General features: G+C 39.6%; 7 protein-coding genes and 3 long non-coding RNA genes across 20 annotated transcripts; 5 read left to right on the top strand and 5 right to left on the bottom strand.

The window, feature by feature from the left end:
• The first annotated feature begins 91,949 nt into the window (after positions 1–91,949).
• On the top strand, positions 91,950–354,025 carry LOC121963031 (interleukin-1 receptor accessory protein-like 1). The gene is made up of 11 exons (XM_042513395.1): positions 91,950–92,031; positions 173,068–173,347; positions 196,228–196,414; positions 198,248–198,401; positions 236,751–236,825; positions 313,785–313,917; positions 327,237–327,382; positions 332,170–332,316; positions 339,808–339,978; positions 344,593–344,637; positions 351,191–354,025. The coding sequence occupies exons 1-11, from the start codon at positions 91,950–91,952 to the stop codon at positions 351,916–351,918; spliced, it is 2,148 nt and encodes a 715-aa protein (XP_042369329.1). The 3' UTR covers positions 351,919–354,025.
• Positions 349,975–350,462, bottom strand: LOC121963032. The gene is made up of 2 exons (XR_006107193.1): positions 350,380–350,462; positions 349,975–350,296 (listed from the first exon to the last, which is right to left on the bottom strand). It is a non-coding gene; the product is annotated as an uncharacterized LOC121963032 (long non-coding RNA).
• A 6,155-nt stretch (positions 354,026–360,180) lies between the features above and the next one.
• LOC121962688 lies at positions 360,181–365,182 on the top strand. Its single transcript, XR_006107156.1, has 4 exons — positions 360,181–360,231; positions 360,909–360,941; positions 361,349–361,467; positions 365,151–365,182. It is a non-coding gene; the product is annotated as an uncharacterized LOC121962688 (long non-coding RNA).
• Positions 365,183–366,973: 1,791 nt separating this feature from the next.
• LOC121962856 (nuclear receptor subfamily 0 group B member 1-like) lies at positions 366,974–368,238 on the bottom strand. Its single transcript, XM_042513173.1, has 2 exons — positions 367,695–368,238; positions 366,974–367,215 (listed from the first exon to the last, which is right to left on the bottom strand). Exons 1-2 carry the CDS (start codon positions 368,236–368,238, stop codon positions 366,974–366,976), a joined length of 786 nt encoding a protein of 261 aa, XP_042369107.1.
• Positions 368,239–377,111: 8,873 nt separating this feature from the next.
• Positions 377,112–459,170, bottom strand: LOC121962852 (peripheral plasma membrane protein CASK). Of its 9 annotated transcripts, none has more exons than XM_042513160.1 (28): positions 458,380–459,170; positions 445,935–446,047; positions 440,856–440,961; positions 439,655–439,732; positions 439,455–439,527; positions 432,506–432,608; positions 431,167–431,342; positions 429,734–429,856; positions 429,298–429,381; positions 428,936–429,035; positions 426,622–426,639; positions 423,291–423,415; positions 423,034–423,111; positions 421,840–421,920; positions 419,440–419,628; positions 418,800–418,878; positions 418,384–418,469; positions 414,827–414,895; positions 414,670–414,738; positions 409,594–409,629; positions 408,908–408,946; positions 408,214–408,410; positions 407,835–407,950; positions 405,382–405,462; positions 381,407–381,487; positions 380,926–381,128; positions 380,094–380,177; positions 377,112–378,736 (listed from the first exon to the last, which is right to left on the bottom strand). In XM_042513160.1, exons 1-28 carry the CDS (start codon positions 458,442–458,444, stop codon positions 378,560–378,562), a joined length of 2,829 nt encoding a protein of 942 aa, XP_042369094.1. In that variant the 5' UTR covers positions 458,445–459,170; the 3' UTR covers positions 377,112–378,559. The 9 variants fall into 9 exon arrangements, with proteins under 9 accessions (XP_042369094.1, XP_042369096.1, XP_042369095.1 ...); XM_042513162.1 differs by having other exon boundaries at positions 405,382–405,447; XM_042513161.1 differs by having other exon boundaries at positions 423,291–423,412.
• Positions 434,242–436,854, top strand: LOC121962854 (probable G-protein coupled receptor 34). Of its 2 annotated transcripts, none has more exons than XM_042513171.1 (3): positions 434,242–434,388; positions 434,589–434,705; positions 435,215–436,854. In XM_042513171.1, exon 3 carries the CDS (start codon positions 435,220–435,222, stop codon positions 436,534–436,536), a length of 1,317 nt encoding a protein of 438 aa, XP_042369105.1. In that variant the 5' UTR covers positions 434,242–434,388; positions 434,589–434,705; positions 435,215–435,219; the 3' UTR covers positions 436,537–436,854. The 2 variants fall into 2 exon arrangements, with proteins under 2 accessions (XP_042369105.1, XP_042369104.1); XM_042513170.1 differs by having other exon boundaries at positions 434,242–434,501.
• LOC121962860 lies at positions 457,837–458,370 on the bottom strand. Its single transcript, XR_006107174.1, has 2 exons — positions 458,216–458,370; positions 457,837–458,123 (listed from the first exon to the last, which is right to left on the bottom strand). It is a non-coding gene; the product is annotated as an uncharacterized LOC121962860 (long non-coding RNA).
• Positions 459,171–464,793: 5,623 nt separating the features above from the next.
• Positions 464,794–469,205, top strand: cenpl (centromere protein L). The gene is made up of 5 exons (XM_042513172.1): positions 464,794–464,870; positions 466,096–466,270; positions 466,379–466,633; positions 467,944–468,519; positions 468,613–469,205. Exons 1-5 carry the CDS (start codon positions 464,851–464,853, stop codon positions 468,685–468,687), a joined length of 1,101 nt encoding a protein of 366 aa, XP_042369106.1. The 5' UTR covers positions 464,794–464,850; the 3' UTR covers positions 468,688–469,205.
• Positions 469,206–469,439: 234 nt separating this feature from the next.
• LOC121962857 (FUN14 domain-containing protein 1) lies at positions 469,440–475,530 on the bottom strand. 2 transcript variants are annotated; one of them, XM_042513174.1, is made up of 5 exons: positions 475,262–475,530; positions 472,623–472,797; positions 472,104–472,179; positions 471,070–471,204; positions 469,440–470,769 (listed from the first exon to the last, which is right to left on the bottom strand). In XM_042513174.1, the coding sequence occupies exons 1-5, from the start codon at positions 475,284–475,286 to the stop codon at positions 470,692–470,694; spliced, it is 489 nt and encodes a 162-aa protein (XP_042369108.1). In that variant the 5' UTR covers positions 475,287–475,530; the 3' UTR covers positions 469,440–470,691. The 2 variants fall into 2 exon arrangements, with proteins under 2 accessions (XP_042369108.1, XP_042369109.1); XM_042513175.1 differs by having other exon boundaries at positions 471,076–471,204; positions 475,262–475,527.
• A 1,112-nt stretch (positions 475,531–476,642) lies between these two features.
• LOC121962859 (lysine-specific demethylase 6A-like) lies at positions 476,643–508,457 on the top strand. The gene is made up of 30 exons (XM_042513176.1): positions 476,643–477,237; positions 477,378–477,441; positions 486,208–486,316; positions 486,807–486,856; positions 487,277–487,335; positions 489,314–489,434; positions 490,238–490,292; positions 491,091–491,125; positions 491,762–491,855; positions 491,990–492,116; positions 492,413–492,511; positions 492,836–493,055; positions 494,849–494,986; positions 496,732–496,863; positions 497,307–497,378; positions 497,466–497,573; positions 497,823–498,203; positions 499,078–499,964; positions 500,907–501,036; positions 502,202–502,307; positions 502,405–502,610; positions 502,717–502,778; positions 503,034–503,108; positions 503,222–503,370; positions 503,461–503,575; positions 503,665–503,852; positions 504,619–504,760; positions 505,000–505,126; positions 505,897–506,067; positions 507,703–508,457. Exons 1-30 carry the CDS (start codon positions 477,059–477,061, stop codon positions 507,730–507,732), a joined length of 4,431 nt encoding a protein of 1,476 aa, XP_042369110.1. The 5' UTR covers positions 476,643–477,058; the 3' UTR covers positions 507,733–508,457.
• Positions 508,458–548,536: the final 40,079 nt, after the last annotated feature.

Below are 548,536 nucleotides of genomic sequence, written 5' to 3'. Positions count from 1 at the left end.
TTCCAGAGGTGTACAATGCCAACATTTTTTTTCTGGCAACTAGGCTGTCCGATTCTATAGTAGCAGTATGCTGCAGGTATATACTTATTTTCATAGTTTACTCTCTTTTCAGTCAGTGCACAACAGATCAGTGATAAAGATTTTTAGAATTATGTATTTATTTTTAACATAAATGAATGAGCAGCTCCTCCATTAGCTCCTGCATTTCCATTGTGCATTGCACTGTGGGACAATAGTGTGCATGAATGGCTGTTGTGTAAATCTTTTGCATGCAATGTTTGCTACTCTTTCAGTGTCAACACAGTACATATTCCAAGCCCGTTTAGAATTAATATGTAGTATGGATTTGGGACATGGCTCATGTGATCCTGCAGTACTCCACTGACAGCCAAAGTCTGGAACCAGTGATGTTTGTTGGTCTGTGAAAAGTCAATGGTTAAAGGCAAGGTTAAAGCCAGGGATAGCAAACTTACTTTGCCTCAGGCCACTTTTGCCAAATGACATTAGGCCACAGGCCAGTTAATTAACAAACAATATGTATGTTTGACTATTTATTAGTGTAAATAAATTGCCTATTTCCAACCTTTCAGAGTTTACTGTCGAAACTCAACTTTTCCCAGAGGCAATCCCAGTCACAGCAGTCTTGCACAGATCAGGCGTATTCAGGGGCGTTTCCAGGATTTGAAGACATTCAGGGCTTAGCCCAAACCTCTACTGGGTTGTCCATGGGACACGCTCTATTTAGAAACTTTTTGATGCACTGTGGCACCTCATTTCATGTCACAATAAAAAGTAGAAAATATTTTATTATTATTTTAAATATTGTTTTCGTTTTCAATTAGAAAACAGTCTGTGGGCCACCTGGTACCCTGTCATACGATGGCAGTGAGTTGAGTATCAGAGACTGTGTCATGTTTAGTTGCTTGTGGGCTGTAAATTCACCACTTCTAAGCAAAAGAGAGAAGACGTTTTCCCAAAACCCTATGGTGCTGAGTCTCTTGTCTACTGTGCCACTGTCTGCATGTCCGCAGCTCCCTGTACCAAGGAATAGTGTGAAAGTCAAAGGCGCTCACTTCATAGCAAAATCTGACGACCAGAAGTACACTGCACAGAGCACTGACTGGCAAAAGACAAAAAAAGGCTGCAGGACTCGAGGCAAAAGTCAACTCAGGGGTCTCCGTTTAATGCTTTAAATCTCCGACTTTCAAGTGGCAGCCCTTGACCGTTCTTTGCTAGTTTTTGTATAGACTAAAAATAGATATAATTTGTTAATTAGTCAGCTTCAGAGATGTTTGTAGGTGGATTTTGTTATATTTGGATAAAGTCAGGCTAACTGTTTCCCCCTATATCCAGTCTGTGCCAAACTAAACTAACCAGCTGCTAGTTCTAGCTTCATAATGATTTTTGCAATGAATGAGTGTTTTTCCCAAATTATTCTTTTAATCAAGTCACAGTCACTGAAGTATAAACAATATCTTGACTTCCTACTTCACATCAAAACAATCATTTTTGGCTCTCTCCTCTTGGGATAGCAGTATGCAGACCAAATTTGAAAATTCACATGTAAATGTAATCACAGGCCTCTCTGTCATCTGCACTTCAAAGCTGCACAATGGGACACTTAAACCACTCCTTTTTTAACCAATATGTCAATTTGTATTTCATTGTTGTTCAAGTCTTTGGTGTCAAACAGTTTTAAGCATGGATAAAATATTCCATTTATACTCTGAAGGCGGATATTTTCCAGTGAGTGAGCCCAGTATTTTGGGTTGAGAGCAGTTGGGGTTTTTTCAGTTATAGAAAAGTGAAGCAATTTGTTCGGAGGCGAAAGGTCAAGAGAAATGAGTGAGCTCTATCAAATCCTGAAAACTAGTCCAGTTGGAATCAAAACACACAGTAATGTGAATTTTTTGAATCTGCCCCAGTGTTTACGTAGTTTTTTTGTTTTTTTTTTTAAAGACCCTGCGCGGTGGAGATGAGCAGACAAGATGCTAGAGAAAGAGATGAGGAATTACATGGAACAAAGGTTATTTGAACTCATGCTCTGCACTTTTATCCACAGAGCAATCTTCCTCTTCTCCTGAATATAAATTAAGTAAAGGAATTGTGTTTGTTTTTATAGCCCAAAAAGGGTCATCATATTACTTGCTCTCTCTTCTGCCAACCTCATCAGAATTGAGGCTCAGTGGTAACTTGGCTGATATTGGAGGTGGATGAACTCAACATGCTCAAGGACTCTGATATTTATGTGACTCGGACGCTAAGCATATTAAAATGTCTTTGACCACAGACAAAGAGTGCGCATCATTCAGCGGGATGTGTTTCTGAGGGAATAAATGTAATGGCACTGTCACAACGAATTATGTCAAGCTGTTTTAGATGACTCTAAATTGTTTGGCTCCCAAATCTAGTCTCTTGACTGCAAATGTTTAAAATGCAGGTTGATTCTGCGTGCCCCTCAGGTCATTGGAAGCAGGTGCTCATGAATAAAAAGGATGTTAAATATGCGTAAAGTTATTAATTACCAGCCTGATATTTTTACAAGGTGCTTTTCTATTTCGGCTTTGCAAGTCGGGCACGGCTGTCAATACATTTCTTCTCGATGTCTTTGCTCACTTTCTTTCTCCCTCACCCTGGTTCTTCCAAGGTGGCCCAGTTTTATCCTGCTGACAGCCCCACGAAGCAAAATGTCCCAATGCTAAAACAGTGTCCAAAGTTTTTCTTTGCTGCATGCAATTATTACCCTGATTCATATTTTATTAAATTTGTTTATTTATATTTTATCCCGCGCTGGTCAGAAAGTAGCATTTGTTTTGTGCCTGCAGCCAAAATGATAAGATGAGAATGCAAATGCACTGTGGCACATTCAAAACAGTCACATAAATGAATTAAAGGACTGTTAGTTTTATGATGACCTTTATCTGCAACCAGTAGCAAACCGATTTAGCAAAGTTTCTACAGCTTCTCTCTGCAACCCAATCTTCCACATATTTTTTTTTTTCACAAATAATAACATTTTGTAGTGAACAAAATGCAGGCCACAACTATTTATGTATAACCGAGTGGGAAAATGGTCAATGCAGTTGTTCAGATCCAGTGTAGTGCAGCATAAGGTGGGTGCAGAGGTCACCATAACCACGTGGTTATAGTTTAATCCATACATCAATCTTACTTAAGCTACAGGTTGTAATTATAATATTCAATAATTTTACTCGCAGTGCACGTTTGCAACTTTTTTATACCTCCACACTGGTGACAGCCTTGGCTGGAGGCACTATATTTTTGGGTCCTTTGAGTCCATGTGGACATTTGTGCCAATGTCATTGTGACCTCACAGAACATGTAATTGGCCTTGACTCAAGAATTCATGTGCTAGTTATGACAAAAAATGTCATTCAGATGTCCAGTAGGAAAAAATAGTAAGTGATGACATAATAATGTTCTACAAAAACTCTCTTCTGCCCATTATTCAGCTTTTTATCTCAGGAGCAGAATGGGACACATTTTTGCCACATACTAACTTGGGGACAGTAATGTCCACCTTGACACTGTGTTGATCGTGTAGATCTTCTATGCTGTTGGGTTGACGACCTGTGTAAAGCATCTGCGTTTTAGATTGTGTAGCTTCTCTGCAGAAACATCCATTTTTAAAGCATTGTCAATTGTCAGGGTTAATTACGAGTCTGGACAAACATGGATGTAAACTGTAACTACAATTTGAGTTGTTGGTGGAGGCAAACAACCACAAGGCAGTAATTTTAGTTTTCTTTTACAATGAAGACAATTAAACTATTTATGGGAGCTATAGTGTAGATGTGAACTGAGGCTTTGCTGCTTGCAAAAGTAACATTTTCTTAACAGCCAGTCTAATAAGAACAGACATCACACTCTTGGCTGCTTGATTGGAGGGGATGCACATCTTGCACTTGTTCCTGTGAAAGTCCGATGCACTTATTGTAAGTGGTTTTGGATGTAATGTCAAGAGCAGAGAGATATAAAGACATGATATGTTGGCATGCAGGATGATATTGTGTTGTTTGTGCTGTTTCTTGGCTTGAGAGCAAATGTGACTTGTTTTCTGGTGACACTGTTGAAAATCATGTTGCATCTGACTGTGTAAAGAGGAGAGAGAACAGTTGGGTGTTGAGTGTTAGAAATCTCAGCAGCTGGTGGCTGGCATTCATCAACACACTATCAATCCTTGACGGTATGTGTTGGTAATTGGTGCTATGGGTGAGAAGAAAAATACTCTGATTATGGCCTTGGCATTGTTGGCATCCCCCTTTGGTTTCTGAAGACATGTTTTAAAAAAGCAGCAACCTCCGGGGCTGAAAAGTGAAGCCAAGGTACGAGTGCCAAAAACTGCAGTTCCTTCAATGACCTCTTGAAGCTGGCTCCAAGAGCAACCTAAGGCAAAAAAATGACATGGTCTCTATGGCTATATATGGCCATGACAAGTGTGTGGGACTTTTTTTTTATATAACTCACCTGTTTAAATGTTATTAAGGCTTAAAGTTATGCTTATTTAAGGGTGCTTTTGGGTGCTACTGTCCATTGACAAGTTGTTACCATGGTAACAACGTTAGGTAGGTTGGTGTAGCTATGGCGTAACCCCAGATTCACAGAGTGTAGACATAGCCATTGCTGTCGTAAATTCAGTGTGTTTTCAGTTCATAAATGTTAATCGTCACATTGTGGACGCTAAAAAAGTATTGTTAAGAGTATGATTTTACTGAAGACCGTTGAAGGAGTCATATGTTCATTTTGTCCCCCTAAGTGCATGTTGTTTTAATGGTTTTAAGCTTCTGTCTCGTTAGGGAAAATTAACATTTGCACTACCGCAGTTAACCATATCTGTAGATGCACTGTGCTAACTAAGTTAGCTGCTTTTGTTGGGGTTCGCTCAACCCTCTCATCCAAAAATTGTTTCTTCTGGCTCCGAAGTCCAAGATAGCAACAGCCAAAATGCCAGACTCAAAGCTTCAAAATAGGAGTCCGCAAATCAGTGGGTGGCAAGGGTTGTCCAATATTTTTGTAGTCTGTGATATTAAATCAAGGAATTAGGTTAATTGCTGTGTTTTTTACTCTTTCAGAGAGAAAATGAAATCTAAATCTAACTATAAAGCAAAGAATCTTTGTATAACTTTGGTGCAGTTTAGACTGGTGATACGTTATTGATAAACTTTTGAGAAAACAGCGAATGTTGCTCTGTGCAGCAGTGGGAATGTATTTCACCGGTGTTTCTAAATGTTAAGTAGCCAAGACTCTGTGTGGTTTTCATTTAATGACTTGGGGGTCCACGGCAAACCCTGTCTTGAACAGGCTTGAACAGGCGCTGCACTACTGTTGTGGGATTGGCTCGAGTTGACTTTGTGCATAACTTTGTAAATAATTGGACTATTGCCAAAAAGACACGTTAGAAAACACTGTGTATTAGTTTTGTGTTGTTCCCACTGACTTTAATGTATCAGAGGAAATGACTTTACGTCACATTGGCTTTTTATGTCCAGCCACAGTGGTTGCTGCCTAATTGCCCTTTTAAATAAAGCCCTGTGTTTAAACGAAAAAAACTTTGTCACAAAGTTCTGTTCAGACAAACAGTGGGAAAGAATAAAGAACAATATAAGAGACCACATCAAAAACACATCAAAATTTCTACTGTCATGTCCCACTGAATTGCAGTATATTACCCAAAACATTGCTCTAATAGCAGGGGCTAGACAGGTGAGCGCCTTGGGTTCGCTGTGCTCAGAGGGAGTGCTGTGCATTTGTGTGTGAGAGTGAGCGAAAGGCAACAGCGATGGACAGTATAATGGTAGATGTTTGGGTCTTGAAATGACAGAGGAGAGCCACAGACCAGCCCCGAGGGGCCCCGTCCTGGGGTCATGTGTCATTAGCACAGTCTGATTTGGTGGCAGACTCCGAAACAGCCGATCAGCGGGGACAGCAATGCTGTTTTCATGGCTGACTGGAAAGCGCTTGCGGCCAGTGCCTGTCCTCACTTTGCCTCTTTCCAAGGGAATAAGCTCCATCCAGGCAGCATCAGGCAGCCAGACGATTCCTGCCAGTCACTCGGCTGCACAGCCAGATGCTTGTGCAGATACACACCTTATTTTGACACAGTTTCCGTATTATCAAGCTAACTTATCACTGTTAATTTGATTCTGAGCATAGTAATCATAAGTGTGTACATTATCCTGCTCCCATTTTCATTAATTTAACAAATGTCATCAAAATGTACCACAGCTGTATCAGCTGTGTGGATGATCTTAGGGTTTTCCAGTCAATTTTTGTCTAGTACAAATTGAAACACATATTAAATCAGTTAGCAAAATCATACTGTGTATGTGCACAATGCCGAGTCTAGACCTTAGAAACAACAGAGTTGGGGATGAAGTCTGCATTTGCTGTCCATCTCGCTCAGTCTTAGCAATGATCCTATTTAAATTTAGATCATGAGCCACACTGATAGGCGTGAAAGATCGGGAGTGAAAGCTAAATTACTGCCACAGAACCTGAACACAGAAGTGCTGATGGTGCTGAAAGTAGAACACAAAAGTAGAGAGCTGTCAAGCTATAAAATTACACAGCAAGCTGGGTGAAAAGATGATTACGGGCAATTATGCAGCCGCAAATGCCCTCTGAGGGGAGACCTTCCGCATTTCAGTGGTTAGTTGTGGACACACAAATAAAGATGAGCATCTGCTGTGATTGTTCATGACAATTGTCATTTCTCACATATGAATACAATTACTACGTGCAAGTGGTTGTTTATGATGAAAACAACAGATGATTTAGCATTAAGAGCTAACTCACTCCCGTTTGACTGGGTTCTTGGTGCTGACAGAGTACATGTTTATGCATACACAGTATATCTTGTAGATTTTATGGTAAAAGGACAATAAATCATCATAGTACACTATTTTTCCAATAATAAGATTAACTGTGCTTACAGTGAAAAGGTAAGCATCACTAAACACCGCTGATGGAATGTAACTAAGTACAGTTACTTAATACTGTAGTTCAGTACACTTTGATGTGTATTTGTATGTCACATTTCCGTTTTACTGTACTTAGCTACATCGTAGAGGGAATTTTTGTACTATTGAGAAACTTTGCATGTTATAATGTATTATATAAAATGCACAATCCTTTAAAAAAATGATGCATTGCTATAGAATAAACTAAAATCTCAGTTATAATATGAAGATATGGTAAACATGTAAATTCATATTTGCAATCATCAAATAATAGAATTTATAATGTAACACTTAGAGGGGCCATTCTGCAAAATATCTTACATTTTACTCATAATACTTGTCAGAATTCCATTATATTCACAAAGTACATGTGTAGATGGACTTTGATTTGGTACACCCAAATCAAGGCATAAAGCATCAACTTAAAATAATATACTGTATGTAACTTAAAATGAGGATAAAACAAACAACAACAACAACAACAAAATAATAGTAACAGTTATAAATAAACTGATAAATGTTAAATGTGCATTTTGTGACGTTGTTGCTTCAGAAGCAACTTAAGTAAACCCAGCTAGTCTGAATTAAGTACAGTTTTGTGTTTACTCAGTGAAATGTAGGAAACTGATTGTCTTAGACAAATAAAGTAAGCACTGCAAAGAGTGATAGGATTAGAAGATTGTTTTTTTTTTTGTTTTTTTTTTGAGAAAATCCCAAACCTCAGCATCTGAAAACGAGGCCAGTGTTTGAGGAAACAAATGAAATTGTACAACTAAGACAAATCACCTTTAAGACTGATAAAACGACCTTAGAAAATAAAAATAGTCAGACAAAAAAAATTCTTGCTTACAGTACTTACAATTCCAATATTATATTCATATTAGTATTAAATATGTTAACAATACATAATATCCTCACTCCACCACATGCAAAATCCTCTTTGCCGTGCGTTCATTCAGACTAACTTACTTGGTTTACTGAACTTACTAACACTCAGAATTAACAAGTTAACTTCACTTTTATTTTTAAGTAGCAACAACTTCATAACTACACAACTAAATTTTAGGTGAACTCAACAATTAGATGTAAACATAACTTAAGACTACTCGTAAATTTTTTTTAACTTAATCAGTTTCCTAGACTTTTAAGATTTTACAGTGTTGCTACTCTGACTTAAGTCTTTGACTTAAATCCCTTTTATGTCACTCTTAAACACTTAACATTCTTCATCCATGGATTCCTATCCAAACCACACATTAGATCACCATTCAAACATTTTTAGTGCATGTGTCTCCTCAACACTACTTTCTTCTTCGTGGATGCTCAGCCAGAATATTCAAAGTGGCTTCAATCATATCCACAAGAAACATTAGAAACTTTTAGATGGCCACCCACTAAGCTTAGACATAAAACAACTTAACTTCAATCAGACTATAATCTCCTTAAGGAACACCGCATCCATCCACTGATGTTGTTGCCATTTTTTGGATGTGTTAATATGTGCATTGCTTTTTTAGTGCGCAGTATTGCCCACGCTCAGCTGTGGGTGGTGTATAATAATAGAATCTCACAAGAATTATAGACTTGGATGGGAGGCATGTGCATGATACAGTATTCTGATCAAGGTGTACCTGGCAAAACAGTTTGATCTTAATTAAAATGTGGTTTAACTGAGGTGAAGTGTTTTAGTACTGCCATTCACATATATTTAATTGTAGATATATCAGAGGCAACTGACTGTACTTTCAGAAATCTGTACTATTTATAAATAACGGGCAATCAAAACCATATATGGTTCCTAATTTAATATGATATATCCCTAATAGACAGTGTTATTTGACAGATCAAAATGAGAACATATCCTGGAAAAAGCAATTAAGACTTAACAAATAAAACTTTTTGTTAGTCCCAGTAGTAATAAGAATACACATCTAAAAGCCATTTGTTCATCAGGAATCTAATATTACACACATCTGCCTTGCTGCTACAGATATTTTGGGTAGATTGCGATAGAGAAGGATGATTTCTTCCATCAGCATCACCTCTTTTAAACTTTTTTCAACTCACTTTGTGAATCCATTTTAACTTTTACTTTTGAAAGCCCACACAAACGGGGCTTTTATCACATAAAGAAGCATGAACATCCACTGTTTTTTCCGCTCCCAACTGCACCTTTCATGTTTTCAAACGGATTGTGTGTTTCAGTCCTCCCTACATGCCAGTCTTCCTTCCCAGACAGGAAGTCATTACAGGGGCTCTCACCCCATCACAGATGGCCATTTAACACATCGCTGGCAACTGCAAATGAACCAGGAGTAGCAGCCGCTTGACTAGACCCGGCCGGCTTTGCACAAATGTTTATCTCTCTCTCACCTGCTGTGCGGGGATGGGAGGTGCACTTCAACCTTGGCTTGATTTTTACTTTATTTATTTATTTCTATTTGTTTGTCACAGGCAGGTGACACTTTAAATTCAGTTTGAAGTTGGGTTTTTTTCCGCAAGGTTGTGCAATTGCAATGGAATGTTTTTCCCCAACCTTTTATTTTCTCATACCTTGCTGAACAAACACCATTTAGTATGGTTTCCAAGAAACCGGTGTAGCTCGGATGAGAACTTCTGCTTTGTTTATTTTCTGTTTTGTATTTTTTATTTTTCTTTGAGGAGCCAGGGAAAGAGCTGATGCACGGCAGGTATTTTTCTTAAATCTCCTTCTGCTGCCCCATCGAAATTTGTAATAGCCATATTTGCTCTGTCAAGCTGCCTTAGCCTTTGGTGCGTTTGGAGTTCCATTGGTGATAAAACAGATAAAGCCGACTTGACAAGTTAAAAATGAGAAAGCAATTGTGGCTGACACCCTGGAGACAGCCGTCCTCTCTGCCTCTCTCTGCCTCTTCCTTCCTCTCTCTGTTTGCTCTTGTTCTCTGGAAATGCCTTGCTTGTTATTTACTATCTCTACTGAGTAAAATATTAACGAAAATTCCTCTTGAGGATGTTTGCAAGTGCTGAGCGATACGACTGTAGCCAGGCTATTAAGGGGGAGAGCCTAAGCACTGAGGAATGTAAACACAGGGCCTATTCATTAGTCCCTTCCTATTAGTCCACTACTTTGGATTTAATACCGTACATTCACTTTCCTGTCCGGTACAGGATGTTGTCGACATTCATATTGTGAATACTGATGAGTCTTAAGGGTGACAACATGTAAGGAAGAGAAAGGTCTAAGTGTCTCGCATGTTGATGTGCATTTAAACTCTGTGTACATTGGGGAATAGCCAACTTAATCACCAGAATTATTGCTGGCATTGTGTGTACCCGCATACCGACTTTAAACATTATATTTTTTGGGCACTATCCCAAGAGGAAAAACAGCCTGCCTCTGAAAAAAAAAAAGCAAAACAAAACAAAAAATGTTTGTGCCAATATCCCAACAGAAAACCTCACAATAGCTCGGTACAAAAACAGCCGTTTTTAATGGCACTAACATGGTAGGAAACACAGCTATGGCTTGGTAAAAAAAAAAACCCATAAAAACCCAACCATTTTAGTGTCACCATCTCATCAGGAAATGCTTTGATGTCGGTAAAATACAACCACTTTTAGCTGCATTATTCCATCAGTAAACGCAACAGTGACTCAGAGATAAACAACCATTTCTTGGCAGAAAACACAGCAATGGCTTGGTAAAAAAAACTAACATGTTTAGTGACATTATCTTGACAGGAACAACAGCTATGTCTTTTTAAAATCCAACCATTTTTGATGGCACTGTCTCAGCAGGACACACAACAATGGCTCTGTAAAAAAACAAACAAAAAAAAGCAAACCAGTTTTTAATGGCTTTAAATTGGCTTGAAATGCAGCAATGGCTTGGTAAAAACAACCTTTTCGTGGCACTATCCCAGCAGGAAACGCAGTGATGTCTCTGTAAAAAAAAAAAACAACTGCTTTTCCTGGCATTTTCCCTGGTGGAAACACAGGAATGGGTTGCTAAAACACCCACCTTTGTTGGCTAAAAAGATGCTGAAAACATAGCGATGATTGACTTGTTGTTTGCTGGTCTCAGGTATCTTGCCTAGGTGACACGCCATCCCCCATCCCATCCTCCTCCTGATGAAAAGTCAGATCCTATACTATGTCACTTTAGAAACTTTGATTTGATACACATTAAATGCACCAGTGCGAAGTATCCATGGTTTGGAGACACATTTAATGTCAACATTTTTTTCTGTTGACCAGACTGGAGTGTAAGGACCAAGCACCTTGCGTGCAAGAAATTCACATGAGAGAGGGGAAAGAGGGTTGACAGTGCAGTGCTGGCAAGGCTGGGTGTCTAAATCATGACTTGGAACGGACCCTCGGCGTGGAGATTGGCTGTCACAGCCACAGATGGAGGACGGCGCCCACAGGAAAAGGATAAACTGTCTGATAAGCGCACGGTGAGGTACAGGGCTTTTGCTGGCAGACAGGCTCTTGAGAGGAGTGGGGGGACGCAAGACGATGGGAATAGAAAAGGAAAACGAGTCAAGAGGGAACAGGCAACAGATGAATCTCCATCTGTGTTCTGAGGCAAGCAGGGATAGCGGAGAGAAAACAAGTCAAACAAACACTGAGGTGCAGCTTTGGTCCCATACCTCTTGTGGGTTTATCTCTCTGAAGGAACACTTACGTGCATTTTGATATTTCCCCGTTCCGCTGGGGACGCGGCAACATACACTTTTGTAATAATGAGCTGGGATGAGTTGCATCAGTCAGCTGCTTCAGGAGTGGAGACCAATGCAGCAGCTGTGGTATCCGCAACGGCACAATGTTTATTTAATTTATAAAAGTCGAAAACTGAAACAGCGAGCGGAAATGTCCTGTGAAACTTAAGACTGTAACTCTATTATCTGTTACTGAAAACAATAAAAATGTGACTGAATCACAAATTTGAAAATGGCACACAAAATGAGGGGAGAAATGTGATTGAAAAATTTTTAATCAAACACTTAAAATGACCTATTCTTATGTTTTCCTCACCTGTAGTTGCCGTGTAAATACACAATCCAAGTATCCACACTCTCAACCATCTTCATACTTTTCTAGATTTTATGCAAAACGTATAACACGTGACGATTACCTGACAGATAGTATGTGCTCTTAAAGAAACATGGTAATATCTCTTCAGTAATACACAGGGATCTATGAATTAATCCAAATACAAATACCGCCCAGATTGACTGAGTCCTGTTCTTTATTCCCACAGCCTGCTTTGGGTTAAGTGGCTTTTCCCTCTAAGTCCAAGCTGTAAAGGAGTTGGCTCTTGAAACACGGTGCTCGTGTGGCGTGTCTGTTTGTAATATAATGTGAATTATAGAGCCATCTATTGTTGCCGCGTCTGATAAAGTGAACTTAAAGTGTTATTGCCTCTGCAAAGACAAGGAAGAAAAAAAGACAAAATAATAAAAATATGAAGCAGAAGTGATTACCTACAATGAAATCACAAGTCAATATTTATGTTTTCTGTTGTTTTGAACATTTTTGCTCAGTTTTTAAGAAATGTTTATTGAGGTCACTTCATATAGAACTAAACAATGATAGTAAAGAAAGACATTTTTTTTTAATACAGAGTGAGATTCAATAAACCCCACATTGGAATGATTATTTTATGGCATGAACAAAATAACAGAGCAGGTGAGGACTTGAAGACAGACATAACTGGAGATACTGCCTCTGCTTTTTATTTCCTTTCCTTCAAGTGCTCGTCTTTATGTATTTTTACTACTCTAAATACTACTCGCTGAGAATGATGGACGTGCGTGTGCTTATATTTGCACTTCATCAAATCTCATCTTCATCCCAGCTGGAGGCACATAGAGAAAAGAGACAGTTGAGATAATAGTTTGCCGTCATTGTTATCAAGCCGTTTATAGCGTGACAGACTGCTGGCTATCAGCTGTTAACCACCTCCATATTTTCTCACGGAATGTTTGCATGGGAACATTTCCTGTAGGTGTGAAATTGTTGATCTTATTTCACAGTTTTTTGTCTCTTGGGGAGCGTCATCGTTGTTACTTATAAACTACAACTTACATAAAGTAACTACTTTGCCTGCAAGATGGCAAGATTTTTATATCAGATACTCAGATACAGATACAGATATTGGATACTGTGTTTCCTTGAATTCTTGAAGAAAATGTTTTTTTTTTTTTTCTGGCATGCCTTCACGATTAACAGAGAATCAACAAAAGGGTGGTCGAGTAGCGATAGCGGTATATCTATATCTCTGTCTATCTATATATATCATTATATATATATATATATATATATATATATATATATATATATATGCATGCTCAGGTACGTTCAGGGCGCATTACTTTTAGGCAGAAGCATTTTAAATATTAGGGTTTTAGCAAAATTGCATATGTTTGGGAGGTATCGAGCATGCTACTACATAAATATGACACAACAGCACAGGTTGTGTGAGAGTTTGTAAACAGATACTTGGATTTAGTTTTTCTATTGTTGAACCTGGTCCCCAATGACTTAAATTCATGAAAAATGTTCACCTCTTTTGGATTCTTCCTTCACCATGGAGGCATGCAAGAAAAACAAAGTTTTCCTAAAAAAATTCACAGTAATGCCTGGTGAGTATTTCATATACAAAGAAATTTTTTCAGGTGAAGTATTCTTTATATGTTCAGTGAAGTCCTTTTCTCTTTGGTAGTAGCCTTGCACTTTTGAAAATATATATAATATCAACACGGTAACAGCGAGTTGTGGAGTTAACAGCTTCTCTACCACCTTTCTGCTCCTCTGTTGCAGGTGGGAAGAGGCCAGAGATGAGATTTCTCAGGATGATGTCCAAGGGGAAATGAGGAGTTAAACTCAGGCTCCAGGAGTCATTTACATTCATGGGAACTATAAAGGTATCTGGTTTGGCTTATTTGACTATGATTGCGAGGAATCCCAATTACAGGGGGGTATTTGAGCAACCAGATAACTGTTGGGCTTGGCAGACATTGATTGCTGCGTTCACGTCATAATGTAATCACAAGAGTAAGAAACAACGTCAATCCTTTACTTGTAATTCCTATAATATTTTCCAAAAATAGCCAATTTAGCTAATTTGATCTAGTTTTCTTGTGTGACTACAAGGCTAGCAATGGGGGTCCATCTTGGATCAGTGCCCCCGAGCTGAAACAGTGGGAGGTTTTCCCTTCTTCCCATTATGGCTGATATGGCCTGAATGCAGTATATATCGCAGCTGTCGCCAGCCAGGGTGATAACAGTGAAGTCAGCAGAGAAAGACAGAGAAGGAGAGGAAAGTAAAGGCGCATCTCTTGCTTCAGCTAACTTAAGTGCAGCGTGGTGAGTCATAGATGTGACCCTCGGAGTCGCAATCCAGACTTTCATTAGGTTCTGATATAATCAACAAATTTCAGAGCTCAAAAAGTCCTGTAAATGTGACAGTGAAAAACAACCATTAAAAACTACAAAACTCTAAAATAAGAAATATGTGGGAGGGCTAGCAATTGAAGCCATTCCCTAACCCCCCAGTTGAGAGCGCCAGGGCTAATTTTTTTGCTTGTTGGGCTTAAAATGTGTTCCTTAGTTTGGGGTCTTTTTGTGCCAAATTATACTGTAAGTATTGTACCACAACAATCATATGTCCGCTGAATGACATGTTGACTCTGATAACTGCTCATTTTCATTTTGCTTCTGCCGTGGCACTTATACAGTTTTATCATTAGTCGAGCCAAAAGGAATTTAAATTTAAGTGGTCAAAACCATGTGTCGCTAAAACTGAATTATCCCTCAGTACCCATGGGCTCAGACGACATGTTTAAGCATGAATTCACACTGTTGAATCTCTATTGTTCTGTTTCAATAGCAGCTAAATGAAGCTTAGCCCGAGTTCAATCAAGGAGATTGCCTCATTCACAAATCTGTGCCCTCTACTCTGTCATTCAGCACTCATCTCTAATCAGTTCAAGCTACTTGAAGCTGAATTTTCTTCCCACGAACCACAGTTGCACAGCAAGAGATTAGAGTTGTAGACTGAAGTTTATTCCGACGTGAAGGATCAGACATGAGTCATTGTGATCAAGCCTTATATAAGAAGTTTAATGTCGTATCGGTGGGGGACCGAATCGGTTGCGTTCGTCTCTTCTCAGCTGCATGAAAGCCTCGTATTTTGTAGATTTAAAGGTATAGTGTGTAGGCTTTGGGGGGATATATTGGCAGAAATGGGATGTTTTCATTAGTTCATAGTTCCTAGAATTGTAGTGCTTCTGTTACCTATAAAATGAACTGTTCATATGAAGCTGGTCCTCCTCCTTGGAGTACAAGGTGTAACATGACATGGCGATATGCCACAATTAACACCTTCATAATATAGATCTGTACGGGCAATGTCACACCTGCCTTGTGCTCAATGTTTGATACGTATAGAGACAGATGGAGCCTTCTGTCTGCAGTCTGTGTTTATTTTGCCATATTTGTGACATTTTCTGAAAGTGAGATAAGACCACAGGAGAGGACATTTTTGAGTACGCGTCCAATACATTTTTTTTTACAAAAATGGTTCATTTTAGGTAGTTCTTATCACCCTGATGTTTTTTCATGTGTTTCGTTTTTTTTTTTTTTTTTCTGATGAGTTTGGTTTAAATTAGTTATTTGAGGCTTTGACCAAAAAAGTTATACACAATTCAGATGGTCAAACATGCAAATCACTGTCTGTACGAACCCTGGAGGTTGCTTTTCTGCAGACTCTGGCTCCAAATGGTGCCACCAGGGCAAGATGGCGGCGTATGTATCCAGAATGTTTTGACTTCATTTTTGCACAGTGACAGGAAGTGTATTGTCCATCTTTATATAAAGTCATTGGTAATTCCACTTAAGCACTTCTTTCAAGAGAGTAGTCTTAAATACCAAATATTTCCTTAAATTTTTGTGACACTAATGATCTGTCCATGCTTTGATTCTGGAGAACAAGCTGAAAACAAAAAAAATAGCCAGCAGCCATTCCCAGGTCCTAATCCCTGCCTGATTCTGCGAGCATAAATAATATAGAAAGAATGTTTGCAGTTTTTTGGGGTTGCAATCTTTAACTTTCATAAAATACCAGCAAGGCATCCATTCCCAGCTTTAGTGTCATGGGATAAAGGGGTTTCTCCTTTTTTATGCCAGCAGTAGATGTTGATAGCACACAGTTAGATGCTGCTCACAGTGCCACAGTCTGGACACTTATTCCACCATCCCTTGGCTATATTGTATGTCAGAAGATGGGATGTGCAATATTCTCAGACCAAGAAATGAATCCGCAGAGATTTCTTTGTGGCTTGTCCAGATAATCCTTTTGGTCAGAGAAAAAGAAACCCTCTGCTTTTGCTTGAGGCGTCAGGGGGGATTCTCTGAGGAGGGAGTTTTCATTTCAATTGCAGTCTACACAATTGGTGTCTGTTTACCATGCTCTGATCTAGTTAAGAGATATGGAGTGAATGGCTGAGTAGTAGTAGAAGTAGAAAGCACTTCAGGTAAATCGGCAAAGGGGTAAACTTTTTTTTTTTAAACTGAATCAATATGTTCCGCAATGTCAAGACGCAGGAAAGGAAAGAAAATTAGAGGGAAGGAGAGAACGGTACCTTATTTCAAGCATTCCCTTTGCAATCTACTGTCCAGGGAGGAGTAAATATCTCTTTTCATTATTAAAGTTCCCTCGGGCTGTCAGCATCCAAACCACTAAGATTTAAACTGAAAAAATATTGTGTGATGTAGTCGGAATGCTGAATATAACTGAAACCATTTCCTTATCAGAGATGTTTTCATGTCAGGATAGGTCTGTGTGTGTGTGTTTATGCTTATGGGCATGCATACAGGCGGGTTTGTGTGTGACAAGGCACCGAGTTGCTCTCATTGCTAGGAGCCCCCTAGGCGCTGGGGAGCATCTGCAGCCCTCTCTTTTCCATATGCCCCGTGCCTCTCAGTCTCACTCAATCATTAATTCAGGGTGATTATGAATTAACAAGCCACCATCACTCTATCTCCCAGTCAGATCAGCCTGATTTTCCATCCTTTTTTGTGATTTCCGCATTAGAAGAGAGCTTCTAATCATGTAGGCAAAGCTGTCTCAGGTGGACGATTTGGCATGACCATGTTGCAGATTCAGACACCTTATATTTATATGGTTCTGTGTGACTATTTTTGTCAAAATTGAGTCATCTCATTCTGTGACAACTTATTTGAAATTATGCATGTAGTTCGTTTTAGCCTAAGAAAAACTTTTTTCTTTTGGCAATGTTGTTTTAGCTTTAAAAATCACGAAAGTGGTGTTAATTTGTGTGTATTATCTTACAGAACAAAACATGTAAAAATAATAAATGTTTGTTTACCACACAGCTTATTTTCTGCAATGATCCAAAATCCAATGGAAAAATCCCAGGCTTTTTGACGAGGGAACAAGGGCAACGTAAGCTGCCGGGTTGGCCTACGGAAAATGTCGTCACTCTCTAGAAGTCAAGGAGTTAAGTTTCCAGTTACATGTCACAATGACAAAATGTCAAAGGTGGTTAATGTCTACGCTAACTAGGAATTTTGCTGTTTTATAATATGGTACAACCCCCTACATACCACCACTGAGTTGCCAAACAAGCCCGATATGGCTGCACTGAAATACAAGCGCTATAGGTGGGAAACAAAAAGAAATGCAGCCAAAAGTGTATTTTCTTGACGTACAATGCACCAAAATGCTGCAGAACCACGCATTATCTACACTTCAGAGTATATGTGCTCAGCTCCCCAAAGTTTGTCAGGCTGTGATGGAAGTCCTCCCCAGGTGGCAGAAAACAGACCTCCCTTGAGCGGGCAGGCGGGGGGGTACACTGTGTTGCTCAGAGACACACAACAAGCGTGCAGATGCTTTGCCAACATGGGGGCCTGAGCACACCATCCTCCAGCTGAAGGGCGGTTTCCTTAATCACCATGACACCCTGCTGCTCTGCTGTTTTGGCAGAACAATGTAGAAACAAACAGACAGAACAAAACGTGATTAGATGTGTTCTGTTGGGAGTAAGATTTACAAACTTCAGGCTGCTTTTTTGGAGGTGTGTGACTCTGACAGTAAATCACAGAAAACTGCATGACATTAAAAGTGGTCCTGAGCAATATGGTTTTAAAGTTTTTGGAATATCAGGATCGTATGATGCTGTGCAAGCTTTTTTGAAAAAAAAAAAGTTATATATAAGTGTGTGTGTGTGTGAGTGTGTGTGTGTGTGTGTGTGTGTGCGCGCGCGAGACATTTTGACAAGATATGTACGTATGCGATGAATGGGACCACCTCCTTGAGGAGTAAGCACAGTAATAATAATAGTAATAATCAATATGAAAAGAAAAGAAACCTAATCAGACTTATTAAGTGAAACAGAAGTGTTTAGGTGCAAAGTTCATGTGCCTCTAGATTAGGGCTGCAAGGGTATGAGATTTCCATGGTATGATGACAATTTTAGAAAATATCATGGGTTTTATATATATGTTATACCACTGCAACCATATAGATTATTAGAGAAAACAATAATACCACCCCTGTCCACTATGTTCCCTGAGTTTGTTTGCTTCTAAAAATAACGTGACTGCTCTTGTGACCTGTCACCCGTCTGCAAAGCTCAGTCTTTGTCCATCTTTTTTTCTCAAATATTTTCTGTCTACAGCACTTTCCGCAGTCTTTAACAGGCTGAACAAAACGGTGACACAGTTGGGTGACTGGTGACAAGTAAAACTGCCCAATTTAAAATGAGTGATTATCCAACCAAAGATCTCTTGCTGTAGCATTGTAATATCAGAAAAAGAAATAGACTAAATAATCGAAAATGCTGTTATCTTGCCTTGGGATGAATTCTATAAACTCCACAAAATGTTCTTGACCTTTCAGTAATGCTAAGGCAACTTGCTTGCTCAGTTCCTTTTCAAAGAACAATGTCTTCTGGTAAGAGAGATGAAAATTTCATATACTTTGCAGTGTGTGTGGCTGTCTCAAAACTGAAAAAGATCTAGGTTGAGCTGTATAGAGCTGTATAACATCTTTCGAACAAATTTGATTTGTGGATGTGTTGGGATTTACTATTTTTCTTATTTTTCTGATACTTTTCTTGCGATAGACCTGTGCAATGTTTGAAATATCACACCTGCTTGCTGCTCTCTGCACTACAGCTGGCCACATCTGCAGTTTTTTTTTTAGCAACAAAACACCTCTTCAGTTCACTGTATCGAGCCTGACCCATTCAAGGGTCTTTTAAGGGAGTTTTCCTTGTACATAGTGAAGGTCTAAGCACAGAGGGTGTCGTATTGTGTACATGTTATAAATCACTTGTGGCAAATGTGTTATATTTGTCAATATAAATAAAACACTTGACTCGCCTCCCTGCTCTCATACTGTAACCTGAGCTTTGCACCATTCACATTTCACAAAATGGTTTCTGTTTGGACAGAACTCAATAAATTACAGTAAATGCAGTTTGAGTGTGACAGATGTTTACAAATGGCAGTTTGGTGCCTTTGTAGACAAACAGTAGACTGTCCAGCACATTATAAGTTACACACACAGTCTTAGATATAGAGGGCCAAAAAAAAGGTGTGTGCCAACAACATCTACTGCTGGTCTGGTGGGACAGAGGCAGACCGCCCTGTCCAGACCCCTATTACCAGGCTTTGAAGTTGCCATAAGGCTCTCTGAGATGAAATTATGTACATGTGCATGTTGATGGTTATACTTTTGGGTTATTTTTTTTCCCTCAGATCTCAAGGACACCTCAGCTGCCCAGTGTCCAGCAAGTGAGACTTTCTACGTTGGATTCCAGTTTAGGGACATTCAAATGGAGGGTAAATAACTTTGAAGTTTGTGATTTAGCTGTTTAAATTTGAGAAAAAAGGACATTGTTATAAGGCATAATTGTACTGTTCTTGTCCATCACAGAAAATGGAAATGATGGTGTTGCCACGAGGCTCTCGCTCTGCTGTTTCAGCACTTGACCAGAGGAAACGACATAGATCTGGTGAGTCTGAAACTTGCCTGACACTCCTGTGGGGGCCATATCAAAGTTAGACTGGATATGTAGAGAGAACCTTATTAAATGGATCCGGGATATGGGAGATGGAGTAGGAGTGATCCATCTCCCAATGGACTCAGTATACAGACCCCATTCAATTCTTTGAATCACTATAGCAGTGCAGGAGTGTTCAAGTGTGTTTTGAGGTGACATTTTTAGACAATGGGCCAACCTTAACGGATGAGCTACAGGAGTCTGACTCACTGGACAAACTACAGCTGTCTAGTGTGCTGTAATGAGCTATAGGGGTTGGACTTGCTGAGGTAGCAGTAGTTGCCTGACTCAAATGACAAACCACAGTGTTCTGGCAGAGATGTCCTCTGAATGCGTCTTAGTCTTCCACCAATTCTTCGTACTTGTCCCATTAAAAATCTGCCCTCACATCATCAGCCTCAAACATCCTGTAGCTAAATTCCACCTCTTGTGCTCAGCGAGCTTGCCTGCTGTGTCTGGTCATCTTGTGTTATACAAACAGTGCCACCGATGCTCTGCCCTGCAAAAAAATTATCTGATGAAAGTTGGTGTGTCTCGGTGCTTTACTTCTCTGTCAGACAGACACCCAAGACATGGCGCACTAACGCGAATTACTCCAAAAAAAGAAGCCACGAGAGATATATTGAAGTTTAACTTAAATAATCCAGTGCCAGTGAAGTGCGGGGTATACACCCAGTCTCAATTGAAAAAATGTAAATTTAAAATGTAAATATAAGGCAGACAGTTATCACACAATAGAAAAGTAGTGAGGAGCGTGAATAAGAACAGCCAGAGGGAGAGACAGCAACGCCAAGGCCACACAAGGTTATTTAAAATCTTCCACATCATCCAATTTAAAATGTGCCCACACATTTAAATTCTTCTTTCCTCTGCACTGCTCAATTCCTGCATAAAAGTTAACTCGGAAAGTGTGTGCCCAAGGCCTGAAGTCATTGTTTGAAGAGCAAAACAATGCTCAAGAACTGGACAACTCTGCATCAGGTCTTACTGAGAGTTAATATGGTCCAAATTTTGAAAGCAAAAAACATATCTTTTCTAATTAAACTTTCCTTTGAATAATGATTCTGTAATTTAAATGTTTTAATGCCCTATGCTTCCACAATTTCTAATAAGGTCCTGAAGTTAGCGGCCTGGTCATCAGTATTGTTTCTACACAAAATTCTAAATTATGTGAACACAGCATCAGAGTACCCAATTTACAGTGTAAGCAAAGTAAAATGGCCCATAAGGGGGTATTAAGGGTACAGCATTCTACTGCTGGTAGGCGGTTGGTTCAAATTTTAATTTGAACCAAAATTACAATGACTTATTGCACCCATGCCATGTAGCCCCAGTCACTGATTACATCTCTCAGTTAAACGTGTGTTTACGTAGTAGGAGAGAAAGAGTATCTCGTTGATATGAGTCAAGCAGATTTGGGGAGAGTCCATTTATTGGACCTTGACAGGGGCCTAACCATTTCTGTCAGCGGGTGTGTATGCAGGTAGAAGGTAAAATTAATGTTGTTTTACAAAATAATCTCAACCAAGATCCACTTCCTGGCTTGCTAAATTTTGGCTTAGATGTTATGGAACTTGGAATTTTTCAGAGCATTTTTGTCTGTTAATCATGAGCTGATAAATACATGATTTTTTTGCTGCTAAACACCTGCTTGCAAAACAGTGTTCATTGCTACCATATAACACCACATCGTTGAAAAAGTCAGCTTTAGTTTGTTCGGTTTGGTGTTTGTTACTTGAGCAAAAGCCTGGGACAGGCCGCTGTGAGTGCTTTTTTAAGTAGGTTACCGATTGCAATACGAAAGTTGAAGACACTTTTAGTTTTAGTTTAAGCCATTTTTGGTTGTTATAAAGCATTCACAAAGCATTGCATTTACAAAAGAAATGGCCCTCCTGGTTGCCTCCACATAATGCAAGGTGGTTGCTATGCAGCATGCTAGTTTCTTATATTTAACACCTTGTGGTCCCTCCACCTCAATTCCTGCTGCTTTTAGATGACTTTGCTGTGAGGAGAGCCAATTAGTGTTGTCAAAAATAGTGATAAATAGATTCTGAATTTTTGAATCTGCTTAAAGCATTATCGAAACAGCGGTATCAGCTGCGTTTTCTAGCTCTCTCTTATTGTTTATGTTTACTACAGTATTTCTGCTGTTCTCTGCTACTAACCAAAATAAGAAAAAGTGTTGATTGTTGTCATCTTATAGACTTGATATATTTATCTTTTAATGATAGATAATTTAATATTTTATGACCTCAATTTCAGATATTTTGCCCATTTGGGAAATGGTACCATATAATGATATTTTCCAGGTATCGAATCAAAGTTTCAGAAATTCCACTATTTTAACAACACTAAAATGAACAGCAGTTCTATAGGCACACCTTCAGTTAACGGCTATAGCAACTCGAATATAGCCAGTTGTTTTTTCCCAGAGATATCCACTCCTTGATCCACTCCTCCATAGTTACATAACCACGAAGGCTGAGGTTCACCCTAAATGTTTCCATTTTCTAACAGGTTGTTAGCTGGCCAACTAGGTTAGGCGAACTTTTTCCCTCCTCACATGCAAAGTTTTCCTAAAATCAGATGGATCCATCATGTTGTTAGACGGTTTGATCTTGGTGTAGTGGGCGAATTCAAAGGTCTGGACCACCGCAATGCAGAGCGACACTGGATTGTGTAAGGAATAAGATGTCATTAGTGTAGTATACAGTTATTATGCTACGGCTATCAGACTGCTTAAACTGAGCTTTCTGATTGATTATGTCATTGTTATGCTCCGGTGCGTGCTCATGTGCCATGGTAAGTCATGTTGTGAATTGCCAAGTATATTTGCTGATTGTTTGTGTTGTGGGCTTGACTTTACAACTTCAGCTGCCAGAACTCATATTCTGTATATTAGTTCTGAAAACACATTTTCTTTGTCTCGGTCTGACTTCTATCCAATAGACATTTAAATCGCAGACTCTGTTGCACTCTGAAAGTAAATGTGTTAAATGGATGCATTTTAATCGTTTTTTGGCTTGAACCTTTGGCCCTGTCTGTGTGTGCGCATTAGATAAGAGTGCTACCTTTTTAATCTGAGCAACATAATGCTCGAAGTGAGGACATTTTTAGCACCATCCATAGTTGGATTGTAGATAATAGGAGGATAAGTCCCAGGTCAGAAAATAACCCTTTGAATAAAGCTTTTTTAGTTGCCTTTTGTTAACCTTTTCTTTTGAAATGCCTTGCTATGTTTGTACATAATCATTTCATTTGAGGAAGGCATGCACTCTTCTTATTTTTAAAGCCCACAACCTGAAATCTGCTTATTTTTTACAAAACCTGAAGAACTAACAGTGTGAATACTTACACAGAAATAATGTGTGTGTGTATATATATATGTTACCGTCACTTTCACAGTCATGCCGTTTTCAAAGGACATGAAGTTGCCGCATTGGATTTGTTGAAGTTACAGAGTTGTGTAACCCTTCTGCTGTTCCAGCCACATTTGTACATTTACCCACATACTGTCCTTGAGATGAAAAAGCATTGCTAAGTGAGAGCTGCTAACCTTGGATGTGATAGATTGTTGTTCATTTCAGAAAGCTCATGATAATTGCTGCCCCTGCCCCTGGTTTGTGAATGGGGTCGTGTATCTGCTGGGCCTTTTTTTTCCCACCCTCAGACTCCCCAGTCCCCTCCCACAATTCATCTCTGGGGGTTTAATTCACTCTTGCTGGGAGCACGTCCTCAGATAGTTTGATTCAGACAAGGGAAACCATTAGGAGCACTGTAATGCAGTTTTTGGCAAGAACGAGACCTGGGCATTCATTACGCTGGTCTTTCTTTATTTAGGAGCAACTTCATCAGCAAGCTCTTGTCATTTAAGGACAAAAAAGCAGGGTTTTTTTCTTTAAATTTTATTTGTTTTTTACAGACTCGTTGCCAGCAGGAGAAAAACAGAGCAACATTTCAAGTCTATCTTCTTCGTCACTGCTGTATCATGATGATGAATTAAGGAACAATCCACTGATTGCCATTTTCTTTTTCTTTGGCTTGTGTCTCCTTTTGTAAAATGAATTGGGCAGCCTGTTCAACCCTGAATTATGCATTTAATTTTTCGCCCAATAGAATTGCACTCATAAAACACGATGCTGAAGTGAAGAATTTTAACATGCCAAATGTAGCCTGACTGTGGGGAAATTGATTGTTAAAAACCAAGCGAGAGAAAGCAAAAATCCATGTGTTATCACCACTTTTCTGTGACTAAGTCAGTGGTTCTATAATTTCAAATTTAAGGCCATGACATCTATTTTTATTATTATTTATGAGAAAGCGGAGCTGAGAAGAGTGGCTTTTAGCTTGAGGTCTAAAGTAGTTGACAGCATTAATACACAGTATTCTTCTGTTGACATGAAAATCAACTCTTTGTACCAAATGAGCATCTGTATTCCTCTCCCCACACACTTTACTCGCTCTGAGTGCCTTCTCCTGAAATTGCTGCTTGCTCATAGCAGCCTCTTTTCTCGTGACGTGATCTGGTAATCCATTTTCAAAGCCCCCCCCCCCACATCTTTCGCTCTCCTGGGTTAACGTAGGCGGATGTGCTGTAGCCTGAATATCATATGCATGAAAAATTTGCCATCCCTGCACTTTTTGGCTTCGTATGTTGTAGCGCAGCAGTTGATGGATAGAATGTGTCACTTGGTGCAGTGCTCAGGGCAAGAGGCATGCTTTTGGAGGTGGGGGTTTGTCCCTGAGAGTCAGGGGACTGGAGACTGGAAAGTAAAGGCCAAAGACCTGGTCGCTTTGTTCACGTTAACTACCGTGACCTGACAGGGACACAGAATTCACAAGAGACAGACATGCTTCCAGATTATCTTGGCTGAAGTCCCAGACAAAAACATACATTATTTAATCTCAGCTGCTACATCTGAGTTTAGAAAAACAGAACTCAATATTTGCAGTTGCAAAGATAACAGCTTTATGTTATGCTGCTGATCTTCTTAAAATCCAAAAAGACATATGTTAAAGTTGTTGTTTAGTTTTAGCAGTATTTGGAAATCTTTAGAGAAATGCATGGTTAATGTTGAGAAGTTTAAAATGCAAATAAAACTATCTGTAAGTGCTTTATTTTTCTTGTAAAACTAAAAGATGTGTATCCATATGGGTGCAATAAAATAAATAAAGTAAACTGTAAATGTCATGACATTAAATGCTAATCCTTTCTATTTAAGGCTGCAACTGACTTTACATTTATATGTTTCTATTTTTTTAGATTGACAATATTTTAATCCATTAAAGGTAGACAAACTTGCCAGACATAAGGTGACATATTAGATTTGCTTTTCAACCAACAGTTCAAAAATCAAAGGTTATTTCATTTTCGTACTTGAAAATCAATCCAATTAACTTAATTTTCTGTGGACTCATCCGTCCAGAGCTACAATAATTTGACAAAAACTAGTGCTGCATTAATTTGATCAAATCTATACTGTATTACCATATTAAACTGCCGACTTCTCCCTGTTTTGCAAGATATCCCCTTTAGGGATGGTTCCGGCCTCAGAGCTGACAGGTCAGATCCAGAGTATGGCCGTGACTCGCTATTCTGAGCAGGCAATAGGCAAGGCGGCCTTCAGCACTTACAGGTCCTGATGATATTATTTCAACAGGCTCTCAGCGGTGTGGAGAGTCATTGCAGTGGTTGAGAGCTAATGGGCCAGATGTAAGAGCCACCTGGCCAGCGCCAGACCTCCGTATGCTGCCGTTGACAGAGCCAGTCATGCAGAGCCGAGGCTCCGCTGTCTGCTGCTCGCTGTTTCTCAGAAACGAGGCTTATTGCAGCTCATTTAGACGAGCAACCATGCTCATAACTATGACATTCTTTAGCAACTTTTTTGTGCACCCAAGTGTGGAATCTGAGGTGGCATTTAAAAGTAATGTTTTTCATAATTATAACTTAAAGCCAGTATTAATATTTTTTTTTCTTATTATCATGACATTAACACAGCTTGACCTGTAAAAATAGAGGTCACGGTGTAGAGCTCTGAAACCAAAATTCATCACTTTTAATCAGCCGCAGGCGACGTGTGAACGCACTCCAAATTTCTGTCTATACATACCCGAGACGCAGACATGCTGCTATATCGGGTATATGGAATGAGCAGTACTTTTGGCAGTCAGCCCATTTAATTCATTTAACACTGAAGAAAACAGAGCACCTCTGGCAAACAGGGCAGTGGAAAATAGAGCCGTGAATCTTGATTGTGGAGGTAAATGAACAGATAGGTCTGGAGGTGTGTCATCTGTCTGTGAGCAGAGATGCATTAGTGTGGATACACCCCGTCACTTCTGTGTCCCCAGTAACCTCACAGGGAAAATAACATTGAGTGCATGAAGCAGGTACTCCTTTTGGATATTTTCTCATCTAATATGTCATCAGAATGTGTCTCGGCAGAAGATATAAAAGAAAATCTCCAAAGTTTCACTGCCTTAGACAAAGGCATAATTCAAGTATAACTCCAGGCGAGCAATAATATTGTAGACCATGTAAGACAGCGTGGTATGTATGTATACTTGTTTAAATATTCATGGCGAGAGGGCAGGAATGGTGTGTGGCTGGAGTGTGATTTACACCAGCAATAAGTTTGTGTCAGCGCAGAGGTCGACGGTACCCCTGAGCAAACTTACAGCGCTGTGAGTCGGAGATGATAGCCTCCCACCAGCGATGACCTCTTAAACTGCTCAGCTATTCAAAATACTCTGACCTCTGAGTCAAAGCATTGACCAAAAATCACACAAATTGTACAAGTTTACATTTTTCTTGACAGAACCTATAGTCTTAATTATTGGGGAATGATGGTAGAAGTTTTATGGATCATCTGCGTGCTGTCACAGGGGACAGTTGTAGAAAACTGTGCATCAACTTTTTGTCTTTGATCTACTAACACTGAAATATGGATGGTTATCATCTGATTTAAACACCACGTACGTGGATCATAACAGATCAACCACTAATGTCTGCTCCTCCAGTCTGTCAGTCAAAAGAACAGCAAAGAAAAAGTGCCAATTCATAGAGTGACATTGGTGAATGATGGTTAACTTTCAGCAGCAGCAGTACCCCATCTCAATAATCGGCATCAAGCATTGTGATGGTATTCAGCAGTTATTTAGATTATTATTATGATTATTGCTTTAAATTTAGCTGTATAGTTACAAGAACATTCTTGTACACAAGGATTTCTTATTAATTGCTGTGGCGGATAAAAACACAGCAGTATTTTTATATTATTTACCATGTGTAAAATGCAAAGCCCATTTAACTATATCACGCTGATCTAGAAAACAGTTTGTGCTAGATCTGAAGTTTGCATTATGTGCACTTATTGCCACAATTTTTTTCTTTTAAAAAACACAGCTTGTGTACAGTAAATGGTGCATTCAGTAGTTTTCAGAATCATTTATACATCGGGCCCCTATTTTCGATGTTGTATACACTCCTTACATAAAGTATGTAAAGGGTTTTGATTTATTCCCACAGCTGAATTTCAGATCAAACCTGAGCAGAGTCCGCTCCGCTAAACTCAGCAGGCGTAGATAGGTGCCCATATTAAATAACGGATATACTATGACATTTAATATTAATAATAAATATTGAGAAAGGTATGAAATTTGCAGATCTACCACTAGAAAAAAAAGATTTAACAGAAAATCAGAAGGCACCAGTGCCCTTCTCACCCCAAGCCCCTTAAAAGTGCCTCAGTCAAGAGACAAACTGCTCTTAGGAGATGTGCACGGCGAGACATAAACACCAAGGCACATCCGCCCTGTGCACGTCTCCGGCTCTCCATCACCCATCACTGTCTGGGCCTGCCCCTCACTCTTTAAATCTGGAGCGACAGGGTGTCACTGGGAAAACCCATTGAGCACACTGCGGTACGACGGCTTCATGCCCTTTTCCATCACACCTTTGTTCCATCCTCCTCTCCGAACCATGACAAGGTAGGGGACGAGTTATCACACCCGTCAGCTTTATGAGTCCCTGTCTGCCTGTGCTGCGGTAATAAAGTCATTGTGCTGCTTCTTCAAAATGGGGTGAGTCGGAGCAAGTGATGGGAAATTGGTCAGCAGAGTGTCGTTGAGGGGCAAAAAAGTACAGTCTGCACCAGTGGCTTCTTTGGATGCATTGTTGGTTTGATTAATAATATAAGGAGAAAACCCTCATCCCTCCAGAGTATTTTCCACCTGAGAAACAGGCCATAAAAGCCCAAAATAGCTCCTAATCCCTCAAAGCTCAATGAGAGAAGATAGCATATCTGTTGTCAGAGTGCATATCTGTATTTAAACTAAAACTAAAACGAAAATTAAAAGTCCCCAAATTATTTTTTTAATTGTCACCGTTAGTGATACTCTTTAACCATAACCTGGCTACATATACACTGCTGTAAATCATGTACTAAAATCTCCATGGCCAATCTCCATGATTTTCCAAAATGACAGCTCACTAAGAGGATTCCTTCATTTCAGCAGAACTCTGGAGATTTTTTTTTTTTGAGAGAGAGAGAGAGACGCGTTAGACAGAGTCTGAACTTGACGGCCTGCTGTGCACTGTGAGGAGTAGTAATTGTGTGAGCAGTAATTGCACTCTCTGCATCTGCTTGGGAGAATAAGGGCCATCATTGGGTCAGATGCCTGCCGCCTCCAGGATCATTTAGTCAGTCACAGCATATGTGAATGCTAAATTCAGTGGATATATACAGCCTATATAGAGTAGTGATGAAAAAATGTCCTCCCTTCAGTCTTGTAGTCATGCTAAAAAGATGAACTTTGATCTACACAATTTTGTGTGATCATATCTATTTTGCGGTTTTATTTTGCAAGTTGCTTCTGACTGCACTCAAAGTATTCAATGGTCATTTTGTGCTAAGCCCACCTCTGCTTGAGGTTCATTGAGAGGGTAGTTTGTCAAAAGCCTTGCATTAATTGTTAAACTTGCAGGGGGTGTTGTGTACCTGGAAATGAGGTCATTTGTATTACCTGTCATGTTACTTTTGAAAAAAAAAAAAAAAAAAAAATTAAAACTGGCTGGAAATTCCTGCACTGCTGGTAGTAATGGTACATGGTGAGGAAGGTTTCTCATATGCTGATAAGGAAAAAATAAGTTACGTACATGTATTATGCCACTATTTAAGTTACTAGCCTGTGAAAGACATGCAATATATCTGTGATAAATGCACTTCCTGAAATCTAAACCACAAAATCTATATTGATAACCACTGTATTGCTGAAACCATTAGGCAGTTGATCGTCTGACAGATAATTTCTTGCCGATAAGTAATGTAGGGCACTAATTAAGGTTTTGGACCGTTGATCAGACAAAACAATGGATTTGAGGACGTAACCGTGGTCTGTGTTAATGGCCTTTTTTTGTTTTTTTTTTTAACAATTCAGCTTTCCTTTTTCACCATAATCGATTAATTTAAACAATTACCAGATTAACAAAACAGATAATGACAATAGCTGGCATTTGCAGCCCAAAACAGTGGATTAAAGGCATTTCCTTTGGTCTATCAAAAACTCTGAGCTGAAATAAGAATATGCCCTAAAACATAATCTTTCTCTTGATGCAAGACAGTTCAGTCAGTGTGTCTGACAGTTGAAACTATCTCCCAAAAATAGAAGGCTCAAGTCTGTCATGCTGTCAAAATATCAATCCTGGAGGAGTGCTACTGACAGATTAGGACGCTGCATTTGCATGACTGTCACCTTCTGGACTAAAAAACAGCAACCAGTTCCTTTCTCACTGTGTCTGCGTGTGTCTCTAATTCATTATCAACTGGATGATTGTGTTATTTCACTTACAAATGATTATTATTAGAAGCCACAATACTATAACATATTGTTTTTCTTGATATTGTCATGGTGTGTTATTTCATTTATTCTGAATGGTGAGTGGATTCCAAATGCCAGAGGCAATACATGCTCTACAAAGGGAACTAGATTGGAGGCAATTGGAACAGCATCTAACACAGTGGACCCAGCTGACTGGATCAGTTTGTTCATATCACTCTTGATGAAGTGAGACTGAAAAGCCACCGAGGGTCATTTATGTTAGTCTGCTTTTGTAATGGCTTTGGTATTTGGAAGTTGTACTTTAAATCAGCGATGGGCACTGTGCTTCCCTGCTGAAGCATTAACTTGTTAGCTTCTCCAGGAGTGTAATGTGATCCTTGATGTGCCGAGTTAGATTCATAAGGACATGTAGAGCCAAAGGAATGCATTTATTAACAACTGCAAGATTTCAGAGGGATGTCCATTTCTGTCTGATTTCTTTCAGTAAGTGGATGGAAGCACAATTTATATTTGCATCACATTTTGTCTCTCCTTTGACCTCTTTTCTTCCATCCAATCTGTCACAGTTTTTGACAAGAAACAAAGACTGCAGCATGCAGAGCGGGCCCCCTGCAGAGACTTAGAAAACTGACGCAAATTCACCTGTTCAGTCTCTGCTCTTTTCACATCAGCCTGAGATACTGTACATTAGAGGTAACAGCCAACCTGGGCAGCACTCCGGGGTAGCGCTGACGAGTGGAGGTGACTACTGAGGTCAATAGAAATGGCACATGGTGCTGGAAATGGTCCATAAAAGCTCTTTCTGACATGACAGAGTAGCCTTGGATTCCTGCCAACAGACACTTTTTTCACAGTAGATCCCTCACAGTGGAACCCTGCGGTGTCTGTCAGGGCTGAGGTCAATCTAGTGTGATTTACTTCAATATAACCTCTACAAACACATATATGCATATGAATGCAGAATCTGTAGACAACAGGATAAGATTTTGGTATCGGAAGCATTATTGTTTCCGTCTGCAGTCTGTTTTTATTCAAAGTAGTATTGACCAGTCACATTTGAGTGTGCTTTGGCTGCATGCAGATAAACAGTCCGCACGGAGAGAAAAAGAGGCGAATCGCACTGAACAAAATTGAATCTCTGAACTTTGGATATCATTTCACAATGATTACAGTTTTTATTTTATTAGCTTTTAAGAAATGTGTCAGCATTTATACACAGACAATAGGATACAGCTGCATTTTCAACGAGTGTAAGATTTATTTGTTGGGTGTTTTTTTTATTTTCTATTTTTTTATTTGGAGATTTGAATATTCTTTTTTTTTTTAAAAATGGCAAAGAAATTTTAAGTTGGCTAAACATGAATCTCAGTGTTTCCCGTACATTGATAGATTTGTGGCAGCTTGCCACAATATCAACATTGTATGCTGTTTATTTTTATTTTATTTTATTTTTACCATTAAAATTGGTAAAACATCTCTTCTGCTCTTGCTCTCTCACTCAGTGACAGGGCTAACTGTTAGCATCACATTGTTAACATACCTGTACGTAGGTGTAAAGAAAGCAAAGAAGCTCCAGTGCCGATGTGAGTTTGTTGGACCATTTAATGACTCTGTGACGGATGCTAGCCGCTGCTGCTGCTGCTGTGTTAGCTCATGCAAATCCAGCAAACTTTGAATTAACTGGCCTCAGAAACACTGTATGTTAAAAATGTACATCTCAGTCTTTTATTTGTTGCAGCTAGTACGCTCTTTTTTTTTTCGCTTCTGTTTTACAGCACTTTTTCAGAGTGCATATTATTGTGAGCATTCATGTAGGTCTATAATTATCTGTTATAAGAAAAACTGTCTCAAGCTTGTATGTCACATAAAGTACATAGATGGGACTTTGTTCAACACCTTCCAACACTGACTGTAATACAGTAAACTGCTATTAATTTATTAGGAACAATAACGCAGTTAGTAAACCATCTTTTTTGGCAACGAAATGTGAAAATAATGCATAGTGTAATTTATTTGGATACACTACAAAATGGCATGATCAGTTTTGTATTATCAACAAAATGTTATGCGAAACTTGAAACTGCTTACTTCAGAAAAAACGGACAATGTGGGGTAATTGTCTTGAACGAGGCATGTGCTTTGCATGTTTGGCATTGTAACGGAAACTAGGCTCCTGTGAGCTGGCGTGTCTCCATGCCCCTTCCCTGCACTCCTCCAAGGAGGAGTACAGCACATATGGCCCCCTGGGCGGTATGGATGGGTCGCTGCAATCAAAGTGGGAGGATATGAGCACAAGAAGTATCCCATCTGTCATGATGTCCTCTCTCTCTAAAATGGATTAATAACGGTCGGAAAGAGAACAGTAAGCAGAATAAAAGCGTTACAGTGATCTGCTACAAAATGAGGGAATTCACAGGGTACATGACAATTATAGAAATCCATTTCTGATTGAGCAAAAATAAGTGTTTTAGTCTCCATTTAGGCTTAGGCTGTTGTTAGTTTCCACTTTTGTGTCTATCTCAGTTTGAGGGTGTCCTAACATTTTAAATGCATAGCTAGGCATCAGTCATCCTACAATACATGTGCACTAAAGCTGCTAACTCTGAATAAAATGGAGCAGCTAACAGGCCACAGTGGAAAATTGTCTCGAAATAATCACATTCCCTCAAAATACTAGTGTGTTGTCTTGCAACAGTTTCTCTTCTATTACAATACCCAGAGCTCCCCAGAGCTTTAGTAATGCATGCATAATGCTGTCACTGCTACACGGGAAGATGGTGTTCTTTGATGGCCCGATGATGTGTGAAGCCCACACCTGTGAGTCTTGTCAAAGTCATGCTAGGATGTTTTAAATGTCATAATAAGACAGTGATTCTATTGAAATGTGTTGCCATTCCTTAGCAGTTTAAATCCAGCCTTTTACAATGGTAAACATCACATTTCCAGTGTAGCGGTCTATAATGAAATCATTGTGCGTTATGTATTATACATTAGCAAGGTCCCAGGCTAAAAGGAAAAAATGTGCATTTATTTAGATAGCACAATTTATAGTAATGGCAGTTCAAGGTGTTGTTTTTAGACATTTTAAGTTTAAAGGGAATCGGTAACACATTTTAAGCGTTTCTCAACTCTGTAACACAGATTTAGGATTGGAAGTGGTAAGCTCAGCTTAGCATCTGTTTTTTCTTACCTTCATACCATAAATTTTCATCGGAGCATGCAGTTTATGAAAGTATTAGTGTGCAGCACTACAGCATGGTTTTACCCTATAACCTGCCCATTTTATGACTAGTTGGACAAAGTGTTGCATGACCGTCCATTGTTTTGCCCTATGCAAGGAGACCTGTTGAATTCTGCTGACAGTGATATCTCCAGCTTCACACAAACATAACTAGCAGTCAGCTAGAGAGCACGTGGACATAATAACTCTGCAGGTCTCTTTGAGCGTCTTGTGTATGTTGACGTAGACACTAACGAAATCCAAACACAAGTGGTCAAGCTGGTCATTGCCATGTTGGATTTTGGAGGCTTGAAGTTACCATATTTGGATGTGAGGGTGTTGCTGTTGAGGAGCAAAGGGTGGATCCGCTTGAGAACCTGAGGACACTATCCACATACAGTCTGTTACTCAAAGTATCAGTGGCTGTAAGCCTTAATCAGTTGTCTTGAATGTTCAATTTAGCTACAGAGAACAATTCTGTTTTGTTTGTTTTTTTAAAATTTTTTTAATCGATTAATTTATTTAAATGTTGTACTGTTATTTCTGTTGTAAAGTTAGGCATTTAAAAATGGGGGTCTATGAGGACTGACTCGCTCTTTGAGCCAGCCTCAAATGCTTATTAGAGGAACTACAGGTTTTGGCACCTTGGCATTGGCTCCTTTTTTCAGCCCCAGAGATTGCTACTTGATGCAGATGCATGAAAAGATATGGACCCTCATCTTACTATAAACTTCATACTGGAGAGGTTATTTTGAGGATGTTTTGCCTGCAGTGCGCATCACGTGCCTTGGAGGTTATGCGCAGGCCACACTGCATGTGTGAGCAGGGTGTGATCACATTGGCGGCATTTGATGTTGTGACGCTGCTGCAGAGCTGCTTACTGTTATAACTACTGTATTTTCACAATTGACAGCACATACTTCACTTACTTATGAAGCTGTGCAGCCACTGCATCGTCCACTCAATCATGTTTGAGCGGGCTTTGATTCCATGCAGCTAAACAGTCCATGACGAGAGCAAGAGGCTAAATGCATTCTCTTCACCACTCAGCTATTTTATTCTTTCAAGTAAGAAAAAGAAGGCTAAATCCATTGTCATTAAAATGTGAGGTTCTTACGCCGCGACACTGCCTGCGTGAGTGTTGTGGAGCTTTTCTGTTCCCATTTCAAAATAATAGCCTTCTGACAAGGTTTCTGTTGATTTGATCCCCTCGGTTGTTGACACAAGGCATTTTATTGTGCAATATTTGAAGCCTGTGTTGTTGAAAATGCAGGAGCTTGTGCAGCTTCATAAGTGAATGGAATATGCGCTCACAATTGTGAAAACACAGTATTTAAAGCAGCAGGCAATGCTGTAGCAGTGTCGCAGCAACAACGCTGCCTGTGTGAATACCACAAGTGTGCAAGATACACTAGTATGGCGAGTGCATGCAGTGTGTCCTGGGTTTTAGTTGCCATTACTATGATGCACAGGACATTTACCATAACTATGTGTAGTCCTTGGATTATACCTTGTTAAACTTGAAAAGAAGATGATGGTCGCGGGGGGGGCTGGAGCCAATCCCAGCTGTCATCGGGCGGAAGGCGGGGTACACCCTGGACAGGTCGCCAGACCATCGCAGGGCCGACACATATGGACAGACAACCACACACGCTCACAGTCACACCTGAGGGCAATTTAGAGTCACCAATCAACCTGAGCTGCATGTCTTTGGACTGTGGGAGGAAGCCAGAGACAAAAACTGTACAAAACATGTTAATTTTTACCAACTCGGACTGGCTCTCATTGCTATTTTTTTATTGGAGGATTGTCCATACCAAATACTAATAGAAAATTTGTGCAAACATGGTCAGAGTAAATGGAGCTGATAAGATGGTGCCTCTTAGAGTAGATTACAACCCAGCCTAGTGAGTCTTTTGAGTCTGCTGGGAACAATGATGTTTCAGTAAAACAAATATAATCTCCTTTACCCCGGGATGTGCTGCCCACTTTAGATGGCAAGGCCCTGCCAGAAAACCATTTCACCCTCTACCTCTGATCAAACCCCTTTCACTTACATTTTATTGTGTGGCTGTCCTTGCCCAGTCAAGAGAATTTGTAGATGTTATTTATGGAGAGCTCATAGTCTTTTTTCCCCAGCACCAATCCATTCAAGAGTGCACTTGTCTGTTGCATCTGCCTGATCAAAGTCAGAAGGTTTAATATGCTGCTTCTCCTGGTAGAATAGGTAAATAATCAAATCATAAATTTTATGCCACAGTCAGTGTGGTGAAACAGAGGGTGTTTTTTCAAGGTGGTAATGAAAGCCATTGTGCCACATCTCCACATTAATCATGTGGTGAATATTTTTAGTTGCCAAGATGGAGTCACAATAAAAGGATCAGAGCAGAGGGGAAATTCATATTCATAGAAGCCACTGCTATTGACTGTTAGCTACACCAAAGGGGGCTCAGCTACAGAAATAGCACAGTGTGTGAACAATGAAATTAAAACAGGAAAACTGGGGTGGGGTATCAATGATAAATGATGAGTAAAATTAATGTATTGTATAAGGTACTGTAATTGCTGCTTATTAACTGAACAGAAATGCAAACTAAAGAATGGCCTGTGTCTAATAATAATGCTAATATGCACTTTCAGTTATAATAAACAATTAGTCAAAGCATAACACTTTCTCTTTATCTATTGCAGTAAATACCAAAAATGGGAGCCATGTATATTGTGTTTCCACATTTTCATAACAAGTTGTTGTAACAGTTGAGGAAGGCATGTGCTGCCCACACACCTTTCTGAGTGTTTCACATCAATTGTTCAGAATGCGTTAAAGGCAAAGGCAGACATATCAAATGTATAATAATTTTCAATTTTGACAAAGCCGAATTTCATATCTTCTCGGTGTAGGAAGCCACCCACGCAGAGCACACATTGAGATGTGAGGCCTGCGCTGCAGTAATTCAGCCTCACATGGATAGCACTGAGTCTAGGTGACTGAGAGGAAAGGGACTAGAATGGCCGTCTTTTCTTCATCATTACATTACACTTGGCATTTAAACCAGCAGGACTAGCATGATCATTAGCTTTTACATTTGACTAACCAGTTTAAAGCCCTGAGTATCTCCCTCTCAGAGGTTCAGCTTCAAAGCAGCCCTGCTGTCACTTGACACTTGATCAAGTTGCTGCCCAACTTTAATGTTAAAGTGGACAGTCACTGCTGCTCACTGCTTCCTTGTCTTCAGGGAATCAATTATTTTCATGGCCGACATAAAATGTGAGGAAGTGATGAGCAAGAGCTCCCACGGATAGGCAGACTGAGCCAAAAGTTGTAGCAGTAGTCCACAATATTCAAGATGTAATAGTATGCAGCATATACGCACTCTACTATGATATGCATACTGAGGCAAATCTGAAAAAAAAATAAGGGAGATTTGGGATCATTTATTATTTATCCCAAAGATAAGTGTGAAGAAGATAAGTGTTGCTTGAGAAATAACTTTATGTCAATGTATGATACACAATGTTTCTCATATGTAACTCATTTCATTTTTTTTGGCAAATACAAACTGTTGGCAAACTCACATTCACAAATTTAAAATAGTTTCCTTATGAGTTGTTTTTTACGTGGTGTTTAATTTAGTTTTGTCTTCTTAGAGAGTTGAGTTGGCTAGCAACACTACTTTGGGTCTGTAAGTTATTGTGTTATGATTAAACATGAAACTAAACTACACAAATGAATTTGACTCAAGGGCTGTGTCCACTAATGTGTTTTGTCCTTGGGACTAGTGTATTTTGTTCATTTGTTGCAATGGAAGTGCCGTGTATTTATGCGGCATTAAAAACGCCAGCACAGTGGAGGGGGGACAAATATACTGTAGGTCGCTAACGTAAAGCTACATTACTGGAGGTTTGACTAAACAGCGTTCAGCGCATCAGGTGATAAAAGCACAACTCTCACCAGCTACACGCAGTCAGGATAGACTATAACTTTAGGATTGACAGTGACAACACTTCAGAGAATTTCAACTAGAAAAAATATGAAAAAGCCAGAGCGCCCTGAAAAAAAGGGTGGGCGCTCTCTCTCTAGGTGCTTGCATGTACCCTTTCCTCATAGGGGATAATTAAAAATAAGACACTTGCAATGAGAACACACAATGTGGACAGAGGCACTTAATGTTGAGAAAGTTGCTTGTCATTTTAGTCCACCTCTTTATTCGAGCTCTTCCCGCGTGGTGCATCAGTCTGACACCAGCTGGTAACATTGATTAGAGTCCTGCTATTTAACAAGCCACGAGAGTAAATCATTGGTGAGGGTTACAGTTTGATGACTGCAAACTGGTGTTGATATACCACCAGGCATAATTCCAGAAGCACAAAGCCAGAGGAAGAGATGACAGAATGAGAAGAGTTGATGCTAGATGTATTGATCGATCACAGCTAGACTGTGCAAATACCACAAAAATCTGATGATATTTTCTGAGTTGACTGCAGATTTAACTTTGCGTTCTGACATTATTATTGAATACTTATTAAAGGTGCTTGCAGCATCACATAAATGCCCATTTCAGTTCATTATCTTTGATTATCGTTCAGTGGGAGTGCAACATGACGTAGACCATAATGCAGGAAATAAAGCCTCTGAATTTTCACATTTTATAAGTAACAACACACACATACACGCCTTTGGTTTTGAACATCTCCTTATCTCTAGACTCCTCAAGGTTGCCAGGTACGGTGTTAGAATAATGACAGCTGTTGTTCTAAAGCGTTTTTCAGCTAATCTAAGTGGTTGTACCGCGTTTGCATGTCCTTGATTATCCCTCTCCACAGTGATGTGCACATCTTGTAATTACTGCACACCCACAGACGGATGCTCTGAGTGATCAGACAGATCTTTGGACTAAATTAGCAGCCTTCATTCTGTGGGAGATGAGGGGAAGATTCTGCAGGTAACAAATCCTTAAAGCCGAAAATTAGCTCCAAAAATTATGAGCACAAACACCAGTAGCTTCAGTTTTTTCTTTCTTTATTATTTGGTAATGGGCTTCACTGTAAGAAAATATTGATATATCAGCAATATCAGAGGTTTAATCAGCATGTGGTGCAACAGTTTATTCAACTTTTGTTTTAAGAAAAAATGCCCTACTTTCTCTATAATCAGTTGTCAGGAGCACAATTTTATCCAGCATCCTCCGCTGTTGCTGCTTTTGACAATACCTCATTACCTAATAATTTCCCCACCCTGTGGACATGGCCAGTGACAGCTTGTAATTAATAGTTGTTCAAAGGAAGATTTTAGATTGTTGGAAATAGGCTTATGAAGTTTTTGCAGATCTTTACTTGTCCAAAAGGTGTTTGAAAAGGTGTTTTCCCTGACCTTAAGACCACTACGCTGAAGAAATAACCGATGTGCTGGCAAAAGCTGTCAGCGTTAGTGCATTTCCAAACCCATCAAAAGAACATTTTAATTTCCTGCAACATTTTGCCAAGTGAGTTAACAATCCTCAACAGCAGTGGGGAGAGCAGGAAATAAATGAAAACAGTGGGAGGCAAAAATAAGGGGTAGGAATTAGGAGCAAGGAAAAGAGCATGAGGAAGACACAAGACTAAAGGAGAGTAGGAATAAAGGAAGAGAGGGGGGGAGATGAGAGGATGGAGATTAGAGGACAGCAGCTGGTGACTGTGAGGGGTCTTGTCTCTGAACGCTTCTGTAAAGCGATGACACCTGGCCGGCATGCAGAGCTCAGCATGACCAGCCAGTTCTGAGACCTTTGCCTAAGTAAAGCGTCTCCTAACGGAGAGCAGGGACTGGCAAGAGACTGAACAAGAGAAAGACAGTGGGCTGAAATACTTCACTTGGAGCATAAGATTGCAACATTTTGTTGAATTCAATAAAAGTAATGTCGAATAAGCTTGGACACAGACAGCGGTGTACATAATGAGTGAACACAAGCCGTGTTAGACACTTAAAGCTAGGCAACATTGCTGGAAATGAATATTTCTGGAAAGCATAATACTGCTGTAGAATAATACAGAGTTAGTGAAACTTTGCCTGTATTAAAATTTAGAAAGAAAATTTAATTTGCTTTACGGTGTTCTACAGAGCAGCACTTGTACTAGAGAACACCTTTGAGTTTTCTTAAGCGGTGAAAGGTATACCATGCAGGATTTTTCTGGGTAAAAAAAAAAGTTTATACTTATAAACAAGTAGGCCAAGCCCTCTCAATCATCAGTTACGACTCACTAGAAGTGTTTGGCAATGCAGTGACCTTGTTCTCTGTCTGTATTGTCTTATTTACTTATTTCCTGTAGCACCAAGACAATACAAACACGCAGGTGACGTCAGGACTTTATATAAAGGCAGCGATCAGTTAGTAGCAGCACCCATTCATGAGGAAGCCTCAAAACATGCAAACATTTCACTGAAAAACTTAAACTCAGAGAGGTGAGACACCAAGAAGACAAAGCTTGTTTCACAACGAGAATAAATTTGGGGTTCTTTTTTTTTCCAATATATTTTACCAGCATTATGAGAAACATAATAGTCAGTCCTCCACCCACTTATAGTACAGTCTAGCCCACCTGCAGAGTACCCAAGTTTTTGTTACCTTAGAATGAGCTGTTTGTTTCTAGGTACATGCTGAGCAGATCCTCTTTCATGAAGTCTGCCATGTTGTTTCCACATTAGCCCAGAACAGACAAGCCAAACACTAGCTTTAGATAGGTCCAGTCACATTTTTGCGTCAGGCACCGTAGAGGGGAGTTTAAGTTGGTTGTAATCTGCAACCTCCCTGCTACACGCTACTAAATCCTACACACTAAACCTTTTAAGACTCAAATTTCAACACGTTTGTTCATGACTTGTGCAATGAGTGAAAGTGTCTGACCTGGTCATGGTTCAATCATAAAATCTGAATGCAACACAGAGCCTGGCTGCAGACAGCTCTGCTTCTAGTTTCTCCTAGCTGTTTTGGAGAAATATTATTGATGTACATAGAAAACCCTGGAGAGACACAAGATGCCAACACACACAAGACAACAAATCACCAATTATAGTTAACATCAGAAAATGGCAATTCTGTTCTCTGAAACCAAGTATAAACTCTATGGGGAAAAATCCAGTTGTTATTTACAGTTATCACTGCTGTTTTCTAATGCACAATAACTGTATGTTTACCAGCCTTGAATGAAAAGGAGAAAAATTCTGCTGCTGCTATAATTCGTTATCCAAACACTTTTATTTGAGCTGATGGAATTGCTTTGATTAAAGTTAAACATACAATGAGTTGAGAGAAAATGTGACTCATCCGACTGTAAGCACAGAGTTGACCTTTATGTCAAGATGGCTAATGTTCCATCTCTCCACCTAATCCATCTTACAGGCTAAGTTGTGTAATCAGCCCCGAGCAGCCCATTGCTGATGCTTTGTCATCATGGATGCTGCTTACATTTTCAGTGGGTTGTCTACAAGCTCGGTGAAGTACAAAATAATTACCAGCACAAGTGGTGCACCACCTCTCTGTGTTGCGTGCTCCACATGGACTCACACGGGTAATTAAGTCTGCGAGTCGGAGATAAGAGAAAATAGACAAAAGACACTCAAACACATCTACACAAAATTTATGCAGGACAAATTGCATTAAACAATATACGTTGTAGTTACAACTAATCTGTTTAATTTGTCACACCTTTCATTGCCCTGCTGAATACTTAAAGGCGTGCATGCAAGGCAATTTCATATTTTGGCATCTCCAAGCAGCAGAGTAGTAAAACCGCACAAAAGATGTAACTTTTAATACCTGGAAATAAAGTTACATGACAATGAGCTATAGACTTGTGGGCCTAAATCAAAGTACAAGGAAAAAAGGGCAAAAGACATGCTGTAGCTGGACTCAGCAGCTTACTCTCAGTTAACAGAGTTTAGATTTGACAAAGTTTCAATTCACCACCTCCTGTGGGTAGAGATCAGATTATCTCTGCAACCAGAACTTCATTTAGGAAAAAAAGAGAATCCACAGGCCTCAAGGAAGCCACGCTTTGTGATGCTGGATGATAACGTTTCATCATGTAATCTTGTCCAGCACAGCTTTTAAGTTTCACCACATGATCAGAGCTGGCTTTATGTTGTTTTCCCCTTGATTACATGGCATATCGTGCATGAAGGATGAGTTAGAATTAACTTAAATCATTTTTGAGAAATTACTTATTCAACTTATTCAATTTGAAAACAGAAATGACTTTGTCATAAGACATATTTTGGTGGAAGGTTTCAAGCAATGTTGTCAAAAACTACCTTCCTTGATCAGTCCCTCCGAGATTTTGCAATGTTGCAACTGCAACAATTCACGCAAAATCTGGCAATCCCTTTGAATTCTACACAGCCTTGCAATTTGTCCGATCATCTTTGACTCGTTTTAATGTACATTTGCGAGCGGAGCAATTTATCCGCTCGGCCCCCTGCTTTCTCGCTCTCTCTGTTTATCATGAGACTACTGCGACGGCTAAGACAGTGACACACAGTGACAGGGAGCACTGTCAGCAGAACAAGGCCAATTTCCTCAAATGTTTATCAATGGCGTCATTGACTGATTCGAGTCATTTCGGTGAGTGTTGATTATTGAATGAAATGCATCATATATGATATGATCCTATGTAACTGTAACTTCAAAACCGCTTATGATAAAAAACACCCTAAAAATATATCAACTATATATATATCTCAACTTTTTTTTTTTTTTTTTTTTTAGAAAAGCTGCCGCAAAATCAGGCATGTCAGGCAGCAAAAATCTCAAAAACAGCCCGTGAAATCCTGAATGGACTGCTTTATTTTCAAGTCATCACATTATTATCAAGTGGTGCAAATACAATCAAATACAAGCATTTGGGTCTAAAATCTACAGCTTGCTTGTCCATCATGTTTTTTAGCAGAATATTCTCTGGGATCATGTGTCTGTGCTCTAAAAGTAATGTTTCTTAATTATTGCTTGTATTTTTCTGGCAGTATTAAAGGGAACTGCAGCAATTTAATATTGTAATTCTGTGAATTTTAGGGACTTGAGACATAAATATATAAATCAAAATTGGCACAGCAGAGGTCAAAATATACTCATCTAAAGTGTGGGTCAGGCTTTTAGAACAATTGAAATTGCACTTCACATAATGTAATGCAAAAGCCTCTTTTGCTTGACCGGCCTTGCCAATTAATTATGACTTTCCTCTGTCCTAAATTTCCAATTTTAAACTCAGATTAATTATTTTTTTTCCCTTGTAACTCAGATTAATTATTTTTTTCTTGTAATGTCCTGCTTTAATACTAAAGGAATACACACACACACCATCCCCACCTCCACATGCAATGGATAAGCAGTGTTTCTTCTTCTTTTTTTTCTTGTTTTAGGCTGTAATGTGTAGTAACACAAATGTCATATTACTCTGTATAAGAGTTTCTTTACCTACTTGTCACTTAAGAATGAGTCTGCTCAGTCTAGTTTCCGCTCATTATTCACAAGGTTCCTCTCCTCCACACTCACTCTCCCTCATGCACACACGTACACACGCACACACACACACACACACACGCACACACACACACACACACACACACACACACACACACGCACACACACACCCACACACACACACCTTTGCACTCTCTTCACACTTTTGTGCACACAGGTCTCCTGGCAGATAAATTATAGATCACAGGTTTGGTCAGCCATCGTTGAGAAGAGTTCAAAGAGGAAGCAGTACTGTACCTACCTACATCCACCCACACACACACACACACACACACACACACACACACACACACACACACGTGCGTGCACACACGTAGAGACACTATAGTGTACATTCCCTGCAGCTACAGACCTATATGACAGAAAAAATTTAAGTGAGAGGAGGAGAAAAAAGACTGATGTTTTCTGTACAGTGAATGAACAGGGTGGAGAGTGTGGGAGGACAAGATAAAGAGAGCTGAAGGAAAAAAAACTGTGTAGAGGAGAAAATGTGCCATCTCCTTTGACATATTGTAGTCTTCATTGGCTGATTTTGCTGACATTATATCTTTGGTAACAAGGGAACCGACGATATGACGACACATGACAGCCATCTCAGTACAAGGAAAGCGTGCGCTTATTTAACAGCAGCATTGCTGCAGAAAATGCCTTCAAATGAGACCAGGAAGATGACTGCATGTACAGAGTACAGTGAAAGAAACTGTGTCCTTCATCTCCACTTCTAGAAATGTAGTTTGTGATACCACAGCTTTTATGCAAAGCCACTTGCTGATTTGACTAACTGATGAGTTAAAAGGTTTTTTTTAAGTCATGAGTGGCTTGTTTTGTTACTTGTTTTGCAGAGATTTAATTGTGGAGCGAGGTAAAACCAGCGATGATGATGGCCTTGATAGCAGCATCTATCTTGTCGACAGCACCTGCCATATGGCCAATGGTTGTTATCTGTCATTGGTTTTGGCACAACGCTCGACAACAGTTTAACAACGTTATTAGTTCTGCCCATGCAGCTGATTGGATACTTGTTAGTCTCCCATTGGTGCTCATTGGTCATTGGTCATCGGTCATGATGCCAGATGAATCAAGGTCTAGACCCAAACATAGGAGACACACACCAGCCTAACAAAACTGCTTAGTCACACTCATGAGGCTGAAATTATGACACTAAATTAGCGCTAACCACTCTAACTTTACTCTGTGAAGAGACTTAGTCACGCATAGTGGGGGTCCAAAGGTTAAATGATATTGAATTAGTTTTCCCTGGTAGTCCTCTTCTGGTTTAATGAGCAGTTGAATATTATGAGTGTAGCAATGAAGCCGATTTAAGCCTTGAACACTGAACACAAAAGTTCAATTTGCAATACTAAAAAGGTTGGATTGTTGTGAAAGAATGCCAGTGCAGCTCTCAGTATGACCTAGAGGTATGTTGTTTTGTATAAATACTATATAGCATATGGAAGATTGCAGGTTTATGAGTGACAATAGCTCTGTATAAATCAATAGGAAGCAGATCATTAATGGCTATCTTTGAAACCTTCGGGATGTGCTTCTTAGTCGCAGCTTAATTGCTGCTGTTTCAAAAGCAGATGGCACAGAGCCAGAGGAAAGTTCCACATTAACTTTATTACAGTAAGCCCTCAAACTGGGAAAAAGTTCTTTGAGTGTGGGTTGTGAGTTTTGAGGTCAGTACTTACTTTAAAATAATGTTCAAGGAAAATAATTTGAGCTGCGAGAAAAGCATTGGCTGAGCTATGTCTGATAAAAAAAAAAAAATTTAAAAAATCAGCCTGGTTGAATCGTGTTCAGTGACCTGATTGATAATTACTTTTGGCTACCGTGGGTGCGCCTTTATCATACACTTCAGCCTTACATGCCAGGAAGCTGAGTCTGGTTGAATATCATTCCAGCTCGAATTTTCTGCAGGTGTGTTCAAGCTTCAGAAAACCATGGTGTTGCTTTCTTCCAGCTCAATTTCTTTTAATTATCTTTGCCACTGAATTACATGTCAAGCAGTTCAGTGGCAAAATTATGAGATATCCTTTGATGCAACTGATGCAGTTCGTCAAAGGCACAGATCCCAGGTGTTTTTTTACAGATAAAGAATCTGCAATCTTGAGATTGGAGGAGACCGTGAAACATGGCTAGAGGGTGTGTGCAGGGTGTTTACTTAGTGGCTCATGTGCGATTGGCTTGGTGTGTGCCATCTAATGGCTTTATTTGATGTGTAGTAAATGTTAGTTTTCGTCCTGTGTTCCTTGCCTGGAAGCTCCACTGATAAGGTGGAAATAAAATGAGGTTTCCAAAAATGAGTCTGCTTCCACTTTTTTTTTTTTTAGAATTTTTCAAAAAAGATGTCATATCTATCTAGCACATCACAACACAGTGTTGTATTATTTCGGAAATTATGTTTATTAAACCTTTAGAAGATCAAGAGAAAAAAAAAACAGAACAAATCTGTAAAAGGCTTGCTGAGACAGAGTTCTTTTATGCAGTTAGTGCCCATCTGAAAGCTGCAGGCAGGAGCAGTTTTAAAATGCAGGCTCCAGGGTGGACAGTTGCCATCTTGCCTCTGGCTTTATCAATGCTGGCATCTGACACTGGCAGCAGTGCTGGCGCTCAACCCTCCATTGAAGAAGAAGAGAGAGGGTCACGTATTTCCACTTTGCCCTTGTACACTTCTAACAAAGACATCGTCTGAATGATATCTGGAAGGAGAGAATAAAAAGTAAATCTGCCCTTCATTGGGGTTGCTGAGAGTTTTTAAAAAAAAAAAAAAAAAAAACACAAAAAAGTACCCCTGTACATATTGTATTTCATACACAGAAAGTCAAGTTTTGCAGCTCGTCACCAAACACTGGCAGGGAAATTTATTCAATCAAAAAAATTCTATAAAAAGAAGAAATGTACTTGGTGACTTTGATTGCATTGTGCTGAACTCCCAAAACCCCCAAATGCGCACAAAAGCTGTTTCCTGTTAGCGTTCCTACATTTCTATTTGGTAACAGTCTGCAATTTATGCATAACCACAACACAGTGGCGAAGGAAATGGCAACTCGTGTGGCTAGCTCTCGTAAGACTTAGGACTTTTAAATATTTTGGACAGAGTCATATTTAGCATGTTCTCTGTGGACTACAAAGGACCGCGACTGCTGTCACAGTGATAAATTCTCGAGATACACACTAAAATAAAAATGTAACTAAGATAGGGAAAGTTTCTTCACTCATGATGCTAAGAAACCTGCTTATGGAAGAAAGCTGAAAATATCCTGGTTTTGTTCATGTAAATGCATGTAATGTGCCTCCAGGTCATGTGTAAAAGGCATGTGAAAAAGAGTGTATTGAAGCTCAGTGAAGGATTATATGACAATGTTCTGTCAATTGTGAACAGTGGAGGAGCCACACAGAGCTCATTTTCTTACAAACTGCCATAATGTCTGTAAGAATGCCAAGCTGGGTTTCAGTCCGTGCACCACTCTGTTAGACGGATGATAATGGTTGCTCTTGCACTACTTTTCAGCGTGGCACACTTAAGTTAATAAGGAGCATTCTGAAACTTCTGCTTCTTTCCCCAGCAGCTCCACTCCTATATAATACCAAATACCTTTGATTTTATTGTTATTTTTGTCATTCCTACTGCTTTATGTGGCACACCTAAAGGAATGTGACCACATTTACATGAGATTTGAGAGTGATTTTGTGCCAATTATTTGGGTCAATTTGCATGTTTATATTTGCTTTAAACAAAGAAAATTAATTTCAAACAGAAGCCACATCCAGTAATATTGCTGAAGTTAAACTAACATTTATTATGTGAATATAGTATGGTTGCAGTGGGGCGGAACGTTTGTGTTTGCTCCTGTTGCTCTGAGGTCGACGAGAGAGCACCCCTCCCGCTGCTGCCTCAGAGGCAATTTGGCACCTTGGTCCTCACTGCTCCTGCTCCTGCTTTTACCTGCTTCATACAGGTTGGTAAATTGTCAAACCCTAACTATCTTATTAAGAAAGCTAAGCGTAACTTTTGTGCCCGTTTGTTTAGAGTTCAGTGTGTGTGTGAGACGGCTCTTTAATGAGTTAACGAGCGAGAGAAAAGTCCGACTTACCGGAGTTTTCAGCGATGACGTCATACGACGCGTGTGATTATCGCGATGTTACAGTGGCAGAGGTAATGTGTGGAGGGCTCCTGCACACTAAATGTTTGGCTGATTGTGTTCATTCTGAAGAAAAGAAATGGTTAACATGTGACACAGCACTCTCTGATCAATATGCCTCACAGGTCTGTGAAAAGGGTGCAGCTTAATGTCAGGGATGACACATATAAAGGAGCAATTCGCCCTATTTTGATTTGCACTAAATATGAACAAGACTGTTGATACCAGCTGTATACTGTGAGCAAGAGTGATTTATTCACTCATGTTGGTTGAAATGGATGCCAATTGAAATGTGTTTACAATAACAGGGACTGGTTACCGGGGAAAAATGTGTGTTTTGTGGAAACTGAATGTTGTGAGAAATGGACTCTACTTACCTCAGTAGGAACCTAAATGTCACACAATGTAATGTAATGTATTGATTAGAAATGTTTGTGTATATGATTTGAATTTGTTAAGTAAAACAGCCAGAGAGGCAATTTGGAGGGAAACAGATCGCACCTCGTCCTCATTGCTCCTGCTTTTACCTGCTTCATACAGGTCATACAACTGTTACTGTGGTCTTCATTCCTGAGATGCGTAACATTTACAGTATAGCTATAAGCAACAGGCGAGCTCTCTTGCAACTTGAACTTCTGCAGACAGCGATACTCACATGGACGCGTGCACTTTCATTCATAGTAAGGCCGCGGGTTCGCGTCAGCCCGCAGCAGTAAATGGGAGGGCTGGGAGGTGAATTTACAGTCCTCACTGCCAGTTTTGAGTGAAACTGAAATTAGAAGTCCACTGCTGGGTCAGTCAAATATCCAACCAGCAGAAGGGGAGTGCCATGTCATGTTTGTAATGATAATACCTGTATAATTTTTGGTGCAAAGAAAAAATCATGTTACGATATTAGCAATGTTTTGACCGTATGAATATATTTATTAGTTATAGATTCAAGAGAACTTCTTTGTATTAAACATCTGTTCAGATGCGTGATTTTATTTGTTGTCCTATTTATATTTTATCCAGAATGTGAACCTCAGAGTTACTATTGTTGTTTATAAAGTAAAGAAATGACATATCATTTGTATTTAGTTTTTACTGAATATTTAATAGCAAACTTACATTTGTGGTGACATATATCATTATAACCCATACTTTGTTGCAGTTGTCTGTTCCTGAAATTATTATTAATAAAAAAAAAAAAAAAACACATTTGAAAAACTCAACAGCAATTTCTCTTAACAGAAATTTGTGACTCGCTTACTTAAGATAATCCAAAGACCTTTTTGTGTGCACTTTCATGTAGGAACTATAGTATTTTCTTTCTACCAAATAACACCCTCCAACCGTATCACTGCACAGAATGAAGTTCTCCCTTAAAAACTGATGGCAGAAAACAAAACTGCCATATGGATTGTTTTTAAGGACCATGTGCATTGAAGAAGGCACTGGCATTTATTGTTCAGGCTGCAGAAATGTCGCCCATCTATTATAGTGTTTGGGCTTCCAACTGTATTGACTCTATTTTATTTGTTTGGTCCTGGTTCTGGATGATAATGGATTGTGGGTATTGATACAGCTTCAAAAAAGACCTGTCATCCGGAATGATTTCACATATTTGAGCACTATTACTCAATATAAGATGGACATTTTCTGTAGTGTACAAACTGTTTGTTAGCACCCGCGTAAACATGTGAAGTAATATTTCTCAATAACAACTGAGATAGTGCCACCTGTCAGATACCTGGAGGTGCTTTTGATAAAAGCGTGTGGAAGACATATTTCATCCCAGGTGTTGTGCATCTGTTTTTTCCCCTTCATGGTTTCATCCTCTTTCATCCACAGTGATCTATGTGAGTTCCCACCCGCTCATTTTTTTCCCCCTTTCAGTTTAAGCTCTCATGTAGAATTTTGCTTATTTTTCACCTCACTCAGTTACCTTTTAGGCTACCAGCAGGGATACTTTGCTTTACAGTGAATTATTGATCAGATATTTTTCTCGGCCTGACCTTTTTTTTTTATACAGTTTTCACGGGGAACAGGTAGCTGTTATTAGCAGGTCAAATTGAGCTGAACTGAAAAGACATTTTTAATAACTGGAGTTTTACACAGCTCAAAAGGTTAATATTTTTTACTGGAGTCCACATTATAGTGGTAATCTGCAAGATTACTGCTTTAGTGTTTCTTCGTTTCTCATAGCTACTAAAGCCTCAGTACTTTAGCATGAAGACATATGGAGCTTGTTACTATGAGTTCACAGCAGGGGCCCTTCTCATGTCCTCATACACACTCATGCCTTGTTTTATCTGACAGAAGTTTGTAGTAGGCTCTCATCACGTATCACAGGGGACATCAGATGTTGATGATGGGTAAATGTCTTAAGGGCGGCTGCAAAGATGGCATGTACAGAGTATGTGATCCAGAGGAAATACTCAGGCTTCACACTTTGAAGTCGGTATCAAAGCCTTTCACCTGTTGCTGTATTTCTCCCACGAACAAGTTGAGGATCAAGCATGGTGAAATACTGTCGATAATTGGTTTCACACAACAGCACTGTCTGTGTTTTAAACTTTAATGTGGACATCTCTTCCAATTTTTCTATATATTGATGCAGATTTTCTTTTTATTTTGTCTACTCATTGTGAAAACACAGTTTACATTTATAACACAAAAGGGTCGGATGTTAACTTTAGGGTTTGGAGGGTTTAATTTCGGCAATAAACAGATAAGGATAAAAAATGGCAAAACAACAATCACAACAAATAACTTTTCATTTTCAAACTGTGAACAATGAGCAGTTTTTCCACATTGATCATTGCTTCAAATGTATTTCACAAGGACACAAACATCGTGATTACATTTATGAAGACTTCATGTTGTTTCAAAGAAATTACAAAAAGAAAACAAAAACCCAAACATTTAACTTCTTGTTTTTTTTCGTTGGAACTACTTTGTAAAGGAGAAATAGTCCCAGTGAAAACTGGGGACAGTTTGATTTCATACATTGTGTCTCTACTTGATAGAAAAGACTGGAATATCCCTCTAGCCAGCTATCCTCATTGCTGCAAGAGTATTTATTTTGATGACGTTGGATATTGGATCCTTGTAAGACATGGAAAGGTAAACACAGTGGTCGACCAATGCTCTCTTGGCTCAGTGCCATAATGAGCTGTATGCACATTACACTACTTAGTATTACTTTGGGACTCCTTTGTCATCGTACAGCTCCTGTACTGCAAAGATGTGCCTCAAGTATTACACAGGAAAAAACAATCACGCGCTGTTTGTGTGCTTATTAAGGGCTTTTATCCCAACGGGACTCCTGGTGGAGTTAAGACTTCAATTAATATGCTCATTATTTTCATTCCAGATAAATTCTACAACAAATCATTTTAGGGCTGTTAGAATGAATTTTAGGATTCAAATATAAATTGAATAGTGAAAAAAATATATGTTACTAATCGAATACTAAAATTATGTGTGTCTTTTCATCCTTTCATTCATTCACAAGTCTCCTTCTCGCTTTGGCTTTTCCTCACGCCTAAACGAAATGCTTTCATCATGTGTGATAAAAACAAACTGCATACAAAATAACCAAAGAGGAGCTTCTTCAGCTTGACCTGCCTATGACCATGTCTCACCTCCAAGTGTTAAAACAGGAAATGAAGAAGTGAACTCTGGGATTGATGATATCATTTACGACATAAAATTACTAACCTTTTTTTCCCTTCTGTTGGTCCCAGAAGCTATTGGTTGTGTTCCAGCAGAGTGCGGTGTGATCGTATCCCTTTCAGGAGCTTTGTCATCCAGCCTTGAACTGCGGTGTCTTTTTGGAGTTTTGGTGAAAAGAGTCCACGATGATGATTCTGACACTTAATGTCTTCTGTGAATATTTATCATTTTGTCCGTGTTGAAAACGGTTATGGTTGTAGCCATCCACTCGCCCTTGCTGTCTCGTCAAAGGCTGTGTTTCTCACTGTGTGTGCAGCTCTGATCTGAAACACGCTGCACATTTTCCAACATTTTACATTTTGGACAGTTTAACTATTATGCGAATAAAACGTCTTTCCCGAAGGAAATTAAGTATTGCGTGGCCAGAAAGCTATTACCTGTTTTAAATTCCAATTGTTTGTTGGTAATGTTAAAATGCCCTGGACAGAGTGTATAACGATCATATGCATATAGTGGCATTGGCATTGCATAAGCCTGTGTGTGGGTACATGGTAAATATCAATAATAGGCTAGCATTAATGATCATAATTTGATTATTAGAAAATAAGGAATGAAAATGAATGGGATTAATGAGAAAGATAGATAAATGCGTGCAGTAAATACATCGCGGTTACATAAATACAGTATACAGACCGCCTTCAGTCTCCATTTCAGGCAGGAGCGATTGGAAGTAAAACCTCACATTCAAGTGTTGTCTAATATATCATCTGGCTCAAAGACCCATGGCACAACCCACTACATCATAGCACTCAGACCAGTGCCAGTATTTCCCTCCTGCCGGGCCCTCCAAAAGCTTTATTTTTGCAAATGAGCATGTGGAAAAAAAAAAAAAAAAAAAAAAAAAAAAAAAAAATTCTGAGATTCATGCATGCATTAATGAGAGCTGGAAAAAACTGTTCTGATGCTTGTTCAGTCAACCACTTCAAAATACTGAGCAGTAGTTTCTGTCATAAGAGTGGTTCCTTGAAAAGAGACAAGATCCCTGCAGAAAATGATGAAAGTGTCACGCTGACCTTTGCGGCTGTGTGGACATAGAGAGCATAATTTCTACTTTAGTTTGACACGGCAATATTAAGACGAATGATTAAGACAAATAATAGAAAAAGACAACCTTGTTTTCTCTCTCTGTAACTACACGTGTAGTACACAAAGCAGACAGTACAGTATGTCTTGGAGGTTACAGCAGTCACACTAAAATACAGCAACTAATGTGGAAAAATGTTTCAAAAGCAAATCAATTTCCAACAAATTGTGCTTATAATAATCCCTATAACAGGGATTCTCATCCTCTTCGTTTGCTGCATTGAAACCTTGTTTCAGCATCACCTTAACTGGTCAAGAAGTAAACACATGACACACAGACTGTGTGTGGGTGAGTGTGTGTTTGTGAGAAGATGACAGACAAGCACACACTCAGCATTGACTTAAGGAAAATCAAAAATATTGCTGCTTTTCAAAATTAAGTAATGTTCTCTATAAAATAATGTTATTGCTTGCAGTCCTGTGTGTTTATGTATTAGATTGTGTTTTACTGTATATGTTATGCGTGACATAAATATTGCCCTGCAAGGATAAATTAGGTTTATTGGTTTGAATTGAAAATTTAATTGAGTTCCCTCAAAACAGGCTTGAAAAAGTTTCCGATACTAAATCATTAGAGAGCCATCCCCCTGTGAACTCCCGTAGCTGGTATTGCTTTGTAAGGCATCTTCGCTATCCACAAATCCGGGGCCATATCTGTGTACCTGTGCTGAGTTGGGAATTGTGTCAGCAAAATGACAATAAAGATAACAAAAGCTTCAGAGAGCTCTATCGGAGATTCTGCTGAAAGTAGGATCCATGGGCCCAACTTGGCCTCGTACCAGAACTGCGAAGGGTTCCAGGGAATGTGGAATAATTTGTATTTGATCAATTTTCATTGAAGTTAATAACATTTAAGATGTTATTTTGAGAAAGATAGCTCATTACAAGCTGTATTAATAGCTCAGAAGTGTCTTGCTTGCAGAAATTCTATGAGGCTATTTTTTACTCATCACATTACTGAACTGTCAACACAAGAGACTTATTCACGTCTTTTTAGTCTGTGGCCCACTGCCCATGTTACATTCAGGCTTGTGTCCTGTGCCAAAGCACTGAGTCTCTTCTCTATTGTGTTTTCCACTTTCTTTCTTATCTCTGACTTCTGCTGTTATTGTCTGCATACTGTTTCCGTGATTTTAGATGGTTGCACATTGGCACATTTGCATTTTTTGCTAGATGAGGCCTGTGTGGCAGTGACAGCTGTGGCCAGAGTTTTGGCAAAAATGTCCACTAAACTGAAGAATGAACTGATAAGAATTCGGTGGTCAAAGGTAAAGGTCACCTCATAAAACATGTTTTTGGCCAGCTTCTCCCATACTGTCATGCAGCCGTCATGCAGATTTTCTTCATTTTCAGGCTGGTTTTGTGGATTTCAGGCTAGCAACATTGTGCCTGTGGAACATGTTATAGTTATCAGGGTTCCCATGGATCCTTAAAAGGTAAATAAGACTTTAATTGGTGTTAAATTGTAGGTTAATTCGTCTTTTTTTCTGACGTTGCATGATGAAATCTCAAAATATTTGGTAACATCTATTTTTTGTTAAGTAATATATTGAATTCCTTTTCTTAAACTTGTCATGTCAGGAATCCAAGCGGCCTCATGCTGTTTTAGAAACAAAATTGTCCAGAAAAAAAGGCCAGAGATTCTGGATATTTCCCACTTCTGTTAGTAAACCAAATAGATACCTTTATGATAATATAATATGAGCGCCGTGTTCCATTTGTTCAACTGCAAAAAGGGTTGTTTTTCTGACATATAACGTAGATAATCTAACCTTTTCACTGGACAAAAAAAAAATAATGTTTTGTTTTGCAACAAACATTTGGGCAAAATAAAATTGTCCGTTAAGTTTGGTTATTAGAAAATTTGAATTTAGAAAATTGGTCCTAAACTCAATTTCCAGTGGCATTAAAAAAAAGTTAAAAAGTCTTTAATCTGTCTTGCCTTAAGCTGAGGGAACCCTGGTGATACCCTTTACCCTGAGAGGTTTGAAGACGATATAGACCTATTAGCAAAAACATTGTAAGTAACATTGATGATCTTATTATAAATCAATGTTCATTTGACAAGCCACCTCCCAAATACCGTTGCAGGCTTAGGTCTCTGTTTTTATCTGTTTAACCTGTTGTCCCAGCTCAGTTTGACAGTTTGACATTCCGTAACATTGGTTTATGATTTTGTTTTTAAATGTTATGTATTGACTGTAATTATAGCTTTTAATGAGTTTCTTACTGTTGTTGCAATTGAACTGGTGTTGGATGGAAAGGATATGTTGTTACGTATCTATTGTGTGGGAAATGTATTGTGTCTATTGTTGTCTACGTACAATAGACACAATACCTACTGTTTGTCTACGTATTGTGAATGTCTTTGTCTATGGTGGCAAAGCAGTTTCCCCTTCGGTTACTGAAAAAGTATATCCGATGCTACATTCACACTGTTTGTGTCCGTCGCCTAAGGTATGACCTGTAATATACAACAGCTGTAGTACTCTTTCATACAGGAATTCACATTTTCAACAAATTCCTGTAGATACGTATATGTTAAAACAAAGGATTAAAGTTGTAAGTTATAATGAAACACAAGACAGAATGAGTTCATTTCCAAACGCTGCAAACATGTTGTGAGCATGCAGCCACCGAGATGTCACACGAGCTATAACCAAGACATTTCTCAGCTGTGTCTGAGTTCATGTACAGTATATTAAAGATGGCTCCAATTACTGTATGACATGCACTGGGTTTCTGCTCCCGGAGTATTGATTTTCCCAATCTCCCTGGAAACTAAGTGCTTTCCCTGTCTGTCATGTGATTTAAGCTGTGGAAAGCAAACCACTGTCTGTTGCATGTCATTCAACCAGCACACACTCAGGGTACATTTAGACACTATCCTGCTTTATTTAAAAAGCATGGGGTGATTTTGTGTGTTTTATTTTAGAAATAGAAAATCGCCTTTGATGGATTACTGCAGAGCAAACTGCAGTGAACAAAAAACATGAATGTAGCACTTTAATTTATGCTGTGATTCATCTGTGAAAAGAACACTTCTCCAGAGTGCCATTGAAGGTGAGCTGTTGCCCACTCAAGTTGTCGGTCATGGTGAGGAATTACCGTCAAGTCAAGACCCTGGTGAGAAAGACGAGCATGCTTGGCATGGTATTTAGCAGTTTTTGCAGACATTATTTAAATGTGCAAATCACTTATTGTGTAAGCTGTCTGGGTCGCCAACCTCAGGTGATTTTGAGCTGGTGTATTTACACGTAGTTTGCGTTTGTGAGGCCGGTTGGATGTACTGCCAAGTTCATGGAAGTGACATTGGACATAGCTTATAGTGAAATTAGCTTTCAGTTAAAATGCAGCAGCTCTGGTGGACATACCTGCAGTCTGCACAGCACCCTCCCTCAAAACCTTTGAAATCTGTGGCATTGCGTTGTGTGATCTGTGGTTGAATTTCTTAAACAGTCCCCTTGGTGAGAAAATAAAGACGAGTTAGAATACAACCAAGTTTCAGGATTAAGTATTCAAATAAAGGAGATAAATCAAACAAGATTTACAGGAATTCTATTCAGCTGAGTAGGGACATAGTTTGGACACCAAGTGCCGGCTCTGAAGTCTGACAGCTTCTGCAGAGAAAAGCAGCTTCTTATGTACATGAGCACAGCATATGACGGCGGTGGGTGATCGTAGGCATCGATCTGTTTCATCCAAAGTAAACGAACACGTCCCCCTCCGCCCACAGCTGCGAGGACATATGTGTATCTTAGCAGTTCGTTCAGGCCAACTACATCAATTTATGACAGTTGGGTAACGTGTTTTTCAAACTGTGGAAAAGTGCCTAAATGTTGCACACAGCAGTCAAATAAGGACACACTCTTAATAAAACAGTTTCCATTACATGATCAAACTGCACATTTTCGAGTATCATTTTATTGTGACTATCCCAAAGCAAACTGTTGTAATACAGAAGCTGTTTAATCATTGTCTTGATATATGAAACCTGTCAGGTGGATAGAATATCTTGGAAAAAGAAAAGAGCTCGCCAACTCGTGTTTTAACAAATTTTGACCACAATTTGAGAAGAAATTAGTCTTCTTTGTGCATAGAAAACATCTAAAATTCTAAATTAAACGTAATATTAGTGCTATAGTTTTGTTTTGTATGTTTTAACTATGATCAGCATAAAATTCAGTTATATTTATTTATCCTAATTCTTAAGACACTTTCTATTTGGTACAAATAAACAAAAACATGACCTAAATTGACACAAAGTAATGCATCTGGATGATGTGAGGCTACTACGTTGTTAAGAGGATACAAGAGTTGGCAAAAATTACTTTGCCAGTACTTTTCAGTGAATGGTAGTGGATAAATAACTGACATAGATTTGGAGTATCTGAAGGAATTTTTGCGACGTTGGCTGATTCTGCAGCTTAACATTTACATTCAGTTTCTATGCCAACATTCAGTGCCAAAACACTACCTTTTGTAAAGCGTATAAATCAAATATGTCATAATTTTTCAAAGCTCTTGTTGACATTGTTGGTTCTTGTTTGTTCTCTCCCCGTCAAGCGACAATCCCCTGGGCTGAAAAATGAAACCAGTGCTGACGAGCCAAAACCTGCAGCCATTTATTCAGTTTTTCCGGTAAGTGCATTTTCTTTTTAATGGTTTCAGAGGCCCTGTGAAACAGGAGTTAGAGCTTTGTTAGCATCTGTGCTGTGACGTATTTTCCAGTGAAACTGAACATTTGATCAGTGTAAAGTTATAGGAGGGGTTCATATCAAATTCCTCACATTTAATTGGACTCCCAAAATGTGGGAGTTTAGCGGAGTCACAGCTAACAGCTTGCTTCGAGTCAGAGCCAGCCAGTGGATCCACACACACACACACACACACCCCTCAGCATTGTATCAAGAGGATGACAAGGGAGAGATCAATGAATGAATGAGATTAATGAATGAACTAATTAGACCTCAGCCACATTGTTTTGAAAATAAAAACACAGGTTTAATTATTGAACAAGGGGCGTGTCCCAACAGTGAGGTGTAACGCCAAGGAGATTGTGTCTCTCTCTCTCTCTCTGACAGATACTAATGTCACAAAGCCCATTGTACGCTCCATGTGGCGTTAGTTGCTGAAGCAGTCCCCTGTAAAAAGCCTAAAATATCTGACAGATTCCACATTATTTAAGTGAATAAATTCTGGCCTGTGGCTCGTAACCATGGCATTTTGGGATAGCGAAGACACACTGACATACCATGCTGTTTCTAGCTAGCTAACTTAATCTAGTGTTAACCAATCTTGTGTGCTAAAAGTTGCAGATTGATTGATTGATGGGTGGATGATTGGTGCCAGCATATGTAATCATACATCATTTTTAGTTTTACAGGCAGAAAACATGATTGAATTTAGATGTCAGAATATAAAGAAATTGATTTGTTGTGATTGTTTTTGGCATGAATTGTTAAATATGTGCATAAAATGTCATGGTTTGTGATCTTAAAAAGTTAACAATGGAATTTTCATTTTATAGACTTTTTTTGTAGCAAAAGCTTGCATTAGTGTTGGCATTATCACAGTTAACCATAGCTGTCAATGCACCATGTTAGCATTGCAAGCTGCTAGACTTCGGGTTATCCTCTCATCTTAATATGGTCATTTCTGGCTCCAAAAATCCAAGATGGCAATGGACAAAATGTCAAACTCGAGAGTTTAAAACAAGAGTCCACAAATCAAAAGGTGACATCACAGTGTCCATTATTTTATACCATGAAGACTGTGCTTCCTGTACATAAAAAGTGGTGCACATAAAAACACAGTTGGATCAAACAAAAACCAGTTCCTCTGATTCTGATTGATGTAATGAAGATTGACAGTACTGTTGTGTTGACAGGAATCAAAATCAAGTGTCCTTCAGTGCAGTAACTCCAGCTCTGATCCACCAGTCCTGTTATGGTTCAAAGGATAGGTGATATCAGAGGGAGCACTAGAGGCCCGAGGGTCTAATGCAGGCAGAGGCTCTGTGCTGCTGATAGTTACACCCCACAACTGTCAAAATATCAGTGCTTACCAAATAATTCATTCTATAAAATAAAGAGGAATTATTCTGCTGCAGAATTGCAAGCCTGGAAATTTTGCAAAGTCTGACTATTGTTGCTTTTGAACTGGTCAGTACAAATTGTGCGAGAGCAAAGCTGCTATGTGGTGATGTACATGTAGCTTGTTAAGCCAGGAATGAAAGTCTGTAGAGACGTCCAGTTAAATATTTCATCCTAGTTTGTGCATGCCGAAGTCAGATGATGCTCACTCAGCACAGAGTCTTTCAACAGAAACTGTGTCATGATCAAGCCCAGATAAAACATGTCCTTCCTCTCCCTGATCTTAGGATAGCCCTAAAATCTGATACGCATCAAAACTGAAAGGCCCGACATGAGCCATAGCCCCAGCGCCTCTCCTTTTATCTTTTTTTTTTTTTTTTTAAATTTTTTTTTTTTTACATTTGACAATTTGGTGTTGATAGTTACAGTCAAGTGACAGACACAACCAGTAGTTGCCTTCAGTAATTAATAGTGTGGGAGTATAATTTGGACAAACTGAGCAAGACTTTTAACAAACTTCTACATCTTTTGAAGATATGTCCATAAACCTCAGACTTGCTGGCGTAACCACATGAAATGTCGTGCTCAGATTGTTGAAAAAAAAACCAGACAAAACACTGTATTCATTAAAAAGACAGATTGCAAATTGAAGTCTCAGTTGTACTTTAGGTGATATGTACTCCGCTGTAAGAGAACAACAGTATTATTTTTATTTATTACTCTCGTATCACTTAATATTGTGGATTACTGATTCCAAAAGTCATTTTTCATCATCACACTTTCATCCATATGATTTTTTTTCATTATCAAAGGCTGTTCCCACAAATGCTGAAGGTCTGCTTCAACAAACAGGCATGAGCATAGTGAATACTTCAAAACATTCACAGTGTTTCATCTTTCCCTCAGCCTGACAATCATCATCGGAAGCAAAAGGTCAGGATTATGAAGGCTTTTATGACGATACCAGCCAAAGCTTGTGAAAAGAGAGATTCCGTCTCTCGCTCCTGTTTATTGCCCTTTTTCATTATATTTAATTTAAATGCATCAACAGTCAACAGAATTGTGGCAAAATTGTAATTCTTACCCATATCTTTATATTTCATACGAAATTTATTCCGACCCAAGACCGACTGGGCAGACTGGGAAAACTAATCAATAATGCCAGTGTTTTTTGATAGTGCACCAGCTTTTGAGCTTTTCGACATCCTCCTTGGTTTAGGTATAAAGGTGTGCTAAATATTCTCCAGTAAGGTCATTTCTTAAACCTCATGTTAACAAGAAAAAAAGAACTGGTTTCTATGGTTCACAACTTTACAGCAACTGGCAGCGACAGTACATTTAAATGAAGCCATTTATAAGAAATTTTTAAACGGCACAGAACTCAAGCTTTTAACATCTCTGCACAATCATGTACATGTACTGCAGAATTCTCAAAAATGAGTGTTATTCCAGGGAGACAGGGTTGAAAAACTCTTAACATGAAAAATTAATTGAAACAAAATGTGCTACAGAGAAAATTCTTTATGGCAAAAAACAGAAAAAGCAAACACTTGCTGAGTCCTTGTTGAGTTGTGTGTTTAGTGTAAAATACCTGTACAGACTGTAAGTCAAACTTTATTGCTTTACAGATTTTTTAATTGGTGCTTCTTCATTTGCTGCGAGGAAGCTGAGCAATCCATCATGTTCCGGTGTTCTTTTAAATCTGCACCTGCTATTGCACACAGAGGATATTAAGGAGCAGTGCCGAACGAGCGAAATAGCCAGGACCCAAGCCAAAATTCAATCCCACACACAGGGCTACAGTGTGCGGTTGATTTCCATGAAAGAACATTAATTCGCTCCACTCCTGAGACGCTCTGTTTTCCACTGGCATCCTGAGGTCTGACAGAGTCGTTCAAACCAGTTTTCTAATGAAAATTACCACACAGTGAGGGGTAGTAGTGGCAGTTGGTGTGACAGGATTAGGCAGGAGTAGGGTGGATATTTTGGAACGAGGCACCTGCAACTCCGGCTAGAATACTGTACTTGTCTAATGATGTCAGATTACACGGTCACCTAGGAAACCAACAAAGGACCCTGAGCAAAAATAGCGAAGAAGGCGCAATTTCCCTGAGTGACAGGGCTATGTAATGCTGTGCAGCATGCATAATTAAAAACGTGGCACACTCTTTCTGGCTTGTTAAATCTGCTGTTGAGCTGAAGCAGTTTTTAATGTTGTTCTTGTGCCCTCACTCTAGTGTACTCTGCAGTGACGACTGTCCCTTGGGTGTGTGGGAAGGAGAGAGGAGGGGAAGAGGGGATGCGAGGAAAGGAGAAAGAGATGGCTGGCTAATGCCTGGTCCTTTTTTAGCGACCGCTTTTAGATACGATCAAAATAAACCTCGTACCTCAGAGGCACAAGCCTGACTTGCAATGATGTTAGTTTCTTTTTTTGCAATTTGTTCATTTCTTTGAATTTTTGTTGTCAGGGGATGAGTCAGACAAAACAAAATCAAACACATGGATAGAAGAGTAGGATGATAGAGTGGAAGACATGTAGACAAGCAGGCAGACAGGCCATGTTGCTGAGCACAGGGTGCACCTGGGCTTTAACCTGTGTTGTGTTTCATGGGTCAGATCTCACATGATCTTTCCCTGCAGGAAGTTCAGGGATTCAGCCAAAAAAAAACAGGAACATGATGACCCAAATCTCTTCAGTGTTATTCCAAATGCTTCTTTCAGGAGTTCGTTCTTTCTTTGCACAGTCTTGAGAAACTGACATGCCCGTTCTAGTCATTATTTAATCCCAATTGTTTTCTCAAGTCGACTTTCAAAGGGATGACATGCCCTCACACGTGCTTTTGTTTCATCATTTGTTTGTTTTCTATCACCTTACATTGTATCTCCATATCTTTCATTTGGCTTTGGAAAAACTGCTCAGCCTTCCACCTTCATCCTAGGGGACAAACACATGGGGAGTCAAGAGTTGACACCAGGAAAAGGGAGTCATCTGCAGGGAAACGGGGAGACGCAGCGATGTGACTCTGTGCCAAATGTTTACAGGCGAGCTGACATAGTTAGAAGATGGAAAGGGCTGAAACGAGGCTGTCTCTCTCTGCACTCTTGGAGGAACGAGAGATAGGAAATCTAGGTCATCGCCACTGATGCATTGCAAAGCGAACTTCAAACAAACCTGGCCTTTAGCGTGATGGCTCTCTAAAGCTGTGTTACATGCCATCAGAGACTGATCGCCATTTTCTGCCAAGAGCTGCCACGTCGTGATGAATAGAGTTGTTCTCTATATGGAGAATAGGCAAGAGCACGGCAGACTCTTTCTGTCAATCTCTGTTTGTTTGTGTAAGGATATAGTTTACCATATGCATACAAAGGAATCATGCTTTTGGATCTGGCTTTGTAACCAATTAGTTGGCCCGTAGTTAGACCACATGCTAGGTTTTTATTCCTCATCTGCCCTTCACTCGGAATTGCCTGAGGGAAGTCTTATCCGTAATCATAGCCTTGGGAATTGTGGTAAAAAGCTTTGTTCTACTATTGAAGGCTCGATCTGTCTATTTCAAGGGCAGCTGGTTGAAACAATGGCGTTGTGTCGGAGACAGCTTCCTCAAAATGCATGTGATTTGACTTTTTTGGGGTTTCAATTCTCATGTGACCATAAATTACTCATGTTTTAACAGATTTTATTAATCTATGCCAATGAATGAATAATTTAATAAGACAAAGAGAAAATGCAACAACTTTAAGCGTCATTCAAGATTTACTGATTTCCCCAAAATCCAGTTGTGAAGACAACATTTGACTCTTAAGTGACTTCACTAGTTTGTAGAACTTTTCAAAAGCCTTGTAGTGTAGATGCATTCTGTTTTAGTTGAGATATTGCAAGCAACATAAAAAGCCTCTATTAGAAATGTATGAGCTTAAAGTCCAAATGAACTGAGACCCCATTAAAGAAAGAACAAAAAACAGCCATGTAGTTCAGAGGAGAGAGTGTTTTGTGCTCAACCTTGCGGAATGATTTTAGAATAATGTTTTCTCATGTGCTACGTTGAGTAAGCCATAATGAATAGAGACAAGGCACAGGTTGTGGGTTTACTCACTGTTGAGTATAGGAAGGCTTTCTTACTAAGTGTTAAATAAATGGTGTTGCATGCTCTCTGCTAACACGAAGGCTGAGTGCTAAAGTGGATATAGAAGTGCCAAACGATGCAGCTGCTTGAACTGCTGTTACATAGCATCTCCAAAACTACTGTACAGAAGTCAATGAAAAATCTGCATTTCCTCTGCACATACACACACTCACAACCAAGGTTTACTCTGGCTCTTTGTGGAGTTGGTCAACATTGCTAGCAACTATTACTTCAACTGCACTTAGGTATCAAAATGTGATGTGACATCTCTGATGCTGTTCATGTTTGTCTGCAAACTTTTCATATTGCCATCAGAGCACAAGGAACTGCCAGTAAATACATGCACGCTATCTATAATAATAAAACGTTGATTTATATAGCACTTGTCAAAACCAATGTTACAAAGTGCTGTACATTTCATAATCACAGAAACACAGGAAAAGTTGTAAGAAAAAATGAAATTCAGCACAGAAGAAAATTTAGAATCAGTGGTTGTGAGACAAAATCAAAACAGTGCAATGCAAGACTCAGGTACCATATATTAATAAATCAATCTATTATAAAAAAGATTATAAGAATGCCTAACTGCAAACGCTCGGTCGCCTTTGGTCTTTAAGCGTGATGACTTTAAGCAGTCATCAGGTTGCGGGCTGGTTGGTATGGGGACAGTGGCTCAGATATATATTCAGGGGCAAGGCCATGAAGGGCTTTAAAATTTTCCCTTTTGTTGATTCCAGTTAAAAGTCTTGCTCCTGCATTTTGTACCATTTGTACTTTATGAATTGACCTCTGATTTGGACTTGATTTAAGACCATTGCAGTAATTCCATCTGGAGGAAATAAAAGCATGAAGGATGGTTTGGGTGTCATTGAAGCTCAAGATAGATCTAGATCTAGTGTTACGGTTTGTAATTTCACTCCATTAATATATCAACCTACCGTCCATTCAGCTGTGTAAAGTTCTGCTAATGAAAATCAAAACGTTTCTCACTGTTAGTTCACATTAACAGTATTAAACAGGCAAAAGACTTGGCTTGTTAATTTTTGACATTAGATCTGTTAAATATTTGAGAGAGTCATCGAAATATGTGTGGCCACAGCGAGCTGTTAGGTGAAGAGTTTAAGGCGACTCCTTAGCAAGGTAAACAACTGCACTTTGTCCTGTTGTGTGACGCATCAGGGGTGCACCAGACTTACTGACCCCCCGTGTCCCGTGTATTGATTTACCTTAACATATTGAATCAACAATAATATATTACTGGGGAATGCCGTATTGTCTGTTCTCCAAACTACTGTAGCTACTACTGTTTTAGCCGTTGCTATGGTAATTTAATGTAATATTATTTAGACAGGGACAGGCACAAAAAAACGCCTCTACAGAAATGGTTGAGATGGCTGTTCATGGTGTTGGTAAACTAGAAAGAAAAATCTAAATTACACATCATTTGCTGTTATTGTGCTTGCAATATGTTGATATACCAACATATATCAATTTGTTACCATAGAATCAGTAATATTTCCTAGGGATGTCAACATCTACACGTGTAAACGGGTACACGGATAAGAAATCATAACCGTTCAGAAAAATCAGTAACCGTTTACACGTCATTTTTTCCTCTCCTCCTCCTCGTTCATTTCTCACCAATAGTATTTTTAGGGGTGATAATGTTGCCTGAAAGCTTAAGATAATAACATTAACTAACTATACACTTAAATGTTCCCACTAATGCAGTTATCCGCATACATAATAGATGCACAGGTGGCAATGTTACGTTGATATTAAAAAAAAAAACGCAGCCACAGCCAGTGTCGCGTCACTTCAAGTTGACTCGGGGCCGCATGGACAACAAGCAACAAGCGATGAACAAGCGGAGCTTAAAAAAATATATTGTACAAAAGTGAGCAATAGTTAAAACAATGATTAAAAAAGAAGGTTAAACCTTTTCCAGCTTTCACTTGTACGTTTTCTTGTCTGTCAAAATTGATGATTTTATTTTCAACTCATTTCACTTTCTGTCATAAGGAGGTCTAAGCCTTAAATGGTGAGATGGATTGCCTACTTTTTAAGTTCTGTTCGCTGAATAAACGTTTTTGTGCGATAACTAACTACTGGAATGGCTTTGATTTAATGAGATTAGGAGGTATTTGAATGGAGACAGAACCATCTAGTGGTTATATAGCGCAACTGCGATAGAAAAAGATCATAAATCGTGTAACCGGGTACACGTCGGTTAGAAGTCCCGTTTACACGTGTAGAAAAAATTGTAAACGTTGACACCCCTAGTATTTCCAATACTAGCATTATTTTCACGCATGTTTCCCATTATAGTGCTTTGAAAAAGTCTTAAAAATGGCAAAAAAAAAACATACTGATGAACATACTACACATAATTAAAGCCAAACAGGCACCATAATTCAGGGCTTTCTTCACAATCCCAGTGAGTCCATTATCAAACTTTTCAGAAGGCCAGCTGTTCTCTCTGTATTTATCAACTCCAGATAGTCATCCATCTTTGGAAAAATTAGCTCACCCTTCCTCTTTCCAATTAAGAAGAGGCACTGAGGAGTGGCCAGTGTCCATAGCTGATTAACAACATTTAAACATCCAGTTTTATAAAGATGTTGGCTCTGAAGACATAAAGTCAGACAGGAATCTTTATGGATACCATTTCAGAGCACAAGCATTTTACAGCAAGGCTTTCCCAAAATAGATTAAATAATGTACCAACCTCCCCATTCTTATGCCAGCACAAACCAGTGGCTCTTACTCATCTTTGACAGTCTCACCGGGTGATATATGCCCTGCATAATATCTTAAATTGGATAATCCTATACCTCACACACTTGGATGAGAGCATGGCACTCCCACTGAGCAGCGAGCCATGTTGTAAGATCAAGCTCTCCTGCCAGCTGTGTGGGAGGCATTATGCATGTTGGGAGACAGCAGTTTGAATGGTCATTTATTAGCAAAGATGCCCACATCTTTCTAATCCTGTACCAACAGGGCTTTTATTGTTTATTGCTAGGGACATTTCCCATTTTCAGTGCCCCAAAATTTACTCGAATCCATGTAAGGCACTCCTCTCTCAGCTCATCCCCTCTTTGTCAGTACTAATAAATATATCTTGTTTCATCTCGAGGTGCACTTTTCAAATATGATCTAAGGTAACATCGAGCACTCATGGACCGCCTGGGTCTGTTTCCATTTATTAGGTGAGGCGTGATGTCATGTGAAGGCGCAAAGGCTTTTTGTTTCAGCATACTGAATATCTTGATTGGATCTCTTGATGCATCATTCATAAATCAAAGTGCAAGGCCTGTACATCCTGGTTACCGCTACAAAGCCAAACAGAGCTCACCGGGAATTACTTACCATTCATATCACTCTATTACCCCCGAAACAACATTTAAGGGTGATATGCGGGACATAGTGAATAGGTCAGACCTGGTGGATTCACATTCCATTAAACATGCAAATGGCACGATCGCTTGGCTTTGACAATATGACCCATATAGCTGAGGCAATCATGTATCATGTGTCCTTCAAGTCCATTTAACCCAATTTAGTTTTAACATTGCACATTTTGTGTGCTTGTTTCTAAAGCACCTTTACTTATTGCAAGTATTTTCTAGAAGCTTTTACATTGACTCAGATCATGATAACGTGACTTGATTTAAAGCTGTGGTGCATGATGGCCTGCAGCATTGTTTCTGCACAACTGTTAAGACTTCATGTTCTGCTTTTTTTTCAAAAGATATTTTTAAGCTTGAAACTTGTCAAATATTCTGTTGTTAGTAGAGATTTAATATAAAAATGACTATTTGGCATAAAGCAAAGAAACCCAAAAGAGAAAGAGGAAAAAAAAGGTTTGGAAAACGTTAGCTGATATTGGTGTTAAGACCACAGTCTTTCTCCCAGTACATGTAAGATACCCTGAAGATATTTTAGTATATTTGCACAACACTATATAACAAAGCTGGATAGTTGTACTATTACATCAGTTATCCTGATAATATGCAACAATAGGTATGCCTCGCATACTCTCTGGATAAGAATGTTCAGTACATATCTCTGTTTGCCTCAGATAACATGCTGCTCATTCCTCCCTCCTCAGTGTGTTTAATATAGGCTATAATTTTCTTCTTGAGCTGCATCATCAAAAACTGATTAAAGTAATGCAAATGTTTACATTTATATGCAACTTCTTTGCATTAGCAAAATCTGGATGGACTGTACAGAGCTTAGATTTTCTGTTTTAATATTAGAGAGATTACAGACAATTATTTTTGAGTTTATCTATGAAATGCATGGTTCTAGATTGCTTTTTCTTTAGCATGGCAGAAAGAATGCAAAATGGTGACCTTTAACATGTAGTATATACATGTGGCTGAAAGAGTATTATTAAGGTTATGTAACTGATGCCAAATGTGTGACACCTCTAATGTGACTGACCAAAGGGTCAGTCTGTTAGCAACCCTTTCACCATAAAGTCGTTTCTAAGGTTAGCAGGTCACTAACTTTCTTGCACTCTACACACCTTCCCTTTACTTTAAAGCTTGTACATTTCTGCAGAAATTAAAAGTTGTAGAGGGCCTCAAACACTCATAGTCAAAGAAAGTGCTTTTATCATTGTGTTTCTCACAGCCGTTTTTCTCATCCACTTGTACAACTTTCATGCTGAGACTGAAGTTGCGGTGGGTAGCATATGGGTAGTGTTTTGGGGCCCAGCGGGGTCTCCCAGTGCTGCAGTTTATTTTGTTTAGTTTGTACCAGTATGATGAAAAACTCTATTTGCTCTCCTTGTATAATTGGTTGCATAAGGTTCTTGCACCCAATTTAAAAGTCGCTTTGGAGTTTGAGTAACAGCTTTGGTATTTTCAGAGTTAAACCAAGGTAGATTAATGTGTCTGCAGCAATGTCATGAAAGTCCAGACCTGTTGGGAAACTATGTAAAAAAGCTGATTATGAGCACTACATTTGGCATTATTTCATTTTTCTTTCGTTAGACTTTGCGTGTGTGACTGAATACAGCCAAGTGTGGACTGGCCATCAGGGAGTTCAGGAATTCTGTCAGTGGTTGGTCCTGAGCGCTGGTCGTTTTTTTTCCCCATGCCCAGTGCATTACATACCCTTTGTCAAACACCTTATTTAGAAAATGTCAAGTAGTCACACTTGTTTTACAGTGTAGGATAGAGAAGACATGACCCAACCTGCTCTGACTTACGCCATGTTCACACTGGACGTGAAAGCACCCCGATATATCAAATGTCACGCAGCTACCAGTCAGCAGTCACTGTTTACATCAGAAGCGCATTTCTCCACGCGGGTCATCGAGTGATTCTGCTCCTCTGCTCTGTTGTAATCACATGTAGAGCCCAATCTCTCTGCTTGTGTGTCTGTGTATGTGTGCTTGTCTCTCTCCCTATCTGTTCAGACACAACTGGCAAATATGTGGAAGCACAGAATGCAAATTTTATCATTTGTCATAATCAGATCATTTATTTTATAGCTAATACATACTTTAGCATTTAAAAAAATAACAGCGTGATTTCCTGCCTGATTTGCTCGCACACACCAAAACTATCACTGCAGATTGCAAATGGGCCGTGGACTTCATGGCTGCGGTGCGTCCATTGTGAACAGCCCAATTGCTTAACATTACACACAAAGGAGCAAGCAGTGCTCCAGAGAAAACTGTTGTGCTTCATGGTGCTTGTGTGTCCAGTGTGAACCCAGCCTTACTCGGCTCCTGATTGGTTTATCTTAACATTCATACCCAACCCTAACCAATTTTATCCCCTAGCCTAAACCTAACCGACCCGATCAACAACGGTAGCGAGTACCAGCTAATTTCATTTCATTTTCATTTTTTGCAGTCATGTTAATTTACAACAATCAGATTTAGATTCAAAACAACTCTTATACCCATTCTATGACCGGAAAGGAGAAGGGAGAAGAAAAAAAAATGTTATTTTACCTGCCATTTTCTTAAAACATATATAAACAAAAGAAACAGATAGTCTGTCAATTACTGTTACATAACAATTTAGGAGAGAGTGGGGCGGGTCATGTCTTTGCTATCGTAGGAAGGGCAGATTTGCCTCCCCGGCAGCTTGATCAGAGCAATTTGAATGCATTTACCATGAATGTCCGTATATGGTGAACTTAAGCGCCTGTGGGTACTGTTTTGGCTACACTTGCTCGAAGGCGTATAATATTTGATTGCCAGCCCAGCAGTAACAATGGTCAGTTAAGTACCTACTCAGTTCCAATATGTTGTGTTTTGTGTGAGTCCTGCATGTAGTGAATATGGTGTGATCCTGTGGGTAGAGTTTAAGTGGTTCTAAGTTCTGTGTTTAAACACGCTGTTGACTGTTTTGCGATATTTTCAGTAATTCTGAAAAGTAGGCTACTTTGTCAAATAAGGTGTCAGATGATCATTGCATTCATTAATTTAACTTGGAATTTTTGCTTTCTGAACAAGCAACATTTGGAGGAAAGCCTTGGATAATTAGTTCCTTTGTTTTACATATAAGTCTTACAAAACAATAACAATTCAAACATTTTGTTTTTTTGTTTTTTTGAATAATGATCCGATGTTCGACAAACGTGTCTTTTTAAATTAGGTGTATCACACTGGGGCCATTACATCTCCTATCAGCACCTGTTGTTGTATATCTATAAAATTGCTTTTCTGTTTTGGTTTGGATGATGTCCTCCCTCCTGCTATAAACCTTTAAAGAGAACAGAGATCTGCATTTTCAGATATTCATTGTGGTTATTTGGTGCAGCACAAGTCAGGGGCTTTTCACCCTAAATTTTCTCCTTTTGTTCAGTTTGTTTGTGTGGGTGAGGCAAGGCCATTCAGACAAGTAAAAACGCTTTAAGTGTAAATAGTGGCTCCCTGACAAGAATTACCATTTTGAGCTGTCAGATGTAGGCCAGAAGGGCTATAAAAAATATCTGCACCAGACGCACCTCTGCCAGGGCATGCAACTATTTATTTTAGGAAAGTAGGTAGTCGGTTCAGTGACTTTTTCTTACTTACATAAGGCTGGAAAGAAATCTGTGAGAGAGGAAAAAAAGATCCAGGTGGGATTTTGTTGTAGACCACTGAATGTGTGTCTTTATTGCTATTTTTAAGATGTTTGCCAACACGGCCCGACATAAGAGGCAAAGCGAACCGACATTTTCTTTCTGATAGTGAACAAGCTCCACAAAAGCCTGAACAAAACAAAAAAATGTTTATATGAATGCCTCGCTCCCCAGTCGAATGCACCATGCAGTATGAAATAAATAGGCTCCCACAGCTGACATGACACGGAGATTTTTACTGTCTGAGAAATCAATGTCCATCATGCACAAATTGTCTGGTCTGTCTTTGTTTGGCGCAGCAGGGGTTCATTTTTGCTTTGCTACACCCCATGTGTTTCTTTCCCTCACATGCTGAAAGCGACATGACATAGAGACAGAATATGCTCGCCACTTGGTGCCTCAACAATACTTCAATCTGATCACGTGTGCAACAGACTGCAAGTGAACTACACTGTTGGCACATCCGAGAACTCTCTGTCGACTGATGAGAATCGCTTATTCATATTTGCTCTGTGGATTTAAAAAAAATACCATTTTACATTCATGTGGGACAGAATCACATTTATAAAATAAGAGCCCTTTCATACGGCTAGAATGATCTCTTTTAACATTTTAGAGATGAAAAATGGTGCTATGGCTCCCCTCGGATGTCCAAAACACGTGCCTCAGCAGGAGCACTGTGGACTCTGTGTTATCACAGTCGAACTTATGTCAAGTTGTACCCCATTAAGTTCCTCCTCTGGGGAGCCGAAACTGAATTGGAGATGAGCTGTGAATAATGCATCAACTGTGTGATGACATCAGATGATAATTATGTCTCTTTTTTATTCCTGCTGCCTCCTGCACCATTATCAAGCATAGGAACAAATTAAAACATGCTTTATTGGTTTAATAGGAAGGGTCACGCGTTGTTAATCTGTGTGCTACACTATAATAACTGACACGTCGAGATGTTTTCTGCTCAGTCCTGTTGGTACTCTGTGTTTGGTAGGCAGTAATTGGAGAAGGGCTTTGAGGCTTCCTCCAGTGACCTCATTACCCCAATTAAATTTGTAGCCTTCTCTGAAAACAGTCCATCTCACAAAGTGATGTGTGATTATCACTCCTAGTCCAAATGAGGTTAAAATATGCAGCTGTGGAAGCAGGGCAGGGACGTATGGCTGTTCCTTATATAGTTTGCTGCAGCGTTTTTTTCATCTTTACTTCATTTAACCAAAAAACATGATGACATTTGAAATGACCTTTGAAACCACTGTAGTTATCAGTTGTAGTTTGGGCACCCAATATCTGGTTGGGATGCTGATATTTAAACAAGCTGCTATCTTAATTAATACAGGTGTTTCAGGGATTACTTCAACAAAATATTTGCAGCCTCTAGTTTGTTTGCAGTAAACAGGGGGATTGTGTCACACTTCCTGCAGGATCTTTGTGCTGTGACAGTTCACAGTTGTTTGGTGTTTCTTGAATAAAAACTAGCTGGGCCCAAATTAGAAGCCTACCAGTGCTCTTATGGTGATTTAATTTAACTAATTTTGCAAACATGCAAGAATCTTTTACAGTCAACATGTCCTCCAAACCCATACCTAATGTGTTTGAGGCAAATGTAACCCATACCAAGTTAAAATAATTAATAACTATAATCGAGTTAACCCTGACCTTTGGAGATGGCAGTAGTTGATTATTTGAGGTCTCTCACTTTAACCTGACCGGAGACCTCTTTACTAATCTTAACCTGTTTGGAGATGGTAAAAGTCAACTACAATTGATTGAACTAACCCTAAAATGTGTAGATTTTTTTTCCTCCATTTGTCATCTTTGTTATCTCCTCTTTTAATTGGTTAATACAAAGGTTAACAAATTCCCACTGTTTTACATTTAGGGTTGAAATAAGTTTGGAAGTTCTCCATACAAAAAGGGTAACTTTTATCTTGACTAAGACCTGTGACTGTGCATTTTCATAACTTTCAGAGTCATGATTAATGTCCCTTAGTCTAACCCAAGTAAAATTATGTGAATACAGAGCTGGGGACAGTTTTTTTCAGGTTCCCCTTATGTGCTATGCAGAACTAGGGAACATAAGACTCTGGGAACTCAGAAATGACCCTGGGGCATTGCCAAAATTAATGCCTCTACTGGTGGCAGCAGATCAACACTTGCTCATAGCTGAAGAACAGCAGAAGTTGTACATGTATATGTCCACATACGCATATGTATATATACTGTATATATGTATACTGTCTGCACATGTATATATTGTGGTCACAGTTTTAAACATGTGGTTATGTTTTAGATTTAGGAAATAATACTCCTTGGTAAGTTTTAGAAAAAAGACCATGGTTTGGGGTAAAATGACATAAACATTTGTTACGTGATTTCACTTCCGTGCAGGAGTCGTGGCACTTAACATACTTAAAGAATGCGCATGACCTGATTTCACAAGGGACATGAAAGGTGCGCTCTTAGGTTAAAGTACTCTATTTGTTTGATCCATTCATCTGCCCTGACCTCCTCCCGATGCAAACTTTGTCACTCTCTATACTATGTCACCTGACTCTCTCCTTTGCTCCTGAGGATGAGATGAATAACGGTTGTAATAAGATGCTTCTACAAACAACCTATGTGGTCATATTTTGTTGGAAAGTAAACAAAATGTCTCATACACAGTCGAAGCTGTGTCCAAAGTCTCTCCATGTTTGTGAACCTCTGCATTTCTACTTTTCACCAGTTTATTTTGTATTTATTGATTTTCCAAATTCTTAAATATTGCTGCTTTATAGAGGCCAATGAAGAGCATAGGTGTGGCTTTACCACTGCAAATTATCATTATTTCATTATCATTATTATTTAGTGTTTGGCCCGTTTGGTGTATGCTGTAGTTTCACAGAATGAGGTTGCACCAACACTACTTTTGTTCGGTAGACCGACTTGTGATCAAAGATGTCTCCCATCCTGTAGATGTTTGAAAAGCCCGGCCTGGGGTTTAGTGTTTGAGTTGTTAAGAACATTTCTTATCTCATCCTCCTTCAGTCACTATGGGGTGGGGGGGGGGGGCATCACAAACAACATGACTCATTTTACCTAGGCACCAGCTGATTTTGTTGATTTTTAACCCTGACTGAGATTTTCTGCTTTCTTTCTGTTGTACACTTTTTTTCTCCAAAGACTTCAATTGCAATAGAAATTGGGGAGATGTTTTTTTACCACAACTCTCTGAAGAGTTTGATCCCAAAATGAAAATCTCCACACTTGCAAGACAAACTTAACTTTAAATTAATGGTTCAAATGAATCTTTCAAAGTGTCACAACAGTTTATGATTCACAAACTGAGTTGTACTTAATAATTTTGTAAGAGCGCATGGCATGTTTTCCACACAGAACATCAGTAGATGTGTCATTTTTAATTGGAACAGTATACAGCTTTATACTGTTGTTGTCAAGTGGAAATATATTCCTAAATTGTCAGCCTTTGCGAAGGTTAGAAAACAGCCTTGCTTTGAGGCAAGTCATGATTTGTTTTTGAGTTTATAAATTGGGTGTTGAGAGTCATTCATAAAACCATTAACCCATAGAGGAGAATAACTAAAAAAAATCTAAAATGCACTTCAGAGGAATAACAGAACTGGAGACATGCAAAACATGTCTGTAAATGTTTAATGTTATATCTAGATTTATTTGAACACTGCACGTCTACTCTTCCAGACTGCCAGAATAAATACAGCAAACAATCAACCCGCACTGGACAGTTGTCCTCAAAGTTGCACACAAACCGGTTGATTGAGTTGAGGCCATTTGCGGACGACAACCTCAGATAGAAGGGGGAATCAATGCCGTGTTTGTCCACTTCTTTGCTCATTAAGGAACCTCTATTCACGTCAGGGTCTGTATATGACAAAGAAAGCTCACAAGTGCACATTTTCAGTCCGAGGAGGTTGGTTTTTCTTCTCGTCAAAGCCCTCCCCTCATCGAAATTCGCCTCACATAAACGCTGTGCCAGAGGCCAAAGTCTTGACAGGGGTAGCCCAGTGAGGGGGAAATCAAACGAGTCCCTTTTTTACGGCCTGGCTCGCCGACAGGGAGGCCCGCTTACCTACCCGTCCTTAATCTGCATCACACCTTTCCCGTGCAGAAAGGAAAGGCAGCCTTACTGTCCATTCATCATCTTTAGTGATTCAGGGTTTTGTCTCTTGCCTGTTGGATGTGAGTCCTTGGTTACTCATAAATACTGGTAATACCTGGACTGTGCGTATTGAAATCCTTTTAGGCTTTTGGTGGACTTGTCACATTCATCTTTGTGTGTAGTTAATATTGAACAGGAAAAGGATGGTGATAAGTGTTGATACAGTGGAGTGAATACTGCTATTGCATGTGGATATACTGCACAGTGGTGTAAACTATGCTTACTGTAAGGCTTATTTTGACAACCCAATCACCAGAATGAGTGTTGGCACTGTACACCTCTGCAAACTATGGATACATTATAATATCTTGGTACAAAATAACCACTTTTTACTGCACTATGCCACAGCGATCCTTCATTAAAAAACAACTGCTTTTTGTGACACTATTGCGGTATAAACCACAATGAAATTTTATTAAAAAACAACCGCTTTTTGTGGCACTTTTGCTGGAGGAAATGCAATGATGTGCCAATAAAAAACAACTGCTTTTGTGGCAAAGAATATCTGGTCTGGTTTGTGCAAGGTCAAGCATGGTCACGGCACACAATTAAATGGGATTTGAATTGACTTGTCTGGTTTTAGTTTAAATAGTATTTTACAATATCTGTCAAGTTCCTCAAAAGGTCAGTAACACAATGTCGATTTCTGTAACCATCTTTAAATGATTTGTTTTGTTGTTTATGCGTGCAAGTTAAAATCAACCAGAATCTGTGAAGTGGGTGAAGTCATTGATCTTCTTTTCAAAGCACTTAAGTTTGTACTAGAAATATTTGAAACGAGGGAGAATGAGGTTGACTGACAAACTGTCTGTATGCCAAAGAGGCAAATGCCTAATTATTTATGTTCTATGGTTATTAATTATGTATTGGTCTGATATAAGAAGCTTTGATTCCTGGTGATCTAATTTAGAAAAAAAAAAACTATCAGTCTGATGAGTTCTTTATACTGTTATTCTGAGGATGTGAAGAAAAATGTTTTTGTTGTGTTGTGATCACACAAATTGTGTAATTATGCTTCTTGTATTTTTAAATGATCACCGGAAAATAATGTCCTTGGAATGTCCTTTTTGTAACTAATCATTCAAATGTAAGTCTTTTGTCACGTTGGCTAAAGACTTTCCAAGTGTAAGAATATTTTTACAGTGCATTTCAGACCGTTTATTTCCATTGGGCGGCAGTGCGTCAATCCTCAAACTTGTGCTGCATTGCATGCATCTATCCAGCACCCCATCCTCAGTATAACCAAGTCAAAGTCATTTCCACATTACGAGTATATTTCTCGAAACTTGCGCATAATGAGGAGGATTTACCTCATGTGCGTTTTTTTTTTTGGGGGGGGGGGGGGGGGGTGAGTGCGCCACGTGAGGGTGAAGACTCCAGAGGAACGCAGGTCTGACTCGGAGCGTTTATATTGGAACCAGTGTCAAGTCACACAGAATGAATAAACGACGCCTCTAATGTGTTTTTCAAAATAAAATAAGTCCAGAGTAACATTTGTATTGAGAACAGCCTTTAATGCCTAAGAGGAATCAAAGAAACCGCTAAAATTGAACCTGTGATATCTGAGCAGATATGGTGAAAATGTGCCAGATTTCTGCAGTTGTTATTATTCAGAGTACATTTAAATATGAGCACATTATGTTTTGACAAATTTTGTGCTTTTATTTTGGTGGCAAATCCCCCCTCGTGTCCTTTGCTGTCTTGGTCAGCTTGTGCGCACTTGACGCATCTCGCGTTGACACAACGGCACTCTGAGAACGGGTGGCGGGGGGAGGGGGGGCAGGGGGGGGGGGGGGAGAGAGAGAGAGAGAGAGACGGCATCCGTTGTGTCTTTTTCTGCACATCACTTTGGAAATTTGCGCTCGTGTAGTCCTGCTCAGAGCGGTGCTCACCTGCCGGGGCTGTGTGGCTGTGAGCGGCTGAGCAGCTGATTTAATAGGATAATCAGACTAATTGCCTCCTCTGATATTGCCCTTCATTGATTCTGTCGACCATTCTCCTAAGCACTGTCATGATTTTCTTCATTTGCTTCTCTCGTGCTGTTTCAAAGTGACCGGCTGCAGGTGTTTTTGTGCTTCGCTTTGTGCCAGTCAAGGCTGGCAATATGTAATTTTGGGATAGACGCTGCGTTTTCTGGAGAAGTGGACTATTTCAATCTGGGATTCCTTTTATTTTCTTAAACGTTACTGCTTTACTCTCTAGACCTGAACAGATCCTGATACACCGTGATGGTGTGGGGCTATCGGAACTGACGGCAGAGTGTACGCTATCATTTGGAAACTGCTTGTGGGTAAGTTCAATTTCTGTGTCGGTCTTTTACGTTTTCCAAAGTTGGTTAGATTCTTGTGATGCCCACTGTGGATAGTGAAACCATTTTGCAGACACCGGCGATTCATTTGGGTGATGCTTACATTCCATATACACAGATTTGCATCACTTACCGACGTGCTTAAACAAACGGGATTCGTGATCTCCTAATATGCGGCACTTAAATGCGCATTTGGAGTGAAGATGTTTCCCCCTCAGTTACGCATGAATCCGAGTCGCTCTTTTTGCTTTAGTTGCGGTCAGATCCTCCTTCGTGGAAGTGTTCGCGGCTGCAGCACGACAGTGAAGTGGACAGCTGAAGTCTTGTGTTTTCTTTAGTAAAACCTAATTATCCAAGCGCAGCCATGACTGTGTGTCTGTAGATATGAGCTGTTAATTTTACGCAGCATTTTTCCCCGACGTTAATTGTGTAATACTGTGCGCATTTGCATGTCGCTCCGGTGCGTCAGCAATGTGTGTTTGTGTATGTGCGCCCGTGGGTAGTGTGCGAGTGCGTGCGTATGTGTGGGTGTATGCGAATTTGTGCACATGTGCGTGTCGCTGTGTGCGCGCACACACAAAGCTCGAGCGTGTGTCATAGGAGGGAGGCGAGAAGAACCTGGGCTTAGTTATTTCAAATTATTTCTGCTGAGTGATTGCCTGGCGAGTCAGCTCTCTGTGCCTCTTCTCAGTATATGCTGGTATGTCCTCTCCTATCCCCTGTTTCCTTTCCCTATTGGACGGATGATGGCCTATGATTGTCCAGATGGATGTTGGAGCTCCACTCTGGCTCAGACCAGACTGGGGTTTGCCAGTTAAACATATTTAGGAATCAGGAAGTGATACTGCTGTAAAGTTAGAGCAGATGCTGGTTTAAAAAATGGGGACAAACACCTCATTCTCCTTCATCATCCATACGGATGAGTAACAGGAGGTACTTTAGCCTTGGAACTTGCATCTTGCCTTTTAATCAAGCAAGGACTGCTGCAGAGATTCTTCTTTACTCATGTCTTTTTGTAAATCTATGAGAAACCGTCACCTCCTCCAAGGCCAAGGCCTAGGCGGTGTAAGCCTTACAGTCATCTCTCACACATTTATCTAATTTTGTCAAATTTGCTCCCCATTTCCATAGCTACAAAATCTACTTTTATTGTTTCAGGCTCTAAGTCATTCCACTCTCAATTTCTTATCGACACTTCCTGCTCTAGGTGATATCGTCTTGTTTTATGATGTTATTTTAATAACATTTTTATTCATTTCCAACATGTGGGGTTAAGCTTTGCCACAGGAGCAACCAGCAGCACATGAATTTATAGGTAAGTGGCAGTGGCCACTTAACGGAAGCCCTGCAGCTACATATTGAGCTGAGTCGAGTGCTCTCACACAGAAATTGATTTAGACAGAGATTATGTCATCCAGCATTGGCACTTTTTTATGCTGGTCAAGTTTACCCAGCGGCATTGTATTCCTCCTCTGCTCACTGATGAATTAAATGAAGGTTTAAAGGGCATGTTAATGCACCAATAAAGTCATTTTCCCATTGGCGGGTACATTTAAAGTATAATGTTCATCAGCGTTAAAAAGCATTTTAACTCTGACAGCACATTTGAAAACTCCCCTTCCTTAATAAACCTTATAGCTGAATTTCAAAGCGCGAACATCAAAGATGCACAGACAGTTTTAACTCGGTCCAGCGAGTTACTTCTTGGTGGTGTTTATTACATCATGTTCGATTTGACAGTTTCTGTTTTTTTTCACCTAAAAATTGACATTTAATTTTCTTCTATTTCATGAGGAAAACCCCACTGGTCTTGAGCGAATTCTGCTATCCATGTACTCAGAACAGAACAGAAAGAAAAAAATTACCTCCGACACCGAAAAGTGCAGTCGAATGATCATTTAATTCCATGTTGGAACCTGGCCCAAGTTTGCCGAAATAACACACGTGACATCCTAGCAACATGGCGGCGCACACCATAAACCAAGCAGAATGACCTTTTCATCATCTTGTTTCACTTTAAGAATTGTTTTGTGAAGTGATTGTGCTGTGAAACATGTTGTAACAATGTTGTAGCTGCCATTTCCATTCAGTTGAATTTTGCTTTATGGAAGTCTTGCAAATGAATGCAAATCTCCATCTTCATCCACACAAAATGAATGCACATCAACTAGATGCTATCCGGCTGTTATGGTTCACACTTTAATACTCGGCACCCCTTTACAAATTTTCTCTTTGCTAATGATGCTGTGGTAATTGATGTAGGTCCTCTGTAGATGCTGATGAAGCTTCGAGACTTGTCATACAAATATCAGTTTGCTGCAGGAGTCTATGTTTTCCTGAGTACATGCACTGGGGCGCGTTTAGATTGGATGTCGGGAATACCAACTGGAAGTTTCAACGTCCCTATTGCAATGGATTGCAGCATTAAATACGCACACCTTCCCAAGCATTTGCAAACAGCCCTTGACCCCGTTCCAGTGCTCTCTCTGGCAGACAGAAGGATCTGAAGGCATCACGAGTCTTTTCCCCTCCTGTCTTGATTGATACTTTTAATTTTCAAGGAGCTGTCAACAAGGCCTATTGGCCTTGGCTTTGCAATCAAGGGGCGGGCAGTCAAAGGCTTTCAAATGAAAGACTTCATTAATATAGTGGAAAATAAGGGTTGTCTTGCTTTGCAATATTGGCTCTGTGTGAGGAGTGTTTGGAGCAATTGATGAGGATTTGTGAGGGGGGATGTTGGAGTGCAAGTTGAGAGGGGCCACCTCAATCATAGTTATTTAATTACATCAATAAGACAAAAGGGGAAATGGAACTACAGAGAGGTGATCCGGACTGTGTGTTTATGTATGTGTGTGTGTGACCATGTGTGCAAATATCATACTTCAGCTTGAGCACGTTCCATTCTTGCTTGGCACTGCCGTGCAGACGTATTGACTGTTGTGAAGTCTGAGCATTAGAAGCTGTGGTCTACATGCATAACAGAAGCGCACTCAGTTAAATCTTTTGAAAATCCAATTCCCGTGAAGATGAGATTCCTCTTTCCCCATGCCTTGTTCCATTTTCCAATGCAATCATTGGGCATCGATCTGATTCAAAGCTATTTATTTTTGTTGCAGCCATCATGTCGTGAATTGACAAGTATGGTAGATCAGGTAGATTACAATATGTCTGGGCATGTCGCCTCGCCCATAAAAAGAAGAATCACGACTACAGAGGGTGAATACCAAAATTTCAATTTATCTGTACATTTTTCAGGCTTGGGGTACAGCTTACAACTCATTGTTTCAGCTCAGCCAGGTAAGGTGCCAGTTTAGAGTAGGAGACCTCTCTTTAAAGCTGTGGCTTGTAGACGTTTGGCCTTGTGAGCCCTTTACAAAAAGAAGTGTGTAGTAGCAAATGGTTGTTGTTTTTTTCCTCTCAGATGTCTCACATTTGAAGAACTCTATAGAGACCTAAAGAAGTAAAACTGTGCGGTATTCCACTAGAAAAACAAGTTGTTTTTGTGTAGCAGTAATGTGTAGCAGTAATGTCTTATTATTTATCACCATGATAGTATCTACAGAAAACTTGGTATAGTGGTTAATTAATTTGGATCTCTTTAATTCATTTACAAGGGATGGGTGATGTGATCAAGTGCCGCAAAATAGTCTACTGTCATATTTTGCCATACCATTTAGATTGACCTAAAATCAGACGTCTCTGTCTGATAGCCGCAACTCTTGTCTTGTCTCAGTCTGGTCTTTTTTCTAAAAAAATGTCTGTATTTAGAGAGAAAGTATGGTCCAAAAAAGGTACCACTGGGCACTGATACCAAATTCCAGGTACCGGAACCACTAGAAGTTGAAATGTGGACGATGCACAATCATACCTATGATAGAGTATATCTATATTGGTCATCCCTAAATTACACCACTAATATGCACCCTGATCTCTCTCTTTTTTTAAGAATTAGATACCACAAAATTTGTAAGTACCTGCCTGGTGGATCTCAGCAAGCTTTCACCTTCGCTTATACACATCAGTCCTTTGCAGATGTCATTATTTATAATTATGTAACAACAGTGCTGGTTATGTCGGGCCAGATCAAGAATTCAACAGAAGAAGTTGGCTTTGTCCTCTGATCTGTTTCTTGCAGAAATGGGAAACTCTTCTTTTGTGTCCCTTTTGGAATACATAGCTGATATGATCACTAGCTGATAGGAGACTAGGCTGGATGAAAAAATAAAAGGCCTTCAAAATTGGGCCCCCATTCACTTTGTGGCCCTTCAGCTCTCCGTGTGTCCTTCCCCGCTGTTATTCAGTCGAGAGGTATCAAAAAGAATGGTCCTCCCTGCAAATCATTTCCATGGGCCTCTATTTTGTGAGACCTTGATCTGAATGCTGTACGGATATGAACAGAGCATCTGCTGCTACGCTAGCATTATTTACTCCCTGCATGTAATGGCATTCACATCCAAACAGAGCAACACTTAATACTACAATAAAAGCATGGTAATGGCATCATTTTCAACTGCCTCTTTACATTGCAAGTCATATGCAAGCTATTCGGTGTCCGTGTGTGTGTGTGTGTGTGTGTGTCTTTGGAGGGATCAAAGCGTAAAGTTGAGCAGAGTCAAATGCAATTTAAAAGCGCTTTATTTTCCCATTTGTTACAGCAGAAAATAAAAGGAGTCCGGGTCAGCCACAGTGTAGCATGCCCCGGAGCTTAAATGTGGTGCTGGTCAATTGTAACACGGCTAAAATGAAGGAAGGGGCAATGAAATACTCGTGTTGCACTTCCTCTGATGAAACAGCCATCTGAGGCATGATCAATTACCTCAATATACAGTATTTTTCTTTGCTAGGGGCAAGTGACGTTTAAAATGAATGCTTTTTTCCCCCTTTTTAATCAGCAATAGAATGAGAAGCCCATTGCTATAAGCAAGAGGGCGGAATTATCATTTTCATCCTTTCTTTTCAGAGCCACTGTCACTGTGCCATGTCTGGAGGTGATCCTTAGAGGCCCATCCAGCCTGGAAAGATGGAGTTGATGTGTTTTAGATAGCTTTTAGAGAGATGTGGATAGAGGATGGAAATTGCATGCCAGGGGAAGCAAAATGAGCAATTTTTCCTCCCATTTCCCCTCCTCTCTTCATCCGATCTGTGCTTACTCATTCATGAAGGCTTTGTTGTGACATTCCATACATTGGTGTGGAGAAAAAAGTTGCTCAAAAAAAACAGTTTGAGACTATGCAAGCTAATGCATTTGCAGGCTAACTGCATAGCAGAGGAGACACACTTTCTAATATTATCAAAACGTTATCACAGCGACCAATCTTTATGCACATGTGACCCATGCTCTGTTGGCATGGCTGCTGGTGAGATATTCAAGATATTCAGTAGAGCCTTTTACAAGCCCAATGCAGATGCTGCGGTCTCAGAAAGGCTGTTAAGTAGGAGGTGAATCAAAATGCCTATAGCGTAACATACTGCTTCAACTAGACTGGAAGTACTGTACATATCCATGAGGACAGACTTATTTGCATACAGTATATGTGTGCATACATGCAGTCCACCCTGAGCCAGGCAGGATCTTAAATAGAAAAACTATGTCAAGGGATTAATAGTGAGTAAAATCAAGGAGCGCTTCATTAGCAGTTCTTTTGTCATTTGTCATTAGCCACTGCACTGGAGACCACGGGACAACATGGTATTTACCGCTGATCGTACACATTATATTTCAGCCTGCCTCTGTACATCAGAACGATTCATGCAGAAGCTGTGTCCAATTTGTTACAATATTCACTTTACCCAATTGTAATTAAAGGGTAAGTTTGGTACTTAATATTCATGCACTGCATTGTGCCCCCCAAATGAAATGACAGCATATATGCCACTTTTGCTGAAATCCTACAGTGCAGTTTTAAATCTTTGCTGGATGAGTAAATTAGCGTCATGTCATAGGACACAAAATGATGGTTCATAAGCATCCAAAATCTTGCTCCTCATTATAGAGTAAACTATTCAGTGTTTAATCAATCATTTGATCCTCCATGGCTGTGCTTTGTGACATAAACAATATATTTAGCCCGTCTGAGTTGTGAATTTAATTGGCTCATGCTGCGTTTTGCTAGATGAGTGTCCAATGCCAAAGCTGAGTTGGGTATTTTGGCAAAAACTTGTAGTTTTGGGAGGGAATTTCATTGAAATCAATAAGGAGGCAATGTGTTTTCATGTACTTCTTTGACTGTCCCCTTTTTTCTAGTATTATGTGAGCTTTGAAATATAAAACCAACATTAATAAATATACACAATGTGACCCAGTTCAGTTACATGCATGGCTGAACACCCTGAGCACCAGCATCATATACTGTATATATTCAAATAGAGCAATTCCAGTAATAATCCAATCCCCAGTTTGGCTAATGGTGGTCATAATTTTATACTGCTAAAACATCCTTTGCGTTCCAACTGAGGGGGTTACTGGTGTGCTTTTTTCCCAGCCAGAGCGCGGCTCTGTTTCCCCACTGCTGGACCAGACCCACAGAGACCGGCTCTCAACAGGGTTCTTGATTTATGGGCCACTTTACAAGAAGGGCCTGGGGACGCAGCACTCCTTGTCCTCCGATATTGAATCTCGGCTGCCTAGCATGGAGATGTGGGTCGTCTGTTATTGTGTGAAAGCTTATTTGCATTGCGCCGTTAAGCTCTCAGTGGTAACTATAGTATGTCTGCTCACCTTAGCACTTTTTGCTTGCAGGGCTGTTTGGTTCAGACATGTAAGGGACAGTTTCACAGGAAAGGTGTGTAGTGAAGACGAATAGCTTTCACAGTGACAGGAGTGTGTGTGTGTGTTCTTTTGCAGTGAATATACGTTTTAAAACGTTATCCTCTCCGTATTATGAGGAGACGCATGCTTAGCTTTGATTTAAGTTCACCATGAAAAACCAGACTGACTGCCAAAACACAATATATTGTATATTTCAGTCGAATAATTGGAAAACCAAATGCGGCACATCCATCATTATCCTGAGCATTGTGCATTCATCAATGATGAAAGCTGAAGTACTTTCAAGCAGTGCACAACCTCAACAAACAAAGTCAGATAATTTGACTGTACAATTTCAAGCACATTGTCTGTTATAAGAAAGACTTTGATTATTCTCTCAAAGGCTTTGTTTGTTTTGTTGCTGTTGGCTGGAATGTGCATTTGCTCTGTTTTTGGCTCAAGTTGATTCTTCCTAGTCATTGATTTGATTAAAAAAAATCAGCAAGATAAATGTTTAGCAGCCTTAATGATGATAGTTGCTGTAGGGCAGGCGTTTATTAACTCATGTTAATAATCTGACAATCCTCTTTCATTTCCCTTTAAATCAGCCCATGGTTCTGCTGCTTAGACAGTAGAAGTGATTTGGCAAACGACAAAAAACTGCCAGAGCATTTTTATCATTGAAAAGTGTTTGTTGTTTGTTGTTGTGACTGTTTTTTCAAAGATTATTTTATGGCTTCTATTGCCTTTATTATAGAGCAGCTGGAGAGTACAGCAAAGGGCCATGGGTCGAAACCGAACTCGCTTGAGCTAGGGGTCACTCCTTGTATCTGAAAATTCATTGGTTTTCGTGTAATCCTTAAAAAGCTGCTCTGATTTAGACTTTTCTGCTTCTTTTAAAGGCCAAACCAAAAAAAAGACACATGGGATGGAGCCTTTTCCTCCTTTAATACTGTAAAATATGCAGTGTTCTTTTACTTTCTTAAAGTCAGTGCTCCTTGAAGAACTCCGACTTTGATGCTCTCCAATGAATAGCATTAGCATACTGTAGAGTTAGCTTGAGACTCGTTGGTTCAGCAGCAGATCAGCCTCCGTGTCACAGATTTAAATTTAGGTGTTGAGTAAAAATGTGTGTTAGAGGTTGTGTTTGAGAGAGATAAAGAGAAAAATGCTTCAGCCCGTGAATATCTCATCGCCACTATTGGAAGTCTCTACCTCGGCTTGATGAAATTTCTTTTTTTTTAGCGTCAGGGATGGTTCTCTGAAGTACACCTACTGCTGCTATAGTTAGATGTCGCCAACGTTAGACGCGAGATAACCCTGCAGCATGAGTGTCATTCAGCAGCTACTGTGGCATGCTTCCTCTCGAAGTGAAGCCTTTTTTAAACCTTGAACTCTGACCGTGTTTGAGAGTTTGATTGACACCAGTACAGATCAAGCCTTGGGGGGAAAAAGACATGCGCTTGAGTTTAACAGAAGAAAGTAACTTTGAGAAAGTGCTCCAAGATCTTGCTGCTGCAGGATTAAAGTTGTTGGATGAGCCAGATATTTCCTTTTACCTCAACATCAGTGTACAGTGGCTGTTCTGGTGGTATAAAGGGAGCAGTGGGGCTTAGAAAATGTGACAGAATCTCAGTGCTGATATTCTTTGTGATGTAGGAAGTTGATTGCGTGTAACATGTTTACAAGAAAAGTGTTTTGAGGCTGATAGCATCCTTTCAAAAAGCACTAAATGATCTGAGATGCAGCTATAGAGCAGAATCGTCAGTATTCATTTAGCAGCGTGTGAATTACCGCTGTGCTAATTCTGCTATAAATCCATATGCATCAGAGTTCATTTAAAACTTTCAGACAGTTTGAATAGCAGCTTTAGTGCTTGCAGCAGCTGTGAGTGAACAAACCCCTCTTTGACAACCCTAATAATAGTTTGTTTTGAAAAATCAACATTTATTAACACTGGGAAATTTGCTGTGTGGATGCTACAAATTGTTTTAATCTTTTAAGCTCCATCAACACATTTTATTACAGATATTACAGAGACAGTCAGCTCATAAAACTCAGATGTTGATCAGTGTGCTGTCGAAATATAGTTTGCATAAGACTCTACAGTTACCAGAATAATCCCCACCTATTTGCGTCTGTGTTTCAGTGCTCTGCTGCTTGGCATGATACTGCCTCTCTCAGTTGCCTTCTCTTCATCCTCTATTCTTCTCCGTTTTCCAGCATTCATTCATCCTCTCCTCCCCTTTCACCTCTTCCTCTCAGTGATTCCAGCAGGCTCTCCCTCAGTCCTCTCAGCCCTGGCCTGGAATATCCAAAGAGAGGGCTCCGTTCATTTAATGTCATCCTTATTTCCCTGACAGCCAGGCAGGATAAAGAATCTAGTTAGCAGGCAGCTCAGGTAATGGGACTAAGAATTGGACGTGACTGCAAAGACAGTTTGTATGAGTGTGCACGGGCCTGTGAGTGCACATTTGTGTGTGCGTGTCCTTAGAATTCATTTAAAGTGGATTTTTCCAAGCTGACTGGTGGCAAACAGCTCCCAAGACCAAAAATAAAGACATATAAATTGTACATTATAAACTGCATCTGCCACACTTCACCCACGGAGAGCAGTTTCTGTCACTTCTTCATGGTTTACTAACTGGTGAAGTCAAATGACAGGCTTTTAGCTCAGGTAGCTGTTGTTTATTTGGTCATTTTTAGAGGTCACCATCCCAGAGTAGATCTATTGAATTAAGATTTAGCAAATGTAAAGCAATTGTTCACAGCAACGATGCAGCACATGCATCCCAGAGGTACAGGGTTTGGTATTAATAGATACTGCACACAATGTAGTCTAACGTTTCTTAAAAAATGTTTCCCAAAGTGACTAGTGTTCGATGAAAAAAAAGTAGTTCAAAGTACTCATTAAAGATGAAATGGTTTCAGGTTTCATGATAAACAGCAGTAAAATACCTGACTATTATCATTACAGTTTCAAACGTGAATTATAATTCAAACGGTGCTTTGAAAAACCAGGATTTTGTCCATTATCAAGCAAAGTTAGCAACAGTCTCCTAGAAATGTTCTAGAAATTATAGGGGTGTACCCCACAAGTTTCATCATGAATACTATATTATGTCGATTCTTCAGACAGCGATAGGATACTACAGCATATTACCAAACCTGCCGGGATACCATTTTGATTTAGTTTAGTTTAGGGACCCGTGATCAGTATGAGATGATATCAGTAAATTGTCTTTTTCTTTATAGTTTTCAACTATTTTTATTCATGAAGGCAGGACAAGTATGACATTGTTTAAATACAAAAAAAATTAAGTGTTTTTCCTTCACAATAACCAACATTATTATAACATTTAAAAAAACATAAAGTCTTCTGTATATGACAGTTCATATATATGTAAGTGTTGTATATTTAATTCCGTTTTTGCATCATCGTGGAAGTAAAGGGAGCTGTGACAACTAGGCTACTAAAAGCATCACTAAAAACATCTTATTTTAAAGCAGTGTCCTAGCCTATGGTTTAAATATCACTGGGCGGCATCTCCAGGATTCACAAAATCTAAAATCAAAATCCTGAGACAGTTTCTGAAATGACAAGTCTTCTGTTTTACCCTCACCCCACAGACATTAGAAGTTAGCAACTGAAAAAAAAATTACACGATTGCATAACGTTGCTACACATGGTTTGTGTCTTTCGTTCTTCTCCATTCTTCTGTTGATTGTACTCTTGATGCTTTGTGCCATTTTTACTCTCACTGTTGCCAGGGAAGAAGTGGACTGAGTGCATATTTTTACACAAAGGCAGAAGAAACATTCATCCTAAGACATTCACGGTGTTAAACATGCCTAGAGATGTTGATTGCATTTGAGAAGCGACCTCTTCTTCCTCTCTTTCTCATGCGTGCATGTCAAGAACATGGAGGCTTGTGGTTGCAGGGTTATTAGATAATCCAAAATGGAATAATTCAGTGAGGAGAGCACAGACTCGTGTGGGTGTGTGTGTGCGTCAGCCAAGGGTGTAAGGGCTGGAAAAGTGTTCCTCACAAATAGAAATGTTAATAACTCACCAAGCAGAGTACATATCAATTTTCCGACTGGAGGTAGGAGGAAAGGGCAGAGGGGTGATACGGGGGAGAGGCTGTTGAGGGTGGGGGTAATGACAGAGACGGAGAGGGTACAAGTTCAAGCTGCAACTGAAGCGTTGCTGTTTTAACTAATTTTTTTCAGTTCTTGGGTATGTGATTCAAGGCATGTGACCCATGATGCTACACATATTTAAAGGGACAGTTCACCCCAAAAACAAAAATCCATATTTTCCCTAAACCTGCAGTGTGAATAACCAGTCTAGATTGTTTTGGTCTGTTTTCAGAGTGTTGGAGATATCGGCATTAGAGATGTCTGCCTTGTATCTCCAATATAATGGAACTAAATAGAACTTGGCTTGTGGTGCTTAAAGCGCCAAAAGAAAAAAAATGGAAAACCTAAACAGAAATGTCTGTTTGCAGAAATCCTGACCTGTTTATTCAAGATAATCCACAGACTTTGCTGTAAGCAGATTAATGAACGAACTCGTAGATGCGCACACCCTTCCACGCAGTGATATGGTTGGCATGTGTAGTTCAGTAGAAACAAAATAGTCCCTACCTGAAGTCGGTCATTATCTTGAGTAACCGAGTCATGATTTCTGAAAAGAGACATTGCTGTTCTGTTTTTAAATGTTTTATTTCATGGTACTTCCAGCACCGCAAGCTGAGTGTCATCTAGTTCCATTATATTGAAGAGAAGGCAGACATCTCTACAGCCAATACCTCCAAAACTCGGCAACTCACACCAAAACAATAGCCCTTTTGGTAAGAGGAAGAATATGCATTTTTGATTTGGGGATGAACTATCCCTTTTATAAGGTCAGAATTCGTTAACATCTGGGACGTAGCTGGTGGTTCCAGGACCTTAAAAGAAAACTGCTGCTCCACCGTTTTTTTTTAGCACAAAAGCCCAAAAACATTTTAAGCCAGTGATTGAAAACGTCTGGCATTCCACTAACAAAAGTCTGTTAATCTTGTCATTGTTGCCAAGAAAATAGCACCTAATTTCACAACTTTGACAGCCATAAATAGATGTGGAAGAAGCAATAAAAGTAAGCAAAATGTCAAAGTTTTACACCTCAGTTCAATCAAAATTCCAAGGCACAGAACTGAAATGTTTCTAAACAAGCAGGAGAAGTGTAGGCACAAATATGGATTTGTCTGTTATTTCCTCTTGCTGTCACTCCCTGTTGGTATCTGATATGGGGAACATCCTCCAAAGATATGAACAGTCATCCAGAAATATCAGATATGAGCAGTGGTTCAGAATTGAGCAAGAGGGCCTTCAGCGCGAAACAGCCCGAGAAAACGTGTGACAGAGCGACTCGAAAAGAGAGATCCTTATAAATTATCATCTCAGTATCCACCTGGCGAGGGTAAGTAAAGCAGTAAAGCCTCAGTCGTTGATTGCTAGAATTGTTTGTGCGCGACCGTGAGAGGGAGATGCATTCCTCGGGGCAAACTCGGAGCCCCGGGAGTGTTGAGAGAGTGCCCCATTTCTCTTGCTGAACCCTCCTTGAAAGTAATTGAATTTTGGATGAATCCGCTGAGGAGGAAACACTGTCAGGGAGGGGAGAGAGTGAATGCTTGAGGAAAAAAACAATCAAAGAATGAGAGGCAGGTGACAGCACCTTTTGGATGAGCTTTTCTTTAAAGAATGGCACGCTATGAGATGCTTGACAGGATAAGCTTTCATTGTGCGATTTTTAGGGGAGGGCTATTTTTCCCAAGATTTCCTATTTTTTTGGACATCCAGTATCCGTTCATTTGTTGAAGGGGGATAACTCTCCTTGCTTTTTTTCCTGCTCTATTGTGTTCCTGATCATATCTCTGACAGTTAGACAGCTGCACTGAATCTTTCGCTTCTCACTAGCTAATAACCATGTGCCAAGAAGTAAGATGATAGCGACAATAATACATCAACACCCTTTTCGCGATAACTGATAACAAATTGAATGTTTGACCTTGATAAGCCCTCGAGTAGCTCCATTCTTCAAACAGGTGGCCATCTTCTCAAATACACTCCATCAGCATCAGAAGCAGGGAATGGAAGATGAAGCTGGTAGTTGAACTTAACCATAATATTGAGTGTATCAGGGGAAACACTCGCAGTAAAGGAGCACAGTGGTATCATGGCAGTGTTTATTCAAACATTGCTGGTGGCTACAAGCCCGCTCCATCTTGAACAATCAGACCACTTTCCCTTTCTTTTCCTGCCAGCCGACTCCCAGCTGATTAAGAGACCTAGTCATTAATAAAATGAGTTGTTAAAATGAGGATGTATAGAACTGTAGCAGCGCTCCAGCTTGAGCGGAGGTAGTGACACAACGAAGAGAACCACACCAAACAAATGGGAATATGCATCAACAGTTTAATCAAAAATCAACTGGTCAGGCTGTGATGACAACAGCAATGAAGTCGCAGGGGTGAGGGCCTTATCCAGAGCCAAAAAAAAGCTGCTTTAAGTTTAATTGGTGGAAGTGTTTAACATCACAGAGACAGGACTGAAAGCAGCCATCATGGGCACAAAGCGAAAGCATTAAGTGGAGCCCTGAAAGACCCTCAGTGTAAATACTTAGCATATAGACATGCGACGGGCAATCATGTATTACAAAAGCAGGAATACCTGCATCAATACGTGCGTGGCTGTCAGATGAGCTCAACACCTTTTATGCTGGCTTTGATCTCTTCAACAGAGCCAGCCGTTAAATCCTTTCCTCAGAGGACCTGGCACTTGCGTATACAGCGGACATGAGAAAGACCCCGCTTAGGGGGGGATGTGAAGCTTGCCATGTACTAAGAGCATGAGCTCAACATTTAGCTGATGTCTCAACTGACATTTTCAACACATTTCTCTTTCAGCAGTGCCACGCCTGCTTTAAAATACCAATCATTGCCCTACTACCTAAGATATCTGCAGTGTCATGCCTCGACAGTTACCCACCTGTGGCATTCACCCCATCCTTAAGTGCTTTGAGAAGCTAGTTGATAAAGATCCCTCCAGATCTGCAGGATGTCATTTCATATAACAGCAACTTTGTCTGAATGTTGTATGACAAGCTGAGCAGTCTAAGTACTACCTTCTGTTATTGGATTGTGGACCTCATCACCAAAATACTAAGCGTTTGAATTCGCAGACACATCTCCACAAAAAAAACTACTAAATACAATAACTGTTAGCTCCAGATTCCCTGAAACTCAAAATCTGCTTGTTATCATGTAGCGGATACGTTGCAACTTTACATTTCAACAGTGCTGTGGTTAATTTATGGTTACATGTTGGCACAAAAACATGTTGCATGGTTTTGCACTAGCTTTGCAGTTTTGCATATTAATTCCATGTATTGACTTGCTTTACCAAGTTAACACACACACACACACACACACACACACACATATATATATATATATATATATATATATATATATATATATATATATAAACTTGTATTTCACTCATATTGGTACCAGTACCCTATACCTTTCCATTGCCAATGAAAAAAATCACACAAATTGCTAAATTGGATGGGAGAAAAAAAAAATCAGTGTCCTTTACAACAGCTTTGTGAAATCTCACTTTTGGAGCCATTTTCCTCTCAACGTCTGCACACAAGCTTAAAGCGAAGCACTATGTCATGTTTTCATGTGCAATTATTTAATATATTTAATCCCATAATCCACAATTTTCGCTCTCGGCACATACACTATGCAGCCATAGTGTATGATCGGTGTACCCAACAGAACATGACTTGCTGTATTTGCTCATCGGTGTAGTCGATATCAACACAAAATTCATTACCCTGCATCGCAAGAGTGTGTTGTTAACCTTTTTCGTGATATTAAGGACTTGCTTTAATGTGTAGCAGGCCGGGATATCACTGTAAGATGGAGGAATACTGAGCAGAATTGGCGATTCAGTCGTTTCCTCTGTGTTGAAACCACAGAAAGACACCACAGCTTTTGTGCTAATGTTGCAGACTTGCACCCAACATGGAAAACTAATTAAAAAGATAAGATTTTTGTGTGGTGGCGTTTAGCTTTTCTGAGGTGGCATTGGTTGCAGAAAGCAAGGGCTGACGACAATAGGCCTTTGACGAGGAGAACACGGCAATGTCGCCGTCTTTGGCTACTGGCCAGTTTCGCATGCCACTGTCAGTGTCCCAAGGGTTATTGTGGCTTTTCAGGGTTTCCCCTCAAAGGCTGTCTGATGCAGCTTTGTGGAATCTATGTGAAGCATCTTTGTCGTGACTGAAATGCCAATGGAAGCACCCTTGTAGCCTGCATGGGTATTTTGTCGAGGCCGTAGCAGAGATGGCACTTTTGCCTGTAGCACAGAGATGAATTATAGCCAAACAAGAAAAAGAATTACACAGTTACAAGAAGGGGTCTAATGAGAAAGTGTATCACTTTGAAATATTGTTAGTTGCTGGCATAATCGGAGTAAATAATGACTAAACACTAAGAACTAAGAACTTTAGGCTAGTCCCATTTTATATTAGACAAAGTTTGACTCCAATGAGCTTTTTATTGTCATAGTTCCGTCTATCCATAATTCTGAGGCGTGCATTATTATCAGATAAAACACATGGTTCTCAAATTGCTGCCTTTTTATTTTTCTCAATGAGTACTCACAGCTAAAACTAATGTCAGCTGTCACTTAGCTTGTGGGGCATCAAAATAATATTACTTCAAAGACTGACAAAGATATTATCAGGACAGATTTGCGATTAAAGCTTGTACTGTGTGTCATTGGCATGGTTATGGTGTCAGCCCAAACAACGACCCCAACCTGTGCTGTAATGAGACATAGCACATCACTTGTTATTTTTAAATAACCGCATGCCTAATCATGAATTGATATTTACCGCCTGACCAATTCTGCAGTTTCCTGACAACATTGTTAAAAACACTGATAAGCCAATATGCTTTTCTTAACATAAACCCATCACAACAACAAGCATTTTTGGGGCTTACTGTTTGAAGGCTCTATGACCAAGGTATATGTACTGAGCAGGATACTTTACACAACTGAAAAATAATCTGACTATATTTGAGTGAGAGGCTGGAGCTGTGGAGAAGTGAGGGGTGGATCTGACTGAGAATCTGAGGACACTATTTGTAGAAAGCCTGTCATTCAGCGCCCCCAACCCTCAATTATGCATAACTCTAAGCCTTGATAAATTTAAGTATAAAGAGTTTCAACCAGAAAATTCTTTCTTTTGGTTTCATCCACCATCTCATCCAGCTTTCATGTATGAAAAGCTGTATGTTAACACAGAGATATCCTGATCTACGTGGGGACCTGATTATGTCATGTCAGTTGGGAGAGAAGTTGGATTAGTGTTGCAGGTAGTTGACAAATCTGCAAAGCCAGGTTCGTCTTGATAGAGATGCATCTTGACATTTGTATCATCAACAGCCTCCCCCTGATTATACAGTGAGTCCCCGAAGAGACACTGGTATAAATAAAGCAGAGGCAGACAAACACTTTGGCAAGCAGAATTTGCACATAGGGGTCTTGTATCTTTTTCCAGCTGACCTTAGGTCTTGTAAAAGTTCTGTAATTATTGGCTCAGAACTTTCATTTTTTTATATTTGAGCTTTGATCGAGCATCTTCTGCCAAAATCATTATCTGTTCTGCTTTTGATGTTTTGGATGGATTCAGTGTACTCACAGCCTGTCTCAGTGCAGAATAATGAATTGAGCTTTTGTTTCCTTGTAGGACTGGTAAAAAATGAAAGCTCCCATTCCTCTTCTGATCCTGCTTCATGCCGTTGTGGTCCATTGCCTGAAAGTGGTGTCGAAGAGAGGCTCAGGTAAGTCTTTTTTTTTTTTTTTTTACCACAACTACTGTATCTTCTCCTGTTTTAATGATTGACCATCCTGAAAATCCAGTGTGGAAAAACATCAAATGTTGTCGATTTTAGATCGAGTATCTTATATATTAAACAGCTACATTAGATGGTGCAGCTTTGAATCCATAGAACCTGCTAAGATTTCAAGTTTTTTGTTTTTTGACGGAAAGCACAAATCATGTTTCAGTGAACAGCAGGGGATCACATGGCCTTATGCTGTTGTACTCAGAGACTCCAGCCAGTCATGATGAAAAACTGGCCTGTCCTGTCTTTTAACAGCTTGATTTCTGAATCCACAAACGCTGTTATTCAATTTGAGCCTCTGTGAGTGATGATGGAATATTCTGTCATTGATATTTGCAGATCAATTGCATGAGATAATCTTGTTTGATCTTTTGTTGTTGAAGATAATAAGAAACAGAGCAGTTTATTGTAGAAAAGTTTGCAACATAATGAGAGATCGCATAAACTTTCTGCACTTCAGTTATAATGCTCATACTCGGATCGTCTTTTAGTGAAGTTGGTGCTCCAATTAATGTTTTGTCCTCTGTTACTGTAGCTAAAATCAGATTTTTAACAGTGCACACTGGAGTTAATTATGTTCTGGTTCTGGCTTTGTTTTTCGTTATTGTGTTTCCAAGCTCTTTGATGCAATTAATTGTTCCCACCCAAACTCAGTATTACCAAACATAGCCAGCAGATGCAGTGAACAGTAGTCAGTTCAGCAGTGTTGTGGTACTGCAGAAAGGAGGTGAGCCAGTGTTCTTGGCTTAGTGACGTGTGTTAACACTTGCTGGTTCCAGGAAGCCACTTTGCATCTTGAGATGCAGCTGTGGCCTTTGTGCAAATATCCAAGTATTTGCATGGTTGTGGCACTAACACTGCATGCCTCCCCAGATTCAGAAACAATTACTTTCTACAAACGGGCGGATACAAACTAGAGGAACAGCCCACATTTGCGGACATGAAAAATAAAGGAAGTCTTTTGCAGTGCTTTTTTTCCTATCCAGAGGCTGCTTGCGTCTGGGTTTTTACCCATGCATATTAGACACAGGTGCAGGAATGGCCCAAGGCTCATCAAAGGGTTTTCTGCTTTTCCAGCAGAAGTCCCTACGGGCTATCTCATCGGATGCTTCACGAGCCATTGCCTGGGGCAAGGATTTGAAACGTGTCCACTGATAAATGAACGCTCCATCCGAGCCAGACCTCCGTCCTTTGTTCCTTCTCTTTTAGCTTGTATGGCTTTATTAGGAGCCATGCTGGTTGCAAGTTAAAGCACCACTGTAAAAGGGATTCTGGGCAATGAAAGCCAGTTTGAAACTGCATCACTTTCATTTTTATGGAGTGGAAAGAAAAAGCAGGGGCTGGAAGGTGAACATCTCGGTGTCATAGCAGGTATATTTTTCAAAGAAATGTTTTCCAGGGTGTAGGGTTCCATTGTGTATGAGATGTCATAGTGCTCCTGCAAATTGGATAAAATTAGGCTCATAGTCTCATTTCAAAACCTCTGCTAGTATATGGCTTTCTCTGATCACCTGGCATGGCTTACATGAGATATACTCCACTGTGAATGGCCACTTTAAAGGCAACCCACAATGCTTTTCCTTATTTTCTGTCATTTTTTATAATGTTAAATCACAGATGTTCACATTGAATTTGGCTTAAGTTTCAAATAACAAGGTAAACATATGTAGAAGTATTTTGCGAGAAAAAACTCAGGCTCCAGAGTGTTCGGAATACTCTGTTTCCAACATTTCTTATACTTTCAATGCAAGCTGATGTCAATTCATGACAGATTCCTTTATACGGTCATCTGTTCCAAACATGCCACCACAAGTGTTTACATTACGTACACTGCTACATGTAACATGTAGTCTTGTAGCTTGGATGGTGATTTTTTTTATGGTAGAAAGTACCATTTTGCTCTGTTACCGTCATTACCCAGCCTCAAGTTCACTGCTGAATGTAGTTTAATGCTGACATCGGGGAAATATGCAATATTGGTTGCCAATGTTGATTTTTTTTTTCTCGATTTCGGATCATATTCCTGCTTGAACATATCCAGTTGTGAAGATTTTGGTTAAGGAACTTTAATTGGTAATTTTTAATGATAAAGAGTGCCACTATATTTCGGTTGCTGGAATCACCTGTACTGTTTGTATTTTTCCAATCAGAAACCAAATGCTTTAATTCTCACTTTTTATCTGTAATATCTTCAGGGGAAATATAGGACTTCAGTTGAAATTCATCTAACAAATTACTGATTAAATCTCTAATAAGACAACCTTAGCTGCTCTAGACTCTGTAAGCATGTAGTGTTTTTCAAACATACCTACCTACGTGAAAAGAAATTCACTGTAGACAATCAAACCTGTAAGTTTCAGCCCATTAAAGGGAATGCAGTGGCTTGATTGACTCCCTCAGGAACAAAGAATCCACTATCTCACTTGCTTTCCCTTTCACTGGGCTCAGACTCACACACAAACACACACATCAACTTGCCTGCACATTGCTGCATGTGAACCGCTGTTATCTGTAGATGATTAAATTCAAAACACCCGTCTTTGAGTAATGCTTTGTCTGCATTTGTAGTCGGGGTGGAACAGTGCATGCAACATACAATGCATATCTGCCATACTAATCCTCTGCATGCATAAGTAGGAGAATGTATCCATTTGTCCTCCACTGTGGTTCCTTTTTGTTAGAATGCTGATATTGCCTGAATGGTTGGGCGAACAGAATAATTATGTATGTTTTTGCTTAATACAGCACATCAAGTCGGATGCTGAAGTAAAACTTCACTTTTGGATGCTGTTACATTGCTGTATATTCTCAGTCAGTGATGTTCAACTCATTTGAGGAGTTATTTTGTGTTTTGAATCCATGTCATTTATCCATTGTGAAGCATCTTGTGGCTGCATTGCATCCTGGTTTATTAAGGCTATTTTAATTCTTGAAGTAGAACTGTTGGAGATGCACGATAATATCAGCACGTCATCAGTATATCAGATATTTGCTTTGAAATTAAACATCAAAATCAGCCAACATGCTGATTTCGGCTTGTTATACTCCTTGGTATGACAAGTTCCTTGGATGAAGTATTTTTCCTATTTTGCATAATTAATAAATATGACCTGCAGTGGAAAGCATTTTATCTTATGTCACCATCTGCTGGTGGGCCGTCACAATAAGAGTATGCATAATATGATGTTAATTTCACTACATAAGATACTTGATTATCACAAAAAAGAAATGGGGAAAATAATGGATATATGTTTTTTGTATCGGATGTCGGACAAATATTTTGTTATATTTCGACATATCAGGTATTTGCAAAAAAAAATACAATATTGTGTATCCCTAGGAACTATTTGTGCGATTGCTATGCGCAATAATGTCACAACATGAACCCATGAAATTCAAAGATCAGTACATATCTTTGTTTACTATTTACTGCAGAGGCTTGAAATCCCAGTCGCTTGTAAATCAGTGTTTGTACTTGTTTGCGATAAGAATGCACATTGCAGTTGAACAGATTGTGTGATGGCTGAGGTCTAGAGATTAGAGAAGTGGGCTTGTTGCATTCCCATCAGGGAAATCTGCATGGGAAACGTGACACTGTCAAATTGGCCCTCAGCAAGACAGTTAACAATTATTTGTTTTGGCTATAGAGCAACACTAGAGCCTTTTGATTGTGCACATCCTTTGTTTTAAACAAGAAACCACAATTTTTTAGGTGCTTAAGTCTGCACTTTTTGAAATTTCTCCCTTTTTTCAACACAGCAATATCCACAGCATACTGCAGCCTTCAATTACTGTCAGTCAGTCAGTCAGTCATTTTCTGTAACCGCTTGTCCTCGTAAGGGTCGCGGGGGGGGGGGGTGGAGCCAATCCCAGCTGTCATCGGGCGGAAGGCGGGGTACACCCTGGACAGTTCGCCAGACCATCGCAGGGCCGACACATATAGACAGACAACCATACACGCTCACAGTCACACCTGAGGGCAATTTAGAGTCACCAATCAACCTGAGCCGCATGTCTTTGGACTGTGGGAGGAAGCCGGAGACCCCGGAGAGAACCCACGCAGACACGGGGAGAACATGCAAACTCCACAGAAGGGCCCCCGCCCGGACCGAACCCCGTTCCAACTGGGACTCGAACCAGGGACCCTCTTGCCGTGAGGCCATTCTTTAATAGTGTCATTGCCCTGGGAAATCAGTCCCCATCCCCCCCCCCATGGTGACATCCCCGGTGGGCAGCAAAACTTTTAAAGTAAAAAAAAGAAGGATAATTTGAAAATATTTTCTCACTTTATATATTGAAATATGTACTACTGACCCTTTATTTGCCTTCACCACATCAATCATCATTTAAGTGTCAAACTGCTGACATTTACAGCTTGAAAAACTGGCAGAAAAATGAGGGATTAGAAATCCATTCTGAATAATCAAAAGTGAGATATATCTCTGGATTTGAGTGATCGGACAAAGTCTAGCTTTATTGGTTTATTTCTGTTGCATTTGCTATTCTTGGTTATTAAAAACAGGCCCTGTTCTCTGTTGCTGTTATTGTCTTAAACACACAATCAGCTCCCTTGTTGGCCACTTGCGCTGCACTGTACAAAAGCTGCTTGGAGGAGTCGTGTGAGAAATCTCTAAAAGTGCCCGTTTGGTTACTCTGCAGTGAGCTGAAAGGAGCAGAATCCTCTTTCAGTGCACCACACAGCTGCATTTAATTTGATATGAAATAGAAACGGAGAGTTCATGTAAGGTCTCACTTTTGACTCTCTGAAGTAATAACTATGCATTTATTCTTTTTCTTACCTCTGAACATGGATTACAATCAGAGTGAGAAAGAGCTTGGGAGGATACTGAGGCTGACTTTTGGCAGACCTGAATACAGAAAAGAACATAAAGGGCATGAACGCGCATCGGAAAGGGGACTAAACTGAACGTTTCCTAAATACTGTGTTTTTTTTTTTTTTTCCTAATTAATTCCGTGGGCATCACCATGCATCTGCATTATGCCGTGAACTCTGTTGTGCTTCTTATCTTTGGTATTCAGTTTTAGTCCATGCAGCTTCCCATACTTCCCTAGCATCACCAGTTGCTGTTATCCCCAGGGAATTACCGTGACACCTCTTAGTAAGGAGCAGTTTTACAGCGAATCTGTTGATGACATGTTTGCCATTTTGACAACTAGACTAGCTGTCTTAAAGGATGGATTAGCATTTGGGACCATTAATCAAATAATCAATAACCAATGAACTATAAAAAAAAAGTGCGGGCTATTTTGATATTTGTTATGTCGGTTTGAGTTTCTTCAAAGAATATGAACTGAACTAAATATATTAGGGATGAGGGCAAAACAAGATGAATGATGACATTAATCTTGGCTTTTTGGAAACAATGTTCCATATATTTCACCATTTTCTAACACTTTTAAAGAACAAATGATTGATTGATTGAGAAAACAATCAACAGATTAATCTGCAATGGAAATAGTCATTGGTTTCACCCAAAGGTGGAGACAGATAAGTCTTGAGTCAAGTCCTAAGTCCTGAACTTTGAGTTTCAAGTCCCAAACAAGTCATCATGCACTCCTCTAATAAGCCAATATTAAATTCATTCATATTAAATTTGTAAAATCATGAATGCTTTTATAAATGTGTATTTCTTGGTTGAAACAAGTGTGTCAAAAAGTTCCTTAGCTGTACAGCCAATGTTAGTTAAGTATTAGCTCGCTAAATATTGCAATGCTAGCCTTGACATAATGTTTGTTGCATTGTGCAACCCCAAATGTCGAGTTTTGCCGTCTTTGTCTATTACCTTTGACCAGCATGTGCAACTTGTTTTTTTGTTGTGTCGTGTCGCCATTTAACTGGATACTATATGATTGGTTCAAACAATGTGGATCTGGAGAATTAAGTGTCAAGTTGCTGGGAATAGATAGTGTTCAGATTTGTTGATTTGGGGAATGAATGGAAATATGTTAAATTTGGGGTACACTTTTTAATCGTTGGTCTTTGGTGAAGGTATCCAAGTCGAGCAAGTCATGTGACTCAAGTCCACATTTCATTTAAACTATTGCATGAACTGGCTTTTTTGGGAGGGGCAAAACTTGAATAATATTCAGTGGATTTCCTCAGAGTCCACGCTTGATTTATTTTACCATTCATCTGATTTGTAAGAAAATGGAAAGATTGTGTTTTATGTCCCAAATCAACACAGCAGTTAGGAAACCACCCCGAAATGGGCTGTCAGGAGTTTTTATTGTTCATGGTTGACTTCTTATGAGAGCCAGGGACACCGTCACTGTCAGCCACTGACCGTTAACCCCTGTGGACACTGCAGGGACAATAACTCTGTCTATTCACCACGATCATCTGTCATTTTTAAAAACAAGCAGCCTTTCAGATTTTTTTGTCCACCAATTGGTTGCCTCAACATTTAAAGTTTACGTGGTGCAGCGCAAGACACATTTTCTATTTTAAATTCACTAAAAGTCGCCCCTTAACAAAACTGTTAACACATGTCCCCACAGTGAACACTGATGACAGTTGTAGATTCACAATCATATCTCCTGACAGTGATTGAGACAAATGTAGCCTCTCTCCTCCCCTCTGCTGTACAGTCATTAGTCCCCATTTCTTCAGCAGACGTTGATGAGTCCCCAGACAAATGATGCTTACCTTTCCACAGTCTCCCAGTAATTCCAGCAATATATTACCCATAACACTCACTCACACCGAATGCATGATTCCGTTATTCATGCATACGTAAAAAGCCGGTCTCCTACATGTGTTCCCATTTGGAAATGGAATCCCTCCTCTGCTTCCAGTTTCTATTAGGGATGGTCTGAGAGCCCGGTGTGTCACTCTGATGAAGAGTAGCTGTAAATAAAACACGCCACCGCAACAAGACCTTGGTTCCCATTAGAGAGCAGCCGCTCATCATCCGTCTCTCCCTGCGTATTTATCTACTGCCGCTACAGTAGGTCCACAACATATATTTTTCCCTCTCTGCGCAGACTTTCCGCTCTTGCAGGAGGAAGAATCAAGGACAACCTGACAGTCACTTGAATTTACAGTCTTCACGCCCACCACAACGCACAACTCTGGGAGGGTGTCAACATTAATATGTCAGTTAAAGGATAGAATCTTCCCCCCACATTAATGGGGCTACTTGCAATTTGGCCAATAATAAGGCTCCTCTTAATTGAACAAGACAGTGATTCCTAACAGGGGATGTCAGCGCACAGTACAAATTCAATTATGGCGAGCCATTTGACTTTGTAATTGATATTAAAGGACGTTAAATATGGCAGGAAGCTGTCAGAAGCAACTTTGAGGGAGAAAAGGGGACAGCAGTTGCAAGCCTTTCCACTGTGCCAGTTTTTATGCTTCAGTGCCAGCAATAGCTGTGACTTGAGGCATTAGTTTTTGGGTTGTCTGTCCATCTGTCCCATTCTTGTCAGTTTGACAATTTTGGCAAAAATAATCACTCAACGATCACTTCGGTGGTCAGAGGTCAAAGTCAAAGTCATGTTGATCTTGTGTGTCTTATTCTTCAGTGCACAATATCTCAAGAAACGTCGAATTCGAGTTATGAATGAACTAATTAGAATCTTGTGGTCATAGGTCGTGGTCTATGTGAGGTCAAGGTCTCTGTGACCTTATGTCTGTCTCATTCTCATGAAATGCTCCTCAAATTTGGCACAAACGTCAACTTTGACTTAAGAATCCAAGAAGCATCCGTGTTTTTTCAGACACGGATGTAAAATGTAACTGTATCTTGAGTGGCTCATAGAGGTTTACAACGAGGTGGAAATTCTTTACAAATGAAAACTACTAAAATGTTGGTTTTTCATTCTTATAGTAATGAAAAATTGCACTGATATAAATCTAGAAGTCAAATCACATGGACAGTACACCACTTGAGGTTGTAAGTGATAACAGCTTAGGATGTAAAGGCTCAAAATGAAGTTTAAAAGTCTCTCTAAAACAAATCCAGGAATCTTACGCTGGGATTGAAAACTAAAATCTTTACTTTCTCTCCCTCTCTTTCGATCACGCACATACTCGCATTCTATCACACACACACACACACACACACACACACACACACACACACACACACACACACACACAGGCACACACCCATGTATACCCGCGGTTCATCTTCCCTCAGTCAATACCACATACCTGCCACAAATGTTGAATGATTGCCTCCACTGCACCGCCCGTTCATTGCAGGGGAGATTGATCACACACATGATATTAGAAATGAAATGGCTTGCCACATGGAGTTGTTTTCCCTCCTGCTGCTTGGAAAGAGAGAAAGATAGAGAGAGAGAAAGAGAGAGAGAGACTCAACAAGTGTGCCAGATACAGGCCTCTTGACAACTGGGGTTACTATGGATATGTATTCCAGGTTGGGGACACATGCTATAGTCCTCTGTGTGAGACGGATGACGATCAATCACCTGATTTATGAGCAGAATAGTCTCACTGTGGCCTGTTTCCTGACCTGTAATAATGTTACAACACCACAGCAATTGAGAAAAATGCCAGGGAAGGGTGCAGAGGGCTGCAGCTCAGCGGAGATCTGGTGTGTAGCAGTAGGTTGAGGTGTTGAAAGCTCAAGTGCGCTGTCTGGCTTCTGTGCGTGGATCAAAGACGGATCCGATTACAGACGTTTTTTTTATTTTTTATTTGATGCATTTGTGTTGGAAGCATTGGCTGTAGGAAAGAAATGTCACACATGGGCGCATGAAGGCTATGAGATGAGTGGATTTGGGTTTACTGCAATCCAGATTTGGGAAATAGGGTGGAAGTGTGGGTGGAGCTAATATGGTCAGACACCTGTCAATCAAACAGATATGTCCCTGACGGCACTTTTCTTTTAGGCTAGCATGTTGTGGTTGTATTTTTATTGCATTTTAAAATGAGTAGTTCTAACTGTTGTTCTTTTGCATGGCTTGTTTTAAATGCTTTCTGTTTGAGAAGTCACCGTTAAGAAAGCTTTTACTTCAGGCAGGGGTGCAACGAAACACAGTGCTTCTCACTGTGAATTGTCTGTCACTGTGATATGTTGTTTTGAGCAGCACTAAGTGAACTTGAGTACATCATTTTTACTATTGGTACTTTTTCAGCAGCTTCCAGAAATGTTACTTTTATGTTCCTCCTTTAAAAAAATGTGATTTATTTTCTGCCAATATCAGTAGAATTAATTACAGTTGTAAATACAGGAAGAAAGCTAGGGCCTGTTCCATAAAGCGACTTTGCTAAATAAGACAGGCTTTTTCTGTTACTCTGACTCGTTTTCAGTCGATAGTTTATCGAAACTCACCTTCAATAATTATTAATTTAAAGACATACAATGATAAATGTTAAGATATAAACCTCCATACGTGTTTAATTATATAGTATGTGATAGCAAACATTTTGGCCATAAACAGGGCAATTGAAAAATATTGCATTGACCAAAAATGTAGTATCGAAATCCATAAGCCTCCATCCTGAACTATGTTTTAAAATGTATTGGCGAATGTATTAGTTAATACATTTAAAACAATGTCAAAAAAGTACATTTTGCTGTTTTTAGTTGGTGTATGCAACATAAAATCGGACAGTTTTAGCTTTATGCTTATAATGCTCAAACGATTATACTGCTGTTAGACAAACTTACCATTTTGAACAATATTTTTAAAATTAATTTTCACCTGCAGCCATGTTCTTCTCTTCTACCCAGTTTAGTTGTTGCTGTTTAAAAGTTAAATGTGCCCCCCTACCCCCATCAAAAAGTTTAATATGTTGAGAGCATTCATCAAATATTCATAAAAGGCTTTACGCGTAAACATTTGGAGCCCTGAGTAGTAGTAGTAGTAGTATCTTATTATTTCTTACTCCTATAAGAAAGGTTTTCTTGTCTTACAGTTTGAATAAACTGTATTCAATATTGAATTAGATTTTATTTTATTTTTATTTTATTTTATTTTCACATGTTTCTAAAAGTAAGGGCTGCTCAGTGGCAATGAACATGGCTGCTTTCTGTTTACAGCTGCTGTTTGCCATACTGTATCGACCTCTTAGGCTGCTTAGGAATAGCGTGCATCCTCAATTATCTTTAATGCGTGTTAAATGAGTCAGCGAGTGTGCACTCGGACTGAACTTTATGGAGCCACTGTAGCCCCGACTGATTTATTAGGTTCATTCAGGTCAAGTTTTGGACTTTAATCCCCATTTTTAGTTTTTTTAAGCCTGTAAAATGCACCATTCATCCCCTTTGAGTAGCAAACTGAAGAGTTAAGATGTAGAATATTTACAAATGATGTGAGTGAAATGCTTCAGTTTTCTTCCCACCTTCATGTGTTGTGCCTTCCTCTATCTGTTCATTGTCTTTGAGCCTCAACTGTCTGCAGGCATCCAACATTAAATACAATATATTGCATTATCTCCAGTTTAATATTTCTCTCTAAAAGATAATATGTTCATTTCAGGCTCCCTTAGCAAATTATGCAGCCCACTTTAACAGCTGGGGCGTTTGGTACCAATTTGAGAGATTATATGTGTGGATGATAATGAGCTTTAGTCCGAAAGAGGATTTAAACATGGAGAAGGCTGGCCACTGCTTAATTTAAGAAAATCTGGCTCTAAGGTTTAAGGAAAAGTACTTGAGGGGAAATGAACCTCCTCAAAGAAAAATGCAAGAAAACAAACGAAAATAAAAAGTAAAAAAGTAAAATTTGTAATAAGGTTAGGGCAATTTGGACAAAAACATCAATAGTCCCGGATATTATTTTAATTATTTGTATTCCCTATGACTGCTCTCCGCTCACGCAGCTGAGCGGCAGGGGGAAATGAAGCAGTAGTCTCTCAGTACTATGCAAATGGCCTGGAGGCGGCGATGGGACTATACCCAAAAATATCACACATTTTAACCTGGGGCTGCACTGCATGATTAATCCATGTGGGTCCTCCCCCTCATTCTGAGGCACTCTTTGCCTGCTTCTATCTGTCTGTCTATCAAGCAATCTTAGCAATATTCTCATGTGTTTATGTTGATGTATGTCACTTCCCACTTGTGTCACAATGAGATGTCACTTTGCTCTGTTTTGTTCCTCTCTCAGTGGCGCTGCCGTCCCTTATGATCTCTCTGAACATTTTCTTGTCTTAATGTCTCTCTCCTCGACCTCCTGCGCATAGAAAGTGAAAGTTATTGCTGCCATTGATTGGCGACTTTCTCCTGGAGGCCAGACGGGATCACTGGGGAGTCAGCTGTCCCAGAATAGTTATTCTTATTAGCAATACCTTAATCCCATAATCATTAAATTTTAACCGCTTTAAACCAAGAGGCTGTTTTTTACCAAAAACCTGATCTGTTTTATTTATTGCCTCTCTGCAGCAACATCTATGATTTCTGATTGATCTAATTTGACAATACTACCTCTCCTAATATGTATGCAGGAGACTAAATTCCATGCTTCGACTATAAATTACACACCTGCAGTGTCTGTTTGAGTGGAGTAAGATTGGGCTAAATGATAGCTTACATCCCTCCTTCATAAAAAAGGTCTATCTTAAGAAGCAAGAGCATACCCTCCTCCTGTTAAAAAAAGACAAGTATAGAGGGTTTTTTTTCTTTCTGTCATTTGTGGAATCAGACAAACTGGTAATTTGATTTCCACTTGTCTCAGCCTTTGCAATCTCTGAGACATTTGATTCTTTTTATTTCCAGCATTGCGACTCTTAGAGTACATTGGTTTTCTATTGATTGAAGCGCTAACTTTGTTTTGGGCTGATGCAACTCAGTTAAGGTTGATTTCTGAGGGGAGTTCATTGATTTGCATGGTAACACTGTCTCTTGTCATTTTCCAACTTTATCAGCCGCTATAATTAGCCTCATAGTTCACCTCATGGTTTTCCAGCTTAAAGTCGGCGACTTTGAAAGCACAACCAGAACAATTGCTGAAATTTGTGTACAGAATTACAAATCAGATGAATAATTTTGAAGAAAAAAAGCACATATCTACTTTTATATTACACTTGCAATGTCTTTTTCCCTCTGTTGTGAAGAACATGCATTATTTTATTTTTTTAGCCATCTGTGTTCAGCAGAATGCATTGTGTAACCAAGGACTCATAGCTTTACTCAGGGATCATTTCTCTTGATTGATGGCTTGGATAAAAGATGAGATTTTCAGGTTTTTTTTCCACACGACTGTCAGTGCTACACACACACACACACACACACACACACACACACACACATATAAAACCATTGAGATGGTTTCAGTTCCTGTGCAGGAATCACAGGTAAAGTATGTTTGTATTTGTGAAGGCGAGGGAGTGGAAGATAAATGAATCAATGGAAAGATGATTGATGCAGTGGTGGAGGGATTATTGAGCCTCTATACTGAGCAGAGATGTGGATTATAGGAAACGGTTCAATACGGTGTGGTTGTGTTTTTTCCACAAACTTAGAGTCAGGGAGTGGAATGACCCTTAAAGTGCAGATGCCTTTATTATGTGATAAAATTATTTTGGCACATTTTCTTTGCCAACGTTAATTTACTTTTTTGAATAATAAGCTCCCTGGAAAAATGGTGTTATTTAGTTATTTTGTAATCCAGTTACACCCATTTTTACTGTTGGAGAACCGATTTTTAGAAAAATTAGACCGAGATCTTCCAAAAGCCCAGCTTGCACAGGACTAGTATTACCTGGGGACCTTCAGTAATTGTAAATAATCATGGAGGTTGTGTACTATCTTAATCCTGTGTGAATCTGCCATGACCTGAAAAACAGGTGCAAAAAACACAAATGTTTGGGAGTGGGGGGTCATTTCCCAATCACATGAGGTCCTGTGGTCATAGTACTCCCGTATTGATAGAGCTAAAGACAACATTTCAGCGATCAGTGTGTGATCTGTTTCTGGAGAGCTTTTTTATATCTTTATTTTTTCAGGAGACTCTTAACAGGCTGCTAGCATTTAATTTGTTTTAAACAGTAAGACAACTAAAAGGGAGCTTATGGGTTCCCCTGACTGTCTCTGTCTGTCATGCGACCCACACATTACATGTCCTTGCAGACACACAAATTATTATGCAGAAACAAATGTCATAATGCCATGTTTCACATGAACGTACTGTACTGTGTCAGTCAAAATAAAGATAAGCAGGACAACTGTAGCATTTTCTATTCCCCCATGTGACCTTGTAAACCAATTGTTTGCTTTTTAGGACTGAAGTGGAAAAATTCAGATGACTGATCATGTCACTAGCTGGGAAGTTTGTGGCCTTTTCCTGCCTTCAGTGTCACCGTCCTGAAAGAAACTGCATGAATTGCGATTTTTAATTAGCCTAGCCCACACAATGAGGCTGTGGTCGCTTGAGAGGTGAAGTTTTGTGAATGCAGGAAGCCTCCCAACAACGTAGCATTTGATGAGGCTGTCAGGCTCTCTCGCGTCAGCCAGCCACTCAGCGTGTGGCCTTTTTCAATGCTCCTTTATTGGAAAGTTTGAACACATCCTCTCTCACTGTGTTCATTCCCTGTTCACAGTCTCCCTGTCGCTCAATGACAGCTCAGAACAAAAAACACTACTCTCTTGTTCTCTTTGTACATTTTCTTTCCTTTCGTTTCCCTCTTTTACCCCATTCTTTTTTTAGTCAAACTGGGATTGGTCAAAGCACAATCAACCTATTTCTGCAACAAGCAGAGGCACAGTGAATCCTTACAGGTCCTAGGGGAGTCCTGCCAAGTTTGGGGCTTTTCGGTTTCCCCCTTTTTTTTTTTCTTTTTTTTTTTTTTGAAGGGAGAAAGGATGCAAGCTCGCTTGCCGAGGAGTATGCCTTTGTTGGTTGCAGGAGACTGACGCACTGCAGGAGTTCTGGAAACAAACCAGGTTGACTCTATTCTCCAGGCTCTGGCTGCTTTTCTCACCACTGTTCAGGAGATACAAGCAGGTCCCATTCAAATCCGTCTGCTTAGCATTTTTATTACAATTAGCCAGGAATCACCTGGTATTCCCCCCGTAGGAAAGAATGTCATTTTATCCAAAGCCACGGTAGCAATTGTTTGGGGAGAGAAATGCAACTTTAATTAAGATGCTACAAATTTGCTTTTAAATATCCACTCTCTTCAAAATTCAGCCCAACTATTCCCTGTAAGCATGCCTTGTAATTTAATTTGGCACGATTTACAGTGAAGTTCCGTCACACATTTCCCTCTCGTGTTTATTACTTGTGTTTGATGTAGTTGAAATATTTAAGACCTCTTATTTATGATCCTCCAGGGCCCAAAAAAATTGCAGAAGATGGCAGTAGATTTCCCCGCAGTGCAATGATCGATAAATTCTACATATTAATTAAGTTCCACTGTCATCTCCAAGGCCTCTCAAAAGGATACGCCTCTCTGTGGTCCCTTATCAGCCAATCACAGTGCAGCGTGGCACTGCACAGCCTCCCCCACAGCTCCTGTGCGTTCATGAAACAGACATGTACAGAGGTGCAGCGTTAGGAGTGTGTGTTTCTCTGTGAGATGTGAGGGGGAGAAGGGGGGCATCATCATCTGTAATTTACAAGAAGTGTCTTTCATTTATTTCTTTTTATATGACGTAAAGTGGCAGCTCTGTAAAAGTGAAAAGTTCTCAGCTGTGGATCAAACAGCCATGAAATGCTTTTACGGCCCTGTTGGCCTTCTAAAGCGATTAAATTCTATTAACCTGCGAAACGTAAATAAGATAGATTGAGAACATGGCAGATCTCAGTCCCGGAGGTGCACACAATTTGCTTCTAATGCCTATTTCTTGGAGCTGGAAAGAGGAGTTAAAAAGAGAGGAGACATGTCGAGGGAGTCACTACAGACGGAGCCTGTAAAGTCAAAACAACACAAGATATCTGGTTGGAGGGAGCTGAAGTACTGTAGATTTAGCCTTCGTTGTGACAGCACAGAGGCTGCAGCATCTTAAGAGCTTCAAGTCTCTATTAGCATCTCCTACTAACTGAGAGGCACTACAGATGTTAGTAGGCGTTGCATCTCTGTATCCTGCCAGTAGCCAAGCAACACGGCACACGGCAACCTCACAATCCCAAGTGTTCCCGTGCTCTCAGCACATCTTCACACAATCTACGAAACAGGATTAAAAACTCTCTTCTCTCCGCAACCTTTGCCTGTGTTGTGCGTGTGATCTTGCCAGAGGGTAATTAAACTGTTTCTACTCCGTTCAGCCTCACATGGAAGCCCCCCCCCCCACTCCCCCGTATATCATCTGACATCAAAAACACTTAAAATAAATTGCTGTATAAAAATGCAATGTTCAGGCAGCCAATTAAGTTTGATTCTTGAAGTGCTAGCCTCTGAGTGTGTGTAATGAGGCCCATAGCTTAACTGTGAAGTCTGTGAGCTGCTGTTTGACAAAAGATGTGTTTTTTTCCTCCATTCACACAGAGCCTAATGAGTGGTGGAGATGCTATCGTCTCCCATCAACAAATCAGATGATGGAAGAGAAGCACATCAAATAGCTTGATGGATGATTAACACCCCTTTTACAAGGGCGCTGACCTTACAATTTTCCCCACACCTGCAAAGACAATTAATTAAAAGCGACGACGGTGGCGATTATTTATAGGCGGACATTAAGCTGTTGAATTTACTCGCAACCTAGTTGTCCATCCAGGTTTAATGAAAACACATCTGGAAAAACAGCTGGGTAAAGGATAACAAAGAAAAGCAGTTTATGGTAATGCTGTTTTGTTGTTGACAAGTCATGTGTCCCAGTTCCAGCCCTGTAACAATCCAGTTCAGTTAAAAAAAAAAAAAAAAAAAGTATCCTAATCCCATTCCCAACACCTTTCATTTGCTCGGCATTGAAATTCAAATATGGCCTGATTATAATGTTTAATGTGCATGCCACCCTCAGCGATTTTGAAATTGTGTGATATAGGCATTTAAAGGGCCTCCTTTTGCTGTTCGCAATGCTCTCTAAGGCTCTCTGTCGCCTTTTTTGTGCAAGAAGTGCCTGGTCTTGAAAAACACAAGGACAGCTAAGGATTATGGTTCTGTATGTGTCTTTCATTGCCTTTAATATGCAAATAGGAGATTAGCTTTGGAAGGAAACTGTTTGGCATGGGAGTTATTTCTACCAGGAGGGTAATGCTAAACATTTGCACCTTTTTTTCCCCGTCTCAGCATCAGACTTAACCATTTTAGCAAGTAATGGCATCCAGGGGGCTATGCAGTACAATGAGGATATATGTAGACTGTCATTAAAGTTCTGTCATGTATCCTTTAGCATAAAGACTTAGAGGGTTAGCTCTATCCACAGACAGTGTGTTACATACAGTATATGTGAGTCGCCACGCCCCCTGTTTGAAGAAGCAGGCTGGAGTCTGACACGGAAGCTGAGCAGTCAACTGCTGTGGACGGGGGCAGACACAAAACATACTTAAGCCACCTGAAAAAGTCCCACCTGCTATATTTCCAATATTTTCACTGCTTTACCTTTACAGCAGTCAGTGATTTCCATCTGAAGCATTACCTTTTTATGTTCATCTCAAAGCCAGTCTCCACTTTGGCATTTAGAAGGGCTTGTTCATATTCACTAAAATCACACAATGATATAAACTAATAAACAAATTTAAGCAGCAGTTGACCAGCGGCTCCAATGTTAAGCGAGCTAAAGTCTGGTGGCTTTTACAAGAGCGTAGATTAGAAACTGATATTGTTAATGACATCCCTGTCAGAGCGGGCTGTCTAAAGGAAAGGTAAAGCAATGAAGATAACTCATAACACACCATAAACTTAAAGGGATATTGATTTTTCTAGGTTGGACTTTTTTTTTTTTAGGTGGTTAAAATATTTTTTTGTTTCCTACCCTCCCAGAGCAGCACATTGCTTGACCTCCGTGTCAGACTTCAGCCTGCTTCTCCAAACTGGGAGCGTGCCAACATACATCTATTGTGTGTAATACACTGACTATGAATAGGTAAAACCCCACTTCAAGAAATCCGAACTACCCCTTTAATGAATCACAGCTGCGTCTTGCAGGCAAAATACAAATTTTCAGTAACATGACTTAGTGTTATTAATTTAAGTCAAAGGCATGTGTCAGTATTCCATTTGAACCACATGACAAAATTGAAATGACTCTCTCTGCATGGCTCAGGCACATCAAACAAAATAAGAAAACTACATCTCTGCAATTCACAGCAAAAGCCAAATGCAGCCGGGTAAATGACTTTGGTATTACACTGTCAGAAAACCATTTCAAATGTGCCATGGGAAGCAATTCCAGCATTTCTTTTGATCTCCAGTGCGGAGGGGAGGAGGAAGGATTAGAAAACATTTCATATCATGGAATTGTGATTCCAGCATTAGAGCTATACAATGCACATGCAATGTCAACATCTATAATTGAGTGATTTAACTGACCTATTTTTTTTTTTTTTTTTTTTTTTTTTTGGCGTGTGGACTTCCTCTGCAGTTGTAGCTACATGACAACATTTAACCCTTTCAGACAGTGCTTCAGGGTGACTAATGATGGAGCCATCTAGAACACCATCTCAAAGTTGCTGTGTCTCAACCTCCCCCAGGCGTGTTTGTTAAGTGACCCTAAACACTGTTCACCCACGAGAACAGGAGATCAAGTGACCGTGACACTATGTGCTGCAGAACACAAATATTGAAGCAACACCACAGCCTTCCCAAAATAAAGTCAGTCAAGTCAACTATTTGTTCATTCCCGAGTAAATTGAATTGAGATTTGCATTGAAGCCGTGCACACCTGTGTTGTTTGGAACACTGATTCTGTGCACACATGCACACGAGACAGTGAGGCGCAGATTATCCAATCAAACATCCATGCTGACCGTGTACAATTGATCAGAGTATTTGCTTGGGGCTGACAACCCAGTGGGCATTCATGGCTTCTCTACAGGCTCGGGGGGGGGGTTAAGGATTATTGACTGTGACATAAAGGAAATAGAAAAATGTGCAGAAAAGAGTGACCAAATAATCAGATTAAACAAACAAATTAGCATGCTGAATGTACAATCAGAACAATAAAGCACCCAAAACACTGCCTTGGTGGACTGTTTGTGCCACTAAAGGACAAGTTGGTTTGAATCAAAGACAATTTAGACAAGATGAATGCTCCAGCAATGACCTTGAGAGATTGTCGAGATTTGTGTCGCTGCTAGCTTGAAGGCAGACATGACAATTATCTCTTGTGCTTTTCACACATGGCGTTCCCTCCTAATTGGTCAGTGTGTGGACATTTTTTCCCACAGACGTTTTGTGTGCACATCCACGCTTAATGACATAAGCATAAAGGACATTCTTGCCTTTCAGTCTGTGCTAGCCGAGGAAATGGCTGTGTTTTATATGTTCCTTGACCTCTTTCAGGCCTACAGAATGGAGTCAGTGTGTGCCTGAGCAGCCTAATTGTGTTGACAGCACAGTGTCTTGCCTCTTGCTCACATGCATGACATCCAGCTCTTTGACAGAGCGGCTTGCCTCCGCAGTCTTTTGGCTGTCGTAGGTAGTAGCACTTGAGCGAATGTTTGAACAAGCGATCATGGACGCGTCTGCACTGTTGACTTCAGCAAACGCTTTTTGACTATTTGCATTTTTATTGTTGAGTTGTAAACACTTACAAACAAAACCAACAACGGATGAAATGTGGCTCAGAGTTAATGAATAGATTTTAATGGACACTCTAGGAATGTGTTTGTTAATTTTCTGTCGGGGAGCGTGTGCGGTTTTAATGAAGCTGAATGAATTGTGCATCGGGTTGCTGGTGCGTGCAGCGTGATTATGTCGAATATGTTCTCTCTGTTGTGTGGTGCCAGCAGTTTAAACAGGGCTGTGTAGGTGGAGGGATGTGGGAAGTGAGGAAGGGCAAAAGGAGACAAAGGCAAAGTGGAAAGTACGCAAGGCCGGTCTTCATGAATTCATTTCCCCTCTCTCCTGTGTCAGGGGGACCTCGTCTGAACCCATTACGCTGGTAACAAGGTGACAGCGAGCGGTCTTGCTACGGGTTCTGGCCTCCGGAGCTGTCTAGCTGCCCGTCTATGTTAATTAAGGGAGAGAATGAAAGTGTGAGGTATGGGGACACTGTTAGACAAAAACGTTTAACTAGACGGTCGGAATAAGGTAGAGTTTCACTCTTTCTCTTAAATGAGTTTGCAGCTTCGAGATGGAGCTAAATAGACAGCGATTCATGCTGAAACCCTGATTCACATAGGTAAGTGAGGTATACAAATCTCACCACAGGCACTCAGCAGACCATGAATTATTGAGACCCTGTTAGGCTTTTCATGTTGAATTCTTGAACGTTAGAAGGATTGGCCAGTCTCATTGCCTAAACCCATTTCCTCAGACATTATTTAAAGAACTGGTCACTGGTACTCTTGTGAAATAATGTCCCCCTCTCAAAAAATGTATGGCATGTTTATCAAATGGAAAGCCTTTTTCTCCTTTCAGTTTCCCCTCTACTGTTGGAAAAGCGGCGTCATGTTTCTGCAGGGAAATGGCATTGGCGAAGTTCACTGGGAGAGCGTTTTTAGTGCAAAGTAAGTGGGCGATCAGGAGATGTCATCAATTCCAATGCATGCCAGTTGCCACGGAAACAGAAGTGAAGAGGCTTTTCTCAAGGATCCTGTTAAACATTTAGAGTGTGCAGGGCTCAGAAATAGAGAGAGAGAAGAGAAAGAGAGCAGAGGAGATGGGTGGTGGACAATTGTCCATCTTTTCATTCGTATTTTTTCCTCCGATTACGAGTCGAAGTTACGTGGGTAAATGCGTATGATTGGTTTTAAGTTAAAGCTTCGATTTCTATTAACAAGCAACGCAGTTGGAAAACATGAAATTACCCAGATCACAAACCTCCAGTTTATCTGAAGGCATAATTGTTACAGTACAGTTGAATTTGCTAACTCTGCCAATATCCCCTTGTCTTAATGACCCCTTATACACACACACACACACACACATACACACACACACACACACACACATATATATATATATATATATATATATATATATATTTATTTATTTATTTTTTTAACACATTCTTATGAAGGTTTTCTTTGAGTTTTGATGCATAAAGCCCAACTTGGCCTTTATATCCACAAGCTTGCCACAGAAGCACAACAGTTGTGTGGCACCTCGTGATCGAGTAGCCCTTCTCCAGTGGTAATCTCCCAGCAGACAGGCCCTAAATGGGAAAGGGCTCTTTGCGGTAACGACGCAGGCTCAGCAGATAGGAGCTCAGTGTAATTCCTGTTAATTACTGTCCAGGAGGCGATAAGACCTGGTTGGAGAGGCTAAGAGAGGAGATAAGGAGGATCAGGGATTCACCTCAAGGATTTTCCGCCGTTTGGGCAAAAACAGTCCAGTTGTCCAGAAATAGTCTAGAGTTTCTTTTTCTTCACTTAGTGAGCTAATGTAACAGAATGGAAGGGTTTTGAATCCCATTTTAGAATAGAGGCAGTGGAAGAGATCATTTTTATCTCTTAAGACGTCTTTCTAAGCAAACAAACATCCTGACTCGAGATCGTCATATTTCTATTCAGTATAGTGTGGATTTCCAGTAATTTGGAAAAATGGGATGTGAATGGACACGTGTTGTGTGGATATTCTTAAAGGAACGGTTTGCCCCCAAATCAAAAATATATATCATTCCTTCTACCTGCTGTATTATTTTGTGTTCTGAAATAAGCCTTGTAAAGTTTTTTACGACCTCACATGAGAACTTGGATTTCACAAAATGAACACGAGTCAAAATCGAAACACCTTGCAGACTAAGCGACCTAGGAACTTAAGTACATTGAAACGGCCGCTACAAATACAGTTAATAATGGATGAATAACATTACAGGCAAGAGAAAGCATGTATTTTTGATTTGGGGGTAAACTGCCTTCTCCTTTAAGAGGGCAAAACAAGAGATCTCTGTACGTCTTCTGTAAACATGTCACCTTAACACAGATGTTTTTCTAACATATTTCATAAATGAGCTTTCTTTTGAAGAACAAGACAGTCCTACCATATTACCAACATTTTTTGTCTCTAAACTCTAGCAAAAATCACAGTCTGCTTACCTACTTGTTCTGGAGCTCTTGGCTGTAACACAGTTTCTATCAGGTTGAGTTTGCTTAGTCGTTGTGGGAAATAGATGGTCAAACCTTCTGAGCATTTCTGGGACTTCATCCGTTTTTCGGTTAAAAGTTAGTCTGCCCTTCTGCTGACGAATACATTGTGGTCAAAACCTCCAGAAAAAGGTAGTAAGTGGACATTTAGTTTATTTCCAAGGTCAAAGGGTGAACTGGTTCAAAAAAATAAAACACAACTGCAATGTTGAGCAAATGAATTCACATTCAGTTGTAAGTTATAAAATCCCAGCAGCCCCATCTCCTTACTAATATGAAAAGCACATCAAAACAGGCGTATGGAAACACACTTATAGTACACTTGAGTAAGACCATTGATGCCACAGCAAATATTCACAGCATGACTTGAGGGATTTTCTTTTGAGAACAGTTCAAAGCAATTCACCAAAAAACATGAGCCCTGCGAGACCCAATTCATTTCTTTGCCACATTCCAAGCCTCCATTAGCATGCGCCGGGGATGAATCTCACAAGTTGTCAGTCACCTCTGTTCTACTGTGAAATCAGACCAAATCCCAGTCGCTGTTTGCGTGGTTTTCACTGCAGAGTCGACCTCTGACCTCATAACAAACAGGCCCTTCGCTTCTGCGTATAGAAAAGAGCCAGCAGTGTGTGATACTGTAGTATGAAAAATAGGAGGCTGATGAGAGAGGACACTGTGTGGTTCTTTGAAGGAATTGAACCCAACATGGTAAACTGCAACAGCTCTCCGGGGCTCCAAGTACATGGATATATGAGCTCATATTTGAGAAATGGGGCTATCTGTCGAAATGCATTACTCTAATAAGACCTGGGAGGGGGAGTGGTCCCGTGTATCTGCGTGTTGACCTTGTTAGTATTAAGTTCTTGAATGACTCTCTGGGGTGTGCATGCTGGCAGAGGCGCCGGTGGTCTGAATGTAAACTCCTCTCATTTCTTATTTTTTGGTTTAATTCTCTTCTTTGTTCCTGCTTATTAACAGCTCGGCAAATGAATCCGGTCTTCCTCACTCGGCAGCTCATCATTAGCAGTTGAAACATATTTCGCCCTTGTAATACACAGAACACCAAGATACTAATTACCTTTCAGTCACCAATAAGGCTTGGTTTTACCCCCTACTACTCATTGAACAGTCGCTGCTGTAAAGAATCTGTTTCAGTCAGGCATTTGTGGAGCGTCTATACAAATCACGCATAATATGACAACCATTCATCAGTCTGATAAATGGTTATCAAAGAGAGCTACTGAGAATATGCAAATCCCAGTGCTTAGAGATCACAGTGCACCTCACTCTTAGTGATTAGCAAACGCACAAACATTAAGTTTCCTACAAGCAGGAATAAGTAGTTTTTGATTACAGCCAGGGATTTTAAGCTCTATTTTAAATACACTGAAAATGTACCAAAGGACTAGGCAAATTTGATTCTCCAACTGCAATGGATGCAACTGCTCATAATTCTCATCTTCTCTGTCTTAAATGGTTTCTCACTTCATCATATACTGCGATTAAATTAGTCAAGTCTTTGCACTGTGCCTAATGGACCCTCTATTGTTCCAGATATTAGACAACACAGAAAATTAGATATGATCCACTTGTCTTTTCTAATGTCAAATGAGTAGTGTGATGATTTCAAGAACACAGTGATGAGTCATTGTTCCTGTTTTTACACACAAAACAATCTCTTGCAGATGTGATGCTGCAGGACAAAACATACACATTTTTTTGTGTACTTTTGGTGAAGGGCAGGACCTCCTAGTTCCAATTATGTGAAATCTTGCTCCAGCATGCAATGATATTTGAGATGTAAGGGTGCTTCCAACGTTTTGGCACACATTTTGGAAAGTTATGAGATACTTTTCCTGATTCCCAACTTGCCTGTGAAAAAGGGTTTGGCATCATGACTTATTAACCATGGGACCTAAAAAATGTGTCCACCAGAAGAGATTTGGTAGCACTGTTTCTTCTGCAGGAGCTAGTAAGAGAAAAGTCTTGTTTGTTTGACCCATCCACCACCCCAACCTGCACTCTCACATGGACTTTTGCTGTTAATACTGCTTTCGTCTTTACTCCCATCACATGGATGGTGTGATGAGGTACAAGTGAAACACTAGGTCATGATTAAGTGCATTATACATGAATTCTGCTGCGTTACTCCTTGCTGCGTACTCTGCTGCATTACAGTACACGACAACAGCCTGAAACTATATATACCGTGATAGAAGATTTTGGCCATTTTGCCTATTTTCACACAACCCAGTGGAATTTCAGGAAAATATGAAATATTATATACCACCCAAGCCTACTTTTTACCCAACATTACATGTCTCAGGTAAATGTTTGATATAATTATGCTCAGGCAAACATTTTGGATCATGGCCCCCTGCATAGTTCAGAATTTAATACCAGTTGTCTACAGATGGAAAAAAAATGGTTAAACTGAAACAGATTTTTTTTCTTTTTATGTCAGAATAAAGGCAGTGGGTTGAGGGAGTGAGGGAGAAAAAAACAGAAGGGGGATGGCAGTGGGTGGTCAGTTCTGAGGAGAAACTGAGGGATGTGTGCAGAGGCTGCTGTGATGTAAAACAAAATCAAAAGGTGCATTCTGAGGGAAAAAGGACAGTGAGAAGAACGCTTCAGTAACTTTCTTGTCTGATAAAGCCATTCTGGCTCCACATGACCCAGTTTCTGCCGAGCAGATTGGTAAACATTAAAACTAAAACTGACATGTACTTACCAATGTATTTAAGTGTCTAAAAATGTGCAGGGTAAACAGGTTGTAAATGGAACAGTGGTGTAGTGTTTGTGTATGCATCATACCTATTTATGAATTCATCCTTTGTGATGCAAGCATTGATGCAAGAAATAAAACCAGGTCCATGGTGAGGAATAACATTACCGATGCTGATACCTGGCAAGAAGATTCCATTTCACTCTCTTAACTCCTCCATGAATTTTTCTGGTCACATAGTACAATGTAACAATACTGGGGATCTCAATCTCAGCAGGCTCCAGTAATGATCGGTGTGTTATATGGGTTGGAAGTTTTTTCTGCGATGCTTGACATACCTCATAGTCTATTATGTGTATTATTTGTTTTTGTTTTTTTTTATAAAAGCAGCTTTAAATCTACAGCTACGACCGTAATGTAGATCCTGCAATGGATGTGAACATTCAGTGTTTAATGGGTCTACTTGTTGAATGCACGTCTTCTTTTGTTTCCTTTCAAGGCCCAAACCGATTCTGAAATGACATTGTACGAAAAAGAGGAAGTCTATATGCATGCTGTGCACAGAGACATCCAGTTTGTCTTTAAGCCAACTGCATTAGAAAACAACTCAATCTTTCTAGTCTCTGTGGATGGGGAGACATGATAAACTAGATGTAACAGGCAAGAGAGCTAATATTTCTTTGGCAGTAAGTACCAACTTACATTGAGTTTACAGAAGGTTTCAGAGGGAAAAAAAGTATTTTGCCAAAAGTTTCAGCACTGACCTCAGAAAAATCGCTGCTTTTGAAAGGACATTTTTCAGTCTCCCTTTCCACCTCTGCATGTCTCTGTTTCAACATCCATTGAAGCATCGCAGATGCACAATAACAAATTACACAAAGCATCATGACGAGTTTGTTGTTGTCTCATTACACACAAACAATTGTGCCTAATCTTCACAGTTCGTGAGATGCTGTGAAAACAAATGCACTGTACGAGCATTTACTTACTGAATATTTTCTCATTCCTTGCTGACACCGAACAATTCTTAACATTTTTTTTTCATATTATTGACATATTTATCATTGTTAATATCCACAACTGCTGTTTTTTTTCTCAGTCAACAAGGGCCCTTTGTCACACTTTTGCAGGCAGTTGAGGTTGTTGTAACTGCTTCAGTGTCACTGTAACAAGTGTCTGATGACAGTGTTAAGGGCTGATTATGTAGATGAAGCAGTGAGCAGGGACCTCTGTGCAACCTGTGAGGAAATGTGAGAGATGGAGGTGATAGCAGGGAGGACGCACAGGTATTTCAAAATACAGCTGCACTGTTTACGGTGCTGTCTCTACCTGCCTGCCTGCTCTACAGTACGCTTTATATTCACACTCATGAAGCATGACCGCATGTCTCTCTAGTTTGACTTTGTAATTAACACACATGAAAACTGTCATAAACTTCCCGCAGCACATCTGTGTCAACACAACACTGCTTAAATTCCCTCTGAATGGACAGTTCTGATGACCTGCACCCCGAGGTCTCCTCAAACTATGTAAATGAGTGCATCTTGTTTGTGCCGTGCAAATATGGGGCAATAAAATAATGCAGAGAAAGACAGGGGAGAAGAACTGTACACTCTACGGCTCTCTTGCCCCAGAGTGCTCGGTGAATTATTTATGAAAGTGCTGACAGAAGAGGAGCAGGTTCAACAAGGCGCGTTTCTCTGGGGGGCAACAACAGCCGACAGTCAGGTGGGGCTCGGTTTGTCTTGCGGCCTCTGGATTTTAATGATGGTCCAGCGGTCTCGTTATGCGAATCTACAGTGTAGCTTTTCTCCTGTGTCAGCTGAAAAGAGTGGTTGCGTGCGAATCTGTAATCTCTGCTGTGGCTCTACTCCCCCCCCCCCCCCCCCCTTTTTCTCATGTACTCTCGCCCCATCGCTTCCACTCTTAGTTTTGCCTTTTAGAGTCTCCATTTCTCTCCCCCTTACCTTCCACACTTTGTCATTCCTCATCTTGTTTTTATACATCCCTCCTTCACATGTCTATTTCTGAATTGCTCTCATCCCCTCTGTCCGCCTACTCCCCACTTCCATCTCATACATCTCTGTCTATTTACTTCTGTGCACTCCTAACACCATCACTGATGATTGACAGTGCACTAAACGTAATGTAAATCATTCCTCTTAACCTGCATTAGCTAATTAGAAGTCTTTCTACTTCTGTTCTTGAAGCAAGGCAAAGAAAAAAGGTATCCATGAAATCAAAACTCTTTCTTTTTTAGGTTAAATTTTGGGGGAGGCAAAAATCTGAAAAAGGCAAAAAAAAAAAAGGCAGAATTTGAAAATGCACTCTTCTCCTGCAGCTCTCCCCTCTCTATTCTGAGCCTCTCCCACCAGACAATCACAGGCATCTGCATGCACTTCATTCAGTAACCCAATGTTTTCCAAACATTATTTAATCGTAATTCATTGAAGAGTTGCCCGTAGCACATACAACCAGCCCTTCCTTGCCCGACTGTTTATCAGAAGACAAATAAGACACTTTGCTCTGTGGACTGCTTCTCTGGGAGGAGAGTGAGCAGCAGCTCCGGAGAGGGGCCTTCAAACAGTGAATGCAGCAGTTAGCATTTGGCCTTCCCAAATCTCCAGTACCAGGTGTTACAGCATGCTTAGTCACTTAGTCAAACCCGTGGAACGGCAGCAACATAGAGTTTGCTGATCAGGCCAGGTCAGGGGTTTGCACTGGCTGTATTCGGGTAGCTATGGCCGCTCTCCTCCTGGCGAGCTGGTCTGTAGCAGAGGGGAGTGAGATGGAGGACATGCTGTAATTCAAGGCTCCAGCTAACGTTCGCGACATAAACCCGGACTTGAGGCCGCAGCAGACTAAACTATTAGCAACATTTTCTCTCCATCTCTAAAACACGTTGCCAATATTCATATGTGTTCTGTTAAATTAAGTGTCAGATTCTCTTTTAGATTTTTTTGGGTTGCTTCGCAGTGCAGGCAGTAGTTGCCAATGCTGGAAGAGCAACTTTCTTGGCAGGATTTCCCGCCATTGAATCGGGCTTTCACCAAAGGGAAACGCACCCCTATCTGTATTTGTAGTGCATCCAATAGGAACACATGCTCTCTAAAATGACCAAAGTCTCCAATCACGCCCTTGATTTTTTAAAGCCTTGACACAGAGCCAAAAAGAGGTGCAGAAGAAGTGTTTTCTCAGTCCACTCAAACTACAGTATGCTAAGTTTATTATGGGATATTTGCTCAGTAAAGCCAAAATTAAACTGCTACTATTTGTGAAAATGCATACATACAAAGCCACTGCAGAAAAATGTATTGTGAATCTTAATATCGTGTGTGGAATTATGAAAGTAGTTGGTAAATTCAATAATTTAGTCATCCAGGTGGTTTTTGCTTTTGTTAAACTTTGCGTCTCCTGTGTGACCGATGAGTTGCAGGAGTGTTCAGTGGCAGTTTCAGCGGTACAGTGGCACTTTTGGGAAAGAGAGATTAGCCTGTGAACCTTAAGGTGCTGCCCACAGGATTGTACCAGCAGGCAATGGATATGGCTGCAGCCGATAAGGCATAAAAAAAACTTCAATAAAACTTTCATCCCTTTAGAGTAGCTTTTTTTGTACTGTGACAAACATCAGTTGTCTAAAAAAATGTTGAGTAAGGTTAGCAGCAGGATCCAGAAACTTTGAAGCCTAGTGGTGGGAATAACTGATGGATTTGTTATGTCTGGTGAATTATTGATGGTTTGTCTTGGAATTTGAAGTTCAGAATAATTTTTACATTAATTATCTCTGATTCAAACCACCATGATTTGTTGTTCTACAATCATGACTGTCATGTTGACAGGTTGTTGAAATGTACGGTCTTTCCAAATTGAGAAATTTGGGAGTAATTTGTAGATTTAGTGCTTCTTAGTGCATCTTTCAGATGCTAACGTATCGTTAGAGCTTAAATAATGGAGTTTCTTAGGAAAAGGCTTGTATTGAAGCTAGTCCTGCTCACACAGTGAAGCTCATACATTAGAGTGAACAACAGACACAAAACAAGCACACAAATAAAATGGGAATCATTTTTCCTCTTGGTTGGTTAGAAATATTTAAACTCTGCTCTCTGCACAATGACATATTATGATGTGGAGTCATGCACAGCAGCAGCATTTCCAGTGGCTTGGAGCTCACATCTTGAAATTAGGAAAACATCTTATGGTGTTGCTTCCTGTCTTTGACTATCATCTTAATGTAAATCACAGCTATCAAGAAAGATTACAATTCACATTTTGCAGCCCTTTTGACACCAGACATAGTGTCCTTGATAACTGTGATGCTCGTCTTAATTAAATTTTGTATCGACCTCGCTAAACTGATGCTGCTGCGCTGACAGTCCTGTTAAAATTATTACTTGATGTGCTTACCGCTACAGATTGAGGTATTGTAAAAGTTTAGTGTTGTGATGACTCACTCTGTCTTTTTATCTCGCTTCTATCTGTCCCTCTGGCTTAGAATTTTCCAGTATTTTCATCGGCCTTGGCTCTCATGTTGCGCACACACAGGCATAAATACACATATGTACACAGGATTTCTCAACAGGCGTCCTGATGTGACCTGTGATGTCTCCGTTTTTTTCCCTCTCTCAGAAAGCTGTTGATTTTCCCCTAAAAAGTTCAGATTTCAGTACCAAGGACAGGACCTTAAATCACCTTTTTTGAGAAGCTCAGCATAAATTGCAACTCCTCACCAGTTATTGAACATGTACAACCACACTCCTACGACCCCCTCTAATGCATTGAGCCTCAGGGCTGCTGCATAATCTGACAGCACCTCCGCTTATAGGTCTTCTCACTGTCAGACTCGCCTCTCCAGAGGATGGACACATCACAGGTCTCCGCTCCCACCATCTCCCCCAGGGCTCACTTGTCAACAAGAGCAGCACCTCCAATGTTTGACCCCAAGGAAGTAGAGAGAGGAGAGGGAGACAGGATAGGAATGATAGGTGTGGATAGACAGGGAATAAAATGTATCTCAAATTGGATAAGTATTTAGTTGACTAAATTCAGTCTAAGCAAAATACTTTAGTAAAGGACTGGGGGGGGCCGGGGGTATGGCACAGGGGTTCGGAGGTCCTCCCCCAAGCAATTCATTTCCTTTATTCTGTTTAATTTTTATGCATCGATTTGTGCCCTCTCTGCATTTAAGTAAAATAAATGGTGGGAATATCTTTCATTTCACTTTCAGGCCAACAAAAACCAATTACATTTACTTCTAATTTATTTAGAGAAACGAAATACTGTATTGTTTATACAGTGTTGTTTTATACTTTCTGAAACTACAGAGCAAAAGTTCGTAAAGTTGCAATACTTATCTGCAACTGAATATGTAGCTAATTTTATAAAGGTTGATGTCCATACTGACAACTTTACATTTTTTTCTGTTACAGAAAAAAAATAATAATACCCCAGGGCTCACTTGTCAACAAGAGCAGCACCTCCAATTATTATTATTTATTATTATTATATTATTATTATTATTATTATTATTCTTATTATTTAAAAATTGTCTTTAATTTAATCAAAATTCTTATTCACTACTTCCATGTTAAATGGGGTCGAAATGTCTATGTTGTTGACCCCTGGAAGTATCATAAAATGAATATTACTAGAACTAATAGAATCACTTACAAATATTTGTGTTTTCGCCTAATTCAATTTTGAACCTGCTAAATCAGACTTCAATCTAAAGTTTTATCTACAAATCAAACTTTTTTTGACTTGTTTGAATCACCCTGCTAATTATAATGCACAATCTCTTGCCACAGGTTACATAGAGAGTGGTGAACAGTTACTAAATCTGAAAATTAGTTAGCATTTTAGTAATCCCTGTTCCACCAACTCAAAGTCTTTTTTTTAATTTATTTATGTTTTAAGGGTTTATGGTATGATGCCTGAAATAATGTCTGAGGTTAAAACAAGTTTAAAAGACGTTCATGTTTTGTTCAATGACATAAGATATGCCAGTAAATACCCCATGCCTCAAAAAAGTTACTTGCAAGTATCATAACTGTTGACAGAGCATTTTTTCTACAATAATCCAAAATCAAATAGAAAGGTCCCGTAGGTTTTTTTGTTGAGGGAACCAGGGCGATGCAAACTTCCAGGTTGGCCAACAAACATCATCCTTACACCACTGTATGAAGCCTTTTTTTTTGCAATTTTCACATTATTTCATTTGAACAAATATTCATGGGAGGAAAATCAGAAAAAAAAAAGTAAGAGTTAAGTTGGGTAACATGCAGAAAAAACATCACACGGTGAGTTACCCTGTTTCTGTACCCCCGCTGGCTCAACATAGTTGTGTTGGAGTCATGCAGTTGTGTGGTGTATCAGGCTTGTGTGGATTTATTGCAGAGTTTCTCAGCCTCTTTGCAGGCCTAATGTGCCAGAGTATTTTCCTTGGTTGGAGCTTAATGGTCTGTTTGTGTTTTCTGCACAGAAAACACACTTTTGAATCCGGCCTGAATTCTGCTCGCTGTGCTGTCTTATCTCCTGTGTTTGGGTACAAGCTCTCATACATCCCTGTTTACATGGAAGCAATGTGCTGCCCTTCATATTCCGGCTATTCCACTCTGAAACCCGCCTCAAATTAAAGTCACGACTTGGTTATGAACTGCCTCATTCAGACAGCCCACATATCCAACTGATAACAAAGAATTGTTCTTCTGTTTCACATTTCTACCATTGTGGCCAAATCTCGCTCCCTGCAGTGCGTTTTCTCAGCATACATCTATTATTTCTGCACTATTCCAGCGCGATCAGATATGGCACATCCTTCCCGAAAATCCCCAACTTTAACCTTGTGAAAAAGCTTGCAGATTGAACTATCTCAGCAGTTCCCAGCATCTCTAAGATGACAGAATGTCTTCATAGCAGTTCAGGGTCCTCGGTGCCCGTGGATCTGTGCGTCATCCGAGAGTTTGACAGGCGAGAGCGCAGGCGCCGACACGTACGCACACGAACACGCGCTCTGGTGAGAAGCAGGGGGCCAATTATGGGCGACTGTGACAGGGAACGGCTGTAGGGAAGTCAGTGTCCCCCCAGGCAGGCCACAGTGCACCCGAGACACTGCCAGCAGGTCCACTGACAGTGATAGGAATCCTATGATACCTCGGTATGGGAAACAAAGGCACAATGGAAACCTTAAAGCTGTGGTGAAGGATATGTTGGTGGCGTTTTCTCAGCAGACACTATAATCAGATTATATTGAACTGCGCTGCGCTGTGCTCTCTCGCCCACTCACTTTCTTTATTGAGATAAAAAATTAGCCCATGTTTTCTCATGAGAATCTCTTCTCTCGGGGCTAAAATTGGGGCCAACGTGTGTGAAACATCCTAAGCTTCGGAGTCAAACAATTCCAGGCAAAATGTCAGACTTACATTGGCACTTTGTATCAAGTAACTAACTTTTGGCAAAGTCAAAGCATGATTCTCAAGTACTAACTCATAGCAGATTATATATCACATAACTGTTTTTTTCCAACCTGAAACAAATACAAAAATCACAGTGTCCTAAAAATTAAAGGAACAGATCATCATCATCAAAAAAAAAAAAAAAAATAAAAAAGAAAATTTTTTCCTCTTACCTGTTGTGCTATTTATACATTGAGATAGTTTTGGTGCAAGTTGCCGGGTGTTGGAGCTGTAGAGATGTCTCCCTTCTCTCCAATATAATGGAACTAGAGGACACTCGGCTTGTGGTGCTCAAAGTGCCAAAAAAAAAAAGAAAAATTAAAACTCAACAGTAGTGTCTTATTTTGAAATCGTGACCTGATTACTCAAGATAATCCACAGACCTTGTTGTGATCCGTTTCATTTAAGAACTATTTTATTTCTACCAAACTGCATATGCCAATTGTATCACTGCACAGAGGAAAGCATGCACTGTTAGCTCTCCTAACACCGCTGCGCTAACTAACATTGCAACTCAGCCTTGGAGGATGCCATTACTGTGTGCGTCTCGCGCTGTTACAAGCACGAGCCTCTTGTCCAGCAGCAGATGCTTCCTTCTGTGTGGTGATTTGGTTGGCAGGTGTAATTCAGTAGAAAGAAAATAGTCCCTACATGAACAAGTAGCATATTGATGAAGTAATCCGAATATCAACATATCTCCAAGGGACACGTCCATAATTGTACAAACAAAAGAAACCAAAAAAACATGCCGCATTACATTTATAAAACTGTGTTTACTAAAAGCAATACTTTATTGGCTTATTTAAAGAAATACTGGGCACCTAGGGGAGACTACTGTAGTGTTTTATTTTCTTAAAACTGCATCAAACCTGATTTAAAATCCTGCCGGGCTCCTGCCCTGCTTTAAAAAGATGTGGCAGTCGATCTCATGTTTGAAAGCCATGTTCATGTATATGTTTGACTCTAGACTTTAGTGCTGGACTCTTTGGGCTTATATCGCATTGATCCCATTATGACAGCCTTGTTGACTGCCCTGCTTTTCAGTCTGAGTGGCCGGTGTGGATCCTAAAAAGAACGGGTTTCATTTTCTCTTTATTTTGTAAGAGGGACTCTCACAGCTTGAATGAATTTCGAAGGTTAGTTAGAAGTGGCCAAAATGGAATTAAAGAAGGCTTAACACAGGCACACAGACGGATTCATATACTGTACATTCACAGAGTGTTGAACTCCAAAAATAAGAGACAGCTTGCTTTTAAATCCCATATACTAATTGCAGTGGATTCACAAAATCTGTCAGAGCTCTGAGGAAACACTAATGTCCATACTGCACTGAATCGAATGCACCCGAAGCGTGATGAAATGCAGATTGGTGCTTTTCACAGGAGGCGAAGGTGGTTTCTTGGGTGAGTGACTATGTTTTGACATCAAGTCTAAGTGTTAGGAATGATGCCAAAACATGTGAGGCGGCAACAAGTGAGCACGCTCAAAATCCCGTCCGCCCCCCTGCTTAATTATCTTTACGTGCCAGAGAAAATAAATTACCCTCCTCCTCAAGATGAATAATATTGCTTTGTGGGGTTTCTGGCCATAACTTGTGGAATAATGAATAGTGAAAAGACTCCTCTTGGCTCTGAATTGACTGTGGAAAAGTTTGGGAACTGTTTGGGTTCAAAGAAGTTTTTGATGAAGTAGATATACTTCGGGGACAACCCCAGGAAGTTGTAGTTGATGTCAGCAAAAATTCTGTTTGTTGGTGATGTGCAACACATGTCTGAATCCATTTTGGCGGCTGTTTTTTTCTTCTTCCTGTGGATAAGTGGCCAAACAGGCAACGTGAAATCATGTCCAGATATTTACAGGAGAGCTATAATATCATTTCACAGCGCAAACATTTTCAGCTCAGAATCCAAAGTGCAGAGGCTTCTTTCTCCACTCAACATTTTCACATTCAGAAACCCATAGCAGAGATGGCAAAGATACCAATTTCTGGACTCAAAAGCCCAGAATGCACTGTAGCCACCCCTCACCTTTTCTTAAGCAGAGATAACATATCCTCCTCCATTTGTGCTACCACTGCTGCTCTGTCCACCCACATGTAAATCATACACAGAAAACAAGAGATACAAGCCAAATCTTTAAGTGTCAAGAATGTAGGGAATCATTACCAGAGGAAAAGTAAGAAGTGTGAAAAGATTCAGAAGTTACAACAAAACTCTAGAATGTCCGGAACATTACAGACTGGTAGTGTGAGACTTAAAGCTGCCAGGGTGAAAACAAAATTTGAGCTCTAAGAGACTGGACTTGCTTAGGCTGCAGGAAACAATTGAAGAAAGTGATGACATGCCACAGTATTTCTGCTAAAATCAGCATTTCACAGCTCATCATATTTGGGTCTTTCATAATTTAGATATAACCTCATAAGGATTGTTTTAAATGCAGGGCAAGTCAACAAACAGAATACTTGAGTACCCTAAATTATGTAAGGATATCACTGTGCACGGACGTGACTCATTGCATGCAAATAATCCCCACAGTGTGAAAGATAATATTTGACATTTTCCCATGAAGGAAAGCCAGTGAATGTGAAAACAAAGAGGGCAATATCTCCTGGCAAATTTGACAGCTGCCAGTAAAATAAACGTAAAAATGAAAGGGAAATAGCTTTTCTTAGGCTCTTTTCAAAGCTTATACACTCAGCGTTCTGTGCACATTTTGTAATGTTGTACATTTCAGACTTGAAACTTGTGTACAGCCTTGTTTCTTAGTAACAAATACGCCTTTCCCGATGGCACAAAGAGCTGTATATGTGGGCAAAGGGGTGCCTGACAGCCCCAGTGCCCCCTGCTCCTTCATCTGCTGCTGCTGGCATGGAGTCTCCTGTCACCAAAGCCACCCAGCTCCCAGGGACAGGGCACACGTTTGTTCTTCTCTGAGCCAATCCCAGCAGGGCTTCACCCTTAGCCTCCCCTGTTTATTCTCTATGAATATCTTTGCCCATGTGTGTTTCCTGTCTCCTCACATATGCATCTCGTCTCATTTGCGCCATCCGGCCCTCTCGGTGACCCCTTCCTATACACCAGCACTCCTTTCCATCTCACTGCGTCCCTTGTCTCCTCTGTGTTCCTGCAGCTGAAACATCAGGGATCACTGTTGTTACATGCACGCTGGCTGTCACACACCCTGCAGTGCTCTACTGTATGTTTGTCCTCGCTGCACTGTGCAGACCTCTATTGACTCAATATACATTCCTGCTTCAGCAGTCCCCCCAAGTGTGCCCTGCTGCTCTCTGCGGTAATAGAAATGTTTCTTGAGTGGTCTTCAAGGCCACTGTGGATGGAGGCTAAGCTCACTGTGAATGTGTAGTCAATGCATCAGCAAATGTAAGAGTCTTGTTAACAACACTGCAAGACACTTGCATTGTTCATTTTGTGCCCTTTTAAGTAAGAACCAATGCTGTAAGATTTATTTGTTTTTGCTTAAACCTAAAATATGTGATTGTTTTGGCCACTTGGGGGCAGCAGAAACAAGTTCTGAACATACCAGCGACATATAATCAGCTTTTAAGCTGCAAGCATTCACGCTAGCTTAATTAATTAATTTCTCCCCTTGTTGCTCTGTTTTTGGTCTCCACTGAATCCTGAGGGAAATATCTTGTTCTTTAGCGGCTAAATACTCCACAATTCTCACAAGCTTTTTCTGTCTGCCGTTTGGTGCTGGGATCATAGCATACAGTGAGTTTTTGGCTGCCTGTTGTGGCTGAAAACAGTGCTTTGGGAGAGGTGACACGAAGCCAAAACAGTAAAGTTGCGAGCCACAACAAAACATTGAGCTAACAGAAAGTGGTATAAAGCTCCTGAGAGTTTTGGGGAACTGCAATGTCTGGTGGTAATTCTCTGTGGCTTCATCCTTGCCAGTCATTTAATCCATTGTTATTGTAACACAATTATTATAGCTGTTTAAATATGTAAGTACCACGTTGCAGTATAACGTGTTTGATGACTCTTTCTCGATGGAAATGAGAGATGTACAGACAAGTGAGATAAAAGGTGTGTCTTAGTAAGGTGTTTGGCCACCATGATCCTCCAGAACAGGAGGGATAACCCACCATGATTTTTGTTTTTGTTTATTTCTATGCTCTGACAATCCGTGTGGCATATCCCTCCTGATAACTTCATTTCCGGCCAACATGTAAGCTGCAGTGGTGGTTACTAAGAGAGGTTAACCCATTTTCATGTCATCAGAAGAAATATTCAGAATGATCAGAGTTCTCATCTGCGCTTGTAGCAATTTCTCTGTTGCTATTTATTATTGATGTCTGTCGGTTGCTTGCTACCATTGTAGGAAGATGGCAACTCTTTCATATTCCCTTTCACAAAGTTGTGATTGGTCAGCTTGTTTTTCCAGCTGGCTGAAATAGCCTTTAATGCGCACTACATCAGACATATCTGTATCACTGAGCAAATCTAAAATGTTAGCTGCCTTATTTGACACACCAGCTAGTTTAGCAGTAAAAGTTTCATAAATTTTCATAAATTTTCCTCTTGATTTTCCTCCTCATCTTGATCAAAAATCCAGATCAGTGAGACCTGCTCAGCATCTTTGTGTCTGTCACAGAGCGGTGAATGTAAATTGTTGCATTCATCGTGGTTTCCCACACCCATAGAAATACAGGTTATAACTGGAACCATATTGGGTTCTTTGGCTTTTCGACATAGTAGAACCCTCTGTGGTGTTTGGCAGAACCTTTTTTTAAAGGTTCCACCTGGGACCCTTTTAGAGGGTTTCTATCTAGACCACAGTGTGAAGTGTTGCACCCAGAGCCATCTGTGAAAGGTTTCTTCCATGGTGTGATGGTTCCACCCAGAATCCTCTCTGGTTGTTCTATTCAGAACCTTTCTACCATCTAAAGATGCAAAAAAAACCCCAGCCCAGGGTGTTCGTCCAAAAGCTGTTTTATATTCAGAGGGTTTCATCTAGGTTTTAATGAGCAGTTTGATTGTAATTTCTTGTCTTTGCTGAGCAACAGTGTGAATCCAAGTGAAGTGTTGAAGAAGGTAGTCAAAGCCCGTACGGTTTTGGAAAGTATATTGTGGCAATAACTCAAAATGTGGATAACTATGTCTTGAAGTGTTGATGGTACTAAACGTAAGTATTTACAGTTAAAGTAAATCTTCAATAGTATGTCCTTGTACTTCAGTTCTTGAAAGTCTTATATTTTTAATGCAATAACCTCTTTGGATTAAGGTAAAGGGGTCAGTGATCCATTTGTGCTCACCATGATTGCCTCCTAAATTACGCCCAGTCACAAATGTTCATTTTCAGCCCACCCTGTTAGAGGCAGTGTGCAACTGCAGGTGCCAGATAATATAAGTATATAGATGTCAGATTAGGCTAGAAAAGTGAAGATACAGGACGTTTTGCTTGAGGCATAGTGGGGGGAAAACGACATAACCTCTCCTTAACTGGCCCCAAATGGTTCAAAATTATATGTTAGGTGACACTTGTTGGCTAACTTGTTTTCAATTGCTGTTTTTGTGTGCTTAAATCTGTTTATGAGTTTTTTATGTGTCCTTCTGAAAACACACATATTTTTAAGCTTTTGAGCAGCTAAACAATCAGGGATCATTGCCCATGGAAAACATTTTCCTTTAATATTTTTCTCCGCGCTCTGAGCCCCTCTTGCATGGCTCTGCAGACATATTGGAGTGGGCGGCTGTGAAAACATCAGGACGCAGCAGGTCTCAGCTGTCCAAATGACAGTCACACATTTACTTTGCTGTGACACTCACACACTTAACGCAATGTGAGTTACACTGATGTATGCATGAACTCATGCAGAACATGCGCAGTCACTCCACCGACAGTCAGTCGGCCATCTTGACCTGATACGCTCACATGAAGCTCTTCCGTCAGCGCTCAGGTCTTCACACAGCTACGCTATCTTTAAACCGCAGCTAGCCCCGCAGTCAGATATACCCTCTGCACACACACCTTTATATACCTAGGCTTTGCTTTAACCCCAAGATTCTTGTAAAAATAAGTTTGCAGCAGTCTGGAGAGATAGAAACTTGTCTCCTCCTGTAAGAACAGACAGCACCCAAGGGTGCTCTCACAGTCACCTTAACTTCTAATCAAGCTCTTTAGTGTGCAGCAGAACAGCAGAGAATACATTAAAATCTGTTCTTGTTTGGTTTTGCCTGCCTGTTCCTGTGCTTTGGAGGGAGTCGCTTTGTATAGACTTTTGATGGGAATAATCAGAGAATATTTGAGTCTTTATATGGTATAATGTTTGTTGCCATGGTACTGTGGCTGCAATGCATTCTGTGAAAAGACAGTTATCCAGAGTCCATAAATGAGTCATCTGCTGCTTGACTTTATTTGTGCAGCACGAGCATCCACGGACTTGCAGTCTCCTATGGATAATCTTCTTTTTCCCCATGCATCCTTGCATTTGGGGGGCTGTTTCCTGTTGTTTGGGATTTTCACTCCAGAAAGTATCCAACTCCTTGCACAGTAGACGAGTCGCCATGGATACAGGTCTCAAGCATGGCACGTGCAGTACAGATTGCACCATGGAGCGTTTTCATACCATGCAAGTCCTGCTGGTGGTTCTGTTTCTTTCCATTCTAGTTGCATAGATACACTGCAATTGGTTGCTGCAGATCAAACTTGTGAACGTGGAAATTTAATGTCATTTGCAGGGTTGTCAGCCGCCCACGTGAACCAAATGACAGAAAAGATTTCTTGAAAATGTGCACACGGCTGAATGTTTTGCAAGTGCAGGCTAAGGAGGCTTAGGCAGTGTTTATTGCTAATCTTTTTCCTTCATCCCATCGACTCAGTTACTATTCCGTGGTTTTTGGTGGTAAACCACAATTGATCTGCAGCTTCTTTCTCACCTTCATAAGCCAGACTGATTATAGCTGGAAAAGCCAAAATTACCTTGTTTGCAATGCTGCAACAAAGCCTTAAAACCCTGTTTTCATTTGTTCCACAAATCCCAAAAAATGTCAATTTACCTGTCCTTTCTTGGACAATCATGTTTGCCCTGAGCTTCTTTTTCTCAGCATGGCTTAACTACAGCAGCCAGATCATTTCATCCTCCAGAGCAGCCCTGCCTCTGAGAAATGTTAAGATAACTCAAAACTCCAATCTGTCAAATGTTTGTTTTGAAATATATCCATCAAGCCTAAGTCCCTTCCTCTGCACTTCAGTTTCTTTCGGTACACAGGTTTGGTTCTTGCAGCACCGGGCACACTTGACAATCTGCACCGCTGATTTAGAGAAACTCACTCTTACCTCTCAACAAGAGATTTGTGCAGTATACCTCAGCTAGGGAATAGTTTCATCGACATTTAGCTGTCTCAGCAACATCAGTATTAACTTACAAACACACACATAAGCCTCTTTTAGACCTTGATCTTCAGATCACATCTTTTTGACTTGTCATATGTATTTTGATCACACGTTGTCCCACCATATCATGTTCTCTCATCATTAAAAATATGTTACCTGGTTCAGCAGTCCAGTTGCCAGAAGAAAATGTTGTTAATTTATGTTTCTGCAACCCCCAGAAACATTAAAAGTTCTAACATATCTGATACATAACAACATACAAATGTAATGCCTTGTTGCCAACTATTATTCTGGCGACTGGGTTGGGTTCAGTGATTTTTTTGGACACATTCTGAATCTTGTTTTTATCATTTTATCTCTAACTTCTGTTGTTGCAGTGTGCAAAGACATTAAACTAAATGAGGCATTCACAACAATAAATTAAAAGAAACACACCCAAAATCCTTAATGACTTAATTTATGCAGCATGTCTGTTCTGCATCAAAGCATGACATAATGGTCACATGTTGTTTACTGGTGAAGAAAACCGGCATCCTATTTATCTTGAATTTGTTTCTTTGGAGGAAAAGTGACAATATCTGCTGTATCTGTAGGACAGACAGGAGACAGGAGATTTTTGTTTACATTTTAGACTTTTTTTGTATGCTTATTGACACATACATAACTGCATTCTGCAAAATATTTTTGCTGAATTTTGAGACTTGCATAGTATTTTGCCAGCATGGATTTTGTCATTTCCACACCCTTAACAAACATGTTACACAGGAGGTTTTCTTTAGATGTAAGTTCAGTGTCTCAATTAATATTACTCCTAGAGCCCTGGCATTTGGTGTTAGTACCATCAAAACTGAGTGCAACAGATCCAAATGGTTGAAAGGCACATGCAGATGTCATTTTTTTCCTTACTGGCCCTTGAAAATAGAAAAAACAGTGCAAAGTGGGTGGTTTGGAGGCATCAAAGTATATTAGAGAAAAGGAAATGTCATAGCACCTTTTTGCTCTGGTGTCATATCGCATATACATACAGTTTGAAGAAAATCTGAAATAAAAGTCTGATTCGACGCGGAATGACTCTACTCTAACCTTTAGTTCACAATGACAACAATTAACCCTGAGTTTACTCCATTCTCAGAAGATAACCCTGTAAAAATTGGGGCCAGCCCTCCTCTGGAACAAAGCCATGGAGGGTAGACTGAGGTTTAACCTGCCTCGGATTGTGAAACAGTTGTTAACCCAGGGATAGCCAAATGTGGATGAAAAAAATATTCAGTGACACTGACACCTGGCCATGCAATTCTAAGGTATTTCTGCACTACATATTTTTACTTCAAACATGCACTGTATGCTCTTGTTTGTACAATCACATGATTTCTAACATTTGTGAATTATCTCTGCAAGTGCCGATTATAAATATATTTTCCAAATGTGGATACATCATGCATTACCTGCTTACAAGAACATGCAATTGCAACAGCAGAATAGAAATGGAGGCACAAATAGAGGTCTGTTGAACTGTTTGTGAGACAGAGATAGTCTGGCACTAGCTTTGGGGAAAGCTTCCTGCCGTGCAGATTGGTTCCAGTCTGCTAGAGAACCAATATGAAGTTTAGGGGCAGTGATATCCTAATGGAAAGGGAAGTGTATTTGTGGTTAAAAGAGTAGCTTTTTCAAATCCCCAAAGCAGTAGGCATATTTTGCATGCGGGAACTTAAAGAAACTCATACTCCACTTTCCCTCCGTACCTCAGACAATAATACCTCCAAATTGCTCTCGAGCAAGGCATTTAATCCAGCGTGCACCAGTGGCCGATATTGAAAGACCATCGCAGGAGTGCAAATCTCTGCAGATACACTGCCAGGCTGTCACTATGAATGACAGTGTGTTGTTAGTCAACCTGTCTGCTCAAATAAAGTTAGACAGTGGAGTGTCACTCCAGGTTTCTCAAAGGCAAGTAGTTTATTAGATGTGCTAATGCATTTCTTGCATGTAAGCTACTCTGTCCACCAGGGAAAAAAGCAGCTCTCAGACAACAGTGATAATATACTGTGTGTTTAGTAAAGGGGTTTAGGTGAAGTGGTTTTAAAGAACTCTGACAGCGATAATGTGCTGCTTATGAATATATTTATTTAGCGTGCATGTTTAGTTCTTCTAATCTTTTTGTTTGTGCATATATTATATTAGAGATTTAACCATCAACACAAACAAATACAGACAGAATGAAGCTTATTTTACATATGAAGACTTTCATTTTCCATACAAACAGCCTCTTTCAGTTGGAATAGTGGCTGTTCTCTGTATGCAGCGAAGAATAAAGCGGGAGCATTACCAGAGGAAATGGGCAGACTCTGCCTTCAACCAGCAGTCAACCTACACCTATTCTAACCATGACTACAGCCTTTTTCTAACCTCAGTCAAGTAGGTTTAATTGCCTAAACTCAAGCAGACCTTATTAGAAAAAGCTCATGTCAGTCATTTATATAAATAAGCAGTCAGACATAGGTGATGATATTTATTGAGGGGAGCAACACAGAACGATTTGGCCTTATCAATGCAGAGCAGCTTCACCACATGTAGGCCCATGGACAGAGAGGAGAAGATGGGATCCTCCTGCTGTTTACATGTTGCGGTCAGCAGACGACAGATGCACCCCTCTGTTGAATCTAGCTGAACATCCTGGAGATCATGGATGTGATGGAGGAGGTGGTGCGGTACGATAACAGTGATGTTTAAAGAGCAGCATCAAGGAACACAGAAGCAGAAAGATGATGAGCCAGACGTTGTGTTGTTGGGATTTGTGAATGACAAACTGTGACTGCAAGGGAAAGCAGAAGTGACAGAGACGCTTAGAGTGAGGAAAAAATAGAAATGTCCCGATAGGCAGAGCATTTGTTTTGGAAGGCGCTGACAACTTATTCTGTCATTTATTTATGATGTTTTGTTGCATACTACATGTTTTTAATTAGGGGTTGGGTTTCTCAAGGGGCTCACTCTGCTGATGATCCATGTAGCAGAAAATCTACTATCATAACCGTTTTTCCTACTACATCTCAGTATTTTCTTGTAATGCACTGCGTTGGATGTCAGTTTTGTTTAATTTTGCTTTCAATGGCCCAACACCCATTAAACAGCAACAAACTGGTAAATAATAATTTCAACAAAAAAAGTACAAACAAAGTGAAATACAAGAGGCACTTTCCTTTTAGTTCGGCACTCCATAGACTCAGTGAGCTTTAGCACCAGAGTAGAACTTGTGCAAGCACTACTACGAAACTGAAGGGTAGCAAAATTAACTTAAAAATCGGCATACATAACCGCTCAAATATATCCCCAGTGGCTAACTGTCAACATCTCTTGTACTAAATGTTTTGGAGCCCCTCATATAAAAATTAAATGGCTTGGAAAGGTCGTCCCTCAGATGATCTTTTCATAGCTCTGCATATGCCAGCCTGTGACAAATTCTGAGAGTGGTCATTGTAATGCTTAAGGGGTTATGATTCACAAAAATATCGAATTTGTATTTGTGTGCGTATGTGAGGAAAAAGTACCGCCTGCCCGTTTACTCCATGCCACACAAGTTTAATAAAGACACCATTTCAATCCTACTTCAAAATGTTTGAAAATATGAAACCACACACATGTTGATGCATAATGCACACCGATAGGTTGATGAGCTTGATGGTGGCAGGTGTGTTTAACAATCAACCATCAGCAATTAATAAATGACATAGGAAATACATAGAAGTGGTGCATAAGGGGAGATAAACAGTGATGCAAAGGCCATATTACAAAACATCAAACACATCTCCATTGACAAAAACATTATATCCAGATTCTTTATCAAAATTCATCTTTATATCAAAATACTTTATATTAAAATTCATCATCAGTCGACATCCCCTGTGTTCAAAATTTTGTTAAATAAAGGTTCAGGGAGAATAGAGGCCATCTCCAATTCATACGATAAAGACACCTAAAGAAAATAGATCAAATTTCAATGAAGGAAAAAAGGTCAAATTTCAATAACATACAATAATTTGATGCATTGGAGATTAATTCTCTTCTCCCTTAACTTAATACAGTTTTGAATGCAGGTGATGCAGTTTGAATTTTAATATGACGTATTTTGATATAAAGATTAATTTTGATAGAGAATCTTGATATAATGTTTTTATCACTGGAGATGTGTTTGATGTTTTATAATACAGCTTCGGCATTTTCTATGTAATTTACTGAATTATTGATTGTCAAGTGTTTTAACACCTTAAATGGTTCAGATTGTTAATCATACCTGCCACCATGGTGCTCGTCAACCTGTTATTGTGCCAATATAGGTGTGGTTTCATATTTAAAACATTTTGACCTGATGGTGATCAAGGTAGGATGGAAACATTGTGTTAGATAAACTTCTGTGGCATGGAGTAAGTGTGCAGGCGTTTTTTTTTTTTTCTTATTGAGAGTCTTGCACTGATGTGATGTGCGTATAACTCCCCTCTCTTAATTTGTTTTCGTGTGAACATTGACACTGGGTTGCCTTACAAGGTTATCTGATACCAGCTCACTCACAGACTCTTGGGGCAATCCCGGCTCCATCACTGTGATCAGAGAACCCAGGGACAAATCAAGAGCGTCAGCTAGCTCCATTTGCTCTACACAGCTGCTCCTTTGAGTATCAGCAACCTAGTGAACCCATCACCGTCTCAGCCACTACCTCCATCCATCCGCTTGCTGGCTGTCTGTCAGTCCAGAGAGGAGAGCAAGACAAGCTCTGACTCCAGCATATGCCCTCTGTTTCCATGCATCTCAAGATAGCCCTGAGACTCTGAGGCTAACGCGCATTAGCCATGTTTATACCACACAAAGGGCACAAGTTGCAGAAGGTCAGGACAGTAAGTGGCCTGATGAAAGTGTCACTCTGGGGAAATTTCATCCTGGTGTTGGTGGAGGGTCAAAAATGTCGCCTGGCAAATTTGTTCTGATAGCCCTAACTGGGAGAGATAATGTGTGAGGAGGCAGGGAGATAGGGGGAGGAGGGTGGACTACAAATGCAGAGAATCATAAATCTTCCCTTTGATCACAGATAAAGATGTGGGTGGATTTGTTGTCTCCGCCAGCATGCCTTTGGAAGTGTGTCATGTCATTTGCCGCATGCCTCCCTCCTCCTGACAATCACTTCTCGGGCGGTCTCGTCTCTCGGCATTGTTATCTTCTCCTCTATAAATAAAATGGATGAGACTGACTTAAAAAAAGAGTAATGTCAAAACAACTCTCTTTTCATGTTACTTTTGTAGCAATGACCTTTTGATAAGTTTGTGATTCTTTTGTTGCGATCCTAGCGAGGCCTTCAGGTGGCTGGGTGTGCTTACCCTTTTATCCAAACCCTCTCTACGCTAACAAAGAACCAAGTTAAAGGCTACCCTTGTGATGAATTCTTCACGACTGCAGCTGGAAGTAAAGCAAGTGGACACCAGCCCCGTGACAAATCCTCCTGTGAGTGAAACTTGAGGGCTTCACAGTCAGACATGCTATAATGAGTAGAGAAGGCACATGGTTTTTCCCTGGTGCTGGAGCAATTTCGGCCATTTATTTGCAGCACAGACTTCACCGTAGGCTCCAGCAGCCAGTCAGGTGGAGCAATTACCAAAGGATACAAATGCAGGTACAAATGGTCAAATGTTACCTTAATGCATTTTGAAATTTTAATAAAGTGGTGAGAGTTTTTTATTTCACCTGATTATTTCATATCGACTTCAATTTCCTCATAATTCCACCACACTTGAAAAGATGAGTTTGTCCGCTGCAAATAAATGCCTATATTTTTCTCTAAGCCAAGAATGCACAACCTTTGACTGTACAGCAAAATAGTAAAGCATCTTTGGCGAGTGTCTAAATACAAATTGTCAAATGCCTTTCACTCCGTATTATAAGCATCCCTGAGTATATTTGATCACTTTTACTGTCATAATATTGTTTTGTCACTTGGACTATTCACAGTACGCTCCTAGTATCTGAGGGTCTTTCTGTTACATAAACCAGTATTCTCCTGCTTGCTTCTTTGGGTAAGAGCCCGGGATAATCTAAAAGACTTAACAATGCATCTGTCTCGTTAGTGCTCCAATGCTGCCGTGCAATCCGCCATTTTTTTCTGTAAGAGAAAAGGACAAATGCTTGCAGTGCCATATGCTCCAGGATCACGCAGAGAAGCAGAGTGAAGACAGTAACCATTACGATCATATTAGATACCATTATAGTTTGTCTGATGGGGCACTCAGGGCCACAAGCTGCAATTAAACTCTAAATAAAATATTATTTTCCAGCCTCTCTGTGTGCAGTGGGAGGAATCCAAATTCTTTTAGTAATGCCTCATTTAGGATCCACAGTTTTCCCATTTGGGCACTTGGACTCATTTAGGACTGCGACACCCATCCTGTAGCTGCAGTCTTCAGCAGTAAAGCCCAGTGTGTCGGATTGCAGGCCTCATTTAAGGTTGGACAATGGCCTGGGTTGTGTATGTATGTGTGTGTGTGTGTGCGTGTGTGTGCATACAGCATTACAGAATTGCTTATCGCTTTGTGTGCCTGCCTCCCTGCCTTTTTATAGACATCAGCAATGCTGCGCAGACAAATAGGTGTATTAAGCAAAGACACCAGCTTGATTAGATGCTACCTGACCCAAAGAGTTCATCACTCTAGCTGACCTTTCCCTCGCCGCACAAGTCACACTCCTCAACTGCTCATTCTCATCAGGCCTTCATTTTGTTACATCTAACCACAGCGAATGGCTGAATATATCAGTGCAAAAGAAAATTGCTCACATAAACTGTGCACCGCCGTCACTCCTTGTGCAGCTCGTGAGAGAAAAAGTTAATTTAATCAAATGTCGTTAATGGTGACTGGCTTTGATTGCCTTGTCTGAGACTAACTTCATAATCAAATGATTCATTACAAGTGTCACTTTTTGTGAAATTATGTAAATGTGAACATTTCTCATTATCTGTCTGACTTTTTATCTGATATTTATCAACCAGCCTCTTTCTTCTCTGATAACCTCGACATTTTGAAGTCCTGAAAGTTCCCCTAGCGCACGCTGTCCCACATTGCTATCATTAACTTCGTCCATCTCGCATCTGCATGTGGCTCTAATGCCATTATTTGCAATCAGTGCTTCAGATGAATCTAAATGTCAAGCGCACCCCTTAAATCCTGGCACAGTGGGTGTTTGAACAAAGCTGCCCCGGTGCACCAATCTGGAGTTTTCTTAGCAATTTTCCTGTTAATGACCGCAATCACAGTCGGAGGGTAAGATGTAAATGTTTGGCTGGTGTTGAGGGACAAATTCACTCAGAGGTGTTCTGCTGCTCTGGATTAGTGGCCTGTTGACACCTGTGAGTGGGCACTTTCATTTTGCATCAAGAAGTAAATATTTCCCTGGGGATGGGTAAATTCAGCTTAGTAGAGAACTGATTTGATGTGAGCTTGACTTGAAAATCAAGAACGTCCTGATCTCTTGCTTTGGATCCTGTTCAGAAGCCCATAATATTGATTATCTGATGATGCCAGTTTGACTGACTATGTTTTGACATATACTAATTGCGAGACTTTAGGTGTAATAGTTATAGAAGAAAGAGTTAGTTAAAACTTAACAGTTAAGCAAGTTTTCAAAGCTGAGTAATTTTTGCATTAAGTTATAAACAAACGCCATTTAAATGATCCTGATGTCCTCACTGTTATTTTGTCTGTTTCATTTTTGCTCTGAATTAAGTTAATCATTTTAAAAGTTGACTCTGTCTCGTTCTTTCTCAGGTTTTTTCAAATAGAAACGCTCACTCAGCCATGAGCAGACACAGTGACATACTGAAGGTCACAATGCTAATAATAATGACAATACCTGAAAGGACAACATAAAAAAAACCCATTAATATAAAAGTTACGGAATCTGTTTTATTGTCTCTTTAAAACAACTGAACTCCTTTGACAGTAATGTTAATTTGATCGGTTAGGTTGTTTGTGTTAATGTGTGACTTATGAATCCAAACTAACATGGCATCCACAGCAGTACATTGCTTAGCTTCTGTGCCAGTGAGGGGGTTGGAGGAATACAGCTAATTTGGAAGATCTGTAAAACACACTAGTGGGAATCTACAGAATGATGAAAAAACCTGCCCTCTAATGATACTCAAAAGGAAAGGTAGGAAAGAAGATCCACAATATGATTATACCTTTTTATGTGAGTTGACTGATCCCGTCTTCCACTTCACATGAAAAACATATTGAATGAAATGAAGGTGCAGGTTCACTGCACATGAACAGAACCTTGGGAAGAATTTGTCATGATCATTTTGCCCTCGAAAGGAAAATGTAGATGTTTGTCAAATGGGTGCTGTACTCCTATTTTGTCCATTTTACTCACCAGCCCCATTGTTAAGATTTGGAGAATGCAGCTCTGGTTAAAAGCATTGTGGCATGTGCAATCGAGCGCAAGCTTTCTACAGCTTTCTAAAAGGCTACATTTAAAATAGAAATTGGCCTGGAAGTGGATGTGTTTGCTACAAAAGTAAATGGGACTTCTACTTTCTCTGTTTACTTTTGCTTTGACCCTGACAACATTTTCACCCAAAAATAATGTTGATATTGGTCAGACAATGTGATCTCATCCATACTTGACATGTTGTGATGCTTAGTAAAAAGCCTCAGAGTCCCTATATCGTAACCGCATCAGGGACAGTCTTTGGAGTTTATCTTGAAGCAGGAGTTCACAGATCTAACTAAACTATCCAACTAAACTACTTAGGGTCAGGTTAGGGTCAGGAAAAAATACTGTGATACTTAAAACTCACGTGACAAAAATCAAAAAATCAACATTAACTAGGTTTGCTAGGTTGAAGACTTGTGTTTGTTGGACTCATTGACCTAAAGCAAACATTTGCTTTTTTAAAATTTGCTCTGAGCACTTAATGATGACATCGATGTGTTTATTTCGGTGTTGGTTTGAAGCACAATGCGTCTCCTGCAGACACTGAAGGGTGTTCTCAATGTCACTTTAATGACTAAGACCCGGCTGTGTCAGATTATCCACATTATGATTCATGAGGATTCCTCCTTTGATTTATTTGATGTATTATTATTATTATTATTATTATCATCATCAATGTATTTATTTATTTATTGCCAGTGTTTTTAAGATTAGTTTTTTGGCAATATTTGTGCAAAGCAACTGCAGTAGATAATCCATGGCAGGTTAGGGAAACTCGGCTGTAGTAAGTAAACTTTGGTTTGTTTAGTAACTGAAACATTTGGACGAGGTTAGGGGAAAGGTCATGATTACAGTTAAATTTAGAAAAAGAACTAACTATTTGACAGGCCGTGCTCCTCCACCATCTGACCCTCACTTCCGACTTCACTACATTGAGGGCATGCTACTGTCTGCCCTGGCACTGAACGTTCGCACTGGACTTAAACTTTGCACTGCTTAACAGTCCAATATGAACGTGATTCTTACTGGGACTACTGGAATTCTCCTTGTTAAGGTGAGGATTTTGTGGGATTTTTTGTTTTCTTGTCCGATTTGTGCTTGGTCGTAGGTCACAGTGAACTAAATCCCCAATGCTGAATTACATTTAGCACCCTATACCACCCCACACACTCTCAACACACACGCACACCCACCCACACAACCACAACAAACACTCATTTCCTCGTCGTTTTCTGCTCTCCTGTTTGGATCAGTGTGTGTGTGGCTCGGGCTCATGCTTTTCATCGCCTCCACTCTTCTCTGTGCCGCAGCATCGCGGAGGTGAATCCTCTGCTGCCAGGAAACAGAATAAAACAATGGAGTCAGTGAGACATAGCAAGGCTAATGGATTCAACGCCGCCTCTTCCCCACCTTCGCTTTTCATGTGCAAAAGTATTCATCGAGTCTTGATGGCGCCGGCCATGCATGACACTGATTCATTTAAATGGCCCAGGAAAAAAAATGAGAATCTTTCACACACCTGCAGAGTTGGCAGAAAACAATTCAGGACGGGTGTATTGAATCAGCATTTTTATCTCAAGATGGTGCAAATGTTTGTTTATTGGTTTAATGCGTCTGCTATGGCCCTGGTGTGGTTTTGGTAGATTTCGCCGATGATGATTATATTCAGCGCTATATCCTTTACTGTGTCACACATGCGCACGCGCGCGCACACACACACACACACACACACACACACACACACACACACTCCTTTTTTACCCCACAACATGGTGGGCAACATCGGCTGGCAAGTAAATAAGAACTCTTTTAGGGCCAAGCGGTTTTGTTGACTCCACAAAAACAGAATTTTAACGACCAAGCAAAACTTAATTCAGCATTTTTAAAATAAGGGAGAAAACATCCTCTTATTCTGTGTACCAATAATAAAAGTTTATACAGAGTTCTTAAGAAGTGCTCTGAATCAGCTCTTAGTTAAATTATGGATCAGGGCCAAGACAGTGCCGAAATCCTACTGTGTATTCAAACTGTATCTAGTTAGAATACCAGGCTGAAAAGATTTAAGACCAGAAGACGGCAGACTGTACAAGCTCGACTTTTTTTTCTGCTTTTTTTCTGCTTCATTGGGGTGTGTAAGACCGAGAGTTGCCTCTTTTTTAACCTTTTCCTGGCCTTTATCAATTATGGAGAGCGCCTTCTGCACACAAATATATGTAATTCAGTAACTTCTAAATATAACGGCTCTATTTTGTTGTGTTCTCCAGCCTGTTCATGCCTAAGTGGCTGGAGTGCGTGTTTTCTCGACACATTACGTTTTCGTAGACTTCTCAGATGCCTAACCTAATATGCAACTATTGTAATGGAGAAGTGTGGAATGATTTTTTACAGCTTTCAGAAAAAAAGGTCCAAAACATCCTTGTCCACATCAAAAAAACATTCGCTGTATTCAAAGCGAGAGTTTGGGTTGCTTTTATGCAGTGTGAATAAATTGCCTTTGCTTCCCTTGAGTTGAATATAAACGGACACATTATTCAATTTGCCATGCTGTATAATATTCAGTGACTTAAAATACAGTGAGGCTGGCAGGGTAATTTGATAACTTGCCACCTATATCAAAAATGGATATGTTGAATATTCTATTTTGTGTAGTTAAGCAGCAAAATATGCCTCAGCGGGGTATTTTCAGCTCAGGTAGCATTGTGGGTAAATTGGTTGGATACAGACAGAGTGTGGCCTCTCTAGTTCCTTGCTTTGCTTTGATGACACTGAAGATTAAATGTTTACTGTTGGCTGAAATTAAAAGCTTTGCAGTTTAGAACGATACAGTCTGCATACCTGCTGTCTGTGACACTCTTTGCTGCTTTTTGCTAAATGTCTTCTGTTTCTGTATTTTGCCATAAGACACACACAGGGTACAGGACTGTTCAACAGAAAGTGTTAGAACAGTGATATCATTGTTTTGGCTCTGTACTTCAGCACATTGGATTTGACAGTCCACAAACCAATGGGTGACATGGCAGTGGCGTCGTCCATTATTTTGTACAATGTATGATGTCATTTGGCTTCCAGGCGCACTGGAGTTTGGTTCAGTTTAGATGAGAGCACAATTCAACCCAAATATAGCTAATGAGGGAAAAAAGCAGTGCTTAGTAGGTTGACAGTCAGTATATGCACTGTGTTTGTTACAGAGACAGTGAGTGAGATACGGTCATAACACTTTTTTGCCCTCTCATCAGGGCCCGCTCTCTCTTCTGCGCCATTTTATTCAAAAAAATGAGTGCTTGACAACTCACAGTCTAATATTGTTCACCTTCTTCTAAAATATGTACTTGATAGACACACCAAAGCAAAACCAAAAGAGCCAAGACTGCATAAAATTGGTGTTAATACCTAATTTCTCAGGGCAAGAGTCAGCCAATATCACTCACATGTTCTGTCCAATAGACGGGTGACCAGTTTGACAATGTTACATTTGTTGACAATGTTTGACGTGCTCGAAAAAGTGCAGCGTGAACACTAAAATGAAAAATGAAACAATGTTACAACCTCCCCCCTCAATCACATTGAGTCGACAGAACTTTAGATGTGACAGCACCCTTAGACAAGAAGCAGTGACCTCACCTGACCTCAATTCAATAGATGATGTGTATCACTGCTGAAAACAACAAAACAAGCCAGAAACAGGTATGAAGGGAAGCTTCCTCACACGCAGGCCTGTCAGAGCATAGCCCTGTGGTTCTCACTCTTCAGGATTTGACACCGAATACTGATAATAGAACTGTATTTAAGTTTAGGTTATATTGTCTAATTACTTTCTGTCCCCTGAAATTGGGGAGTTATATGTATAAAAAGGACCGACATTTCTACACCCTTAAATTAAGAGTACAGAGCCAATGCATTGAAAAAATGTGTCACTGCCCTGTTACTGTGTGACTGCGCTGTGTATGATGGGAATAATGAGTCCATTCTACAGTGGAGTATGCTGGTACACTTTGCACAGGAGCTTCCCCAAAAAAGAGGAAGAAATTGGCACTGTGTAATTGCTATGAATTTCAATTTGACAATATAAACCAAATACTGTGTGTATACATATATACACACACACACACACACACACACACACCTGGAGATAATTTCAGTGTATAGATATCCTTTTATTGACACAAGAGCTGCAAATTGGAGCACAGTTAATATCATTAAAACTCAAACCACACTTTTAACATCATTAAGACTGGTTGACTTGGTTTAATTTGATTTTTTTCAGCATATTAACAGATCACTTTCTTTAGATGCTAATTGGTAAATTATATCCATTATTTATTAAGCCAAATGTCAGAACAGCAAAAGCTGTTGAATTTCTGAAATAATTTTTTAAAAAAATGAGCAGTTGGCATATTCATGCATACATCCACATCTGCCTGCATCCAGCAACTTGGATTTGTTGTTCGAACCAGAGAATTACAGTGTGCTCTCAGATTATCATTCCCCTGTGCAACAACCCTGTTTCTCTGGTGCATTAAAAGTCACAAGAGTGGAACAAATGGCACAGTTTCCACAATCATTCCGAATTAATGAGTCACTCCTGCAAAGAAATGCAAATTTCCAAACGCTAGATTGCTTCCTAAAACAGGACTGAGGGAGATGAAAAAAAATTCTTTCAGCCATTTTAGAAACAAGCCTAACATGCCTTTCTCTGGTATTACTCAGTTTCACAGAATGCTTCCCCTTCATAAAGGAAGCCTTATTGGCTTTGGGGTGTCGGGGAGGGGGGATTAGTATGTGGAAAGTCTGCACAGTTTTGCATCAGTGACATGCTGCAGTGCAATGGAGTTATGCAACTTCCTGTTTGTTGCACTTTGATATCATTGCATTGTTATGTGGAACATACAGTCTCGCAAAAAGAGCCTCAAGAAGGTCAAATATTTTGTAGAGAAAAACAGTAACCCTGTGGAATGAGTTTTGTTGCTCTGCTTAAGTGACAACATCTTATGAAGTGAGATGTGTCTGGGACAGTGTCAGAGACTTTATCACTTTTTCTTCATATCCTTCATATTGGAGCACTTGAAAGTTGCACACCACTAGACAGATTTTGGATATTAAACCCCCTTCATCTACCTGCAGGGACACTTCTACACCGCAGCAGGTTGTCAGCATCAATAAACCGTCTTCCTCCAAAGAAACAAAACCATAAACATGAAGGAAGAAAAGCAAGAAGAGACTCTGTAAAAAGCCAGAAGCGGACGACTTTGATGCTGAACTTTTTAGAGGCCGGCCAGCCAGCGCCTCCTGCTTTCATTTCTTATTTATTACGCAGAATACTGCTGTGTCAGTGTGCTCACACTTCTGTGAGAGATGACTCTGTTGTGTGATCGGAGCCCGAGCTGCTGTCGGCTCCATGTCGGGCATCCAGATCTCAACAAGGACTTGGCCCGTACCCCAGAGATGCATGATGGGTGAGACAGAGATGTTTGATGTAAACTGTCACATCGCTCCGCTGGCGTCCACCACATAATGCGCCACCAGTCGGGAAGAAACAAGCATCGCCCTTATTACATGGAAGAGCCACTTTTTCTGATGCACTGATTAACCTTGAGCTGCCGTCTATTGTGGCAACACAGCGGGTCCCTCCACCTTTGAATAATGATAAACCCGGCTAAGGAAGAAAGCCCCTGACATGAGGCCCAGCGTGCAATAGTGTAGTTAAAAAGCACGGCACGAGGAGGTCGTCAGTCTAACTGTAATGCTGTGACCTTTTTTGGCGTGTGACACGAGCACCGCCAGAAGCAGGAAATGATACAAGCGGGAAGGCAACTGGAAAGTGTGTCATTGGCATTTGTCCATTAGTCAACAAATGAGCACACAACACAGGATGGATTGCTAATGCAGGATTTGTGGCCCTGCATGACACGGTGTAATCCGGCACTGGCGCTGTTTTCTTCACCTGTTCACAGGAGAAGACACGCCCTTGTCCCTACGTCCCATAGCTGCCTCTCCATCTTCCTCTTCCTGTAATTCTTACTGTTGTGAGTTTCCCTGTATGAAGAGTGTAGCAAACAACAGTTGTTCTTCTTTTCCATGTGGATGTGCTGTGCTGCACACTGGATATACTGGCCTGCATGTTCACTACATAAGAGTGTGTCTGAGAGCAAACAATGCAGTCTTGCAGCGCATTTCCACAGTGTTTGGCTAGCTCTTGTGCTCGCGGATTATAGAAGATTTACATGGCACTGTAATAAGCAAGTCCTTCACCTTGGGACCTTTTTTAATCTTAATTAATTTCTGATAATTCCTCATTAACATTGCAGACATAAGGGCTCCATTGCCAAGAAACAACCATGCTAGACCACATTTAGAGTGATGCCGAGCCTTTACTCTACCCAAGAGACAAAGAAAATATGAGGATTGAGGAAAACTGAGAAACATATGAGAAGGAGAGAGGGGCATGATGTGACTGTGCAAGAGTTTTTCTTCTGCGTGTGCTGAACCAAGAACTGTAAAGAGAACAGAGACAGAGCAATATTAAGAGAACATCTTTGACTTGACCTTGCAGATGTTCATTTGAGTCAAATGATTTGGTAACATGTTCTCACCACATACAGTACTACCCAGAGTCCCCCTCTCCCTCACAGGTAGTTGAGTAATGACTAATGGCTCTGCATGACATTATGGAACGGCGTTTTAAACAGCGAGAAGGGAAGAGAGAGAGGGAAGAAAGAGACACTCTGGTTGATTAATAATTCATGCTCTGCAGATGATCTGTGAATAGCAGTGGTAAACAGGCTTTTATGGCTTTTAAATCAGCTATATTACATGCCTGCACGAGAAGGAAAATGACCAGTGACTCCATCATTGGTGCAATTTTGCTTCAACTTGTTGTGGCTAGCAGAAAAAATGACTCGCCTCACGAATGGGAAGCTTGGCTTTGTTATGATATTTGTTTGGAATGCCTTTCATATCTGTTGACGAGGGGAATATTGTAAGTGGCGCACCATTAGGCGCCAGAATCCATCGCAGCTTCCACAATAACTCCCCTTTGATGATTGATAATGTGGAAATAGGGCTGTGGCGTGACAGGCATCAATTTAATGGTAATTGTATTGTTTTTTCATGAGGAAACCTCCATCAGAGAAGTAATATCGGGAAGGAATGACTTTGCGCTGTGCAACAAAGTACACATTATGCAGATGTGGTGGTGGATATGAAAAGGAATTGTGCAGCATTTCGTCTCTCCTGTACTGTATTTCAGAGACGGTTTGTGAGCTGGCTAGCTTGTTTTTGATCATGCGCGGAGGCAGGATTCAACATCCCGGCTGCCAAAACGACACTGCAGGCTGTTTTGTATTTTTAGTTATTTTTAATTTGTGGTTGCAGCCCCCTCCTAACCCCCCCAACAACCACATTTCTCCTCCCTCTTTTCTTCTTCTTCTTCTTCTTGTTCTTCTTCTTCTTCTTCTTCTCCTCTCCGTAATAAGAACATGCAATGTGTGAATTTTTTATAATGTTATATAAGAAGCCCCGGCACCCCCAGAGACCCATGTCCTGGTTCTGGTGTGTTCAAAACAAGCACACAAGAGGAAGAGAGCAGAAAAGAGAAAAGGGGTTGGGTGGGGGGGATAAGAGTTAAGAGAGGTTTCACAGAGATGGAGAGGAGGACAAGGAAAGACAGAGAGTGGATTGCAGAAGGGAAGAGCGGAAGGAAGAGGAAAAAGCGGGTTGGAGGAAAGAGGAGAGGAGGGAAATATAAGAGGAGCGGGCGAGGAGAGAGGATTAAATGAAAGCAGGAGAGAATGCGTGCGGTAGAGGAGCCTGTGGGGGGAGATCTTTCCATTAAGAGGCACAGTGCTCGGCTCTCTGATCTCCAAGTTGTGTTGTGACGCCAGACAAGAATACTCTAGGGCGACAACCAGTGCCACTAGAGAAACAGCTCCTCAGTGACTGATATACAAATACTGTGTACAGCTACAGCTACAGCGAGGAGAGGAGGGACGCAAGGGGAGTGAAAAGAGGCGAAAGATTGAGGGAAAGGAAGAGAAGGAGGGAGGGGGAGGAGACAGGAGGTGATAAGCCAGTTTGCTAGAGTGCCATTGTATGAAACAGTATCTCAAAGTGCGACAGGGAACCTACCAAGCTGTGCGCAAACTTTTCGGTTTGCACTTTGCAGAGTGAATATGTAACAACAACACAATAGTGTGTGATATATTATGGAATGGCTTCGAGTACCTGCTGTATGAAGTGAAGTAAGACCTAAATGTTTTAGGACATTTTGGGAGATTTTGCTTACAGAGGAGGCTGAAGTTCCTGTTTGAGGAATTTCATTTACCAAACAAAAAACTCAGTTGGTTACTTACACTCCTGTAAGTGCTTGGGTTGGTCCAGTGTGAAAATAGGGCTTGGCAATATATTGACAAAATATTGGTACTGTGATAAGAGGCTGTCATCTTAGATTTTGGATCTCATTGTACCAGTTGTCTTTTACTTGTTTTGCTCAAAGGTCACTCTGACCTTAAAAAAAATGTTTTTAGACATTATTCAAGACACTACACTATTATGCTAATTATGACAAAGTTTCACAAAAAGGTCAAGGTTCATTTCACAAAGGTCAGATTGACTGTGACATTGTAATGTTCAGCAAAAACAAATATCTGGCAATCACTCAGCATCATAACGCAGAAACAGAAGGGGAGACATTTGGTCAGATACTGAACGGGTGACACTAAACTTGAGTACCCACCTTGAGACTGTGCTGATTGTATCGATATCCTCGGCAGCCTGGAGGAAGATGCGTGTGAAGCATCCATGTTTTAGAATATGTAGCTTCTACATTTGAAGCACTGTATTGTGTCATGGCTGCATGAGTCTGGACAGACATAGAGTAAACTGCAGTTTGACTAGTTGGCGGAGGCAAACAACCACGAGGCGTAATTCTAGTTGGCTTTGTATCCATAGCCTTTTTATAGCATATTCCTGTCATAGCACTCCATTGTTGTCCTAAAACCATTAACAAACCAGTTCTTCTGGGTGACATGTTTCTTCCTTATGATCACTATCGGCACTGCAGTTTATTTTGAGTCAATTCCACACGTGAAATCCTGCTGCGGTTAGTAATTGCAGCCCCAAATGTGCATTAATCCACAGCTGAAAACAACAAATGCATTTACTCTTTATTTTATTTACTCTGAGTAATGTTTGCTGAAGACTACTGTGGCCACCTGTTTTCGAAATAATTCAGCCTCTTCTTTCTTTACATATGTGAGCTTGTTTTGTTGTTTTCAGTAGGGAGGATGGGATTTTGGCCAACTGCCTGAGATGGAGTTGGAAAGTGAGGAATGTATTGGAAGTCGAACTAATCCACTGGTGGGTCTTCTTATGGAATTTGTTGACTAGTAAATGTCAGCGTATGCTTTAAGTTAAACATCAAATGAATGATAAGAGAAAAGCAGTCATTGATTATTTTGCAGATTTAAAATCGCATGATAAAATAACTTGGTCTTTGCTTTTTATCGACAGGGCTTTCGCCCTGAAAATTCAGTTTTAAAATCTGATCTGATGTGGGTGCAAATATTATGTGTAGTGTACAAGCAAATCAGCCGTTGGTGTAATTTTTGCTTTTTTGTTTTGATATCTTAAAGGGACTGTAGCTGCATAATCACCAGCTTTTTTGCATATCTATTAGAAGCATATTCTCAGCTCTCATCATGACAGGACCATGTTTACTGTAAACTGTAGTGAAGAGGGCCTTTTTGCAGCAGTCTAACAAACAACATTTGAATGTGTGGGAACATTAAATTCAAAACAACAAATCAACATAAATGGATAAATTTAGCTTAAAATATGCATATTTTAAGTAAAGAAATGAAACAACGCTCATTCTTTCGTTGCTGGTTTTTCAAATTCTACCCTGCTATCTATCCGACCATCAAACCATCCTTATTACTTTAATATGATATTTCAGATGCTATTATGACTGCCTGAGCAGAGATATAGAAGCTTTTCAGGAACTAGATAGGAAAAATATGTTCTCCCTTCTTAAAATATATCCACCTTCCTGACAGAAAGATTAAGCATCTTTGACAGCTGGGCTCCATTACCCAATACCGGGTTTTGGGCAAGCACTGAGATTACATAAGTCATCTGACGAGGTATGACATAGAGTCAGTTTGACTCTTTTCAGGTGCATTTCAGTGCCCAAGAGTAAGAGTACTGTCTTTTCCTCTTGGGTTGTAAATCTTTTCTAAGGAATATTTCATTTGAAAATGCAGTCTCTGTTTACTTAAAATATTGAAGTATTTTTGCTTTCTAGGACACGGTGAAATGCACGATGTCAGTCCAGTAGCCACTGAAAATAATGCAGTAAAAAAAAAAAAAAAAAAAAAAAAGTTTTCCGATTATCATTCTGTGTCAAAATGTAAAGGAAGTAATGAAGACATGGTTTGATAAAGTGGTGATGGGCTAGCCTTAGGGACCTGTTTATATCATTATTTGTCAGCTGACATTATCATGATCATTACGTCCGCGCCGCCCGCATGATCCTTACATGATTGCCCTATTCCAGCTAATGAAGCTGGCTGTGTGAGCCTTGATACCTGTCACCCTGCCAAAACCTTGCCTCCACTTGATTGCCTCTGGTCCAAGTAATTTATTTGTTTATTTTCATTAACAGAAACATTAGGTCTCTTTTCTTACCGGATACCAGGCAAATTCGTTAATGAACATGCCAGTTAAAATGAAGATGAAAGCACCAGTTAATTATCTCCTCCAACATTCTGCAAGACAGATTAATTCCAATAAAAAAAAAGAAGTCATTACCGCCGGCTCCACTTGTCAATGTGTTGATCTGAGGAGCTGTTTACAGGGTTCATAGGATAAGAAATGAAATTGAAATGTACTGGAGGACCTCATTATAGTTATCGTACCCTGGTGGGGAACCTATTTGAGAAAAAAAATGGTACATTACTAAATTTATATTCAATAAACTGTCATTATCACCCTGAAAGAAAGTGATATTCTGACCTGAAAATGTGACATCTGGCCTCTGGGGTACGCAGAGCATGATAATGGTGTGACTGTACCAAAAGTTTCCATTTAAGCAGCCACTGTAGTGTACAGTAGTAACAAATTAATCTTGGCAGGCTGAAAGTCTGCACAAAGGTCAACCCACAGACAGACACCTGGGCTTAAACTCTGATAAACCGAATATATCCCTGTCACAAGCGACATTTCTCCCTTGTTAACTATCATAGAAATGAAATGCTTCCTACACAGTATGGAATTTTATTTTAGTAATTTTCACATCTCGATAAGTTTGTAAAAAAAGAGAAAGTTCAGAATTTCTTAATATAAATTGAAATTGAGAATGTGGGCCAGAGCGAGCTTGATGTTGTCAAAACCAAGGCAAGAAGTATGTGGTGTGTGAGAATGCTTTACGCTTTTATGTCACAACCTACAAATATACAAAGCATCACAAATAACAAAATATTATGCTTGTCTGAACATTTTTGACTTATGCAATGTTGTGGTCATTAGAAAAGTAAACGGACTATCTTTCTTTGTAAGGAAACCATACCCTTAGGACACAATAAATGGCACGAGGCTGCACAGACATCATAAAAATTACATTTTTGAACTCATTTTCAGTTCTTATTTATGACAGAGACTAAAAATATAGGGAGAACAAAATTAAATTATTCATTGAACATGTTAGGGAACATATAATGAGGATAGGCATCACTGGGTAGTTTACTTCCCCTTTGGGCAGAGACGTTTCGTACTTGAATGTTGTCCACCTTTATGCAAAGGAGAGTGGACTGTATGACCAAATCTAAGAAGTCTTGACATTTGGGTCTGGAAAAGTATGGGAAAATGTGTAGGAACCTTGTTTAATCAAGTAAAAGAACAGTATTTCTCTCTGATAAGCAGTGTATCAGAAGTAACAAAAATTATAAATACTGAAGTACCTAAAACAGAACAGTGTGTGTGTAAATGTTTTTACTTTCCAGCACTGCCAAATTGCTTATTAATTTGACTCTACTTGTCTATCTGACATCATGTTTTTTGTTTTGCCCAAACCAGTCAGCAGTAACTTATGTATTGGTTTGTATTCAGTTATAATATTGACAATATAAATGAACTCAAAATGAGTTTTTGTGACTTTGACAAATACTATTTATCACAGTATGTGTTATTCTTGATGGTTTCTTAAATAGTGGATGGCGGATAAAGTGGGTGGGTGGGGTGGAGGAAACACGTTTAGAAAGGCCGCTGACAGACTCTAATCTGCATGTTTACTGCTTTCATTAGAAGATCATCAAAGTGGAGAATCGATTGTGTAGTTGTCGCTCGGCAAGGAGCCGTATATTCAGACTCAGCAGGAAACTTGTGTTGTTAATCGAAAGGGAGTCCTGTGCTGAGGATGTCTTGAGAAGCTCCTGAAACGTGTGTGTGTTGGTGCACAATGGGCTTTTTTTATAGCACCACTCGCTTTTTCTATGTGAGTGGATCAGTTTTTTTGGGGGGAATTAAAGGTGCTTTCAAAAACATCTGTAACAGTGTGTATTCAGTGCCTCCCTGAAAGCTCCCATGTGGCGTGTGACCACCTTGTGTTGCCAGTAGTCCTTTCTCACAAAGCCTTATGACACACATGTATATTGTCCCAACCCGCATCTTCAGATGAGCGCTAATGGAAAGCGTTGGCCTTAAATAGCTCATTACTGACACAGTCTGTTTAATGAAGATGATGAGGGAGGGAGGGTTTGCAGTGGCTCATCTGCAATTGGTAGCTGACGTAATCAATCAAATCCAGCACCTTCCCTCCTTCGTCCCTCCTTCCTTTCTGTCATCCCCACCCACACTGCTGGGAAGAGGACTGCAGGAGGGAGAGAGAGGGTGGCAGCGGGAGAGACTGTGAAGGCGAGGCAAGAAACTCTGTCTTGTTACATCATCACAACCCTTGGTATTATGTGCACCCTGATCAAAATTCATATATTCAGCCCGCCTCCCACTCTCACGGATCACCGAGAAGGAGGCGACTTGTTGGTTTATTAGCGATCACCCATCAGATTGAGCCTGGGCTCGGACGGACGTGGGGTGATAGAGGTGGCGGGGATGATGGCCTGATAGCCCAGATGGCTGGGTTGATGGGAAGAGGAGAGGAGGGCGCCCTCTGTAATCGTTGCCCAGCCTGTTTAGTCATGGTCCTGGTAATCTCTGGTGACCTTGGCTGCTGCCTTGCTGGCTGGATTTCCGCAGTGCTGCATTAATATGCACGCAGTTAGGAGATGGGCTCTCAGCCTGTCTTTGAGTCTGTTTTCGTCTGTCTCTTTCTATCCCCCTCTACACACACACACGCACACGCACACACACACACACACGCCCCGTCTCTCTCTCTTTCTGCATTTGTGTCTCTCTCTTTCCTTCCCCTTTTTTCCTCCCCCTTTCATACATTACTGGCAACCATCTCTCTCAGCCATTTAGCTCACCTCTTCCCATACTGTCTATAAAAGAATCACAGACTCCAGAATTTATGATGGCATCTCAATTGGGCTGGTGTCAGAATTTGGCAGGCTGAGGGGTTTTTAAGGTTATTTTCATGGCATTTTTGCTTTATTAGATAATGTGCAGTGTAGCAAGATGGCAGAGACAGAGAGATAGCAGGAGTAGAGGGATGATAAATGACAGGTATTTTGTCAAATAAACTTTGATATTTATTTTACTTTTTGGTTTATTTCTTATGACTTGTGGCCTGAGACATAATTTCAGGGACATCCTTGATTTGCTTGCTTGTCTTAAAGACAGGCCAGAGGTCAGGGTGAGCTAGAAAGCATGTCCCCTCTGTCTTCAAGGACACTGAAGGAGGAACTACACCTGAGCTGTTTGGTCTGTTTTTGTGAATCCTGGAGCATTTTATCAAATTGGTTTGGGGCGATGTGAAAGCTCAGTTGAATGCTGGTTCCCACCAAACAGCCCACTCTGGTCCAGCTTAAAACTTGGATCTTGGTTCGCTTCCAAGTGCACGAGAGTTCAGTTCACTTTGGGTGAGAATGCAATCCAACCCAAATATGGGAACTGGACCAAAAAGCAGATAATCCATAACTTATTATGACCATACCTTGCTTGTCTGTGGAACAAGGACAACAAATCCCTCTCATCTGGGCCCGTCTTCTCTTTTACACATCTCATTTGAAGAGTGAAATGCTTGAGGACTTGTTTTCTTTTCATCTGCTCATTTTGTGTGCCTTCTTATTAACAAAGAAAAACCAGAAAGCCCAAGACCACATAAATTTGGTGTTGCTCCTTTATTTCTGAGACTACATAGTGTTGTAATGCCTGGATATCCTGTCCAATAGACGAGTTTTGACCCGGTGACGAAGTGCAGTGTGAACGCTAACCCTACCCAAATAAAAAAAAATGCAGCAATGTTGCAATTTCACCCCCAAATTGCATAGAGTGTGCCAAACTTTAGGTGAGAATGTGCCCTAAGAATCGTGTGGTTGAAATAGTTTTTTCAGTCTTTATTCCACATTACTGCTTCCCATACACCATGAAAAACACAGGCTGCTTTAAGACGTGTGTGACAGTGGTTTGCAAGCTGCAACTTTCTGGCATAGTGGAGGAAAAAAGAAGACAGCGTCCCTCTTAAAATACTGACGCTGCATTCTGTATTATAATTTTCTCTGCAGACAGAGAAGGGAGAGATGACAACTTGGCCATTTGTGCTGACTTTAAACACAAATAGATTGACAGAAAAAGGGGAATGGTGGTGTGACTGACGTCTAAACTAATCCTTCAGTTCGAATCCTCAAGGGTTCATTATGTGATGATGATATTTGATTGTGTGAGTTATTTAGATCATGTTTGTTGGTTGCTTTGTTTGTGAAAGTGTATTTATGCTATTGGAATTGAAAGCCTTTCCAAATGCAGCACGGATGAGTTTTAACTAAACACAACAGTCAACATTAGAGGAATTTCTAAAATAATTTGTTTCTCTGTCAAACCTTTGAGCGAGTACCAGCCTGATGCTTTGTCAAAGTCTCACAATGACTGCCTTTTTTCATCCCATCAGACCTCTGTAGCCTTTTAACAGCAAGAAAAATCTAATTCAATTTCTTTATGACATCCTCTTCATCTCAGCAAGGGAATTAAAGTTTTTTTCATAGCTCTCTTACAGCCCAAAGCCTTTATCATGTTTTTTTTTTCTCAAAAGTTCAACCAAGGGCACTGCCTCCTTGATTTTCCTTGATTACTGGTGGAGGGAAAGCCAAGGTAGGATAAATGAGACAGAGGCAGATTAAAAAAGAAAAAAAGGCTCTTCATATTGCCAGTGATATCAAAAAGGACGAAAATGTGTTGGAGTTGCAATCCAGGTAGGCATACTTTACTATTGATGACTTAAGAGCAGAGCTGGTTTGGTTTGATTGATACACCGGAGCAGCGGTCTTAGCATTTGATCAATATCAGAGCCACTGCTTTTTATCCAGCGCACCTACTGCACAGATACACTGTAGTTGTAGTTGTCTTACTCTGACCTCTACCCCTCTCCAACGTTATCTGTTCAAGTAGCCAGGGAACTTTTAATGTTCTGTCTTTACAAAGATGACTTCATTATCTGCAAAGGAAAAGCTTTTTTTTCATAGATGCACATTCATACCACAGCAAGATGATGTTGAACCATCTGGTGTCCAACTGCCAGGGCCAAAAAATTATCTTTGTCATTATTGGTCAGCCTTTCTGTTCCAAGGAGGTCGTCCTTTTTTGTTGTTTCTTTGTCTGTTTGTCAGGATTATAACAGAAAAACTGTTGGCCTGGTTTTTATGAAACTTGGAAGGCTGTAGCATGGGCCAATGGAGAACCCATAAAATTTTGGAGCAAGCATGAGGCAGACACTGATTATTTCTGTATTGTGAACATCACAAGACTGGGCATTTGGACTTGACGAATGTCTGAGCTCAATTTTTTTTAAGAAAATGGGAATAACTGCAGTGAGTGTAGCTTTTTTTTTTTTTAATCTTTTTGATCCTGATAAGTAACTATGTGACAAACAGAACCCTCAATCAAGTCATCTTAACATGCCAGAGATTTTTGAGCATCAAAATATTACATTTTCTGCAGTCTGGACATGTCCCCTGCGTCGCTCGCCACCTCATCCCCAGATCTGCTCCCATGGTCTATCACAGCCAGCTAACTATGGGCACCTGTAGTGTTCAATATTAGGTGAGTAAACAAGGCATTTCAATAAATGATGACAAATAAATGAAATAATCATATGAAGAAGTACAGACACGTTATGTAAGATGTGATTTACTGACTGCACATCTAGAGCAAAGCAGCAACCAAGCCTGTGTTGATTAACAGATAAAAGTTTGTGATTAAAAATGGCAATTTTACATTAACAGGCAATGCAGAAAGACATTTTGATATCAAAAATGACCTGCAATGACTAAAATCACATGTCATCTAAATGAGTTTTTAGAATTGAATTACTTCAAAGTTTCAGGGTTCTATTTTGTATTTCTTCTATATATTATTTATATCTTATGTATTCGAATGATTTTTCATTGAAATAGAGCCCTTTCTAACAGTGTTTGCAAATCTGCCAAATTTGCTGTTGTTTAATTTTTTAGTAATAATAGTGGCATTTAAACCAAAGTGTAGGATGTCTGATAATGATTTGATGCTTTCACCCTTTTTATTTTGGTCATGTCGATATTTTAGACTACTTTTCAGATTGTAAATGGCTGTGAACATGCTTAAAATAATGCGCCCTCACATTACATTGATATTAGCAGCTGGATCTCCTGCTTTGACGTTTACTTCTAAAGCAAGCTGCATTAATGAATTTTCAATGCAACTCCCAGACATCACAGCCCTTTACTGCAGCTATAAACAAAATGTAAACCAGCATATTTGGAAGGAAATATGAAAAAAAGAAATCATCTACAGGTTTATTTTTTTCAAAGCTGGTGACACCTTCAAAGGCCTTCACTTCTCTGCATGCCCACATTCAGCAGCTGCAGTGGGAGCACTTACCAAATGAGAGAGCCAGTCTGAACAGCCGAGGAACAATTGCATTAATTTAGTGTACTCAACCACCTCTGCGGATAGTTTGTTTATATTGGATTACCCCAGTGTTACCTTGCCCGAACCTGCGATTCTTGCTAACAAGCCCACCGAGTCTTTCACTGGAGGGTTTTAGATTATTTTTGAGCGTTATTTTTGCTGTTGTCAAGCTAACTGAGTGAGTGGTGCTAATTGGCATTCATACCTTTTTTTTTGGGTTGTGCATCAACAACAATGCATAGGCTTTAATAGATTGTGCATGCATAAACACCAACATGGATGTGTCAGTGAGTTGAATCCTAGTGAGTATTTCCTTCCCTGAAATAAGAATCACCTTTTCTTTAACCTTTTTATTACTGTTCTACTTTCCGTAGCTCCCCGGCTTCCCCTCAGACGGTCATCCATCTAAAGCACTGAACCCCGGTTTAATTAATTATGTATATGCAAATGTATGCTCATAGTGCCAGGATCTCCATTTTCATTTTCTTGGCTTTTTTCCCTTCTCTGCCTCTTCTTTCCTTTTTTTCCCCCCTCGTGTGGCAGCTCCAGGTGGATTTATTGTAAATTCAATTTGCATTAAGGTTCTAATTTGCTGACACTGTGCATGAATACATTTTTTAAACTGTTTTGCACCTCAGCTCCCACAACTCCCCACCCCCCACCCCTGAACTATGGGTGCATTTGGAGGGAGAAGATGGGGTGCAGCACATGGTAATGGAATTCTTACTAAGCTTCTAATTGGAGCAGAATAGGATGGCTTATTTCGAATCAGGAAAATGAACTGCTTGTTATCAGCCGGTTGGCTGAGAGATAAGGGAATTAGAGTTTGTGTGTTGAGGGAGTTGTTGTTTTTTTATGTGTGTATTGAGTGGAACATATAGCTGTGTTTGTGTGTGTGACTTAAAGTATGCCTGCATGGTTATATAACTGAAAAGTATCTCAAAATGACCAGATTGGGCTCATGTTCATCTCTTATTTAATTAGTTTCATAGTTGAAAGTGTTTCTGACCTAAATACAAGTACTCCCTCTTTGCAGTGTTTTAATATTATTCATTCAGAATATGCATTATTTTGACTTATTTATTTATTTATTTACAAAAGAAAATCAAATCATTTTCTATTGTATTTAACTTGCTTTAGGTTGGATACTCTCGGACTGATTTTTGGAATGGTTTACATTCAGACCAGCTTTCAGTAATTCATGATGCTAAGGCTCGCAGCTCGAATGGTACAATGGATGACTCACTTGCCTCTCTAGACTTACAGTATGACTAAGTTACTGTGTGATTTGCAGGTAATTTGAGTTAAAATGTCAGGAGAACCGCCTCCCAAAGGTAAAATAGCTTTAAAAAGGCTCTTTTGAGACTCTTAGTCATCTTTAGTCTGGAGCAAAAATTGGAAATGATTGAGTTGTGGCTAGGTCTGTGCATGTCTGCTGTTTGCCTGTATCCTCTTGTAATTTAGTGTTGTGCATTTTTCCTTTCATCTCCTGATTTTGGAGTGATTGTCTCCCCTCACACTGCTGTCCTTGTCATTGATGACTCCCAGAGTTGGCCTGAGGAGGCAGTAGACAACAGTGTTCCCAAACACAAGATGTGCCAACAGCTTATTTTCCTTTGAGCCAGAAGTTGTTTCTTTCTTCTCCAGATTTCACCACCAGATAGGCAACCTAGGAGTCCCCCGTGTAGTGACAAAGACACGATCCCTTATTGGCTTCCCACCTGCAAACACTGTGAATCATGCTTTTACAATATACTGCATCACCAGACTAAGTTAGTGTGTGATTTGCAGGTAATTTGAGTTAAAATGTCAGGGAAACTGCCTTTCAGAGGTAAAATAGTTTCAAAAAGGCTCTTTGAGACTCTTAGTCATCTTTAGTCTGTAGAAAAAAAATGTCAATAATTGACTTGTAGCACGGCCTCTGCATGTCTGCTATTTGGGAGAGAGAACTTATTCAGTGCTGCATCACTAAATAAAGTCAATAAATGGGATTAGAGGGTCCATATAAAGTTAGGAGAATAGTAGTATGACTCACAGAATGTAGACTGTGCATTTACGGCTGATATCGGCCTTTTTTCCCCCTTTTTTTAAAAAAAAAAAAACATTTTTCAGACAAGAGACTCCTTCCTCTCTGATATCTGCGTGTGAATATTTTCAAAATCCCTGTTGCTACGTGAAACTAGTCTTACATAGCCAGACCTATCTCAATACTTGGTTTTAGCATTGTGTGAAACAATAACAACCTCTTAGATTTAATCAAATTAGTAACTGTCAATGTTAGTAATTGAAGAGTTTTGGGGTTTTGGACAGAAGAAGCAAACGAAAGACGACACTTTGGACTCTGTGATGAACATTTTTCACAACGTTTTTGAAATGTTATAGACTAAACAGTTAATACATTTAATGAAATTAATTGGCAGATTAGTCGCTAATAAAAATAATAGCTGCAGCTGTGCTCTCAGTTAGCAACTTACACACTAAAACTTCTCTTAATGTTTGAGACTGGTCTGGCTATGCAAGAACAGTAGAATAGAAACACATTTTAATGACTTTTGGCTTTTAATTGAAATTATCTCAAAGGTCAAGGTTTTGTTTTGGCTGTTTTTACAGAGAACATATTTTGTCACTCAGTATTGGATACTTTCTATGTGCTTTTCTGTGGATTTAGAGGGCAAGATTGGGAAGCTTTGTTGTCCAATTGCTGCAATGCTGTCAATGATGAGACAACTCAACCCTGGCTATTTATTTTTTAATTGCAGCTTTGATCCGTTTTATGGTGCACTGCTCTGATAAATAATGAAACTTGACCCTGGTCCAACTTTTTATGAGAGTAACAATCAAGTAAAATTATTCATTTTTAATAGTGTTTGTTATGAGTGACAGTCAGGGTTTAACTCCCTCTTTTGGGCTGTGAGACCGTAATCTCCCATCCAGAAAAACCCAATCAAAGCAATGGACATACCAGCAAGACAGAGCAAAACATAGCACCTCCTGTGCCGAAATGTGAAATAAACCTGCATCGGCATTTTCAGGAAACATCTGAGCCAGCTGTCCTCACTTCCCGATGTCACTGGCTGAACACTGTCACAGAGAATGAGTGCAGTGCATCATATTATCTAGTTTGTAATTGGATTGTAGCGGGAGGTAGGTTGGTAATCAGTGTACAGCAGGTAGTTTTCGTTCCAGTGTTTGACAGTAATGTCCTCTAATGGGAAGCTCTGGCTCTACTCTTGTTCCAGGCCACTAGGCTCCCTGGATCCCTCAATGCCTCTGCGACTGGTGTGTGTGTGTGTGTGGGGGGGGGTGCATGTGTGCACACATATTGACTGTAAGTATGCGGCTATGTTTGTGTGTCTGGCAGAATTGCATCAAACTGCATCTCCCCAATTCCTTACCTCTGAATTCCTTTCAATATTCCTGTTATTTATTTATTTTTTTTAAATACACTCGACCTTGAGAACATATCTATCAAAAAACGGAGTCACCGTCCACTTCTGCTGAATTACCAGCGATTGCCAATGGTGAAGTGATTTACAGCACGGACGCCCTTACTTGTGTGGCTTTTGGGGACCCTACTGTCCTTGCTGATCTGCAGCTTGAATCATTTCTCCATCATAATTTTCTTCCTCTCTCTTTGAACTGCCGGCACAACCTCCCCTCACCCTCCCACTCCTCTGTACCAAACTGAATAGCTCAAAGATAGAGGAAGGGTGAGACAGAGGAGGAGAGAGAGAAGTACAAAAGAGGCAGGGATGATGCTCTGGTAGTTAACACTGTGGGAAAAAATGAGAGACAAAAAATAGGGTCAGAGTTGACGTATGAGAGCTGACACCAGCGCCCATCAGGACGGCGCCCGCTGCTTGCTTTGTTACATATTCTTGCCATCTTATCATTTCACAGACGACTGGCGCAGAGGCTGATGTGACAAGGCTCTCTATCCATCTGGGCACGCTCTATTTTCACCAACGCTCATTTCGCAGGGGCACCGGAGCACAACGCCCAAATGGTGTGTCGGTGTCTGTAGTGGACCCGGCGAGGGTCTGAGTCACCGGCTTAACGCACCCACACTGCCATGATACAGCACAGAATAACAGGCTGACAGAGCTGCCAGCGGAGGCAGCACGGATCATGTGGCCTGCTCCCCGCGTGCGTGTGTGTGTGTGTTCTTGCTGTGTATTTTGTACCTGTGTGGGTGGGTGAGAGTGTGTAGAAAGAACGTCTTATCCACACTCTTGTCCTATGTGCGCAGTCATGTCTGCAATGCAGCACTCGGGTATTTTTTTTCAGGAGTCAGTATTGTTTATGTTGTGCGTCTCGATGCCTCCCAAGGCTGTTTGTTAGATGAGAGGATTACTGGTGCCGTGGGGAACAGAAGGATGATTTTCTGATTATATAGTGCTCTCTCTGGAGTAGACACCCCAGCCGTAACAGGATCACTTTTACATCTGCTCCTTGTCAAATGTTCTCCTGCAATAGGCACGAACTGAGAATAAACATATGGGTACAAGTCAATTTTCATAGTTTGATTGCCCAGGAGAATCAAAATGCTGTTTGGGAGACATAATCACCCCTTTAAAGCCACAGCGGGAGTCATCACAGACTGAGATGATCCAGTAGGATGATAAGACACTTTGTCAAATTTGGATATAAAGCGATGTGATGGGTTTTCATCACAAAGGTAACATCGGAGCTATTGGGCATGGAAGGGAAAACAGCCCTGATTACCTATGTGGAGTCAAACAGGCTGATTTACGTCGATCTTTGAAGAGAAATGTGCTTCTGTTTCTATGCAGTGCAGTGCTGCTTAATACAGTATGCAGGGTAAGGCATTACTTTCTATTCTGCATCCTCATAATGCACTGAATGAGATGAAATTAGGGAAACATTTATAGGCTACATTTTTACCAGTTAAAGGAGCTGTGTGAAAGATTTAGTGGCATCTAGCGGTGAGGATTGCAAATTGCAACCAGCTGAAATTGATCCAGTGTGCCAAGCATGAAATCTGTTATTGTTCAGCAGGTTTTTTACAGTGAGCTGAATTATCCTCAGAGGTCTCCTCTCCAAAACAAATGGACAAGGAGACTGAAACCTTCTACACGCTGAATAGAGCATTTTCTCTTTCAAAAAAATCACTGTTTTTTGTGACACCAGCTTATCACAGAGTGAACCATGGTGGACAATGCAAAAACATGAAAATTCGATTGGCCCTACCTGGAGTCAGTGTTTGCTTTGTCCATTTTGGGCTACCGTAGAAACATGGCAGTGCAACATGGTAGAAGAGGAATCTCAGCAGAGGAGGATCCGCTCCCTACGCAGATATAAACGGCTCATTCTAAGGAAATGAAAACACAACAACTCATTATTTCAGGTAATTGGACACTAATGAAAACATATTTATGAAATTATATTCCATGTCTGCCAATTTTTCCCCCTAAATCAGACATATCACACCTTTGAAATGATATTTAGATGGCCTTTCATGTGTAACTGTTTACTACTCTGTTGCCACTGTGTAAAACAGGGATTCACTCAATAACCACTTGTTAAAAGTACTTTTCCTGTGACAGATACTTGAGGTGGTTCCCATCAAATAGTCCTGTCGTTTGATGTCTCTCTTCTCATTTTAAATTAGCATAAGATTTGGTAGGCTACCATGAGCAGTGATAGCTGAGCAGTGAGTGCTACCCACAGCAACATAAAAGACAGACACAACAAAGGACAGTCATCCCGGAATGCATAAACAGCACCGACCTCGCCACTTATCACCCTATTTGCAGAAATCTGCATCTCAAGTGCATTGCACACATTAAGTGAAAGCAGCAAGGGTCACCGACCATTTGAAAAAGGACATCTTTGCTTAACAAAGCTAAACTGATTTGTTTCTTTTGCGACTGAAAAATAGAACCATGTCTTCTTCTCTTGTGCTGTGCCCATGCAAAGAGGAGGAATTCAAGTCAAATGCGGTGATGATTGTCTTGCTTTTTCTGGTGCATTTTAGCTGCAAATGTCCTAACAAACCCACTTTGGTAATTAAAAAAGTCATATGCTGTTTTTTTGCAGTGCAGCAATAATTTTACAGGGACACATTTTCTGATTTACCTTTTAATTATGAAGGAAATGCAGAATTTTTTGTCAATAGAATAATGACTCCATCGGCTTTTTCGATTAGCTGGATTTAAGGCACAAAGGAAATGAATAGTGCTTTTGTTTTCCCCGGTATCTATCAGTAGCTATTCGCAGTTGCTCAAAAGTATCAACGTAAGTTCTTAGTGGTTACTATCCACAGTGGCTGAAATGGCCGACGTCGGAACAACTGATGTAGCTATGGAAATTTTGGTAGCTGCTAGGTTTTGAGTAAAATGGGAAGCCATCCGACTGTCTTTGCAACAGCAGCACCAACAACACGTCAAAATTCCAGGGGGAGGAAAAGCTGAAAAACTGTCTGTTTCCCCTTTAAATAAGTGTGCACAAGTTTAAAGACAAGATCAGATCATCTTTACAGTGCGGTAAAACCGATGACTATAAACTTGATTTAAAAAAAATGATAAAATGAGATGATTGGTTTCTGTTGGGGCATGTCTGTAGACATATTTTGCTGCTACTCTTACCTGGCAAATGTATGTGTGTGAGTGTTTACTTTCCCCTGTGCCTCTTTCCCTATTCTCTTCCCTGCAAGGGTCCATCCCAGCAAAGTTAGCCTTGTCCCCTTTCCCATCAGCTACCTCTCTGTGCTCCCTGTCCCCGTCAGCATTTAACCCGTGATTGGAGACAGCATGCGCCGCTCTCTCTGGAGGCCGTGTCCAATCAGGGGAGCCAAATCTGATAGGGAAGGGAGAAGCCAGCAAGATTGCGGGCAATGTTTATTTTTGCGATAGGAAGAAAAGCAGTTTGTTTTTTTCACCGCTTTTTTCCCAATCACATATGAGTATTTGCATATAAATGACAGCCCAGTGGCTGTCAAGGAAAAGAGGGAGCTGGGCAGAGAGAGACAAATGACAAATGAAGATGAAGTGTCATGAGAGTAAAGTGCAGGCGAGACGGAGAGAGACAGAGAGAGAGAGAGAGAGGTTTTATCTGCTTGTGAGGAACTAAGAGGATGGGAGTCAAATGTCACCGCAATCACGAAATCAGCTGGGCAGTTGAAGTCACCCCTGCAAAAATATCAATCTTTTCATCGGAATTAAATCTTTTTGGCACGCAATTACCGAAAACAAGACAAAATTATGCAAATGTTGAGTTCCTTTACTTTTGTGGAAAATAAACTCATTCGCTTTATTTGCATGGTTGGAATTAGGGTATCAATACCAAACTCCTGTCCATGTGTTAAAGGAAAACCATGGTGCAGTCCGTCTGTGCAGCAACTTTAACTATAGACCCTATAATCCCTGTGATTGCATGCTAACAACAATCACTGGACACCTGGCAATAAAATATTGTAAAATAAATCAGCAAATGTATTTAATTCTGTTGCCATTTCAAGCTATAACTGTACCGTTTAAAGATATTTAGTTAAACATGGCGGTCTGACCATTCTACTGCATTTTTTTTATGTTGGCCTACTGTGGTGCCTGAAAATGCCTTCCTAAATTAATGAACATCAGTTTAAGTGCAGGCTATATTTGGAATTTTTTCTCCACTGTTTCTTACACATTAACTAATTGAGACAGCAGTAGACCAGCAACTCCTGTTCTATAAAGTAGATTTACTGTTTTTGTCAGTGTAGCCTGGTGACTTTAAGATAAAAGCTTCAGTTCCACCATCAGAAATCACCAACTGATAGCGAGGTAGAGGGATGAAAATTATCAATGCATAGTGTTAACTTAAACTGATATCGATTATTTTTTTGAGGTGGCCAAAAACTAACACACTGAGGCAGCATTGTCTCAGCTCTGTTTCATTTAATGTAAGTTACAGAAGGGTTTTCTACTCGGTTAAGGTTTTGTAAACCATCATCTTGATTCAGTCCACTGCAGGTTGCTTGATACAGGCAGTGAGCATAGCATTTAGGTTCTGGTTAGTTTATTAGTCCGTTTCAGAGAAGTTGATAGACATACTTTATCACTTGGGACAGAGCCAGGCATCGCTGTATGACCTATCTTTTGTTTTTATGCTAAGCTAAGCGAAACACGACCTGCTCTGTAGATAACATGAATTATTTGTGTGAAAAAGCACATTTCACAAAATGTTTGACTATTCCTTTAAGCTTCTCCCTCCTCTGCGCTGCCCCTCTGTATATTTATAGAGCAGTGTTCTCTCCCAGGTGGTTATAGTCTCCTTTATGTTACCATATGGGCCATAACTCCAGCCATTGTAGCATTTGCAGGTCCTTATTGTTGTAGTGCCATTACATCAACAGTGCACGGCTCCTAATTTCCCTCCCACAATTTTGGAAAATATTATTTCCTGTTTGAGCACAAGGTCTGAGTGTTGCTTATTGTTGCAGAAGTCCTGTATTGTGTGTTTGTGTGTATAGATTGTGTGTGAACATACTCTCACATGCAGAGGCCGTGGCTGATTGCTTTATTGGTTGATGACTCATTCTATTTTTCAACCTGCTGGAGGTACTTCAATCATGCAGGTAATCTCCTCCTGTACGCTGGCAGCAGAGAGGTTACCTTTCCCACACATCAGAGCTATTTTCCTCTTAATTGAGACCCACTCTGCTGCGACAGCGTTTTCACAAGGAGGAAAATGGCAGGTCAAGATTTTGAGACATCTTTCTCCTCCCCTGCCTCCTTCCCTTGGCAAAAAAAGTGGCTATGAAGTTGATAAGTTCCTTTCGGGACCCTGGAGACAGGCCAGCTACGACACTGCACTTCATGAGGGCAAGTAAAGGTTGATGTCGCGTCACCTCATAGAGTGTTTGTGTGTGTGACTGTGTGTGTGTGTAGACATGTGTACACATGCTTGTGTGTTTATCCAATCAGCCCAGGCCGAATGTATGCACTTCCTTCTGATTGAATTACACTGGGGCCTTTATGGAGAAAAATGGTCGTGAACCATCTCCTTGAGTGCTTATGAGAGAACAGACACTTTGTAGGAGTCTCCGTGGTGACCTGACTCAATCTGCATACGATTACCCCTCAGCAGACCTGTAACCCAATTTATGAGCTGATCACCTCCTCTCCAGAGGGAGCACATGCTCGTTCCCAAGTGACAGTAAAATGGAGAAGGAACACGATGACTTAACATTTGTTTAGCTTTATTGTGGTGCCCTTTAAACTACAAATGCATCGTAGTTTGGTTTTTTAAATGCGTGTTTACAAGCGTCTTGGTCACATCTGTGTTGCATCGCCTCAGCAGCCAGTTGCACACAAGATTTATTTTTTGAATATATTGTTGAGTACCCTGCCCTATATATCCAATATGGAGCAGCTCCACTAAAAGAAGAGAGCTAGTTTCTATCAAACTTTATGCATTTTAATGCATTTTAAATTCAGACAAACAACTTCAGTAGATAAGTGGAAAATGACTTGAGGCCAATTTCTAGTGTGATCCTTTTAAGATTGAGGGTCAAACAAAAATAATGAATTTTGAATAATGGCATATATTTCTGTTTTGAAAGTATAATTAGCTTTAAGACTTAAAAGACCTTCTTTGTAAAAGTCTTCTTTGACTTAACCTTGATTTGAATGTACACTTGGGTATATATTTGCCAGTAAATTGGGTGATGATTTTTACAAATAAATTTTAAAATGATCTATGCATCTATGCAGCCAATTGCCGTTGGCGTCAGGCTCACATTTTAATGTTTCCAGTGATAGCCATGACCAGAGGCAGGATGTTTTCGGGTTGTTTGTCCATCCAATCCATTCTTGTGAACACGATATCTGAAAACGCTTTGAGCGAACCCCTTGAAACTTGGCACAAGCGTTCACTTAGGTTCAAGAATGAAATAATTCGATTTTAGTGCTTTAAGGTCAAGGTCACTTTGACCTCAGAAAGTTTTTTTTTTGGCCATAACTCGAGAATTCATTTGCTAATAATGAAAAAAAAAACATACAAATTTCATAGAATCGACTTCGCTGTGACATAATGTTTTGTGACCAAACATCATATCTCAGGAACAAAGGGGGAAACATTTGGTTTTATTGGTGAAGCTAATGTTGGGTTTCCATCTCAAAACTGCCAGGTTGAAGATGTGTGTGTGAAGCATCAACTTTTTGGAAAATGTTGCTTCTTTGCAGCAACAGCCATATTTGAAGCATCATCAACTGTCATGGCTACATTTGAGTCTTGAGACAAATGGATGTAAACTTTTACTGTAACTTGACTGGTTTGCAGAAGCACACAACTGCAGGGTGGTAATTCTATTTTTTTTTTTTCTCCTTTTAAATCACTTAATTTGGTTTTGGTTATTAGCATAAAACACGAGTAGGAAAGCCTTTCTATAAAAGAGGCGCCGATCTTTTACACAGTTGGACAAATGAGACAAACAAACATAACAATCATAAAAACAAGGCAGGCCTGACAAATGGCCCTGTCTTTGTTTAATGGCGTGGATAAATCTGGATGTAGCTAAAAGACCCCATTTCGATGTAGTGTCAATGAATGTGACTCTATTAAATTCTGATTTCTATGCCGAGCGACGTGCAAACATTTGTTCTGTGATCATTTGGCAAAACAACTGACAGTTACTAGTTACCATTTTTCGAGCTGACAAACAGCTTTGTTCAGATCCTGGGCACACTCAGGGACAGTGACTGAGGAATCAGCCCTTCGTGTTTATGGGTCATGTGTAGTATAGCCGCAAAGACGCAGCTTATGCTTGATTGTCCCAGTCGCCACAGAGCTGCTGGAGTTGTTATTATCACTCAGCAGATTGGCCAATTCCCTCACCAATTGTGATCCAGCAGAATGGAAATCTGGTGAGCAGGGAAATGTTAATCGAGTTCAATTAGGCTTTGTACCATGTTTGTTTCCTGCCAACAGATTAAGCAGAATCCCCACCCTCACTTACTGAAATGAACGATAACCCACTGTCAAAAGTCTGAAACGGGCAATTTGAGGATAGGTGGAAGATAACAGATACTGGCGCTGGCAAGCTCCTCGTGGCGGTATTAGAGATAAATACAGCAAGCTCTTTGAAACAGTTGGGCTGGAGTTCACTTTAAAAGGGAAATTAATTTAGGATTTTTGATGCTTTTATTTTTTCTCTAACTTCTCAGTGAAATTGGGGATATTTTCAAAATCCTGCGTCGCAACCAAATGCCTCAGGGCGGTTTAAAAAGCATCCTTTATCTGGCGTAATTTCACTGTAAAAAAAAAGACCCACTGTTATATGTTGCTTGTTTTCAGTAGTAATCAACTAGTTCACTGTTTTATCACTTCTTCATTTGTCTTTTATCAGATGCATACTAATATGTGTGTAATTTAATTATTCAGACCAAAGATTATAATACCCACATTTTAATGTGCCAGTTTATGTTTGACTAAACCAGCTATGCATATGCATTTGCACTATTTTGCATGATGTACTGTGAAGTATTAGTAAAAATCTGGTACTCGGACAACATCAGAATCTTTCCCACTCTGTCAGACAAACGTTTTCTTCAGTTAGAAGGAAAATGTTCAGCTTAAAAAAACAGTGGACTGAGTGTTTATTTGCAGTGCTGATGGGAAAGGCAGTGACTGAGCCAGGCTGTCTGATGTTTGGCAGTGATGCATTTACTGTGTTATTTTTCCAGTACCGAATCCAGTCTGTGCAGCCACACTGAAAGCACTTTTAAGTAAATGTGTATTTTCCTTTTCTGTCTTGGCAGGGGGAATATGTTAGGGGTGCAAAGACCGGTTTAGTGGTCAGATAGTGGGGCACATGGGCACAGTAGATACCTTTTAAAGTATTCAGATCCCTTATGTGAGTAAACACACCTGAGCTACAATATTAAGCACTCTGTTACAAGTTAAAGTCCTGCAGTAAAATGTTCTGTCAATAAAAGTGCAGATGCATTATAAACACATTTTCTGAAGTTTCACAAGTGAAACCAGAATGGCTACTTTTTTAGTCTTACATCATCATGACAAATTAATCTATCCTATTATAAAAGGTATATTAATTTGAAAACAGCATTTTTATTGGTGGTCATTGTAGGTGATGCTAATTTCAACACTTTTATGTATTTTTAATTAGTTTAGTATTTTTTAATCAGTGAACTAAGTGCCTACAAAGCCCTTGGGTCAACTAGTTTTGGTAATCTGATTATTTCTTCTTTTTTTCATGAAATTTGCACCACTAAAGTAAAATGTCATCTATCCCTATTCATTCGGTACAATTGTAGTGATGTCTTGTATCTTAAAAAGGGGTTATTACGTCATGTAATGTGCTTTTATTGTGCATTTCTATATAGACTTGTTTGCAGTGCACATGCACACTGCGGCTTGACTAATCTTGTTCTCGGTTTGTGCAGCTGCGTGCTTATATGACCTCTTGCACTCCCCTGCTGTTTTTATTGGTTGTGTGAGTAAAACACTTCAGACTCCCAATTAGGACACATGATTAGAAGTGAAACCATCTTGGCTGTGGTTGTCTTACCTTAAGCCCTCAAGTTATTATCATCCACAAACTAATTAGCGATTGATAAGCAAGGGTAGACCCTTTGTTGCCATAGCAACAGTTAGACTTAATCACAGTGAAAGGATTGTGGTGTTGGGCAGCTCGCAGAGCACACGCCGCCTTCTCCAGCATTTGCATTTGCTTAATTTTGTTTCTAGTTATTCGCTTCTCAGTCTAGTTGTACAATTTATGTTGTTTTTTCATGGTCTAGCTCCTGGGAGGACCCATTTAATTGAGTAAATCAGAAAGAGGTTTAGAGGATGATGTCGAGGCGTTGCATCTAAACGCAGTGCTCTCATGAAATGAATACTTATTGTTGCTGATTTAGGATCATGTCAGATCAGAAAAGCTGCTGCAAATTTGGCTCTGCGGCCACAGCAGGTAAAATGAGCTGTCAAATCTGCCTGACAGTAAAATTACAGGGCTAATGGCTTATTAATTTCATTTAAAGCAAACGTTCACCCTCAAATACAAAGGCGTGTATTGTGCATTTTGGATCTTTGATGTCATTGGAATTCCAGTAGCAGACTGATAAAGTGTTGTATTCTTTTGTATCCCCCTTCAGCTTTATTTCCTGGACAGCCTTCAGACAACTTGAAGGCAACATAGATAAAGTGAGCTATTGCTTAAACAATTAGTGATTGATGACGAGAAAATTAATCAGCAGCTATTTTGATAATCAGTTGTTGTCGTTTATCAAACACAACAGCCTCATTTGTGTTGGCTTCTGCCTTCAAAGTGATGGGATTTGCACCTTTTTTCTTCTTTGTATTATAGTAAATAAAATAACTGAATATAAATATCTTAATATCTATCTATATCTAGACTGTGTTTTTAGTGACCCGAAGCTGTGTTTCCTTTGGCATTTTAGCCCTTAGATGTGAGTGTTTTTTGGCATCCTGTAACTGTTTTTCCACCATAATCCCACAAAAAAAATCATTTGTTTTTTAGCATCCCATCGATTTTTTTTTTTTCCTGGAGCCTATTATTCTTCAAACTTGGATGTCTGTTAGGGACCCATAGCTGTTTTTGCTGCTGCTTTTTAGACCCCAAACCTGGACGTTTCTTAGCAACCTGGGCCTTTTTTCCTCCAGGAATAGTGCCACATAAAGTGTTTTTTTACGGAGACATCACTGTGTTTTCTCCTTGTCCACCGCCAAAAGATGACCTTTACCTAACCACAGCAAAGAAAGCATTAAATTTGAAAATATCCGCTTTGTAATAACATACTAAGGTTACATATCTGTGGTATCCAGAGACAAACAATGGAAACATTTTTTTCTGGCCATTGGGTTGTTTTGACCACTCTCTGTACACTGCTCCGTTTGTCTATGCTGCCCTCACATATGCTGCGTGGCAATTTGACTAAGTATAGATTAATTCAGTAATATCAGTAATATTCAATATCTAGACTCTAGATATTCTCCTTTACTCTGACGAATTGACACCAAAATCTGTTTTTGGTAACAGATGGATCTTTTTCTATTAGACTCCACTGCAGGGTCCCTGGGAGTATCTCAGTGCGACTTTATGTGGTCCTCATTTTTTTTCACTGTTGAAGTGATTTAGAGCATGCTTTCCCCTTTTTCATCTTTTCTCCAGCACCTAAAGCACCCACCAGCGTTCTTGCTGTCACTCCCAGCATGACCTATCCAGTAACACACAATACAACACAATAACATAAATCAGCATGCTTTAATCAATTCCCCGCCAACACCCCTCCCCCAGTTGCCCCCAACAACTGCTGCACGCACCGCACCTCGCTGATTGGCGGCCCAGTTGCTTCTTTGGTAAATAAAACATTTATAGAGGCTCAATTAGCGAAGCCTGTTGAGTCTGCGGCAGCTGTGCTCGCCAGCTGTTTTTAAAGGAAGAGCAGTGCAGCGAGGTGAGGTGAGAGAAAAGAGGATGTCAGGAGCAGGAAGGGAAAAATGGATAAGGTAAGATGAAGCCCTCAGAGAGCTGTTTTTCATTTGCTGTTGGTGCGGTTTGTCTTACAAATACAAACCAAGTGAAAGAGCAGAGAGAAATAAACTTTTTGCTAAAAGTTCACCTCAAATAGAAATAGGCTAAAACCTCACTAAGCTCAATGGCTTTTATCTGACTAGATGATACACTTAATGAAGTGAATATTCCAACAAAAGGACAGGCGGTGGAAGAGTGTGAAATCAAGTTTTCTGAACATAACAATCCCACAGGAGGCATTCATCTGATCCCAAACAGGCTAACTTTCTAACATAGGTTACCATTGTCAGTTGTGATTCCTAGACTCTTGGGGCCCCTGACAAAGCAGCCCATCAAGGCCCCCGCTTTGTTTGCCTCTCCTGATGGTATGCTCTTGACCATAGTGACTCACCCAAGTTAAAATTGTGCCAGGTTGTGAAATAGGAAAACTTCAGTTAAGCCCACAGATAGCTGGCTAACCCGCTGATCTTGTGTCCGGGGAAAGGCAACAGCTTACCTGAAAGTCATTTTCTTCACATTTCTTAGTGAACCTCATGTCCAAAAACCGCCCAAACATCCTGCTTACTTGGTACACAGACTGTTGCTTACTGTACTTCTGTCTTTTTACACAAATTCCTATGTGTGAAAATCTCAATCAGCAGCTCAGGAGTTGGTTTTGTTTGTGTAAGTTTTCACTGGTGTGTCAGAACTTGGTAAAGACGAGGTGTCCGTTTTATATTTGGTGTTTTTCTTGAATCTTACGTTCAACCAAAGATGGAAAATAAGTCTGAGGATCAGAACCAGCCCCTTGCATGCTGTGTATGTATATTGCAGTTATTATTCAATCTTTGTACATTTTTTGACTGACAGTTGGTGGGCTTTATAAGATGTCTTATCAGTGAGACCCCAATAGCTCCATCTTGGCAAATGCAGTGGTGCAATATAAGACAAGCTTTTTTTATACATCTGCACTGGAAATAGCCATGGCCGCAGGCATTAAGTTTACAGGCTTTCTGCCTGTTCATGTTTCAGAAATGCTTCAAGGGAATTTCTTCAGATTTGTCACAAACATCCACCTGGAATTACAGATGGATTTACTAGATTTTGGTGGTCAGACATCATTATCTCTGTGACTTCACGTCGGTCTCATTCTCTTGAACGCGTTGGAAAAGCCATGGCCGCAGGGATTAAGTTTTGGAGTTGTCCAAAACAAAAAAACAATATATTTCAGGAATGCCTTCAGGGAATTTCCAAAAATGTTGCATAAACGTCCATTTAGACTCAGAAAGGTCCTGTTCATGTCCTGTTCCTCTGATAGTCCACCACAAGCGTGGTGTAGCTGATATTGAGCTCCAGGTGACTGTCATTGCACTGTGTGAAAAAGCTCTCTGTCAGTCCTCTGTGCTCCTCTGTAAAAATTAGTCTGTAAGTGAAGACACAAAATACACCCAACACCTTTCACTGAATTTCTACCAAGTCTTTCTTACATTTATTATAGGTCTGGACAGACTGCAGCTGCAACTTAACTGGTTGCCAGATACTACAATTGCGAGGCGATAATTCATTTGCATGAATGAAAACAGCCTTTGACACCTGAGGGTCGTCTGAATCCTAATGCGAGACTTACAGCAGCTTCTGATTTTCTCAGGTCACATGTAGATGAGTGCCATCACTGCCATTTAAACAGATATTGACGGTGGCCTATACACAGTTTATTGCCAGTCGAATCAATTTATATACAAGATGGTGACATATGAGCCAAATATAAACACAGTAATGCTGTAGGTGAAGGCAGGGGCAGACAGGGAACAATGATTGAATGCAGCAATTGGTATAGTTTAGTCCCACATTCTAAAGGATAGAGTGGTAATGAAAACCTTCACTGACATATTTACGTATTATAAAAATGCCTGCTTGCTCTCCATCTTTTTAAATTGGCTATGAATTCATTTCAGCACACTTAGGGAGTCAAATGTTAAAGGTGTGTACGTACTAATAGCCTCATTTGCTTCGTGTTCTTTTGAAACACAAAAAGGAGACATTGGGCATCAGTGCTGCTTGGAGGAAAAGAGCATCTTGATTGATTTTGGTACAAGGATTGCTGGCAGGGCACATGAACAGACACACTGATGCCAGCACTGAAAGTGTCCATATTCCTGGTTGCCACAAACCGTTTACATGATCACAAATCGCCTTTGCTTGGCTTGGTGATGATTCAAATTAGCTCAGAAAATATTCAGACCCTTCTTTAGCAACACTGCTAATTTCTCCTTTTCCCTTTCTTTTCCTTTCAGTGGAAGGCTGCACGGATTGGTCAGTGGACTACCTGAAATATAAGGTGCTTCTGGGAGAACCGGTACGGATTAAGTGCGCTTTATTCTATGGATATATCCGGGCCAACTACACCCACGCGCAGAGCGCAGGACTTAGCCTTATGTGGTACAAAAGTGCAGGACACGGTGACTTCGAGGAACCCATCAGTTTTGACGGCACGAGGATGAGCAAGGAGGAGGATGCCATATGGTTTCGACCAGCAGAGTTGGATGATGGGGGGTACTATTCCTGCGTATTACGGTAAGTTCCTTAAGTTTTTGTAAACCAGCATTGCCCGGAGACGTACTGTGTCCTGCTCCCTTCTTTTCTACCAAATTTTAATTGCTGTTTTTATTGTTTTTCATTTGAATTGGAGCAAGCATTTTATGAGAAAGTCTTCCACCACTTTGGACTTGTTTTGCCAGCAGGATGTCAGTAAAATAGTGGGGGTAAATAACATTTTCTGGAACCCTGTGGGCACAAGTAAAGCTATTTTAAAGTCCTCCCCTGGTGATTTCTAATGAAGTCTCTCATCTCTGGCCAAAAGAGCACTGGTCCTTGGTCCACAGAGCATCATCTAACAGTATGGGGCCCCTTTGCTTCACTTTATATGCTAAATTATTTCTTTATTCTCCTCTGGGGGACAGTAAGCCATTAGGTGCAATTGGTAAATCCATAACTCTTTGGCCCTCACAAGTCCTTCTTTCTGAAAACGTGAAAGAGCAAGGAGGGAGATGAAAGAAAATGGACAGTAATTCAGCTCTGGAAAACTGAGGAAAGGGAAAAAGCAGCTGAGATAAAAAGAAAAAAAGTGCAGGGGACTTGTGCTATCTTCCTTTTCCACTCCCCTGATGGTAGAGGTAGACAACTGTTTGATTTATGAGTTCTATAATGTGGTGAAATTCCTTGCTTCCCAGCTCATATTGGCAGAAGTTTCCATTAACGTGGGGGCTGGCTGTGGTCAGTCAGAAAGAAAAGGGAAAGCCGCTGTCGTGGAGCCCATAAAATAATTCACAGGCAAAGAGGAACTTTGAAACTCATCTTCCTGAAAGAGAGGAACATAATCTTTTTAGAGTTCAGAAACACCCATCCACAGAAAGATTTGTATTTCAACCTAAAAACAAATGATTAAGGACATTTGTTTCACTGGCAAAAACAGGAGAATAATGTACTCTTGAGCAGTTGCACTCAGCACAGGTTTCCTTGTGTTTCACAAGCTCAATTGCAAGAGGTTTTGGCCATTACTATTCATCACCATTAGCACTCTCCCCCTTGCTGTGGCGGCCGCCGTGAATAGAAATGGGCAGCACCAATCCAACAATTCTCTATTCAGCGACATTGGCAGCATTTTCTGGAGGTAGACAATCAGTCAGCTCAGAGTTATTGTGTAATCACGCAGAAAGTAGAGCCATGAGATTTGATTTGGAAGAGTAGTGTTGCTTTGTCGCCAGTCTCCACCATTCAGAACCAAATTAAGGGGCAACACTTATTTACCCATCATGGAGAGAAATAACAATAGTTCTGAATGCCGAGCACTTTTTCCATCGCAGCACTTTTCCATCTCTGCAGGCATTTCTTTGGACCATTGTTGACTATAGATGCTTTCAGCGAGCTTTCAGTCAGGACAAGGATGTTCACTTCTGAATGCTTAACTTTCAGCTCTTATTATTTACCACTTAAATGAAATATTTACAAGTCTGACCGTTATTTACCACGAGCCAACATTATTGCTCCAATCAGCTCCTCTGATGGTCAGTGTTAATCAAAGCATCTGATGCAGCCGGGAGGGTTCAGATCTTCACAGTATTATGGCAAACACACATGTCGTTCACTGATTAGCCTCAGCACACCATGTTATGGTGTGAATATTCCAATGTGACTGCAACGTAAACCATTAATAATTATTTCTATTATTATAATCATAGCCATTTTTACCGTCACTAATCATCAATTAATTAGGAAATAGTGGGGGGAAAATAGAGCACAAGATAACATTTTCAAACTATAATCCATCAAAACTCAAGATGTTCAATTAACAATGATATAAAACAGATTTCTATTTCTTGGCCACTTAGAATTGAAATCTACAAACTAAAAAACTGCAGATGCTCATGAACTTGTCGAGTTGATATGGCTAATGTGTAAGCAAGCTTTTGCCTTTTACATCTAGCAGACATGAAGCAAAGTTAGCATTTATATGGAGTTGTTGTTTCTGGCCATCTGACAAGTGAATCCCTTTGAAGCTCCTTTTGGTCTCCATCAACTCATGAAGAAAATAGCTGGTTCTTTAGCCTGCTAGGTGCTTCACTATGTTTATTTCCTGATTGCAAACGTTGTCTGTTTGTCTGTGGTGCTAAGCAGTAGGTTTATCTGAGCTGAAAACAGATGCTTGCTGTGGTTGGACATGAAGTTGATGAGGAAGGTGTGTGGACAACTTATACGCTCTGGATTCCACATAGACCTGTTTAATGCATAAGTGTAAAAATTACAGTCTCCAGATTGACGAGTCTCCCCTGGAAACCTTAAAGCAATAGTGAACATGTTCCCTAAAGTTGAATCCACAAGATGTGATAATTGAAATTAAGGGGAAAATATTTATTAATTTGTCACAAGGTGTTTACTGTCAGTTCTGCAAAATATACACACATGCTTTATTATATAGTAATAACTTATTAACCTTGCAGGTAAAGGGTATTTTCTCTGGACTGGCTCATTAGTCAGCTCTATACAGCGACAGACGGTAGCTTTTAACAGAGAGAAGGGCCTGTTTAAAAGGCTTGGGAGGATTAGGTTATTGGATACTCTGTGTGTGTGTTTGTGTGTGTGTGTGTGTGTGTGTGTGTGTGTGTGCGTGTGTGTGTGTGTGTGTGTGTGTGTATCTCATGTTTAGTTAAATGCAGCATTCTGAAGTGCATAGCAATGCATCAGAACTGACCACGTGGGACCATCAAACTAGAATGATTTATAGTCCTGTATTAGCATACACTGTGAGTTGTGGAGCCACAATAATAAGGCCAAGGCTCAGTCCAGATGACTGACAGAGCAGTGGTTTAAGGGAAACAGACTTTTGATTGCTTTCTCATGCTGCATATCAACTAAAACTGAATCTATATATAGTAGAAAAAGTGCCTCCAATTTACATGTTTGTCACATGATGCTCTTCAGAGGAACTGCAGGAAGCTCTGCAGTAGGAACACTTGAACTATTGCGATAAAAGACTAAGTGTTTAACCTTAAATGGCGACAGAATGACGTTTGCAGCCACATTTGCTTTTGTCACATTGTTCCCATTCTTCACTCGAGCGTTGAAAACGTGTTAAAAATTGCAGGACAGGATTCATCCAATTTTACAACCACATAGCAGAGTGTCGAGCTGTTATGTAGACGTGACTCATTTCAATTCCCAGTAACCACAGCCAAATCAGAGGATTGCTCTTCTCTTTTGTCTTAACAGCGTGGGTCCTATAGATGATCAGCGCTTGCATATGTTAACATATCACATTTGGATTAGGCTCTTGGCAGTGATTTTTACTTGAGGATCCTCACCCTTTTGAAACATGAAGGGACCTAGGGAATTAGAGTGCTGAGCGGTGGAACGAATGAATCACTGCGCAACAATAAATCATCTCTCACTGGATACGTTTCATACTTGAGCATGGTAGAACAATTCAATCCCAGCTACTATGGGCTCCCATGATGTTATTGTCTCAAAGTAAGTATTGATAGACTTGGGTGCCCAAGAATCTTACATATAATTGTTGTTGAAGTGTTTGTCCTCAGAGAACATATAGAAATGATTTTTTTTCTGTAGTGTGTGTTAGTATTTGTCATCATTTACCATTTCCCTTTTCTAATTCAAGAGTCAGTGTGGTATAGTGAGGATTGCAGTGGTGTGGAATTATATTATGATATTAACATTAATGTTTCTCAGTCATCCGCGGAAATTCTGTGTTAAAAAGGGTTGAGGACATGAGGGCTCAGCTTTAAACAACAAAAAACATTTTTGAAACGCTGTTAAACATATGCGATTTCAGGTAATGTAATCAGCATTAGGTCAGAGTAGATATTTGAAATGATTCTGGAAAAAATGGTGCCGATGGTGCCTCAAAAGGACACAGCCCAGGCTGCTGCCAAGGACATAGCTTTGTTTCGGCATTAGGGAGGACACGTGAAGTGGGGCAGTTTGACAGTCCTCCCCCAGAGGTGGTGGTGGTGAATGGTGAATTTGTATGCAACAATTATGGTGTGTCCCCATAAATGTAAAGAAAAAGCGAAATTCAGGCAGCGGGTTACAATACAGCATTTTATAATTTAATAAAACATGATGCATTAAGGCTTAATGTGTAGATTGGGGGAGGGTTTACATTGCATTTGATGTTTTCTTAATGTGCAAATTAACCTTTCTTAAAGTGTTCTCATTTGATAGTCAACATTGCTTCATGCAAGATAGTTTTTAGAACATTTTTAACAAATTGTAAAAGTTGATGGGGACAAATTTGGCTATTTGGCTATATCAAAAAAGTGTTGGGGACATGTCTGCAGCATACCCATTTTAATGACACCTATGCCTAAAAATAAGTCATATTCAGTGATATTATTGGTTTGTCTCATTTGGAAGATTATTTACCCATTATATATGCGTACTTACTCATAAAATAAAAATCTGGAGCATTTACAACTTAATTTAATTTATTTCAAACATTTTAAAATAATTCTATAATATTCCTATAGGGAATTATAACATTTGGTTTGTTTGGTGACTTTACTAACATGCTTTTTCTAATGTAATGTCTCGAAGATATTTCAAAACATTCAGATTTTTTTCACCAGAATTGTATCATGATATGGCATTATCAACATTTCTCTTAGTTTTCTTTATACAGAATAGTGAGGCAGTGTGTTTATATAGTGACATACTTTCTGTTGCAGCTCCTTAACTGTGAGTTTATGATTCTCATATTGTATCAGTAATATAGGCCCCGTCAGTCCGAGCGTGCTGTCCACAGGCTCTCCAGATACTGAGGGAAGAGATTTGTCTGCCAGCTGTCTGTCACAGGTGTTATTGCAGTAGGCAAAGCTTAACAGTGTCGGCAGAATATTCATAACACCCACAACAGCATTGCCACAGCCAGTGCGCACACACTGCTGCAGCATTATTGGCCACTTCTGCCAGTTTGTCGCCTTAGAGGCCAACGTGTTATTGATAAGCAGACAAAGTCTAATTATTCCACCATTTGTTGACAAGTGAAATTATTGTTTTTCAGTGCAATGCATAGATGACAGTAAGATTCAGTCCACTGCATTTAACATGCATTTGCCATGTGATGAACATATATTGATTTTTCTATGAACATAATTTCAATCAAATCACCAAGGATTTTTGACGTTCAAGGAATGCATTTTTCTATTCAAGCCATTATTGCTGCCAACCCAAGTTTAAAAGAAACACACTTTGTGAGCAGCTTGGAAACCATGTGGCATAATATAGCTGATGACAGAGACACATCTGCACTGGGGAAAACACACAAACATCTTAATAAGTTGTGCAGTTAGCAAAGTTTCACATCTTTAAAGCAGCTGGGGAAGATGTGCTAACAGGGTGCAGATAAACACAATTATTTCCAATTCAAATCATCCAGTTTCAAGTGCTTTCTTAATCAAGAGGCATGTTTTTAACGGCGTTTGAGTCATCTCCCCTCCTGTTTGTTCCTTGTTTCAACACTTGTAAATACTGTGAAGTGGAGCTATCTCTCAGCACTACAGTTTATTTGAAACATTAGATACATGGATTTTTGTTTTTCCCCTTTTATTATAACAATAATATAAACAAACAGTTCACACAAAATTAGCTTTTGTTTTTGTTTAATGTCTGACATAAAAACTTTACAACTCTTGCCTTCCAACCACTCCCAATTGGAAAGTTCACCCCAAAACATCTCCATGGCCGATATCTCCAACACTCTGCAGCTCCCACCAAAGCAATCAAAACTGATAGCAGGAAAAAAATGTGTTTTCGTCTTGGCGATGAACTGTCCCTTAAACATATATTCACATGCACACACGACAGCGTCCCTGTGCTCGTCACATCTTTATGTAAATGCTCAGCTGCTCTTAAGGGTGTCAGAGGGCATCGTCATACGCTACGACACACAGACACACACATAAACAAACACAAACACGACATGTCAGTTCTGTGTTCCCCTGAGACTAGCTGCCACTGACAGGAACTTAATGTGCCTCTAATCTGAATGTAAAAGCAGGCCAACTTGACACACACATGCACATGCTCAACATTCTGAGCATGCATGCCTGTCTCTTTAGCTCATGCGCGCACGCACGCAGATCTACATGCATTATGGACTGCACACACCACGTACAGTATCATATTAGAAGGGAGCAGATGAGCAGCGCTGTGTGTCAAATTGAAGGTTTTCAGATGTTTTGTCCGGAGGTGGTCTGTCGTATGCAGAGCGAAAACATCTGCAGTGGTGGAGTGTGTCACTTACTGTAGAGTGACAGAAAATACACACACACAGATGGGCCATCCGGGTACTTGGAGGATACCACTGACTCCTCAGTACTGCTGCAAGTGTCTCTGTAAGCCTATTAGCATTACAAAGTTGCTAATTCCTGCTGTTTTATAGCTCACTGACAGCAGAGACAGCTGAGTAAAAGCCAGCGTGGTGAACATGACAGGAAGAAGGAAAAACATGGAGGAGATGTTTGCAAATGGTTCATGAGCAAAGTATGTGATTTGGATCTCAATCTACAGTAGTAGGAAAGATGTATTTGTTAGATATGATTGTGGTTTGAGTCAATTGTGTGTGTGTGTGTGTGTGTGTGTGTGTGTGTGTGTGTGTGTGTGTGTGTGTGTGTGTGTGTGTGTTTGATTTTTTTTGTGATTCTTACTGTGGATTGGAAAAAGGACTGTCCTCATCATGTATGGAAAATATTTTTAAAATATAAGTAGAAAATGGTGAGCAGATGCTAAAATGTTGCCTTGTGCTGGAAGTGAGTAAGTATTATTTTATAATCCGGTTCATCCAGGTTGCAGTGCAAAGCCCCAGCTAACCTGATGTTCACCTCAATCTTTTGAAGTTCAGTCACCACCAACCAGCTCTCTGCAGAGTTTAGAGTCCATGCTATTTCTTCTCTACATCCCCCCTCTCATCATACTGTCATCATCATCATCATCATTCATTTGTCACATGGAATTATACAAAGTGCAACTCCAGTGAAATGTGATCCCATCAGCTCCTTTAACTTGAGCCCTGCAATTCAGTCCTTTTGTGTCGTCTACATTGTTGGCTGCTGCTTTGTCATTTTCAATGTTCCCGGATGGTTCTGGTTGTGGACTGATGTGGCTGTCATATCCCAACAACAACAAGGCAGCCGTATGGTTGCTCCTCCCGCAACACAAACAGTGACTCCGCTCTGCTCCGCTTCTGTGCGGCCTACAGTAGTGATCCACAGCAGGAACGTTACAGCGCCTCACATGCTCACTATCACACCAGTCCTTACTTACCATAGAGCACATGCCCTCTCTCCTTCTTTTGCCAGAGTCCTCTGCTAGTTCCTGATATCTCTGACATAATGTAGCATGTTTTATCTGTCGCTTTGGAATTGTGGGAATGTGGGAATTCGTGCTCTTTTGGGATTTCTAGGATTGCCTAGCACCATCAATCTAATCACCTTTTTGTGTGTGAGGTCTCTGCTTTACGCTTTAGGTATTTCTCCAGCTTTACATTAGCTCAGTTTGTGGAATTGTTCACTCATGGACAGTTGAATTCTGTGTTTGTGGAAAACAATGTAGCGTCCTGTTGTCACTTTTCAAAAACATCTGTTTTTATTCTGGTCATGTGCAATGCATGATGGTAGTTGATGTTTCTTAGTTGACAGTTGTCGCCTTGTTCTTCTAATCTTGTTCCTGCTAGATGTAAAAGCTTCACGGAGTCTAAAAAATCTTTGGAATTCTTTCTGCCATTTTCTGTCTTAATGAACAGCTGTGATATGTTATTAGCAGACTAAGCAATTGCAATGTAATTATCCGACGGTCTTTAAATGTTTCTTAAACGACTTTTAAATCAGCACACATTCACTTTCATGCACAAGCTCTCGCAGAAATAATCACTAGACTAAGCATGCATCATACACCCACGAGTCAAACACATGCCCAAGCAGACACACACATCCACAGTATATTGATCGCCTTGGAAAGTGCAGGGATTACAGTGTCAGATTAAGGACAGATGTAGCTGCGCAGAGAGAGAGAGATCCCAGTTCTGGGCAGGTAGCTAATGTTTCACCTTTAACCCCGTTCACTGATGTTGGCAGGTTGCCACTGTCCCGCGCTTATTAATGGGTTTCCTGCATGTCCTGCATTGCCTGGGCTGTCACTAGCAAAGGACAATGGAAGGGGAAGATGTGGAGTGGGTGTGCGTCTGTGTGTTTGTGCGTCTGTTTGCTTATTTAAAAGCTTCTGCGAGCGCACCTCACCTGGCACCTGCACACACACCAAGAACTCGTACAGAGAACACACACGCATTGAAAACCACTTCCTAGCTGTCACCGGCTGCAGCCATGTTGACTGTGTTAGTATTCGTGGGCAGGAGTGGCTGGTGATCTCTCAGGGAAGTGACAGTCAGAATGGGCCGTCTGGAACACTCTGTCATTCAGCCCGAGTCAGGGCCTGTCCAATTGATCCAGCCCAGCTGTCAAAGCCAATGAGAGACGCTAGACTAAGGAGCAGCAGGGATGGTTTGTGCTGCCAGGGGTTATGGATGATGTATAATATAAGGATGGTGTTTGTGTTATAAGCTACCTGGCAGGAGACAATCAGTTAGCTGTGGCTCTGTGGGATAGTTTTTCCCGAGGAGGGCTCTAACAATGACGCTAGATGGATGTTTATTAATGCTTTTTAAATGCTGCGCTCTGCGGAGACACATATGGATGAAGTCACAATGCAATACAAAGTTACTTTCTCATCCAATAATCTTACCAAACATAAGAAATAACTGAACCCCCAAACCTGGACTCTGGAACCGTGTGTTGAATTTGCTCTCTTTGGTTAATTTGGAATTAGGTCCAGGTGATGTGTAAAGTATTTTTAATTTTTTTATTTAATGAGATAGTATATGCATTGAGGGTGACCACAAATTTGCTACTATTTGGCGATTCAAATCTAAGGAGCCTGATTTGACTGCCAGTCTCACAGTTAAATCAGGACTGTACAATTTATTGATATATTTTCAAGCAAGATATACATGTAAACAATGCAGTTTATTTCGATATAAGGCCAAGTTGTGTTACATAACCCTGTTCTTCCGAAAAGCCACGCCAGTGTGCATCTCTCCTCTCTGCCCGGATCACTCACTCACAAGCTCTGCAACTGAATCCGTCTGAGGTCTTGATAAAATGTAAACAGGTTGGTGATAAAAAGATTTACCACTCGTACAGTTGCCATGAATGTTGAAATTAGCTATAGAGACAACTGTTTTGTAACCGGCTGTAAACATGTTTATTTCTGCTGTAAACTTGGGGGTCTACGAGGAGTGCTTCTGCTTTGGAGCCAGACTCAAGTGGCCATTCAAGAAATTGCAGTTGTCTGCATTGGCTTTTCAACCTTTGAGGTTGCTGTCTGGATTTGAACTAAAATTGCTTGCTTATTTTAAGTAAATCTTGATATAAATGTAGCCTGTTTTGGTAAAAATATATTTAAAGAAAACTTACATAAAATCACGCCACCACTGTCAAAATCTGTTGAGGGACGTGCATAGAACCAGCTGTTTGCGTCTCGCACCTCTTTCTCTGTCTGTCTCTTAGAGAAAGTGGAAAGTTGTGTTTACAACCACGGACAGCAAACAGAAACCAAACTAAAAGACATGTTCTGTCTTTCTTTCTGTCTGTCTTTCTATGTATTGATCTCCTTTTCTCCCTTTCAGTACTGCGGACCCACACACAAACACCTACACACACACTCCCCCCTGACGCACAACAAACAGCAGTGGCTGGAACACATCCTATCATAAAATTGGTTGTTTCAGCTCTTTTGTCTGGTGTGGAAAAATGAAAACTAAGGTCACAAATGAGCATATGAATTAATGAGTTTAAAAAAACATGATTGATCATCAGTCGATGAGAGGTTACACATGACGCATCAGATTCTGCTACGCGAATTCTTCATCGGAGATTACCTTAACATGCATGAGATTTGTTTGTTTATTAGCCATCTTTTTCACTTTTCAACGTTTTTTTTTTTTTTTTTTTTTTTACAAAAAAAAAAGGGAAGTCATTGAAGCATAAAGCCAATGAAATGGCATTTCCTGAGACTTAAACTGCTTGGTGCCAGATGAAAATTCATTGGATCACCAAAGTCATTAGGATACATTGCATAAGAGCCAAGAGTACCCCATACCAAATTCTGTTCCAATTCATCAAGCGGGTGTGGAGATATTTTAATGGATAACTGAACATTTAAATAAAGCATTAGAGGGAAATTTAAGGGATCATGAAAGATCTGTGAAAATATAGGAATCTGCTCTCTGGGGATTGCATAAATTCCATGAAAATCCATCCAATATTTGTTGAGATATTCACTGTGGACCAAAGTGGTTAACCGGCAGTCTCCAGAGCCTGACTGCTAATGTGGAATAATATTTTGTGTGTTGTGTGTATCTGGCAGCAGCAGTTTGTTTGTTGAAGAAATGTATAGTTAACAGGAGCTGCGATGGCCATGATGGCTAAACAGAAGCTACATAAACTTCATCAACAGATTATCCAAGAAGCAGCGCAGCACATACACTTCAGCAATGACTGATGGGAGAAAAGAGCATCTTCCACAAACTACTTTAAGAGCTTATGAGAGAGTTGGTGCCAGATCTCTGGCAGCAGTTATTCACTGTGCCCAGGTGAGGTTTTCCTTAATTGTGTGGTATGGATTTGCAAAGCTGCTTCATTCGCCAGCCAGGGTTATTGATGATGGTCCCCTATATTCACTATTCTTTACACCTGTATAGAGAGGCTGCTCTGTCGACACAGCGTTTGGACAGCCTTTTAGTTGGCTCTATGTGGGTTAGTAGAGGCGTTTTTCCAGCAGCCATTGTCTGATGATGTATGGGCTGCTGTTTGGGCTCAGTCCACCTTTCACACTGTGCTTTATTCAGCCTTGTGATGTGGCGCTGTGAACTTGGCCAGATATTCACTGTGGACGTCTAATGTTACAATGGCAGTGTCAAAGAAGAGTGTGTACATGGAACCATTCGGGGGCCAGGTAAAAGACTCCCCTCGTGTGCACAAATGGAAAAAAATATATTAAAATATAATTAATTAGTTAACACCTTTTAAATCAGTACTTTTATTTTGGTTTTATGCTTATTCCTATTCATATTATTTCATTATGGCATTTTATAACATTTTGGTGTTAGAGATATTATGGCGAGGGTCAGGAGCCTGAAAACAGAGTGCAGATGAATAGTTTTGCATGTGTCCATTATAGTATGACAGTCTTTTATTACTTACAACCCTTTTTCACCAAATTTAGTGCGTGTATGTGGGTTTTTTGAGCACAGTAAAACTAGACAAAAATAGCATATAGACTGCTTTCCCATTGCCTGTTGACCAGAGCCATGTACAGAGCTCTGCAGCAGATGCGTACACCTCTCTGTTTTTTTTTTTTTTGTTTGTTTTTTTTTTTAATCAATGTATCACATATGACGTCACAGACAGGCCAGTAAACAGGTTAGTAAAAAGTAAAAAAGCAACAGGCCAGTAAACATGTTACGATGGTTATTTCTTTTTTTATATTGCTCACTTATTCAGTCTCTTTCTCAAACTTAGCAACAACTAATTAGAAACAAAGGTTGAGTGTTGCTTGGACATTGACCGGCAGTATTTTGTGGCCATCACTGGCAGTCAAAGCCAATCTGAGCTGGAGCCAATAAATACCTGTGACTACTGCAGAGTCATTTGACCTGGGTGTGAATACTGATTGTAACCTCTCTGTTAAACAGAAAAGCCAGATGTTAGCAGGTGTTAGAGGGAAAGGAGCTGTAGAATATTTGGCCTGATGCATTTAACCTCAATCACTTTATACTCCAATCCTTGATCCTTCTGGACACAGCGCAAAGCTGAAATTGGTACTTGCCAGACTTTAGGCAGCACGCATCCAGGAAGAAGTTACAAAAATCTCAGATACAGCTCCAAAAAACGTAAATATAATGAGGCAAAATGCTGATGGCATAAAGCTTGTTCCAAAACCAGAGTGAATCTGGATCCTGCAGTGTTTCACTTGAACATATCAGCATTTGAATGAGCCTACTGTATATCTGCACTGTTTAGCATGCTGTGAAGGAGCAGTTCAGCTACCTGACATTGATCAGCCTTTAACATAATATGGAAAACCCCATGAACTTATTGGCCTCTCCTGTCAATATGAGGCAGACACTGCATTGACTTATTCAAAGTAAACGATCAACATTACTATTTCTGAACATTTTTTTATTATAAACCTGCCAATAAAAATTCTGTCATACCTACTGTGCCACGATACACGTAATATTTTGACTAACAGTCCCAGTTCGACTTAAAACCATAACCTGGAAGTGAGGTTTATGTTCTTGTCCATATCTCAATCATGAATATGATGTATCATTCAGAAAATACAGATTTGTTTGATGCTGTTTTAGCCTACTTTTGAAGCATTGAAAATCAAAAATGCGCTAGAAAAGGTTGACATGCTTAATACCCAAACAAATATTCTTATATTCCAGATATCCCATTTGGGTTTTCAATAACTATGTAAAAGAAGATATGATACTCTCTTAGACCAAACCAAAAACAGAATATTTCAGTATGCTGAATGGATAAATGCGCAGCAAAATTGGCCAACATTTCTGATTTTTAAACCAAGCCATACATATGCTGGTTTTAATGTACGTTGGGTATTCTTTGTAGAAATTGGAATATAAATTTAATCCACCATGGGCCTGCATTACAGTCTCAGCCAATTTCATTGCATGCCCTTCATGCTTCTCCTGATTGGACATTTGTCCCATGCTCGATTCCATTTGATTAAGCCGAGCTCAAATGGCTCCTGGCTACAGGGAGCAAAGGGAGAGAAGGTCGGCCGTGGAGATTTTATTCTGGGAGACCTCTTGACTCAAATCAGTTGTCACAATCTGCATGACTACCCAGGACAATTGAGCAGAAGGTCATGCATTTTATTTATTTAGTTTCATGATTATCCGTTAATCTTGGACACACATGCAGTATACAGAGGGTTTTTATTCACTTCAGGTCAATATTTTAACATACCTGGGAGTGCAAAATAACCCCTAGGTTAAATATTTCCACATCCCCAACTGAGGGTTTTCATCCAGTCACATAGCCAGCCTCTTGGCTCTCTTGGTCCACACTGAGCGGAGCAAGTCATCAAACAAGATGCCAAACCATCGCTATCTGATAGCAGGGACACTGACCTTCTCTTCCTCATATCTGATGGTGGTTTTTATCTGCCAGACAAATGTCAGAAATACCATTCCCCAAGCACAATCACTTTGGCACCACAGCCAACTTTTCCTCCCGTCTCTCTGCCTCCCCTCCCTTCCCCGTGGACTGTGAGCGGTGGAGCTGCAAGCGAGACATCTGCAATACTGCAGCTATCAGTCAAACCTTGATATAGCAGAGAACTCACAGCATGCCTGAATCCTAAGGGTAAGAGCATAAAAGGGCTAGGATGTGGGACAGAAAATTTATTAGAATTTGAAAAAAACTGAAAGAGCTCATTTAAACTGAACTGATACTGTATATTATAAAGCATTTGACAAGGTATTATCACTACTGAACTGGCTTTTCTAAAAGATTAATTTAAAGCAGATGTGTTAATTTGTCAGGTCATGTACAGCTGCACAAGAATTAAACTTTCTGCATTTAAATCAGTCAAAATCAACTTACTTGATATTTTATCTTTTGAGTTCATTCTTATTCACCACTCTAATAGCATTGTTTTTGACTAGAGCATGTAAATGTTTTCAGCAAAAAAAAAAACTCCTACCTGGAGGATGTATGGTGAGGCAAGTTCAACAGAACCAGGCTCTCTTTGACTGAGCTGGCTTGACAAACCCTAAAGCCTCAGTCAGAACTAACAGGTTACCACGAAGGTGGTCATCAGCTGTCTCTATTAAGGCTTCATTTTTATTTCTAGCGTGACATCTACACAGTCTGCAGCTCTTAAACTTTAAACATTATAATCAAGAACTATATCTAGGCCTAATTGTGACACTGCCCTGAAGAAGATGTACAAATCACTTAAAAGATACCATTGCTGTATTTAAGACTATGCTAACCAAGACCAAGACTTGACCCAGACCACAGTGTTTTTCTTGGAGCCTCTCTCAAATATCTTGCAAATTTTTGGGCCATTTCTTGTTAAGTTGCTCGTCATCCTCCCATCTTTTTGAAAGAATCCAAGCCAGTTTGCTCAAGTTTCAAAGGGTTAACAAACATATTTATTGAAAGCCAAACTGTGATCCTTTATCTAATCTTTACCATGTAGTTTTGGTGTGAAACTGCCACTGTTTTACAATGTTAACCACAGTCCTGAAACTGGGATCATTGTTATATCTGCCACTGGTCATATTTCATTTGGGGAGGTGCATATGTCGTTTTGGGAGTCATTTGCAATTAGCATATTCTGTCATTTAGGTATGATGATGTGAAGTCAGAAACAGCTCCACATTTTTAATAATGCTGCCAGTTCGCCATATCAACTTAAAAGGTTATAATACAATATTGATGTTTTCACAATTTGTTTGTGCCACCTCAAAGTGGCCAAAAAAATGAGCAACAAAACAACACAGACCTCTATGTGGAACAACTGTGATTGATTTACATTTTTTTTCACCGGTGTGGCCCTCAGTACAACAGCCCATTCCTGCATCAGCATTGCTGGTAAGAGACGGTGTGTATTTGATATGCATAGCAGTATGGCTGCTCATACATTACACCCAGAGGGCCTGGGGACCAATGAATAAGGTCATGACGGAGTTAGAAGAGAATACAATGGAGACAAATTGTTTATGCTTGTTATGAAATCAGGTTGGTAGCATAACGATGAGTGGGGGATGTCGTGGAATGGAAAATGAGCTCCCTGAAGGCATCAACCAAGAAATGACTGACTAATGCGTTCACACACAAGAAGTGCTACTGTCATTTTGAGACACACAACTCAAGGGGAGGAATTCTCAGACATTCTTAGAAAGCTATGTTCATCAGTTATTGTAGGATTAAGGGAAGAAATTATTTCTTTTGCAGATGTATTTGAACTGCATTATTTATATTCAGAACTAGTTTTTAAGGTGGGCTTTGGCGACTCTCAACAAGTTCCAAAGGGTCCTCAATGGAGATAATTCCAAATATGAAACAAAATCATGAATAATGAATAATGCTCTTCTCATGTGTTACCATTACATTTAAGTCACATAGATAGGCATCCATTTTTGTGAAAAATAGACTAGCAGATCTTTGAGGAACTGACACGGTCCTTTCCTCACCATCTGGTTTGAAAACGTGTTTGCTGCAATAAAAACTATTTGTTAGTCTGCCTCCTAAGTTGTGACTTAATGTCTTAATCCAAAAAAAGGATGTAAAGATTGAAATGACACGTCAAGGTAGAGACACTTCCCTTTTCCACCAAATTAGCTCTGGTTCTTGAACCTGTTTCATTTAGGATTCCTAGAACCTTGGTGCTATCTAGAGATCCAGCCTATTTCCTCTAGTTTTGAGTCCACTGCAGGCATTCTCTCTTTCAAACCTGTGGAATATGACACGCCCACTGATGTTTTCATGGTTTGCACTTTAGGTCATGGAAAGGCTGGTATTTGTTTTATTCCAGCTGGGAAACAACTTTTCTGGCTCCAAACGGTTTAATATTTGGGTGAAATGCTCTAAACGGTTTAAAATTAGGTGCAGAAACTGGGACAGAATCTGTTCCATGTTGGTGGAAATTCGGTTAGGGGGGCATGGCTGAAGCTGCGACTGCTTTAACAAACGGGCCGAGTGAGATTTTTATTACTTCAGCTCTACAGCTCTACCAAATTCTAAAGAGACACTCGTTTTATCTGTAAGAGTTTATTAATAAATCTCTATAGTATAAATGTAACTGCCTTCATCTTCAAGTTAATCTTCTCAAGTGATCACACCTCAGAAACCAAAAATAGACATTATTATTTAAGTATGACATTTTCACTGCTTGACTCCGTTTTGCAAATACTGTAAGCTTGTATTGAAGTTATTCTTTTTGTATTTATGTGGCTTACATATTGCACAGTGCAGAGATACTGCATGTCTATCTTTGTTTTGTGTTTGTGCATGCTCCTATGTGTGGATACAAGTTTGCAGACTGGTGCAAGCATCTGTTTTTCACAGCGTGGCAAAACTAAATTATCTGCAGAGGTGAGTGTTCCTCCCTGAGAAATTGTGTACTACAAGACAGAGAGAAGGGGCGACTGGGCGGGTGGAAGCAGGGACAGAGACAAACCATAGGCACAAGGGAGGGGGAGAATGAGGGAGAGAATGGATGGATTATAATTGAGGCAGGAGTTGGTTGTTCCACCACAGCAGACAAGTGCCACACTCTCAGACAGAGGCTAAGTAGGAGCAAGTTGGCCCGCAGTCAGATTTTGGGAGCCGGGGTGCTTAATCATCCCGGGCTTGGTGCTAGAGTTGACAGGTGAGTTATGAGCGGGCGCTACAGGTAGGAGCCCCAGTCTTCCCAATGCTCACTATGACCTTCGCTCTGGCCATAAATAACACAGGGACCATAAAATACTGATTTAGGATAACTGGGCCGGCCCTAGCTTGGTGTAGGTTAATCTTGGCGTGGTGTTGACAGGGAAGGTAGTGCAAGACTACTGGGTGCTGACGTAATGCACGTGCACTGTGTATAACAAAGTTTACGGTATTGTAACCGTAGTTGTCTTCGCACAGGTGGAGCCCTCGACTAGACTATGGTAATAATCTTATCCAATTACGAGCATAAATTTGCCCATTGAAATTAGCGCAAACCTACCCAGCCAATCCGAACATGCTCGCCTGAATCTGTGCAAATCACACAGTATCTAAGGTAACACACCACAGTCTGCTGTCTTTTTTTCTATTCAGCGAGTGGCATGGGGGCAACGCGGTGACTATATAGAGGACTCTGCCTTACAGATCTATAATAATAACTAGATGCCCAATCCCAAGATGGCATCTATTCAGTCCATTGAAATTACTTGCCTGGCGTTTATACCAAAAAAGTTTCTAGCTTTGGGGCTTATTTCCACGGTATGTGGTCATCTGAATATGCACAGCAGTGTTTCTCCAGCTGGCCCCGCCTACAAATTCCTGCTTGGCTCATTTACATTGTGATGACATCACAGATTTTTAAGTCACTTCTTATGGCTTAAGGAAAGTTTTACAGATATAAAATCTTCATGGATCAAAAATTCTTAATAGAAATAATGGTACTTGACCTGTTGTGCAGTCCAAGGTGTTCTGTCATCAGTTCTCTATTACAATGGTAGCATGTGGGAAAAATGGTTTTTGGCCTGCAGGGGCTTTGTTTTTACTGCACACCACAATTTGCCACTGGGAAAAATTGGAAACGATGCTGAATGGTTTTCCTCTGGGCCTGCTCCGCCTGTGCAAGTAGAGCCAGGGTTAAGATAGGGTAACCTTGTTACATCTCACACAGCCTCTACCCGTTACTAGGCTCAGTGGGTACAGTGGGTGGTGCCTCATGAATGAATGCCATGTCATGACATAACATCGACCCAGCCACACTGATCCTGAAATTCTTAAGATTAGTCACTGCTGCTGGCCTACTACTTTATAACCTCGGCTGCCACCAAGGAGAAGAAGGGGTCTCTTCCAAACCCAGGTGGCATGCAACTGAACCAGTCACAGCCATAGCCTAACCTTGCAGGAAAAAGACAAGCACACAACATTTCCCTGCACACAACATTTCCCAGATCATCAAGAAGCATGGGAACATGTTGGTGTATCATACCCAGAGGGGGATCAGCTGCAACACAACTAACACAGGCACAACCCTTTTCAGCCGTCCTGTTTCGTTCTAGTGAGCACCGACCCTGAAAGGGAGCCTGGCATGTCCAAGAGATAAAACTGTATGAATGAACTGTCCATCCCCGAAGCACACAGACAACTGTTCAGTGTGTCTAATGGGGCCTGTCTGCATTCAGATAGGTATTTCCTTATTTGCAGACTATGTTTTTGCGCGTTTCAGTGAGCGAATCCAGGCTCTTGATTGGAGGAGAGTATTACCCATAGAGTCCAGTAGAGGGCAGAGTCTGCGTGATAGACCTGCAATACTTGGGTCCAATCTCAGTCTCTTGCTCAATATCAATACTTTCCTTACCTCTCAGACCTTTCTTAGTCATTTGCCAGTTTGAAATGGGACCTGTCTTGGTCTCAGCCACTGTTTGATGTTGACCAGACCTTTTCCTGTCTGTCTAAAGCCATCACGACATCTGTCTGCTACATCTGTCTCTAAAGTGATGCTGCACATCCAATCATGCCAGGCTGCATTAACTGCAGCATGGGCGCGCTCTCAGGAAAGATCTGGGCTGTTTTTACATCCTGACATCGGGTTGGTTGACATTCAGATCCAGTCTCAGGTATATGATGATGCGAGACAAGATGGACAGGTGATTTCCCTCATATGCTTGCTGTTCTGATTCCCTTTAGCTTTTGCTGTACACTTAATCAAAGTGATGCCTGGTGGAGGAGAACAATAGACAGCTCCAGCAGTTTCAGACTCTTTGTGCCCTCTACAGAAATAATACACTCTCTAAAACTTAGATAGATCTGGTCACATATAATGATGGACAAATGAAAAGAAAATCCCAAAACTATGACCTGAGAAAAAAACAAAGTTAGATATCGTCCTCTAGCACCATTTTCAAACACTAAATAAGGGAATATCTGTAGATGCGCTTGACTATAGCATGTACCAACAGCAGTGTAGCCAGACCTGTCTGGTACATCCCATCAGAAAGGTTGTATTTAAATTACGAGTGAAAATGTCCTTCAAAGATTCTATTTCTACCCACACTACTTATGCTTACTTTTCACTCCGATCAATACATTATTCAACCAGAATACGAAAAACATCGGTAAGGCCTCCTGTCTCTAATTGTAACCCAGTTTAACGTGGCCTTGAAAATTTAGCCTACACGTAGGTGCTTTTACTACTAAGATGTTTACTGTAGACACATACACATAAATATATCCACATCCAATGCACTGCTGAGGGACACGGTATTGATTTGGCACATGTTAGCAATATTACTGAACCCGATGCCCTGATTACAGTAAGAATCTCTCTGTGACGTTTTTAAAAAGCTGCAGTAATGGAGGACGTGCCTGGTTTGATATAGAATCCATTTAAGCTGATGAGACATTTGGGATGCTGCCATTTTAATGATGACAATCTTCTCAAAATAGGCTGACATATAGGTTTTATTTTGAGCATCAAAGCCATTTAGAATTAAATGTCTGTAACATTCCTATGCTATTTTATTACAGAATGATTTATATTGGCTGACATCTGAATTAAGATAAACCTCAGTCATCCCTATTGAAATTGTGTCCTTAATGAGTCAAGACCCTGTTACTGTACAGCATATGTCAACATGCTATATTAAATCTGTATATGGTTAAAGGGACAGCTCACCCCAAAACCAAAAGTACATATTTTTCTTCTTACCTGTCATGTTGTTTATTAATCTTAATAGTTTCGATGTGAGTTGCAGAGTGTTGGAGATATCTTAGCTTATGTTGATTAAAGTACTAAAAAAATCTTTGAAAAACTCAACAGCAGTGTCTCTTTCCAGAAACCATGACCCTGTTACTCAAGATTATCTGCCGATCTTGTTGTGAGCAGTTTCACATAGGAACTATTTTTTTCTACTGAATTACACCCACCAAGCGTATCATTGTGCAGGAGGAAGTATGCATCTAGTCACGGAAGAGACACTCCAACTCTTGACAGATTAAAATTTAAACATAATGGTGTCCTTGTCTGAACAATAACATTAGCTAGTGTAGTGATAATAGGTGAGGATGGTGGGTGTAGTTCAGTAGAAAGAAATTAGAATTGTAAATAGTAAAATAGACATCTCCAAAGCCGATGTCTCCAACACTCGGCAACAGAGATTCAAAAAGACATGCACATCCTGTGAGTGCTGGATCCAAACCAAAATGTGAAGAAATAGAGGTCCGCACACCAGGGAGCTCCCCTTAAAAGATTTTATTCTGCAAAAATAAGTGACGTTTCAAGCTAAAAAATGCTCTTCCTCAGACAAATCAGTCAACACTCGACAACTCACACCAAAATACTCTAAACCGATAATTTGTACTACAGGTAAGAAGAAAAATATGTACTTTTGATTTTAAAGTAACTTTCCCTTTAATGTCTGTGGTGGGTTTATTCCACTGTGGTGAAATGACATTACACCGAGGTAACCCTTTACGCTTTGCCCTTAGACAATTCTCCGAGAGCGTTATTGTCAGTTGAAAGTAAGGTCTAATGAGTAATCAGCAATTATTTCATCATACAATTTCTATTAGAGAGGAGTTATTTTAATTAAGAGATTCATTAAGTTAGTTCATTAATTTCCCCACAGGTGCCATGGATTCTCTGGAGAATTTCAAATCAATTCTGGTGCCTATTATTTAATATCGGAGTGAACAGTTGCTGAGTTAAAGGGCAGGCTCCATCTGGTTTCATCATCGGGTGTGCTAGATTCATTGACAACCAATAGAATAAAAAATAAATATAGTGGATGGTTTTGGTTAGGAGGGCTCTAACCCTGGAAATGGCTTCATACAAAAATCTTTAAATTAACCCATGACTTTAACCAGATCCCATGAGCATCTTGCAGTGCGAAGAGTCTGCAGTGTTCCTCCACAGTGTGCCACTCATAATCCTCTCAGCAGGTTGCTTAACTCCTAACTGACCATTGCACATAATTTCACTGCATTTGTCGCATATTGCAGCTCAAGTCCTCTGCCTGCCCTCCAGCTGTGTACAGTAGCTGTCAGCCTGACACTTCTCTGCGCTGATGTATGCAGGATGCTATCTATCATTGCCACGACATTGCACAGCCCCTTCAGTTTGACACATTTGACAGACACAGTCGCCCATTAATGCCATGGTATCACCTCGCTTGTTATCAGTGTATCTGCAGAGGGTTCCACGAGTGTTGAAGCCTCAGTATGCACCATCCGGTTAAGTCTCAGGAGTGTGCAGCAGTAGGATCATTTCCCTGCTTAGGTCTTTGGATAAGCTTCATGAATATTATACCTGCTGAGTGAATAGTCAAGAGATCACCTGGCTCTTATGGCTCAAAAGGCATCGTGATGGATGTGAAATGTTGGAAAGACATCGTAGGACAAAGTGTTGGCCCACACCATCGATCACTCATGCGGAGCAGATGACACAATTCCCTCTCTCTCTCTCTCTCTCTCTCTCTCTTACAGCGGGCGAGTTTATCAGCGGTGCCCAGAATATTTAACAGGGAAGAGAGCGCACCCATGGGATCTCATTTGCACAGGTGTCCATCTGGTAGAAGTTGTCTGGGATAATCTCCACATCATGTCACATTTGCATCCGGGCTTCACGAAAAATGACACACTCACTGTAAGCAGAGCGCGGCGCACTGGCCAGTTCGAAGGGCGAGGGATTGTTTGCCGACACTGTAGCTAAGACCAGTGTGTGTTGTACTAATCCACGAGGCAGCTAATGCTGCACAATTATGTAAGGATTTAACATGTTTGTAATTGTTTGTTGGTTCAGCTCAATTTGTGTAACCAGCTTTAGTTGGAAAATTAGCAATGAGATTTTCCTAAACACTGCCAATTTGTTTGGTCTTTTAACCAGGAGGGATTTGCTGCAGTCAGGCTGGAGTACTTGTCAATTGTGACAGTCTTATTAGCCACTTTGAGCAAAGAAAAGGTGCTCATATTGAATTCATTGATCATCAAGGACCTTTGCTTCTGTTCCCCTCCTTCAAATAGCACAACTTTCACAGTGAATCAATGTGTTCATTGATTACCATGTTCAGTTAAGAATTACTCAAGCAGCAGATCCAATCTCAAAATCGCTGTCCCATTAATGACCCAAACAGGATAGCTGTAAATGCTTAGCAGCTGTATCTTTGCCTCTCATGTGGCTGTGAAGAATCACTCTCCTGGGCAGGAGATCTGATCAGGATCCCTACACGGCTCTGCTTGTACACATGAGAACACTCAGCCCAGATCGGTTTAGTATTTAAAGACAAGCGTTCCCACAAGAGGGGCAACACAAATCACTGAAGGTACACTGCAATGCCAAGCAGTAAAATGAAATGTTTATTCCACCGTGGATGAATACTCACCAGTATCTGTGAGCCCAGGCAAGCATGTAGTCTTCAAACATTACAAGTAATCTTGCATTTTACGCCCTCTCTCCCTTGCATTATAAATTCTCTTCTTTATGTATATGACCTGAGCAGTTACAGTACATCAATTGTAGCAAGTAATTTTCTGCTAGCTCGCACTGTATCTGCTTAACATGTGAAAACAAAAGGCTCAATCAATCTTCAAGTGCTGTTGACATTCAGAGCTGTCATTCCATGTTACCACCCATGTCCCTGCCCCTCATACACACACGTGTGCACTTGATACGCATACACACACAGTTTCATGAATAGTTTAGAGACGTAGACTCATCATGCATCAGTGGTATTCATACTTGAATGGATGAGAAAACATTTTAAGAATCTGTAATTGTCCAGATTAAGGGTCATATCGGTGATGATGATTCAACATGCAGCTTAAAAAGAGTTTTCCCTTGAAATAAAAATGCAGATTGTGATTAATTACTTTCCACGGGAAGGTTTCTTTCCCTCTCCCTCTGCTACATTTAGTGATTCACATGGAATCTAATGAATGAGCCTCGTGGAGATTGCGATAGTGCCGACTCTGAGTTTATGTAGAGCCAGAGATGGACTGCTGGCAGCTTTTGTTTGCTGCATATGGCAAAAGTGTCAATATGAACTAATTTCTTTCTCTGACTGATTCATTAACTTTGTGTTTTTTCAGGAACTCCACATACTGCATGAAGGTGTCCATGTCTCTCACAGTGGCGGAGAATGACACAGACTTCTGCTACAACTCCAAGATGAGGTTCTTTGAGAAGGCAGAGCTGAGCAAAAGTAAAGACATCATCTGCCGGGGCATAGAGGACTATCTACAGCCGGGAGTGGAGCCTGAAATTGTGTGGTACAAGGTAATACTCACCCTTTTATTTGCTGTTTGCACGGATAATCCCCACTGATTTCATTTCCTTTTAAATGCAGGAGTGCAAGATGTTGTCTAAACAAAGGGTTGTGTCTATCACCTGAAACCCATCATGCACATTATTAGAAACGGAGCCTTTCAGTTCAAATGTAAACGCTACTTCACAGGAAGTTCTTTTATTTATCTGAAGAATAACCTGGTTCAGGTCAGCTAAATTCAGATCCAATTAGGTTTAAATACCAGCTTCTCTCTGACTTCCACAACTCAGAGCATCAAGAAAATAAATATATAACAAACTAAAATAAATCTATGTAAAGTATGCATGCACGCTTTCACTTTCTCTTCCTCCTCACAGAGAGTTATGACGCCCACAGTGTAACTGACCCAGTCAGACCTCCTGTGTCCGGCGTGCCACTTTGATAGAGCTGTTAGGCGAAGCTTGAGGGCCTATTCATCAAATGTTAAAGTGTGTTGGATTAGGTGGCCACAAGGCTTCTCCAGTTACCCACTGAATCAAATTAAAATAGCAGATAATGACTGTGGGCTCTGCACCCTCCAGTTATTGGCTTTCGCTTTGTCAGTGGGGGCTGATTGAATTCTGGGAGGCCTCGCTTGGACGACAGTTCGAAACCAAACCCACAGTGCCCCAGTTTCCTTTGCTGCAGGCTTTCTGTGGCCCAAAATCTGTCTCGACATTGTTATGACAGATCACTCTAATGGGCGACAGTGGTGGTCATGATCGCCACCAACTTTTTTGGAAGTTGTTGAGCAGCTAATGATGCTAAAATAACTTAATGTTTACATAGTTGATTGCTTTTGATTGGGTTGCACTAAATGTTTCCTAGCAACTGATTTACATATTACTTAAAGGAATACTTTAACCCCAATTTATCGGTTGTGCATCAATTACTCACCTGATGTTGCATTCAATTTCAGATGAAACTTTGCTTTTCTTGCATGCCTCCATGGTGAATGAGGAATCCAAAAACCAAGAAATGTCTTGATGAATTGAAGTCATAGGGGTGCGTGTTTAACAACAGCATAAAAACCTAATTTACAAACTCTCATACATCTTGTGCAAAATAATCCAAGTCTCAGTTATCCAGTCATAGTGTGTTATAAATACCACAACTCGTAAAGAAATTCTCATTACTGGATTCTTCATTCACCGTGGAGGCATGCGTGTAAAGCAAAGTTTTCTTCAAGAATTCAGCAAAACATAGGGTGAATATGATATGAAAACAAAAAATATTTTTGGGGGTGAAATATTCATTTAAGTCTTCACTAGTTAAGACATCTCTAAGTGTCAACAGTGCAGCCAGATTTGTAAAATCGTTACTTTGAAATCAGTAGGACGTTACTAGGAATTTCCACATAAACTTTGTAATGGATTTAAAAGTAGCTGGTGTGATCCAATCAGTACATTAGTCCACCCTCAGAATAATAAAAGCACATCCAATCACTTCCAGAAATCAGTGATTAAAACAGTGTAAGTGTCTGGGCAAAAATGCACCAAACTAAGGTCTGAAAGCCAAAATAATTTACAAAGGTCTGTGTATTTATACACATTATTTTCCACCATAACTGTTTGAAAAGCCATATTTCTTCATGACAGCATGTTTAGTCACAAAGATCTGTCTGTGGACTTCCACTGTTTCCATCCAATATGCTAAAAGACAAAGTATGAGGTCTCGTGAAGTCAAAGCGTGTTTCCCGCTGATTTCAAACATTAGTTACACTTGAAAGCCAACAGTGTTATGGTGTGTTTACTTATTCTAACATCCTGTATCCCCACGGTCTTGTTCTTGTGTTTTGCATAAAGGAATGCAGGCCAAAGCAGTGGAGACAAACCATAGAGAGGAGGAGGGACACTCTTTCCATCAAGGAAGTACGGGAAGATGACATTGGGAATTACACCTGCGAATTAAAGTTTGGGAACTTTGTGGTGCGGAGGACTACTGAGCTATCCGTCACAGGTAAGGAGAAATGTCCTCAGTGCTACAAATCCTTTGATTGCCCAGTCAACTCTGCTTACTTTTGTTGAGATGTTAAAACACTGGCATTTACTGAGAGCCTGGATTGCTGCAGTGCTTGCAAGAGCAAAAAGGAATGTCAGTAACTATACCCCGATAGCCTTATTGCAAATATATTTATAATGAATTCAACACAAATCCACAAAAAAATCCCCTCATTGTTGCTCATACCATTGTGCGTGGTGTCTAGTGATTGTTTTCTACAGATTGTGTTTTTTATGCTGTGATCTGGCAAAAAAAGTGTCTCCAGGTTGTAGTAAAAAAAAAAAGCTTTTTAGAGCTGATCCCTGCACCTTTTTGCCAAAGTGTTGCAGTCAATAGCCTCACTGTCTGTGTGACTTCTGGGCTGCTTTAATTGCTAAGTAGTGAAATTCACACAGAGCCACCTCAGCACTTTTTCTTAAGGCTGTTGAAATATTTAAGCCTGGAACTAAAGTGGGTGACAGATTGCTTGCCACTGACACAGCCACAGACAGGGTTGAGATATCACGCACGGTGGCGGGGAGAACCCAAAATTTACAACTTAATTAAATGCACTTTTTCTCTTTGATTAGATTGAGATTGGTTTTAGATTTTATCCTAAGTGATGTCAAAATGCTTCTTAAAGTCTGTCAACAATATGTACTTGAATGGTGTTAGTTGAAATGCTTTATTTATTTGGCAAAATTTCCTCTTCCGAGCTTTTAACGTTATGAATAGTCAAAGAAATAATAATTAAAACAGGGCCAATCTTACCACAGCTAGGTTTAAATGTTCCTTTAATACAGATGTGCTCAATTATAAAGTGTCGGATCTCTTCTTCTTTTGAGTAAAAGTCCTCCTGTGCTTTGGACAATCCCACACAACAACAGCATCTTCTCCCTGTGACTCATTTGGCTGAGCTCACTTCTGCTGTGCTGGCTTATGCCTGCAAGAATCCCAACAAACACTGGATGACGCAGACTCAAACAAAACAGAGAGAAATGAGGAGAGTTCGGATGGATAGAGGGGCTGTTACATGTCAGTGCAGCTGCCACTGCACATTGTGGGTGTGAGGGTCAGACAAAGTGTTTGCTGTTAGCTGCTACTTGATTACGCTTTATAGTCCCCTTAAAGATACAAAGACAGACTCCAGCGAGGGGCAAGCAAAGTCATAAATCATTTTCTCACCAGCCTCAAAATGTCATCCTGCGGGAATAGTCTTAATCTCTCTATCTACTTTGGAGACATTCAGCATTTCAAAACAGGTGGCAAAGATGATTGTTGATTTGGCCATGGCATTTATGATTTTTAGAGAAAAATATACTCTTCCACCTGTGCTCGTCTGGGTTTACTCCCACATCCCATCTGCCTGTAGGTGTGAATGTGCCTCTTTTCAACCTTTTGATAGAGCAGCAACCTGTCCAGGATGTGCCCTGCCTCTTCCACCGTCACAACCTTTAAACAGTATAGAAAAAGGGTGGATGGATATACATCAGGTTTATCTGATGGTTTGGTTTTAGATGAAGTTGTGTGAAAGAAAAAGTAGTGATTGCTTTTGATTTTACTTTAAAATTGTAGAGAAAATGGATCTTAAATATAACACCAAAGAGGCCTTTAGTTCTAGTCCCATAGGTTACATAGTTGCACTGTAGTATTGGTATTCTTAAATGTACCCTTTAGGATGCAAATAAACACCCTCACCCAAAACTGACTTTTACTGTAAGGTTATAAGATGCAATTTTGCCTGGAGGTACCAAAGTATATTGTGTAATACAAAGTGTTATAGAAGTTCTCATTGTTCTTTCTGAACTTGGAGTGCTTTTTATCTTTGGAGAGCATTGCCAGCATTCACTCTGCTTTTGGCTTGGTTGCTTTCCTTTTAGGCAGAATTGCTTTCCTCTGAGTTTTGGATTTATTTATTTATTTATTTCCTGTCTGCGATTGAAGAAGTTTTGAATTTTTGTACGTGGTGTTTTCTTTTGTGCAGCCACAGTGGCTGTACTGATCATGCTAACTACCCGATTCTTTTGATCTGCTTTCTATTTCTGTCTGCTGTTCCTGCTCTGGTGCACATGAAACACGTCGCGTCCTATAAGGACGGGGATTTTGTTCATGGAAAGAACTCCTGTGCATGGTGTTTAGACCTGCAGATGTAGAAGATTTCATGAACTGGGTTGAACCAGCCGTCAGCCCTAAACACTTAAAACTTTCATGCTCGTCATCACAAATCAGCGATGCAAAACTCTGTCAGTAGCCACAATTTCCATTTTCCCTCAAAACATGGAACTGATTTTGATTGATCCACTGATTTCAGTGTCCTCTACTTGTTGTAATACTCATTACTTGTGTCTACAAAACACTCAAGTTTGTCTAATTTTCACAATTAATCATTATAACAAGCATTCTAGGGTTCAACTGATAAGGAAATTGTCAGCCATTTATCCCCATTATATACCCATCAAGGCCAGTGTGAAGAAGAGTCAAAACATGGAATCACAATAGAACTAAAAAGAAAAATACAAATGCCCTACAAACTGCGACATTAGCTTTTTTGTAGAAAATGAACAACCCTTAACCAGGGGCTTCTCATATCCTAAACGTTACACATTTTGTGAGTTTATGTATGCTATCAAGATAGACAATAAAATTTTTCTGTGCTGTTTGGTAAGTCATGGGGCACGTAAAAAGTAGGGCTGATATTGTTCCTAATTTTCTGTTATGCATATAATTTCTAGTTTGTGTGATAATCCTTTTTATCTATAATCTTATTTAATCTCTCAGATATTTCACTGCACTGCTGTGTGTTGTGTCCCAGTTTTTGCCCAACATGGAGAATTTTGCCTTTGGCAGCGGTACGTTATGTACATTTGGGGGCACTTTTTGACGCAACAAGCAGCTACTGTAGTATAAAGAGCATAAAATATCACAAAGAGCGAATGGGAGAGGAGGTGAACGGGTCAAACAAACACCAGATTTTTACCCTGGGGACCGCTGTTTCTTCTGTAACACCAAAGGTCAAGAGTTACGTAGTTAATGTAGTATGCTCCACTTATAAGCAAATTACATTAGTGACATATGTTAAATCCTGACCATACAAAATTGACACCTCAAAGGGGCACATCATTTGACTTGTAGGGCCACTGATGTCGATATTTGACAAGTTTGGGGTAAGAATATGTTGTAGAAAAAAAGGCAGAACCAGATGGCAACACGTTATGTTACATGTTATTACATTTCTGCAGTGGAATGGACTGCTTCAGGTAATCCACTTAAAGATCTGGTAGCTCAGATCTGACCTTTTCATCTGCATACCACCACTTTCTCTTTCATCAGGAAAAAGTATATGTGAACCTTTATATAAAATGATCATCAACCTCCCACAGATAACTCCAATTCACCATCAATATCCCTGTCACTCCCTTCTTTATCAACAGCCAACAGACCCTCTCACAGCAGTGCAATGGGACAAAAGGTCAGATTCCATGTGATTATAATGAGCACCACTAAAATCATAATGAGCTCCCTCGCTGGGTAATTGGAAGCGACATTCATTTTTAAATAAATTTTGTGGTTTTATGACTTCTTTGTAAGGTGCACCGTTTGATGTCTTAGATTAGACACGGCAGAATAAAGGAGCAGTGATGAAATAGATATACAGGGGAGCAGCAACTTTGGTGTGTAAAATAGACTGTCAGTGTAGCTAATGAGCTGGGACTGATGCTGTTAACCTGCTTTTCTTATTCTGAACCAGCACGCAGTGAGGTGTGTTTGGTTGAGGAGGGGAACGGCCTGAGAGTTTGAAAACAATCATGAAAATATTTCTCCTCTTAAAATGTATCTGCCCTCCTCCTTAAACTGACTGATGCATTCACCTGATATTGTTGAGTCCTTGAAGAGTGTGTTGAATAGACAGATCTCATATTATGTTAGTTTTGTGACTTGTGGCAGCACTCGTTTCAACAGTCTTTCAGTGTAGCACATTGAAAACCAGTTTCTCTAAAGTTAACAATGGTTTCTTGCCACATAGCACCATTCTATATAAGTGTCTTGTGTACTATTGGATATTATTGTACAGCTATTTGAGTCTTTGGAAATGGAAGGAACTATTTTGCTTCCTCAGCTCAACCACTGTTCTTGAATGATGGGAGCCTTTCCCTTGATATGTTTTCAGCTTTGCATTTGCAAGCTAGAGGCTATTTTTCTGCAAATGTAGAAAAGGAATAAAATAAGTGCAGTACAAGTTCATAGCATTCATTCTAAAGAGGCAGGATCCAATTCTGGAAAAATATACCTGATCATTGAGTCTCATTCCCAGGTTGTCATATAAAAACACTTTGGGTTGGTGGTTTGGCCCGACTACTAATCCCATGTCTTTGGTGTTTGACATGCCACAATAAACATTTTGTTTAGTTCCAGGACTTTATCAAACTTTGAAAGTTTTGAGATTGGAGATAAGGCTGTAGAACAATATGGCCATGCTCAAATATGTCTCATAAGATGTTGCAGCAATTTTTGGATTAATACAATTTGTAACACTGATTTGTTGCTAAATTTAAGCATTTTTGACCACTGGAGACTGGACAAAAATGGTCAAATCTCTCAAAATACTACATTAAAATGCCAAGTCCTTGAGGAACATGATAGAAAAATCTATCCTGTGATTTGGCATCAATACCTTTTGACGTTTCTGTAAGAAAAGCATTTTTCTGCGATTGGATGGTGAGCACTTCTGCTCTGGAAACTACTGAGCAACATCCTTATTGTCAATATACCTGTGAAAGCCATCTTTCCTCTGAAGGCCCGACATCTCTAGTTTGTGGTTGTAAAATTTCATGTGGATGTGATTGTACCAGAGGCCACTCTAGGTCATTTGATACAGTGCTGTCAAGTTTCCGAAAAATGGTCTCTGACTACAATGAAATGACTGCTATAAGGACTAACATTATCACACATGATCAAAAGTCAGCTCACTGAGTCTCATTTAAGGCAATTCCAAGACATTTTAGTGAATACAGTATGCAGAAATATTTAAATGCACTATTTTAGAACAAGTCAAAGTAACACATGTATACTGCATGGGAAAAAAACAGATGGTTTTGCCAAAAAAACGCATGGACTTAGAAAAACAAGGGAAACTTGTGGGTACCAATGAGACCAGTTTTCATTCAGATATCTTGAGGTGAGAGTTCAAGAGACCCACTTTGAAAACGACAGGGCCAGTTGTTTCCACGTGAAGCCAAGCTAACCCCTTTACCAACTAGCTTGACATCATTTGTGCCAGTGGATCCATTAGGTTATCTAGCTTTACATTTACTACCTTTGTGCTAACTTTAAAAAGTGAGTGTGCCAAATCCTCTTAAAGATAGTGATGTCAGCCATGATCATCTGCTGGGTCTCTCAGGGTTAGTGCTACTTTCTATTCTACTTTACTTTCTTTGCGTGTGAACTAGTCTTTACAGCGGTGAGGCTACCTCATAGGCTGCCTCATCATGCCATGATAGCAAGCTAAAAACTGAAATCATCAAAACACACACTACCATATTTGCAAAGTCATTTTTTTAATTACACATCCAGTTCCTCAAAGTCCCTCTAATATCAGTATCAGAGGCTTTGGGTTAAACTTTTGTTTGCTTTCCTCTGAATATTGGAACCATTGTTTTTTTTTTGTTTTTTTTTTGCATTGTGGCGTGGCACATCTTGGATGTCATTACCTATAATATATGCAATCCTGTCACCATGATGAACGCTGCTGAAGGTGAAACATATTGATTTTTTATACTTCAGTCCATTGTTCTCAAGGAGCAGCTAAATGATGCTGGTTTTGCTGAGTAAAAGTAAATGTGGCATTTGTTTTGGTGGTGGCAGTGAGAGGAACACAGACAGCTTTTGGCACAAGAACACTAGACTCTAAATATGTGTTCAGAATTAAACCATACACAGTATGAACTCATTTGGTGAACACTGAAATGTTAACAGGGCCGCTATGTCCTTGTTAATCCTAATAAACAGTTTACCACTTCAGCTCAATATGACACGACTGCCTCTCTAATTCTGCAAGGTATATCTCCTGCCAGCACCATTTGTTGGCCATTACAGATTTCCTCTCCCAACCCCGAGTTGACTCATTAGCATATGAAGGAGGTTGGAATATAATTGCTCCTTTAATTGATGGAAGATAATTAATCTGGCCAAGGTGCTGGTGGAAAAGAGAAGACGATGCACTGAGTGGATTTAGAGAGTAATCCCTTTTTTTTCTTGTGAATTTATTACATTGTTCAATCAGCAGGTGCTTGCTGAGGTTTAGTCATTTTTTCATCTTTTTTTATATCATTACCTTTGATATTTTGTCACTGTAGCAGAGAACTGACTTCTGTGAGTTGAACTCATCGCCTCCTGCTGTGGGCGATGGTGCATTTCAGCTGAATCTTTAAGAGTGAGAGTTATTCATTATAGCAAGGCATGGTTCACTTTGCAAACTTAAACGTTTTTATATCTGAGATATCTGTTGTTGTTGACTTGCATTTGTGGAAGTTATCTGTAAGAAATATACATGACAGCAATCACAGCATGGCATGAAATTTTGAACTTTACACCCTGAACATCTTCCGGAGCAGTCGGTACCGTGGTCACCCCTCTCACATACACAGTCATTTCATTCAATGTTGGTACAAAAAAAAAAAGATTATGTTTACTTCAAGATTATTTTTTTCAACCCCAAAAGAAAAGGCAAATAATCTAAATGCAGTTGTGTGACAGACATCTTAAATTTCAATTTATTTTGTTTTTATTAAGGATTTTTTATGCAGCTTGATCTGCTTGATCTCTGTCCTTTATTTGTTCTGTTGGTGAATGGAGGCATCCTTCAGTCTGGCAGATCTTTCTTGAGCTTGCGAATAGTATGTGTGAATAAAATATCTTTATGTACTGTATGTACTTAATCTGCACTGCACTCCATAAATGGTGAACCTGGATGAAAAAAAGAAAAGTGAGGAAGAACGTCATACTGTCGTCATGCAGATTCCCTGTGAGGAGGAAGCTGGCCATGATATGAAATGCTCTTTAAGCTCAGTGAAGAGCTCTTAAAGCATGATGGATAGCTTTTTGTTCAGTTGCAATCTTTTTTTTTAAATGTACGCTGCTGCTTATTTCCCTAAATTAATGACTGGATCAGGGTCTGTAAATAGAGGAGGACATCCCATGCACATGTAACAAAAAACCCACAAAATCAACAAAGAAAACTGCAGGAGAATGCAAAACAAAATCTAAAATGCCAAGGTATATTGGTTATTATAGTGTTAGTATTTCAAGATTTATGATACCCTCTTTTATATCACCTCCTTGTTCTGCCTCAGCTCTTGTCTCGTCATTTGTCATGTCCCACCTCTGCCATACTCTCATACCCCAGTCAACACCAAATATCAATCAGAGGTGAAAGGCAGAACCTGAGGCTTTCTTTTACAGCCAGTAATGGAAAGTCTCAAGCTGAGCTTTGACAATGACATTTTCTTCTTCCTCTTCCTCTGCTGCTGCCAACTGAATTGTAGAGTCAACTATGGCACCAAATGGAAGGCCACGATGACACCATTCAGAAATCAATTTGACATATTGCAACATGAGGCTTGTTACAGTTCTAAAGTGAGGAAAAGCTGGTCAGTTGAGATGAATGCAGAATAAGAGAACAAGAAAATGTGGTGGAAAAGGAGACTTTAACATGCATCCGTTTTAGCACTGAACCAGATTTAGAGTGAAAAATGCTCTTAATTCTGTCACAAGGACATTTATTGTTTCTGTTCAATACAATGGATGTTGGATATTTTTCCAAGCAGTATCTTCCTCGGGCTCTTTCCTTTTATTAACTGCCCTTCACCTTCACTCAGACAGAGACATAGGGGTCAGGAAGAAAGTTTTATTTTAGCATTTTACTCTAACCTTGTAGAAATGGTATTTGGCACAACAAGAACAGTGTAAGAAAACAGCCTTGTAAAGTAATTTGCTGAGACCTGCACAGGACAATGTTGCACTTTAAAAAAAGCCAAAGCCAGTGAGATTTATCTTTTAAAACGTGAGTTTGAATACATTACCCGAAAGTCATGTGATCATCATTTTATTTTCTTAATGGCTGGAGAGGCCAAAGTTATGAAAAATTTATTTTCACAGAAGCGTCATGCACCAGCTCACTCATTCACACTATTAACAAGGAAGTTTTGTATTTTTCTCTGCTTCAGTTCATTACTCGCTATGCTCCAGTGACGATCTCCCACCACATGTCAGCATAAATTTGGGTTTATGACATAATTGGGTCTCATTTAGGGTAAAAAATGAGCAGTTGTAGTTCTTATTTGTGATTTAGGTTGATATGTGAGGTGTATATTTATATTCCAAATGTTTTTTATTGATCCAATGAGCCAAAGAAGATTTTATATATATATATATATATATATATATATATATATATATATATATATATATATATATATATATATATATATAGATATATATATAGATATATATATTGTGTTGTCTTGTTTCAAGATTATATTCATGAACATTCATATAAATAAAACAAATAGTATTTAGTAGTTATCGGACTGTATTTTGAGATTGGTATAGCATCAAAATTTAAGCAAAATAAAAAAAAACAGCAATGTTTCCAAATTAAATAAATGAATAGCTAAATTAAATAAAAATGGATAAAGATAAAATCCATATTCTTATACCCAATAAAAGATATATTTAACATCTAAGGAGCATAACTCAGATAAGGGACTCTAGCAGCGATAATTTTCTACCCTTATCTTTCCTTTTAGTCTTCCTTATCTTTCCAAACCTCTTCTGTTTCCCTCCCCACTGCCCTTGTCCCACCCATTAACTCATTAATTACAATGAAACAGTGAATAAGTATAGGCTGTAACTTAGGAACTCTATGAGCAAGGTGCGATATCATACTAAATCATACTATACTTTGGGAGTTTGCTCATATCTTACCATGAATCCTACCATTTTTTAAAATCTCGTAGCCACCTTTTGGAAGTAGGAACTTGGGTTTCTTTCCATAACAAAAGCAGTCGTTCATTTGCTGTGATGAGGCAGTAAGAGAGTAATTGTTGTTGGGCTGTGGTGAGTCTCCTGTTACTGATTTAAAAACACCAATAATATTTAAATTAAGGTTCTAGTGGACTGTAATAATTTCTGAGATGATGTTGAGGATATTGAACCAAACCTTGGGGCATAATACAAAGCCATGTGTGATGACGTTCAGCACACATGGGTGATACATTTTGTTATATGCATTTTTGATTTTACTATTTAGTCTATTCAGTATTTTAAATTGTATAAGACAGTGTCATTGTGGTCTTGTTTGAGCATTTGCGTCTGTGTTCGAGCCTTTCCTCTAGAATGTCATCTAGTATTTGAATGTCTGTTTCTTTTTCGCAGCTGGCCTTAAAAGCTGTGAGAAGATGGAAAGGTTGACAGGTGTATTTTTAGATAAAATGTTTTCTTCTTTCTTGTAGCTTTAATTAGCTCAAGGCTTGGAGAAGTCTTTCGCAAAAGTGCTTTGAGGGTGATCAATGAAACGTTGTCTTTCCCGTGATGGATCATTAACGTTCTGCCTTTTTGCTGATTCACTGAAAGCAATCACATTCCTATGACAATATTTTTTCATATCACAATATTGACATCTTTCTCTTTTTTTATCACATCATCTTTGTAAAATTTCAGAAAGTCATGAACAATGACAATGACAAGTGCGAGGGGGTGTCTTCACATTTCTACTAAGATTTATTACCAACAAAAAACATTGTTCCTTAATATATATATATTAAATAACTATGGCCTCTTTTCAACTCAGAAAATAAAAATAAATAGAAAAACCACAAGTTGTGAATCAGAATGCTTTTGTATATGGTTAATGTACTCTTTGGACAGCAAACTGCAGTTACTTTTGTTTGTTCTTCCATGATTTAGTAAGCAAAATCAAAACAAATGTTCTCATATTGTTCTCTGTTGTTACTTCTTATAATATTTGGGCTGTAGTCTAAAACGTTTTTTTTTGGCATTGAACCCAGGTCGCTGCTAAGGACTTCCTCCCAAATGACTCAGTCATAGCCCAGTATGTTATATATACCCAGTAATGATAGATTTACCCAGTAAACCCTACAGTATCTGTTACCCCCTTATTTGATAGCTTAACATCTCTGCCTACATATCTGTATTGGTTTGTACTGTACTGGACACCGTGAGTAAAAAAGGTCACTCTGTCCCTCTGGAGTATTTATGTTGGACATTGAGGGTTGTACTTTAAAGTACTTTAAAACCACCTTGAAACATCGGTTAAAAGCTGCTCTGCTCTGTAGTCACTGACCTTGAACTCTGGACTTTATGACTTAGCTTGTTTTTAATTTGATAACCACTGACTTGTGATGCGCTATTGTGTGTAACATTTATTTATTCTGTGTTTTGTGTGTGGTGTGCTTTTTGTGTAGTTTTATGCTGCACTGCCTTTATATCGTGTGTGTTTGTCTTGTGTGTGTTTGTCTTGTGTGTTGTTTGTTGTTTTTTTTCTTGTGCAACATTTTATTATTATGCCGTTGTGCTGTATTTTTGTTTTGACCTGCAGAGGGACTACAGATGTGAATTAGCTCTAAACTGTAATCTGGCGCTGTGTATCAAAATGTAACATTTCTGTTTTAAAATGTGCATGGTCCCTTTTTAATAAATAAATTAATAATAATAATAATAATAAATAATAATAATAATAATAATCAATAATGATAATGATAATAATAATAACTTCAAGTGTTGCAAAAATGCTATATATACAGTATATATATTGAGGTATATTTTGACTATAATATCTTTTTACAGCCATAAAATGGCGAACCTATCCTCAAACTGACATGTCCATATGTATGATACAGTCAGCTCAAGACTGCCTGCATATTTAATTTTCATTTCATTTATTTTATTTATAAGGACAACACAACATTTTTGTAAGTGTTCAAGTGTTAGCCATCAGGCTAATATTCAACTATAGTCTTTTGGCAAGATGTTTTAAAAGCTATACACTTACCTATAGACAACACAGGATATATTGCAGTCCACACTTCTGCTCTACTGTATACATTTTCCACGTGTTACTATTGCAGTAGCTGCAGTTCTCCCCTCTGTCCAGCTGTTTGCCATGACTTCCATGTTTTCAGCGATGCCCCCATTCCCCGGTGGTTTGGCAGGCTGTTTGTTATGAGTTCCCCTGCCATCACTACCCAACCCAGGGATTCAACTCAACCCTGTGCTCTGATCAATCCAGCAGCGGTTTGTGTGTACACTGCAGTGCACACTCAGCATCCCGGTGGGTTTCCACCTGCTGGCGCCATCAAAGGAGCAGCACACAGGAGATGTGATTGCAGAGCTTACAACAGGGGAGGAAGTGGGCGAAACAGGAGAGAGAGTATCTGAGCATGAAGCATGTGCAGAGCACTGTTTTCTCAGACTGGAGTAGTTATTTGGTTACTGTTTAACAGTACGCGCTGTAATTTTACTGAAATGTGAATGTAGCATGAAAAGGAGTCATCACGCTACGATTTGGTTGTGAATCTTTGAGCTGAAATATTCAGAAATACAGAGCTTTAGGAAAGCTATCTCCCTACATCTGTATCCCTAAGGTCATCTCTCTGTTTGTGTGGTATTGTTTGCTCCTGTGAAACAGTGACAGGAATTTGGCGACGTTTTCCCGAATGACTTTTTTTTTTTTTTTTTTTGGCTCAGCCTGGCATATCTAAGCCCATGAACAAACTGCCGAGGAAGAGCTCCAGGAATTAGTTTGACTTGGCCAGCTTTCCACAAGGTGAGATGACTTTGATCAGTGTCCCCTTGTTTGATGAGGTGGCACTTTCTGGGCACAAATGCTGTTTTAAGCAAACAAAGGACTTTCTCCCTTGGCGTTTTGTCACAAGATTTAGGACACAGGGCTAGTAAGGGTGGACTGGAGGATTTAATGCATTTTTAGTGCTAAGTACTGGGACTCTTAGAGGTCTATAGATGCACAAATCATGATCAGGAATGAGAGGAATAAAAGTATTGTTATTGCAGGACATGTCAGTATTTTCTGCCATTGACATGCTGCGTGTTTGTTCAGTGTTTTTATACCTTGCACATTGTGAATGACAATGAACAGAAGCGGGAATACTGTGACGTTTGAGATCCATTGAGTAATAGACTGAGAATAGACATCCATGGATCACAGTCCTTGTCTTCTTTTTTTTCTTCACATACAGTTTTGGCAATAGTGGCATCATTGTTGCATGTACTGTACTTTAGAAGCAGCCAAAGCTATCACTTGAATACATGACACATTATGCCACCCAGTAACCATAGAGATTCTGCAGTGCATGATTTACATCCAGTGGCAGAGTTCACCATATAATGTAAAAAGCGGTGTGCTTTTTATGTGATGAAACAGAAAGTAAAGTGCAGTAGCGTATCATGCCATGCAGAAAGACGTAGTAGTCAGGGTACAGTTGACGGGGAATGAATGGGATTTGACTGCTTTTATTGAGGAATTACAGCAGTGGCATATCCTACTGAGCAGTGATGCACATCAAGACCATAGACTGAATAAAATAATGGAGCAACTGTGGCTCAGGAGGTAGAACATGTTGTCCGCTAATCAGAAGACCTGCAGTTTGAGTCCACATGCTGAAGTATCCCTGGGCAAGAAATTGGACCCTAAATTGATGGCTATGCCACTGGTGTGTGAATGCTTCTGAATGTTTAACCGAGTAGCCTCAGTCACCAGTGTATGAATGTGTATGTGAATGGATGAATTTAACTTATTGTGTTAAAGCGCTTTTACCACTGTGATGTCATCTTTTAGTTTGTGGATTCCTATTTTGAAAGATTCAAGTTTCTGATTTTGGCGGTCACCATCTTGGATTTTTGGAGCCAATAGTGACCATATTTGGACAGGGTTGTTGAGCTAACCCTAACACTAGCTTCTAGCTTGGTTAGCATGGTGCATTTACAGCTATGGTTAACTGTGCTATTGCTAATTTCTACTGGCAAAAAAAATTGTCTCAAAACTATTAAAACATTATGTACTTCCCAAAAAAACTGAACACTCGTTTCCTTAAAGGTTCTTTTCGTATAACCAAATGTTGCAGACTATTTTAGGCAAACAGTATGTTACAGTTAACTTTCACGAACTGAAAACACACTGATATAGTGACAGCTATGTGTACGCCTATACCCATTAAAATGTACTGGCATCAAGAATAGCCTGGGATGTAGCAGAATTGCTTAATGTCAGCTTTCTGTCTGTTGTTTGTGGGTAACATTGCAGAGGTATGTTTACGTTGGCCACCAGCTAAACTAGTTGGACACCTGTTATTTGGTGGAGTAAGTCCGATTTCTTAACTGTATTTATTGAGACATTCTCAACATGTGTGATTAGCATGTATTTTTAAAAGGTGCAGGGCAAATAATCTGACTTGCTGAGAAAATGATTCATCATCACACCCACCTGTCTATTTAAACTCCACATGTGCCAACTATTTTGCCCATGTTGCTCATAGATGCACAAAATTGCAACAAAACCAGCAGGTGCACTCACTGTGTGTGTCATCATGACACATTGGCTTGTGCTGGTCTTTGTGAACATGTGATTAAATCAGCTTGTGTATAGAAATCTAAACCCAGAGCTGTATTGAGTGAATATTTACCGAAACCTCTTTGCCTAAGAGGCAAGGTCCTCATGGAGCAGGTGAAGCCAAGCAACAGATGTGATGCCGGTTTGAACAGATGGTGTAAAAATGCAAAAGAGGTCAGGTGGTCTGGTGCCTTTGCTGCTATTGCTGCACATTGATTGGGCTCCTTTTTTTTTAAAGAAGGAAGACAGAATCCCTGACAATAATCCTCTCTGCATGGAAGTGGGATCAAGAGCTTACAGCCCTAATTACTAACAGTGGGCAGCTATTTGACATATTCCTCCTGATTTGACAGGTATAATGATGCTTTTGATGAGTATTGCTTTCTTAGACAGCTAAAACTGAACCACATAAAAAGATATATTCCACCTCAGTATAGTTTATCCATTTATTCTAATCTTTTTTTTTGCACTTTAAGCAGAAATGTACATGCAAATGAATGGTAGAGAGAGTAGATACATGTTCCCAACATTAATTTATCCCTCCTTGAAATGATTCACTCACAGAAAAGTTCAGCATTATACCTGCTGATTGAGGATCCCTAAACCGACTGTCACCTTTGCAGCGGGCTGCTGTCATACATCTTGTCAAAAATCTATCAATTAGCAAACTGTGCTTACAAATGCTCCTCTGACACACCGTACATCTGGGATTGCTAATTAAGATGACGTGTTACATAATTAATGCCTCCGCTCTACTAATTAGCGCTCACTTAGTGCCTTAGCTTTGGAGATGTGAAAATCAGTGCTAAATTAGTGTTAATGTAATTCGACACCACGGTGGTGTGGAGCAAGTGCTCAAAGTAAGACATGGAGAACAAAAAATCCTTAAGATTTTTCAGGAAAACAGAATTTTTAGATACATACATCCAAATAGTGTTTGTATTTTTTTAACTTTAAACATGTGGTCAGATGTCTGCTTTTCTGTTGTTAGGTTGATTTTGAGTGACTTCAGATTCATGGATCCTCCTCAGGGCACAAGTACATGTGTCTGTAGCCTTGGAGGCATTCTGTCCCTCTTTCCCTGCCACCCCTATCTCTGACAGTTTGTAGAAATGCCCCATCAAGGACACTTCAGCCACGTGTCAATCCACTGATTCCACCTGAGAGATAAGAAGGTGGGAAGGGACTCCTGCATCATTTATAGTGAGCAAAAATCAATTTTGTGGCATAAATTACTCTGATGTTAATTAGTTGCAGATTGGTCTTTTACAAAAGGTGCATTCTAAATCACTTTGGGGAGAGACTCACTGCACCGAGACGAGACTGAATTATTCAGCTGGTGATAATTTTACATGATGTTATGATGGAGGATTAGGTTTGTTTCCTTTTTTGGAACGTGACCAAAATGTTTTCAGAAGAAGAAATGGTCCCCATGAATAGACTTCTAGGGGAAAAAAAAGATAATTATTATTTTCAATCCCTCAGCTGGTAAGGCAGGGAACTTATGGAAGGAAATGGAAGCTTGTGTTAGTGAAGTCAAGTAAATCCTCTTGCTCCCTACTCTCCCATCACACGCTGACACACACCCTTAATGCTGCACACACACACACGCACACACACACAAACCACCCTCGGTCAGGGAGATTGCTTACCAGCGCTTAGTTCAGTGGCGATGCCCAGTTGGGCCTTGATGTAATGGAAATTGATTGCACTGCTCCCAGGCTACACTGTCATGACAAGTTATTTTAATGGCACTAAAGCGGGCTTATGTTGAAGTTTAAAGGAGGGGGGCGGAGGCAGTGCAGTGACTCGAGGCGTATTTACAGCATTGCAAGGCTTTTTATTTATTTATGAGATAGCACAATGTTTCTCGAGAAAAAAGAAATAAAGACATCGAGTTTACAATGAGAGTTTGAGAGGAAAATGACAGGGGTGGGTGGGTAACGGGGGTGACAGTTCAGAGCCATTTTCCTGCCAGCTCGAGAGTTACCTCCTCAGTAGTGGATGCAGTGCTTGAAGTGAGCCACAGAAGTTATAATTAAAGCATGATTTGTGTTGTTGAGTGTACATTTAGCTGTCACTTCTATGATGGTATAGAAAAGTGCATACAAGCCATATACTGTATATGCCCATTTATCCCAGCAGCAACCTGCCAAGCAGGGGGAGGAAATTTTCAGCCAAGATGAAATCTGTTGTTTATTGGCTGCACACAGGTAATGGCTGCAACACAGGAGCTGTGACATACGGAACCTTCCAGGTTTTCTTTGTGCCTCTGGGTATTCTTTGCTTTCCATTCTCGACTCAGAGAAAACTAACAATAATAAAGACAGAGGCTTTAGCCATCTGCCATTTTTTCAGTGATGTGTGTTCCACAGGTGAAGTCAATTCCTGTCAACAAGTTGCATTCAGGTAACTCCTAGCAGAGGTCATCTGCGGCATGCTGCCGTGTGCATTTGTATTATTGGAGGAGACTTGGCTGTTTTTTGCCATGGGCAAACTTCTGCTGAAGCTGTTTACTTTCAGTCTGCCATCCTGTTTCCTCTTCTGTTTCTCTCCATAGTTTTTTCTTCTTCCCACTCTGTTTAGTTGCTCCATAATAAACAGAATGATTTATATTATAAGCAAAAGTCATAGCGATGAGTACTTAAGAGCCTCATAATACAATCAGTTCCTAATTTATTTTAAAGTTTAATGGCATTTCAGATGTCTCGGTAATAAATTACGATGGCTCATGCATGAGCACTTCAAGTAATGTGTTTCCCTCATGCTTTGTCCTCAGGCCAATTAAGGCTCTCTGTGTGACAGTCTGACCAAATCAAAAAGTCCCCGCACTTCTAGACAGTTAAAGCAACCAATTAAAATCCTGAGCCCTGGGCTGAAACAGCCGTCACCGCCCACCACGAGTGATCATTACCACATCTGTGGGCTGAGCGGAATCCGCGGGCGCCATATTGATTGCAATGGCGGAAACTGATCTTGCACTTTTGCCCGGAGGAGTGAGGCTGTCATGCTTAACAGTGATGAAGGTATCAAGTCAGGTTTAGAGGCAAAGTCGCAGACGCACACATGCACATGCACGCCCACTGTTCTGATTGACCATACTGGTGTCACTGTCCACTGTGCGCAGCGGTAAGCCTCATCACACGGTTCAGCAGTGCCAAGACCTCACTCACATACTGCTTGATCATCTGAACAAGTCCGGAAATTAACTTTGATGTGGAATGTCTGTGGGCGAGCGGCTCAGGTCCGCAAGGGGGAAAGAGGTGGCTGGTCAGCTGCATCTGTGGGCGAAATGTGTTTGCCACATGCAGAGATATGAAAGAGAGCATGAGAGAGGAGGAGTGTGTGTGAGAGAGAGATAGAGAGAGAAGCCACCCCCACATACTCAATGAGGAGTCACTTGTCTCCTTCAAATATGCTTAATTCATATTCAACTCACATGGAGTTGTGGGCTTATAGAGCTAGATTTAATACATCTCAGCTCTCTCTGTGACAGATCTGGAGCATGTCTAAATTACATTGTAATTTCAATGAACTATCTCTTACAATATGTGCAGGGGCAGACCTACCATTAGCACTAAGTGCCCCCTCTGTGGCTTTAGAGAGTACTTTTGGCTTTGTGTTTCTTCTTGTGTTGTCTCGTACCTAAATGACAGAATAATTTGTCAGAGCTTTACAAAAAGAAGTTACATGAGCTTTTTTTGATCCCCCATTTTTTTGTTTAAAGCCGCACCAGTAAGTCTTTCTTACAGTTACAGTTCTCTAATGAATATCTGTGACAAACACACAGAGAAATACCACCCGACTTTCAGCTCTATGTAGTTTTTTAGCCTCTTCCAGCTCATTGTTTTAGTTTTTATGGCCCACTCATCAGCTTTGCTCCCTGCAGCAGGCAGCTGTCTTCAGTAAAGAAAGCCCCGATAAACCCACCCCAGCTACCTGCTCATCGTCAAATGGCAGTCAGAGTTAACAATGTCATGTGATGAAAGTGGAACCTCTGTTCCTCTGTTCTCAGGACTTTGAGACCAAAACAGCTAAAACGAGACTGTATATTGGTCCTAAAAACGTATTGTTGCTCCATCTGCTGGATGTGTGAACAGACTAATTTTTGATAACAAATTATCATTTGTAGCTTGTTTTGCTGCAATCCAATCGCTATAATAAATGTTGGCATTGTATGGTTCTGCAAACCATGGAAACGTTTGTGCATTATTGTGGCATAATGTGGCGGAGATGTTAGGTTTAGGCACAAAATGCCTGAATATCTGTGTTAATGGGTTAATGAGTGTTAGTGTGAAAGCACTTTTAATGGTTGAACGACTACAAAAGATCTAAACGACTGCAGGTCCATTTACCATTTATCTCAATAGAAACGCAGCAATGTGTTTCTTAAAAACAACTCTTTCTTGTTTATACTACTAATCCTACTATACTTTAGAAACAGTGATACATGTTTTAAACACTCAAATATAACATATCTGTTGTTTGCAGAAATGTACAATGCAGATAATTTTTTTTTAACTGGGCTGTCTGTGAGTGGTAAAAAAAAGCATCAAAGTTTGATTTAGGCACTAAAAGTACTTAGTTAAAGAATAAAGGGGCTGTGTTATCTTTTTGGTATTAATTCAAAAAATCCCCAATGTAACATCAACCAAGTATTGTAGCCGCAGCCTGAAGCTTATGTGTCGTGTGGCATATCCCTTTACTGCAACACTGTGAATGTCCTATTATGAGACAAATCTTATCACACAAAAAGTTCTTGTAACAACAAAACAGAAAAAATTGTCAGAAACAACACTAGCTGAATATAATTGAAGATGATCTCATAATAATCAAAACAAATATGCCATAAAAATAAAAGAAGAAGGATGCAAGATACTACAGTAAGATACGATCTCTTGAGATATTAATTATGGCAAAAAATCTTGATACAAACATCCTTCTCTCCTCTTCATATAAGCAAAGAGATGTCACAATAAAGGAAGGATCTTGTTATTACGAGTGAAAATGGATTTTCTTTTGTCCCGCAACATAAGCACAGTAGTGCTCTGTGCTAATTGGCCTGCAAGGGTTGCTGCATGATTCCACAGGAAAACAACTTTGCTATGCAGTCCTTGTATGCATTTCCCTTAGAGACCGTGTATAGGCAGGGAAATACAGAAAATGAAAGCTTACAGTCCTGCTGTGCATATGCTCCTACCATGTATGGTTTTATTTAACTTTTAGCTGCTGTGTGTCATGAATTACTTTGTATGAAAAATCTGCTTCAGTGCAACAGCATGTTTTGACAACTTTGTGTAGAACAAAACTTAAGTGGAGGCCACAGGGCCATCGGGTCTTATTTTAATGAGAAACTGAGGAGATTGGGTCAGTAGTATCTCAATGGACCGATCTTCTATGCATTCGGAGCTTCTGCTTTAGTTAACATTCATCAGCCGTCCACCTATAATACATTTGCAGAGTCAACCTGCAGTCTGCCTGCATGTGGAACCACTCTGATCAGACTGACACACTCCACTCTGATACTGTTCTCATGATTAAAGCCTTTTATCGCTGACTGTACATCCCCTCCTCGGTTCCTTTTTTAAATACCTGCTGCTAAGAGTTTTAACTCAAACATAAAACCTGACCTTTTACTTTGGCCTTTATGAGGTGAAACACAATTTTACAGTGTAGTATCTGATTTGTTATGTCTGGAAGTTCCTCAAAGAATTCCTTTTTATCACAAATTTAATATTGGCCTAAAATACTGTCAGATTACCATGGCCTGACCAGAACCTTATGAAGATAAACTTCCAGTTTCCAGGGTAACCTATATGTATCTCACTATTATGCTTTTCCCAACATGTTTCAGTGGTATGTGCGTGTGACGTCAAGTACAGGCAGGAGAACAGGTGAACAATAGACGGCAGCAGGAACAGAAGTAAAATGTTTTTGTAGTATCTTCTCTTTTTATACCTCTTATTTAGTCTGTCTTTAAAACTTGGTGCAGATTTATTTGGGCCGGTGTTTTACGCTGCTTAGGAGGAGTTGGAGGATAACTAGTGACAGCGCATCATTGCATCTTGCCGGTTAAGGAATTGAAATTACAGCGTTCACCTGGGTGCTGTATTCCCATCAATGCTGATCAAAGTCAGGGGCGATAAAAAGCTGCGTCTACTGCAGACCCTGGTGTGAATGCCAATCAAACGCATTTTCATTGCATTAAAACGCAAGATGTTAGCGGGTGTTAGCGGGTTTTTTGTGCAGTTGGAATGAGGTTTACGGGAAACATCCTCAGGAAAGGCTTTTCAAGTGAGAAGGACAATCTGCAGGTTTCTTTGTTTATTCCTCCTGTTATTAGCTCTATGCAACAGATAGTGGAATCAATGCAGGTTGCAGGAATTCCCTAATTGCCCACTATTGTGACTGCCCATCTTGGTAGAATAACAATGTGGCATTGCCAACAGAATGTATCAGAAATGCCATGCTTGTAATGACTTGCAGTCTATTTTTGCAGAAGCCATGTCTTAGTTTTCCAGAGGCTTAAATCTTGCATAAATGTCTCCCCCTCTTCCCTTCATCTATGAATAGCACATCTCTCCTGAATGACTGTAGTGGATTTAAAAGGTGAAATCAATAAAGGTCCCTAGCTTTCACCTAGATCATTCTAGTTCATGGAAAGAACAGGCACTCCTAACATTTTGCAGACCTTGTGGTTTTACACTGCCAGCTTAAATTAGAGTATTTTCACGCCTTTGTGACACTGCTCTGATTTTGAATCAAGCCTTAAACCCTTTTCTTTTTAACAATACAAAAGAAACAAAGAAAAGGGTATTGGGGCAATAAAATGCATTTAAATCCAGCATCTCTCAGCTGTGCAACAGTACAGTTTGGACCCCGGAGCTCCCTTAGGGACAGCGGATTCAGGGGGGTTAGCACAAACCAGCGATGTAGGGCACCAAAGTGGCAAAGCTACCCCGGCTGGCACCCAGCACCAACCACTGACCTGTTTAAACAGCTGGAACACTTGGCACTGCCTGCCTCCGGAGATTTGCAGGGCCACTGGCAAAGGGGTTGAGAGGAAGGAAGAGGGGGGTGGGGGAGGGGAGAAGGAAGGGGGATGGGAGGCATGGTGGCAGCGCTGCGAGGAGGGATTCATAGCTCAGCAATAGGGGGCCACTGTGCAGAAATGGCACCAAGCAGGAATTAAACAGGCCGCTGGCAACAAGCTGAGGAGGAGGAGGTTGGAACAGAGTTCAAGTCAAATAGACACAGTTTTTTAATCGGGGGCTGGCCAGTTTGGGGGGTCACTGTGGTTTGCGAGTGCAATGAATGGGTGATCAGGACAAGTAATAAATAGATGTTGAGAGGCCCCAATGCCAACTGTTTTGTTTGTCATTAAAAAAAGAGTCTCTGTGTTTTGGAGGGGTTTAGTGTGTGTGTTAGGGGCGTGGGAGGTTACTGACTCACAAGAGGGAGCACTTTGCAGCTTGCAGCAGGGGTTTAACAAAAACTTAGCAATTGCTGGCACGAGGTTGAGAGGGACAAGTGGGCTGGAGTCACAGTAACTACAAAATGGTTTGAAAGACCTTGATCCTACACACAAATGATGTGAATAAGTTATTCAGAAAAAGGGATCCAAGGACAATCAAAATCAGCCGAAAAAGGTTGAGAGATAACGAGAGCCGATTCAAAATTTGTAGTCTATCAGAACAGACCGAAACATAGAGGGAACATCATCATTGGCTGCAGCAAGCAGCAACTTCGGGACATACCGGGATTAAATGCCTGCCTCACTGTGATCGTAGTCACTAGGAACCAAGTGGACCCATGAAGACCTCCATACTGCGGCACATTATGCACTTGCAGTGACTCGGTACAGTAAAGTAGCTGTTATCTCAGGGTCATAGCCTCTCCTTGTGATGTCCCTTGATCACAATCATGCGCCTGCTGGGCCACAATATCATTTGGAGCTTGCGATGATGATGCAAGAGGATGTCAATGACAGCCCAGGTTCATATGTTGGTGCTCAGCCAGAGGGCTATATGGAAGGTCAGGTGTGTGTATTTGTGATAAGAACGGTTGAACTAGAAAGAGGGTACAAGGCTAAGAGACCGATGAAAGCAAGCGAGAGAGGTCCTGTCTACTCAGCTATCAATGCATAGATCACAATGACTCAGTCAGGTTTATTAGTCATTCAGCACAAGGATATCAGAATATTGTTATATATAGAAGGGTCAGCGTGCAGCATTTGAGGTTAAATGCTGCTTCACAGTTATTGGTGTCTTTAGAAATAATGACGGTAATACTGTGGCAGTAACTAGCTGCTGAGGGACCAACAGGTTTTGGTTGCTTTTCAGTAGATGATGTCATGCCACCTCTGAGATCCAAGCCTCCTCAATGTTTTCTTGGCCAAGGATTTCTCTTTTGCTTACGTAACATCCATTTTAGAGCTTTTTATTATTAAAGACGATCATATCCTGGTTTATGGAAGTGCTTAAGCCCACTGGTTTAATCATGTTTTTTTTCTCGAGGTATGTTGGAGGCAGCTTTGATGAATAATGCAGAGGGTTTGTGCTATACTCAATGCACATTCCAGAGGATGTTTGAGCCGCTGAGACGAGCGCCAAAAACATTGGCGAAAATCCTTTCAGGCACCAGCAATCGGACCTTGCTGTGGTTAAAGTCAAATGCCAATATTTGACCAACCCGGTTTGTTTGACTGGAGCATTGGGAGGGAAACACATTTGTTCAAGTCCAGTTTGATTGTATTTGCTCAGAGTGGACTGTGGAGGAACAGAGACTGTATTATATGAGGTACAGTCTATTACAGCAATAATACTTATCTGTGCCTAGTAGCTGTTGCATCATGTTCACAGCTGAGCATGCCCTGAGGCATAGTATGGATTTCATACAGTGGTCACTAACACACAAGGGCTGGATAGATTGTTGCAATCAAAGCCTAAACTGTGCAACAAGGGAGATTGGACCATGAAAAGCATTTTAAAGGGGCTGAATAGGATTGGGATCTGCTTTACTTTTTTGCATCACACACAATCTTGTAAATGTTGAACAATAATTGGTTTTGTTGAAGGCAGACAGCCGACTTTGAACTGCGATCCTCTCTCATTGGGCAACATGTTTTTCATCCATTAATGATGACAAGCCAATTACCTATCATAATATGAATCTGGTACAGGGTTACCAAGGTTGGACAGTCATATTCCAGTGCGGGACGATACCACCCCAGTCCTAATATCTCCTTAATGAAATAAAATGTTTTGATATTAGCAAAAAGAAGACTTTAGATTAACAAGTCAGACTCCATCTGCAACTGTTGGATTTTCCTTTTGAATAATTCTGGTTGATGAAAACTTCATCGGCATCTGTTACTATTGGTAATAATAACATTGCATTCTTCAAGTTAATTGAAGAGATCTCTCTGCTGACATGTCAGGTGCGCTCATTTAGATTTTCCCTAAAAATAAAGTTTGATGTAGTGATTTTGCTCACTCCACATCTCAGCAGCTTTTGGTTATGTACCATCCAACGCTTTCTTTTGCCCTAACGATAAAATAGGTCGATTTAAACTGACCTCAAAAACAACTTATATTACTGTCCCTAAATGGACATATGTTACATTTTTTGTTATGGTCACAGTTTTAAACATGTTACATCAGCTACAAAGCCATTATCAGCATGATAAAATGAGCTGCACACCACCTCTCCCACCCACAGTATAGGGGCTTCTTCTATATTTGAACATTACACAAACATTGCTTTTTGATGCTAAGTCATGTCACTTCCTCCTCTGCTCCTGTAATAACTACTATGGCCAATGAAGGCCTCTTGCACTTTTAACTGATTTGGTCGCTTATTCAGTAAGGATGGGTACAATCATAAGTGATACACATCATTGCCAAAACCAGTAAAATAAGACCAAAGTTACATGTAGCTGGTATTATCTTGTAAATCATTTATTTCTATCTAGTAGTTGGCGCCTCCCATATCTGCTTTAACATTCAGTTGCTGTGTGTGCAGCGTGGCCCACAATACAGGACACCATGTTTTCCACATTACTCTGTGGGGTTTTTCCCCTGCAGATGCTGTTTGTCCATGTTTGACAGAGTGTTTATTGAAGACTTCTCCCGAGGCAACATGAAATTATTGTCATCAGTTTTGCTTTTAAAACTCATAACAGTTGTGTCTGCCAAACAAGCTGATGCATACTCTACTGATAATTGGCACTCAGGTTGATATAAGTGGCTTGAGTAAGCGCTGAGAGGTTGTTTTTACACGTTATTTAACAAATCCCTTGTATATGCACAGCTTGAAATATATTGCATGTTGTGTGTAGCATGTAAAGGGGAATCTCGATAAGATTTGGCATAGCAACAGATAAGTCTGGCTCAGTGACAACAATTAGCATGGTAGGCTTTGATGAATCACCTTGGTGGCTGAAACTGATTTGTGGTTTGTAGAACAGTAGTGTGTACTCTTTGCCAATTAACTAATTTTACATGTAAAAATACATACATTCTTGTTACCAATTAATTATTCTCTCCTCTGGTACACTAATGACTCTGTGTCTTATGTTTCTCTTGATCAAAAAAAATCCACCAAGGTTAATTGAAATCCTTAGAAAAAAAATGTTTTTCTTCTGCTGCTTCTTTTGTTTTGATTGTTGCCAGTATTGCATGGAACAGGGAGTTAAAAAAAACAAAAAAACAACTGCATCAAAATAGCAAGTGCAGTAAGTATTTTGTACAGCCTGTTCATCGTCATCACTTTGATTGGGCTGTAAATGAATTGAAGGTGAAAGTTATTGACCATTTAAGCAATTGGACTATAGCTTATTATGTTTCATACTGGTCGTAACACACACAGTTAGTTTAAAAATCCAGCTCTGCCAAGCTTATATCTGTAATCAAAGTTTGAATGTGCGATTACATCGATAACAACTTCACTGAAGCACTGTCCCTCTAAACAATCTCTATTACAGGGTTATAGGGATCCTCATTATGCTGTCTGTGTAATGTGAACTTCCTGCAGCCCAGGGTAAATAAAAAAAGTAGTCCTCGCCCCAGATGAGATCGACAAGATGAGTGATCTGCCAAGCTAAACAATAATATTATAATTTGTCCTTGGGAAGCGTTGCTGTAGCACCAAAAAACTCATATTTTGAACTAGAGGAAGCGACTTGTAAAATCTTAATTAAAAGATTATATCAGACATGGCTTTGCTTATGGAAAAAAGGGAAATAATGGACTTAAAAGACAAGTTTTTACAGACAGAGCAGAGAAATAATTCACTATGCCGGGGTAGCTGGAATGAGAGAAAACTTATTTGCCGCAGGGAGAGAATTGGCATTTTTAATATCCACAGCAATGAAATCTCAATATAGCAACTGTGAGGCTGCAGAGTGTCATTTGGCATAAGATCCTTCATTTTCTATATTTTCCTCTGCTGTTTGTCTCTTTTTAGTCCTCATTATGACAAAAACAAAGTGTAATTAACGCAATCATGATTAATTACGGCACACAGCCTTGGTTTACACATCTGCCTAATTGCAACTTTCTTTCACTTTATTTCAAATGTTCAAGTAAGCAGAACTTGTCACATTAGCAGTGTTTCTTCTCTCCTCTTCTCTGCTTCTCCGCCGTGTTCCTGCCCAAGTCTTTTTTTTTTTTTTTTGCCTTTTTTTTTGTTTCCTCAACTTTTTCTCGAACATTTTTAAAACAAATTCCAGCTAAGCAGCCCTTTTCTCAAATACACCCACGCATGTTACTCCCACCGTCCCCTCAACAGCAGCCAAGTCCACATATAGAACTGGAGACGACCATTTTGGAGGATAACATGGGCAAGGCGGGAAGTGTGGCACTGCCAAAGGCAACCTGCCAAGCTGATTCCCACAGCGATATATACATAGTAATACCCCTATTGATTGCTCTGAATAAATTTATTGAGGGGAAACGGAAAGCAGGCTCGGGGAAAAATGGTGGAATTTATGACAGCCAGCGCTCAAGATTAATTCACTTTTTAATTACAGGGAAGTACATAGGTATTGCCTGTCGAGTAGTTAAATTTAAAGCTAAGACAAATGGCAAGCAATGCTTGCTGAGAGCGCAGTATATAGAAGAAAGTGTATGAATCAATAGTACATTTTTCCTCGACTCTGCCTCATGGAAATTGCCGGCGTCTGTATTAGGCTCTCAAGCATATTCATGCTCAATGGGAAATGGAGAGAGATCTGCTTTCTGCATGCGCTTTAACTCCATTATTTCTTTCTTCGCCTTGTATAAACTTGTTCTATCAACTGTCAGGCTGACTATTCTTTACACCAACCCCTTCATGAATTTTCTGTTACATCATTTCCATTCTGTCCTTTTTTTTTTTAATTCACTCGCTTTTCTGTTGTTTTCATGCTGCAGAAATACAATTCCCCTGCAGAGGAGAAAGCTTCTCAGAATGTTAATGTGTTTTTGTAGGCAGTTCAAAAGCAGAAACCTGCATGTTAACACAGTTTAGTGCTTCTGAGCCTGGGACGACCATCTCCTGAGTCTATTTTCACACCAGAGGCACACTAAAGATGAGCTATTAGGGTGTTTAAGGAGTACGATCGTGACAACAGGGAATCAGGAAAAGGAATAGTTTCATCAAACCATGCCAATGTGGTAATAATCACGTTTGCGGTTTTGACACTTGAAGGTAAAAATGGGTTTTTCACTGTGTGTAGAATGTGTTATTTGGTCTGAGGCACTTAAACTTCCATCAGCAGGAACCCATCTATTTCATGTGAAAATGTTAGATTTCATCTAAAAAAAATAAATCATCCAGAACATTTGATAACCTGTACATGTAGAGTTCAGCATCACCCCTGCTGCCTTTTCATCATTCATGAAGGCCAGCTGGCATTTCAGCCTCAGTCAAAACTCACATGTTGTCATGTGTGACGCTGTAAAGAACAGCACTCAACAAGGTCTCATGAAATCATATGATTTACACGTGACCCCTGCAAAGACCTGCGTCAAACTAGCATCTCTTTTTAAACTGGTGACAGCAGAGGCATATCTGGAGGAAACACATGCATATGTTGCTATGCAACAAGTCATGTGCTACCTCATGCAAAAAAGAAAGGAGGTTTCACCTCTATGGCATGAAAACAATTTGTCTGATTTTTTTTTAATTTTGCGTGTGAAATCAAATCAGCATAATTTAACAAAAGCAATCAGTTCTTGTAACATAGTGAAACAGCTATGATTGTGTTTTCAAGCAACATCGAAACCTGTTACCTTCAAAAATGCAAAAAACCAAAAATATAATTTTTTAGATGTGTAAACATGATTTTTAGATGTAGAAGCATCTTGTGTTTATGCTACTATAATTTAAGCTCAAATTTCTTTGACAGGTAATATAAACTTCAAAGGAAAAACAGCGTCAAAGCAAAAACATTGTTTCTTGCTCTATAAATTAAACTGTTTGTGACAGTAGTTCCAGCCTAGTTATTTATCATGCCTTGACAAATCAATTCGATTGCTTGATGAAAAAAAGCTTTATAGGGGCAAAGTGTTCAGGCAAATGTTGTCACGTGCTTACAGAAATCATTTCATTTCTATTGCACTATATCATTTTTGTAGTAAATAATAATCTTAATCAATCAATTATGTCTTTTATCATCCCCAAACAACCTGTTTTAAAAGTGTTATCTTGTACAACAAATTAAACCACCAACTGCTTATTAAGCCCACACAGACACAGGTATATTGAAATTTGTACAATTTTTTTGAAAAAAAATGGAATTCCCTCTAAAATGCAGTGCAGTAAAAGTATTAAGTGACATGAAAAGAAAATACTCAAGTAAAGTAAAAGTACCCTAAATTTGTACATCACCATCACTGCACCCAAGCAATGAACCTCACTGCCTTCCAACACACACACACACACACACACACACACAAACACATATACACTTCCCCTGTTTTTTAAGTAGCAGCAAAAAAGCATCTTTTAGTTTCTCATCTACATTTTTTCTTTCTATCTCTTCCCAGCTCACTCTCCCACTCTATCTGCCGCAAAACTCTTTCCATAAAGCACCCCGAGCTTTCTCACAACTGCACTTCTTTACCACCACCATCTCCTTCCTCTCTGACTCATCCCCAACTCCTCCCCTCAGGGATATTTTAGGCCGGGCAGCTCGAAACATATCACCATCCCTTCCACCTCCCACCCTCCTTACCATCGAGTGAATAACACGTTTCTGAGGCGGTTGGCCCCCGCTGAGGAAACAGGTGAGTAAGGAGTACAGGCCTCTCTAATTAAAAAGCAAACTCTTTCTACGCCATGCATGATAAGTTGCACATGATGCATGCGTGGACAGTTTTTCTCTAGCAGTGCAAATGTTTACAGTGGTGCAAGGTTCAGCAGGTATGCAACAGATTCCAAAAGACATCTCATTACTGCGAAAATCTTAGTGTACCATACAGTGTATGAGAATCGTGAGTAATTACACGGAGTGCCTTTCTATTTCAAAGCTGTTCACTGGAGAGTGAAGTCGCTCCAGCTATTCCCAATGCCTGCAGTTATATGATTTATGTGATTTCCCCTGAATGCATTGTCCCATCCTTTGAGCCCGCTCATATTCAATTGTTTTGATGGATCTTCTAAAACAACCCCTTTTTCAATAAGGAGATATACCCTTATTATGTTCTGTTCAGGGTTTCTATATTGGTATTTTTCAACAAGTACCCTCAGAGAGCAGTGCCTTGTCATTTCTTTAGGGTTCATTTTCTTTCCAATAGTATATTTTTTTCACTGCTCTCAGAGATCACCATTTCAGCTCGGGGAGTCTCCAAGAGCATCTAGCTCATTTTTAACAAGCAGCATCCTCTTTCAGATAACAGATTTATCTTTTGCACCTCAAAAATATCCATCATAACAAGTGGCTGCAGCCCGACAAAGCACACAAAGGCTTGGTTACATTTTGACTACATATTAGAATGGGCGAGACAGAATTGGATCTGCATGGTATGACTATTGGTGCCAGATGTGGTGTTCGTTGTGTCTCTGAAATGCTTGCCTTTATGGTGTTTTCAGTCGCGGCAGTGTAGAGAAGCAGCAGTCCTATAGGTGATATCACAGAGAAAGGTCAGAGTTCTTGGCCAGACAAGATATTAGAGAGAGCAAATAAAAGCACAGTACAGCAGTGGGAAGGATAGGAACACATCTGAGGCTGTCAGCTGAAAACAAGAAAATGAGGCCACAGTGGGCACACTGTCACCACAACTGGACGATTGAAAACATATTTTGTATGTGCATATTAGGCTGGAGCAAAAAGCATGAATCCACAGAAGCACCCTGCCTTGTTTACAGCCTCATAGTGGGACTGTAATAGTGTAGCGCGACTTTTCTGGGCGTACGATAGTCACCTCAAAGCCAGCTGAGCAATATTTGAAAGCTGCAATTGACTCATGATGTCGCTGGCCATGTCCGTAGCCATAGTAAGTGGATACTTCCAGCAGCATAACCTGCCGTGTCACAAAGCACTCATCATCTCAGGATGGCTCCAGGAACATGACAGTGGATTCGGTGTCCTCAAATAACCTGCTCAGTGTACAGATCTAAAGCCAGGAGAGCTTTGGCGGGAGGTGGAGCAGAGGGGTTGAGGTAAGGTGGAATGGCAGGTGACAAGCAGCAAATCCAATAACTTTTTGTTCCAATGCATTCTGTGACACATCTGGACAAGCCTCTTTCATCTCAGAGAGGTTTGGTTATCAATACCACCCATGCACAGCCTGATGAAGCTAATGAAGCTAATAAAAGCGAATTATGCAACTAGATAAATCTCTTTTGACTGCCCACTTCAGTTGTAATCTAATTAATTGTTTAAATGATATTTGGTTACTGTACAGTGTCACCCCCAGAAATGTTCCATAGTGGTAGCCAGACAGGGCCAATGAAAATGTAAAGCTGGCACACAAAACCTGAAATAGATTTCAGGAATACTGTTATGCTGCCTAAGTACACAGTTTAGTTCAAAACTGTCAATATGAGGGTGCAACACAGGCTCTTGTTTGCTAATGTAGGCCGTGTACGGGACATGAAAGGGCCCATTGGATCAAGTGAGGTGTCAATCAAAAGGTCAGAGCGTAGTGGCCATTTTGTTATGGGGCTTCTGGAATACATTTACATGGAATGGCAGATATTATCAAGATTACACGGAGAGAGAGACTGCAACATTTGAAAGGATGCAATGGCAGTCTGTGCTAATTTTGGATTTGGGTTGCATGGACATTTGTGAATGTAGCAGGATGGTTTTTGTCTAAATGTTATTGAGCTGTGGATTACAGTGAGGCTTCATAGGTGTTTTGTCACTGTTTGTTTCTTGTTGGTCTGACGTAAGCATCGATTATACCTGGTTGTATCTTTAAATAGTGTGCATCAATGGAATCACAGGAATCTTAGCTTTCTAATGTGAGTTACTGTAATTGACTGTTTATCCTCCTGCAAAGCTGTTTTCTCAGCAGTTGGAGGGGGAAAACAATGATATTTATTTTCTCAACAGAGTGCTCAAATTGCTAAATAATGGAGCTTTGAAATAAATTAAAATCCAGGTCTCTAATACAAAATGTCCTTTATAGCTCCCCGCTTTCCTCTCACGGTAGTTAAACGTCATCTCGTTGATCAGAGAGATTGTCAGAGACTGCACTCACCCTGCTCCATTTCACTCGCTTGCCTCAGGCAGATGTTTTAGGGCAACAGCCGCAAGGTCCTCCCGCTAAAATAACAGTTATTTTGCCAGAACTATAAAAATTACCTCCCACACAGCAGCACCATCACAGGCAGCGACAGCATCAATGTGTTCGCCAACACTGAGCTGCTCTGTATATCTGAATGGTCTGCACATTTTGTGCAGTCACTGCTGTTCATGAAATCTGTTTGCTGAAGGAAAATTGCACCGTTCTGTTGTGTGGTAATGAAAGCGCTTTACCTTCGACTGAGGTCACATTAAGAATTTACAATGGCATTTTTCCACTCTATTGACCTGTATATTTAGCCATGAAAAAGCAAAGTGCACAATAAAATGTTGTAAGTACTTGATGACTGCCCATAGAAAATACTGTATACCTCCAAAACAGCACAGTAAGTACAGAACATAGTAATGTTCAAAAAATACTGACATTTAATTCCAGTTGTTGACTCAAGTATTGCTCCTTTGTCGTGTCTTCAATGTCATGCATCCTCCTTCTGATCACGATAAGCTTTTTTATTTACCAGCTGTAAACTATATTTGACAAAGTGACTTATTGAGTTGAATTTGCTGGTTATCTGGAATCATGGTCAATTTATACCCCCTGCCCCGAGGAAGCCAGCTACTTTTTCCAAACTTTAACAGTCCCTGACAGCTGCTGACAAATTTCGTCTCCTTCCCAGTTCTCAGGAGCGCCCTTCGGCTCAAGTCCAGTTTGAAGATATTCTTGCCAACTTATCCAACACATTAAAGTCACTGCATTGTCTCTCCGATTCATTTAAATGACATACTGTATCTTCTATTATGTCAGGTCTCAGGTTGAGTGGTCTGCCCAATTCTACTGAGATTAGAAACTCTGAGATTATAAAAAAAAACAGCACATAAGTGGCCACCTTGTTTGAAGTCAGGCCAGCTGTTGCATTTTTTGAAATACAGTGAGGAGTTGACAACACAATTAAATAATTAAAGCTCATAAATATATATTATAAAAAAGACTTCTCTTTGACGTGATAGTCAAATTCAAATTAATTCTTCAAGATAAAGTTTTTGACAATTTCCTGTTTACTTAACTGCACATTTTTCTTCATCTTGTCGTGATGTCGAAAAATAGTTAAAAAAAAAAAAATAGCATTTGACTTTTTTTCCAGACATAATCTAAATTAAAGCTGTCATTGGTAATTTATATAAAGTTTTTTTTTTTTTTATTGTCAAATTCTGTGAATCACCACACAGTAAATCAGACACATCATCTGTGAAACCCATAACCCTAACTGCATGGACATGAAAACAACCAACTAGAGCCGACGACTTTTGTCAGTCAGTTGGTTCATGTCAGTCGTTGCTCAGGTGCTGCTGTCAAACTGTCAAACTAGACAGCACTGATCAAATATGAATCATGATTCTGTTACTGCATTGCCTATTTCTTGCCTCAAAAGTTTCCAGAAACATATTATAGTGTACTGTTAGGCTGTGAAATAACGTTTGTGACCTGCCATCACGTTGGAAACAGTCTAGCCAAAATCTGAGCACCATCCACAATTGGGAGCTAACTCCTCATTTGTCTGATTGGCTGATTCGGTGAGCCGCAGTAGATTTTAGCAAATGCCATTAAAAGCACAAGGTGTGGGAGGAGGAACATGATTATTTTCACAGGCCCTTTTTCATAGAGATTCCACTATAGGCCCACCCTCAAGTCCTTTCATTAGAGACCTTTGCATTTTCAACAACAACAGGGACAAGTATTGCGGAAACAAAAGAGACGTGATGAGCGTGACATTTAACACAACAGCGTCAGCCTCTTTTGTGACATATAACAAATTCTTTAGCAGCACTTTCTGAACAGTAACAATGGCATTAACGTGGCAATAACAATCATTTTCGTCTCTGTTATATGACATCGTTTTCCCAAGTTGTGGACATGTACGGCTGCTGTTCTTTCTCTTTGAGTTACCAATTTTCCCTCAGTGGTGGGCAAAGCACATCTTAACGTCACACCCGTCCAACATATGATCCCGTTCTGTTGGCTGTCCCTCCTGACCTCGATTGAGCAGTGTTACTACCCCTGTTGCCGGCTTAAATGACACCTCTGTCCCCCCATCCAGTGATCGTGCCTTTTATACAGAACAGCGAGGAGGCATAACGGCATGATATTCATGCTTTGAAAAGGCAGTGTTAAAGGGAGCTATACATTCAAATTTACCAACTAGTTTGAAGCCTTTTAAGACTCCCCAGGAAGCTTTATTTCTGATCAAAACGGCATCATTGCTGCTGTTGAGATTTCTGCTGTACTTGTGTTTAGTGCTACTTTAATCAGTGCTAATCATCACCGCTTTCTCCTGAGCTCATTTCGTAGTGTTGTCATGAAATGCTCAAATATTTTTTGGCACATTTGTATTTTTTTCGTCAGTCATCTTTTCAAGTCGTTGATTATAAAAGAAAATCTTAATTTTACATCAGTCCAATTTGACTGATCTGAAGAAACTGAATCAGAACCATACCGGGGGTCAGATTTGTTATTTGCGAAATGGGCTCCGCGCCAGAAAAAAAAAGATCATTTACATTTTCGTTTGCATGTGTATGACTAACAAGGTTTGCCTCTCAAGTTGCTCTAAAACGGCTTTCATTTTTTTTCACCCGCGGAACTCACACTGCGTCTTTCCTTTAACGATCTCAAGCTCACAAACACACACACACTACTCCTCTTAATCTATGTCTGCTGAAGTGGTCTTTAATGAGGTGTGAACAGAGGACCACAACCCTCTCCCTCCTTTTTCATCTCCCCTCTCTCTCACCCCTGAGAGCAACGCAAACAGACAGACAGAGTGACAAAGACGTACAGCGAGCGACAGACAGATAGGGGTGGAGGGAGGGAAGGCGATGGGAGAGTTAATGGGAGAGAACAAGGTCTTTTTTTTTCAATTTCATTACTCCATCCCACCATCCATCATCATGTGATCACAGCCAGAGCAGATCACAGGGCCTGTGAGGGACACTTTAAAGATTTTCTCCTCAGCTGATACCGACGTCAGGCTTTTTCGATATTTATGTGTGCAGGAATGTGTGTGCGTGTGTGTGATGTGCTTACACTGTCTGTGTGTTTGTGTGTGGGGAAGCAGGTCAGACTGGATGTGTTTCTCGCCCCTCAGCAAAAGCCAGCCCACTACCACTCACAACAACCCACCACAGAATTATGGTTTTGTAGTTGAAGACTAGCCAGCTTCACTAATGCATCTCAAATTTGTGTGTGTCTGTGCGTGTTTGCGTGCCTTCCAGCCTGGTGGGATCCCACTGACAAACAGCATATCAGCGGTGTGCCCTTGATTTGGATGAAAGGCAGTATTTCTGCCAGAGTTAAACAGCCCTCCCCTACTTTGTTACCTTTAGCTTAGAAATGTGCTTATTAAAAATGTGCCAGAACTCTGATTACCTTCCAGGTTTAGGATTTCACCTTCAACTGGCTCTGTGCAAACCGCATATCAAAACCAGAATTCACATTTCAGTGAAAGAGAGTCTCCACATGCGTGATACCCATCCAGCCACAGCCCAGTCACCAGACTAAAATGTTGGCTTTGTGCATTTCTGCAAGCCGCAGGTATGATACATATGTACATTTTATATTTATCATTTCAAAGTCTCTAATGTAACATAGTAAATGAGCTGACTTTATCATTAGGAAGTGAAGGGAATGGTGGATGGAGTCACACCTAGGTGAGTTTTACTGAGACATCCCTGCATTTCCAGTAGGGATAAAGTATTTGTTTTTTACTGAGAATCACTGCGTTTTCAGCCCAGATTTCGCCATATAAAGCTGTCTTTTTTCCCTTTGATAGTGCCCCCAAGTGCCCCCAAAAACAGATATCAGTTAAGTCAAAATATATTTTCCTAATCATGACCAAGTGGTTTTCTGTTAACCTCAGCAGTGTTGAAACGTAAAGCCTCACTGCATCCTCCACATAATAACTTACAAATGCAGTGCGTACGTGGTTTTCAGAAATACTGCCATTTATTATGGCAATTTAGTTGCCATGTATGACTTTTTTAAAAAATCTTTTCAGTTTAAATGCAAAGCAAGGTTAAACCAGTGTCATGTCTTTTTAATTGAGATTCTGTAGATTAATCTTGTCTGCTCAGATGAAAGTTGGGAGTTGTGACATTCAAAGGACAGAGGAGAAGGAGGTAAAATGACATCAGTAGTGTGTGTTCCCTCTGGTCTTAATGGAAACTCCCATTTGTGCTGATCCAGACCAGCACACTGGAGATCCTGATAACTATCATGCCTGGAGAGCTTTTAGATAGGACACACAAACAGTTCTGATAAAACTGTAAAGGTATGATAAGAGAAAATACTGTATCATAAACTCACAGTTTCTGCAAATCTCCAATGAAGTATGTGTAAAGTAAAGGATAAAATGATACAATTGGATGAGGTTTAGATGACAGAAATATTAAATTACTGTTGGAGTATATTTAAATATATTGAAATTACAAAAACGTATGTTTAGTAAGTTAAAGATCCCCTCCAGACTGTGAGATAGTGGACAAAAAATTTCCTTAAATTCTGTCAGTAAATAGGATTAATACACTTGAAGGCTGCTCCACCTTTTGTGTTACATTCATATAAAGTATCAGAGAGCAAATGCTCTTTCGTAAATGTGCGATGTGCACTTGTGCTGTATTAATAGTACATGACTACATTTCTTGGTGTAGTCGCCAGGAGGAGTGTTTAAGCTTTCAGATTATTTTCAAACTGTGCCGCATTTTCCATTTTCCTGTTTTTAACATCCTGGCAGGCGATTGTGTAACTCAAACACTATCATGCTTTGGTACGTACCTCCAGGTGTTACTGCAGGCAGTTGCTAGGAGTGCTTTACTATAATGCATCACACTTGGTCAATGAAATCCCCAACAGTTGAAGAAAAAGTGATTAAAGTGTCCATTTAACATGAATTGACAGTACTGCAGTTGCACAGATCTTTGGATCTTAGCTGTATTTGGGTCATTATCCCAATTATTCTATTACTCTATTTGCTGTGTTCTTGTTTTATCATTAATGCAAACATAACTTTCAAACTCACTTTAACAGTATCAGCACCGAGCTGTGGCTCCATGTTTGATGTTTGTATCCCCAGCTGAGCTCTCTTTTCATGTTACTATAAATACATGCAGCCACATCCCTGCCCGTGCACCATTTACTCTCTTCATATTCAGCATCATCGTGTGTAAGACAAACCATCAGAGTGGAAAAACTCATTTTTCTTTTCTCATCGTAATGAAACAGAATAATCTAAGCACATTTCATCAAGAAAAAGGTAATTAAGGTAATGAGATTTCTTTACACAGCACTGAAACACGCCAGGCACAGGCAAAGGCATAATTTGCTATGGTTCTTTTTTGAATTTGTAATTAATGAGCTCACACAGGCAATTTTTTTCTGCTTTCAGCCCACTCCTCCTAACAAACTACATGATCCCTTATTTAAGTCCACATTATGGTTTATTCTGTGAATTGATTGGACATCAGAGGGATGGAATGGTTCATTTATTTCCACAAGTGATTGGATACCACGGAGGGGTAGTTGTATCTTTGGCTAGAAATATTGCAGAAAGCCTTTTTTAAAAAAAAGTACAAACAAATTCTACAGCTGCTACCAACAACAGAGGAATAGTAAAGGCAAAACATTCGCATGCTATATGGTCCCCTGTGTTTTTAAATATTTCACTGATAGCATTTGACATTTTGAGTTGATTTGCTGATCAGCCGTGTCTGCAGACATCTATCATTTATCGCAGTGATTCTTTTTGATGACGCTTTTAAAAATGGTTTGTTTTTCTGCAGAGCTACAAGTCTTGCCGTCTTTTGCTGATTACATAGTGTCTCAAAAAAAGTCAAGCCAATCAAGTTATTTTTTACCTTTTTTATTGCAATTACATGCTTTACAATGTTAAAAAGGCCTGAAATGGCCAATGTTGGAGGCATAGTTCGGATTTGGGGTTGTATGAGGTACTTGCCTATTGTCAAGTGTCTTACATGCAGTAGATGGCAGTCAGCAAACCCCCAGTTTAGAGAAGCTGGCTGGAGGGAACAAAGATAAGCAATGAACGGCTGTGGATGGGGACCAGCAACAAAACCCCAGGTCTGATTTTAGCCACTTAAAGAAAGGCCTCACCAAAAAATGTATATTAGTTGAAGTGGATGCCATATTAAGAATATTTTCACTACTTCATCTGGATGTCAGACTGCACTTGCTTTTGCGCATTATTTTCTCAACTGCAGAACCTCCGCATTCCTTCGCATCTCTCTCTTTCAGTCTTCCTCTGCTGAAATCGTGTTCATAAAGGTATCATCTTGTGTCCACGGTGAACAGCATTTTATTGTTGCAGTCTCTGATTTTTTTTTTTTTTGTTTTCTTGTATTTGTTGTCTCTGCCTTAAACCACTGAAAGTCTTATCTGAACAGCCAATCAAAGGTTTAAATACAGTGATGAGGACAGATGCATTTATGTGTAGGAATCTGGAAGTTGAAAACATAGTGCCAAAAGAAGAGGGATGTCTGACGGCAAATTGCTAAAATTCGTTTGCTTCTAGCCCCATTCACAACAACATATTGCTGAACTTGTGTTGGCACCTCCGCCTGATTTGAACTATCTCTTTAAGGTTTGCCAGACAACAAAATTTAGGCCAAAGTGGTTCCAATGAAATTGTTGACTTTTAACAATAATTTAACTGGCCTTGTCAAGACAGAATCTCGCCCACAGAATCTAACTCCGCACTGGAAAAGTAAACTTCAAGGCTTTTGCAATTGCATCATCATGTATCGCACTATCATGGAGGCCAAATGGAGCTTTGAATACTCACGGAGAATACATAAATGCAAGACCAGGGAAAGAAGAAATCTGAAAAACTGTTAACTTGTTGTGCTGATAACCAACCGGCAGACTTTATTTCAACATGCAACTGTAGCTAACACTCTGCTGTGGTGAGCTACATCACCAGAGAACCGGAGTATGGAGAAACCAGTTTAGTCTACCCTAACGCTCCTCACGCTCGTGATTTTCTCCCCAGGTTCAGCTCGCCGGTCGCTGCTCAAGTCAAACCACAAGTCATTTGTACTAAAACAAGCCTCGTCCCTTCGAGTATTTCCAAGCATGCACGGATAGAAAACCTCTCTGATGCCACTTTGAAGACTAGAACCAATTAGGGAATGGTTATAATGAGGAGCCTCTAAGTGCACGTCTTTTGTTACTCAGCAGCTGTCTAATTGGAGTTGGTGTATTTTCGAGGGGAGTTGTGACGAAGGCTGTTCTAATGTAACCGTGATACACTTTTAGATCAGCAACCCGCTTGTGGCTGACATTTTGACAGTATATACCAGAGCCTGTGCAGAAGATTGTGTTTTAATTGTTTTATTTTATAATTATTCTTGTGATTCAAACAGTAGGCATTTATCCCATTTCTAGAAAGTTATATTTTCCAACCATATTAACTGTACACAGCTGAAAATACTGCATCTCCTGCAGCGGCTCTTAACCTTCCCATGCGCACTGCAGCTGTGAAGGATTTTTACCTTAGGGTATACTGTAGATTCTGAAATGGTTGACTAGTTACACAGCTGCTGTATATACAGTACAGTTTGTATTGCAGTCCATGTCAAAGCCATATCATCACTTACACACTCTTTTTTCCCAGGAACGAATAGCATTAGTATTGAGGCAGCTCGCTTCTTTGAAAGCATGTGCATTGATGTTAAAAGCTTTGAATGGGTAATTCCGTCTTATAGTAATTCATCTATTTTCCCTCTGTCCACTCTTTAAATATTATATTTCCATGTATTTGTTCCCGTTTTAATGGAGCCTTTATTGTGGTCTTTAATGAATAAATCATACTCCCATTGTCCATAGGGGGAGAAAGATGTGGAATTTAATGTGCTCTTCCTTTTCTCTCTGTTTGTCTTTTCACAGCTCCCCTGACAGACAAGCCGCCAAAAATCCTTTCCCCCTCGGAGAGCCAAATGAGCGTCATAGAGATGGCAATAGGTAAGGAGACATGTTTCATTCCTCTCGCTGACAGCTTTTTTTCTGTCTGTCGATGTGGTGTCATGCTTGTGGTGTATGCCCACTCGTCACAATGGCATGGCATCAAATTTCTAGATTAGACGATGAAAGCCAATTCCCTGAAAGCAGGTCCTGTTCTACTTAACCGTGGCTTTGTTTGAGCAACATGTCAACTCCCTCTTTGCTGTGCTTATACAGTGGAAATATTGGGGTAAAATAGTGCAAATAGTCATAATGGTTTACATGGCGTCATTTCTTTAAATAGAGACAGGCCTCTTTTGCTAATTTTCGCCTGTTTTAATAGGTGACAGTGTTTAATCTTATTTGTGTTCTGATATGCTCCCATTTGAATTTGCTGTTGATGCAAACCTCAAATCACTTGTGGGTTTACCCGTTGTGTTGATAAAATTATCAAGATAACAACATACTGTAGACATGGCACACTCACCACGCTGTCTCTTCTAGTTTCCCTTTTTTTTTGAGGGAAACTATAGTTTTTCAGGAACTAATTTATTGAAATTGCTTCTTTTTTTTCTATCACTCTCAAGTAGGGCTGGGCAATATGGAGAAAATCAAATCTTATCTTTGACCAAATTGTTTGATAACAATGTTGTGACAATATCAATCTCTTAGCCCATCGAGTTTGATCTGACAAATAAGCCTCTGGGGGCGAGGGCCAAAATTTTTGGCTCATCTGGTGTAGCAGTTAGATATATAAGCCAAGACTTCTGTTCGCTGTTCATTTCAGCTAATCTATATAAACAGACATTTGCATATGAATGCAGATACTTTTATTTAAAATATAGCTTGTTATATGATAGGCGATGGACTCCAGTATTACGTTGCTGCTCCCCTCCAGCTCAGTCACCGACACAAGGCATTTTTGTCAGTTTACAGGCATTTATTTAACAAGCATGTGGTCACAAACGTTATCAGTTACACAGTGAGAACTGAAAACACACACAAAATCATTAAATGAGATGATCAGTACAAAAAGTCTCACAGAATAACATTCACTCGTCACTACCTCATTGGCATGAATAGGAAGCTCAACTGAGAAATAACTCTGTACCTCATTGGCAGTGCTAACCTAAAGAGGACAACAGAAATTTTGTCAAGCGTCTTCACAGTTCAGTTTTTTCTTTTTCTTGGCGGCTTGCCGTTATTTGCCTGTCGCTTGGCCGCTAGCACTGTTTGAATGTTTAGGAAGGAGGTGCCTTGGATGGAAATGGTGACATAGACAAACCAGGGGAATTTCAAAATAAAGGCATCACTTAAAGATGATGATATGAATCAATGTTTTCAAATTGAATTGATGATGTTGGATCATCGATCGCTGAATCGATACAGCTATCCAGATCGATGGATCTTTACACCCTTAACATTATTTCAATATAACACTGATATGCAGTTGCCCAGCCCTTCTGTCAAGCTACTCTACTCAACACTTTCTGCACAAATGTTTCATATAAAAGACATCAGGTTCAGTTGAGTAATGCCTCCTATCTGAGCTGAAAGAACAGCAAAGTAAAACTTATTGAAAATACTGAGGTATAAACCATATTTTTGTTGTAAAGGGAGACTCAACTGATTGTTTATTGTGACTCTATTGTTATTCTAATGGAATTACGGCTGTGGAAAGATAAATTATGCTGAATTTACCATTTGGGCCATTTTTCCACACCCAATTGCTTTTATGTGCTCATGCCAGCCTCACCTGCTGCTTGTAATTCATACTTGCACTTTTTTTTCATACCAGCTCCTATTAGACAATTTATAGTATCACTTTTTACCATGTCATACTCATAGTAGCTGATACCAAAGTGCAAATTCAGTTGAATTAAATTCAGCAAGACCATTGACACTAGTTGCTAGCATTGGGATGTTTATGCGGTTGAGGGATTTAATCTCCAATAATTTCATCATTAGTGTTTCACATCTGCACAGATCTAACTTCAAGTAGCCGATGTGTTTGGTACAGATTTCTAATTAGGTCAGTTTTCTGTCTGCAGCCTTTTGTGAATGGACCTTGAGTTTCCATCTCGATAGAAGAAATACAGGATGAGTCATTTGACACATTTTGTATGAAAAAGAAAATAATTCAGAGGGTGAGTGCCATGTCCACTGCTTTCCCTTCTCCTACCCTATGGAGGGCCTCTTCATTGTAATTACACTGATCAGATCTATCTTGGTTATCTTGTGCAACATGGATGCTGCTTGTGTTTGTTCAGCTGTAATGAGTCTGTAATGAATGGAAGTGGTACTTCTGAGGAACCCTACATAATCCTCCTTCGCATTACCTTCAAATTTATGATGTTGGAACTACTTCAAATAATTGCCTCTAATTCTGCCTCATGTGGCTGCCTCAGAACGCTACTCTTTGGTTTGCCTTACCAGCTTTTGATGCACAGGGGCTCATGGGAAAATTCCCGCTTTGTGCCTTATTGGGCGAGAGCTCAGCTGTTAGTGGAAGGGAAAATGGGTCATGATGGAGGCTTTCTTTGAAGTCAATTTGTCATGGGCGATGAACACAACTGGCTCGCAGAGGTAAAAGGTGGCAATCAGAAAATAGGCGCAAATCATCGTTGCTTTAAATTGATGATGGATAAAAGCTTCTCTGGCTTTTTTCATCTGATTAAGTGTTTGATAGCAGACGATGGGGATTCTCAAAATCCATTACCTGATAGCTGAGAGAACAGGCGATAATGGTCTGAAGAAAAGAAATGCACTGCTTTTCTTTTTTTAGGGTTGATGTAGATTATTTTGTAACTATACTTTTCATTGTCTGTCTATTCTTATTTTTTAAACCTAGATTTGATTTTCCTCTTGATTTGCTGTGGAAGAGGATTAGCAGAAACTGTGTTCTCGATGCTCCTCCTTCACCTTGACATCCATTGATATTCTACCCAGAGTCAGCACCTCTGTGTAAAAATAATATATGAACACCTATTTTATTCTCTGCCTCTACAAGTCCCTATCACTTCCTCTCAGCGTTGGGCGAGCATGCTCTTGTCATCCACACAGAGCCCAGTCAAACGCAGCGCATCCTTTTCAGGGTTTGTGGCAGTTCGGGTGGAATTTTAATATTCATTCTCCCATGAAATATAGAAACATAAATGGCTTAGGCTGACAGTTAATTAGGCAGGTGAGAGGGAGAAAGCAAGAGAAGTGGGGAAAGGCGAACATGGAGAGACACTTTTCAGGCTCTTGTTATGGAATTCAAGGGATGAACAGAGGGATCTGTAAATGGGGGGGGGGGGGGGGCAATTAATCAGTACACACTGTCCGTGGCCCGCTCCTTATTTTGTCTCCAAATGGATGTGCAGTTATAATTGATTACATTTAAAAAGCTTGGATAAAACATGTTGTATAAATGCTCTTTCCACTGCGTTCTCTGTGGGACAGATCAGTTAGAGTTTGGGTCTCTAATTCGGGCTGACAGTTCAATGTGTGCTGCTTTCACTCTGTCTTGTGCAGATGTAGAATAATTGTCTCCAGTCAAGCCAAGCAGACTAACTGCAGTGCGAGCCTGTTTCTAGTAGAGTGCTAATGTGGACAATTTTTAAACACTTTGACAACAGGGTGATTTATTTCCTAAATGCATGAGCATATTTATGCTACTTCTATGTGCTTGAACACAACCCAACCAGGGATTCAACCTCCAGACTCAAACCTGCTTCTATAGCCTTTATTCTGCTGCCAGGTTTGATTTGTTTGAACACAGTTTTCTACGCAGGGCCGACGTGCCACTCGCGGCCTCACTCCCCTACCTATCCTGACGTTTTATTTCAGGTCCGATTGAATTTACGGCCATTGTTGCAGTCTGTTTGTGATGTTCATTCTGGGAATATCCAGCAAGTTCCCCCTGTGATCTTGATTGGCTGTTAAAACTTCAAGCCCTTTCGACTGCCTCCTTCCTCAAGAAATCACACTTGATCCCCTGACACTTGACATTACGACACCACAACGAGTTTTCTGAAATTGCGGCAGAGAGAAAACAAGGTGATGGTGTCTGAGCCAAATCCCACCGAAATACACTTTTAAGATCTCACATGAATGCTTTAAAGAGCCTCTCTGTCGCACTGTTCTGCATCATCAATCTGTAATATTCAATGCATCCCCAGGGTTGTTTTCTGTTTGAGTAATTGAATCGATTCTTTTGGTGCACTCACTTTCCCCAAAACTGCCTTTGTTCTGTTTTTCCTGTCCTCTTGTGCCTCAGTTGGTAATTTGCTTTGTTTCCCGCAGTGCCTTTTGGGAGCCCTTAGGGGATGGGAATGAATTTGTTGTTTTCAGTCAAAGATGGGCAGCAGCTCAGCAACTAATTGTCAACACAGGAAAGAGTTAAATGTCACAGATACAACCCTGCCTTAAAAAAAATCCACAGCACGGTCTTTTACTACATTTAGGCTGCTGTCCAAGAACAAATCATCTCTGCATCTTACAATACATTATTTTTGTTATTTATTTAACCTTTATTTAACCAGGTTGGTCCCACTGAGATTCAGAACCTCTTTTTCAAGGGAGACCTGGCCAAGACAGTCAGCAGTGAAAACACAAGGACAGAGACACAAAGGGAAACAAAATACAATTCACAATCACTAAAATTTGCATTAAAAGAGAACTATGAGTCAAAATAGAGCTTTCTGAAAGTCAGTCGTACAACCAGGCAGGCTGAAAACATTGACATCCTGTAGAATCTGCTTCTAAGTCTTTCATTTTAGATTTAAAAAACATTTAACAACACCAGGTCCTTAAATTTCAATTCATTCTGCAACGAATACCCAACAGTCCTTTTCCCAATTTCTGTTCAAGCACATACATTGCACCTTACACATATTGCACACACCCCGTTGTTAAAACATCGTAAAACTATCACAAAGTCCCTGCAGCCTTAAACCACATTGTTTGAAAGCTTGATAGAGGTATTAACAAGTGAGTTTTTAAAATGTTAAAGTTTGTAGTTTGGAACTCTATTGTCTGCTAGGGGGCAAAAGCTGGTATTCTCGGGCTTTCTCCTTTTTTTGTGTGTGTTTTTTTTTTCATGCAGGAGGAAATTGTCACTACCATATGTATATATGTATATATATATATTTCTTTTGGTTATCTAATTATTATACAGTATAAGTCTTTATGTTTATGTCAGGAATTCTTGTACACAGCCTTTCCAGAACAGCAGGGGCAGTTACAACAGCATACTAACACTCATGGTTTTGAAATAAGATGTTCAGAAATCAAATACGATTGTTATGTTAGGGTATCAATACACTTTTGGCCATGCAGTGAAACATCATTCTACTTTGGGGAGTATGAGAATAGAATTAGGGTATATAAATAAATTAGTAATGATTTTCATGTCATCTTTGTAGTAGTAGACGATTCAACATAAGAATTTCAAACAGCTACCGAGTAGTAACAAAAGACATTCTTTTAATTACATAGTTTGAAAATCTGTATCACTTCCTCTCAGAAATGCTTATTGTTCTCTGCAGCCTCTCTCTCACAATCTGACAATCTGCACTCATCTGAGAGGTTGAGCTTACTCATTTGTTGGTTGGTGAATAATAACAGTGTCTTCAGTCAGTCATCGGAAGGAATTACATTGTTTAATGATACAGTGAACAGCATACCTCCGAACAAAACCATCATTATCCTGAATTGACTCGGAGTCGGCAGCCACATCAAATTAGAAATTGCAGTCCTTTGGAAATGATGAGGTTAGCACATCAATGTAGTCTTATCCTGGTGCAGGTCAGGTCACCGTGAGACGCCCATTTCCTCGCAGCTGATACTGAAACCTTTGCATTAATACTTGATGAATTCACATCCTTCTGTAAGTGTTTTTTATAACCTCTATGGGAAGAGAGCATCTTAAGGAAGAAATTGTGAACTGAAGTTAGACAGCAAACAAAACGTCAACTTTCTCCACACTGTTGGAGTGAAACTCCAGCAGATGGTCTTGAAATGTATAACCTTTTCTTGTCTTTGTCAATCCATGAATGTTGATCATACCATTATCCTGGAGCAGCTTTCTTCCTGCAGCTGTATGGATTTGATCTTCAAATGGTGAGATCTTGATCTTGTTGCATCAATTCAGGCGCTTGTTTCAATATTTAGTGATTAACATTGATGCTTTGGATGTCCTGCTGACAATCTGCTGCGGGTCGACGGCACAGCACATCACTGACAGGTATGCATGTGTGATAGATCATGTTCAGGGTAAATACCAAGAGCGCTGCAGGTAGGATGTAAACGTCGAAGGGTCAAGGAGACATGATGATCACATGAGGCTTTATTGACTTTTTTGTTTTTCTCACTTGTATTGTCTTCACATGACGTCTGGTCTGCCCACTTTTTAGCTCAACTCTTGACCTTTTTTAAGTTTTCATCAGGAGAGGCACATTTCAAACAGGCAGTTCAAAGTGCTACATAATGCTTTAAATGTATGCTTGAACAGGAGAGGTGTGAAAGCACCCTAGGGTTTCACTCTAGTTTATGTCTGAAGTTAAGGACAAGGATTAGAAATGTAGGGCCTCATTTACATAATGCTACAATAAAGATAACTTTGAAATGAAAACATAAAACATTTGAAGCTAAAACCCACTCAGCTTGGCTTGGATGTGTGCAGAATTGTCACTTTTTGTAGATGAGGCCGCTTGTGTTTGTTTTCACTTTAACCCCAAAGGCAGCCTGGAACCAGACGCATGTGTTAAAAACTGCTCGCCAGCCTTTATGGCACAGGTACAGACGGTGCACGCTGATATTTTTCCCACTCAAGTTTGAAATTAAACGCATCTTCAAAGCATCACTCGGTGTTATATTCGGTACATTCTGCAAGCGGGGGAACGTCCTCAAGCTTGCACCCTGGTATGCTCGTGCTTCTGAGCTGGGAGCTTGTCATCAAGCCATGAGACACATTTTCACAAAGAAAAAGAAAGTCTCACACAGCACGGCCTCAGTAACACCTATAGCCAATATCACACACACACACACACACGCACACACCCTCACATACACACCAGCCATCCCTCTAAATGTCACAGGCTCGGCAGAGCGCTCCATCGATGCCAAAGGTTCAGAGGCCCTAGGATCAATATTACATCATTTCTCTCAATTAGGGCATATTTATTCCCCTCAAGTTATTGTACATCTGCGAGTGATCCTATCTGTATTCCTGGCAAGCCTCCAGATGAGTTGAGGCCCTGCAGGGAGGGGAAGACGGAGTGAGATAAAGATGAAGAGGGAGGAGGAAAGAGAATGAGAGAGAAATTAAGGTAGGGGGAGTTTGGGGGCGAAGAGTCGAAGCAAGGGAGGCAAAAGTGAGCGAGATCTTTTAAAATTCACAGAGGGGATGAAATATGGTTGTGTCTTACCTTGAGTTATTACAGATGAAAGTGGATACAAGACGGCGCACTGTCCCAAATGGTTAATATGCCCTGCAGCATGGAGGCATAAATCGTGACTGTCATATTACAGGGGAGGGGTGCGCTGGTGGTGATTGGAGGGATTCTTGGCAAAGGAATGCTCCCATTAGTGTTTTACATAAGTGCCATAATGAGGGGGACAGTCTGTGCAAGTGCTTGAGGAGACCCAGTCGCCCTGTCGGACCGAGGGAGGCCAAGTTTACTCAACACTTGGAAGAAATTCACCAGAGCGTGACCGCGAGGGCTGATATCATGTTCACATTTTGAGTTGTGATTGCCCTCAAAAGTCAAGCTGTCGTCCCACATTGACCGTTCCCTGCTCTACTTCCTGTCAGCGGCTCCCACCTGCAGCCTTGTACCTGTCTGCAAACTAAAAGGAAAAATGGCTGAAGGCATTTGCTCTCCTTAGCAGAAAATAGCATCAAGAACTGGCCAAGGCACTTGAGTATTAAGATATACTGCCTCCTGTCTGTGCCAGCAGTACTTCCAGTCTCTGGGTAGACCTATTCATCATAAATTTGGCTTCGGCATGTAGTTTACAGAAAGACCAGTTTGTTGTTGTTTTCTATTTTTGTGTTTAAGTGTTCCTGCATTGCACCTGCATGTACGGACTCAGGAAGGTCACACAACTTCTGCCTTTACCAGACTTGTATCTTTTGGCAGATCGATAGGTGTTTTAGGAGGGACACAAGAGCAGCCTGTTCATGAAATAGCTAAAGTGCAACTCAGATAATGTGGATAGCTATGAAAGAAACTTCATAAATACTAGGCAGCGGTTTTGTCCACTTTGACTTCACAATAATCTGCCAGCAGATTATTGCAGCGCTATTACTGAATGCAGTTTTGCTCACAGAGAATGCAGGGATGTTTAGATTGAATGCCGAACGGAGTGTACATAAATGTCAATGTTATTTCATCTTAAAATGATGGAGTGAAATTGCCATTTTTGACCAGCAGGATGGATGTGAAAGTGCTGTTTCGTAAATTAAGATAGAATTATGCTTCTGCAAAGATGCACATGAAGAGAAGGCTATTATGGTTTGCAGGGTTTTGAAGAGTAGCAGACACAAGCACCTATTGTACAGCTTTGAGTGTCAGCAAGATGATTTGTTGATCCAAATCCTGTTGGCAGGTTCTGTTTTTTTCCTATTCCAGAAAGAACCTTGATATTAGATACATTGGCAAATCCCCGGATTACTTTAAATTACATCTTTAGTGCCAAAACTTGTAGTTTTTAAAATGATTTCTCTCTCCAATTTTGTGCGTGACAACTACAGTATAATGAAGCTTAGGGAAAGATTGTGGTCATGGTAGAAGAAAATGTAGCTTTTTGATTTTTGGACAGGATAAAAGAAAGTCTGTTGCGTTACATACCCACACTGAGCATTGGCACCAGACCTACATTGTGCAGTACAGATCATCAAATATAAAAATAAGTCACAGGAATACTGTACAGCCAATAGTTATTGTTGGAGCAGCCGATAAAGCAGAGCCCAGCATGCACTTGGTGATTTACAGGAGGAAAAAAAAAACCTCTAGATGCCTAATAAAAGCACAGTACCAATAACCAATAAAATTACCAACCATGTTTACAAAACTTGTCATGTAAGGGACAAAATAACACTCCAAATTTAGGCTTCATTTTAACAAGGGAACAACTGGCATGGCCATCAAAGGGTCCCTTAAACTCTATATCTGAATGAAAATGGGCTCTATGCTTACCCACAAATCCCCCATAAATCTGAGATGCCACAGTCCCAGTGTTTTGCACTATTTGAAGAACAATGAATGGTATAAAGATACATAAGACATGCAATCAGGATTGCTCTGGAGCTCAAAATGTTAACTTAACCAGTACAGGTCTATGCACATAAGATAATGAGGACTGTTTAAATCATGATTAATCACAGAATTTCAATAGTTAATCTTGATTAACCACATTTTTTTAAAAGCATGTTATAAAATCCATCATGGCCAAGGCCATGCTGTTTTCCAATCACTGAAATTTAGCCGAACCTTGAAACATTACTGAGAAGCTAGCGTGGCATGGTTGCTACGACTCAACTTCTGAAGTCATCTAGTTTTATATGATGCAAGTATCATAACAAAAGCTTTGAAACTCAGCCAGAACAGCCTCTTAAAGACAGGGATGTTTGCCAGCAATTGACACGATTTAAAAATAAAAATAAAAAAAACCTGTATCAGTGTACAATTCCTTTACTCTTCATATTGACTTCATTCAACTAACCTTTACACTTCACTTACTGACATTGAGTTTTGGGCTTTTGGTTTTGGTGGCCACCCCTATGGACAATGTCTGGGGGCGCCACTGTTTACAAACACTACAGAATTATTGTGTTGATTCAGAAATGAGATACCACTGCAGTGATGGTGATGTTCTTACCTCTCTGCCTGCTTCTTTAGTTCACACTATAAGTTACAGTTCAGCACAGTTTAAGATTTAACAGCTGTAGACTCGCTATTCAGGCTGTCAGGGCTGCAGTCGCGTTGTGTGTGCAGGACCTTATGTTTCAGTACAACAAACCCTTCAGGCACTTGTTCTGTGATTGTTACTCTGGTGCTTTTGGGTTCTTTTCAGCAGAGTGTAACTTCAACGCTGCACAGTTTGGGAGGGTTTTTGGATTCTGCTTTATTTGGCCTTTCTCTGACTCATGTCTCCAGTGCTTCCACAGCACATGCAGCACCAGAGTGCAGCCTAGTTCCCATCCAGCTGTTGCTCCATCAGCAGCTGTGTACTTCAGATCTGAGCTCTAATTTTAAATTGGAAGCCCTCCTTGTCCACATACACACTCATACAGCCACATTTCCATTTTCGTCGGCTCCCTCCAGTCCCGTCATGTATCAGTAGCTTCTGCACTGTAGCAGCTATACACCCCATCTGATACTCAACTTTACTCCGGCATGTGGATTACCGACAGCAGGAGGACTCACTTGGCGACTCTTTCAGCACTGTGTGACAGCTTGGCATGGAAGAGCCACCTGCTTTAAAATTAAAGGCACCTTTTAGTGTAGCAGTTGAGCACAGCCATTTTTACAGCCGTTAGATTAGCCCACAGTCACCTTGCTCTTTTGTGAGCCACTATTCAAAAACTTCCACTGCTAGTACGCAAAGGAGACATTAATTTGCTAGGGCAACTGGAAGATAATCTTTCCACTCTCATTTCTTATGTTGTTTGATTCCTTTTTTTCCTGTATCGCTTTATTTCATGGACTTTGTTGAGCTTTACACCCAGAATGCTAAGAGGAGCAGAGCAGCTTGCGTCAGCCTCTGCTGTAAAGTTCCCCTGCAAAAGTCAACAGCCAAAATGCAAACCCTGCAAACTTTCCTCTCACTGTCATTCCCCTGATAGCGCATGTGTGTTGCCTGGTTGCACTAATTGCCCTCGCTGTATTTCCAGCCAAACAGGTGGCCATATTGGTTTCCTTCTGGCTGCGTTTATGTGGCTGTGTGTCCAGGTTGGACCGAGATGACAGTGTCTCCTCTGCACCCGGAGCGTGACCTTGGTTGGGCGATGCTCCCTGTGCACTGTCTTTGGTCTCACATTGGTCTTTTGGGCCAACTTCTGATTGTGTGTGTGCGGGAGACAGAGAGAGATTGAGCGGCCTCTGATGTCTAGCCAGAGAGCTAGAGGCTTCAGGATCACGGTCAGGAGGGGAGGGCGATGACACTGGCAGCAAACTTTGGCAATTGACACATAAAGAGCGCATGAGAGCACAGATCTATGATGTCATGATACAGCTGCTGCACAAACACGCAGATATTTGCAGGCACAATGTCATATTCTTCAGACAAGCAGAGCTAATGTTGAGCGTTCACCACACATTCACACTCACACACACAAAGGTTTTATGCAGCTTTTACCACCTCACACTGTCACCTCGAGGGGTTTGTATTTGCTAAAGCAATCTGGTATGGTCAGATTTGTCTTTCCCCACACACATACAGTATTGGTTGGCTCTGTGTTGGTCCATTGTATCCACAGTTGCCGTCCTCTGTTTGGTCCGTGGGCAGCCATGCAACAGGGAATAAGAATGTGTCAGATGAAATGTTGTGGATATTTGTCTCATAACTGCTATGAGTCAGGCAACACCTTGTTTCTATACCTTGGGTAAAGAAACAATATTTTTTTCCTCGGCAGTGGGAGGGATTATGACATGCTCCGATAGGCTCTGACCTCTCTGCAGACCAGAATAGAATACACTAGAACAGATAGGATAGAATAGATTGTGTCATTGTTCTCATACCACTTCCTGGCATGCATTATGGTGACTTTTTTTGCTCTGATTAGATCGTGTTACCACTTTCAGGAATTAAGAGTGCCTTTACTTATATTTCACCCTATTATGTTTAATTTTTTTAACTAGTGGTTTTAATCTGTTCTGTATTGATGTCAGAAATAAAAAAAAAAAACATGAAAGACAAAAACACATAATACAAGAGTGTCATCTGCCATTACTGTGGTGGCAAGTTGCAGTGTCTGCTGCTGTCGACAAAGCTAATGACAAACTTTGACATAAAATACAGACATCATAGACAAATTACAGTTAAGAGTGTCATGTTTAAGAGGCGTGTTAACTAGTGACTTTCAGCTAAATGTGTTCGTGGTTGCTCGTAGTAACTTCCGTTGGTCTACATAAGAAACATGTAAACCATAACACCGGACAAAATTGTACATGTTCCATTTGTGAGTCTGACTGAAAGTTTACTTTGTGGTCCCAAGTTAGAGCAACAAACATTATATTTTACAATATACCACAGTTAGTTGGCTTAATTTATTCTGTGGGACCACTGCAGCCCCTAGACAGTGTAATGGTAGCCCACTAACTAACTAACTCCATTAGCCAAGCAGTATTCATTTAGCTGGTGTTACTTGTTTCACACTCAGTCTGTCTCCAGTGGTAAAGTGTTCCATTACTGTTGGAGAAGCCAGAAAAAATGCACATGTTCTCCCCAATGTTGTCAAAAATGACATTATAAAAAGTTAAAGGGATAATTCACCCAAAAATGAAAATACAGTCATTATCTGCTCATCCTTAGACATTTTTGTCCATTTTAAAGTCATATTTTTTTGCATAGTTCACACACAAGCCGAGACTGAAAGTCGCTTACTGAAATGACAACATAGCTTATGGTGAAATGAATATATTTTTTTCCGTCATGACACAAAATACAAATTACAGCTATCAACATGAACCAGTTCAGCCTTAATTTGTGTTGTGTGCCTGTGCCATTTGTTGAAACTTTACATAGTTTTTGTATGTGTGAAAAAAGGCAGGCAAGCATATCACAGCATGAAGTGTCTTCTTTTTTTGCAAATATGATTTTATTAGATAGCAAACCCTGCCGCACCTGCACTTTTTTCACAGTTTTTAGATTCCCCGTCGTAATACTGTTAAAAAGAGGCATTTTAAGAATGATTTGTTCATCTATTTTTATTGCTTTCATAATTAAGTGTGTTTGGTCTCTCTGACACGTGCTTGCAGATGACTTTACAGAGGTGGCATCTTTTATATGATGATAAGGACTGATTGCTGATTGAGGAGTTGTGCAAAGCAGTAATTATGCAGTAATTTTCATCAACTGTGAATAGATGTTTTCCCTTTGTTTAACATAGTTACTCCAATAGTGTTTTGGGTCGTCCTGTGAGATCTGTGTCAACTGTTTTGAAAAAGGGTGTGAAAAATGTGTGAAACCAATTAAAAAAGTGTGAGTAAATATGCAGAAGAAGACTCCTGTTGTGCTGAGGAGGTTATGATGAAGATCAAGTGGATCCCGGTTTCATTAAGTGAGTCTGAGCAATCATTTGAAAGTGTAGTTCCTCAAATGCGGAAAGCCGATCATTGTTGTGAAGTTTAACAATTCCCACTTGAACCAGGAGAAATGTGTAATTTCAAATGAAGTTTGAAGGGAATTAAATACTTTTTAGAATACATCATTTATTGTACTTGTTTGTGATGTGTTTCTGATACATCTCATTATGTTTCAAGCTGCATTGTGGGGGAAAATAGTCCAAAAACACACCACTGAGAAGTAGTGTTATTTTACTCTGCATACTAGCTGGAATTGTATGTTTGTATCCTCAGTTTTGTCAGTTTTCCATTTTGAATTCAGTCAGTACATATGGTGCTGGTGGGACAAAGCTCCTGAAAAGGCCGTTCCTCCCCAAGCATTCTGTGTGAGAGTCACGAGATGTACTTGCCAATATGAAATTCAAAATGGTAACTTCACAGTCCAACATATCACTTTTGGAAAGGACCGAAATGTTCCCAACAATGAAACCAAAGTGCCCAGAAAATCTTGTATTGTAAAAAGATTTCATTTTCCTCCTTGGTTCCTAGTGAGAGAAACCACAGCGGCTGTGCCAGCCGTCTTGGCAGCACTCAGGTTTAATCTCTGAGACTCAGGCTAACCGTAACATGGAAGCCTCCCTCTCTTCTTTAGCAAACACACACCAGACTATTCACTCTCCCTACCAACCACAAGCCAGATACAAGATATCAAGCATCCTTCCATGCAGTGACGCAGTATTGATTTTGATTTCAATTATGACAGCAACATACTTAAGAAAAACTGTGGATTCCTGGGCTATTAGTCGCTGCAGCTGGCAGAAAAGCGTCAATAACAGATTTTTCAGAATTTTCTTTCTTCTTTTGTCAATGTAATCGTCCCTAGCAGGACTGGATTGGGCTTTTTTCCCATTAAGATTTTTTTATGGATTTTCCATGACAGACAGCACACACAAGCAAAACAGTATGACATTACGAGGACATGGCTAGGAGCAAAGACGAGACAAAACAGTGGAAGAGGGGGAGGGTTCAATTATTTTATGCATGCTTTTCTATTTGACACATTGTTTAACCACCAGAACACATGCAAGCACACTTGGCCTCTTTAATGTTTCAGTTCATAAGAGTTCTGTGTTTGTTGCAAAGCATGCTATGGCTTGATTTTTTTTTATTTTTTTCGGCATATTGAGCAGGATATCAAGATAGATGCATTCTCATGGTTTCTGAAAGTGTGTCTCAAGCCCTTTTCCCACATGACTGCTGACTTGAACTTCTCTAGGCATTACCTGGAAGAGCTGTAGTGAATGTCCAAATCATCTGGATCAAAAATTCAAAGGATTTTTTTGTCTGTGTTATGTTCACCTAAGACTGCGTGTGTATGAAGCAGTTAAATGTTTGGAGAATTTACAGCGGGCAAGTGGGCATGTTGATGACATTTCTGTCATGTGGCTTGCACGAAACCGTCAATGGAAAGTGAAAAAGAAGGGGTATTTACACAAAAGCGGCAATGAAAATGAAGATTTGTGAACCATGTCAAAAAAGACTGAAGCTGAAATTGTCAGACAAATCACAGGAACAGGAAGAGACTCTGTTGTTTAATTAAGAAGTGGCTGTGGTATAATCCGCTTCAAGTCCTGCCTCCTGCACACTTTACGCAGGTGCGGCCCAGGTATTTCCAGTAAGTTTGAATGCTTTTTGACTCAATTTCTTGTTGAGTGCTACATGTATGATGAGACAATTTCTGAATCTGATTCTCAAGACATTGTCTGGAATTAATGTGAGAATATGGCTTCTGACTATGTACAGCTGGACAGAACCATGAAGTGTCCACTCCCCTACAACTCTGCCAGCACACGCCTTAGTGAGTTTGATCTATCTTTTCAAGTCGAGAGGGGGTTGATGTATGCTCTCTGCAGTGTTTTTGAATGTATTACCCTAAATCTTACACATTTTGACAGTGATATAGACTTCCCCAAAGTTCTGTTCCACTCAAGTGCGGTGAGTGTGATATCCAGGTCTTGTTCCCATCTGTTCCGTGTGTGAATATCGCAATGGGAGGAGGAGAGGAGAAGAAGTTTATATATGCCGGATACGACTCCTGTCTGATTTGAAAGTCTTTTCAGCTGTTATCCAGATGTTCATGGCAACCTATAGAGGTAACTTCAGAGGTTATGTCTTGATTATAGCTTTTAAATGCAACTAAGAGAGAAAAGAGGATACATTCAGATTGAATTTCTGAAAATAGAATAATGGCATTGTCCTCTGCAGTTGACCTGTCTGATGTATGTTGTAACCTTGTATAGGTGTGTTGCCCAAGGGGTTGTGGCTGGCTTAAAAGAGTGGATTTTTCCTGAGTGGACATTCAGGAAGAAAAATACCTGTGGTACCTAACCTCCTGCATACAATAATAACCATACTAACATCTAAAAGAATTGTATGGGTTGATTCTTCAACTTTAGGGCTTTTTCTGTTGTGTATCAGTGTCTCAAGATATTTAACATGTCCCTGACAGATCTACTGTAAAATGTAAATTGTACAAAGACATAGAGTTTTGGAGGTAATCATTAAACCTTCAGAGATGAACTGCATGATATGATGTGACTGTCTAAGCTCCTTTAAGGCAGTATTAAGTAAAGGCAAATAAAAGCACTTTGTTAAGGTTAGGAAAAAGGTCGTTCTTATGGTGACAGTCACATGGTTCCATGATGTTTGTCCAAGTCTTCGCTCTCCCTCTAACACTCTGCATAAAAGCTGCCACTTTTCAGTCTTGATTGGCTGCTTGACCAAAGAGCAGTTCGCATTTCATGCACTCTGTCTGGCCCATTTTAGTGATTTAGTTTAGTTTTTTATGACTGAGGAAGATTTATTAACTTGCCCGCAGACTGGCAACACAGATACATAAAAACAGACAGGAGGACAGATAAACAAACAGGAAGAGCTCAGTGTGTCTTCCCACTACATCTTCATTTCCTTGTCTATCGTTTTTACCGTCTCTTCTCTTTTCATCTTCTCCTATTCTCTGACGCTCACGATATTCAGACAATAATGACACAAGACGAACACTTCCATATGCAGCAATTATCATCCAGATCTAATGCTGTCACTCACACTGAGGTCCTCTGATTGCCTGAGTGGGTCCGTGCTCTTGTTGTAAGTGCAATGTATTACTCCCAATGTATGATATATATATATATATATACATGTCACCACCTCAGATAAAGTCTTCATCAGTTGGAACTGGATTTGTAAAATTGTGCCCAGTGCTCATACTCTAATTTACTGCATCCAGACTCACACAGAACAACACCCCCCCCCCCCCCACCCCCACCCCCACCCCACCCGATCAGCAGTCAAAGAGCAAAAAGAGAGAAACAGAGAAATCTCACCAGAACAATGGCTTAATGTTTTGCCAAAGGCGTTTTATTCCTTCACCATCTCCTCCCCTCACAGCCACTAAGAAAAGTAAACTTAATGATTTCAAGTGTGCATCTTCCTGACATCACTTGCATATTTTCTAAGTAATGAAGTCCTGGCAACTTTCAAAAATCCAACCAGTTTCTCTCTCGCTGCCACTTGGGGCCATCAAAGTGCAAAAGTGCCCAGTGCAGCCTGAACAAAAAGCATGAAAGTCAACACTAAAACTCCAAAGTTCCACCAACTAATATCTTGAGTTTAGTTTCCTTGGCAAGCAGAAGTAGAACTTGGCCGAGCCGTCTTGCTGTGGTCTTGCTTCTTTTTTTTTTTTTTTTTTTTTTAACAGACAAACAGATTATAAATTCAAAGTGGAAAAGTGGCAAAGTTTCATAAATAAATCAGTTCTAGAGGAAAAGCATCACTGTGGCAAAATTTACAATTAAAATGTACTGATGCCACTGGGGAAATGTATTTATTCTGCATGACATTTTCGCCTAAATATTAGGTCCACCTCCTAATATTGAGTCCATTTGCAAAATCAATAACCTCAGTGTTGGGTAGATAAGTAAGGTTTTCCCCGGATAAACTTAATTAGCCCATTTCATGGAAGAAGCAGGTGGCACTGATATTTAACACACTTGGTTTTTGGATGTGTGAAAGAAAAACAGCACTAACCTATCAACACCAGGCAGCTTCAGAGTCCCCGGGCTGTGAGGTTGATTGCTGCCAAGTCGCCCCTGTGTGTGTGTTTGTCTGTTTGCAAGTGTATTCTGTGTGTGCATGTAGGTGTGTCTGTGGCGCTCTATTGTATAAGCCGTGTGTGTGTGTAGAGTGTGTGGATTGTCCCAGTTTAGAAGACCCAGAGCTATGACTCATCAACTAATAAAGCAGGAGGCAAAAGGAGCATGTATATGCGTGTGTGTGTCTGTGTGTGTGTCAGAGAGAGAGAGAGAGAGAGAGAGATGCCTGCATATCTGTCTGTGCCAGTATGTGTCCATGTTTTTTGCAGATGAAAGTTTTTGTATGTAAAAAAGAAGCAAAGTATGAGCGAACAATGGAGGCAGTCGTGTTAGTGATTTAACTACAGTACACCTGTACACATAAAGCAGTTTGTGTTTTGCTTCCATTCGATGATACGGAAAACTCAGATAAACACTCCATATCCACTTAGAAATCGCCTCTTCACCACTGTTAACTCTGTGTGTGTGTGTGTGTGTGTGTGTGTGTGTGTGTCCTGACTCGGCCTCACTGTGCTGTTAGCTCTCTGGTTGCTCTTTCTCCTGACAAAAAATTACAGAGGCGGTACAGTAGCTGTGGATGTGCCAGCTTATGTTTACGCTCATAACATTTTATGTTATTATATTGATGCTACATACATGGCTGCTGCAACGCTAATAGAGACAATAATTTATGCTAATTTCTGCTCTCAGTGTTTGTTCAGTTGATGCTTATAGTTCATTAGTCACCATTAAATACAGTTTGCATTATTATCAGGGTTCTGCAGAAAACTCCATTAAATATAATTGAGTCCAATTTCTGCATGCTGGACTGGTTCCAGCATAGAATGCAGAATAATGGAGCAACGCGACATGTAGCTACTTACCCATATTACTAAACAATAACATAATGCATCACCACAAAAACCACAAAGTAGTGTCTTTACTTCCTTAATAGAATGGATTTGCTGTAGACACAGGATGCTAGATTGGGACGTAGCAGTGTAGGGCATCAGTATAAAGTGCATTGACCCTAATCAGTCAGATATTAATAGAGAGGCACTTTGATATGATGGGTCAGAAGGGGAGCATCCTTCAAAATATCTGATGACTTTACTAGTTGGAATTTGTGGACACAGTACCCGTTTATGCCTTTCCACACAATTTATATGTACAATATATAATATCCAACTACCAATGATCTCTCAGTCAAAGCAATTTCACAAGACTGAGCAGTACTGTCATTGCTGTAAGTTTCTCCCAGATAGTTTTCCTTCAGTGTGCATCGTTTAGGTTGTTTCTACTGTGAGCCAAGTTAAACGCTGAAGTCTCCACCCAAAGCAGACGGACTAGATGTTTGCAACTGGTAGAAATACTAAATACAGCAGTTCCTTCTTAAAAATTAGTGCATCTCTGATGCTATTCAGCATCGGCGAAGGGGCTGGAAGCTCAGCTCCTGCTGATAGGGGCACACTTTTTTTTTCCTTATTACTTAAGATCCAGGTGTGCACATGGTTTTTGCCGGCAGACAAATTATCCACAAAGGTCTCCTCCTCTCAAAACGAAATGGTACCAATGATATTAATGTGTGAAAGCACTGAATAAAGCAGTTTCACATTTAAAATCAGTGTTTCTCCAATGCTGATTGGTACAGCAGGGGCTGGAGTGTTTGCTTAACTTGTTTCTATGATAACTAGAGATCTAGATGTCTGATTACTAAAATCCTTCATCCTGTTAAAATATAGTAAAAAACAACCAATATCTTAAAAGTGTATTATAAAAATGAGGCTTACAACTGGATAGAAGTCAATTCATACCAATTCATACCAGCTTCTGGCAGACAGCCTCATCCCTGATGCATGCATTGAGGGATGACATGGATTGTGTCATTGATCAGAATTACAGATTTACATGGGTTTGAACATTGTTCACAACTCAACATAATATATAACACTTGTCTTGTCATTTTTAGACATTTTCATATGTTTCATATCTTTTTAAATCAAGTGTCATATATTTTTAAATCAGTACACGGCAACAGTGATGCTTGTGCTAACCTTTATTGACGTCATGTGCAGCAAGAAAACAAATGCGATGTATACACGGATGGATGGATTATTGAACAGGGACTGCTGGATTACTGGGCACAGGCACAGGGATCCAAGAGGGACTAGTCTGATCTTTTTTATGTATTATGTATTATGTTTATTTTTTTCCTTGTATGATAGCTGCAATGTGCATTCTAAATGTACAATGAGCCTTTATTAAAATTGATAGAAAAATGACTAGCTCTGCTTTAAGAAAATATACCAGCACCACAGCTTTCTTTTCCTGTAATATTTTTTATTCTACTCTATTGTTCGTTTGTATCCTATCACCAGCATGAACTTCAGTTGCGGTTTTTCAACCAACGGCAAGTATGTTTTAGTATTCACTGTTTTGTTGGGTGTTCATATATTTTTAACTCCTGTATTTCCAACATGACTTGAAGGCAGCATGTCTGACAGCTGAGAGTGAGAAAAAGCCGAATATCAAACACACAGAGAGCAGAGGGCCATGTTTCATAGAATTTGTCAGAATCTGACAATAGGTTATGGCTCCTGCAGTATTGATTTTACTCTTTCAGACAGGATGTCCAGTAGACACATTCTGACGGCTTGTCGTGATTGTTACCATTTGAACTTGGCCTTTACCAGCTAATGTTAGTGCTTTTTCTGTAAAGGTGGGTAATAATGTCAACTAAACATCAGTCAGGCTCGAAGGAATAGTTGGAGCAAAGTGTAAAGTTTTGTTTAGCAGTGTTTTTTTAGTCATATCATTTTCTTTGTTCTTTTACTTCTATTTTTTGTTTGTTTGGCTAATTTCAGGTAATTTTCTTGTCACGTTTAACTAATGTCTTGCTAATTTTTGGGTCATTTTTTAAAAATTACTCATTACATGCTTTCCATGAAAAAAAAAACTCTGGTTAGGATTAGGACACTTCGGGATTAGGAACAGTCAAAAAAAGAGCTGTGTATAAAAACCTGAATATATCCTCCACAACAAAACTGCCTTTGACCAGAACTGAATGAAATTAAAAGTTAAAAGGTTGTCTCTATAGCAGTTTAATAGCAGAATTAGCTACGTATATATTTCACATAGGCTGGAGAATTGGATCTCCGCTGTTTGTCTTTGGGTAAAAGCTATTTCCATTCATAACTCTGTTTTAAGGTTGCTTTTGGCAAAGCCCAAGACATCTTCCATTAGAGTGGGAGTCACTTTACCAACATACACCCATAGTGAGTTATAGTTTTTAAGTTAAAGTAAAACACCAGCCAAGAACCTAAGCTACCAAAAGAAGCCTTCACATACTACACACTGAGCTCCAATCAAAGAAACCATTCTTTAAACAAGCATATCTTCTCTTGAGGGTATAGAAATCAAGGGCGCACACCATATTGCACTCAAACACTACGTCATTTTTTTTTTATTTTCCATCCACAGAATTGGATGACTCATCAGGTGAAAGGCATAGCCAACGCACCCCCAAAGGCACGATCAGTAAACACTGAATCAAATTGGATCGTGCCATTCATGCGTGTTGTGTTCTGCTGGGTTTCCGCCGTAATTGAGATGGCTGCATACGTACACAGCGGCGTCGCATCTTTATATCTCCATGTCATTTTTTGTCAGGGAGTATAATGCAGCGCATCTACGCTCATCCAACAGCTGTCAATCTGCCAGCCGCTCCACACTCATCCCACGTTTGGTGGAGAATACCAATGCATGTTGCCTCCTGGGGTGCTTTGTGTGTGAAGATGTGTGAGCGAGATCAGTGGGTTAGAGGTGGTGTTGCGGAGCAGCGTAGAGCACACACAGAAGAGATATGAAAGGCACAGTTTAGCGGAGAAGGGGTAGACGACCGCCACAGGCCCGCTTTATATCGGCTATGGGGGTTGGTTTCATATTACAATATAATGGTATTGGTTCAACCCACTTAATGAGTCACATCATTTCTTATGTTCAAATGGGGTTCTCAGGAATTAAATGATATGATGGAATTGTTGAGTTAATGACTAGCTCTTATTGTATATCGCCGTAAGCATGAGGGAAAGAATAAGAACTGTTCCTTTACTGGCTGAATGGAGAAAGGTGTGGGGTGGTTCCACTGCAGCAACTCAGAAGAAGTTCCTCTTTTCAATCTTGCGTTATATACAGCATATGATATAGCTCTACCTTTACATACATATGGATGAATCTGCTTCCTTTAAGAGACTTAATTTGCATCAGGACTGTCCCTGTTTATCATTTCCCCCCTCATAGCTGAATTTGCATAGATTACCATTAAGATCTCAGCCCCCTTTTGTGCTCATCCTCAGGTAGATTATGAATCCTAAAGAGAGGACGGCTCTTCAAAGCGGGAGCTCTGTTTTGACTGACCATCTAGCATAGCTTCCAGGCTTCAGTGGTTTGTTCTCCTTTGGGTTATTTTTGGGTCTCATTTTTTGGAATTTAAGTTTTGCCTGTCCTACTTACTGCCTTTCTGCCTGGCGTTCTCTCGCTCCCTCTTCTCACTCTTTCCGACTCCCTTCGCAGCCATCTGTTCATGCTTGTGGCATCTCTCTATCCGTCTTCCCTCTCTGCCATATATCACTCTTCTCCTCTCAACTCTCCCAACATTTCAGCCTTGTTCCCTCTTGTGTAGCTTTACTTTTGCTGCCTTTCCCATGTTTGTATCAGATCATTAACATCCTTTGTGGCATCTCTCTCACATGTGTTCTCCTTCACTCTCTCTGGCAGCATGTGACAACCATTACTCTCTGCCTGTACCTGTAATGTGATTTTTCTTAGGGATGATGTTGTACTTTTAGAAAGAGTGATTGTACCTGTTGTAGGGTTCAGTGGGAAACACTGGGAAACATCTTGTATCTTTTTATTAATTCATGAGTAATTCACACGAAAAGATTTTTTTTTGGTTATCCAGCGTGCAACTTCACTGTTTTGGTTCAGTCTCACTGCACTCATCAACCTAGTTCCCAGATGCAGTGGACAGCTGTTTTCAGCAAATGAAGCTCTCAAAATTAACTGTAGGCTACCTGCCCAGCACCAAGTTAGAAACTATGTGGTAAACATAGAGGTGCATTTAGCAGCTAACTGGCCACATATTTCCCTCAGGCTCAAGTGGAGATAGCATTACATTCAAACCACGTAGCAAGATCAAAACACAGCTAAAAAGAGAGAGAATGTTAGACTTGTGTCTACCATACATTATAGGACTTTGAAAAGTCTTTTAAAAGACTAAAGTTTGACACCCTCTCACATTTAAAGACAATGTGAGCTTTAAGTCACAGATGTAAACAGTTTGTAAAAACTAGGGATCTTGCAGGGTCACTGTTTTCAAGACTACAACTAGATTATTTTCAGATTATTTCCCATCCTGCTCCTGGTGGAAAATATGACACCAAACTCCTTTTAAGCAACAATATGTCTGATTTTGTTGGAACGTCAAGATGAGAAAACATCTGACTTAAGACTGGTTGGAATTTTGATTTTCATGAACACCTTACATAAAACAATTGAGATCAAGTGTGCACCAGCTGACATTTGAAACTTGCAACAATAAAACTGCTTTAAAAGTCAGTGGTGTGGATTTACCAAAACACAGGGATAGTTCCCCAAAGGAAAATGTGTCTGCAGGATACGTAGAGACATGTAGGTAATTGTAGAGATTGTTTTGGAATCTTATTGTTGGAATTGGAGCTTTAAATATTGAAAATAGATTCTGTTGACATTAATGCATTTTGTCCAGTGAGGAATTGCATCAGGTTCTCTGCTTTAAATAATACAGTGAGGTCAACCACTGGCATCGTTCAATGCCAAACAGTGTTGACATTCATTGAATCTCTCTCCTGAAGGTAAACAAAAAAGCTTCTTTCAACATCAGACACATGTAATGCTTTATTGTATCAGTCATCTTGTAAGCATGTGTTGAATGTTGTTTGAGAAGGCTGATATCCCCGCCTGCAGCAGATTTCCTCTTTTTTTTTATTGAGGTCGCATGAGGTTTTGACGGTTGAGGGGACATGCATCAGCAGGTATGTCTGATTCATGTTGTCAGATGATGCCCCTATGATGTCATCACATGCGTTACAATCTACAAACTGCAGAAGCTGTTGCCATGGAGATTCTTTTTTTTTCCAGTAGTGAAATGCGGTGAGCGCCTGAAGCTGTGATACGAGTGTGTCAACCTGCATAAAGGCAAGAGCGTTACAGTAGACAGTTTGAGCTTCCTTGTTTTTTGTATATACGTGTATATCTGTGTGTGCGTTTGTGTGTGTGCGTTTGTGTGTCCCGTCACCTCCTCTGCCTGACAGTCCACACCCAGTTGAATAGTGTCTGATTTATGCGACACAGAGTCTTGACCCACACAGTGTGTTGACTGGAAATAAATGGATGCTATTTATGTGTTACTTGGCTGCTAAAACTCAAAGGAACATCCGAGGTCTGTGTGCTGTAGTTTCCCCCCATCGGTGAGGCTTTTAAAGTCTGTGAAATCTGCCTGTCGGCCTGATGTATCTGTGTCATGTGGGATTAGATCAGCATCATGTTTTGTAATCTCATAAAGTGTGTGCGTTGTGTATATAAATGTACATATGTGGGTCTGTCTGTATGCATGTGTGCGGGGAAGCACTATATCCGTAACTGAGGCGATTCTCCTTAAAGAAGCACAGATTATTGTTGCAGCACTCATCCATCCCACAATGTAAACAAGTAGGATTTAGAAGTTGCCTCTCGCGCATTACTGATTAGACATATGGACAGAATATCAGTCAATATTAACAGTCAGTTTGCAACTACGAGATTTCTATCATTCTAATAGCCAGGTTCATTCACACTGAGGTAACAAAACGTATCATTTTACATACATGAATATTCACTTGGACTTTGTCTGTAGTTAACCTTTCATTTGCTCTCTCATGCGCTCTCCCTGGCTTTTTTGCACACCCTCTCCCACCTCTCCCTACTCCTCTGTTATTGCCATCTGCAGCAACATTAAGTCGCTTTTGATCAGCAGGGGGTAATCATCAATTACACATGCAAGTGCAGACGCGCGTACAACTTAATGGACTGCACTTCCACTGGATTTAGACACGGCGTTTTCTGAAACGCTTGATAGTAATTATGGCTCCATTTTGTCACACAGTGTGAAAGATAATGATGCCCAATGTTTGTCCCCAAATCTTTGCTGCAATTATGGCCCAATGTTAATCAATTTCACCGCAGAGGCAAACAATGGAGAACAAGCCTCTTATACAACTGAGGTCAGGAAACAATAGGGTGGAGATAAAGAAACTTAGCCAGGAGTTGTTTGGCAGTGCAGCGAGGGGAGCACACACAGCTTTCATATATTGTTAGATATACATTGTAAGCACCGTATGTTTATTAGATGCAGAGCTGGGATGTCCTTTTCTGTCTGGCAATTAAACAGTATTACACATACTACAGAAAAAGAACAATCTTTATCCATTGTAGATACTTTGGGGATGCATTGGCAACCCCAAACGAGTCTGGGGGGCTGTGGCCACTCTGATGCAATTACTCGGTAGACATTACTTTACGAGGCTGTGGCACGCTTGTTTTTTAAGCTAGTGTGATCTTGGTATCTTGTGAAATTAGACAACCTAAAGCATTCATTGGCCATGTGGGCATAACTTGTCAGGAAGGCAGCTAAATAATGCTCCTAAGTAAAGTTGACTTTTGGTGAAGGAGCACTGGCATGGCCATTTTCAAATAGGTCCTGTAAACTCATTCATTCATTTTATTTTATTATTTTTTTAAACAATTTTATAATTATTTTTGATCACTGTTAAGAGATTCTATGTACTGAAAAAGAAGAACAAAGAACTAAATGTAAAAGTACAAAAAGTATATCAGAATGTGAATCCTTTACTGTCATACTGACATAGTTTTAACTAGGCTGTATACTACTAATCGAATTCCTGAAATTAAGTTAGGGCTTTTGGTTTTGGTGTGCCACTTTAAGATTTAAACTGGCTCCATCTGGCCACCCCTATGAAGAATTTCTGAAAGCACCACTGTAGAGATGTAACACTCATACCTACGTGATACGCTTGAAAGTGTAAATAAAGGAGACTCCCTTCAAATTACAAATGTGTCCGTAAAGTGCATTTTGCCTGTGTGAACATGACCTCCCTCAGGTGTTGAGCGCCTCAGCTCAGCCCTGACATGTCACCCACACCTTACCGGAGATCTCCATCACTGTAATGGGCTGTTAAGAAGCATTACAGCCTCCGTGACTTTAGCTAAAACACAGCCAAGGTTATCGATTCAAGGTGTTTGGCCGGCTGCGTGCGTCACAGGACACAATAGCAACTGATATAGAGAGAGATGGGGGAAAAAGTGATGCTATAACCAAACAGCCGTACAGAAAACTAGCAGTTACAGATTCATGTCGAACATGAATACAGGCAACGATTAAACAAGAGGACCTTAAGAAGGCTCCTTATGGGTATTGATTGAGATTGATCTTTTCATCAGTGATGTTATGATTCTCCCTGGGACCTCCTGAGACATACGTGTGATCAGTTTCACCTTGTAAGATCAAGGTTTCAGCTGTCGCTCACTGGCGTTCCTGGTAAATCAACCACCCGCCTGCTCGGACTGACATTGTACTGAGGAGATAGAAATCCCCTCGTGTCTGTTATCATGTCATCCTGCAAAGGCAGTTCCATCTTCATTGCTCCTGTTTTGGAGTCGTCTCACTCTCCATCTCATTCGGTGCGTGTCGGTGTGCCTCTTGATACATCACGTTGTTTAATTCACATCATTTCAGATTTAGCGCCCCGTTTAGCATCCAGGTCAGTTCCTCGCTCGGAGCATCCAATCCCTACAAGGCAAGAGGAGATGGAGCTTAAATCACAGATCACCCGCTTTGGGTCAAGGTCATAACTCACTGACCATGATGTACAAACACAAATATAACCAGGACAGTCAACAAGAAGTCAAAGACTAGAAAATGTTGACTCTTCTCTTTTTTTCGATCAAAAAATGTGCTATTAATGCAAGCACACCATATTTATATAGCAGTCTACATAGCAAACAGATTTTAAATATAGACGTCTACAAATTGCACAATATTAAGTTGTAAAATCAAGAGAGCCAAAGAAAACAATTGTTTTTCAACCATGCTTTTTAAATATGTGCGCTAATTATGCTTTTCAAGGAGCAGAAACTTTCAGTTTTAATTAGCATGTTTTCAGCAAACAAAATAATTAAAAAATCAGTGGTGGAGTTTACACTGAACATTCAAATCCTAAGTTTCTTCTTCCCTGCCAAACCTCAACATCACAAACACAGACAACACTGTGTAGTTTAACGGCAGCAATTATAGTGGGCTGTGACAACTCTGCTGAATTATCTATAGCCACAGGTGGAGATTGACAGAATTTGAAGGACTCTTCTATCAAGCAGAGCACACCCAAGGACAGAAAATTCTGATTATCCCTGGGTTTAGCAGCAGGGTTATAATCTTGCAGCCCAAGGGGGTTATGGCTCATTCATGGTTTCCCCTTCTAATGCAGTCCACACACTCAACAGTTGCATTACAGTATAACAACACAGTAATTCATAGTGATAAGGGTGCAGTGGTGCCTCAGGTCGGTCTGCCAACTGTAAGAAGCATGTGTAATTTGATCTGATACTCGGGGGCTCTCTCTGTGAAATAAAAATACAGAGGATTCTTGTTATAATGCACTCAGATTATTTAGTTGAATTTGTCAATCAAAGCTTTGCTAGTCACATGATCCAGAAGGTTATGGAATTTACTCCACAAGTGACGTACAATATTGGAGGTTTTGGCAATATGCCAGTATTTTCAATTTAATTTCGATTTCCAATGCTGACATATGTACATATATTTTTTCAAACTACTTGCAGAGAACATCAAGCCTCCCCTGTAATGGAGTTAACATATTATTATGCCTATACTGTCATAAAATACTTTTCAAAATGCACACAATCACCAGGCAAAATAAGAAAACTAATTAGATTCATAAAACATGACACATTTATTTCTATGTCTTCAGGCCACAATAGCTGTGGCCGCAGACATTATGTTTTCGGGCTGTCCTTAGGTCCATCTGTCTGTATGTCCATCCCATACTTGTCAATGTAATATCTCAAGAAGGCCTTGAGGGAATTTCTTCAAATTTGACACAAATGTTAACTTGGACTCAACAATGAACTGATTCGAATTTGGTGGTTGAAAACGTCAAGCTTACTGTGACCTTGCATCCATTTCATTCTCGAGAAGGCAGTATCTCAAGAAGGCCTTGAGGGAGTTTCCTCAAATCTGTCACAAACGTCCACTTGGACTCAAGAACAGATTAAAGGTCGAGATCACTGTGACCTCACAAAACATGTTTTTGGATATGACTCAAGAATGCATTCCCTAATCATGACAAGATTTCACAGAAATGTTTAGATTTAGATAGATATAAAGATGAAGTTATGACATTTTATATTCACAGGTCAACTTAACTGTGACATCATAATGTTCCACCAGTTATGTAACAAAAGTGTGAATTTTATCCTTCTTGAACAGGCTTGGATGGTGCTCCCCCTGAAACAACCCTGACAATAGCCACAACCAAGGGAAATTTGACCTATTTTGAAGAATTGAAGTTGCATCACTAAAGCGCCAACTAATCAGCCTCTCATATTGACAGAACTGTTCATTTTGGGCTCAAGCAGATTCCTTTTCAAATCCTTTATCTGCAGATACCAATAAATATTATCTATTATAAAAATGAGCTGGAATTTTCAAGTTTAACCAGTTGTCACCAACATTCTCCATAACCATTGCAAAATAGTGTTGGTCTTTTATTGCTTCAGATTTGACAAATCTACCCTCAACAGAAACACAGCAACCCTTTCTGCTTGGAAGCTTTTCCTCAGGCTCATATTTTTTCTTGTATTCTAGTGAATAGCAGGGCCAAAAGGGTGTCATCGATTCTTCAGGCCAACTTGTAATTCTGTATTCAGCCTGTCCTTTCTTTTGGAGCAACCTGCTTCACATTCATAGCTCTGCACCTTCTCACCTGGGAACTGACTTTTACAAGTGGCGTCTTCTATGTTGGTCGGCATTTAGCGGCTCCACTGCAGCAGCTGAGGGACACGTGACATGTTGAGTCCTTGGATGGCTTACAGCAGTGCATTCTACATTTAATGCAGTAGACACTTCTGTCAGTTTTATTTATTAAATCAATAATATGAAGTCTCCAAAGCTTTCTCCAGTGCCTGTGTTGAAACCACACTGAATTTTTGGCTTCTTCTCTGGGTCAAAAGTCCCCCTTTATACATTTTTGACTTCCTCCATCACCTTCCTTTTTAACACATGAGGTGTTTGAAGGAAATCCATATTGATGTGAATGCATTTTGTCAGCCCTGGTTGCTTTCAGGTACTAGTTAAAGAAAAATTTTAATGTCCACCAGTGTACTTGAAAAAAAAAAATGTTGTTTTGAAGTTATGGTCTAAGCAGATTGTTATTGCTTTGGAAATGTGGAACTTCAAAGTGACCTAGTTTTTCGGATAGCCCTGCTTGAGTTCTTCATAAATGCTTGCAGCATAGTGAAATTTGACCAACGTTGTTATTATGGACCCCAGATACAATGAAATAATGAATCCGCACAGAAGCTGATTACACAGAGGTTTCTCAAACAGTAAGGAGCACAAAGGGCTCGCTGTGTTTGACCAGTCTGTAATTTCACCTGCAGTTGTTGTAATAAGCTTCTTTGGAGATAGTAAGCAAACAAAAGTATTTCCGTTTAACAGAAAATAGGTGTTGCTATAGTCTGCAATTTTAGTCCAGACACAGCATGTGTGCACGTTCGAGTTGGAATTTGAGTTTTTTGTGGGTCAAGCAGTTGTAGGAGCTGATGAGATTGTTTAGACTTTACATACTCTCAGTCGAGTTCAAGAAATTGTGGAATACTGTGAGTTTTTAGCTGAAATGTACTTGAATTTTGCAGTAGTCTGACACATATTATGGTGAGAGTGTGAATACACAAGGACATTAAATGCACAAAATTAAACCTAACTAAACTTAAAGGAATAATACACCATTACAATCATCTGTATATCAATAGGTTGTTTGCAGTCATTTGCAATTCTGTGATGCGCAAAATTCAGATAGAGGGCAGGAGGTGATAAATAAAGTTATTTTTCCCAGAACTTAACTGATTGTGTCAAGTGTGAACACATTTGTGGTTACTAATTTACTTCGCCCTCCAGACCTCCTAACATCACATGGCTAGCCAATGAAAGCATACAAGAGTCTAGTGGACTGTAACTATTTTGTGGGCGGTTTGTTCCACGACTGAGACGACTTCCTTCCTGTTTTTGCCTAGATTAGAAGATGTGCTCGACTGTCTATTATATTTCAACTGTGCATGGATGTTTCGATATAACTTTAGCTACTATTTTCTGCCTACTAAGTCAACCGTTCTCAGAGGTCTGGTGAAATGCTGTTAAAAATGTGGGTCGTGGCTAAAAGCACAGAAGTTGTCACAGCTTGTTGTAACTGATCCACATCTTTTGCTCTTTGTCAGTGAGTTTTGGGTTGTTTTTTTTTACTTCTTAATTTTTTGTCCTACTGTTTTAAAATTTTAAAGTGTTGGAACAGTTGTAAAAAGCGCAAATTGTAGGAATTTTTGCAGTGTTGGTAGTGTTTGCCTCTGGTTGCCTGGCCTCCATCTGGACAGCACTCCGATGGAAGACATAATATGCAAAGAAGTTAATACTCACCTCGTGTTACATTGAATTCTGGAAGGAAATGTATTTATCTTCTTCTATCTATCAACGTTTAACAACAGCAAAATTATATCAAAGCATCAATTTACAAACCCTCACGCAACATTAACCAAGTCATATTTATCCAATCATATGCTTAGTGCTTATCACACGCTTTTTTGCGAAAACCTTAAAAAAAAACAGTCCGGCACAAAGACAAGTAGCGTTATGCAGGAAGCATTTTGAATAAAATTATGAAATGCTGTTATCCTCTTATTCCCACTTGTGGCCAGATTGGCTACTGTTGGGCAGAACCTGCATATTCTCACTCAAAGTAACGACAAAATACTGTTTTTCTCCTCCTTTGGTAAGTGTGATAACAGCGTGGTAGTGTAACAGACTTTGCCTCTTCACCTCAGCCTGGCCCATCATTTTCTTATATAAGAGCACCTTGTCTGTGGCTGTGTTTTAGCAGCATTAAAAACTGATCAAGCTCTCATTTAATGATGCTTTGTAGTACCAAGGATTTGCGATCAGCGTGAATTCCTCTGTCACACTGTGATGTTGGCAGCCTAAGGCCAGTGCTAGAATAGATCTTGTTTTCTCTTTAGAAAAGTGAAAACAAAGACTGGTGTGCCTGTCTTAATTATACAATACAGGAGAAGATTTCAATGCTGCTTTTGTTGTTTCATTCACCTTGCAGGATCCACTTTAATGTCATTGCCAGTGCTATGGTGTTTGGGGCTTTGTGGTGCTAAGTAAGGAAAAAGAAAATCTCCATATCTGTATGATTATATTCCACAACTGTCGTGAGCATATACAGAATGAAAGTAAACCATTAGCGGAACCCTGGTGGTTCGTAATTGTGTTTCTTTTTTTTCTTTTTTTTTTTTAAATTTGCCTCATGGTCAGTTGATTGAGTCGTGCCTGTTGAGTGGAGGAGTGGGAGGTAAGGCAGAGGATAAACAAACATGAGTGATTATTGGGGAAAAATCCACATGAATAGAAGTTGATTGAGAGGACAGGTAAACAGCAAACAGTCGGACAGCAGGAGCTGAGTTTGCATCCACCGTTTAATGGGCCTGGATTGTGCTGCTGAAAGCTGTCTCATGTGCTAAGTGAGATGGCAGCTGAGGCTTTTGATCATTACAGCATGGATTTAAATAGATGAGTTAAAACAAATAAGCAGCCTAATTTTTCTGTCAAAGCATATTCTCCGGATTGTGACAGCTGCTTGTTGGTTGATTTCATCCATGATCTTACGAGAGAGGCTTCATCTAGATTCATATTAAAGTGATTATCCAACCCAGCAGAAACACACACACACATACATATATATATATATATATAAAACACACTGTGAAAATCTGGTGATTTGTTTTTTGAATTTGTGTCACATTTATTGATAAAACTTACCTGCCGATTGGCCTCCAGGGCAGGCCCAACTGTTTAATTGCTTTCCAAAGAGACTTGCATTGAGCTAAAATTGTTCTAAGGCCAGACATCATTAAATCCTTTAAACTCACCATGAGCCCTTTAAGCACACTCGTCTGGAACTCTTAGGTCCACTTGTCTGGCTGATAAGACCTTTATGGGACTATATTTCATGTTTTACCAGAGCACCGTTGAGTGTCAGGGGTAATGCAGGGTGGCATTGATATAGGAGTCTGGTTTGCAGAGATTACAATGCAGTGGAGAAAACAAAGTTGCTCGTGTGAAAGTAGATTATTGTAATGGCAACATTTGCTGTGAGATGTGAGGCAAAGTAACACAGCAGGTCTGCAGAGCTGTTTACTGTCAGATGGAAGTGTTGATGGAAGGTGCCTTGTTTGAACCAACGGGGAAATGTGATCTATTTTTCAAGGATTGCTAAATCACAAAAACATGTTTTACATTTCACCATGTTGAAATGTAGATAGATACTGCACCTTAGGGCTTTTAGACATCCAGAGGTGGTGGAAGCATTAAAAGCAGCTCCTTTACTTGAGTAGAGGTACCAATGCCACACAGTGAAAAAAACTCTGTTAAAAGTATCAGTTGCTGAAAATTTACTAAAGTAAAAGTACCCAATTCAGAATCAAAAAAAGAATTGCACCTCAGTCTCAAAAATTCATACAGTTCAAACTGACTGGGCAGATAGTCAATCATCGACACACCGGGACACACCCCTGTTATACAGGCCTAATCCATGCTGTTTTTTATGTCCTTTATTCCCCAAAACAATCCCATCCACACTTACTGTTATAAACAAGCTGTATCCAAATGAAAACACAAATCAAGCACGGTCAAGAGTTTGACAAGCCCAAAGGTGGCATTTTTAGCGTAACCCCAAAGTCACACAAAGAAGAAAAAGAGGATGTTAGCCAATCAACAGCCTGTAGAAAAGCTGCTCAGGAAAGGACCTCTAGAGTGCATTCAGATGCCTCTGTTACTCAAAATAGTAGAAGAGTAACTGTGCATTTAGGTGTTAACATGTTGACACAAAATGTTGCATCATTTGCAACGCCTTACAAAGGAGATAACGGTGCACAATCTGCTGTAACAAACCAGAAAAACTTGATTTTTTTTCTTGAAAAATAAGATTTTTCTGGAAGTTGTAAGCACATCTCATGGTCTCCATCAATTGATGGATTTTCCTCTGTTGTCATTGAACTGATGGAGTGTGGGATGCAGTTGGCAGCTCTAAAAGAGGCAAGTGTGTGGGCGTTGAGTTAAGATTAGTTTATTTATTATGAGATGTGATATTAGCACATTACAAAATATAAGAGTTGTCTTCCCTGTTTCTGTTATTGAAACCTTGTGGCACTTATTTGAATACAGTCTCTTTAGTATTCATTGTAAATGGTGGGAGGAGACAGATTTTCTTATTGTGCTTAAGAAACAATGTCAAATGTCAATTTCTTCCCATCAATCCATGAAAACTAATAAAAACACACTGACACTATACGTGATTATTGCAAATAAGTAAGTTTGAGAACAGGGCAGGAGCACTGTCATGCTGTTTACAATATTTATACAGTTGCCCACCCACAGCCAGCACCAAGCTCTCCTCTGTTCTCTTCTCCTCCTTCTGAGGGAGGATGTGGGCTGATTCTTGACCTTTCAATGCACATCCCTCCCACATAAACACTCACTCCCTCATGCACAGAGATGTGTGTGCAGCCTAAGCTTTAGAGCCAGGGGACCCGGAGAAGGCTTTAGCCCTGACTTGATGCCCCCACTTGAAAGTCAGCCTCCTCTGGCCCCAGTGGTACCAGTATGGGAGATACGAGGTTGACTCGCTTGTCTGCAAGAAGGGGGGGAGCAATCATTATCTTGTCAAGAGGAGGAGAAGAAAATGTTCTCAAACACTGCAGCAAAACATGCAAACTTGCTTTTGTTCTCATGTTCAGTGCAGAAAAATGTACAAAGTATTTTCTTTTGCTGCAAAAAATAAATAAATCCTGCAACAATATAATTAGCATGCACATTATAAGGAGAATAAATGTTTCTGTGGTCTTAAAAAGAGCCATATACATTTCGACTTGGGTGTCTCTCTACCAGGGGCACTCTTACCTTTGCACTTTTGCAACTTCACCAGAAGAATACAATTAACTAGGGTCTTTGGAGAACTTTTTTTCATTCTAACGCTCTAAACAAATTATCCTGCAGATTTTTTGCCCAAACCTCTGCTGTCTCACTCTCCCTCATTAATTTGGGGCTCACCACAGCTGAGAGCAATAATTGCTTTTTAGTATTCTTGGTGCAGTATGCTATGGGCCTCATTTTCTATAAGTAGATAAGACTAACCACTGTGATGGGATCTGCATTATTAATGTTAGTGTTCACTCGATGTTGTGTTTGGGGATGTGAGACGGAGCTCCTCTGAATTCCAGTTTATTAACGTTTAAAAATAGGCCGCTTATTGTCCAAATATGTATGGATGTGCAATCATGCACGTCATTTAAGAAAAAGAGAAAAACACTGTTTGTTTGTGAAGATCTATGTGTGTGCATGCTTGGGCTCATGTGTCTGATGAATGTAAATACCAGTCTACATCTTTGCATTTTCTGCTACGCTGCCCGTTTGCAGGTTACCTTACTCGAATGCGGAGCGGCCGCTTCACAACAATGAGAAGTGACAGAGGAGAGAATACCTTTCTCGTTTGTGGCCAGGCTTGGCTTGCTCTGTGAGGCCCCGAGCTCCCCAGTGACAGAGTCCTTATTTCTGGGAAGATGGGCCCGTAATCGGACTCATATACTTCACACCTCTTCCATGTAATTGGACTCTGGGTAGAAGATTTAACCAGAGCTGCCAATCTCTTCATTGGGAGGGGATATGGACAGAGAGTAAAGTGGAAAGGGGTCTCTTTTAGCCTGGACTTTGGTGTCTGATAAGTAGCAGGCTTTCAAGTGACAGATCAGTCTGGAGATTTTTGTGTTATTAACAGTGGCTGAGAACAGCTGCTTTTCATTTTTTTGTCTCCAGCACAATGTACAACTTAGTCATTAAGCCCAAACTGAAAATACAGGGCAAATTCAAAATGCTTTTCATAGCAGTTGATCATTTTCAACACTTATGGTGGATAGTAGCAGGATAGAGTAGCCTACTGGCCACTTAATTAGCTAAAGCCAAGAAAATAAAAGGGTATTTGTTAGAGTGAACTAAAAACACAGAAGCCTCCAGCTGCATTGATATTGGTAAATACCAATTTTGCAGATGCGTTATTTTAGAACTAATTGCAAAAGTTCAAAGTCAGTTACACTGAAGGATAATTTAAAGGGTCAGAACTCAAATCACTCAAATTCCTGAAAATGTCTCACTTACTCTCAGTGTTGTGCTGCCATACATTTTTTTTTTTTTAATTTGGTTTGATTTGGCTTGGTTTATGTTTTATTTTTGTTTTGTTTTGTTTCTTTACTGGAGTTTTTATATCTATATTTCCCTCTGAAATTTCTAATTCCATTGACGGTCAAAGAACACATCGTATCACCTACATAACACTCATAATACATTGTAGGGTTCCAGTTAAGTTAATTTATGATAATGATTACATTAATTATAATTGGGACGGCATTGTGTGGTTGTCTGTCATAGCATGGCAAAAACAAAAACTCTTTATTATTTTGTCAATATATTGGGTGGGTATCAATAGTTGTTCAATCGTTTTCATTTCTTTTTTGGTAAAAAGAAAACTTCCCATAATTTCTTAAAAGTTGGACAGTGTTTGTGGCAATAAAAAAATATATATTGCAGTTGACATTTTCAAATGTAATTTTTAGTGCTGTAAGCAGCATAAATGTAATCAGTTTACCTCCGTTGTACTGGGTTGTCACAAGTTCTTGTCAGGCAGATATTTTAAAGAAAGATAGTATTTTTCAGTTCAGTTCATGTCACCACTTAGGTTTTTTTTTTAATACCAACAGGCCCCGTAAGTCCAACAAGTAGTCCTGTAAAGCCCCCCTACATGCAATCCTCCTCATGCAGAAAGAGCAATATAAAGAGAGGAGGATCAATTATCTTCTTTAATTAGGCTAATTTGAGCCAACTTTGTTAGCTCATTTACCTCTTTGGCTGATGAAAAATGAGCAGCAGCACACAGCTATTTGTGTATGCTAATTGCGGTTGTTGTATCATTGCACTGTTGAGTCTCCTTGCACTGCCTGCATGAGATGGATGCCTCTGGAGTCCTCCACAGACGGCGATAGACCATACCTTCTATTCTGTCTGTGTATGTGTATAATCACCATAGACCAGTGATTACACTGCTCTAATTACAGTGGCACATATTTGTTGTTTTTGGGGATGATGAGAGGAATCAGCAGCTGTTTGATCATGCATGTGGCATTTCATTGTAACTTGGCTGAAACTTGGACATTAGAAGTTTTCCAGTGACTGTATAACATTTTTTAATATAAGGCTGAACCACTAAGTGCTCTAATGACAAAGACAAGTGAATGTGCGGCTCTCCGTGCACGCTAACTATGCACAATATAAATCTCTGCTGCCATAGCCATACACCCACAAATACAGAAAAAAAAGTGCTGTCTGGGGAAGCTTCAGCACGTGAGCACGGCGTAAATTACCAGCCCAGATTGCTTTTCTGGAGTTAATCATCTCCTTTTATGTTATTCATTTGTCAGTGGTTATTGTTTGTCAAAGTAATGCAGTCGCCGCACGATATGAAGTGGAATGTAAATTTTGTTTGGGCAACTCATCGTTATGCACAAAAAGAGGGTAGCCGCGCTGCAGGATTTACATTTACAATTACAGTCATGATACAATCATCTCTCATCATAATTCCTCTGCCCGGGATGTCAGCTCCGATAGAGAACAGGCTTTACACACTGCATACCAAACAGCTGCTTGGCAGGCCTGGCACCATGCTTCAGGCCCAGTGATTTACACCACGCAAAGCCGCCCTCTCTCTCCCCCCTCTCTCTTTCTGTCTCGCTCAGCTTCTGTGTATCTCTAATTCTTAATGTCTGTCTGTTTCAGTGTCTCTGCCCCTGTAATTCTCGCTGCTTGTCTCTCCCCGTCTCGTGAAACACAAAACATATGCGTTTGACCAGAGCCAGCTCTTCGCTCTGTGTCGTAGAAGACATCATTTAGTGTCCTGGTGGATCAGCACACTGAGGCGCACTTGCCAATGAGTCATAATGTCATTTGTTAAGAGTCAGCCAGTGTGATTGGTCACAGTATGCTGTCAGGCCCTGGTGTGTCCTCTCTTCTTTTTTTTCGGAAAGAAAGAACCTGAATAGTTTGAGCCCGCAGTATCCTGACGGATGTCAGAGGCTTGTGTCAAGCAAGAAAGTTATTCTCTTGTCGGATGGAGAAAAATTGTGCAAGTAACCTCCCTTTGACTTACAAGTCACACACTTATATAGTGGCCGAAGAAGTATTCAGATAATTTACTTAAGTAAAAGTGTAAATACCAATCTATGCAAATGTCCAGGTACAAGTAAAAGTCCTGAATTAAAAATGTTACTAAAAGAAAAGTCACTAACTATATTAAGGAATGTGTTCTTCAAGTGATATAAGTACAAGTGCCCAAAGCAAAACAATTCTTTAAAAAAAAAAAAAGAAAGAAAAAATACAGAAAAGAACAGACCCAAAAAAAGACAAAAACACATCCAAATGAAAAAAATAAAGAAATGAAAAAACACCCTCCAAAACTCAATATTCTTCTTCTTAGTCTTATTATTATTATTATTATTATTATTATTATTATTATTATTATTATTATTATTATTATTATTATTGTTGTTGTTGTTGTTGTTGTTGTTGCTGTTGTTGTTTGTTGTTGTTGTTGTTGTTGTTGTTGTTGTTATTATCATTATTAAAAGAAGCTATGGTAGTGTCACCCACTGATTTGTGGACTCCAGTTTTGAAGCTGTGGATTTGTCTTTCAGCTGTGACCATCTTGGTTTTTTCGGAGCCATAAGTGACCATATTTGGTTAAGAGACTCTGGTTGTTGTAGAGTGAGGGGTGAATCTGTCTAAAAGACTGTCTCACAGACAGCCTGTCACAAAAGTGACACCGTACTTAAATATGCATTACTTGAGCCTTGAGAAAATGTAAACAGGTGAGTTATATAAAATTCACCCGTGTACAGTTGTCATAAATGTTGACATTAGCTGTAGAGACCAAAACCGTTTTTTGTACCTTCATTTCTGCTGTAAAGTTTGGCATCTTAAAGGCCCTGAAACACAAAGCTGAGGGTCAAACGTCGGTCAGTGTTGGGCCATTGGTGAATGTCTGTTCTTTTGCCCTACTCGCAGCAGTACGAACCTCCGACTACCACCATCTGCTGATATGGAAACTTTTTTCCTCTCATGCAGGCGCAGAACATACATACTGGTTGGCTGCCGTTGTAGTCGTTGCGCTGGGATCATGTGCAACTTTTTGGCCGAGACATGGGCAACATGGGCAACAGCTTCAATGCTGCTAGTTTTTTGATGTTGGTTTGGTGTGTTTGAGCCCCAACATGGGGGTCTTTAGGGATGGACTCTGTGCAGAGCCGGCCTCAAGTGGCCATTTGATGAACTGCAGTTTTTGCCACTTCCTCACTGGCTTCATTTTTCAACCTTGGATGGTGCCGTTTGTTCTTTGCACATTTAAGCAGTGGAGTGCAGTGTAGAAATCACTGAAATACAAAACAGCTGTAGGTGCCACTGGTCACCTCTGAAATTAGTTTAATCGTGCTTTACTACTCAGTATTACATCAGTGGTACACCTAGTTGAAACTGTCCTTGAATAAAAAACTAATTAGATGTAGCAGATAAATTCTTGAAGGATTATGTTTTTCGCTCCCAGTTGTAGTTCAGTTTGACCTCTGTCCTGGAAAGTGCAGCTACAGAAATGCCAATACATATCTGAAAGCATTTCTTTAACTGACAGTTTAAGTATTTCTTTAATACCCTCAGGATATGTTGAGACCGAAGGTCCCAATGAAAGCATGTATAGCAAATAATGTCATCCCACATCTACTTTAGTGTCAGCTTTAACTTTTTCCTTCTTTTCTTTCCATAAATCCTGATAAGAGTTGACATTTTAAAGATAAAAAGTTTCAGTGCAACAGCAGCCTTTTACCTGCGTTGGCAGACGTTATGACCCTCTGGTGTAGTGATTAAGTCTGCCTCAGGGTAGAAAAGCTGCAAACTTTAAACACCCAAGTTCAAAGAGACATGACAGAGTGACTTTCAGTCACCTCGACAACAGCTCCCGAGCTTTAAATGGTATTATATTATTGGTTCTCTGTAATTATACCAGTGTGTTTATTGGAAATCATGTAAAGGTTCTATATGTGACATTCAGAGAATTAATACAGCAGCAAACCACTGTTAGCTATGCAGAGATTGCAGAGTTATTGAATCCTGAGCAGAATATAAAGTTAGTGCATGTGCGTATCTAACTGGCAAGCTCATTGCTCATTGCCATTGCTTTGCTCACTCTCATTTTGGCAATTACAGAAGATATTGGGATGGCGTTGTTAGCTCTGTAAGCACTGTTTTTATGGAGTGAGCCCGGTTAGCTGCTAGCTGCTCAAGCTCAGCCTACTCTTTTGTTGATACGTGTCCAACAACTCAGACACTCTGTATTTTACATAGAGCTCCTCAAAGGTTGCGTAAAGCCTCAGGACTTTATCAAAACCTGGCAAAATGTTGCAGCACCCATGCTTCACCAACAGACTCTTGGGTAAATAACAAACGTGTGTGTGGATATATAGAAAATTACATGGCGGGTAATGAATTGTTGCACTGCTTTTGAGGTGATGCATTTCTCTTTATAGACTCAATTATCTCCACTATAAAAGGAGCTCTGCAGGCTGGCACAGTGAGTAAAAACACACTGTTCCACCGAAGTGTGATCTGGGAAAAGCAGGATGAGCCTTCTTGTGAACACCGAGTGCCTCAGTGCATACCTAACGGACATATAAACCTCTGTGGATCCCCCGTGTCTTTCATTATTTTTATCCACCAGCTATCACTCAGGTTTAGTGAGAGGCTGCATGCAGCAGTGCGCTTGTTAAATCAGAGGAAGTTGACAGTTTCATCTTTGATATCTTCTTCTGCATTTTCCTGCTGATTTGCACTTTTCAACTTCAACCAGGGAATTGTTGGGCTTCGTCTTAAAATATCTCATAAGAATAACTTGAAAAAAAATACTCCACCTCAGCAGATATAATATAAAACATTCCAAAAAAATCTCATGGATTATTAAAAGTCATTTTTTATCCTTGCTAAGCATGGCACCCCACATCACATAATGCAAGGCTTTGTCAAAGTGATTTAACCCTTTCTGGATACATATGGCTTTGTACCTCAGAGATTGCCATATGTCAGTCATGATCCGTGATCTAGTCGGCTCATGCATTTATCATATTCCTATATCTCTTTTGTGGAACAGCTGACAGGAGCTTTTATTTCACCTCTGATAACACAAAATCTTAGTCCTCAGGTCTCTGTTAACAATGATTTTATGCTCAAAATTGCGTGCGCAAGGGGACCGAGTGTCTGGTCTCGCTTTCATGTGGATTTGAAGTGCACTCGCAGCCAATTTTTTCTTTGTCAGTATTCAAGTGTTGCCTTGCCCTGTTGATCTTATCAGGGAGGCTGGAGCACAAATCCGGCGAAAGCAGCTTTATTTTAATGTCACAGGTATTAGATTTGCTGAAGAGCGAATATTGAAATGGCTTGAACTTGGCACGTTTAAGGGGCTTCGCATCTGTTCTGCTTGTGGTGCAGATCTGGGCTGGGGAAATGAGTTTTTCCCCCACAGACCTGATACCAGTCTAGCACTCTTCCTTTTCCCCCCAACTGTACTTCTGCTGGATCCCGCACGCTGTCTGACAAGAGTTTTTATGCAAATACGAGCAGTTTGAAGGGCCGATGACAAGGGACTGGGATTCATCCAACCAACAAACATCTTGTACTGGTAGCATGTAGAACAGAGCTCCTCGCCTCATTTGAGGTTTAAGCCATTTCATTTTATGTCCAAAACGCTCCTCTTAAGGCCTAATTATACACAAGCTGCCAGAAAGTAACAATGTAAAGTACAAGGGTTGGAGAGATTGTGAGGAATGTACTCCCTGTCCTTCGCCATATCTCAGTGGAGTTAACATAGTTTAAAGAAAAAAAAAAGTCCAATTACCATAAATACCAATTAACATAACCTATTAGTCAAGTCAGGTTACATTTTATTTCAACAGGACTTTTGTGTAAATTTTAACCTTCCCTCCGACATCATACTATATCATCTTTAAAGTCATTATTTCTCTAAATTTTTTGCTGCTGCGTAGAGGTCTAGCTTCTAAGATGCCAGACACAGAGCTCAGCTCAGAGAAAACCAGAAAAAAAAAGTAATTACTTTCTTGCCCTAGTTCTTGTCCAAACCCACACTGCCATGAGGCCTGAAGGTTTGGACACGTTTTAGTGGGTAAATTATCTCAGCAATTTTGTGCAAATATCAAGGGGGTGTCATGAGGAAATGTTCCCATGTAAACAAGGCATTTGTATCAGAGATCCCGAGAGTGATTCACCAGCCCCTGTTGTTAAGCTCAATTAATCCTTTTACCTAGTGATGTAGCTCCAGGACTGCTCTCCCCCCCTTCGAGTCAGGTTTTCAAAAATTACATCAGGCTTCCTGGGTTTTCCCCGTGTGGAGGGCAGGTTCACTGGAGCACACTGAGCGCAGCTCTCAGAGAGCTCTGTGGATCACAGGGCCGAGTTCATTAAACGCGAGCAAACTCGAGGGAGAGAGTGCATAAAAGTACACCCGGCGACAATGTGAAAGGAGAGCCATCAGGTGACCCAATCTCTGCTCAGCAGCTGGCCACTCGCTCCCTGGCCAATTAGCCCGGAGAGTTGAGATGCTTTCACTGACCGTGATAAGACCATGCCTCTTTCTCATCGGTCCCCTTTAATCAGCCTCTTCCTGAGCATCAGTCTTCAGATTAAGGCTCTATCAGTGCCGTGCAGAGGAAGGGCCTGCTCACTCACAGCGGTCCCACCTCTTAACAGGAGAGGCAGCGGTGTGTGAGGAAGGGAGGGAGGCATGGGTCGACAGAGATAAGATGCAGCCAGTGTCGGTGAAGCGGGGATGAAGCAAAGGAGGGGAGCAGAGGCGAGGGGGACGAACAATCAAACATGGTCAGTGAGTCTAGGTGTGTGTTTGTGTGTGTGTGTGTGTGCACGATCCCGATCATTGGGCCTCATACAGCAAGATTCTCTTCAATTTTTCAATCTTTTTATATTTTCTCTTAATTTTCTGGTAAGAAAAAGTAAGAGAAAATATCACCTGAGTCACCTCCAAACGTTCTTAACCATCCAAATCTGCTCTTACCCAGGTGTGGTCAGTGCTGAATCCCACTTGATAATAAGTCACCATTAGCACAGGTAACACCCCTAAACACTATATAAGGACAGGTTTTGTGCCATGTGCAAAAACTCAGACTGAGGAGATAGCACCACAAAAAGGTTATGAGAAGAAAAATTGCGCCTAAGTGATATTTTTTTAGTTCTTCTGTTCAATAAACTTTTTACAAGTAAATGTGATTCCACGCAAATGTATGGAAGTATTAACAGTAAAAGTATGCATGCAAAAAGGTTAAATACATGTTATAAGTGAATATAATTCAAACAGTGAAAAGGAAAAGCAGCAAGTCCTAATACATATAGTACATAAGAAAAACTGGAACCATTAAATGTTTTTAGTATGAAAAATTACTTAAGGAATTCCAATTAATTTTCTAATTAATCTACTGATTGTTTTAGTTGCACTTATGTGGTCTGTGTGCAAAACTCTTAATTTTTAAGGTAGTTTACAAACAATAGTAGTGAAGTTAAAAGTGCAATAGTTCCCTCCAAAGTGAGGTAGAGTAGAAGTGGAAAATGACATAAAATTAAAATGCTCATGTACTTAGTTCCATTCCAGCACTGGTCAGCAGGGAGACACACACTAATTGTAATTACGGTCATTGGGGATATAAGGACCAAGTATAGTAGTATTTCTTTAGCCCTGAAATTTAATAATCCATTGCGTTGACTCATGTGCCGCAATATAAAACTATTTTAGGTTTTTTTGCCTGACAACATTTAGGGCCTGTGAAAACAAGATATTTGTTTTGTTATCTATCTAGCAAAAATAAGAAAACACTGGTGAATCTGAGACGATCAATGGGTACTAACAAAATAAGAACAAATCATGGATACAAACAAAATTAAGAGAACATTTGTGCACATATCAGTCCTTGCATGAGGCCCATTGTCTTGTCTTTTTAATGTAGATCAAAGACATTAGTTATGCAAAAAAGACAGAGAATTGTATTCTATGACGTCCACCCCTGGTCATCTGTGATCGCACCCGGGTATGAAAGCACAGAATTACTGAACACTCCAATTATCCAGCTGCACTTGATAAAAAGAGAATCTTTCTGAAGCCCTGGCACATTCACAGGAGATTTGTGAAGGTACATCGCGTTTAATCCCAACATAGATTCAGCTGCCCTCTGAACAGTGGATATTCAGAAGGATATCTGTGTAATTCCCTTCCACATGCAAGTGTATTTCCCTCGCTTCAGCTCCCTTCATTCAGCAGGACTCTTACAAGAGCACTTCACGGAGAGAGGACGGGGACACAAGAGTTGTTTTAGGTCCGACATAGTCTCAATACCCTTTTGCAGGGGTGTAATTTACAGGGGGGCAGCTATACAGATACGACACTTTTTATAGTCCAAAAACTAACATGTTAAAAAAAAGATATATATATATATATATATATATATATATATATATATATAAAAAGGGAGAAATTTTGCTCACTACAACCGCACAGAATCAGCCCCTACTCACGCTCCAGTCAGCAGCTCAGCAGAAACCTTAGCAATGTCCAAAACCCCAAATTACACAAGGAGGACATTAGAATATTTTTTTATCTATCACTTTTAAGTCTTCAAGTAGCCATAGAAAATGGCATTTTTTAAATTCTTTTTAAATTTCTTTTTTAATTTTTAATTTTTTTAAAAATTTGTTATATTTTACAAATATTTCGGTTGAGACCACTACTGTGCTTCAACACTTTTTAAATAATTGAATTAAACTTAGGTGGTCAAAGGTCACTGTGACCTTGCATTCATCTCATGCTAGTAAACGCAGTATGTCATATACCATACACTTATTATACAAACATTCCCGCAAATGTCTAATAGGATGTAGTTATGAAGAGTAGATATTTTATAGCCATAATGTGAAAAGCCAATTTCACTGTGACATCATAATATTCTGCAAAAAAAACACTAAAACAACTACTAAAACTAAAACACTTTTCTGGCCGTGACTCAAGGTCAGACACACTGACTGAGCACTAAGGCCACTCCTGGTAGCGTGAGATAGAAGAAAGGTAGGTTTCATTGTGCTGCCTACAGAGACTTGTGTCCTTGGGTTTCACAGGATGTCAGCGTGACTCGTTCCATGTGGCCCCTTTGGTGACACAGAATCACAAGTCTCCTGCTGGGATTTTTCAAAGCATTTGACAAAAAACGGTAAAGGGAAAGCTGTTAAACATTTGCCTTCGTTCGGTGATGAAACTTGAAGTCGGTGGAGGTTGTAGGTGAAACATACTTTCCATTTCAAATCAGAGATTTGCATTTGTCCTTCCTTTAGACAGTATGATTTGGTGCAGTTTTCTAGTCCCACATTGGACTTCAATGTCACGTTTTCATTATGCTGCAGCTGAGCACTGCCTGTTGGTATAGTGGAACTGATTGTTTTTTGATGACAGTTGAGAAGGTGACTTACATATTTAGTTGATGCTTAACATTGGTGGTAAGTAAGGGCGTTGGAACGTGTTGGACAGAGTGTGCAAAATTGTAATGCCGGCACAGGCTGGCATCTAAGAGCACCCGAACCTTTGAGTGATCATGGACAGTCTTGCCTCTGGGTGTGTGTAAAAGGTCTGCTTACAGTTGTAATATTTTCTCCTGTTTTTAAACCTGATTTAACTTTGCAGTCTTTTTGCTCCAGGCGGCTACTCTGAGTGCTTGTTTCCGGCAGTGGTTGCCAACTTGTGGTTCCAAAAGTGGATTGCAGGTCCACTCTGAATGGACCACAGCTGACTCCCGACCATGTCAAGCTTCTGAAAAACACTTTATTTTGAAGCACTGTGAATTTCCAGCGCATAGTTTTTTTTTGAAGTGCAGTTTCCAGCAGTAGAATGATAAAGATTTTTTTTTCTTCTTCAGGAACAGTAACTTTTGTATTGCCCTGTTCTTGATATTATTTGGCCTGTTAACATGCTAAAAAAAAAAATTAAGAAAATGCCAAAAGTTTTTAAAAAATTACCCAAAATTTTAAATGAAAACATTTTTTTGTAAGGAAATGATCAACAACATTTTTTAAAAAAAATCACCAAAAAAAAAAAAAAAAAATTAAGAAAATGCCAAAAGTTTTTAAAAAATTACCCAAAATTTTAAATGAAAACATTTTTTTGAAAGGAAATGATCAACAACATTTTTTAAAGAAAACACAGGCCTGTGGGATTAAAAGGCATGTTTTCCTAGAGGCTAAACCCTCAAATTTCTCAAAACTTAGAAATGTCTTTGGTTTTAACTAAATGCATTTTATTCTTGCAACATGTTTTTTTTAATTGTATTTTAAGCCCACATGTTATTTATATTTTGTCAAATAAAATTGAATATGTGGTTATTTCTTACATGCAAACCTTGAACTAACGACTAAGGAGAAAACTGGGTCCAGTGGCTGGACCAGTTGGGAATCACTGTCTTAGGGAAAAATATTATTTGGAAGAAAGATTTTTTTCATAGACGACGACACAAGGTTAATATGAGGCGTTTAAACACCAGCAGGAGCAAAGTTTAAAATGAGCCGTTGCCTGGAGATAAAGTCAACAGTCTTTATAGCTAAAGTGCCATTCGGGGCTGTGAGCTCAAAATGTATGAGATGATCAAGTCGAATTTGTGTCGAATTTGCCTTTCCAGCCCAGTTTTCTGTAGCGACACCCCTGGGACTGGACCCAGGCTGGTAGAAAAGAACAGCAGCTCGGCCGAGTGGTTATCCATCACGCTTCAGTCTATCTCCACAGGGGGAACCGGTCAAAGAAGCACACACACACTCGCTGTTTCTTTGCTACGATTGCCACCTCGGAGAATATCCTCGCCAGTGACTAAATTGGCTGCAGGAAACACTTTTTGGAGGGAGTGCGAGTGTGCCCATTAGCAAGGAAAGCAGGTGTGCTGTTTTGCCCAAATCCCAAGATTTATTCCACGGTCATCAGGCCCGGAGGAATAGATTGTTATTTGGCCTTGTTTCATTTTGAACAGAGTGAAACCATATGGGAAAGGAGGGAGGGGGGTTAAGCTAACTGGGACTTTGCAAAGTCATCCCCCTCTCATGTCATTTGTTTGCGTCCGCCGAGGTTTGGATCCTGACATAAAGAAGCCATTTGAGCAGGGGAGCTCATTTTTATTGAGTGTCAACATTTAGTTTACCATGCGTCTTTGCCGTGGCTGCGCACATCTACATTTCTCCGGGGTCGCCCTGAGCGGCGTGTCAGCTGAATGAGGTGGTTATTAATGTAGACACCTGCCTGCGTGCTTACTGCGCCCATACAGCTGTGACAGAAAGGCTCTTATGTGCGCCATGACAACGCACATGTACGATGAATGGAGGGAAACGTGCCAATTATTGCCACAACACCCCAAAGTGGCTTTTAGTGCCTGGACAAGAGATATCTTGAAACTGACTCCAACACACATCCACTCACACTCCTGCATCTACATGCACAGTGTGTTTCCTTTTCAACTCTTTGATTACTTTGTGGATGCAGTGATTGTGAGGCCACCCTTGATTAGCTCAATTTATTCCCCAGCCATGCCAGAGGGCCATTTAGGGAAGTTTTTGCAGACTCTTTCCATTTATCAAGATGGGAGGCAGACATGATTTGAATCTTAATATGTCCTTGCGGCAGAATACAAACAAGAGCATACAGGCGAACTCCGTCTCCCAGTGCGCACACACATGTACTCCGTTTTTAACATGAAAGAAAGAACAAAAAAAGTCTTTGAAAATGATGTTTGATTATCACACTGGCTTCGTTCCATGTGTTGGTTTGTTTTTGGAGTCTTTGTTATTCGTTATGCACGCAGCGTCAGCCCCCAAACACTCCGCCCCTCGCCTCCTACTCTCTCAAAGTCAGAGTTGACGAATGGATGGTGATTCAGTGAGTGGAGCTGCAGTGAAGTTTGATCTTAGATAACCACGCTGTGTGTACTTAAGGAAATGTTGCTTTCTAAACATTGCTGACCAACAGAAAATTTTCATGCATTGATTTAACTTTTTCACATGACCTCACCACTACAAACCAACAAGTGGCTGAGACACTGACATATCAAATATAACGATGTGCTGAAAAATGTTAACAGAAATAGACTTTAATGTAAGTAATTTTTATATTTTTATTCATTTATAAAAGTTACCAACTTCAACTTAAAGCATGATTACAAACAAAATTTACATTTATATTTATACTTTAGTGTTTAGATATATTTATTTTATATTAGTACTTATGTTTAAATTTTATTGATATATTCTACACTTTTCAACTTCTTTTAAGACTTTTGAATGGGAGCATCTGTAACATTTGCTCTGAAGCTGTAGATTTGATTTGTTTGACAACCATGGAAAGACATCCTGGAGTCATGCACCACTGGCATTACTCAACCTGTGTAAGGTTGTCTTGGCAACAACCGTTACAGCCGGTGTAATACCTTGGCAACAACTTTATGGCCAGGTTATGCAGGAAGCGTTCTGAGAAGGGGTTGGGGGGCTGCCTTTTAAAAGCAGATCCTGGACCATTTTATCCCCCCAAATCTTGTCCTTATCTCTGGGATCAGCCTGGAGCCCCTCCCTCCTCCCGGGTTTGGACGGCCAGACCAAGGTTAGGTAGATATCGACTGTGTGGGGATTTGAGGGTTTAAAATTGGTGAGACAGTCGATGATCTCCTGTTTTCCTGGCATCCAAACTGAGGTTGATCGCCTCTTTTCAGCAGTGGGGCGTAATGTCGGCATTGTCTCCAGTAGTCCTAATCTGTTTACACTGTCTCTCTCGTCCCCTGCTCTGACAATGGCACACACATCTGAAGGGATGAAGAATGAGGGGGACAATGCAGTGGACATTAATTCTCTTTCTGAGAATGTCTTATTAGTCTCGAGAGGCCGTTTCCAGAAAATGGCTCCAAATTTATCTTGTTCCAGTTCCAGCCTGATGTTAGGGGAATTCTCTCCCATGACATGATGAGAACTCTCATCAATTTTGTGTTTATGTTATATCACAGTCTCTTTAAAGAGCGGCCTCCTGGGAAATTATTTCCCTCTCAACAAACATTGTGTTTAACTCACCTGCATCTATCCCAATTGCATCGACTCAGACAGCTACTGTTTTTGTCTCTGCACCTTTTTTCCCCAAAAAATTCCTTTTCTGCAACTCTCTGCATTTTTCAGTCCGAAAATAGCAGAATCAAGGGAATGTGGCAGGATTGAATCTCAGCTGGCTGATTGGATTGTCTTTTGCTCTATCTCAGGCTGCATTAAGCGGCCGAGGCTTGGACGTATAAAAAGGTGATGGATGCCTCCTCCTTACGTCTGGACCGCTCAGAGCTGACCTCAGCAGAAGGCGAGAAAGGCAAAAAAAAGGAGAGCCTGTCAGTGATTTACTGACCAGGCCGGTGAAAGCAGAGGAGAGGATGAATGCCACTCTGCTCGCCAGGGCTGACAGTCAGAGATGTAAAGAAGTATTCCCACTGCTCCTCGGTCTGTCTCTTTGCTCTACTTTTTTCCTCCGTGATGTTTAGAAGGAACACGCAGCTTGTAGAAATTATGGACAATAATTATCACTTGCTGGAAAGCAACAGATTTTGTGATTAGCTATCAAACCCATTTCATTCCTCATCTTAGTTTCCGGTTTACTCTCGTCGCTAATTAGTCTGCGCGGTCAGGACATTATCTGCTCTCCTCTCCCCTCACCCCCATTATTCACTGCTGCCATTCTTCTTCCAGTCCTCTAAGGTTTTAACATTACAAGAACATCAAGATCAAGTGGTGCAGTGGTGGTTTTAGTACAAGTGGGTACATCTGCTGTGACCCTGCCATCCATCTGTCAGTAATAATTAGGATGCTGGATGGATATTCTTTCTGTGCAAAGCAGCCCAGCATTCTGTCTTTGGTCTATATGCTGATGTCTGTTTGACTGCTTGAGAAAGCATAAATTATGCAGGCAAATGCCAGAGAGCCCATTATCCTGCATACAGTACGATGAGTCACATTGTCATTATCATCAATTCAAATGAATCCTCCTTGTAGATCCTCATAGGTCAACATAGGAGAGATGCTCTCATAGGCCAGCCAGTGCAACATGTCATTCATGATTTCTGTGGACTATTTAGCATTTTTTGGCGAGGTCAGGCAAAGCTGATTGTATGAATAAGCATTATGGGAAGTATAAGGCACTCACAAGACTTCACTTTCCCATCCATAGGTCAGTTTACATGATCAGGTCTAAAAAAAAAAAAAGCTGGAGTAACCATCGAGTCTTAGACTTTTGAAGCAATCATGTTGCGGCCATGACCAGAGTTCAAATGGCAGCTTTCACACCACATTAGTTAAGCAACGTAGACTCACAGTTGACAGTTTTTTTAAGTGTTGAAATTGATGCAGTAGAGCCAGAGATTTATTCATCTTTTGATCCCATGCATTATTTTTCCTTGTCAAAATCTGGTGCCTATATCACCCGCAGTGCAACTCGACCACCAACAGGTCAATAGAGTGCCCCAAGGATGACATTTTTCTGTAGGCTAGCCTGGAAGCTGACGTTGCCCTGGTTCCCTCGTCAAAAAGTCTGTGGGATTTTTCCGCTGGATTTTGGATTATTGCAGAAAATAAGCTATGTGGTAAATAAATGTATGTCACGTTTAAATTTTTTGTACAGCCCAGGGTGTGGCGCAAAACACACTCGGGAGGGAATAATGTTTTTTTTAGTTGGCTTAGGGGAGGGACATTCAATTTAAAATTGTTGTATTTTGTATTTTAAAACCTCTCAGAACCCCCAAAATTGCAAATAGTTTTAAAGGCATATTTTTTTTAAAAATCTCCCAAATCACACCATTTATCATAGCCAGAAACAGTGAAATGTGGTTATTTATGGGGAAGGGATGGTCATGCCATTTTCTGCAGTCACTCAGGGAGGCTCAAGGAAAAATATCTGAAGCTCATGGGAAAGTCATGATATAAATATCAAAGTCAAATCCCAGCCACCCCTCAGTCCCTAAGAAAATACCACTTCAAGCCAGGTTAGCCATTGTTGTCATTTTTAGCAATACCAGTTGATAACAGCGCATTGCTCTGTATTCTGGGCATATAGACTTTGTTGAAACATGTTCACAGATAGAAGTTAGACACAGTTTTGTATGATTCTTTTACTGAGAGACAAATAAGACATAAATACTCATAAACAGTATGTTACTACACCTCTCACTTTTTTACTATTGATGGGAGAAGCTGCCATTTGGATATTGAAGTCAGAGTTTGTGTAGTTTCTCAGACTTTTCAAGTTGGCAGTGAGACTTCTGAGGTTGTTATACTTAAAATTTCCGACAGGGAACTTAGAAAGTCTAACTCCCCAGTGCAAATTGAGCACACCATTATGCTATTGGTGACTAATGTAGCCTTTAGCAGAGATGAGGAGAGAGCTACCGAGGTCTGGTGACCTCACTTCTTAAAATCTCCACTTCCTCTGATGTTTTTTTCATTTTTAAACTTGTAGTTTTCTCACCAAAAAAGCAACTTCACTTGAGGCAATTTTCTTAGACTTTTTTGGAGCTCCCGCTGGAGCTGCAAAAGGTTTTGTGCAACTTTTTTCACTTATGCAGTAGTACTTTCCAAAACCTGTAAACAGACTTTGATGTGTAAAATCGGCACACTTCCTCTTTAAAAAAACTGAACCAAACAGGCATTTTTGAACTGCACTGAATAGGTTTGCTATAAAAGCATCCTTTGAGCCACACAGAATACAGCAAAGCCATATATACACAAAATGATGCCTAAATGCCTGAGAGAAAAGAAAAAGCTTGCATTCATCATGCTGTTTGTTCCAGAAAGTAGGTCTGTAGTGGTTAATAACTCTTCGGTTATAAGTACAGTTCTGAGACCTGTGCGTGATGAGCTGAGAGGTCTCTGAAGTTTACACACACTGGTTAGGTGAGTGAGTAATGCTTTTGAATTGATTATGCATTATTCTTGGCGCCAAGGAAGTTATTCTTTGATTATCTCATCTGTTCATCTGGTATTTGTAATTCACAGTTCCCCACGCTCATCTTCATACATTTTCTTACATTTTCTTGTCCCACTGAGCATCTTCAGCCTTTGTGCCACAAAGGACATTACATTAATCCAATATATCTTTCAGACTGGAACAAGAAGCTACTGTAAATGTAAAGAGACATGATTTGATTTGCAGGGCCGTATAATCACGTATTTAACTTTGGAGGGGGATCATTTTCCATTTTCTGTCTACACCGTCTGCGTCCCAACCCTCCAGGGAGAGGGACAGCGGTGCATGATTGCCTGTCGTACAAAAAAAAAATGTCCTTTTTATTTTTCATTGATATATTTAGGGTTACATTTTGAAGTTATTTTAGTATTGGGGGGGGGGGGGGGGGGTGAGGAGTAGAAAAAGGATTTCTGACCATCTCCAAACTTTATTAGTTCAATCTAAGACATCCAGTGGTCACTGTCATCAGGGCAGGGACAGTAAAACTATACAGTATCTTTGGTTTGATACGCATTGAAAGCTCCTCCCTGTTCATAAGAATGGAGTCTGTTCGAAGACTGTGGCCACTTCATCATCACCTCAAGATCACTGGTGGTAATAAGAAGGAAAAAGAAGGGAAATTATGCAGAGTATCTATTTATGTAGTCGAGAAGAGACTGGGAGTTGCATCTGATCCCTAATGTGAGACATTTTATCTGGTAAGGAGGTGGCAGATGCCGTACTTTTATTTAAAGACATGAGCTCAGCAGGAGATCTGGTGGAGTAAATAATTTCCTCAGAGCAGAACCTGAGCCTTATTTTTAGAAGCATTTATCATTCCAGAGATGTAGAACTGTCATGTTGTTACAGCTATTAAGTGTGTTTTTATGGATTTCATAACTTACAGGTTAGTCTTTCATTAGTTGCATTCAGTCTCCCAGCAGGTTTTCTGTAACATCTTCACTGATTCCTCCGAGGAGCGTTTGGTGTTCCAGATATCTTTGTAGTTCTGGCCTTCTGTTAGGACTCAGGACACGCTGAAACTTCCCCAACAAAGTTTCACATGCTGACAGGAGGGACAATTTAAACTTTGCTCACTCAAAGATAAAATATCTGCTGCATGTGCAGGGTTAGGGATAAATGCTTATTTGTGAATTTTATTTCATTGGAGCGGTCAGATGCAGCCATGCACGCTAACGGAAACAAACCTGCTTCTGCTCAGCCTCCTCTGTGGCCAGTTTACCATCGAAAATCTTTAATTTCATACTTTTAAATATTTATCCTCACCGGCATCTCTTGAATGTGTGTACAGTTGACTTAGGCTGTTTGATAATCTCATTGGGTGGATAATCAGCGGGCTCTATGAATAGGAAGACTTCATCAGATTGCAGAATCAATATTCACCGCAGGCAGGAGCATTTTCTGTTATACTCCTATTCTGCAAAATATATGGATTAAATGTGAAAACAGGATGTTCACCAGCACAATAAAGCTGTTTGGTGTGCAGAGATTGCACAGCCGGAGAATGCACTGCAGTGTACGACATCATTCCCCCGGCGGACACACACATACCTGTAATGGAAGGAAAGCATTAGCATCAGGAGCAGGTGGAGTATGAAGATATATGATGTATAAGCCCATTCATTGGCCGACTGCTGGCACTCCTGCCCCCGTTTTACAGCCTCCTGACTGTTTTATCAGCTCACATCAGAGTGCGTGTGTGCAAAAAAAACATACAGTGTATGCACACGTGTGTATGGACATGTCCATGTGTACTTGCTATAGAGAGAAAAGCCTTTTCAATTGCCTCATGCCCCACCAGGCTGCCCCGGCGCAGCTGGGGAGGAGGCCAGAGACATTACTCAGCTATTAAACTGTTATCCGCAGGTGTCACCCTCAGCAGGGGCTGTGTTGATAGAGGCGGAAACGCCCTCAAGGTCCACAGCTAAACACACACACACACACACACACACACACACACACACACACATATCCTTCAGGCGGGGGTGTTTGAGGTCCGGGCTCATGGCTGTGGCTCCCCAGCTTGATGGGGCATAACAGGGGCCATAAGGGGAGCAGACGGGTGGGCCAGATCGGGCCGGGAGGGGGGCAGCGGGACACCAGAGGACAACGGGACTGGGCCAGTGGGGAGGCCACCTGCCACTCCATTTCACCCGTGATGAATCGGCCTGCTTTCTTTTCTCCTCGCCATTTTTTCTGTTGGGAACTTTCAGCTTCATTCTGACAGCTGATAGGAGAATTGTCCCTCACATACACAGTGCATGCAGATACATCCATCGCATGTTTGTCTTACCTATTTATAAAGTGTTAGTCATTTCGGGAAGTGTTTTCAGCATATGAAACCGTTGTATAATGTTTTTTGTGGCTCTGGAGGAGCTTAAGGTCAAAGAGAGTAACCCTGATGATGTTTTAGTGATGTAGTCAGTGATATTCAGCTTGTGCTTGGAGGCTACGGTGGGCGGAGTTTGCCAGGCAAGGAGGGTCTTACAAAAGCTGCCATCAACTTGGATTATGGAAAGTGTGGGATCTGGCATTTTGGGACCATAACTCATTCTAGTGTACAAAAGTCATGATATCTTGGCCTCTTCTGCTTTGATTTCCCAAAGTACAACATGGATGTCAATAGATGTGCTTTCCGTACATATTGCATGATATGTGTGCATTATTTGAGTAAATTCATTTATTCCCTAAATTCTCCTTCTACTCTAGCTGAAATCCTGTCCTTCAAAGAAGTTACCGTAAAGTAAGTAAGTTTGGATCTTTTGGGGCCCTTACTGATAGTCAGTGTATTACATACAGTAGATGTCTGCCTGCGTGTCCCCAGTTTTAAGAAGCATCATGAGTTAAACGTATTTTAGCCACACTTAAAAAAAAATCCTACTTAAGAGAACTGCTACGGTATCTTAAGAGTATTTTCACTACTTTACCTTTTTATCAGACAACCCTTTCCGATGTGGAGGCCGTAAAGGGCTTCAGTTCCCCATCTATGCTCTCATCAAAGCCGCCAAACTCCATTGACATAAACTCTAATTTCGGTGCTCCGGACAAAGGATATATATTGCACAATATACTTGAGTTACTGAAGTTGCTAAAACTTAGAAAGACAGATTTAATTAAACTTGTCATTTTGCATGTTGCAACAACTTTACAAAATTAAGTGCACACAATGAAAGTTTAAGTAAACTTAACATTTATATACAGTAAACATAAATTAATATTCGGAAATTTACTTACGTTTTCGAGGCAATCCGTTTCCCAGATTTTTTAAGTAAAATCAACTTGTTCAATTTTACAGTGTGGTACACTGACTATGGATAAGTACCCTATACAACCCAACTTCAATTAATCTGAACTATCCCCTTAATCTACCATGAACTACCCCCTGCCTGATATTTGTTGTCATGACAACTGAAAGTTCCCTGTCTCAAGAACCCATTCAGGTGAGCGTCGAGCTTTGTCAGACCATCCAAGATCCAGGAGCATCAGGATGTGTCATGACACTGTGTCTCTTAGAATATGATTGCAGTAATGACTCATTTTCCATGTGCTTCTCAAAAAGGTCTCTAAACCTTTTAATAATCATCTGTCCCTTTTTTTGTAATTATCAGAGTTATTTGTCTTCTTTTCTAATGAGTTGGACATCACAACATTGGTAGGTGAGACACAATCTAGCTGATGGGTTTTGTTTTTTTCCCCTCGTACAGTCCATTATGCTCCAGCTGTGCTAGCTGATGTTTTAGGAAGCAGGTTCATTCATTACCTGCTTCATTAGTTCTGTCCCTCTAGGTATGGCACCTTTCTGGTTGCTCTTTTCTCCAATAACACCACATTTTCTGAGAGTCTGACCAAAGAATGCCAGACAGGCAGTTTCCTGTGCAATGTCCCTCAGGGGCTTTACCTCAGAATAGCAAAATCCATCCATAGGGGAGAGTGAATAACTGAATCTGCTTGACTGAGATTGGAAAAAAAAACCTTTTCCATTATGTAAATATAGAACAGCAAAATCATCATTTTATCAGAAGTTTTGCTATAATTTGATCCCTTGGTGTAGTCATTAGAGATATTATTTGATTATATTCCAGCATCAGTACAACAGTCTGTAAAACAATGATTTCTGTTATTAATCTCTTAATTTAATAAATACCTGAGGAACAACTTTTATCTCTTGAAACCAAATTAGGATTCTTCTGTTCGTCTTGTCCACAGAGAGGAAGTGCAGCGCGGACATTCATTTAAAGTATTTGCAAATTTTAATGACTGGAACCCATTTTGTCACCTCTCTCACATTCACAGCATGCAGCTGCAGTCAAATCCACACAAATAATAAGAGACTCATCACAGCAGGAAACTCTCCACAACTGCTGCTTGTTCAGATCCAGTTGGATATTTCTTCCAGCAAATTATATTTCAAATTATATTTCAGGTTTTCAAGAATTGCGTATTTTTCTAACTATGCCCTGAAGATGGTTTAGATGGCTGACATGTTGCCTTTGATTGTGTTCACCACCCATTGCTCCCTTAATTGGTTCCCTCAAATTTAGACAACTTGCTTATTGAATGTTTTGTTCAGAGTGCCAAAGATGCGAGGTTGCACCAAACAGCACCCTGCAGAGCCGCAGAGTCACACAGACCCAGGCTTTGGCTACATGCTTGTAAATGTGAATGCAGCCACACAGACACATATCATGTGAGATGCAGGAGGGGTCCTTATGAAGTCGGTCCAGAGCTGCTGGACTGAGGCTTGAATGCTGTTGCTGCGGGGCCGATACTGGGGGCCAGTCATGCTTCTGGCACACCAGTTTGACTCTATCTCAGCGCAACACTGGCTCACACACGGTTGCCTCTGCAGACTCCAAAAGCTGTAGATTTTTGAGTACAGTATCCACTAAAACTGTGGTCAGGGCTTTATTAAATCAGGAGTTATACAGAGGAGTGAGCACAAATGGGTACAACATAGCAATGACATTTGTTATCCCACCATTTTTTATTTAATCTAATTAGTGCAAAGACAGTGTGCCACTGTTGGTATCAAGTCAAAGTCTGAAAATGAAACAATACTCATTTTTCTCTGTTGGTACTATAGTTTATGGGCTATGCATTTCTTTTGGACCTGGCAGAATAGCACATATGCCTGCAAATGTTCTGCAGCTGCAGTTAGAGCTCTGCTTTGACTTCCCATGAAGAAAAGAGTTTTTTTTTTTTTGTTTTTTTTTTCTGTGGCCAGTGTTGTTTTTGAATTCTTTGTAACAGAAGTGCTGCATATGTACACTATGTTACAGTGGGACATTTCCACCAGAAGTAGCTCAACACGTTGTATCCTGTTCCTGTAGAACAGGAGAACCAGTTGTGCAGTGCATTGTGGAGTGCTGCAGCGTGTTTGGAGTGCATTACAGTGTTTTCATCTTGCACTATTTGCATAAAGTAGACTAGATTGAACTGAATCCAATTGTGTCAGTTCAGCACAATCCGCCTGGCTCACAAAACTTGGACCAAGCTGTCAAACTAGATGATGTAGTTCTAAAATGAAACGAGATTCAGTAGTGGCATTGCCTGTTTCTTACCACTACTGTTTTTCATGAATAGATTTTTTTATCAGCCTAACCAGCAGTGCGTTGATCCAATCAGGTGTAATCCACTTTAGGGTGAGTAAATATGGGATGCCCATCAAGCAGCCAGTTACATGGGGCAGTGGGAGTTGAAAAATGTTTAACTTTGGGTAAAGTGCCATGCTTGTCACTGTAAAGTTTTTACCCAGCCATACAATCACATTAGAAGAGGGGCATCACAAATAGCACAACTAGCCCCCTCGAAGGCTAACCATCACATCTAACATCTTAAAATGCAGAACAACATTGTAGATAGCATATGTTCATCATTAGCAGACTGTACATTCCTTTCCTACAGTATCTTATGAACCTACATATACTAATATATGTTTTAAGTATATAAGATTTATTGTTTTGTTTTTCATTTTTACCTGTTTGCCTCCTCCAGAATTAATATTGTGTGTTGCATTGATGACATGATGGAATACATTGTGTATCTGACAGAAGAGGATGTCTCATAAAATGTACACAGTAGTAAACAAACATACATTGTCTTGTTTTTTTTTTACAAAATTCAACCAATGTAACCCTGTATCTCAAGAGTTACATATGAAGTCGGCAAAGATTTTGTACTTCCTTTGAATAGAGAATACACACACACATGATCCACCTAAAACTGTCATGGCTACAGTCTTTACTGTTCACCGTCTTCCTATCTGCACTTACTCATGCCGACTCCAACTCAGGATCAGAACCCAAAGCTGCTGTTGATTGAAACTCAGCGATGCTATAAGCTGCGGCTCCTCTTCCTCCCACCTTCACTCCCACTTGCCTTGGCACAGCTCCTGCACATTATTCCTGCAGTTCTGTTGAGTCTCTCCGCTTCCTTGCAGTCGTTCCTTACAGTGTCACTTCCCTTCGTAATACGAAGTAAATGCTGGGGGTTTTAGCACTTTGTCAAAAATGAAATGTTTATCTCACAGACTAATGAGCCACAAGTAGGCATGGGGATAGGTGCTTATCTTGAGCTTCAGAAACAGCAATCAGAACCAAGATGCTGCACATGTACTCTGCACCCTCTGTGCATTCACATCTTTGCACGTAGCTCATCACGCACTGCACTCAGCGTGTTTTGCTTTGCCTTGACTGAAACAAACTTCATTTCAAGGGCTCAGCAAGATACAATACTTAGTAATTAAGCTCCAGCATGCATCTCGATCTGACACTATTGACTTTCTTACCAAGTAATGTTTAAGCAAGTCAGCAGGTCCTGAATATTATTTGAGAAACATTCACACCTGGTTACCCTGCTGCCAATCAGCAGCTTTTTTTGACCATGATGCTTTGCAATTAGCTGTGAGAGTTGCGCTGTCAGTGCTCTTCTTTTCATATTCAGCGTCAGTCACCTCTTTATCCTTCCCATACTAAACAGCAGAGAGCCTGTGGGCCTGGACAGAGACTGTGTGTGTGTGTGAGAGCAAGATAGACAATATGTGCTTAGGTGCATGTAGAGCATGCTGCTGGAGGGAGGCTTTGATGTGTGCATGAATTCCCAAGAAGGATATGGGTTGGTACAGATACGGTTTGTCACCATACATACATACTCACACACACACAAGCAATGTTCTGTGGCAGCATGGTGGCCTAGAAACAGAGCAGGGAGATGACATTGTGACCACCTAATGGCCAAAGTACCCTAAAGCGAGCAACTTAATCCCTTGTATCTGACCTTTGAACTATCTTCCCGAACTAATGAGGTGTTGCCCTATGGGGGAAAGTACAGTATCATATTGTATTACATAACAAACATACAGTGACACATTTTCTTCTTGTGTATCTCTGAATTTGAATCACCACACAGCTCATCTGTGATGGTAAAAAAACAAGACATAGCCTGTCATATTAAAGCAGCCAGCAGCAAATTGCACATCCAGGCTAATAAAAGCGACAGGGAAATTGCTGCCAGCTGATTTCCTCCAAATCTCTCCAGTAATTCCCCATGAGCTCTGGCATTACTGCCTCACTACCCAGCCTTAGATTAACCCCCACCCCCGGCCTCAAAGCAATGCAGCTCAGGCCCTCGCCATGATAGTTTAGCTTCTTGATTTCAATACTTGTACATTGTACTTAAGTTATCTTCAAAGGTGCCTCTTCTTTTTCGGTGCAGATTATTGGCTAGCAGCATTGTTAGGCACGGCCCAGAACCACGTTCGAAATATACTGGGTGTTTATAGGCTTGCTTGTTATTATTACCATCATTTTTATAATGCTGAAAAATCCATACCTTTATTATAAGAATTAGAATTTTTGCATTTTATTGAAGGGCACAATTGTGCTTTTTCTTATTTTGTCATGTTACAGTCAGATTTTCATATTAAGGCCGGACATATATGTGCCGATGTTGTTAATTTCTCTGTGATTTTGGATCATTTTCTTGCTGGAAAATGTCTGCTTGTATTTAGAGACATTTATTTGTAATTTATATTGTGCAAAAGTGCCATTATACACAGTCATTCTTGGCTGCAGGTACACTGCTACACGTAGCTACATGCTTACATCAGGGAAAGATATTATCTTGATTGCTGATGTTGTTAATGTCTTCCCTGTTTTGGGTCATATTCCTGCTGGAACATGTTCGTTTTGTGCTCAGAAGCTTTCATGAGTGATTTTTTTTCCCAGTAGAATGTGCTGCTATTCTCCGTTACACACACCTGCAATAATGGTGCCAAGATGTGGATGACCCAGAAACACTGACCATTCAGAGCAGACCAGGCTTTAGGAAGGGTGGGCTTAAAGAGACAGGCGCTTAAATAATATGTCTCAGACAAAGGTTGAATACTCGAGTTGAGGAATGAGGAGAATAAAGCGTTTTAGTAGAAACCTCAAATACAATTATAAACCTAAAAATGAGCATGTTATAGGTCACCTTTAATCTTTATAATAATTTGCTTTACTTTGCTAATTTATGCCAGACACATGCACCCTTGACATGCAATTAGTTCTGGAACAATTTGTCTGTTTTTATTCATCAGTTGGTAATTGTAATTGCTTAAAGTCAATTCAGAAGCAAAAATGCCAAACAATCACTGGTTCTAGCTTTACAAACTAGATTTTTTTTTTAATTTTTATTTTAATTTTTTTTAGCCAATGGCTTTTTAAACTAAATATCATTTGTCAGTGATACGAGCAATTTTAGGATGTCATCTTAGGTTTTTGTGATCAGCGTTCTCCTGTTTTTTTACACATACTTACACAGACATATTTTACTGACTAAACAATTTGACAAAAATCTAATTCACAGTTTAAAAGTTTATGGAAATAAATATTAGTTGAAGCTCTAAATGCAATTAACCCCTGAAGAGGTGACTCATGTTATGGACCATTTCTGAAGAGTCCCCACTTACTTTCCTCCCCTGCTCCGAGTCCACCTCACCTCTGTCTCCACTCCACTCCCGTAACCTTGGGGTCAATCGGCCCCGCTGTGCTTCACCTCTGTAAGCATTTGACCTAGACCTGGCTGTCCTGCCCCGCACTGAGCCAATCGGCATTCAGAGCAACATCTCGTCTGTCAGTGCCCAGGTTGCAGTGCGGGAAGAGACTCAGCAGCAGGACTCTTCACGTCAGTGTTACTGCACAGCAACTGATATTAGTGATCCTGTATTAGACCGGTTTAGGGAGCCTAATCTGTGTTTTATGGATTCTTTTTCCTCTCTCTCTCTCTGTCTCTCTCTCTCTCTCACACACACACACACACACACACACACACACACCCTCTCTGTCTCTCTCCTTCTCTCTATCCTTATTGATCTATTGCTTTAACTCACTCTCTCTCACTCTGTCTATCCCCCTTTCTTTAACATCTCTTTTTAAAGAAGAGTAAAGTCTTCTTTTATCAGCCACAGCAGCTCAAGGGATGGTAGTATCGGTCAGTCCACCACTTTGGTTCAGACTAAAATATCCCAAAAACTAATGCATAGATTGCAGAGAAATTTTGTACAGACGTTCATGGTGTCCAGAGAATAATTCTACTGACTTTACTGATCCTCTGACTTTTCACTCAGGGCCACCAGCAAGTCAAAAAGTAAGTGTATCAAGTGAAATAGCGATAAATCCTGATATCTTTGTATTTAGTGCTAATTAGCAGCATATTACATTCAATAAAGGTGGCTAATAATTGTCATTGTGAACATGTTAGTATTCTGATGTTAGCATTCAGCTCAAAGCACCGCTGTGCCTAAATTACAGCCTCGCAGAGCCCTCAAGCATGGCTGTACACTATTTTTTTCCTCTCCCTTTCCCTTCCCTGTGCTTTACTGTCTTACAAAGTTTTGATTTATTTCATCCCTGAGTCAATTTGTCTAAGTGATGTGAGTGAGGTGTGCCAATGGCACTAGCAGCAGGGTTTTTAAGTATATACCTATTCTGCAGACGCTCTGCTTCAGCGCTGCAAAAATAATACAGTATGTTGTTGAATTAAGACGAAAGAGAAGAAAAGAAAAGAAAACTTAGGTAAAAAGGACATTTTGAAATCATAACTGCTGGAATTAAATGTAAGTGGCCTGAAAGGCAGGATAATTTAACATTGCTAATAATAAACGGAAAAATGTATTGGATTATTTCTCCAGTTCGTGGTCATATTAAATATTGTTTGTTTTTTTTATGCCTCTGTGCTAAATATAGCTGTGGCCAGAGGCATTATGCTTTCGGGTTGTCCATCCATCCATCCATCCATCCATCCATCCATCCCATTGTCTTGAGCAAGATATCTTAAGAGCACCTCGAGAGAATTTCTACAGATTTGGCACAGATGTTCACCTGGACTCATCAATGGTCACTGTGAGCCCGGCCATCACATTCACGAGAACATGCAATCTCAAGAAGACCTTGAGTGAATTCCTTTAAATTTGGCACAAACAGCCACACTTGGACTCAAACTGATTAGAATTTGGTGGTTGAAGGTCAAGGTCACTTTGAGCTCACAAAACATGTTTTTGTTCATCACTCGTGAATTATGGCAAACATGAGTAATAGGATAATTGGATACAATTACTAGGCAGTCATTGAAGTTATTTAAGACTTTTATTTCATCGTGTCTTTGTGATGTAATATGAAAATTGTGCATACCTTTGTGCACAGAGATGACCAAGATGAAAGTAAAATGCCAGATTGGTGCCCAGAAAAGGAAGAATAAGCAAATAGCAGGCTACTAAATATGTCCTGTCAGAGGTGGCAGTTAGCTGTTAGCTTATTGACCGCTAAACATAATATTATCACATCAGACTTGCGCGATCCAGATGCTTCCGGGCACAGATTAGACAGAAAATAAAGTGACATGGATGGACATGTTTTAATATCTTTCCGTGTTATGGGAGTGTATCTGATAGCTATCCTACAGACAAGGCAAGGCTCTCGGGTCATCAGAAATACAAATACTGAGACAGCAGCCGGTCATAAGCATCACTCTGTGGAATAGCGGAGTTGTTTACCTGCAGGGGGAGACGCAGGGTGAAGGAGGAGCAACAGGAGAGACTGACTGAAAGACGAGCGAAGGGAAAGAAAGAGAGTAGGTGGTGTAATTTGATTGGCACACGCCAGGAACTCATCAGTATGCTGCTCGTGTACAACCCCCGCCCCCCTGTGCTACTCTCTCTCACACACACACACACACACACACACACACACACCAGGATAGACAAATAACAGACTAATGTAATCATGTAAACACTCCATCACTCTCCTTGTCCCAGAGATTCAACATTCCTCGTCCACACACAAACACACACACTTTTGTCGACACTGACCAGTTATTCCCCCATGATCTCCTTGTTTTTACTTATTTTTAGGGGTACTGAGTACTGAACCTAAATAAATGGAGCGCTAAATGTGTAAGAAGAATCAGGAGGTCAAAGTTGCCATGAAATGCTTGGACAAAGGGTTTTTTTACTTCAAGACATCAGGAAGCTTTTAAAAAGATAGCCAGTGTTAAATTGTGGTCGAGTTATTTGTTTGGCACTGATATATTTAGCATTTTTCTTATTAAAAGTGTATGTTCCTCAAACCGAGGCATCCTATAGATATTGTATTGGTACCGAAACTTGTTAGTTGGCACTAATATCAATAATTTTCAGCCAGCGACCCCCAAAAGGTTGGCTGGGAGGCCACGCCACCCTGATACACTTGACAGGGCTTGTTCTCTTTTTTTTTTCCTTACAATCAATGCATTCTTTCAAAATAGTGCTGCATTTTTGTCTTTTTAAGGAAAAGGATGACAAGCCTTTTTGAAAAACAGTGAATCCCCTAACACATGCATTGTACACGGAAACTATTTGTTTTAACATAAAAAGAGTTTGTGTCTGGGCTTTCTTTAAGTTGACGGACTTAAAGAAGAAAAGTTGAATCATTACATAATTATCTGACCTTATCTTCTCAAAACACATTATTTTTTAAAGTTAAAAACAATTGTTTCTTTTTACAAAGTGTGTATACAGAAACATAACACATGAAAATAGGATTGTTGTGGAACTCAAAATTTTACCAGTAATTGTCTATGGACCTCATATATTTAACTGTAAAATAAGAAACCAAAGCTTATCAGTATTTGAATCCTTAAATATACTTCAACAGCATAGTCAAGTTCCTGAATTCAGTTATAGCCTTTGGTTTTGTTGTACTACCTGGGGACGCGACTTTATCATAATTCTTTTCACAAAAATATCCTATTTTCTTGACATTTCAGTATTTAGCTATTAACTTTACTAAGTGCAGCATTAAAGAGTGTTGAATGCAGCAAAGGCCCCCACTTTTAGTCCATAGTTTGGGTCGAGCTTCAAAAGAGCTGCAATCCTACAATACTCATAACACAACTCAAGAACATCTTTTGTTAGCCTCTCCCTGTCTGGTAAACACCCATGTTTTCCAAACTTGTAGTGCTGCTGCAGAATTCATCCGTTCCTAGCCCAAGTTTAGATAACCGTCATGAAATCACAAGGACATCATCAGGTTTATTGCACTACTTTTTATGACTTATCAACTGACTTTTAATGTGTAGAACTGGTGTAGTACCTCTTTAATTCTAACAAATACTCCTCACAGACCCTCAGTCACACTATGTGAACTGATAATGTGAGCTTGAACAGAGCATCTGTTCTGTTGTATTATTTCAGATTTTATTGGCAATCACATTGGTACAGTATTTGCAATATTTGGTGGATTATCACTGAGCACTGATCACAGGGTGGATTTGGGAGCGCTGCCTAAGTCTCTCTACAGTAGAGAAGCTACTAGTCTAACAGTGGATGAAGCGAATAAGCCCAAAAGCTCCTAATGTGCCTGCTGGTTTACAGATTATAACAGATGTTTGTCGGGCTGTTTCGGTTGTAAAATGCAGTGGCTGCAAACAGTGATAAAGGGTTTTTGGTGATGATTGTGCATCACATTACTTAAAAAGTGTCAGAAAATAATTGTTTTTTATTGTTTTGGGTACTGCAGGAGGGATTTTCTGCCACATCTACATCTTTATCATTATTCTGCACTTTTTTTGCTTTTCATGTGTTATAATACTACCAATGAAAGGTCACTAGACATCAGTGACTGTAGATTATTCCTCTGTGCCAGTCTGCCTATGTTCATTCATCATACATGTGCACATTTGCATTTTTGTGGTATTTACAGTGTGAAATAAACCATGAAATATGGATGTATCGTGATTCTCAGTCCCCCACTGTTGCATTCAGGCAACAGCACATGATTGACAGCGCAGCACTTGCACCCTTAAATTTATGCACACACCATGATATCCCCCTTTAAAATGTTTTCCGGCATAAGGTCATAATTTACTTTGCCTCCAGTTACTTCCTCCTCTCCCTCCCTTCCACCTCTTGATAGCATTGCTTGTAATTTATTGTATTGTTTTTAATTAAATGGATGGCAAGGAGGGGTTTAAGTACCCAGCAGTTCCAAGACATGCCATTTCTTATCTGAATTCTAAATTCAGCGCACACCTACTGTAAAGCGGGGCCTATAAAGCTGAATAGGTCCCAAACTGCTGCGCTGCGTGTTAGAGGGATTGAACAGTTAGACAAATGTCACCTTTAGAGGAAAAGAGCGGGGATAATAAAGCGACGGCTGGGTAGTGGCAAATGCAAACTTCACAGACATCGGGACACCACAGATTGCTGCAGCAGTCTGGCTTGTGTATTCTCAGTCTGGCATAGAGGATCAGAGAGGAAACAGCCTTGGATTACAGAGATGCTCGCCCTGATAGAGAGGAACTTTAAATTAAATGGAGTCACAGCCAGCTCAGAGCTGTATTACTTCTGTCAGTAAAGACCAAACCACAGTTCAACACACAAAGTCTTGCGTGTAGGGTCATTTCATGCTCTGAATTGTGTAAAAATACTTTAATTCTACTATTTATCTGACCTCTGCATCCACTCCTTGCAGCTCAAGCAAGAGTATGGCCAGACCACCAGAGTGCTTAATAAGGAAATATACTGCAGCAAGGAGTTGTGGGTGGGAACAAGCAAATCAATTCGATTATCCACAGCACAAGCTGAGATGTATGTCTGAATAATCAGGGTGAGCTACAGACTATGGAGGGTTTATTCCGTAAGACTGGCGTTAAATGTGATTTCCCCATATATCAGGTCACTGGAGAATATTTCTCAAAGGTTATTTGCGCTCAGTAGCCACTCACAGGACTCTGATTTTATGCCGATGACGCTCTGACATTCAGCAATCACGGCCTGATGACCCCCCTGACCTTACAACATCAGATCTTTTATTTTGCAAATGTACCATTCAAGCAGTCATGTCAGTGCCCCCAAGGAGAATTCACGTCGCCTTTATCATGGCAGATATTTACTATCATGGTGACATTTTGCCGTCCCCAGACACTCATGTCAATCTTGTGGTAATTTAAATAGATGGATACATTGAGGGTTTTTAAACATGTGTTCTCAGAATGGCATGTTTATCAAATACGCATAACATTTTTGAGTTGAGGTGGATCGGCGAGTCCTGCACATGAATTGTGAACATGAATTTATTTACCTCCATATGTTCATGCAAATTGGAAGGACAGTAGCATAGGTAATACAAATTGCTGCAGTTATCCTGCCCGTGCACCAGAACACTGTACACTTGTTCAGACACACTAAGGCAGAGATCTCACACTGTGTTTCTCTGTGAACATGACGGACAGGGAGAAAGCAGCAGGATGCTGTGTAGATGATGCCTGCTCTCACCAGAGCTTTAACCTTTCCCTTAGCGTCCTTCCCACAGAGTCTCTCTTTTCCTCCCGGCCCCGCTGTCACACAGCCCTATTGTTTGTCCCTGTCCTGATTTGGCGCTCATTATAGAACCCTGTTTATGCACAAAAGCTCTCCCAAGACATGCTGCAAGGCATGAGAGAGAAGGAAGACAGGTGAGGTGGAAAACAAAGAAGAGGAGATGAATAGGATGAGTAGGGATAGAAAAGAATGAACAATGAAAAGAAGAACAGATAAATGGAGCAGTACCATGCAACTGTTATTGATGTTTGACAATTGAGTCAGCCAGTTAGCATTAGCACTTCTGCCTGCAATTTAAATTTTACATGAACATTCACATGCACGTGAGGTGGTGCTTCTGGCCACCTGACAAATATGTACCCAATAGTCACTCTTTATTTAACTGTGTTTTTTTTTGGTCTCCACCCCCTCCTAAGGATTTTTTTTGTTTTGTTTTTTAGGCCACCATGTTTGAATTTGTTCATCAGCTAGTTGTTTGTTTTGTCTGTCCACTATTTGACACTAAGCAAGTGACTAATTTCACATTAGGTCTCTGTGATATGGACCAAAAACAATATCTCTGGGTTTTTGAGCTGCATGGCATCTACAAGGGTTAAATACTCAGTTGTAAGTCAAAGTGAAATGTTAGATGCCACGAGGCTCTTATTAAAGGTCCAGTATGTAGGATTTAAGAGGATATATTGGCAGAAAAAGTCAATGTGATATTCATAACTGTTTCAGTAGTGTAGAATCTGCTGAAACTAAGAATCGTTGTGTTTCATTACCTCAGAATTAGCCGTTTATACCTACATACGGACCGGGACCTCTTCCACAGTGTGTGCCATGCTGTTCCTGGAGTGGCTCGAAACAGACAAACCAAACACTGGTTTTAGATAGGGTCATTCGTGTGTACATTTCACATACACAGTGTCATTTGATTTGTTCTAAAGATGAAAGAAATGTTAGTGATGCTATAATCAATGATTAAACAATCGTTTGCAGCCACATCCCTACTTTAAAATGTATTTGAAACCAGGCTTTCCTACCTGAAATTCTGACTTGAAGGGCTTGAAGGAAAACCAGATTCTTCCCCACCAGTCTGGAACAGGCAATGCAATTTCAAGAAAAATGCGATGAAGCATCGACGTCTCATCTCCCCATGTTTTTTTGAGAGAACATCTCAGTACATGCATTCCTACCACCAGAATGCCACAGTCACACCGTGTAAACCCGCTTCTCTACTTTCCCCACCTTCCCCCAGGAGAAATGTGATGCAATGATTTCCAAACCCACTAACACAGACTCCCTCTTTCCCACCCTCACTCCTTCTGCAGCTAGATTTGAGGTGATAAGTTACAGCAGCTTTTCTTCCTGCTTTTTCAAACCTGTTCCACTCATTCACTTCACGTTGCTGCCTCAGTTAAGTTGCTGCCCTGGACTTCCTTGTTCATTCAGCTCACGTGCGTTGCAGATATCCAGCACGGTGCCTCCTGAAACGCTGGGAAAAGCACCTACAGTCTCAGCCACTCTGCTGTGTCCTGTTTTCATTACATGGACTCCCCAGGAGAGGGTGTGGATATAGCAGCACTCCTTCGCTTTCCACCCTCTCTCTGTCTCATTCTCTCTTTCGTTCACTGAGCACAGTAAGCCGTCTTGATCTTGGCTCCACTAGACCATTTAGGGACTGGCTTCTTTTTACTGATGGCTTAGGAGACATGGGCCACTCAGCTGCAATAAGGTACATCCAATCAATGCACTTGTGAACCCACAACATGTATAAATACAGTGTAAAGGATGATGGTTGGAGAATGGACAATGCTGTAATGGAAACAAACATTAGTGCTCCAACTCTGTGGCAGCATTTTCGGAAAGGCCTTTTCCTGTTTCAGCATGGCTGTGCCCCTTTCCTTAACGCCATGTTTTCCAAAGTTTTTCATAGCAGAACTATATAGCTGGAATCTTTTTGGGATGCTGACTATGCGCCATTGTGCCCAACCTCACTAATGCTTTTACAGTTGAATTGGAGCAAATCCCTGCCGCTAGGTTCCCAAATCTCATGGAAAGCTTTCCTAGAGGAGTGGAGACTCCAATCATTGTCCAACAGTTTTGCAGTCTATCATGACCTGCATGACATGATGACTGGGCAGAAGTATCCGGGCCCCTGGGCCCCTGGGCCTGTGCCCATTCAGCAATCCATCCATGAGTGGATGAATAAGGACATTTCCACAGTGATATTGCATAGTCTGATCTCAGCATATGGACAACTTCATATCCAGATTGTGTGCCGCTGCATCATCTGAAATGTAAGATTTAAGTTTTAGGTTTTTGTCAGTGAAGTGATTCCCTTCTCTGGGAGTGCATTGACCTGTTTTAGCATGTGTTAGTGTGAGTAACACAATTCTACACTGCTGTAATTTGTCCCAAATGAGCCAGACTTGGGCTACAGTACAAATAGCATTTCATAGATTTAGCAACTGCCATGAGTCATAACATTTCATCATTAACTAGCAAATTTGACTGAACATGAGCAAGGCTGCATGGAGGCTCTTTGAGTAGAAATGCTCAGTTTTATAGGAGCAGATTTCGTTTGCAGTCATGTAGCACACAGGAGGCTAGTACATGAGGGCTTGTGCCATGCAGAGGTAGAGAATACTTCACATCCCCTGGACAATAGTTAAGAAAAGAATTTGTTGAAAGCACCGCTAAAGTGGGCCCAAGCTGAGCATCAAACCACAGGGAGCTTCAGCTAGGAAATGGGACTGTTGGGGGTGTGGGCACGCTTCAAAGGTGACCCAGCAAGGCCTCAAGGAACCTGCTATTTAGTGCCATCAGGTTCTTTCTTTCTCTCATTGTGTTTCAATCTCCTCAGCTTCCCTCCCTGACACATTTTCCATTTACCCCACCTCTATGGCCCTCCATCAGTAGCTAAACTACATGGTGCTTTTGAGGGATTCCATAGTTGCTCTTCGTCGTTCTGCGCTAAGCCCACCAGGAGTCCCTGCTCTGTCTTCATAGCCCTGCAGCAACATCCAGTATGGTCCACTAAAACCCTGCCTTGTCACTGTAAGGGGAGCATCTTTAATTTGCAGTTTATAGCAGCATCAGCATTTCAGACAGAGAAGAATCAGGTTGTTTCTTTTTTATTTAATTCTTTCTGATGTGTCACTGTAAGTGACAGGCCCATTTTTATGTGTCTGAAGAAATGTATTCAGATCAGTAACAAGATGAATGACCTGACAATTGATTCTGTTTGGGAAACAGTAGAAATAACCGATGCAGAACATCAACAACAACCAATACAGCCACACAGCATAAAAAGATTTCACAATGCCCCACAAAACCATTAGCAAAAATAACATCTGCTTTAACATGAAAATTGCGATCATCATCAGATGCTTTTCTTATTGCACTCCCATTTGACACAGCATTTTTCTGTTCCGTGAAGTACCCTTTAAGTGTTTCATTGATGTAACAAGCTTTTCATTAGGAGACTTCAACTCCATGCAAGATTCTAAGCAACCCAATAATATGCCCTGCTTTTGTGCTAAAGGACATTGTATTATAACATCAGTGCAAAGAGTAGGTGTTGATCTTTGCAAATGTCATGCTCCGTTCAACAAGGCTCAAATTGGACTTGTTATTCGCCCAACCCCCAGCCTGTTTGTTTCCCCCTGCCCTGTAATATTCAACAATTCTACCTTATTTAATTTCCACACACAGCTTGTCCTCAGCAAAAGTAACACAGAGCAGAGAAAATTGTAATTTCACAACACATCATTGAGCATTTCCTATTATGATTGCCACATGTTAACATGCTTAGGACATTCAGGAAAAAAAAAAGCGTTGAGTTTCTTGATATCTGCTTTACCTGCATTAATTAAGGGAAACAGCGGCAGCAGTTTGCCTACTTAGCGATAATGAGGTGCAGTGCCAACTATGAATAACAGGAGACTGACCATACGTGAGCTAAATGAATACTGAACACAGCACAGTCAATGGCTGCCTTAGATGCGTGACTGGAGAGGTTTGGTCTGTTATAAACAAAACAAAGCCAATGCTGAACAGAGAGACAATTAAACCGCTGCATCTGGCTGTGCCGTTGTGAGTGGGTACCCAGCCACCGCAATTACAGCGCTCCGTCACTCGTGTAACCCTTCGCTGTCCAGATGTCATGCAGAGGCAGATGATAAAACTAATTCTGAGTTTGTAAGAATGTTTCCAGGAACGGCTTCATGCTGCCCAGATGCCCGGCTGAATCTGGGAAACCCCCCTTTCACTACAGACAATCATATCATCTACTGATTTAATTCCTGGGCTTCTTCTCAGTCCAGATCAGTCGCTCGCTATCCTGCTGATCACAAGCTACAGGGCAATCTTGGAGTCCTTTTATGTGGAGCCCAGACTGTTGCATTAAAGAAAGGACTAATTAGAGAGGAGAGGGAAAATCATTCGGCTGGGTGAAGGGAAATTTTTCCATCAATGCCAGAAGCTGCAGAAATGTCATTCTGACATTTTGTGAAAAGGGCTTGGTTGTGCTCTAAAAGCACAGGCTGTTTATATAAAGCAAAGAGGCTAGGGCTTTTTATGTTTAAAGAAACATTTAAGATTGTACCTTAATAAATTCGGGAATATATGGGACCACAGATGGGTAACAAATTGAATGAAAACTGAAAATACAGTGCCTTACGGCGCATTTCCATCAGACCAGTGGCAGAGGGCATCTCAGTGCCTCTTATTCATTTCCAGTGGAGAGCAGAAGAAGCAGTGCATAGTGGCAGTGTTGTGGCAAAGTTGGGTGTGGTGTGTTTGTCTGTCTGTATTTGTGTAAAACAGACTTGATCAGCCCACTAAGAAGAAATGTTGTCATTGTATGTTTTTTTATGTTACATTTCCATGTTTGATATGTGTCATATACGCATTTCTAAGGCAACGCAATATTTCAGTTGACTTTGCATCAGTAGGGGGATTGTTGTGACAGCTAGGCGAGATGCCTGCCAAGCTGCAGACCTCTGTTCAAGACCAAAAAACAGCAAAACCATTGGTGATTCATCTTTGTATTTCTAGTGGCTTTTTAGGCTCTGGACAGGGGCGCTGTAAAGTGCCACAAAAAAATATTGTTCTTTACCGAGAGATTGCTATTTTTCCATTGAAATTGTTAACGCAAAAACATGTATTTCAAGACAAATCATGTTTTGTTTCGTAACCATGGTTTTCTGCCTAAACCTAACCACACATTGACCACAGCATTGCTGAAATGTAAAGTTTCAACATTTTTCTGGTGATGGGGTTGAACAGATTCAACTTTATGCAAATGCTTCTGTCCAGCACAATGTAGCTGGCTCTCAAAACGTGTACCAAGCAGAAAAACTAGGCAGCGTATCTCTGAAATAAAACAAGATTCAGCAGTGGCATTTCCTTTTTCTTGCCTCAGATGTTTTCAGAAATGCATTTTGGTGGATAGTTTAGACGGAATAACAGAAGGTTTACGAACAGGCTGCCATTGTTTTTGTTTAAAATCGCAAGCAGAGAACCAGGAACTGCCCAGCTAGCAGTGTTTTTATCCAATCAAGTGCATTCCACAATATAGTACATCACTAATGGGAAGCGACCAGCCGAGTGGAGCAGCGCATCCCCCAGCATGTGTGTCCGATCGGGCAGAAATGTACCATTAGGGAGTTCTCCAGGACAGCTCCTCTCCATGTTGCTGAAAGGATATCCTGTCGTTTGGTATTATGGTTATGGTCCTCCAAAGGTGTACCGTTGGGTTGAGATCTGTTGAGTGAGAGGACATTAGCATTTATTTGATGTTACTGAAAGCTCAGGAGCAGCGACGAAATGGATTTTGTGCTGAGATTGTCATTATCAACTGCAAGAATTAACTTTAAATCCTAAATGTCTTTAGATTTGTGTGTGTGTGTGTGTGTGTGTGTGTGTGTGTGTGTGTGTGTGCGCGCGCGTGTCTTACGTAATCTTCCAGGCAGCTCCTAGCCTCCATGAATATCAATACTGCCAACTTGCAGAGAGTTCAAACTTGCTTGCAGCTCACTGGTAATTTGACAAGTGTGCCGTTGTTGCGGAACATTATTTGTCTTTAAATTGCCAGCTCGTAGATTGCTTCCCATCTCACCAAAAACATTAAACAGGAAGCTATTTGTGTCCTCATTGCTGGTAAGACTGCAAATGCCCTTTCAAAAAAAACTCTGAAAAAGCTTCCCTCTCTGAAGTATGCTAGCTACGGGGTTCCCTACTCTTGAGTTGGATTGTTGTGATGTGAATAGGAAGCACCGGTATATTACCTCAACATGGATGGTGCTTGCTCTGCATGTGGATGTGCTGATCTGTAATCTATGTCATCTTGAGCGCACAAGGCCGATACGATGCTCTATTCACTTGCAATTCTCCATGAAGAACGGTTTGCTCTCCCATGTGTGTGATTCCTCTGTCTGTATTTTCTCACTCACATCCACACTGATATGCACATGTGCCCTTTCTCTCATGCCAGCCCGTGCATGTCATATGCACACAGATGCAGGAATGCATACATGCCAGCTTTCTGGATCCTTCTCTCCCTGTTTTTCAGCTCCTCTGTGTTGTCTTCATAGCATCCGGTCTGTATGCGTAGCCACAGGAATCTTTGCTGACGTCTTCGTCCTGCAGCCACAGCCACTGAGAAAGATGTTCTAGAGGCGCGGGGAGATAAGAGAGAGGAGACAATCGCATTAAAACTCACTCTACCCCCCTGACCAAGACCAGAGGTTGGGATTTGAATGCTAGAATCTGTGCACTTAAATCCCTGCACGGCTGTTGGTGCATGTCCCCAAGACAGAGCGCCTCCTACTCCCATGCAGGCTTAGGTGCTCACAAATTAACGCACCATCATTAACAGAATAACATGCAGCCATATGCATGTGGAGCCCCTCGGAATAAGTCTCCAAGAGAGACACCGCGGCTGTTGTCAGCACAGCAGTGGAGCTGTCAATGCTACAACACAACATGCTGTACGGATCCAATGGGTGAAGCCTCTTGACATCAAAGGTGGCTCACAAAAGGATCTGTGTTTCCTTTTACTGTTGCCTACACCTGTCAAAATGGTGCGTTTTGGGTTTTTTTTTTCTGTTGTTGTTGTGTTTCATGTGCTCCTCCTGCACACCGCTGCCCCTGCTCTGTAGCACCACAGAGACCCCTTGTGGAAGAGGGGAGTAGAGCAAGGTGTGCATGTGTGTGTGGTCCAGGACAGATCCTAGCATCCCTTAAACACATTTCCTCCATCGCTCTTTCTCTCTCTCTGACACGCACACACACACACACACACACACACACACACACACAGAGTCCTCGATTCTCAGCTGTGGACAATATTTTTGTGGAGCCGTGAGACAAAATGCAAAAACGTCCTCCAACTCGGGGCCTTCTTTGAATCTCCAAACCAGATTTTCCCTGTTAAAGCTTTAGCTATCATCTGAGCGTGCTAGACTGCACTAGAGGGCCAAATTAGAGCAGGCCTTGGTAAAATAAAATCCCTATTATCTTTGAACTAGCAAGTACCCAATTATACGCCACAGTTATCTCCCATCTCACAGACTTCTGAGTCCTCGCCACAGGGCCAATGAGCAAGGAGTGCTAATGAAGAGATGCTGAATCACCTTTTTGCCTTCCTGGACGCACAACTGGTGGAGCCTCCTTGATCATTGGCAGCTTTTTTTTTAATGGATCAGAGTCATTTCTAGACTTTGATGATGTGGATCTTTTTCTTTCCCCCCGGTGAGCCCATCGCAGCACACGGCCACACACTCATGGATGTGCTGTCGGCTGTGGCGCGCATGTGATAAGTGCAAGAGAAGAATGAGAGGTCTCTAATCCAAGGCAGAGACAGAAAGCGGGTTTAAAAGGGGTTTATCTGTCTCCAGTCAGAGAGGCCGTGTGTTCAGAATGAGCCGAGCAGAGAGAAGAACTCCCGCTGATGTGAAGGCAGGGGGTTCGTCTGTTGATATGTGCTCTCTGTGCACTTTCTTACCTCTCTGTTCTCATGGTCTTCATCATCCCAGGAAGCCTATCTGTACATCACACTGCCTGATTGTACAGAAATATGACCTCAAATGTCTTGATAGCTGACTTTTTCTCTTTCTCTTCGACTTTAGCTCCTGGAATTGTTTGACTGGAATTGTTTGGTTTTTTTTTTTACTGCCACACATCAGCGATTACTATCATACATTTCAAACTTCCCAAGAGTCAACATTGTACGACATTTAAGCTGCTCTTTTCAATACTTGAGCATGTAGTTTGTGGAAGTACTTTGGTTACAGAGATTTAATTAGACTTTAAAGCTGCACTAATTTTGGATCAAATCCCTGATCGCTTGTCATGAGGAATAACCGAGTTTTAGCTTCTTTTAGCACATTGTTTTATTTTTTAACAGGCTACAAATTTAACCTCCTATACTCCTGCCCTTTCTATCACACTGTAAAAAATAAACCTGAAAAAGTTAGTGACTGGGCTGCCTTAAATTTTTAAAATTGAATTTTAAATTTGAATCAGTTTTATAAATTGAATTGTAACAAAATTACCATTTGTCTTCTTATATTCAGTAAGCTTAACATATTAAGGCAAGTCTGACACTAACTTTTTTATAAGCTAAAACTAATAGTATCTTACATTATTTTGGACATTTCTGAGAGAATTACATTTATCTGCAATTAGATTGTGAGCTCTTCTGTCCTGAAACCTGCTGATAAACCCCATATTGTCAACATACTTTTGAAAGCCAGACATCTCCTGAATGCCTGAGGACTCTAGTTTAAGTTTGTAAAGTTTTATGAGGCTATGATTATCCTATAGGAAACAATAGGTAATTTAATACAGTGATGTATTCAGTGATGTGGGTCAAAAATGGTCTTGCTACAATGAAATGGCTACTACAGGGGCTAACATCATCACGCATGAATACAAAAAGAATCATTCAATCAACAGTGTTCTAGTCATGTCCAATGTATGCAATTGCAAGACTGTTTACTGACCCCACTATGCAGAAATAGTCAAAGTAAAAAAGCAAATAGAACACATTTCTATTAGTACCTGAAAAAAAAACAACATAGTTTTTGCCCAAAACTACATGCTAATAGCATAAAGTGTGCATGTCTGTAAAGGATACAAATATTTTTTGAGGTGAGAGGCCTGCATGATGACTAGTATGATATGGTTGGTACCAAGGGATTCCTAATATAATAAATATAAGGTCTTCACTCTAGCTTTAAAAGCCTGTACAGCCTCTAAAATACATTCGTGTTTGCAGAGGACGATGGTGTCCTAGCAGAGTGGAAGAGGTTTTATTTTTTGGGTTCAGTCTCACTACTCCTTGCACTTTAAAATTTCTCTTCACTTCTTTTAGACATCATTTACAGGCAAGAGTTATGATCTTTCTATTTTACTGTGGTATCCAAACTTATTTGTCCTTGTCTGACAGTTTGCAGGTGTACACCTCTGCACTTCTTGAAACTTGCTTATCCTCAAATGTTGGTCATAGTTTTTTAATAATCATCATAACTAGGAGAGCTTTAACACCCAACTTTCATTTTGCAGTTGCAGCTCTTGAGCAACTTTTTTTTTTAATGGAATTGCTGAGATCATATCAGGGCGCAATCAAGCCATGGCACTGCAGCATTGCACACACACTTTTTTTCTCTTATTCTACACTAAAATCTACATGATCCCACTAGCTTCTGTTTAGTTGGTGGAGTGAAGGTTGGCTTAATCTCAGTCTTGTTTAATGCACCCACATGGGCAAACAGCATCCCCTCATCTTCACACAAGTATAATTGAGATGATAATGTGCAACATGAACTGCTTAGTGTGTGCAGAAAGGAAATTAGTACGAATTGTAAGTTTGACATGGGCTACATAAATTCATTAACAGAGCAAATTGCTGTCTGTTAGAGCTGCACTGTACTTCTGTGTTCAACGTTTTCCAAAGTACTTCCTGCAGAGTACAGCGTTGAAGTTGAAATGTAGGGTCCGACAGAGAAGGGGGCTGCTGAAGAATATAAGAGCTTTCACAAATGTACAGCAGCGCTGCCAAGCTGCCGTGAAAGAGGGTTCAAGAGAGTGTTTTAAAATCTAAGAGGCCGTCAGGGAATTTAAAAAAGGGCCTGGGATGGTTTAAGATGGCACCTCTGGAGAGCCAGAGATGCTTTTGGCATTGATGGATTCAAGGAGGCTGTTAAGGGTCAAATTTAGTAGAAGGGGTTTAATAACAGGAATCATGTAAGCCTCTGTGTTTGGTGCAGGTATGGATCGATATAATCTTAGATATGACCAGATTTTTTTTTTCGGTGTGATTGAGAGTGTCAACTTGCATTGATGTGGGGATATACAACAATAGTGTTTCAAATTAACCCCTTTTCCACCAACATAGAGCTGAGTGAAGTACGACATCAGTGGATGTGTCATATTCTGAGGGTTGGAAAAAAATGGCCTCATGAGTTGGTTCACGCATGTTTTTGGGGAAGGTATTAAATGAAACCAGTATCACCACTATAACTTTAAAACTCAGTCCGGCACGGCCTCTTGAAGACAGGCATGTCAGCCACTGATTAGTGTGATTTAAAAGAAATGGAAGCATTAATTACCAACCTTAATATATTGCAATTAATGCGTTAACGTTGACAGCCCTCGTAAAAACAAATATATGTTGTAAAAGAACAAACGTTAATTTGTCATTTTAACATGTAACTTGCATTTCTTTTCTATAGTTTTCTTCTGTTATGCACTGTGCAATGCCCTCCGTTGATGACACATGCTTAATTTCATTGTTTCCAGGCAAAACTGGAGTAAATGAAGGCTGTTTTGCTAGAGAGGTTCCAAAAATCCTGAACGTAACTGGTTCAAGAACCACAGCTCATTTGGTGGTGCATCATACATTGCTGGTGTGTGTTGCCCCTTAGAATAATTTTCTAGCGATTAAAAAATGGCTTTTTATGTTTGTTCAGTAGCTGGAAATGATTTTGAATCATTTTAAAAGAAAATGTAGAGTTGGAACATAGTGCAGAATATACTACTATTCTGCTGCCGCTACTATACTACTACAGACTATACTGTACATTACCAGATATGCAGGTTTATGAAGGGGTCACGTCATATCCATCTTTTGTCTCCAACAGGAAGTCCTGTCAACCTGACGTGCAGAGCGTTCTTTGGATACAGCGGTGACGTCAGTCCACTTATCTACTGGATGAAGGGGGAGAAGTTCATTGAGGATCTGGACGAGGAGCGGGTTCAGGAGAGTGACATCAAGTAAGACTTTCAACATCACCCTTTAGCTGATTTTGAGACATAAAGTTGCATACTCAGTGTCCAGATTTGGTAAATTTCAAAGAAAAAAAAGTTAACAAAATAAGAGAAACCCAACTTAATTCATTAGATCCCCTGCATGAGCATATATTCTAACCCTGTTAATATTGCAACAGAGCTTGAGCAACATATAACAAATTTATGAGGTACAGTTAATCTCTTCAAAAGCAGCAAAGGGCCCTGAGGCTGAGCTGGTAAACACCTACAGTATTTAAACCAACTTACCACATCTATGTGACCACACATCAACACACGGTACAATAAAAGGAACTTTTCACTACCAAGCTATCATTTAAATGATATTCATGAATATTTTATGTGGCTCTTTAATAATGCAGGCAGCTATGCATTCTTTATTGCATACAATATATATGCATAGTTGAGGCGTTGCTCCATCAGTGATCAGCGATTACTTTGCACTGAAATATAAGTGGAGGCAGTAATAGCAGGGCAGCGCAGCAGATGGAAACTCCAACTGAATGTCTGTGTTGGCCTCCTTTTCCATTTGGGTGACCTCCATATTTTGGTTCATACTCATCTCTGGAAACAGAGAACTGTTTACTCCAAAGTCAGGTGAAAATCTGATGGCCAGGCACACATACGGCCTGAAGCTGGCTGACCATCCAAAATTGCCGTCTAATTGGCTGATACTGAAGATACTTTTATGTTTTTTAAGAGATCCTCTCTTTGCTTTAGGTTCCTGCTTTAGGTTTAGTCACCAACAAGGATAATTACATTTTAAACAAAACAACACAAGTCATTACTGGAAACAATTACTCATACATTACGTCTTTATATATACTTCTCATACATTAAGTCTTCATATATAGCTTCATTTCTGGAAACAACTACTAACACGTGATTCTTCACATTTAGCTTTACTACAGGAATCAACTATTTATACATTAAGTCTTTGTATATAACTTTTTTTTTAGGAAACAAATACTCATACATTGTGTCTTCACATATAGGCCAGCTTCATTTCAGGAAACAACTACTTTTTTCTATGTGTTGGTAAAACAGCAGTGCTTGGTGTGGAGAAAAAAGTCAAGAAAGGTTGAACAAGAGCAGCCAGACTGCACAGAAAACAGCTCCGGGTTATTACAACTTTGCATGCAGCATTTGGAAAGTTGATGTTTTCTGATAGTGTCGGAGCTCTACTGTCAGGTCATTTAGGAAAAAGTGGAAAAAGTGTTGTTTTAGCTCGAAAACATTGACATATGACTGAGAAAGGCAGAACAGTGCACCTCAGCCACATTTCTTTTCTAGCTGATGAGCTGATCTTCAGGCAGTGAAGGTCAATCAAAGCTGGAGCGTTCATCTTAGATGACCCCCACCTTAGGGGGATAATCAATCCTCATCTTCAATCGAGTACCTCGCAGTCTGCTAATACACATGTGAGACAACGGAGATACTCCTGTCAGCTGTAGATAACGCTTTGATTGAAAAATACAGGTAGGAAGCACTGTTTATTATCCATTATATTTCACTTTTATTCACACAGACAGGTTGATTACGATCAGATTGTCAGATGAAGTTGGAGCACAGCAAAGATGAGAGACTTCTCTAAGAAAAGAGGATTAAAAAAATATATCAAAAAACGAATCAAAAAAACAGAACACATTATCTTGGCAGACATCCAAATGGGAAAGGTGGTTCTTCAAATTAGCATAAAGTAAGTGAATACCATGTGTTTGTGCAGCCGCGTGGTCACCGTCTCCCAGATGTAATTCCAAAAATGTAAGCAAGGTATTATTTTTCATTGAGTTTTAGCAGTGAAGAGGAAATTATTGATCCTCAAGAATGCGTTTTTGCACTGCTGTCATCACAAGGGATTTCAAACAATAATGTGGAGGAAAGGAAGTGCATCACGTGTAAACACTAAGGAAACAAAACTATGAGAAACTGCTCCCCATTCACTGATATCAAGCCGTACAAATAGCGTTGGTTTTATTTGTCCAGGTTTTAAGATCTCTGAGATCTCTGTTTATACCCGAGTGAGAGGACAGTGAATGGAATTTTTTTTTGTGGTGCGATGCCCACATCATTAAAAAAGGTATCTGCAGTATCTTTTGTGAGAAAAATATCCTGGTTTCTGTGGATCTCCACAAACTTCACTCATCACAGTTTTCAGAGGGACTTACAGTACAGTAGTTCCAGTTAAAGCACTTTGACATTGTTTCTGGAAAGACATTTTGCTGTTGAATTTTTCAGTGTTATTTTTTTAGTGTTTTAAGCATTCAAAATTAAATTCCACCCAGTTCAATTGTATTCCAGTTGGGGCGGAAGTCTTAGCTAATTGTATGAATAGAACCACGTGATAGAAAATATATTATTTTGTCATCTGAGTGAACCAATTATTTTAAAAAAGATGTTGGTAATAGACAGGTAGATAGACATTATGCAACAAATGTGTTTAATAGGAAATATACCTGCATTGTTGATTTCTTAAAACCTTTCTGACATCACAGCAGGAGAGTGAGCATGAACAGTGAGGCTAATATTAGTGGCACAGAATTACAAACAGTAATGTTGGACAGCATTAATACATGGTTATCTCATTGGAAAATTGCTGTATAGATAGATGGTAAATAGAATGCAAATATTGAATGGCTATTTCTGTAAGAAATACCAGCCATAAATAGTATGAAAACACTGTTTGATTTCATGAAAATATTACTTTAACATCTGCATCATACCAACATTGTTAGTGTCATAATATTGACTTAATATCTCCAAATGTTGAGAAACTATGCTAAGTCATTATTATGAGGTGGGTTAGTCATTTTTTGAGATACTGTGTTGTTATTTTGAGATGATTAAATCATTATTATGAGATATTATGTCATAATTTTTTAGATAATTAAATTATTAACCTCAGATAAGTCAGTCATTTTGGGATGTTACATTATTGTATTAAGATAATTAAGTCATTGTTTTGCGATAAGTATGTAATTATTTTGAGATGAGTCCTTATTTTAAGAGGCTAACTTGTTATGTTGAGATATTGCGTTGCTATTTGTGAGATAAGTAATTCATTACTTTAAAATTCTAACTCATTAGTAGTAGTAGGAGTAGTAGGATAGTAGTTTTGAGGAATAACTAATTCCCTGTTTAGATAATCATCAAGCTAATTATTTGTCAAGATGGACATCTTTGCTGGCGTGTCAGTACTTAAAATACTCACATTTACACACCCTTTCATGTCCTGCCCTACTGTACTCCTTTGACGGACCCGACGTATGACTAGAAAATCCCTGTTGTCGACAAATACCGTCTAATGAAAAGGTTAACTGTAAGCAGCATGACAAGGCTGGGAGGAGAGTTAGCGGCCCTGTCGGTGACCTGGCATTTCGAGATGTCTCTATTAGCCTTCTAGCACACTCTGTCCAGCTCTCAGCACCGCTCTCTGTTGTGAAGGACACCAGGCCAATTAGAGCCTACAATACTTGGGGGGGGGGGGGGGGGGGTGGGGGGGGCGGCAGGTGGCGGCATTGGGTAGGTGGTTTTATAAAGATGAGAAGGAAGAATACTGAGACGTGCGTCAGTGCAGTGAGACACCCTGCTTTCATATGATAGTCAAATGAGGTAACGAGCCAAGAGATCAAAATTATGACCCAGAGCTACTTTGAAATCGTGTGTGTGTGTGTGTGTGTGTGTTTATGTGTGTGCAGAAGTGTGTACACAGTGAGTGCCCACAGTACGTGCACAAGCAAGTTTTTTAAAGCGCATATTTTTGTTGTGTGCCACTGCGTGATGCTGCCTCCCTGTGTGTTTTTATTTATTTTATTTTTTGTTCCCATTTTGAATGTGCTCCACTTCAAACCCTCTCCCTGACATCATTCCATGAGCTTTTAGCTTTGAAATGGAAATTAATCACACAGGAGTATTCCCTGAAGGGCTGCCTGTAATACATGAAATGGAGCTTTTGGCACAATGTTTCACCACTGAGATTGCGGGCTGATATAAAAATTTTGTGGCTGCAGAGCAAGACTTCATGGATCTCAGAGGTGAAGTCACAGCATGGAATACAGACATAAAGGCCACGCTGCTGTAGTTTAACACCAAAAGAAGTTTCAGTCCCTGGTGCATGTGCATGCAGCACCCTTTTGAGTAGCAGTTCAAGTGTAAAATTTCATTTTCTGACTCTAATTAATACTCTTACAGATGTATTCATGGGAAATCAGGGTACTTACAGAGTACAGCAATGCTTCCACTGCCGATTAGTGCTGCAAACCTCTGATGTCTTAGCATCATACAGTCTGACATTGATGCTAGTCAAAATCATGTAAAGCTATTGAGGTTATTACATTTGTGATTTGTTGGTTTGATGGAGACACTCTTTGCAGGAGTAGAGAAAGTCTTCATCTCAGTGATTTATGATTTTTTGCTAGTTGCCCATTTATGAATATTAAAGGCATACCTCCCCTGCAAAAAACATTTGTACATCAGTTACTCCTCCACTGTTACCTTGAGTGTGTGAAGAAAACGTTGTTTTTCTCGCATGCCTCCAAAGAATTGAAAAACCCAAAAAAGGACAAACATTTTTCATGAATTTAAGTAATCAGCTTCCACATTTCGCACCAATAAAGCTATACCAAAACATCTGTTAAAAAACTCTCACACAACTTGAGCAGTGTAATAATAATATAATAATCTCATTTACCCAGCGGTATGCTCAGTACTTCCCAAACAAAAGCATTGCCGTTAAACCGTTAAAATATAAAACACTTTTGCATAAACAGTTTGTCAATTATTTTTACTAGGGCTGTCAAACAACTAATTTCTTAAATCATGATTAATTGCAGAATTTAAAAAGTTAATCATGATTACTTGCATTTTTTGATCTTGGTTTCAATTCAATTATTTTGCATTTCAGAACAGTTTTGAAGTCCATAGACAAGATGGAGGAATTACAGTAGACTGTCTGAATCAAATGACTTAAAACAACCATGGGCATGTCTTTAAAGGGCAGACTCACAGGTACCCACAGAACCCATTTTCATTTACATAACTTGAGGCCAGAGACCCCTGTGAAATGGTCATGCTGTTTTTCTATTGCCAAAATTTAGTCCAACTTTTGAGCATTGTTTAACCCCCTTCCTGAGAAACTAGCATGACTTGATTGGTAGCTTTAAAACTCCCAGTACAGCCTCTTAAAGACAGGAATGCTGGCCAGCGATTAACACAATTTTTAAGAAATAACACATTATGCACAGACCTTAGTCGCATCTCGATTAATACCTTAATGTTTGGGAAGTACTGAGCATACATCTGAGTTAATGAGACTTGGATTTTACTCAACAGTTGTGTGGGAGTTTGTGAACATATGTTTTGATGTAGTTTTGCTATTGCCAAATGCGGACCCTGATAATTTCCATTCATCAAGGATGTTTGCTTTTTCGGTTTCTCCATTTACTGAGGAGGCCTGTAAGAAAAATAACATTTTCAACATTTCCACAAATTCAAGGTAACACGCAGTAAGTAACTGATAAACTAATGGTCATTTTGTGTATGAAATATTTCTTTGAAGAAATAGTTTGTCTTTTTTTTTTTTAAATACAGCTATTCCCTTCTTGAGAGCATTAGATAAGAAGATAAATACCACTCTCAGGTCTTTACAGTAAATATGAAGACGGAGCCAGCAAAGCAGCACGAAGGCTGGAAACATGAGGAAACAGCAAGGAATAGCTCTGTCCAAAGGTAACATGTAATGTGTCACTTATACATTTTGGGTTTTCCAAGGATAAAACAAAGGAGACAGACAGAGCCAAGTGGGCTGTTTATGGTCTTTATGCCAAGCTGAGCTATCGAGCTGTTGGCTTCAGCTTTATATTTGTTCCACACACACACACACACACACACACACACACACACACACACACACAAGAGTGGTATGAATTACCTCAAAAAAGTAAGTAGGTATGCAAGTATCTCCCCAAAGACCGAACCACTTCTTTCCTACAAAAACATTTGAATGGCATTATCTTGCATCTTTCACCTGATGTTAAAATGCTCCATTAACATTCAAATTAGATTTCAATTTGTTTAAAGTGAAGAATCCTCCTCCACTATATTCTGTTTGCAGAGTTTTCCCACATACCAGCTCACCTTTACCTCAGGTCTCAGCATGCCCGTTTTCCATTTATCCATTTTCTTGCAAGTCAGGGTCACAGTGCAGGAGGGTAAGCAGCGCAGCAGTGCAGACATCCTTTTCTAAACCAGCTTTCTCCGACTCCTCGAGGGCTCGTTCATGAATTTCTAGGCTGATGCGCTGATATATTCCCTTTGGTCTGTTCTGGGGTCTTCCCACTATACTCAAAAAGTCACCTTAGGGTACATATAGTAGCCGTCAGTGGATCATCTCCACCAGATACACCACCATCAGACACTGCAGTTGGAGGTCAGAAGTTAAATGTAATGACACCTAGAAGGCTGGAGGATGCTTGACATTTTGGGCTTTAGTATGTGGGACACATGACCATAGTCTTAAGCAGTGACAGTAGTTAATTGTGTGTCAGTCACTAATGCAACAGCATGGCGCAGGCTGATGCCTACTGGGTGATCTGTCATTTCATACAGTTTTAAGTCTCTTTTTTAAGACTATCTGCTCTGATCTAATTCAGATCTACCTTTGGGAGGTGTCGTCAGGAGAGGTACAGACAGTGGGAAAAACATTTTATGAAGCAACTACAAGCAAGGCATTTAGATAAAGCAAAGCATGACAACATGATACAGTTCAAAAGTTCAGGTGTCACGTTGAGGCTGTGTGGAGAGATTTAATGGATAATATGATGATAGGATCCTGCATGATGCTGCTGTAGCAAGTTCAAAGAAGAATGAAAGGTTTCAGGGTAATGTGAGACGTTTGTATATGTTTGAAATGAATAATGACACTATAATATTATGCAGCCTTTTAAGAGGAGCCCTGGTCTGATTTTACAGCCCAGTTGTCAGAGGAAATTTTTCGCATTAAATGTATCTGCAAATCACGAAGATGTTGCATTTGCACATTTTATAGGTATCATATCCATGTTTCTAAAGTGACGTAGTACATGTACTCACTCTGTCTTACGAAGGTGGAGGGAATGTTTACAGTATGTCACAGAAGCAAGATGCCTGCTAAACCGCACACCATTGCAATCCACTGTTTGAGACCACCAACACTGGTTGTTTTCTGGCGACCCTCAGTGGCATTTCCATCTGTTTTTGTGGCACCAAACTTGGGTGTTTTGAACAATATATTGCAATGTTTCCCAGAGTTTGAGGCCCAGAACCAAGGTATCTATGGCACTGAAAGTGGATGTTTTTCACCTACCTGTGCCTGCTTCTTTCAGTGGTGTAAGAGCCACGCAATTTTGGTGTTTTTCACCAACATATCACAATATTTCCAAGCCGGGATTGTGGCACCAAACCTAGTTTTTTTTTGTTTGTTTTTTTTTTTCTTATTCTATCAAACCTGGGTGTTTTTTTCAATACATCAGTGGCGTTTGTGCCACAAAACATTTTGCGGTGTTTCCCATCAGTGTATGTGGCAGTGAACGTGGGTGTTTTTTTTATACATCCTGGGTGTTTTATTCCACATTCCCATTTTACATCACACCATTTCTCAGTGGCATTTGTGCCACAAAATCTGTTTTTTTCATTGACCTGGCCCCGCTCTTTAAGCAGCATTTGTGTTACTGAACATGTGTTGATACTTTAAACAAACTTCACTGTTTCTTACCGAAACATCGCTGCGTTTTCCAGCAGCATTTGAGCGACAGAACCTAGGTGTTTTTCACCAACATTTTGTGGCATTTTAACACTGAACCTGGGTAATTTTTACCGACCTGTTTTCCAGCAACTTTTGTGTCACCAAATATGGATGTTTTAAGACAAAACGTGATCTTTTCTTCATCATAAGCAAGTGCTTTTTGTACCTAAATCTAACCACACCTTCACCAGCGTTACTGAGAAAAAGAAAATTCATTGTGTCAGCTACAAAATAATGCACAGATGCCATGCATCTGTGGTTTGCAGGAACTTAAAATGCCAACATTTACAATGATCATTGAGGGAAGAGACATTGTTCTTGGATCTTTGATAGTTTTACCACAAGAAACATTTTTTCAAGATGACCCTGAGGTGTTTCCTCGAGCATCTCAGTGAGTCATTGTGTTGCCTCCTTGCTGTGCACAGCATCAAGGATCCTGGGGCTTTTTCATCTCCAGCTCTATGTACATGGCACCAGTTTACAGTTCTCTCTTTGACTTTTACACACACCGCCTTCCAGATGTCTGTGTGTTCATGCATCGTCGTTCCTAGGAACACTCAGGAACACATTTTCTCCTCCTCCTTATCTCTCCCTCACACACATGAATCCTCACTTGTATGCACAAACACAGATATTCCTCCGCTCAAAACTTTCACTAACAAGTATGATGGAGTCTCTTTGTAAACAAAGATTGATTTTTCTCTTCTCTGCCAACACCTACAGTGTTTTAACTGGGTGTATGTTGAGTCACACATGGGTGACACCTCTTTAAAAAGCCATCAGCATGGATCTATATCCTAACCTTGTGGAGTTCTGTGTCTCTGCCTGACTGGCTGCTCAATGGAGAAGGATGAGTGTTAGAAAAGCTCACAGGAATTAACAGAAAAGGCTAAATTAATTCCCTTCTCCTCACATACTCACACAATCCTTAAAACCAGGAAGTGCTTCCCTGCAGAAGCTTAAAAAGTACTACTTCATAATAAGTTTTTATGAAGCAGCTAGTCCATGCTGCTACAAAATAATTACCTCTAATGGTTCTTCATTGTGCCTGGTCAATAAAAAAAAATCCCACTCTAAGTGTGATATTTTCTATGTGGGATACTAATGTGAGATATTGCCATGGCAGCAGTGGTCATATTGTAGTTTGTCTTTATCTCTCCCGCACTTCACAATCTGCTTTGTTTAGTTCTTTCATTGATCAGCAAGAATTAGATGAGTTTTCATATTCAGATGCCCTGCGGCAGGCGGCAGGCAAATGCCCAAGTGGCACTCATACCTTTTCGCGCTATTAGCCCCATGCATCATTAAACAGGGCTTTGAAACAGCTGCAATTTTTGTAACCTTAAAAAGATTTTTAGCTCATATATCATTCCTGCTTTTGCACAGCAACTCAGCAGGAGAGATTCGGCTCTTTTAACCAGCACTGTGTTCCTTTTGTTCTCCTGTCATGGGAGTTTGTTGCAATTGCTTTAAGGGGAGACACTACAGGTGAAAAGGGTAAAACTTTTAACTAACAAATACAATTATGAAACTTTGCCAGAACATTATTTACATTAAGACAATTATTTTTGTATTCCAATTTTCCTGATTGTTTCTGTTTAGGTATGCAGATGAAGCTGTATCTAATTAAATATGTGCTAATTTGCTTAAAATTGAAACAGAAATCTGAAAATTGGATTAAGCCAGGGTCAACTTGTTTTATTTTCTCTACAAATTAAAGTAAAATGTTTTTACAGAGGGAAATTTGGATCTCTTTTTTTTCTAAGCTATGAATCAAGAATGTTTGATTTTGGCATTTTCTTTCCAGTTGTCTGAAAGAAGACATGTCATGGAAGAAATGTCATGTAGTTTCGCCCTCAACAAGGCTTTATATGCAGGATTGGGTTGCCAGAAAAAAGCTTGTTTGTTTTTTAACTGGCATTTTTACCTCTTTTGCATTATTATTACTTTAAGAAAAAGTCCTGCATTCAAAACTTTAATTAAAAGTATTTGAGTATTATCAGCAAAATGTACTTAAATCATTTCAAATCATAGTGCAGTGACATTTTCCCTGTCGGTGTTTTACTATTAAATGATGTCACTGGATTAATATTACAGCTGCATTCATTTGTTGTAGATGTTTGAGGTTAACTCCTTCATATACTTCCGGGTGATTAAATCAACAGCAATGCATCATATTCTATAAGATCAGTGTTGCCAACTCTTTTCCAGGGAAATAAGCAAACACTGGCACCAAATGTTCCTAAAAGTCGGCAGTCATGCATTCATTTGCATATTGGTGCCATCGTCTCACATTAATGGAAGCATTAACGGTTTGCAGATTTCAATTCCATTAGAAAAATCCACAACAAAACATTTGAATGGCATGAGCTATAGTGCTTATACTACCACTTTCTGACACTTCCACTCCAGAGAGCTAAAGTGTCTTTGCACCCATAGTCACTGCAACTGAGCTCCCATGGCAGGCAGTGTCTCCTCTCGTCCTCTCGTCCTGCCTGTCTCACAGCTACTGCACGGCGCAGGAGCAGAGACCAAGTGCTGATGGCGGAAGAGCTGATGTTAGCATTCAGATCTGCAAAGGGCTTTAGCTTTGACCACAGGTTATTAAATAACGGGCGGGTTCTTGTAAAGAAGAGTTTGCTGAAAAAGTGCTTAGTTTGTGTAAAAGTGTTGACATTTTTCGGTGCCATCTCCTCCTGATGGCTTGTTAGCGTTGTCAGCATTTTTCTATTGAAGCCAGTTAGCTTCTGCTTGATGCTGTTCATCCTGCTTATTTAAATGAAGGACGACACTGATAATGAAGACGAAGCTGTTAAAATCCATTTTTTGCTAATGAACCCAGAACCCTGCCAAGTGTCCAGCAAAGAAGAAAAATAGGCATCCAAGTGTCATAGTGTCCTTTCAGTTCACTCTCTGTGTTCAGACAGTCAAAGCCGTGGCTTTTAGTCTTTTGTATGTGTTGTTGTTGGCTCAATTCTATGCAACAAAAACATCAAAAGAGCTTTTTTTCCCCTCTCACTAACCCTTGTGGCAAAATGTTTTGTGATAGGTCGGCGCTGTAGTGCATCATGACAGTCACACTATTGTCCCCGCACCAACATGTCACAACGAGTAGTCATCAAGAGCCTCAGCAAGTCAACAAAGGAGTATTTTTCATGGTCGTGACTCATATGATGCTGGCTTCTTGTCAGTCACAGACTGTCACCTCCTACCTTTGTCATGTACTTTTGTTTTATTGATGAACTAAAAAGATACCCCTGGAAGTAAAAGCTGCCACAAATGTCAGCAGATTATAGAGCTTGCTATTAAACTAAGGTTCTGTAACTGCATATTAATGGCTAAGATGGGTGTTAAGGTATAAAATGCACAGTAGTTTTACCCAGAAAATGTCACCTCTGTGACAATGTCTCAGAATTGCACTGCACCCAGATGGAAGTTATAATTCCAAGGTCATGATTTATGGATTTTTGGATGCATACTGTAGACACAACTCAAATTTCCTTGGGGCAAACTTTTTGTGTCAGAAAAAATCCATATTTTATTAAAGAGTCAATACTCTGTACTTATGACTTTTTGACTGCCTGCAGTCTAGAGTTATTGTTTTCCATAGTTTTTTTTTTTTATCTATTTTCGGTGCATATTCTGACATTGTTTTTTGGAATCTGTAGTCACAGAGCATACCTAAAAACACTAAAACTACAAAATTAACTTCAGCTCAGCATGTTCTCTGATGTTTGGAGTCAGATTTTTCTCTCCAACATGTATTTTCTCATCCTGATTCGACTTCTTAAACGAAGGCTACTACTACAGAGGCTACTTTGATGTACACCTCACAGTAATGAGACTCTTGGACTCCGTTTGGGCAAATGTTTGAAGTCATGTTGATGCTCAAATTCTGCTTGTAAAATCTGCTTGTATGTTGGTTCCATTTTACCGACCACGAGTCCGACTTGTAAAAGCTTTGAGCAGACAGTGATACATCAGTCGTCCCCTCCTGATTAAATGATGGTCACTCTCCGCCATCAGAAACTTCATGTTTAACACTTTTCTTTGGCTCAGAATTCTCTTGTCCTTTAAGTCCAGTATTGTCTGATTTGTCTGAGTCCAAAACAAACAGCTGAAAACAGATTATGTGGGTTTGGCAAACACTTCCTGCATATATTTCTAAAAATGCATAAAGGGTAAATGAAGGGCGATTCTTTTTGACTCTTTTACTTTCTCAGGTAAAATCACGGAAGCTAAAGCAAACATTAACAATCTGACACTTTCCAGTTTGCACACTATGTCTCAGAGCTGCTCTGCTTTATATTCTAACAGGGGTGGATTATCAGACAGCGGGGGCCTGGGCAAAGATTTAGAAAAGGCCCCCCCAAACTTTCCTATATAGGAGCAAGAAACACAAACTTAATTGTTGTTTAGCCTCTTTTCTGATATTGTTGTGAATCACTTCATGGTTTTAAAGAATCCATTTGTGTTTTTGTATACCTTTGTAGACATTTGTTGTATATCAGGCTCATTTATGCTCAATGTTAGTTATGGATCTGGAGATGGACGGAGCCCTGTTTTTATACTCTATGTGCTTTAATCCATATTTGTGCATTTGCATCTGAAAGCTTAAGGATATAGACGAAACAGAGCAGTTCTTCCGCAGAATGAAAGGGCAATGTTTCATAGTTCAAGTAAGAAACAGAAGAAGATGAAGATTAAAAAAGGCAGAACAAGGAACTCATAATATAAGGAAAGAAATTTGCCGTTGACGCATATTTAATGGCCTTACAGACCGCTGCCGTCTACAACGCTGCCTCCATTAAAAGGTGCATTATTGCAGCTTCCTCCACCGTCGACCTGTTTATTGATTTGTGTGTCTATTTGTGGTTGTTTTGTCCCTTTTTGTGGTTATTTTGTGTGTCTTTGCAGCTCAAGTCCTTGGAGTTAAGAATGAACCAATTAGAATTTGCTTGAAGGTCAAAGATCACTGTGACCTCACAAAAAATGTCGGATGTCATACTCACAAAATTTTTCACAAATGAATGTCCAATTTTCACTAAAATACCTAATAGGATGAAATTATTAATTGATGACATTATATATCCAAAATGTCAAAGGTCAACTTCACTGTGACATTAAATGTTCTGCAAAAAACTTTTCTGGTTATTATTCAGCATCGTATTTCAGGAACACAAGGGGCTTCAAAGGGCTTCTGTGCTGACAATTTAATATATGTTTGAAGCGTCCATATTTGGGATGTAAACTAACTGTAACATTGGCATACAACCACAAGACGGTAATTTTACTTCATGTGACTAATTTTACAAACATTAAATTAACTCAGTCACAGTTAAGAAATGAAATTGTGTTTGGTCTTCAGTGATGATGTTGCAAAAACACCTTTTTGCGCTATTTTTTTGGCTTCTCATTTACTCAGTACAAACCCAAATCTAGAGTTTCATATCCATCAGTATCACCAGAATTCATGGGTCTCTTCATGTGCTTTCTGCTGCTGCAGGACGATCCGGGAGCACCTGGGGGAGCAGGAGGTCTCCATCTCTCTGACCATCGACTCTCTGGAGGAGAGCGACCTGGGCAACTACTCATGCTACGTGGAGAACGGCAACGGCAAGCGACAGGCCAACATCCAGCTCGCCAAGAAAGGTGAGGCGAGCACACAAACAGGCACATAAATGAAAAAAATCCCAGCTATTTAAAGCATTTTACCATGAATCTAGCAGAGCTATATAAAAGCCTTGAGATTTAATAATGGCATGTTGCAGCTTTGGAGGTGAAAAACACCATTTAATAGCAGAGGCCTTCGTTCTGACGATAGAGTGAATCTCTCACTGCAATTTACTGAGTGCAAAGAAGAACAACTAGCGGGACTCTGGGAATTGACCAGTTGTTTCTCGCCTCAGGGAGGTGGAAAAAAAAATGGGACAGTATTGTAGATAGTGCAGAGAGCCTATTCATCCACCTCAGCCTGAGGAAGCATTAGTTTGCAGAGAAAGAAAAATCGCTTTAAGAGAGAGGCAGCCTTCAGTGTTATGATGCTAGACAAGCTGTTTGACTGTCTGGCAATGACCTCCCCCATCACACACACACACACACACACACACAAATCCTCCTTTGATCGCCGAACTCTCACTCCGACGCTTTCTCATCTTTCATCACTGGCTACTGTTTCCTCTCCCCCACCCCCTTGTCTTTTTATACAAGCAAACATTTTTGAGTTTCTCCTCTGATTTCGCCTCACTGAGGATGACTGTTTGAACGCTGATTCCGTGATGATTTCAAACAGAGATGCACACTTTCCTCTGTGGTTATATAAGTATTTTTTAGCGCAGTTCGGAGAGGGGGGGGGGGGTCTCGGCAGCCTTAAAGTTGTCAGTGTTGAATACATTTACATAGTAAGATATTTTTCCTCTCTTTTAAGCTTGCAGCTTTGGATCCAGCTTTGATGGCAGCCCAGTTCCCCTCCATTTGCTATATTAAAGGGGTTTATGCTGCACAGTCAAATCTCAGAATAAACCGGAGAAGATTAGCCTGGTCCTCGCAGGATTGCGGGTCTACGAGAAATCGACTGGTTCCCATGTTTTTTATTTGCTGCATCCACATCGTGCATGGCCAGTCAGTGTTTACGCCGCTTCTCAAAATGCGTCAAAGTTTTTCCTCGCTTGTCTCTTGAAGCTGTGAAAACAGCACGACACTCCAAATGAATCTGGTCGTCTCGCGGCATCAAGCAGAATACGTCTTCACTTGTATGTAAAGTTAGCACGGAGACACGTCCTTATTTCCACTCCTTCTACAACTTCTTGTAGGCAAGAAGTTGAGAAGTCCTCCTGGCCAACTTTTTTTTCGGCAGCTCCAAATCCTCAGATACATTTTTTATCTCACAACAGCCGCAGCATCAACTAGTAGACAGCTGCCGATACTGTATATGATAACTAGCATCCAGATTCTTGATTTGTGAGCATGAGGAGCAGCAGCTTTCACCATTCTCACTGCGGCTCTCCTCTGTCACCATTCAACCCCCTCTCTGCCTTTTCCTTGTCTCTCTTCTCATCTCGACAACAGAGAGAGATGCAGTAATAGAAGGAGAAAAGGGGCTGATGAATTGCCTGATGCCATGTGGCCTAATCAAATCCAGTCTTCTAGTCGTCAGGAGCTAATTTGTCTTAATCCGTCCCACTGCAGCGCTGCTACAATATGGATGCCAGGCAGCGAAGAATTGGCCTCTCCCACTATGATCTTTGCTGCTTGAGGAGCAGCTGGCTCGTTACACTGTCCAGATATGTGAGTAGAGGAGCAGTGTTCAGTGAGGCGAGAGGGCAGAGCTGAGGTGGAGAGGACAAGTGGAGAGGAAGTGAGAGAGTTCATGGATCCGTCTTCTCGCTGTGCTTGTTAGCCGCAGCACCACTCTCCGAAAAGTAAACTAATTCTGTATGATTCCTGGGCTCAAGGGAGAGAAATTGAAACAAGAAGTCAAAGGCTCAATGGGGAAACCTGTGCTCATCCTGCTCTGAGTTTGTTTGCACTTTTGTTTGCGTACGTCCGTCCGTAAGTTTGGCTGAAGGTCGTCTCCCAGACAGGCGTGATGAAGCGGTGCGGGCCACGCTCGTTAGCTCTCCAGAACATCATCCTTCATCATGGGAGCTGTCAGCCTGATGGCCGCCGCAGTGGAATGGGCATCGCGCACTCCAACGAGGTTAAATGTGCGCCGTTGATGGATGGCGATGCACGCGGGGCCTCTCCGTCCATGTTTATGTGTGTGTGCGGCATTGCGGTGATTTCAGCCTTTTTACTGGTGTCCATTAGTCAGCCAATGAAGGCTGACCACCCAGATTTTGTGAGGCGTAGCCAAGAGGAAATGTTGAACTGCAAAAGATGGAGTGACATCCGACAGAGAACAGTGTAAAAAAGACAAAAAAGCCTTGAAAAAGAGACAAGATCATGAAAAGACAAAGCAAACGACTTGGTTTTCAAGGCGAGTTACTGGACCGTGCAGCTTAATGGAGTCCATTGTCCTGTAGTGTAAAATATCACCTTTCATCCTCCTGAATAACACTACTACTCTTGCTCCTACTGAATATTTTGTCCTGTCCTTCTTGAAAAAGTAACACAATTTATAATAATGTGAGTATAAAACTGAAATATCAACAGTGAAGTCCTGCAGTTCCTTAAATTTAGCTTCCACTGATGCTTTTCATGAGTTCACATCAGGCTGCAGTGATGACAGATGGCGGGGAGACTTACTGCTTCGATTTGTCGACGAAAAGGCGGTTCAGCTAACAGCCAGGCACTTCTTCCTTGCCTCGCACGTCTCTGCAGCCGCGCACACATGTAACCAATCTTCATAAGTGTGGCGGTCTGATCTGTCATATGCTGTTGTCGCAACGGTTGCCTCGACGTGATTTTTTTATTATCCAATCGAGCCAGGAAGCGTTAAGTGACAGGTATAGAAGTGGCTGTTAGAGCTATGTGTCATGGATGCAATCCAAGCCCCGATGAGAATATAAGCAACATGAAAACATGGACTCAAACAGCTGCAGAACGAGCATAAAAGCCCTTTTTATGCAAAGCAAAGACATTTCTCAGCATGGAATCATCTAACAATAGGCAGCCCAACTTTTCTTATCCATCATGACTGCATCATGCATTATTTCACATGTACTGATGTTTCTGTGGTTAGATTTTGCTAATCTGGTGTTTAGGTCCTGTGGATGCAGGCCAACTTTACCATGCAAAGGAGAAAAAGAAGGAGAAAATATAGTGCTGTGTAAATGCAGCTTTCTGACTTTTTCAATCTAAGGCGAGCATGAATATAGTCTCTCAGCAAGAGATGTCTGCAGTAAGATAAAAAAAAAGACTGTTAAAATGACAAATGTGACAGTAAAAAGGATCTTTCTTACTATTCAACCAAACTAAAGTGTCTTTAAATGTTATGATTTTAAAGACGATTTTGTCCGCTTGCTTCTTCTGATATTGTCAAAACATTAAAAACTAGAAAGAGATCATAAATAGTAAAATATGACATTTTACGGTGTCCATGGATAATGGATGGCTGGAGACAGCTCTGTCAATGCCGGTATAAAAGTCCAGTGTTGTGGTAATGCCAGACTCTTTCATGAGAAATAAGGGAATTGATTGCAGACCTTTAAATTCTGGGTCACGTAGCAAGCGGGGAGATATCAAATATGGGAAATGCGAAGCATGTTGTCTTTGTTGGCTGGAAGTCTACACTTTTTTTCTAGAAGGACAGGGACAGTCACAGGAGAATTTGACAAATTACGGCTCAAACAGTTTACACCCTTTTTCATCTGGAATGCTTTTTGTGTGTGCCAAGTTGTCTTGCATTACTTAAACTATTCCAGAGCGCTTGTTTTCTTACTTGAACATAAAGTTCCAGTTCTTGTTCTGAAGTTGTCAAATGCTGCTGCGTTGACAGCATCAACAGAAAGTTTGCTGATCCAGTGGGGACTTGGGGCAGTAGAGAGGGCGGTTCGGGATCAGATCCCTGGTGCTCGGTCTTGTTCGGGCTGAATACCAGTTGCTGCAGGCACTCGGTAAAGGTCTGTCTTTGCTGGGCTGCTGTTGCAAAATGTATATAATGAAACCAGCATGTGTGGATTTTTTGTTGTGGGTGTCAACCATTTGTTGACTTAAGGGGACTTCATTTCTTAGCTAATCTTCTCTAGTGTTGCACACTGTTAGTGCTGTAGTGGAGCTGAAGAGAGGCAAGACACTGGGAGACCTTACAGTAAAAAACCCCGTTAATGAGGCCAAAAACACGGAAATGGTTTAACATTTCAGGACCTCCAGGGTCCCTCATCTCAAAGTCAATGCGTTTTTTGAATGGGTTTTTGGATAGAAGCCTTAAATAAGGCCTGTGGTTAACACAAGTTTAAGAGGCTTTCACATTTTGTTCTACAACATAAAATACATCATTTGATACCCCACTCACAAACTCTGAAGTTTTTATGTGTCTTAAAAAAGGTGGTTGATAACAAGTGGCTTAATGAGCAATAACTTTTTTCTTCTTGCGATTGCATCTAGGCCTCAAAAATCCTGAAAGTGAAGAAGATTATCTTTCTGAACTAAACGTTGATTTACCACCGATTATGTTCTGCAATGATCCAAAATCCAGTGGTAAAATCCCATAGGCTTTATGACGAGGGAACCAGGGCGATGTTAGCATCTAGGTTGGCCTACAGAATAACATCTTCACTGGGGCACTCATATCACATCCTTTGGAGTCTTTTTCATAGAAGAGAGTCCATGCTGTTACAGGCAACCAAGAAAGTCTGGAAAGGGCTCAGTTTTTAAATTAAATTACAACCTGTTTACCCATTGGCAATAAAAATATTAATACATGTAAAAAGTTACATGCAGTACCTTTAAACAAGCACTTAAAACCTCTCTCTTCCTCTCTGTGTTTGCCACATTAGCAGAGCTTATGTACACGGTGGAGCTGGCCGGAGGTCTGGGAGCCATCCTGATGCTGCTGATCTGTCTGGTGACGCTGTACAAGTGCTACAGGATCGAGCTCATGCTCTTCTACAGGAACCACTTTGGCAGCGAGGATATAGATGGAGGTAAGATGAGATAAGGTGCAAGACATAATTTACTTTACAGCGTTATATAATAATCCTCCGTAATCCTGTGATAGTGCAGTGTTTTCTGTTTGGTGGGTGATTTCTAAAGCGCCTTCCTGTGCTGTGAAAGCATCCTTTCTTTTCTCAGTAGGAATCAAATCCCTAACCTGAGCAATATCAGTGCTGCTCTGCTCACATATTTATTTTTACTCAGAAAACACCTGGGCTATTTTTCATATCTTAAAGCTGCATGTGGCACTATTTTTATGCAAATATGCACCTGTTTTATCAGTCTAAATGACACAGAAAAGAGTCTCCCATCGTTCCCTAACTCGGAAATTTTGTCGTCAGCTTCGGGGAATCTTTTCAACTGCATGGAGGCAAAAATTTTATGCAAAATACTCTGTAAACTGTCTCCTAAACAGCCGAAAAAACGGCTCACCGGTCTTTGATGTGGCTCCTTTTTTTGTCATATTTGCACCCTTGTAAAAACTAATCACAAGCCAGCCTTGTAAAAAATGCTCGCGCTGGGTGCTGTTTCCTGACATCACGATGCATGACTTCTGGGTAATGAAGTTCAGGTTTTTCAAACAGTTCCCTCTCACTGCGTTTCGGAGCCTCCAATGGGCAACGCTGCCGAGTTTAGCTTTAAAAGAAAAACACAGCCTTGATCACTTAAACACTGAGAATACAGCAGCTGCTGCTGACGTGCTTTGTATTTCAGGGTAAATCTGGCTGTCGTGTGTTTTTTTTATCATTCCAGCGGATAACCAGAGAAAACACAAGCAGACAAAACCATGTGAATCAGTTCTGGTTAACTGTTTGTCATCCCCAGTGTGTTGTCCAGTATTTGCTGTAAGGTATCACTGTTATGTTGTTGACTGTTATATATCTTGTCTTTTTGGTGTTTCGTGCTTTGAATCAAGTAGCAATTACGACAGTCATACTGGAGGAAATCCATTATACTAGAGATTTACTTCCAATTACAACATCCGCACAAGTCATACAAATTTAAAGGCCACTCTCAGCACAGTTACTGTCCACAATGTTGTCAATACCAGCCATTTGCAGAGGACACACAAATCTCGAGTAACCCTGTTTTGTCACACCACAGTAGTGTTGGGAGTGAATAGGGAGAAGACAAACGGAAACAGATTTTCCTATTTACAATTTCCTCAGCTCTGCTTATTGCATCTAAACAAGCTGCCAGTTTTTAATTATTGCGAGAATCTTGCTACAGGAACTAGTGAGAGAAAGAGGAGGGAGGAGGGTGTTGATCCCTGTAATCTCTTAAATTTCGTGGCTTGGAGCACATTATGTTAAGTTGTTGATAAAGGAAAATTAGGTTTTACTAAACTTGTATATCTATTTATAGAGGTACTTTTAAATTTTATATTTTATACTTTGAGGGATGCTATTGTAAATACTTTATATGTTCATATATGTATATACTTTTTATAATGTGAGAGAAGCAACATTGCACTTTTATCTTTATACATCACGTATAGTTTTTATTGCTTGATCATGTTAGGTGTAGATGTGTATGTTCTGTGTTTAGATGTCGTTGTGTTTGATTGTGGATATAGCTGCCGTATAAATCGATATCCGTAAGGATCAATAAATTATCCATCAATCTACTAAAGTAGACAAGTTGAGTTTGACCGAGAGATGACAGTGCCTGGAAGTCATGTACATGTATGAACTTGAAAACTGGCCTCGCATGGGACCTTTAAGTGACTGATACCTGTAGACACCCTGTAAGAGGGATTGGGTTGCGATACTGCACATGTATGCATTTGTCTGCAGAACTGCACGAGCAAGTGCAAGTGTGATAGGACAATATATATAATATACAATATACAATATAATCTGCTGAACATTCGCTATAAAGCAAATCAAAACACAGTCCCTGTGCCAGACAAAAACATTAACTCTGAGGGCCCATCAGCAATAGTAAAAGAAAAAAACCCTGATTGGGCCTGGTGGATGAGTCTTGGCTTGAGAATGCATCAAACTGAGACAAGGAGCAAGTTTTAATTTGATTCCCCTGTAATGAGTCTCTCACGTACCAGCGCTGCAATGAATTCAGGGGGAATGAGATTAGTTCGGAGAGGCTGAGGGACCGTACGTAGCGGAAAGAGAGACAGCCAGAGAGTTATGAGTGTTAAAAGGTAAAAAAGTATTCTGCTCCTCTCCTCATACACTCCCAGCTCTGCTTAACCGTGATGGCTGCTACATCAGACATTTCAATGAAAGTCATTACCTCTGGCTGTGTTGGGCTTTCGGCCCCCGAAAGCGGAGCTTTGCCTTAATGGATGGCCCAGAGGCAGTTGTGTTGAAAAAGGGAAGAAGAAAAAAATGTCGGGCCTTGAACTTAATGCCAAACAGCAATTGTCTCCTTTAATTGTGCCACCCGAGTGAGTGCTTGGAGAGAGAAACAGATTTTCAATTTGTTCTCCAGTATAAGGGGATCAGGTTCAATAAGACACAGCACGCTGCCTCCGGAGCTCTCAGGAGACCCCTGATACTTTCCTCCACGCCGCGGTCGATTAGATCACTTCACTGCCGGCATGCGCGCACTCGCACCTGCACCTCACGAGTCATCTCTGAGTTCCAATGACAGTCTACTGAAGGAGAAGAGTGGAGGATAAAGCGTTAAACCAGAACAGAACTGGAAGTGGTTGCCTGTTAAGTGGAGACAAAACTGTCTCTAAGCTTTGGCAGGAGGTGGTTAACTGAGATCCCATCTCTATGGTAACCACTGCGCTGACAAGGAGAAGTAGCTGCATGCAACATATAGTTGCAGACACATAGTTTTCATCAGCCCTTAAGCCAGTGTCTTGGATGCAGAGATTTTTTTTCCAACATAAATCTGCACACTCTGCCAAGAAAGTGCTTGTGTTTCATTGTGGCCACTCTTGGAACTAATTGAACGCCTGCCTCCCTCTTCTGCCAGATGTAAAACTGTGAGCTTTATGTAACAATAGGACGGACTGTCAGCTATTTGTCAGCGCCGCTATTTAGTTAAAGACCACTCAGTTGTCACATTGTGTGGGTGTCAGTAGAATCAATAATAGGCTTCATGATGACAACAGCCGAGCAAGCTTGTCAAGGAGGTGGGAACTCATCAACACTCTGCCATAAATACAAATGTCAGTGTTGTCAGCACGGCGTGGAATTATGAGGCTCTGTCTGTGTTCAGTGTAGTTTGGAGATACCGAGCATTAATAGTTTTCACATCTCGTGCACAGCAACTGTAATGCATCCCGTTTAATTTGCATATAAGATGCAGAGGTAAACATCACAAAGTAGCTCATTTGTATCGAGAAGGTCAAATGGTGTCTTGTTTTTTCCCAAGTGACTGAAAAATAAATGAGACAAATGGAGTTTACACTAAACAGCTTCTGTGAGGGTGAGACATTGATCATCATATAGACTTTCAAAATGGGGAAAATATCCAGTGTTAAAAACAATTACGTGACACTTGATTAATCTTTAAGACATTATGGATGTTTATCAAGTGTAAATGCCAAACAATCAGTGCTTCCAGCTTTTGAAATGGTTTTAGCTCCTTTTACAGTAAATTCAACAACTTTGGATTTTTGACTGTTGATCAGACAAAACAAGACATTTGTTAATGCTGATTTAAGAAGAAGTTGAATGAGTATTTGGTGCTATTTGCGAGAGCATATTTAAAAAAGAAAAAACTAACTAACTAAAAAACTAAATTCAACCCAAAGAGAACATTCATCATGTATGCGCTGTTGGAGACAATCTCCAATTTTTTCTCCATTTGTTGATTTTTTGAATGTAAACAAATTTCACATTTTTGAATGTTTAGGTGACCTGCTGTGCAGTAACTAAAAGACTCTCTTGGTTAAATAGCAGATATCTGGAATTAGTTTAAGCTGACCTTCTCTGTTCCACGAAGATATCACAAGGAGTATGTGAAAATAGTTACTTGTGATAAAAATTGTCTCTCATCATCACATGTGATGTAAAAAACGCTTTGAGTGGTTGGAAGACCAGAAAAGCACTACACAAGTGCAGGTCAATTTACTGTCAAAACCATGGCAATTTGATACATAGTGAATCTCAAACACAGTACACACACAATGTACCAACTAGATACTGTCTCTGTTTTACCTGTGATTGGTTTCAAATTGCATACATTTCTGTCTACAGTCTTGTAGAACGGTTCCAAAAGGGTTCTTTCTTGAAGGCTGAGCTTCAATCTAGAACAACTTCCTTCGAGGAACAGCATTTCAACGTTTTTTTATCCAAAGAACCCTGCTAAAAGATGTTTTAAATTTAGATTTATCTGGAATCCCCTTAATCAATGAATTTAAAACGTGTTCTGTCATAGTTAATAACTTAACCCTTATTTTATTTTATGCCATACAATATCACATGATCTGCCGAAATGTTTTTTTTTCCTTTCCTTCCTTTTTTTTTACATGTACCCGGCACTTGCCATTTTGTATTTGGGTCTAATTTGGAGTTTTGACTCTGAATGCTACTGCAGCAGTAACAGTAAAGGCTGTAGTAGAAGTGATTTCACACAATCTCTGCCTCCTAAAAAAATGACTGTGAACCATAAGTCTTCTGGGTTGTGCGCTTAAATCGTCATTTGACTCGTTTTATGAGAACATGCTCAGAGCCTGAAGCAGAAAGCATGAGTTAACAGAAACAGCAGCTGATAACCACCTCTGTGGTTTCTGTTATCTGTGACCGAGGCTGTAGGTTTGCCGAGCCAGCTCTGTCAAAGAGAGCCTGGCTATGATGAACTGCTGTTTTTGTTAGCACCTTTGTTTCCCAGAGGGTAAAAATATCTTGGAAATTATCACAAATGCAAACGAGGAATCCTTAAACATATTCTCACTTTTCCGTGATGTTCTTTTGACTACATAATGAACTGATAATGGAAAGAATCATCAGTCACAGCCTTATATAACCTGAGGCGGCTGTTTATTAGTTATGGAAAACAAAACCCTACATTTAAAAGTGTTCAGCTACTCATTAGCAGTCCACGTCGTATGCTTTTTGCAGCTTCAGAGTTAAGTATGTGTGTTACGTTCCAATCTACTCTCCATTAAATGTAATGGAGCCCAGAAATATCCTAGAGATTACGCCTCCAATTCTGTTGGCGCTCTCCACCGTGAGTTCAAGAGTTCACCTTCTAACTGTGGGCTCTCTGCGCACACGCATATATTACCCCGCCCCTCCGAGTGCAGCGAGTGTCAGTCCCGCTGCAGTCGGCATGTGGGACGGAGGAGTGCTGGATGCCGTTTCAGAGGTGTGCTGCACCCTCGGATACACCTCGCCAGTCTCCTGTAAGGAGTGACTCCTCAAGGTGCAACAGCAGGGTCATTCCGCCTTCGAGATTCACCTTCCTTCTCTCCTTTCTCTCTTTTTCTCACTACAGACGAGTGAATCAGCTCCACTGATCTGCCTACACAGCTTTCATTTAAATGCTACCAGAGAAAAACAGAGGGAGATTTATGTCACAGAGGAGCAGAATCTCAGAGCCTCAGAGTTAGTTATTCTAAGTGATTATGAGGTTACATTTCAATTATTTTTACATGTCCCTGATGTTGTAAAATGAATCGCATGTTATAAAAATGACTTCAGTTAATTACATAGTGTCATGTATGATTGCCACATAGCGAGATTACCCACTGGGAAGTGACTGAATCTTGTTGACAGTCTCATGTCCCAGAGAGAGGCAGGAGTATAAAATTAAGACGATATTAAAACCCAAAAAAAGGAATTCTGTTCTGAGGATTGATCCCAAAATCCCTCCTCTTGAACCCAGCTGCTCTCCTACTCATCTCGACCTGACCTTCCCATCCTCAGCTCCCCTCTTCTCCGGTGACATGACAGGTTAAACATCACCGCACGGCGCTTTCACAGCAGGTGGCCACTATAAAGCAAAGGAAGCAGAGTCATAATGAGGACTCATAGATCCAAAGCCTGCATGTGTCTCTAATGAGTTTACCTCAAAGACTGTGTTCACATTGAAGCTCAGACTGTCCCAATTTTTTTCTGCCTTTTGTGGCACCAACTAGAGAGTTTTAGTGAATAAAAAACACACGGAGAATCTGATATTTTTGTTTCTTTCTTTCTGATCTTTCTTTTCTTTTTTCCTAAATAAGCTGAGGTGATGTCAGAAATCTCAGCACTCTGCTGCACTTGTATAGCACTTTTCTAGTCATCTATCCACTCAAAGGGCTTTTACAGCATGACAGTGGCGTGTCCAGACTTTTTTCAATGTGGTGGCCCATGTGGGTCACTGACTTATGCAGAGGTGGCATAAAGTCCGAGCACTGCTGTGGGCACACGCGTCGGCATGGCTATAATGTACCATTTTTGTCTCCACTACCCATACCTACTGACTATTAATGACTAACATTTCAGTATCTTACATTTCTGTCAACAGTTTACTTTAAAAGATAAATAGACCTACCAATCACAACAGTTTCCGAAATGATAAAAAAAAAAAAAACAGCCCAAGATCAAAAGTACATGAATATGTGGCCAATGTCCACATTCTTTTGGCCATACAGTGGCAATGCAATGTCCAAAAGAGCCTCCAGGTGTAGGACCAAACCACTCCTATGGATGAAGCGGTTTGGTTGTTCAGTCAGCTTTGAGCACAGTAGTGGAGCTGATTTGTTCCTGCAGGACCCAGAGGCTATTATCTCCTTCCTGTTGTAGTCAGAAGCTCTAGGATGTCTCACTTCTATGTCTAGCATGTCCACCCTCCTGACTCATTGTGCTGAAGTGCTCCAGCTTGAGAAGAAACATTAAAGGCTTCCCTCACTTCTCACTTTCCGTCTCTCAGCTCGGTCCTTTCAAATCCATCATCAATCAGTGCTTTCATGTGGGTGATGGAGCCACGCCATGTGTCGGCCTAGCAGGCAATGTTGGGCATTTAGCTCAGGCTGGAGTCTAATTTGTTTTGCCTGCAGTGGGCAAAGTAGCTATCAAGGTAACATTATTCGTCATCGGGGACGAAGCTGTAATGAAAAGCACTCAGATGGGCAGAAGTGCCCAGAGGTCAGTGTAATGGAGGCGTCCTGTCTCAATGAAGTCTCCCACAGAATGAATAGCTCTCTGTGCACCAGTATGAAAATAGATTGTGAGCATCGGGGGTATAACAGTGCATAAACTCTGCTGACCAAAGCAGGAAAGATGATGTCCAAATCATAAAACATATACGCATTTAATTGGAGCAAAGTGGTTTTGGGAGCTTCTTAATGCCCATACATGAAGTGATGCACGCATTCAAGGGAACAGACTTTCTTTTATTCAGTTTGCTGAGACCACGGCTTTATTTTCTCTCTCTGCACCTGCTTCATAACAGGGATTATAAAACTGAATTAAAGAGTCTGGTTTGAAAGATCCGAGAATGCTAAAGACTCTGCTGGTAGATAACAGGAGCTGTGACATTTCACCCATCTCCGTATCTGTCCCCCTGTTTACCTGCAGATAACAAGGACTACGACGCTTACCTATCCTACACCAAAGTGGACCCGGACCAGTGGAGCCAGGAGACCCGTGAGGAGGAGCGCTTTGCCCTGGAGATCCTCCCCGACGTGCTGGAGAAGCATTATGGGTATAAACTCTTCATTCCAGACAGGGACTTGATCCCCACAGGAAGTAAGCTCTCTCTCTCACGGCGATGTCAAGTTGTGTCGAATGTGTTGTCGCTTGGTGTTGCTCGTGTTGTCAGTGCCGTGGTGATATGCCTTGTTTGTGGTTTTCTGTGATGCATTTTGTGTTGTGGCGCAACTAGACCTGAAGACCGTCATTCTTTTAATGTGATCATTATGAAATGAGCTTTTTCTAACCGCTGGCTGAGCTGAAGTGGATCAGTATATTAAGGTTGCATTTAGGGGTTCTTCAGTTAAAATTTGCGTGAAAAAGAACAGGAAACTAGGGTGTGATCATTTTTGTCATTATTTATCTTTTTCAGTAGTTAATCAAGTACAAACTGCTTGCTAGCAATAAGATATTAGCTTCAATGTTCAGTTGGTAACTTTTGTTTTAAAAAAATAATAATTTTGTCATATTTGCTGATACCCTCACTATATCCTTACAGTAGTACCCGATACAGAAAATGTCTGGCATGTCTGGCTCCTCCTAGCGCTCCTAATGGCATTTGCAAGAATTCACCGAGCCTGGACGAAAACAACCAAATCAGAGCCAGGAGTAGTCAAATGTATGTTAATCACTGCTTGTGCACACACCGCTGCCAACAGTGGGGTACACAGCAAGGACAAGTAAACCGAGGAAGAACGATGATAAGCTTTCACGTTTACAAAAAAAAAAGACATCATCATCAACATCTTTTCTGACCTTCAGAAACCTTCAGAAACAACTTTTTGTTAAAACATTTAATTATGAATTTAATGTTGATTTCACAATGTAATGGCAATAGAACAATGAAGAAAACTGCGTTGAAATTGGTTTGCTATTAGGCTACAGCACAAAAAGGGGTGCATCAACCATTACGCAAAAAAAGCATTAAGAGAACTGTGCAGTTTGGTTTCCAAGGTCCAGCGAGCTCTGGACCTTGGACCTGGATCTACAGGAAAGGAGTCATTTGTGCAGTGAACGAGTGATTTTGCAGTTGTCACTGTCCACAGCAGTAGTGGATGGATTTATAGGTTGATCTGTTTGTTGCGTTACCATAACAGTGACTGCCGGGAATATGACATGAACGTCACATTATATGAGCAATTATTATAATATATGCCATGAATGTTAGCAGTGTTAGGTTAAAAATCGATCCTGCCACTCCTTGCGACAGTGGCATAAACAATAGTATCACTTAGAGACACTAGGTGGGGGTAGAATTGAAAAGTTGAAAACTTATCGCTTTCCACTTTAAGTTCAGGCATGGTGGAATTATGCAAATGCAATTAGGCCCCAGTGCAACATAATTGTTTTACTCACAGATTATATACCCCATGTTCCTCTTTTGGGGTTTAGTGACCGTTTACTCAGATATGACAAAAGGTTTTGCTTTTTTAAATTTATTTATTTCTAAAGCTTACTTAGTGTAGCTTTAATTAATATTACATTATATTAAATATGTTATAAAGGGGACAGTGATGCAGTTATGACATGGCAGCACAGACATCAAAATGGTATATTTTGATATCTGTGGTATACAAACAATTTGTGCTCTTGTAAGTCCTGTAAGCAGTGATTCCCAACCAGAGGTACTATCATGCGAGAGGGTACTTTTGCAGTTTGGAGACACTTGCAGATCCACCATTTTTTATCTAATGCTTGGAAACAATAAGCACAAACAAAGGGGAAAAAGTACCCTCACACTGCTATCTTGTTACCAGTTCTTTAATTCTGCATGGACTCGATGATGTTTGGACCACATGCTATATGGTCCTCCTCAAGTTAAGACATGGGACAAGACAGCAGAGTGCAGGAACTTATTTCACTGTGTTGGTACTTCCGCAGTTGTCAGAGGGTATGTGGGATGGCTAACAGTAATGAATCAACAGTTAAAACACTTAAAGTAGTGGATAAACAGTTGAAACAGTCAACTAAAAGTAACATCCAATTCAATTGCGCACACGTGGCACATGACAGGTGGTGTCAGTGAGTTCATCTGACAGGGGTACATCTGACAAATAAAGGTTGGGAACCACTGCTTAAACAATGCTTCGACTTGTGGCTATTTAAGGAACCTTTAGGTAATCATAAAAGTCTTTGGCGGTCTTTGAAGTATCCCAGTGTTCTTAGCAGTGCCTCTGAAGAACCCCTGAAGTGTAGTTTGGCTTTGTTTTAATGGTTCGTCCCTACGCATGCTGTGCAGGGAGGCCGTATATTAAGAAACAGAGCTGAAGAGCCTCTGATTACATGTCACAATGTTTAATGAATCCAACACAAAAACAATAAAACAACATAACTGATCTTTTATGGCTAGCTAAAAGGAAGTAATCATATAGTTTAAGTTAGGAAGAAACAATTAATCTGAGAAACGTGTTGCTCATAACACTAATAGTAATAGTTGAAGTACTATGTGATAATCACAATATACTGTTTTTAGCCGGTATATATTAATAGATTAATAGATAAATCATACTTGACTAAAAATAACTTCATTGTAACTTGCCTATGAGTTAACCAGTGCTGGAAGGTGACTAAGTACATTTACTGAACAACTCTGCTTAAGTATTTGGAGGTACTACTACTTTATACTTCTACTACTACATTTTCCCAAGAACATCTTTGATACAAAACATTTGATCGTCTTATTAAAGAGGGTACATTGCATTGCATTAAATTAGCCAGAAATGTATGGAGTAAGTAACATGCACTCCCCCTCTAGTAGATGGGACATTAAAGTTATACCTCACCTGCAAAATGACCATTTGTATATTAATCTCTCGCCATGTGTAATCATATATTTCTTAAGAACATTTTGTTTTCTGGCATGCCTATCCTACACCAAAGTGGACGTGGACCACTATCTCGTCATAGCCATAGTCATAGTACTGCGTATCAGCTCTATTTTTTGTGCACACACAGGCCCAGGCACGCAACTTGTCCATTCTTGATAGTGTTTGCATCGAGGTGCTTTAAATAAGAACGTTTAAGCAAAAATGCATGTGTTTGGGAAGCAGTGAGCACATGGCTGGATAAATGAGAGTTGGTTTATACTACACCGTTAATGTGAGAGTTTGTAGACAGATGTTTTGATAGTTTTTTCTGTTTTTAAACGTGGCCCCATAACTTGTCATTCATGAAGAAAGTTTTCCTTTTCTGGATTCTCCATTCAGCGTTGAGGCATGCAAGAAAAACTATGTTTTCTTCACTAATTCAAGGTAACGTGCATTGACTAAGTGATAAACAAATGCTCATTTTGCTGGTGAAGTATTCCTTTAAAATGCTGCTTGCATTTAATGCATCAGTTAAAATGACAAATAACAAAATGTACCGATTATGAGACTTGGAAGAGTCCCATTATGCAGATAATACTTAACAAACTATACTTTGACTGGAGGGAATTTTTCAGTATAGAACTTTGTAAATACAACCACAGGCGTATATGAACTCAGTTTAACTTACTCTTGAATTTATAACATGTTCAGCAAGTGTTCCCGCAGTCCCTCCTACAGTCTGACTTGTTCAGGCTTTCTTAGTGTAAGTGAATAATAACAAATTATACACAATGCTTCAAAAAAAATCTTTAAAAAAAAAAAAAAAAAACTCGTAAAAAGCAGGTCTGGGCTTACCAGTTCAAGAATTTATGTGCACAGTCTACACAATGTAAAGCCTATGAGAGGTATTATAGCCTGTATTATATATACAGCATAATTGGCGAAAAGTGCCAACCCTATTGTTACAGTCCATGTCCTGATCCAGCTCCATACAGACTGTACCTCTGCATGCTGCTGTGTAACAATGTCAGCCGTACAATCAGAAAGCTCTTTATGCATGGATATTAATGCATGTTTTGCCACAGTATATTTCTAATGGAGCGTCTCACCATGCCCTGTGCTTATCTTTGATGAACTCATCACACAGATGAGTTTGATAATATCATTATGTTATTAGCCTTCATTTGAATACTTGCATCTGCCTGTCTTCCCGCACATACCGCCATTACTAATTATGTTCCTCTTCAGTGGCATTGTGCCAAGGTTATAAACTGAATCCCTTGCTGTGATTATGTGCTCGATGCGAGGGGACTGTTGTAATATGGGAAAAATGGCATAAAAATGCAAGGATTGAGAGGAATCTAAAGCACGTCTGCCGCTATTCCAGCTCGGTGGCACAGCTCGCTGGCTTATTGTGTCAATTATAAACATTTAGTTCCTATAATAAAGCATAATCCACGGCCATAGATAAACACAGTTTGGCCTTTTGGGGTTTCAACATGTGTCAACAATCCCTCTCCTGAGCTGCTAAGTAACCTGTCATGCTCGATTATCTTTAACATGTTAAACATCTCACTACTCTGATAAATTTAGTGTACGGTTAATGCTTTTTAATGTATGGCAGCAAAAGTTTAACCTGGCTGCACTAAAATGAGTATTTTCCTCAGCTTTTTTATGCTCCATATCCCATATTAAACTGGAATAAACTGGTCAGCGCGATTACCGTTTTGCAATCGCCAGTGGAACACCAATGGAAAAATACAGTTTATGCCAGAGCCATGTCCCCACATTGACAAACTGTTTCTTTTTTATGCTTTTCTGCAAATCTTTTGATCATACTTTGAATGTAAATATCTATGTTTAGGTTTCACCAATGATCATTTCCAGGATGACACAAGACTACTTAGAGGTACTTTTTCCCCAGATTTAACACACACAGATGCAGATTTTCTCATTTAATCAGTAATGTAGACGGTCATTTTGGTGACGCTCTATAATACAACGGAGGATTAGGGCCGTGTTAAAGAAAAAATAATTCGATTTTGGTGAATAAATGCATAAAATTACGAGAAAAAAACTTTTTTTTCATACCTTGTCCCTTTTTATAGCATATTACCCAACTTTCTGGTCTTACTTTCTCATAAAATTATGAGTTTAATCTCATAATTACAATTTTTAATAATATTACAATTTTATTTGTCAAAATAACAAGTTTATTATTTTAGTTATTTATTCATTTATTTTTAGCATGGCCCTAATCCTTAATCTTACTATAATAAGTACTTGTAAGTACTTGGAAAGATTTATATGTTGTTACTAATGGCTTTCTGAGGGGTTATGAACTTAATCCTCTAGTCAGTAATAGCTATTACTAGTGCATTAATACATTTTATATCAACTATTTATAAAGCCATGAGTTACAACTTATAAAGCCTGCATAAAACTAAAAAGTGTTTTTTCTCGCATATACCTGAATTAGCAACACGTTCTCATTCCGAACTCATCACATGGTGCTGTTCTGTCAGGACTTTCCGCGTCAACCTATCGATTATTTTCCTTGTATGTCAGCTGTTTACGCTCCAGGATGCCATTGCAATGATGTCAACAAATGCACATGCAGGGATAACATCATGGTGGGATGACGCAGACCGTTACCATGATGTCAACAAATGCACCTATGGTAGGATTAAACAGCACGGTCCCTGTGTTTGCACAACAGTGCAAACTGTCATGATGGTTGGGATTAGGCACCAAAGTCATGGATGGTTAGTATTAGGCAAAAGAGGCACAAGGTAAAATGTACTCCTTATATCACATTATTATGGGCAGTGTTATTACCTGACGCTGTCCTTCAGCATTTCAGGTGCAGGCAACCAGTCTCGTTAGACCGCGTTGTCAAGTAACACCGCCCGTGCGTGTTGCATGTGGACGCGCTCACTGTCATCCAGCTGTCCACCAGCGTATGATAACGCCATCGGTTCTATCCGACAGCATTATCATCTAACACATCCGTGCGCATTGCATGAAGGTGGCTATTGGCGTCACACTCGTAAGTGAAGCACTGATGGAGTTGCGCTATTTAACGAGTTCGGAATGAGAATGGGTTGGAATTACAGATTAGTTGCACTGTTTTTTGTTTTGTTTTTTTTTTGTTGTTTTTTTTTTTTTTGGTGTGCTTACACAATTAAATGCGTGGGGTTTACTGTATAAAAGAAGTAGACGAAGCCTCCAGATCTGAAAAGTGAAGCCGATGCGGAAGTGCCTTAAAGCCGCTGTAGTGGTTATTTCTTTCTTTATATTTCTTCTTACCACTATGGTGACTGTGCGAAGTAGTCTTGACGCTCTACATCATCAAAAAATCCAAGTTCCACAAAGCATGTTCAAAAAATAAAGAATATTTTATTACAAATAAAAAATGATCAAAAGGCTCAGGATGCCATGACTTAATAAAATGAGGATTGTAAAGATGAACTAAAATATTCTTTTGAGAGGAGCAGGATTCTTGTGAGTGAGGTCAAAAGACTGTCCTGTCTGTAAAAAAAAAAAGAAAAAACACTTTTGATGGCAAAAGCAACCGCCTTAGGTGGCACAATGCCCAGCTGTGATGTCTGTCAACTGTTTTTGGTGGCACAATCCCCAGTGGCAGTGCAACAGTGTCTCTTTTTTAAAAAAAATGCTTTAGGTGGCACAATCCCTGGTGGAAATGTATCGGCAAAAAACAACCGCCTTTGGTGGTACTGTTCCTGGTGGAAATGCAGCAATGTCTCTGGAGAAAAAAATGCTTTTGATGGTACAATACCCATAGGAAATGCAACAAAGTCTGGCTTAGAAATAAAAAAAAAACATGACTCTTTTAGTGGCACAGTCCTTTGTGGGAATGCAATAATATTGCAGTAAAAAAACTCACCTTAGGTGGAAAAACAAAGAATAATGCAGCAACAACTTATTTTTCGGTTTGCTGGTTGCGAACAATGGTCTGCAGCGTGGCAGAAATACTGATATGATGAAATGTTTAAATGGAACGAATCTGGTTTGCAGAAATGTACCGTGCCAGCATTTTTAACTGGTGATGAGGCTGCATAGCAATGCATATCCTCGCCAGCCCTACCCTCCCATTCAGATATGGCCACAAACTAGAGGCTTCAAATTGGGATGTCTCTGTAAATCAATGGGTGACGTCATGGTGGCTATTACCATTTATTTTTTTAAAGTTTATGGGTTTATTGCATCAAATCTTTTCTAAAAGTCTGTCCCAAAAATATATATATATATAGATTTTTTGGGTATCTAAGCTACACATGGTCCACCAGCCAGACATCACATGCTTTGAATTGTGTGTACAGAAAAGACAGTGTTAATCTTTTACCATGGCAACCAGCCGTTCTTGTGTATGTGTCAAAGCGATAGCACGGATATTGGCATGTATAACCATAGTGGTCACTCTATCATAAGTGCTCTCTCTCCACCGCCTTTATCAGAAGGAAATTTAGTTTCTTCTGAATGATGACTGTTTAGCCTAACCATGTAACTGAAATGGGCAACTAGTTGGTTTGCTAGTTTCTGTAACACCAAACAAGAGATTATTCAAATACCCTTATTATGAATAAGCTTCTTTTTATCAAACAGGGTTTCTACCTCGAGGTCTTGATCGTGCTGTTGGCATTTATTTTGCCAGCACCAGGTAGTGGTTGCTTTATAACTTTATCTCTTACATAGCCTACAGTAGTCTGCAGATGTTAATCTACCCATATTACACAAACTCTGAAACAGTTTCACAGTTCTGAGCTGGGTCCAAGATGGAAGAAAACAATCCCACACAATCTCAAAAGATCACTGTCTTGTTTTGCCTGTGACTCACACAACCCTACACTGTACATGTGCTGTTAAAAGATGTATTCGATAGCACATCTGCTCTACAAACGGTTCGTATCCGTTGCGTCCTCAGTGTCCAATTTAAGTTGACTGGTTAGCTCTAGGTAATGTTTACGGGTTTGGCTGCTCACATGCTAAGAGGCAAGACAATGAACCTTTGCAAGCTTGGAGGATAACGTAAAACCTGCAAGCTTCCACTATAGTCATCTTCCAATTTAAGCAACAACCTTCTTTTTTTATTTCAGCACAAAAATATTTGTTCGACAGTGTGGTTAATTGCTATTGCTCAGAAATTATTTTAAATGATATTCAGCGTTAAAATGCCAATATACACTGGAGTGAGGCTTTAAAGGGAAATCATTGTGGATTTCATTCTGCATCGTTTGGTCTGTTGTATGGTTGCTGATGGAAGTCGTAACTGTAATTTCATAACCACTGATCCTTCTCTGCTCAGGTATTCGTTAGATGATTTTGTTCTGAATACCAAAGATATGCAGTCTAATATCTGTACTTTTTTGTTTTTCTACCACTGTACTACTTTGACTTTAAATGTCCATCACACTTTGTTCTTCCTGGCAGTTCAACATATCTTGATGGGTACTGAAAATGGGCTTTTCCCTTTTTACAAATTAATAGAACCTATATAGAGCAGGGCAACAGTGATTTTCTGCCTCATGTTATTTAGTGTTGAATTTATTTCTATGCAGACAGGAATCAATTATTACACATGCACCACTTTGATTGTAAAGCTTGTGAGGTCTCTGAAAGGAGGAATTTAATCTATAAAGCTATAAAGTGTTACCAGACAGCACCCCAAGAGGGCAGATTTACTTTCAGTTTAATCAATTCAAAACATAAAATGAAACTACGCCTCATTAGCTAATTATATAGTATTCATTTATCTGTTCCAATTTGGTTTATTCATGATAAGATAAAAAGAAAAACTTGTTTTTGCCCGATTGCTTGAACCTGAAACTAAGTGAGCTCGAACCCTTATGGGGAAGTGTTTTTGCTGTAGGGAAGCATTGTGACGAATTACTGCCAATTAGCAAACAGCAAAGCAATTGACTTGTCATGTTGGAGTAAAAAGGGCCGACTTCAAGTCGGAGTTTACTCTAATCAAGTCTCTCTCATCATGACGCCTCGGGCAGAGCGTGACATGAAAGGAGAAGTTCATTTTGATAGATGTGGAGAGGACAGAGAGATGTGGCATTTGTTTGCTTAAAGACCAGCAAGATATTTCACTCACCCACCGACTGACTTAAAAAAAAAAAAAAAAAAAAACTTTTCCATACATACACATACACACACACAAAGTGGGTCGTAAGCTTTGATTGGGAAGTGAAGTCCAGTTAATCCCCTCGAGTTGCTGTTGAGGAGCCACTATGTCTTTGTCCATGCCAAGAAAGGCTAAAAGCAGGCATTAGATGCACACACTTGCTTATATATATATATATATACACATACACACACACACACGTCTTCCTGCTGACACCAGTGATCGGTCTGAGGAAACACTTAATCACAATCATTACGCAAGCAGCTGAGCTACTCATTAGAGACATGAACGCAACTTATTTACTCTAAACCCACACTGATTGTGTCTTAAGTTGATAATGAAAGTTAACATAGCTTCCTGATGTGTTTTTATTGTCATCTTAAAGTGAAACCAGGTGATCCTCTTGTTTTTGTCAACAAATACTTAGCATGAGGACACTGGTACAAAATGAAGATAAAAAAGATTTAAAGCTTTTGCAGCATCTAAGCTGTGGAGTAAATTAATATAACTGCAGATTTTTCAAATGAAACAACTTCAATCTTCCTTTAAAAATCACTCTTAAGTGAATTAAAATTGGCTAAATTTGGAACTACTACTTGAACCTTATACTGTTTAAGAGATGGGAAAGCACACAGGCTCGTCACTGAGGAGGCAGAGACATATTTTAAAAAAAAAAAAAAAAAAAAAAAAGACCAATTATTTTTATTCACAAAAATCAACATAAGCAAAGTAATCATACAGACAGGGACTGAATCTGCTGGAAAGAAGAAAAAAAATAGACAAGAATCTCAAAACTCTGTATCAAATTATGTCTTAATAAAAATTATTATTTATTTATTTATTATTTTTTTTTAAAAAGGCCTAAACATGAATTCTTAGAATAGTATTATAAAAAAAACAGTCCAAATGAAAGTAACCCCAAAAGAAACTAAGCACCACCACTACTCACCTTGGTGCAACACACAGCAATCCTCCAGGAAAAAAAAAAATGGCGCAGCCTTTGTGTCCCTGTGCAGTTACACACACAAAAAGTGAAGGGACCTCACCACAGGTGCCTCGCCTCACCACTAGAAGACACTCAGGACTCACAAAAGGATTGAAAGAACTGAGATGTAACCCAGTTGGCTTAAAATACAAAACTACACTACAACTCAGGAAAAATGTCAAAATAAAACCAACCAACAGACCCCAGAAACAATAAATCACAAAGGCCACCATTAAAGGGCCAAAACAGAGTAATTCCAATTTAACTCGACACAAATTGCAAACAAATGAGCAAAATAGGACTGAACTAAGGGAAACTAAAAGTATAACAAAAGGCAAAATAATCAAGGAAATTAGAGATTCAAAACCAAGTTAAACATTAAACTAAGGCAAAACCAAAGGGGCAAAACAGCAGTGGTATGTGTTGGTGAACCTGGAAGACAAAGAACTGCAATTAGCCAGGCTCATGCATCATCCAACAAAAATGGATTTTAAAGAAACAATAACCCTACTTACCACCACACAGGGCATTAACAAAATACAATCGTCAGGATCGCCAAGGCAGGGGGAAACGTCCTCACCACACGTTCATCAAGACTTTAAATAAAGGTTAACATTTAGATATGGTTAGTTAGTTAGGACAAGGGTGCATTCACTGACACCATGCTCAACACAGCTTTCTCTAGCACTGAGGGAAGTATTTCCCACCACACTAAGCAGTTGCATTTAGATCGCATTTACATCACTTATGAGCTCTGTGTACTTTCTTTTATTCTTTCATTATTAGCTTTAAAGGGAAATCGTTGTGGATTTCATTGTGCATCTTTTAGTCTGTTGTATGGTTGCTGATGAGAGTTGTAACTGTAATTTCACAACCACTGATCCTTCTCGAAGGGTGGAATTATTGCTTTGTTGGAGCAAAACTGTCATTACTGAAAATGCCAGCAACTGATTTAAAATTTACAGCCTCACTGCAAGTCAGTATGATATTCACTGACTGACGTCTAGCAACTCAGGTATTCGTTAGATGATTTTGTGCTAAAAACCAAAGATATATTGTTTAAAATCTGTAGTTTTTTGTTTTTCTACCACTGTACTACTTTGACTTTAAATGTCCACCACATTTTGTTCCTCCTGGCAGTTCAACATATCTTGATGAGTACTGAAAATGGGCTTTTCTCTTTTTTTATGTACAGTTAAAGTTATCCTAAAGTATACAAGCAAGGAGAATTAGAATAACTCATGACAGAGATTATGCTTTTAATTTCCCTACTTCTTTGTATATAAAGTTATCCATCTCTCTATCTTTGTCTGTGTCTGTATTTAGCCTACATCGAGGACGTAGCACGCTGCGTGGACCAGAGCAAGCGCCTCATCATTGTCATGACGCCCAGCTACGTGGTGCGGAGGGGGTGGAGTATCTTTGAGCTGGAGACGAGGCTGCGCAACATGCTGGTGACCGGCGAGATCAAGGTCATCCTGATTGAGTGCGCCGAGCTGCGTGGCATCATGAACTACCAGGAAGTGGAGGCCCTCAAACACACCATCAAAATGCTGACGGTCATCAAATGGCGCGGGCAGTCCAGCAACAAGCTCAACTCCAAGTTCTGGAAGCAGCTCCTCTATGAAATGCCCTTCAAGCGCATGGAGCCCCTGAGCATCTCCCATGAGCAGGTGCTGGACGTCAGCGAGCAGGGCCCCTTTGGTGAGCTCCAGACCGTCTCGGCCATCTCCATGGCGGCGGCCACCTCCACCGCCATGGCGACGGCACACCCGGACTTGCGCTCCACCTTCCACAACTCTTGCCACACCCAGATGAGGCAGAAACACTATTACCGTAGCTACGACTACGACCTGCCGCCCGGCGGCACACTCCCACCGCTCTCCACGCTAGGAAACCAGCACACCTACTGCAACATCCCCATGACGCTCATCAACGGACAGCGGCCGCAGTCCAAGTCGCCGCGCCAGCAGAGTCTGGAGGAGGCCCACGGCAACAACGCCATGCTACCACTGCTGCCCAGAGAGACCAGTATATCCAGCGTCATCTGGTGACAGAGACGGTGCCGGGTGGGGTAGACTCTGGATCTTTATGTTGTCCGTCACAGGGAGGATGACCTCTGGCGCTTGGACCCTGAATGCACCAGAGCCAGGTGGACCTGAATGGCACTAAGCTACTTGCTGCTGTTGAATTTGCACCAGGAAACATCAGGGGGATGGGGAGGGAGGACACGCTGGACACATCGGGGGTGGAGATGGTGGCAGATATTTTTTGTTTTGGTCCAATAAGAGCTTTTATTGAAACTGAACAACAAAAAAAAAGAAGCAAGGAGAACTTTTTTGTATGCCTGTATAAACACTCACGTAACACAAGCCAACACCTATGATCATTTACCCAGAGAGTCAAGGAATACAGGGTCCTGTACATACCTTTTCTAATTCTTTGTAGCATCAGTGTTTGAGATTTTCTTCTTATGTTTTCTCATCAGTTGGGACTCTTTCTTTTGTTTCAGTTTGTACAAAAGTGAAGCAACGGCCCGTGAGATGTTTTGGATAAACCGTTCTTACCTTTATCTTAATTTGTTGGCTGGTGTAGTTTATAAAGCTTTGGGATTATTTCGAGAAGGGGGGGTAAAAGTCACAGCCTTCGGGAGATGACAATGATTTGGTTTGGATTTTCCGTGAGTTTCAGCTCCGGCGGCTGCTGTAAGGGGTTGAGAACCTGGACTCAACCAGAATATGCAAAATATGGAGTCCAGAGTGCAGGCGGAAGAGATGGGTTTCACAAATTGAATGCTTGTGGGAAAAGTCATATCTGTGAAGGAAGATATGAAGAATATGGTGCTAGGCTTCACATCTCTGTTTCTCTCACGATAACAATTACTTAAAAAAAAAAAACAGCCTTGCTATTTACCTTAACAGATGATTATATCACTGAAAAATTAATTATGTGTATTATTTTATGAAAAAAGAAAAGTCTATTTTTGTAACTGAGGGATATTTGCTTAGAGAGGTTATACCTATGAAGTTTCTGATAGAAGGAATCGGGGAAACGTAATAAAAACGAACAATGTTTTGTTATGTGGAACTGCACAGCTCACGAAAATCGATAGGCCATTCACTAAATGTCTTATATTGCAAGAGAAAAAAAAAGTTTGTTTTCATCATTAAAAAGAAGAGTTTTGACATTTCAGACCACGGATTGCAGGTCAGCAGGCTTTTTATGTTTGTTGATTTCACAGGCGTTGCAGTCATTGTTGATTGCAGGACGGAGCTGTCGATGATGTCAGTACACACGGAGGAGAGGAAAGCCATGACATCCGCTGTCACCTGAAGCATTTACTCACCTGGTTTCCTGTGAAGGACCAAACAAGGCTGTCCAGGGCTAAACAAGTATCTCTGTTACTCACTCTCTCTTAAATGACAGCTCTGTTATTTGTTTGCCATTCCCCTTGTCAGCAGAGATGATTTGTCAGTGGAGTTACGCTCTCTGATAAATAAAGTAGGGCTTTCACGTCTTGGTTGTGAGCACTCTGAGTCGGCCCTGACTGCTATGTGGTGACGGGACATCGGAATACATCAATGATGAAGAGTTTCATTCCAAAACAAGTCTGGAAACATCGGAAACACCCTAAATCAGACTTGATAATAAAGTAATAATCTTTAGTTATTAATAAAAAGTAACATTTTATAGGATGTAATCAATTATTTTTTTGACCTACTGACCAATAATCATCCTCAATAGCCTTTTAGAATGAACCCATTCCAAAATAAATGTAATTACTGCGAAAGAGAGACAAGAATGTATTTAAATGGCAATTAAATCCTGGAGTATATCTGTAGAAATGCTACTTAGAGCAAGTTAGACCAAAGCGAGCTACAGTGAAGCATTCTCATTCACAGTTTTTTTTTTCTCTGAGGGAAGCTTCCATCGTAATCGGTACGATTTCATCAGATCCCACAAAACAAGAGCTACTCTCGCATCACTCTTGACGGCATCCCGTGTACTTACTCCATCTGCAGCTGTGCCATATTCTTTGTTTTTCAAGACACTAACCTCAAACTAAAATACCTGCAGCATCTCGTCACGTGGAGATGTTTCATTTAGTGCCATAAAATATGCAAAGTGATGAACTCGTAAACAGTAAATGAAAAATGCCCCCCCCCCCCCCCCCCCCTTTATCTTCCCACAGTCTTTAGTTATTGCTTTCTGATTTTTATAGAATATTTCAGAACAGGCCTGATTTTTGTTTTTAGTTTGAAAATGTTTGCTAAGGAACATTCGAGATCTTTAAATCAACCGAGTTTGTTTGAGCAGGCCTGTTTTTATCCGCCTCAATCTATGAAAAGTAAGATATGGATTGCGTTCAAGAGCACCATTTCTGAACAGAGGAGTTTGTTGTGCTCTGTGACATGTCATTGTGTAAATATAATCAAGACAATAACGTGATTAAGATGAAGACAATCGAGCCATATTCATGAAGCCAATGGTCATTATTCACAAGGCCTCTCAAAATCCTTCCTGGAGGTTAACACGTAGAATCGATGAGATTTTGACGGGAGTTTTGCACTCCTGCTTTGGGAAGCTGTGTGAATACAAACATTTTCCAAGTGGGGCCGATAACACATTTTTGTTTCATGATGAATTGAACATTTCTGGCGACGTGGCTTTGACGATAAAGATGACGATGAATAACAATATATAGCACAGAATTATTCCAGGCACTTTCACGACTCTTGAGACAACGTCTCTCCTGTTTCTGATTTATTTTCTATTATGTATCTGCAATGTTCATTAAAAGAGATACTGTTATTATTAATAAAACCACATTTATGGTAATGTGATTTCTCTTGTGTGTGTGCGTGTGTGTGTGAAAGAGAGAGAGAGGGAGTGTGAGAGCTGTGTTTGTTTGCAGAAAACGCCACCCGCCTCACTTTGTTTATGGAGCAGCGGCATAGATTGCTGACGATGCCCGGATCCCTTTTTCCTGGCGGGGAGCCGATGCAGCCCCAACCGCCATAACTCTGCCGTCTCCGTAAAACTTGAAACAACAATCAATACGTCTCCTTATTCCCCTCAGAGACTGAATCAGCCCGGCCTCATTTTGGAATAAAACTAAATCAGGAGAGTCAATGCATTGAGAAACACTTAAAAAAAGACCCATGTTCTGATTGTTGTTTAACCTCAGTGCACTTTGGCTGCAATCAGACAAACGGCTGGCACACACTGACTCCCAGAGCATGAAACTGATATATTGTTTAGTGTAAAAGATGCAAATTATTAATTCAAATTTAGACTCAGAGAGTATTGGTTTTTACCGATAAACGATACCTAATATGCGCTGACCATTTCAACCTGTCACCATGTATCTGGAGTCCTGCTGGAGATGTCGAGACTTGTGTGTCTACTGTCTTTTCACTACGATTTAGTCCATTGGAAACTACAGGCAAGTTTGCTCAGTAAAACTGTCACATCTAATGTCTCTAAGAAAACAGGATCCTTAGTCTTCCAGCGTGCTTCAAGGCAGATAAACAATCCCTTTCTCTTTTTTCTTTCTCCCCTCTGCCTCAGAGCGCTCTGCCCATAGTGTAGCCATTTACTTATTTTGCTGCGATCAAAGCAACAGCACTGGAGAGAAAACAGAAAGCAAAGGCACATGGGGAAGAATCTTAAAATACTGCCAGACAGTGTTAATTAGCCTCAATATGCTCTTCTTGAATGATTAGAAGTTGCTCATGTTTTGGTTGCGCAATGGTGTCAACTGTTGGTTTCAGCAGAATTATGAAACACTAATATTACACTCTGTCGTACAGAACATCGTTCCCTATTCCAGCACGTCTAAAGCTCAAACGTTAACACTTCATTCTTCATTTGATTGATCCATCCAAAGAACAAAGTGTAAAATCAACTTCTGGTTTATTGATTCCTTGACCAGATGCAGCAACTAGTTGCCCAGCAACTTCACAAACTATGCATGGCCAAAAAATAGTCACGTTATCCCCTGTAGAACCGCAACTTGACATTTTTACACCTTGGTTTTACACTTTGTATTTCCCAAGACGTCAAACTATTCCTTCAAGCAAAAATAGAGTGTAGCAACATGACAGCTGAAAAGGACACAAGTCCTTCCTGTCGCCCACCGTCACGGTCCAGTAGAGTACAGGCCAGAGTTCCTCTCATTTCTACATAATAATAATGTGTTATCAACAAAAAAATGTGTTATCATCTTTGTATTTCATTGTGTTTATCAAGAAATAGAGCTAATAGGTAATCAACACAAATGCATAACTTAGCAATAATAATAACAATAATAATAGCAAACAAAAGAATACAGTGTGCAAATATGCAGATTTTGTCTTCTTTGTGTCTTCTTTTTCTTTGCTTCTTTTTTTTTTTTTTTTTGCACAGCACGCTGGATGCTTTTTTGCCTCTAACTTTCTTTACTGTGATACTCTCCACATACACTCCACTCTACCCTACCGCCCAGGCTTCAAGCACCTGCGCTTTCAACAGGGGTCCACGACCCCTAGGGGGTCCTCAGACTTACTGCAGGGGGTCTGCCAAATTATTGTTAATTTAATTGGAAATTTAATCTAAATTTTAATTTGATTTTATTTATTTATTTATTTATTTATTTAATTTATTTATTTTAATTTTAGTTTAATTTTTTAAAAATGAAACCATGTCTGAAAATACACATAAACATGTTAAGGATATTATAAGCAAAGATGAATTTGGTTTTTTGGTAAAAAAAAAAAAAAAAAAAAAAAAAAACCACTCATTTAATTTACAGTACACAACACTAACAGACTGTTACCAATGAATACTTGTTCAAATATATCAGTTAGTGCTAAATCACTGCACGGCGCCTTTCCTTTACTGCGAGGCAAATTAGTGAGCAAAATAAATGCATACTATTGTAACATTCTGGCCGATAAGCTTTATTATTATTTTGACCATACAGACATTCTTGTGAGACCTAACAGAACGTTTTGTAACTTTTCCAGTAGTTGACTTCACTTTAGAAACAAAAGTGATGTATAAATATATGGTTTAGAACAATAATTACTATTTTAATAGCTTCGTGTTAGGTCGCCACACATGTTATTTAAGGCCCAGTTTAATATGCAAGTCAATTTTATACAGTATATGCAAAGCTTTGTATTATTTTCCCCAATGTTCCTTTTTTTATTTAAAAAAAAGAAATTATGAGGGGTAGGGCCCCTCTGGGTGGCGCTCTAGACAGTCGCCTGTGTCACCTATGATCCACTGAATGCACCACGTGCAAATGGGGTCAAACATTGCAGCAAATTAGTGAATCCCAGTCGATGCACTCCTCCATAAGGTCAGTAACTCTTACGTGAAAGCAGAATCACTCGTGTAATCAGGGTGATGTATTGACTGATGAAGCCAAAGACAATGTCCCACACTGTGGACCAATAACTTTAGTGAGATGCAGGTTTGACAGATTGATACTTTAATTTAATCTTCTTCTCTCCTGGCCCAGCTGAGTGAACCTCTCCAGATTGCAGCAGTGATATAAAGAAAGTGAAATGATTCCCCACAGGTAAAAGTAGCCATAGATGAGTCAGGCTCATATAGAAGCAGCTGCCTCCTGCTGTGTCACGTCCTCATATGCCGTATGCAGATACACAGAAATTATGTTGTTCCCTATACCCAACTTGTTTTTCTGCCACAGCTGTAACATGAAGCTACATTCTAATCATCTGTGTGAACATAGAAACCCACCAGATGTTTCCATCCGAGCCGACATGCTGCCATATGGCGTGTGAGAGTGAGTCTGCAAAAAGGGGGAGTTCCTAAGCTTCAACACTTTTCCCCCCCAAATGAAATCATTTTCACTTCATTACAGTGCCACAGCATAATAAGCTCCCGGAACAAAAGTGGAGACAGTCACTGCGGTGAGAGCAGATCAGGCTAGGAGCACACACGCACAGATGTTTTGTTTCTTCCTCTGCCTACACACACACTCTCACTCACTCACTGGTGAGGAGTATTACTCACTCTGGCAGGTATACCATGCCTCTCCATGTCCCACAGGGCCTTGTTACTTGGAGCTCTGTGCACTGTGCCCTGTGTGACATGTCTTCCACTTGAAGAACCAGGCCAATTGTCTGTGTATGGATAGGTGGCGGCGGTGGTGGTGGCGGTGGAGGCAGTGTGTGTGTGTTTGTGTGTGTGTGTGTGTGTGGGCTGAGAGCATTTGGAGAGTGGATGCAGGCAGCTGTTAACCCAGTTTTGGAGTCATTCTGAACTCTCCATGGTTCAGCACGGCATAATTGCCTGTGCATGCAGTGTCTGTGTGTGTGTGTGTGTGTGTGTGTGTAAGATGCAAATCATGGATCACTGAATAGTTACTTCAATTCACTCTTACTTCTTGCATCCTTAATTATTTATCATTTTACAATGTATCGACTTGTGTGTGGTGAGCTTGGATATTGATTTGAGTGTGGACACAGCTGGTTTATCAAAGAATATTCCACTGCTGTTCCCATATTTTAATTAATCCAATTAGAAAAATGTGTGATAATATTATAATCACAATAGAAAAGGTTCTACATTGAATTTCAGCCTGTTCCTGTCCTCCAATTAAAAGATGCAGAGAGAAAAGCTGCCACCGCAGGAAATCCAAAGTGAAACGCTGTCATCTGCTGGACACTCTTCACCCTGCACCTCGGCTGATTCAGCACTCGCAAGGCATGCTGGGAGGTAAAGACCCAATTTGAGCCATTATGGTGAAAGGGGTGTGATGGGTAGATCATTCAGTCACAATAAAAATCACACATGTCTTCTCTAAATTGCCCCAGTTGAAATCTTTTTGCCATCTGCAACCTATAATTGTGATGAATGGAGGTCTGCGCCTTTTCCTTTAAGGCAGTGCACTGCCATTAGACAAACTGCTGCTGTTACTTATAAAGCTCTTCTTATGGTTCCCAAATGAGCTATGATTTTTTTTTATCATTTAGATTCTCTGAATAACAGATGTTATGTTACTGCATATCAAATTATTAACACAGCTGAAATGGATAGATGACACTTTGAACAGCAGCTGAAGTCGAACACACCTCATCTCTGTATGTTTGGGATCATGTGGACAATAATTATATTCTGTTAGAGACCACATGACTTAGAATAAGTCCTGGCTCCATTTATGGTGATTCAATATTTTACAGGTTCGCTTTGACTCCTTCCATGATTTAATCTGTCATGTGTATCTCCCCTGACAAGTACCAGGCACTTAATGGCAGCTTGGGCTTTTTAAACAAGGAGTGACATAATTTATTTTGTGCTGCTTTCAGATGCCTAAATATTTAAACCTTTCTATCCTGAGCAAATTGGTGCTATTTTTTTTTTTTTTTTTTTTTCAAAAACATGGGGAAAAAGGCAATGAGCAACATAGTAAAAAAATTGCAAGAAATTAGTAGAGTTAGAAAACTATTTTTGACAAAAGTTTGGGGAAGATGTCTAGAGAAAAAACAAAAATATTATAAATTATGTTTCAGAATTATCCTTATTTTGAAGCACCTCTTCCGGGTCATTTATGATTGTTATTATTTTTAATTTAAACTACTTTTTGGGTAATTTTCTTGGACCTTTTCGTTTTAAAGTATTTTATTGTTTATTTTTCGATGATTACTTATGTTGCTCATTTCCACCTTCCCATGTTTTTGACAGAAATGGAGTCAACTTTCTCAGGTCACAAAGGGCTGAATGCTGTCAGCAAGGTATCCCATCCTGCTAAATTACCCGATAATGCTTATTTATACACCTCAGTATTTCTGGCGGTATCACTGAGCAACTTAGTAAGAAAATGTTCCACAAATTAGAAAGTCGACATGATTATTTTTTTAAAAAGCTGGGGAAAACTACATTTATCGCTAATTATCCTAACATTTAACATTATGTTACAGAATTATTATAATTTTTAAGCACCTTTTTTCACTGGGTTTTCATGTCTCTTTTTCATTATTTAAAATTTTATTTATTTATGTAATAATTTTCAGGCTATTTTCTTAACTTTTTACTAATTTATTGCGTATTTTTAGGTAATTTCCTCTTGAGTTACTTATTGCCTTCTTCCCGTGTTTTTGAAAGAAGTAAAGCATCCCATCATTATAAAACATCTGTTAATGTCTGCATACACCTCAATATTTCTGGATGTATCACTTTAGTGTAATACGATACTTAATGGTGCACTTGTTTAATAATATGTTAAAGGGTTAAAAAAAAAAAATGAATAAAAAAAGACCGGAAGTGGTCACGGAAGAGCCTCTGCTCAAATGTTCAAACATTGCAGCTTTGGCGGCCTTTCGGGTTTGTCATTTTTGGGTCCAGCTTTTGACCAGGTAAGCCATGCATCTGAGCCCGAAATGTTTTGATATAACTTATAATCTTTATTCTATTTACAACACGTTCTCTGGGTCGTTTTGTTTGCGCGAAGTTAGTAAACAAACTTTTGGCGTGCAGGCCTGCAGCATTTGGATTTTTACGATCTCTATTGTTAAAAACGCTGATGTTCGACCTATTTTTGAAATATCTGCTGCATGCATGTAGAAGTAATTGACAATAACACGAAGATAGTTGTGTGTTTTGAGCAAGCCTTTCACTTATTAGGACAAGGTGGACTTAATCAGCTGCGTAATTTGCTCAAGCGTTGTATGTGGCGCCGCCGAAGAGATTACAATTGTCTTCTGACAACAAACGAAAGACACAAAAAATATGTCTTTTGATACTTTATTAACTTGCATATTCAGATAACTGACAAAAACTTTAAAGCTGGCAGCTACATTAGCTTAGCTAAGAAGGAGGCTTGCATAGCTGATTACGTCGTTCACACACCTGCCGTGTTTTCCCTCATTAAGGAAACGCGTCTTTTCTTGCAGTACACAAAAGAAATATCTTAATAACAGCAGATAAAATGAGTGAATATAGCTTACAACTAGCAGTTATGTGCCGGTTAAACCTCGTGAAAAGTTCGGCTGGGTCGGTGATTTATTTTTTTGTCATTTATGTGTTTATTCAGCAAACGCAGGGGCGGTGTGCCGGAAAGTGCAAGGTAAGGTGCAAGGCACATTATGCATTTAATATGCCAGTTAATGAGAGTGCTCCATATGTTTCATGCACGGACTGTATATTGAATTTATATAAATAATCATCTGTATTTGAATGTTAAAAATACATTTTATATATAGTCTATGGTTTCATATGAGTTAATATATAATAATAAAATGGCAGTCTTAATGTTAGGAAAAAAATCAACATTTTTTACTTTTCAAGTAACGGTTTAGTAGTTTAGCTTAGCTGTTAACAGGTTGTTTAATAGTTTGTGTTTAGGGTGGACACTGGTATAGTGGGACACTTTCCAAACATTTCCCCTTTTGTCATTTTTAATTATGATTCAATGTCGTAGCCCTTCATATGATACTTTTCTTTACAGCTTAAGCGCTCTGCTTTCTTTTGCAGAATAAGAAAGAAAGATTTAACACCGGCTGAGTGACTCCTCCTCAAACACACAGTGACCGAAAACCACATTTTTCCAAGTGCTGCAGGCAGTGAGACACCTTTAGTGGCAACTGGCACAGGTAAAACACCATCAAATTTTATTCAAATGTAGGCCTGTTGAATTAAATACACAATAGTAGGCTAGCATAAATAACAGTTATAATAAACAACTTTAAAAAAGAAAAAAAGGGGGGGTGTAGTATAGCAGTTTCACCACCTTCCCACCCTCGCCTGCCCTCAATATTTTGATTTTGATTTAGTATGTCCTTATGCTGGTAATAGCCATGGCCAGAGGCATTTTATTTTTGGGCAATATTGCTTATAATTTGACAGTTGTAAATAGGCCTGGTCGAAACATTGTTTAACTAGTAAAACACCAGCAATGGTCTGAAATTCTATACACTTTTGTGGTGTCCTTTTTAATTAATGACATCCATGACAATGAATGAGTTTAAAGCCATGTTTACTTAAAAAATCTCCATTGCCAGAGACTTTTATTGTGCAGGGTCATGCATTTTACCCCAGTGACTCAGGAGGCTAAAGAAAAAAATACATCTGAAATACTACTACTAATATATAGGAAGTATATAGAAAATGATATTAATAAAGACAAAATACAATGAAAAGTACAACCATTTAAAGCTAGAGTCCTCTCCCCTAAACCAAATCACAAATGTAGAAATTCTGATAAATAAAGTGTAAAGTACAGTATTTTACTGGGGGTGAAACTCAGTTCTTCACAATCACAGTTTTCTAAAACCTAACCTGAGTCCCACACGTGTCTTTTATTGTTTGACCAGCAGTCTAAAAGTCAGAGATACTTAGTTCACTGTCATACTGGATAATTTTTTACACGAAAAACTGATTTAAAAAAAATTACTACAGAGATATTTGCAGGTTTATTTTCTGCTCTTAAATCATATATCATGAGTTACAATGCTTTGTGTTTGTTGTAGGTTAGGGCTCATTTGTATCAGCGTAGGACAGGCATGTCAAACTGGTCCACAGGGGGGCCGGTGTGGCTGCAGGTTTTTGTGCCAACCAACCAAGAGCACACAGTTTGACCAATCAACTGTCTGAAGACGGAGATCAGTTGATTAAATGAGTCAAGTCTGGTGTGCTGCTACTTGGTTGGAAACAAAACCTGCAGCCACACCGGCCCCCCTGTGGACCAGTTTGACATGCCTGGCGTAGGAGGTCCACATTTAGTTGGAAGCATTAGTTTGCGTGCACGGGATCAGACAGTATTTCTGAGATTTTGTGTTGAAGCCCACTGGCTGTGTTGTTTGTGATACGAGATCCTGCACCAAAAAGAAACTGCAGTAATCTGAGACAAGCTTAGCCGGTGTTAGACTCAGTAGCTGAGAGAAAAAAAGCCGTTAATGCAAATGCTTGGAAGATTGCGGTGCTAATACTCAAGGCTAAGCTTAAATGTCTATTGCTGCCTTGAAAGGCTGCATCCGGAGGAAAGAAAAGCCCTGAGAGAACAAGCTCAGAAGCTCTACTCAGCACTTGCTCATTGTCATAAGCAGCAAAAATATGAAGTTGGTAACTTTTAGACTTTGACACCTGACTTTTAACAATGCAGATGATGGTTGCCTTTGGGGGGGGGGCATTGAAAAGCTTCTAGTAAATAAGCTTTAGAAATGTTAAGTGGTCACTGTGATTAAAATGCTGCAGTGTTTCTGTATGCTGCACAATTGTAATGTCATTTATGAAGTCCCTGAAAGCATCCAGTATCTGTGTTTTCTAACGGCACTACAATGGCTGTCTGCAGAGCTCCTTGTAGGAGTCAGACTTTATTTATTAACCCACAATAGTCTGCCCTTGTGGCATAAACAGCATCTCATTTCACCAGACTGCAAGGATGTTGATTTCAAAATGTGCTGTACAACACTTTAAAGGGATACTTAAGATTTCTTGAAGTGGGTTCTTGAAATCAGACATTTAACATTTAGATGGTCAAATAAACTTGGCGTTGCCGTAGAATGAGACAGTAGACAGTGAATTACATAAGATGTCAGTCGGCACACAAGTCCGACATGGAAGCTCAGCAGACTACTGCTTTGGAGGGTTTAGCAATTGCATTTATTTTAGCCACCAAATAAAATCAATATCAAATCAAGTGTATTCTTTTATTTATTTAATGTTTTCACTGCTTTAGCTTAATGTCAGTCAGTGATTTCCAAAATGACAATCAAGCCATTACATCGTGCTCTTCAAAGCCAGACTATATTGAGTCTTTTCGAATATGTAAAACTTTAATATGGTTTTGGTTTTGAGAACTCTATTAACGTACAGTATATTTCAGAAGAAGGGGAAAAATCCACCACTTTCTTTTGTATTCTTGGAATTTGTTGTAATTTCGCATTAAATGTTTGAAATAAAGCGGGGGCCCTTCTGTGCGGAGTTTGCATGCTCTCCCCGTGTCTGCGTGGGTTCTCTCCGGGGTCTCCGGCTTCCTCCCACAGTCCAAAGACATGCAGCTCAGGTTGATTGGTGACTCTAAATTGCCCTTAGGTGTGACTGTGAGCGTGTATGATTGTCTGTCTATATGTGTCGGCCCTGCGATGGTCTGGCGAACTGTCCAGGGTGTACCCCGCCTTTCGGCCGATGACAGCTGGGATTGGCTCCAGCCCCCCCGCGACCCTTACGAGGGCAAGCGGTTACAGAAAATGACTGACTGACTGTTTGAAATAAATTGATAAATTAAAAGAAATGAAATGAAAACAGTGATTTAACATTGCTAAACACAGGAGCTGTTGGTCTACTACGAGTGGGAATCACCAGAGACAGCAGGGGATAGGATACAATAATATTACAATTTTGAATGTTTTGCCATATACTGAGTATTGTGATAATATATATTGCGATCTCTTGCGATTTGTTACCTTTTTTCAATGGTAAATTAAGGGAAAAAGGTGTGTGTCTTTACCCAATAAGCTAAAGTTTTTGTCTTACTTCCTTAATTTTTATTCCAGTAAAATGTATCAGGTGGACTAAAAAAGCAAGTGATTTTATTATTCTGGTATAATAAAGAAATCAGTACTTTACATCTGTGCATGGTTTCTAACACACCTACGGTCTACCACTGCTTCAGTCATTAGTTTGTGTTATTGTGTGACTTTGGTGAATCTGACCTAACCCTTTTAAATGCCAGTCACACAATAACACAAACTAAAGATCGAGGCGGTCGTAGACCAGCTGCTTCTGTGTTCAGCGAGCTAAGTTACTGTTTTTGTCAGTGGAGCGTGGATGGGGAGCTGAAGTTGTTCGAGGCTTCCCTGTCGGGACAAGCTGTCTGATGGCATTTTAAATATTCCTCTTTGGGCTCTGTAAAACTGCTGAGTGTCTTTAATTGACAGCTAAATCGATAATGACAAATGTTAGTTGGAGCTGTAAAAGTAAACTGCTCAGACACTTTTCAGTCCATTATAACAAGTTCAGCCTTTACATAATTTTATATCAAAAATAGCTGTAAAATGTGGAAAAAATGTATGTGAGTCACTAGAATCACTGTAGAAACAAGAGACGGGTGTGTTGCTTCAGCACAGAGAATAGAGTTATAATCACATCCAGTATGAGAACTTTCAATAACAAAGAACTTCAAGTTAAGACAAAGATGGGAAATAAGTGTGCATCATGGGAGGTGATTCAGCACCAAATGTTAATTCACAATATGAACAGACAGAGTCCCGTCGCCTCAGGAGAGGTAATCTGCAGTCTTATTTTGTGTGGTTTAATTCAGGCTGGTATTTCCCAGGTAACAGCGTCCCCCGACACCCGTGAGCGGGAGGAGGAAGAGAATCAGCTCAGCGCCGGCTCCTGATGATATTAATGAAAGACGGGCAGATCCTCGCTGAGCAGAGGTGTATTTACTGAAGCTGTCAGGTCAGACACAGTGTTACAATGTGTTTTAAATGATAACCTTAACTTTTATGTAGGTGTTGGTTTGGTGAAGAGCAGTATGAGTGCTTGAGGTTTTCTTCATTATTATTATTATTATTATTGAAAAAGTAATTTTAGAGCTGTAAAAAAAAACCATGACATCAAGCAAGTGCTAAATGCCCATAATGCCTGCCTGCAAAGTATTTTGGGAGCAATGAGTTGGATTTTACAGCCCTGAAGTGACCCATGCAGGAGTTTAATAGCTTTATTCATTAAACCACTGATTCATTTACCAATAACTGCATCAGATCCAACACTAGCATGGCCAAGAATTTCCAGCTCTGAAAATACAAAAGTGCAAAGACACTTTTTATCACTAGATGGATAAATTGTAGCTTTTTGTACTTTTTGACTAGTTTTTAATACCTATTTTTCATCACTAGTAGTAAATTTCAGTTGTGACTAGTTTTTTAAACTTTTTTTTTGTATCACTACTTTTAAAAGTATTTTGACTAGTGTTTAACAGTGTTTCATCATTAGATGTATATATCAGATTTTTTCATATTTTTGTGTTGTGTTTAACAGTGTTTCATCACTAGATGTGTGTGTGTGTATATATATCAACTTTCTGTACTTTGACTAGTTTTGAACACTTTATCTTCATTACTAGATATTAGAAATTTTCATACTTTTAAGAGTTTTTTTAAAGACTTTTCATGCTTTGACTGTTTTCAAAACCTTTCACATCATTAACTAGTTTTTATCACCTTTGGCATATTTTTTAGTGTGATGGATGATCGACTCTGCCAATCCAAGTGATCATCAATGGTAGGACCTGCTTCACTTCTTTTTCTGTCTAAAGCAGCAATTGTTTTGCTCGGTTGCTGTTTCAACAAGCAACAGGCTAAAGCTCTGGGAAAAAAAGCTATTGCGAAAGACTGACAAAAGCCCTAAATTATCACCGTCACCCACAGAACAAAAGATCAAATACTCTCAATAAATACAGTAAATACAGGGAATATAGAGGGGGGAATTTCAAAGTAAAAAACACTAAGAAATAAGAAGGCATTAGAGTTCTCCAAGGATAAAGTTTTTCAGTTCAAGTTTTCATTTTCCATTGAAGTTGTTTGTCTATTTTAGATGCATTTTAAATCTGACTTTAAAAGAGTAGAGACAGGGACGGGGCAGTTTAGGTCATGCAGCACACGTACTTTTATGGTTTTCCTGTGGTGCGGCATCATATTTTGATGTTTCGCCATATATCAGGAAATTGTTGTAACTTTAGTGTACATTGTCTGATCCACATGGTTGAATGCCTTCATTGTGTGGCTTTGCATAAAAGCATCAGTTACATAAATGAAATGAGTGGCATTGCTGCAGAATCAGTATAGGGATTTGTTCAAACTGTTACACAACTATTGGTAACTCTGAGTACTGGCCTTACATGACAGTTGAGGGCTGGTGTATGCCAGGAAGTAATCATGGTCCTTGTTGTCATGTCAGTCTTTTATTTGGCCATTGTAGGTGGGGTGGTTCTCAGTGTTCTCACATGATGTACAACAGAATTCGTGACGTGCATATGACGCTGACTGTAAATTACTTTGATTTAAAAGAGAAAATACTGACAAGTAAACATGTAAAGTAAATAAACACATGATTCGGCCTACATCCAATTAAAATGTAGTCCCAAACATCTTCTTACTGCTCAAAAAACATAGTGAGCACATGCTCATCGATGCTGCGTGTCCCAGTCATGGGTCTAAAGAACAGTCCCGCCACTGTGTCCGGGTCCATGCATCGCAGGGTGTTCAGGACAGCGCACAGTCTGCCGAACCGGCCCATGTTACCACGGTGCACCGTTTTGACATGCTCGTAAAGCGCGCGCTCAGCCTCTGTCCGAAGTGCTTGGATGTACTCCTGACACTCCAACTCCGTCACTTCTACAGGACAAAGACACACAGGGAGAAAAATACAGGCTGTAATATAAATAATAGTATAAAAATAGTAATAGTTATAGTAGTAATATAAAAATGGCTTTCCCTGGAAGTTCTGGGACCTGTCAGTTTTTTACTTTGCCCATCCTAGTTATCTCAGATCAATAAAGAAATATTTTCATGGAAAGCACATTTGTGATAACAACGTGACAGTACTTTTGGTGACTGCTAATACTTAAAGAGGCCAAGATGTAAAACAGTATTTGTCTAATTTTACCTGATATTCCAAATTACCTAGGATAATTTAACGTGAAATTTAAATGATACCATAAAGTAACACAAGAAAAAATAGTTAAACTATGTTTCAGAGTCATATAGAAAATAAATGTGATTTAGTGATTTAGAGTCAGACTCTGATTGTTTTATCAACTATTATAATGGCCATTTTTCCCGGTGTTGCATGGGTTAATGTTAATGTTTCCTACCCGGGGTGAAAAGTATGGCTCCCTTCAGAAAGGCGTATTCTTTGACGCTGATCCTCAGAGCTCTGCACTTGAACAGAAACATCTTGATCCCCTCCGCGTCACTGACGGGCACCCCGGGGTCTTGGGTCTCGGTCGGAGCGCGCTGCTGTCGCTCTTTACTGTGCGTTAAAATCCGCTGTAGCAGACTTGGCTGCTGCGTCTCCACCGTGTCGAAGTCCACGGAGTCCTGCACCATGCCCAAAACCAGCAGCGGCGCCCAGCTGTTGCGCACCAGCCGCAGCTGGTCTCCCGCCGGCAAACCCCGAAAACACGGCACATTTTTCACGAATTTAAAAGTTTTCATGAGCACCTCTGAGGCCGCTCTGTAAACTAACTGCGGAGCCCGAATCGCCACCAGTTTCCTCTTGGAGGTGCAGGAGCAGAGCTGGAGCGCAGCGGGCGTCTCCAGGTGTCCTCGCGGGCGCTTGGTGCCTCTGTTGAGGATGCTGTAGAGGATGCTCCCGCGCGCTGTCTCCTCGCTGTTTCTGCACTCACAGCACGACATGACGCTCCGCAAAGCTGCGCGATTCATTTCGAGCGTGGGTCATCTTTTTATATGGAGAATCAGCCCCCCCTAAACACACCAAAAACATAGGTCCGCTCAAATCTTTTCACAATAAAAGCATAGCAACAAAAACAACAACCAGATCGATCAAGTTCGTCTGCTTTTGGATTTCTTCAGTTTTAAATACAGTTGTTTCATGTTTATGAGGGCCAAGATTTTTCTTTCCTGGAGTTGTTCACATCCAGTTTATTCAGAGTTTTATATTTAATTATTTGAATAGATAAACTTTGATTTATGTATATTTCAGTTTAAGTGAATCAAAATATTGCTTTGTGTTTATTTTTAGCGTAGATTTTTTTCAAGTTTAAAAAAAAAAACTTGAGCTTAATAGAAACATGTCAATTTTGAAAAAACTCCCATTTATCGCAGAAAACTTTTTAGGCTCGCATGTGGTGGTGTTTCAGGTAATTCAAAAAAGCAGTATTTCGCAAAACTGCAATGGAAACACTTTTCTCGTTTTTATATGTAACATGATGCTATGATGCGCTTGTCAGCAGGAACCGGCTCCCTTGGGCATGATGCAGCAGGAGCTACAGGAGGTGCTACTGCCTCGTGTTTGTCGTGTTGGTAGTGATGAAAGATTATTCAAAGATAAAGTGAAGCCTAAGCCCATAGTGAATAGGAACCATGTTGCATTTAATTTGAGGTCACATTGCGTGATGTTATTGCATATTTTGACATGTGGCAAAAAAAAGCCTTAATTTTGAAAGTTAAGTCAACCAGAGTCCTGTCTCTTTCTGACTCTGTGTAGCTGACTTTGTGTGACCTCCAAACAGGCTTATTGCAGGCTAATGAGTAAAGCAGGGCCTGCCCTAAGCAGGACCGGATTTTGGGGCCCTTGCCTCGTTGTGTATTCGCCCGAAGCATCAATCATCTGTGTTTTGCATAGGAACACCCTGTGCTTGTTTGTGATGGCTGCAGCAGACCTTTACCTGCCAGCACACACCATAGCTTATTGTACATTCAGAGTTTGATAAATAAGTGGGTTAAATCTCCTCCGCTCGGTCTCACAGGCCTCGTTTGAGATGTTTGGAATCAGTGTGGCAGGCTGTGAGAGGGGGAGTATGTTAAAACCTGTTTGTCTATGCAAAGCAAAGTCCTGCAGATGGGTTTCACAGGCCAGGATGGACCATGTAAGATTCATTTCATGAATTTAGTACAAACATAGAAGCAACAGGCTCACACTACAGTGTGTTTGTACAGGTGGACTTCAGACTGAGAGGGAAGCTGGTTTGTTTCAAAAGACAAGAGTCTCAATGGCTTTAGTGACATTATATGCAAAAATCTGCACTAAATACACGCAAAATTTTTGAAAACAAGCTTAAGAATATGTTTGATATCGTTCATTTTTGCTTTTAAAAGAGATCATCATTTTTTGTGATCAGATACATTTGCTGTGATTTTAAAAGTGCTTTGTTACTTCAGTTTGACTTTGACAAGGGCACTTTTTTGGTTACATGACGACAGTTCCTGCAGATCCTCAAAATGTCTTATGAGACATTAAATCCATTCATCTAAAAATAAGGTCTTAATTGGCATTGAAAAGATAAATCTATTTTTCGAAGTCTTAAAAATGCAAAGGCGTAGGATGATATGAATCTTTTTTTCTGATGCTGCATTGTAAAATCTCAAAATAATTAGTAATATCTGTTTTTAAAGTAATTTTCTTAATGCCTCTCACATTAAGATGAGTTTCTAGTTTATTTATGATCAGGGGCTGGTTGAGAAATGCATTTTGGAGTCTGAATGTTGCTTTGTTGGTAAAAAAAAAAAAAAAGGATGTTTGGAAACTTTAAGTTGAGCAGAAATGTTGAAACGGAATAAAGGTGAATTTGTCATGCAGTCTTTGTGAGAAAATGTTGCAGCTGAATTCTCCACTTTTTGTCATGTAGTGAAGGACAGCAAAGTTTTCTGACACTGAGTCTAATCACAGCTGATCAGTAGTTTTTCGACAGAGCCATTAGAGTTTGATTCCATTTCCTCAGCCAAAGGTTTTAAAGCAGCAGAGTGACACAGGCATAAAATGGAAGCTGCCCTCGGTGTGTAATTACCTGACAAGGCCAGACGTTTCTCCTTGTGCAGGAAACAGTTTCTATAGTAACCAAGAGTAGCAGAAAACATACGTCTGATTCAGCCCAAGATCAAATTATGATGATTTTACAAAGCTCATTCCAGAACATAAGTGGGATGAATATTATGCAGGACTCTGAAGGACTTAGATGCTTTTCATTAAAGTTTTTGCTAATGATCCTTTACTGTATTTCTCAGGGTTGTTTATGAAGTGTTCCATTCAGCATCAGGGCCTCTCACACCTTTTCAGATGGCACTAAAACAAGCTCCAATGCCGAGAAAAGCCTTGAGTCAAAACATAGAGAGCCACCCTTTTGTTTCAGTTTTGTCGTTATATCCGGTTTTTGAGACGAAGGCTGCCTACTGAAACACAAGGTGCTCAAACTGAGAGACATCTGTCTGATTTACATGTTGGTCATATACTGCATGACCTGCTTTGCACTGGGCTTCTTCTAACACATTATATATTTGTGGCTGTCTTTTTCTAATCATGACATTAGAGTCCTTCATTGTGAGGCCCTTGCTATGTTCAGGAGTCCTTTATGTGTCATGTGCCTTCCTGCTGCTTTACAATCTGAACTTTATTTAAATGTTCAGGACAAGTCCTATCTATCTCCATTGTTTTCTTAGATGACATTACATTTATAAATCATATAACGGTTATTGGCCTCATTAACTACTAATAACCGTTATTGACTGCTGTCGACCCCTAGTTAATTTTACTGCAGAAGAGACCTAAATTCAACACTTAAATTAGGTGAGGAAAACAGTAGATGCATCTGTTGGTATCTGTAATCGGCCAAATGAGTTGTTATATGTCGGCATAATGGATGTTGGAAAAATATCAGATTTTAAAATTAATAAAGGCAGTGGATGAATTTTACAGTAAAAAATATTCTCGGCTGGTTGATTTAAAAAAAAAAAAAAAAAAAAAAAATCATTTAACAGTCATCTTTGGTTGCCATGTCATAAAGTTAATTTTGGACACTGAAGCAAAAAAATTTTATTTTGTGCACATGAAAAAAAAACAGTGCAAAAAAATGTTTCAAGACTTAAGGGGCTTTGTACAAATAAGTTATTTTCAGACCTTTCATTCAATCTTTGGTTGCAGCTTCTAAGACTTCACACGTTATTTATCAACTGACTCTCAGGACTCTTGTTAAGCCGCCTCAGTCTTTGCACAGGTGTTATTACTATAGCTCAGCCAATATCCGTGTGAAGAAAAATGCTTGCAATATCCAGTAAATCAAACCAAGACAACCGGTTCACGAGTGGCTGCTGACCTCTCATCATATCACAGGATTTCCTGCTTTCTCAGCCCAAAGCAACCAATTCATAACCACAGCAGCACAGCAGTGACTTATCTGTGCTCCAGAGCCAGAGTACACAGTCAAACAGCCGTCTCCGCAAACACACTGCGGAGGGAACAAAAACAGTCCGCCGTGAAGCGAGGCCCCGAGATGAGGCAGCAAACTCCCCGCTCCATTTAGCACTGAGTTATTCCATCAGGCCTGTCTGTCTGTCTCTTGAGATAAAACATCAGTCACCTATCAGCTCACCGCGTCTCGCAAGACTGATAGGTTCAACCTTGGACACAAGGACAGCAGGCGGACGGACGGGCAGCCTATCACTGCTGGCAGGGGAAGACCTTTTATCTCCAAACTGTCAGCTCTTCAGGAATCTAGAAAAATGGGGCCCTTTTAACTGATAGCTGTCTTTTAAGAGGGTCCATTCGTTTAGAAAGAGTTGAGTCAACATTTTCTAAACCTCTCTATTTTAAAGAAGAAATCACCCAAAAATTAGCAAGAAATTTGTAAAAAAAAATAAATAAAAATGAGATTACCAAAAAAAAGGGAACATTACCTTTTAATAATTTTGTAACGTAATGTTGAATATGAAATTATAATTGAGTATAATTACAGAAAAATCTGTTTTAAAAAATGGAAAAATAGTTTTGTTTTGTTTTTTAAAAGAGGAAAATACCTGAAAAAAGTGCTTAAAAATGTAATTTTGTAATAATTTTGAATTTCTAGAATGATAGATCTGTAGTATAGTTTATTTGCGCACACATTTAAAAACCACAGAAAAACAATTAAAAACTTTCCTAGAAACATGTATATGGCTGCTGTGACTGGCCCCTGGCCTCCTGACATTTTGCATAAGTGGCCCCAAGCAAAGCGCGTTGAGTATCTGTGGTTTAGAGACTATTTCTTGAATAGGAAGTGTAATAGATTCTGCGGACAGTGTGATCTGTGGATTATCACTTGGATGTGTCTGCTGTGTATGTAATGTCATTTGATATAAAGTAATCATTTATTGCTGCACGACAGACAGTATGCCGTAACGCTGACCTGGAAGCAGAAATCTCAGAGATGGAAATCCCAAACTATTCGGCATGGCCGAAATAAGCGAGGAAGAGCTGTTTTGGTGGTGTTGATTTGTAATTTTGAAGAAGTGACTCTTTGGTCGGATACTTTATTGATGTTTCTGAGACCTAGCAGCTTGCTTATCTTAAAGTTATGTTTTAGCTTCCGGCTTGTGGTGTCCTGTGGAAACTCGCCACACCGCGTGGCTCATATTGTGCAGCTTCTTACATCACTTATTGGATTGCAGCCGTAGCCTGCAGGCAGACACTCAGTAAGTCCTTGATGACCAAACCTCAGTCTGCTGCTTTGATATTCATTATTGAGAACTTGCTGTGAACTCACACATTCTCCACGGTTGTGCTTTTAGAGGCAACCAGAGTGCTTTTTTTTTTTTTTTTTTTTTTTTTTAAACAGATGTTTTTTGACCTTGCGTCTTCCATCTTAACTTGACTATAGATCAGAGGGTGGAAAATGGGGCCATCAGATATAAAAAAATGATCGCAAAATTATATGTTAAACCTCTGTGTTGAATTTTTGTAGTTTAACTAAATTTAACATAAATGCTAAATTAATTTAATTTTCGTGAGCCACTTTCCCGGCATTTTTTAAACATATCAGAATCAAGCTCTGTACAAACCTAATTTCAAAATGAAGATGCTTATGTGATTCACAAAATGTTACCCTGTTGACATATATCAGAGCTACGTAATGTCGTCAGCTACAGGAAATAACATTTGTCGTTGTGTGACGTCACTTAGACACAGAAAATTGCTGTAACAATTCTATTACACAAAAACAAATTCCATGACATCCCAAAACCTTCAAGTGTTTTTTACCCTTTGGAACCTGCATTGACTTACATTTTCTTGTGCTACATTCAGATGCTTTTTAAAGGTATTTCGAGCGCCAAGCAAACTGGTTTGATTCCTTTTGAAAGTATCGGAAAAAAGACAATGAGCAACTTGGAAAGAAGTGCAAGAAATTAGTAAATTTAAAGTATTTTTATGAAAGCTAAGGAAAAATAGTAAGATAACTGCCTATTATTATCTGAAATAAAAAAAAAAATATATATATATATATTAAAGACGATTAAAAGACACTGATGTTTACTGAAAGCGGTTAGTGTTGTAATCAGCTAGGACATAAAAATGGCACAAATTAGAAGCTGAACCCCCCCCCCCCAAAAAAAAAATAAATAAATAAATAACTGATGCATTTACAGATACATAGTTATCAATCTCAAGGGCATCTTTGCTGTTCAGGCCTTGAACTCAAACAGTAAACCCTGAACAGATTCCACTGAGGCTTTGCAATCCTCTTTTAATGACAGCCGTCTCTCCTTGAAACCAGCGTCAAATCAATACAGATGGAGAGAAACTGGTTTATTTGGGTGTTCCTGTGTTACTTAACCAGCCTGGCAGCTGTTTGACCAGAGCTTTATTTTGCGCGAGGAGTTTCCAAGAAAGGGTGCCGGTGCAGAAAGTGGAATTATGACTACAGCAAACAATGCAATACTGTATTATTAATGAGGAGAATGTGATTTTTATATAGACCTTCATTACGCTTTCCTTGTGGGCATGACATTGAATATAGAGTAGATTTACATAGTGGTGTCTGTGGGAGCGTCCCTCATTAAAATCGGATCATTGAGAAATCCAATAGACAAATCTTCACTTGTTGCAACAAGAACAACGAGACGATATCCAGAAATGTTGTTTGTTTTGCAAAATCGCTTTCAAAAAACAGACTGAATTAACTCCCAGTTGGATTTGTAAATCCATATGTAAAAGACAACTGAATAATTCTGCCCATAAATTGGGCCTCATGCAGCAACATTCTCTTTATTTTCTCTTACCAGAAAATTAAGAGAAAATTTTAGGACAAGTCAACTCCAGATGCACCAAATGCTCTTAACCACCCAAAATTGCTTTTACCCAGGTGTGCTCAGTGATAAAGCCAGCTTAATTATAAGTCACCAATTAGCATAAGTAGCGCCCCTAAACACTACGACAGATTTTGTGCTGTGTGCAAACAAAAAAGGCTGTAAGAACTTCTGCAGTCGTGAAACTTGCGTTCTGTGAAATATACGTAACCAAAATAAATGTGATTTCATAATATTGTATGTCATACCGTAGCAGAATAGCAGTCACAATAAGTCAACAATACAGTCACAAAAAAATCATAATATAATCTATAGTATTAGTGTGGTATGCAGTAAAAACTGTAAAATAAATAATATAGTATGCTATAAAAATGTGAGATAAAGGGATTTAAAAAAAATCATATTGTAGTTAATAAAAAATGCCATCAAAAAAGTCATAGCATAGTATGCCATAAAAATGGGATATGAATGAATAAAAACAAATAAATAAGTCATGTAGTAGTTAATAAAAAATAATTGCCATTGAATTCATAGTAAAAAAAAAAAGTGAAAAATAAAAATAATTGAATAAATTTAAACATGTCATCAAAAAGTCACAGAATGTATGCTAGAAAAATGTTTTAAAAATATGATATAGTAGATCATAAAATGCCAATAATAAAGAAAAAGCATACACTGTAAAAAACATAAAGTAAATAAATAAAAAAGACATCATATAGTGGGCCAAAATGTAAGATGAATAAAGAAGAAATCAGTCATTTAGTACATGATGAAAAACTGCTATTAAAAAGTCAGTGTGTCATGAAAAATGTGAAGTAAATAAAACAATTTAAAAAATAAATAATATAGTAGGTTATAAGAAATGCCATCAAATGAGTATTAGTATAGTATAATACAAGTAAAACATACCATATACAATGGAAAACAAAAAAATCAAATAATAGGTCAAAGAAAAGTCATTAAAAAACTCTGTATGGTATGCCATAGAATTATAAATGATAAATAAATAAGAGAATAAATAAATCATGAAGTAGGTCATAGAAAATGCCACTAAAAGCCACAGCATAGTATGCTATAAAAATGTAAAATAAATAAATAAAATTGATCATATTGTTGCGGCCCTTTTCTGTCCTCTCTACGAAGGACATTTATGTCTTTAAAAATACATAAATAAATGATATACTAGGTCATAAAAATGGCATTAAAAATTCATAGTATTGTATTCAATATGTTTAAACAAAAAAAGCCTTTAAATGAGTCATAGTATGGTGTGCTGTAGAAAATGAAAAATAAATAAATAATAAACAAATAAATCCAATAGTAGGTGATAAAATAAAAAATGCCAAGGAAAAAATCATAGTGTAGTATGCTGTAAAATTTTTTGAAAACATATAGTAGGTTAGGAAAAATCCATTAAAAAAGTTATAGTATAGTACACTATAAAAAAAGTTTTTAAAAAATCATAATAATATAACAGGTCATAAAAATGCCACTTAAAGTTATGCTATATGTGTATGTATATGTATGTATGTATCGTGTGCCCTTAAAAAGTGAAACTGATGTTCTGTTAAACGTAACCAAAGTAAATGTGATTTCAGGGAAATGTATTGAAGTATTAAAAGTGAAAATATTAATTTCTAAAGTTATTTTATAATAGTTGTGGAGTAAAAAGTACAATATTTGAAGTGTAGTGGGGTAGAAGTAGAAAGTGTTGTATTCCTAAAATGCTCGAGTTATGTAAAAGTTCCTCAGATTTGTACTTAAGTACAGTACTTGAGTAAATGTACTTATTTACATTCCAGCACTGGTCAGCTGAGGCGACACGCAGCAACTGAAATTACTGTAATTGGGATCAATGCACCCAGTATTTTCTATAGCTCTGAAATTTGATAATCCAGTCATTATAATTACTCTAAATCATTATCTAAATGTAATGATATGATATAAATGCATTTTTTAAAAAGTTCCTCATATGTAAACCTTATTTTTTCCTTCCTGAGCAACAATTTAGTAGCCTGTGAAAATTAGATGTTTTTCTCTTATCTTTGTAACAGTGCCCGTAAAACAACCTAACAAAAGAGCAAAAATAATAGATATGCACAAAAATAAGAGAAAATTATATTATATATATCATTATATCATTTCTCACATGAGGCCCATTGAGTTACACACTCACATACACACACGTCGGAAAGGAATCAGAAGGAAGACGAGGCAGTTTACTTTAAACACGTAAAAGGAAATATATTTTTTTAAAAATGAAATAACAAAAAAGAACAACATTTCATACAGAAGAGCTGCTTTTGTCGTTTGCAGAGGTAATTTACACAGGACTTGAAATGAAAACACTTTACCTGAAGTGGAGCAACAGCAGCCACACCACACAGCTGAAAATATTAACTTTTTTAAAAATGATTTTTTCTTCTATGATCCTTCAATTGACGTGCCTGCGTACTGTGTGTGCGTGTGTGCGTGTGCGTGTGTGTGCGTGTGCGTGTGTGTGTGTGTGTGTGTGTGTGTGTGTGTGTGTGTGGCAGCCTCGTTCCACTTCCAGGGAAGCATGAAGAGGTTATGTCACATACTGAGCTTCTTTTTAGGGTTAATATACACTGGCTCTTGGTAATTCACTCGTATGACGTACGCACCATTGAAACATTTACACACAAAATTTAGTTATTTTCTCTCCCTCAAAACAAGAATACTCCTTTATATTTTTAAGACGACAGTTAACAGTTCCAAAATGGCGGCTCTGGGATCGGATTTCTCCCACCTACATGAGGCCCTCCCCTTTATTCCTATGAACACTAGTTTTAACAAGCATGGCTCTCTGTTTGTGCGGAAAGAAGGGAATGGTTGTCGTGGCGCTCTGCCTGGCAGAAACCAGGGGTGTGCATAGGTGTTACAGACTTCCTCCCCGAGGCTCTGATAAGGCAGTTTGTTTTTTTTTCTCCTTTCCATTTTTTTTTGTCTTCCGGTTCAGGAGCCATGTTTAGTGGTGGAAGCAAGTGCTGATGTGCCCCAAGAACGATATTCCAGGTCCATCGACCGCTGATTAGCATTTCATGTGCGGAGGGAGAGGGGTGAAGACAGCCAGAGAGCAGGACAGAATATAACCGAGGTGATGAGATGCAGTCTTCTTCATTGTCCATTTTGTGCAAACTGAGATGTAAACGAAGACGGTGGGGGGGTTGGAAGCATGGTACAATAGGCTACAGCAACACATGGAGAGACAGCGTAGAGGGATGCAGTGTGCTCCTTCAACAGACTGACAGGCACAGAGGGCCAGTGGAATAAATGATGGGAGGGGAGGGAGAAAGAAACTGCCAAGTTTCCTGTGCTTTCTGCTTCACTCAAAGTTGCATTTGGAGCTGAGGGAGTTACTTGTTGCCACTATAGCAGCTTCTAATGTGCTTTTAAAGTTCGGCTTGTTTGTCACAGAGGCCGAGGAGATTAGGGGACGTCGGAGAGGAGGACACAGAGTACCACAAGAAGTGCCTTAGAAGGTCAACACACACACAGGCACCCACATAAGACTGCTTTATGGTCATGCTCGCTATTGCCTTTCCAATAATACCACCCATCCATCAATTACAAAAGAAAAGTACAAAATATCTACCACACTGCCCCTCCACTCCCCACCCTTCAACTAGGACAGAACCATATTCACTTATTTTTTTATCATTTATATATATATATGTATATATGTACACAACAATATGCCTTTGAGGCTGTTGAGAAAAAGGAGGTGGGGGCAGGATGAAGTCTCTGTAGTGATGCGTCAGAGTCATTAGTTTTCCCTCTTTTTCAACAACAGTTTATCGACAGAAATGTGTGATTCTGATGAGAGAGACATGATTTGGGGGGATTCGACCCAAGTTTAGCATCTGTGTTGGATCAGAGACGGATCGTTCAAGGGGATGAGCTCATTGTCGTTGAGTATGTGTCAGTAGACCCAGGAGACAGGGACCCACTGAGAGGTGGTGGACACCAGGTCCACGGCCTCCTCCAGCAGTCGGATGGTGTCATCAATCTCGTTGTTGATGATGGTCTGGTCAAAGTAGTGAGCGTAGGTCCCCTGCAGCATCTCCGATTCCTTCTGCAGCCGCTGCAGAGAGTCGTCCTGAGGAGAAGATGAGAAAAGAGAGACAGAGGGAGTTTAGTGGCTGGTTTTCATGTGTTTGTTACCTGCGACATGCTTCAAGGCTTCATTTGTGGTCTCGTTCTGTATATTTATACTTTAATTTAGGCATATTCAGATTAAGGGTTGACTGTTTCTGCACTGAAGTCGGATTTGTTTTACAGTGGCAAGAGTTGTGTTTTAACTTGCATAACAGAAGAAGGTAGAGGGTAGATTTATTGTTCACTTTTTAAACAAAGAAAATCTAAAAAAAAAAAACCAAAAATCTGAAACATCTGACACTAAAAGCTAGCTGTCACTGACTGAAAATCATATTTATGATTCTGTGTCAGTTTGATGTCTGAAACAAAACTTGCATTTTATCATTCTGTCTCGTTGGCAAAATATAAACAACAGCATTAAGTCTTAGTTATAATTAACGTCAAAGTATGTTGTAAAATTTCATGATGTGGAATGTTGTACATAAGTACAATAGAAGTTACAAAAAAAGTCATAACACAGTCCATAGTCATCAAAAAATCACAATATGTCATATTAAAAGTAATTGTGCAGTATGCCATAAAACTGTAAAATGAATAAAGCGTATAGTATGTCATAACTGAACCATTAACACATTATAGTGTGCTTTAAAATGTAAGGTTAATGATTTATTTTTTTTAAGTAATATTGTTGGTCAAAAAAATAACCTTTAAAAACTCATGGCATGGTATGCAATAAAATATGTTGAAAGAAAATAAAAATAGTGATGTAGTAGGACATAAAAATACCGTTAAAAAAGAAATAGTATGGTATGCCATACAAATGTTAAGTAAATAAATAAATACAAAATGAAAAAGAAAAAGGAAAATGCACAACTGAGAAAGCACAATTTAGAGGATTTTTAGGAAAGCAAGATAATCAGATTGGACACAGATCGACAACTACTACAGCTACACAAACACAAAGGCCAGACTACCTTCTACAGTTTAAAAACAGGCTCAACTTACACCATTTCACCAGTACTTACAGGCAGTTTCCTGCACCACTTTGGAATCTTGAGTGAAAATGAAAATAGGCATGCCAAAAAAAATACAAACATGCTTAAAACATACAGGACACGTGCAGTGAAAGAAACTTTGAGCAAAGCAAAAAGGGATGAAGAAATAGAAAGTAAGCAACACTGAGTGAGACAGTGAGACATTGCATGTTTGTTTACAAGTTTGGAAAGTGATCTTATTCTAAAATATTTAGGGTAAATGTCTGAATTCCCACTCAAATGCCGATGTGACTGCAGTCGGACTGAGAGTTAGTTTGTGCAAATGAAATGGGAAACGTAGCGAGAAAGTGTTGGTGACTGTACCTCAGTCATGCCGGGGGTGACAGTTGGAGCTGCGATAAAGACAACATAAGGCGCAAACTCAGCTGTCCTGAGGATCTTTAGTGCCTGATGAGAGAGAGAGAGAAAATGATTTTATATCCTGCATGCCTATTAATAGGCTACCAAGTATCCAGTATGTGCAATTTCTGCGAAATAAAAACTGGGACACTCAATTTTCATAGTTAAAGTCTTTGAATGAAAGGTTGTCAATTCCATAGTTACATAGAAGGCTACATTTCACCAGTGTATACACGGTTTTAATATGAGCCTTTTTTCAAGATTACAGTTTCAATATATTATACTAGTAGTTAAAAGGGGTGTGTTTACATTTTGCGAAGACAGCCAGGCTTCTATAATTTGTGTGAACGTATGGGCTTACGCAGTTGTAAAGAGAGATAATCGGCCTGGACGGTTATTGGGGCTGATATTTGGCATACTGCCAATTATCTGTATGTATTTATTTTGATGATACCTAATAAAATTAATTAATTAAAACGTGCAAAGGCAGTATCAGCATTTATTGTTTTTGGGTTTTTTTTTATTTTCACTTACTTTTTCACTTAATTTAAAAAAAAAAAAAAAAAAGGTACTGGGAACTTGCTGAAAATTATGTTTAAAGTTTTGTGTTTGTGCCTGAACTGTGTACAAACATATTAGCAGAAATACAACAAACTCAGAGCTGTGCGTACACACTGAACTCGAGCCTCAACTGTGTGGTGGTGCAGACACGTGACTGTCTGGTCCAAACTAGTCAGGTTGTTGTCATTATACTTTTTGGGAATCGAGTCCAGGACTTTATTAAAACCTTTGTTACCTGTGGTTCCACATCCAGGATGGAGATCATGCCCTGTGCATGGATCTGCCTGATAGTCTCCAGCCTGGTTCCATACATGGCATCCTCATGGCTGCCATACTCCAGGTAGTCGTTGTTGCTGATGTCCTGCATCATCTGATCATGAGACACAAAGTAGTAGTTCTTCCCGTTCTCCTCGTCCTTCTTGGGGGGCCGAGTCGTGTCTTAGCAGAGAGACAGGTGAAAACCACAAGCTTAAAATCAGACTTGTTGATGTCTCTTTCTGACGCAGTGTTGCAAAACAAACGGTGCTGAACATTTTCGTTTTTGTGGTCTGCAGCCGCCACGATAATAATAATAAAAATTCAAGTATGGCCATCTCAGTATTGTTTTGATGATCAGTTTAACTTGCGTGTGATCTGATGAGATGTTTTTCGAGCAACATGTACAACCGTACATTTTGTCACAGTGTGTGCTTATGTTAGAGTGTGTCTCTCCTTACGAGGGATGGGGTAGGCGAAGCGGTCAGGATGTTTGGTGATGAGTGTGTTTTTGATGTGCCTCCTGCCAACTCCATGTGCACCTGGAGGAAAGGAGACAGCAGAGACAAGTGAGTCAAACAGGCTGCTCAGTCCAGCAACAGACACGTCTCAACTAAGACAGAGTTGTTTGTTGTTTTAAAAAGTAAATGATTCTTGAGCAAAATTGCTCAGTTGTCACATGATAGCAGGTGGTCAGTTGTTTGATGGCATATTGTACCTTGACTTTTTTCAAATAACTTTTATATACTGTGTTAGAATTTGACTGTCCTATGGCATGCTGTATTTTCATTTTTTTAATGGCATGCTATATTTGGACTTTGAAGGTCTTTATTGTTGTTTACAGCACGCTATTGTAAGACTTTGCTCATGGCTGTTTAATGGCATGGTATTCTTTGGCTTTTTTTGCAACTGTCATTTGACTTTTTATGGAATATTATACTGTTATTTTTTCATGTTATACTTCAGCTATTTTATGGTCTACTATATACTACTATATGTTATTGCATATTATAGTTTGACTAGTATGGCATACTATCCTATGACTATTTTTTTGCATATTATACTTTGCCTGTTTAATGGCATGCTGTATGTGGACTTTGTTCTTTGTTTTTTTTTTTTGTTTTTTTTTAACGAATGTACAGGACAAATACTATAACAGCAGTTTATGTGAAGGGGCGCACTTTATGTCTGTGATCTCATGAAAAATATTCGTATTTTTTTAAATATCCTTTCTAGTTTACAACATACTATCCTACAACTTTTTTTTTATTATTATTTTTTACTACACCGTATTTAACTTTGACTGTTTAATGACAAACTATCCAATGACTTTGTTAATGACTATTTTATGGCATCTAAGGCAACCTTTTTCTGACATGCCATACGGCATACTGCGCTTTATTAACTTTAAAGATTTTTGTCTGGCTTTTTTTTTTTTTTTGAATAAATTTACAGGACAGAGACACAGGGGGGAGGATGACGAGCAGCGAAGAGGCAGCCAGTCAGAATACAACCCCAGCTGTTGTGGAGGCTTCGTCCTGGATGACGCTCACCTGAACCATGTGAGTAAGAGGTCGCCCGACTATCATGTGGCTTTCTTAATGATCTGTTTATTGCATATTATACTTGATAGTTTTCTAGACTGGTTCACAGCATACTGTCCTATGACTTACAAATTCCCTTTTTATGGCAAATTAATCTGAGTATTTAATGGCATACTCTTCATTTACTTTTTATAACATAATATTATTCTCTTTTATGGCATACTATCAAATTATTATTATATTTCACTTTGTGAATGACTATTTTATGGCATACTGTACTCTTTAAACTTGTTAGGATGTTTTATACCTTTTTTTAAAAAAAACTTTTTGAGCAGTTTACAACACATTTTTTTCTATTTTATGGCACATTATACTATGACATTTTTGTTTTTTTAAATCCAATTTTATTGCTTATTAAACTTTGTGTATTTTATAGTATGCTTTTCTATGATGGCATATTATCCTAAGACCTTTTATAATGACTGTTTTATGGCATGCTATACTTTTACTTTTTAGGACTTTTTATGGCTTTTTAAAAAAGATTTTTTGAACAGTTTACAGCATACTATCTTTTATGATGTATTATTCTTTCACTAGTTTACAGAAATATCCCGTCAGTTAGTATTGTCAATTACCTTTTTATTGCATATCAAACTTTGAGTATTTCATGGCATACTGTTCTTTGACAGCATACTGTCCTATGAATTATTTTAATGACAGTTTCTAAAAAATATCTTTATGGGGGTTTTCAATTAGAACAGACACTACATACAACAAACCAAAACAAAAAATACAAACAAAACCAAAACAAAATACAAAAAATACAAACAAAACTACAAACAAAACTGAGCACAAAATTCAAACAAAACCGAACAAAAAATACAAACAAAACCAAACAAAAAATACAAACAAAACCAAACACAAAATACATACAAAACAAACAAAAAATACAAACAAAAACAAACAAAAAATACAAACAAAACCAAACACAAAATACACACAAAACCAAACAAAAAATACAAACAAAAAACCAAGCACAAAATACAAACAAAACCAAAGCAAAAAATACAAACAAAACCAAACACAAAATACAAACAAAACCGAACACAAAATACAAACAAAATCGAGCACAAAATACAAACAAAACTGAGCACAAAATACAAACAAAACGAGCACAAAACTACAAACAAAACAGCACAAATACAAACAAAACCAAGCAAAAAAACCACACACAACCACGCACAAAATATACACAAAAAAACATATAAACTACCAACAAAACCATGCAAAACATACAAATATAACCATGCAAAGTACAAATATGAACCACACAAAAATACAAACAGTGCAAATAGTTAAAAAAAAACAAAGCAATAATATTAATAATACAAAAAACTACAGACAAACAAAAAAATAAAAAAAAATAATATTACAAACAAAACACAGAAAAAACAAAGCAATAAGTCGATGATTTATTTATGTTTAATATTTAGCCTGAAAATCCCCCAAATTGTTAAAATGAAGTCAAACAGAGAATGAACTGAATACTCAATGTTTGATTTTTTTTTCTTTAATGGCATGCGATGCTTTGACCAAATGGGCTTTTTTAATGATGCACATGTATTTGGTCTAGTTTATGACTTTTTATCGCATCCTTTCCTTTAAGTACTTCATTGCATGCTGTACTTGGACTTTTTTAAATAGCTATTTTATGGCCAGCAGTACGCAGACTTTTAAGGGCTTTTTTCACTTTTTTACTAGTTTACAGCAGTATTTTTGACCACACCCTCCATTGACTTTTTTTTTTGCATTATATTGCAGTTTTGTGGCATACTATCATTTTTTTCTTTTTCTATAAATAACTGCTTAATGCCATGCTATGCTTTTTCTTATTTGCCTTTTTTATGATGCTTCTGTTTTGTCTAGTTTACAGCAAACTGTTCTGTGACATTTCGATAGCACATCATAGTTAACTACTACATGGAATCCAATACTTCTTTTAGGTGTTTTTCACATTTTCACTAGTTTCCGACATACTTTCCTATAACTTTTTTGTAAAAGTATGTTATATTTTGACTGTTTTATAGCATACAGTACTTTAAATTATTTGTATGGCTTTTTTTATGACTTTTTGACAACTGTGTCTTTTGACTGATTAATGACATACTGGCATGACTTCAGAAAATAGTATTGTGGGGGGAGGGGGTTGTTTCTTTGGTTCTTTGGTTCTTTGTTTCTGTGTTTGTTTCTTTGTGTTTTACAGGACAGCCGCACAGGGGGGAGGATGACGAGCAGCGAAGAGGCAGCCAGTCAGAATACAACCCCAGCTGTTGTGGAGGCTTCGTCCTGGATGACGCTCACCTGAACCATGTCAGTAAGAGGTCGCCCGACTATCATGTGGCTTTCTTAATGATCTGTTTATTGCATATTATACTTCAATTAGTTTATAGCTAATATCCAATAGCATTCTTTCAAACAGCATATTTCACTTCTTTTTATGGTAGACTTTTTAGGACTTATTCGTGACTTTTTATAAAACTTTTTTGACCAGTGTACAGCATACTATCTTTTTGACTTGTTAAAGCCGCGTTATCCTTTGACTGGTTCACAGCATACTATCCTATGACTTACAAATTCCCTTTTTATGGCAAATTAATCTTTGAGTATTTTATGGCATACTCTTTATTTACTTTTTATAACATAATATTTGTTCTCTTTTATGGCATACTATCAAATTATTATTTAAATAAGTGTTTGTTGACATGGTATTTTTGATGTTTTTGGCTTTTTAGGAAGCTTCTATTTTTGTCTAGTTTAGTTTACAGCAAACATTCCTATAACTTTTTTTTATAGCATATAACACTTAACTAGTTCATGGAATACAGTACTTGGACTTTTAGAGCTTTTTTTTTTTTTTTTTTTACTTTTTTACTAGTTAACAATATAATATCCCACAACTTTTTTTTTTTTTTTTAAACATATTTAACTTTGACTGTTTAATGACATACTGTCCAATGACTTTGTGAATGACTATTTTATGGCATACTGTACTCTTTGAACTTGTTAGGATGTTTTTATACCTGTTTTTAAAAAAAACAAAACTTTTTGAGCAGTTTACAACATCATTTTTGTCTATTTTATGGCACATTATACTATGACATTTTTATAAAATACAGCCCTATGACTGTTTAAATAACTATTTTATAGCATGCTTTACTTTATTGTGGCTTTTTAAAAATCTTTTACCTTTTTTGACCCGTATATAGCACACTATTTTACTTTTTAATGACATATTATTCTTTGGCTAGTTTACAGCGTACTGTCCAATGATTTTTTTTAAAGATACCATTTTTATTGCTCATTAAACGTTTGTGTATTTTATAGTATGCTTTTCTATAATGGCATATTGTCCTAAGACCTTTTATAATGACTGTTTTATGGCATGCTATACTTTTACTTTTTAGGACTGTTTTATGGCTTTTTAAAAAGATTTTTTGACCAGTTTACAGCATACTATCTTTTGACTGGTTAATGGTGCATTACACTTTGACTGGTTCACAGCATCCTAATTTAAAATTACCTTTTTATGGCATATTAATCTTTGAGTATTTTATGGCATAACCTCCGATGACTTTTTATGGCAGATTATCCTGCTGGTTTTGGCCATACTATCAAATTATTTTCTAAATCACTTTTTTGCTAGTTGACAACATACCATCACCTGACTTTTTTTTTTTAAAGGCGTATTAAACTTTGACTGTTTAATGACATACTATCCAATGACTTTATTAATGACTATTTTATGGTATACTCTACTTTTTAAACTTTTTAGGGTGTTTAATAGCCTTTTTTTAAGACTTTTTTGACCAGTTTAGAGCATACTATTTTACTTTATGGCCATTATATTGTGACGTTTTATGATGTATTATTCTTTCACTAGTTTACAGAAATATCCCGTCAGTTAGTATTGTCAGTTACATTTTTATTGCAAATCAAACTTTGAGTATTTCATGGCATACTGTTCTTTGACAGCATACTGTCCTATGAATTATTTTAATGACAGTTTCTAAAAAATATCTTTATGGGGGTTTTCATTTATAACAGACACTACATACAACAAAACCAAACAAAAAATACAAACAAAACCAAACAAAAAATACAAAAAAAAAACAAAAAACTAACAAAACAAAACCAAACAAAAAATACAAACAAAAAACCAAACCAAACAAAAAAAAAACAAAACCAAACAAAAAAACCAAACAAAAAATACAAAGAAAACCAAAAAAAAAATACAAAGAAAACCAAACAAAAAATACTAACAAAAACGAACAAAAAAAATACAAACAAAACTAAACAAAAAATACAAACCTACAAACCTAAAAAATACAGAACCTTGAATAAAATACAAACACAAGCAAATCAAAAAAATACAAACACAACCATGCAAAATACTATGAACCAAACAAAAACACAAACAGTACAAATACTGAAACAAACAAAGAAATAATAATAATACAAAAAAAATACAGACAAATGAAGAAAATAATAAAAATTTTATTTATGTTTAATATTTAGCCTGAAAATTCCCCAAATTGTTAAAATGAAGTCAAACAGAGAATGAACTGAATACTCAATGTTTTTTTTTTAAAAAGAAAAAAAAAAGGGTGACATCATTAATATAAAGCCATCTTCCATGTTCTGAGTCATCCACTGCTGCTCAGATAAAGATAGAGAATACAATTTGGTTTTGTTTTTTAACTCTTTAATGGCATGCTATGCTTTGACCAAATGGGCTTTTTTTAATGATGCTTCTGTTTTTGGTCTAGTTTATGACTTTTTATCGCATCCTTTCCTTTAACTCGTTCATTGCATGCTGTACTTGGACTTTTTTAAATGACTATTTTATGGCCAGCAGTACGCAGACTTTTAAGGGCTTTTATCACTTTTTTACTAGTTTACAGCAGTATTTTTAGCATACCCTCCATTAACTTATTTTTTGCATAATATTCTTCTGTAGTTTTGTGGCATACTATCCTTTTTTTTTTTTTTTTTAAATAACTGCTTAATGGCATGCTATGCTTTGACTTTTTGGGCTTTTTTATGATGCTTGTGTTTTGTCTAGTTTAGAGCAAACTACTCTGTGACTTTTTGACAGCATGTTATCCTTAACTAGCTCATAATCTAATACTACATTTTTGTAAACGTGTTATACTTTGACCGTTTTATAGCATACAGTACTTTTTATTATTTTGATGGCTTTTTTTTCTTACTTTTTGACCAGTTTACTACTATATTTTGACTGTTTAATATCATAGTACACTTTGACTAGTTTACAGCAAACTGAACTTTGTTCTTGCTTTTTGTATGTTTTTGAAACTTTTTTTTGACCAGATTAAATAAACTATCCCTCAACTGTGTAATGACATACGCTCAGATTACTTTATACGGCAGATTATACACTGACTAGTTACAGAAAACTGTCCTATGACTTTTTTAAATTACTTTGTTATAGCATGATATTCTTTCACTGCTTCATGGCAAAACTATCCTATGAATTTTTTGGACTAGTTTACAGCAGCATTTTATAGCATACCCTCTGATGACAGTTGTTGCACAGTATTCCTTTGCAGTTTTGTGGCATACTATCCTTTTTTTTTTTTTTTTATAAATAACTGCTTAATGCCATGCTATGCTTTTACTTTTTTGCCTTTTTATGATGCTTCTGTTTTGTCTAGTTTACAGCAAACTGTTCTGTGACATTTTGATAGCACATCATAGTTAACTACTACATGGAATCCAATACTTCTTTTAGGTGTTTTTTCACGTTTTCACTAGTTTCCGACATACTTTCCTATAACTTTTTTTTAAAAAGTATGTTATATTTTGACTGTTTTATAGCATACAGTACTTTAAATTATTTTTATGGCTTTTTTCTGACTTTTTGACAACTGTGTCTTTTGACTGATTAATGTGATACTGGCATGACTTCAGAAAATAGTATTGTGGGGGGAGGGGGTTGTTTCTTTGGTTCTTTGGTTCTTTGTTTCTGTGTTTGTTTCTTTGTTTTACAGGACAGCCGCACAGGGGGGAGGATGACGAGCAGCGAAGAGGCAGCCAGTCAGAATACAACCCCAGCTGTTGTGGAGGCTTCGTCCTGGATGACGCTCACCTGAACCATGTGAGTAAGAGGTCGCCCGACTATCATGTGGCTTTCTTAATGATCTGTTTATTGCATATTATACTTCAATTAGTTTATAGCTAATATCCAATAGCATTCTTTCAAACAGCATATTTCACTTCATTTTATGGTAGACTTTTTTAGGACTTATTCGTGACTTTTTATAAAACTTTTTTGACCAGTGTACAGCATACTATCTTTTGACTTGTTAAAGCCGCGTTATCCTTTGACTGGTTCACAGCATACTATCCTATGACTTACAAATTCCCTTTTTATGGCAAATTAATCTTTGAGTATTTTATGGCATACTCTTTATTTACTTTTTATAACATAATATTGTTCTCTTTTATGGCATACTATCAAATTATTATTTAAATAAGTGTTTGTTGACATGGTATTTTTTGATGTTTTTGGCTTTTTAGGAAGCTTCTATTTTTGTCTAGTTTAGTTTACAGCAAACATTCCTATAACGTTTTTATAGCATATAACACTTAACTAGTTCATGGAATACAGTACTTGGACTTTTAGAGCTTTTTTTTTTTTTTTTTTTTTTACTTTTTTACTAGTTAACAATATAATATCCCACAACTTTTTTTTTTTTTTTTAAACATATTTAACTTTGACTGTTTAATGACATACTGTCCAATGACTTTGTGAATGACTATTTTATGGCATACTGTACTCTTTGAACTTGTTAGGATGTTTTATACCTGTTTTTTAAAAAAAAAAACTTTTTGAGCAGTTTACAACACATTTTTTTTCTATTTTATGGCACATTATACTATGACATTTTTATAAAATACAGCCCTATGACTGTTTAAATAACTATTTTATAGCATGCTTTACTTTATTGTGGCTTTTTAAAAATCTTTTACCTTTTTTGACCCGTATATAGCACACTTTTTACTTTTTAATGACATATTATTCTTTGGCTAGTTTACAGCGTACTGTCCAATGATTTTTTTTTAAAGATACCATTTTATTGCTCATTAAACGTTTGTGTATTTTATAGTATGCTTTTCTATAATGGCATATTGTCCTAAGACCTTTTATAATGACTGTTTTATGGCATGCTATACTTTTACTTTTTAGGACTGTTTTATGGCTTTTTAAAAAGATTTTTTGACCAGTTTACAGCATACTATCTTTTGACTGGTTAATGGTGCATTACACTTTGACTGGTTCACAGCATCCTAATTTAAAAAATTACCTTTTTATGGCATATTAATCTTTGAGTATTTTATGGCATACCCTCCGATGACTTTTTATGGCAGATTATCCTGCTGGTTTTGGCCATACTATCAAATTATTTTCTAAATCACTTTTTTGCTAGTTGACAACATACCATCACCTGACTACTTTTTTAAAGGCGTATTAAACTTTGACTGTTTAATGACATACTATCCAATGACTTTATTAATGACTATTTTATGGTATACTCTACTTTTTAAACTTTTTAGGGTGTTTAATAGCCTTTTTTTAAGACTTTTTTGACCAGTTTAGAGCATACTATTTTACTGTTTATGGCCATTTATATTGTGACTTTTTTATGATATTATTTCTTTCACTAGTTTACAGAAAATATCCCGTCAGTTAGTATTGTCAATTACTTTTTATTGCAAATCAAACTTTGAGTATTTCATGGCATACTGTTCTTTGACAGCATACTGTCCTATGAATTATTTTAATGACAGTTTTCTAAAAAAATCTTTATGGGGGTTTTCATTTATAACAGACACTACATACAACAAACCAAACAAAAAAACATGCAAACAAAAAAAAACAAAAAAAACCAAAACCAAAAAATACTAAAACCAAACAAAAAAAACAAAACAAACCAAAAAAAATACAAACAAAACCAAACAAAAAAACAAAAAAATACAAAAAAAACCAAACACAAAATACAAACAAAACCAAACAAAAAATACAAACAAAACCAAAGCAAAAAATACAAAAAAATACAAAAAAACACAAAATACAAACAAAAATACAAACAAAAAACCAAAAAAAAAAAAATAAACAAAAACAACAAAAAAATACAAAAAAACTAAAAACCAAAAAAAACAAAACTACAAACCTAAAAAAACAGAACCAAAAATAAAATACAAACACAAGCAAATCAAAAATCAAAAAATACAAACACAACCATGCAAAAAATATATGAACCAAACAAAAAATACAAACAGTACAAATACTGAAAAAGTAATGAAAGTAAAAAAGAAAAATAATAATAATACAAAAAAAATACAGACAAACAAAGAAATAATAAAAATTTTATTTATGTTTAATTTTAGCCTGAAAAATCCCCAAATTGTTAAAATGAAGTCAAACAGAGAATGAACTGAATACTCAATGTTTGATTTTTTAAAAAGGAAAAAAAAAAGGGTGACATCATTAATATAAAGCCATCTTCCATGTTCTGAGTCATCCACTGCTGCTCAGATAAAGATAGAGAATACAATTTGGTTTTGTTTTTTAACTCTTTAATGGCATGCTATGCTTTGACCAAATGGGCTTTTTTTAATGATGCTTCTGTTTTTGGTCTAGTTTATATGACTTTTTATCGCATCCTTTCCTTTAACTCGTTCATTGCATGCTGTACTTGGACTTTTTTAAATGACTATTTTATGGCCAGCAGTACGCAGACTTTTAAGGGCTTTTATCACTTTTTTACTAGTTTACAGCAGTATTTTTAGCATACCCTCCATTAACTTATTTTTTGCATAATATTCTTCTGTAGTTTTGTGGCATACTATCTTTTTTTTTTTTAAATAACTGCTTAATGGCATGCTATGCTTTGACTTTTTGGGCTTTTTTATGATGCTTGTGTTTTGTCTAGTTTAGAGCAAAAACTACTCTGTGACTTTTTGACAGCATGTTATCCTTAACTAGCTCATAATCTAATACTACATTTTTGTAAACGTGTTATACTTTGACCGTTTTATAGCATACAGTACTTTTTATTATTTTGATGGCTTTTTTTTTCTTACTTTTTGACCAGTTTACTACTATATTTTGACTGTTTAATATCATAGTACACTTTGACTAGTTTACAGCAAACTGAACTTTGTTCTTGCTTTTTGTATGTTTTTGAAACTTTTTTTGACCAGATTAAATAAACTATCCCTCAACTGTGTAATGACATACGCTCAGATTACTTTATACGGCAGATTATACACTGACTAGTTACAGAAAACTGTCCTATGACTTTTTTAAATTACTTTGTTATAGCATGATATTCTTTCACTGCTTCATGGCAAAACTATCCTATGAATTTTTTTGGACTAGTTTACAGCAGCATTTTTATAGCATACCCTCTGATGACAGTTGTTGCACAGTATTCCTTTGCAGTTTTGTGGCATACTATCCTTTTTTTTTTTTTTTCTATAAATAACTGCTTAATGCCATGCTATGCTTTTACTTTTTTGCCTTTTTATGATGCTTCTGTTTTGTCTAGTTTACAGCAAACTGTTCTGTGACATTTTGATAGCACATCATAGTTAACTACTACATGGAATCCAATACTTCTTTTAGGTGTTTTTCACGTTTTCACTAGTTTCCGACATACTTTCCTATAACTTTTTTTGTAAAAGTATGTTATATTTTGACTGTTTTTATAGCATACAGTACTTTAAATTATTTTTATGGCTTTTTTATGATGACTTTTTGACAACTGTGTTGTTTGACTGATTAATGTCATACTGGCATGACTTCAGAAAATAGTATTGTGGGGGGAGGGGGTTGTTTCTTTGGTTCTTTGGTTCTTTGTTTCTGTGTTTGTTTCTTTGTGTTTTACAGGACAGCCGCACAGGGGGGAGGATGACGAGCAGCGAAGAGGCAGCCAGTCAGAATACAACCCCAGCTGTTGTGGAGGCTTCGTCCTGGATGACGCTCACCTGAACCATGTGAGTAAGAGGTCGCCCGACTATCATGTGCTTTCTTAATGATCTGTTTATTGCATATTATACTTCAATTAGTTTATAGCTAATATCCAATAGCATTCTTTCAAACAGCATATTTCACTTCTTTTTTGGTAGACTTTTTAGGACTTATTCGTGACTTTTTATAAAACTTTTTTGACCAGTGTACAGCATACTATCTTTTGACTTGTTAAAGCCGCGTTATCCTTTGACTGGTTCACAGCATACTATCCTATGACTTACAAATTCCCTTTTTATGGCAAATTAATCTTTGAGTATTTTATGGCATACTCTTTATTTACTTTTTATAACATAATATTGTTCTCTTTTATGGCATACTATCAAATTATTATTTAAATAAGTGTTTGTTGACATGGTTTTTTTGATGTTTTTGGCTTTTTAGGAAGCTTCTATTTTTGTCTAGTTTAGTTTACAGCAAACATTCCTATAACGTTTTTATAGCATATAACACTTAACTAGTTCATGGAATACAGTACTTGGACTTTTAGAGCTTTTTTTTTTTTTTTTTTTTAACTTTTTTACTAGTTAACAATATAATATCCCACAACTTTTTTTTTTTTTTTTAAACATATTTAACTTTGACTGTTTAATGACATACTGTCCAATGACTTTGTGAATGACTATTTTATGGCATACTGTACTCTTTGAACTTGTTAGGATGTTTTATACCTTTTTTTAAAAAACTTTTTGAGCAGTTTTACAACATCATTTTTGTCTATTTTATGGCACATTATACTATGACATTTTTATAAAATACAGCCCTATGACTGTTTAAATAACTATTTTATAGCATGCTTTACTTTATTGTGGCTTTTTTAAAAATCTTTTACCTTTTTTGACCCGTATATAGCACACTATTTTACTTTTTAATGACATATTATTCTTTGGCTAGTTTACAGCGTACTGTCCAATGATTTTTTTTAAAGATACCATTTTATTGCTCATTAAACGTTTGTGTATTTTATAGTATGCTTTTCTATAATGGCATATTGTCCTAAGACCTTTTATAATGACTGTTTTTATGGCATGCTATACTTTTACTTTTTAGGACTGTTTTATGGCTTTTTAAAAAGATTTTTTGACCAGTTTACAGCATACTATCTTTTGACTGGTTAATGGTGCATTACACTTTGACTGGTTCACAGCATCCTAATTTAAAATTACCTTTTTATGGCATATTAATCTTTGAGTATTTTATGGCATACCCTCCGATGACTTTTTATGGCAGATTATCCTGCTGGTTTTGGCCATACTATCAAATTATTTTCTAAATCACTTTTTTGCTAGTTGACAACATACCATCACCTGACTACTTTTTTAAAGGCGTATTAAACTTTGACTGTTTAATGACATACTATCCAATGACTTTATTAATGACTATTTTATGGTATACTCTACTTTTTAAACTTTTTAGGGTGTTTAATAGCCTTTTTTTAAGACTTTTTTGACCAGTTTAGAGCATACTATTTTACTGTTTATGGCCATTATATTGTGACTTTTTATGATGTATTATTCTCACTAGTTTACAGAAATATCCCGTCAGTTAGTATTGTCAATTACCTTTTTATTGCAAATCAAACTTTGAGTATTTCATGGCATACTGTTCTTTGACAGCATACTGTCCTATGAATTATTTTAATGACAGTTTCTAAAAAATATCTTTATGGGGGTTTTCATTTATAACAGACACTACATACAACAAACCAAACAAAAAAATACAAAAAAAACCAAACAAAAAAATACTAACAAAACCAAACAAAAAATACAAACAAAACCAAACAAAAAATACAAATAAAACCAAACAAAAAATACAAACAAAACCAAACAAAAAAATAAAACAAAACCAAAAAAAACCAAACAAAAAAACAAACAAAACCAAACAAAAAATACTAACAAAACCAAACAAAAAATACAAACAAAACCAAACACAAAATACAAACAAAACCAAAACAAAAATACAAACAAAACAAACACAAAACATACAAACAAAAACGAACAAAAAAACAAACAAACAAAACAAACACAAAAAATACAAACCAACAAATACAAACTAAAAAATACAGAACCTTGAATAAAATACAAACAAAAAAAAAAAAAAAATACAAAACAACCATGCAAAATACTATGAACCAAAAAAACACAAACAGTACAAATACTGAAACAAACAAAAAAATAATAATAATACAAAAAAAATACAGACAAATGAAGAAATAAAAAAAATTTTATTTATGTTTAATATTTTAGCCTGAAAATCCCCCAAATTGTTAAAATGAAGTCAAACAGAGAATGAACTGAATACTCAATGTTTGATTTTTTAAAAAGGAAAAAAAAAGGGTGACATCATTAATATAAAGCCATCTTCCATGTTCTGAGTCATCCACTGCTGCTCAGATAAAGATAGAGAATACAATTTGGTTTTGTTTTTTAACTCTTTAATGGCATGCTATGCTTTGACCAAATGGGCTTTTTTTAATGATGCTTCTGTTTTTGGTCTAGTTTATATGACTTTTTATCGCATCCTTTCCTTTAACTCGTTCATTGCATGCTGTACTTGGACTTTTTTAAATGACTATTTTATGGCCAGCAGTACGCAGACTTTTAAGGGCTTTTATCACTTTTTTACTAGTTTACAGCAGTATTTTTAGCATACCCTCCATTAACTTATTTTTTGCATAATATTCTTCTGTAGTTTTGTGGCATACTATCCTTTTTTTTTTTTTTTTTTAAATAACTGCTTAATGGCATGCTATGCTTTGACTTTTTGGGCTTTTTTATGATGCTTGTGTTTTGTCTAGTTTAGAGCAAACTACTCTGTGACTTTTTGACAGCATGTTATCCTTAACTAGCTCATAATCTAATACTACATTTTTGTAAACGTGTTATACTTTGACCGTTTTATAGCATACAGTACTTTTTATTATTTTGATGGCTTTTTTTTCTTACTTTTTGACCAGTTTACTACTATCTTTTGACTGTTTAATATCATAGTACACTTTGACTAGTTTACAGCAAACTGAACTTTGTTCTTGCTTTTTGTATGTTTTTGAAACTTTTTTTGACCAGATTAAATAAACTATCCCTCAACTGTGTAATGACATACTCTCAGATTACTTTATACGGCAGATTATACACTGACTAGTTACAGAAAACTGTCCTATGACTTTTTTAAATTACTTTGTTATAGCATGATATTCTTTCACTGCTTCATGGCAAAACTATCCTATGAATTTTTTTTGGACTAGTTTACAGCAGCATTTTATAGCATACCCTCTGATGACAGTTGTTGCACAGTATTCCTTTGCAGTTTTGTGGCATACTATCCTTTTTTTTTTTTTTTCTATAAATAACTGCTTAATGCCATGCTATGCTTTTTACTTTTTTGCCTTTTTATGATGCTTCTGTTTTGTCTAGTTTACAGCAAACTGTTCTGTGACATTTCGATAGCACATCATAGTTAACTACTACATGGAATCCAATACTTCTTTTAGGTGTTTTTCACGTTTTCACGTTTTCACTAGTTTCCGACATACTTTCCTATAACTTTTTTTGTAAAAGTATGTTATATTTTGACTGTTTTATAGCATACAGTACTTTAAATTATTTGTATGGCTTTTTTTATGACTTTTTGACAACTGTGTCGTTTGACTGATTAATGTCATACTGGCATGACTTCAGAAAATAGTATTGTGGGGGGAGGGGGTTGTTTCTTTGGTTCTTTGGTTCTTTGTTTCTGTGTTTTTTTTCTTTGTGTTTTACAGGACAGCCGCACAGGGGGGAGGATGACGAGCAGCGAAGAGGCAGCCAGTCAGAATACAACCCCAGCTGTTGTGGAGGCTTCGTCCTGGATGACGCTCACCTGAACCATGTGAGTAAGAGGTCGCCCGACTATCATGTGGCTTTCTTAATGATCTGTTTATTGCATATTATACTTCAATTAGTTTTATAGCTAATATCCAATAGCATTCTTTCAAACAGCATATTTCACTTCTTTTTATGGTAGATTTTTTAGGACTTATTCGTGACTTTTTATAAAACTTTTTTGACCAGTGTACAGCATACTATCTTTTGACTTGTTAAAGCTGCGTTATCCTTTGACTGGTTCACAGCATACTATCCTATGACTTACAAATTCCCTTTTTATGGCAAATTAATCTTTGAGTATTTTATGGCATACTCTTTATTTACTTTTTATAACATAATATTGTTCTTTTATGGCATACTATCAAATTATTATTAAAATAAGTGTTTGTTGACATGGTTTTTTTTGATGTTTTTGGCTTTTTAGGAAGCTTCTATTTTTGTCTAGTTTAGTTTACAGCAAACATTCCTATAACGTTTTTATAGCATATAACACTTAACTAGTTCATGGAATACAGTACTTGGACTTTTAGAGCTTTTTTTTTTTTTTTTTTTTTTACTTTTTTACTAGTTAACAATATAATATCCCACGGCTTTTTTTTTTTTTTTTTTTTTTTTTTTTTAAACATATTTAACTTTGACTGTTTAATGACATACTGTCCAATGACTTTGTGAATGACTATTTTATGGCATACTGTACTCTTTGAACTTGTTAGGATGTTTTATACCTGTTTTTAAAAAAAAAAAAAACTTTTTGAGCAGTTTTACAACATCATTTTTTTTCTATTTTTATGGCACATTATACTATGACATTTTTATAAAATACAGCCCTATGACTGTTTAAATAACTATTTTATAGCATGCTTTACTTTATTGTGGCTTTTTAAAAATCTTTTACCTTTTTTGACCCGTATATAGCACACTATTTTACTTTTTAATGGCATATTATTCTTTGGCTAGTTTACAGCGTACTATCCAATGATTTTTTTTAAAGATACCATTTTATTGCTCATTAAACGTTTGTGTATTTTATAGTATGCTTTTCTATAATGGCATATTGTCCTAAGACCTTTTATAATGACTGTTTTATGGCATGCTATACTTTTACTTTTTAGGACTGTTTTATGGCTTTTTAAAAAAGATTTTTTGACCAGTTTACAGCATACTATCTTTTGACTGGTTAATGGTGCATTACACTTTGACTGGTTCACAGCATCCTAATTTAAAATTACCTTTTTATGGCATATTAATCTTTGAGTATTTTATGGCATACCCTCCGATGACTTTTTATGGCAGATTATCCTGCTGGTTTTGGCCATACTATCAAATTATTTTCTAAATCACTTTTTTACTAGTTTAACAACATACCATCACCTGACTACTTTTTTAAAGGCGTATTAAACTTTGACTGTTTAATGACATACTATCCAATGACTTTGTTAATGACTATTTTATGGTATACTCTACTTTTTAAACTTTTTAGGGTGTTTAATAGCCTTTTTTTAAAACTTGTTTGACCAGTTTAGAGCATACTATTTTACTGTTTATGGCCATTATATTGTGACTTTTTATGATGTATTATTCTTTCACTAGTTTACAGAAATATCCCGTCAGTTAGTATTGTCAATTACCTTTTTATTGCAAATCAAACTTTGAGTATTTCATGGCATACTGTTCTTTGACAGCATACTGTCCTATGAATTATTTTAATGACAGTTTCTAAAAAAATATCTTTATGGGGGTTTTCATTTATAACAGACACTACATACAACAAACCAAACAAAAAATACAAACAAAACCAAACAAAAAATACTAACAAAACCAAACAAAAATACAAACAAAACCAAACAAAAAATACAAACAAAACCAAACAAAAAATACAAACAAAACCAAACAAAAAATACAAACAAAACCAAACAAAAAATACAAACAAAACCAAACAAAAAATACAAACAAAACCAAACACAAAAAAATACAAAAAAAAACCAAAAAACAAAAAAATACAAACAAAACCAAGCACAAAAATACAAATAAAACCAAACACAAAATACTAACAAAAACCAAAAAAAAAATACAAACCAAACAAAACAGTAAAACAAAAACGAACAAAAAATACAAACAAACAAAACTAAACAAAAATTACAAACAAAACCAAGCATAAAATGCACAATAAACCACACACAAAAAACAGTACAAATACTGAAACAAACAAAGAAATAATAATAATAATACAAAAAAAATACAGACAAATGAAGAAATAATAAAAATTTTATTTATGTTTAATATTTAGCCTGAAAATCCCCCAAATTGTTAAAATGAAGTCAAACAGAGAATGAACTGAATACTCAATGTTTGATTTTTTAAAAAGGAAAAAAAAAAGGGTGACATCATTAATATTAAGCCATCTTCCATGTTCTGAGTCATCCACTGCTGCTCAGATAAAGATAGAGAATACAATTTGGTTTTGTTTTTTAACTCTTTAATGGCATGCTATGCTTTGACCAAATGGCTTTTTTTAATGATGCTTCTGTTTTTGGTCTAGTTTTATGACTTTTTATCGCATCCTTTCCTTTAACTCGTTCATTGCATGCTGTACTTGGACTTTTTTAAATGACTATTTTATGGCCAGCAGTACGCAGACTTTTAAGGGCTTTTATCACTTTTTTACTAGTTTACAGCAGTATTTTTAGCATACCCTCCATTAACTTTTTGTTTTGCATAATATTCTTCTGTAGTTTTGTGGCATACTATCCTTTTTTTTTTTTTAAATAACTGCTTAATGGCATGCTATGCTTTGACTTTTTGGGCTTTTTATGATGCTTGTGTTTTGTCTAGTTTAGAGCAAACTACTCTGTGACTTTTTGACAGCATGTTATCCTTAACTAGCTCATAATCTAATACTACATTTTTGTAAACGTGTTATACTTTGACCGTTTTATAGCATACAGTACTTTTTATTATTTTGATGGCTTTTTTTCTTACTTTTTGACCAGTTTACTACTATATTTTGACTGTTTAATATCATAGTACACTTTGACTAGTTTACAGCAAACTGAACTTTGTTCTTGCTTTTTGTATGTTTTTGAAACTTTTTTTGACCAGATTAAATAAACTATCCCTCAACTGTGTAATGACATACGCTCAGATTACTTTATACGGCAGATTATACACTGACTAGTTACAGAAAACTGTCCTATGACTTTTTTAAATTACTTTTTTAGCAAATTCTTTCACTGCTTTGTTATAGCATGATACATGTTTTTTTCTTTCACTGCTGTTGTTTCATTCTGCTAAAACTATTATCCTATGACTTTTTTTTTCACTTTTTTACTAGTTTACAGCAGCATTTTATAGCATACCCTCTGATGACAGTTGTTGCACAGTATTCCTTTGCAGTTTTGTGGCATACTATCCTTTTTTTTTTTTTTTTTCTATAAATAACTGCTTAATGCCATGCTATGCTTTTTCTTATTTGCCTTTTTATGATGCTTCTGTTTTGTCTAGTTTACAGCAAACTGTTCTGTGACATTTTGATAGCACATCATAGTTAACTACTACATGGAATCCAATACTTCTTTTAGGTGTTTTTCACGTTTTCACTAGTTTCCGACATACTTTCCTATAACTTTTTTTGTAAAAGTATATTATATTTTGACTGTTTTATAGCATACAGTACTTTAAATTATTTGTATGGCTTTTTTTATGACTTTTTGACAACTGTGTTGTTTGACTGATTAATGTGATACTGGCATGACTTCAGAAAATAGTATTGTGGGGGGAGGGGGTTGTTTCTTTGGTTCTTTGGTTCTTTGTTTCTGTGTTTGTTTCTTTGTGTTTTACAGGACAGCCGCACAGGGGGGAGGATGACGAGCAGCGAAGAGGCAGCCAGTCAGAATACAACCCCAGCTGTTGTGGAGGCTTCGTCCTGGATGACGCTCACCTGAACCATGTGAGTAAGAGGTCGCCCGACTATCATGTGGCTTTCTTAATGATCTGTTTATTGCATATTATACTTCAATTAGTTTATAGCTAATATCCAATAGCATTCTTTCAAACTGAATATTTTCACTTCTTTTTATGGTATACTATTCCATTACTATTTAAATGACAGTGATGTCGTATTATCCTATGACTTTTTAGGACTTATTCGTGACTTTTTAAAATAACTTTTTTGACCAGTGTACAGCATACTTTCTTTTGACTTGTTAAAGCTGCGTTATCCTTTGACTGGTTCACAGCATACTATCCTATGACTTACAAATTCCCTTTTTATGGCAAATTAATCTTTGAGTATTTTATGGCATACTCTTTATTTACTTTTTATAACATAATATATTGTTATTATATTATTATTTTAAATAAGTGTTTGTTGACATGGTATTTTTGATGTTTTTGGCTTTTTAGGAAGCTTCTATTTTTGTCTAATTTACTTTACAGCAAACATTCCTATAACGTTTTGATAGCATATAACACTTAACTAGTTCATGGAATGCAGTACTTGGACTTTTAGAGCTTTTTTTTTTTTTTTTTTTTTAAACATATTTAACTTTGACTTTTTAATGACATACTGTCCAATGACTTTGTGAATGACTATTTTATGGCATACTGTACTCTTTGAACTTGCTAGGATGTTTTTATACCTTTTTTTAAAAACGTTTTAAGCAGTTAACAACACATTTTTTTTCTATTTTATGGCACATTATACTATGACATTTTTATAAAATACAGCCCTATGACTGTTTAAATAACTATTTTATAGCATGCTTTACTTTATTATGGCTTTTTAAAAATCTTTTACCTTTTTTGACCCGTATATAGCACACTATTTTACTTTTTAATGGCATATTATTCTTTGGCTAGTTTACAGCGTACTGTCCAATGATTTTTTTTAAAGATACCATTTTATTGCTCATTAAACGTTTGTGTATTTTATAGTATGCTTTTCTATAATGGCATATTGTCCTAAGACCTTTTATAATGACTGTTTTATGGCATGCTATACTTTTACTTTTTAGGACTTTTTATGGCTTTTTAAAAAGATTTTTTGACCAGTTTACAGCATACTATCTTTTGACTGGTTAATGGTGCATTACACTTTGACTGGTTCACAGCATCCTTTTACCTTTTTATGGCATATTAATCTTTGAGTATTTTATGGCATACCCTCCGATTGCTTTTTATGGCAGATTATCCTGCTGGTTTTGGCCATACTATCAAATTATTTTCTAATGCACTTTTTTACTAGTTGACAACATACCATCACCTGACTACTTTTTTAAAGGCGTATTAAACTTTGACTGTTTAATGACATACTATCCAATGACTTTGTTAATGACTATCTTATGGTATACTCTACTTTTTAAACTTTTTGGATGTTTAATAGCCTTTTTTAAACTTGTTTGACCAGTTTAGAGCATACTATTTTACTGTTTATGGTCATTATATCGTGACTTTTTATGATGTATTATTCTTTCACTAGTTTACAGAAATATCCCGTCAGTTAGTATTGTCAGTTACATTTTTATTGCAAATCAAACTTTGAGTATTTCATGGCATACTGTTCTTTGACAGCATACTGTCCTATGAATTATTTTAATGACAGTTTCTAAAAAATATCTTTATGGGGGTTTTCATTTATAACAGACACTACATACAACAAACCAAACAAAAAATACAAACAAAACCAAACAAAAAATACAAACAAAACCAAACACAAAATACAAACAAAACCAAACACAAAATACAAACAAAACCAAACAAAACCGAACACAAAATACAAACAAAACCGAACAAAAAATACAAATAAAACCAAACAAAAAATACAAACAAAACCAAACACAAAATAGACACAAAACCAAGCACAAAATACACACAAAACCAAGCACAAAAAATACAAACAAAACCGAACAAAAATACAAATACAGCCATGCAAAATATGCAAAAAATGCGAACAAAACTGTGAAAAAAATACAAACATAACCATGCAAAAACATACCAATACAACTGCAAAAAAAAATAAACACAATCAAAAAACAAAAAAATACAAACACAACTGTGCAAAATACTAACAAAAAAATACAAACAAAACCAAGCAAAAAACACAAACAAACAATAATAATACAAAAAACTACAGACAAACAAAGCAATAACTTGATGATTTATTTATGTTTAATTTTTAGCCTGAAAATCCCCCAAATTGTTAAAATGAAGTCAAACAGAGAATGAACTGAATACTCAATGTTTGATTTTTTTAAAAAGAAAAAAAAGGGTGACATCATTAATATAAAGCCATCTTCCATGTTCTGAGTCATCCACTGCTGCTCAGATAAAGATAGAGAATACAATTTGGTTTTGTTTTTTAACTCTTTAATGGCATGCTTAACTAGTGAAAGAATAAGTGCTATGACTTTTATAATAACTTTTTTAGCCAATACCTGGACTTGTAGGACTTTTTTCATTTTTGTACTGGTTTACAACATAATGTTCTACAATTTAAAAAAAAAAAAAAAAAAAAAAACGTTTTGAGCATATTACACTTTGACTGTTTTATGGTGCACTATCCTATGACGTTGTTTATGACTATTGACTGGCTTTATAATGATGCTCCTGTATTTGGTCTAGTATAGTTTTAGCAAAGTATTATGTGACTTTTTACAGCATCTTTCCTTTAACTCGTTCATTACATGCTATACTTGAACTTTTTTAAATGACTATTTTTTGGCCAGACGTTTAAGGGCTTTTTTCACTTTTTTACTAGTTTACAGCAGTACTTTTAGCATACCCTCCATTAACTTTTTTTTTACGTAATATTCTTCTGCAGTTTTGTGGCATACAATCCTTTTTCATTTTTTTAAAATAAATAACTGCTTAATGCTTTACTAGTGAAAGAATAAATCAAAGCATAGCATGCTATGCTTTGATTTTTTGTGATTTTTATGACGCTTCTATTTTTTCTAGTTTACAGCAAACTGTTCTGTGACATTTTGATAGCATGTTTTGTATTTTTTCTGGGTGTTTTTTCACTTTTACTAGTTTTTGTTTGGAAAAGTATATAATACTTTGACTGTTTTATAGCATACAGTACTTTAAATTATTTGTATGGCTTTTTTTATGACTTTTTGACAACTGTGTCTTTTGACTGATTTATGTCATACTGGCATGACTTCAGAAAATAGTATTGTGGGGGGAGGGGGTTGTTTCTTTGGTTCTTTGGTTCTGTGTTTGTTTCTTTGTGTTTTACAGGACAGCCGCACAGGGGGAGGATGACGAGCAGCGAAGAGGCAGCCAGTCAGAATACAACCCCAGCTGTTGTGGAGGCTTCGTCCTGGATGACGCTCACCTGAACCATGTGAGTAAGAGGTCGCCCGACTATCATGTGGCTTTCTTAATGATCTGTTTATTATATGTTAAACTATACTTTAACTATCATACCGCTTCTGTTATGACTATTTCATGGCAAACTATCAAATGAATTCTTTCATATTAGTATTATTTTTTTCATATTATACTTAGACTTTTTTTATTGTAAGCTATAATTTTTTTTTTTTTTTTTTTGCATGTTTTTTTATGACATGCTACACTTGGACTTTTTAGGGCTTTTTTACTTCAGTGTTTTGGTTTACCGAATACTATCATCTGACCTCTTTTTTATAGCATATTATAATTCTGGCTGTTTTATGTATTATCCTATGATTGTTTGAATGACTATTTTATGGTATGCTACACTCTGACTTTTTATCGGTTCTTTTATGGCTTTTTAAATTAAATTGACAAGTTTAAAGCATACTATCCTATGACTTTTGAAAAATTACGTCGTTCTAGTATGTTAGTTTTTGAATGTTTTGTGGCATAATATTATTCTGTTTTATGGCATACTATCCACTAATTTCTTTCAATAACTTTAATGGCATGCAATACTTGTTTTATGGCATACTGTGATTTATATACTTATGATTTTCTTATGGCTTTTTGTTTGTTTTTAATTTTCAGGACAGCCGCGAGCAGCAGCGAAGAGGCAGCCAGTCAGAATACAACCCCAGCTGTTGTGGAGGCTTCGTCCTGTATGAGGCTCACGCTGAACCATGAGTTATTAGTGACTATTTTACAATATGCTGTACTTGGACTTCTTAGGCCTTTTTTTTAATAAATTGCGTTTTGAGCAGTGTACAGCATACTAATTTACTGTTTTATTGCAATACTTGGATCTTTTGGGCCTTTTTAAAAATTGTGTGTTGGGGTTAGTTATTAAGGACTACGATATGGCATGCTGCACTTTTTCTTTAGAACTTTTTTGGCTTGTTTACAGAATACTATTTGACTTTCTTATAGCATTTTTTCCTATAACTAGTTTACAGCATACTATTCAGTGACTTTTTAAAATTACTTTTTTATGGCATATTAATTGTAAAGTATTTATGGTATACTGATGACTTTTGGAGAGCTTTTTTGTGACTATTTTATGGATTTCTATCATGTGATTTAATTGCTCTTTTATGGCATACTGTGGCTTCAATATGGCATATTAAATTTTGACTTTTTTTGACATATACTATGACTTTTTATTGCATATTATACTTTGACTATTTTATGTTATACTATCCTATCACAATTTTAAAGCATATCATCCGTTGACTGCTTGATGGCATGCTATACTAGACTTTTTTTTTTTTTTTTTTTTTTTTTTTTTTTTTTTTTTTTTTTTATTAACACAAGTGTGCATGGCATACTATGACCTTTTTGACAACTATGTTATGACATAACACAACACAATTACTTTTTCAAGACTGGCTAATTCTATGACATTTGAGAGTTAAAGATGTCTCCTTGAGCTCTGTGTATAAAGACAGATAGGGGATATCTTTAAATCTCTTACACCTAGGTGACTCTGCCTGACAAAAATAAATGTGTCTACTCACCAAGCAACACCAGTGTTTTCCTTTTGAATGATGGCACTTTGACCACTTCCTCATATGTCACAAGATCTAATTGGTCAAACACTGAAAAACAGAAGAAACATCAGGTGAGCGTGGCATCAGATGTCGAGGTGTTTACATGGTGAATCTTCCTATGGAAAAGTTACTGACGCTGACTCTGTACGGGAACTGTGAAGGAAGTGGTAAATATAAACTCAGTCACCAGTTTACGAGGTAAACCTAAAAGTCTTATATTTAAATGTATTCATCAAATGTATGTTGTTGGCTGTAGGCGGTAGGGTTTTTTCCCTGTTATTGATAAGAATAGGGTGTACAAAACATTAAATACCTCAATAATAAAATTCAACAGCATCACAGGTTAATACACTGAGTTGAGTCAACATCTCTCTAAATACAATTCAAAACCAAAACACTGCATTACATTAAACTGGATTTACCTAATGAATGGGTAACTGAGTTAACATATTTTACAAATATTTCAAAAACTAAATAAAACCTAATGCAGTTACAAGCAATGCTGAGGGATTAACTACCTTATTTTTTTCTATGTGGCAAGCCAAGTGTGGAATCAGATGGGTTTTTAATATTTAGAGTTCAGTTATGCAAATGATGAGTCCTTCAAACAAGCACCAAGCAGACCTGCTATAGGTCCAATACTTTGGGAAAGCATTACAACTTGCTTATTTGCATTAACCTTGGTCAGGTTAAAAAACTGTAACTACGCTAATTGCTAATAAACAAACCAAATAAGACAGCCATCATAAAAGTCAAAAGTCAAGGAGACATTAGGAAATGGACAAAAAAGCAGAAAGAGAAGGAAGAAAAACACAGAAGCTGGACGCCAGCTGTCTGGAGTTACTTACATGCAGCCATGTCATTGGGAAAGAGACGGCATGAAATATGGACAAAGGGTAGGAGCGGAAGGGTTAATAAAAAGGCACCATAAAAGAAGACACATTGAACCAAAAAAAACCCATAAAACTTCAAAAGCTGTTACTTTTAACAACAACAACAATATTAGTCACGGAAAAATGAGGCAAAATCAAGACAGCAGTAGGTCTGTTAGAGGGAAAATGTAACAGACGTGCAACAATTCAACAAACTGAACAAAGGTGCAACTATGTGAGTATTAACCCCCTCGTGCTCCTTAAACCTGTCCTCTAAAATCAAAATTACCATTCTTCTTACTGTATCATTACAAAATGATATTTTGCTTCAGGGACGCATGACACAGTACAAGCAGGGGTGTAACAATAAACACATATGTACAGTTCAGTACGAGGCTTTCGGTTCGGTCAGCATTACAAACGCAGCAATACCTCCAACCGTTCTATTGCATTTGGAAAATAAAATATACAGCATAAACTATGTTTAATAAATTGTTATCAGTACGACTTTGCTTAACAAGATGATAAACACTTTACCAGAATAGAAATAGAATATCTTTCTGATACTGCAGTACTTGACAAAATCTATTTGGATACTTTCTAGCACTGTTGACAAGATATATACCACTCTCAATTTTGTAGATTTACAGGTCTGCCATTTGGAGCCACTTTGGTTTCACTGTCAATTATGAGAATGATGGCAAGGGAGTGGTGGATAAAAAAAACAACAGCACTGAGTTAAAGAATGAGCCGCCACCAGTTACAGACTGTCCAAAGTAACTAACACTGGAGCACATGACCCCAGGCTGAAGCATGACGCGCTCTGAGACAGAGCACACATTTCTAAGCAGCTCAGCCACAGCACACAGTCTGTGGTTTTATCCAAAACACATCCTGCGGGCCAGGGAACAAGAGCTGGGGCACTGCTTACAGCAGCAAATGTAAGCACACAGCATACACACACACACACACACACACACACACACACACACACACACACACACACACACACACACACACACACACACACACACACACGCACACACACACACACACACACACACACACACACACACACACACAGTGTAAAGGGTTGACTGCAGCAGGCTGGTAGCCAATTCTGATTCATTTCACAAAAAAGCTCAAATTATGATGCTAGTTTTAAAGTAAGTTAAAAAATAAAAAGATTTCTCTGGCATTTCAAAAACAGATTTTTTTTGCTTTAGAAGCTGAGTCAGGTATTGCTCCATCATCATTTAAAGTCAAAAAAGATGACTATGTTAGTTTTAACAAATAAAAATGGCGTTTTTGCTGTACCAAAAGCGTATTGAACTGTACCACCACTGTATCGTGCCAAACCGTGAATTTGATAACTGTTAGACCCCTAATAACTTGCAACCCTGTCACTGTAATGAGAGTCAACTTCACAGCCACATCAAGCACTTCTTTGCGTGACACTGTTTTGTTTTTGCTATCAAAAGAAATGCTTGTGGTGGGTTATCTTAGCTCTGCTGCACCATTTGTATGCTACCATGATTGTTGTCTTACCTGCATTGTGCTTCGCCAGGTACTTGTCCTTGTATTGTTTCTTCTTCTTGCCAAACCAGGTACAACTGGCCTGCTGTTCCTGTTTGGTCTTCTCCATTGCTATACACGCCACACGCCTAAAAGAAGCACATCTACATATAGTAAACTGTGTGGTACTCAAGCCCACCCCTCCATCTTAGTGAATGGTCATAGGCCAAACCAAAAACTCAGAGTACACGTTCAACAATTTCTTTCCAAAGATGGTTTCTGTCACTGAAGGTAGTAATAGCTACAACCTTCTCAAGGCTGGGACCTACTGAAGGGCTGTTGCATTAATTATATGTACCAAAAATGAAAACACAGGACAGATGAAAAGTTAAGTGTTATGTGTTCTTCTCACCACTCCTGGAGCTCAGGTGAGGGGATGAGGCCTGCTGTGCCATTCTTGGTGTTCTCCAGCTTTCCCTGCCACCAGTTGTGGTCGTCCTTGGAGATTATTTGAATGATGTCACCCACCCGGAAGCGAATGCCAGCCTCCTTACATGGGATGAGGTCATCTTTCGCCGGATCATACTCAAACTGAGCACGAACATAAATCTGTAGCGGAAAGATAGTGAGACAAAAACATATGATGGGTGCTGGCGCAGCAGCAAAGGGTAGCATTGTCAAGACAGAAGAATATATGGGAAAGATTATGATCGGCCAAGCTGCCCACGTAAAAGAGACTGGCTGCAAAACCGCATACTAGTAAGAAATGCTGTGCCAAGGCTTGTCATTAAATTATAGAAAAACTGCAGAGGGAGAATACAGAGCGTGTGAGCCAAAGCAGGAGAGAGCACAGGAATTTATATCAATGAAAAGCGAGAGGAAAATGATCCAACGGCATACAAATTCTTTTTATTGACAGCTAATGCACATACAACCACATTGTTTTTTTTTGCTTTTAATGTCCACTGACAAACCAGATATGAAGCCTAAGCCTTGATAGCTAGCATGGGATCTAGACACTACTATGATGAGGAACCGAACTTTATGATGGGGGTGGGAGTAGTTGGGATCTACTTCTACTTAGGGTCCACTTAGAGACATCTTACCTTGATGGACAATTTGTCCTTGATAGCAGGTCTGGAGATCTATGGGGTTGAGAGCATCACATACACACTTACACATATATCATGCAGTAAAAACGTTGGGGGGGATAAACAAAGGAGGTGTGATGAGGGACCCACAGCTGGATGCCAAGTCTTATATATGACAATGCTTATACTGCATCTTATGTATATGCATGCGCAACCTCAGAGCATACACCGTAAAACAGATAAAAATGGGAAAAATTAAGTAAGAGCAGGAAATAACCAAGCCTCAAAGTTTCCAATCATTTTCCATTTCAAATGTTGGTACTTACTTATTACTTTTTTTTTTTTTCAATGAAGTGTAGCAAGGAAATATGTCAACAAAGCCATATTACATTTCACTTTAATAATACCTTCAGCAGGGAACTGAAGGTATTCTCTCAAATATCTGATTATTTTCTAGTGTGTTTCTGTGTAATAAGAGGAAAGATCAGGCCTGGCATTGGAGAGTAAAATTTGATATAAACAAAATAGATGGGAAATGGGAAAAAAGACAAACACATGGGGTTTGTGAGTGCCAACGTGCAACTTTGGACTTGTTGGGATGGTTGTTAGTTTGTCCTAAATGTAGACTATAAAGCAAAAGGAGAAGCACACAGTTGAATGAAAGGAGTGGAGGTGTGGTGTAAAGAAAAAGAAACTCCCACCTGACGGCCTTTGGGCTGGATTGTTGCTGGCAGGTCCTGGTTGGGATGACAGAAGTTTTAGTGTGAGTATTTGATTAGTATTGCACGGTAACAAAACATAAAAAACAAGACAAAGGTTCTTTGGTGCTTTTGATCGTAACCTGTTAGCTGGAATAAAATTAAATCCGAGACATAGGGATTCGATGGTATGAACTTTGCCCCCTTTTTTTTCGACATTGTATACTATGACGTGTCGCTCCGAGTTGTAATATGTTGTTTTTTTTAACCATTTTTTGACACAACAAAAAAAAAAATAAATAAATAAAATAAAATAAAATTGTGTATTGTGGGATGACATAGTACTGTACGGCATTTTTGTTTGTCTTTGGAGGACATACCATAGGATGACATTTTTTCGCCATGTTCGATGATATACTATAGGATGACATTTTTTTGTATTTTTGGACATTTTTTTGTATTTTTGGACAACACGACGAGAGAAATGGAACTTGGAAAACACCTGAAGTGCCGGGAGAATTGGTGCAGAGAGTTCAAGTACTTGCCTCATGACTGGCCCTGGATGTGTTCAAGTCTTACCTGGGACGTGTGAATATTATGACACATATTGACATACCGTTAAACTACTGCTGCAGTATAGTAAAAAGTGATTTAACAGGCAGTCTCTGGCCCCTAACACCCTGACCTGTTTACTCTCTTCTACAACCCTGAGCTCTTAACTCGAAGACACTGAACCCTTCTTTCCCATAGAAAAAGTCATTATGGTTGTTTCACCTAAATATTCTTTGCATTCCACCAGGCACCCAAACTCCAGGAGGAGAGCCGTGTGTACACTCCCCTTTTTGACTCCGCAGCAGAGGTCTGGACAAAGTGTCACACACACAACAGTGGATATCAAAAACAGACTCAGGCACCTTCCAAGCCGGGAAATGACAAACAACGCCAATGTTCCATATGATTTGTGAACCTACAACCTCCAGGTATCAGGCCGGTGTCTTATCACCTGCACTATCCAATCTAACATGCTTACTGCTTGCTTCAACATGAATTTGTCTATCTCATTTGGGAAGTTAGACTTCAAAATCCATTGCACCTCATAAGGATTGAACCGCCATGGCAGTGTGTTATCACCTCATTGTCTGACAGTTCAGTGCAATCTCCATGTGTATTTCTCCTCTTCCTTATGGAAGTTAAAGCTTTAAAATCCACCGCACCACCCAAGTCTTGAAATGCCAACCTCTGGATTACATGGCAGCGTCTTATCGCCTGTATTTCCCCTCTTCCTTATGGAAGTTAAACCTCTAAAGTCCACCGCACCGCATGAGTCTCGAATCGCCAACCTCTAGGTAACATGGCAGTGTCATATCACCTGAGCCACCTTGTCTGGACAGTTCAGCACAGCTTCCATGTGTATTTGTCCTCTTCCTTATGAAACTTGAACCTTAAAAGTCCACCGCACAATGTAAGTCTTGAATTGCCAACCTTTGGGTAACATGGCAGCGTCTTATCGCCTGTATTTCCCCTCTTCCTTATGGAAGTTAAACCTTAAAATACCGCCGCACCACATAAGTCTCATACTGTCAACATCAGGGTTACATGACAGTGTCTTATCACCTGAGCCACCTTGTCTGACAACTTAACACAGCTTCCATGTGCATTTCTCCTCTTCCTTATGGAAGTTAAACCTTTAAAGTCCACGGCATCGCATGAGCCTTGAACCGCCAACCTCTAGGTAACATGGCAGTGTCTTATCACCTGAGCCACCTTGTCTGACAGTTTGGTATAGCTTCCATGTGTATTTGTCCTCTTCCTTATGGAAGCTAAACCTTAAAAGTGCACTGCGCCATATAAGTCTTAAACTGACGACCTAAGAGTTACATGGCAGCGTCTTATCACCCGTGTTTCCTCTCTCCCTTATGGAAGTTAAACCTTTAAAGTCCACCGCATCGCATGAGCCTTGAACCGCCAACCTCTTGGTTACATGACAGTGTCACCTCAGCACCTTATTACCAGAGCCACCTTGCCTGATAGTTCAACAGTGCTTCCATGTGTATTTCCCCTCTTCCTTATGGAAGTTAAACCTTAAAGTACCGCCACACAACCTAAGTCTCGTACTGTCAACATCAGGGTCACATGACAGTGTCTTATCACCTGAGCCACCTTGTTCCACCATGGAAGCTAAACCTTAAAAGTGCACTGCGCCATATAAGTCTTAAACTGACGACCTAAGAGTTACATGGCAGCGTCTTATCACCCGTGTTTCCTCTCTCCCTTATGGAAGCTAAACCTTAAAAGTGCACTGCGCCATATAAGTCTTAAGCTGACGACCTAAGAGTTACATGGCAGCGTCTTGTCACCCGTGTTTCCTCTCTCCCTTATGGAAGTTAAACCATTAAAGTCCACCGCATCGCCTGAGCCTTGAACCGCCAACCTCTAGGTAACGTGGCAGTGTCTTATCACCTGAGCCACCTTGTCTGACAGTTTGGCATAGCTTCCATGTGTATTTGTCCTCTTCCTTGTGGAAGATAAACCTTAAAAGTGCACTGCGCCATATAAGTCTTAAGCTGACGACCTAAGAGTTACATGGCAGCGTCTTGTCACCCGTGTTTCCTCTCTCCCTTATGGAAGTTAAACCTTTAAAGTCCACCGCATCGCCTGAGCCTTGAACCGCCAACCTCTAGGTAACGTGGCAGTGTCTTATCACCTGAGCCACCTTAAACTTCAGCCGATTCTACGTTTCTCTGGTATAACCCCTGCTTTACACACCCCAGAAACCCCGGGAGGAATTACGTCCTCCCTTCCCTCCCACCCAACGGATCGAAGCACCTCCGGTTCTGGCGACGCTGGATTCGAACCTTCAATCTTAGGTTTACTGTCCACACAGTCATTCCAACACGCCACCAGCCCCATCGGCATTCAGAGATTTTCTGAATGCCCAAAAAGCCCAAGAAACCCACAAAATATCACGTTAAAAACTGAGATAAAGAGCAAGGCTACAGTATGGCGAAAATGTCACAATTTGGCGTGTCCGGAAAACTGCTGAAAATCACTTAGTATAGCATGTAGAGGCATGTCATGGTGTACAGTGTGGGAAAAAAACCTCCCCAAAAGGCCCAGAAACCCACAAAATATCACGTTAAAAAATGAGAAAAAGAGCAAGGCTACAGTATGGCGAAAATGTCACAATTAGACGTGTCCGGAAAACTGCTGAAAAACATTTAGGATAGCATGTAGAGGTATGTTATAGTATACAGTGTTGAAAACACATCCAAAACAGGCCCCAAAACCCCTAAAATAGTATGTTGAAAAAATGAGAAATGCCAAAATGTCACAATTTGACGTGTCCGGAAAACTGCTGAAAACCACTTAGTATAGCATGTAGAGGCATGTCATGGTGTACAGTGTGGAAAAAAACTCCCCCAAAGCCCAAGAAACCCACAAAATAGCATGTTAAAAACTGAGATAAAGAGCAAGGCTATAGTATGGCGAAAATGTCAAATTTGGCGTGTCCGGAAAACTGCTGAAAACCACTTAGTATAGCATGTAGAGGCATGTCATGGTATACAGTGTTGAAAACACATCCAAAACAGGCCCCCAAACCCCTAAAATAGTATGTTGAAAAAATGAGAAATGCCAAAATGACAAAATTTGACATGTCCAGAAAACTGCTGAAAACCATGTAGAGGCCTGTTTTAGTACAAAATGTTGAAAAACAAACAAACAAAAAAAAACCATCCAAAACAGGCCCAAACCCCATAACACAGCACGTTGAAAAAAATGAGAAAAAGAGCAAGGCTATATTATGCCAAAATGTCAAATTTTGACATGTCCCACAAATTGTTTAAAACAACTGGAAACAGCTTAGAATAGCGTGTGTAGTGTGCCATGAAAATGTCAGTCAGGTTTGCCATGAACAGTCACAGTATGGTGTGCCATAATACATCATAAGAAAGGCATATGCCATTAAAATATTTATAATAAAGCATGCCATGAAGAGTTCAAGTATGCTGCATCATAAAACATCAAGCCACAGTATAGTAAAAAAATCAAAAAGTTGTATGAAATCAGAAATATACATAACTGTTAATTTGACAGTATACTGTGTCACAAAGAAAGTCATAGCATAGTGAGTCATAAAACATAAAAAATGTCATCGGGAAGTGTGCCATGAAAATATCATATTGTTGGGCGATATGGAAGCCAAGGCAAGGCAGCTTCATTTGTATAGCACATCATACAACAGGGCAATTCAAAGTGCTTTGCAGAGCAATAGGTATTAACATACATTTAATGATGCATTTGGACACATCCATGATAGTACCTGGGGTCATTGGGGGTTTCAGGTCTTTCAACTTAAGACCCCCTTACCAAAGCAACCCGACTAGGAGTGATCAGCTCCCAATCTGTGGGAAACACTACACTATTAGACATTTGTGTGAAATTTGAGCATATCTTCAAGTTATGGCCATAAACATGTTAATGAGCTCACCATGACCTTGATCTTTGACCGGTCGATTCCAATCACTTCTTCCTTGAGTCCTAGTGGACATTTGTGCCATATTTGGGGAAACTTCCTCAAGGCCTTCTTGAGATATTGCTTTCACAAGAATGAGACAGAGGTAAGGTCACAGTGACCTTGACCTCTGAACACCAAATTCTAATAAGCCGTTTGTTGAATCTAAGTGAACATATGCGTCAAATTTGAAGAAATTCCCTCAAGGTATTCTTGAGATACTGCATTCACAAGAATGAGACAGACAAGGTCAAAGGGACGGAAACCTTCTATCCATCAAATTCTAATAAGCTCATCCTTGAGTCCAAGTTAACATTTGTGCCAAATCTAAAAATTCCCTCATAGTTTTCTTTAGATATTGCGTTTGCAAGTTTGGACCAGATGTACAGACATGTGACCTACACAATAGTGCCTCTGGCCTGGATTCATGAGCTGTTGTGTTCATGAGAATGGGATGGGCAGACGGATAACCTGAAAACCTAATACTTCTGGCCACGGTTATGGCCAGTCTGGAACCATAATAAAATGTGAGTGTGTAAGGGTGAAAAGAAGGAACAGAAACCTACCAGGATGGAGCTAGTGACACTAGCATGACCATTGGCAGGCGACTGTCGGGACACATCTGGTGATTCTTTCTGCAATAGCAAATACATAATGAATAATTTGATCTCCTACGGAATATGCCAAAATCGTGTGGTGTGTAGTGTGTTTATGATTTCCTACCTCACAAGACATGGACTGGGACCGGTAACTGGGTACAATCTTAAAGGTGATGCTACCCCTCATCTCCCTCTGTGTGGACAAGGACACAACTAGAATTAAAGCCAAGTGGTTGTATGCCTCAATGCAAAAGTCAACTTGCACTTACAGTTTACATCCATGTAAACTGTGACACCAATTTAGTATCAGACCAAATGTCTTACTTTCTGTTTCTGAGACCGATGTTGAGTAACGGCTAATGACCCATTAAGAGTCTGCCCTGTCCCCCTCTGTCTTTATTTTCTTGCAGGATTTCAAGTTCTACTTTTGGTTTCTTTTTGTCCCATAAACATTTTCTTAGCAATGCATTCCAAACTAAACTTTAACAAATGTTGCTTTGTTTTCAATATGTAGTCGATAACATTGAGGGTGTGCCGCAAATTGTCGCTGAAAGACGGTCTTTAACAAATCATTTTGATCTAGGTTTATTATATTAAGTAGTATATGTGAAAGACTGTTAGTTATAATTGAAGTAAATATCCTTTGGTCAACATTTAGAAGGGATATTGGTCTATAAGATGAACATTGTGTTGGATCTTTTCCTTTTTTAGGTATCACAGTGATAATTACTGAATTCTATGTGTCTGGCCAATCTCCTGTTTGTAAGATCTCGTTGAAAACTCTACATAAGATGGGGGCAATTAAATATTTAAATGCCTTAAAAATGAATAAGTAAATCCATCACTTCCATGGACTCCTTTTAGATTTTCCTCTCTGGATAACTTTTAGGATATCCATTTCCACTATTGGCTGTGCTAGGTCATTATATTGTATGTGTGACTCTGTGGGTAGGTGTAAGAATTCCAAGTACCCATTAATTTTTTTATTTCCTTGGGAACGTAAAGGTAGTTGATAGTTTGATAGTTATCACTGAAACATGATGCTATTTTCTATTTCCCCCTCTGATGTATGGAGTTTTAACTATTATGATGGTTATTGCTGTTTATTTAACTTTTATTACAACTTTGCCTACAGAGGATAACTTTCTTTTGTATTTCTAGTATGTCAATATTTTTCATTGTTTTTTTTTTTTGTTTTTTTTTTTGCTGCGGTTAATTGTGCTTGAGTATCATTGTTAATTAGTTCATGTTCTTCTTGTGATTTCTTAATTTTGTTTTTCAATACCATATTTTCTCTCTTTGCCTCTTTTTCCAGAAAGAATATGCCACTATTTCTCTCTCCCACAGCATTGTGGATGTCACTTCCCCATTATCACTTATCTCCAGCTAAAACTTCATACTGCATTGTATTTTCTCCTTGAAACACTCATCCCCAAGTAAAGAATTGTTTAATCTCCTTACACTTTCCCCTCTTTCCCTATTCAAATGAAGTTCCATCATAACCGATGCCTCATCAGCTATAGTTATTGGTAATATTTCACATTTTATTACCTTTGAGATGTCATATTTGAATATAAAGAAGTAGTCCAGTCTCGAATCAACTTTATGTGCATTAGAGTAAAACTTCAAGGCCTTTTCCTGGGGGTGTACACAGCGCCAGACATCTATTAGCATCAGTTCTAATTGGGCCGTTCTCAATAGCACTGCTGCTTGTTGCGATTTATGTTTCATGTTTTTTTCTTTTTTGAATTTCTAGTTCATCACAAAATTAAATTTCGAACGCATAGACAAAAACATACACAAACTTTGCATGCAAGCAAATCACAAAAGACACTACCCAAATGAATTTCCAAATATTGCAACCTCAAAATTGTTACAGAAAGCATTCCATATTTTTAAAGTTACGAATAAAAAGGATTGCCATTAATTAATACCTGACACAAAATGGTAGATGTGGCCATGGTTATGATTAAGAATTACCAATATCTTTGTGGTGGACAGCATGCAAGCAGGTAAAGTTCCTCCCAGAGTGTCTAGACCTGCAGTGCCCATAATTCAATTATAATTGATTACTAAAAGTGTCGGCCACGAATAAAATTATCGATTCGCTGTGTCACGCAATTATTACGTAACACGCTGTGCCGCGGGACTGTTTACGTCACATGCAGGCGGAATAAGCTGATGTTTTGAAGAGGCATGGTGGAGACATGTTATCAAGTTAGAGTGTTCACACTGCCCACCTGAGCTGCATGTCAGCTGCAGCACATCTAAAGAAATGGTGGCTTGCAGATTTTTTTTTTACGGGTGACACGTGTTTGGCAGCAGAAATAGACAGTGAAAATGATGTTTTGATGATTATATTGACTCTACACCACTTTTTACTGCAGTTTAAAAGTCTCTCTCTCTATCACAGAGATGAGGAAATCAAAAGTCATGAAGGATTGTTGTTGTTAGAATGACAGTTCTCTCCCAATTTTTATTTCTCTTCCAGACATTGCCTTTGTACGTTAAACCAAGTATATTTAAAAACTGGGATCATATGTTACTTAAGTTTATATAGGACAGCAAAAAACCAAGAATCAAAATAACATTTGAAGCATTAGAAAGAGAATATGGTTTACCACATACTCATTGAGGAAGACTTACAAAGAACTACAACCAATGGTGCGGTTCCTTATAAAAAACTATAAACATGTTGGGGCCAAAAAAAAAACAAATTTCTACACTTTATAATATACTGGAAAGTAATATAAAATATCTCATATCTAATAAAATATCTAATTCTAAGATAAAGTGGCAGGAAGAGCTAAATATCTCATTGTCTTAATCTGAATGGGAAACCATCAGTGAACACTCACTGGAGAGAATATACTTGGAAATACCAGATGCGTTATTTTTTAACACCTGTCCAGCAAGCGAAGTACCAAACTCTGTTACATCAAAGTGCTGGAGGGGATGTGGGGAAGAACATGCAAACTATAGCCATATTTTCTCGAACTGCCCTGTGATAAATGTATGTTGGCAAAGAACTAGCAGGAAAATCAAACATGATTAATTGAGATATCTGTAGAATTGATGCATTTATTCTGCCTGGGAAAACCCCAAGGGGAGTAGTGGAGGTTAGGGAAAAGTGGTGAAGAAAGTGGTGGTCCAAGTGGGACACGAACAACGCAATAGACAATTAATATATTAGGTCAACAGCCAAAGTTTCAGGACCCAGCCCTACTTAAGGGTTATTTTTATTTCTTCAGTCAATATATTCTGATGTATCACAGATGAATTGTGTTGCAGTTTATTAATTATCACAGAATCACAGTATCATGATAGTATCATTATCTTGGACAAAGTATCGTGATAGTATCATATCATGAGTTAGCTTGTGATTCCCACATCTAACTTTGACCACCAAAATCTAATTAGTTCACCCTCAAGTCTGGGGGGAAATTTTCTCTTAAATTTGAAGTAACTTCCCTCAAAGCAAGATCAAGAGCAACCCACTATATCAAAATAATACTGTTAAGTAACATTATTATGTTAGTCCCCACAGCCACATATTTTGGTGAAAACGCAAATCAAACACGTTACATGCTTTAATACATGACATACTAAGAAGACTGGTTGTATTAAAGCCGCCTGCACAGTGAGAGCGGAAATGAAAAAACGAGAGTCTGTGTGACTTACCAGCATCTTTTGGAGCTGTTCTACTGTCTGATTGGCAACGCTGATGCCATTAATCTCTCGGATCTCATCTCCTACATGCAGAGTCCCTGAAGAGCAGAAATAATGAATTAATAAAAGACTACAAATAAGGCTCTTGGGTGCTGAAACACAAGTGCTTCACAAAGCACAGGCCAAGAAAAAAACCATGGGGTTACTGAGACAGCTCCAGGGAATCTCGGCTAATGTAAGGAAGAGTTACATGTTTAGTGTTCTTTCAATTACCAGAAGGGAGTCCAATAAAAGTTACTGCTATCCACTTAATAATCTCTGAGTAATCGTATTTTGGCATTAATTTTCATCAGGTTGACAAAACAGCTGAGCATGCCTGGTGAATACGCATGCACGGTTGCACATAGTATTTTGATGTGGCTGCATACCTTGTCGATGAATCATTCCACCGTGCATGATTCGGGCCACAATACAATGGTTAAGTTCATTCATTTTCAGAGTAATGCCCTGGAAGAAACACACAGAGTCAGGGGGACAACCCATAACAAATAACAAAAAGTACAAAGTGACAATCACATATCATTGATGCAAAGTAAAAAAGTTGATCCGTATCATCCTCTTTCAGATGCAATGTGGAAATGTTTTGTTTTTGGAGAAACTCTCGGTTAACAGACAGAGCACATATCATTTGTAAACAAAAGCCTTTCTCAGGAGACACGACATACATGCCGGACATCTCACTTCGCTAACTTCTTGCTAATGTTACATTAGCTGCTCTGTCCAACGATATTTGACTAAAAAAACAGGCATGCAGACTGACATATACCCGTGCTGTTCTGTCGGGAGATGCAGCGAGTGAAAGAAAGCATAAATAATGTCAACTGGTTAAGTTATGAGCAGAGGAAAAGTCTGCTTGCCTCTAAGCTAATTAATGACATGAAAAATGCCATTAGCCTATGCGTAAGGAGCATGTTTCTATAAGTACACCGTTTTGAAGAAAGACAAGTGAGCATGTAAATTCATCTATTTAGCTCAATTTGCAATATGTGTTCCTTTCAGTGTGCACACCATGGGCTCATCAGTGTTCTTCTGAAACTGGACCAGGCGAACCCTGGTGACGTTCTCCAGGTCCATGTCTCCGTTGGTGCTGTCTGGGGAGTCTCCGTTCAGATAAGGTGAAGTGGGTGGGGGGGTTACCCTCAGAGCCTCGTCACTGTAGACCTCGTGGGCCACCACATCGTGGGTCTGCAGCAGAGCCTGGACAGTACACAGAAAGTCAACAATGTTAAATCACGGTTCTCACAGATTTTTAATTGTTAAAATCTCTAACTTTTTGTATGACTTTTTAAGGACTCGATTATTTTTTTCTTGCCTCACTTTCCCAGCTTTTTTCAAACATATAAGATTCAGACTCTGGTGAAACATAATTTCAATGTCAGACAATGATCTCCAACAATAATTTATGTTATTACAGTTTCTGGCTGTAATAAATGGTGTCATTTTTGGTGATTTTTAATACAATAATGTAATTTACTTTATTAAACAACAAATTTCCAGGATTATCCAATATACTGGAAATGTTTTGTGTTGCATCTGAAATAATGAAGAAAATCAATAAGTTTGACTAATTCTATGACTTTTCCAGGACTGGAACATATGATTATTAAAGTCCATGACTTTTCAAGGTTTGCCATGGCCATGGCAACCCTGATGAATGCAACTATACTGTATCAATGTTTCCTCTATAGGTGAACCCAGTGGGAATGAAGCCCATTAACACATGCAAGTATTCCTGCTATGCTGTACACACAGGAAAACATTTCAGCAGCCACAGGTGATGTAAACAACTGGTGATGGTGGAAGTAATGTTGACTCAGACTTGTGACTAGAATCCAGAGTTGGCCTTCAAACACTGGAGAGAAAAAACACCTCTGTTTGAATAACGAATGAGTAAAACAAATATGCACAACCCAATTCCAATCAAGAGAAAGGTCCATGTGGTTATACGCACAGCATCAGTGTGTTTGTGTGTGTGTGCGCCTTTGGGAAGAGTGTGACTTACACTAATCTTCTTTGGGCACTAATCATGTCACTGACACACAGAGTGTTTTTTACAAACTTGCTGTGTTTTCCAAAGCATCACGTCTGCTCATCAGATAAATGTTCACTGATGATGCATAGCAGAGAGCTCAAACAGCTGCCACTCGAAGCTTCTGACTTTTGGTCAACAGTGTGGCTGAGACGAACTATGTTATAACAAAAAAAAAAAAAAAACCTGACCTGGATCACTGCTGCATAATAAGGTCAACAGGAAAAAGTTCAAATTGAAACATTTGGCAAATGAGGCATACTTCTTCCCATGTGCTGCCATGCAAAAGCCCTCCACACCCATTCTGCAATCAGCAATGTTAAATGACTGTGGCAGCATGAAAAACCCAGGCAGTCAGGTCAGAGAGCAAGACGGGCTAATTGGATTGAAGCAAACCTAAAGCGTAACTGTGACAGCTCCTGTAAGTGTCACAGACTGAACAAGTAGGGGGAAACATTTCAGCCTCCTGTGCTGCTAACTGGGCTAAATCAGTGCTTGTATCACCCCCAGAGTAGTACCTTAAAGTTAAGAATAAGGGAAAAGAAAAGAAAAGAAAAGAAAAGAAAAGAGGCCCAAGAACGGTCCCACCCCCAAGACCTTTTCCCCCTTTAGCCAATATTATCTCTTCCTTTCGCTATCTAATAAAAACAAATCATTGCAAAAATGAGTCCTTGTGATGAACAAAAAAAACACTCTGAGGTGTGACTGACAGCTCCTGTAAGTGTCACAGACTGAATAAGCAGAAGGAAACACCTCAGCCACATGTGCTGCTAACTGGGCTAAATAAATGGTAACAATTAACCTACAGTTGGTTGCTTTGCAATTTTGTAAGTGATGATAAATCAGTAGATTACAATACAATACAACTTACATGCAGTAAAAGTCTAGTCGTGCACTTGCAGAAATAAACTTGCTATTAATGTTCTATCCAATAACTAAGATGAAAACTGCCACCTCAAAAAAATTTGGCAACAATCAGTAATTACAGACCACGTTATACCTTTGCATGAAATTTCTTCTGCCTCAGTTTTCAGGTTCCATGTCCATCAATGAGATCCTCCCTAGTTGTTTCAGCCATTAAATTGATCTGACCGTCCCCTCACAAGTTTCTGTACATCCACACCGAAGCCCTTCAGCTCTTCCGGCTGCTCTAATGCCTCTGTCTCTGTTCTTGTTCCTCTGCATGTGTCTATCCCTCGCCAAGATCAGGTGCTAAGCAGCTTTGTGGCTGAGGGAGCTATGCGGATTGTCAGAAGTACCTTTGTAATCTCACACACCAATAAGCACGCTCTACACGCACAGGCCAAAAAAATCTGAACCTGTCAGAACAATAACAATGAGTTGCGTTGCTGTGTGTTTGTGTTTCTGTAATATCCCACCATGAAGTGTGGCTGTGTGAGGATCCTCCTGAGCTCCTTGGCCTCCGTGTTCTCTGGGTAACAGGAGATGGTTTCCAGTACCTGGTGAAGAAAATAAAGACGGGGAGAGAGGTGTGAATATTAAGGATACCAAAGATAAAAAGCATTAATAAGAATTAAAATGTCACAACAGAGTATCTGATTCTGGCTATTGTCTGTTCATTACTTACATACTCTGCTTAGCAATATTTCTGAGTAAGCATCACTCATTATTTAGGACTAAGCCTGTTCCTTTTAACATGCAAAAAGATGCCTGTCTTGCTAAATTAAAATCTAGATCCTTATACATAAGATGTCTGTTTGATATTTGTAGTTGCTTACTTTGTGTCCCGGCCACCATGTTGGTAGCAGTCTAGCCAAAATCAAGCACTGCCCACCAGCTGGAGCAAAATCTCATTTTACAACTAATGCAGTAAGATAATCTTGGTTTGTATTTGATCAATGCCTAATGTAACAGTTTAACCACAGTTCTCAAGCTGACTGACATGATGACCGCTGTGTTAGAGACTCCTTAGCTCTGATTGTGCTTCTGATGGCATTTGCTAGAATCCACCGTGGCCCACAGAAAACCAAAGAGGAGGTAGCAGCCCCTGTCACATTGCCTGTTCAAGGTGGAAATGTTTTTTTGAGAAGTTTTTACTTTGTAGTTATTACACACAAGGTAGAAACGTTGCGCCGTTATGCCGTTTTGTAGCCTGGCCGTGCTGTCTACAAGTCGTGAAGGGAGGTAGTAACAGCAGCATATTGGTGTATGTGTGAACAGGACAGCCAGCAGGATGGGAACATAGACAGGGAGGGTGTGACATTTTGATGAAGTGATGTACATCCGACCCACCGCGGGAGATGTATGTTATATGGCACACAAAAGGCTGATGCTAGTGTTAAATGTGATGCATTTTTTGATTCAGCAATGCTGGCATGCTGGCTTAAAATAACACACCAGAGAGGCATTATGTTGCCATTGTTTGGTTCATTGTAAAATGCAAAGGTGGCGTAAATAGCAGCTCAGCAGTGCAATATCTGTAGTCCACAATATCTTGTGGACTACATGATTTTTATTTTTACAGATTATCTGTGTCTAGCTTTAAAAGCCACACAAGTTTGAAATCCTTAAGTGTCCCTTTATTCAATGAACATGAGCAGTGAGTTCCTCACCTCTTTGGCTCTCTGCACTCCATCACTTGGAGGGTTTCTGATCTGAGGGGACGACCTGGTGTTGATTTTGTCATAAAGCTGAAATGACAGACGTAAAAATAATTTCACAATTGTACCTCAGCAAAAATGAAAAAAGCAACAATACTGTTATACAGGCAAGAGAATGGAGGATACATATTGAACAAATACTCTTGACTGGTAATGCCCCCCACTGAGCACTTTTGGTATTACAGAGGAAGGTTTTGTGGTATACTCACATCTAACAGGGTGTGGAGGTGCTGATCCTGGAAGACACTGTGGAGAAAGTCCATGTCTTTCTCACTGCAGTCTGTCAATGCATGAATCTCCTCTAGACTGTCCAAAACCTGTGATACTGCCCCTGCACACACACACACACACACACACATGCAATTTATACACTCAAATACACACTGAACCAAAAGCACACAGAACAGATACAAGTACACCAAGCAATCCCAGCAAACACTCAACACAACATAGAATGCAAACACTGAACGCGACAGACACACTTATCCACAAACACACGACATATTATACATCCACAAACAGGCAAAAGAAAAAAAAAGAGAAATACAGAAAAAAGACAAGCAGTAGACATCACAACACATAAAACACACAAACACTCAAAACTATTTAACCCCAAGTACCTGCTGCATCGCCCACACATGCAGCAAAACCAGAGAAACAGCGGTATATGGCATCAATACAACATCAGAGGAAAGTCACTTCAAAAAGTCACAGTGTGGATGATGGGTTAGGAGCAGTGCGCCCCACAAAAATGCAGAAAGTAGATATAAAGTGTTAAATGCAAAAATATGCAGAGGAAAATGTGAAAGAATTAAAAATGTATAAACCATTTCTTTAAAAGTGTTCTCAGGCCAAAAGTAAAGCCACCCCATACCAATCTAACATTTACTTTGTGTAATAATTATAAAAATAGAGTCAAAACATCTTCAAAAACATTGCAGCCTACGTATTAAACAAGCTCCCTGGTGACAGAAAAAGTAGTGACATACATGTGAACCCACAGGCTGATCCTTACATGACCACAGAATCCATTAGTGCTTGGCGAGATGATATTACACCACCAGTGAGTGTTTGCATGTTAAAATTGAGACTATGGCTTACAGAAATCCTTGAAACTTTTCAAGCACTGAATTTTTAACATTTCTTGAAGAGTATAACAAGCACGGCTTTCTGTGTTCAGTTAACAAGAGAACTCGAGGGAGAAACCCGGAATAACAGATGAAAACTTAACATGGAGAAAAATAATCCAATTTACAGACATGTATAATGCTGGACGAATAATGGACTCAGAGAAAAGAACAAATGAGACTTTGATTCAACTGTTACCATGAGGTATGAAAGAGAGGCAGCGGGAGAAAACACAGTTTCAGCTGTCAGTAACTTTGGGAGAACCTTGGTGCAGGTCTGTTTACATGCATCATACTACTCCAATCACAGAAACACATTTTAAACAATTATCTTAATTTTTTTTAGCCATGAACAGATCAATAATTGGTTAAAGCTTATGAAATACATGTTACCTTCTATTCCTCCAGTAAAAAGATTTAACAAAAAATATTAAAATGACCTCCACCAGTCGCACTTTAAGGTAATTATTCAACAAATGGCAAAACAGAACGTGAAGATTTCAGAATTTTGTGGAAGACGTAATTAAAAATGCTGAAGAGGTCTTACTGTTCAATCATCAATCAATCAATCAATGACATCCCTCTTTAAGATGCACGTTTGTTTTTTCCGAACAAACACGTTAAATCTTTAGCAGAAACCTGATTATGAGAATAAATCTCATTGTTAGTCAGAACATTTAAAGGGCAGTGGATTATTTTTCTAGTTTTTTCACAGAAAGCAGAAAAAAATTAGAAAAATGTACATGATGGTGAGCAAAATGTCACACATCAACACATATTAGAGCTATGTTACAGTGACGGCTACAGAAAATAAAATTGCTGTTATGTTTGGTTTCGTGGAAGGTTATTGAAATTAGCAGGTAGGTAAATCTGGTACAAAAAATATCTATTTCATAAGATTAATGTATTCCCTTTAAAAAAAATAAAATTAAAAAAATAATAAAATTTAACACTGTAATGGACATAGAAGCTTAGCAATGGTACTGCTGTGGATGCCAAATTAGTTCTTATCTGAAAGTCACAAAATAACACGAGGGCTCCCACACATTTTCATGGAATATATTTCAAAACATTTCCATGACTTTTCAAGGATCAGTAATATTTTTTTCTAGCTATTCATTGCCATTTGTTAACAATAAGATACATTTTTCCTTTTCCTCCTGCGTTTCCTCTATTTTCCTTTTTTTTTTACTTTACTGTACTGAAAGACTAAATCACTAGCCTTATGTCTTAATCAACTTCATCACTGTAAAAGTTAAATAAATATAGTGCAAAATATAAATACATGTATGTTTATTTGACCTATTTAAAAACTTTTGTTTAGGCATTTTGTTCCAGAATCCACCCTTCTGCTTGAGGACAGGATCATTTTATTTGATCAAGGGTAACCCAATCCTACTAAAACGTTTGAACAACACATACTGCTTTTACAGTTTTCCACACTATGGAAAACAGCACAAGATTTGATTATATGATCTAATATAATTGTGGTTTGCAGAATCCTTTTTTTTTGAATAACCTATTGTCAAGATTTGATTCAAACCAAAAACCAAAATCCGATCAGATTAGTTCTGAATAAACATGTCCAGAAGATTACTGAAACAATTAATTTTTGTACGACAAAATTCCTTGACTTTTCACCAAGACTGTGGGAACCGTGTAACACCGACAACCAGCAACTCCCATGTTCGGTGAGGTATGGTTACTGTTTCAAAGGAGTCTGGTAGCTTCAAGAGAGCAATATCACCGTTTCATTTCCATTTTGGAGAAGGCTGTCTGACAGCAAGGTACAGTGATGAAAACATTCTAAATATAGTACTTGCGCTGATATACTGCTAAAATATGTTTTGCTGCTGCCCCATCCACAGCAGTTCATGACTTCGTTTCTGTCGAGCCTGCTTCTTAAAAACAACCATCTACTCCTGATGATATGTTGACTATGGACAAATGCCTCATACAATCCCACTTTAAAAGAACTAAACTATCCCTTTCAGTTATTTTTAATAATGTTATTAGAGCTCCAACTTCACTGCTTTTTACCAACACAAGAACACAGATGAATTTGACCTTTAAGCATGTTACCTTCTCAACTTTGCTTTTAGTTTTGGGCATCTCACAAGGTAACACTCAAAATATTGTGCTAATCTGTGTTTACAGAGTTTCCCGTAATTGGAATATTAAGGATGCATGTAAATCGGAGGAAACATCTGGATTTAAAGCACACTCATCAAACTATACAGGTTTTCTCAAAGGGACAGAAGAGAAGACAGAGGGAGACACAGAGAAGACCATTTTGGAGGATTATGACCCACATCATACAACACAAAGGAAAAAAATGCAACAAAAAAGAGAGTGATGATGCCATGATGATATCACACAACCAGATTCTATGGGTGGGGGGAGGGATACGTACTTTCAGCAGCTAGCAGTCCTAGAGAAAGCACAGCAGAAGAAAAACAACACCAAAGAAAGAGAGGCTGATATTAGAGGTTTACTGCATCTATGGAGTTTAACACCTCACAATGACAGAAAAAAGAAAGAGAAAAGGCAGACAAAGAGAGTGGGGAGTGTGAGGAGGCATGAGGGCAGGCAGGTAATAGAAGGAGGCACAGGGGAAATAGAGGAAAGAGCAGCAACATAGAGAGAAAACCAGCCAAAAGCAGCTGAGTCTACGAACAATCTGCCAAGCTTCTGGCTGCAAGCATTATTAGAGTACCAGTCTGTGACCGGCAACATGTCTGGAGATCTACCATGGCAAAAATAAACCAGTCACAAGGAAGCATGACTGCAACAGACTGCCAGCATCAGCAGAAACTACATACATGGTGGTATCAGTAAATCTGGCTGCAGTGGATACATATTAAACTGAGAAAAACACAGGAAGTGCTTAGCTCATTGCACTGATTCATGAGGTAAAGATGTATTATGCTGCTCATTTCCTACACTTTATGACAGCAACTGGAGTGGTTTCTATGCTGATAACTCCTGCCAGGTACAGTCTTTTTATCAAAGGAAGTGAAAGTTTGTGGCTGAGACAGGGAAGTGAGGCTGTTGGGAAACATCTGTCTTCATCCTAAACAGAGGAAGTTCTACACAGACAGCTGGAGATCACATTAATGCACCAGAATAGAAACTGGGCTAGAAAGTGAATGTATTCTTTTGCGCAAATGCATGTTTCATGTTTCAATGCATCTTTGACCTTACATGACCCAAACTGACACTGCACAAACTGACTTACTTCTATAAATAAACAGGATCACCTCAGTCAAATAATGAGATTGACAGCACTAGTACATGAGAAACTCAAACATACATGTGACAGGTAGAGTGTATTAAGAGCAATTTCTTCCGAATTTCATACTGTGTTGTGGTATTACTAAATAGTTTGTGGCAATTATGAATTAGAAACTGGCTTTGTAATGTATTTTTTGGGAAAGTTAGTTTCAGATTAGCACTTAATACAGCTTTAAGTTTGGGCTGTCACAGTGAGGGAAATTGTTCTGCAAAATACTTCATTAATCCTAATTTCAGTACTTTATAAAATAATAAAATAAGCTTTACTGTTAGACTGTTATTCAGTAAATTGGTGCTTATTACATTACAAAAATGAAACTGTTAAAAACAAATGAACAACTTGTTCATTGCTAAATGCAGGTTACAGAAGGGCAACAAGCCACAATAAGGGGCGCAGCAGTTTTTTCAGCCGAGACACTTTGGTTGTGTCTGGTTGCTATGATACAGAATATCCGCAGAAGTAAAAACGTCAGCACAAGGTAGAGTTCTGGATGAAGCAAGGGAGTGAGAACAGACCCAGCGATCTGTGTGGGTGCAGTAAAAATTTCTCCTTCATTGTTGTTGTTGTTCATTGACATAATGGTTGATCTTTGTGATATTTGCCTCGTGCCTCCTCCACTGTGACTGGACATCTGCATAAAAACTGGCAGTATTGAACAGTGTTTTACTTGAAGTTAAACATTTTTAGGCTCTTGGCGACCAGGTAAAAAAAAAAACAAAAAAAAAAAAACAGCAAAATTCAGCACTCAGTGCAGAATAGACACTTAGCACCTCGTCACACTGCTGACGTTTTTAGCAGAGTAGAAATATGTAGTACTCCCATTGCTTACAATCCCCTGGGGTTGGCTTGTCAATGGCATAGTATTACAATATTGAGGTTATTGTGACAGCCCTTCTTTAAATACAAATATTTTACCAAATAGAATGATTGTATTTATAATGTGGGGATCGTTTCATCTGGAATCCTTTTAATATTTAAAATCGTGAGTTTAAAATAAACGTTGAGGAATCTGAGCCAGTTTTGAATAGTGGTCCCAAAAACTTGACAAAAAAAAATGGTCTTGCTCTTTCTCATTACAGAATCTATGAAATAATGACTGTTCAATGTTAAACATGACAGTAAATTTTCAGAATATCTTCACTTAAAAGATTCTGAAGTGAAATCAACTGTTCTTTTGTAAATTTTTCTGAAGAAATGTTTCAAAGGTGTTAAAATAATAAATGAGTCTTCCCAAAAGGAACAGACAGCATGAGGGAAACCAGTAAGCTGCTCTGTCAAAAACAAAATTATGAATTAATTTTAATCGTTTTTGTTTTCATTTAGTTGTTTTTCCGTTCTGTAAGGTTATATTGTCACATTGTAAGGTGTCTAATGTGTTTTATTAGCCTGGATTAATGAACAAAAGATAACAAACCTTGTGACTAAAGCTTACCTGAGGAGGTGGGGTCATCTGAGAAGTCATGTAGCTCCTCGGGAGGGTCTCCATAGTAGGAATTAAACTTGTGGCTGGAGACAGCAGCTAGCACTGCACCCTGGGACACGGAGTATGGATAACACAGCTGTAACATAAAGCCTTAACAGAGCACCATGTTTTGGAATATATGCACATGCTCTTTATGTGTTTGCATATGAGGCCATCAGGATAAGCCTGTTGACGATCTCTGGTTAACATTTAACAAGAAATTAATCTGGGTCATCAGAAATAGCTGTGGAGGAGGTGACACCTCCTCTCATCTTCAGTGTAATCGTGTTGACCCTGTAGGGTTTTATACTCAACATCAACACAGTGCTGACCTTCAGCTTCCTCCTGGCGTTGAACTTCCTCAGCTGTTCCACTGTTTCAGGCAGGTGGATCTTGTAGGCGTACCTGTCCCTCTCCTGCAAACACAGACACAAACTTAAGTACAAGCAGAAACCATAAATATAAAGGTGAGGGCATAAGCAAACAGAGACACACATCAGAGCAAGCGCAGAGCGGATGTGAAAGCACAGCTGTGGTTCCGAGCAGAAGGAAGTGCTTTTGAGTCAGCATCAATGAGGCCTGTGGTTTCAAGGAGACTTTGAGTTCCCAAACACCAATTGTCCACATAACACTAAATGTCTGATGCTTTTTAAATGTTATAAACCACATAAGTTTAAGGAGAATAAGCGGCTACAGTTGGCAACATCTACAGCGAAGCCCCCTAAGCTGTGGTCAGTTTTTACTGGCACTGTGAGAGTGTGTTCTTGCCTTCAGCCAGGGGTGGTTGAGGGCCTCGTAGACGGTGATTCTCTCGGCCGGGTCCAGCATCAGCATGCGTCTCACCAGGTCCTTGGCACTCTCTGAGATGTGTGCCCACTGGCGCGGGTTCATCTGGACAAACACACAAACACAGGACAACATGTTCAGACACACTGGCAACCATGATCACTGTCAGCAGGCCAGCAATGACGACGGTGGGAAGCGAAAATGAAAACTGAATTTGTGTGTGCTCAGTGGATAAATATGCATCCCCCGTCCTTTATTCAGGATATTCAGTGATCATTGCCTAGAACACTGATACTCAAGGCCTGCAGGGAAAATCTTTCCTCAAATAGGGTGCCCCCCAACCATTTTCTAATTAATAATAATAAAAATAAAGTGATTAACACAGGGACTTATTTTTATACGTTTAGCATAAATAAGTCGCCATAGTGCATAAAACAGCATAGAAATAGAGCTTGTTTATCAAATAAGTGCCAGAGAAGCTAAGCCACTAATGTCCTAAAATTCCAGAAATGTACTAAAATCATGAAATCGTCCTGAAATCCTAAAAGCATCCTAAACTCTAAAATTTCTACCTAAAATCCTTAAAACATGCTAAAATTACTAAAAACATTCCAAAATCATGCTAAAATCCAAGAGCCGTGCTAAAACCTTAGAAAAATACTAAAAAAATGCCAACAAGAAAAGCAAGTTGATTATCCCAGTCTGGAATATCACCGTCTGTAATGTAATTGTAAAGTTGCAGTGTTGGTAGAGTTCATTTTTTATTTTAAAAAAATTGTGAATTCAGCAGCAGCTGCTGAGCAGCAGCTTGATGGAAGATAGCACGATGTCGTCCATCAAGCCGCCTGCAGTGACTGCATCTGCCACAGATTAGTGCACTAGGCAGGAAACTCAGACTCTTATCAAAAAATAGAGAACTGAACAGGCCCATCAGATTATTCATCACCTCTCACTGGCTTGAGTTGAGGGTATTAGAGTGTAATTTGAGGCACCCACTTAACATAAAATGAGGAATACATATGATGAGGTAATAGTAAAAATAGCTCAGAGCAGGCATTCATTGGCATGAGGGGAGAAGTCGACAGGAAAGAAAAAAAAATAGTTTTTTGGGTTTTTTTTTACACAAGTCAAAGACTTGGAGATTCTACAGCGTTATTAAGAAGAATAAATGTAAATTAATACAAAATATTAACACTTTAAAAGGCATTGTGGAGGTTCAGAAGTGATGTACAACACAAACTGTTCAGTTCTCTGTAACCAAAGAGCTCAACCTTGATACACACTGCAGCACTGTGATAAACAGGAGCTCACTATTGTTCTCATCTGTGGCTAAAGGGCACAGCTCAACTCAGTCAGGAACATATTTAGCGTGTACACGGACAGACAATAATGGCGTGTTGTCGATCAGCTCCTACCTTGTATTTCCCCTTAATGATAGCCTCAAACAAACGCTCCTTGGTGCCATAGAAAGGCAGGCAGCCAGAGAGGAGGATGAAGAGGATGACCCCACATCCCCACACGTCCACCGGTTTGCCGTATGGCTCCCTCTTCACCACCTCCGGGGCCATGAAGTGGGGAGTGCCGACTCGACCTGTTGAGAGCAGACAGTGAGGCAATTTGAAGAGTGATTAGCTGCGAGGGTATAAAAGGAAAGCATTGTTGAAATCTGTAGAGATAACTGGTGTTATGAGGATAAAATGACAGAAGGATAGGAAAAACATGCAAATAACAGATTTTTTGGGATTAATCGGTTAAATTTTTAGTCTCTAAAAATGTCAGGACATATTGAAACATGCCTCTATGTATGCCAACAAAAATACTAAGATATTCAACTTACAATAAGGCAGCAAATCCTTGTATTTAATAAGCTGAAACCAACAACTGTTTGCCTATAAAATGTGCTCAGACTGTGAATATATATATATTTGTCATTTAGTTTGTACATTCATTTATTTAATCTGTCTGTTTCCTGTGTGCCAGCCCTGAGGTAGTATAACAACCTGTCTATGGGTGTATCCCACCAATGTAAGCTAAGATATGCTCCAGCCCCCTCACAACCCAGAAAAAGCAGGGAGATACAGAAAATGGATGATTTAATCATTTACTGTATAGAATCAATCTAAACCAGACTGTCTGGCTCGAACTATTAAAGAAGGCCCTCACAAAAAACTAGACCATCTCTGCAGTAGAAAGATGCATCTTTTTGAAATTGGTGAAACAAGAGAAAACGTAAAAAGGGCGTTTTTGCTTGATAGGTATTATATTAGATCTCTATGCCTCTTAGAGCTCTTGATCAGCTGTATACTCTGTGTCCACGCCGTTGGAGGCATGGGTGGCGGGCAATACAAAAACGCGAAAGTACAGCCTGCAGTTTGAGCAACAGCCACTCTTCCAAATGATGTAAATAAACATCAGTTTGAAGACTTTTATTTTGGGGGGTTTGGGAGGGGGTATTTAGGCATTTGTGAGATGGAGTGAAGTTTACCTCAGTTCATCTACACATATTAGCCACATTGTTTTGATACAAAGCTGGTTGAAAAACGGTGAAATACCCCCTTAAGCAGGGCCCTTTGAGATCGGTGATGCAGAAAACAGACAAAGTAAAATGCAGAATATCGTGGAAATGGCACAAACCACAGTGTCCATTTTGTTTTTGTCAAATCGTTTCAGTATGTGTGTATGCATATGTGTAGTGGGGAGGCATGCATTAGAGTGTTGAGCTGAACAGGAAAAGGACAGAGTGTGCTACTGTACCTCCAGCTACTAAACCAGACTCTCCCAGCTGTATCGCCACTCCAAAGCCTCCCAGCTTGACTGGAGCAGAGTTTTCCTTTGAGGCCAACAGCACACAGTGAGGCTGCCGAGAGATAAAAGAGAGGTCAAACACTGGAATGGGTGGGAAAAAAAGTTAAACAGCAGATTTATGGTGCATATATTTCAACAGAGTTAATAAAGGAAATTAGACTACTATTAGATTACTTATTAAAACCGTAGGAGACACACTGCAAACATCCTACTAACATGCGCGATGATGAATTATTCATTTCACTGACGGGAAAATAGCAACATTTCATTGCAGTGTACAGTATCGGTGCAGAGCACTGCATTAGCTCTTTCTGTGCAAAAGTGCAACATATGTTGAATTGCTGGTTTGTGAACCTCAGTTTCACACTGACAAGACAACATGCGCAACAATAACCACAGCTTCTTTACGAGGCTAAAACAGGCAGGAAACACCTTTTGCGTCAAGATTTAGTTCATATGCTTTAAGTGAGATGCATGAAGTTAAGATCGGTCAGAGAGCTACAGATTGAGATGTTGAGTCACATTATACCGATAAGGAATTTTCTCATTTAATTTAGATTTGATATCAACTGATGATACCATTTACGACATACTGCTGAAAGGAACTATTAATTAAAACCCCTTACATTAGTGGCAGACCTTTAAGATTGATTGGTGGATCTTTTTTTTTTTTTTAAATATGGGCAGGATGGAAAGAAATATAAGATTAAACCTTGATACAAGATCCAGTGGCTCAAGACATACTGACAGAGAGAAGATGATGAAAGTGAGAGAAATTTTGGAACACAAGCAGCAGATAATGAAGTATATCCATTGTAAGTCCTGGAATATACTGTCATGTATGTACCCACCATCCCTTTCCTGTTTCAGTATGAATTTGCGATTAAAGGCATCATGTCTGCAAGATTGTTTTCACATCAGAACTCTATTTGTGTAGGATTTATATTGGAGGAGGCAGGTAATAAAAGACCTGCTTTGCTCCACAGTATATAAATCCATTTTACAGGATTTACAGGTTTGCCAACGCTAAATTACAACAGGTGGTCTGTAAAACAGAATGCTCAGAGGGGAAAACTATGTGAGTATCATTCTCCAGCAGGCTTATTATTAGTAGCTTATTAGTAAAGCTAATTTTAATAGATTATTTGAACAGTTGCACATGCTCAAATGACTCACCGAGACAAAAAGCTTAGTTTAACTGCAGTCATTACTACACCCCATGTGATGAGCTTGCAGGGTCTCTCTCTCTTTGTGTTTTTTACTCTTGTTCCTTCACAGGACTCTTAATTGGTGTTAATAACCCAGCTTCAGTTGATTAAAACACAGAACTCAAATGGAGCTGATGACAAAAGGAGTTGCAGCTTCTTGCATGCAAAACCTATGTGCATGCTTAAAATAAGCTTTTGGGACTTGGGAAAATATTATGTGCACTCCAGATAAGATGAATGTCACTGATCTGTGCATGACATATTAAAAATTCTAATAATATATAACAATCATATTATTGAAGATTTAAGCGTCTTTTTTCTGAAGGGGAAACTGCATAACTGAGGAGAGCTACGTTACAAATGAAGCTCAGAAACAGGGTGAGAGTGCGGTGGGTTGACTTCCTGTCTTCCCTTTTTTGCACTTCTCGTAATGGGGGACCTGAGGGGCGTGGGGGATGTTGACTGAGGCGGTGCAAGATCACAGAGACGCAGTGAGAGGGAGAAAAAACAAGAGGCAGAGGCAAGAGGACCAGCAGACTATACAATCAGATCTATGAGAGCAAGAGGGGAGCAAGAAAGACTTTCAACAAAGAAATAGAGGACAGAGACTGAGAAAGACTGAGGGTGAGTGGAGAATGGAGAGCTGAGAGGAGGACGGGGAGGAGCAGACGCTGTCAAAAAGATGTGAAGAAAAGAGTGTGCAGAATTTATGACTCATTCAGAGACTGGAGACAAAGGTGAAGATAGCAAAAGTACAGTGTTAAGGACAAGGACTACAGTTGCATAATATCTTAACATAAATGTAACTCAACTTTTTAAACCAGTTACAGTTTGATGGAGGAGAAAAACACACTGGACAGCTTTGCTCCGACACCTCTCCGCACTTTCCCACACATCTAAACTGCAGCTGTGCTCAAATCTCTACGCACGGAGTGCTGATGGTGAGTGTTCTGTCTTAATCCAAACATCTGTGTGTGGCAGTCAGACAGTGACTTTGACTGAGCGTGTGTGCATGTGAATCTATGCTCACTCTCCTCTAACTCAGTGGAAGTGGACTTTACGGGTTAAACAGGCATGAAACATATTTAGTCATGACTCCAGTTCCCACCAGTAAAACAAATTTGTTGTTCAGAGCAACATTGGCACATTCTTCCAGAACATTCAAAACCCTGCGTGTGAAGCTCCTCTTTTGGAGGGTGCTGTAACTTTTTCTCAGCATTACATTAATTACTATAATTTTCATTTCAAACCAAGTATTACATGTGTGGCCTTTAAAACTAAAACCCACATATTACTCACCTGTCTGTGCATTACTCATAAAATACGCAACAGCAGTTTCACAGTGTGGGCACTCAACCTTTTTTTTGCCTTTACTTTGAGCTGTTTAAAATCGGTTTCTGTTCAGTGACACACAATGAACTGACAGTGTTTTTCTCTTATTTCTCCTCAGACACAATGACTGCCATCTCCTCGGGCTCTTCCTTTCCCTTCACTCTCTCAGCCTCTGCATCGTCTAACTCCTCTCTTCCTATCTCTACTGCATCCCTTCCCGTTACCATGTCATCCTCCTTCTCCACCACCTCTCTTTCCCCTTCCTCATCTCTCTTCTCCACCTCCACCTCGTCCTCAAATCAGACTTTGTGCTCGTTTGATGACACCGCGCTCCGTCTGCCTCTGGCCTTCATGTACTCCCTGTTCTTCATCTTGGGGCTCGTGGGTAACCTTTTCGCTCTGTGGGTCTTTCTCTTCCTACAGTCAAGCCGTAACTCAGTGCGGGTGTTCCTCATCAACTGTGTCGTGGCTGATCTGGTCCTCCTGACGTGTCTGCCCTTCAGGGTTTTCTACCATGTTAACGGAAACAAGTGGGTGCTGGGATCTGTGGCCTGCAAGATGGTGGGGAATCTGTTCTACATGAACATGTACATCAGTATTATGTTACTGGGGCTCATCAGCTTGGACAGATACTTGAGGTTAAAGGGGAAAGGAAAGGCCCGGAGAGGCTTGAGGATGACTCTGTGGGGGCGCAGCCGGCCATGGAGCTGGGTGGCATGTGGTGTTCTGTGGGGTCTGTCACTGGTGGCTGTGGTGCCCATGATCTTCACAGCAGAGGACAGAGAGTTCACTGACAAATGCTTCCAATACAAGCAGCGCAGCAGCATAGCCAAAGGAAAAGCGTACTTCAACGGCGTGCTGGTGTTTATGTTCTGGCTCGTCTTCATCATGCTGGTCGTCTCCTATGCAAAGATTGCCTCCCAACTGCTGAGGGTGTCACGGGACAAGCCGGACCTTCCCAACGCGCAGAGATATGAGCGAACAGCCAAGAAGTCCTTCTTTGTCCTCTTTCTGTTCACCGTTTGCTTTGGGCCTTACCACGCCTTCCGCCCAGTCTACATCTTCTCCCAGCTCAGCAGGACAGTATCTTGTGACTACTTGCAGCTGGTGGACCGCACCAATGAGGTGATGCTCTTATTCTCTGCCTTCAATAGCTGCTTGGATCCTGTCATGTACTTTCTGTTATCTGGCTCTGTGCGCAAAACCGCCCTCCAAGCGCTTGGACACCGACTTGGCAACCGTTTTCTCTTCCTAAACGACGCAACATCCAACAGCTCGACGACAGAGTTCAGACGACCATCTGTGCCGATGGCATTTCCTAACGCTCAACTTAACACCCCCTCAGTCACCCCTAGATCAAGCATCTGTGTCATCAACTCCACCCTCCGCCGAACAGGACTGACCACGCTTCCAGCTACTGGTGATCACAAGTTTGTCTGACTGCAAATACCGAAAGCCTGTAAAGGTGTAAAACTGAGCAACATATTTTTTCACATACCTAATTTTTTGTTAAAAAAATGCTTACTGTATTGGCCTCTGAACACCTGTGCTGTGTGGGGATCATTGTTTAGATCGTGGTTTAATGCTTGAGTGAATGACTGACAGTATTGTCTAAGGAGATGCACCTCACTGACGACTGTGACTGTAGCTTTTCTAAGGCTACATGCCGTGTGCATTTCCCATCAGAGAGAGAGAGAAGTAAATATGTATAATGTTAATAAAGGATTGAGTCCATCTAATAAATAATGTCAAAATGAACATATTTTCCTTTTTTTCTCTTTTGGTAAAACAATTTGTGGTATTGACATATCTATTTGGAAGAAAAAAAGATGCATTTACAGACTTAAGAATGTTTCCTTCCTCACACTCAGACAGAGACGTAGTTCAGTCTGCTTAAATACCATTGATGCTGAACAAATCAATGACTGCCTACTTAAAGGAATAGTTCTGATTTTTTGAAGTGGGGTTGTATGGGGTACTTATCCACAGGCAGTTCATTATGTGCAGTAGATTGCAATCTAGGATGGCCCAGGTTGGTGTCTGACATGAAAGCTCAGCAATATACTGCTGTACATGGGGGTCAACAACAACATGTACTTTAGCGGGGTGACTACAGGTATAAACTTGTAATTTTTAATACTACTTTAGACCAAACATGCAACAAAGACCCACACCAACAGTGAAAATATACTCTTTACGAGTAACAGGGTACTTGCAGCTTGTGCAAGTTATATTTAACTCTTTTATGACCTCTCTTAATGCCACCAAGCATGACATTTCAAATTAACTTTATGAAAACTAAAATGAAGGGGAAAAAACATGAGCAGATGTCAGTTACTTGGGATTAGGGAGCATTTTGCAGTGTGACTTTTTGGTGAAAGTAATGGGAATGACATTGTGTAAATTATAATTATAACTAATTATTTTGAGATTTTACAATGTGGCATCAGAAAAACAAGAAATTCATATAGTCCTACTACCAGTGTCTTTGTTGATAATAACTAATTAATCTCACCGAACACAGGGCCTGCTGGTCTACCGCTGTATCAGTCAGTTAGTTTGTTATTATTAAGTTTGTGTTACTGTGTGACCCTTTAAACACTCATAGTCACACAATAACACAAACTTAATATTTGATATATTTGATCATGGCAGCAGTAGACCAGCATCTCCTGTGTTCAATGAGTAAAAATGCTTTTTTTGTCAATGGAGTCTGGCTTTGAACAGAGAAACATAACTGCTCCATATTCCTGATGGAAATCAGTGTCTGACATTAAGCAGAAGCAGTTAAAATACTCTTAATAAAGCATATTTTTTTTTAGGTTGGACATTTTTCAGGTGTCTACGATTCCATGTTGGAGTCCAGCCTGCTTCTGCAAAAAGGGCCATCCCAGACAGCTATCCACTGTAAGTAAACTGTCTTTGGATTAGTACCTCATACAACCCCACTTTAAAAAAACTGAACTACCCCTTTAAGCTGATCACAGCTGATATGTCAACTTTACTTGCACACACAACTTACAAGTCTCTTTCTGAATTGCCACTATTGTGTGAAAAAGTCACCCATCTGGCCCTCCAAGTGAGTTATAACAAACACCAGCAGTCAAGTGCATGCACCATTTTACCCAGCTTCAACCCAACAGCACGCAAATCTTGTTTAACACAAACAAGCCCATGTTGATCCCTTTGTGGACTGTGCTGTCAAATGGTAGTGATAGTGTGAGGATCAAGGGCCTGCTTCAGGACTGCTCCATCTGCTCTGGTAGTATTTGCTTGTGTTAGACAGCTAATCCTGCTGAAATCACTGGTTGATGCTAATCTGACTATAAGAACTTTTAAAAGTGTGGGCTAGCATTTGACATGCAAATCAACCCAGCATGATGCTTTGCAAACTAAGGGCTTCCAGTTGATTAAACTGGAAAAACATGTGTTCTAAATGCCACATCATACCTAGAAGCTGACGTAAGAGTGGATGTTGATGGTGGTGTGAAGCTTTCGACCTTTATCCTCCCACAGACAGAATAGATAACCATCTTCTTAGAGGTGACGCTAGTCACATCAAAGTATGTGATATGAAGCATGCATTAATTACCCTCATGAAAATGTTAAAGGTTACCTATTATACTTTTACAAATTTTGTGTTTTTCAAAGGGACGTGTTTCATGTAACACTGGACAGGTTTTGGGATTTTCACTAACATTTTTTAGCCAAAACAATGCATATTCAAATATTTTCAATTTTTTTTTTTTTTTATTTTGAAATTTCAAACCACTTTCAGGCCTGGAATTTTTTTTTATTTCATAACTTTTCCAGGAACTTCATGATTGTGGGAACCCTGACTGCTACTTGCAGCTACATGCTAACGCCAGGGAAACATGTAAACTTGGTTGCTGATGTTAATTTCTCCCAATGTTGGATCATATTTCTGCTGCAATATGTTTGATTGTATTTATTTATTTATTTATTGCTTTTATTGGTTTATTTCATTTAAGGTAAAAAGTGTTGTTTTTCTCTGTTACAGTAATTTTCCTGCTGCAACAACAGTGCAGAGCAGAGACACAGAAAGCCTGGAAATGTTGACCAATCAGAGCAGACTGAGCTTTTTAGGGAGGGGGGGCATGGGGAGCTTAAACAGGCTGTGTCAGTCAGAGAGTGAATACAGACATAGACAGTATGAGGAAAATTAGGTGTTTGACAATTAAAGCTTGTAAAATGTCGAATAGGAACCCTGAATACAAGTATGACCTTGTAAATGAGCATAATAGGTCCTCTTTAACATCTCCCTTATAAGGTGTCAGTTAAGTGACATATTTGGTGATTTCAGTGGTTTGGTCTGAGACGCGTGAGTGAGACCTTACCTTTACATCACGATGAATCACATTATTGTCGTGGCAGTACCGAAGTGCCTCCAGAATCTGCCTCATGTAGTGGCTGGATGCACAGAAAGCAGAAACAGACAAGAGGGAGATCATTTAGGGCATCCACAATTTGTTGTTTATTTCAGGCTTTATTAATATTTAAAATGCTCTCCCCATAGCTCCCAGACTGTGTGTCCTACCTGGCCACTGCTTCGCTGTACACAAACCCAGCATCGGCTCTCTTCACAATTTCAAAACACAGGTCTGCTCCATCCATGCTGAGAAGAGTGAGAGAAAGAGGAAGACGTTTAAATTAGGTTTCCAGCGATTATGGGTAACAGCTGAACTAGCATCTCTCAGAAAAGTGTTTAAAACAGAGTGTATAAATCTGCATCCGTCAGGGAGCCATTTTACGACCTGCTGTCACTGGCATAAACACAGAGGCACTATATTTTCATGATAGCACTTTCCAGTCAGTAACAAACCCCAGGGAATCTTCAGGAGGATATGGGATACAGATTCACAACATAAAACCCACACTGAGGAAAGAAATTAACTAAGCAAACTGATTAAGAAAATTATATGTACAGCAAAGGCTTGAAGGGAGACGCAGAGTGCTGTTCCCTGATTCTCCAGTGTTTCTCGTGGATTTATATACATTGAACACTGATGCAAGGCTGCAGTCTCACGATATCACATTCAGTATGATTCTTAGTTGCCGTATATGTCTATTATTTCACCAATTTATAATAAAGTTTCAAAAAACCTCAGACAAAAATTGTACTACATTGCTATGGATACATATATTACTGGTTTACATGGGATAAAATAGGTATTTTTTAATATTTTGATCTTTTTGGAAATATATAGTATCATAATCTCTTTATTCATTCCCCTCCAACAAAACATATGCAAATATACCATCAATACTTGATATTTTGCCCAGGCACAGCTCTTCAGATATACACCACTTTGAACGAAAATGACATTTATGTCTACTATATGAGCTCTAACACCTTGCTTATCACACATATTTTGTTTCCACCAAGGCCTCTAATGCGTCTGTAACCACTGAAGTGAGGGGGCTGGTCGTGTTGGCGAAGAGGTGTGAAAAAGCAGGCACAACCATCTGCCAACTTCTGGTAAATTTAGTCTGTGGCTGTTAGATTTGTCTTAATAAGCAGACCATCGCATGCCATCTATATTGTTTCCTCGGTTGAAAAAAATAATACATTGCACAACTGAACAGAAACAGTGTCTGGTATGTGGGCCTGATCAGCAGCTGTGGTTGTGGTGAGAGAAAGGTGTTTCCTACTCTTGTTAAAAACAAATAAAAGATGTAAAATGCACACGCCCGGTAACATGATGCATTATGGTGAAGAGTGCGCAGCACAGACTTACAATTCAAAGACCATGTAGAGCATGCCGTCAGAGCTGTAGGTCTCCAGCAGCTCCACGATGTGAGGGTGTTTAAGCATGTGGCAGATACTGGCCTCTCGTTTCAGATCTGTCAGAGAGAGATCAGACAGGGGCTGGATGAGACATTATTCACACACAAAAATGAGTGTTTCACTCCAGTGTGATTACATTACATGCACAGGTTGTGTTTGTTTAGTTTGAATTTTCAGCAATACTTGAGGTTATTTCCCTATCGTTATTAAGGTCACTACTGTTAAAGTAATCTTAATCCTCAAGAGTGGTGTGTGTGTAAGTACACTAATTCTTATTCAAAGCTTCATTAACTTCATATTATCTGTTCTCAGCCTTTGTTATCGGGTGCTAGTTGGCTGAAAAAAAACAACCTTACACATTGTAAATCATGATTTCTCCACTACACACTGAAAAAATCAAACTGATGTATGTTTATAATTTCTCTGCGCATTCATTGTAAGCTTCGAGGGTAGCATCCACATAACGTCAGTGCTGCTGAGCAAACACTGCGTTGAGATTTGGATCCAGCGTGTCCCAACATAAATCTCACAAGAACAAGCAGTTTTATCTCTGCAGGGTGGAGCGGGCAGTTAAATAAAAATGTGCAGGTCCTAGAGATTAATTAAGATGAAGGATGGAGATGTCAACAAGTGAAGTGGAAAAGAAGATGAAAGCAGGACATTACAATAAAAAAAGAAAAGCAAGGCAAGCCGGACATTTGGTGGAATTTCTCAGGAACATTACAGTTAATATTAACACAGAATCCCAGACCACCCGAATAACTATAATTATGCACTAGAAATTAACTAAAGTACTTATTACTGACAGGTATGTATATCTTTCTTAATACGATAGTAAAACAACATGTTTTCCCTGCGGGGCAGCAGAAGATCTATTGATAATCTATTGATATTTATCTGTTGATAGTTAATCCATTGTGCAGACATGTATGGTCAGAATGTTTGTGGGTGCAGGTGGGAGCAGTAGAGTGGAGTATACAGAGAAACAGAGAGAGAAAAAAGGTACTCTCAGGTACCTTTACCAAAGTCCAGGTACTGCTATCCGTTGAAATGTGAACACATGAGTACACCACTTTGTATTATTTCCCCATAAACATAACATGCAGAGCTACCAACAGATGAGTACAGGTCAAAAAGCGTTCACAGAGAGAGTGAAATAACACAAAATAGTGTTATAGTGGCACACCAACTGACTAACCACACCCATAACAAATACAGTCTCAGCACTACTAGTTTTGGGGGGGGCTCAGGCACCCGCCTGCTTCAGAGTGGTTAAATCACAATGTTATCTTTATTTTCATTTTTATCTTTAGTGTAAGGTGGAAAGCACTGTGATGATGCTGCAGCAAAACAACCAGACATCATCTAGGAACAATCAGATGGCCTTTGTGTGAGACAGCTACCTGATGTTTATTTAAGAAAGAAACACAGCTACTCCACTGCGATGTTTATTTGTAGCTGGTTGGTTCCTTTAAAAACTGTTTTACGTCCCTTGGTGACGAGTTAAGGAGACAAAAAGCAAAGAAGACCTGCCCAGCAGGCCTCTCTCCTCCTTTCATACCTCAACAGACCTGCTGCAGCTCAACTCCACCACCAGAGGGAGTCACAGAGCATTTCATTTCCACAGAGGAATCCCATTCTTAAGATACTGAGCAGACGATGGGAGATTCACATGTTGGGGAGTCTGAAAAAGCAAGCTAACAAGCTGGTATGTAGCATAAAGACAAGTAACACCGGATGTAGGGCCCCAAGAATACCATCTTAATTGCACATTTGAATGCACATCTGGCTCACACTTATCGACATCATCCCCTCTCATTATCACATCCAGACAACACTGCAAATACAACTACGACATGACTGTTGCATTCCTCGTCTTTTGACTGCCTCATGACAGAAAACAACACTGAAGGGGAAACGCGGCTAATACGAGCGGACAGGGTTCCTCTTTCAAGAGAAGGGAACAGACAATATTGAATCGAATGACTAACAGCTGGAGAGACGAGTGGTAAAACAGCATTAACTGCTGAGGAAGGCTGACAGACATAATGTGCTGTTCTTGAGCTCCTCACTCCATAAAAACCTCATTTACACACTCCACTCCCCATCTGCAAGTCTACTGATCTGTGTGTGTGTGTGTGTGTGTGTGTGTGTGTGTGTGCGCGCTCATTGTGTCGTGACAGACCAGTATCATTATGCAACACAGAGAAATGACGCTGTGTCCCCACTACAGAGCCCCCATTCTACTGTTCCTTTGCTTTCATTATTTCTCTCCTCTCCTCTACACTCGTCCTCGGCCCGTCTCATCGAGTATCTATTCTTGAATGTAACAATGCTGCCCAGTGTCCGCACGGCAACGAGGAAACCACTCAGACAGAGCGAGGGAGCCAGAGAGGCCTGGAACAGTCTGAATGAAAGCAATGCCATTCACTGGGCCTATTCCAAATCAATTTTTACATGAAAGGTCTGGGCTAGACTTTGATTTGTGAAGCAATGTTAAATGATTTCACTCAGCTTGATACATTATAGTTTTGAGGAAAAGGTCTTTCCATTTACATCTGATGTACACCTCACAAAGTCACACTGAAAGTCAAAACTGCTTGGTCATGCACTAGTGTTAGTTTGTCTAGAGTACTGATGAATTACATTTCCAAAATGTTCATTACCTAAACGTACAATACACAGCCAACTAATAACACTGCAAATTGCACTATTGTATTTTTCAGTACCCATGAAGCTGTGATGCTGATGGAGTGTTCACCAGTTCACTCTCTATATTCATCTTTATTAAATCCTACAAATCCAGACACTGACTCATTCTGCTTTTGTTCAATACTCACAAACTCTTAATTACACCATTAATCACTTGTTTGTCCAACTCCCGCACACACACACACACACACACAGACACACACACAGATAGATTCATACAGAACTATGAATGTTTGTTACTCAGCTTGTAGCACTTCTGTCTCTTTTTCCATTTCACTCCCATTTCTGCTGACGCAGATTCTTTCTTAATAAGCTAAGGTATGTGGTCCCAGGAAACCACTCTCCAGATCTGGCTGCACTCCAGTTCTCTGCCCTGCCACTTTGAGTGTCCCCTTGCTCTTTTCTTCTCTTGTGACTTGTTCAAATGTCAGAAATGTGGGTGTCAAAAAGGTAGTTTCTTGTAACCTTAGTAAAACTTTAAGTGGTGTACCCTTGGGAAGAGATGCACAGATTTGCTTAATAGTCAAGAATTCAGTTTATTTCTGCACATACAGATATGTGGATGCAGCACAGAGATGTGGATATAATTAGGTTTAGGTACTGAACTGAGAACTTTTAATAGTACTGACAGAATTATGTTGGAACTGCCAAGTACTGCATCATGTTAAACTCATCAGTGCCAGATTTTGGTACCTGAGAGTGCATTTGGGTGAGAAAGCTGGGTTCTGACAGGAAGCAGAAATGTTGCGAAGCGCCCTAAATGGTGGTCTGTTTTCTTTTTTATATGATTTTAGTAATGGCCTTTTGTCACTGCTAGACTATCAGAAACACACACACACACACACACACACACACAAGCAGACAAACAGACAGAAGATTATCTCTATGTGTGATTAGAAAACAGCAGAATTACTTTTTAGTCTATTGCATAACCCCTGCAGCTTGTTCCAAAATTTAATTTTTGTCATTACAGAGAACGTGAAGTACCAAAAAAAAGGTACCGTTAAGTACCGGCACTGAATTCCAGGGACAGGAATCAGTATCGGTTTAAATGTGAACAATACCCACCCCCAGATATAAATACGGCTTATTTAAGGTGCATATTCAGCAGAGCTGCTTCTGGGTGGGCTGCAACATGTTGTCACTTAAACCTGTTTTTATGTCTTAATTATTAGAATAAATGCCAACATTCATGTTACTTATGTCAGCTTTTTTTAATAAACTATAAACTGTAGTCTATAAAAATTGATTTTTTTATAGAATCAAACAGCTCTTAAAGCTTTTAAATCCCAATAAACTTTTTTTTTTTTAAACAATGACATGAGATAGAGGAAATCCTGACATTTAAGAAGCAACATCAGCTTGTCACAGTTTGACAAAGCATACATTACATTGTTGTTGTCATTCCCTGAAACAACTTCCATGTCAGGAATGCCTCCATAATAAAACACACTGCCTATTATCTATTTGGAGTCTTCGATATTCTGGACATTTTTTTTTTTCATCTGGTAGATCATTTATATTTTAAAATGATTAGACATTACTCTCAGGATAAAGAAAACATACTAACATCCAACATCAACATAATTTAGCACATAGACGTGTTTGCTTTGCAACACTAGTATAAATCACTTCTACTGTCTGTCCTCCCCTGGGTCATTTCCTCGTCTTGCTGTTTTTGGCTACCAGGCTAATCTCTGACTGGGGCATCACAGATGGCACATAGTGAACGCCAACATTAGCACCAACAGACACACACATGCATACACACACAAACACACACCTATGATCTCTGTCTCCATCACACACACACACACACACAACAGTATGACAAAGCACCAAACCACATGGTGCGATATGGCATGCCTCAGTATCTCACACATACTCACCACCAAGACCTAACCAATACATACACACAAACAGGCGAACAAAATATGCAGTTCCAACACATTATTCATCTGGGTGCAGCATGTGTGATATTATGCCTCATTTATTTGTGTTTATAAACTGTTTGTGCCCTGGTGTTTGAGATCTGATCCAAACAGTATTCTCAGATTATTACCAACATTTGTTATAACCCGCAAGGAGAAGATGGTCAGTGGGGGGTTTCATTAGAGCACAGGAAATGATTGTGTGGTAAGACTTTTTAAGGATGTGAGTGGGGCTGTGCGATGGAAGTGTAAGTCTCTGTGATTGACAACTATCCTCTCTTGTCCAGATTTTGGTTTTAACCCCACCCATCTGGTGCTCAGAGTGCACTAGCAGCAAAAGATTTCATTGCAGCCACAGTTCAAATCAGGTCTGAGGTGTTTCTCACCTTCTGTGCTGAGTCCAGGGCTGGAGGTGAAGCTGGCCACATCGACAATCTTTACGGCAAACTGCTGGCCCGTGTCCCTGTTGATGCAGCGTCTCACCACGCTGAAGGGACCCCTGCAAACATGCACACATCCCACGTCAGTGACAGATACATACAAATACACAGACAAAACCTATAAACGTACCTGATTGTTCACATTCAAACACAGGAAGAGGTTTCTAGAAACACATGTACACTTAATCATATGCTCACAGCCACACACACACAAACCAGCCTCGTGCAATGGGCAGACATGTCTGAAAATATTCTGGATTTACAGTGAGTGGTTAGCTAGACATCGTAGCCGTGCTCGTGCCAGTGGGAATTATAGAGCAGTGGTGTGCAGCACAGCTGTTAAAGCTAAAATAAAAGCTTTATTATAGAGACCTGAGCAGGGAGACCTACCCAAAAGTGTTTATTTCTGGACAAATGGGGTGGCAGATTTGTAAGGTTTCAATTCCTGATATAACTGCATGCAATTCTCAACATTCTGGATTTAAAAAATTTAGTGCCACTTCAGGTTTGTGTTACATATTTGAAATTTCTGGTAGAATTTGTGAGTTGTGTTATACAATACGAAAATCAGCTGTGCAGCACAGGACAACTTGCATCAACAGTGAGACAATTACCAGAAATTAACACCCTTTACGGGTTTTAAAAACACCCATACAAAATACATGTGCCCTGATCCCACAAAACATATGTGCCTCAAGTGCAACACTTACCACACGTGATGTGATCCTATTATCTGCATATTCTGAGAAAATATAAATATACCTACACAATTTGAAACCTGACATATTACTCCTGAATTGAGGGGCAATGTGTCATACCCGGCCATATGCTCCAAACTAATAGGAGGCATCATTTTACCCTCTAGCCATCAACTGACCAACAGCAGGTTAAGATTACACAAAATTTAGCCAAAGTGCTGAAACTACAGTTCACGTTGTAGCTTGCTGAGATTTTGGCAAGACCAAAGTAGCAATAAAACTGCCACATCAAAACCATGTATCAACGTCAGCTGGAATCTTTTTGGGTAAATTTTGTTTTGTCATTAGTTGCACTGACTTTGTTCTTTGCAGAACAACAATTAATCTGGGGTTTCACACCTGAGATTATCTGGCTCTTGGACATATTTTTGGTTTGACCAACACTGAGATTGAGACGATTTGAGATCAAGGACTTGAACGAGCAAAAAACACTAAGCCTGAAAGCTAGTTTAGCCTAGCTAGCTTAGCTTGGCTGTATGCTGGCTTGAAGTGGCTAAACTAAATCCCACTAGTATCCTGGATCTCGGAGCTCAGATTGTCAGACTCTCGATTATATAAGTGGAAGTTGAGGACATAAAGAGATCACTGAACTTTCGGAGAGATGACAGGTATTTCAAAATACTGGACATGTCTTCCCTACCATGATGGACTGAGTGCAGACTAGAGCAGCCAAAAGTACCACCAGCTAAAAAAGATTGTTTATAACCACTGACCATCCTACAGGCCTTCAATGAATATACATCTCAAGTCCATGCAGAAACTATAGTGTCTTGTAAATCATTAGTCTCACAGGTATATATTATAATTATCTCTAATTATGCACAGGCACCAAGCATAAGATAAAATCAGCAACAAAGTGGCAGGAACAGGCACTGAAAGCCTCGACATTTGCACATTTTGTGTCTCCTAGCCCACTGAGAGTCACACACACACACACACACACACACACCGTGTTACAGCTGTCTCTACTTCTCCCAAATCTAAAATCCTCAGGGGCGGAACCACTGCTACAGGAGGCATGCACACACACATCAAACAAATAAAACACACACAAAACAACACTCACTTCGCAGAGGCAAAGTGGTGACCATTAAAACTTGGTTTAACTGATACTGCAAATAAACCTGGCTGACAGTGCTAGTGTCAAACAGTAAAAGCTATACACTTTAAGTGTCTATGCATGTTGTGAATACAGAGGCTGCAGCTGATTCCGTCTCACATTTGTCTCTCACATCTGCTGTAATGATTAACCCATACAAACAAAACGCAGGCAGCGTGTGCACGCTCTGGGCTGAGAAAACCCTAAAACACAACACTCGGCCCTTCAGAGTTCACAGGAATCCTGCTGGTGATCTGACAGCCCTGCTGACCTCTGCCCCTGCTGGGTTGATGTGCTGGAGCAGCTGTGTTTCCCATTAAAAAGAGGGACTCAAGAGGTGTGGGGTGCTACTTGAGTGCATGATTGGGCTTCTGACACCCCCATTCCTGCCTAGTCTCAGATTTGTGTTTGACTGATAAATGTTTGGGAGAGTTAAAAAAGAGGCTGCAACCATAGGGATACAAATGATGCAGTTAGGGTAAGGCCATCTTGGCGCTGATCTAATGTGTGTCAATAAAACTCATTATCTCCATTAAGCAATGATGTGGGGTTGAGTGAACCTGCCAGATTTTATGCATCAATCCCATTTGTACTCTTGGCTGTCAATTCAAGGAAGCTGCATGGAAAATCAATTCCCGAATGGGGCTATTCCTACAGCGGTTGAGCATTGCAAGTGAGGGGGGGTTGGGGCCACTATTTAAATTAATAAATGAGCTTGCAATTCATCTCATCACGTGGAATAAAAAAAAGATTAAATGACCATTCAGCCATGTACAGTAGCCATTACAGAAGCATTTTAAGAGAGCAAGTTAGTGTAAAAGAGAGAGACTCTGTGTGTGCGTGTGTGTATCTGAGCATGAGGAAGCAGAGAGGCCGCATGCCGTACTGACATCACCGCAGCTGTGCTGAGTGGGCTCATACAAAACGCCCACACATGGCTCACATCCGACAGCGGCAGTCATCAAACGTTAGCCCAAAGTGGCAATCTTTACAGACTGCTCGTAGGCAAAGCTCATTTCCACTCTCAGCTCTATAGAAATCAAAGAATGGATATTAGGTGCATTTTAACATCCAACCTGGCTATGGGCCGAAATTCCTCTCTGGCCTCTTGTTTTTTTCTCCGCCTAAACAGGGACAGGACACATCTGTAGCTGCAGACTCAACATCACCAGTACTGCTCTCCTGAGAGCAACCGTATTTGCTTAAAGCAGCATTTTGCTCTTTAGCTGAGGCCAGCAGCTAGCATAATTCACTCAGTTAGTCTGTCCCAAAAAATTCTGGGGCGGGGGGGTCTGCACAACTGTGAGATACAGAAAAATAAATTGAGTTTCCCAGGTAGGCAAACTATTGGTGCTGTTCCCGGATTCTAATCCCAAGCAGGTAAATTGCATCTTATCTGGTCTGTCATTGTGCACATTATCATCAGTGGCATTCAGTGTCAGGAGGACACCTGCAATTTTCTCCACACTATAATTTTAAACACCTATTTTCTGGAAAAACACATTGAATTCAGCAAACGTCTCAACTAATGTGCAACACTATTATGATTAACAACACAGTAAAATCAACAGCAACATTTCTACTAACATTTATTCGACCCAAACGGATGGAATCCAAATATTCTGTGACTGTTCAACATGTAAAAAAAGGAAGATTTATGCCTGTGGAAAGTGATACACAGAACTACAATTGTTTTTCATAAATTTGTAAAGCAAGAGTGGGGAAAAAAACAACATAAAAAGCGATTCCAGCATAAGGCTTCTAGTATAAGTGCTGTTTGCCCTACTGCCCAAACTAAGCTCAAGTGCAAAGCTGTTAATTTCCCAAGTTCAACAAAGTTCAGTGCTGTTCTACTGCAGTCTGTGAATGTCTAAGCAACAATAATCCTGAGTGCTTCCTTATGCAAATCGGAGATCCCTTTGAATATTAGTGGGGAAATTAGTATTCCAGTTGCAAATTGAAATTTAGAGCAGAAATACCCTCACGAGGATCGAAAGTATGGCAGAAAATCCTTTCCTCTACAGAAACAGAAGAGGATCTAGGTTTGTTTAAAGCAGCCTGTAGAGTCTGTTGAGAGTCTTGTTGTCTGAGAGAAAGCTTTAACTTTACACCATCCATTCACTACTATTGATCTGCTGTGTGTGGGCGTCGAAAAAGGAGCATATACTGTACATGGGGAGTTCAAAAGAAAGACAAGAAGTGCTCCAGTCCATGAAAACAATTACGATACTTTACTATATGCAAAGCTAAAGGAAAACAGTCTACACAGACACAGCCAGCACATACACTCCATTTAAATATCTCACTGTTCAAGCTTAAGAGGGCCTGAAAATACTTGACAAGATTACTTATTAATAACACAAACATTACTCTTGATATCTTCCTCTACAAAACAGATGGGAGGATGACACACTCGAGGATGTGATACTTTATTGATCCCAGCAGGAATTCAGTGTCTTCCTTCAGGACACTCCAGCTCAGTGGATGCCTGCCAAGCTAGGGGCTTGAACCCTGGGTTTCCCAGCTAAACGACAGTCTCCCCAACCACATTTACGAATACCAGAGAGACGTCTTCACGTGCAATCCAAATCAACAAAACATCAACTATGGCCTCAAAAATCACTACAGAGATGAATGCACTTGTCTGGCATAATGTCGGTAAAACACTACATGATGCTTTCCAAAGCCAGGGTTTACTGCCTGCTATTGCAAGAGGCTTTCTTAAACTGCTTACAGGTTTACCCAATGAACGGCTAGCAGGTGCAAAATCATCCCCATCAGATGTGGTTAGCTTAAATGTATTAGCTCTGAAACAATAAGTCAATTCAATTATTAATTACGATTAATCAGCAACAATTTACACAGCAATAAGTGTGTATTAAGGCACAAATGCCAAAACAATCTCCAGTTCTAGCTCCTCTAACAGGAGGATATTCATCTTTTTTGCATTTTTTTAAACTTTAATTTTTAACATATTCTAGATTTAGACTGTTGGTTGGACAACAAAGGGGATCTGAAGGTGCAATGTAGGGTTCTGGAAACACAATTTCATAACAACGTGGAGCCTGAAAACATACTAATAAAGCCATATGGAAATTAAGTTTCCAAGTTCTGTCACAAGAAAACATTCTCCTCTCCTTCTTCTGACACATCAATAAACATGATTAGGGCTAAAGGCTGGGCTATATATTGATAACGTAAAGAGAGACTAGATATCATCTTAGATTTTGGATATGATAATATCTTGAGTGTTGTCTTTTACTAGTTTTATATGCCGCATTAAAGTAAAGTGTTCTTTTACTGAACTTAAACTGTTCTAGGTGTTCCTACCCACTAATCATCTATTAAAATTCTCATGTTGCAATAATATTTATTTATACAATAATATCTGCACTATCGACATTGAGGTATTTTGTCAACATATTGTGATTTTAGTTTTTTTGATACTTGAAGCTACTACAAAACATTTGATAGTGAGAACTACAATGGAGCTCTACGTGCTTAAAGTTAAGACAAATTGTGGCAAAAGCAGCAGTGGCTTACCAATTAGAATTTCTTGCAGCACAGCATTTTGTGTAAGATTTGTATGCTAAAGGTTTCATCCGTTTGGGGAGAAACTTTCATTAGACCACTAAAAACTATCAAACAATCAATGAAAACTTGAGATTTAAATATCGTCCGAGCAATTTAATTATCCAACTCAGAACAAGCCAAAGGGCTGATCACTTCATTGGTTTAGAGTGCGTCGCACATCCCAATATCCTTGGCTCTAATGAGCACCCCAGGGCTGAAATGAAGAGCAGTGTGACTCCAATAGTGCCTCTCAACAACCCAAGTCCTATTCAAACCGAATCATTACAGACAGAAATGGATTAAATTGCTTCAGCGCTTTGCCAACACTTCAACTAGAGCTGAAATCTCGAAAAAAGGCCTGTGGTTTGTACATTATGTTCACATCGAATCATCACCACACTCATACTATGTAAACTACAAACAATGGGTATATTATGAGCAGGGCCTGCACTGCCTACGCCTGTTCGATAGCTCGTGTCATCTTTCACCAGAGTTAATCCAATCGGAAGTTGAATTGACACCTGACCTGTTTGATCTTCCTCTGTTGAAACAAGGCTAGAATAACCACAGGAGAGTTGAATGAACATTTACATGCATGAGCTGTAAACTCAGACAGTCCATACCTTTTATCGCACGCTACACAGACATGCACTTCTTGCTGTTGCCATGCAACCATAAGCTCTGATGAATCAGTGGTCTGACTTGCTTTAAGTTAAAATATGTTTGACTTTTTTTTGTTTGGCTTTAAGTCCTGTAACCTTGCTAAGTTCTTAGTGCTGCCTGCAATGTAAAAGCGAATCTTTCCTTGAAAATAATGAAAAGACAGGAAAGAAAGGCCCAGTGGACAATGTTGGTACTTGCACATTCACAACTTGCCTTAAAAATAATCTACAGTTTAACACGATCACAGAAACAGGTTACTCCTTAAAAAAACTAACAGAAAAGACACTATCGGGAAAAGGTTAACACAAAAGACTTTTTCCAAATTAAATTACTAACCATCTTTCAGTAGAAATCACCCTAAACATGGCTTGCTCCACAATCCGAGTTTAGAGGAGATGATTACCAAACAGTAATGGCGTCCCAAATGCTCTCAATCCCACCCAGCCCGGCTGCTCCTCTCCGACACAAGCCGATCAGGGACAATAATAGACGACTCCTCTGAACAACAATAGGAGTCTAAAGGAGGGACGGACTGGATAATAGGGTTTATGTACATGTTTGAAAGCAGCCGAAGTCAAAGGTTAGCAAGGGAAATGCGTGTATACAGCAGCAACAAAATCATCCAGTAATGCAGGACAAATCGCTGTGACAGCTCGTACGTTATATGACATGTAAGGTAACTAATTAAAACAAACTTTTTTGGGATTAGTACATTTCACCCGCTCTCAGTCATAGTATGATTAAATGTGGTTGTCTGCCTGAGACAGTGCTGATCAAACATTAATCTCAGAGCCAGTTTTTTTTCTTCAAATTCACATCCAAATATTTAATGTTGGCAGGGTAGGAATCACCAGAGGCCCACAACTCAATATAATTACAGTACTTAAGTCACAAATCTATATGCAGTTTTAAACATGTTGTGATATGGTGAGCACTGAGATAACATATTGCAATACATTGTGTTTTATTACCTTTTTTCAACTGCAAATTAAGCCCCAAACAAAAACTTTGTCAACATCTGTTTTACTTGATCCGTTCATCTCACTTTTGACATTTTATTGCAGCAAAATGTTTCTAGTGGACTGAAAAAGCAGTTTATTTTTAAATTCTAGTAGGCTACCAAAAGTTTAGGTTTGTGTGTGTGTGTTGCAATACTATGTTACTATTACTATGTAATTTTTGGCCCCCACCCAGATTGGCTAGATATTTCTAATCTAACAGATTTGGTCAGACATCATCAGTCAAAAAACCATTTAGGGTGGATGAAAATGACAAAACTAAATTATGAAAGTCTGGACGATGTTCTCATTGACACAGTTCTGTCCGTCCATTATAAGGCCAAAACATCAACCTGCCTTCAATCCATTTTGTGTGCCATAAATCTTTCTGTGCCCTTTCTCGCTAAAACAGCCTGGCTTCTGTTACAAAACATACTAAGGCTAAAATGCATGAGCAGGAAAATTCTCTAACCAGAAAAGATAACATGGAATTAGATTTGTGTGATCCTGTGGCTATAAAACATTTCCACTTCAAACTTCAATTAATTAACATCCTCGGGTTTCAGCTGCCTGCCATGTTGTCCACCACAGCAGTAGTGCTAACAGTAAAACAGGAGGTTAAAAACAAAGTGGGAGATGGCAGAGTGCTGCAGTCAATGCCTGCGGGCATTATTTATATCCTTAGCCTCAGGGCCATCCCATTCCCAACTCCACTCGTCTCCATTGATCTGCCTCAGCCTCCCTTTCCCTCCCACCTCAGGGTGAAGGGAAAATGATCCCCCCCCCCCTCTTCCTCAACACATCCCAAGACACCCCGACTCAACACACTTGATCCATCAACTGCAGTTTCGCCAAAGAACTGGCAGGATGAGGGGGATTTTCTGGTCTTTTCTGTGACATAAATGTGGCATTTCGCTGCTTTAGTAAAGCCTGAAATATGCTCTGGACTATTGTTCGCTCATGTATTAATTTTTTACCAGCCTGTCTGGACTGTGTGACCATACTAGCTGCTCAAAAAATTCAAGAAGTATTTCCTTATTAAGTTTTTGTCAGTGTTTCAGTCTCATATGGAGGCTGGACGGATATGACTTAACAGTTTGGGTTTTTTTTTTTTTTATTATCAAATAAACTGGCAATAATTTCACCAGGGCTGGGCAATACCATCAATATAATTTATATATTCTAGATATTGTCTCAAATACTGCATATCATAATATCTAAAGTGCTCTCTTTCCCTGGTTTTAAAGGCTGCATCACAGTGATGTTCTAGCTGTTACATTTCGTGCCTTTAGCCACTTCGTCATTTTATCCACATTACTGACAAAATTGGAGAAATTGCTCATGACAATTTCCCAGAACTAAAAGTGACATTAACTTGCTTCTTCCGTCAAGACAATAGTTCAAAACTTAAAGAAATGTCATTTATTATCACAAATGAGAACAGAAGGCAGCAAATCCCTAAATTATGAAGCTGTAAACATCACAAAATATCTAAAAACTAAAAATATTGTTTGACAGGAGGATCAAGCAAGCGAAATAAAAATGGAGAAACACACTAGGCTGTGAATGCAACTTCCCTGTATTCACCGCTCTCGTTGATTTGTATTGTCAAATTAAACAAGACTAACTTGAAAATGGTCTGCACTACTTCCACCTTAACTCTCCCCAGTGGCTCCTTGTATCCGTTACTGGGACTCCAAGGTAGTGGTCCTGGACCAACCATCAATTAGTAACCAAGACAACAGGAAGTCCCAGGATATGGAACAGGGCCTGAGGGTCTGGAGAGTGTGCCTCTTTCCCCTCGAACAAATTTAATGGACCCTCTAGTGAGTGGAGCTTACAGGGGGGAGGGGACTGACTGGCAGCCCAGGACTATGATGGGCTTGTCAGCATTCCCGCCTCACTTCCAGCAGGAGATGAGGAGCCGAGTCTGACCACAGCAGTAGCATGCATACTGTGGACATTTTCATGGAACCTTGAGCCTTTATTTCGCATGGTTTCCTCCTGTTTTTAATTTATACGTTACCACCTCACTGTTGCATTGAAAAACGTATGCCTCTCTGACACCTCCAAAGAGTGCTGGACCAGCCTGCCACTCTAGCTGCAACTTGTATGCAGGTATGGCTGCTGTCAAACAGGGGGATTAGGAGAAGGAAAATCCTGTCTGCAGACATTTCAGATGTGCAGCCAGATGATTCGTCCACATGTCCTGTGTCTCAAACCCAGACTGCCTGTCTGTCAGCTAAGAATGATTTTTTTCACCAGCTGCAATAAATGTTAGAAATACATTAAAAGTTGTACAGTATCTTTAAACAGCGTAGAAAGGCAACAAGACCTGTGCTAGTCCACCTTTTAGACATGTAATCAAAGAAATCAAGTTCTCCTTAAAACTGTATAGGTCCCATATATATAGTTCAAATAGAAACCATAACCAAATGAAAAAATATGGTGGTAAACAAATATATAACAGGGCATAATAAGAGGAGAGGGGCAGTTGATACAGCACGTGGTATTCTGTAATGCAGTACTGTATCGATACACAGACACCAAGTATCTTTTTTCAATTAAATAAATTAATATTGCAAATAGTCAAAATAGGGCAGCACTCCAAGTGAAGCATCATTTATTGCCACATGAGTGTAGTGAACAATAACGTAACAATATCTTCACAGGTGTGATTGATTATATCCATAAATGCAAACACCGTGGTATATCCCAGCAGGGGGAGCCACAATTTTTTAAAGATATGTACAGATTTCTCCACCTCTCTCTCCCATTTTCACACTCATTGTCCTGTCAGTTAAAGGCAATAAAAGCCCCAAAAAAATCATCTTTAAAAAAAAAAAAAAAAATATGTACAGATTTTTATGAGAGGCAAAATCTCAGTAATACTATGACAAAATATATAAAATAAACGCAACAAAGAAGCAGAGGAAAATAATACTAGTAATAATGATGATAATAAAAATATAAAAAATGAAATGAAGTAGAAAATAAATAAAATAAAATAATAAATAAATAATAATGTCTATTTTTGCCAGTTCTTTGGCGAAACTGCAGTTGATGGATCAAGTGTGTTGAGTCGGGGTGTCTTGGGATGTGTTGAGGAAGAGGGGGGGGGGGGATCATTTTCCCTTCACCCTGAGGTGGGAGGGAAAGGGAGGCGAGGCTGAGGCAGATCAATGGAGACGAGTGGAGTTGGGAATGGGATGGCCCTGAGGCTAAGGATATAAATAATGCCCGCAGGCATTGACTGCAGCACTCTGCCATCTCCCACTTTGTTTTTAACCTCCTGTTTTACTGTTAGCACTACTGCTGTGGTGGACAATTTTTTTAAATATATATTATTTTATTTATTTATTTATTTATTTATTTAGATTCTATTTAGATTCTATTTTGATTCTATTTAATTCTATTTTGATTCTATTTTAATTCTATTTTAATTTCATTTCATTTTATTTTATTTATTTTATTTCATTTTGTTATTATTATCATTATCACTAGTATGATCACTATCACATATTTTTTACAGTTTTGTCGTTGCATTTGTTTTCTTCATAATATTACTGCTATTCTGCCGCTAGTGAAAATATTTAAAAAATATTGGCTCCCCCTGCTGGGATGTACCATGTTGCTGACATAATCAATCACACCTGTGAAGATATATTTATGTTATTGCAAGTGAACACGCTAAAATGAGGCATCTGGCCCGAAATGTCTGTGTGACTTTAATTAAAATGCTGTCCTATTTTGACTGTTTTTATATCCATTTTTGAGGATTCAGCACCCTTTTTCTATATTGCAAATACAAATAAACTTTTGGTAACCTACTCAAATAATGAAATCAATCAATTGCTTTTTCAATCCACCAGGTACATTTTGCTGCAATAAAAAATGACTGAAATGAGATGAGGAGACTAACATTCATCTGATTTGGAAATTTTTCCCAGTTTGTGATTGAAAAAAAGGTAATACAGTATTTTGCATCAACTGTTATCCCAATACTCAGGACATCACAAAACAATTACAATCCAAATAATATTGTATATGAGTATTGTAATATATATATCTCACTGGGGAGCTTCTGGTGACTCCCACCACAAGGTGTGAATACCATTTTTTCTGTAATAGTTTTTTTTCCCTTTAGCATTACTTAAATTTAGTAGTAAATGAAAATATGCTAAATTAAAGGGGGCAGGTATAGTACATCTTCATGGTCAATTATTTTGTTTTCACCTTTAATTTCATGCCTCGATGTTATGTATTCTTCATCAAACGCATTTCTCTAGGAAAATTGTTAACAAGGAGCGAAACAAATCACAAAAAAAGTTGATGTCTGATTCAAAACTCACTCTTTCAAAACTTAAATGAGCTGGCACATATAAATATTAAAAAAAAAATGTTAATAGCAAATTTATAATGTAAAGGGGCTAAAATAACAGGATTTCATGGGTTTGTTTTTTTTTTTTTTTAATGTGATCTTTAGCTTCCAAATTATAAATTCTACCTCAGAAGATACATTGTCCATTTAGGATATAAATTCAACACTTTCCTCTTTTTTCAAAAGTTCAGTTGCAACTTATAAAAAATGTTATTGACAGTTAAATAGCTGGGTTGGGCCTTTGTTTTAATTAAACCTTTGCATTATTCACTGTGTGTAGACACTAGGCCTAAAACATAAGTAAATATGAGATCATTGCTGATTTTATTCCCTCATCTGAGCAATGTATCCTCCAGAATAAAAACACTTGAGATAATACAAATCATTATTTATTAACACGAACATAGAAAATCATCCTTGAAGCCATCGACTTTGTTCACCTGAGATTACATTTTGCTACCTGCTATGTGTGTACTTTTGAATGTTGGCAGAAAGTCACATTACATGAGTAGTTGCTCCATCTCCCCCTTCAGTGTTTCACACACATTTAATTAAGTTCACTACATAAAATGACACTCCATTCACAGCCTGGATACAGAAACAATTCAAGTTACATTTACTTCCTTGCATCGAGATCATGATGTCAGGCACAGTCTGCAACTCCTGGTGTAAAAAAATCAATGTATAAGCTTGCAACTTAACTTAATATCAAGTGAAATTTGCATTGCATTGTGAGAAGCGACCCAGGCGCTCACCCACACAATCAACTCCTGGTACATGCAGGCCTGCACTGTAAATTAGGCATATCCCCTGCAGCTGTGAGTGAGGCGAGCCAAACAATCGAGAATGATCTGTAAATACAAACACCAAAATTATTCAACACAAGCAAACAAAGGAAGTTGTTAAAGACAATACTTACTTCCCAATCACTTCACACAGCTCGTAGACATCCTCGAACAGCACGTCATCGTCCGCCATGGTCATGCAGGTAAACGAGGACGCTCTCCTTAAGATGTCCCACCCACACGGATTTTGGAGCAACCAATGATTGCGTGTTTTCTTTGGGGTACTATTGTGCCAGGCTGCACACTACTGGTTAATTAAACCCCACAATGTCAGTGACAGGAATATCAGTGGCCACTCAAGAGTCCAAGTTAGCCGGCTAGCCACATTAGCTGGCCCCACCTTCTCCTGAGCTAACTCTCCTGATAGCCAGCGACCTAGCTAAATAGTAACCACAGAGCAGACCCCAGGGCGTGGAGATTTCCTCGCTCGTTTGCAGAAGATCTCCCCCCTTTGCATGCCTCGGGTTTATATCTTGCTGTTGGGTACTGCCAGACACAAGGCTCCCTCAGAAGCATCCACGGACACTTCCCGTACCGACAAAGATGCTCCTTTCACCGCAAGCTAACGGGGCTCTCGAAAATGGTTGGCTAGCTGGGTTAATGTGAGCTAGCTGTCGATGAAATAACCGGTTGGATCGCGCCGTTATTGCGCTGTGCACACCCAGTGTATCACAGATGGCTTATCCCACCGAAATGTGTCCGGGCTCTATCAGCTTCCCGAACCCAAATTAAATACCTTCGCGTGCATGTCGACGACTACCTCTGTTGCATGCACCGTCTATGCTTGTGAATATTGAAATTATATTCCAACACAGATTCGTCCACCGCCGCTCCAGTTCCTACGCTGGTTCAGATGCTGGCTGGCTTTGACTGGCTGTTCCTCCGACTTCCAGAAATGCTAGGCTCCTCCCTCTATCGTCCAGGAAACTAGTCTGGCCAGAGCCGAAATGGCGCCGGACATTGGGCCCAGAGCCGTTTCTTCCCGAGCCGTTCGAGCCAAGATGGCGTTCGAAGGGGGTCCGATTTAGGCGCAGTTTCCTAATCTCCCCCAACGGTTGCATCCAGTCTATCCCGCGCAAGCGTCGACCATCCAAACCCCATCACCTTACGTCAGCCTTTCCCCTTCTTATCTCCATCCCTTTAACATGCAGTTTATTCCTCCGTGTTGCCTCCTCTGACAATAATAGCGTATTTCCCACACATTGCCTGTCACGCGCACGTACACATACATGTATTTTCCCACGTACAATATAAAAAGGGAATACTGCAAGTTTTTTATGGGTCCTTAGGGACGTTCCTAAGGAAAATGAGGGACAGTTAAGAGTGTCAAACAAATGGCCTGCGGGCCAGAACCGGTCCGCCAAGGGGCTCTAATCCGGCCCTCTGGATAACTGTGCAAAGTGAGAATTTGCATGTGTGTGTGTGTGTGTGTGACTTTTTTAAAAAAAAAAAAAAGTTTCAAAATATTCATATTTCATAAAAGCAAGGATATGTGTGACACATAGCATTGTAGTAAAAACAAATGTTATTATTTTTTAAGATTATTTTAGTATTGGGATATTTTTGTGACAATGTTGTATCAATACACAGATGCCAAGCATTGTTTTTTTTCAGCTGAATAAATTATTAATATTGCAAATATTTAATGGATAGGACAGCTCAAGCATGGGGGTGCCAGCTTTACCAACTGAACCTTTTGGGCACCCCAAAAACTTTACATCATTGACAGGAAAATTTGTGTCTGGAAAAAAAGAGAAAACCATTGACATGCTGCAGGAGCGTCCTGGATCACACTAATTTGTGCAACACTATATATTATAAAATTACAGAAATTCTTGTATTTTACTTTGAGCACTCATCTAACAAACATCATAGAACAGAGTATACATGCTAAAGGGGGACAGAGACGGGACAACATGCAGCAAAGGGCCGGAGTTAAACCTGCAACCACTGGAGCCAGAGTTCAGCCTCTAAACATGGAGCACCCGTTCTATCCACTGAGCCACCAACGCCTCATGAACTAAATTGATCTTTAGCACAATTGATTCCAGCTACTGAAAGTGCAATATTAACATCAATACAAAACATTTAACAAGTGGCATATTCTGAGAGTGTGTGGAGGACTCCAACATAAAGCCAGCATTACTTTTATTTATTTTTGCTGCAGTGATAGCAGCTAGTAAAAATCATTTTGATGTTGTGAGACATTTAACAGAGAAAAGAAGTAGCTATTAATACCAGAGTCAAACCAATTCTATCTTAGACAAATTATAAACTAAATACCACCAGATTGTGAGGAAAATGTCTTCACTCTTGTTTTTTTTTTTTTTTTTTTGATTCACTGGAAATTTAAAAACAAAAATTACATACAATTTCTGACAATGACAGGTGCATTTCAGTTGAAGACATCTTTGACAAAATTCAGATGCAAAAATCAATTTATTATATACATTTAGAAATATTTTAAAGTAAAAGTCAAACATTTTTATCTTTAAATGACTTCACATATTAAAATTGATGCACTATTTTTTTAATGTCCCATAATTCCCGACAATAACTGAAATCGTTGAGTTCAGGATATCTCAAACTATACCCATACTGAAAATCAAGCCTTTTTTCCCCCTCTATTTTACTGTTCTTAAACTGTGAAATATGTGATGTATTTACTAGTCTGGCCCATTAACATAAAATTATGCTGTATGCCGCCTCCCAACTAAAATTAGTATTATTTGGCAATGGGATATTGACACGGATATTAACTATCCAACAAATCTCAAGCCTTTTCTCTCTCAAAAAGGCTCCTTGGAGGCGATTAGTTTGTCATTATGAGAGGATTAAGTCGGTTTACTTTAATGTAATCTTTCTGCAGGTGCTGGAGCTCCTCTGGTGCAGGTGGCAGGTGCAGAGATGCAGGTGGAATTAGCTCAGGTGTGTGGAAGAGAAACACTGAGATGTGTTTGTGTTGCCCCCTGGAGGTGATGACAGGAATCATACACCTCCCTCTGCTCCATTTTGGACATCCTGTAATGAAGTACAATACATTTCAATACAGGAAAATCTGAAGTTGCTCTAAGTGAGATTTTTTTTAACAAAACAGAATATATAAACAGGAAGAGCATAACTTTTAATCACAGGAGTATGAGACAAAGGGTCCAGATATGCACAGATATGTAAAAGGCCCCACCACCTACACAGGGGCAAGAAACAGCCTTTGTGGTGGTTTGTCTGTTTTTTCTGGTTGTTTTGTGTCTCTTAGTAGATGTTATACATCTGTTTTGTGTATCTCTGAAGTCTTTTTCTGTCTCTTTCAGGTAATTTAGCATCTTTTTTTGGTAATTTTGTGTCGTTTTGTTGTAAATTTGTGTCTCTTTGTGGTTGCTTTGTGTCTCTTTGAAGTCAGTATGAATCTGAAGTTTTGCATCTTTTTGTATTTATTTTGTGTGTCTATGGGGAGTATTTTTTTCTGTGTTGTGTCTTTTTGTAGTCATTCTGTGTCTCTTCATGGATGTTTTTTTTTTTTTTTTTTGCATCTTTGTAGTCGTTATGCATCTGTGTGTGGTTTTGTGTCTCTTAGCAGTTTGTTTGCATCTTTTTGTGTAATCAATCCATGCCTAACTTTATCCATTTTGACACCCATAGTCATGAATAAAAAGCATTATGACCTTATGTGTTCCTCTAGTGGTTACATTTTACATTTTCAGGTTTTAGTTGAGTAAAAATGTAAATAACAATTTCAAGTAAATGTGGCAACCATTCAAATGTGATTTTGTTTGACTGAGCTGTAGGCCACCAAATGTCATTAAAATGTAAACACTTAAATAAAATAATTTACCAATTTAATAAAATAACACTGAATACTGAGGACAAATCAGCCCAGCCTTCTCAAAGCCCATCAGAGACAAAAAAAGTACTTCAGAAAAACAAAATTTGAGTTGGGAAACAAGTAAAGAAGTACCATTAGGCCATGAAAGTACTTTCAGACAGAATGATGAACTCATCCATGCAAACGAGGATAAACAGAGACATCCGGTGCCACTAGAGTGTGCTCTTCTCTGATGGCACCCTCTGCAGTTTCCATGGCGCCGCATCCCTTCTGCTCACACATCATCTGCGAGCCTCCCCCATTGGTCGAAGCCCACCAGCAGCTACCGATGATCCGATTGGCTGTTGATGTGGTCATCATACTGTATGTATGGCAGTATGTGCTATTGAAATGTAGATTCATAGCACAGGTACCTGCAAAACATGCACAAGCACACAGACACAGGCTCAAACAGATGTTATGCAGAGCTAAATGCAAAGCCACAAATATGAAGAAAACTGAGTGCCAAAAAGGGAGAAAAAAAGAAAAATAGGAGGAAAATTGGGAAGCACCACACACAAAAAAATGAAAGGGCACAGTTTCCATGGTAACAGGGAGGGGAACGGTTTTGGTGGTTGCATGTGAAACTGGCAGCGAGTGAAACATGCGCACACACCAAGACAAATACACACACTTATTTTTGTCACTTAGGATGCTGCATTGACTTACTTTCAGTCCAAGGAGATCTGCCTAACCTTAATCTGCTACACACCTAACCCCATCCCTCACCCAGGACCCTAAACTAAAGATAAACCTTTGCATTAAGGCTAAAATACACACACACACACACACACACACACACACACACATTTTTATCTACAGTCAATAAATGGATATGTATACGACCTCCAATGTTTCTGTTCTTCATTTCTTCCCTCCCCTCTAAAGCTACTTGAAATCAATCCCAATCAAACATAACTTGGGCTTTTATTTGCTGTTCGGCCATGTAACATGTATAATACGGTATAATATCTGTATATCACTGTGCTGTAAATTCACCCATTCTCTGTTCTCTCATGCTGAGGTATTATCTGAAGTAGGTGACGACTGGCAACATCCCAAGCAGACACAAAGAAAAAGGGAGGGGGCCAGTTCACTGTAGAAAAAATGAGACATTTAATCGGCTCAATTTGTGCACAATTGCAGCCACAAAGAGGCTAAAAGCAGATCGAGGCTCAGGCTGGCAGTTACTCAGATTGCAGTGTGTTTCAGGCTTGGTGTTCTTCGTTAAGCAACAAAATCCAACATCCTAAGAAGGGAAACATCCACTCAAAGTGCCTCACAGTGTTAAATGAAACACTGTTAGCTTTATATTCCAATCACTTCAACTTAGCTTTCTAATCAAATATTTATCTTTACTCATTACTGTTGAAAGAGGAATGGAGGGAGAAAATTATTAGATGATTTTTTTTGAAAAAATAGTGAAATAACAATATTTGTAATTATTACAATTATACTTTTAAAATTATCTTATGCATTAAAAAAATCTTTAGGTTATTTTCTTGTTTGTTTTCATTTTATTGCTAATATCCTTTAAAAATTTCCAGCTATTTATTTTTGGTCATTAATTGTAAAGTTGCTAAAAGCCTTCGTCTTATGTTCTTGAAAAAAAAAAAATCACTTTGCTCAGGTTTCAAGAGGTGTAGCTCTCTTTTTAGATAGTATTAATAAATACATTTTTTTATAAAATCAGATTGTTGTTTCCACGTTTACCCTTTAACTGCCAGCTCAACTGTCACTGTCTTGATTAAAAATGTGTTGAATTCAACTCAACCTCATTGAGCCACCTCTGCCATTTGGTTGAGGTATGTTATTCTAAATAAATCCACTGGATGTCGCTGTGTCTTTATACAGTCTGCATTGTCAGTTCACCTCCTACAGGAAGTTAGGAACAATAAAAATCACACTAGACATGAGGGCAGTGTATGGTGGGATTTTTAAAAGGAAGGAATATTATTCCACATTTTAAAGAGGTCTTAATGGACAGATTTCTGTAACTTAATACAAAATATTAAAATCTAATAAGGGTAAAATATTTTTTTTAAAACATGCTCTACCAAACAGTCGATTTGGTCGATTTGTTGTCGATTTTTATGTTATCCATTTTATATATGGTGCAAAAACATCGTAAGTATGATTTTTTTTACTGTTTAAAACCATGTTTCACCAAATGGTTGTATTATGGTATTTCGTTATTTAAATACTTATTTTTTCCTTTCACTGTTTTCCCTTCATATTATCATATTATTTTGGACATTTCATATTTAAAAAAATATATTTATTTATTATTATTATTATTACTTTTAGTAATATGATTAATTATTATTATTATTTCTGTTGTGTTTTTTGTCTAAATAAATTCACCTTAATAAAATTATTTCATTTCATGGAGTATGTATGATCCAGATTTCCAGTATAAAAGTTATAGAAAATATATGTCGTCATGTAAAAAATAATGTAGTGAACGGAAGTACTAAGACAAATAAATAAAATGTATGTAAAAGAAAGAAAGAAACATGGGAAAATAGAAACGATTGAAAAAAACAAAACACTTCCTGTTTAGATTCATGTGATTGGCTGATTCTAAGCGCGCAGACTCCTGGGTAAGCGCGATGTTTAAATTAGTTTCCGGTTTCTTCCTGCCTCGGCCACCATAGCCAAAGAGCTAAAATATACTCCAGACATGGAGAGACAACATATCAGGTAAAACTCGATTATTATTATACTATTTTTTAAAGCATGTTTGCCTTTTCAGCGACTGAAACAGCACACTTTGCACAGATCCCAGCCGTTCTCTCCGTATGAGTAGCCTGTCAAGCCAAATCCCAGTCTAGAAGTCTGTATATCTATATGAGTCTAATCATGTCTTGATTTTCATGTAAGACCGACTTGGTTTAATGATTATAAGACATTTTAAGAATCGTTTGCACTCTATTTTTAATTCGGCTAGCATCAAATGCCCAAGGGAGCACTGCAACAAATGTAAATGTTACATTTTACTATTGTTTTTTTCCACGAGATCGGGCAAAATACGAGTGAAGCTCATCTTAAGAAGTGCACATACAGTCGAGAAAACTATGAAAGCTTTTATACTTTTAAAGTGACCTTGCATGTAGTTTAAGAACAGTAGTTTGTCTTCGCTGTTATTGCCCACAGAAAGAAAGCAGAAGCTTTGGTGGAGTTTTGCTCTGTGTATGCTTTTTGCTGTGGGACCAAATGATCTTTTAAGTAATACTGCACCCCAAAATCTGTCTTCTGCTTATTAATTATTCACCTTGTGGGGTAAATAGATGGCTATAAAATTGTGCAATTGCATCATGCAAATATGGCCACAACATATTTTACACATAGGAAGATAGTTTGCAATGCAGTCTTGACTCTTTGTAGCACAGTTTGGGTCTAAAAAGAGAACTACAAAGGCATTGCATTACTACTGGGAAAGTGAACACCAGTTTAGGAGTAGACAGATTATCAAGGGAGATATTTGGCATTTTGCTAATTATCTGTATCTGCATTTTATATCTATGATTGCTGATAAAAATTAATCCATGAAAAAGTGTGCATATTACACTCAACCAACACAAGGGGAGGCAGAGTGGAAGGAAAGTATCAGCATGGGAGGAAATCTTACTTTGTAAAACCTCAGGGAGCTCATTTTATTCATTCATTTTTAATAACCTTTTCACTGAACTTGATTGAACATTTGCTTAATGCATTTAACAAAGTTTGTGTTGGAGTTTGTTCTGGTCTAAATTCTACATTTTGACAGAATTATTTTAATTTTTATTGTAAATGCATATCAGTTCCAAATATCAGTTATCAGTCTCATTAAGCTAATAATCGGTATCAGTATAGGCCATGAAAAACCAATATCCGTCGCCCCCTACACCAAAAGAAGCTGATGTGATGCTCTGTGTCTGATTTTCAGTGTGACGAGGACTCCTCTCAACAATGTTGTGGTCCAGAGGAGAAGCAAAAGTAAGAGCTACCGTCTGTCATACCGCAGCTGCTTGGGTGCTACGTCACGTCTCGGTTTAACTCCAGCACTGACAGCACGGAGGCTCAACACCAGCAGAAGAGCTCCAAAGTCCCACAACATCACTGTGAGTCTGCCCAGGCTATTGATGTCTGTGTTTTTATCCCTTTAAACATAACCAACAGCAACATGACACAGAATGCTCATCCTGTCTATTCTCCTTACCTTGTCAAAGGAGAAGGTGAATTTGGAGCAGCTGGCCTTGCTGGTGAAAACGGAGTGGCAGCTGTCGTACGTCACTCCTCTCTATCAGTTCAGACACACACAGCTGAAGAGCTACTCCAGGCAGCTCTCAGCATTCATTGCTGCAGAGAAGCAGCGAGGTCTGGCAGTGGAGGTGGAGGGACCGCAGAAACCCTTCAGAGTCTCCTTCTCTCTGGTGCAGGGGATGGCCCAGTCTGATGATGATGCAGAGACTGTCCTCATACAGGTAAGCACTGATGATTCTTTAGAGGCAGAGAGAAGTTTTTCAGTTTTCCCTCAGTGTTAGTGGCCTGAAAATGAAAAGCCAGTCTTGGCCCCGTAACTATAAAGTAAAACATAGGATTCAATAAAATGTGCAAAGTGGCAGCATGTTTCACATAATTTGCTTGAGAATCAAATGGATTTAATCACTGGTAAATAAGTTAGCTGAATTCCTTTGCAGCAGTCAATCTTTTTGAAGAGCCAAATTTGACAGAGTTCCAGCAGATCCTTAAAAATTCTTAAAAGGCATTTCATTCATTCACCTAAAAATATGGCTTTACTTAATATTAAAATGGCTTAAATAAGTCTTTCAGAAGTCTTAAAAAATTAAAAAACACATGAAAAAGAAATGGATTATTATTTTTATTGACACTGAATTGTAAAATTTCACAAAAAAAGGTAACATTTATTTTTGTCATGTTTATTTATAATGTATACAATCTACCAAATTCCTCTCACATAAATGCAACACTCTCCCTAATCCTAAGTATTTTAATTTTGGTTCACATTTTCCTTTTCTTCAGTTTTGGATCATTGTAAAATTGGTCTTAAATTTCATTCTGAGTGGCATTTCAAAAAGTCTGGAGATAGTTTTTCAGTTTTTCATCAGATACCTTAATATTGATATTGCAATTTAGGGTTAACTTTCAAAAAATATCTTCAAAACAAGATTTTTGATAAATAATCATCAGTAATGTGGATATTTATTTTAGAAAAATGTAAGTTTTCAGTTCCATAAATATGTAGAAGTAGTAGTAATAAACAAATGATACAATGACTTAGTGGGTGAAGGCAAGTAACAGAACAGGTGCATCAGTCTGGTGAGTTCAGAAACCCTAAAAGACGGGCACACAGAAGAGAAAAAACAAGCTGGCTACACCAGATCCTCAAGTCCAGAGGTTTTATCATCGTCAGGCTGATAGCCGATGGGTTCCCAGATTAATATTGCAATATCAATGTAATATTGATATGATATTCATGTATTGCCCTGCTCTAGGGAGAATGTCACATATGACACATCACATCTGTTTTGCAAGAAAACAAAATTGAATCATTGCTCATTGAATTGAACAACCTAGTTTTGAGTAACAAAACAGATTAAAAATAAATGAAAAGGACAGGGGTATTTGTTCAATCTTCCACTTTCTATCTAAAAAGACAAAACATGGACTTGAATGGCGTTTATGTATTTTGTGTCTTGAGTTTGCTTTGTGTTTCCTGTGTGAAACTGAAATCGAATGCTGCTATTTCTAAATGTTCCCTTTCGCACTACAGATTCACTCAAAGTCTCCGTTCGCCAAGCAGGACGAGCCCCAGAAGCCAGTGTGGAGCGGCTGGCTCACCTGCATCAACGGCAACCCCGATTACCTGCGCTCACTTCCAAAGGACTTCATCTGCCTGCCGCTCTTCGGCAGCAGCGGGGCCGAGGGTTTTACTACTTTGGTCAAATCGTGGCTCCAGCAGTCCTTTGACTGCTGCTTCGGCCCGCTGGAGATCAGCCACACGAGCCTCCAGTGGCTGATGGCGTTGTGGACGAACTGCCACAAGGAGTCCAGCTTACAGCACCTCAAAATGATCTGGACTCTTCCAGTTGTGCCACCGCTGCAGGTCAGCTACACAGTCGGACCTGAAGACGCCTGGGAGCTGTGGAGGAGTGTGAGGAAGGAGATGGAGAATAAAGGAGGAGAGGAGGCAGAGGAGGAAAATAGTATTGATATTGAGGAGGTGATGAGGTTCATGCAGGGGCTGAAGAGCCACTTCTACAGACACTTCAGGCTGGATCTGTCAGCGGGCAGCCTCAACCAGGTCTCCACAGCACTGGGCTCAGCCAAGAACAGCGGCAGGATCAAGGTACCATCTGACACAAAAAGACACGTTCTTTCATCAAGTCTTCAACACTCAGAAAATGTAATTTTACTCATATTTTCTCTCCTTTTGTTCCAGATCTCCAACAGCAAGTACATGATCACCACCATGACGCTACTGACAGAGTGCGCGCTCCTCAAAATGCCCATCTGAGAGACAGAATGAAGACTGAACTCTCAGAACGTGCAGAAGAAACACTGCAAAGACAAAACAGTTACTTCAAGGTAAGGCTGGAAATGCAGCGTAATTTTAGTGCAGATTTTTGTTTTAAATCTCTTTTTAAAACATGAAATGGAGAGGCTTTTTTTATTGCCATATTCTCTTCAATTATAGCACTAGTGAGTCATATTTTGGCTATTTTTTCTCCTCCTTTCATGCATCTAAAGAGCAAATAAATACAGAAAATGGTCCAGCTGTAATTATGAGTATTGAGGAAACAGTCAGTTGTGCTGACAAACATGCATCTGTTCCACCTCTTTTTGTAAATACTTTACAATGCATATTTTTGTCATTTATAGTTGATGATGAAAAACCCTTCAAACAATGAACAATGTTTTTTGTATTTTCACAAGATGAAAACAAAACAGTGTGTTTGTACCCAAATTAGCTTTATACTGTTGTAGAGTTCTCAGTTCTGAAATCAACCATGATGATAATAATTTTTAAATTCTTTTTAAATTTTTATTTTGATAATTTAAATAATTGGGTTGTTTTTTTGATCATTTAAAATCTTTGGGGGATATTTTTTTCATGTTTTAAAATAATTTTGATTTTTTTGGGAATGTTTTTTCTGTTTTTTTTTTTTAAATATGTATTTTTTGTTTCATACTTTTTAACATGTTATATGTTTAATGTAAAGCACTTTGTAACTGTGTTTTGAAAGATAATAAAGTTTATTATTATCATTTTTTAGTTGAAAACAAAATTAGGCAACTTTATTTAAAAGAGACACACAACCAAGTTCAAACAGCTCAGATAACAAAGTAACATTAAATAGAAACAATGAGGGAATATGAGCATACAAAACGCCAGTTGGACACATAACAAGCTGTCAAAAAATAACCTTACAGTATATTGCACTGGTAGAAAAAGGCAAAAAACAAAATAAGCATCTTGTGATCGTCTTTAGTGGACTCCTATGCGTGGACGTCCTATGTTGATAATATGCACAACTCGGCAGCATCTCTGTTGTCTTATTGCTACACTGACACCGCTAAATGCACAACGACAATAGCGAGGGAGTGGGAGTCACAATCGCTGCTCCATTGTGCTCTTTAATGACAGGACTGGTGTCGCGTTTGGCGTCTAGCTTGTGGCGCTGGTAATTAGGGTACAGCAGATGCTCGTCCTGTCATTAAAGGCCACTGCGGAGCCGGGGATTACGGGAACAAAGGATTTAATACTCCTTTTTGTCCGTGCAAAGTAAGACAACACACATAAATGTAACATTTAGTTGTGATTTATGCTTGTGATATGTGTTGTATATTAATCACAAGGTCTGCTCAGAGTGGGAGAATAACTTTGTTTAAACCCCCAGTCAGTGTGACAAATTTTAAAAGCTGAATTGTGTTTGCTTACATGCTAAATGGCACATAAACTTTATATTAAAAAGCACTAGACTGGGGGATGGTGTTAACTTCCCACTGCTGCTTCCCATGTTTATATAATATCTACACCTCTCAAAAGGGGTCATCTATGTATTTACAATGGCACCCACACACGCCCATTTCTAACAATCTGAGATCAGCGTCCACCAGGCGACTACACAATGAGGGGATGGACGATCTCGACTCAGATCAGTGTTGAAAAGCAACGAGGAATCTGTGCTAGTTTGTGGCAGCTTGACATATTCAGCGGATCCATTACAGGTCCCACAGCAGAGAGTTTTCACAGTATAATCCACTCCACACACACCTCAGAATGTGCCCTCCAAAAAGGAAATTACTAGCTTGGGTTGATTTAGGTGGAGAAAAATACAGTAATACCACTGTCACAACAGATCATGCCTAATGTTCAACATAACCCCACCCGCCTGTTCAGTTTGTTAAAAGGTGAATCGATGCACACGCAGGGCCCAGAGGTAAACAATGGAAAGGAAGGTGACCTATGCAGTGATGAGATTCACAGTAAGTAGATGCAGCAGCGCAGGCAGCAGCTTTAGGAGGCCAAACCCAGGAAGAAGCCGCCGACGAAGCCGCTGGACAAGACGATGTTCCTCTTTATAAAGTCTGTGGCCTGCAGAGGAGAGGAGGGAAGACACAGAAAATGAGTCGATAAGAGCTAAAGCCTGCTGTGTCACAGATAGTGGGTGTAATATGGCTAACAATACACTAGAGGGCATTACTGGTTTGCAGATAAAAAAAGAAACCTCCCCACTAAAACCAGGACGTCCAACACAACATTTAGTTCTCCTTAATTACAAGTCTGAAATATGCTGCAAGTACAAAGAAAGTACACCATGCAATTCAGATTTAGCAACAGCTGATTAAAACAAGAAGAAAGCGTGAAACAAAGAGCAAGATTTGCTGCAGGTACCTTTACCTCCTCAATGAATGTGTTTATTTCAGGGGCTGCTTTGTTTGCTTTCTTCTTCAGGTGCTTCTTTGCTTTGTTCACATCCTTCTCCACCTTCTTCCAGTCCACCTGCACGTAGCCGCTGTGATTGGCAATCTGTGGAGGGGGAGAGGTTCACATTCAGAACTTATTGTGCTGAGATTATTTTGGATTGTCTCAGCAATTTGGAGCGGAAGCAATTTGGACTTTGAAGCACAATGTATCTTTTAAATACTGTTACATATTACCCCTTGACATGACATGTTATACTGGGATAACATATTTTCTCTAATAAGTAATCCTGTGTTGCACTCTAGGCTGCTGACTCCTTTATTCTCTTTTTTTCTCCCTGTGTTAAACTGCATCACTGCCTGGTAATTTATTGAAAATTCCCCTTTATGTGATGAAACACATAATGTAATTAAAAAAATGAAAAGGTTATGTTATTCTTTGATTTATCACTGGTGAGGTGCTCTGCAGGTCAAAGCTTTTATTTCTTACAGTGAAAGAATGCAGCCAACCTCAAAACATATAAATATGAATAGGTATTGAGGGAACATTTAGTCCAGGAACATGTTTTTCATGACCTTGATAGAAAAAAAAACTCATTTGGAGAATGACGCAAAATAAATTCTCATCTCAGGCTGACAATAAAGTTGAGTTTACATTTTTTACCCATGAACCACATCTAAACAACTATTTTATGTCTTCAGCCTTTCAATCAACTCAAATGACCTTTTCTGGTTTCATCTGCTTGTTAAATAGTTTGAAGAATGTTTTAAGAGATGAAAAACTATCCTGATAGCAACGCAACTAAATGTCCAGATGGCCTGCGTCCATCTCGAGCCAGCAAACACGCAATGCTGGTCTTTCTGATGAAGAGAGGACACCAGCTGGCCTCTTCAGTTATCAATGACAAAATGTGAAGTTTACACTTCTTATCCCGTTAGACAACGGAGATGAAGTAAATATCTAACCACTGAGGCGACATAAACACAATCTCATGGTAGTCTTGCCTGTAAAAGAAGGAACCCTCCGCCAACAGCTGTAGCAGCTATCTTCCCGACTCTCTGGAAGAGGTAACCAGCACACCTGGATGGAGGAAGAGACGAGGGTTCACGACACATGAGCACTCAGAGAATCCCCATAATTCATCCTTGAGTATAAGTAGACATTGGTGCCAAATTTGTAAAAAAAAAAAAAGTCCCTCAATATATTGCGTCCACTTGACTAGACTCACCCAACCTAGACACCCAATAAAAAATCAAAGAATCCGACGTTCAGGTAATCGCAAAAATAATCAAATGGCATTACACTGTTGTTTTCTCCAAATATTGGATAAAAGGTTGCCAGATGGCATCAAATAATTTAATCCTTGATTCCAGGTGGAAGTTTTTGCAAAACCTGAGAAAATTCCCTCTATGTTTTCTTGAGATATCTCCTTTACAAGAAAGGGACTGACAGACGGACAAATATACAACCCAAAAACACAATGGCTCTATATTCACATGAGCAGATAAAGCCTCATATGTTACCATCCAGTCACCCCTCCCATGGCGATCTGTGTGGCCACAGAATACTTCTCAGCAATGGGGCCGGAGTTGTTCCCAAACACCCTGCTCCACCACTGGTGCCTCCGTGCATATTCTGTCAGGTCCACCACCTCGTAAACCTCTTCTTCACTCTCGTCCTGACCGGGGTCATCCTGACCTGCAATGAGACAGCGATCAAGTTAACAACCAAAATGCTTTTAAGGTACCACCAGCTCTCCAGAATAAGGCGTTCATATATGCAGAGACGTCGCAGTGAAGGGAAAAGTGGGACCGATTACTTCAGGCCCCAGCAGGAAGAGAAAGAAGGCCTCGAATAACCCAGAAAGCAAAGTTGAGTTTTATATTTTCATTTCAAAGTTAGTGTCATGACTACTTCAAAACTTACTAACAAATCCAATTGAAAGACTGAACAGTGCATAGAAAATTAGCAGAAGCCCTCTGAGGCTCCTCACACTCTTTAAAGGTGCAAAATGGATTTATCCACATGTGCACAAGAGCCCTTTTTATACAGAGATCACGCTATAGGGGTGCTTCAGAGTCCTCTCTTTATGCCACCTTTGGATTTTTTCAAAAATCCAAATGACGGCTGCATCATGCCGCTCACTGCATCATGAATCCCATAATCAAAAGAGGAATGATGTTGAACACAATGACACATAACATAAGCATCGACAGCATCCTCTAAGCAATAACAGTGGCATAACATTTCATTGGCTATCATTTCGTTCTCTGTTACATGGCAGCGGGTCTCATCCTTTACTTAGAGAATAAGAGTTGTTTTCCACTTCACTGACATTTACGGCTTCTGTTCTTCTTCTTAGAGTTAGCCGCTAACTGCTAACATGCATTACACATCGTCACAACATCACAACCAGCCTGATACCGCCCTGCCAGCTGTCGTGTTTATAGAGATACGTGACGCTTTCTAAGTCACAAACTTTTTCTTTTCACTTTTAGTAGGTACTTGTAGTATGCACAGTGGCATGCAGTATGCACACAATTGGGACATACTACTTCTTCATAACACTGCGATCTGAACTTTGACCCTCATATATCTGTTACCATGGAGACCAAACACAGCACCATTCACCAAAGTTGCCAGAGATGTACATCAACCCAGAAAGCTCTGCTGTGGTTAATTTGCAATTTATATAGTAAGACTTTTACATTATAACTACATGGATTGTGGATTCTAACATTTTATATTCATTAAATGACCCTGCATATGTATTTCCCTGTCATCGTTTTTTATTTTCTTGTTGTTGATAATCTCTATGATTATTTTGTTCAATCAACAATTTATTTTACTGTTATGACCATTTGAATGGTCATTGTGGCTTCTGCGTTGCTATGTAGATGTGATGAATCGTTAGCTGAGCGACTGTGAGTAAGAATAGCCAGACAAGCATATTGGCTTGTATACTGCAAAAACATCTTGGTATTTTTAGCAAACTGCAGTCATCATACTACATATTAGAATATACTAAATCTCTTCCTAAACACACAGACCGTTTCAGCTAATACTAACTCCCATGACAGAGTTTAGGTAGATTTTTATACAGAAAGGTAAGGCAGCATTAACGGCATGGTATTCCTGCCCTGAACAGACAGTGTGAAAGGGGCTTAGGGTTTGCTTCTGAATGCAGTTAGAGCAGACCGACACAGCTGTACAGCAAAGTAAGTAAAACTTATAAATAAATAATAAATATAGCATCTTTTGAAAACCAAGGTAACAAAGCACACTTAGGAAGCTGATAGGTCTTAAGCTGTGGCTTAAAGGCCTCAAGAGAGGTCACTGACTTGACCCCGGGGAGGACTGAGAGACTAGCAGTCTCTTTTCAGAAGACCTAATATGCCTAACTTCACTGGTATATTCTGGTGCAAGATTATTTAAATCCCAGTACATGAGAAGGAGGATCTTAAATTTGACCGTAAATTTGATGGGCCAATATAGTGATATCAGAACAGGGATAATATGGGAGTGGCACAAGGTCTTAGTGAGTATCGGATTATACAATATCATGTATTTATTCATAAAGGGGACATCGGAGTTCCAAATAAGAAAATAAATACATGGAAAGAAAACGCAGGCAAACGGACAGTTAAACAATATCAAAACATACATGATAAAGACGTGGATCAGGAGGTACAGAGATGACTTGTAGGCCCAGAATTTGGTGCCACGCCCCTGCATACATACATGCACACTCACTGCACATATTATCCCCACCACAAATACTGAATATGACATACATACTGAGCGTGTTTCAAAGACTCAGTTATGGACATCACCCTGCGTTTGGCTGTTCACACCAAAAAACTAAATATAACGACCAAAAGTGACTCTTCAAATATTAAATTTAACTGCAAAGGCAGTTCGGCTACCTTAGGGCTGCTTGTTTTTTATGTGTAAATGGCTGGAAAAGCTAATATTAGCTGGCTAGCGTTAAATGGCTACTAAACCAACATGGCATTAACTAGCTGTTATTGCTTTCTTTTTCGGATTCTTAGAAGCACCGAGGTCAACGCGTAATCTTAATTTCATTATCGCGTGTGTAGTTCTTAAAATTTTAATTTATAGAGGTAATGACGTCCTATTTTTAACAAACAAAACAACTCACCTTCTCTTTGATCCACAGTCGCCATTTTGGAGAAACTGGTTTTTCTTCTTCTTCTGTTGCCTTACACAGCGGTTAGCATCTGTTTGTGGCGCATTACCGCCACCTACTGGATTTGATCAGTTTCGCAATACAAAGTATTTACGATATCTACCCAAAGTGATCAAATGCACGTCTTTCTCTGCTCTATAACCCCAAAATCAACTGTCTGGGCTGGTGCACATCCCTCTCTAAGTGTTCTGTCTATATATTCTCCAAAAATGCATTATTTGTTAAGAATCTCATGGTGGCATCCAGCACCATCTTCTGACTGAGAAACTGGTTATGTCACCAGGATGTTGACAATACTAAGCCACGCCCACACTGTGATGCTCTGCCACGTCAAGTTAAAATGCATTGATATCGCTTGATTGGGCTCAGCAGATATTCAATATTCTTGCACAATCTGCGAATAGGAAGAAAAAAAAAACAATCATCTGTTCTATAATTGTATGTATACCAGAATATTTTAGGTGGATGCAACTCTGTAGAAGAGGGAAAACTGTACAAATGATTCAGTTGCAGGATTAAGACATTTTTATGAATTTCAAAAGCCAGGAGATATAGAGAGACTACTTTATAAAGCATTTTACACAAGAAGAGACAGACCAGATTTTTTTAAAAAAGACTTTAAACATATGGCAGAACAATAAGAAGCTTTTAAAACTTAAGGCAGCTCAGAAGAGCGATATTTTTGAAAATTTCATATGAACTATAAAGGCAATATTTGATTCTGTATTAGCCTATTTTCAGCATTTATGCTGATTTTTGTTTTTTCTTTTTTTGGTATTCACGTACCTAAGCATGTAATAACAAATGTAAAATATATATATTAATAACTAAAAATAATTGGAATGATAATTAAATTTAGCAGCGTTATAATGAAAATGCAGTATTTTTTCGTATATGGAGGATGTCAAAGAATTATGTTGGGACTCTGGAAAGTGCAATAAAAGTTTAATAGTAAATAAAAAGTGATGCATTGCAGTCATCGTTCAACCAGTTTTTAGGGGAAACTGATAGTGTAAATACATATTTTATTCAGTGCCAAAAAAAAACTTTATCATGAAGAATTTGTTGCATTTCGCAGGGAAATTAATAGTCAATAAAAAACTAATGCATTGCAGTCATCGTTTACCCAGTTTTTAAGGGAAAACAGATCAGTGTCAATACACATTTTACTCCAAGATACTTCATTACGTGGTAATTGTTGCATTTCGCAGTAAAAGTACTATATTTAACCTTACTGCACAAAAGTTACATACATGTTTATGCACAAATAATTATGAATATGGTTCCAGAATAATCGTGGCGTAAAAGATGAGTGGTTTGCAGGGAGAAAATGAATATTTAAGATAAAAGAATGATATAGCAGGGAAGTCATATGGTGGGATGCGGGCGTTCCGATTGGCTGAAGCGGGTGGAGAGGGCGTGGTTAGAACGGCGCGTGGGTTCGCTTGGGTGACACAATTATAACAACTTTATCTTCGCGGCCGAAACGCATTTTTATTGTCAAATACTCACATCTTGGATACTGTACTCAGTTATTCGCATTCAACTAGCGGTGCAAGATCACTTTGTGATGAAAAATGTGACGTTTGAGGAGCTACCCGGAGAGCGCTTCTGTCCCCCCGAAAGGATCTACTATATCGAATCGCATCTTTTCATCCTGGGAAAAAAGTTTTTGATCGTTTTGTTTTCTTCAGTTTTTCTTCTTTGATTCGGCGGAGCAAAGCGATCGTCCCCGCGTCGCGATTTTCCATGCAATCGTGCGGTGTGTCTCTCGCCGTTGCTGCCTGCGCTGCTGCTCGGAGTCTCGGCTCGGCTTCTTCTAGTGGTGATGAGGGAAAGAAAATGGCGGCGGGAAAAGCGAGTGAAACAGAGGAGGACTTTCCGACACTGACAGCCCAGGAGAGGGACAGTTTGGCCGCGATAGACAGGTCGGAGCAGCTACCCCGTGCACTCACACACACGCACGCTTTGAAAATAAATTGTTTTTCTCTCCCTGCATGTCAAAAAATGTGTTTTGAGCCGCTCTGCGAGTGATTCTGAGCCGCCTATGTTGTCTTCTTGCTTGCAGCTCACTGTTTGGATTTCAGAAGCTTCATGAAGATGGCGCCAGAACGAAGGCCCTGTTGATGAAGGTAGCAAATTTAACTGGATGTATTTTACAGTAAAGCAACACCCCGATACCCTCGATTTCCCCCAACATCCCAACTATCATGCACGGCTGTGAATTTGCTCTCAAAGTAGCAAGCCAGTGTGAATGCAAGTGGCCCACTCGCTAAGGAGGCCAGCTAGCCGCAGCCCCTCTTTTAGCCACACAGCTAACTTGCTAGTTAGCTACTCTCATCCGATGAACCCTGCACCTGCGGCCGGTCGAGATCACCGTTAGCTGAGTAGCTTTGGCTCTCTGGTTGTTACAAGCTTGTTATTACGTACTAATATTTGTCAGGTAACCGCCCTTCCCTGTTAGCTACATAGCTATTCCCCACAGCGTATCCTTGTGTATTTGTACCACCAGCAACACAACGTCGTCACGGTTTTGTGTATCACATTGGAAACACTTAAATTAGTTAAGTTATGCGTTTCGTTGCAAAAATAATACTCACATATAACATTAAACACACAATTTTATGGCTGCTACTGTTATAACGTTGGAAGTAACGTTGTAGCCTCCTTCAGGGTGCACCAAACACCCGTTTATATGGTGGGGTTAGCTAGTGCGCGTAGCATTAATGTACAGTTATGGACACACTGTTGTGTTGTTTTTGTGACATTGCATTGCTCCTTCTTGTCGTTTGGAGCCGGTGTGAACGAGTTGACAAACGTTACAAGTAACGGTAATGGCTGGCTGCCTGTCCAAGATGGCGGGACATGGCGGAGTGACACTGATAGCTATATAACCCATTTGATATGAATATATTCCTCCGAGTAGTTTGTGTGTTGCTAAAGTGTGTCCCGAGTTTCCTCTCGTGTGTTTGCTCTTTGCAAAGACGTGTTCCTCTTACCGGACCTCGGTGGTGTCGGGGTCCTTTGTTTACAGTTTTCATTGGCTCTGCATGTGCTCTCGGAGCAGAAAGCTTCATGATAAACAGGCTCTGTGCACCTGGACATGTAACACACTGCTGTGCTTATAAAGCGCAAAGCTTGTGACTGTATCTTGGACAGTGGGTGATGTGGAGAAGATGGTGCTGTTGACAGCTCATGGTTTGATGGGCCATCCGCGAATCTGCTCGCTAGGTGGTGTGGGATACCTAGGAAGTGTGACTGTTCCTAGCTTTAGCTGCACAGAGTCAGCACAGACCTCTGATGTGCCATACTGGATAGAGAATATGGATAGTATGCAATGCAATTCATGTATTTTGCTTGAATTGAACTGTGCAAAGCAGAGCATGTTACATTCCCCCCAAGAAGCTGATGCAATGGTTTAAAGGTCCCCTATTATGCTCATTTTGTGCTCATACTTGTAATTTGGGTTTCTACCAGTACATGTTTACATGCTTTAATGTTGAAAAAAACAACAACACATCATTCTGTTCATTTGAATATGCCTATGTTCACCCTCTTTGTGAAATGCTTTGATTTTCACAAGGAAAAAAAAAAAGGAAAGGTCATGATGTCGGTGTCAGGCACGCCAAATGACACTATAACCCATTATATCTTTGTTGTCTCAATTTTGATGGAGACATCCTTTAACCTGATAAGAAAATACACATTACTGACATGGCAACCCTTTATAGAACATTTTAATAAGATAAACCCTCGACTCATTCTTGATAACACTGTGATTACTGTAATGACGCCACTGACATCTTTTTAAAAAAAGATTCATATACATTTCTTTTAACTTTCTTTTAGTCTTCATTTCTTTTCTTTCTTTATTTTGTATTAATTAATCTATTTGTGCTTGTTTGCCTGTATGTACACATGTATGTACACATGTAGGTGTACATTCTCTTTGCACTTAAGCATGAACAGGCATTTGGTCAGAAGGAAATTTTGTATGTGGATTTTGGAAAAAAAGAACAATCAATAAACAGAAGTAAAAAAAGAAAAAAACACACATTACATCACTTCCTGGTGTTTTTTAATCTTAATATGCATGTTTGTTTTCATTGTTATTGGTCACCAAACAGATCATTGCTCTGTCTAGCAGCTGCGTCTCAAGCCCCTGTTGCAGTGCCATGATCTGTTTGGAGACCAATAATTAGGACAATGAATATGCATATTTATATAGAAATAGGAAGCAATGCAATGTAGTCAAAGTACAAACACTAAGGATGTTATATTTTCCCTTTTTTTTTCACATGCACTGCAAAATATTCCATCAGGAAATACAGTGAGACCCATTTTGAAATGTTGATGTTAGGTTTGTAATGGTTCATAAAGCCCGCTGTAGTTGTGACATCACAGATTCATGGAAATCCTGACGGCTTATTTAAAGGCAAAATATCTGAAATATGAACTGTCTGCATTCCTCTGTGTATGGAGCATTCTGATACTTTCACAGTATTCATATAGCACCTATACTGCATTGTGTTAAAATGAAATGGAACTCTGACTTGTTTAGTTTGTTTAGTTGTGAAGTGTTTTATATCCTTTGTTTGGTGATGCTTCCAGATAAATGCCCTCTTGAAACAGCCCAGCCTGTTTTGTGAAGTCCCCTGTAAAATGTTATTTGTGTCAGTACATGCATATTATGGGCATATTAAAAATAACATCTGCATGTCACTATTTGTGTAGGTGCAGGTTATTTTGTGCCATATGCAATAGATTTGTCACCGGTGACAGTGGTAGTTATGTTAGCAGTACCGTTTGACAATCTCATAAGCCAGATTTGCTCCATAGTCAGTGTCTGTTGCTCGACTTTCTTGGTACAGTCCTGTACTTGTACACCCTAGTATAAATACACACAGGTCCTATGGGCACTTACCCAGAGTCCTGCTCACTCACAGCTCCAGGTGTCGACGTGTGTAGAGCTGGTATTGCAGTCAGATAGCGACGCCTGACAGATATGTCAGGGAGTTAACAGGCTGATGTCGTTTCAGGCAAAAGGGAAGTTGAAGCTCCATTAGTGATGTGCAGATCTGAGGAGCTTTGGGTGGGGAAACAGTGTCAGTATAACACCGTACAGTGCAATTTCACAAACATGTTTACACAGTTATGCTGACAAAAAGAAAAACAGCTGAAGACTAATGTCTTTTTACAGCTCCAGGTTAATTTCCACATACAGATTTTAGAGACGGCTGGTATTGAATATGCTAATAAATAGAGCTGCATCAGTCACTCAATTAGTCAATTGACAGAAAATTAATTGGCATTGACTTTGATGATTTAATAACAATTTAGGGATTTTTTAAAATTATTATTTTTTGTGCTGGTTTAATGCTTATTAAATATGAGAATTAGATGATTTTCTTCATCTTACATGATATTAAATGGAACAATTTTGGATTTTTGGATCATTTGAAGTTGTCATGTTGGCTTCTGTGAAATTGCACAGGGCACGTTTCACTATTTTACTTATTTTTTACTGAAAAACAATTAATTGGGTTAAAAAAAGGGCACATTAATCAACAATGAATATCAGTATTAGTTGCAGCCATAATAATACACAGAGTTTGGGTATTGAGAGAGGAGGAATGTGTTGGATCCACTATAAGCATAAGTCACTACAAATATTGGCATACTGCGTCTGTCTTTCTGCTGCTCCGTTTGTGCCCTGAGTATGCTCTGCGCTCCAAGAGTGTGGTGCAGTCAGTACTTAACTCTATACATATTACAACAATGTCACTGGCTTTCACAAGAAATGAATGTGCGGGAAACCCTGTACAATATAACATATGGGCATTGCAGATTGCTATGTCTGTGGCTTAGGTTAGCTTTATTAGTATGTCATTTTCGGTTTCTATTTTTTAGCAGAGGCAAAGAAACCCTTAGTTGTTGTTGTAGAAACAGAAAGCACACTATAAGCTGTTCTTTGCTTCTTTAAAAGATTTCTGCTTGTGTTGCATCAGACACATTGAATCATTGAAGTTTTCTTTTGCTCCCTCCTGAGAGAGCCTTTTGAAAACAAAATAATCCAGAATGTGGCCTCACAAACAATTTACATCAACTCTGTCTCCCTCCAATGTCAGATGTTCTGTTTCTGAGTCTGCTGAGAATTAGTACGCTGTCTCATATTGTCACATTCTTCATTATGACATTTTTGGAGGTTTCTGCTCTGAGCTTACTTTGATTGACTACCCTGTCTGGCACTTTGGTTGTGTAGCTGCACTGTTGCTCTGTCTACATGCTGATAACTGTGGGTTCAACATTTCTGACAGAACTAGGTCACTGTATCACGACCAGTAACTAGGTGGCGATGACGTAAGCTTGGAATAACTAGACGGTAGATAAGCTTTGAAGTTGGGTGTGCTCTTATTTTTATTTTCTACATGTGAGAATTTCTTTATCAGTGGTTATTTTCACGTCATCCTTTTTTGCAGGTGACTGCTGCCATTTTGGATGAAGTTTGCTTGTTCTTCCTGTGTTTGCCAAAACACGTGCATGTTAGGACTGCTCTTGCATCGCCCTTGACTAAAGCAGTGGCAGGGTGCTCCGCTGTGACTGACCTCTGCTCAGAAATAGTTAAGAGTGGTCATCGCAGAGGACAGTTTTTCCCACGGGGATTATTAATGTGTAACTTAATTTGAAAAGCAACTGCCCATAAACACAAGATGACTTTGGTGCTTTCTTTGTATGTTAAAGCAACTTTTGCAAAAGTCAGTGTGTTCCAGTCAGGGTACAAAATTAGCCCCATACAAAAAACTAAATAGATAACGCTCACTCATCAGCCAGACCAAAACAATTGAGTGGCTTGTAAAATTCGGCCAGTGGGAGAAAAAAGGTAATTTTTGCACCCGAATTCCAGTTAACTTAGACCGTACTGCAAATGTAGCTTCAAACTGAAAACATCGATTGTGTTGCAACTTGCATAGAGGCTCAACGTTATGCACTGTTGCCTCACTGCAAGGAGGTCCAAGGTTGAAATCAGCCAGGGCTCATGATGCTGGACATACTTTGTGCGTGGAAGCCAATAGACCCAGTGGCACTATTGTTTAGCAGTTAAAGCCAAAACATTTCCTGTTGTGTGTGTGATGGGTGAGAATCTGTTAAAATCCTGTCGTATTTGTTCCAAGCAATTTAAAAACTTGTTTTATTCAGTTGTCTTTTTGAATCTTCTTGCAATTATCTGTTATCTGTAATTGATCCATAGTAAAGAAACTGATTTACTTTGAGAAGCATAGCTCACTTTTTTTGTGCAAAGCTATCATGCATCAGCATAGCCTGTGTGTGAGGATGGGCAATGTGGACATAACATGGATAGAATAGCCAAATAGGAGTGTCTGTTTAATGCTAATCCAATGAATTCAAAACCTGACAAATAAGGGTGCATCATCACAGGGATGCAGAAATTGTATGCAGAGAGCAGTTGTTGATTGCTGGTAGAACCTGCTGATTGGTTGGCAAAATTGTCCACAGTTTCACAAACCCACACTTTCACTTTTACTGCGCCTGGCGTTCTGCTGCATGGTTTGTGCCCAGAGTACACTAACCGAACGGTATGTAACGGTAAAATAGGAAATCAATATGTGATGGCAGATGTTTTTAATTGTGTCGGACTGCCACAAATAAATTAACGTGTGGGAAAACCTGTGGTAGTAACAAGATGGCAAAATAATTATGTTGTCTCAGTATTGTCATATCAGTCAATGTCACGTGAGCAGGATGAAATGATTCTCCTCAAGGATTCTTACATAATGTTGTTCAGTAGCCGTTGACTCGGTGTTTGTCATAGTTCTCCATTGATAATAGGAAGTGTAATAGCTGATGTGTTTACTTAAGTGGCACAGAGTCCATTTTCAATGTCTGTTTCTACTGATGGCCATATGCCGCTCACGCAAAAACACGGTGAGCTTCCGTTTCTTTAGATGTACCGCAGCTGAAAAGCAGCTGAGACGCACCTGACCAGCGCTGCTGAAGGAGGCAGTGTGGCTGCTCTAACATGGTAACATGCTAACATGGTCGCAGGAAAAAAGAAAAAAAAAACAGGTTCTGCGACGCTCACGCGCTGCTCATGCATACAGTACGTTCCAGCAGAACTGCACCATAAATTACATCTATTTATTAAAAAACACACACACAACAGGCAATATCGAGGTCAGCAAAATGATAGAGGTACTGTCCGTACCACGGTCGATAAGTCGATGGCATATTATTTGACCATTCCTGTGTCTGCCAGTAGTGTTGTAGAGTGAATGCTTGTGTGCTTGAGGCCGTTCTGGCTCCTCAACATTTTATGTTATTTTTTTAACAAATCTTCACATCTGAAGGGAGGGAGCCATAACGACGCTGCAGCACATCTGTCCTCAGCCGCTCCATCGCTTGTGCTCTCGACTGTTTGTTTCTGCATCTGCTGCATGCTTTCTTGGCAATAGATTTTTCACTTTTCAGCCTCCTGATAACAAAGTATAATCAATGCATTTGATTATGTAAGAGCTTCTTGGCAGTGACGACGCTGCCCACCGAGAGCAAACAGCAGCTCCTCTGTGTTTTGGAGGTTAAAGGTGATCGATTGGGCTTCTGTTGCAAATAAAGCAAAAATGATCTCCATTATAAACTGAGAGATGAAAGATTAAATATTATCCACTTCTGTATAAACTTGGAAGTCAGTTTCACCCGCTCGTGCAGCTGCGACTCTTTGGCTCTGAATAGCAGAGCAGCACTCTGCATCGGGGACCAGCTGAGCCCATCTTTGAAGTCAATGTGGCACCAGAGAAAGTTTGGTGCCAGAGAAGGTCATTCTCAAGTTTGTTTGCCTTCGTGTTGGAAAGAACATGAACAACCCATGCTTGATTTCCTTTGATAAGTTTGTCAATGGATCCTTTTTTTCATTGGTGCTGATGCAGATGTCTTTTAAGGGATCGGTATTTCATCTTATGATCCTTTCTTTGCTGCACTCTGTTTTGTTCACCTCCTCCGGCTGGTGTCGCTGCTCTCCTTGATGACAGATTGGCGCTACAGTTTGAGCATTCCTCTGCAAATGAGAGTGAGAATTACAGTGTGTGAAACAATAATTTGGTGGCACTGTGTTCTGACATGGTTTGCTGACTAAAATGATTTTTATTATCGCTCCCATTTTTGCCAATAATCAGTGTGCAAAACATTCAGTGGCAGCTACTCATTTTATCCAGCGCTGACTGTTGCTTCTCCTGGTTAGAACGACAAACGTCTCCGATGGTTGGCCTTTTCCGCTGTCGCTCATAAATGTAAAGTCTGAGTAACTTGTAGAAGGACAAAATAAAAGTTGGTTGTTTTTGGATTTGTGTTCTCCTTGTGAGTTGGTGTCTGTAGCCTGAACATTATTTATGAGGTAAAAGAAATAAAAATGACTGTACCACATCACTGTTTTCCATACACTGATGCATTTGTGGTAGCGGCCACATTATCAACATTGACTCCCACATCAGGATTGGAAATTGACTTTTTTGTGTCCACCTGCCACTTTGGCTGGTGAATTTTAAAATCTGTCATCCACTTAATAGACTAACATTTTTTTGAACTGGTTAGTAAAGCAAATCTAGCAGCCACTTGGATGTGTTACCATCATTTGGGTGGTAATTTCTAACCTTGCACCACATACTGATTTTCTATTTTTTCTCTCTTTTTTTTTTTTTTTTTTTAATATTTAAAGTGTATAAAATTTTATTTTATTGTGGAGCAGTGACAGGGCTAACTTTTGCCATCACACACTCAGTAACAGGGCTAAGTGTTAGCATCACACACACATCACACAGCTGATGTTACCTAATGGTTGGTATCATTGTGAGTTTGTGAGCGCAGTGTTGGCTGCCTCTGTTGTGTTAGCTTGTGCTACCCGTGTGTGCAGGTTTTTTTATCCTCGGATGGCGATGGCATGACCCAACCAACTCTGCCTGACTCTGGTCTGATGACCCGATCATATTCCTTTTGCATGATCCTAATCAACAAAAGAAACGAGTACTTGCCAATCAGAGGGACAGTCAGGTTCCCTCGCCATCATAGAGGAAGTAATTGACTGTTCGCCAGAAAAGAAGAGCTCCAGCGACCGTCCCTCACACATAACCTGTGTATTGCATACATGCTATTATGTGTCATGTTTAACACTAATGTGTTAGATCAGATGCAATATTGCAGGTATGTCATCAAAATTTGGGCAGTAAACATTTGAGGATGACTTTCATCTGCTTTTTATTTTTGGGCATAAGCCAAAAAAATCCCTTGGGGCTGCGCTGTAGCTGCAAATTGATTTTTAACACTTGGAATCGGTCAAATACGCAGGACAAATTTCCCCATGAAAATTAATGATGTAGCTATAACTTTCAGAGTGTGTAGCACATCTGTGCAGCGGCTCTGTTAAATGTGTGTTGAGAAAAAAAGTCAGTGTTAACGGTTCAGGTTGGCTATACTCCGCACTGCATCAAGCCAGTTTTTTGGTAAACTAGTAAAACATGTTTTTAAGAAAACTCGCCGTAGTCCTTTAACAGACGTAGCTCGCAGGCAGCAGCTACTTTTGTATTTCTTTTTATCAGTGCAGAAAGATCTTTAATGGAAGTAAAGAGAAAAAAAGCCTAAAGCATAAGTCCTTATCTGCAACAAACCCAATTCCTGTGAGTTGGTCTGGGGCTGATAGTTATCTGCTGAAAAGAATGCGAGTCGACTTGGCCAGAATTAGGGAGCTGACGTCAGCCATGCTGTGACTTTCAAAAGTTCTCAATGATTTTTTCTCTCCAGTCCCCGCTCTGGCTCTTTCCCCCCATGTTTTTTTTCTATGCACAATAACAGACACACACAGTTAAGACTATCTGTCGTTGTGTTCTCCCCAGGCTGTTCGCTGTTACGATTCGCTCATCCTTAAGGCCGAGGGCAAAGTGGAGCCGGAGCTTTTCTGCCAGCTCGGCCACTTCAACCTCCTTTTGGAGGATTACCCGAAAGGTGAGTAATCGCTCCTCTTCACCTCCACTCAGGTTTTCAGAGTCAACCTTTCCACACGTTTTTGTTCAGCATCTGCAGACATGCCGCTGGCTCCAGTCCAATTTGATATAAATGCTGAGTGCACACTTTCCCTCCGAGGTGCGTTCAGGGTTCCTGCTGAGCCTGATAAAAAGTCTCAAGAGGCATTGAAATCATTAATCTAAAAATAAGGCCTTAATTGGTATAAACCCTTTGGAACTCGAGCAAATTGGCGGGATTTCTTCCAGAAACATAGTAAAACGGATGGAGATACTGAAGAAGAAATTACCCAAATAACCTGAAAAGTGCTTAGTAAATGATAATAATTTTGGTTATCTTAAAATTGGTCTTAAATTTCATCTGAATGTTAATAAAAAAAAGCCTTAAAAAGTCTTAAATCTAACCTGCCGAAGCTGTAGGAGCCCTGTGTGTTGTGGATATATTCTAAGGTTCCTTCTCCTTTTAATTACAGCATTATCGGCATACCAGAGGTACTACAGTTTACAGTCAGACTACTGGAAGGTAAGACACACGTGACTGTACACTCACTTTCACATTCAGTCAATGATACTCTCACGCTCTGTCAATTACACACACACACACACACACTCTTGCTTTCTTTCATACACGTTCCCTGGCTCACGCACAGGAAGCGTGTATGGTCTCAGGTCGGTTTGGTGCCGGTGCAAAATGCAGTTGTAGGTTTCGTGTCACAGTCATTTTGTGCTTCTTTGTGGTCAGATTGATAACTAGTTATTGTTGAAATCTGAGCCGCAAGGTTCTGTAAATATGAATGGAATTGTTTACAAGGACACACAGTTTCAGAGATTGCAATGTGAACTGGGTATTCAGTTTCTTTGTTAGTCTTTTTAAATATATACGTAATCTTTTCATTTGAACTAACTGTCATATTGACCTTGCACATCTCCTCATCCCACCCAGAATGCTGCCTTTCTGTATGGCCTGGGAATGGTCTACTTCCACTATAATGCCTTTCAGTGGTGAGTACTTACTGCGCTTTTTTTTTATTAGCATAAAAAAACGTACACTATAATGATTTATTCATAATAAAGTGTGGAAAAAAATCTTCTCTTCTTAGAAGCATTATGACTTTATTTTTTAAAAAGTACAAAGTAAAAGTAAGTAGTTTAATGTGTTGACTTTTGTCTATTTTGCGTGTGTCGCTAAAAAACGGCACCTTGTTTTGGCACACAGTGTCTGCTGGAAATGCAGCAATATATTGCCAGAAAGTATCCCCGTTTTGGTGGCACAAATGCTGCTGGAAGCGCTGTCATCTGGCGCTAAAACACCCCATTTTGGTTGTACAGTGGGCGCTGTAAATGTAGCATTGTGTTTCCAAAAAATCGCCCAACTTTGCTGGCAAAAACGCAGCTCAAAATGCAGCGATGTGTTGCTAAAAAGCATAGCAAAAAGGCCAGGTATGCTGACCACCAGTGTTTAACTGTATATCTTAAAATGTGACGTCTTAAAATGACGTCACAATTATTCAAGCGCATCACGTTGGTGTGTAAAAATGACATGTTGTGGTTTTACAAGGCAGTTGCCAGGCAACCAGCATAGACTTCAGGAAGTCACGTAAGTCATGTTACACATTTCCACTCGGAGTTGGAGACTGAAGCTGTTGTTGATGCTGAGCAGAACTCTGCTGAATGCACTTTAACCATTACAGTAATGCACAGGATCCCACCGCTCAGTTATATTCTGTATATGTTTATGTGTTTGTTTTTACCAGCTGCATGTCAAGCTATCATATGTTGTTTCCATGGCAACACCACAGCCAGAGAGGAATCAGTTTAAATCTCTGGACAGATAAAAAGCATCAAGATGCAAGCGTCAGCAAACACACCTATTGTTCTCAGCAGCTGCAGGCAAACTACAGTCAGAAATAATCTTCTAGAGGTATCCCAAATCCAATATTGTGAAAAGGCCAAGGATATCCCGCCGTCTGCAACGCTTTGTTACAGCAAGAGCTACACCGCGACATTTCAGCCACCACAATAAAGCAAATAAAACTTGTATTGTAAGTGTGTGCTGCAGTGTTACTTTACTCGGTGGCTGTCTGATTGTAAAGCAGCAAATCAAGTAAAAATCAAATGGGATTCTTTTTCTCAGTTAGTGCTGAAGGAGCATCTTTAGTATTCAGTCTGAGATAGCACACACACACAGCGTGACTTGAATGAGCACCGACTGTCTGCCCAACAGAGTGTGCCGCCGCTTGGGTCGTGTTCACACATGGAATTACACAATCACATATTTCTGAAACTAATATTAACCATTTAAAGCTTTTGAAAAAAAATCATTGAAATTTGTTGTGATGTCATAAATTAAATTATATAAATGTATCATACCAGTCACATATCTTAAAATAAAAAAAAAAGTTATAATAGAAAATAAAAAAAAAATTAGCCTTATTTTAAGAAAACATTGTTTTATGTATTTTAAAAATAAATTTGGAAATAGAAAATGTAAAAAAAAAAAAGTTTTCTTCTATTTCTATTTCTTGGCAATTTTTATAGAAAACTTTTTTTTGTTTTTTGTTTTGTTTTTCTTACATTTTAGAGACATGTTTTCTTTAAAAATAACTGTAAACAAAAATGAAATTATGGTTGGATTTTTGACTGTCCTTTAACACATTATATGGGATGCTGAAGTTATGTTTGAATATTTTGAATCTGATATGTTTTTAAAAAGCTGAGCAAGAAAAAAAGAAAAAAATTGGGGTTCTTGAAAAGTCATGGAAAATTTTTTAAAATTTGTCCGTGAAAATGTTTGGGAACCCCGAGTTTCCTTGTAGTAGTAGTTCATTTATAAACTGGTCCTTGATAATCCTTTTTTATCTTATATTCCAATTTAATTTTTTTTTTTACTTTGTTGATCATATCACAGTTTTTATTCCCCCTGTCTGTTTTTAAATGCTGCTCTTCCTCCTTCTCATCACGTTCTCTGTTGGTCCTTCAGGGCGATTAAAGCATTCCAGGAGGTGCTGTACATTGACCCAGGCTTCTCACGGGCCAAGGAGATCCACCTACGCCTGGGACTCATGTTCAAGGTCAACACAGACTATGAGTCAAGCCTAAAGGTACGCCCCCCCAAAGCTTTAAAGACCCAGAAAAATGAAATAGACATTTTCACAGTTTTAGTCCTGGGTCCGTGTGTTACTTGTTCATTTCTCTTGTCATGTGCCAGTTATATGACAATAAAAAGGTGTGATAGTTTTCTCTTCCTGTAAGTATGTGTTAGCTCATTCCGCAAAAGTTCATCCAATCAAATGAGACTTTGAGCAATGAGCATGTTGTAAGCCACAGTGGACATATAAACAGCACAACACTGCTTGTGGAAGAGATAAAGCATAAGAATGATATTTGGAAGTATTTCGACAAAATAAACAAAATGAATGTGCAACATGTGTACCATAGCTAATCTATAAAGTCTTTACAGCTGTAAACCATGAATTAATGAATGCAATTGTCAGTCATGTGATTCAAAAAAGCGGCTTGAAAATTTAAAATTCAAAAGGTGAATGTCAGGGAGAAGAGTGAGCTCTGGAAAATCATCAAGTTTGTATTGTTTATGAGCAACTGATTGTACATGGATTAATTCCCTTTCCTGTCCTAGGAAGCTCAGTTGCATTTAATTTTCTCTAACTAACAAAACCAATAATACTAAACAGCACTGTCATTTAGGTGGCTTCACAGTAAAAGCATGCCACTGTATGTGCAGAACAAAAAAGGACGGGGCTCCCAATGTGTCATCGCTGCTGAATGACAGAGTGGCTCCTGTCAACTAGTAATAAAAAGAATAATAATTAAAAAAAAAAGAGATATTACGCTTCGGGGATTCAGTGTGCGCTTTAAATCAGTTTCTCTTTGTCTTCTCTCGCAGCATTTTCAGCTGGCTTTGATTGACTCCAACCCCTGCACTTTGTCCAAAGCTGAAAGTAAGCACCTTTTTTTTTGTTCATAATATATGATATTCAGCAGTTTGCTTATAATTAAAGACTTATATTTGTAAAAAAATGCAGTTTATTGATGCATTTTTATATGCATTACATTATGTGTTTATAAATATCCAGACAGACTGCACCACTCACATCAGTTGATGCTGTGAGGGTAAAGTCCTCTGCAGCGTCGCCGCACACAAAGGAATCAGCAGCAGGGATGCTTAAACTCCTCATTGTGTTCACTGAGTGTTAGATTATGCTCAGCTGCCGGGGTTCAGTCTGGGTAGAGCACCGGCATTATTTGATATGCCGCTGCCATCTCATCTCTCCCTTTCCTGCTACCTGTTACCTTGGCGACGGCAATATCCCTTTTTTTTTTCCGGCGTCTCGCTGTTTGCCTTTGCCTCATTGTGTCCCCCTCATTCCTGTTCTCACTCGCACACAGACGTAGCAAGGGCAGCCCCCGTCTCTCTCTCCCTCTCTCTCCCTCTCCCTCTCCCTCTCTCTCCCTCCCTTCCTCTCTCTCTCCCTCCATCTGCTGAGAGTCACTCAGGCAGCTTAGATCAGACACTGCAGCGCTCCAGACAAAGGAAGGTGCCGCCAGGAGCACGGCTACCTATCTGCTCTGTTACACTTCACGTAGACAGGCAGCCTTGGGTTTCTGAGACCTATTTATTGACACCGCCGCGCTACTTTTCAAAATCCCACGAGGAGGACTAACTCTCAGCAGGGGTGGGAAACCTTTCTTAAATGCTAAATAACCTCTAACATGTTTCCTCTTCTCTCCTTTTACAGTTCAGTTCCACATTGCTCATTTGTATGAGATTCAGGTAAGTGCTTGTTTTTTTTTTTCTCCCAAGGACTGTTTGTCATTTGTGATTGTGAAAATAAGCACCGATTGAAAGCTGTATAATCACAGCAAGCAGGGGATAGACCTTTTCTTTTTTTTTTAGTATTTCGAACCAGGTGCTAACAAATTGAGGAGGGAGCAGGGTGCGTGAGTGGGTGGCATGCGGGACGGGATAGGAGATTACTCTCAGTCGATCGGCGGGGTTGCCACGGAAACAAGAAAGTCTGTCTCCCCCCTCGTTTGTATGCCGGTGGTCTCTCTCTCTCTTTATGTTCAGTGGAGGAGTACAGTAGCTCTCACCAGCTCTGGGAGCGCTTCACGGCTAATGTGGGGCTTTTTTTTGTGCTGTGTCAGAACACAGCGCTGCAGTGGAAGGTCTTAGGTTGCCAGCGAGGAGCAAATGTTTGAGTGCAAAAAGTGGAAGAAAAATTTAGAGGAGTGGGGAAGGCCGTTGAAAATGTTGCGATGACATTTCCATTTAAAAGAGACAGATTAGATTCAAACTGAATTCTTAAAGCAAGTTCACCCTTTGTAATTAGTGTTTTATTCTGTTTTCTCTCCCCTCTTATTGTTCTCCTCTTTTATTCCTCACTTCCCCTCAACTTCCCAAATTTAGAAGAGATACCGGGCTGCCAAGGAGGCCTATGAGAGCCTCCTGCAGACGGAGGATCTTCCTGCACAGGTGAAGGCCACTACCCTGCAGCAGTTAGGTAAGAAAACATCTTCTTAGGGGAACTTCCAAAACTTGTTGCACAGGTATTGACTGCACTCATGCATTCAGTTCAAGTTTGTCTTTGTCTGAGAGACGGAAAACAAGCGTTTTATTTGATTTGATGTTTTCCAGGCTGGATGCATCACACAGTGGAACAACTCGGGGACAGAGCCAGCAGGGACAGCTATGCCATCCAGTGTCTGCAGAAATCTCTGGAGGCCGACCCCAACTCTGGACAGTCCTGGTACTTCCTTGGCAGGTACGTCACATGCACACTTGCCTGGTAGGAATAATCGAAGGGTCAATTCTCCCTCTGGAGAACAATGCTGAACAGCTGGTATCCTCAAACACCGGATCTTTTTATTGACTCAAAATATTTTGAGCAAATGTGGCACAGCTTGAATGAATAAAACACATCCACCTACCTCTATTTTCAGTTTTAGTCATATCTTTTGAAACGTCATTCATAAAACCGTATGTTGCATGCTATCTAGAGAAGTTCAAATTAAGATAATATGTAGAGAGAAGATCTTTGTATATTTGCGTCTCCTGCAGGTGCTACTCTAGTATTGGGAAAGTCCAGGACGCCTTCATCTCCTATCGGCAATCCATAGACAAATCCGAGGCCAGTGCAGATACCTGGTGCTCTATAGGGTAAGGCTCAGTGTGTTCTGTTACATTACGCCGGTAAAAACACGAATGTCAGCCACTTCTGTCATCTGAAGGTTTCTGAATGGACATCTTTGAAATATTTTTTCTTCTTTAAATTGTTTTCCAATCTGTTCTCCCTTCAATATTCTGAATTAAGCCTTGGTTCAATCATCTAATTATCCCTTATACTTCTGTTGCTCTGCTTTTTCATCTCCCCTGTCTCTCCTCATCATCAATTCCTCCCTCTCTTTGTGCTTCTGTTACCTTCCCCTTTCTTCCTCTCACCCCACCCCTCCTCTCCTCTCCTCTCCTCTCCTCCCTTCTCAGGGTGTTGTACCAGCAGCAGAACCAGCCCATGGACGCTCTGCAGGCCTACATCTGCGCTGTGCAGCTGGACCACAGCCACGCCGCCGCCTGGATGGATCTGGGCACGCTGTACGAGTCCTGCAACCAGCCGCACGACGCCATAAAGTGCTACATCAACGCCACACGCAGCAAGGGCTGCACCAACACCACCGCGCTAACCCACCGCATCAAATGCCTGCAGGTGGGTGGAGAGCGGACGTTAAAGCAGGAGGTGGTCACAGACACACGCTGCCAGCGTGGAGATCGTGATTTAAAAGTTGGGATGTCCCCGTGAAGTCGGTGACGCAGTTTAAATCTATGACAGATGTCCAGCTCTGCATTAAGGAAGTTTCGAGAACATCAGCGATTCTGATTGCTGCTCTGCTCCCGACACACGCTGTCACATCATTAATTGAAAGTGCTGGCTGCTGTTTATTTGATTTGAGCGCTCCACGGGTCACTCATTCACAATGCTGTTGACTGCCGGTGTTTTAACAGAGCTTAATTGGGCGTATGTGACAGCTGGCGTACCTGGACAAACAGATTTATGCAACAGACACAGATCCATCAATAATATGTCTGGATCCGTTTGGGACATCCCTCATTAAAACTGCTGGCTGCTGTTTATTTGCTCTTGCTGCTCTGGGGTTCACTCAGTTTCACCAAATCCTCTTTGGTGCATCTCATGTATATTGTGGGCATGCGATTAGTGCTTCAATGTAGAAGACAAAAACACAAACAGAACTTTGACACTGATCAGTAGCTGATTTTCTCTCTAGCAGATTTGACTCCCTCAGCAGCAGCGGCCTTTTCTTTTATTAAACCTTTAAATACACTTCCACTAGTGTAGGAAGCAAAGGATTCTCACTGTTTCCTCTCCTGCTTTTGATGCTATTTGCTAGCATCCATATGCAGCCACAGCTGTGCTGAATATGTTATTCCACAGGGATGTGATTTAGATAATGCTGTGTGGCAAAAACAAAAGTTTTGAACCCAGAGAACCTAAAACTCCAGACTAGAATAAAATTCTGGGAAATTGGGCATTTTATTTTTGCCCGGCTTTATACCTCCCAATTCTTTCAAGATCTTAACGGGATAGTTTAGATCTTTTGAAGTGGGGTTGCTTGAGATATTAAATGCAGCAGATGTCAGTTGGCACGCCCTCCAGTTCTTAGCAGACTGGAGTCCGACATGGAAGCTAAACAATGTGGATAAGGCCAGCAACAAATGAATTTTAGCTACCTAAAAAAAGATATTGGTTTAGGTGTATCCTGTGTTTAGAATACTGCTGCTTAGCCTCTGTGTCAGTACTCGAGACTGCCTCTCTAAACTGGGGGCATGACAATCGACGTCTACTGTATGTAACACATAAAACTTCTCCATGGAAAAATCTGGACTATTCCTTTAACTCACGCTTGGCTGGAAGTTGCTCCAAACTGGAACCTTTTTTGAGTCTTTTGTTGCGTACATATGGTAGCAGCCTTGAAGAGTAAAAAAATATCCTTATTTTAAGGATTATTTGGGTCAGATTTCTTTAGGTTTAAGCTCATGATAGCCAACTCAAAGATGTAACAAGCGGGGTTCTAACTATCCCCATATTTCATGTGTTAATTTATCCATCTATATTTTTGTCCAAGCAGTGTCATTTTCCTTTACATATGCATGAAGGAATGTTACATTTCCACCAGTTGTGTTAGCATAAACTCATGGCATTAAGACAAGCTCAGAGGCTTGTTTTAATGGAACTGTGACTGTGTCTGGGATTATTGTTACTGAATGTCATTCTCCTTGTTGTTGGTTGATGCTGAACATGATATATTAGCCAGCCAAGACACAAGTTTGCATATCAACTTCACTTGTGTTATAACCTTTACCTATTTACCATTGCTGATCATTTCCTTGTTTTGAGGTCATCGTTTTTTTTCCTTCCAAAAAAAAAAAGCCTTGTGTTTTATTTATTTTTTTGTTTTTTCACGTCGTTTTCCATTCCCCTAGGCTCAGTTGAGTAACCCCCAGCTCAGTAGCCTACAGGGTAAAAGTAAAATGCTCCCTCTTATTGAGGAGGCATGGAGTCTACCAATCCCAGCTGAGCTAACCTCCAGGCAGGGAGGCCTGAGCAGTGCACCACAGCAGGTGAGAGACCAGATAGAGCAACTTACACCTCCCCTCCCACCTCCCCCTCCCTCCCCTCCCCTCCCTTTGACAGACACATAGGCACTCAAACACGTAATGTACACACAGACATACCTGCAGGTCACATGCGCATGCACTGTTGTCCATACTGATGGGTAACACTTGAGCTTAACTCCACCTTCCACTCTGTCTAAAGACGCCCCACAACATGCACAAAACCGAATTGAATCGCTTCTTTGCTCCGCTAAAACATGAGCGCAGGCTCATATTGGATGCTTGCTGAAATTAAAGCCATTTTTTGCACTCAATTTTAAATGTAAACATGTCCAGGCTGCTTTATGGCATCTGTTTGAATGCGGAGGGGTCCAGCCAAGTGTTACCCAGCCCCTGCACCCCGTTTCTTCTTCAGTAGTCACTCGGCTTCACCCATCATGCTCAGCTCATTAAATCCAAAAACAAACAAAGCACTTGTGCAGGCTTTTTTTTGTTAATTCTTTCCCATTCAATTTCTCCCTCTATTAATCCTGTTTTTAATCTGATGTGGTATTCAGGATTAACCCCCCCACTGTGGTTCTTTTACAAATCCACGTTTAGGTGTTGAACTTGCACCGCACTGCTCTTAATCTGCTTTGGTTTGGAGAGATTTCTTAATAGATTAATTCCAAGTCAAGTGGCTGTGTTTTACAATAATTCTCACACTCAATTTTGGCTTTTGCCCCCCCGTCCTCCCCCCTCCCCTCCACCCAGTGTGATCGGTGAGGTCGTGCTGCCGTAGAGCTTCCCATTGGCTCCGTCCATCTTCCTCCCCTTTCAGTAGTTGACCTTAGATGTCCTGCAGCTGCTCACAAAAAGCCCCAGCAACGCCCCCTAGTGTCTCATCCACTCATTCATGCCCATCATACAGTAGCTGCGAGTAGATCTGTCGTGTCCATGTGTATGTGTGGTCACTGTCGTGTTATTGACTCTGAAATATGTTGATTTATTGACTTGTCAGTGCGTTTTGAATGGAGATACAAGTTATGTTTTCAAGGCAGCTATAACAAAACAAAGCAACAGGGTTACCACAGTCAATAAATTGCTGGAAAAGTTATGAAATTAGGAAAAACTGTTTTCCAGGCCTGGAATTGTTTTAGAATTAACAGGAAGTTTTGGAAAAAGTTTTGAATGCACAATGTTTTGGGTATTTTTTAGTCCTTTGAAACCTGAGCAAATTGGCTTGATGTCTTTCAAAAACTTGGGAAGAATGCAGCGAGCAATGAAATTAGCAAGAAATTATTACAACGCACAAGAAAATAACCTGCCTCAAATCGTGTGAAAGTGCATTAAGAAAGTGTGAGGAATTACATTCAGAGTTATTATAATGACTTTGAGGGCTGCTTATGATGATTTGAAGCAGTAGTGATGAACTTCTCTAAACAGGAGAGCTTCCCCGGGGCTGTCGTTGCCTTCAGACACACGGGATTGTTTTTGCTCTACGTGTCCTGCTTGTTTGTTTAAACGCAACAAAAAAATCACAATATATCTCTCCTTTTTTCTCTTCTCCTTATTCTCCATCCCTTGCTTTGCTTTGCCCTTCCTCTTGCCGCACTGTTTTAATGCCTCCTCTATTTGATTTTTCCCCAACTTTCTTCACTTTTTTCCTCGATCTATTCTGACCTTTTTTTTGTCCTTCCATTTATGTCTTTTCCTCCTTTTGCTTCCCTCTGCCTTCGCTCCCTCCATCCCCTCCCCTCTCTCCCCTCCAGGCTTGTAAGCCCAACCACAGTGCAGAGGGCGGGGGCTCGGGTCAGTCTCTGCCCCCTCATGTAGGCCCACTTGGGCAAGCGGAGGACCAGTCCTGCCCAGCCAAGAGGAGGAGAGCCTCCAGCCCTGGCAAGGTAAATACCAGCATGTCAGCATCATTTGTATCGATTGAATCACTGTGACGATACACCAACAACAATCGCTTCCTTGCCTTAAGCTGCAGGAACCCTGCCTTACACATAACAGAATCAAGGCAGCAGTAGACCAGCAACTCCCATGTTCTGCAAAGTTAAATGATGTGTTTGTCAATGCAGTGTGGTGGCTTTGATATAACTGCTTTAGTGTCCTGTTTGAAACAAGGTTAAGCAGCGAAATTATTCTAAATATAGCATACACTCTGCTCAGTGTGGTTTAATTTCAAGGACATGAAGCTGGGTTTTCTACCTGGAATTTATTGTAAACAATGACTGTGATTCAGTCTGCAGTGGGCTGTGTTACAGTTGTGCATTTTAATCTGTTGTGTGTCCTTAATTAGATACACCTTACAAGTTGTGCACATCTTCATCATATGTTTTAGGGGGATTCATGGGTCAGTAACCCTCCACAGCAGCCAGTTCCCAACTGGTACCTCTCCCCACAGAAATTACAGGTTAGTAAAGTGTCTCACATTTTCCTTTATTCATGATCTCCAGTTCTCCAGTTCATAAACTCTGGGTATGTTGCTGTCCGTCTTCAGGTGCTGGAACAGTTGCGTAGTAACCGGGCCAGCCTGAAGCCTCCGCAGCTTCAGATGTTGGGGCAGCTGGAGGCTCAGTTCGCCATGATGCAGCAGCACCAGCACCAGGTAAAAAAAACACCAATAGCATTAAACATTGTTTGCCACTACATTACATCTATAGAAATTCCAGTAGTGTGTGTACTGGGTGTTTATAGGCTTGAACCATCATTGGTAGAGTAAGTAAACTTAATAATCATAAGTCAATAATCTTACAATCAATCACTGTTGTGATTTGGCATTTAATGTAAGTAATGTAAGTTGTTTTGAATCTATTCATTTTAACCGTTTTGTGTTTGTCATCTTTTTCATTTCCAGATGAGACAGAATGCCTCAGGAGGTCAGGTGCGCCCCTCTCTCCCCAATGGCCCCACCACCAACTCCCTCCCCTCCCCCAACCCCAGCCTCCACCCCACCAGGCCCCACTTGGGCCCCCACCGGCCCCTGTGCCCGCCTCAGCCGCTGGCCAATGGGCCGGTTGGCCCCGGGACACACGGACACTCAGACTCCCTCCCTGTGGGTGACAGTAGTAACAGTAGTAATAATCAGTCAGGGCCCACGGCCACAGGACCCAACGGAGACGTGCCTTACCTGCAACCTGCCGGCAGCGGCGACGCAGCACTGCTACCTCACACCTGCACAAGCACGCAAACACAGGACGCCACGCCGCGCCAGGCCCTGCACCTAAACTCCTCTCAGGTGAGACTGTTTATCTTTTCTTCCAGTGCCTAAGACAGCATCCACATGTCCTAAAAATTAAAATCCCCTCTGGCAGGTTCTCTGTTGCTCGGCTAAGAACTGTATATAGATATAATTCTGTTTTATCCCACTGACCTACTTGGCTCTGTTGTAAAATCTGTCAGAAACCATTGAGAAAATCCATCAAGTGGCTTCATGAAGCAAGCTGTGAAATCCCTCCACAGACTCCTGTAAATTAAATTATGCTGGAATTTTGACGCACATTTTTAATGTCTGGTGCAGAGCCAAGATATGATGCAACACAAGTAAGAATAGGAAAGGCAAGGGCTCACAATCATTAACTGCACAAGAAAAAATGGACGTAGCTACTGCGGTGTCATCCCTTTTTTTAAGTCTGTTTTTGGCATTGTGGCTGTTGCCATTTTGGATTTTTCGAGCTAGAAGTAACCACATTTGGATTAGAGGGTGGGGCTAACCCCTGTGTTAGATGCTAGCTTGGTTAGCACAATGCATTTAGAGCAATGGCTAAAATTTTTGGTTGTTAAAAACATGCTTAAAATCAGAAAAAATAAAGTGTTTTAATGGAAAAAATTTAATGTATACATTTGTAGAAAGTTTTTAGGACAACCAAATACCGAACAACACTTTATTGGGTGATTTATTAAGTGACCTGAATGCATTGGCTTCATTTTTCAACCGTATTTGATGTTTTTATTACTGCACAAGTTACAGCATCTCAGTGCACACAGTGATCATCAGCTTTAAATAGACTTGGCAAAATCTTGTGAAGATGCTAACTTGGTCGACAAATTTAAGTCGACTCTTTTGTACTTTGTGCCTTCACTGTATAACAGTTGTGCTCCTCTTCCTCCAGGGGCTTCAGAAGGGGTGTGTTCCACATGCGACAGGCTCCAGTAGTGAGGGGACCCTCTCTCACCCCCAGATCCCCAATTCCATCGCCCCCGTGCACCCCAACAATCAGGTTGGACATTCCACTAACGCCCCATCGCCACGACAGCAGGCTCACAACCACCTCCCGTCCCCTCCCGCCCTCCCCCACTCCTCTACCTCAGGTGGAGCAGCACCTGGTGCGTCCGCTACCAAAGATAGCAACACCGCAGCCGCCCTCGTCACGGCAGCCACACCCCTCGGCAACGGGGGCTCCGAGGGTAAGACGCCATCGCCGCGGCCGTCAGCTGATGGCAAAGCCACGCAGGCGGATGGCCTGGCCAATCATGTACACTCGGGGGATGGCAAGGTGGAAGAAGGCGGCGAGAAGCCGAGCCTTAGCGCAGACAATCCTAGACTATCTGCCCTGCTGGCAGGGGGGAAGGGCCCCGAGGAGGGCGAGGGACCATCTCAAGGGGCCGCATCCACAGCATCCGCCATGTCCGAGTCCCACAAGAAAATCAACAACATCCACCCGGCCGTCCTGCCCTCCACCCCCCACGCGCAGGGCAGCTCGGCTGCCTCCTCGCCCATTTCTGCCATATCCACCGCCACGCCCTCACCCAAATCCTCAGAACACACCCAAACAGGCGCCCACAGTCCCGCCGCTGCCGCCGCTACATCCACTGCACCCGCTGTTAACGGTAACGGCAAAGGAGGCATCTCTGAGGACTCTCAAAGCCCCCTGAAGGCTGAGCCGCCCACCGTCACCAGTCTCAAAGCTACGCCTCCGCACGGACACAGCTCCTCGTCATCGTCGTCATCCTCAGTCTCCATCTACCCGAGCTCCACAGACGTGCTGAAGGCCTGCAGGTGAGACTGAAGCCCTCAATGCTTTTTCTTTCACATCACGATGTCCTGCAGATGCACTCAGACCGTATCCTGCCGGCAGGTTTAACTCCTCTCTTGGCAGCAGTGATGCTCCTGGCAGGGAAAAGATGGTGTTGACAAAAGCACGATACCGCACAGTCAGGCCATGATAGAGATTTAAGGACATGACACCCGTAGCAGATTTGAATTCTCGTTTTTTAACACCCTGCACAGTAAAGTAAGGGTTTAAAATGTGTGCTGGTTGCAAATAGAAATGGTCTACATTAGTGGAAATGTTTGGCTGCTTCAGCTTCAATGTGTATAAATATGAAGCCTGAAAATGTGCATCTGGATGGAAAACTAACTGCACTGTTTGACATATTTCTTACATGTTTTCCAAAATGTCGCAGTCCTCAGGTTGACTTTGGTACCTGATTGTTAACTTGCTGTGTGTTAAGGTAACATTAGTTTGTCACTTGATTCTATCAGAGTTTAGAGGCCTTTGCTGCGTATAAAATGGTGCAAACGAGAGCCGGCTCGGCTGAACTGTGTGGTTTGTTTTGAAGATGTCTCCTCCCGGTGGAATTTCTGAGGAACTGCAGAACTGAAGGCAAATCATTATGTAACTGTAAACAACACTGAAGGCTACTGGGCAGTCTTGTTGCCATGCAGATATTATTTAACACAGATACATACCTCCATTTGGTTGCGCTTCTTTCATCAAATTGAAATATTTGCCTCTATTTTACATATGATTTTTGAAATGCAGCAGCTGATTATTCAGGTAAATGGACTTTTAAGGAGAATAATTATTATATGTGTGAGATCCGAGGTAGGACAGCAAGTCTAGACGGTATTGTTAACTGCTATATTATTTTCTGTTCCTGACTGATTTGTGCTCTGTGTGTTGTATCACTAAAATCTCTCTGCATGGTGTGTGTGCAGGAACCTGGGGAGGAACGGTCTCTCCAACAGCAGTATCCTCCTCGACAAGTGCCCCCCGCCCCGGCTGCCCCCCCCACCCTCACCAGCCCTGCCCAAAGACAAGCTCAACCCTCCCACCCCTAGCTACTATGTATGTATCACCCACCAGGGGGCCGGCAGCTTTTTTCACCTCCTCCCTGCAGGGACACGGCTGTCCTCGGCCGACATTACTGTCCTTCTGAGGCAGTAGCAGAGTTTTAAAGCTAGAGTGAAAATACCAGTGTCACATGAAACTAGAAGACCCAAAGTATCCATTAGTCCCATGTCATGCTAGCTTGTTGGGAAGGGAGTTAAATAACACTGCAAAGTTGTATTTAATTAAAAAAAAAAACATGCTTTTTTTTAAAAAAATGCATTACAAATGTGTTACTTTTGCATATTGTATATGAATATTTCTGTATATTGGGTTTCCTAAACAGCATTTGAATTGCATAGATTGGGTATGACTGGAAAGCTGAGACTCTTGTGGATTCATTGAGCCCGGTTTTATTTTAGCCCCCACAGTGGCCATTTAATTGTAGGGAGACCTTTGAGATTTAAAAAAAAAAAAAAAAACTGTCTAAATGTCCTATTGTGACCTCTAGGATAATCACAGCCTCATGAAACTTAACAGTCACAATCTAGAGATGTCGGGCATTCAGGGGAAAGATGGCTTTTATAGGGATTATTGACAATAAGGATGTTTCTGAGCTGTTTCCAGAACTAGAAGAGCTCGCCATCCAATTGCGGAAAAATGTCATTTTCCCAGAAATCTCCAAATGTTAATGGTTTGATGCCAAATCTAAGAATGAACTTTCTGTCGAGGTCTTGGTGTGGTAATTTGGACCTTTTATTAAAATTCTCAAGTGGTAGAATATGTTAAAATTTAGCACAAAAGCTGTGTGACAAATGGCATCAACCCAAAAAGGCTTTAAAAGAGTTGACTTCATTGATGTAAAAAAAAAAGGCCTTAATTGATATTAAAATGTCTTCAATCAATCTTTCAAGTCTTAAAAATGCTCAGACATAGGATTTTATGAATTTGTCTTTTCTGACAATGCATCGTAAAATATCAAAATATTTGGTAACATCTTTTATATTTATTTTTTAAAATTATTAGTACTTTTCCAAATTGCTCTTGCATGAACAGCACCCAAAAAAATCATGTTTTGTGTTACAATTAATATTGGGTCAAAATTGTCCCTAAATGTGTCCCAACCCCACCGGAAAATTTAAGCTCTGCTATCCACTAACTTCCTGTTTCCTGTCCTGAGCAGCTGGAGAACAAGAGGGATGCTTTCTTCCCCCCACTGCACCAGTTCTGCACAAACCCCTCCAACCCTGTCACTGTCATCAGAGGACTGGCTGGAGCTCTCAAACTGGGTAAATGCTTTGATCACACCATGTTTTATATATGTGTGTTTTACTGTCAGTCACAAAGACAGCAGTGTTTGAATTACTGGCGTCTGTTTCTCCTCAGATTTGGGTCTGTTCTCCACAAAGACGTTGGTCGAGGCAAACCCGGAGCACCTTGTGGAGGTCTGGACTCAGCTCTCTCAGCCCGCTGATGAGAACTGGGACCCCACCGGCACTAAGAAAATGTGGCGCTGCGAGAGCGCCCGCGCCCATACCACCATCGCCAAATACGCCCAGTATCAGGCTGCTTCCTTCCAGGAATCCCTACGGGTCAGTTACGCACCATCAGCGCCCTTTTAAACAAGCCTCAGGCCATCTAAGGATAAAATCATGGGTAGAATAGTGCTGATTTAATGCACTTCCTGTTTGTTTGCAGGAGGAGAATGAGAAGAAGGCACTAAAGGAGCCCTCGGACGCAGAGCAAGCGTCAGCAGAGAGGTACATAACCCTGTTCTTTAGATTTAATTACTGTACTTTGATTATTTAGCTCCATATTTGCTGCATAACTTTGATGTATTATAATTATTGTTGTTTATTTTATTTTTTTTAATTATTATTATTATTGCAAAGCTCCATACATATTTGTAAAGCCAGACAATATCCAGTCTCAGATGTATCATTGAGAGGGAGTGAGCGCATTAAACGCACCATATGTGGCTTATTTCTAAATTCTCTTTGCGTGTGTGTGTTCAGTGCTGCGCGCAAAAGAAGGGGACCCTTAAAGCACATCAAGTTTGGAACCAACATCGACGTGTCGGATGAAAGGAAGTGAGTGTGGATCTCATCTGCCGTGTCTTCAGAGTGTTCTGATTTTCTTTAAGGTGCGTTTAAAACGCCTGAGCATTGTAACTGTAAAGCTCCACACTCTGATTATCCTCCAGGTGGAAACAGCAGCTCCAGGAGCTCAGCAAACTGCCGGCCTTCGCTCGGGTCGTCTCAGCCGGAAACCTGCTGAGTCACGTGGGCCACACCATCCTGGGCATGAACACAGTTCAGCTCTACATGAAGGTCCCTGGGAGCAGGATAGCAGGTTCATACACACACTCTCACGCTTATTTTTGGGGCAAATTATCAGTTTTGGTGTGTGGATTTGCTCACCAAAGAGGGTTTGTCTCTCCAGGTCACCAGGAGCACAATAACTTCTGTGCCGTCAACATCAACATCGGACCAGGAGACTGTGAATGGTTCGCAGTACCGGAGCCCTACTGGGGAGTCATGAGCAACTTCTGTGAAAAGTAAGCTGAGCGGGTCTGAAGATACAAATACTGTACAGATGTGAACACACCCTCAGTCCATCATAACTCATTTTCCTCCACACCCGCAGGAACAACATTAACTTCCTGATGGGCTCGTGGTGGCCCAACCTGGAGGACCTGTACGAGGCCGACGTGCCCGTCTACCGCTTCATCCAGCGTCCAGGTGACCTGGTGTGGCTCAACACCGGCACCGTCCACTGGGTGCAGGCCATCGGCTGGTGCAACAACATCGCCTGGAACGTCGGCCCTCTCACCGGTACGCTGGGTATTTTTGGATATGGGTTAATTTTAATGGTACTCAAGTGGCTAGAGGAGACACATTTCCTTGAATCTTTCTCTTTGTTTGCTTTTAACTGCACAAAATTGAAAACATGCACGACTCAATCTATCCAAGATTTTGTGGGCTTTTTTTCCTGGGAGATTGTTGTTGCTTAATATGACTGATTTCACAGCAGATTTTATAAAAAAAATTCTAATACATGTTGCAGTGTTTTTAGGCATTTTTTTGCAATGAAATAGTGAGAACAAGTAAAAACATTTTTACTTTTTTAAATGTTTGTGCTGCACAAATCTTAATCTTCACAACCAGCAACAAGGAAGTCAGAAAGAAGTCAGTTTGGCGACGTTTTGCATGGTGTTCCAAATCGCATCATTGGTGGTTTTGTGATGGACAAATTGGTAAGGTGTAGCACAGGATTCACAGGGACTGGTTGAATTTAAGTGTTGAGATCAGTAAAGGAGCTGACTTTGGAAAAGTGTGTAGAGTTCACAACCTTGTCTCTCAGGAGGAACATCTGGAATGGTGACCTTTACTGTGATGTTTAAAATGCTTTTCTACTGATTAATGACCTTTTTAGCAAATAACACAGCTGATTACTGCAAAAGATGCATTTCAGGTGCATTTTTCATCGTCTCTGTGATAGCACTTGTACATATAACCAGTGCACCTGTTCACGCTGCCTCCCCAAAACTCTCGCCTTCATGTCCAGTAACGCACAGTATGTTTTCCACTGCTTTCTCAGCCCACCAGTACAAGCTGGCCGTGGAACGTTACGAGTGGAATAAGCTCCAGAGCGTCAAGTCCATGGTTCCCATGGTGCACCTCTCCTGGAACATGGCGCGCAACATCAAAGTGTCTGACCACAAGCTGTTTGAGATGATCAAGTGAGTCGCAGAATCCGTCAGCAGTTTGTTTGCACAACCTGGATGTTTTCTTCAAAACCTGAACCCGTGTGTGTGTGTGTGTGTGTGTGTGTGTGTGTGTGTGTGTGTGCGTGCGTGCGTGTGCGTGTGTACGTGTGTGTGTGTGTGTGTGTGCGCACGTGCGCGTGCATGCGTGTGTGTGCGCGCGTGCGTGCATGTGTGCACACGTGCGCATGTGTGTTTGTGTTTGTGTGTCCCAGGTACTGCTTGCTGCGGACGTTGAAGCAGTGCCAGTGGGTGAAGGAAGCTTTGGCGACGGCCGGCAAGGAAACGGTGCTGAGGCCGAGGACCAGGGACGAGCCGGCTCACTACTGCACCATCTGCGAGGTCAGTGAGAACACGGGGAACATTTCAGCGACAGGAGTGTGAATTTTTACAGGATTTCACATTTTGTGGAAGCAGCTCACACTTCTTTCAAGTTTAAAATCATTATCTCGCCGTGTTCTTAATAACTGCTCACATTCGGGATGACACACTGTACCGTACATGTTGGAGAAGAACCAAATGTCCTGATTGTGTCTCTGCAGGTCTGAATCATATCAGTCTGAAAAGTATTTAGGAGATAAAGCTGAACTGGTACATTTAAATCTAGTCAGATCAACGTTTTTTTCATGTAAACTTACAATGTAAATGTAAATTATACAGCTGCACGTATAGAGAGATCCATCTCGTAGATGTCAGTGTGCTACAGATCTGCAGTTTTGGGTGGTTTTGGGTGGTTTTGGGTGGTTTTGGACAGCATGGAGACGTGTGATCGGCTGTTCCATTGACACTGAATTAAAGGCCGTTTTTGTTTGAGCTAATTAACGGCTCTGCTAATGGGTTTTATTTGAATGAGGCGCTTTCGGCTGTTTTGCAGAAATGTGTCCATATCCAATTAAATGTCTGCTGTCATTGTGTCCGAGAAATTGCTCTATTATTCACCGTCTGTGGAGCAGCTCCAGGATTTGTCTGTAAATGACATCATCGCTGCACTCTGTGCTGCTGTTCAGCTTCATTCAGATTCACAATTCAAAGCTCACAGATGCAGCATAAAAGAAATTGAAGCCATTCTTGTGCCTTCCTCTCATGTGCGTCTTTGTGTGCATCGTCTGCAGGTGGAGGTGTTCAACCTGCTGTTTGTGCGCCGCGAGCTCCTGTCCAAGAAACAGTACATGGTCCACTGCCAGGACTGTGCCAGGAAAGGCAGCGCCACGCTGGACACCTTCGTGGTGCTGGAGCAGCACAGGATGGAGGACCTGATGCAGGTCTACGACCAGTTCACATTAGTAAGTCATCACACAGAGAGAGAGGGACCCAAAGTGCTTCTTTCCTCCTTCAAATTTCAAAGAAAATTCAGAAATTTAGTGCAATAATGTGAATCCCCTAAATAAAAAACTAGTGATAGACTGAGTAGTTAATTTTAGCCAATTAATCAGTGTCAACTTCTGTTATTTTTTTGTTCAAGTGGTGAATGTTTATTATTGTTTGTATTTTTGGTATTTTTCAACAATATTTTCCCATGTTTTTGTTTAAGTGAATCACACGTTTTTAAAATTGGTCCATTATTGAGAGAGAAGGCAGCAACCAGTAAAACCCGTTATAATCTGACCACTTCGTCAAGTTACGAAAAACATAACAATCTGAGCCCGTCAGTGGCAAAAACAAGCACTTTCAGTGGATGTAAGTTGACGGTGCAAAAATGCTCTGCAGCCTTTTTTGCCCTCTCTGGCTGCAGCCCTCTGACTCCACACTGCAACAATTTCCAAAATTGTTGTTCTCACGAGTCACTCGTGTCTGGGCCACACTGCCTGCATGAGCAGCGTCCATGTTAACAAGTCAGAGCAGCCACACTGGTGTGTCTACACGATGCTCAGCATAAATGGACAGTGAAATGGTCTTTTTATAATAATATTGACATTATACCAACTTTTACTATAATGCCCATATCTGTCACAGACATGAGAAAAACAAAATATTTACATTTACTCAAAATAAAAGCCCCCTGACAATGTTTCATTGGAAATAAATCCTTTCTGTTGATAACATATGGCATTTTATTGTGAAATAATACCATGACTGTGTCATTGACCATGCAGTGCAGATACATAATTGTATCGACATTTACTTGTGGAAATACAGTAGTTGTAGCAGCAGGCAGCTCTGCAGCATCAACGTTTACACGCCGCAGCAGTTCAGTGACGTAGCCGTGATGAGCTGCTCATGTAGGCAGTGTGTCCTGAGTGTTACTCTTATCTAAAAGATTTTTCGGGTCATGGCTGAAAAAGTGAGTCAGATGTCAGAATGTGAGTTTCCCTTTTGCAAGACTTCGACGCAAAACAGACTCCAACAGCAAATTCTCTGTTTTCAGACATAAAATGACAATCTAAGCCTGTTTGGGGCAAAAACAAGCACTTTCAAGGGACTTAAATTGACGGGACACACCTGTTCCAAGTGGTTACGTTGCAGCCTGTTTTGCTACCTCTGGCTGCAGCGCTCTCACTCAAAACCGGACCAATTTCAGAATTGTTATGAGTCACTTCGACACAGAAACATGAGAAAAGAGGGTACAGGTTGAAAAATACCACACTTTGGGTTTCCTGTGGCTGCTTTAAAATTGCCTTCCCATTTAGCACATAGGTCAAAACAGGAGACTGGGATGTTATATAATAGAAAAAAAGATGGGTGTGGTTCCTCTTGAAACGATATCAGTATTAAAAGAAATGTGAACTGCAACTAGTTATCATAAAATAACACTTGGCAAGCCTGCGGAAGCTGTTTTTTAAATCATGTAATGCGGGTACACGTAGACATCTTACTTTGACGTGATCAGCCACTTGAGGTGAAATACTTGTTTTGACATGTTGACTTTCTCAAGCTGATGAATTCAGTGACTAATTCTTATGTTTGCTCCTCCTCCCCAGGCCCCTCCTCTTCATTCATCTTCATCTTGACATTAGGTGACACCTCGTTCTTCTTCTGCTGTGGAGCCATGAAGCCCATTTACAGGAACTTGTATTAAGAGTTAAAAAAAAGAAATAAAAAAAAGAACAAACACCTACATACGCGGACCATTTCTGATATTCAGGAAAGCCAAGGCCGTCTCCCCCCACCCTCACCACCGCCCCCTCCTAATATGGCTGGTCTCCATAGCGACGGCTGGAGGCTGAGGCGGCCGAGTGTGTCTGTCTATGCAACCTGTTTGAAGTGCTGGGGCCTGGCCCTTCCAGAGGGGGGTGCCACCGAGCTCGCTAACAGGACTTGTTTCTCCCTCCCCCCACCTCCCTCCCAGCCCCCTCTAGTGACAATGGCTCAGCCCTGTTTTAACGGAGGACTTAATCAAAATGGTTGGGACCAGGGGGGACGAGGGGGAGGAGTGCGTGATAAAAATGTTTTGTAGATACTTGTTAACTGTCGCAACTGGCAACACCACCCGTAAAAGACTACTGACTTGACAAGCTTTCTCTCTCTCTCTCCCTTCTTTTCTTTTCCTATACTGGTAACAGGATGACATGTTGGCTTTGATTTATAGATTTCCCCCAAAATTTTCTTCAGTTTTTCCCTCTAAGGAGCACTAGCCTAACTGGTCTTTTTCTATGGTAGATAGTAATTTTAAGACTCTTTGGACAGCAAAATCTCCCAAAAAAAATTTGTAATGTGAAGAGTTAAGGTGATTTTCTTTTTTCTTTCTTTTTTTATTTTATTTTATTTTATTTTTTACAGCTTTTACGTTTTATCTTCGTCTTGTTCTTTTCAAAACTATGACATTTTGTTTCTTAGGTAAAAAAAGGTTAAAAAAAAAAAACAAACAAAAAAACTTACTAGCCAAGTCACAAAGAGAATGGGTTGCACATAGACTTATGGAATAAAGTTTAATTTGTGATTTTTTTGTTTCGTTATGTTTCTAATCTTGATGTAAATTTACACTATTTATAAATACATATTTATTGCTTGAAAATATTTGTTGATGGAATGCTGTTATTTTTTCCAGAGTACCTGCCATTAAATTTGAAGGAGTTTTGTCATTTTAACATGACTCCTCTTACATTTTCTATATATAAATAAATTGCTTAGCAAGCATTGTACAGAAACGGACATTTAAAATTGTTTTATTGTTTGAAGAATGTTTTATGATGAGTCAATAAACACAAAGTTGTCAAATTATCCATGCTTTTTGGTTTCTCAAACATACCACAATACTTATATAATCATCATTTGCATTAAATAAACAAAACATAACATATTGGTGTTGATGTGTATGAGCAGAGGCCTGAAACCCAGCAGACAATGTAGCTGTAGACTGACACACACAGAATCCTACACTGAATGCCAGGTTCAGAACTCACATAGTATCTCACAAATATCATTTTTTTTTATTCATAAAAAATGTCCTCTGTCCTTTAAACTACCCATGCAGTCTAGGATTAACTCTGCCAAAGGCTTCTCTCTTCACTGTGGGTGGACATTTAAGACATCTCTTTGAAATCTCAAAGCTGCATGGCAGAAAGATCACAGGGGGAGCAACACATGGACACTGTTGAAAAGGAATGCCAAAAATTAATAATAAAAAAAACATTTCTGTCATTGACATGTATCTTGAATAACCCGGATGCCAGCAGAGACCCAGTAGCCAGATGTAGCTGCTGCCAGCCCCACAGGATCTACACTGACTACTGAGCAACTGCTGAGCACCCTGTGGCTCTGCGGTTCCGGTCGGAGCCAAAATGGCCGCCCAGTTGCCACATATCAGCCAGGAAATGATGAAGTCGAAAACCCGGAAAAACACCTCCTGCTAGCAGGTACGTCCGAGCTGAACTGCGGCTCCTCTTGACAGCTGACGAGAGCAGGCGGCTGCAGCAGGAGACAGTGACTAAAAGGACACATTTACCCACCTGCACCTTCACCCTGAAATGCTCTGCCAGTATGTACGCATTTTAACAACGCCAGAGTTTGTTTACTTAATGTTTAGAGCTAATTTGCAAGCTTAAGCATGCTAAACTGGTGTATTTAATACTAACTAATGCTATGTTTAGTGTCAGTTAGAAGATATTAGCATGCTAACACAATTAGGATGCTGCACCTGCCCATTCGCCCGTTAATTAGTGCTAATCGCGAGTTTTAGCATGCTAACACTCAACTAAACTGGTTAAAACCAACTTTTAAGTATTGCCGTGAATTTCAGTCCTAATGTTTAGTACTAATTAGCTAATGTAAGCACCCTAACACACTTAACATAGACGGTAAACCGGGCTAATATCTGCTGCACAATTTGACATTACAATTAATTTCAGCTGCACTTTATATTTAGTGTTAATTCGTTAATGTTGGCATGCCAATGCTTAACTAAGCTAGTAAACCTGTTTGGCAAATACTTCCTAAACTATTTGACATTCCCATTAATCTCATCTGCACATTGTGTAAACAGCTGATAAGCTACTGTTAGCATGCTAATACACCAAACTAAGATGGTAAACTTGGCATATATCAATATGTTAGTGTGGTTGACTCTTGTTACCTTTTTATTGTCAGCACAGTGATCATTTTCAAAACAGTCTAAGTTTATTATGACGGCGTTTTAGGGCCATAGTGAGGTTTTGTTTTTCTTGTTTTTTCGAGACTTAAAAAAGTCATAATATTACAAGAATATAATCATAACTTTACAAGAAAAAGTCGTAATTTTACAGAGAATCAAGTTGTATTATTACAAGAAGTCTGAATTTAAAGAGAAAGGTGATAGTATATCATGGAAATAAACATTTTGCCAGTAAACTAAAAACATCCGAGAAACAATATCCTATTTCTCGTACAATTATGCCTTTATTCTCGTAATATTCTTACTTTATTCTTGTAAAATCACAACTTTTGTCTTGAAAATTATGACTTCATTCTCCTAATATAACAAGTTTTTTTTTCATAAAATCAAGATTTTTTTCTTGTAAAACTACAACTTTAATGTCAGAATATTACGAGTTTATTCTTGAAATTCTGACTTTATTTTTGTAATATTATGACTTTATTCAAGAAATTTAGCATTTATTTTTTTCTTTAACATGGCCCTAATCCTCTGTTGTACTGCACAGTAAATACATCACACAATACATTTTTAAATGAAAGATTAAAAGGAGCATTTGCAGGTTCAGGTGCATGCTGTTATGGAACTACACTGCAATATTCCCTCATCATCTCCCTCTTTTTCTTTCAGCGTCACGCGGTCCCTCTGCTCCCACGCTGAAACAAAGATGGTCGTCTGTTGCTGCGTCCATTTTGACTGCCACAGATGGACGCTGGAGGACTTTCCATCGCCTTTCCTGGAGTGTCCATGTGCTGTTTGTTGTCTGACCGGAGGCCCTGGAAGAGAAAGAGGTAGGATGAAAATCATATTTTATCATATGTGGAGTTTGACACTGAAACTGCTCACAAGACGGCTGAGTTTGGAAATAATATATTATACTTAACATCTGAAAACAGAAATAAGAACTGAATTCTCTGGTAGTCATAATGCAGTGTTAATGTGTACTGTGTTTTTGCTGTTGTGTAACATCTTGCAACCCACAAACTTTTACTTTTGCGGAGGCACACAGGAACAAAACCGAGTGCGGGCTGACAAATCGTGATTCTAGGAAACAAGATGCCACTTTTAGAACAGGAAGTTTTCATCAGTTAAGAGGGTTAAGACTTCCTGTTGGCTGTCTGAAACGACAAAGGCAGGAAGCTAGAGTTTTGCGATATAGTGACAATAGTGTTAAGAGTGTTAATGTTAAGAGAAGGGATGCAGGTGGCAGAAGGCTTGTCCGTCTATTTACAAAAGAGTGGAAATATAACGTGAATGCTAAAGTGCTGCACACCACAGAGAGCTGTCAGATACCCAAACTCACTAAACAAAGTGATTAACAAAGTGATTAACTTTTAAAAAGTTGGACTACTCCTTTAACTCTCCCTGTATCGTCCACCTATATCCTCTGTGAAATCTGGCAATGATCCAGCAGAGAGGTATGTGAACTCTGCTTGGCCCGGACCACCAACCACCCCCCTCCTCAAATCCAGACCTCCTAACAATGTCTCCCTGTGTCGCAGTGGGGGAAAAAGGAGAGAAAAAGGCAAGAGAGAAGGAGTTAAACCAGTAGTGTGATCAACCCCCCCCCCCCCCTTCCTTCCTGTTCCCTCCATCCTGGTGTTTTCCGCCTTTGTGAGAAACAGACAGGTGGCCCTGACTGCTAATTTTAAGCGGAGCCGATTGTCCGCCTGCGTTTCCCACAGCTATGTATAGATCCCTGCCATAAACCAAGTAGGTCAGTGTGTGAGACTCGCATGCACACACACCTACAGGCACACACACAGAGGCCCTGACCTCTGAAAATGTCTGACTCGTCCATTCATCCACTCCCGCCTCTGTTGCAAGGGATGCTCCCTGATTGGCTGTCAGGCTCAGCCAATGGCAGAACTTCCTGCTGTCCATTCATAAAACCCTGGGTCATTGAGGATAATGTAGCATTCGCACAGACTTTACATATTGCACTGCATTTTTATGACAGTCATATTTATTCAGAATTTCTTTGCTGAATTAATGGATTTTTAACTTAAATGCTTGAAATGTAAAGTTTTAAACGTATCCATTCAGGCTGATGCAGACACACGACATTCCTGTGTGTTTAATGAGTAATGAACCGAGGGCCACGCAGGCCGCGATCATTTCCCCTTTTTTGTTTTCTCAGGCTGTCGCTCTCTTTCTGCCCCTCCATCCCTCAGCTTCGACTCAAAGACGCAACACTCCTTGAATCCAATGCAGTGTTGTTTCTCCCCCCTGTAATTGCTGCTACTTCTCTGACCCCTTTCAGTGTGAACCCCCCCCCTCCAGTTACTATATAGAAAAGTGTGACTGTGTCAAAGTGACCCACTTATATGGAGGCTAATGTGAGACATCCTGAGCACAGACCTATAGCTGACAGGGAAAAGACAAAACGTAACAACAGAATAAACAATTCACACCACTGATCATTTATTTGTTCATAATTAATGGTCATCACACTATTTCATCTGTTCTGGCAGAATACAGTGTGAGGAAGGCAATCATAATGCCAAGGCCTTCTTGTTTGTGTTTTGTATGGAAAAAAACACAAAGTATTTCAATGTAACATTTTATATTTGTTACTAAATAAGCAAAGATTGAAATTAAAGTTGAGACAAAACATCAGCTGTAAGGATGATAACAAATAATCAGTTAATTGGTAAACGTGAAATTTAATCAAGTAATCAACAGGCTATGCTGAAGAAGTTAAATATGTTGCAGTGAGCTTTGATTGAGGGGAAGACACATTTGGTATTGTTTAAATAAGCAGACTTTTAATGGTTCATTCAAATAACAATCACTTGTTAATTTTGCCAATAATTGCTTAATCAAAGTGCTTACAATTTGCAACCTTAATCCATGGGTATTTATTTATCAAGAGTTCAAGACTCAAAAAATGTGCAAAACTCTTTTTCTGCTGTTGCTAGTGTAGTGTAGTAGTCTTTTCACCTATACCTATATAAGAGGTGGGCCCAAGTCATTGTTTTCCAAGTCATTAGTCTGAAGTCTTTGCAATCAAGTCCCAGGTCCCCAATTAAGACAGGCAAGTGGCAATTCAAGTCCCAAGTAAAAGATCACAAGTCCAAAATCAAGTCTTAAGTCAACAGGCAAGTTTCAAGACAGGAATGAATGTCAAAACAAGAATGTCAAGTCTCAAGTCCTAAACTTCTAGTTTGCGTCCTAAAAAATCATAATGCACTTGCCACTAAATGTAAGGCCATTTTAAAAACAGTAATGATATATTGAATTTATAAAACATCATGAATGTTTTTTTTAAATTTGCATTTATTTGGTAGAACAAGTTTGTTGGAAGTTGTAAGACTTTGACTGTAAATGAGGCAATGACTCATGTTTTGCATACTGAAATTTTGTCTTTTGTTGACCATCTTGTTGTTTTTATACAAGAACAATTTCATCTTTGGTTTTCATTTTTCCAACTGATGCTCAGTAACGTAACGTTAGCTCGTCATGTTTCTCTCCTGGTATCCTGCTTTCTACAGATTAAGTGTCACCTCGCTAGGAATGAATAGCATTAATGTTCGTTGATTCAGAAATGAATTGATTCATGGCACACGTTTTAAATATCATACTTTTTAATTTTGTACTTGTGGGAAAGTATGAAGTATTTTCATGTCAAAAGGCTCAAGTCAAGTGAAGTCATGAGTCTTTGGTGTTAAAGTCGATGTTGAGCTGCACGTTTTTTAAAATTTTTGTCAAGCTGAGTCTAATGCCGTTCAGTTTGTGACTCGAGTTTTACTCGAGCCCACATCTCTGATACATACCATAACCAGCTGTTGAACGGCACTCTGGGAAATGTATGAAATAGCTAACTCAGATCAAACACTTGCATGCTTCAGTAACTTCCTGGAGCAAATGTTGAATCACATATTGATTCTAAATAATCATGTTGTATAACAGGTGTTTTTTTTTAGGAATAACAAAAGAAAAACTCTTGTCTTTCTGTGTGTTCTTAATAATTTGGGGATGAGCGTCAATTGCTGAGCTGCAAGATAAAAAAATCCATCCACTCAACAATACAAACTGTTGCCTCAATGGCATGATTTGATGTGAGGCATGGTTACGATGGGCTATCCAAGATAACAAAAAAAAAGAGGTGCAACCCATCGCTATGGAAACGGAGAGTAATTAGCACAGAGTGCTGTTCAGAGAAAAAGAGAGAGTGAGAGGGAGCATGATTTTGTGTGTGTGGGATGTTGGCCTGCTTTCAAAAGATGAGCAATGTGAGGAGGAAGAGGAGGGGATGAAGTAACAGTCGTGCAGGTTCCAGGTATCAGCGACAGAGACAATAACTTCCTCTGTGCTGACTCAATCGTTCATTTAGAATTGAAGAAATTTTGCTGGAGGAAAGAGTCGCACAGATTTCCTACGCGCTGCTCTGCTCAGCTCCCCCAAAGCCTCGCTGCATGTTTAAACAGGGACTGTAACTGGAAAGCTGGGTTCAGCTGTTGATCTGGCTCATGCTGCCTCAGTCCCCCATGTACTACGGATGTGTCTGTCCATCTGTTGGTCATGTGACGTGAGCTCCACTGATCTGATTTTGGAGGAAAGCTGTACACAGCTTCACATTGTGTACCAGCATTTGAACAAAGACTACAGAGCTAAACAGAGTTTTTAAGGTCATGTCGCTTTTTTTAATTTGGTGCATGCAAGCAGGGAGGGAAAGGACATCAGTGTAAACCCATGAAATATGAGTGAGAGATAAACACTGATATTTGATGGAGATGGCACTAAAGACCTCGTTTGCCAGGATGTTAAAGTCATTGCATTTTGATAAAAATTGAACCTTTGCAATCTGGATCGATATCAGTGTATTTGTGCTGTGTTCAGATGCCTTTCACAAGCATTATAAACCTTTGAAACCTGAATAAATTGGTTTGACTTCTTCATAAAATGTAGAAAAAAGGCAATAAGTATCATGGCAAGAAATATCCTGCGAATTGCAAAAAAAAAAAAAGAATTAATAACCTGCACATGAAGAGAGAGGGGGAATTTTTTTTTACTTTTTGTGTCCTTTTTTAGGATTTAAAAAAAATGTTTTTTTTATTGTTTTTCAAAAACATTGCTCAAAACAAACCACTATTCACAGATACAAATGTACAGATACAAAGTAGTAATAGTGAATAGCATACAAGGGGGATTAAAGGAAAGTTTATAAAAGAAACAAGAAAAAAAATTAAAATGAATAAATAATAAAAATGAAAAAAAAAAACAAAACCCAAAAGGGTTGATGGTGCAATCTCTTCTTTCTTATGTTCTTGAAAGAAACCAGGCCAATTTGCTAAGGTTTCAAAAACTGGTCAATTTTTTACCTAGATGGGCTGTAAAGTTAAAACTTCACTGCTTCAATTTGTATAATGCTGGCAACCGTGATGCGTCACTGATGGGCCCTTTATCATTGATGGAGGATGACATCGTTACTTGTGTAATCTTCATCTCCAAACCTTATATAAAAGTGACTCAGCACGACATGTTTTCTACAAATATCCTGCTTCAAATTTATACATTTCTACTTATTTGTACAGTTTAGTTGCAGCAAGGTTAGATGTTCGATGCCTCGCTCAAGGGCCCAGCAGCTGACCTCTGAAAGTGAACCTCTGCCCCCTCATATAGCTGTTCTGTGCCTGTCTAATCTAAAAACAATGTTTAGCAAGGCAACGCTTAGTGCATTTCCACACAGGACAGACACACTCAAAACACCCACACACAGTTGGCTCACAATGTGCGGCTGTTCTTCAAGCATCCAACGACTTCTCAATCACTCTCTTCTCTCTCTGCTGCGGCTAATGGCAGCCAGGAGCCCACAGGCGCGTATATGCTAAGAACAATTATGCAGATGTGTGCTAAAACCACTTTGGTGGTATAATCCAACAATCAGTCCATTATAGTAATTGTCATTAGCGAGTGGGCGATTACAGCTTTGACAGAGATGCAGAAGAACAGGCAGAGCCCCACTGGTTTTATGCAAATGTAGCAAGGCCCATTTAATATGTCAGATGTAAAGCCGCTGTATTTGTGGAGTTAATGGCGAGCTGGGGAGATCGAGTGTGTGTGTGTGTGTGTGTGTGTGTGTGTGTGTGTGTGTGTGTGTGTGTGTGTGTGTGTGTGTGTGTGTGTGTGTGTGTGTGTGTGTGTGTGTGTGTGGTCTCCTGTCAGTTTACAGGCATGTGCATTAACAGTAAAAAATGATTTGACAGAAATCGTCAATGGTTATTTGGGGGGAGTATGGGTGAGAATAAGGATAGTCATTTTTCTTTTTCCCGATGGGACGGGGGTATGGAAATTCTGGGAGAGCAGGGGATGCTCTTCGATTTTTCCAAACTCCAGATTTATATTTTATTTCATTATTTTCTTGTGCAGTTTGCTGTAAAAGAAAAAAAAAGTCTTGAAAAATAGTTACACTTGTTACACATCATAAAGGTGTTTTTTGCCATATATTTTGCCATTTTTTTCTGGGTCAAACCAAGTATTCATAACCATGGAGGGGGTCTTACTTTTTTAAAAAGTCATGTAATAGGTTCAACCCCTCTTCCCATCCTGATAACTTTTATACAGTCCCTAACTAATTTGGCATTAAAAATGCAGAACCTGTCAGCAGTAAACTCACAGTTGTGTCTTTGTCATAGAAATTTGTGAAAAGGACAGAAATGTCAATAAACAATTACAGGGTGGTGCACGAAATGTGTTAAAAGGAAGATCTTTTGTTGTATTGGAATCACAAATTAAGTATAAGACTGTGAAAATTTGCATATGGTGGGCGTAGTGTTGGGAAGGTTAGTTTTGAAATGTAATAGGCTACAGATTACTAGTTACCCTGTTAAAAAGGGAACACATTATGTAACTTTTAAAATAATTTCATCATCAGCTTTGCTGACCCGCGTTGTCCAAAAATATGCCAAAAGAAGGTGTTCCTGCACAGCAAAAAGATATCATGCATCAGAATTTTATTTAACATATAATCTTTTTAATGCAAAGATTTTTTTTTTCATATGTAACCCCTGTAGTAATCACCAACATTTTGATTAGTAACTGTACTTGAATTACTTTTTGTCTCAAGAACTGTAACTGATTATATTTATTTTGTAATTTAATTACTGTAACTAGTTACTCCCCAACACTGGGTGGGTGAGAGGCGTGGATGGGTCAAACATGCATGGACTTTTAACTAGGAGACTGCTGTTTGTGTCCTAAATGAAACAAAAATTCAACAGTTACATTTTTTTCACAGATTTCATGCAAAGTACTTTACTTGGGTACTTTACAGAGCTACACAAAATACATATGTTTACCGCACTTATGTTTCTTATGTAGTTATTGAAACTGAAACCACGATCTTTTCCTAAACTTACCAAGTGTTTTTCTTTCTTTAGACCAAACCAAACTGCGACCATTTTACGATGAAACTGTCATTGTTGTAATATTGGATTATCATTGTTTTCATGTTGCCAGCATGTCATTTTAACATTTCGTGCTCACGACCAATTAATGTTGTTTGGAAGTCGTGTCCATTTCACATACTTCTGTGAGACTGTGTTGAAACAGCAGGTAAATTCTTCAGCATTGGACAGATGTTGTTATTTCAATAAGTGTTTATACTGGTGGCAGGTTTAATTGATTTTTTCCCCCCTTTTTCTATTATCATAGTATTTCTTATTGGGATTTTTTGGTTTTCCTGTCGTAGCCTATCTGTGTATCATACCAGTATGTGCTGAGGTCATCTGACCACTTTGTCCAGTTGTAATGCATCAGCTGGGAGCTTATGGGTGTCATGTGAGGAGGCAACATGTCAGCAGCTCCAATAATGTGGTTAACTTAAAGAGGAAGGCAAGGAATGTATCCTAAACTCAACCCCGGTCCTCCTCCCTCTCCTCCTCCCCTTCAGTCATGGGTTCTCCGCTGGGTAATCGCATACCAAAAACACAAGAATTTCCCCCTCTCCTCTCCAGGCAGGGGCTACCCCCCTCCCTCTAGAGTGGAAAGCTGGATGTAGTTCACCAGGGACAAACCGGAAACTTAGAGTTTTTGCATTAAAAATAAAAACATCTATTTCTTGTGCAAAAAACCCCAAAACTTATAAGTAAAACTAGAAATAAAACTGAAAGATTAAGGAGTGATGTTGCTGGTATGTTACGTCATAACAGTACTTTTTTTGTTGTTGTTGTAAATTTAAAAAAATTATAGGCAGGGACGTAAGACTGGGGGGTAAAAAGGGCCCCTCCTCATGTGGGAAGGGGCCCACATAGGTAGCCTACCAGAATACATACCGGCAGGTACGCATAGAGAATGCCCATGTACAGTGGCGCTATGCTCCTGATTATTAGCTTGTAAAATTAGGCCTTTACTTAAACAAAAAAAAAAGACTGGCAGTTATAAGCTGTTGTCTGCCCTCTCAGTTGAAAATATTTTGTTTTTCTTTGCCGTGTAGTCTGATACTGATAATTGTAAAAGTTGTCATTTTTGTATTGGTATTGATAAATAGTAGTATTTGTAAAATGCATCAATTTGGGCATTAAGAAATAATAACAGATAATTAAAAAATAATAACCGAATAGTGCTGATCTTCATAGCATACAGCCAATCACAGCGTCAATGTAATGTGATTTCTTGTTGGTAGATCAACAGATCTATAGATCTTAGATCAGAGTTGCTGATTAAGATATCTGCCTTTTTAGTTGAAGAGGGTTATTTTTATGGATGCATGATAATATCAGTATTATATTGTCTTTGAAATTAAAAATCGGAATCGGCTGATTTCTACCAAAATCACAAAACACTTTTTTCTTTTCTTTTTGTAAAATAGACAAACATATATAAAACATCAGTCAGAAGTTAAAGTATTTCTCCCATTTTGCACAGTGAATGAATACATTGAAAATCATTGCATTTCATGTCTCCATCTGCTAAGAGTACTCAATAATTCAAAAAATCATGTCAAAATACTTCATAAACAGACGTTCAAATCTAATCAATATTCTTAATGTGTATGACAACTAGGAAAAGTGTTGCCTGTTTTGCGTCACTATTGCAAGCGACCCTTATTTTGAAATTCGCCACCGGAAGTTTACATTTTTGCGCAGCTGACTTGACGCTAGTGGCAGCGGTTCAGAGGCGGCTTTCAGAGCGGTTCCCAAACTGCTCTTAATGTGAAAAATACAGAGAAAACGCCGGGCGCATTCCTGAGACCCAGAGACATCCATGCCCGACCGTGACAGACACAGCTTGTGTGTGTGCGTGCGTTTATTGTGTGCATGTGTGCGCGCAAACCGTAAGTCTCTGCGGGGGTGGAGAGCTTGGAGACCACACACTTTGCGCATTGCCCCCCCTTTCCCACACACACGGGACCGAGCAGCACACTTGGCCCTTAAAGTAGCGTAACATTAAAGTTGGGGAAAAGAAAACACAAGTGATCGTTCAGTAAACGTGTAGATATGGCTTTGGGTTAAAAAAAACGACAGTTTGGTGCGTGAAAATGCCGTTTTAACCAAGTGGAGACACTGAAATGTGCTCCCTGGAGAAGCCCCGCATGGCCAAAGCAAATCATAACTGAGATGATGAGGTGGACTTTGGCCAAAGTGAGCGGTTTGTAACGACACTAGTGTTTAATAAAAACAACAATACCGACTTGTTTTCATGTTTTTCAGTCCGATCACACGCCGCGTTGCGCAATCTGCATGGAGAGGCTGCGATCGGCGGAACGGTGCCGACGGACGAGAAAAACTCTTAAAAACTTCCCTTTCTCCAACACGGGCAACAACAACAACGACACACGGAGCCTGGCGTAACTTGTAATGCTCCGCCGGGAGATAAAGTGCCGAATGAAAAGTGTCTCCACTTACCGTGGCTGCGTCTGCTGGCCGCATGTCCCCATGAGAGTGCTGCGAGTGTGTGTGCACAAGACGCATACCGATACTAGTGGTCGGAAGCGCAGCGCGACACGTCAACGCGTGTTGCCTCTCCATATCATAAGGGGGGATTCTTCAGCTGCTGCCTGGCTCAGGGGTGCACAAACCGGGGTCCGGGGACCTCTGAGGGGGCCCAATGGAGCAAAATGACGAGTGTGAAAAGCCACAAGTGGCTGAGGTTTAAGGTGATGGAGAAGAGCTCAGAGGCAATGTTGCATGAAATCAATGTCAGTTCATTAAAGTAAGAACATCCAATCAATGCATCTAATGAGCCGTTAAGTCTGAAGTTGCACTGAAATTTCCAGGTGCTAATGGGAGAACTGACTGGCTGATGTTTGATCACTTAAGACACTTTTTTAACATATAAATTCGATGTAAATTTGGTGTTTTGTGCATGAGCTTTGCTCTCGTGAAATCTTTTTTTGTAAATATACTATTGAATATTAATCATGATAAATATTCACTGAATATCATTACAAGTCTCACACAAGCATTTCTGACTAATGCATATTTTATGGTGTCGCACATGTGCCTTTGTCGACTTTTTTTTTTTTTACCAATCAGCCAAATTCTGTATTAAACATAGGTGAAACTATATACCATAGCCAAATTTTACATGAAACATGGGCATAGATTTTTACTGTATTCGATCAGCCAAATTCTATATTAAACATAAGCATAGGTTTTTACCATACGCAATAAGTCAAATCGTGTTTAAAACATAGGCATTAATTCCGGGGCGTCTCTGTCAATACTTAGAACATTTGCATTTGTCCCACTCAATAAAAACATCTAAGTAGCACTTGGCTTTTATTTTTGACAAAAATAATTACACAAATAGACATTTAAACCATTAATTGATGCAGAAAAGGCACAAAACTGTGCAAAAAACCTCACCACAATGTGTTAATTAAGTGTTTGGCTCAAAATTTTAATAGTGGGGGACCTCCCAAACCCCCTTGTTTCATATGTGCAACCCCTCCCTCCCCAATGTTGAAGTTAAACCCCCATCCTTGATATTAAATCATATAAAATATATATTTTCAAAATTTTAGATTGGTTTTAGATTGAAAGGTGGTCTGTGAGGGTCATCTGATGGTTCAGTACTTCACCTCCCTGCCTCTTAGATTCACTGCATCACCACTGACTGCAGCTGCTCTATTATATTCAACATTCAATGCCACCCTTATAAAAGAAAAAAGAAAAAAATCCCTATTGGATATTGCCATAAACGATACAGGAGATACCACAAAGTACATGTCTTGTGATTGAGTCACTGTACTATTAGTTTGTTCAGTGTAAAGAATGTTTTCAAAATTACCTGCAGCAAAAGCAATAAGCATCATGTCCCATATGGTGCTTTATTTAGGATGTGATGGAGCAATGCAAAGCACCAGTCAGTGTGTCAATCCTTCCTACATCGCATCAAATTGACATTTCATAGAAAACACCGAAATGCCAATTCATGCACACACGCACAAGCTTGGGGGATATCACTCTTCTTTTTCCTCACGGGCGACAACTTGAAAACGTACGCAAGTCCGCGTATGAATTTCCCACCCTAACACCTTCTCAAACACACAAACACACAACACATGCACACAGTCTGAATGAATCTTGCAGCAGCAGCAGTAGCGGCGGCGGCAGCAGCAGCCCGGAGCACGCTGCTGTTTTTAATTGAACAGATAACAGACTGAATGGTTTTGTCTGCAGTGGCAAGGAAGCCTGGAAGATTTGTACTCCTGCTGCTGCCTGCTGCACTGTGGAAACAAACGCCTGGTATCTCTCTCTCTTTCTGCAGTGGCTCAACAGCAAAGCATGGGCAGCACGAGACACAGACATGGCATACAAATAGGCACCCGGGCACATACATGGCACGTAGAAATATCAAGGGCTTACCAGCATGCTTCATCCAGACTGTTAAACCCCAGGACAACCCCAGACGCGGCGATCTGCCTCTTTATTTCTCCCTCATCTCTATTTCTTCACACACTTGTCTATCTTTCTCCCCCTTTTTTGCTCTTCTTCTCTGTCTCTGCTGCACCCCAGTACCCTCCTCTCCATCCCGCTCTCTGCTCTCCACCAGTCTCTACACTGATCTTTTAAGTCTACCAACCTCTCCACTGATCAATGGACAGCCGGGCGAAGCAAGCGCTACTGCCTCCACCTCCACACCAGCTTTGTGTGTGTGTGTGTGTGTGTGTGTGTGTGTGTGTGTGTGTGTGTGTGTGTGTGTGTGTGTGTGTTTTGCTGCGAGGAGAGGAGGCTTCCAACCCACACACCACTCTCCAGAGCTCTCAGCCTCCACAGTGCCTCATCAGTTGACCACTCCACACCCCTACGCATCAATTGTGTGCATGTGTGTGCACACCTACACGCAGTAGGGCCATTAAAAGCAAAGCCCACATTTCACTGTCACCTGAAGTTGATTTTTTTTTTTTTTTTTGGAGGAGGGGGGGTTGTCTTAAGAAGGGCATCTTCAGCAAAGAGCTCTGAACACCTGTGACTCATCTTGCTTCTCACAGAGTAGCTTGTAATGACAGTAGTTAGAACCATTATATGCATAACCAGGTGGCTTAGCGGTTGAATAGGCAGCTATAGGCCATGCAGCAACTTTGGTGAACAGCTTATCTTGCCTTCAGCGTGACAGAACAGAGCAGAAATGTTCACTTTTTGTCAATTCTTTTGCTTCAAGCTGAAAAAAAAAATCATTTTCCACACCCTACTGATGTGTTTTTAGAGATTAAAAATGAAGTTTGAATCGCTCAGCTCCAGCTAATTTTGAACAAGGACACTGAGAAACCTGCACTGCAACAGTGTTATAAATACCAGCACAAACTCATCCAACACTTCCTGCTGCGTGAGGCGGACAAGCCATCAGATGAGAATAAATGCAGGCGATTCAGTGGTGGCATCACGAGGGGTTAAATCTAATAACGGCAAAGAAATTACCGGTTTGAGGCCCCAGAGTGCCATGCTTCGGCCAGATGTCAGCCAGCTAATAGAAACAGACCTTTGATTTGGGGAAAGGAGGGAAAACATATTGATTATTTTTAAATCTTCATGCATGCAGCAAATATAAGAAGTAGCTAATGAGCAGTGTGTGGCTGAACAGGCAAGGAGGGCTGATTGACAGGTGACAGGTGCAGAGCACCATAATGATGGGTTCCTCAAAATGGAGGTGACATTAAAAGAGAAAATGAGTCGGAGCTGCTTTTAATAAAATTACAGTTTTATCAGATTGCATCTATGCGATGTGACAGAATTGTGCTGATGTGGTGAGAGGGATGTTCATAATTGTTGAGAGGCCACCATCAGGAGGAGGTCCTGGCTCAAGTCAGCATGAACGTCTGCAACATTTAACTAGGATGATGATTATTGGGGTAGGCAATTTACTTTTGATGTCGGTGAGCAAAAATCCAATGATAACTTTTGATCAATTTGTAATTTCAGTGGGCAGAGATAACTAGACTTCCGCACCTCCTCTTGGCTCTGCTTTCATTCTTTAGATAATCTAGCTTGCGACAGGAGACTTTAGTCAATCACAGATCATTTCAGAGAGAAGGCATTTCTATTGGCTGTTCAACAAATGCATCAGTGATTCAAAAGCGTAGCACCCTGCAGAGAAAGTTGTCATTCCAGCATCAACAAAAACTGCCTCCACTACAAAAGGAGGGCGAACGTATCAAAAGAGAGTCTAAAAGTTGTTTCAGAGATGGAGGGAAAATGCTGCAAGAAGTTTAGCCTTCTGCTAAACACAGCCAAAGGCTAACGGCTGTGGTTTTAAGTTCATGTTTATTTCGTCTTTCAGGGGAGAGCTGCAGGAGGACACTGTATTTTTAAATTCTGCAGTTAATTTTGCCTTATAAATACCAGGGGATGACGTTATTTTGTAAGCAAACGTGGAAGTTCATGTCTCCCTGGTTCCCTCGTCATAAAGCCTTTTTCCATTGTAGTTTGGATCATTGCAGAAAATAAGCTCTGTGGTAAACAAACGTTTATGATACTTACATGTTTTTAACACCACTTACAGCACTTTTAAAGCCTAAATGTAATTGCCAGTAAGTAGTAAAGTAAAAAGCCAACAAACTACACTACAGTTGTGTCACCACTGCTACAAGGCTGCAAAGCGGTGTTTGCACGGTTCGGTTTGAGGACGTTCTGTCGTCTCATTTAGTCACTTGTTAACAATCATCTTTTTTAAGACACATAAACCTCAGTGATTGCAAGTGGGGTATTTACCAATGTTTTTTATGTTGAACAACACCTGAAAGACTCTTTAGCTTGTGTTAACCACAGACCTAATTTAAAGCATCTAACCAAAATCGCATTTTAAAAAAACCCTTTGTCTTTGAGGCGAAGGAACCAGAGATTCTTAGATGCTTAGGCCTATGCTTTAGGCCTTTTTGCTGAGGTTCTCTATTTACGGAGCATCTGCAGCAAAATACACAAAAGAATTGTACCGAAACTTTTTACCCAAAATTAAATCAAAAGTGCACTGCTTTCACTTCCATGTTGTGCAAAATTCTTGCCAAATAAGTACGAAACGGTACTGTAATTCTACTGACGTTATTCTTTCCGACATTCATTCATTCATAGTATTGCAGATTGTGTTTTTTTGGTTATGTTGCTTTGCAGCACAGACACAATTCTCATGTAGTCTTTGCATATGGTTTGTTCTCTTCTACAGAAAAAAAGAACAGATGATTTTGCCCATCTGCAGTGGCAACGTTCAGGAAAGTTTTTCAGGCTGCTGCTGCTGTTGTGAGTTTAGGGTGGTTTGATTTTTATAATGTAGCAGTTTTGTATGAGCACAGAATACATTTTAAACAAAAGTTTGATAAATTGTACAGCCCTAACCTAGGTTACTTTTCTTTTTCTTTCTTTCTTTAATTTTCTCTAAACTGAACCTTCGTAACTTTACTTTAAGTACTTAACTTGACGTGAAGTCTGTATTGTGACAACGGCTTTCATGGGGCAGTAATTTGTTATATATCATATGAACAGTTGTATGTCCGTTTTCGTAAGGTATCATACCAGTGGTTGTTTTTGGATATGCTGTCAGGGTCATTTATTAGAGTTTAACCTGCTCACACATGACATAATCAACCCAGCTGTATCCTGATTTCTACACAGAAACTCTAAATTGAAATGTATGGAAGATGCTGCAGGTTATCAGTGGTTCACTTCATATTTTTAACAGAATCAGAAGCAGCTGATTATTTCTGATTTAATGGACCGTTTGATTAATTTCCCCATCAGAGATAACACTGATGTCAGCTGTATTTAATCTGAGTGCATCTGTTATGCTAATAAGAATATTTGACCATGAGACAGACAAAGAGAGAGCTGGAAGGTGGGGGTTGACTGACAGCATGCATTTTACCTCTGTTTTCTTTCTGCGGACAAGCAGGTGAATGTAAACAAGGGTAAATAAAAGCAAGGACATTTTGAAAAGCCTGTAGCCTGTAAGTAGTTGGCGGTGCGTGGGTGGCTTTGCAAGCTGAAAACAATTTCAAACTGCTGGAGATCGCGGATAAAAAACACTCCTGTGGCTCATGTGCTTGCATGTCGCCAGGTGTTGGAACTGAAAAATAAGACTGTTCACATGTCAGTGCACAGTAGAGAGGGACAAAATGATTGCTCGCAGAAAGCTGATATTTAATTATATTTAATCTTGCCGTGATAAAGGTCACAGTCAGGTGCTTGTAATGTTAGCGCAGGATGTGATAGGAGAAGAATTTAATTGTCTGGTGTTTTTGTGCTGTGGATGCGGTGTGACATGTGTAATAATATTGGCCTTAGCTCGACCTGCCCTGTCTTCAGGGCTGGACCCTGGCCCTGCTTCGTTAATAAGCTGGCAGACTGTGAAATTCTCGGTGGATGTTTTCCAAACTAATATATCTCATCTTGAAAACTGAGCTTGTTTAGAATGTAGAATAAAATGTGGTGCAAAGTGGACAGGTTGGACGAGCAAAAAAGGATCAGCTGCCTCCTCCAACACACAATCTTAACAAACTTCTTCAAAATTAATTCTAGCTGCAAAGTGCAACATCCTCCAATATCACATTAATTTTGAAAGAACCAATGTTTTTTTCATGCACATTATTAATGACCCCAAAATAACACTTGCTACATGCTCATCCATGCATACGGCGACATATGTAGATGCACATAAACAGATTTTCCTGAACATAAACCTCAGCGGGGATATGATCTCTTGTGTGCATGTAAAAGCACTCATTTAGTCATGGTGTAGGAGAGGTGGTTTCTGTAAACCGCCTGTCTAGGCCCGATTCATTTACATAGGTAATGGTAGGGGTAGTGCTCAAAAATGTGCGGGGGTGGAAAATATACAATCCTCCACCAGCATACAAAAACAGCCACAAAGGGGGGGGGGGGGGGGGGAGAGAGAGAGAGAGAGGCAGAGAGGGAGATGTAGGTGTCAGCCTCCTGAAGCACTCTAAAATGATGGGCAATTACATTTCAAATTACCGATGGGAACAAGAGCGAACTCCCTGACTTTGGTCCGCGAGGGAAATGCATTAAGAGCACTGAAATCAGTGAGCAATAGGTAATTTCTAGAATTCTTGTGTTTAGGCAGCGCTCATTTGCATATCTGAAAATATCAGCTTAAAGGGCCACTCCACTCAACAACAAATCAGACTTATTTTGCATCTCATTTCTTTTAACTTGTTACACAATTTCATTGGAGTTATTTTGAAAACGAGTGAGTTGGTCTATATTTGCAACGCAGCTGAAGTTTAACCCTTTAAAACCTGGAGCACATTATTTTTGCACATGTTATGATTTCTCTTAGCATGGGTAAAAAAGCAATGAGCAACTTGGTAATACATGTTTCACAAATTGCAATAAATTAGTAGATTTTGATAATTATTCTTGGAAAGCTAGGAAAAAATGTCTATGGGAAAAAGAAAAAGCGAGGGGAAAATTATATTTATCATCATAATTACATATTTAAAAGTCTTTTACATAATTATTATAATTAAAGTACATTTTCAAGGTTTTTTCTTTTCTTATTTATTTATTTATTGTACTACTCTTCAGCAAATTCTCTTGTACTTTTTAACTAGTTTTTGCTCAATCAAACCAAAGCTGAAGTAGGAAGTATTTCTTAACACCTCGTACCACTTTAAGTCAAAGCCATTGGTGCGTTTCATACAGACACAGAAAGGTGTAGCAGAAGCGAGGGCTGCACTGGACACCCAGGGAATGAGAACAGGTTGGTGTTCTCAGGTCACATCACTTTGCATCACCTCGCATCATGTTGTGTCCTGTCAAGTGCCTGTTTGGTTAAGTATATTAAATCCTGCTTCATCTTTTGGAGTCAAAGGAGGAGTTTAGGAGTCTTACAGTCCTGGGGAAAGAAGCTGCTCCGTAGTCTGGTGGTACAGCAGTGGATACTTATACTTGTATTTTTTTCCAGATGGCAGCAGGGTGAACAGACTGTGGCTGGGGGGGCTGTTGTCTTTCAGTATTCTTTTGGCTCTGTGAAGACACCTCACTTCACCAAGGTCACTGCTGCTCTGTAGATGGAAACCAGCGAAGTTCTCGGCAGTTTTAGTCACCTTCTGTAGAACCCTATTATCCTGGGCCGTGTACAAAGTCAGTCTTTCTATTGCTCCTCTGTAGAGGTTAACCAGGACCTTGCTCCAGAATTTAGCCTTCCTAAGTTTCCATAAGAAGTAGAGCCTTTTCTGATCTTTTTTTTTTTTTAAACGTGGGTGGTGATGCGTGATGACCAAGATAGGTTCTCATTGATCATAATTCCAAGGAACCTATAGCTGTTCATGTGCTACACCAGTGGTGTCTCAGTTTACGTTTTTATTGATTTATGATCCAACAAAGTAAAGATGCTGTGCGAGCTTTTACGGTATCACTTCATGTGATGACTGGATGTGGGAGGTTGGAGCCAGGCTTGCACTGGCCGTAGGGCAATTCTAGCATTCAGCAATGTTTGAAAAAAAAGGTGGGGGAAAAAAAGATAGACTTGCTGGCTGGGACCTCCCATTTGATTAGGGGTTACATGGTCTCAAAACTGTCACTAGCCTACTGATACTGTGAGGCATGTGCAGTGGTACCGGCTGTCGTCACCTCCCCCCATCATGTCAAGTGGATCGGTCCATCATGTAATGTCGTGTGCAAACAGGAGAGGTCAAGCGGGAAATAAATTAAATCAAAACAGAGCTATTGGAATGTAAATATATAATTAGATGAATAAAGGAGCAAAAAAAAGGTGGAGCAGAGGTTAGAGACAAAAAGAATAAAGTCATCAAGGCTGATGCTACAGCATGTTTTTAGTGATAGCAGCAGTTATAACAACATCAATAGTCTGCAACACATGAAGAGGAGGAGAGAGTAATGTGTACAGGCAGGTGAATGTACGTCATTAGTTGATATACTGTGTTGGTGTTAATAGAGTGTGCCTGCCTCCTACGTTGTAAAACCTGTATTGATGAGATTCAGGTGAATTTCCTTGTACTTGTTGTGCTGTAAGCTTTGAGTTGTGTAAATGCTGTTGAGATGCAGGTAAATGTTTTGCTGTGTCCATATGAAAGGTCTGAGTTTCCAAGTTGGAAAGTCGTTCTTCCAACTTTATTGTGTTCATGTACTTTGAGTTCGTAAAGTGGGGACAACATGGAAGCCACGCAGAATATGGGTTGCATTGTAACGCAAAGAGTGTTTAAACAGCAGGTTGAGGGCTTTTTTCAGTTTATTCATGACAACAAAGAGCAAATGAAACAGATGAGATGAGCCATGATTACAAAGATATGTACTTTATTCATTAAAACGTCTGCCTATAACAATCAGTACGTAATATAAGGGGGGAAGCTATCTTAAAAAATTGTCATTTAATATGTGAATTAATAGTTTCTTACCATTGACCAAACATTGACTTTTGCCCGCCATGTTTATACATTTCTGACGTCAAATCGGCAACTTGTGTTATAAAATTATTTGAGTTGTTTTTCCGACATGAACGCAGCATTAGTCCTATTTGATGTTGTTGTGACACCCACTTTTCCCATCATGCCTAACCCTTAACTGATGACTATACTGTATTTTGCCAGTCCAGGGGAAAAATGCTGGGGCTGAATTTTGTTCCCAGTCTGACCCTGTTGGAGCTGTCCGTGTTGAATATCCTGCAGCAGCTTTAATATACAGTAATCATGTCAATCAAATATCCAAAATTATGTCAGTTAAGCAGAGCTATTATTATGATGTATAAGTGGTTTACCATTGTATTCTCCACCCAAACACCTGAAAAAAGAAGTAACCACAAATCCCCTAAATCCCTCCAATCAGTGTCAATCAAAGCAATGGTATAGATTTAACCCTTTATATACTGTGCATATGCTTTATCCTGTGATATATAAGCCTTTAGATGGATTTTTATTGAGTTTTCTGTTTTAGTTTTTCTTTGGAGTAGCATTATTTTAGTTAACATCAGATGAGAACTTTAATCCTTTCAAGGCACTGAGAGTTACAAATAATTCAAAGCAAAGCATAATTTGTGGCCTTTAGGAAGCAGATGCTAAAACTAAATTTGTGCTGCAGAAAACTCCTCTGCGTGTGTTTCTATACAAGTGTTTTGTTTTTTTTTTTACCCCACTATATTTCTTTTCATTTTTGCGGCTCCCTGGCTGACTGGTCAGATTGTTGCTATGGAATGTGCTTAGGGACAAAAGGAGCAGAGATCCAGAAACTCAGTGACCTCCTGGAGAGGCCTCACTCTCTTTCGTCCACTCTCCCACTCTCTTCCCCGCTATATCCGAGTTTTCCCTCTACGCTCCTCTCCCTTTCTCTCACTCACTCTTTCTCTCTGTCAGGCTGCTGTACTTTGATGTGGTGCTGGCCCAGGTACTCTCAGTTGGCCTCTTTCTTCAATCCCTCTCTCTTACACAGACACAGACACAGACACAGACACACACACACACACACACACACGCACACACACACACACACACACAAAGCTATATTCTTAGCCTGCAACAACACAGGCTCGTGCATGCACAAAACGGCACATGCACACACTCTCACAAACAGGAATGTGTGGGAATCTCCCTCTGGCTACCTCTGTAACCTGCATCTGAAGCTGGTGAGGGGCCAAGAAGCCAACAGACCCAGGAGACGAAATGCAAATAGTGGAGAAGCTGGTTGGCTGCCTGGCTGAGATCAAAGATCTTCTCCACATAGCTCGACTCTACTAGACATGCATGAACAACATTCGCTTCCACACACAGTCTGCATGTGTGTGTGTGTGTTTGTGTAGGTGTGTGCATGCCAGTGTATGTAATTGCACGTGCATGCATGCCTGGTGCGTGTGTGTGTGTGTGTGTGTGTGTGTGTGTGGGCTAACCGGCAACAGGACTGTGGGGGTGCGAGTGTGAGCGCAGTAACATTCATTTTAACATGAGTTCATACTTTCAAGGAATTTGTGCTTTAGGCAAATGAGTCATGCTGAATAAATGATCACTGACCTTGGAGGACACAGTTTCAAACATCTTGGGTAAATAAATAACATCAATCCAAGCTTTTTTGTTCTCTGCAGAGAAATATGTCTTTAATTATGCCCCAAAGCTTTCAAATCTTTTCATCTGTCTCCAAGTGTTTGACATCACCTGTGTTCCTAGACTGAACTGTTGAAGTCGATGACAGTTCACAGGTTTTACATAGCAGGGTTTGTCTTCCAAGTTGGAGCAGGGGAAGCTGTTGTTTCTCACAAAAGGTACACGAAGAGGGTGGATTTGCAAACTGAGGGTGAAGTTAGAGCTATAACTATTGCATAGATGCATACAAAAAGGTGGAGTTAAGAAACAGGAAACAACAACAGGATACATATTCTCCCTCACTCCTACGTTCCCATTTAAAGAATTCATTCAGCACTGCTATTTTTGAATTATTGTCTTGCATGTTTGCTCATTTTGTTTGCTCTGCATGCTCAGTGGTGCCCCGAGAAATTTTTGCATGGGTAGCACAAGTGGCCCAGCCTGTTCTCATTCCGAATTTGTATAATACTGATGCTTTGACAGGCAGCTGGATAGTGTCAGGTGTGAACGTAGCTGGACAGAACAGGTTGCATTGTGTTATACACCCCCTGATGGTGTACACTTCCAGTCTCCTCGATGGATGCAGTAGTCTTTTCCCTGAATCCCCCCACCTTGTTTTGACATGTTTTAAACATTGTGAGTATGGATGAAAGCATAATCAAACCCAAATTAAAAGTTTGTTTGCAGTGCTTTTGTCATAAAATCCTGCAGCCAATAGCCACCTTTTGCTTTCCCATGAAGCTGAGAATGCGGCTGGACAGAACCGTTCAACGTGTTATGATACACTGCTAGTTAGCACCTGCTGCGGCAGCATAATAAGTGGATGGTCGGCGTCGCTTGAAAACATTGCTGGACAGAACCTGTCATGCCCCATGAAACCTGGCAACACAGCGTCAGGTTGAAACGCTGTCTGAAATGACGTAATAGAAGGACAACAAGGTCGCCTATAGGGTGGCCAATGGGTCTGACAAACCCCAGACTTTCATATGGGAGTTTGGTGTTTGCTCCCTGTCTGAATATGATGGGATTTTTTCTGCATCTTACAATGTGCCTCCTTACCCTGACTATCAGTGACTTTGTTGCTTAATGCGAACCATCTGTGCCAGCATGTGCGTTTGTTGATGTCCTGGCATTGGTTGCCATGCGCTGTTGTTGCCTAAACATAACCACTTGCAGCATATTCCCACCATGTGCTTGTGTTGACATAACAATAATAGCATCCTGGAACATAAAGAACAGAAACTAAAGATACCTGAAGCACAATATGTAGATGCATAAGTCCACTGTGTTAGCATTGTCCCTGCAAGCATATTGCCATGCTGATTTTATCTTAAAGAACTTCATCCAAACGGAGAAATACTGTAACATTAACAGTAAAACAGCATTTAAGAGCATTTTTCTTCATAATGTGATATATTCTTTCGGAGGGATGGATCATTCTGTAACCATGCAAATTACTTGCATACAGTGCCAGATAGAAAGGCAGTTTTTATGTAAATTTGTGCATTTAGTCAGTTTCTTTTTGGTACTTTTAATTTACAGTATGCCATCTGTTAGAGCATAAATATGTACTTTCTTCCAGGATTTAATTACATTCATTTTGCATAGAAAAACAGTGAAGCTAGGTAGTTGTTTTTTTGAGACTTTAATTCTTTACATATGCAAACTTATCCAGCAGTAACATCCTCGGTTAGAGGTAACCTATAATGCGTGATTATTTTTGTGTTTATCATGCGGTGTTCTTGATAGTTAATCATATCTGAAGACAGAAGTAAATCTCAGAAAGCACAGAACATGATATTTTAAACTTTACTGTCCCATTGAATAAGCAGTTGTGAAGCTTGATGTTTGAGGGAATGGAGCTGAGTGACAGTTAAAAAAAACTCATCATTTCATAAAGCAGGATTAAACATAATACATTTTGCAGTTGTGTTGTTGAAGATGTGCTGTTATCCAAAATTAAAATAGAACATGTTGAAACTGCAGGAAAAATATAGGAATTTCCCATTAACCTTGGGCAAATATGTCTCAGTGAATGTGCGCTTGGATTCAGATTGGAAAATTCTGCTTTTCATTGGACTTGTGCTGAAAATAAAAATAAAAAGTGCATAAATGAGTTAATGTAAAAGCAGTAAACAATTTTAATTTGCAATGATGATACTGTAGAGAGTGTGGACTGTGGCAAACACTCTGAACTGCTGTGAAAATACTCTGCAGCATGGTCATAAATAATTATTGACAGAAGCAGAGCAAGGGACAAATCCACATAGATGTTTTTAGACAAATGATAATGATATGCATTTAACATAAAGATAGAATCTACTGAAATGTGTGTCTCGCTCAGTCAAGGACTGAATCTGCATACCATTTAATAATGTCTGTTTTCATGCGTGCCATCTAGCATTTTCAACCTACTGAAGAGGCTCTTACTTTATGAAAATCTTTTATTTATCATCACTCACTACTCCCAGTATAAAAGATAAAGTCGGTTAAAGTGTTGCTACGTTAAGTTATCTTTTTTTGCATAGACAAGAAAATCTGGAACTATTCCACTTTAAAAGAAAACTAGATAGACAGATAGATAAATAGATACCTTAATTGTATTCTTTAACATCATCACCTCCCACTATGGAGACAGATTCCTCCATGCAGAGTATGAATTTCATGTATGCTGAAGCATTCCTATGCGTGTGAGCGCATCTTGTGTACAAGAGCAGCGAACAAGAACACATGGGGCGCGTGGGCGTCTTCTGGCAAAGAACAGCCACATTGCCTCCTTTACAACAAAGACGAGAAACGCTACATTTCATATCTGCCAGTAAGATTCTCGACACAAAACTGAGAATGTCAGAAAATGAAATTTGATTTCTGACTGATTTTTTTCATGGAAAAGCTCGTGGCACCTGTTCTTTTGGGGTTACCTTGAAAATCTGGAAATTGTTGTCTTGGGAAGACTTTTGCCACTTCATGGAAAAATGTGCTACAGTTTTAGGATATATATTTTATTTATATGAATTGTGTGTTTTGAGTGGTGTTGTAATCAGAGAGCTTTGAAGGCCAAATCTTCAGCTAATCCTCTTTTATTGGAGCTCCTGCTCGCCAAGAAAGACATTGTGTTGAACTTTCATATGCTTGTATCCCCCGACAGGGTGGACAAATACAAACTCGAACAGTCTGCATTTCCGCGCGCGCACACACACACACACACACACACACACACACACACACACACATTTACAGGCAGCAACACACACACACACACACACACACACACACACACACACACACACACGGCCTGGCTATTGAGTGCAAAGTGAATCATCGTTCCAGACAATATCTTTGTCAAACACTCTGGCCTTGACGGATAGACATCGGCAGATTCGCAGAACCATGGCAACAGTCAAGTGTGAATCCCACTGATGAGAAGAGTGTGTTTGTGCTTTACAGAAATTGGTTGGTTAATTCCTGCACTGCTGCAATTACTGAGAAAAAGCTGCCAACGCAATACAGATAGAGAAATTAAATTCCAATACAAGAAAAAATAAGCAATCCATTGTTGGCATGCACACAGAATTCACAATGAGCAATTCGTTAATTCTAGTTAGACCACTGCAGGTACTGCAAAGTAACCAAATGATTATAAAACGCAATATTTTGTTGATCCAAATATGCCAATGGATCACAGTTTAAACTTCCAAATCATGCCAACACCTCTTTGTCTTCTCAAACAGGGTGAGGAGAGATACACCCACTCTGAGTGTATATTTGCATCTAAATCACCTATATTTAGCACGCTGGTGAACCAAATCTAAGCAGCTATTTCTTGCTTCTTTAAGGATGATAATTAACATATTTCTTTCTCTCCTGCCAGCAAAATGTAACATGGCAGCAAATCCCCTCTTTTACCTGGGCAGCTCCCAGATCCTGAAGCCTTTCAGAGCAAAAACTATGCAAAATATGTCTTTGTAAAATAGGGGGGAATATGGTAAAATGGCACACCAACACACACACAAGTACACACTCACTTAGGACAAGAGTCAACAAAAGTGGAGTGTGGGTGGAAGTGGTGAAGAGGAGGGAAAAGGAGGAGGAGGAGGCAGCTGATGAAGAAGAAAGGCTGCTTGCTGATCAGGTCTGATGCTGGGGCGTTTAGGCTGTGGCACATTACCTAACAAACACTGAGAGTCTGCGGCGTCAGATGAATGAATGGTGGACTTGATCATGTAAATGCTCTCAGATGAATAAGTGAGACAGTTGGCAAAATGTCGAAAAAGCTGAGTGAATCTGCGGGATCAACACTGACTAAGTGCTCGAGTAAGTCTGATGTAGTGAATAACTTACAAAATGCATGCATGAAAATGTTAGTTTATTTACTTAATGTCATAGCAAAGCATTCTGCAGACTGTGTTTGAGATTTGTGATTTTCTGTTTTTTTTTTTTTTGTTTTAGCATTTCAGGTTCGATATCGATTGGCTTCCATTCATTTCCAAATATGATTGTGTAGGCCTATTCCGCAGCGACAAGTCTGCATTAATTTTGTCATAATTACATTGAAATGAGGGAACAAGACTAACCTAGTCATTCTGGGATATCCCCATAGATTTAAAATAATACCCAGATGCCAAGACGGTGCCTATTCATTACAATGGATGTGCTTTCCTGAAGCATATGCCAACAAAGTTTTTAGCTTTCAGTAGTGTTTCTCCCGCTGGCCCCACATACGAAATCCTGCTTGGCTCATAGGCTATAAATCAGTGGATACATTTTTTTTGTGTTACAACTGCCTCATAGTGACTTGTCTAACTATCAGGATTTGATCCATTTGTTCCAATAATATTTGGAAAGTGTACGAGAGCCACAAAATAAAATCATTTTATCCCTATTCAAGTTCACGGATCACTAAACCGGAAGTAGCCAGCTCAGTTGGTGGGAGCCTGCAGTGTGCCTGCTCTATGATGCCAAAGCAGCGCTGATAATAGGGATAATTTGCCAGTCTCCAACTCTGTATACAGGTGCTGAAATAAATCCAAGGAAAAAAACAGATTTGATGAAGAAAATATATTCTAATATCAGCTGTCTGTCAGCTGTGGCACCCAAACACCACATGCTGCATATGCGAACAGATAAACCCAAAGCTATAGCTAAAAGTACCGGATAAATGCTTGACATGGGCAGCTCAAAGTAATGCCAAAGCAAAAGTCAAGTAAAAGTAGGTCTAATGTATAAACAAAAAGTCGGGCAAAAGTGAAAAAGAGTTGAAATAGTTTGCTCAAAGAAATTGTGGAAAAAGTTAGAAAAAAGAAAATGGCAGAAATAGTTTGCTAGAAGTAATGGAGAAATGACTGAAAATGTTAGTTAAAAGCAGCAAGTAGAGAAATGGCAGGAATAGTTTCAGTAAAAGTCTCAAAATAGGCAGTTAAAATATTCACTGCACTCAGAAAGTAGACCCCTTTACTTATGTTGCAGCCTTATGCTAGAACAATTTAAAATAACAGTTCCCTTCATGAGTTTGCACTCAATACTCCATAGGAAAAAAATGAAAAGGTTTTATTTATTTTTTGCAAATAGTCTAAAAAGAAAGAAACTAAGATATCACACTGACACAAGTATTCAGAGCCTTTGCTGTGACACATTATCTCAGGTGTCTCTCATTTCTCTACATCACCTCTGAGATGCTTTTCTCCTTGATTGGAGTCCACCTGTGGTAGATTCAGCTGATTGGACATGATTTGGAGGGGAACAAACACATACGTAAGACCTCACAGCTGACAATATTTCTATCACAGATTTGAGAAAAACTTAAGTGATATTTTCAAAATGTCAGAAAAACACAATTGCGAGATGATTGCGTATCCACTGAGTGATGTTTTGTGATTTCTCCTCTTGTGATATTCCAAGAAACATGGCGATGGATTTTCAGAACATTAGCAGGATTATTTCTATCGCAGCCACCGCACTAGCCGTCATTATTTCCAATTAAAGGAGACATGTGTGTGATACGAGCCATAATGGAAAGGCTCTTATACCTGGGAGCGGCCATGTATGAGGGATTTCTGGGAGGTGATAGTCTGCATGTTCACAGAGGAATTGTGGATTGAAAACTTCCTGGTGATCTGCTCAACTTTTGTAGAGTTATGCGCTGCAATAACACCTCTTGTAGCTTCTGCTGTATCATGTCTGAGGGAGCCAGTTCCTGCCAACAAGCATCATGTGACCTATAAAAGCCCAAAAAGTGTTTCCATTGCAGTGATGCGAAATGTGGCTTTTACAAATCGCCTGAAATACCACCTCATGCGAGTGTTAAAACTTTTTTGCAATAATTAATTTGGCATATTTTATATTCCCCATTTCAAGTTTCGCAGTTTGAGGGTTAATTGAAACCCACCTAATGAAAAAGCCTAAACCAAGCCATGAGTTGGAAGGAATCTTTGCAAAGCTCAGAGACATAAAAATACAAAAATTAATATTCTCTTTTCACTTTGTCAAAGGGTACTGTAGAAGAGGGAAAAATTGAAACTATTTTAGCATAAGACTGTGGGCCAAATGTCACGAGTGAATGATGGAACGGTCGGACATACGGCGTCTGATTTGCAGTTAGGAAACTGAATGTTGCAACATCCACTCTGTTGTGATACTTTGAACATAACATCAACTAATCAGCCTTTTAATAAGTAGCCAATGTTGCTATTAGTATTAATTTTCCTTTCCTCTGACATTGGAAGTGATTTATTTCCATCTGCTATTAGATCAAACTCTTAAAACTTTGTGGAGATGCAGCACTTTCAGTTTTGTGCAAAAAATCTGACCCTGTCTCATGTCTCATAAGCAGTCTTCTCGTTACCTGTTTTATTATATTCCCTTAAAGGGTCTTTATCCAACATATTCTGGCTGCACAACCTATTTTTCTACGGATCATAAAGATCATCTAAGAGTACACTTGTCTTGCAAAGTCAACTCCACGCTAGTCACGACTCCCGTCTAAATGTGTGTGTGTGTGTGTGTGTGTGTGTGTGTGTGTGTGTGGTGTGTGTGTGTGTGTGTGTGTGTGTGTGTGTGTGTGTGTAGGCTTTGTAAAACTCTCCTTCCTATTGAGCTACCCACACCTGTATGTGTGTGTGAGTGAGAACAGTAAAGTCGGCGAGTGTTTGAAAGAAACGGAAGATAATTTGCTGTCGCTTTGACTTTGCCGAGCAAGAGAGAGAAATAAAAGGATGTGATGAAGAAAAAGGCGACAGAGAGAGGAAGAGACAGGAAGGGAAGGACGGGAGAAAAGAGCAAATGATAGCCAAACCTGTGAAGAGATCAGCACGGCTATGAATAAACATGAACAGCCCAGCCCACGCCGATCTCTCCGTTTTACCTCTCTTAAATGCACAAACCTATCACATACTCTCAATCTTTCTTGCTTCACTTTTAGATACTTTTTCTACATGCGCAGAGAAGTAATGGCTGTGAGGTTTTAAACACGATACTGTTGAATGCTGAAATCCAGAGTCCATCAATTTCAGTTTCCAAGATTATTTTCGAATGTACACCAAAGAAAAAAAAATCAATGTTGTGTTCATGCCAGTATTGATTTTTTCTCTAACTTTATTCTAACTCGGGGTCATGACATGTGCTTCTTCCCCTGATCAAGTATCAGGGTCAACAGTGAGGCTTTCAAGATTTAAATAAACACACACACACTCCTCTTTCAGAAAGTAGGATGTTCTCCCATCAAGCACTGCTGTTGCCACGGCAACGGCTGGAGAGCAGTCATAGGTGGGTGGTGATGCCCGGCAGCGATCCGTCTGGAGGGCTCTCATTGGCCTCTCCATGCTTTCCCACAATCCTTTGCTGCATTGCTGTACCCCCCTCCCTTTCCCCTGTACTGATCCCTCTCTGAATGTGACCCGCTGAGGAGGTTGGTGAGGAGGTCAAAGAGGAGGTGGAGGCGTGTGTGTGTGTGTGCGTGTGCGTGCGTGCGTGCGTGCGTGCGTGCGTGCGTGCGTGCGTGCGTGCGTGCGTGCGTGTATACTCGGAATGTTTTTTGTTGCATTTTTTTGGCTGAGATAATGTGATGATTTCGCATGAGGTAATAAGAGACAGCGTGAGACAGATGTGTAGAAAAGTGTGCGACAGAGAGGTGGAGAAAAGCAAGTTTACAGGATGTGAGTTGACGTGAGCAGTCTTGACAACACCAACTTAAGAAGAAATAAACCTTACAGCGCCAGAACTCTTAAAAGTGTTAAGGTGTAATCTTGTAAAAAATACGTGAGCAAAAGTTTTGCCAGAGTTTGTTTGTTTTTGGGCAGTCTGTTGGTGGGTCCTCAACTTTGCTCCAGATTGGTCTGCTGTGACATATTGCTCTGACTTTCACGGTCCCAGAGAAAACTTTTGGTGATCCGCTCACTTTTTCTCTAGCGCCAACAGCAGGTCAAACTTTTCTCTTATCCTGTTAGATGGCGCTCCATGCGTACATGAAAAGTGTCTTACTCACGCCAAAACATGACGGACAATGATGAACTGATGTCTCTGTGGCTAGTCCATGGTGAACTGTACTACGCATGAGGTAACAAATGCTGTTACACATTTTATTTTACAGCATTTTTATTCATTTTATATTCATTCACTAGCTTATGTGCTAAAACAAATGTTTTATTTTAATTAAATACATGCAAATATACTTAATGTTGCCTTTTAATTGTTTCCTTACCATTTATAATGTGCGCTTCCTTGGCCTCCATGGATGCCGCGCTTGTTGCGTGACGTCAGACCGCTGAATTTAGGGCACATGGATTTGCCCCGAGACCACAAGTAGCAACTCCAATTTTGAGTGGCGTTCCATTTTACTTTTTCTAGTAGGTGGTCGTAATATCTCAACTTCTGAGTTGTCTGGAACGCAGCATGAGTAGCAGGTGGCACCATGTATGGTAGCCTCAGCCACCAGTGGGTGAATGTGTCTGTGAATGGGTGAACATAACTCATACTTTGAGTGGTAGGAAGACTAGAAAAGTGCCATACAGATGCATTTATACATTAACATTTCTTTTTTTAACCAAAAAATGGCTGTTTCATATCATGTTGCTAGACCAGAATCCGTCTACTTAAACTCAGGCAGGTTCTAAGGTCTGGACTTCTTACCATTTAGAGAATTTAACCAGCTCTATCATGGCTCCTGCTTAGACACTTCCAGGTCATTTCACTCAGTTAGAAAGCTTCCTAAGCTAAAAGAATATTTGACCACAGCTCTGTGTGGTCTTAAGTCGGGCTGGGATTCTCATCATCCACTCCTCATAGACTGGAGTGCACATACCGCACCTCCTAATGCTGCATAAATATAGCATACTTACAGTGTATTTTTAAAATCTATGTACGACAGCATAAGGTTCAGGTCTGGATATAGTTGAGGGCTGTATCTGTTCTGTCAACAAAAGTTCTAAAAACCAAACCCAGAGTTCAACATTATAAAGTGAAACTGTGATTTGATCACTTGTCATTACCTCTGTAATCTGCAGTGACTGCTGCCACATTTTTTAACTATTTTTCAAGCTAATATGCAGGCTAATAAAGGAAAATTCATCACTTTGAACCAGTGTGCAGCCCTGAGATTTCTCTTGAAATTAGCCTTTTTTTCTGTTTTTGTTTTATTCAGTAGTGCGAGGGTGTCCACCTTCCCCAAAGTAATTTTGTGCATTGCTTGTTGTTGGTCCACAGATGGTTGTTTTTCCCTTAAAAAAAAGAAAATGTGCCACAGGCAAAATATATGGCTGGGAAACACATGCTTTAGCTTATCGTGCTGTGCTTTTAGAGCCTGCATATTGTGTTTCTCAAGTGAAGATGCCAGAGAACTAATTCCAAGTTAGACTTTATTCAATATAGAGTCTCCAGTGAATAGCTAGGTGAGCCGAGTTATATTTGCGCTGCTGAGTCGCAGCAAATGCTCTGTGATCTCGAGCACTCCACAAGTAAGGTCCGGAATCTATTTGAGACGTTTTCTTGAATGTGTTTTCGTTCTGCCTGGTTTCCCACGGCGGGGTGGTCGACCGGTGTCCAGTTTCAGGTAGCTCGGCTGTTCCCAGAACGTGAGCGGGCAGGAGCGCTGGGAGCCATACCGGGACACTCTGGGATCAGTTAAATTCCCGGCATTCCTCACATAGTCCCTTTGAGGGGAAAGCAAATAGAGAGGGGTTTAACGGCCCCCATCTCACACCTCCACACAGGCTGAGGAGGGGGGACACTGTGTTGGTATCAGGGCTTATCACAAGATAACAGCAGTACCATGCAGGGCCGGGGTCAGTTCCCTTTAATTCACTTTGTTCAGGACTTTCTTTAAACAGTGAAGTTTTTATTATCATGTGAACCACAAGCTGTAATTCTGAAGGCTGACATTTCGGAAGAGTTGATTCCTGCCTCCATCACATACAGTGGTGGAGGAAGTATTCAGATCTTTTCCTTAAGTAAAAGTACCAATACCACATGGTGAATATACTCTGTAACAACTAAAAGTCCTGAATTAAAATGGTACTTAAAGCAAAACTGTGTATATAAGGAAAATGTGGTTAAATTCATAAAAATAAAAGTACCCAATGCAGAACAATATTAAAAAACAAAACATGCCCAAACCTTAAAACTATTTAAAAAAAAAAGGGGAAAACACCTTAAAACCCCCTCAAAATTATTGAATATTAAAAAAAACCAAAAAAACAAAAACTCAAAATTATTAGAAAAAATGAAAAATACTTCAAAACTCAAAATAAAAAAACAAAACAGGAAAAAAACCCACACAAACCCCCTTAAATTTATAAAATATAATTAAATTAAACAATAAAACATAATAATTACATAATTACATCATATAAATATTATTAAATTATTTAAAAAAAACACCCCCCCAACCTCAAAATTATTAACCAATGAAGAACAACCAAAAAACTCCTGAAATATTATAAAAAGTACATTGCCCCAAAATTAAAATCATTAAATAAATAAATAAATACAAGTTTATCAAGAGTTTAGAGTTGGCAATTAATTTCTTATTAATTATTAACTATTAATTTCTTAATTCTGTCAGTCAATTGATTAATCAACTAATTGTTGCAGCTGTACTTGTAAAAACTGTTGGATAATTTAATTTATTAGAATTAGAACAGCATATCTTTTAAATTATTTGTATGTTTTTATGCAAAAATCTTAATTTGTAAAGTAACTTAAGCTGTCAGATAAATGTAGTGAAGTAAAAAGTAAAGTGCAAGTACCTTAAATGTGTACCTAATTACAGTACTCGAGTAAAGGTACTTAGTAACATTCCACCACTGGTCACATATAATAAAGTTTATATGAGGGCGTTTTAGTTCCTCAGAGAAAATACTGATTTGTTCCCAGAACGAGTGAAACTTCAAACCATCCTTGGGCAAAATACATGCCATGATTCAATCAGTTATAGCTGTGACCTTGCAAACACACTGCAGGCAACAAAAAAAAGTCACCAGGAGTCCATACTTGTTCTATAGAGCTGAGTGACCAAGGAGACTGTGAAAGCTGATGTGTGGGCGGCCAGCAAGCCTGAGAAGAAAAGTTGCTGAAATTGCTAAAGTCACAGGTGGCGAAAAGTTTGATTTTAACATTCCTGAGCTGTCTTTCTTTTTCAGACTGATGTGATTTCAATTGACCCCTCACTAAGCCCCTCCCTAAAACTGTGTTGAATCCTGTGTTAGCAAACATAACTACGGGAGGCCCGTCAAGCCTTCAGAACAAGGGATTATGACAATGAAATCTGTGTGTTGTGTTTTTGGCTTTAATGAAGCCAAAAAGGTGAGGAGAGATGTTGACATTGATTAAATAATGGGGATGACTCAAACAGCGAGCTCTGGGGATGAAAAATTAAGCAAATGCCAACGTGCAATCGACCCTCACGTTAAAATGTCCAATTTACAAAAACTGTTTGCAAGTTGATGCAGCAGTCCATGAGTCAGACCTACCCCTCGCCCCTCCACAGCTCAGCCTACTTGTACATATATGGTACATAACTGGCTCCAAAAAAGGTGATGGCAATGGATGACATGTCCATTATTTTTAGACAGTATGGCAGTGGTTCTTAACTGGTGGATCCAATCTGAATGGACCATTAGTGACTCGTGAATGTGTCAGATTCGGAAAAAATGCACTTAATTTTGAAGTGCAATTGCTGTTTATTCTTTATTTCCTTGTTTTCTAAGCCAACATGTTTACATCTTGTGAAATAAAATTGAATACGTGGAAATTAATCAAATGTGTGGATCTTGAACTAATGACTAAGGAGAAATTTGGACCCAATGTATGGACCAGTTGGGAACCACTATTTATTGGAAGACCTCACTCACAGCTGAATCCATTTTTTTGTCAGTGCAATAGTGTTACAACAGTGTCAGATGTAGTCGAAGTGTAGTGTAGATGTAGGAAGGATGACAAGGAACTGGTATTTGGGGGGTAGGAAGTACTTTACGTCCCTGACCTTTTTTTAATGGCACAGATTACTGTATTGTGGCTGGAGTGTTTCCATCACAAGATGTTCTCTAGTTGTTTTGGTATATGTTTGTCCTTTACGGGAACTGTCAACATGTGCAGTGCCAACTCAATCTGATCCCAAGTTGGCAAATATTGCCGCTCTGCAGTGGACTTCTGCGTCCACTTGTTATGCTCTAGGTACCCCCTGCATCTGCTGTTGACCTTCCAGGATGCCACTACTATGATGTCAACACAAGCACGTGTTTGGATTATGTTGCATGTGGTTATGTTAAGGCAACCAATGCTGGGACATCATCAAATGCACATGCTGGCAGAGATGGATAGGTTTAGGCTAAAGAGGCACGTGGTAAGGTGTAAAATACCCCCATCACATTCAGACAGGAAGCTAACACCAGACTCCTGGATGAAAGTCTGTCCATCACCTACCTATGAACCTTCCTGCTCCTCATATTACGTTGTTACTGACAGCATTTAAACATGACACCATCATATCATACAGATGTGACAGGTTTTGCCTGCCGTGTCCTGAACTGACGCCAAACATTTGCGTATCATGCTGCCACAGCAGGTGCTATGCAGCTGCCTGGCGGCGTATTTTAACACCGTAAACCGTTCTGTCCGGCTGCGTTCTCAGCTGATGCCTTCTAGTGGCATATCACATGGACATGAGAGGTGACTTTTACACCAAAATCACAGCAAAGGGAGTATTTGACAACTTCAAAATGAGAACAGGCTGCATCACCAAGGCGGGGGGACATAGTTAAGGGTGAATTGCTAAAATTAAAGGTTGCATTAATTGCCTGCAGGTGGCACCAGTGTCTAAATAACAGAAGCATTAATGTTTTTTCTATGGCATTTCCAAGCAGCAACCTAAGGAGGCTGTGCAATGAAGCCAATGGGTGACTTCACGGTAGCCACGTCCATTATTTATACCGTCTATTATATGTCTATATTTCTATGGTATTTCAGAACTACTTTTCTAGAAATCTGCTATTGTTTCCTTTGGAATATCTCTGACTGACATTGTTCAAAAGAAAATATTGACATGCCGGGTGCAGTTGCAACTGGGCAAAGGGTTGATTGCTAAATTTAAAAGTTGCAGCTGTAACATTAAATGCCTACAGGTGTCAAAAGTGTCTAAATAACAGGAGTATAATCTATTTTCTGTACATGGCAGGCCTAATCTTACATCTGGGCATGTTGTCTAATGCTCCGGACCAATAATACTCTAATTGTTCTTCTCTCTTTACTAAAAATATTGCAATGTTATGAAAAGCAAAGCAGTAGAAAGTAACTTAAAGTGTTCAAAACAGTGGGGCTGTGGATGATTACATAGATGCAATCAGAGCCTTATTGTACTGCCCACAAGCAGTCAGGAGAGGAGGACTCATCAGCTGAGTTAGTCACAATGGGAATGTGGGGTTACTGACTAATGGGCTATTTCAATGTTGAATTTAAAGTGGTTTAGTTTGGAAAACACACATTCACTGACTTTGTTATCAACACTAACCTGTGCTGTGGAATATCCAAGGAAGCACATTACAGCTCAGTGTCAACACAAAGTATGTGCACTGGCTCGGAATAAAGAAAAAAACTTTATCAACACAAAATTTAAGGAAAAACACACAACGGTGACGCCCACACTGTTTGATTGACAAGTGATCTCTGGGAAGTGCAATGCAAACAGCCAGAAATGGATGAGCTCAGAGTGCCAGACAGAACAAACACAGCAAATAAACAAAAATGAGGAACTGAGGGATTAGAGCGTTAAAGGAGGGTTACACCAACACGACTTTTAACCTGGATGGAATATCAGTCAATAATTGAGCTGTCCAGGCTGAAAAAACTAAAGGATGGTTTGATTTTCCATCCTGATTTTGATTTCAAGCCTATTTGGTGGACGTTTCCATGATGCTGGGAGCCCACTTTTCCCTTTCTGTCACATGTTGCATGTGACGGCACACAGGATGACCAGCACGCAATCAAGAGCGTGCATGTAAAGAATTCAGATACATCTGTGTGTGTGTGTGGTTATGTGTGTGTGTGTGCGTGCATGTGTGTGTGCATGAAACCGTATACCGCATGCCAGTTACTAATGAGACTGCAGCAGAGACACACAAAACTGCTCAACACATTAATCTGAAAGCACAGTGTAAACTTTTACATCTGGTACCCAGTCTGGTGTCTTCTGCAATATGGTAATTCAGCTTGTGTTTGAAAGTTTTAAAATTTTTGAAGCAAGTGTAATGGAAAGTTACCAGAAATCATTGCACAAATACCTCAAGATAAATGAGATGTATTATTACATATATTTTTTGGACAAGTTTAAGAAAAGACAGCTCCTTACTTTTCTCTGTTCTCTTCTCCCCCCTAGTGGAGACTTTCACTAATTACAGCTTGTTGTTTTTCTGCCAAGGTTGTTACTGAGCAGTTTAAAGCCCTGCAGCACTCAGACTGAGAGCAAACACTGTGCGCAAATAATTATAAGTGTTTGCTTTTCTTCTGGAGGACTTTGAAAATAGAATGTGTGTTTAAGCATTCAGGCAGTCTCAAATATTCATACATTTTATCTGGAGGTTGCTCTGAACACCAGCCCTGCTGCTGGTTCAAGGTAAAATAAGACTAGAAAACAGCATTCAATCCAGGTTTTTGCAGACTGACGTGTTTGAAACGTGTTTGAAAGTTGTGAATGCTATTTAACACTCATGATCTGCCAAAAATAATCTGCCTCCCTTCAGTGCCAACAGTGGGTGACGAAGTATTCAGAGATCCTTAAGTAAAAGTACTAATACCACACAGTCAAAATACTCTGGTATAAGCAAAATACTGTGTTAAAATTGTTACTTAAGTAAAGGCAGGTAAGTGTAATCAGGAAAATATTCTTAAATTATTAAATATAAAAGTACCCAATGCAAAAAAATCTTAAAAAAAACAAACAAAAAATACCAGAACCTTAAAATCATTAGATAAAAAGAACACAGTAAAATGCTCAAAATTAAAATATTTTCTAAAAATATCCAAAAACTCAATAATTATTAGAAAAAAATAAAAAACTCCCTAAAACTCAAAATAAAAACAAAATTCTGAAAAAAACACGACCCCTCAAAATAATAAAAACATCCAACCCCAAAAACTCAAAAGAAAAAACAAAGAAAAGAAAAAGAAGAAAAATAAAACACTGAAAGAAATACCCCATTTGAATTATAATAAATAAATAAATAAACGGGAAAAACAACCCAAACTCAAAAAATATCTCAAAAGATGAAAAAAAAATTAAATTATAAAAACAGTTGGCAATTACTATTCTGTAAATTGACTGATTAATCAGCCAATCATTGCATCTGTACTTGTATAAATTTTGGTAGTTTTATTTATTACAAAGCTGCTTTTAAAAAAAAAATCTTCTTATGTTTTTATGCAAAACAAAAACTTAATTTGTAAGGTTACGTAAGCTATTAAATAAATGTAGTGATGCAAAAGGTACAATATTTTCCTCTGAATGTATTGGAGAAAAGTAGTAAAAGTACAGTGGCATGAAAAGAAAATACTTAAGTAAAGTAAAAGTACCTCAAAATTTGTACTTAAGTGCAGTACTTGAATAAATGTCGTGACATTCTCAACTGAGTGTCAAAAGGACACATGGGAAAAGAAAATTGCATGCAAATAAATGTGCCATTTTAGGGTAGAGGAGCAGAAGAACAAAGAGAACACTGTGTTTCATCACTGTGCAACTTCTGTTTAATAGTTACATCGACAATGACAGTTTTCTCGTTCCTCGTGCCACTTCTTTGCAATTCGCTGCCTGTCCACCAGATGCCCTCGACCTTTAACTGCCCCAATCACCTGACCTTTGTTCACCTGCTCACCTGTTTCCACTTTGCCTCATCAGCCCTGCAGTAACCTCTCTCCAGCCTTTTCCATCCCCTGACCCTCTCTCCTCACCTGTTTCCCATTTCCCTCATTAGCTTGTCAGTGCATATGCAAACCCGTTTACTTGTCAGTTGCTCCATTGTTGCATCATGCCATTGCCTAAAAAAAGAGAGAAAGAAAATAATGACAGTGCTGTTTAGCAGGCTATGTTTATCAAGTACACATTGAGATTTTGGACACATCATTTTTACATGATCACAGTCATACATTGGTGATTTTCTTTGTAATTAAACACATTTTGGGATTGTTAGCAGAGAGTTGAGCACACGTCATCGGTACTTAGGCGTTATATATACTGAATAAAAGTTTAAGCAGCACTTTTAATTTGGCTGCCATTTTTTACGTTTAAATTATAGATATAAGGTTTGTGTACAGGGGTAAGTGAGCACTTCTCCTTTTTCAAGATAATCCATCCACCTGACAGGTGTGGCATATTAAGCTGCTGATTTAACAGCATCATAACTGCACAGGCAGTATGGTCATGATTGAAGGCTGCTCTAAAGCCCAGGTCACCCAAAATATTGTCAGTGAAGAATTGAAACTTGTAACTTCTTGCAATAAGCTGGTCTGCAATGTTTTTAAAAACTTGCCAGTTTGCATAAATGTGACTAGATAAGATTGTGTATCGTCTCCATGGCAACAACCCACTGTACTGATGTTACAACTTCCAGGTCTTCAGGCTTATTTTTTAGCTGATTATAAGATGTAACTTCACAAAACACAAAAGTGAATGATGATAATGAGGTACTTGCTACAGTTACATTTCTAGCAATGATTAAATGACAAAAAAAAAACAAAGCGATATGAGCTTCAGATTGAAAATATCCATAATGAATACTTCACAATAATTGAAATAACTGCCAAGGATTAATCACTTAATGAGTATTGTCATCAATACATTGTGGGGATGAAGAGTGACATTAGTGCGAGCAGCCTGGGGGATGTAAATGAGAGGGACCTGGGCCTGAGTCCAGCTGAGACCCGCCAGTTCACATCGGTTTCATCTTGTGAATATTTCAATATTTCATCTGAACTGGACTTAAAATGTGCAGTTTATTACACATCACAAAGCCACAAATGTCAGAAGTTGTTAGGGAACATGCCACTGGCATGCTGACTGCAGGAATGTCTATCAGAGCTGTTGCACGTAAATTGAATGTTCATTTCTCGACTATAAGACGTCTTCAGTGTCGTTGATCGTTGCTTGTCGTTGCACCTGAACAGGACAAACAGTTAAGTGCACAACTTTAACATTTCTATGAAAACCATCAGAGACGAGTTTCAG

The sequence above is a fragment of the Plectropomus leopardus genome, chromosome 24, assembly GCF_008729295.1.
Source record: "Plectropomus leopardus isolate mb chromosome 24, YSFRI_Pleo_2.0, whole genome shotgun sequence".
Lineage (NCBI taxonomy): Eukaryota > Metazoa > Chordata > Actinopteri > Perciformes > Serranidae > Plectropomus > Plectropomus leopardus.
This window is presented reverse-complemented; position numbering and strand designations above follow the sequence as displayed.

What these genes read in the sequence shown, in the direction of transcription:
- cenpl (XM_042513172.1), top strand. Translation starts at nt 464,851, where the DNA reads ATGGAGAGACAACATATCAG. An exon ending in CAGAGACTGTCCTCATACAG is followed by an intron (nt 466,634 to 467,943) that starts GTAAGCACTGAT and finishes TTCGCACTACAG; the next exon opens with ATTCACTCAAAGTCTCCGTT. An exon ending in AGAACAGCGGCAGGATCAAG is followed by an intron (nt 468,520 to 468,612) that starts GTACCATCTGAC and finishes CTTTTGTTCCAG; the next exon opens with ATCTCCAACAGCAAGTACAT.
- LOC121963031 (XM_042513395.1), top strand. Translation starts at nt 91,950, where the DNA reads ATGAAAGCTCCCATTCCTCTTCTGATCCTGCTTCATGCCGTTGTGGTC. An exon ending in TACTGAGCTATCCGTCACAG is followed by an intron (nt 198,402 to 236,750) that starts GTAAGGAGAAAT and finishes GTCTTTTCACAG; the next exon opens with CTCCCCTGACAGACAAGCCG. An exon ending in GTTCAGGAGAGTGACATCAA is followed by an intron (nt 313,918 to 327,236) that starts GTAAGACTTTCA and finishes CTGCTGCTGCAG; the next exon opens with GACGATCCGGGAGCACCTGG.
- LOC121962854 (XM_042513171.1), top strand. Translation starts at nt 435,220, where the DNA reads ATGACTGCCATCTCCTCGGGCTCTTCCTTTCCCTTCACTCTCTCAGCC.
- LOC121962856 (XM_042513173.1), bottom strand. Translation starts at nt 368,238, where the DNA reads ATGTCGTGCTGTGAGTGCAGAAACAGCGAGGAGACAGCGCGCGGGAGC. An exon ending in AGCCATACTTTTCACCCCGG is followed by an intron (nt 367,216 to 367,694) that starts GTAGGAAACATT and finishes TTTGTCCTGTAG; the next exon opens with AAGTGACGGAGTTGGAGTGT.
- LOC121962857 (XM_042513174.1), bottom strand. Translation starts at nt 475,286, where the DNA reads ATGGCGACTGTGGATCAAAGAGAAG. An exon ending in ATGGGAGGGGTGACTGGATG is followed by an intron (nt 472,180 to 472,622) that starts GTAACATATGAG and finishes TCCTCCATCCAG; the next exon opens with GTGTGCTGGTTACCTCTTCC. An exon ending in CATTCATTGAGGAGGTAAAG is followed by an intron (nt 470,770 to 471,069) that starts GTACCTGCAGCA and finishes TCTCCTCTGCAG; the next exon opens with GCCACAGACTTTATAAAGAG.
- LOC121962852 (XM_042513160.1), bottom strand. Translation starts at nt 458,444, where the DNA reads ATGACCATGGCGGACGATGACGTGCTGTTCGAGGATGTCTACGAGCTG. An exon ending in CCCTGGACTCAGCACAGAAG is followed by an intron (nt 440,962 to 445,934) that starts GTGAGAAACACC and finishes TCTCTCTGACAG; the next exon opens with ATCTGAAACGAGAGGCCAGT. An exon ending in TCAACCACCCCTGGCTGAAG is followed by an intron (nt 429,382 to 429,733) that starts GCAAGAACACAC and finishes CTGTGTTTGCAG; the next exon opens with GAGAGGGACAGGTACGCCTA.
- LOC121962859 (XM_042513176.1), top strand. Translation starts at nt 477,059, where the DNA reads ATGCAATCGTGCGGTGTGTCTCTCGCCGTTGCTGCCTGCGCTGCTGCT. An exon ending in CTCATTTGTATGAGATTCAG is followed by an intron (nt 491,126 to 491,761) that starts GTAAGTGCTTGT and finishes TCCCAAATTTAG; the next exon opens with AAGAGATACCGGGCTGCCAA. An exon ending in GAACGTCGGCCCTCTCACCG is followed by an intron (nt 503,853 to 504,618) that starts GTACGCTGGGTA and finishes CTGCTTTCTCAG; the next exon opens with CCCACCAGTACAAGCTGGCC.